We start from the raw sequence: 551,229 nt of genomic DNA, 5'->3' as shown, positions 1-551,229 counted from the left end.
AGAGGCACCTTTTAAAAGTTGTGATTCTCTTTATTTAGCAGGGGGAGAGCAACTGGCCCTTTCCATCCCCAGTACAGCATATCTCCAGTGGCTGTTGCTGGTGTCTATATTATGTTTCTTTTTTTAAGATTGTGAGCCCTTTGGGGACAGGGAGCCATCTCATTTATTTAGTATTTCTTTTTCGATGTGAATTGCTCTGGGAACTTCTGTTGAAAAGAAAAGTGGTATATAAATATTTGTCTTATTTGTATCCGTATATGCTGCTTTATACTTGACTACAGTTAGTGAAATGTGGAGTTTCTTGCCAAAACACAGTAGGTCACGCAAACCTAAAGGCTGCTTATCCTTCAGCACTCCTAACATTGGGGGTGTGCCCAATGTTAGAACAGTACTGCTTGGGAGTGGGGAGCAGGAGCTTTAAGAAAGAAGAGAGCAGGTCCTTACCTTCTCTCCACCACCCCATGCAGCTTCCTGCTGGGGCAGCACTCAGCCCAAGTACCCCTGCACGGGCATGTGCACAGGAGCATGCACAGGTGCCATGTGCATGCTAGTGCCATGTGCATGCTGGGCTAAGTGCCATCCCAGCTGGAAGCTGCATGAGGAAGCTCTTTCTTAAAACTCCCGCTCCACATTCTCGAATGGCGCTTGAACTGGTGCTTGAACCATGATTTGGGCACACCCCACCAGCCACCCTGGGGCACTCTGGGATGGAACACCTGTGGATTAGAACAGTCCCTGCCCAGCTAGGTGACCATGAGCAGCAAAACCAAGCATGGAGATGTGTTGCAGGGAGACCAGACTCTTTTAAGGGGAGCTTATAGTCTCTGTTCCCGGGAAGGATGTTGCCAAGGGACCCTTCCTGGGGTTAGGGTTACGGTTAGGAGCCACACAACTAGAGAGGCTGGAGCCACACAACAAGGATACACTTCAATCATTTTTAAGATTCTGTGAGTATTACTCTAAATTAGTTAGACAATTTGCCTCAAAAGTTACTCCTTTGCATCTTCTTTTTAAAACGAATGTTGCATTTAACTTGGATGCATCCTGCAAGGCTACTTTTCATACTATCAATTCGGCCATTGCTGCAAGCCCTGCTCTCACTTTTGACAGCAACAGGCACACTGTTATAACCACTGATGCTTCTGAATATGGTTTGGGCGATGCCTTGACCTAGCAAAAAGGGGACAGGGAAGATACAGTTGCCTTTGCTAGTGCTTACTGCATTAAATTAGATGTATTCTGCCATTGAAAAAGAAGTTCTAGCCTGTTTCTGGGCAATGAGGCACTTCAGTACTTACTTGTGGGGCAGAAAATTCATTTTACAATCAGACCGTATACCCCTATCTGCTTTAGTTACTACTTGGGGATCAAGTCGAGCAACCCCAAGAGTAGCCAAGTAGATCACCAGAATTATGGACTTTGGTTTCCAGGTGGAATATCTGCCAGGTAAACAACAGAAGATTGTTTATCTTGACTTCCACTTCCAGGCCAAGAGGAGATCCCAGTAAAAAAGGAGTAGCAATTGCACAGATAGCTTCTTCCACTCATGGAGTGATCACGTCTTCTGAATGGAAAGCCCTCAGTGCTGATTAAGTGCTTACTGAACTTAAACCTTACATAGCTAATGGATGACCATGAAAAAAACAAGGTACCTGAACATCTTCAACCATACATGCATGTAGTGAGTGAGCAGTCCCTTCTCAATGAGCTGGTGCTGAGGACTGATCGTTTGGTGGTGCCAACCTCTTTACAAGCAAAAGTGATCAAAATTGCCCACAAAGGTCACCTGGGCATGAGCTTGACTAAAAGATGAATCAGATAAAAAAATTTGGTGGTCAGGTATGGACAAACACATTGAAAATGTAATGAGGCACTCTGTGGCTTGTGCTGTATGTGACAAATACATACAGCTTCTGTATGTGGCAGAAGACTTTTACCACCCCCTTGACTCCAGTAGAGTATCCCGATGGTCCCTGGGAAAAACTTGCTCTGGATATAATGGGACCTTTTGATAACCAAACCACAAAACACAAATTTGTTATAGTGATGGTGGATAACTGTTCCAAGTGGCCAGACGTTTCATTTGCTGACAACATTACTACAAAAAAGGTGATCCAACTCATGGCTGCAGTATTTGCAAGGGAAGGTCTTTCTAAACAAATAGTGACTAACCATGGGACACAACTTACCTCATTTGAAATGGAGCAATATTTGCATAACCATAAAACACATGACTATTGCCTTGTACCATCCTTGAGGGAATGGCTTAGTGGAAAGAATGAACTAGTTAGAGCGGGATATAAATGTAGTGATAATAATAATAATAACAACAACAACCCTGGAAAGAGGCAATCTGAAACTCAAGCTCTTCTCATGATCTGTGAGAAGAGCTTCTGTTGGGTCTGCGGGGAGGGCAGACTTAGCCCACTTTCCCGAGCCTGGGAGGCTGGCTGCAACCTTCCGGTCGGGGGTCTACTCATGTGTCGCTGTGTGCTGTGGCAACACACGAGCAAAGAAATGAGGTTAACAGAGCGCTTGCTCCATTAACCTTATTTAAGGGGAGGGTGTTCTAGGCGGGCTAGCCACCTTGGGAGGACTGGGCTTGCCAGCGAGCACAGTGGTTTCCACGATCAATGGAAAAGCCCGCTTTCCATTGATCATGGGAATAACCTCTCTATTTGCTTATTAAACTACTCATTCTAATACAGAAAAATCACCATTGAACCAAATTGGGTACAATTGCAGTGAGTGACACAGAGGGACACCTCAGTGGCATAGTTTGTGATGATGCCATCCTTACCGATTCAAGATGGCGGACGCGTAAACTTTAGAGGCAAGTGGGCTAAATTGTGAACCGCTTAACCGATTTGAACCAAATTTGCTACAGCTGTAGGGACACATAGGGACACACATGTCATCCAACCCAGTTCAAGGTGGCAGACGTAAACTTTTGAGGTGCAAGTGCACTAACATGTAGACAGTCTAACTGATCTGAACCAATTTGCTACATGGACACACAGGGATGTCCCAATGGTCTAGTTTGTGATGATGTCATCCACATCATCCACTATTGTTTTTAACTTTTGTAAACCGCCTTGGGGTTGTCTTTTTAACGAAAGGCGGTATATAAATGCAAAAATAAATAAAAAATAAATAAATAAATTGTGATGATGTCATCCAAGATAGTGGACGTGAACTTTTGAGGCACAAGTGCACTAACCTGAGGACTGTCTAACCGATTTGAACCAAATTTGGTACAGTTGTAGTGTGTGACACACAGGGATACCTCAATGGTGTCGTTTTTAATGATGTCATCCACCTCGATCCAAGATGGCAGACGCATGAACATTTGAGGTGCAAGAGATCTAACTTGTGGGCCTCAATCTGAATCAAATTTAGTCCAGTTGTAGACACAGTGAAAGCAGGCTGATTATTTCTTACTAGAACAACTTGTTCACTGAAGATTTCAGTTACAGACATCTGCAGAGTAAATGCAATTGATTTCCGAGCTAGCTGAAGTCATCAGTTCTTAGGAACACCATCAGGTCTCCCAAGAAGGACTGTTGGCCATTACGCAAATTGTCTTTATGCTTTTGAACTCCTTTTCCTCATCAGAACCCTTATGCAAATATGGTACAGTTTGTTAACATGTTTGCTGAATGGCTCACCTGTGATCCAGGTTCCACATTCTTAGTGTACCCATAACTGACTATCCCTTTTGCTTCCTGGGTCTATATGGAAATCCTCCTGTCCTGACATACTGGGTTATACTTCCCAAACTGTGATTACCTGACAGCAAGTAAGATCTGTGAGACACCTGTGCCTGGAACTGTCTATGACTAACAGTTACAGTAAGCAGACAAGGGTCCACAGATAGGCATTCTGTTTCTTTATAGCATACATTTTTAGGCCAAGGCAAGCTAGTTTCTTATCACTACTGTCCATACTTTCCCTTACCAATAAATACTACATTATACTTGTACTAGAGTAATAAAAGGGAGAACATAATTTTGCGGGCTATTGATGAAAGCTGTTAAAAAGGTATGAAATGTGGTTATTAAAAGAGATTAAGGATGTTCTCACACGCAGCCTAATCCAAGCTAGGAAAGCCCAGCCTGGTTTAGGGTGCGCGTGAGAACCACAGGGATCGGGCCTGATTCCAGCAGGGCAGCACAGCCTAGCCTGGCTTTTAGCTGAGATTAAGGGAGTAAGTGTTCCCTTTAACCAGGCTTCCTGCTTGTGTGTCTCGAGGAAACACACAACTGAACACTTCCTGTGTTCAGCTCAAGGAGACACAGAGACGAGCATCTAGAGTGCCCATCCCCTGGGGGAGATCCCCTAATGCACCACGCTCAGCACACGGTGCATTGTGGGATACCTGGAGGCGGGGGCGCATTCGTGTGGAAGTGCAGACAGTGCTCCCAGCAATATTTTTCCAATCATCTGGGGGGAAGGTGAGTGAAACAAAGCCTTCCCTCCACCCTACCCCACCCATCCCGTTCGTGTGAACATTATGATGCTGAAATGTAAGTCTATTTATTGACAATGGTGACTATCTGATGCCTCAGGCCACTATTCGAATAGATTTCTTGTTTAATTTCATGAACTCAGAATGTTAACAAAACTTTGCTTTAATATTTGTTGGGAAAATATTATAAAATGCACTTATAAAAGTTAGCATAAGCAGCAAAATACATCTATTCGAATGACTTTAATGCAATAATTCAGTGTAAGAAGTATCACTGCCTTTCAGTTGTGATAATTTTAGAAATTCTTACTTTTGCTAAGGGCTAATATCAACCAATCTTTATTTACAGTTTACACAGTAAGTACATTGTAAATGATAGATGGTAAAATTGAAAACAGTCTATAATGTACAATAATTTTCTTACTTAAGTACATTGTTTAAGTGTCTTAATTTAAAACATCCCTTCCTCTGTTTTATCCTTACGTTTGCATACCTCCAGGCCTCCCAGGAAGTTAAAAGTGTGGGGAGAGTAATGTGAATCGATACACTCTTTGTTCTTTCCTATGAAGCTGGTAAAATCCTTTAGGAAATTATATGGAACGGGAAGCATTAAAGAAACTATGAATAATTGAAACCATGTAATTTAATAAAGTACAAGTATAACGGCATAAAAGACCATTTACTCTTCTGTATGTTCTCAAATAGTTGTGGATTTAACTTCTATCACCAGTTAAAGTGCAGCTAACAGATGTGAAGTGGTCATTGTTGAAAGAAAAGGACTATACAAGACTTTGATGATCCAATGAGAACAGATGCTGAGAGCAGCCTATTTTCTTTCTGTAGCGAGGTTGTTCGCACAACGGCAGTAGGAAAGGTTGAAATAGGTCACAGGCAGCCCTCCTTACATTGCTCAAGAACATTAGAAGGATTAATAATTTATGGATTATCTCCTAGAAAAAAATGATCTGGTGCAGACAGGTAATCCAATCTCCTGCATCCTTCTGACATGGGATGCCATTTCATCGGGGGATTGTGCAAGGGTGGCAACTTTTCTGGAAAGGCAGTATCGGCCTGCCATCTGGAGACACACAAACTGCAGGAATTTGCCTCATGAATATGACATCTTCCATTTGAGGACGGTAAGTGGTTTAATCACACAGGTAAAGCTTTGTCATCCATAAATGTGTGCCTCAAAAATTGTATTCTTTTTTTATTCTCAAGGACTCTTTTTTTCTGAAGGCAGCACAAGGTAAAATAAGGCACCCTATCATTAATACAAATAATCAACCAGAGATGCAATTTGTGCTGATTTTTTGTATAAGCATGTTGAGGAAGCAGCCAATTTCTCTAGTGCAAGTAAAATAATTCCATATAATCCATTAACTAATAGAAGTCTCTGCACTACAATGGGAACTTTTTTGTTCATTTACAGTATTCATCCCTTTTCCTAGATGTTGATATTTACAATGCTTCATCAAAAGTAATATAGCTTAAAATTATAACTCACCTTGGGAGTAGTTCTACTGAAGTCAATATGACTTCTCTGCATCTGTACTAAGGAGCCTCAACTCTGTAGCCATAACATGTGTCGTACATAATAAATATAACCATTTTGTAAAATAAAATATTGCCTTTTGTCTTTAGAAAGTGAGCAAAAACAGTTTAAAGTAGTCGGGTTCAATACTTTCATACTTCCTAGCATAAGAACTTCACTGCAATCCTATGCACACTTATCTAGAAGCAAGTCTAATTGAAACCAATGAGAGTTACTTCTGAGGAAACACAGCTAACTGTCCTGGCTCCCTGTCTTTGTTCAGGTCTCCTCTTTCAGTCCCCTGATGTAAACCAGAAGCTGTTCATATAATTGCATGTACTATTGCAGTACTATTGCCACCATCCTGCCCTCTGCACATAAGGTCTCTAGCACATACCTGTGCATTTCTATCTAATATTTGAGAACCACCGCATAACAGAATTCTGCAATGTTTGTTTTCCCCCTAGAAATAATTATACTTGTTTTTAAAGTGGCCACCATCCATGCACGCTAGATATATGGAGAGCTTTGAATACTTGCATGCTAAAATCCAGTAATCCAAGCTCTACAGGTATGTATTGCCATACCAGCTTTCTTACATGGTTTACAAAGCAGGCAGCTTTTCCAGATGAAGATAAATAGGGTTCTGTTGAGTACAGTGTCTAGGAAATAAGTAATGACTGCTGTACTGATATGAGTTACTTTATGGTGTTTTTTTTTCCTGGTTTGTTTGTTTTTAGTGGTTACCTTTGTGAAATAATTCCAGGGTTCTTATTTGCTATTTGCTAAGATCTTAGTTATGCAGATGTTATGCTGAGCTTGTAAATCAGGGTTGTTGATACTTCCTTACAAAGAAGCGTGGGTATTTTCAAAATAGCCTATTCATTACATTAATACTAATAAGTTTGGGGTGCTTCAGAGTTCTAACTTACCACCTAAGATTACAAATATATTTGTTGTGAACTCACCACTTTACTGCCAAGAGGTGAGAAGTTCCAGAGGCAATGCTTTTCAGATTTCAGTATGTTGTTTTATTTTTGGAGGGGATTAATCTTTTATTTAGAAATATATAAGTAATGCACTGGTGGGGGCAAGCAGCATGTGAATTCCTACATGGCAGAAGATCCATCACATCACAGTATACATGAGATCTCCAGAGAGAGACACCCTTGCAGTCTTAAGAATGGCTCCAGTCCACTTAGTCCTTTTTCTCAGGGCAAAGTGACACATTATAATGAACACATCATTGAAGCTGATGAACTAGGTTTTATATATTAATTAAAAAATCTGCACCCCAGTCCACACTGGGACTATGGTGAAGGCAAAGAGTTAAATTCCCCCATACTACAGTCCCTAATCCTCACACCTCCTAATTAGTACAGAAATGTTAAGCACATAGTCTGTAATGTGCTTTAAAAAAACAAACAAACTAGCTCTGGCTCTCAATCTATTCCCCAAATAGCAAAACTGCCCCCTCCCCTCTCTCTCACACACACATACTTGAACAGAGGCGTATCTAGGGAAAATAGCACCTAGGGCAAGCACTGAAATTGCGCCCCCTGTCCAAACATCTGACACCCATCTTTCAGATAACTTTACAATAATATCAGCTAAAAAATACAAGTCAAGCTCGTTAATCTTTTAATATTTCAAAAACTATTTAGCAGTGGATGTAGCCAGACCAAAAAATGCTGCAAAACGATGAATTTTAATATGCTGGGGCTCATGAAATACCCAGATATTATGTGGAGGTGTACCTGGAAAACTAAACAGAAGTGCCTGCCTAATTCTCTACTATGCATTGTAGCATCACTATTACATACGTTTTAAAAATAAATGGAGAATTTGACTTTTCCTAGATACTCTGAAAATAATTAACGGATATGCAGAGTAAATAGTGTCACTGCTTGGAATATATTCTAGTAACTCACCATTAATAGCCATATTATTACAACATCATATTTAACTTTTTATCACAAGAAACAAAGTAAGAGCAAATGAATACAATCCTAGCTCATAAGCTTCACAAGACCTGATTCTCTGTACATAGTGCCCAACTGAATATGTGTACAGTGACTTATATTATATTGGTTTTTTAAAAAAATTACCTGTAGCCCCTTCGAGGGGCTTCCTAAAGGCCGTGGGGGGCGGTCTGCAAAGGTTACCCCTCCCCCACTGGCCTCCAGGGCCTCGCAGGGACCATTTGAACATGTGCGGTGGCCATTTTTTAAAAATATCTTTTTTTAAAAAAGGCTACTGAAAACAAAATGGCCAACACACATGCTCAAATGACCTCTGTGACACCTCTGTGACGCCTAGGGTCTCACAGAGGCCATTTGAGCATGTGCAGTGGCCATTTTGTTTTCAGTGGCCATTTTTTTTAAAAAAAATAATTTTAAAAAATGGTGCCCCCTTCAAGTGGCGCCCGGGGCACATGCCCTGCCTGCCCCACTCTAGATATGCCCCTGCACTTGCATCAGCCACCTTTATTAGCTAGAAAGGGGTGGATGTGTCACCTTTCCAAACTCTGATGACTTTCTCCATTCCAGAGAGAACATTCCAGAACATATGGAATATTCCAGAGAGAACACAGAGACCATCTTCTAACCATCACCCCCCTAAACATTTCCTGACCATTCAGTAACATTAACTTTCTTTTGCCAAATCACAATCTTTAATCAAGCATAGCTTGATCAGGCAAATCCACAACAATATGTTTGTATGGCGCTTAATTAAAAGAAAAGAAAAGCAGTAACTATAAAGCAGCAAGTATTATCTATCTATATAATTCACTAAGAAGTATGTGTGGCTAATTCTGTGTGTGGCAGCTCTCGCGAGAGTTTACTGTCTAGAGGAAGAGAGAAAATGGCGGCCAGGGGGTGGGGGGTGGAGAGAAAGCGGTGGTGGCTGGGGGGGGAGGAGAGAGAAAGCGGCAGTGGGCGGAGGGGTGAGAACTAGGGGGAGGAAGGAGGAGGGAGAAAAAAAGGGATAACTAGAGGCACAGATGCTCTGTGACTGGGCCAGCTAGTATTTCTTAATACATTTCATAACTTAAGTGGCGCAGTGGGGAAATGTTTGACTAACAAGCAGAAGGTTGCCGGTTCGAATCCCTGCTGCTACTATATTGGGCAGTAGCAATATAGGAAGATGCTGAAAGGCATCATCTCAAACTGTGTGTGAGGAGGCAATGGTAAACCCCTCCTGTATTCTACCAAAGACAACCACAGGGCTCTGTGGGCACCAGTAGTTGAACTCGACTTGACGGCACACTTTAGAGGCGTAGATGTTCTGTGACTGGGCCAGCTAGTATTTCTTAATACATTTCATAATTAAATCTAGTTATGAGAACTGAAATGTGAGGTGTATATTCATCACTGAATGTGTTCTGGTGGATGCTGTTGGCTCTGGGGGATGCTGTTGCGTGCATGCTCAAAGGCCATCTGCATGGCCGAGTCATGACCCAGGCCATGCAGGTGGCCAATGGGCATGTGCGGCGGCCTCCAAAATGTTTGCTGTCACCACAGAGAGGCCTGTAATGACCCCAAACAGGCCAAAAACGGCCCGTAATGGGCCGAAAATGACCACAGGAGGCTGGCATGGGGAGGGGGGACATCAGGAGACACCCCCCATGGCCGTGACAGCTCCTCCTGGAGCCTGGCAATGGCAGTAAGTCCCCCATTTTTTTCTTAAAAAAAATAAAAAAGCCTTTGTCCTCCGCCCCTGAGCCAGGCTCGAATCGGTTCAGACTAGAGCCAGACTGGGCCCGGCTCTGGTGTGCACAGAACCGGACGGGACCCAGGTCAGTTTGAGTCTGGTTCTACTTGAACTGAACTGGCTTTTCTGGTTTTGTGCACACCCCTATATCACTGGCTATAATTACTAAGCCAGGCACCAAGGGGTGTTTATAATCCTGCTTCTGGACTGTCTCAGTCCTTGGAACAAATGTGTGCAGGAGACTCTTCAGTCAGCTGTGAAACTAGGTGCTATAGATTGGTGAGAGGATGTTTCAAGCCTGTCTGTGCCGCTGCCCCCAACCTAAGGGTACAATTGGACATAGTGTGAAACCTCGGGTATACGAACTTGTGGCTAACCTGTGAACCTGGGAATCATCCCTCAGATGATTGTCCAGCCGCAGTTTCGCAACCTCTGGTTTCTGGGCAGAGGGACTCCTCCCTCTCCCTGGTCTGCTGAGGCTGCATCCCAGCAATCTCCATACCATGTACATCACCAGACTGTGGGCAAGGCATCAGAACATCATTAAAGCAGCAACCATTGGCTGTAGTTTTTGTCAGGGAAAAGGCCCTTTCCTCACACTACTTGCACTGGCTCCCCTTGCAAGAGCCCTGCACCCACACAGTCTTGCACAATTACTGGTACCAGGGGATGGATATGGGCACAACTTTCCTGTTACTCCTGGAAGGGATCATGATTACTTCCTAGGAGGGAATATGTATATGAGGACAGGCCATTGTATAAAATGGTCCACCAAACTCTGCACATATCTGTCTATGTATCAAAATGTTTAACCTTGCCCCCCTAACTTGGGGGTGCCACAGACTATGGTCTGTGGTCTTGTGGTCTATGGTCTTGTGGTAAAAACAAACAAACAAACAAACTGGGGAGGAGAGCTGATCTTGTGGTAGCAAGCATGACTTGTCCCCATAGCTAAGCAGGGTCTGCCCTGGTTGCATCTGAATGGGAAACTTGATGTGTGAGCACTTTAAGATATTCCACTCAGGGGATGAAGCCGCTCTGGGAAGAGCAGAAGGTTTCAAGCCCCCCCCCCCCCGGCTTCTCCAAGATAGGGCTGAAAAAGATTCCTGCCTGCAACCTTGGAGCAGCTGCTGCCAGTCTGTGCAGACAATACTGAGCTAGATAGACCAATGGTCTGACTCAGTATATAGCAGCTTCCTATGTTCCTATGGCACCTGTGCTGCACCATGCAAACCAGCACATGAAAGTCTATCAATGATCTATCAATGGCTACTATTCTGATGGCTGTGGGTCACCTCCAGCTTCATAGGCACGATGCCTCTCAATACCAGTTGCCAGGGGAGCAACAGCAGGAGAGAGGGCATGCACATACCTCTTGCCTGTGGGCTCCCCAGTGGCATCTGGTGAAACAGGATGCTGGACTAGATAGGCCTTGGGCCTGATCCAGCAGGGCACTTCTTATGTTCCTAAAGTCTACCATCAAAGGGATAACCCAACGTTTGGGTTAAAAGATAGCCCTTAGAATTCTTGTGGTTCTGTTCTTTTCTTGGTACAAGTTTGTAGGGGAAGGGGCACCCAGTCCTTTCCCCTTGGGTACAAGCATGCAATCTTGGCCATTCTTCATGAGCAGAACCTGGGTTAAACCTAGATGATGTTTGAACAGGGATGGGTTCAAAAGCCCAGTTTGATGATAAAACATGCAATAGATGTACATTCCCTTCTCCCAAGGACCGCTCTCTCATGAGAATGACAGGCATGCAAGCCAGAGGGCTGTTGCTGCCCAGCCTGGTTGCTAGATCCCTGCAAGCCCCAGGAAAGGGTGCCTCAGCAACACTTTTCCCGGTCCTGGTGACTGCTGCGAACCAAGAGTGCAAGTGCTCCTGCTGATAGTCTGGTCTCCCTGCAACACCTATCCATGGTGGTTTGTTTGTTTGTTTTTGGCCCCACACGGCCACCAGCCTTACCAGGGCTTGCTTAAATCCATGGGTGCCCTGTCCCCAGGATGCCCCACAGTGGCCAATTTGCATACCTTGCAATGTGGTGGAGTAGCACCATCCAGGGGACCCTTTATAATACAAGCATTGCCCAGGGATCCAGGGAAATCAATGCCCTGCTGACTGATCAGACTCCACACACAACACCTGGGCAGCCGCACTAGATTGGGTGTGTTATCAATGAAAGGGTTCCTTGAGCATGTGCTCCCTCCCCTTTTTTTCTGGGTGGAAGCTGTCAACATCTCTTGTATGGAAACAGCAGTTAAAGGTCCTGCATGCCGGGCTGTGTCTTAAAGTGTATGTTGTGGGTTGCTCAAGTAATCTGAGCAAATGGAGATTTGCAAGGCTAAGTGTTGCCTCTTTCTTTTTCTTTTTCCTGCACAACAGGAAGGTTTCCACAGCCGGGGTTTCCACGGGTTTATGCACAGGGTTGGCACTTGGGTAGTTCTGCCAAGCAAAATGGTATAACTCTCTTGGCATGTGCGACCTTGGTTGAGAAACACCCGAGTTTCCCAGTTCCTAGTGTCACCGGGATTCCATGGGTCCATGAGCATATTTCGTCAGTCCTTAATTGCTGGAGACCTCTCCTGCTCTCACTGTCCTGTCATCCCACCCTTTCTGTGAAGTAAAGTGGGGAACATAAGATGCAGTAGAGAGTGGGCTTCCTTCATTATGGTTCTCTCCCTTTAAATGCATCAAAGCTTGGGACATGGTAATGCGGCATCCCTGTTGCCAGGCAATGGCAAGAGGAATAGAGAGACTGCGGAGGGTGGGGCAACTGCTCAGAGAGGCGGCCAGCAAGAAGTACAGCCGGCATAGAGTTGTCGTAACTCTGTTAGCTCGGCTCACCCAACAGGATTTACAACCCCCTTCAGCACTCCCTGGTGAGATAACAGAAAGCAGCAGCCAAACTGCACGTGAAAAATAAAAGGCTCACAAGAAAACAGTAAATAAATTAAGTCCCCTTGAACTGAAGTAGGTACCCCCCTCAAACTGAGTACCTTAACCTGGGACACTAAATTACAGTTTGGGGTTGAAAACCTCAGGTCAGTTGGGTGATGAAACTGTGGTTTCACACATTTGATTGACCACAAGCTCGAACCTCTGACACGTTTGCCTCCAATTTGGCATTATGTCTGAAGGTGGCCTAAGAAATGCAGTTGGGGAGGGATGTTTTTATTTACCATGCCTCCCAGTGCCATCTGGGACAGTTTCTTTTCCTTTTCCTTTTCCTTTTTTCTTTTGCTTTTGAAGAAGAGGAAGTTGGCTTTGTTGAATGATAGTGGGAAAATTGGCCTCTCCTGGGCTGCATCCATCCAATTTTGATTTCATTATTGCCTGGTATTTTAATTGTTTGCAACATTCTGTTTATACTTAAGGGTGTTGTGCATGCACAGTCTTCATCAAGAAAATGGGGGGTCTCCTCGCCCCTCCCTTTTTACAAAGTTATATTTTCTGCATACTTGGAAAGTCCCCCATTTATACTGAACCTCCTACTTTGTAACTGGCCCCATTTCACTGCCCCATGGAGCTTACAATTACTATTAGAGGAAATGAATTATACACACACACCCCACAGACTGAAAGTATATTTAAATGGCCTTGACTATAATAATAAATACAGGAATTGTAGTATTTCAGCATTATAATATTTTGAGTTTATGATTGATTTGAAAATTGAACTTGTTATAGAATGTTATATATACTTTCTCTCAAATTTGTATAGATATTTGCATTCTCTTTATCCCTTCTTAACCCCACCCCCCATAAAACCTTTGATTTTCAAAATGAAAAGGTGGCATATCTCTTTAATAATCTAATGTAGCTGAAGTGGTATAAAAAGGAAATAGAACCAGCAACATATTCAATATTAAAATGTCTTCCTACTACACGTACTCTGTGAACTTCTTAAAGTAATATTCTGTACAGAAATGGTTCCCTCTATGAGGCCTTAATGCATTGCTAGAATAAAACCAGGGAACAGGTACAGGGGTGAGATAATGTGTTAATCACTTGTTAGTGAACTAATAAGAATTTGTCCTATAGACTGAGATAATGAAAAATAATTATTTAAAGACTAAGTACTGTTCTATGTGACTGTAATAGGGCTTTCAAAGCCCCCATGATGAGATATTCAATGCTTGCTTTCATTGTCATAAATATACTATAATCTATATTTAATTGCATAACTTATAAGCATAGAGAAATAATGCCACAATACTTACATATCTCTGAGAGCAGCTATGTAAATAATGTGCATATGGGGGGAAAGCCTAAGGAAAAAGTCTTGGCTGTCTCTCTGGCATAGTGCCTTACAAAACTGCAGGCTGTAGCTAGCACTCACTCAACCGCCTCCTTTCTCTGCTGACAGCAGAATGGCAATGCATGGGAACTGCATGGGACCCCTGCTAACTTGGCAAAGAGGGACCTTTTAACGTGGTGATTCTCTTTATTTAGCAGAGGGAGAGTAACTGGCCCTATCCACCCCCAGCACAGTACCTCCAGTGACTGTTGCTGGTGTCTATCTTATGTTTCTTTTTAGATTGTGAGCCCTTTGGGGACAGGGTTCCATCTTATTTGTTTGTTATTTCTCTGTGTGAACCACTCTGAGCCATTTTTGGAAGGGCGGTATAGAAATTGAATAAAATAAATAAATAAACAAACTGAGGATGACCCACATGTGGAAACCATCCCAGTGAATTTGCTGGATGTTGCTAGATGTAGGCTGCAATTCTGTACAGACACACAGACTTTGTAATAAAGCCCATTGAACAAAGTAGGATTTACTTCTGAAGAAAGCTGCATAGGATTGGACTGCATGTCATTAGCAGCAGTATTAATCTCACATGTTTTCATGGTGCAAAAACCCTGGAGTAAATATCAAGCGCCATGGTCAGAACCTCATTGCTGACAATCTGCTTTCCATTCCTTCTCTTTGAGTATTTGGACATGAGGACCAATTTCAAATTTCAGAGAGTTAAGGATTTGCCTAAACAAACTTAGAGAATATTTTGAGATAAATTTAAAGGACGATCTACAAATGAAGACAATATGGGACACAAGTAAGGCGGTGATGAGGAGTTTTTTAATTCAACAAAATGCATATTGGGGGGGGGGGGAAGAAACAAGAGAATAAGGATTTAATCCAGATCCAAATTTAAAGATTTGGAAGGGAAACTGATTGGGAAAAAAGGTGATCAAACTTTGATTCAACACCTAAAGGTATTAAAACAGAAATACTCCATGTTGACGGTGGAGGAAATGGAAAGAAATCTAAAATTTTTAAAACAGAAATCTTTTGAACAGGCAAATAAACCAGGAAAATATTTGGCCTGGAAACTAAGAGTTGAACGGCAAAAGAATTATATAACGAGTTTGAGCACCTCCAGTGGTATTATTAACCAACAGTCAATGATTAAAAGAGAATTCTACAAATACTATAAGGACTTTTATCAAAAAGAAAGGTTGAGTTAAATCAAGTAGAACAATTTTTACAATTAAGAAACTTACCAAAATTAAATTCTGAACAACGGGAAAAATTGAACTTTCCAATTTCTAATGAAGAAGTTAAGGATGCTATTAAGAGAGCAAAAGGGGGGGAATCGCCAGGGCCAGATGGGCTCTCAATTATATATTATAAAACCTTTAGTGAAGTATTGTCCCAACCACTACAATGGACAATGAATGAAATTATGATGAAGGGTTGGTTTCCTGAGTCATGGAGGCAGGCGACTATTACATTAATACCAAAACCTGGTCAAGATACATCTTTGGTTAAAAATTATAGACCAATTTCCCTGCTTAATAACGATTACAAACTATATGCTTCTATACTTGCTAAAAGAATGGAGGGGGTCTTAGCAGAGTTAATTCATGAAGATCAGGTGGGTTTTTTACCTAAAAGGCAAATAAAGGATAATGTACGAACTGTCTTGAATGTACTAGAATATTATGAAAAATATAATGACAAACAATTGGCCATGTTATTTTTGGATGCAGAGAAAGCATTTGATAATATCTCCTGGCAATTCATGTTGGAAACTTTGGAAACTGTAGGGTTTGGAGTTGTACATAAGGGTTTGGAGTTTGTAGGGTTTGGAGTTTGTACATAAGGGCGATTGGGTCTATATATTCTGAACAAAAAGCAAATATTAAGGTTAAGAACTTACAGATTATTTCAGTATTCAAAAAGGTACTAGACAAGGTTGTCCCCTATCTCCATTATTGTTTATATTGGTTTTGGAAATCATGTGTAGGATGATAAGGGAAGAAACTAAAATACAAGGATTGACAATAGGGACACAAAGGTATAAATTAAGAGCTTTTGCAGATGACATAGTGTTATTTTTACAAGACCCTTTAGAATCAATTGATACACTATTGGAAATATTAGAATCATATGGGAACCTGGCAGGGTTCTATATAAATAAAGACAAGACAAAGGTATTAACTAAAAACATGAACAAAGAAGACATTGAAAGATTTGCTCTGAGATCTAGTTTTAAAGTGGAAAAAAAGGTAAAATATCTAGGAGTGACACTTACCACAAACAATGCATTATTGTTTCAAAATAATTATATTAAAACTTGGAAAGAAATAAAGATGGATTTGAGCAGATGGAATAGACTGAATTTATCATTAAGCGGAAGAATTTCTGTTATTAAAATGAATGTTCTTCCAAAATGTTATATCTCCTCCAGACAGTACCAGTAATAAATTCAATGTCAGTTTTCGTCCAATGGCACAAAGATGTAAGGAATTTTGTCTGGCAAGGCAAAAAACCAAGGATAAACTTTAAAAATTTAACAGATGATAGGAAAAGAGGAGGATTTGCACTACCAAATTTTAAGTTGTATTTCGAAGCAATATGCCTAACCTGGATAAAAGAATGGATTACATTAAAAAAATCCAAGATTGCTGGATTTGGAAGGATTTGATTTACGATTCGGGTGGCATGCATATTTATTTTATGACAAGGTAAAAGTAAATAAAGAATTTTTAAATCATTATGTTAGAAAAAGTCTATATATGGTATGGATGAAAAATAAATTTTTGTTAGAAGCAAAAATCCCACTTTGGGTATCCCCATTAGAAGTTATATCTAGAAAACAGAAAAATATGCCACAATCTTGGCCCATGTATTGACAATTGCTCGTCCTTCAAGGTGTAAAATACAAACTTTAAAAGTTAGAACATATGCAGGATTGGAATATTTCTTGGTTCCAATACCATCAAATCAATGCTTTATTTAAGCAAGACTGTAAAAGGGGTTTTAACCAACTAAAGTCAGATTTTGAACTACAGTTGTGCGATAAGGAAGAAAAACTCATATCCAGGATGTATGGCCTATTACTATTGGAAGATACAAGAATGGAGGTAGTAAAAACCTCAATGATTAAATGGGCCCAGGACCTTGGTTATAACATTGATTTGGAAAAATGGGAAAAACTTTGGATAAAAGATATAAAATTCACTGCTTGCTCTAATTTAAAGGAAAATATTTTGAAAATGATGTACAGATGGCATCTTACGCCCAAAAAGTTGGCCGTAATCTATAAGAATATGTCAAATAAATGTTGGAAATGTAAGAAAGAAGAGGGTTCTTATATACATTTATGGTGGACATGCAATAAATCGAGAGGTTATTGGAACAATATATAATGAACTTTAAAAAGTATTCAAAATGACTTTTCCTAAGAGTCCAGAATCAATACTATTAGGTATTGATAACCATGCTTTACCGAGGAAATATTGGACCCTCTTCATGTACTTAACTGCGGCAGCAAGACTGACATTTGCGCGCAAATGGAAAGACAGTCAATGCCCGTCTAAAGAGGACTGGATTCTTAAAGTACTAGAATTGGCAGAAATGGCAAAATTAACATCACTACTAAGAAATAAATTTGAAGAATTTAAAAAAGAATGGGACCCTCTTCTTGTCTATTTAAAAATACATCACAAAATGGATTTTTGTCAGGCCTTTGAGGGCTAATAACAAATGTCTTAAAAACACCCTAAAGTTGTTTTTTATATGAATTACTGGGGAGATAATGTTTAATCTATAGGCAAGATCCAGTTATTGTCAACAACACTTGTTCCAATGATGAGATGGAAGTCTTTATTGTGTGTGTTTGTGAGTGTTTGTATCATTTGTGTTTGTCCTTTTGTGTTGTGAAAATTGAATAAAAAGTATAAGATAAAAAAAAACTTTAAACTTTATAGGCATGAAATTGTGACTGATAGGTCTGCATATGAACATTCAAGAACATGGGCTTAGTTTTGAAACTGCTGCCTTCAGAAGAGCTAATTCCATTGCTGGGTGCCAACATTCTTAACTTGTGATGTCTTGCATTCATGCACTTACTGTAACTGTGTGACTAGCTATTAAATAAGCCCCCCTCCCCCGCTCACTGTTGTGGTTTGTGATTATTTAGCAAAGCACCAAGGAAGCTATCACTCCAGTTACAGAGTGTAGAGTTTAGTTGTTGCATCTATTTAAGTAACACGCATGGAGATCACTGTAGCGTCTAAACTAAATAGGTTTATTAGTGAAATACATTTGGGATAGGAAAGACCTATCCTATCTGTCAGCTACATAAATAAATAGGTAGGGAGAGAGAAATGTTTCCATCTTCTCTCTAAAAGGAAAGGAAGAGGACTGACTCACTACAGGAAGTACCTGAGGAGTCAAAGCAAGGGTCACAGAGTAGAGGCAAGCAGGGACAGGTATGGAGACCCTCACTAACTACCTCTATTCCCAATTCCCCTAGTGGTCATTAGGATAGTTGGTGCAAAAGGTCGAAGCACTGGAACTCCATCTCCAACCCCCCTTCTCATTGCCTGTTGCACTGGCTCACAATTTCCATCTTCTCACGAAGCTTCTTGAATCTGTCTCTGGGCAGTGGCTTAGTCAGTCCATCTGCCACCATCCTTTCTGTTGGGCAGTACTCCAACTGGACTATCCCTTTTTTCTTGCATGTCTTGAACAAAGTGTTTAGTTCGAGACTTCATCTTCTCCATCTGGGAGATCTGGATACAACTTTGGTTATCCTCAAACATTGCTGTGGACTTTGGTTCCTAAATGCCAAAGTCTGATAGTAACTGGTGTAGCCACACCACTTCCTTGCATGCTTCAGCTGTGGGCATCCTTTCCATATCTTGCCATGTGGTGGTTTCTTGAAAATCTCCTACTTTGGTCACAAGTAAGAGTCTTTTGGGTGGAACCCTTTTGTTGGGCCTCTGTGAGTGCCCTAATTCCAGCTCAGGCTGTGCAGCCCCTTCTGAATCTGTAGTCCCTTCTGAACCTGCTTCTGGTTCTGGCACAGATTCTTTGAGTTCACAGTCTGGCTCTAGCTTCATGAGAGTCAACTCACATGGTTTCTCTTTAACCTGGAACTCTGGTACAAGTTCTGTTACATCACCACTACTTGGCCCTTGTCTCTCATCAAAATACACCCCACTGCGGATTCTGACCTCTCCACTTGCAGGATCAAGGATTCTGTATCCCTTTTGGCCAGGCGAATATCCAACCAATACTCTCAGTTTGCATCTGGAATTGAGTTTGGTTCTCTTGGCCTTTCGGACATATGCATAAGCCTTTGATCCAAACACTCTGACATGGTTTAGGGAGGGTTTGCGCCCATGCCATAGTTCAAATGGTGTCTTGTCTATTGCTTTGGTTGGCAATCTGTTTTGCAAGTAATTTGCAGTCATCACTGCTTCTTCCCAGAATTTATCTGCCAAGCCAGCATCATGTAATATGCAACTGTAATGCATGTAATGCATACTGTAATGCGCTCTACATGGGGCTGCCTTTGTACATAGTTCGGAAACTTCAGTTAGTTAAAAATGTGGCAGCCAGACTGGTCTCTGGGACAACTTGGAGAGACCATATTATGCCTGTTTTGAAACAGTTGCACTGGCTGCCGATATGTTTCCGGGCAAAATACAAAGTGCTGGTTATTACCTTTAAAGCCCTGAACGGCTTAGGTCCAGGTTACCTTAGAGAGCTCCTTCTTCGGTCTGATCCCCACCACACGCTAAGATCATCTGAGGAGGTCCAGCTCCAGTTGCCAGCAGCTTGTCTGGTGGTGACCCAGAGGCGGGCCTTCTCTGTAGCCGCTCCTGGACTATGGAATGAGCTTCCTGCAGACATCCATAATTTGAATTCTTTATTGGAATTTAGGAGAACCCTAAAGACCTACCTGTTTGGCCTGGCCTTCCAGTGCTATTAAATTGTTTTACAGGGACTTTGATGTTTGTGAACCGCCCTGAGCTATTTTGTAAGGGCGGTCTAAAAATCGAACAAATAAACAAACAAACAAGCAAACTGGTCATTTCTAGTAGAGTGCTATTTTTCCTCTCTGCCACACTATTGAGTTCAGGTGTGTATTTGGGAATAATTTCATTTGAAATCCCATGCTCCTTTAGGAATCTTTTCATGTCATTTGACATGTATTCGCCTCCATTGTCTGACCTTCATCTCTGAGGCTTTCTTCCAAATTTGTTATTGACCAGTGCAATATATTCCTTAAATTTTTCAAACACTTGACTTTTCTCTCTCAGAGGATATACATAAGTAAATCTTGAAAAATAATCAATAAATGTGAGTATGTAGTGATTGCCACCCATATTATTTTCAATTGTACCAGAGCAGGGGTGTAACTACTATTAGGCAAGGGGAGGTGGTTGTCTGGGGGCCCCACTGCTTTGGAGGCCCCCCAGAGACACCTCACATGACTCCCGATTGCCCCCTGCCCAGCCCGAAGTCCCCTCAGCCACTTGCCCTATTCGCCCTCTCTCCTGCTTGTCCTCCTGGCTGGCAATCTAAGCAGCAGACAAGCTGCCTGCAAAGAGCTCCTTTTCTCCCCGCCAATCAGCTGATCGATGAGTGGGTGGGGCTTCCAGGGAGGCCTCCGTGTAGGCCTCAGTGAAGCCTGAACTGGAGTAGGCTTGCAGGGAGGCCCCAAGGAAGGAGGGAGGCAGGCAGGCAGAGTGGCCCCCACAGCTCTCTGCAGCAGACCCTCTGCCCAGCCCAGCATTTGCCAGGTAGAATGTGAACTCCTTTTTGTGGTCAACCCCCCCCGCCGCCACCCATATATAGGGATCTGCTTGCCATAGGGCTTTGATATGGAGTGGGGAGAGACTGAGAAGTCTCTGAATATTTAATTTAAAACAGCTTGGAAAATTTGCTGGCTTAAAAAAAAAGTCCTATAAGTGGCTTGTTTCATGGCAGAAAATTATAAAAACTTCTGGAACAAACAATATTATATTTATTCATTCATTCATTTATAAATGCACTTATGCTCAAGTTGTTTTGCAACCCAGAAGGTCTGAGTGAGAACTGTGAAGCATGTGTTGTGCTTTTATTTTACTATATTTTTCTTGTGTGTGAACTGCTCCCCAATAACTTGCAGGGACTTCAGGGTAAATCTGGCCTACATGTGAATGCAGCACCTCCATTCCAGAGGAGATGTGTGTTAAAGGGCTTTAAAAGCCTCCTGTGAAAAGCCTCCTGCAATCAAACTTTACTGAATTTGTTCAAATTCTGAGAAAACATACATAGGCTCACACTGCATGGTTGAAAGTCTCCTTTGCTAATCTGCAGTGAGGGTCCCATTTTAATAATTAGTGTTTCTAGTGTGTTCTAGGCATTAAAAGTAGCACAAATATATAGTACTCAATGTATATCACTATATATTGTGAAGTGTGTGTGTGTGTATTCAGTGAAATGTATTTCTAGGCAGCATACTTGTTTTGAAATATCAGACTTAAATCCTTGGAAGCCTGGGGTGTGCGGAGGCCCTGGACTTTTTGGGGGGGGTGCATTTTAAAATCTTGTCTCTGGGCCCATTCCAGCCTTGCTACGCCCCTGGACCAGAGACATCAGAATCTATTAGCTTCAAACGATGCTGTGACTCTGTCTGTGCCTGACCAGAAAAGCTGGGTCTCACCCCTTTATTAATTAAGTAACATTGACATCTAGTAGCAGCTTCTTTGCATGATTCCACTTTATTTATTTATTTATTTATTTATTTATTTATTTATTTATTTATATTTTTATACCACCCTTCCCAAAGGCTCAGGGTGGTTTGCATTAAAACACCATTAAAATCAATTAACAATTAAAACAGAAATTATAAAACTGCATAAAATAATAATTAACAATTAAAACATCATAAAACACCAATTAAATAGCCAAAACAATGTAAAAACAGGTTTTAAAAAGCTGAGAAAGCTTGGTTGAAGAGATGTGTTTTCAGAAGTTTCTTTAAAATTGCCAGAGATGGGGAGGCTTGTATCTTAGTAGGGAATGCATTCCACAATCTTGGGGCAGCAGATGAGAAGGCCCGTCTCTGTGTAGCCACCAAACGAGTTGGCGGCAACTGGAGACAGACCTCCTCAAGTGAACTCAATGGGTGGTGGGGCACATAGCGAAGAAGATGTTCTCTTAGATACCCAGGGCCTAAGCTGTTTAGCGCTGTTTAGGCCTAGCAATAGGAGGACAAGCTTTTAGTCAGTGGGTGGATTTGGGAGGAGTCACCACAATTGCCCATATCTGTGTACACTACCCATGTGTGTGTCTGTGCTCTGGGCCAATCTGGAGGAATTTATTCAAAACCAAACTTGCAAGCATAATAAATAACAACCATATTTTGTTTATGGGGGTGAGGAGAAAGCCCCCCTCCATTGGTGTTCTTTTTTTAAAAAACCCCGCTGCTGCATGGCAGCAGCAGAAGCTGCAGGGTGGGGGGCAAAGAGGGGAGAGTTCCCTTTAACAAATCTTTTACCAGTTTTACCCAGGGACGGGGGTGGGATAGGGTGTGAGCTGGTGATGGTGGCGGAGGCTGCAGGGAGTTGGGGCAAGGAGTGGAGAGTTCCGCTTTTACTGGGATGGGAGGCAGCAAGCTCCTTCCAGCTGCTGGTAAAACTGGTAAAGGGTTTGTTAAGTGGCACTCTCCCCTCCTCACCCCACCACCCTCCCTGCAGCTTCACCCCACCACCCTCCACAGCACAGCAGTGGTTTTTAAAAAAAACACCACCACCATGGGGTGACTTTCTCCTTGCACACGCACACACACACACACACACACCACTTTAGGCTGCTTAGTTCCTGCCAAGCCCAAATTTCCATGTTGTGCCACAGCCCGCCCACCTGCTCAGGCTGCTGGTTGCAATACACACACACACACACACACACCTCAGGCACACCAAATTATTTATTTATTTCCCAGATTTGCTGCTGGGGTAATCGGGACAGGGGTTAGCCCATGACAAGCTCACACAGGGAGGATATTCTCACAATTCATCGGAAGCAGGCTAACAGATCGTGGGAACCACTAGGCTTGCAGGCGAGCCCGGCTTCCCAAAGTGGGTCACCCACTTAACTCCCCCTCCCCTTAGCCCAGGTTAGCGGAGCAAGCGCTCCACTAACATGGGTTTTTTCGTTGTGTATTGCCGTGGCATGGCTCCACGCCATGGCAACACATGAGGAAACCCCCGGCTGGGAGGCTACAAGCAGTCTCCTGGGCTCGGGGTTCTCTCTAGCTGGCATCCTGGAACTTCTGGGGGCCACACAGCCCCCAATCCCCGCAGCCCCCGCTGGCTCCATGACAGAGCCGGCAGTTGTGTGAGCAGCCGATCCGGCCGCCCAGGGCTGCCTTTTGCTTGTCTGCAGGGCTAACCCCGTAACAGCGAGTCTCAATGATCATGAGACTTGCCTCATTGGTTTGGTTCCAAGGAACAAGGATTCCACTCCAAAATCCAAGGGATTTTTTTACCTGGCAGTCAGGTAAAGAGATTAGCCTATGGCAAGCCCATGCAATGACGTCCAGAGATTCTTAGTTCCAAAAGTGTCCAGGGCAGTCCTGTCCAATTTTCCCCACAGGAAGTCCACACAAGGACCACTCAAGGATAGGGATTTCAGCTCAGTGGTTCCAGACCCACAGTCCAGTGTTTAAATGTAGGGACTCAGCAGTCAGGTCTAATCGTGGCCTCATGGATCGTCTCGAGTAAGCTGTTAAGAAGATACTAGCTCCATCAACCACAAGGTGCAAGAACAGACAAGATGTACTTTTGAGAAAGTTATGCGCCACTTTGGCTATGGGTGTGGTGGAAGTAAGCCCCACCCCCACAAAAGCTGGAGGTGCTCATTGTGGGGGGATCGGAATTTGAGGGATGAGTTAGATCTTCCTGTGCTGGATGAGGTTATACTCCCCCAGAAGGAACAAGTACACAGCTTGGGAGTACATCTGGTGGTGACTCAGAACTGGGCCTTTGCTGTAGCTGCTCCTGGCCTATGGAATGCACTCCTAGCAGATATCCGCAGTTTAGGCTCGCTGTCTGCCTTTAAGAGATACCAGGCCTCACCCTGGTGGAGGCTATGGCCAGGAGCACTTTCTATCAACTTCAGCTGATTCGACAGCTGCGCCCATTCCTTGAAGAGAACGATCTCAAAACAGTGGTGCATCAGCTGGTAACCTCCAGGCTCAACTATTGTAATGAGCTCTATGTGGGGCTGCTTTTGTGTGTAGTTTGGAAACTTCAGTTAGTTCAAAATGCAGCAGCCAGACTGGTCTCTGGGGCAACACGGAGAGACCATATTATGCCTGTCTTAAAACAGTTGCACTGGCTGCCGATATGTTTCCAGGTGAAATACAAAGTGCTGGTTATTACCTTGAAAATTTCTGAACGGCTTGGGTCTGGGCTACCTTAGACAGCGCCTTCTTCTGTATAATCCCCATCACACATTGATGTCATCTGGAGAAATCTTCTCAAGTTACCACCAGTACATTTCTGTAGCTGCTCCCGGGACTTCTGGCAGATACCCACAGTTTAGGCTTGCTACCTGACTTTAAGAGAGCCCTAAACACTTACTTGTTTGGCCTGGCCTTCCAAGCTTTGTAAATTGTTTTTAAAAGTATTTTTAAAGAGCTGCCATGGCCTTCAGCAAATAAAACCAGACAAGGAAGTAATCTTAATAATTGTGGAAACTTTCAGTACATTTTATAATGCTAATGCATCAAACACCCTGCTTGCCATTGGCTATAAGGTTAAGGTTGTGCCGTCAAGTTGGTGTCGACTCCTGGCAACCACAGAGCCATGTGGTTTTCTTGGTAGAATGCAGGAGGCGTTTATCATTGCCATCTTCCATGCAGTGTGAGATGATGCCGTTCAGCACCTTCACTACTGCCTGATATAGGAGTTTCCCATATTCTGGGAAACACACTGGCAGAGATTTGAACTAACAGCCTCCTGCTCTCTAGGCAGGTTACTTCCCCGCTGTGCCATTAGGTGGCTCTCCCCATTGGCTATAATACTGGTATATTGACAAGGTAATCAATGGGGAATAGGGAGTGTGGTGAAACTAAAGTGGTATTTTAACAGGAGGAAGCCCTAGCTGCTCACCTCACTGAATTTGCAGCCTTCCTTTCTTTGGTCTCGGAAGGAAGGGCAACACAGCAGCAACAAAGAGCATCATCTCCCTTGCTTAGCTAATCTTCTTGGGATAATCTGTAGCCCTGAACATGTCATAGAATACACATAAGATGCCAGCAAGATGGCAGCATCTGGCAGTGATTTGGGGAGCTTTGATTGGAGGTTGGCCCTTTGCTAGTGTGTGGACCCTAGCAAATGCCTACCTATGCTGACTGCTGATGCCAGTATTGTGGAAAGAGACCACTCTTATTATACAACAACTGATGGGGTGGTGGTGGAGAGAGAGAGATAATCTTCTAGACCAGTGAATTTGACATTTTGTGATCTTACAAGCCCGAGCTATCAAAACCAGGGGAGCATTGCATTGCTATGCCACTTAGATCATCCCTATGGACCAGGAGGCGGGGGTGCTCAGATACTTCACTGTTCAATATTCTGGCACATGTGCTGCTGTAGTAGTCTAAATAAGCACAACTGGAAAAGCGCTACCTGCATTTTTGTGCAGGTGATACTACTTTATGTGGTGGTTCTAAATACAATTAAATTAATTGTATTAATTACCACTAGTTAGCTTTGTAACTGTATATTATCTGTATATTATAAAAACAAAATATTATTTTCCTTGCAAGAATGAATTGCAGTTGTGCTTCAATAGTGTGCATCATTTTTCATTTATACATAACTAACAGTGCAAAAGTGCAGTATGTTAAGTTTAAAACTTGCTACAGTTATGCAAATGTGTATGTGTGCCTGATTCCCCCCCCCCCCCCCGCTCCCCAGATTTAATCACAGTCCTAAAGCAATGGACTGTGAGAGGACTCTTTGGCATCAGAATTTGCTAAGGCCATTTATGGAGTTATGTTGTTCACAATTTTAAAAAAATCACAAAATGCTTTAATAAACATTCTGTTAAAATTTGTATTGTGAACCAAGTAACTCCATAAAGTTCTTTAGCAAATTCTGAGTGAGTATACAGTCGTCACAGTCACCCAAAGTCCATTTCTGTAAGTATATACAATATACATTAAATCCCTAGGGAGAATCTCATATGCCTTCCATAAGCAACATCTTATCTGAGCCCTTCATCTAATATTTTATACAATGCTGTATGCAGAAAATTGAAAGGGGGTACACCTGTCCCCTCTGTTTTTGTTTTTTGTTGAGAGGGCAATTGGTAGGATGTCTCTGATTATTGTGGATGTCTCTGATTATTCAAAAGATGCTTTTTCAGCATCAAAGAGAGGAAGGAAACCTGCACAACTTTAATGTCAAGCTAACACACTGCTAAGTTTTAGCCATTTACTATCAAGCTGAAGCTCTGATTGTCTCTTGTTTACTTTAGCCCTTAGCTGTGTCATTGCTTTCATAAAAGACAGAGACCAGAACACCCAACTTTCAACGAAGAACAAAAATGCCATTTAACTCCCCACAGTCTTGAGCAACAATATGCAGTCCCATTCTGATGTGCTGTAAGAAGTCATTTGACCTTAGGCCTGCCTAGCTTTTCCAGATGGATTTCCTGTTATAAATAGCCTGGATGTTCTTTTATTATGCACTCAGTTAATCAGAAATTCCAGCTGTAATGTAGAGAAGCTTCTACACTGTTGTGAAAGTTTAGCAGCATCAAGGTTCATGAGCCCTAATTTTTATGATCCTGCAGCACCAGAGCTGCTAACGGCAGCTGAGAATGGGTGGAAATCACTTTTATTGGAAATGAGTGATTTAGATTTCTTTCTTAAAATAATTTGAAAAGTTATTTGTTTTGTCTCACTTAAAAACACACACACCTTAATTGTCATACTAGTGGAACATGCTTTTCATAGATCATTGCCAGCATAGAGATGATTGAAAGGCCATGTCATTCCATTATTTAAAGAAATGAACCAAAGGGATATTACTCAAGGCCCAACACCAAAAGAAAGCAATTACACATATCACTGGGTTTGTTGCCTAAGGAACAGGTACTTTAGCACTCAGAAGACGTCTGAGGTTTTATCTGCACAGATTTTGTTTGTTTGTTTGTTAAAGTAGTACTAGCTTCCTATAGAGCTACAAATGTGCTGCTTGGAGTAGATCAAATGGAGCTGAAGCCCTAATTTAATTTTCCACCATTGTCTTCTGAGTGCTTCTCTGGTCCTGGCATACAGAACCATAGTGCAAATGTGCTCAGTGCTCATCTACAGGGCTTTCAGCATCATTGCATCTGTCAGTCTGCCAGATCAGAAGCAGTCCTAGTGTTTACAGAGCAATGGGCTACCCTATGTCTGCCTTTAGGCTGTCAAAACTGGTTCTTGTGCTGTTGGTAGGAAATCTGTAGTCTGCAAGAACATGTCTCCTAGTTGTTCAGGTCAGTGATCATGCCTGACCTGGAAGCTTTTGTAGGGGTCATAAAATATCACCTGACCAGCTCTGAAATATTGATGCACAGGGACTTCCTTGGCTGGTCTTGCAGCAGTCCCTGTTGTGAGCCAAGCCTGATTTGTATACTAGATATACTCCAGAGCTAGCATATGAAATTAGGCTTGTTTCACCAGTGTCACAAAGTGACCGGTTCTTTACACTGTGACCATGTACAGTCTGGGCACAAAAGTAGAAAGAAGACCAAAACACTCCCCAAATAATTCAGTGGGCTTTACTGAGTATAAAAGAGCAACAGCATCAATCTAACTGAGCAGAAAACAGAACAATCAATCAGAACTACTAATAATATTTAAATTATAGCTAGTAACGACATCAACCCAGTGTTCCTAATTGTCACATGTGTCTGTATGCATTTAAGGTCAGTATTAAATCTTCCTAAAACCTAACACAATTCAGATAAAGATAGAAAGAGGGAGGGGAGAGGTAAGGAATGCACAGGAATGGGATGATTGGGAATCAGGAGTTAGTAGAGGGAGGAGGAAAAGGGGGAAATGAAGTGGAAACCAAGGCCATAGGAGCAGGCACATTTACCACAGTTCGATATGAGGCAGCAAGTGTACACTGCTTGGATACACGGCTTGGGAACGATGAGGCTTCAGCTGGAAAAGCTGGCGCTGGATTTCACAGACAGAGTCAACCCTTGATTCTTCACCCCGCAGCAAGAATCACTGAGCAGTCTCTTGTCTACAGGTTTCAGGCCTCTGTTAGCTCCGCAGCTAGAGAGCAGGCACTTGGGATGTGCACATGAGCAAAGATTTGCTGGTTAAGCAAAGCTTGCTACTCTCTGTCTGGTGGGCTCCCCTCTTATAGTTGTTCCATCATCTGATCTCTATAGAGTCTATTCAAAATATCATCATCCTTCCTCAAAAGGTGTCAATTGGTGTTACAAAAGGTGTTACAAAAGGTGTCAATTGCTGTTACCCTCTAGATCCTGTCTTTTAATTCAGGATAAATAGGATCTGGGTTCCATCTCTTATTAACTGTTGTTGGGAAGAATATTGTTCTATTGACATTCCCAAAGCAAATCTGTGACTCTGAGCTTGCAAATGGGCATCTTGTCTTGTCCCCCTACTTTCTGGTGCCTGGTCTAAGAATGTTAAAGTCAAAGGTTTTAGGAAAGAATAATCAAGGCTATATGTGTGAGATAGCAATTAAATCATTTTCTTTTGTGTACATCTACCTAGGGTGTAGTTCTAAAAACAGCAAGAGGATATAGACAATGCTTCTAGTTCTACATTGCAAATATCTCCTCAGAGAAAGACAGGATTATCTCCTGTCTTTTCAAGTCAATTCACCAATGACTATTGTAAACTTTCTGTAAGAGGAAATGCGAGCTCAGCTCTTAGTTTCCCCCAGAGACATTACCTGAGAGCAAGTTAAATCTTCCTAACATGCATCTGTAAAGACATTCCACGGTGATAGCATTTGGATATGTATGAGACAGGAAACCAAGCCTGGCCATTGTGTCACTTGATTACCCATATCACAAATGAGAAACAATGCTGGATTGCCCCTACCTTCACAAAGCAATTACCATCTGTCCCAGAGGCAAGTCATGAGACCTGGGTGTCATGTACTGGTCAGTTCATATGAGTTCAGGCATTAATTGATTTCTTAATAAAGTGGAATCAGACACAGGCCTGGATTTCACATAGTTTTGGATTGGTAACTCTGGGTCTAATGTGGTAGTCAAGGTGGCCATAGCATCCCCTGCTTTGTCCAGAGCTCCATGGTGGTGCACAGGGTAAATTCCTACTTAACCTGCCCCACACCACGCACGGCCAATGTCACATGTGGCACCTTTAGGCAGCTTCTGAGGGTTAGTGCCTGGGGAGGCCCTTCACTGATGATTGCCAGGAGACAATTCAACCCAACCAGTGTCTGGGTATGCCCTCCTCCCCTTACCATAGGAGCATGGTGATTTTTTCTTTTGTTGCTGCAGCAGGAAAAGTAAAACTATGGCCATTCTATCTGGAAACTATCCACTGGTGCCCATTCCCACCCCCCAAATGCCACTAGTCAACACAGTGCATCATTTATGTCATGGGAGCATTTTAGGGGGAAATATCTGGCAGAAGATTTCCAGCTAGTTTGTTTGTTTATTTATTTATTTATTTATTAAATTTATACCCTGCCCAAACCTACGTCTCTGGGCAGCTAACAACAATTAAAACACATACAAAGTTAAAACAGTTAAACATATAACACATATAAAAAGTAAAACAATACAATAATTTAAAAACCATAAAATTAACAAACAATATTTTTAAATTAAAAACCTGAGAAGGCTTGGGTAAAAAAAAGCGTTTTCAAATGTTTTTTAAAAATACCCAGAGATGGGGAGGATCGTAACTCAGTAGGGAGTGCATTCCACAATCTCGGGACAGCAGCAGCCTAGAAGGCCCATCTCTGTGTGACCACCAAACAAGTTGGCGGTAACTGGAGATGGACCTCCTCAGATGACCTCAATGGGCGGTGAGATTCGTAGCAAAGAAGACGCTCTCTTAGATACCCAGGGCTTGGGTCTGGGCTACCTTAGATAGCGCCTTCATCTGTATGATCCCCATCACACATTGAGGTCATCTGGAGAGGTCCGTCTCAACTTCTGTGGATGAGAACGCAACAAGTGACTGCTTATGGCTAGCCCAACTTATGGCTCCATTGCCATACAAGAACAGATGTCCACTTGTGGACTTGTGGTCTGTTCTGGTCTTTCCCCAGTCTGAATCCATGTACCCCACTAGTCTGGGATTGCTGCTTGCTGGAATCCCCAACGCATAATTTGCAGTACCCTTCAAGTATCTTTCCATTATTTTAACTGCAATCCAATCATTATTGATTGGTGCACTTACTTTTCTGCTCAGAATTCCCACTGTTGAAGCAATATCTGGCCTTGTTACTGTAGCTATATACAGAAGCTTTCCAATTTCCTTTCTGTATTGATTATTGGCTGGTAAAGGCTCGCTGTCTCCATCTTGCTTCCAGAAATTTGCATCCATTGGTGTACTGACTTCATTGGCATCCCCAGGCATTCTAGAAGATCTTCTATCTTCTGGTTGAGAAGGAATGTCCCACCCCCCCTTCTCTTTCCATTTGGATGCCAAGGTAATAGGAGATGCTTCCGGGTTCCTTCACCTCTATTTCTTTGTTCAGGTGCTGTACAATCTCATGGCTGTCTTGTTTTTCCTCATATGCAACAATCAAGTGATCCACGTAAGTCAGATTGTCTCTGAATCTTTAATATAGGCAGAGGTCAGCTTTTCCTTGCATGAACCCCTCTTTAAGTAGCAGTTGATTCAGTTTCTCATTCTACGCTCTGGCTGCTTGCTTTAAGCCATAGATACTCTTTTGTAGTTTGCACACAAGCCCCTTCTTTCCATGTACCTCAAAGCCTGGTGGCTGTTGCATGTAGATGCCTTCCTTGATTTCCCCATGAAGGAAGGCAGTGTTTACATCAAAGTGGTCAATTTACATTTTTCTCGCTGCCGCCATGCTTAGCAGTGTCCTAATTGCAGTGTGTTTCACAACTGGTGCAAAGGTCTTATCGTAGTCCTCACCATCACCAATGAGATGAGCAAGCTTTTCTGAGAGACAGAGAAGTAAACAGCATGCTGGATTTGAAGAACAGGACATTCTAAAGGAAGAGGACTGACTCACTACAGGAAGTACCTGAGGAGTCAAAGAAGGGGTCATAGAGTGGAAGCAAGCAGAGACAGGTAAGGAGACTCTCTCTCTCACCATCATCATTGTGCATGTATGTGCTCTTGTGCTGGATGAGTTGGATGAGTGCTCTTGTGCTGGTTGAGTTGGATGTCTCAGAAACCTCAAGGAGTTTGTGGCTGTCTTCATGGACTTGAACCATGTTCTCCATGAGTGTTGGCCAAGACACTCTTTTTCAGTTAAAGTTCTCAGCAACCTAGCTTGCTCATCTTATTTATTTATTATTTCTCTGTGTAAACCGCCCTGAGCCATTTTTGGAAGGGCGTTATAGAAATCGAATTAATAATAATAATAATAATAATAATAATGCTTCTAAATACCACAACATATGGCCTATCTGTCTCCCCAAAGAACATAGGGGGTGCCTGATGGCTTAGAAATTCTCTTACATGAAGTACTGCAAAGGTTCAGGAGAACCAAAAGTTAGAAAAGGCAAGTATAACATGGATTTGCAAAGCAAAAGGCATACAAAACTTAATATTGTCTTGTACTGAATCAGACTGTTGAGCCAGTCTGATCAATATTATCAATATAGATCAATATTGTCCACTCTGACTAGCAGCAGCTCTCAGGATTTCAGACAGGAGTCTTTCCAGGCCCTACTTGGAGACACCAGGGACGTAAACTGGTAGGTCTGTACACTACCAAAAATGTCAAATTCCAACCAACAGTGGCAGTGTTGGCAGGGGCCATGTCTGCCCCTCCCAACAGTTGTGTTGTATTGAACTGGAGATTCAACAGCAGTGTCGGACCTTCCCCCCTCACTGTCATCTCCTCCTCCCTCCTCCTCCTTTCCTTGCAACTGGGTGGGGGCAGGTGACAGGCTGCATTGCTTCATCATTGCTCTGGAGAGATCATGAACATGCAGGGTGCTGTCTTCCACAGCTTGGGATTTAAAAGGGATTTTATTTCATTATTTTCCATCTAGGCCCTGTGAGTGGTGTAGGCGCTTGTGCTTCTGGGATTGGTGGTTGTTTCTGATCCTGCAACTATGGCTGCAGCCTCAAAAACAACAAAAACTTCCATTTCCCAGAAACACCTGCACCATTCACAGGACCTAGAAAGAAAGTTTAAGAAAAGAGAACAAAATGTCTTTTAAATCCCAAGCCATGGATGGCGGCACCCTCTGTATGCATGCTTCCTCTGGAATTAAAGCAACACAGGCTGCCCTGTGCCCCCACCTGGACACAGGAAATGGAAGAGGAAGAGAGGGTAGTGAGGGGGAATTGTCCAACAGAGCTGTCAGATCTCCAACCGAGTTCCACCGCAGCTGCAGGGAGTCTCCTGAGAGTTCTGACTGTTGGAGGCTCCTTTCTGTTGTGGTGGAACTCCATACAACAATTCCCGACACAGGGCAAGTTGGGTCCAACAAATCTGTTAGATTCAACACAACACACAGCCCTAGAAGCTAAGATCTTTTGCATGCAAAGCATGTGCTCTAACACAGAGCTATAGACTCTCTTCCCACGAAATATCTAACCATCCTTCAAGCTTTCAAAACATTTCCCAAGTTGGAAATATAAAACATTTTGCCACTGGGGGAACTGAGCCTAATGCATTCACGTGGGATATGATTTGTCTAAAGAGCACTAAGCGATGGAGCAAATCATTACCATTGTTGACTGGAACATGAGAGGCTTTGGGCATACATTGTGAAAACAATTATCTCTCCTGCACAAATACTCTGTTGCATCTACTGTGCTGCCACAGTCCATTAACGTTTGTTTGCTATAGAGCGTTTCCTCTGACATACCTGGGACATGGAAGTGCCTGGAAAAAAGACTGAGTTGCAAATATATCTATGTAACTAGGCAGCCAGTGAAGCTCCCCCAGACACGTATCTTGCAGTGAACATTGTGAATAAGGAAGGTTTAGTTCCCCACTCAGATATGCTGACGTCACTGGAACTGTGTGGGTGTGAGAAGTTATTATATAATCGATTCCTTCTAAAATATATTCAGTACCTCATACTGACAACAGAGCAGGGGATTACATTAGGATGGTAGTGATGTCTTTCTCCCTGTGCTTTGCCTTTTCAGCTTAGCTACATTAATAAAATTTACAATGTGTTTTGCAGAGACAGGTTGAGGAGTACCAGCAGTACATTAGTCTAGGGCAGAGTGCTGAGACGTGTCTGCCATTTTCTGTAAATGCCTTAGACACTTAAAAAAGAGAGCATCTAGTTCTCATTCTTCCTTTTCCCCATGGTAAAGGCAATTGTTAATTTAAATGTAATTTTTAAAAAACGAGACTCAGATCCAAATGCTTTAATAACTTTTCTGTCTCTTGAGGGTAAAAAGAAACAGCTCTGTGATTTTTCTTTCAGCACATTAATTGCTCGGGCTACATAAGTATGTTTCAGTTCATCATTTTCATTCTAAAACATATTTGTGTGTGTAATGATTAGTTCCAAATCTAAATTTCTTGAGTACATTAATCTCTCACTGATTCCACATAATTAGCAGTGTGCCAATATGCATCATCTAAATAAGTCCTGTGCTGTAATTGCTCTGTGATTTATCTTGCAATGCATTTCTATATACAGTATGAAATACTTCACTGCATTATTGTGTGCTAATCATTGTGTTTGTAATTATTTGCTAGTAGTCATTAGTTTGGTAAGTTAGTACTGAATTGAGAGAATGGAAGGGGCAGACTTGGTGTTTCATAGGAACATAGGAAGCTGCCATATACCGAGTCAGACCATTGGTATACCTAGCACAGTGTTGTCTACACAGACTGACAGTGGCTTTTCCAAGGTTGCAGGCAGGAATCTCTCTCAGCCCTATCTTAGAGAAGTCAGGGAGGGAACTCGAAACCTTCAGCTCTTCTCAGAGCGGCTCCATCCCCTGAGGGGAATATCTTACATCGCTCACACTTCTAGTCTCCCATTCATATGCAACCAGGGTGGACCCTGCTTAGCAAAGGGGACAATTCATGCTTGCTATCATAAGACCAGCTCTCCTCCCTGCTACTGGTCTTGTGGTAGCAAGCATAACTTGTCCCTTTAGTCCTCAGTGGAAATCAACACATGGAGAGCAAAACCAGGAGAGCATTGGGGATATAATGTTTTTAATGAACATCTACATCCTGCTAATGTCAGTCACTTTAGAAGTCCATGTAGGAAACTGGGCAGCTTAAAAATCACATTCTCTTTGGCTGTATCATTGCCAAATATCAGGCTACATAATATCAATATCATACTGTAGCAATATCATACCTTTGTTTACCACGTCTATCAATTCTAATCGGTGATAGTTTTCAGTTAAGAGATTTCTGTACTCATGAGTACCATAGAATAGCCCAAAGGTTTTGTTTTCATTTCTACAGGATTATTTAAAAATATATTGGAAAAAGCTGTACCTGATCATTTGATGATGACTTGGAGGTCTGGAAATGAGAAACAGGGAAAAACCTATTCAGAAGTACATCGTAGTGATTTACGAGAGTACAGATGGAAAACTGAAAAGACTTGTGGACATTTTACTATATTGCTTACTGTTCTGAACTGTGATTTTAAAAAATTGTGGCAGTTCTGTGCAGAGATAGGGATGTAAGAGCCAGTTTCAAGTACATGCTGAAATCTTCTTGTGGCCAAGAGCACATGGCTCTTTGTGTCAACCTCTTTATCCATCTGTCTTCTAAAATCAAGCCGAAAACAATTTATTTTTTGAATAAGAGAAGTGGTTGTTCTTGTTTGCCTGGGATTTCTTTTGTTGCTGTTTTATGTAAAGTAAAGCACTGACATTATTACTGTATATTTCAGAATAAATAAAAAGCCCTACTGGGGTAGGGCTGCTTGTGTGAAGTGTCAGGATCAAGGCCAGTTCTGGTGCTGCCCTGCCAGGGAGCCAAGGAATTTACCCCAGGCTATTATGCAGTAGAAGGGGACATGTGTGCCCCGATTGTGTGTGTGCATAGGCTGCAGGCAGCCCACGCATACAGAGAGGTGGGTAGCAAGAATGTCCGGCTGAGGGAGGATCCCTCAAGCACCATGCACTCTATGTGGTGCAGCTCATGTGCCACGCAAGTGTCAGGAATATATTTGCTTGTGTGGAAATCCTCGCCATCCTTCCACCCCCGTGCCTTCGTTACTGGTTGTGTGAACAACCTTAATAGCTCTGCTAGATGTGATTTCTGGCATGCAGTTCTCTTGGCTTTTGATGTAGCCAGTTAACACTCAGAGCAGCGGCTGGTGCAATCTGTTGAAAGCGAGCTGGTCCTGCACCCTACGAGCTGGTTAGAGTTCTTTTTCATCTAAATTTGTTTTCGTTGATACTTGATACGTGCTTTGATATGTTGCAACAGATTCTATCAAACGTAAGTGCATCGTACTATTCACCACCCTGAGTCTGTTTCCATGGTTTCCATGTGTTGGATTATTATTTGTCTCTTGCTTTTGGGACCCTTTGCTCTAATTTTGATTTCTGATGGTTGAAAGAACACTTATAATTTGTGCATACCTCCAAGATTTCACAGATCAAAACAGGGACACCCTTGTAGACTTGTAACAATCTGCCACCCACCAGCTCTGTTACATATTGCTGAAGACTCTTCTCCATCTGCTGTACCTTCTATTTGTTTATTCTGAAATAGCCTGTCCTGCACTGGCTTCTGAAGCAGTTTTATTAGTAAACTGATCGTAACTGTTTGTTTTTAAAATATCTTAAGACTGTTCAACAGACTGTTTTTCTTCACAATGGACTTACTATAGGTTAGCTGCAACTCAAACATTATGTATCCGGATAGATGGTAATGGCAGCGGGGATAGGATAGGAAGCAGTGCATTGAGGGGTGTGTGTGTGTGTGTGTGTGTGGGTGTGTGTGTTTTAGACAACAAAGAAAGAAGTATCCACTGTCTGGAACTGGTTACATAATTAAAACACACACAAACCCTTGCAGTACAAGAAAGGCATAGCTGTCCTTACCAAGGAACCTCACCAGCTTCAGCCTGTGAAATGGGTTGTGCAATGAATGGTGCTGTAGTATTCATTGTTTTTGAAATGTATATGTCCTTTTCCATAGCACTGACACTAAAAGCAAAATACAATTAAAGCAATAACTTCATATAAAATGAATAAAAAGCAGCAACCAGGAGCCACTGAAACACATTATGAGAATCCATCAATCTGCTCACAGAAGACTGTCGGAGAAATCTGCTCACCACTGCCCCACATGATGACTTGTGGCACTTGCACTGTGTGGTGACTTGGGGTACTTGTAGCAGCTTTTGCGTTCCAGCCCCTATGCTGGCCCAGCCCTTAAGGCCTGTTATTAGCTTCCCTGAAGACTGGAAGAATATAGGAGACTTCCTGTCAGAAGCAGACCTTGCCTCAGAATCAAGATCTACTTGTGTTACCGTGCCCTTTTTCCTGCCTACTCTTTGGCTTGACCTTTAGCATATTCCTGGCTTTGTCTGACCTTCGGGCTTCTGATTTTTATCCAGTTTGACCTCTGGCATGTTACTGGCTTTTGGCTCCTGGCTTGCCCCTCCTGGCTCCCAGCTATCTACCTGGCATGACCCTTAGTGTGTTCCTGGCTCTCCAGGTCCCAGCTTTGGACATGTGCCTCTTGGTGACCTCTGCCAATGGCTCAGCTACCTGACAAAGACCAAGTGCCTATTGACACTGGGAGGTTTTAGCAGAATGACAACTAGATGACATAATAACCTGTAGAGCTGGGTTTCTTAAACTTGGGTCCCCAGATGTTGTTGGACTACAACTCCCATCACCCCCAGCCATGGCTTTTGTGACTGGGGATAGATATTGTGACTGGGGATGCAAGGTGATAGATATTAGTTTCAAAGCCCTATGCAGTTTGAGCCTAGGTTATCTTAAGGGCCACCCTCCTCCCAGATGAACCTGTCCACACGCTAAAATCTTCAGCAGGTATTTTGTTCCAGGTCTTATCTCCTTTAGAGGCTCAGTTGGCAGTGACATGGGGCAGGGCTTGTGGAACTCCTTCCAACTACAGCAGGGTTTCTTAACCTTGGGTCCCCACATGTTGGACTACAACAAAATACCTGCTGAAGATTTTAGCGTGTGGACAGGTTCATATGGGAGGAGGGTGGCCCTTAAGATACCCTAGGCTCAAACTGCATAGGGCTTTAAAACTAATATCTATCACCTTGCATTGAGTCCAGAAATAGAATGTGAATCAATGCAGACAGGGGCGTACCAAGTTTGGAATGGTCCCAGAGACAAGATTTTTAAATGGGCCTTTTGCTGCCTTCCTCTCCTTCTCCTGGCCCCATGTCTCTACTGCAGAAGGACATTTTGGAAATTTGGACACATGTAATATAGTGTAGCAGATTAACAGAGCACAGGAGACTACAGTTACAAGGTGTAAACAATTGCAAACCAAATAATACAACAGTATCAAGGGGGTAATTCATGCTTGCTACCACAAAACCAGCTCTCCTCCCCTTCTGTGGGTTCCAAAGGAAGCTTCTTTTCCAAGCTTAACAATTTTTGTCAGGGCTGTAGCATGGTAGGATTTTTTAAATTTTTAATTTTAAACTAATATGTTTCATTTGGAAAAGGCAGGTGGAGGGATATCCAGGCAAACCACAGTTTAAAATTAGCAGACAATCCAGGATTCACCATTTTTTCCATCAGTGAGCGGAATGAGTTTTGTTCTGGGTGGCAGTATCAAGGCAGTGTGCATGCATGTGCATTATTATGTGCCACTATTGATACAACACACACACCATAAATATGGAAGGAAAGAAGTGTATTTTACCATTTTATTTATCTGTCTTCTGATTTAATAGCAATAGTATTTGCCATTGGTGGTTAAAAGTGGCCTATAAAATAATAATAATAAGAAGAAAAGTAAATAACCCCCTGTTGTCTAACTTTTGTTTATTTAAATTTGAATTAATCCTTGCTTTCTTGCTCATCTTGTAAAATATTGATCACCTGAGTGTTAGTCGCCCTCTAAATGTAAAATAATAATAATAATCCCCCAGCGAGGCACTACCTTGGCGTGGTTGTGGGGCTTGCGTGCTCTGAGGAAGGTGAGAGCTATGCCAGAGGTCCAACCATACTGGACAGGTCTCACCAGAGGAGCCAGACGAAGAGTGCCTCTCCCATCAACAATATGGTGAGACGTAACTTTAATAAATCTATACCGGATCGGTCATCGCCCAGGTCAACAAGGACCACACCAAGTGCTGGAGTCCCTGGACATCTGGTGGCAAGTGGGCAACAGGACTCAGAATCTTCAGTTGAGCAACCAGGGCTGGAGACTGCAAGGTTACTGGAAGCAACATAGCTTAACTGGAAAAAATATACAAAAAATGCCAACAAGGAAATAATGATCTGCTATTACAAGTCTAGTCCAACTAGAAGAGGTTATTTAAAAAGAATGTACCAAATTTGGAAAGAGAAGCATCCAGATACAGAAATAACAGAACAAAGGCTAGCAGACCAGAGAAGATTCATAATCCTCTCTAATAAAAGGCTTGGTGTCCGTCCGTGGACGGACACCAAGCGTGTGTCCGTGCCTCCCACAGCCGTTCTGGGCATGCGCGGAGCGCATGCGCAGGACGGCCGAGGCAGAAACGGACAAAGGGACCAGGCGGCCATGTTGGCTGGGGGGGAGGAGCGGCGGCGGGCCGAGGAGAAGCCGCCGCCGCCGGGCAAGCCGGACGAGGGGGCAGCAGAGCCGCCCCCTCGGCCAGAGGAGACGGCGGGGGAGGCTAAAGAAGGCGGAGGCGGCGGAGGAAGCGGCCATAATGCCCCCAACTCTATGGACGACGACAACGCCTCCATGGCGGTTGCCGTTGCCCTGCTTCGCCCACCGCCAGGAGAGGGAGAGCAGGAGGATGCGCTGCCGGACTGGCTGCGCCTCCCTCGGCCGCGCTGAGCCCCGAAAAGAGCTGCCGCTTCTGACCCGAGCCTGAGCCGGCGGCGGCAGCATCAACAGCAACAACAGCGGCCCGGGAACATTCCGCCACCTCGCTATGCCTGCCAGCCTCGAGCGTGGGGAGGGAAAAGTTCTTCTCCATCGCTATTTTGTCCCCGGCAGTAATTGTCCGTTATTTCGCAGAGCAGCCTTTCTCAGCATTGAATAACTTTCTCATCCTCTGCTCTATTATCCTTCTCATCCCCATGCTAAGTAGGATCCCCCTCTATGCTTAGACTGAGTGGCTAACTTCTCATTAGCTCTCCTGCTTCCTGCTACCATCCGCTGTACCAGTCTTACGTTTTTAAATAATCTCCCCCACCCCCGTGGGGGAGCACTATGTAAGTGGTTATTGCTTAGTACTGAATGTTCGTTTGTGCTGAAAGGCAGTTTTGATTTTATTGTTGTGGATCCAGCTGCTATATCGGTAGTGAGGCTGGATTTTTAAGCTCATATGTTTCAATTTCCCCCCCTTTGATTATTGTATGTAATCCTATACCATAAAATGGTAATCCTAATCCTATACCATCCAACCCCCCCCCCCCACTAGAGCCCGTTATTACAACGGGCTCACACATACTAGTAAGAAATAAAGTATTCACAGCAGTTGAGCTGGAAGAACTGCAAAGAGCAACACAGGCTCAAAATATTGAAGAAGAATTACCACCAACTGAAGAAGTTGCTCAGGTGCAGGTGGAGGAGGTGTTGGAAATAGAGGATGCCACTGTTGCTGAACTGTTTCAAAATCAAAACCAGGCAACCTCCCCTTTGCCTCCACCTCAAAAACCCAAATGCTGTTTAACAGAAAAGCAACAAGAACTAAAGCAAAAAAATAACTGAGCACATGAACCAAACAACCACCAGGGTTCGACTTCCAGCTCTAAAAACAGTTGCCAAAAAACATCTTGCTCAGGCATTAAAAGATGTCAATGCTGCACTTGCAGAAATAACAACCAATAATCTGCAAGAAACAAACCAACTAATGTACAGTGCAGCAACAACAACAACAACACAAGTGCTAGGATATAAGATCAGTGAACCTGTAAAAAAAGAAATCATCACCTAAATGGAAGATTAGATTAGAAAATAAATTCGCCAGGCTTAGATCAGATGCTAGTAAATTGAAAGATATGAAAAACAAGAAGCTGAAGAATGAAAACACCAAACAGTATCTGATCCAAAAATACCACCTAAATTCAAGGAAAATTAGAGAAGTCCTGGAAATAATAAAACAGCAAATAACAGCAGTGTCAAAGAAGATTAGCAGATACGAAGCCAGAATTACACAACACAGGCAGAATCACCAATTCCAGTCGAATCAGAAACGTTTCAACCAAAGCATAGAAAGAGAAACTGCAAGAAATGTAGAAACACCAAATAAAGAAGAAACAGTGCAATTCTGGGGGAAATTATGGGACAATCCAATAGATTATAATAAAAAAGCAAGCTGGGTGAAAGAGGTCGAAAAATGTAACCAACAAATGCAAGATCTACTAATTATACCATAATTAATAAGTGAAAGAGCAAAGAAAACTAAAAATTGGACTCCACCAGGCGACGATGAACTGCATGGCTTTTGGCTTAAACACCTAACAAGCCTTCATAAACAACTATCAATACAGTTCAATCACATTTTGCAAGGAGCTGATACTGAAAAATGGCTAACTGGGAAATCTCATGTCATAATGAAAAACCCAGCAAAAGGTGCAGTTCCAAGTAATTATAGACCGATAACCTGCCTGCCAACCATGTTCAAATTATTAACTGGAATAATAGCAGATGAAGTAATGCAACACTTATTAACTAACAAACAGCTTCCAGTTGAACAGAAAGGAAATTACCCAAACACCAGAGGCACAAAAGACCAGCTGCTGATTGACAAAATGATTTTAGAAATTTGCAAGAGAAGAAAAACCAATCTAAGTGTTGCATGGATTGACTACAAGAAAGCCTTTGACTCATTGCCTCACACATGGATACTAAAATGTTTAGAAACAACTGGTGTCAGCAAAAACATTCAGATATTTATTTTAAAAAGCAATGAGCATGTGGAGTACACAGCTAACAATCAATGGCGAGACACTTGGACAGGTTAGCATTAGAAGAGGCATTTTCCAAGGGGACTCGCTATCACCTCTGTTGTTTGTAATCGCCATGACCCCACTTTCACAAATACTCAACAAAACAGGCCTCAGATACCAAACATCTAAAACATGAAGTCAAATCAACCATCTGCTGCACATGGATGATCTGAAGTTGTATGGAAAGTCCCAGTCAGAAATCGAATCACTGCTAAACACTGTCCGTATATTCAGCAGCGATATAGCAATGGAGTTTGGACTAGACAAGTGTGCTGCATTAATAATGAACAGGGGGGAAATAAGAAAAACAGAAGGAATAGAACTGCCCAATGGAAGCAAGATCAAGAACCTGGAAGAGAAAGAACATTATAAATACTTGGGCATTCTCCAGGCTGATAACATTGCACACATTGAAGTTAAAAGAAAAATGGGAAGTGAATACATCAGGAGAGTTAGAAAAATCCTCAAGTCCAAACTCAATGGCAGGAACACCATACAAGCCATAAACACGTGGGCTATACCTGTTATCAGATACAGTGCAGGAATAATAGACTGGACCCAGGCAGAGCTAGAGACGCTAGATCGTAAGAACAGGAAAATCATGACCATCAATCATGCTCTGCACCCCCGCAGTGATGTCAATAGGCTATACCTCCCTCGCAGCTCAGGTGGAAGAGGAATGCTGCAAGTCTATTAAACAGCAGAGGAGGAGAAAAGAGGCCTTGAAGAATATATCAAGGACAGTGAAGAAGATGCACTTAAAATGGTCAATAACGAAAAACTATTCAACACCAATGAAACAAAGCAGGCCTACAAGAAAGAACAAGTCAAGAACCAAGCAGAAAAATGGAGAAATAAGCCACTGCATGGTCAATATTTGCACAATATAAGTGGAAAACCAGACATCACCAAGACCTGGCAATGGCTTAAGAATGGCAACTTGAAGAAAGAAACAGAGGGTTTAATACTGGCTGCGCAAGAACAGGCACTAAGAACAAATGCAATAAGAGCAAAAGTTGAAAAATCAACAACCAATAGCAAGTGCCGCCTTTGTAAGGAAGCAGATGAAACCGTGGACCACCTAAACAGCTGTTGTAAAAAGATTGCACAGACTGACTACAAACAAAGGCATGACAAGGTAGCAGGGATGATACACTGGAACATCTGCGAAAAATACAAGCTACCTGTAGCCAAAAATGGGTGGGACCATAAAATTGAAAAAGTTGTTGAAAATGAAGATGCAAAAATATTATGGGACTTCCGACTACAAACAAACATCTGCCACACAATACACCAGATATAACTGTAGTCAAGAAGAAAGAAAAACAAGTTAAGATAATCAACATAGCAATACTAGGGGATAGCAGAATAGAAGAAAAAGAAACAGAAAAAATCACAAAATACAAAGATCTACAAATTGAAATTGAAAGGCTGTGGCAGAAGAAGACCAAAATAATCCCAGTGGTAATTGGCACCTTAGGTGCAATTCCAAAAGAACTTGAAGAGCACCTCAACACCATAGGGGCCACAGAAATCACCATCAGCCAATTACAAAAAGCAACATTACTAGGAACAGCCTATATTCTGCGATGATATCTATAATAACAGCAACAACATTGATAATAAAATTCAGCCATCCCAGGTCCTTGGGAAGGACTCGATGTCTGGATAAAACAAACCAGCCAATAACACCTGTCTGACTGTGTAAACATCATCTAATAATAACAACAACAACAACAACAACAATAATAATAATAATATTAGATAGCCAGTCACAGTAGGCTTCCCATTTCCTTCCAAATATCCTGGAGATTGGAGCTAACACATGCCTTAGATACCTTAGAATAGATTTACCAAACTAGCTGCTTGCCAAAGTCAGAGTGTTAAATAATGGCCTTAACTTGTAGACTAATTAATTTGTACATTTTTGTTCTGTCTTTTGGAGCTCATTCAAACCTTCAAGGTAGGTAATAACATCAGAAACTTAAAGATAGATAAACATAGGAAGCTGCTATATGCTGAGTCAGACCATAGGTCCATCTAGCTCAGGATTGTCTACACAGACTGGCAGCAGCTTCTCCAAGGTTGCAGGCAGGAGTCTCTCTCAGCCCTGTCTTGGAGATGCTTCCAGGGAGGGGACTTGGGACCTTCTGCATGCAAGCATGCAGTTGCTCTCCCCATCCCCTTAGGAGGAGTCTTATAGTGATCACAGATGTAGTCTGCCATTCAGATATAAACCAGGGTGGATCCAGCTTAGCAGACAATTCCTGCTTGCTGCCACAAGAGCAGCTCTGCTCCCCAATTAAGGACTCCAGGAGGAGGAATGTAAGTTGGGGTGAACCATACGGAAATGAAATGGGGCGAATCCTCTTCTCTTAAGTCCAAAATACAAAAAATGCTAGAAAAGTCTACAAAGGGGACTTTTTATACCTTTTGAAAAAAGGCTACTTCAGGACAGAGGCTACTTTATAATAGCGACCATCACTCCAGTAAAACACACATTCAAACAAACCACACATGTAAAACTCTTCTCTCTTGCGCGCGAAACACACTGGCTAAACAAGGGTTAGGTTTTTTGGTGGGAGACTACAAACTGAACAGCCAGCCTCTGACACATCCCGACTCACTCAGCAGCAACTCGATGTCCAAATGCCGGTCAGAGGAGGGTGGAGTGGTGGTGGGGGAGCACAAGACCCCAGGAGAACCAATCAGGAAGCTCCTTCTGGGAGAGGGCAGGACTAGCAAAGAGAGTATTAGCCCTTTCTTGACTCTGCTGCTGCCCAGGAAATGCCGATTGGGATCAAAACTCACAGCGTGTGTCACTGTCCACTCCTTGCGCACGCACACACGCACACCCTGATCCACTCCCAGAAAGGTGAGCTGAGCTGCTGCCTCTCTGCCTGCTGCTCCTGCAGCTGCAGTGACTACAGAGAGAGTGAGCTGCGCAGCACGGTAGCAAGCAGGGGCAGGCTGGTCAGTCTTGGAGCCTCTTGGAGCGTCGGCCCCTGGAAGATGTTGTGAACTATATCTGGTTTCGCACTCTGTACATGCTCAGAGGGAAAGAGGCAACGTCACATCATACACAAACTGAATTGGTTCTTGGAGATAGTGACCATGTAGGATCTGGGCGCGCAAACAGAGATAGAGAGAGACACACTCAGGAAGTTCAATGGGCTTTATTATAGAAAGTTGCTCATCAGAATAAAATAATCCACATTAAAAACATGTTTCCAATTCAAGGTCCAGTGTAATATGTGTGTGCAATCAGTAATTACAGATATCTAATAATCTAACAAATTCTGAATAAAACATTTAGAGAGAAGCAGAGAAAGAAGAGGGGGGGGCTTAGGAAGGGGGTGGCAGTAATTAGTAAGGAGGAGGAAAGTAGGGATCCAAGGCTTGTGAAGGCAGCTTATTACCAGGATCAGAGGCTTGAGAACGGTGGAGCTTTCAGCTGAAGGGGAGAAGCTTTTGGCTGGAGACAGGAGCTTTTAGACCAAGCGTCCAGTTTGCTCAGAGTACGGCTGAGAGTCAGAGCACCATGGCTGGGGAAGTCTTGACTTCTCACTTCGCAGCAGAAGTCACAAACAGTCCCTTCTCCCATGGGAAGAGTTCCTGCCTCTAGCCCCGAGGCTTGGGCAGCAAACCCTTGGATTGCTCGTGAGCAGATCTTGCTTGTAGGCACAAGATTGCTAATCTGCCATGTCCAGAGACTCCTTATAGTGGTTTCATCCTTTGATGTTCATTTGAGTCTTCTGGATCACAAAAGGCGTCTATTCCTGCTATCTTCTGAATATTGTCTTTTAATTACCAAAATTAGCTCAGGATATTTGGTCAGTCCAGGGATCTCAGTCTCATCTTCTGTTAGCAGAGTATTGTTCTATTGTCATTCCCCAAAACAAATCTACATCTTCTCCTGCCTTGTCCCAAGAATGTTAAAAGTCAGGAGTTAGTGAAAGAGTTAGTTCTATTTGTGTGAGACAGTAATTAAATTAATTATAACAAAAGAATATTTAAAGTAACATCAAAAGGGGTACATGTGTGAGGCAAGTTAATCAACACATTTGACTAAGGCAGAAGCATCCTGTCAGTGAGGTAAGGGGATTACTGGACAGCAGGTTAATTTCAGCAGTGTGAGACTGGTAATTAAGCCTGACCCATTGTATCTCTTGTGAGTTCCACAAATACTGATAAACAATACTAGATTACCCCTGCCTCTACAATTCATTTACCAGGCATTACCCAGGCAGATCTGGATGTCAATTCACCCTGAGTCCAGGCATTAATTCCTGTAATAAAATGGAACTAGACACAGGCCTGAATTCCATATAGTTCTGGGTTGGTAGCTCTGGGTTGAATGTTGGGATCCCCAACAAAGACCAACCCTTGGGGGCCTCTCTTGGGGGCGCCTCAGAGGCTGTGGGCCAGGAGATATTCATCTTCCTCTGTCTCATTAATGGTACGCCCATGAATGCAGATCAACAAGCATGGGAATAACATGATCTCTATACCAAAATATCCTGAAAACAGACTGGCTACAGCAGTCTTGACCAGCTGTAGTTTCTCAATGATTTCCAAAGGTCACCCCACATAGGTTGCATTAAAGAAGTCAGACCTGAATGTGATTGAGGCATGGGTGATAGTGGCTAGATCTGCTACTGTCTCCAGGAAGCCTCTGAGTACCAGTCGCAGGGGAGTAACAGCAGGAGAGCGGGCATGCCCTCAACTCCTGCTGTAGGCTTCCAGCGGCATCTGGTGGGCCACCATGTGAAACAGGATGCTGGACTAGATGGGCCTGGGGCCTGATCCAGCAGGGCTGTTCTTATGTTCTTATGACTGTAATGTGTATGCCAGTCTGGCTTGCATTCTGGTTTTGGGACTGAAACTGCTTCGGTTACCCTGGTGGACAAGCTATGCTGACAACTGGACAGGAGGAGTGCATCCCTATTGGTTTTGCTGGAACCTGCCAGTGGACCATAGTATTCTTCTGGGCCACCTTGCTAGGGTGGGACTTGGAGTTATGGTGCTATGGTGGTGTCACATCTTGGCCAAACACTGAACAGGCCTTAGAGGAGTGGTCTCCTTCAGGAGTTGGTGAGTGAGGAACAGAGGGCCAGAGGCAAGAATGGGTTGATATCAGGTACTGGTTTGGGGGAACAAGAAATAGAAAGACACAGTCAGAGCTGGGCTGGTAGTTGGCTACTAGAGTAGGTGGGGCAGGGCAAGGTGAGACTGGACAAGAGCATCTGTATTTCTAGTTAGACAAGTTGATCAGAATGCAAAGCTGCCTTGGAAAGAGAGTGGAAACATGAAAAATAGGAATACCTGCACCAGTATATGTTTGCATGTGCCTTGGAGGCTCATGGCACAGCCACCTTGCTGAGGATAAGCAGATCTGGCTTGGTCAGTGCCTGGATGGGATACTGTGTGGGAAACCTATTAATGTTTCTTGAGTTCCATTGTGAAAGAAAAGTGGGCTATACATGTAAAATAGATATGTGTACACACTAGCACGTTTTTGTAAAAAGTATCCTCCAAATCTTCTCCAAAGTGACAAGCAAGGAGAACAATTTATTAGAGACAGATACCAGAAAACAAGGTGTGTCCCTGGAAAATAGAGGTGTAGCAAGGTTAAAGTGGGCCCAGAGACAAGATTTTAAAATGCCCCCCCCGCCTCACTGAAGCTCAGCTCATGAAGTAATGAAATCTTAAATGAGGCTGAATAGTGGTAACAAAAAGCATAGTAAAATTTATATACATATACATATATATGCCTATGTGCCACAATAGAACATCATCCTAAATTATTATTTTTTAAGGTTTTATAATTGTGGATGATGCAAGTCATTTAATAGTACTAGAGAAAGACATGCTGTTCTGGTAGTTCCAGGTCTTAACACATCAGTTTTGGAGGATGAATACAACTGAAGGAAGCCCAGTGGGCCAATCTGAGACAGGACTGGAAGGAGAAATGCCAAACCATTCCTCTATTACTACGCTGGTGCTTACCTGGGAAAGGCCAGTGAGATGATGCCATGGGCCATTGCACCACCAATGAAGCACACTTAATGAACGTGCACTGAAATCACATTGGATAGTAAGGTAAACTGTCAATGTGCCTTACTGTTTTCTTGCTCTGCCACCATAGGCTTCTCTTTTCCTAGATTCAGGTTTCCTATCATCAGTGACTATTGCCTCTTGTAACAGGTACAGACAGCTATTACTGTGCTGATCCTAGAGAATAAAGAATGTAATATCACTTACTGCTGATTCGTCTACCCTCCATTTGCAGAGGGTTTCATTTCTGCTTGATGAAGTGTTTTATGTAACTCAAGATCAGAGCTATGTACACAGTTTCAGCTGAAACCCAAATTAGTCACTGAGCGTGTAGCACAAACCTACATTAGGGTGAAAGTACTTTGAAAGGAGGGACATCAATCTTTCTACAAACAATAGAGCAACACCACTATTTGTAAGAGCCATACCTGAGATGGATGGAGGATCATATATATAGAAAAATTGGTTGCTAACATGGATTAGAGTGGCTGACTGTTCCACGGGGCTTAGGGAACTAAGCATGCCCATTCCATGGAATGGGTATGTTTTTGAAGTAAGACATGTTTCCTAAGAGCTGTGAAATCCATATAAAAGGGATGTTTAGGTTTGAGAGTCAAACTAAACATGATAGCAGCCGACCCAACTCAGATCTTGTTGAAACTATATAAGAGTGTGTACATGTGTGGGCGGGGGGAGGGGGGCTGTGCCATGAACACTTGTTTTTCCCCTGGAAAAAGTAAAGAGACCAGTCACCAGTTGTCCAGCCTGTGGTGCGGGTGGGAGGGAATCCTCTTACACGTCTCTCCATACATCACAACATGCAAGTGTTTTCCACTTGCATAACAGTATAGGAAGCTGTTAATATTTAAAGCAACCCATGTCTCTGCTCCACTTCGTTTTGATTCTCAATTCATCGCCCATCTTCTTGCTCAGTTTTTTCCTATACCAAAGTCTGGTCTCACCTGTCAGGCAGAAATGTGATATTAGGATTGTAAGGGGTAGTAACAATGTTTATCATCTAGTTGTTTATCTTAATGTGTATATGAACAGTCATTGGCTTATGTCTGTTTCTCTTGCATTCCCACCCTTTCCTGCTTAGAAATACTGTTTTGCCCGGAAAAGCACTTATCAAAAAAAATATCGGGCTGGAGAGAGAGAGAGAGAGAGAGAGATTCCAAATTTGTATGCTGCCCCAAACTTCTGTCTCTGGTTGGTTTACAACAACATCAAAATATTGAGCGTGAACTCCTAAAAGCTCATATATTGACACAGCAAAACCAGTGCCCCTTATGGTTCTTTTTAATTCAGTGTACATCCATTTGCCATCTGCTACATTAGCAAGAACGGTGCACTAAATCATTGAATCTCTCAAGCATCAGAATTTTGCATAAAAGAAACAGACTGAGATGTCTGGAAGGTGGTCTGGTATGTTTGATCAGTGTCTTCAGCAAACAGCATGTTATTTTCCAGCAATTGCAATACAAGGACGAATGCTGAGTTCAGCTCATTAGGAGTTGCACTTAACCTTCAATTGACAGAAGAATGAAGTGCAATTTCATCCTGAGATAATTTAGATAGAAAATAACCCAGCAGCCTCAGAATCTACAAGCAATGGAACTCTTTTGTTAGGAAATAATAGTTTCAGATAGCAGGCTGCAGCGTGGGAGGTGTTGACCTAGCATCTCTGCATTAGAGTCCAGAAGCCACATTGGTTATTGTCCCTGCAGATCCTTCATGGGTATCTTGGTTCAGCTCTCTGTCCTTTCATCTGCACTTTTTAAATAGTCTTTGTAAAACAGGGTTCCTCTTTTCTGCCCCATTTTGTCCCTTTACACTGGCTGAAATAGTGAGCATCAGCGCTACTTTGTCTTTGCTTTCTCAAGCCAATGAACAAGATCTCAAGAACCAGCTCTGAGGGCTGGCATTGCTGAGTGGTATGATCAAGGGCCTTTCAAGAAAATATGTGTTCCATGAAGGGGCTGTGAAACTATTACAAAGTTGTTGCTCCTGACAATAAGCCCCCAGCAAACACTTCCACAGTGGGGGGATCACACTGCCCCAAATTCAGATTGTTAAACCCAGTTGCTGGGAAACAGCAGTTCTTACTCTCACTATAACACATCTAGTGTGCTGTGAGAACTGCACGGTATGTAGTTGTCGGAGTGACATGGTCTGAGTTTCATGGTTTTACAACTTCCCAAAGCCAGCACTATTTTCTGAACCCGCCCCCTGCCCCCGCTCGCAAAGCTGTGCTTTATATTTTTAAAGTCAAATGTCTTAACTCAAATGCCTCACATATTTTATAGCTGTAGTGAGAGAAAGCTTTGAGGAAGACTAGACCTCATTAGAGCAACTGTGGGGAGGGTGGGTCTTTCCTAATCAGGGGGAAAGCCTGGGAAAAATCAAAACAGAAGGACCAATCCAGAGGACGGGATAGGAACTACACTCACAGCCACCAGCAGGAGACCAGAAAGCTTTCTCCTTAGTTTGTACTGTCCCACGAGTGCCCTGGGGAAGCAGCTGGCTGAGAAGCTGCTGGGGAAATGGGAGGCCAAGATCCCAGCCTGTGTGTAATGAGATAGGGTCATCAGTTCAGTTAAGACATGTGAGGGAATTTATTTTCCTTTATTGTACTGCTTGAATCTGAGTTGCCAGGTTAATGACAACCCTCTCTCTTACAATCTGCTTGATGAAGAAACAGTTGAATTTATTATATACTTTGTTTTTTCTTTTAATCTAATAATAATTCAACTTGTTGATGAAGTGTGCTACTGTTCATTTTGGGTCTGCCTTAGTCACATGCCTTTGGAGGCCTAGGACTGCTCAGCCCTTCTTGGGAGGGTTTTGCCACTTTAACCTCGCCCAGGAATCTTATGTGGAAAGAGTGGTTTGTCCCACATTAAAATAAAGTGGATGGTGGCATCACTACCACTACCAGTATTTATATTCCTCTTTTCAACAAAAGTTTGCAAAGCAGTTTACATAGAAGCCAGAAGCCTCTGCCTGCCACCCCTGCCTCTTGCCCTCTCTGTATTTAAAAGGGAAATGGAAACAGAGTGGAGTGGAGGAGAAGGGATGGGAAGGCTAGAGCGTCTGCCAGAAGATGTTCTAACCCTCTCTTCACTTCTCCTCCAGACTTCCTCCTATGCTCAGTTCCCGTCTTTCTTTTTAAATACAGGGAGCCCAGGAGGAGAAAGCCCTTTGTGCCTTGGTAGGGCAAGGCACTTTGGCCACCAGGTTGAGGAACTGTAAAGCAATGTGTGCCACCAAGCAAGGAGATGCAGTGGCATTGGATGCCCTGCCTCAGCTAGTCTTCATGAGCTTTGCCTAATTACATGAAACTGAAATTATAGCACGTCCTTCCCATTTCCCCATTTCTATTCTTTGTTTTTCCCTTTTGTCTACTTTTATATTATTATTTTTAAAAAATTATTGTTACATTAATTCATTCCAAGGAGCTCAGGGCAGTGGACAAGATTCTCCAGAACCTCCACAACGTATCCTCACAAGTAACCTGTGAGAAAGGGTAGACTGAGAGGTAGTAACTGGTCTGATCCCATTGGCATCAAGGGAAGCTTTTTTCCATGGCAAATGATCACAATCCCTAGCTGCTATTTATGGAATAAAAAACAAGCATGTTAGCCCCTGCTGTATGATTAGTCTAGTTTGGCCCTGAACTTATAACATAGAAGGAAGTCACAAGTGTCAAGTCAGTTCTGGAGTCGCTCAACACATACATCTTCTTCTGAGGTAGGTACATTCATTAACAATTTCCAAATTATGCTTCCAGTCATTGTAAAAGCACACAGTAACACTCCTACATTGTCAAACTGCCAGGCTAGACATTTCTCCTTTTTCAAGAATGCATTCCTGACTTCCATTAGTGTGATAAGGGAGTGTAGTTATTCACTTTAGTGCAGTTGGGATTGTACCTTTCATTCGGGATTGTGCAGTTCCTCTGGGAAGTGTAGGCCACTGCCTGGACTGCCAACGGTCGGTGGGTAGCAGCCATGTTGCAAGTTCCGAGAGCCTTCTTATCCCCATTACAACATATGTTAATAATGTTCTACACATAAAGGAAAATTGGGCCACTGGCAGCTTATGCTGAAACTTATTCTTTGAGACATATTCTTCTGAGGGAACTCACTCTGGCAGTGTGGTTGGGAACAACAGCAGCCAAAGTGGAAACCTGTTCTTTTAAGTCAGCTTTAATTAATGGAGTTAAAAGAAACTGCAAAGCCTTTGAGAGTGGGAACTACAGAGGTGGCTGTAAGCAGCAGCATTCTGTTTTTCATGGTGTTTGACATTTTTGAGATCAAGCTTTGTTTCAGATCACTTGGAAATGGCAGGAGACTTTTGGATGATGTTTCATTGGGATATAAAATATAGATGCAAAAAAGAACCTTTGGAGTGATCAAAGAGGTACAATTATTCAGGTAGCTTTTATATCACAAGTTGCTATTCAAAGCAGTGGTTAGAGGCTGCCACATTTGTCACACACTTCATCTTGAAATAGGGTAGGTATGGTTTCTTGAATATGCAGTAAAGTCCTCTCTCTCTCTCTCTCTCTTTTTTAATTTTACATCCCATATGAACACATGTAAGAACTAAGAAAAGCCCTGCTGGATCAGACCAAAGGTTCATCTCGTCCAGCAATTTACTTCACACAGTGGTCATCCAGATGCCTCTAGACGCTCACAATCTAGGGCAGCAACTGCTGTTCAGAGGCACACTGCCTTTGAACCTGGAGGTTCCTACTGTGGCTAGAGATTATGGGAGTTGTAGTTCAAAAATAGCTGGGGGGCCTAAGTTGAGCAGGCCTGCTCTAGACATTTGGGCCAAACTTGTGATATATAATATAATCAAGGAAGACATTCAAAATACGCAAATACCAATTGTCCCTCATTGTGTTGGTATGTACAGAGAAAGGTGTTCTTTTGTGCATACAGTTCCAAGAATGCTCCTCAATCTAACGGCTGGCATCCAGACTAATGTTGCAAGTGCTGAAAAAGGTTAATGTGCACAACATGGGAGGACAATTTTCTCTGGTCTCCCCTTCCCTCTGCAGCCTACTATGCCTCCCAAAAATATGCCCCTGAGAGTTTTAGAACCTTCAGGAAGTCCCAGTAGGCTGCAAAGGGAAGGGGAGATATTTGAAAACCACAGTGAGCTCTAAAGGGAAGGGGAGATTGGTTTTTTAAACCCTCCCTTCCCCATTGCACAAACAAACTTTCTTCAACACAAACAATGTTCATCCAGATGTCAGCCACTATATTTATATAATTTTTCTAACACTGCTATTTGTGAGGTTTGTATGACTTAAGATTTGGTCAGCCATACAAAATAACACTTCACTAAGAACATGTTAAAACGAGAGGTATCTGAAATCCTAGAGAGCCATTGTAGGCAATACTGAGCTCAATGGTCTGATTTGGTATAAAAGGCACATATGTTCAGATGAATTCTGTCTTGGCATCCCTAACAACAGTACACTTTCATGTAATTTCATGTGGAATGAGTGGGTAATTAGTATGCCCTGTTAGCAGGGGCAGCCCTTCCATGAGGTGAGGTGCACATGGAGCAGATGATTAGGTAGCCATGTGATCACAAAATGCCTGCCTGTCCCTGCTTTTGAAAAAAAGGGAAAGAAGGGGAGGTGGGTGCATACAAGGGGAGCAGCATTTATTTATTTAATAAATTTTTATACTGCCCACTATCGAAGTCTCTAGGCAGTTTACAGCATAAAACAAACCAAGAATTTAACACTTAAAACAAAACCAGATTAAAATATCCATAAAAACACCAACTAACTAAAAAGCTTGGCTGAGAGATGTGACTTCAGTTGTTTCCTAAAAGTCAACAGAGATGAAGTTGCTCAGCAGGAAATGCATTTCACAGTCCCGGGGCAACCACAGAGATGATGTGCTTTTGAGTTGCCACCAGACGAGCTGGTGGCACACTCAGACGAACCTCCCCTGAATATCTTAATAGGTGGCAGGGTTCATTATGAAGAAGGCATTCTCTTAAATACGGTGGGCCCAAGCCATTAAGGGCTTTATAGGTAATAACCAGCATTTTGTATTTTGCCTCGAAACCTACTGATAGCCAGTGTAGATCTTTTAGAATCGGAGTAATATGATAGCTGAGACTGTGGGACATCCTGGAGACCAATCTGGCAGCATCCTTCTGCACCAATTGCAGCTTTGGGACTATGTACAAAGGCAGCCCCATGTAGAGTGCATTGCATTTGACACCCTACCTTGGGCACACAGTGGTCTTTGGTTGCCACTGCCTGTTAGGGTGGAAGTATATGATGAGGCACATACGGAGTTTTCATTATAAGGCCAATGTGGGTGTGGGAGAGAGTCAGAGGCAGAAGGGATGTTTAGCCCTGGCCCTATCCAACTTGTTGAGAACTGTTGTTGAAAAGCGGTATATAAATATTGTTGTTGGTGGTAGTAGCAGTAATAGTAGTAGTAGTTCTTCTTCTCCCACATGCCAGTTCTTCCCCACAATCTCTCTCTCCTAAGCACGGTTCTCCATTTATTCTGCACCCCCACTCCAGCCAATTCTGAGCCAAAAATTAAGCCCCGCTGAGAAAGAAGTTCCCAGGTTTAGGTGCTATTTGTTTTAAATCCAGATTCTTTTTTTCTTTCTTTGAAGTTATTGCCTGCCCAAACCTGATGGCCCAGAAGGATAATAGAAGATTTAAAAGAAAATGCAAAATATTCCATTAAAACCACCAAAACAAATCCATAGTTAAAACCTCTAGCCATTTTCACCTTATCCCTAGCTTCATGAGCTAGCCAAATGGACTCACCATACATCTAACCTCATATTTTGGACACTGATGAGTTTCCAGAGTCAAGAGTTTCCCAGTCATACAGCTGAATCTAGCAATGTTTCTCTACTAGTCCTTTACTGCTTAAACCTAAATAAGCACTACATTTGAGGAGGTGACCTTTTTTTGCTTGAAAATACATTAATATGATTTGTCCTCAAATGAGAGAGTGGTGACAGAAAAATTCCTCAAACACAAATTCAAGTTTAACTCAAGGACTAAACTTCATTTTTCAAGGTCTCAATATCTTATTAGTTAGAGATGATTCAATTGTATTCCTTCCTTCTCTACCTTATTCTGTTAATCTCTCATCAAAGTTAAATAGGTTTGCTGCTGCATATCTGTAATGCAGCTGGTCAAGACTGACATTTTTAACCATCCATGGGGGTCTTCTTTCTCATAGGGGTGTGCACAAAACTAGCTTGCTTGGTTTGGTTTGAGTCTGAATTGGACTCAAACTGAACTGGGCATGTTCGTTTTTGGCACACTGAATAAACCTTCTGGCGGCTCAAATTTGAGCTGGTTCGGGGTTTTTAAAGGGTTTTTTAAAATTTAACACTCACTGCCAGGTCTGGGGGCCTCGGGGGATGCAGCCATTGGGGGGGGGGGTTCCCACCATTTCCCTTTCTCCCCACTGGCCTCCTCCCAGTCTTCTAAGGGCCATTTTGGCCCTTTCCTCAGTGGCAGCAGCCATTTAGGAGGCACCTTGCATGCGCCCTGGCCATGTGCATGGCCTGGGTCATGACCCAGCCATGGGTCATTTTGTACTCATGATGTGGCCCAAAACCAGCCCAAAATGGCCCTGAGAAGACTGGGGGGAGGCCGGCAGGGTGGGAGGAAGGAAATGGCAAACACACAACCGCAACACCACCCACCCAAGGCCACCAGGTTTTTAAAAACCACAAAAAAACTTTAGAACCCCCAAACTGGCCCCAAGCTGGCGGGGGGTTTGACTTGACCTCGAACCAGGCCTGATCCAGCTCAAGGGCAAGCCCTCGATCTGGACCGGTTCAATGGTTGAGCCAGTTCGCACATCCCTACTTTCTCATTATATTGCTCCAGATTCCAGTTGCATGCAACCAAATCATATGCATCTTTACTCATTAGTAAGTTTCACTCTGTTTAATTAGACTTATGCCAGGAAAGCATGTCTAGGATTGCAGCTTCAACTGGGTGCAAAATAATGTGTGGAAACTGCTAGGAAGATATAATTTGTATGTACCCAATGGGTTTCAGTTGGGCATATCCTGTACATATCATTTTAAAGTGATACATTAAATTAGCTTTAATCACCTTAAATTAAGTGCCATTGTTTTACATTGAGAATGGCTCTCAGAATGTTTGTATGTTGAATGCTCTGTGTTTGAGCAGCAGAGAAAGCACTTGGAAGGGAAGAGGGATGGACGAGGGCTAAACAGCAGTGCGGGGAAAGGGATGAGGAGTGGAGATGGAAAAGTGGGGCACTGGGGTGGAGGGCTAGGCAAAGGGAATGCAAGTAAGAAAGAAGTGCTGGGGAAATGAGGGGGTGGGGGGGGGAAGAAAGAAGAATGGGAGAAGGAATTGAAAGGATACCCTGGAACAAATGGGTTCTAACATGGAAAGAAGGAAGCAGGCAGCAGGAGGGCTGGAGAGAAAGAGGGGAGCAGCAGGGAGGGAACCTGGAGAAGGAAAAGAGAGGATGGGTGAAGGCTAGAAAAGGAGGAGAGAGGACTTCTCTAGGTACAAAGAAAGGAGGGAGAGAGGGAATGGAGATAACCAGAGAGGGAGAAAGGTAACACACAAAGCCCCAAACTGTTTGACATTCCACCTGACATTTTTGACAGGCTTTTGGCTAGTTTTCCTAAGAAATCGCACACATTGTTCTGCACTTTGTTGGAGTTCACCTCCTTTTTTTCTTCTTCTGCTGCTTGAGTGTTGCCCTTCTTTTGTCTTCCCTTAGAATTACAGCCTCATTCATTTACTTGTATTCCAATATGTCTTGTCCCACTTGCTTTGATGCTTGCATATTTGATGCTTGCTTTGATGCTATGCATGCTCTCTGTCGATTATGGCCGTGCTACAGGAAGAACACCAAGGCATGCACTATGCTCCGTGATAGTGATCTGCCATCATGTGGAGGGAGCATCAATGATTAGCTTCAATACAGCTGAATTGCTGTTACCTTTAAGCTGTTGAGGAACTGTGGCTCCTTTGAATAGCAGAACACGGACACCACTGGTGCTACTGGCACAAAGAAAAATGGATTGTGATGCACAATAGTCTCTGGAATTATGCAATGAAGATATTTTAGTATAGTGCACCTCCAGCAACATAAATAGTCTGAGGATAATGCACTGTTAGAATCCCAAAAAGAAAAATGTTGAGGAGGTGGCAGGGAGGAAAATCTCAATATTGTAGCACCATATTGAAGCACATGCTGACAAATCAGCTGCTGTGCTTATGCACAGCCATGGGGACTGATTTTGCATTAGTGTTCTATATGTTGTCAAATGAAATCATGTTCTTGGTCTGGTCTTGTTCTTGGCTTTTTCACAGGCCAGGATTCTTGCCATTGTTTTGAGAGGGAGGAGGGGAACAGGCTGCTGTCCACTTGTGTAGATGCCAAATTTAAAACAGGCACCAGCAGGAACCACCCCCCCACCCCCCCAAACCATTAAAACACAAGCAACGCTAATCAGGACTATTTAAAATCAGCCATGGGTGGCACTGTTAGGGGACAAGACCAACAGAGTATTGTTGTTGGCATTGGCAGGTGGCCAGGACTGGAACTGCAGGAGTGCATAAGCTCTCTGGATTTGTCTGCATTTTCTTCCTTTTTAGTCCTGTCACTGAAACCAGCCAAATTTCAGCCCAATATGCCAATGAGTTAATATTCACCATCAGTATTTTGCTTCAGCCCAATTTGCAAATGTCACTGATGATATTTTACAAGACTGAAGTGGAATGTATTAAAACACATCCAGAGGTTGTCAGCCAATATGGCAATATGTATAGGATTTATATCTAAAGCCAGTACAATCAGCAGCAAAACTAGTTTCAATTACATTTTGGAATAGGGGCTCAAATAAGGGGAGGGGGAGGGAAGAAAGGAAAGTACGGCGTCCTCTCAAGGGAAGAGGAAATGAAGATGGGAATGCAGAAAAGGTTGAACCCTGTAGCTTTCCATCTTTTCCATGGAGCCTTCCTTTTAGGGATAGCCTTCAATAGCTTGTACTAGCCTCCAAGCAACTGTCACTTTCCTCAACCAGCATTTCACCCTTTGATGACTGCCACTCTCAACTTAAAAGGGGCTCTTTTTGCTCTTATTGTTCAGGCTCAGAGGACTTCTCAAGCCGACATCCAGTAAACTATAACTGCAAACCATAATCATGCATTAAACATTTGTGCCACAGATTGTTTTTCTGAATAAGGCTGACATCCTGTGAAGACTTGGGCTATGTAGCAGTTTCAGACTTTTTGAACAGTTAATGTTCTTTAACCATGGGTTTATGGACAAGGGTAAATGCTTCTTGTTGGTTTGCAGCAAGAGAACTCTTGCTTTTCAGGAAGCTTCTGTTCTGCTTTTCACCAGCAGCAAATGCAACAACAGTGAGAGGCCTATTGATGTAGTACTTCACTAATTGCTTATTCTAAATCAGCATGCCTAGTGTAGTTAATGGAAAAATGAGATGGAGCAAGAATGGTAGGAATGGTTGTTTTCCCCTAAAGCTTTCATGAAAGGGTGTTCTACAGGTCAATTTGCTCGCCACCAAATTTTCATTTTTTAAAATACATTTTCCTACTTTTTGTTTGTTTTAATCTTTTACTGTGCACTGCCTTGTGAACATTTCATTTTAGAGGAAGGTATGTAATAAATGAGGATTATATCGATTGCTGCTGTTACCCTTAGTGCATAATTTCATAGTTCATATTTCAATTTTGCTGGACAGTTTGTTAGCAGAATGTCCAACCTTGTTCACCTGCAGAACAGTACAGAAAGTTATTAGCAGTAAATTGCCTGACAGTTGTCAGAATGACTGTTTTGTAGGATTGCCAGCCCTCCTTATTGTGTCACTAATTGATAGTTCAGCAGTTCATCATTATATCCTGACACTGAAAATAAAAGAAAAATCTGTTTCTGGAAATGGCATTATCCTAGATTCCTAAGACATACATAAAAGAAGAGAGAGAAAACGATGACTTGAACGCCTTAGAAACAGACTGTACACTTTCCACTCTTGATTTAGTGGCACTTGTTATACATACTTACATGTACAAATGCACTCACATGTTCAAATGCACATATTCACATGTACAATTACCATTACCTGAAAGGATGGCACACGGAGGAAGCCAATGGTGTCTGTTGACTTTTTGTTGGGGAGACAGGTTGGGTGTGGAGTTCTAACTTGCACGGAGCTTCAGCCTCAGAGCTTCTGTGCATCCACAACATAATATTTAAAATGCTTGTTTTCAACAAGCTTGAGAGAAATATTGGGCCATTGGAAAGGCTTAAATGAAATACTAAGAGAAAGAAAGATGAACTCAGTGCAGAAACCAGGGGTGTAGCTATAACTGAACAAGGGGTGGGAATGTCCTTGAGCTTCTGAGGAAGGGGCACCCATCAACAGGGCGGCAGGTCATTCTTTGCTCTTCACTGTAGTAGGTATATATGTTATATGTTAAAACAATGTTTCTGAGCTAGGAGATTGCACATGCAAGTGTGTGTGAATAGTATCAAACACTCTGGGTGTATGGGGGAATGTCTGGTATTATTTGCATAGGAATGACAGAAAGGGCGTACCAAGAATGTTTTGTTATTCACCATATCCTTACAGTTCTTCAGCAGCAGAGATGGGGAGAGAGGAGAAGAATTTGGGGGGCTCATAGACTCATCTTCACTACTTGACCCAGTGCCCACTCTAACCTTGCTAGACCCTTGGCAGAAACTATGGGATAGAAGTTCACTCCGTGAACCAAATCATGCCCTATTCTATTTTGTCTCTCTTCTCTTTGTTTTGCTTAACATTCAGCCTGTTGAAAAGTTCTGAAGAATTCAAAAGCTGGCTCAAAACTATATGATTTTTAAAGAATTGTTCTCACTAAAGCTATTACCATACTATGGCTTTTGATTCCCCCCCCCCTTAAGGACCAAGGTATTATTCTTGTGTGAAAAGAAAAGAAAGAAAAGGAGAATTTTTTTAAAAAAATTCAGAGGTATCAAAAACGTCCAAAAATTATAGGTATACAATGCAGCTGCATCTTAATTTTGTTCAGAGCAAAATTAACAGAAAGTACAAAAAGTGTATAGTACAATCATAATCAAATCTGAAAATGCCCTTATGAGATCAAAAATATTAACTCCAAACATAAATCTAATATCACATAACAATGATGGGGGGAAACTAAATTTTTAATAGAGCCTTTGGAGTCAGGCAGTATATAAATTAAATAGATAGATAAATAAATAAATAAACAAATAAAATAATATGTTTTTCCAAAAAGATGGAGGAGAGCTGGTCTTGTGGTAGCAAGCATGAATTGTCCCCTTTGCTAAGCAGGGTCTGCCCTGGTTGCATTTGAATGGGATACTACATGTGAGCACTGTAAGAGATTCCCCTTAGGGGATGGGGTCTCTCTGGGAAAAGCATGTCCCAAGTTACCTCCCTGGTATCTCCAAGATAGGGCTGAGAGAGACTCCTGCTTGCAACCTTGGAGAAGCTGCCAATAATATGAGCTAGATGGACCAATGGTCTGATTCGGTATATGGCAGCTGCCTATGTTCCTATGACTATTTTTTCTTTGAATCCACCACTTTTCAGATCTTCATAGTTTCTCAAAAAGGTATGTCAATTTAGATATCAATGTTACGTTCCAAACCTTCACATATCAATTAAAAATGTGACTGTATTATTACTTTGTATTTTTAATTTCCACTTTTTTGATATCAAGGGCACATCAGTTGTATATTCCTACAAAAATTCCAACCAAAAACACTTAAAAGAAACATAAATATGGAAACCCTGTGTTCATAGCCACTGGGTACATGATACAGTTCAAAACAGTCATGACAATGACAAAAACACAATATATTCCCAATCTAGTTTCAACTGGATTCAATAACCTGTTTTGTTTCCTCCTTAGTCATGGAAGAAGTTCTCTGGTCTCCATCCTTATGCAATTCAGTGATCATTCAGCACTGTTTGCTGAGATCCCTCTTTACTAAAAATTCTGTTAAATGTTTTCCTGTAGCAGGTCCTCTTAGACCAGGACTGCTCAACTTTGGCCCCCCAGCTATTTTTGGATACAACTCCCATAATCCCCAGCCACAGTGGCCAATAGCCAGGAATTATGGAAGTTGTAGATCAACATCTGCAGGAGGGCCGAAGTTGATCTTAACCAGTACTATGCCTGGGAAAAGGCAGTACAATTCAATTTGTGGTTGTACACTTTTAGCATCCTGTCCATATCAGAGTGATAGCCCTGATAGTGCATACATCCAGCTGATAATGCTACTTTCAGTGCATTCAGTGGTACATATGCTGGCATGTCGGGCAAGAATCAAGAAGGGCAGGTGGTAGGCCGCACATTCCAAGCAACCTGTCCACATCCTCAGGAGTCACAAACTGAAATTGATCCAGGGTCATCACATAAGAGGAGCTGCTGGACACCTCAGCATCAGACTCTGTAACAATTGTGGCCCATGTAGGCCCAAATACAAGAGATTTTGTCCACAAAGAACTCATTAAAAATGTCACAGTGAGTAATTGTTGGTTCTAAGTATTGATTAAAGAGGGAAGGGGCACGCATTAGCCTCTTCACGACCCTGAACCACTCCGCCGTACGTGAACTTGCGGAGGCGATACAGGAGAAAAAGAATTGCTTCTTTGCCGTACGTATTGCCTAAGCATACAGTTTAAAATGCTCTCTATGTAATAACCTGTCAGATTCGAGTTGAGTATTCCTCCACTTGCACTCCAGTTGTCTACCTCGCTGCTTCAGCTCTCATAGTTCTTCCGTTTTCCAAGGGGCCAGTTTTGAAGTGGGTCAGAGAGGATGCTTAGGAGTGATCGTGTCCACTGCCCTGGTGAGTTGATTATTCCCATTCTCCACCAGATTGTAGACAGGGTCATCAGCACAGCCAACACTAAAACCCTTAAAGGCTTCTTGGAATCCTGTTGGATCCAATAATCTTCTCAGGCGGACCATCCTAATGGCCCCTCTGCCCCTGTGAAGGTGGGACGTGGTCATGAGTCTAACCTTAACCAGGTGGTGGTCTGTCCATGACAATGGGGAAATCACAGGAGTCCTCACCCATGGAACACCACCCTGTTCAGAGTGAAAGACCAGATCAAGTGTGTGACCAGCAATATGTCTCAGTCCCAAGACCACCTGGGATAGGCCCATAGTCGTCATGGCTGCTATGAACTCCTGAGCCTCCCCAGACAAATTGGTCCCAAAATGAACACTGAAGTCCCGCAGCACCACAAGCCTGGGAGACTCCAACGCCAAGCCTGAGACTAAGTCCGTCAGCTCAGTTAGGGACTCCGACGGGCAGCGGAGCAATCGGTATACCAACAGAAGTCCCAGTCTATACCTGGTCTCCAAACTTAGATACACACATTCAATATGCTCAGACACTTCGACAGGGATCCTGGCAAGGGAGATATTCTTGTAGACCACAGCCACTCCACCTACCCGCCCACTTCCCCTCCCTTGCTCCTCAAGGGAGTTCCCTGGAGGGAGAAGCTGGGAACAGACTGGGCCACCAGCCTCCCCCAACTAAGTCTCCGTAATACATACCAGATCATCCCCTTCACCCAGAATCAAATCATGGATAATATCAGGTTTATTCTGGACCAACCTGGCATTACAAAGGAGCAAGATGAGGCTCTGTGGGTGGTTGGCATTGCTTTCCAAGGTCAAAGAGCTGGCAGGACAGCCAGAAGGGGGGACAGCAATTAAGTTTCTGATTTCCCTTCCCCTGCAACAACCTGCTGACTTCTTTTATTCCCCACCACCACTGGAATAGCTGCCCCATAATCAGTGAATACACCTCCTATCTCCCCATCTCCAGACAGACCCAGACACATTAACTCAACTCACCCAGGATTTCAAAAAGAAGCCAAGTTAATACCCACCCACCTCAACACACCCGCGAGGGACCTTGGGCTGAACAGTCTAGCCATCACCCGCATTGTCTCCCAACGGGGTGACCCCCTTTGGTGTCGCCCTCGCCAGTGGCAGGGCCATCGCCACAGGCAGCACTCCTATAAAGGCCCAAAGCTGGGCAGGTGACCCCAGGAACTGCTGAGTCACTCAGGAGCTGGTCCCGGTCCTGCATGCATTCCCCACACACTCCCCACAGATGTTACACAGAGGCAGCAGGCCACAGCCCCACAAGGGAAGCAGGAGCAGGCAGGTAGCAGCAGAAGGAACAAACAGCACCCACCTGGCCTCTCACTCCAGGCAGCACTGAAGGGGGACACAGCTGGATGCTTCCTCACCTCTACTGGACTATATAATGTGCACACCATGGGAATTTAGGTTTTTACAGTTATTGGAGATCCTTTTAATTGTGTGAACCAGCCTTGAGTGTCGCGAGCCTTTCCCTATCCTTAAGTGAAGTGCTATTATTCCAGGATAACTGATTGTGTAAGCAATGCTTTAATATCATTACTTGGAACGTGGCACTCATCTCCTTTCAGGAAAAAGAAGGGAAAATGTGGACAAAGGAGCACTCTAACTAAAACTGCTAAAAATTATGCATTTTAAAGTTGGTCCTACTTTTAAATCACTTTTAAATCAGTATTTATACTGGGCAGCAAACACAATTATATCTTCATCAACATGTATTTCCTTGCTATTAGCCACTTTTTAACTGCTATCACACTGGATTTTCTTATTTGATATGCAGTCCTTTCTCATGCATCAGTATGATCAGTAGTCTATTGAGATCAGTAGATTTTAAGAAAACCTGCTGGGTTTACAAAGAATCATTTCTGAAGATTACTACTAATAATTTTTAAAGAATTGTACCATTAGTTGATGGGGGAAAATTACCCCCAGGACAAAAAGTGCAACATGTAGATTAAATTACTCAAGATATTAATGCCCAGTGCTTTTGATAGCCAGGTCTCCATGGAGAGATGCTTTAGAAGAACCACTCCGCAACAGCAAACTGGAAGAGTCCCAAAACATTGTCCACCTGAGCATGTTGTATTTTGCATGAATAATGAAGAACCTTATTGTATCAAAACTGCAGTGTGTTGACAGACTTGCCAACATTTATTAATTTGGATATAAAATCCTTGTTTAATTACTGGAAACTTTTACTGAGATGTAAATGTCCTTGTGTCTGAAAATAAAATTATACGTTGGTTTCAAACCATAATTCCATTGTAACAATCTGGCACATTGATGAGATCAGTGATGTTAGTATATTAAGATATTGCTGTCCTCAAGGGGTTTCCATTATGTTCAAGGGCAACTTGTAGGAAGCAGACTTCTAGCTACTGATTTGTTCATTATTTCAGAAACATTAATTTGATACAGGGCTGGATATGTTTCAAGCATTTTATATCTCATCTATCATTGCACCAGGATACTAAAGATGTTCTCTGATAGAGAGAGGAGGTCATAGCACATTCCTGTTAGTTTAATAAATGCCTAGAAATCCAGCATAGCTCTTACTTGCATTATTACCAACCTGTGTGCAACCTTCAATACTAAGTCTCAAGCCTTCAGTTTCCTTTAGCATTTGTTGCTTCCTTGTTATAGTATGGTGGAGTTGCAATTGCTTGATCAACAGTTTTACTTTCTTTTACTTGAGCATTGCAATGTTCAGGGCAGACTGTGCAAGTCTCTAGGAAAGAGCACTAGAATCGAGACAGGAGTGAGGCTTAAACTTGTTGGAATTTACTGTGTAACTAAGCATTGTCTCTCATCTTGTCCAAGGCATGCTTACCTCTCTATGTATGTATCTGTGTTAAGTCCTTGGGGTGGACTTAAGTCTTCAGTTCTGTTGATTGGTTGTTTTATCAGTTCAGTTGGTTTTGCTCCCCCTCCACTTATAGAAGTGACTGTTACCTTGTTAGCTAGTGTTAAGAAATAATAAATAATGAAGATGTTTCTGCAACTAAAGTCAAGCTTCTTGTTTAATACCTTAAAAATCAAGGAGGCTGTTCTCATGCATAGGCAAAACTCCTGGATTTGCCTCCACATGAGAACTGCTGGGAGCCGTGTGGCTCCTGGTGGCGGCACGGTAGCAAATCCACAAGGGAGCCCTGGCTGTTAGCCAGGGTTAAGGGTGCAAATGTACCATTAGCCCAGGCTAACTGATCATGTGTTGGTGGTGTGTGGCTCCGCATGACACCACACACCAGCACCCTCTGGTCGGCAACAAGGGACTCCCCATGAGCCAGTGTGGTGCAGTGGTTAGTGTGCTGGACTTGGACCGGGGAGACCCGAGTTCAAATCCCCATTCAGCTATGAGACTTGCTGGGTGACTCTGGGCCAGTCACTTCTCTCTCAGCCTAACCTGCTTCACAGGGTTGTTGTGAGGAGAAACCTAAGTATGTAATACACCACTCTGGGCTCCTTGGAGGAAGAGCGGGATATAAAATGTAGATGATGGTGATGATGATGATAATATAATTGTATAATTAATAATTAATGCACTATGCACTCACACGGTGCTCATGGCCTCCAAACCTCCCTGCTGCTGGCAGAAGCTGGCAATCATCTGGGCAACTGATCTCACCCACCCAGCAACAAGGAGAGGATAATTTGAGGGGGAGGTCAGCTTTTCAAGGCTTCCTCCTCTCCCCTCTTCAAGCCCTTCTCATGGATCATGATAAAAGGCTCAAGGAATCACTCTGCAACACTGGGTTATGGGCCCAGGTGTGTGTGTGTGTGTGTGTGTGTGTGTGTGTGTGTGGTTTGTCAGAGTCAAGATGTTGCTAAGTACACTTGGACTGTCTTGTGTTCTGGAGGAACAGAGACAAACAGAGAATGAAAGTAAACAACAAGAATGGTATTCTGCAAAAACAAAACAAAAAAACACCACACACACACAAGCCATGGAACACATATCTCTGACTGTAAGTGATCAGTTAATTTATGATACAGAAGATAAAACTACAGCAAAAGAAATGTGGGAAAGATTAAAGAAGGTCTTTCAACAAAAAATAATGAATACCCAAGTTTGTCTTATGCTGCAGTTCTTTGCTGGTCGAATGACCGTAGCAATAAAGATTTTGATTTACGCTGCAGTTATGCAATAAAAGATTCAAGAACTTTCACTAAATACCTTGCCTAAAGAATACCTTGCCTAAAGGTATTCTTTTCTAAATTGCTAAATACCTTGCCTAAAGAATTATTAACTTCCTGCAAATTAAAGAGAATTTAACTCTATGTTTTGTGCAGGAGCATTTGCAAGAATTTTACCTGAAAAAGCAAACTGAGAGGGAGGAATCAGTTAAAAATCAAACCTATGAAGTTGCTGGTGGCAGACAATGCTTTGAATGTAGGGTTACTTCACATTTAGAAATGCATGCCCTAATAAAGGGCATCCCCCAAGTCCTGCTATGCTGCCTCATTGTGGCGGGGGGAGGTGTTCCTGGGAGGGATGAGCGAAGTATGCCAGGAGGTATTCTCCGAGTAGGGTCACCCAAAGCACAATGGTCATCCCAGCTGCCCAGCTAAAGCAAGCAGGCACCTATATTGGGCAGCAGCACTATAGGAAGGTGCTGGAGGTGGACAATCACTTCAGTGACAATGAGAAAGGCATCATTTCATACCATGCAGGAGGAGGCAATGGTAAACCACTCCTGTATTTTACCAAGAAAACCACATTGATAGACAAATTAGAATGATTGTTGATGTAGTGCCGGATGGTGGGCCCCTCAGGTTGGATGGCACTCAACATGCTACTGAGGAAGAGCTGAAGATCTCTCAGAGTACTGATCGTGTTTATTATGTAGTTAGATTAAAGCCTTTTGTACTTCTAGTGGCTGATGTTGTCATGTGGGAAAAGGAAATCCGAAGCTGCAAAGACAGAATTACAATGGGAACGAGCGTTCCGCTAACCCCGACTTTTTATTTATTAATTATTTTTTATTATTAAAATGTTTATACCGCCCTTCCAAAAGGCTCAGGGCGGTTTACATTAAAACACCATTAAAATCAGTTAATTAAAACAAAAATAATAAAGCATAAAAACAATAATTAACAATTAAAAACATCATAAAACAACAATTAAATAATCAGAAGAATTTAAATTTTAAAAAGCTGAGAAAGCCTGGTTGAAGAGATGTGTTTTCAGGTGTTTTCTGAAAATTGCCAGAGATGAAGAGGATCGTATCTCAGCAGGGAGCGCATTCCACAATCTCGGGGCAGCAGCTGAGAAGGCCCGTCTCTGTGTAGCCACCAAACGAGTTGGCGGCAACTGGAGATGTACCTCCTCAAGTGACCTCAATGGGCGGTGGCGCTCATAGCGAAGAAGACGCTCTCTTAAATACACAGGACCTAAGCCATTTAGGGCTTTATACGTTATAACTAGCACTTTGTATTTTGCCCGGAAAACTATTGGCAGCCAGTGTAACTCCATCAACAAAGGAGTAATGTGGTCTCTCCGAGATGATCCAGAGACCAACCTGGCTGCTGCATTCTGAACCAACTGAAGTTTCCGGACTACGTACAAAGGCAGCTCCACGTAGAGCACGTTACAGAAGTCAAGTCTGGAGGTTACCAACAAATGTACCACTGTTTTGAGGTCACTGATCTCGAGAAACGGGCGCAGCTGGCGTATCAGCCGGAGCTGATAAAAAGCACCCCTGGCCACCGCCTCAACCTGAGAAACTAAGGAGAGACGTTGATCCAGAAGTACTCCCAGACTGCGAAGCTGTTCATTTTGGGGAAGTGTGACCCCGTCTAGTACAGGCAGATCAAAATCGTCTCTAGAGTTCCGACCCCGCACAATAAGTACCTCCATCTTATCTGCATTTAGGGAGGATATGCCAACTCCTGAAGAAGTTGACATGGAGAAGTAGATCTGGGTGTCATCAGCATACTGGTAACACCCAGCTTCAAATCCCCTGATGATCTCTCCCAGCGGTTTCATGTAGATGTTAAAAAGCATTGGAGAAAGAATGGAGCCTTGAGGGACACCATACTTAAGCTCAGATTTCGAAGAGGAACAATCTCCAATCGACACCATCTGGAATCTTTCTGAGAGGTAGGAGTGGAACCACTGTAAAACAATGCCTCCCACCCCCAACACCATCAGACATTCCAGAAGGATACTATGGTCGATAGTATCGAAAGCCGCCAAGAGATCCAAGAGGACCAACAGAGTCACACTTCCTCTGTCCATTGCCAATTGGAAATCATCTATCAGGCCAACCAAGGCAGTCTCCACCCCATAGCCAGCTTGAAAGCCAGTTTGAAATCGGTCCAGATAATTTTTGATCATATATTGCCATGGTGCAGCTCTGCGCTGCTGCAACACACAAAGAGACCCCTGGCAGGAGGCTGAAACAAGCCTCCTGACCGTGGGGGTCTCTCCAGGATGCCCTGCACGCTTACGCGGGGCATCCTGGAACTTCTGGGGGCCACATAGTCCCCAATCCCCTCAGCTCCTGCCGGTTCTGTGACTGAGCCGGAAGTCTTGTGGGTGGCTGATCCGGCTGTCTGGGGATTATCTGCGGAGAGAGCGGGCTAAGCCTGCTCTCCCCGCAAACCCTCTGAAGGCGAGTCTCACCAATCATGAGACTCGCCTTGATATGTGCTTTATTGACTACAGAAAGGCCTTTGATTGTGTCGACCATGTTAAGTTGTGGAATGTCCTTAGGAAAATAGGTGTCGCAGAAAATCTCATTGTTCTCATGAAGAGGGAACATCTTGGCAAGAGGGAAGAGGGAACATCTTGGCAGGGCAGTGACTGTGTTTGGGCTTCTGCCCCACCTCTTTCTCCAGGTGTGTGCCATCTACCCTCAGCCTCTGTGGCTTTAAAGCTGGGGCTGGGCCAGGGACTGAGGAAGGGAAGAGGGAACATCTTGGCAGGGCAGTGACTGTGTTTGGGCTTCTGCCCCACCTCTTTCTCCAGGTGTGTGCCATCTACCCTCAGCCTCTGTGGCTTTAAAGCTGGGGCTGGGCCAGGGACTGAGGAAGGGAAGAGGGAACATCTTGGCAGGGCAGTGACTGTGTTTGGGCTTCTGCCCCACCTCTTTCTCCAGGTGTGTGCCATCTACCCTCAGCCTCTGTGGCTTTAAAGCTGGGGCTGGGCCAGGGACTGAGGAAGGGAAGAGGGAACATCTTGGCAGGGCAGTGACTGTGTTTGGGCTTCTGCCCCACCTCTTTCTCCAGGTGTGTGCCATCTACCCTCAGCCTCTGTGGCTTTAAAGCTGGGGCTGGGCCAGGGACTGAGGAAGGGAAGAGGGAACATCTTGGCAGGGCAGTGACTGTGTTTGGGCTTCTGCCCCACCTCTTTCTCCAGGTGTGTGCCATCTACCCTCAGCCTCTTGTGGCTTTAAAGCTGGGGCTGGGCCAGGGGCGTGAGCCTCTTGGCGTGAGCCGAAGGGCGTGAGCATAAGGGCTCTTGTCCTTGTGGCTCTCAGCCGTGGGGCGAGCTGCCTGGAGCCCTGAAGATCTTCTCCTCCAGCCTTGACGATCCATCTTCCACCAAGCAAGAAGTCAGCAGGGACTGTATGAGTCTGGTCTTGGTTTTAAATTAAGCCAAGTAGCCGTGGTGGAATAGTCTGGGGGGATGTGTCTGGGAGAGCAAAAAAGTGGGTCTGGAGTGGGGGCGGCAATATCACGGGTAGCGGGCAGAGGGAGGTATGGCGGTGGGAGTTGGGCAGGCCGTTACAGGGGAAAACGGTCCAGGCAATTGAGGCCTGTTCCTTTTTCCAGCCCTTCCCCCAACCCTCTGACCCTAGGGAGCTCTGAGAACACTCCTTCGAGGATTAGGGTGCTGCTGCTAAATGCCAGGTCAGTTAATGCAAAAACATCTCTCATCCACGATTTGATTGTGGATGAGCGTGCTGACCTGGTATGCATGACGGAGACCTGGTTGGATGCGCTGGGCGGGGTTGGTCTCTCTCAGCTTTGTCCTCCAGGTTTCCAGATCGTGCAGCAGCCCCGCCTCGAGGGTCGGGGAGGAGGCGTTGCGGTCATCTTTCGAGAGACCCTCCCCGTTTCCAGGTGCCCGGTCAGGCAATCTCAGAATTTCGAGTGTTTGTCCTTGAGGGTGGGCCTCCGAGATAGGCTGGGGATTCTGCTGGTGTACCGACCACCCCGCTGCACTTCAGTCTCCCTACCTGAGCTGGCGGGGGTCGTCTCGGAGGTGGCCTTGGGTTCCCCCAGGCTTATTGTCTTGGGGGACTTCAATGTCCACGCTGAGGTCCCCTTAGTGGGTGCGGCTCAGGATTTCATGGCCTCCATGGCAACCATGGGCCTGTCTCAGTTGGTATCGGGCCCTACCCACGTGGCGGGACACACTCTGGATCTGGTTTTTGCCGATCGGGAAATAAATGATCTGGAGGTGGGGGAATTTGAGATCACTCCCTTGTCATGGACAGATCATCACCTGGTGGGGTTTAGTTTGACTGCTCCGTCTGCCCTCTGCAGGGGTGGTGGGCCGATTAAGATGGTCCGCCCCCGGAGGCTTATGGATCCGCTTGGATTTCAGACGGCCCTCGGGGAGTTTCCAGTGTCCAGAGCTGGTGACCCTGTCGAGGCCTTGGTTGATCTCTGGAATGGAGAGATGGCCAGGGCTGTTGACATGGTTGCCCCCAAGAGCCCTCTCCGGCTTGGTGGAGCCCGTTCTGCTCCTTGGTTTTCCTCGGAGCTTAGGGCGATGAAGCAACTCGGACGACGGCTGGAGCGACGCTGGAGGAAGAGTCGTCACGAATCCGATCGAACACGGGCTAGAGCCCATTTTAGGGACTATGCCGTGGCGGTGGGGGCGGCGAAGAAATGTTTTTTCTCCGCCTCCATTGCGTCTGCTCAGTGCAGGCAAACAGAGCTGTTTCGTGTGGTGAAAACATTGCTCCACACATCCCCCCGGACAATGGGGGAGGAGTCATCTACGGCTCTTTGCGATCGGTTTGCCTGTCGCTTTGCAGATAAAGTCGCTTGCATCCGTGCTGACCTGGACTCCAGAGTTTTGGCAGTTCCGGCAGACGTGCCTCTGGTACCATCTGGTCCCGTTGTGTTGGATTCTTTTCAGTTGGTGCGGCCTGAGGATGTGGACAAGATCCTGGGCAGTGTGCGGGCGACTTCGTGCGCTCTTGACCCTTGCCCTTCATGGCTAATAAAAGCTGCCAGGGAGGGGACAGGTAGATGGCTGGAGGTGATCGTTAATGCTTCGTTAAGGGAGGGCAGGATGCCATCGTGCCTCAAGGAGGCGGTGGTAAGACCTCTATTAAAAAAGCCCTCCCTTGATCCCTCCAACCTGGACAACTATAGACCTGTGTCTAACCTCCCCTTTTTGGGCAAGGTGATGGAGCGTGTGGTGGCGTCCCAGCTGCAGAGGGTCTTGGATGATACGGATTATCTGGACCCTTTTCAATCTGTCTTCCGCCCCGGGTATGGGACTGAGACTGCCTTGGTCGCTCTAGTGGATGACCTACGCCGGGAACTAGACAGGGGGAGTGCGTCCCTGTTGGTTCTGCTGGACCTCTCGGCGGCGTTCGCTACCATCGACCATGGTATCCTTCTGGGCCGCCTCTCGAGTATGGGAATCGGAGGCACTGCGTTGCAGTGGTTTCGGTCCTTTCTTGAGGGGAGGGTTCAGAAGGTGGTGCTGGGGGACTACTGCTCGGCCCCGTGGCCGTTGGCCTGTGGGGTCCCGCAGGGATCGGTCTTGTCCCCCATGCTGTTTAACATCTACATGAAGCCGCTGGGAGAGGTCATCCGGAGATTTGGACTGAGTTGTCAGCAATATGCGGATGACACTCAGCTCTATCTCTCCTTGTCATCTGATCCTAGGGAGGCGGTGGATGTCCTGAATCGGGGGTTGGAGGCCGTGATGGGTTGGATGTGGGCTAACAAACTGAAACTGAATCCGGATAAGACGGAGGTACTGTTGGTCAGTAGGAGAGCCAATCGGGATGAGGAGATTTTACCGGTTCTGGATGGGGTTGCACTCCCCTTGAAGGAGCAAGTACGCAGCTTGGGGGTACTACTGGACCCGGCTCTGCTTTTGGAGGCTCAGGTGGAGGCGGTGGCCAGGGGTGCCTTTGCACGGCTTCGGCTGGTGCACCAGCTGCGTCCCTTTCTCGAGAAGGCAGATCTGGCCACGGTTACCCACGCCTTAGTCACGTCGCGGCTGGATTACTGTAACGCGCTCTACGTGGGGCTGCCCTTGAAGAATATCCGGAAACTGCAGCTAGTGCAAAACGCGGCAGCGAGGGTTTTATCCAGAGCTGCCCGTTGGGAACATGTCACTCCCATTTTGAAAGAGCTGCACTGGCTGCCGGTTCGTTTCCGGGTCCAATTCAAGGTGCTGGTTTTGACCTTTAAAGCCCTAAACGGTTTGGGCCCAGGGTATTTGAGGGACCGCCTGCTCCCAAGGGTTGCTGCCCGCTGGACGAGGACATCTGAGGGGGCCCTGCTCCGGGTGCCGACAATGAGGGAGGCCCGGTTGTCGTGCACTCGGGACAGGGCCTTCTCTGTTGCTGCCCCCAGACTCTGGAATGCTCTCCCAGTGGCCATTCGTTCCTCAGACTCCATCACGGCTTTTAGAAAGCTTTTAAAGACTTGGCTTTTTACCCAGGCTTTTACATGATTGTTTTCTACTGCGGCTTCTCTGTGTTTCTATTTGTTGTATTTGTTGTGTTGTTTTTATGCCTGTTTTTATATGTTTTTGTACTTTTAATATGATGTTTTTATTGTGTTTTTATTGTATGTTTTTAACTTTTGTAAACCGCCTTGGGGTTATCTTTTTAATGAAAGGCGGTATATAAATGCAAAAATAAATAAATAAATAAATAAAAATAAATGAGAAACCTATACACAGGACAGGAAGCTACAGTCCAGACAGAACATGGTAAAACAGACTGGTTCCACATTGGCAAAGGAGAAAGACAAGACTGTATACTTTGTCTGTATTTATTCAACTTATATGCTGAACATATACGGAGAGAAGCTGGTTTGGAAGAAGATGAATGTGGTTTTAAAGTTGGAGGAAGAAACATCAGTAACTTGTGCGATGCTGATGACACCACTCTCATCACTATGCTGAGAATGTGGATTATCTACAAGCTCTAGTAATGAAAGTCAAGGAGCACAGTGAAAAAATTGGACAACTAAATGTAATGAAGACTAAACTAACAACAACGGGTACAGCAACCAGCCTCAGAATTGATAATTAAGACATTGAAGTGGTGGATAACTTCTGCCTTTTAGGATCAACCATCAACAGTAAAGGATCCAGCAGTCAAGCAATATGCTACAGACTAGCACTTGGTAGGGTTGCAATGGAGGTGTTAGAATGGATATTTTGATGCTGCGACGTGTCTATACCGACAAACATTAGAATTGTTCAGATGATGGTTTTCTCCATAACACTCTATGGATGTGAAAGCTGGACTTTGAAGAAGCAAGATAGAAAAAGTATTGACGCTTTTGAAGCACCTTGTCATGCTTTTGAAATATGCTATTCTCTACACGTCTACACACATCTTCTTAGAACCAAGAAAACGATTGCTACTCAAAAGGATTGGCTATCCCTGATAGAAGCAGCTAGGAAAAATGATTCAACAAATTTTTGGAGGCTGATTTCTTTATCCCAAAACAAGGTATACTCTGAACAGGCCTGTCCAATTGCCCCTGAATTATGGGAATCACACTTTCGGGAACTTTATAGCAACCACACATTCAAACCCCAGATTGACCTACATATAGATACTTTACCTTCCTGGCCTACGGTCTCCACCTATGAGGTGGAACAACTAATTATGCAGCTGAAGGGTGGAAAAGCACCTGGGAACAATTACATCCCTCCAGAACTATTAAAGACGCATATAGATTGGTGGGCCCCAGCATTGGCTCTCTTGTTCACCTATATAGATCAAACTGCACAACTCCCTCAGGAGTGGGGCTCAGCCATGGTGGTCCCGATCTATAAAAGAGGCAATAGGGAGGATCCCTTTAACTATAGGCCAATTAGCCTTTTGAATATAATAGGTAAATTGTACGCCAAACATCTGTGTATAAAACTTTGCTCTTGGATGGAGCAGGAGCATATAATCCACGATGAGCAAGCAGGTTTTAGACCTAATAGATCGGTTATGGACCATTGCTTAATTCTACAACAACTTGTGGATAAACAAGTTAGGGTCTGTAAAAGACCCCTGTTTGCCGCTTTTGTGGACCTTAAAATGGCCTTTGACTCAATTTCAAGGAGTTTACTATGGACCAAATTGGCTAGTACATCTATAGATCAAAGGCTCCTATTATTGCTCATTAAGCTCCATGAGAACTCCTCTTTAAGAGTACATTTAGACACTGCCGGAAATTTCACCAATCCAATTCCAACTGAGAAAGGTGTGCGGCAAGGGTGCGTGTTGGCCCCTTACTTATTTAATCTTTATATCAACAACCTGATTAAACGGCTGCAAAATGTTGATATCCACGCACCTAAATTAGCCAACAAAAAGATCCCGATTCTGATGTACGCGGATGACGTGGTCATTTTATCTCAAACCAGGGTCGGGCTCAAAAGAGCTTTAGATGTTCTATCATCATATTGCCAAGAGGAACACGTGAAGATCAACCATAACAAATCTAAAATTATGTGCTTTAAAAATAAACCAAGGAAATTTACATGGACCTTGGATGGACATAAATTAGAACAGGTCAATCAAATAAAATATCTTGGGCTGGTTTTTCAACAAAACGCTGGGAAAGCGGCACACATGAGAATGGTAGCTGACTCAGCAAAACGCAGTGTGGTGGCAATTAACAGATTTTTCAGAATGCAGGGAGCAAGTTTCATTCCTGCGGCTTTAAAACTGTATTCAGCAAAGATTATCCCTCAGCTCCTATATGGGATCCAACTGGGACCTTATGCGAACTTTGACATGCTAGAAAGAGTTCAATCCGGCTTTTTGAGAGCTATCTTGGGGACTACAAGTTGCACCTCAAATGTAATACTGCGCATGGAGGCCGGCCTCATAAAGATCAAATCTCGTGCCTGGCTTTTAATCATTTATTTTTGGTTAAGAGTCCACCTATGTCTGGTGGGCCTAATTCCTCAGTTTTTATCGCTAATTCCACAACAGCAGTGGTGCACTGTAGTTAGTAAAAAGCTTGCTGCTCTAGGAATAGACCCTGAACAATTGCTGGAGTTAGACTTGGCAAACGCTAAAAGAACAGTAAAACGGCGTTTGACAGATATTGAATTGCAAAATAACCGGGCCTCTTTAACAGAATTCTACAAATGAGTAAGAACTAGATGGGATCTTTCACCAGCAAACTATTTATCCCATATTACACTCAGCAAATTCCAGTGGGCATTTACAAGGGCAAGAACAAATTCTTTACCTCTGCATTATTAGCCGGGAGATACAATGGTGTTCCCCTGGAAGAACGCTACTGTAGATGCGGCAGTGGGGAAATAGAATCCATTGAGCATATTCTATTATCCTGTAAAATACATAGGCAATCGAGGGAGCACTTAATTTTACCTCTGGTCTGTAAACAGCCGGATCAATCTGCTGAACAACTTGTTAAATTTTTACTCTCTGATGAGGATGTTTTAAATTTTGTAGCCAAATTTTGTTACATTGCTCTTAAGATGTATAATGAGAACCTATAGAGTTTTTATAAATTTGTTTTGTCTTTTGCATGTATGGATTGTTTGGTCTAGGACTATAAATAAAACTTGACTTGACTATTGATGGTTTTGAACTTTGGTGCTGGAGAGACTTTTGTGGATAGCATGGACAGCCAGGAAAACAAACAAATGGATCCTAGAACAAATCAAACCAAAATTTTCACTCGAGGCACAAATGACAGGCTCAAACTAGCACATTATGCGAAAGCCCAGCTCCCTTGAGAAGTCCATAATGCTGGGAAAAGTTGAAGGAAAGAGAAGAAGAAGACAACCAGCAGCAAGGTGGATGGACTCTATTACAACAGCAATGAATGCCCCACTGAGAGACCTTAAAGGCCAATTTGAAGACAGATCATCCTGGAGAGAATCTATGTATGTGGTTACTAAGAGATGACACCGACTTGATGACACTCAATCAATCAATCAATCAATCAATCAATCAAAAGCAAGGGAAATATTTCCAACAAAGAAAGGGGAATAAGAGTACATTCTGGATTTTTTTTAACAAACAGTCTCATCTATGCAACAAAGAAATCAGGGAAGGGAAAGCTGTGAGTAATGGAAAATTATGCAGTGCAAGAGAAATTATCTGCAGGATTGATCCAAATCAAAGTAGAAACAAAATATATTTGGATAGTGGAGCTACTTCACATGTCATCAATAATTTACACGATTTTTCTGAAATAAGCATAGAACAAAAAATCCCAATATAGCTTGCCAATGGGGAATATATTTTTGCAGGAGGAAAAGGCACAGTTCACCTGAAGTGTAAGTGGAGCAAATAAAATACATTAAATATATATTCCAGAGCTTTACTGTGTGCCTGGTTTGCAAAAAACTGAGTGTAAAGCTAGCCACAAGGCGTGGATGTAGAGTTCTTTTCAGGAGGGACTGTTGCTTTGTTTTTAAAAGAGAAAAGTGTCTACCCACTGACCCCAATTGGTAGACCAGCGCTGCCCAGAAAAACAGGAGAGCTGGTCTACCAATTGGGGTCGGTGGGTAGACAAGCCCTCCGGTCTGGACTTAGCATGTTGGCCCGCCTTGGAGGAAAGGTCTATTCGCCAACCCCTATTGGTAGACCAGCTTTCTCTGGAAAAAAAGTGCCATTTTGAAGCCCATTTTCCCAGCAAAAGGGGCCTCAAAATGGTACTCGAATCACCTGAATCTATTTGGATGATTCAAGAGCAATTCATTGAGATAGCTGGCCAAGCCAGCTGTTCTCAATGAATCAACTAGATGGTTCTGCTATTCAATCAGGGGTGTAACTATAATAGGGCAAGGAGAGACAGTTGACTCTAAATATTTTACACAACTTTAATGTATAAATCAAAAGTTGTCTTAAGTAGTGAAGAAATATTGTTGCTGACAATAATACATCATTGAGCTCTCAGTCTCTCAGTGGACTCAAATAATAAGGATTCTACTATATACTTTTATAGCTGCTTCTCTCATACACACAAACAAAACTTAACTAAGGTTTATTCAGCAACAACTCCATTTTCTCCTTCTTCTCCCTGCCTCCCACCCCCGCTTTTTCTTTCTGACTCCACCCCCACCCCACTCCACCCCACACACTCAACAGGATCCCCACTGGGACAAACATCCAAACAACAAAACACAAAAGATAACTAGATAAAATACTTTTGAGGCTTATGCTGCTATTTTGGATTCTTTCATTCATGCATCTTAAAAGTCAGAGTTGTCATAGCTAATTGGAACTGTGACTGAGATAACAACTGAAGGAGGTTTGCACATGACAAAAATGGTTTTATCTAAGACTCTTAATTAGCGTGTTATTATCTAGTGTAATTGGTAAAGGAAACACAAGTTATTTATGTTTTCCTTGCTGACTTAACATCATGGGTATTGATTTCTTCCTTCAATGGAGAGGATGATATTTTTGAATTTTTCATCACTGTACAGTGTCCTGTACAGGCCAAAAAAAAAAAGAAAAGACTTTAGTAATGGAGAATGTTGTTTAAATTAACAGTTTCCAAATGAACATTGCTCAGTGGTCTGAAATGTGATCACAAGCCCATTAGCTGACCTACAACACTTACAGAGGTGCACTAACCCCAGGACCTTGGGGACCCAGTCTGGTCTTCCAAGTTCTGGGGGGTGCCTCCAAATGGTCAGGGGGGGGGCTTAGCAGCCACCCTGCGCCCACCCTGCCAAACCTCTGGTTTTTTGGTTATTGTTTTCTAAAACCATTTTTCTCCCTTACCGCGGCCGAGGAGTGCCTGCGGGGGGGGGCGGGGGGGAGCAGTCCTTCTCCCTTCTCCTCCCCTCCCGCAGTGGCGGAGAGACCGGAAGGGACGCTGGCCGCATCCATTCGGGCCAATGTCTTTAATGAAGTGCGAAGTGAGCCTGCGCAGTTTAGAGATTTTTTTTTAAAGCCCTGGAGGTTTGGTGAGGCGGGCCCCCCAAAAGGAGGTTTCAGGGGTCCTCACATGTGGTGGGGGGCTCATGGCTGGGGGATCCGAGTGGTCCAGGCACCCAAATCATCTTGGTGTGCCCCTGAACACTTATTATGCAGCATCCAAACTAGCTAGTCATTACTAAATGCCGCTGAAATAAATGAGACTTGTTAGTCAAGACTATCCAAAGTTCCATTAATTTCTATGGGAGTTGTGACTAATTTTGTCTGGCTGTTGCCTATTGAATATATGATTCAATTATTTTTTAATTAGCAAGCAAGCCTGCATTGGAACATGTGGAGTGCTGGCCTTCCAGGGCGAGCACATATTGCAATTTCTTCAGGCTCAGTGCAGACTGTGAACTGTCTGCAGTGTGAACTGCAAAATAATTTGTTCTGGCGGGGCAGGGGAAATTCAATAGAAGTGACTACAAAGCCCAAACAGGTCAACATGTATGTCATATATATAGGCACTGATTTTTTTAAATTTTTTTTGGAAGCCAACTTAAGAACATAAGACAAGCCCTGCCGGATCAGGCCCAGGGCCTAACTAGTCCGGCATCCTGTTTCACACAGTGGTCCACCAGATGCCTCTGGGAAACCCACAGGGCATGCCCTCTCTCCTGCTGTTGCTCCCTTGCAACTGGTATTTAGAGGCATCTTGCCTCTGAGGCTGGAGGTAGCCTCAGACTAGTGGCCTGTCTTCCATGAATTTATCTAAACTCCTCTTAAAGCCATCCAGGCTATTGGCTGTCACCACATCTTGTGGCAGAGGATTCCATTGGTTGATTATATGTTGTGTAAAAAGGCACTTTCTTTTGTTGATCCAAAATTTTGTGGCAATCAGTTTCATGGGATGACCCATAGTTCTAGTATTTTGAGAGAAGGAGAAAAATCTCTATCAACTTTCTCCACACCATGCATGATTTTATAGACCTCTATCATGTCTTCCCTCAGTCGTCTTTTTTTCTAAACTAAAAAGCCCCAGGTGGTGTAGCCAGAGGCGTAACTAGGGAAAACGGCTCCCGGGGCAAGCACTGAAATGGCGCCCCCCGCCCCCCCAACATACTACATTATACTTAGGTTTTTCCTCACAAGCGCCCGCCGCCACCGCCAAGCCAGGCCACTGACTGGCTGCCAGGCACCAGCAAAGCAATGGGGGGGGGGGGCGTGGGTGGCGTGGAAGGGACCGCTCGTGGGGGAGGGGGCACCGACGCGCTCCCTTTACTGCTGCAGCGCTGCTGCACTGAGCAGGAAACATTTGTATTAACAAAAAAATTAAAAAAATTTTTTTTTGTCATGGCGGCGCCCCCCACGTGACCAGAAAAGATGGCGCCCGGGGCACATGCCCCCCTGCCCCCCCTATAGTTACGCCTCTGGGTGTAGCCTTTCCTCATAAGGAAGGTGCTCTAGGCCCCGATCATCTTGGTTGCCCTCTTCTGCACCTTTTCCAGTTCTACAATGTCCTTTTTCAGATATGGTGATCAGAACTGCACACAATACTGCAAATGTGGCGGCACCATAGTTTTGTATAATAATTGTACTATAGTGCACCATAGTTTTGTATAAGGTCATTATAATATTAGCAGTTTTATTGTGAAACTCCTTGCTAATGATTCCAAGAATGGAAATGGCCTTTTTCACAGCAGACACACATTGAATCAACACTTCCAAAGAGCTGTCCACCATGACCTCGAGATCTCTCTCCTGGTCAGTCACTGACAGCTCAGCCTCATCACCGTATATGTGAAATTGGGTTTTTTTGCCCCAATATGCATTTTGTTTAAATAATAAGATAAAAGCGATGTATGTTATGAAGAGGGTGCAGGGAGAGTAAGAGATATGTCTACACTATCAGGCCTAACTGTTAAACATGACTAGGAAATTGGGACCATCTGACTTAGTAATCATAGCATTACAGTGCCATCATGAAAGCTTCCATCTCAAAGACAGAACTGTTTCTTGTCACTGCAAATACTTCTGCACCTTTCAGATAGGAAAGTAAATATAACGGTTTGGTTGTCATAGAATGAAAATAAGTGGGTATCAGACGGATGTATCAGAAAGCGGTCGTCCTTTGGTGGTGGGACTGAGGGCTGGGGCAGGAGCTTCTGACAGCAGTGTATTCATGCTTTCTTTTTGGTTGTGTCTGGTACAGGTATGTGTCTTGGATTGTCCAGAGATGTGGGGTGGCTCTGGGATGGCAATTCCAGTGGTGGTGGTGAATCAACGAAGATTGGTAGGTCAGCAGGCTGTGACAGGATAGGGATGTGCGAAACGATCTGGGTGCAAAACAATTTGTAGACAAAACAAATCACCCCTGTCCTCAATTGCCCAGATTTGGGTATAAAACAAATCACCCCAGATTTAGACCCAAAAGATTTGGAGATGTGGACTTCTATTTTGTGGCCAAAGTGGGTTGGGTGGTAGTGCCTAATGGGTAGAAGCTATCAGACAAATTTCAAAGAAATTGGGCAAAGGGGTGATTTTTAAACAATTTTTGAAGTTGGCACATCTTTAAGCTTCCCCCCCATAGGGAATAATAGGGAATTCACTCCCATTCCCTATCAGAGAATCTACTCAAATAACACCTCAGAAACAACAAAAACCAGTGCACCATGGGCTTGGGGGGTTGGGGGTGGTTGGCACCCTATGTGCACTACACCACCACTTGCTCTGGGTCACACTGGTGCCCCTCAAGTGGAGTTATGGGGCTGCTGAAATCCCCATTATTCCTTATGGGGGGGAAACACAAAGAAATGCAAAATTCTTTAAAAAATCATCCCTTTCACCAATTTCTTTGAAATCTGGGTGGTAGCAGGCACCCATTGGTGCACTACTACCTGACCCACTCTACTGCCCCTGAAACCCCTTTTCTGCCCTGAATCTGCCCCAAAGACATGCCATCTTCAAAAATTCTTTAAAAATCACCCCTTTGCCCAATTTCTTTGAAATTTGGGTGGTAGCTTCCACCCAGTGGGCACTACCACCCACCTCACTCTTTTGCCCCGGGACCCCTTTTTGCCCCAAATCAATTCGCATTCACAAAACATAGGTACAAATCGAATCTGTAGTGATCCGGGGAGGGGGGATTCAGACCCAAAATACATTGGAGGTGATTTGATTTGGGTACAAATCAAAACAAAAAAATCGATTCATGCACATCCCTATTACAGGAGAAGGGAAACCAGAAACTTAATAGCTCTTATTTCCCCATTGTCATGGACAGACCACCATCTGGTTAAGGTAGGACTTGCAATCACAACCCACCTCTGTAAAGATGAAGGACCCACTAGGTTGGTCTGCTCAACAAGGTTATTGGATCCAATGGGATTTCGAGCAGCTTTGGAAGACTTTTGAGTTGACTGTGCCAATGAGTCTGCTGATGCTCTGATGCAAACTTGGAATAACAAACTCAGGACAGTAGATGCTAGGAATGTGCCGAAATGCAATTGGTTGTCAGAACTGTGGACACCTCCCTTTAAAACTGAGGGCTTAAACAGCCCCTTTGAAGTGGAGGAGAGTAGGTCCATACCAGCTCCTCCTCTGCTCACCGCCATTGCTGCTATCCCGGTGCTCCCACCAGCTATCCCTGTGCGGTGCCGGTACACACATGGCCTCTGTGCATACGCAGCAGCCATTTGTGTGGCCAGCATGTTTGCTGTAATGGGCTGGATGAGGGTGATGGGCTGGATGCGGGATAAAAAAACTGAAGTTGAATCCAAATAAGATGGAGGTACTGACTGGGAGGGGCGGCACTCAAGACCAGAGAGATGGTTTAGATCTGGCTGTTCTAGATGGGGTTACACTTCCCCTGAAAGATCAGGTTACAGGTACATAGCTTGGGAGTGGTCCTGGATCTAAAACTCTCTCTGGTTTTTCAGTTTAAGGCAGTGGCCAGGAGAGCTTTTTATCAGCTTCAACTGATACTTCAGATATGCCCATTTCTGGAGGCAAATGACCTTAAAATGGTAGTACATATGCTGGTGACCTCCAGGCTCAACTAACGTAATGTACTGTATGTGTGCCTGCCTTTGTACATAGTTCAGAAACTACAACTGGTACTGAATGTGGCAGCCAGGGGACAACATGAAGGGACAGAACACAGATTCTGAAAGAATTTTTCTGGCTGCTGATATGTTTCTGTGCTAAATACAAAGTGCTGGTAATTACCTACAAAGCCCTGAACAGCTTAGAACCAGGGTATTTAAGAGATTGCCTTCTTTGTCATGAACTCTGCTGCTTATTAAGGTCATCTGGGTTGGTCCTGTTATGGTTGCCACCAGCTCCTCAGGAGGCAATTCAGGGCTGGTCCTTCTCTGTGGCTGCCTTAGGACTTTGGAATGCACTTCCTGTCCAAAAAAAAAGGAGCTTCTCCATCTCTGATTGCTTTTAAAAAGACACTTTTTAAGTGGCTCCCCTGCCACCCTTTGATGGATTCCTCCACCCCTTTACGTGTAAAGGGGAATTCTCACCGAATCCACCATTTACAAGCATTGCTGCCTGAACCGCCAAACTGGTTTGATTGAACGAACTGGACTGTGTGGTTGGTTTGACTGAACCGGTTCGGTGGAATTCGAATTCGAATTTAATTTGAACTGAACCGTGATTTTTGGTTCATGTACCCCCCTACTATAAAATGTGGATGAATTATTTCAATAGGATATGGTGTGAGGTTACACAAACAGTACCATGAATAAGGACACTATTTTCCCCCTTGGTGGCTATATTAATCCCCTCTCCATCTCATTCCCTGCCTTTGCTAGTAAATATAAACCAGTATCAACTTGAAATTGTGCATGTGAGAAATGTAGTAACAAATAAGCCTGTCAAAACTAGATTCCATTAACATAATACAAATGAATGAATCAGTTTGAACAAAATAATTAGATACTACAGTTTACTAAAGCATATGAAAATTATCTCTTTTTCAAGGTGACTGGCTGTATTCATTAATGTATATTTACCAGGATAATTCATTAGAGTGTTTCAAATGCAGTGCTAACCTAACTAATTAAAACACTACACGATGAAAGAAAATATTTTTACAAATAATTAAAAAATGTAACCACCACACAAAAACACACAATAAATTGCACTCTGTTCCTGGAGGATGTATTTACCAAATTATATGGTTTTTAAGCTGCAAATGTAAAATGTAAGCAATGTTTTAACAATTACATAGAATCCTTAGGGTTATTGAAGGTAATTATGATTAATATTCACTTAGATAAAACTGGCACTTTGCATTATAATGAAGAGAGGGCTAGGAATCTGTATGTATGGTTGGATTATAGGTTCTTAGAATTAATTGGCTGGTTCAGATGATACCGTCCCTGTCCAAGCGATTAGGAAGGGGGACACGCTGAGAGTGCACCTGTTGGATGTCTGCAGAAATAATACTTAAACAAATATTTGAAACATGTATAAAGGGACCATTTGGATGCCCCCATATGATAAAGGGGCATGCTGAGAGGGCATCAGGACATTTGCAGAGGATGTCCCAACAGATGCACTCTCAGCGCTCCCTTTCTGAATTGCATGGTCAGGGGCAGTATCAACTGGCCCAAAGTGGGATCAAAGGAGGGTTACAAGAGTTCTCTGTGTATATGGAAGCTCTTATCCCCTGATACTTCAGATCTATGGTTTGAGAGGCAGGTTACATCATCCAAGCTCCTCCTCCTTTCATGGAACACCTACCTTTGAGTAGACCTTTTGCCCAAGGCTTCAGAGCACTCATCAGTTGAGCTATGACTTCATGGGTCATCCCATGAAACTGAAGGTCGGGAAATTTAGGACTGACAAAAGGAAGTACTTTTTCACAGAGCACATAATTAATCTATGGAATTCTCTGCCACAGGATGTAGTGATGGCCATTAGCTTGGATGGATTTAAAAGTGGCTCAGACAAAGTTATGGAGGACAAGTCTATCAATGGCTACTCTGGTGACTGACTCGGGAGGAGAGCTGGTCTTGTGGTAGCAAGCATGACTTGTCCCCATAGCTAAGCAGGGTCTGCCCTGGTTGCATATGAATGGGATACTTGATGTGTGAGCACTGCAAGATATTCCCCTCAGGGGATGAAGCCGCTCTGGGAAGAGCAGAAGGTTTCAAGTTCCCTCCCTGGCTTCTCCAAGATAGGGCTGAGAGAGATTCCTGCCTGCAACCTTGGAGAAGCCGCTGCCTGTCTGTGAAGACAATACTGAGCTAGATAGACCAATGGTCTGACTCAGTATATGGTAGTTTCCTATGTTCCTATGACTATAGGCAACCTCTAGCCTCAGAGGCAAGATGCCTCGAAATACCTGTTGCAGGGGAGCAACAGTAATAGAGAGAGCATACCCTTCTTCTAACTCTCCTTATAAACCTCTCAGCTCATGGTGCAGTTGTGTCATGGTAGTCAGTGTTTTAATTAGAGGGCTTCCACCTAATAAGAGCCCATCTCTTGCTGTTCTGCCCTGGTGATATGACTGAGCTGAGACACCATCCCAACTCCCAGAGTGACTCCCTGATTCATAAGCCCTACACTAGGATGTAGTTTCCTGTTGCTTGTTCTGCCCTTCTTCTCTGCTAGCAACTGTGTCACCTTGGGTTGCTGTGGATATTGGCACTTGGAGGGATAAGAAAACTCCGAGACCCCCCCTTGCATACAGCAAGGGTTGTCCATTTCATGGAGACATGAAAAATCATTGGCAATGGCATTGCTGTGTAAAATGCTCTGGCAATGTTGCACTGTAAACTGAAGCACTGAGATACCCCATTTCAACACATGCACATTAGGCTCCTTCATATTGTAGAAGGGATGCATGATCCATTACTAGCATAAACAAGTTGTTTCCTAGATAATACTGGAGAGCTAACATAGCCCACTTTACAGCCAGGGCCTCCTATTCCACTGTTTAGTCTGCTCGTTGGAATTTTCTGCTGATGTAAAGGATGAGATTATGTGCTTCCTCATAGAGTTCCTGTGCAACTTGGCCCCTAGTCCTTCAGTGGAGGCATTTGTTGATAAAATAATGTTTGTAAAATAAAAGATAATGGGAAATCTTGGCTTTTCAGAACAGGGGTGGACATTGGGATCTCTTTGATTTTGACAAAGGCTTGATTACTCTCAGACATCGAGCACAACTGAATGAGCCTAGTTTTCTATAATAATGAGCTTAGGCATAAGACAACAGAAGTGAATTCAGGGGAAAAACATTTTCATACCCTTTGAATCCCAATAACTGCCTTACCTGCTTTTTAGAAAGGGGCCAAGGACCTGTGTGAATGGTGGCAACTCTCTCGGGAACCAGCCAGAACCTTCTGTGCCCCATGAGATACCCTAGATAAGTCAGTTCATGGGTACAGAAAGTGCTATTCTTTCCATTTATGTGAAGACCTATGGCTTGCATAGCTGAGAGAACCACATGTCTGTATCACACATGATCTCACAACAGGCAAAAAATAATGGTTTTATGCTAAAGTAAAAGTGTGGCAGGAATGTGGAATTCTTTCAACCAAAAGTTGCTCCTGCCCATGAAGTCTGAATGGCATTGTGATCAATTGGAATAAGCCTTGGGTTATACCAAAAGTCATTTTCTCACAACTCTGAGAGCACAGGAAAAGTTGACAACAACAACAACAACAACAACAATTCGATTTCTATACCGCCCTTCCAAAAACGGCTCAGGGTGGTTTACAAAGAGAAACAACAAATAAGATGGCTCCCTGTCCCCAAAGGGCTCACATTCTAAAAAGAAACATAAGAAACATAAGACACACACCAGCAACAGTCACTGGAAGTACTGTGCTGGGGGTGGATAGGGCCAGTTACTCTCCCCCTGCTAAATAAAGAGAATCACCACGGTAAAAGGTGCCTCTTTGCCCAGTTAGCAGGGGCAATAGCCCTTTTAAGGTCAAGGCTGACAGGAAGTCACCTGCTCAGGATATAGGATATGCATTGAACATTGCAGTCTAAGAATTTTGATCTTTTGTCACTTCATATCAGTTTAGTATTGCTTCTTGTAATCAGTGGCTTCTCAGATCCGCAATGTCCACAGCACACCTTACCTTGGATCAGTTTGGTCCTCTTATTGAGGCTCTCTGTGGCTGGGGCTATTGAGTGGCTTTGGCCAACCTTTAAAAAATTACCTCAGTATTGTCCTTGGTCAAAGGTTTGGTCAGTTTTTAGCAAGGGGGTGACAGTGGCTCCTCCTCCTCCTGCCCTCATCACCAGAAGCACTGGCTATCTGGTGGCAACTTAGTGCCTCAGAAGTTGCAGATGAGGTTGGTGTAATCCTTCCACTGATTCTGCATTATATCTTTCTTTATGCTCCACAAGTCATTGCCTTAGCTCATAAAACTCCATACAGGTTGATATTCTCAGACACTGGAAGCAGGGCTACTTGGGAAGGGTTTGTATAGATTTGTGGTACTACAGAGTCACTAGGGACTACACCATGGATGCTGAAAAAATGTCCATATTTGCTACTACTTTGTGATTTTCATGTGTGACTGTGGTAGTCCCTGCTCCCAGAACTGGGCCCAAGACAGTGTCCTGTTTTGACCAGTTCTCAGTGCCAACAATGCTAGTGGTGAAGTATAGTTGAGGATCTGGTGGTGGTGAAGGCTGCAGCAAAGCAAGAAGAGGGATTCAAGGCTGGAGATGAGGCTACAGCAGAACTATGGCGGGCGGGCGGGCGGGCGGGCGGGCAGGCAGGCAGGCAGGCAGGCAGGCAGGCGTGTGTGTGTGTGTGTGTGTGTGTGTGCGCAAAAGCAAGGCTGGCAAAGCCCCAGGGAACCAGTTGACTCACCAGTGTCTGTAGGCCAACTAAGCTCTTAAATACTGCCTGAGCTCAGCTCACTCCTCCCCAGCTCCGCCTCCATGCCTGGAGTGACCTGATCTTAAAGGGGCCATTCCCTGGAGTCTGGTGCTTCTCCACCATTCCAGCCAATTTCTCCTCGACTGCTGGCAGCACCAGTGTGCTGGATGTTAAGGGTGTTGGTGGTGATGGTGGAGAGGCCCACTCTGCAGCAGGTTAGAGCTCTCCATGTGTGGCCTCAGGGGTCTCTGATCCTAAAGTGGCTTCCACGCTGATTTCCACTTCTGGGGCTTCCTTGGCTTCTAGCTTGGTGGTGTGGTCTAGGTAAGCCTTGTCCCCTTCTGCTCCATTGGTTGGATCCGGGATGGTGTCTGGCAGCACATGCACCCTCTGTCTCTGATTCTGAGTTGTCATTGGAGGGAGAGGAGATAGAGACAGGCTGGGCCATGACAGACTCAGATGTATAGGAGGAGAGATGAGTTATATCACCTTGGTTTCCTCTTCTCTTTTATAACATCTGCCTTTGAGTAGACTTTGTGTCCACGGTTTCAGTCAGCCAAGCTCTATTGTGTCCTCCTCAGTGGACACAACTCCCCTAACTCCCCTAATAAGCCTCCCAGCACTTGGAGCAGTTACATTTCAGTGATCAGACCTCCCCCTTTATGAGGTGCCATCCTCTTGCAGCCAAAGGCATGTTGCCCTGGCAACAGGACTGGGCCATGGCACCATTCCAACTCAGCATGACTCCCTGCTCTATATGCCCTATGTTGTGGCTTAACTGTCTGTTCCCTGCACCACCCTCCTTTCCTTCCAGTGACTCCATCACCACAAGAGCTTGACTCATCATGGATATAGGTAACAATGTGGACAGAGATCTGACGACGACTACTACTATCATTATACTCTGACTTTCTATCTCAGATATTCTCAAATTCGTTTACAGTCTCAGTACCTGATTATACACATCATAGAAGGAAATGAATGAAAGATGCATTAATAAACTAGTTTATGCAGTTTTAGTGGCAAGACTGAGCTGTTAAACTTGTAATTATTACATACATGTTGGATCTGGGATCTGCAACAAAATGTTGCATCTCTTCAATCCTAATGCACTCCCACAGGAATTTAAGAAGCTGTTAAAGATTCAGATGGGCCAATGGTGTTTTGCTGCTGTTTTTCCAATGGACATTTCAAAGCATGCCATTTTTGTTCCTCTACTTTTTCTTTTGTTGTACATACATATGTACTTCTTTGTTCCTAGGGAGTCCCCTGATTATGTAGAAACCACTACCTTGACTGTGATCGACTCCATTTTGCTTTCATCCTGCTAGCACTTGACTACCTGCATTTAATGTTACTATATGTAATAACGGGTCCACAAAGTCTGGGGGTTAGAGCGTCTCTGGGTCTATCAACGGCTACTAGTCTATAGGCCACTTCCAGGCTCAGAGGCAGGATGTCTCTAAATACCAGTTGCAGGGGAGCAACAGCAGGAGAGAGGGCATGCCTTCATCTTTTGCATGTAGGCTTCCCAGAGGCATCTGGTGGGCCACTGTGGGAAGCAGGATGCTGGACTACATAGTAGGGGCATGCAGAAAGTTCAGATGATGAAATGTTTCGACTTGAGCTCAACACGTTTTGAGCGTTTCAAGCTTGAAACAGAGCACCCTTTAAATAAAGGGCCTGTTTCAAGCTCAGAGCAGAGTAACCCAATTTTAATCACAACGTTCCGACGTACCAAGTGCCATTTTGGAGGCCTGTTTTTCCCTTGCTGATTGGTTTTCTGGCACTGGTTTTCGATTGGCTTGCAATGTCCTTGCTTCTTAGTTGGCTTGTTTTCATAGAAATCAAGTGTTGTCATGGGGAACTGTGCCCCCATTGGCTGGGGAGAGGGATGTGGGAGGGGAACACAAAAGGAGGGAATTTCAAAATTTATTAAAAGGAACTGGGAGCCCTTATACTGTGCTTGTCTCTCTTGAAGAAGAGGATACACAGGGAGGAGAGGAGGAATCAAGAAAGGTTTGATTTTGTGATTTTTTCCTCTCAGGACTGAGTATAATATGTTGTGCTATTGCTGCTATAACTCTCTAGTGGTTTTGCTGGATCTCTGATTGCCAAAGGCAGAACTTGGGTGCCTGCCTTCCTTGAGTTGTGATTTGTTTTGTTTTGCTCCATGTCTGACCTTAAGACTAACTTGTGCTTCACTCACTGCTCTGCAATCTGCAATGGAGGATGTTGTCGGCTAACTAGGCAAAGAGGCACCTTTTAAACATGGTGATTCTCTTTATTGAGCAGGAGGAGAGCAACTGGCCCTATCCACCCCCCAGCACAGCATTTCTCCAGTGGCTGTTGCTGGGGTCTATCTTACATTTCTTTTTAGATAGTGAGCCATTTGGGGACAGGGGACAGGGGACCATCTTATTTATTTATTATTTTACTATGTAAACTGCTTTGGACACTTCTTTTAAAAAGCAGTATATAAGTATTTGTTGTTGTTCTCAGTGAAAATGTGGTTGAAGTTACTCTAGTTGCGCTTATGGCTATGCTTGCTGCTAAGGAAGGGTGTTGCTGTGGCAGCTGTAACATAAGGAATCATAATAATTGTGTGTGAGAATGCAACTTGTGCCAATGATGTTATTGCAGCACAAGCACTGTGGCTGGCAGTGGATTCTGGGTCAATTACTCTTTTTTACCCATCTTTGGACTGTGTTTGAAATGTGTGTTCTGTGTTGGGAGTGACAGATTCCCTTTTACTGTGTGCTTCTAATCCCGTGTTTTTCAAGGCAGGTTTGCAGAATGCATTGCAAATTGCAATGCATAACTTATGTGCAGAGCACTCTGTGAGTGCAGCTTGTTCAGGCTGTAGGGAACAATGGGGAAACTTTAAACACCCCATTGTTCCACATGGGTAGTTCCTAGGGACACCAAAATGGGTTGGGTGGTAGGGCATGATGTGTGCTACCATCCATCCAACCCACAAAAGAAATGGGCAAGCGGGCAATTTTTAACAAATTTTGACCTTTCCCCCCCATAGGATTCTATGGGGGTTTGAGGAAAAGGTTAAAATTTTGTTTAAAATTGCCCACTTGCCCATTTCTTTTGTGGGTTGGGTCAGAGGTGGATAATAGGGCAAGGTTGGGTCAGAGGTGGATAATAGGGCAAGGGGAGACAGTTGTCTGGGGGCCCACTGCCTTGGGGGGGGCAGAGGCAAGTCACATGACTGACTCCCCCAGCTGCACACCCGCCCAGGCTTCCTTCAGTTGTATTCATCCTCCAAAACTGATGTGAGTGTTAAGACCTGGAGCTATCAGAACAGCATGTCTTTCTCTAGTACCATTAAATGACTGGCATCATCCACAGTTTACAAAACCTTTAAAAAAATAATTTAGGATGATGTTCTATTGTGGCATATATATCTATATATAAATTTTACTTCATTGAGGTGGGGCCTATTTTAAAATCTTGTCTCTGGGCCCACTCCAACCTTGCTACGCCCCTAGGTTGGGTGGTAGGTAGCACCCATCATGTCCTTCCACCCAACTCATGTTGGTGTCTCTAATGGGGAACAATGGGGTGTTTCGAGTTCCACATTGTTCCTATGGCCAAAACACTCAAAACATTTCAATTTTGTTTCATCAAAACAACCAGTCCAACCAGATGTTTCAACAAAATGTTTTGGCCATTTTTGTTTCGTTTTGAGTTCAGAACAGAATGCAAAATCCATTCTGTGCACATCCCTAGTAGACAGGCCTTGGGCCTGATCCAGCAGGGCTGTTCTTCTGTTCTTACATATGTGCAGACACCTGAACACAAAATAGTCTGTGTAGGGTTCCTGTTAGTGCTGAGCATCTGACAGAAGAAAAAAAGTCATTATGTCCCTCATACAGACACCCACACTTACTCACCCCATATGTCAGTGCAGCAGTGCTGCTAAAAAGGCGATTCTAGGCAATGCAAGACAGTGGTAAAATGCAGCAGTGGCCACTTTGCTGATAGGGACACTCTGGCAGTGCAAAACATGTTGCCTGGAGAATATCTCTGTAAGCAATGACACAGATCTCCTACCTACTTTGTTAGCCAAGAGTATGGATGGAAAGGAAAGGGGAGAAGTTGGGAGGCAGTGGGGAAGAACATGAGATGAGAAGTGACGTGGTGTTCCCCCGTGCTGCCACCATCAAATTTCCTACCTGTCATATTGATGGACTTTGAGCTGTGTAATAACCAAGATATACATATATAGTACCTTTCCTTCACTAATGAGTTAAGCACATCAAGCCTTCCCCACACTGCATGATTTTAAAAATTAGACATGAGGGTTCAAGTCTGCCAAAAAAATTATATTTTCTGAACAGGAAGTTATCCATAATCCCAAGTCTGGAAGACTGGATTGCAGATATTAAATGGTAAGGGGGAAAGTCCACACCAAAAGGACAGCTGAAGCCAGGGGCATAGCGAGGGGAGAGGGGGCGCGTGTTCTTCCTCACTCCCCAGCCGAGTGAGGGAGATAATAAAGAAAATTGGGAGGGGTGGAGCTGGGGGCCCCTCAGGAGTGGGGGAGGGTTTCTTTGAACCCATCTCCTCAATTATAGCTATATCCCTGACTGAAGCATTTTCATACATGAGGCTTTTCCTTACCTTGGACTGTGATACAAACATAAATTCCCTGGAAGTTTTCCATACCCAGCTTTTTGTTCACATCTCCTCCGGAATGGAGATGTGTGTTCACATATCTGCCAAATTTACCCCAAGAGTCCCTGTGAGCTATCAGGAAGCACTTCACACACAATTCAGGTTTTTCACCACACATTAGAGTGTAGCCCAATTTTTATCCAGGTAAAATAATGGCTCAGCAGGAAATGTCTTGACGAGCAAGCCAGAGGTTGCCGGTTCAAATCCCCACTGCTGTGTTTCCCAGACTATGGGAAACACCTACATTGGGCAGCAGCAATATAGGAAGATGCTGAAAGGCATCATCTCAAACTGCGTGGGAGGAGGTAATGGTAAACCCCTCCTGTATTCTACCAAAGACAACCACAGGGCTCTGTGAGCGCCAGGAGTTGACACAGATTCGACAGCACACGTTACCTTTACTTTAAACAAATCCACTTTTTGCGTCCTTGGGGGGGAGAGGGACGACTTCAAACTTGCAGTAAAGCCTTGCAGTTCTGCAAGGGATCACTAAAGCCAAGACGGTACTCTGTGTGCAAATGATGACACTCGGGGGAAAAAACATTTCAGAGGCACAAGTGGATCATTCCAGCTAGTGACTGGGACTTCTCTCTGTAGAAAAGTCTGCTGTCTGGGAAAGCTGCATTGTCAGTGTTCATGTGTAGGTCCCATGGTGCTTTAAGAAAGAAAGAAAGAAAGAAAGAAAGAAAGAAAGAAAGAAAATTGAGGTCTTGCCAAACATCTGGCAGTCAGAGGTATACACCATCATAGATAATATACCTATCTAACCAGAGGTTCAAGGCAGGGCGCTTTTAGCATCAGGGTGACAGAGTGAGGCAACACATGACATCCCGCCTTCTGGGAACAACACATATTGGTTACAAGTCAGAGGAGGGCGTGGCTTCCAGGCACGTGAAAAGGCGAGGAAAACTCCCTCCTTCCTTCCAAGACATTCCAGCCAGGGAGGGAAGGGGTTAAGGCCGCGGCGCGCTCTTTTCTGTTTGCAGTCGCTGCTGGGCTGGAGCTCGCCTCTAGCTAGGCTGCTTATTGCGCGGCTCAGTCTGCCTCCCTCGCGTTGCCTGTGCCGCGCTGGCCGAACCGCCTTCCTGGTAGCAGCAGGTGGCGGCGGCGGCGGCAGCGGCAGCAGGAACGAGAGAGTTAACCCGTGGCGGCTGCAGGAGGCACTCCGGCAGTGGCTGTGGGAGCAGAAAGGCGGCAGCAAGGGGAACGAGGGTGCAGCCGCAGCGGCGGCGGCAGCGGGTGGTGGGTTGCTAGGGATGGAGAGCGCCCGTGTCACCCGGATGTGAGTGTCATGTTGGCCCCAACTCGTCGGGATTTGCAAGCGGCGGCGGCGGCGGCAGAGAAGAAGAACCGGCGGCGGCGGCGGCGGTAGCCAGAGCGACCCCCAAGCCCTTGCCCTTCGCTAGTTAGCACCACCACCGCCACCACCATGGGGACAGCCGGATAGCGGGCAACGCAGGGCAGGGGGCAAGGGGAGGGCGCATCGTCGCACACCTGGCTTGGAGCGGTGGGGAAAGGAGCGCGCGTGCCGCGGGCCCCTCGCGGAAAGTGACCATGATGCCCCAGCAGCAGCAACTCCCTGACGGTAAGAGCCGCACGCCGGACACAGCGCCTTCGCTGCTCGTCCGTCCGTCCCTCCCTGCCGGCGCCTCCCTCAGCAGCAACAAGGGCAGCAGGAGAAGGATGTCTTGGGATTAAGCGGCGAGGGATTTTGGGGATGTTGGGAGTGAGCTTAGAGACGGGGAGAGCAGGGAGGATTAAGGGCAGGCGAAAGGAAGGGCTAAAGCGATGGAGGAAGGGATGGGGTCAGGGGTTAGGGTAGGCTCCCGAGGCGAAGTCGCCGCCGCCGCCGCCACCCTCGGCGTGCAACCTTCTCTCCCTCCTGCCCGCTTCCCGTGGGAGTGCGTTGCATTGATTTCGCACGTCTGCCTTTTGCCTCGAGGCTGAGATGGGAGCGAGGCAGGCAGGGAAGGCGAAGGGGCTGTTTTGATGGATCTTGTGGTGGGGGCTCCGCGCGGGGAGACGGTGGGCTGTTGGGCACTCCGGGTGGCCAAGGGGGCACAGCGAAGTGAGCTCGAGCGCAAGGCTCTTGCGGAAGGAGGAGGAAAACGCTGCGCGCAATCCCGCCGCTGCTAGCCATCGCTTTTCTCCTCCCCCCCCCGCCGCCGCCATCCCCAAGCGTCAGGGGAGGAACGGCACTGGGGGCTCCTGTGTGCTAATCGCCTTTGCAAACAGGCTCAGGCAGGCGCTGCTGCTGTGCCGCCCTCCCCCAGCCCAACCTCCCTCTGCCTGCCTGCCTCTCTCCTCGAGCGGGGTGGAAATGATTCATCTCTCCTGAAACTGACAGGGACTTTGTGTATGTGTGTGTAGGTACCAGAGGTCAAGGGGAGCCCCAGTCCCCCCCCCCTGCAGGCATCGTCCCCTGGAGCCCATGTGCTTTACTTTCAAGAGGCTTGCTGTCTTGTTTCCTGGCTTCTCATAAATAGAAAGAGTGGGGGATGCTGTGCGACTTGGATAGAGGGGGAGGGGAATTAGAGGATTCAGTGAGGAAATACTTGTCAGAGGAATCTGGCAATGCTTGCTGTTGTGTCAAATGGTTACCTGAGGCAGGCACTCTTCTCCTTGGGTAACCTAGCAATGGACTCCGCTGCTGTTGGTGTGACAAGTGCAATCTGATGGCCACCCACACACTGCTTTCATACTCTACCACTGTTACTGCCACCCCTTCTCTGAGATCTCTATCGTCTCTTTCCAAGATCCGTTAGTTCTTTCATCAGTGGGAAAAGTGTCTTCTACATCCAGGAGTTACCTCTTGCCAGCTGTCATTTAAGGGAGCCATCTTAAACATTGCCCCTCTTCTCCCCCCCGCCCCCAGTCCATCTCTGTCTTGCATATCTGTATGTATGTGCACACTTGCACGCAGAGCTAGAGTTGAAGGAGGGAAGCAGAACCAGAGGCTACAGCTCAGTTCTTATCTCGGTATTATGCAAAGGAACATAGGACACGGCACCCTCTCTCCCTTTTTATTGCACCAATAATCACATTTGTAAAGGGAACATTGTACATCTGGGTCCTGTCTGATCAACAGTGATCATAAGATATTAGTTTGATCTGCTGCCTGACAGAGCTTCCTGTCATTTGCTCTCTCTGTAATTTCCTGCGCATCCCTCCATCTTTTCTCTCTCTACATAGCTCCTCAACTTTAGCGTATAATTAGAAGGAGCTGTTTTCCACAGGTCTACTTCATAGTAGCTTGCTTTTTTAAAGGCAAAAGATCCCCCTGTTTCCGAACACTTTTGTAATCATTTAGGTTTTCTTCCAAATAGTATTCTGTAAGATTTAAGAAGCTACTACAATGACAAAGGTTTATATACTGCTTTTCAACAAAAGTTCTCAAAGCAGTTGACATAAAAAATAAAGCACTAATTTAAAAGATCATTCTGTGTAGCTAAAAAAACCACTCTAAGTTTAAATGAAGAGTTAAGGTAGATACAAATTAACTCACACATGGAACTTGTAAGTTAAGGCACCTGCCTTAATATCTGTGCATGTTGCTATGGGGTGGAGACTGCTTTGGTCAGCCTGATGGATGTTCTCCAATTGGGAATTGACAGTGTGCCGTGCTTTCAATACTATCAACCATAGTATCATTTTGGAATGTCTGAGGGGGTTGGGGGTGGGAGGCACTGTTTTACAGTGGTTCCGCTCCTACCTCTCAGACAGATTCCAGATGGTGTCGATTGGAGACTATTGCTCTTCAAAATCAGAGCTTAAGTATGGTGTCCCTCAAGGCTCCATACTCTCTCCAATGCTTTTTAACATCTACATGAAACCGCTGGGAGAGATCATCATGGGATTTGGAGCTGGGTGTTACCAGTACACTGATGACACCCAGATCTACTTCTCCATGTCAACTTCTTCAGGAGCTGGCATATCTTCCCTAAATGCCTGCCTGGAAGCAGTAATGGGCTGGATGAGGGAGAATAACTGAAGCTGAATCCAGATAAGACGGAGGTACTTATTGTGAGGAGTCAGAACTCTAGAGATGATTTTGATCTCCCTGTTCTAGATGGGGTCACACTTCCCCAAAAGGAACAGCTTTGCAGTCTGGGAGTACTTCTGGATTCACACCTCTCCCTGGTTTCTCAGGTTGAGGTGGCCAGGGGTGCTTTCTATCAGCTCTGGCTGATACACCAGCTGTGCTCGTTTCTCGAGATCAATGACCTCAAAAAGAGTGGTACATCTGTTGGTAATCTCCAGACTGGACTTTTGTAATGCACTCTACGTGGGGCTGCCTTTGTACGTAGTCCGGAAACTTCAGTTGGTTCTGAATGCAGCAGCCAGGTTGGTCTCTGGGTCATCTCGGAGAGACCATGTTACTCCTTTACTGATGGAGTTACACTGGTTGCCAGTAGGTTCCTGGACAAAATACAAAGTGCTAGTTATAACTTATAAAGCCCTAAATAGCTTAGGCCCTGGGTATCTAAGAGAGCGTCTTCTTCATTATGAGCCCCACCGCCCATTGAGGTCATCTGAGGAGATCCGTCTCCACTTACCGCCAACTTGTTTGGTGGCTACACAGAGATGGGCCTTCTCCGTCGCTGCCCCAAGATTGTGGAATGTGCTCCCTGCTGAGATACGATCCTCCTCATCTCTGGCAATTTTCAAAAAATTCCATGAAAACCTATCTTTTCACCCAAGCTTTCTCAGCTTCCTAAATTTTGGGTGTTTTAATATCTGGTTTATTTTAAAATTCATAACCTGATTTTGGGGTTTTTAATCACTGTAATTATTTAATTGTTTTAAAATGTTTTTAAATTTGTTTTAGCTCTTAACTATTTTAGTGGTTTGTTTTAATTGTAAACCTCCCTGAGCCATTTTGGAAGGGCGATATATAAATAAAATAATAATAATAATGTAAGCAGTAAACATCTTCTAGAGTGCCACATTGTAGTTGCTTATAACTTAATGTTCTTTTATTTAATATTATAATGTTCTGAACATTATACGTTCAGAATGTTGAACGAACACTTGCATTCTTTCCTTTCTGTTCTGCTGATTGCAGAACAGTGTCTTGAGCAGTGTTCAGTACACTATAAGGACAGTGGCCATCTAACTTCATGTCGACACACTGTATTCCCTATATTTTATGCTTTCATTGGGTTTGCGAGAATGGCATGCGTTAGTAGTGATGGGTTGTAAATGGGGATAAGAAACAAGATTAATTAAGGAACCACAGAGAAAGGTCTCAAGTATGGGGGCAGACAGTTATAGGGACAAGTATCTTGAGGTATCCTTTAAGTCAGCAATAAAAAGAAAGCAGTAAGGGATATATTTATGAGTAAGCATGCATAGAATTGGTCTTTACAACCGATTATCTGTTTAAAATGAATGAACTAAATTATAATTTACAAGCGAAGAACAGACAAGAGAAGTATGTTCTGATAATGCTTGAATAGTTACTTTGCTGGTTTTATTTTCAGTTAACCATGCATATGATGGAGCTCTGCAGCTTATTATAGCTTTGCAGGAACTTGATTGTCAGAGCCAAGTGTTTAGAATGTAAAAGCTTATATATATTATTAAAGACTGATTTGTTACTGATCTCCAGTGTTGCCCACAACCTGAAAAGGAAGTGGTTTGGGTCTGAACGACCAAGGGAAATTGTGGATGTGTAGAGGTTAAATAAGTTGTAAATGAGCACAGAATGTGAAACAGTAGGATGTATTTACTGCTTAGATGACACAGAAGTTAAGGCAGGTGCTTTTAGAAAGCTTTTGATGCATGAGTAAACTTGTAAGCTCCTTACCTTAAACCAGAATTTCTTTGTTTTCGAAAAGGAAATCTATTTAATTACATAAGCCCTGCCCTCTAGAATTTGGAAAAATTATTTATTTTAGTTTTGTATTGGCTAACGTTTATGTTGTGCTTTTAACATTTTTGAATCCTTTCATACATTGTCAGTAATATTTTTATATTAAGCTTGCAAGGTAGAGCAGTTATAAACACATTGTAAACATATATGGAGTTGCATTTCACACACACAAATAGGCGGCAGCAGCAGCAGCAGCAGCACTTCTCTCTCTCCTTTTCATACACATTCACTCTCTTGTACTTTTCTCTCCTTTACATACACATTCACTCTCGTTAAGCAACACACACACACCCATCCCCATCCTTTCCCCATATTTTAACTTCTGTTGATGTAAACTGCTCAGACTGGTACTAGGCATTTTTCTTTTAGAAACAGGCTCCATTGGAGGAAGCCTCAATCTGCCAAATAGATGTGCTCAAAACTTAGCCTTAATTAAAATGGTTTATTAAAACAGGAGCTTTGACACCTTAAAATTTTACAAATATATAATGGATTTCACCCAAACCAGTACATGACACACCTCTGCAATACTCATGAATTTTTAACATTATCTAAGCTTGCAAAAGGAGAAAAATTGAATGTATGTTTTTGACAGGCATAAAAACTATCTCAAGCAGAAGAACCCCCTGAAGTTCAAAACAAAACTTTTACACTCCCAGATTATATCCTTTAACTGATAGTCTTCATGCTAAGTGTCATACTGATAGAATACATGATGAACTTCATTGTATGAGGAATGTAAGAACTTTCAAGTATTCTAAGATAGAATGCCGAAAAACCTAGCTCCTTTAACTATAACACTGCTCTCATGACTGTAATATTGAAAAATCAATTCCCAACATTCCAATTACTATTTCAAAACCCTCTAGCATGTCCAAGAAACAGAATCTATAATAAGATATGCAAAGTAGGAGTAGCCTTGAAACTTAATGGCTTGGGTCTTTAGAGGCTTTGCTGCCGTCCCAGTGGTGTGTTTGAGAGTGTAGGCCTTTACTTCTCATTGTTTGCCTAGCCCTATATAGCATTATTCAAGTGTATACTCTATACAGTATACCCGAGTACAAGCAAACAGGAGCATGCTGCCTATCTACTCTCTTCCTCCTCCACTGCCCCTGCCAATGCATTTCTTGGCCACACACCCTTGCTCTCGCTGTGTCCAGCACTTGTCTGCAGAGGCAAGTACAAAACCTGGAGAGAGCTCTCCTCTGTGATTTAGATGCTGAGCAGTGTTCAAAATCACCTGGATTCATCTACCTACCCAGGTTCAGCACTTGCCTCCGAAAGCAGGGTGTGTGGCTAGCCAACATGTCCCCATTCCCCCTGTACCTGGGAATACTGTATACCAGTTTGAATTACGTCTATATAGGACTCCTGTCATTCATTCCAATGGGGGAATATGTGCTTGGATTATGCTGCAGTGGGGGCAAAATCCAATTTCCATTCAAGCACTGGGGTCCCAAGAATATAATCACCTTTCTTCCCCACACATCATATTTGTCCTAATAGTGAATGTATCACTAGGTATTATCTGGGGGTTTATTTATTATTTAAGTTATTCAGATATTGTGTTAAAAAATCACCAAATGATTTACATCAAGACAAATTCAATATACCATAAAATCAACAGAAAACAGTAAAATAAAATTAAAAACTGTAGCAATAAAATCACTTTAAGCAGAATCATAGAGAGCCAGAAGCTTTCCACAAGATAAATGTTGGCCAAAGAGGAGACTAAACAGGTTCATACATGTATTTATATGCTGCTTTTCAACATAAAAATTCTTAGAGCAATCTACATTGAAAAAATAATAATAGGAAGAAGATAGTTCTGTCTCCAAAGGACTCACATTCTGAAATGAAACACATAGGAAGCTGCCTTATACTGAGTCAGACCATCGGTCCATCTAGCTCCGTATTATCTACACAGACTGGCAGTGCTTCCCCAAGGTTGCAGGCAGGAGGCTCTCTCACCCTGTCTTGGAGATGCCAGGAAGGCAACTTGGAACCTTCTGCTAGGTTAAAAACAGGATGGTGTACTTTGGATACTATGCTATCCAAAGTGAGTCAGGAAGTCCTCCCCCTGGCATGCTGTACACTCCTCCTCCTGATTATGGTGTTGGTCCGGTTACAGCATTGGTCTGAAGAGGTGAACACCATAAGTATGCCCCAGGGTTCATGGAAGTGTCTTCCATCATGCTTACAGCATCCCTCTTCAGAGCAGTGCCATAACTGGGTGATGGGGGAGGGCTAAGTATGCCATCTGTCTTTAAAAGTCTGAAGAGAGGTACATAGACATTCCAAATTGGAGTGCAAAGTAACAGAAAAAAACCTTTTCCTCTACCAAACCTGCAACTTGGTGAAGAGGTATGGTTGACCACCACTAGCTTTGTGCTGTGCCTCCTCAGTGCAATTCAAAAGTGTAGATAAGACTCTGCCCCTCTCCAATGTCCTCTGTAAATATCAGAGGACCTGGGGGAGGGGTAAGGGGCGGGCAGTAGCAAATATGAAGAATTTATTGACTCCTTGTTATGATGGATAACAATTCTGTGTGTAAGATTGTGGCTGACATGCTGCACAGCCTTATGAGGGTGGAGCAAGAGCGTCTCTCCCCTCCTAGTAAAAACCCCTTTTGCATCTAGGAATATGCCTGTGTGGGTTGTGCAGAGCCCAGCTGCGGAGCCAGCTGAACGGTGCCCTGCTTGGCAGCCCCCTCTACATATGCCCGTATGCATGACATCACATGCACGGGGGCGTGGCTCTGGCTCTGGAGGAACCCAGAGCGAACCGCCCCCTCCCACCTGAGCTACCGAGAACCCAAGCAAATTCTCGTCTCCATCTGCTATTTTAGGCAGTGCCGACTGCCCGATAGGACATTTCCCCCTTTCTCTCCCTGGAAATATGCACGGTGGGCAGTTTGGAGCTGAGGGGGCTGTTGCCAGTGCGGGTGGGGGAGAAGTGAGAGAGCTTCAGCCTTCAGGGTTGGGGAGGCTGTCGGAGGTTTCTAGAAACCTGGGTAAGAATTCAGGGGCCCCAGCAGTATGCACAGTGCAGGGCAAAGACCGAGTGTGGGAAAAGTGTTTACACAAAATATCAAAGAAGTGGGGGGTGAGTGGCATGGTATTGACATGCTAACTGAGGCTCTTTCCTGGCTTTTCTTTTTGCAGTCTGGAAACAAAGGGTTGCGCCTCCTTCAAGTGACCCACTTTTCTTTCTGGAATCCAGACTCCTGAGAAAGTCCAGTCATGCAGTTTGTCTCCCTGGATGCTGCGATTCCCAGGAGATCTTGGATTGTGATTCTTATCCAGAGAAAAAAGTCCCAGCAAGAGTTTCCCCCCGAAGTGCCCCACCCCACCCCGTCATTTTTGACCTAACTCCACATGAACTCTGCGAAATCCCCTGAAAACAACTTCAGCCCAACACTATCCTGCAAAATACAAGGGAGAGAAAGGGGGAAACGTGCTATCGGGCAGCCGGCGCTGCCTGAAATGATGAAGTGAGAGCTCACTCAGGCTCTTGGCAGCCCAGGCCATGCGCCTTTGCATGTGATGTCATCACGTGCAAAGGGGGCATGGCCTAGGCTGCCAAGAGCCCGAGCGAGCTCTCAGCTCATCATTTCCGGCAGCGCCAGCTGCCCGATAGGACGTTTTCCCCTTTCTCTTCCTCCAGAGAAGGAGAGAAAGGGGAAAATGTTCTTTCAGGCAGTTGGCGCTGCCTGAAATAACCACCGGAGAGTTTGTCTATGTGTGGGAGGTGGGAGTTAGCTCTGGGCTCCTCTGGAGTCCGAGCCATGGGGTTTCTGTGGCCTTTTTCATTGGCGGCCCGGGTTCTTTGAACCCGTTCCCACAGTGGTGGCTATAAGAGCCTGTGGATATATTCCTCGATACCAAAAGGACTCTTGAGGAGAGGGGGAGGAAAGTGAAAATTGCTTACTCATCCGCCTCTACCCAGCCAGCACTGCAAAGAGATGTACAGCATGTCAGCCATTGTCTTTTTGGAGCATGTATGTCCACTGAACAAAGAATATCAATCCTAGCCAAATTCAGTGCTTATTTAAAGTGGAAAGTATGAATTTTTGTTAGAAGAGTTACAGTCTATTTTCTGCAGTGGCCAAAATTACATCAATTATACATATTTAAAATGCATAATGATCTAAGAGCAGCAGAAGAATATGAATCTCTACACATGATCAATGTTGTGGAGCCTAACCAGACTCAGCGGGGAGAGAGGGCTTAGCCCGCTCTCCCCGCACATGAGCAAAGAGCTGTCGCTGGATGGCTGGATCAGCCACCCACACGATTACTGGCTCTGTCACGGAGCTGGTAGGGGAGTTGTGGGGATTGGGGGCCGCTTTGCCCCCAGAAATCCCAGGATACCCCACACAAGTTTGTGTGGCATTCTGGGGAGACCCCTGAGGTTGGGAGACTTGTTGTAACCTTCCGGTCAGAGGGGTGTACTCAAGTGTTGCCATGGCGCAGAGCTGCACCACACTGGTACACGATCAGTAAAATGGGGTTAACAGAGAGAGCACTGCGCTGACTCAGTTTAGGGGAGGGGTTCTTAGGCGGGCTCGCTGCTGTGGAACCACTGGGCTTGTCTGTGAGCCCGGTGGTTCTCACGATGGAGGGAAACTGGGCTGGGCTCCCTTAGCCTGGTTTTTCTTCATTGTGAGAATAGCCTCAACATATAGTATTCTGTCAAAGTTTTGTTTACAGGAAACTGGACTCCTTTCTTGCATATAAAATTGGTGTTCAAAGTCCCACCCAATTTGGAAGAACATATACAGATATTTATTTCAATGGAGGAGTCAAGATGTAAGGCATTTTGCTTGCTGGCTTCACAAAGCATTAAGAATGCTGATTTGGACTTCTTAATCATGGAGGAAAGAGTCTGTTGGCTTTAAAAATGCATATTGCAAGATATGTAAAGTAGCACTTTACAAGTAGCTTGAAAGGACATGACTGTTTAAAAGTGGAATAATACGTATCTCTCTTTTCTTCCCCAGAAGCAAGCTATGCAAATAGCACCAGAATTCCTCTTCCTGGTGATGGACCAACCGTCCAGTCGAACAGCTCAGCACCATCCAAGCAAACTGTGCTATCTTGGCAGGCTGCAATTGATGCTGCTAGACAAGCCAAGGCTGCCCAAAGCATGAGCACCACCACAGCCCAACCTGTAGGATCTCTGTCCCAAAGAAAACGCCAGCAATATGCCAAGAGCAAAAAACAGGGTAATACGTCCAACAGTCGGCCAGCTCGTGCCCTTTTCTGTTTATCCCTTAATAACCCCATTCGAAGAGCCTGCATTAGTATAGTTGAATGGAAGTATCCTTTGGATCAAATTTTGGGTTTATTATTTTATCTCTGAATACTTGAAATGTATCAAAGAAATAGACTTAGGTTCAAATTGCATGTTACAGAAAATGTTCGATGTACAAAAAACAAACCCAATATCCACCTGAGTAGGCTGCAAGACAAAGAAGAAGAAGAGTGGTCAGAGAGAATCTTCATCCCATTTACCAGTTTCCAGCTTAAATTTAACAACTCCAAGCTGCTTTTATACTTGTGGGTTGAAGAGATACTGAAAAATAATAGAGCTTGAAGTTTAAGTCTTAGATACAAGGTTTATTTATGGAAGCACTCTTTGTACTGAAATTGTAATGTAAGGAATGTCCTTTATTGTAGTGTTTTTGATTTTAGGATATATTTCAGACTTATCGAGCTATTGCTGGCTATAGACATAACTGCTGAACTGCTTTATACACATGTACATATATGGTTATTAAAGCAGATGGTGGTAGATACTTCTCTGCACAAAGATGAGGCTGTAGCCCTCTTCAAGTAATTATCTGTATTCACTGAGCCTTTTCTCATGATCAGGGAGAAGGGGCTCAAGGGAGAGCAGGGAGGAAGGCTGCTAGTATTTACCTCCCCACAGACAATCCCTATTTCTTTGCTGGGTGGGCGGATCGCCTGCCTAGATGATTGTTGGCTGCACCTGGCAGCACGGAGGAGCAGGGGCTGGGAAGTGTCGCTCCGCCCTCTGGAATTCCCATAATGCATTGTGCGAGTGTGCAGTGTATTGTGGGGATTGCCCCGACGCTGGCTGGGAGCTCCACAGTCTCCCAGCTTCAGCTGCTGGCAGATGAGCAGAAAATGGGGGCTAAGGGAGCGCTGGCACTCTCAACCTCATTCTGGAGGCAGGCTTCGGAGGCAGTTTCTCATGATCAAGCAAAACCGAACTGGGCCTCCTGAACCCAGTTTTTGACTGCAAGTGAGAACAGCCTCACTGAATCCCACCCTATGCCCCACCCACCCTACCAACAAATATTGTTGGCTCCTACCAACAAATATGCAGGCATTCCCCTCATTTACAAATGCTGAACACTCAGTTGCCAGGAGCATGATCAGCAGACTTATTGGGTGGGATCAGAAAATGCTATTCTGATCCTTATTCCCACATTTAGTGAATGTGAAAAATCTAAAGTCAGAAGAGGGTTGATGTTCTTTATTCTATCATCGCTTCTTAAAGCTTCATTTTGAGATTTTAAATTTTAATGTTTGAATTTTCAGTATATGGAGAAGAATTTTGGGTAAGAAAGCTAATATGCTGTTTTGCTGCAGAAATGTTGTATTCAAGTCCATTGATAATTGTACACACTAAACATGGAACTAACTTCAGTGGCTGACATTCTTCCAGTAGCATGCCAAGAAGACACGCTGGGGTGTATGTGAGAGAGCTTTCCTAGCAGTGCTGGGCCCACTCAGTCTCAAACACACGGTCGCAGGTGCACTGCTGCAAGGAGCGAATTTGGGCAGTTTGCTCGGGCTCCAGGAGTGCCCTTTGTTGTCTGAAAATGTGTCTCTGAGGGTAACATTTTTGGGCACTGACGCTAGACAGTACCAAAGCCAGAATGAACGGTCCGAATTCGCTTCCACCCTGCTGTGTACCTGAGGCTGCCTGTCCAGAGCAGCAGTGAAGAATTCCTGGTGTGCTACTGGAGGGCTGCTCTGGATATGAGCCGGCAGATAAAGAGGCAGATGGTTACGGCTGCTGGGCAGGATCCCGACTAAGTGAGTCATAACTAAGTCCCCTTGAAAATGAGATTTTAAATCTGTCATGACTAACTTGAGTCATTTATTTCAGATGCTATTAATTATGACCAACCTTTTGGTTCCTGCCTAATATTTTTATTTCTTAAAGTGGGCACAAGGTTTTACAAATACAGTATAGATGTTCTCCTTATGCTAACTAATCATCTTTTGTGGTTATGTAAAATTGAAGATTAGATAACACATTCTAGTTTATTTTTTAGGAACATATATATGAAAGTATGTGGGGTCTTTTAAGACTCTGGGGGCAAAATGTTCCTTTGAGCCGTGCCCAGGGGCACTCCTAGCTGATTTTTGAGCCTGAACCTAAAGGCCTTTGGAGCCCGCCCCCACCCACCCTCAGGCAGCCACACAGCAAGCAGACAGTTGGTTAGTTAGCTGCCATTTTAATGACTGACTCAGCTGGTTGTTGGACTCAGGGGCAGCTACTGCTGCTGTGCTGGAGAGCTGAGAGTGCCTGGCTGGTCACTTCCCCAGCTCTCTAGCTGGCCCGTGCCTCTTCAACATGCTCGCTCTTGCCAGCATTGCTGCTGCTGTTCCCTCCCTTCTCATGCGTGCAGCAGCATTCCTGAGGCAGGCAGGCGGAGCCGAGAGAGGGGTGGGGCATGTGCGCAGCCAGGCAGTTTCCAGTCCCTGCCAGCATCTCCGCTGCTCTGAGGCAGCCCCTGCCCATAGGGCCATCCTCTCACTTGGCCTGGTTTTGGTGTGGCGGAGTGGAGGACACAAAAGCCGCTAGCAGCAGCAGCGCAATCCCATCCAATTCCCCACTGAGGCAGCCTGGCCCCCGTCCACACACAATTGCGGTGACAGCCTGTGCAGATGGCTGCTGGTGGCACGCACAGTTGCTGGGGTGGTGGTGGCGGCTGTGGGCGCCTGCCGCCATCTTGGTGGGAGGGGTGCATTTGGAGGCCCCCCAGGCAGCTGAGCACCGCGCCAGATCCCTGTGGCCTGGTCCTCCTAAGAGCACCTCTGGCCCTGTCCCCCCCTTCCCCAATTATTTCTCGCTGCATCCTATGTCAATATAATTCTTTTTCTCTGCTTGGAAAAAATGTCAGCCATCCCTATGAACCTTTTCACAAACAATCAGGATTAACAACAGTATGTTATGTTATTAGTATGTTAAGTGGTTTCACTTGCCAAGTATAAGACTCCTGCAGTTGGGCTCCTCTTTTTAAAAGTTTCATTTATTAATACAAAGTTCAGACATAATGACCATGCATTTTTACCGGCTTATCAACCTGCCAGATGCAGTCCAAAGTTCTTTTACTTACATTGAGCCTAAATTCTTTGATTGTTCCCCATCTTTTTGTTTACTTAATGTGCTGCCTGAGGAAGAGTTCTGTAGAACTTGAATGCCTATGTATGGTTTAACATTTTAGTAGGTCCCAGTTAAGGTATTGCCCCAATTCTGCTTTATTTGGGTTATATCTTGTTTTCCTCACGTTTCTTGAAGTGAGAGCAAATTGATATGAATATCAGTTCAAATTGATATGAATTCAAAAGACATTTCTCTGAGAAGTTCCATTCTGTAGAGAGAACAGATAATGATGACTGTTTTGGCTGCAGCATTGTTGATGATGATTTATTTTTAGTTAGGGATAGTTTGAAGAAAGCTCTTTCTCCTTCACCATTTGATATGGGCAGAGCTAGATAAAGGCAGAAAGCTATAGTAACATTTGGGAAAGCTTCAACCAGTTCTTTATTGTAAGTAACTATAAATATGTATACTTGTGATTTATTGTAAATATAAATATTACAATACTGTATAAATATATTGTAAATAAATACAGTTATAAATTGTCTCAAAATATTGTGAATGAACTTAGAGCCATCCCATCCACCTGGATTCTTTAAGAAATGTTCTAGTTTAGAGGAGAGAATTTTGGAGATCTTCTGGGTAAGCTCTTGCTTCCCTCTCCAGCATGTCCTGTCTTTGAGAGGCCTGGTCCTAAAATAGTGAAATAACTCCTGATTCTGGTGTTACTGATTTAGTTTTACTGCTTGAATGAAAAAGATCTATCTGATCATGTCAGAAACTGAACCACGCTTTGAATAGGACCCCCTCCCTGTGTGGTGGCCTGGGGCAATTCCCACCCATTCACCTACCCCGACCCTGAGTACCTGCTGATCCAGAGCCAGGATGTGGCCAGGTGCATCCCTGTCACCTTTCAGTTGAGTCTCAACTGAGGCCCATTATTCCAGTAGCACCTGTACTTGGATCTGGTGGTCCTCCCATTCTGAATGCCATTTGGTATTGATGGTTGCTGCTGAAGGGTGCAGCCTTCACCACAGCATAATCTGTGACTAGGGATGCAAATAGCATGTCAGCTATGATAACATTCATTTTAACCTAGTCTCATTCAGACAAATGCGTAGTTAAATAGCCAGCTACTTTAAACCCAGACAGGCAGAAGGTATGCAATCCTTGATATTTCCAATAAAATGAATGTGCAAAGAGTTGTAGGTCTCTTTTGCAGACCCTGGGCTGCTGCTTGAGAGACCCATTGCCGTTCAGGGTTGAAAGTACTGGATTTGACAGTCTGATTCAGTGCTTCAAAGATGACCCATGACTCTGTTTCAGCCACTAAGTAACCTGATGTAGCAATTTTGATAATGGTATAAATTCTTCTTGAACTCAAAATGTCCCAGATCCCTACTTTTTATACAATTAGCCAAGTTCTTGTTTTCCACCTAGAGAGGCAGAGTAGTGTAGTGGTTAGTGTGTTGGACTAGGGAGACCCAGGTTCAAATCACCATTAAGCAATGAAGCTCACAGGATGAATTTTAGGTAATTCAACCTCAGTCACCTTAAGTGGTGCAGCAGGGAAATGCTTGACTAACAAGCAGAAGGTTGCTAGTTGGAATCCCCACTGGTACTATATTGGGCAGCAGCGATGCTGAAGAAGATGCTGAAAGGCAACATCTCACACTGCACGAGAGATGGCAATGGTAAACTCTCCTGTATTCTACCAAATATTTTCTTTGGTATTCTACCAAAGAAAACCACAGGGCTCTGTGGGTGTGAGGAGTTGAAATTGACTTGACGGCACACTTCACCTTGCCTACCTCACAGGGTTCTTGTGAAGATAAAATGGGGTGGGAAGGATTTATAAGTAATATCACATGCTAGCTGCATGCTAGTCACTGGTATACTTGCAAAGAATGCTGGGCTATGTGGATCATAACCTTACTAATCCTGTAAAGCACTTAAGCAAGGGCATGCAATATGATGAGTTAGGCCTTAGCTTTTAAGAGATCCTGAGTATGTATTCTTCCTTTGGAAATTTAAAACTTATACTTGAATCAGGGGGCTTCTAGTGGAAAAGAGAGAGTAAACTATGCAAGATTGAAATCAGCCCATCCATCCAGTTTTCAGTGTGTGTGTCTAGGGATATATAGGAAACGAATACATAAAGACGTCATTCAGGCCAGCTGATAGAATTGCAACCCTGTAGAACTTTAAGCATTTAAATATTTTTCAGTTAGGAGGAAACACTGTTTATCTAGCTACAGCACTGAAAATAATGGTGGTTGACTGTTCACAAATTGGGTCTATGAAATAGATTTCAGATTTAAAATATCTTGAAATAAATGTAGACCTCACATTAGAACTTTGCAGAGTTTTAGATTTCATTTATGTATTCTTCTTCCTCTGTGCCCTAAAATATTTCTGGTATAATAATAGATAACTAGCAGAGCATCAGCAGCGCCCCTAGTTCTCCCTGTCACCCCCCCCCACACACACACAGCATCCAATCCGGTTCTCTGCCCCATCTTCATTTTGTCTCCATCCCTTCAGCTGTTCTCCCCCACCTCCACATCCCTTCAGCTAGTTGTTGTGCTGGCACTTTCTCTTGGCCGGCCAGCCACCACTTCCTCTTCTTCCTCTCCCGGCAGCTGCTTGCGAACTCCTGCGAGAGCTGCCATGCACGGCATTAGCCACGGGTATGCCTTAGAGAATTAGACCGATTCCCAGTTCCATGTGTAGAACTGAGAGATGGGTATTAATGAGATTTGGGAAAATGTGTTTCTCTACAGATATAGGTGGTGTTATCTTTACAAACAAACGAAGGGTTAGGTATTTTCTGTGTTTTGTTCTGCAGAATTTGGTAAGCGCAAACAATATTTCTAATGGTGAAAGTGTTATTGCCAAGTAATATCTTGAGACAGTGGAGTAGCTGTATCTTCTTTTGGGGAAGGCTGTGCTCACTCAGTTGGTGGAACAGTTGTCTAGTTTGATGAAACCACAGATTCAATCCTTTCTATCTCTTATTAATTATACGTTATATCACTAAATGACCTCTGACTCAGATCTTGGAGTACTGCTTGTGAGACCCATTGCCATTCAGAGCTGAAAATTTCCAGACAGAGCTGACCCCTACTAACTTTGCAAAGAGGCACCTTTTAACGTGGTGATTCTCTTTATTTAGCAAGGGGAGAGTAACTGGCCCTATCCACCCCCAGCACAGTACCTCCAGTGACTGTTGCTGGTGTATGTTTCTTTTTAGATTGTGAGCCCTTTGGGGACAGGGATCCATCTTATTTATTTGTTATTTCTCTGTGTAAACCACCCTGAGCTGTTTTTGGAAGGGCGGTATAGAAATTGAATAAATAATAATAATACAGCACCTGCCACACCATCAGTATGGATCCTTTAAAAGGAGAGCGCTGCTGTCGCTATGTAACCTGAGACCAGCTATTCTGCAGAGGTAGAGATTCATATTGTAGTCAAAAGCTCCCTACCTTCAGACAATAGCACTGGTAGATTCTCCTTCTCTACTATGATTGTTGGCAAACATGGTGTGGCTGGTTATTCTACTGCTGGTATGCATCTGTGAGTTCCATTAGCACTAATGATAGTATTGGTAGACACTGAAGTAACTCAATGGTAAGATGAGGTAACTGATCTGTAAACATTTCACAAGAAGTGACTGTATTGATTCAATATTTGTAATTGGGTTGACTTTTAAGGATTTGTGTGAAATAATGTAATGCCCAGTTTTTTGACATAACCCTCCCTCCCAGGACATTGCAAGGTCATGGTTCTGTAGAATAATGTAATGAACGAATATAATAGATGCTTATGCAGGACGGGCTGTCACTTCCATCAGTCGAAAGAATAACAAGGACATGCTGGTTTTATTTCAGGAATAAGCTGATCATTCCTAATGTGGAAGTTATTAATATATAATTAAACTGGGCTTTATATATGTATATTCCAACACTGGATGTTCCTTAACAAGATATTTCAGACCGTTTGACATATTTATATTATTGGCTATTTTTGCCAATTGTGTGGCCTTAGCTGTTTACATCCCATTCCCAGAAGATGATTCTAATTCAACAAATCATAACTTGGTAAGTATTTTTGGATTATTTTCCTGTATTTGTATTGTTAATTTGTGCATGGAGCCTTCAAAAAGAGAGAGAAAAATTGTAAGAATGAATTATACATTTAGTCAAGGGGGGGAAATGTGAAGCAAAATTTTCTGCTTTGGTTCCTAGTCACATTAGGTGTATTCTGGTTTCTGATATGAGATGTTTTATGGTAATGATAAATTCTTGGGGCAATACAAATGCATTATAGGAGAAAGAGTAATTTTATTTATGTCTTGCTGCTGCTTATGTTACATGCTGTTTTGTTGCCTTCATGCTCTTTTTCTCTTGTACAAAGCCCTATGTGAATTTTTTTCTTGAATTCATTATTTTAATTTCTTTTGGGGGGTTTAAACAAAAATAATGGTAGTGTTGCATGCTTTATATTAATTGAGGTGCATTTTGTAACAAATTATTACAGCACAAGAATTTATACAGAGATCATGTATATCATCCAAGATTGAATTTGAGAAGAAGTGACTTGAGAAACTATGACTAAGGGTCAGTTAAAACATGCTTGAGCTAGCAAACTCCTCATGTGGGGCTATAACCTTTCTATGTGCCCATGGGCAAAAAATAATTATTTTTATAATCATTATTATTGAAAAGTGTTCTGATGTGAAAGATCAAGCCCAATATGAAAAACTTGCTATGTCAGACACCAAGCAGTTTTTAAAAACTTAATGTGGGTGGTTTTCACACTGTAGGTAGGTCCTTTATAGCAAATCACACACATCTTCCTTGTCTGAAAACCGAGGTGGTCTACAGATCCTGTGTAAGGGCACTTCCTCCTCCAAGTGTGTGGCCAGGGGAGAGTGGGCTCCTACATGTGATGTCACATGCAAGGTGCTTGATCAGTACCTGGAAGGGCCAGCACAGCCTTCTAGACCTCATTTCTCAGCTGACTTCATGGTCAGTTGAATGTCTTCTTGGTTCTCTACCTTTCTCCGAGTGAGGGACAGACTGAAGAAGACACCCAGCAGACAATGAAGAGGGCTGGAAGATGAGGTCTGGAGGGCTGTGCTGGTCATACCACTGCATGCTACATCACACGCAGAGGGTGTGGCCAGCGCCAGAAGGGCCAGTGTGGCTCTCCAGACCTCCTTTCCCAGCTGGCTTTGTTGTTGGCTGGCGGTGTCCGTATTTTCTTGGAGAGCATGGAGAAAATGAAACCAGTGGACAATGAAACCAGCTGGGAAATGAGGCCGGTCAGAGTTTGAGGTGAGGGGCGAGCCAGGTGGCTCTTAGGAGCTGGGTGGCTTGGGTTCTTTGAACCTGCCTCCTGCCCCTGTTCTCCTCAGATAAGCAGATGCAAATTGAGGTGCAAATTATGGTGGTAATATTTACTGCCTTTGTTTTATTGAGCAAAAATAATATTATTACTGCACATATTCATTATGTTTAGTAGGGTAGATCATTCCTAAATCAGTATATTTACTTTTGTATTGAAATACTTTATTGGTGTGTATATTGTATTAAGCCAAATAAAAATAATTGTAGAATTCTGGTTATACAGATTTTGCCTGCTTAGATCTCAGATTGAGATTTGGTGTAGAAGGAACACCAGATAAAGCCTGCAACAATTAAAAAGTGTCAGTTTATTTTTCCTTTAGAAAATAGCTGTCATTGAAGAGTTCTGAAATACTGAAGACACTTGTTTGAAAATCTAATTTAAATTAATTACCTATTTTCTTAGACAATGGAATTCTTTATTTTTAATCAATGTTATGTGTTCCTCATTTATTGAGTCTATACTATTAAACTGCTTAGACAACAGAGCTCTGGTGAAAGGCAGAATAATGCAGGTCAATGTAAAGAGCAATCTATGCAGCAGTGTATCTGAGCCAATCAACAGTCGGCCTTTGCTCTCAGAAATTTAGGGCACAAATCTCTGCATTGTTGTCAATCCACTAGGAGGTCTGTACTGATATATCAGCCTGTACTGATATGCTTTATGAAATATCATCATAAAGCATTACTTGAATTGGCTAAAGCATCTGTCTGTGTCAGAGATTGATAAGTTTTTAAGAATTTCAATTCTAAAAAACAAGGATAAACATTGATCATTTGGGTCCAATTCTAGGATGTGTGCCTTGCTTATATTTAGTAATTATTTTGAGCACTACAGAAAAGCTAATTTTTGGTAACATTTATTTTAGTGGTATACTTAAGAGAAAGTTACTCAGATGAACAGAGTGCAATTTGTAAAAAAAAAAAAAAAAAAATCAAAATCAAAATATACTTGCCTAGAGGCCAAGACTGGAGTCTACCACTTGAGATTGCTGCATATGACTTCTACTATAATAAAGTCATTGCCCAGGGCTTTGCCAGGTTTGAGTTGCTTAACCATGGCTTCAATTTCCACACACATGACTGGTACCCACTGGGGAAGCTTCCAAACCACCATCCAGCTCCAAATCAATGCTGGACAGCCCTTCCTGTGCGTATAACGATAGAAAATGATTCTCCCATACTCTCGCAGAGATAAGAAATGAACTAAGAGAACTCTTGGGCCAGAGCAGAGCTATAAGTCTCCAAAAGAAAGCTGGGTTCTTTAACTGGGACACTGATATCAATCGATACCAAGAGGCTTTAACAGCCTCTTTAAAAACGTTTTTGCATCAAATGCTTGTAGTGCTTCTATAATGCTTTTTCTATATTAACAAATCCTGTGTAGAGTAGTGGGATGGGTCTTCATACAATTTAAAGTACCTTACCACTTCATGGCAGTCAGAATCAAATCATGGGCAGGAAGCAGTGCCTTTGCCTCTAGGATTGTGAGATTCTGATGTAGTTAACACTGGTTGAAGCAACTGAATAAGGTTAGTATAATTTCCCAGGATGGAGTTTTCTGATCCACCATCAACAATTACTGAATGAATCTGGCTAATTGGCTCTGAAGATAAAGTTTTAACAACTAGAGCTTTATGTTGGGGTGACCACTCTGTGCAAACTAGGCATAACTCGTTATCCAAGATAGGAGTAGGACTAAAATCTAAAAACAGTTTATCAAAGACTCTCAGACAAAGTGTGCCTAGAAAATGATCACTATCAGGACAGATGACAATAGAAAACTTATGCTGAAAGGGGATTAGACACCGGTCACATTCTCATGCAACGTGAAACCAGAGGTCAGTTTCAAACCGTGAATTGCATCACAGATGTTCAGCTAACTGCGGTCCAGCAACCTCCGGTTTCAGGACAGGGGAGCCCCTCCCTCTTCCTGGTCTGCTGAGGCTGCATCCCAGCATTCTCTCTAGTGCTTGCATCGCCAGACTGTGGGCAAGGTGTCAGAATGTCACAAGAGTGGCAGCCATTGGCCACAATCCTGAAGGGGGCGGGCCGAGTGCGATTGTGCCTTTTTGGAATGGTCCACCTGCTCTTGGTAGGGAAAATGCATTTAAATCCCTTTAAATGCTATGCCATGCAAGCCCTTCTTCTGACAGCAATTGCACTGCTGCCCTTGCAAGAGCCCTGCAACAAAACTGTCCTGCACATTTCTGGGTGAGCAGCGAACTTGGGTGGCACTATTTCCCTGTTACTCTGGAAAGGGAAGGGAACATGACTTCCTAGGACGGGATATGTATAGGAGGGAGTGCAAAGGATCCTGGGGTCTGTCCTGCTGCGACCAAGGATGCTCTTGCAGGGGCTCACCCTGGAAAAGCAGTCCATGTAGACCAAACCATACTCCTGTCCCCATGGCAGCTTGCTGTCAGGGGACTAGCACTCTCATGAGAGGGCCAGTCAACTGGGGAGGACTGCTGGGTTAAACACTTTCTGTCTTCCACTGGACTGCATGCTCGTGGGTTGAGCTAACCCAACAAGGGCCCCCCGCTTATGTGGGGCCTCTGCTCTCTAAGGTTAATGATAGAACTCTTGCACAGCTACCCCCTCTCTCCAGGGAAACCTTTCACACACCCAAAGGAGATTTTGATACTCCATGTGTCTGGCCATAGATGGGTGGGCAGACTAGGGAAACTCCAGGTCCGGGGATAGATCTTTACACTCATTCAAAATTCCTGGTTTTCTGAAAGGCATTGCTATGTATGGAGATCTGCCACCGTGAGGAACTGCAGGAGAGGGCAGCACCAATTTCCAATGACTTCAGGAGAGTGGGGTCACCGTTTGGGGCAAAAACAAAGATGCCCATGTTCAAATGGGCAGATGGCCTGGCAGAGGACACACTTTGACAGCTTCTTGGCAGCAGTTGCCAAGGTGGGGAGAGCTGTTGGTGGGGTATCTGAACCCACAGCTTAGTTGGATAGAGCAACCTGGCTGGTCAGCATCTACCATCTGGCCCCCATGGCCTGACCCTCTCAGGAGAGAGCAGTTGCGGGTGGGTCTGCACCACCGTCTCTATGATCAGGGTTCCACAAGCACCTCAAAACTGCACTTATGGTGCCATCTGCGTTTGGACATAATGCTGCTGCTGCAAAACCTCAGGTTATGGCGGTGAAACTCCCTACAAACTGAAGGTTCAAATTGGGGTTGGCAAGGCAAACTGCAGGTTGCTTTTGCCACAGAACTGGTCACTGGATTACATCTGTGATTTGACAACGTCACAACTCTGGCATGGAGACACTGGGTGACATAGCAATAGCAATAGCACTTACATTTATATACCGCTCTATAGGCGGAGCTCTCTAAGCGGTTTACAATGATTTAGCATGTTGCCCCCAACATTCTGGGTACTCATTTTACCAACCTCGGAAGGATGGAAGGCTGAGTCAACCTTGAGCCCCTGGTCAGGATCGAACTTGTAACCTTCTGGTTACAGGGCGGCAGTTTTACCACTGCGCCACCAGGGGCTCTTATCTGGGAACTTGGGACATAGGATCCCGAGTTCCCAGATAAGAACAAGAAGTTGCCAGACCTCTCTCTACATGCTTGGGCTCCACTGAGGAGGCAGGCTGCTCCCGCAGCATCTCTGAAAAGTAGACTGAAGAATCAGAGCAGTAATAGCATAAAAAAGGGGGTTATTAGCAAATAACATTCCAGGCTCCAAGGCAGGGCAGAATCCTTGTGGTCAGAAGGCCTTAAATAATGCAAATCTGCATCACCATTGGCTACATGATATATCCCTGCTCAGGGGTGTGGTGGTGGGGATTTACCATACAGGAAAAGGAGCTTTACCATACAGGAGACTGTTCAAACAGTGAATTCTCCATAGCTTTTGAGTCTCTTTGCGTATCCTTCCATGAGCTCTCCTTTGGATTTTTTTCTTGCCCCCCCTTTTGTTTTGTTTTTGCTGAGTTTTGTTCTTATCGGTTACTTATGTGATATATAATTGATTGCACAATTCACAGTGCATATGCAGTGGCTTGTGTCTCACAGCATAATGCAGGTGCTGTGAAATGCAGGCACTGATGTGGGTCTCTAACACATGCAGTGATGGTGCTGTGTGAGGGAGCAGTACTGGAAATACTGGCCTCTTGTGCAATTGTACCTCACACAGTACTTACATTATTTTCAGTTGTTCCCAGTACTGCACTCTTGCACACAGCACTGTCACCACATGTATTAGAGCCCTACAGTGGTGTGGGTGTTTCTGGAATGCCTGCATTATGCTGCAGGACATGTAATCCAGTATATTTTACTGAATGAAACTTGGGGTGGGCAAACTGCTTCTCATGGGTAGCTTCTCATTGTTGCAGACATGCCAGGCCCAGACTATTTAGGGCTTTGTGAACGGCATTTTGAATTGGTCCTGAAAGCACATAGCAAACAGCTCCAGTTGAACAATTAATATGTTTCCTATAACATGCACCTATAAAGGAGCAGGCAGCAGAATTCTGGACTACCTGAAGATTCCAGATCATCAGCAGATTGTCACATGTGGAGAGCATCACAATAATTAACTGCATTAACTATTGACATACACATATTTAGAATTGCCAGGTTTTGACCCAGAGAATACGCCTTTTAAATCCTCTGAGGCATGAAGAGATAGTGCAGTGACTGTGCCTTTCATCCCATTCCTCCATCTGTCCTTTATACAATCTCCTTGCTGTCTGCAGTAGCAAGCATGACTCTAGTCATGCCTCATACTGTGTAGGAAAGTACTGTAGGTGAAGGGAATGATGAAAGTACCAGGAAGGCACAGTAGCTGCACCTTTACTTTGGAGCCTTTCAAAATATAGGCACATTCTTTGGGTTAAAACCAGGCAATCTCCTAGCATTATGGTTTAAAAAGTAGTTGGCAGAGTTCTGAACTTTAGAAGGGGAGGAAACATTTGAAGGGTCAGTCATTTGTGAACAAAACACTGGAAGAGTAGCTGCTTTTGTGTATGCTTTGTTTTCAAATATGAGTAGCACCTCTTCTACTTAACAGTTGTGTGTTGTTTTGCAATAGAATTGCATGTCTATATTAGGAGATGAAGACATTTTGCTGCATATTGTTTGAAGGGTAAAAATAAATTGTAAGGATCCAGAGCACATTTTTTTTAATTCTCACCCTGTGAAGCATACTGTGAAGTACTAACAGTATAATCGATTATGCTGACAGTGAGTGATTTACTTTAGTGAAAAATATTAGTCTGTCAGCTTCTCCATTAAATGGCATTTATGGCTAATCACAAATCAATCAATATTATTACTGTCACCGGCCAGCCATAAACATTGTAAGCTTAATCTGTGTTCCACTGAAGGCAATCAACAAAGAATAAGGGTTAAAGGAAACTATTCATTGTAAAATCTATTTTTTAAAAATGATTTTTACAGAATGGTTATGATTGACAAGGTTTAGAAATGGAATCTACAGATCAATTTATCTCAGCTAAGACACACATTTTGCAGTGGTTTGCAACTGAGACTGTTGGAAATGAAATGAACCTATAAAGATGTACAGAAAATGCCAGCTTGCTCTGCATAATTAATCGCTCAGTTCTTTTATGTGGCTGTGATTTTTGCTTGTGATTAGTGGTTTGCAAAACATTAAGGTCCAGAGAATTAACTGATCAAAATTCAGGTTATTGAGCTGCATTTGTAGGCAAAACCTGGGTTGTCTACTTGTGAGCTAATAAGAGAGAAGCCCAAGGGGAAAAATAGTAAACAGTATCTAGTATTGTTGGCTTCAAAGTGATGAATCTTGGGAGTGAGACTGGGGAGGGATGAGGAATAATCTTGCCAATAAATCATGGTAATTGTTAGTCCAGAAATGAATACTCAGATAAAAAATAACATTCACTAAAACATAAGCTCAATGCACATTTGGTTCTCAAAATCAAATGGGCTGTTACATGATATTAGGAAATGTATAATAAAACCAGGTAATATAATTACGTTGTTACACAACTCCAAAACTTTAAATGCTGTGTGTGCAGCTCTGTCTCCCTCCCCCCTTTAATCCTATAAACCCGGGTTTCTTAACCTTGGGCCCCCAGATGTGATGGACTAGAACTCCCATCATCCCCAGCCATGTCCATTGTAGCTGGGGATGATGGGAGTTGTAGTCCATCAACATCTGGGGGCCCAAGGTTAAGAAACCTTGCGATAAAGAAAGATACTCCTTCTTAAAAAGCATAACGCTACCATTTAGGAGAGATAAGTGGGGCTGAAGGAAGTGAGAGATGGATAACAAAGATGACATGATTACGGAAGAGTTCATAGTTTATTAACTCATTAACACTAAATAACTCTTTTATAGTTCTGATCTAGCTAGGAGCTCAATATGGTAGCAAGCTTGTGCACATATACCTAGCTAAATGGGGAACTGTGTATGCATCTAGGTGGTTGGTGTGTGTGTGTGTTGTTTCCCTCTCTGGTCCAGCTGGGGCTGCACTTGTGGACTTTTTGTTTTTGTTTTAAATGATATCCTGGTGTAAGCCTGTAGTAAGGGACTCACCCTTCCTTATGAGAGCCAAATTTTGGCACTGTACACTCTGCCCTGCTGGTTTTGTACTTGCTCCATTGGATCAGAACAAGTAGGTTTAAAATGGACAATACAGTAATGTATATGCTTTTTGAAAAACATGCAGCCAACTTTCTTATTAATAGCTGTAAGATGAATGCACAGGTAATCTGTTCACAGGTTTTTCTGCTTCCTGCATTCCATTGTTTTGTCCTTGCTAATTATCTTTAATTGTGATGTGTATGGAAGTACTTGGGGAAGGCAGAATGAAAGTCTGAGGAGTTGACCTTTTTGTGGATAATGAAATGTACACTACAAATGTATATTGGTTTTATGCCCACATAACTGTTGTAGCTTCCCTGCAAAGAATCTTGAGAATGTAGTTTGATGAGAGTGGTGATAATTTTTGTTAGAAATTCCTAGTCCTTCTCACAGAAGCTTTGTTCTAAGATTCTCTGGGGTCCAGTTGAAGTCTATGTTCTAATTATGGCCTTAGAAGCTGCCGCCAACAACATCATGAATGTATTGCGGATTAACAGAAGTTTAAAGGCAGAGCTGTCCATGGTTGATCACTGAAGTGGAAACCTGAAATTTGCAAACAAATGCTATTTTAATTATGGCTTGTTTTTAAAGATAATTTGTCGAATTGGCTATTGAGGTATAGTAGAACAGAAATCTAAACTTTCCTCCTCTTTGAACTATCTTATGAGCAGATCCAATGAGGTAATTTCACCTAATGAATATTGCTAATCTTGAAGATCTGTACTGTTTTAATTTGCCTGTGCTTTTAGAAAAGCTTTTTGCTGATTACTACTCTGATTTTGATTAGATTCTCCTGCTGTTGAATACACAATATTTATATTGAACTTCAGCAAAAGACAATTCTGTTCCTTCAGGACATTTGATTCTGGAACAAATTGGTAGTGTGAGCTCAGTACTATATTCAGAATTTCTCCTTTCCCCCCTTTATCTGTGGGTTCCATGGGTTGGATCTTAACCTTTTGCTCCATGAACAGAATTCTTCATTTCAAGGAAGGACATCTTCCATACTCTCAACTCTTGGCCCATGAGCAGAATAGAAAGAAGGGCCTCCATTTATGGATTTGGCCCTATGATATAATTGAATCTTCTCTGCCAAGTGCCTGCCCACCCTTCCCCCTCTCTGGTGCAGCATCAGTGCAGCACTAGAGAGATGAGGATGAAGAGCTATAAGCACATTTTTTGGGGGGGCCTTTGATCTCTCCTGATTTCCTTTACTCTGTTTTCAGCGATTGCCTCTTATATCTCTTGTGTTTCTTACTCTTTATCTTTTTGGTTGACATGGAGACTAATGCTGCACTATGCTCTGAGGGCATTGTCAGTTGGGTGGTATATAAATTGATTAAAAAATAAATAGTGCAAGGATGCTGGTGCAACAGTGTGCTTGCACAACCTGGTATGTGCCTCATACTGTGCCTCATATATGTTTCAGGGAATGATCGAAAGCTGCCTGGTATCCTTGTTTTGAAAGTGCAATGCTTGCACAAGCAGACCAAGACTTCAAGACATTATGCAACTTTAAGAATCTGCTCACTACACAACCTTCTTGTTAGGGATGTGTAAATACGTTTCAACGTTAAAATGTTTATACTTGAAATGGGTCATTTTGAGCTAGGAACAAAACCCAGTTTCAAGTCGAAATGTTTCGACATTTGGGTGTCATTTTGGAGGCCTGTTCTCCCTTTCCTGATTGGTTTTCTGGCACTAGCTTGTGATCTCCTAGCTTCCTGGTTGGGTTGTTATCATGTAAATCAAGTGTTATCCTGGACAACTGGGCCCCCATTGGCTGGGGGGAGGGAGGAGGGAGCCCAAAGGAAGAAGTTGCTATAGTTGAGCATATGGCTATGCTTGCTGTTAAGAATGCTGCTGTGACAGCTGTTGCAGGAGGAGTCATATTTGTCTCTGTGAGAGTGCAACTTCTGCCAGTGATGTTACTGCTGAGCAGGCACTGTGGCTGGCAGTGGATTTTGGGTCAGTGATTCTTTTTTGGCAATTTTTGGACTGTTTTTGAAATGTGTGTTCTGTGTTGAGAGAGACAGTTTCCCTTTTACTGTGATGCTTGCAGTTTTTTTCAAGGCAAGGTTGCAAAATGCATTGCAAATTGCATGTTCTGGGAACAATGGGGAAACTCACAACACCCCATTGTTGCCCTTAGGTAGCTCCTAGGGACACCAAAGTGGGTTGTGTGGTAGGGTAGGATGGGCATTACCTCCCACCCAACCCACAAAAGAAATGGGCAGGTGAGCAATTTTAAACAAATTTTTAACCTTTCCCCCAAACACCCATATGATCCTATGGGGTTTTGAGAAAAGGTTAAAATTTTGTTAATAATTGCCTGCTTGCCCATTTTTTGTATGTTACATGGAATAGACCTCACAAGGCTTTGGAGTTATTTCTATTGAAACAACCGGTTCAGCCACTGTTTTGATGAAACGTTTTTGGCCATTTGCATTTTGTTTTGAGCTCAAAACAAAACAAAAAGTCTATTTTGTGCACATCCCTACTTTTTGCATGTAGACCTTTGTTGCACTGTTTCCTACAAATACACACTATGAGTACTAGTATGTGCAGGTCTTTGAATTTGAGAACATTTCCCCCCATCTATGCAAAATTGTGAAGCTTCCATTAATTCCTTCCAGTTTCATTTTCTTTGATATTGTGGTGCTGAATTGCCATATACATATACATCCACACAGAGTTTTTAATTTAAACATTGTGGTTTTCAGCTATGTATATACATTCTACAAGGCAAAATCTATAAAGCAAAATCTAAAGCCAACCATGTGACTGGCATGCAGGAGGAACAATGCTTTTGATCATATCATTTATCTAACACGGCAATAACTTTGACAGCGAAACACCTCTCTTTTGTGAATCCTTCTGTACCTTTTTAGATGTAACATCTAAACATGCTTTAAGAGAAGAATAAAGGCCTTGAAATACCATTAGTTTGATTTTGCCGAGTGGGGATGCAAATGAAATCAAGATATTACTTTTTCTTATTCTTTTCAGAATTAGCCTAAAAGAAAACAACAACCCAGAGATTCTGCAGTTTTTTCCCCAGTGGTATTTAAAACCCAACAAAATATTGACCTAGTTTATTTACTATTTATTTATTATATTTTTATAACACCTGGTATGTACATCTCTAGGCAGTGTACAAAATTTAAAATATTGAAAAATCAGATTAAAATATGAAACACAATAAAAACAATAGTATAAAGCAGTTATTAAAATGGATTTAAATTAAATCTAATTAAAAGCTTGCAAGAACAGGAGAGTCTTCCTGAAAACAGAGAAGGAGATGCTCTTATTTCAGCAGGGAACATATTCCAAAGTCCTGGGGCAGCCACAAAGAAAGCCCAGTCCTGGGTCACCACTAGACAAGCTGGTGGCAATGGTAACTTGACCTCTCCAGAAGATCATAACAGGCGGCAGGGTCCATGACAAAGGAGGCGCTCTCTTAAATAGCCTGGACCCAAGCCATTAAGGGTTTTTTAGGTGATAACCAGCACTTTGCATTTCACCTGGAAACATATTGGCAATCAGTGCAGCTATTTCAAAACCGGTGTTATAGGGTCCCTTTGTGTTGTCCCAGAGACCAGTCTGGCTGCCGTATTCTGTACCAATTGTCATTTCCGAACTACATACAAAGGCAGCCCTAATTGGAGCACATTACGGTAGTCTATTACCAGCATATGTACCACTGTTTTAAAGTCATTTACCTCTAGAAATTGACGTAGCTGATGTATTAGCCAAAGCTGGAAAAAAGTGCTCCTGGCCACTGCCTCAACCTGAACTAGGGAGAGATTTAGGTCCAGGAGCACTCCGAAGCTACATACCTGATCTTTCAGAGGGAGTATAACCCCATCCGGAACAGGCAGATCTAAACCATCACTCAGGTCCCGACCCCCCACAGTCAGTACCTCCATTTTACTTGGATTCAACTTCAGTTTGTTATGCTTCATCCAGCCCATTACTGCCTCCAAGCAGGCATTTAGGGAAGATATGCCACTTCCTAATGATAAGTGTGTGACCTGGAGAAGTAGATCTGGGAGTCATCAGCATATTGATAACACTCTGAACCAAACCTCCTGATGATCTCTCCCAGCATGATCTTCATGTAGGTGTTAAAGAGCATTGTGCCAGTATGGAGCCTTGTGGGACTCCACACTTCAGTTTTTGCTTTGCAGAGCAAAAGTCTCCAAGTGACACCATCTGGAATCTACCAGAGAGGTAGGAGTGGAACCACTGTAAAACAGTGCCACCCACAATCCCATCTCCCTCAGGCAGTCCAGGAGGATACCATGGTTGATGGTATTGAAAGCTGCAGAGAGATCCAAAAGGATCAGCAGAGTCATACTCCTTCTGTCAATAACCAGTTAAGAACATAAGAACAGCCCTGCTGGATCAGGCCCAAGGCCCATCTAGTCCAGCATCCTGTTTCGCACAGTGGCCCACCAGATGCTGCTGGAAGCCACAGGCAGGAGTTGAGGGCATGCTGTCTCTCCTGCTGTTACTCCCCTGCAACTGGTACTCAGAGACATCCTGAGCTGAGATCATCCATCAGGCTGACCAAGGCAGTCTCGACCCCATATCCCACACGAAAGCCAGTTTGAAATGTGTCTAGATAATCTGTACGATCCAAAACTGACTGGAGCTGAGAGTCCACCATCCGCTCAGTCACCTTGCCCAACCATAGAAGGATAGAAACAGGTCTGTAATTAGCTAACTCCGAGGGATTCAGTGCAACTTTCTTCAAAAGTGGTCTAATAGCCTCCTTAAGACAAGGAGAGATCCTGCCCTCCCTCAAAGAAGCATTTATAATATTTACCAGATCGTCTCCAGTGTTCCTTCTAAGGTGTGTGCATGTGCTCACATGTTTTTTGATGTCAGCTCAGTTAATTTTAGAATCCGCTCAGGTTGAATCAGTAAGGCTGCACTCTGAATGCATGTGCACACACACTGCCTTGATACTGCCGCCCAGAACAAAACTCATTCCACACACAGTTGAAAAAAATTAGAACACTGATCATCTCTGATAATATGATTATCAGTCCGAAGCAGTTTGTCTACTTTCTCAGGAGTCACAAACTGAAAATAATCCCATAAGAGTAGTTGCTGGACACCTTCACAGTAGACTCTGGAATAACTGTGGAATCAAGCTTGGCCTGAATGTGTGAGATTTTTTAATAAAGTTGTTAAAAATGTCACAGTGAGTGACCAATGGTTCCAAGTTTAAATTCAAGGGGGAGGGGGTACATACTAGCCCCCTCACAACCCTAAACAACTCAGCTGCATGTGAATTTGTGGAAGCAATGTGGGCAGAAAAGAACTGCTTCTTTGCCGCATGGTCAGAGCATAGATCTTCGAATGTTCTCCGAGTTGTGCCCAATCAGACTCACACTGAGTCTTCCTCCATTTACCCTCTAGTTGTCTACCTTGCTGCTTCAGCTCCTGTAGTTCATCCAAATACCACAGGGCTGTCATTAAAGCAAGTCGGAGAGGATGCTTAGGAGCAATTGTGTTTACTGCTCTAGTGAGTTCATTATTCCATGTTCACACCAGAGCATAGACAGAATCACTAGCATAGCCAACCCTAAACTCTTCCAAGGTTTCTTGGAATCCTATTGTATCCAATAACCTCCTCAGGTGGACCAGCCTAATAGACCCTTCACCCCTGCAGAGGTGGACCGAGGCTGTAAGTTCTACCTTAACCAGATGGTGATCCATACATGACAATAGGGACACCACCCTGATCAGAGCAAAGGACCAAATCGAACGTGTGACCAGCATCATGTGTTGGTCCAGAGACCAATTGGGGTAGTCCTACAGTTGTCATGGCCACTATGAACTCTTGATCCGCTCGCAATAACCTGGTCCCAAAATGAACATTGAAGTCTCCTACCAACCACAACCTGGGCCACTCCAAAGCCAACTCGGCAACCAGGTCCGTCAGCTCATTTAGGGACTCCACTGGGCAGTGGGGTGATTAGTACACCTGCAGAAGTCCCAGTTCATCATTGGTCCCTAGACTTAGGTACACACACTCAAATCCCTGACAGGGATACTGGTAAGGGGAATGGTATTCTTATAGAGCACAGTTACCCCACCTCCCCACCCACATCGTCTTACCTGCTCCACCATGGAGTAACGCTCTGTCTGTGAGAAGCTGGGACCAAACTGGACCACTAGCCTCTCCCAACCAGGTCTCTATGATACATACCAAGTCAGCTTCTTCATCCATGATCAAGATAGATAGATAAACTTTATTACGATTGTAGATCAGACTGTGGAACTCCATGATCAAGTCATGCATTACCTCAGATTTATTTTGAACTGACCTGGCATTACAGAGTAATAAGATGAGGTTCTGTGGGTGGTTGGCATTGCTCTCCAAGGTCAAAGAGGTGGTAGGCCTGTTGGAAGGAGGCAATAGCAATTACATTTCTGATTTCCCTTCCCATGTAACGACCAGTTGGCCTACCAATGCCATATCTTCGTCGATTCCCCACCACCCCTCGTATAGCTGCTCCAGGTTCATCCCCCACTTCCCCATCTCTGTTCAACCCAAGACACATACCTGTATCAAGCCTAACTGAGCAACAATGTAGTGAGCAGGAGTCTTCCCTCCAATGGCCCAAAACAATAATTTGGCCCCAGCACTTGGTCCCATCCCCGAAGGCCGCCCCCTTTGGCGGCTGTGCTCACGTGGGCTTCTGGAGCCTGGCTGCTGGAACAGCTCCCACACAGCTGTAGCTTGTCAGGGCAATCTGACCATGGCTGCAGCCAGCATAGGATCAGCAGGCGGTGGTATTCTGCTACTCAAGGCCAGAGGAAGGGAGGGCCAGCTCTGTAGACTTCCCAGCTCAAACAGTAGCTCTTACTGAAGTGAAACTCTTTTGTAGTTTATAGGAGAGTGAGGGGGGAAAATCCTTTCACACAGAAAACTAGCATTTCAGGGGAAAGGATTCTAGCCAAGCCTTCTTTCTGAAATCCAGGATTTCTATCTTTTCTGTGTAAAAGGATTTTTCCGTGTGTAGAAGTACATTTGATCATGCAAGTCCACAAAATGATGTGGTACAGCTCCAACAGAGATTCTGCATCAGTGAGGGTGTAATTTTTAACGTTCTGTCTCTTTTTCAGCAAATCTGGTTTTTGTGCCCCCCACCAAAAAAAACCCCAGTAACTGTCTGATAATGGTAGAGTATGCTGTTAAGTTGGTATCAACTCCGGGTGACCACAGAGCCCTGTGGTTGTCTTTGGTAGAATACAGGAGGGGTTTACTATTGCCACCTCCTCACAGTATGAGATGATGCCTTTCAGCATCTTCCTATATCGCTGCTGCCTGTTATAGGTGTTCCCCATAGTCTGGGAAACATACCAGCGGGGATTTTAACTGGCAACCTCTGGCTTGCTAGTCAAATCATTTCTCCGCTGCGCTGTTAGGTGGCTGATAGAATCTGCTTAATTCTCTTAAAAACAATTTTGAAAATATTTCTAACATCTGACCGTATTTATTTGTTTTATAAATCTCCCTCCTATTCCAAACACCAGAGATTATTTGCAGAGCATAAAAGCAATAAAACCAATTAAAAACTGTGGGTGATATCCCCAGGAAACTATTAAATGTGAATCCTATTGGAATTAAGTAGTCCTTTAGAGTAACTCCTGAGTCTGGATGTTGGCCATAATCTTAAAAACCAAGGAGTCAAAGAGTAAATCTATAAGTAGTCAGTCTTCATGAATCTACAAACCATTCTGGTAGGCTGCAAATCTGGGGATTGTCATAGAACTACAGTTCTGTTTCTACCTTTATATGTCAAGATATTGCAAGTAAAAGAAGAGTGTTAATCTCAGCAATTTTTTTATTTCTGTTTTTTAACAGATGGCCAATAACATGGAGCCCTCAGGACTGTTTAATATATATAGATAAGCAGAAATACTAATTTAAATGTATACTCTTGTTCTGTACTAGGTCAGGAAAACATTGTCCGCCCCCATCCCTGCAACATGGGAAGATATTAGGTTTCTCAGTAGGCATTTATAAAAGCTATCGGAAACGTTTCCTTTAGAGTTTTTCTACAATTTAGCCCTGAAGTTGAAATCTTAATTTTCCACGTCCAGGTCTGTCTATCCCAAAGTTAATGTTTATAAGTCTTCCTTATTCAGCCTTTTCTGGGTATGAAGTGAAAGAGGATAGGAAAGAAGATAAGGAATACATTAAAGCAATCCTAAAGCAGTTGTAGATTACGTTGGTATCAGACCTGTCTAATTGAAAAGCTGAAAGATGTTTTAGCCACATCTCATGTCATTCTGATTGCCAGCTGTGTCTGAGCATCTTGTATTCTTTGGATAGGGGAAAAGAATAGCACAGAAGGCCACCCCCACCCTGTAGAAACGTCTTTCAATGTTTTCTTTGCCAGTGTAATAGAAATTAACAAATCAGTTTGATATTTTATTTTAATAACTGAATGTGTAAAAAATGCTTCTGGCAAAGACCACATTTTAAATGTGGTACTTACATTTTTCAAGGTAGGTACAGTTGTTTCTAATCCCAATGCCAAAATCCTAGCTATGAAAATCCCTTCACAAATTGTAAAAGACTATTTAAAAAAAATGACAATAAGACTCTCCAATTACACCTAAGTATTCTCAACTATATACTTAAGTAGATGGTGCCCTTGAAATTTAATGCTTTTAGTTCTTCACATATCACAGGACCACCTACAAAGATAACTGCACTATTTCCCCCCTTTGCTCAAATAGGAATGAGATTTGTATATTCAAACATGCAATAGAAAGCTTAGGTAATTCAACATATTAAATATCTTCACTGTTATTTCTCTCAAAGGACCTGTGGAAAAAACAGCTCTCTAGGTTGACATTTAAAGTTTTATGATGAAGGTTCTAAAGGAGCACCTAGAATTATGGAGAAAAGATTAGGCTTTTCATAAATCACAGAAAGAGCAGATTCACAGAAACACTGATGCACATTATCTGAGACCCATGCAGTCCAAGGTTATAGGATCATTTTACTCAAATACTCACAAATAATATAACCTGAGCAGCATAGTTGTCAGTGAAAGTAAATGTAGGCTAACTTGATATTAGCATTAGCCTTGCAAGCTTTACTTTCCAAGAAACAAGGAACTGCAGTTGCTGAATTAACAGTAATTAGACGAATGTTTCAGGAAAATCAGGCTTGCCATTGCTTCCACATTGAGCTGCTCTTCAAGGCTCCTTGGAAATGCCAGTCTATGGCGCATGTAGCTTCTTGTTTCAGAGGATACGTGCTAAAAGCATACCATTTCAGACCTGTACGTGGGAATCTGCATTAGCTTTTCAGTTAGTTTCTAAGTGCAGCTAAGATATGACAAAGTTTTAACCTGCTCTGAGAGCTTAGTTCCTGCAGAAATGGCCTTGTGTGATAGTGAAACATCTGAGTGCAAATCCAGCTGGTTTATACAGGATGGTGGCTCTGTGGTTGCCAAGAGTCAATACGGACCCGACAGCACAACTTTACTTTACTTTAAAATGATATGGAAAGAGTCTGTTATAAGTTCTTGATCTACATTTAGGTTAATTGCATTAAAATTAATTGCCTTTTAAGCAATTAATATATTAAACTTAACTATATTTACATATAGTATTGAAAAGCTTAATAAAGCCCCTAGAGGATCTTTTGTACAGTTACAAAAATTTTTTTGTAAGCAAGCTATAACATTAATTATAAGGAGGAAATTCCTTTAATTGTTTTGATTGTGACAATCCCATTCTTTGGCAAGTAGCTGTCTCTAGGCTTGCCAACTGACCAGGAAAAAAATTGAAATTATTCTAGTATGAACTAATTGCCTACTTCCCTTTCATTATCCCTACAACTGTACCAAATTTGGCCCAAATTGGGTCCCACTTGCACCTCAAACATTAACTTGTCTGCCATCTTGTATCAGGATGGATGACATCATTACAAACTATGCCCTTGACCTGTCCCTATGTATCCCTACACCTGTAGCAAATTTGGTTAAAATCTATTAGACAGTCCACAAGTTAGCCAACATGCGCATCAAATGTTCACACATCCACCATCTTGAACTAGGGTGCATGACAGCATCACATACCATGCCATCGAGGTGTCCCTGTATGTCACTCTCTACCACTGTACCAAATTAGGTTCAAATTGGTCAGGCAGTCCACAGGTTAGACCAGTTGTGCCTCAAACGTTCATGTGCCTGCCATATTGAATCGTGGTGGATGACATCACAAACTACGCTGTTGAGGTAGCCCTATAACTGTACCCAATTTGATTCATATTGGTCCAGGCATTGTGAAGTTGATAGAGGGTGGTGCGTGTGTGTGTGTGTGCGCGCACGCGCGCGCACACACACACACACACACAGAGGTGATCTTATAAGCCTACTAGAAAGTAGGCTAAAACATCCTGGCTTATGCCTAGTTTATTTTGCAGAAAGTATAAACTGAAGATATTCACTGCATGAAGATAAACATTATCACTTGTTAATTGCTAAAGGTTTGCTGCTATTAAAGGCACTTCAGTAGAGGCTAGTTTAAAAGTTGACAACCTTAGCTATCTCCCCTTGGCAAAGTGTCCACTCATTCATGTCAACTCTCCCTCCATTATTTTTTATTTTATTTATTTAAAATATTTCTATACTGCCCAAAACTCGCATCTCTGGGTGGTTTACAATTAAAATTGTTTAAAATATTAAATCAAGTAACAATTAAAATCATTTAAAACATTTAAAACCCAATATTAAAATATTAAACTATAAATCTAATTAAAAGCCTGGATGAATAAATGTGTCTTCAGTACCTTTAAAAAAGTTGCCAGAGATGGGGAGGCTCTTATTTCAACAGGGAGCACATTCCAAAGCCCAGGGGCAGCAACAGAGAAGGCCCATTCCCAAGTAGCCACCAAATGAGTTGGCGGTAACCGCAGATGAACCTCTCCAGATGATCTCAACAGTTGGGTTAGGGCGAAGAAGATGTTCTGCAAATACCCAGGGCCTAAGCTGTTTAGGGCTTTATAGATAATTACCAGCACCTTGTATTTTGCCTGGAAATTTATGAGCTGCCAGTGTAGTTCCTTCAGCACAGGAGTAATTTGGTCTCTCCTAGATGACCCAGAGACCAACCTGGCTGCAGCATTCTGAACCAACTGCAGTTTCTGGACTATATACAAAGGCAGCCCCACATAGAGCGCATTGCAGTAATCCAGCCTAGAGTTTACCCAGCATATGTACTAATGTTTTGAGGTTGTTCATTTCAAGAAACAGTTGCAGCATTATGAGGGGATTCTAGCACAAGTGTTTTTCTTTGCACGATTTATATTAGCCATGACCTGGAACAAGTGTAACTCTGAGGGGCTATTCACATGACCACTCAGGCAGGCAGAGGGGAAGGCAGGGTTCAGCCTACCTTCCCCCAGATCACCGCATGCAGCCCCTGTTGCATGCAATCTGTGTTCCCACACGACCCGCGCTGCTCCCTGCAGTGTGGGTAAACAGAGGCCGGGATGCATTATCCCAGCCTCCGACTACTCCGGGCACACTTCACTGGAAGATTCCCCCAGGGGATGGGTGCTCTAGGCACCTATCTCTGTCAGAGCGAGTTGCAAGCCATATTGAATCATGGTCCCAGCAAGCAGGTTAAGGGCACGTTTGCACCCTTAACCTCGGCTAAGAGCCGGGCTTCAGCACTGCCGGGATCTACATGGACCCCAGCAGTTCTCACAGGCAGCCAAACCCAGACCTGGCTACCTAAGCCTGCGCTTGGCTGCTTGTGGGAACAGGCTCTGAGACTGTAACCCATTTGAGTTTACCAACAAGATTGGGATTCCAGTCCTAAATGTAGACACACCATATGTATTGTACTAATACAGCTATACTCTTGTCGTGTATGAGACAAGTGTATGCTACTATTTTATTTATTTATTTATTTTTGCATTTATATACCGCCTTTCATTAAAAAGATAACCCCAAGGCGGTTTACAAAAGTTAAAAACATACAATAAAAACACAATAAAAACATCATGTTAAAAGTACAAAAACATATAAAAACAGGCATAAAAACAACACAACAAATACAACAAATAGAAACACAGAGAAGCCGCAGTAGAAAACAATCGTGTAAAAGCCTGGGTAAAAAGCCAAGTCTTTAAAAGCTTTCTAAAAGCCGTGATGGAGTCCGAGGAACGAATGGCCACTGGGAGAGCATTCTGTTGTCTTATTATTCTTTTTCTGTGTAAACTGTGTTGAGAACTTTTTTGTTTAAAAGGGGTACATCGAAATAATAGTGACTGACATTAAGTGCAGGCTAGTGTGAGTGGTTCAGTACGACTTGTGGTGCTTAGACATCTGAAACAGCATCCCCGGTATTGCAGAACAGGGCTGTCCTGCTCCTCTTTAAATTGCACAATTGCCCTCGTGCAGTACTATGTCCACTACTTTCCATGTGGAACAGCCCTATTCTGCAACATTGTGGGTGGTGTTTCAGTTGCCGGCAGCGCTGCAACTGCCTCAGAACCAGAATTTGGTCCAAATTGCGTCCCACTTGCACTTCAAATGTTAACTTGTCTGCCATCTTGTAGCAGGATGGATGACATCATTACAAACAACACCCTTGGCAACCCTAAGGTTGCCCACACTAGACTGTGCTGAATAAGTGCAAACTGCTATTAGTATTTCAGGTGTGTTTGGAGCTATACTGCTGTGATTAAGTCGGTGGCAGCCAAAAAGGCCTTTAGGATGGCTTATGACCAGGAAACACTTTTTTAAAAACTTCAGTGGGTTGTTTCCCTTAACGCTTTACCACATTGTGGATCATAACATCAACTTCATTTGAATAACTATATTTCATAAGAAAAGAAAATGTCTTGCTCTCAGGCACGGCCCATCCTAACGAGATGGGTCTCTGTGTGTGTGCAGAACAAGACTGCTTGCAGGCTGGCCATTTATCATGGTAGGGCTGTACAGGCTGGTTAATCACTGACCAGCCTGCAGAGCTCTACCATGATGACTAGCTAGCCTGCAAGCAGTACAGCTCCCATTAACTCCAGGATGGGATGGAATGATGGAGAGCGTGGGAACAATGGAGCTGCCAGGAACTGGAGGCAGCTGTCTCTTACTCAACGCCCCTCCAGCTCATTAAGACAGGCCACTCCTGCTTACTCTGTGTCTAACATTTGTATTTATTACTATGGCTTAGTATTTTGATAATTTTACTTCTCTGACTGAAACCTTTACAAATTTGGGATGACACAAGGTTAGACTGCCTCAGGCAAGATGGCATCTTTTGCCACTCTGCTACATAGAAAAATATAGTCTTTTCAATGGAATAGCAAGTCCCCGAAAATGGCATTATACAAATACGATGAATGTTTATATACCACTTTTCAACAAAAGTTCTGAAAGTGGTTGACATAGATATAAATGAATTATTAATATTTTTTAAAAATTAAATAAAATGGCTCCTTGTTGCCAAAGGGCTCACAATCTAGAAAAGAAACATAATATAGACCTCAGCAACAGCCACTGGAAGGATGCTATGAATGAACAGCTTTATTACAATCATTGATTTGTTATATATACAAACAGATTATACTGCATTCAGATAGGAATTAAATCATACAGAATACACCAATGCTCTTGTAACAGCATCTAAAAGGAAGGGCTGGAAATTAGCTGTTGACAGATCTGAACAGCAGCTGCACAAAATTTGGCAACCTTGTAGGTGATAGAAGCTTTCTTATCTGCAAGGAGGAGTGTGGCGTAAAATTCAGCATTCCAGCTGGGAAAGCGTGATAGCAAGGGAGAAATAAGACTGCACCAGCTATCATTATAAAAAGGACAAAACAGCAGCACCTGGTGGACAGATTCGACCTCACCTGAATCACAGGGGCAAAACAGACTGGCCAGAGGGATTTTCAAAAACCTTCCAGATAAAACTGCTGATTGTAAGGCATCATATCTTGCTCTGAGGAATACCCTGTGGTGGCTTGGTAAAGAAAGGGATAATAGCTAGCTAGCAGGTTCCCGGTTAAAGTAACCAAGGCACCCTCTTATGGTCTCCGGGATGGAACGTTGTGATGTTCAGTGTCCAAAACCCTCTATATAAGGATCTCCTTGGCTTGACTGTAATCTAGTAATGACAAATGTTCTGCAGAAAGGCCAAGTGATAACAGTTTACCCACCAGTGCGGGTGTCCAGGTGGACTGAAACTGATTGGCCAGTATAAGAGGAATCATAAGAGGGGAGAAATGGATCCCAAGCAAATAACTGAGGATTAAAATCCATCAGTTTTTGATAGATTTTGTTTCCACTCTCTGGAGGCCTGTTTCCAACCTCAATGCTGCACTGGAGATACATCAAGGGGTCCTGAATACTGCTCTAATAAACTTAGATTGGATGATCTCCAATGGCCTATAAATAGGGTAGGGGCCCAATTGTGTGCCATACAAAAGTTGGGCCAATGATTTAGCAGCAAATAACTTTAATGCTGCAGGGATAACCTCTCTACATTTGGAGTGAAAGAATCCTAATGTTGCTGAAGTGCTTCTTTGTGCCTGTTGGGCAACGTAGTCCATGTGGGCCTTCCATGACCCAGTGGCATGAGAAACCACGCCCAGATATTTAAAACTATTGACCTGCTCTATAGAATGACCTTCTATATGCCAGTTAAATCTCTTAGGCTTCTTGGCAAAGACCATCACTTTGGATTTCTGGAAGTTAATTACCAAGTGATTGTCCTTGCAGTAAGTGTCCAAGAGCCTAAGCACTCTCCTAAGGCCCACTGGAGTTTGTGAGATGATAGCAGCAGCATCTGTATACAGCAGGATTGGGATAGCTGCACCCGCAAGAGTTGGGGAATGTAGCGCTAGATCGAAGAGATTGCTAGAATATTTATGTAATGATTGAACAGGGAGGGTGCTAAAATTCACCCTTGTTTAACTCCTTTACTAATAGTTATTAAATGTGAAAGTGAACCTTGAGGGTTACATCTCACTGTTACACTGGTGTTATCGTAGAGCTTCTGAATAAGAAAGAGTAAGCACTTATCTATATGAGCTTCTCTGAGTTTCCCCCAGAGGCTTATCCTCGAGATTGAATCAAAGGGCTGCTTTGAATTCTACAAAGGCCAGGTACAAGAAGGACTTTGGTTTGTTGCTATATTTGTCAATCAGATGGCATTATACCAGGGAATGATCCATGGTTGACCGCCCTGTTCTAAACCAGCCTGTTCATCACCCCAAATACTTTCATTGTCCATCAAGTCTTGCAACTTCCAATCTAAATGCCTCACGTAAAGCTTAATCCATAGTTGGCAGGATCATGTCTATCCACTTCTTAAAATATGGGCACTATTATGGCTATGCCACAGTCTTCAAGTATGAGCCCAGTTTGATCTATTCATGTAAAGAGGGTTGCTAATAAAGAGCCGACCAATCTGTGTTAAGCTTAATAATTTCAGAAGAGATACAATCACAGCCCGAGGCCTTGCCAATGTTTAAGGAATCAATGAGCTTCTTAACTTTGGCAAATGAAACAGGTGGCCATTCAGGAAGTGGGTCATTTTTTAAATCTACGGGGACTAGTTCCCCTCCTGGTCCACATAGAGAGCTTTAAAGTGTAATTCCCATGTCTCCATGTCTGTCACTGACTAGTCAAATGGGAGGAATAATGGTCTGAGTAGCCAGCTGTAATACACCAGAAGAGAGGGGAATTCCTCTCTTTAACTGAAGCTATCAGCTGCTGCCAGGACAACCTTTGAGCGTCTCTTTTCTTAGCTTTGATAAATAATTTATATTGTTTTTTCAGAATTAGTAGTGTTGAAGGAATTGCACATTGAGGGTCTTGTCGGTACAATTTATAGTTTGCCACTAGCTCCTTCTTGGCAGCTACACACTCTTGGTCATACCAGCCTCTAGACTGACCTGTTAGCTGACAGTTATAGATAGTTCTTTCCTGCATAAGGTGATCTCGTATCATATGGGTGAGTGTCCCATAATGATTGTATGCAAGCCTAATCTCTCCTCTAATTAACTCATCACAAAGTCCCATCATGTCATCTGAATTTAACAAAATGTCCATAATTTGAGCCCCTCTCTCATCCCATTTAATCCGTACTTCCACAGCCATCACTTCCAAAGTGAAATTGAATTTAACCTTAGAATGGGATGTCCCAACTGGCAGATTAGTCCTTAGAATCAAAGGTAATGGTTGCTATCAGGAGGAGAGTCAGTCTCCATTTGAACAACACAACTAACCAGGTTTTGGGATGTAAACCAGTAATCCATGGTTGACATCCTGTTCCCAGACCACTAAGTAAATTCTGCTGGGCGGTCTCCACTTGCTGCTCCATTTAGAATATACAAATCAAACCGATTGGCCAACTGGGCCAAACATAGGCCTGCAAAATTGTATTTCCCATCCTTGACCAGCTGTGGGGGAGAGAAGGGAATCTCCTGTATCTTCTGGTGGGATAGCATGGTAATAAGTATGCGTCATCCTGCCCCACCCTTGCATTGAAATCACCTCCCACTAGAATATAAACTAGTGGGTTGGCCTGAATGCATTCCTCTCGATATTTACCTAGGCTTTGTCATTGCTGCCCTACTTGGGAATGCTTATGCAGAGGGGTTAAGTATATATTAATCAGAACCAATTGAACATGATTAAATTGCAGTAAAACTGCAGTCTCCCACTGGGCATGGGGTAATCTTCACATGAAGTCCTGTTGCAATTAATAGGGCCAGTCCTTCTTTGGGTCTACCCATCTTTTCGCTGGGTAGGGCATTGACATATTGTACATAAAAACCATCCACCTCAATCTTATCCATGGCCCAAATCTCCTGCAGGAAAAGAATAACAAATTTAGACAGGTATTCTATAAAAGAGATATCTCTAGATTTACATGCCCAACCAGCTACATTCCACATGCACAGGGAACGTCCACGCTGATCTGATAATGGTCACTTAGGTAATTCAGCAGTGGCAGAAGCCTGCTCCTCAGGCGGATTTAATTGCTGAACTGGATTAGTAGAGCTCGGGGGCCTTATCAGACTCCATTGGGCAGACATTCAAGGGAGATTGCTCTATTATTTGGAGGCCTGATGAAAGAGATGTCTTGAGGCTGGATTGATCCTTCTTCAAAGATTCTGTACGTTCAGGTATAGATGGAAGGGGCCTCAGAAGGTCTTCCAGCTTTTCCAGTGATGAAATAGACTCAGAGGGGAATTGCTGATTTTCCTCAGGTTCCATATAATCTGCATTGGAATGCCTCTGAGTGCTTTCCAGAGCTATTCCCGTTGGATGGTTTTGATTTGCAAGGAATATCTTAGAAATATCTGTTGAATCAGAAGCCAAGAATCTTACTATGGGCTTCCCATCCTGGGTCTCTGGATGCTCCAATTGCAGTGGTGTAGGATTGCGAACTTCTGCATCAAACCCATCCACATCTCTTATTTCCTGGCTCAATTGTCTCACATGCACCAATTGTAACTTCATCAGGAACTTTGCTTCATGCATAGAGCTCCTCTCCAAGAGCTCAGGTTTCAGAAAGTCCTCCCCCACATTTAACTGTTTGTTAGCAGACACAACCTCTAGGATAACAGAACATTCAGTGGGGGGTGGGGGTGGGTCCATCTGTATGAATTCAGATTTCAAACACTGTATTAAGACCTTGTCTAGCAAGACATTAGTTAAAACAAATTGATCATGTTTCCCCACAACCTCCATTTTCTCAGGAGTTGAAATTTTGGAGGTATCAAATAACTTACAGTCAGCTTGGTGTTGACCAACTTTTGCAAGAGCACTCACAATTGTTTGAACTGAGGACAGAGCCTTTTTGAGATTATGCATTTATTCCTTGCTGCATCTCCTTTGCCAAATCATCTGAAGAGAAGTTTAAGCTATCCTTCCAAAGACTATCTCAGCAGATGGCTGTGGGAGCACGTTTCTACAGTGGGCTTATCAGTGTTATGCAAATTCAGTCTGGCTGTCAGAGATCTTGCAGCCTTAACCCTTGCCAGTAGTAATGGGATGAAGGAAGTGTTTTGAAATACATGGGCAGGAAAGATTTGATAGCCGGCCAGAAAAACTCTCATTTTGAAATGCATCAAAGGAACAGTAGATTGAAAGTTAACAGAATTCTTTTTGCACTTTGGGGAAGAGGGCAACCATTCAATATCTAAGATATCAACACTCTGAGGGTGACAATGAAGTAATTGACCTAAAAAGAATTTAATAGCCTTCTGGGTGGACCAACACCTTCCCACATTGTATTTATTAATAATTATCCAAAATGCAACTTGTTTGGTCTGAAGAATTCTGGTATCAGGCATCTTGCCGGAGTCACTCCCTTTGCCCACCACATTTCTTCATAGAAGTCTTTGTGATAAAGCTAACTGTACTAGCTGAATGCTTTTGCACAAGGCTGTCAACTGAAGTCATAATACAATCAACCTTCTGGCTAATTGAGTTTAAATTTTCAAATATTCTAAGAAAGGTCTGAGCTGTTAATAAACATTGATCTCTTATAAAATCTATTGATAATTTGGGGCACTTGCCTGGATCCAGTCCTTCAACTGGTGCATGAAATAGGTTCATTAAAAGCTCTTTATCATTTACCAAGGTATTATCCCCCCATGAAACTGTCTTTCTTTGATAAGTGTTGCTGATTCAATTAGCTCAAGCTCCTCTTGCTCCAAGAGTGCAAAACTATTCAATGTGGGAACAGGGTAGTTCAAGCTTAGAGGCTCTTTTCGTGTCTTTCTATCCTTTGTTGCCATTTTGGGCTTTATAGGAAGGCTCCTTGTGGTGGTGGGCCCGCCACCGGGGGGTCGCCACTGAAGGGGCAACACCAAAGGGGGTCGCCCCTTTGGGGGAGCCACTTTGGGGGAGAACAAGGGTGAGGGCTAGAGGGCTTATGTTTAATTAGTTTTAAGCTGTTTTAGACTTGGGTTGAAGTTGCTGTAATGTGTTTGGGTTCCTATGGAGATGGGGGGACAGGGGGCACCTTTTTTGACTATGGGGCAGCTATCCCGGTGGTGGTGAGGAATAGAAGAAGTAATGTTGGCAGTCAGCGGGCCGTTCCAGGGGAAGGTTAGTCAGAAATTTAAGAGCTGTCTCGCCTTCCGTCTGTACTGCCAGCTCTTTGACCTCGGGGAGCACTGCCAACAACCCACATAGCTTTTCCCTGCTCCTCTGTAATGCCAGGTTGGTCCAAAATAAATCTGAACTCATCCATGATTTGATCATGGATGAAGGGGCCAACCTGGTATGTATTACCTAGACTTGGTTGGGGGAGGCTAGTGGCCCAGTTTGGTTCCAGCTTCTCCCTCCAGGATATTCTGTAGAGGAGCAGGTGAGGGGATGTGGGCGGGGAGGTGGGGTGGCTGTAGTCTATAAGGATAACATCTCCCTTACCAGGGTCCCTGTCAGGGTATCAGACCATATTGAATGTGTGTACTTGAATTTGGAGACCAGGGATAGATTGGGACTTCATTTGGTGTACCGATTGCCCCGCTGCCCAGCGGAATCCGTTACTGAGCTCACGGACTTGGTCGCGGAACTCGCGTTGGAGTCTCCCAGACTCTTGGTGCTGGGGGACTTCAGTGTTCATTTCGGGACCAATTTGTCCAGGGGAGTTCATAGCAGCCATGACAACTATGGGCGTATCCCAAGTGGTCTCTGGACTGACTCATATTTCAGGTAACACGCTTGATTTGGTATTTTACTTTGATCAGGGTGGTGTTCCGTGGGTGGGGACTCCTGTGATTTCCCCATTGTCATGGACAGACCACCATCTGGTTAAGGTTGGACTTACAACCACTTCCCACCTCCGCAGGGACAAGGGGCCTATTAGGATGGTCCGCCCATAGAGGTTATTGAATCCGGTAGGATTCCAAGAAGCCTTGGAGGGATTTAATGTTGGCTTTGCCGGTGATCCTGTTGATGCCCTGGTTGAGAATTGGAACAACTTGCTTACCAGGGCAGTAGACACAATTGCTCCTAAGGGTTTCCTCTGACCCACTTCAAAACTGGCCCCTTGGTATACGGAAGATCTACGGGGGCTGAAGCAGCAAGGTAGGCGACTGGAGTGCAAGTGGAGAAAGACTTGAATTGAATCTGACAGATAATGACATAAAGCACATGTGAAGATCTATGCTCAGGCTATACGTGTGGCAAAGAAGCGGTTCTTTTCTGCCCGTATTGCCTATGCGAGTTCATGTCCAGCGGAGTTGTTCAGGGTTGTGAGGGGATTAGTATCTGCCCCTCTCCCTTGAACCAGAATTTGTAGTCATCAGTTACCCGCTGTGATATGTTTAAAGAGTTTTTCGCAGATAAAATCTCTCGGATTCAGGATGACCTAGATGGAGACTCCACAATTAATTTGATGTCTGAGCTTGAGGTGCCCAACAACTCCTCTTATGCGGTTCGACTGGATTGGTTTCAGTTTGTGACTCCTGACGATGTGGACAAGCTGCTTGGAGTGGTGAGGCCTGCCACTTGTTCTCTTGACCCTTGCCCAACATGGCTTGTTCGATCTAGCAGGGAGGTTGTTGTAAATAGCCTGGTGGAAATCATAAATGCTTCTCTGAGGGAGGGCAGGATGCCTCCTTGTCTCAAGGAGGCAATCATTAGACCTCTTCTAAAGAAGCCTGTATTAGATCCCTCAGAGTTGAGCAACTATAGGCCTGTTTCCAACCTCCCATGGATAGGCAAGGTAATTGAGGGGGTGGTGGCCTCTCATCTCCAGGTGGTCTTGGAGGAAACTGATTATCTAGATCCATTTCAAACTGGTTTTCGGGTGGGCTATGGGGTGGAGACTGCTTTGGTCAGTCTGAGATGATCTCTAATTGGGAATTGACAGAGGAAGTGTGACTCTGTTTGTCCTTCTGGATCTCTCAGTGGCTTTCGATACTATCAACCATAGTATCCTTCTGGAACGTCTGAGGGTGTTGGGAATGGGAGGCACTGTTTTACAGTGGTTCCACTCCTACCTCTCAGATAGATTCCAGATGGTGTCAATTGGAGACTGTTGCTTTTCAAAATCTGAGCTTAAGTATGGTGTCCCTCAAGGCTCCGTACTCTCTCCAATGCTTTTTAATATCTACATGAAACTGCTGGGAGAGATCATCATGGGATTTGGAGCTGGGTGCCTTCCTAGAAGCAGTAATGGGCTGGATGAGGGAGAATAAACTGAAGCTGAATGCAGATAAGTTGGAGGTACTTATTGTGCGGGGTCAGAACTCCAGAGACTATTTTGATCAGCCTGTTCTAGATGGGGGTCACGCTTCCCCAAAAGGAACAGGTTCGCAGTCAGAGTACTTCTGGATTCACACCTTTCTCTGGTTTCTCAGGTTGAGGCGGTAGCCAGGGGTGCTTTCTATCAGCTCCGGCTGATACGCCAGTTGCGCCCGTTTCTCGAGATCAATGACCTCAAAACTGTGGTACATCTGTTGGTAACTTCCAGACTGGACTTTGGTAATGCGCTGTACATGGGGCTGCCTTTGTACATAGTCCGGAATCTTCAGTTGGTTCAGAACACGGCAGCCTGGTTGGCCTCTGGGTCATCTCGGAGAGACCATGTTACTCCTTTACTGATGGAGTTACACTGGCTGCCAATAGGTTCCTGGACAAAATACAAAGTGCTAGTTATAACTTACAAAGCCCTAAACGGCTTAGGCCCTGGGTATTTGAGAGAATGTCAAATGTTCATTATGAGCCCCACCGCCCATTGAGGTCATCTGAGGAGGTCCATCTCCATTTACCTCGAACTCGTTTGGTGGCTACACAGAAACGGGCCTTCTTGGTCACTGCCCTGAGATTGTGTAATGCGCTCCCTGCTGAGATATGATCCTACCCATCTCTAGCAATTTCAAAAAAACACCTGAAAACCCATCTTTTCACCCAAGCTTTCTCAGCTTCCTAAATTTTGGGAGTTTTAATATCTGGTTTATTTTAAAATTAAAAATCTGATTTTGGCATTTTTAATCACTGTAATTGTTTAATTGTTTTTAAATGTTTTTAAATTCTTAATTGTTATGTTTTTTTTAATTTGTTTTAGCTCTTTACTGTTTTAGTGGTTTGTTTTAATAGTAAACTGCCCTGAGCCATTTTGGAAGGTTGGTATAAAAATTGAATTAATAATAATAATAATAATAATAATAATAATAATAATAATAATAATATACAAAAAATGCCAAGCAGAATAGAAGAAAAAGAAATAGAAAAAAATCACCAAATACAAAGATCTACAAATTGAAATTGAAAGGCTGTGGCAGAAGACGACCAAAATAATCCCAGTGGTAATTGGCGCCCTGGGTGCAGTTCCAAAAGACCTTGAAGAGCACCTCAACACCATAGGGGCCACAGAAATCACCATCAGCCAATTACAAAAAGCAGCTTTACTGGGAACAGCCTATATTCTGCGACGATATCTATAACCATTGACAATAAAATTCTAGCATCCCAGGTCCTTGGGAAGGATTCGATGTCTGGATAAAACAAACCAGTCAATAACACCTGTCTGACTGTGTAAACAAGTAATAATAAATGTATCCAGATGTGTTGGCTACAAAGTTTTCACCCGTCCTTCACTACTGGGCTGATATACTGCTTGGGGGGGGGCATTGTTTAGGTTAGTTCAAAAGTTTATGACAGAAAATAATCTGTTGTCCTTTAGTAAAAACAATTATCCATGAAAAAACAAATGCTAAGCAATCACTCAGCCAGCCAACTGATCAACACTTCTCTGGCTGATTAAGTGCATTACTCCTCCGGGAGACAAACCACAAACAGAAGAGCAGAGTTTAAAAAGGAAAACAAAAAACAAAACTAAATAACCTCTTCTAGGAGAGTCTATTAAAAAAACAACATAAAAAAGGTTTAAAAATCCAAACATATTGGGGGTGGGAATTCCCACTGAACAGAGCTAACAGGACCAGCTACTTTCACATCACCATCATGGCCACAGTTCCCCTATGCTGGGGATGGATAGGGACAGTTACTCTCCCCCTGCTAAATAAATTCACCACTTTTAAAAGGTTCCTCTTTGCTCAGCTAGCAGGGGAGTTGTGTTTATCAGGGACACTGTTGTTTATGGTGGTGCTTTCAAATTACTGACCTGCAGTTAATTTTAATCATGGAAACTGTGTTGCTTAATGTTAGGCATTATTATTCATTTTATTATCTAACTAACTAACATATTTCTATACTGCCCCAAACTTGTGTCTCTGGGCATTAATCATTGTGACCATTTTGACTAAATGACTTGGCGAGCCATGGGCATGTCTTTCCTTTGTATCATTGCAGTACATGGAGTGCACCAACACCCCCCCCCCCAGTGATTCCATTTCCCCTATCCCAACCCCAGGGGCACCTCTCATGAGATAAACTGGGCCTGTCTTTGGGGGACATTTTTGGGAGTCCACAATGTGCTCCTACCTCCCGCCTGGCTAGTTCATATTGGCCCTGGGTGGGCCATAACTTTTGCTATGGGCTGTCCCTGAAATAGTCACTGCTTAAGTAAGAGTCTAGTATTTCCATTGTTAGCTTGTTTTAGTATGGGGAAAATGGCTACAGTATTTGTACTTTATCCTAAATAATCAGTTTCCCCAGTTGGAGCATTGTACAATATTGACTGACTTATGTTTACTCCAGCCTGGTTGCATTACAAAGAACAGCCTACAAACAGTGCTGGCTTTCCTCAAGTTGGGAATGACTATTTGACTTGTCGAAACTGCTTACCTCAAGCTCCAAATAGCTTTTGCCTTCCCCCCCCCACCCAAGCAGCTGGGAACTAAATGTTTGCTTTGTAGAAGTACTCTGTGCATGTACCACAGAAGGCAGTTTCAGCCAAAATCACACATACAATGATTATTTTTAGAAGCGTTTTTAGAGCAATACTATTGTTCTGCATAGTATTATATTACATACGAAGTAGCCTAAAAAATTCCTTGTGCACAAATGCATGTGTATTTGAAATGTGTGTGGTGGGGGAGGAGACATTTTGCTCATTCAGTGTTATACAGCAACCTAATGGGGTCTTGGCAGTTGCATGTTCTGCAGCTCAGCATCTGAGATTTGGCCTGGGGAAACAGAATGATGCTGTAATGGCCTTTGCTGAGACTAATAGATTTTCATAACATGGAAGTGAGAGATTTTTTTTTTAAAGGAACAGCATAAAAGCTTGTTTTCAAGAGTTAGATTTGTTAAACAGCAGCCTTTGCATGCTAACTGTACTGTTGAAATTAGAGTAATGTTCACAAGTGAAAAATGAAGTGTAGAATGGGTGACTTGTTTTTTTTTTTTTTTAAGTACTACTCAGAGATTGTTCACATGAGCAGACCAAACTGGGCTGGGCAGTGTGTGTGTGAAGTGCCGGGATCTGCTCAGATCCCTGTGCTGCCCACCTGCCTGACACAGCTTTGTACCCTGGTCTTTAGCTGAGGTTAAGCGCGTGAGCGGCTTGTGGCATGAACGGCTTGCAGCCCAAGCTCACACAGAGATGGGTGCCTAGAGCACCCATCGCATGGGGGTATCCCCCAATGCATTGTGCTTGTTGTGTGGTGCATTGTGGGATATGTGGGGGCCAGGAGAATGAGTTCCTGAGCAGTGCAGATTGTCTGGGTGTGCAGTGGCACACCAAAGATTCAGCAGGAGATTGTCTGAGGGGAAGGCAGGTGAAACCTGCTTCTCCCCCTCCTGCCATGTTTGTGTGAATAGCCTTTCAGTCTTCAGTGGGTAAAATAATTTTAAACTTAGAAAATGCTCATATCTGTTTTATGCAAGCAAGACTGCCAGCTCCAAGTTGTCCCAAAATCAGTATATGTAATTGTCTCTTCCTAAACTGGCTGCAGACATAGCTACAAAAAAGCTCTTTTTTCAGAGGACAAAATTTTATATAGTGAGCTACTAGGTGGAAGGAACTCTGATAAAAACAATTTACAGTTGAATTGGGAAAACAGAGATATAGGAAGGAGATTGGAAAGGTCAAAGGCTCTTCCCTAAATTCAGGTAGGTTACTTGAACGCAGGGCTGCCAATGCCCTAGAAGAGAAGAAAACTGACTGAAAAATGAATAACAGCTCATTTGGAGCTAAGGAGGCTTTCTTTCTTCCTTTCTACATTTTTTCATTGGGATGCACAGTTACTGGGAGGCAACACAGTAGGCCAGAGTTTTGTATAAATTATGACGATAAATTTTGAATAAATTATGATGGCACAGGCCATCAAGATGGCTAACAATTAAATAATAATTGCTGTTCTGCTGATATTTCCATATAAATATGGAAACTATTGTAAAGCAGAATAAAGCAGAAACAGTACAATGGAACACACAGAATGAGGAGAAAGACATATTTTAGTCAGTTCTACCGCCCCCAAAACCTGGTGGAGCAATTTAGACGATGTTCATTCAATAAAGTTGTGACTGGGAGCTCTTTAGTGCCAAGAGCTGCAACTTGGGGATCCTTCAGGCAAAGAAGGTAAGAGAGAAGGAATTCCAATATCTTTGAACCTGTCCTTTCCTCTTCCCAGCAGTCACTTTGGGGACTAAAGGTAAAGTGTGCCATTGAGTCAGTGTTGACTCCTGGCGACCACAGAGCCCTGTGGTTGTCTTTGGTAGAATATTGGAGCCCTGTGGTTGTCTTTGGTAGAATACAGGAGGGGTTTACCATTGCCATCTCCTGCACAGGGGCTTAAAGAGTGACTGTGGAGGAGGGACTGGCCTCCTGAGACAATGCAATAGAGGGCAGAGTGAAGGCACTTGGACCAGAGACAAAGTTCCAACATAGCTGTTGGGAGAGGAGAACTGGGTTCAGAGGCAATGTACCAATTCCCCTCCTTGGCCCCAACTCCAAGGCTAGTCCTTACATGCCATCACTTTGCTCCTGGAGATATTCCTTGGCAGCATGATGAAAGCAGGTGTGTACATTGGTGTGGAAAAGGAGGCAGCATTTCTTTACCCTCTGCTGCCGTCATCGTTGTCTTCTTCTTTTGCAAGATTTAGGGAGTCTCCTCCATCGATAGAGATCCTGAGCTTCCTTGCTGTCCTCACATTTAAGTTTCTGAAATGTCTGACTCTGGATATCCCATTTAAAAATATAGGGAATGATGTTTTCATTTACCCACATTGTTTGCAAGCAGTAAACTCATACTTGGAAATTATTCTTGGTGACATATGCATGTATGTAGATAATGTCTCCATAAAAAAATTTAGCTGGTATTTTTGATAGCCCACTATGACTGCTACCTCTCTGTAAACTCTAGAGAAAGAAGATATTCCTTTAACACAGCTACTTCTGAATTGCCGCCTTTGTAATTTGATCTTTCTTGTTTATTTCCATTATCTGAAGAAAGCACAAAAGGAAGAGATCCGTTAATGTCTATATGGTGCTTTTTGGAAATTTAGTGAACACATCTTTTAATATTCAGTGTCTCAGTAAACAAATGGTGTCTATTATCCCAAACAAGGCATTTCATTTTTACAAGATAACAAGTTTCCTGAATTGAAATTGTATAGTAATTATCTCAAGTACATAATTAGGAATTCAGCGCAAAAGCTCTCATGCACTATTTTGATTCAGTCAAGATGAACATGCTAGTAGGAGCCCAGACATCCTCCTGAACACGGGAGAGAAAAAAGAGGCCACCAATTCTTCTGCCTGATTTAAACACCAATATATATTACAGTTAATGAGGCTGTTTCAGAAGGCAATGAAACAAAGCAGCAATTTGGAAGAATAACTTAAAGATAACTTATTTGAAATAACAATTGCTGGAGACTCTGGTATTTATGTTAAGTTGTGAGAGATAAGCAGGGGAGGTCAGTCCCAAAGTAAATGCCTTAGAATAAACTGGAGCAACAGCCAAGATGGATATGAGTACCAGTGAATAGCGTGTGTGTGTATGGATTATGGGGAGATTCCAAGGAGTGTTTTCAGCCCTTCTGAAACTCCCAATTGTATGCCAAAAATATTTGCTGGAGAATATTTGATGCAACTCTGCTTAAAATCAATTTTCTAACCTTTATGCAACTGCTAAAGAACACAAAAATGAATGTGTTAGTATATAGCCTGTAGGCAAATTAGTCAGTAGGAACAAGTTAAGGAAATGATAGGTGTTTGATTGGTCTGAGAGGATATGTGGGAGGACATGACTTATAAAGAGAAGGATTAAAGCTGCCTTTTTTGGATTCCTTGGTTGAGCTGCTGCTTGAATATGAAACAAACTACAAACTTGTAGTTTTCCCTTGAAGAATACAGAAACTGATAAAGTGTGTGTGTGTGTGTGTGTGTGTGTGTGTGTATGTGTGTAGATAGATAAAAAAGTATTTATAGCCTGTTTTTTTGTGCTCTCTCTGTGTTGGATTTGGGGTGGGTGGGAAACTGTGGCCAACATCCTGACTGACGGTGCACTTGTGGAAGGACATTGTGCCTGCACAAGGATGTTGCACAGGTGGCTCCTGCTACTTTCCAAACTAGTTTTGTGCTATTATAATCCTTTTCTAGCTTAAGGACATGGTGCAACATCATTGGTCTAAGAAAGGAATGTCTGAAGACATCCTTGCGCTAGCAGAAGGTGTTGACAAGCTGCATAACAGTTGTTACACAAAATCATTGTTCAAGACTGTTCCTTATCACTGTGCAGCAACTGCAGCACAATGCTCATTGCACATCTTTGTAGAGCCACCATTTATCTGTTTAAGAGGAGGTCTTCCATTAGCGGTTGCACACTATTAAGGAGCACTGGAACTCTGCGCAGCTCTCCAATCTGTGACTCATGAGGATATGGACAAGCCACTTGGAGCGATGCGGCCTGCCACCTGTTCTCTTGACCCTTGCCCGACATGGCTAATACTATCTGGCAGGGAGGTTGTTGTAGAAGGCCTAGTAGAAATCATAAATGCTTCTCTGAGGGAGGGCAGGATGCCTCCTTGTCTTAAGGAGGCAATTATTATACCACTTCTGAAGAAGCCTGCCCTGGATTCCTTAGAGCTGAGCAACTATAGGCCTGTCTCCAACCTTCCGTGGCTGGACAAGGTAATTGAGAGGGTGGTGGCCTCCCAAATCCAGGCAGTCTTGGATGAAACCGATTATCTAGACCTGTTTCAGACTGGCTTTCAGGTGGGCTGTGGGGTGGAGACTTCCTTGGTCGACCTGATGGATGATCTCCAATTGGGAATTTACAGTGTGACTCTGTTGGTCCTTTTGGACCTCTTGGCAGCTTTCGATACTATTGACCATAGTATCCTTCTGGAGAATCTGAGGGTGTTGGGGGTAGGAGGCACTGCTTTGCAGTGGTTCCACTCTTAAGTGGAACAGATTCCAGATGATTTCTCTTGGGGACTGTTCTTCAAAAACTGAACTTAGGTATGGCGCCCCTCAGGGCTCCGTATTGTCTCCGATGTTGTTTAACCAGTGTGGTGTCGTGGTTAGAGTGCTGAACTAGGACCAGGGAGACCCGAGTTCAAATCCCCATTCAGCCATGACACTTACTGGGTGACTCTGGGCCAGTCACTTCTCTCTCAGCCTAACCTATTTCACAGGGTTGTTGTGAGGAGAAACTTAAGTATGTAGTACACCACTCTGGACTCCTTGGAGGAAGAGCGGGATATAAAATGTAAATAATAAGCTACATGAAATCGCTGGGAGAGATCATCAGAAGATTTGGTGCAGAGTGCTATCAGTATGCTGATGACACCCAAATCTATTTCTTCATGTCAGCATCATCAGGAGAAGGCATAACCTCCCTAAATCACTGCCTGGAGGCAGTGATGGGCTGGATGAGAGGTTAACAAGCTGAGACTGAATCCAGATAAGATGGAGGTACTTATTGTGCGGGGTCGGAACTCGGGAGATGATTTTGATCTGCCTGTTCTGGATGGGGTCACATTTCCCCAGAAGGAACAGGTACTTAGTCTGGGGGTGCTTCTGGATGCAAATCTCTCCCTGGTGTCCCAGGTTGAGGCAGTGGCCAGAGGTGCCTTCTATCAGCTTCATCTGATATGCCAGCTGTGTCCATTTCTTGAGATAAATGACCTCAGAACAGTAGTACATCTGCTGGTCACCTCCAGACTTGACTGCTGCAATGTGCTCTATGTGGGGCAGCCTTTCTACATAATCCGGAAACTACAGTTGGTCCAGAATGCAGCAGCCAGGTTGGTCTCTGGGTCATCTCAGAGAGACCATATCACTCCTATTTTAAAAGATCTACATTGGTTGCCGATAAGTTTCCGGGCAAAGTACAAGGTTTAATTATAAAGCCCTAAACAGCTTGTGCCCTGGGTATTTAAGAGAAAGTCTTCTCTGCTATGAACCACACCACCCATTGAGATCATCTGGAGAGGTTTCTCTGCAGTAGCCATTGGCTCATCTGGTGGCTACTCAGGGACAGGCCTTCTCCATAGTTGCCCCAAGGCTTTGGAACACACTTCCTGCTGAAATAAGAGCCTCCCCATCTCTTACAACTTTTAAAAGGGCAGTCAAGATGCATTTGTTCACCCAGGCTTTTAATTAGATACTGTTTTAACTGTGTGTTAATTGTATTTTAATAGTTTTAACTTTTAAATTTTAATTGTTGAAATGTTTTAATCTTTTTATTGGTTGTTTTTATTCTCTTGTAAACCTCCCAGAGAACTTGTGTTTTGGACGGTATAAAAATATGTTAAATAAGTAAATAAATAATAAAGTGCACCATTAGTCAGGATGACAGCCTGTGTTAGAAGGTAACTTGGGGCAAGGGAATGCTAAATCATTTATTAGTGCCCATCAGGAGACAGTTGCTCTCTAGCTGGCAAAACATAACAACTCTAATTGGAAACACCTTTGCTCCAACTTCATTTCAATAGGAGATCCAGTATTCCTCCTGTTTCTAAAATAACTGCTGTGCAGGGGCGTTTGTGTATTAGCTAAAAAACATATTTTTCTGTATGGAAGAATAGATTGTGGATATATTACTCTGAACTTAGAAAAGTTTTAATAATTGTCAGTAGAGGTATTTTTAGCGTACTTTCCAGTAGGCTTATGAGATCACCTGGCATTCCATGTGAATGTTCGTGTGTCCATCTGTGTGTGTGTACTCCTCTTTGCAATGCCTGGACCAATATGAACCAAATCAGGTACAGTTGTAGGGACACCTCAGTGGTGTAGTTTATGATGTTACCCACCCAATCCAAGATGGTGGACGCATAATCATTTGAGGCACAAGTGGGCTAACTTGTGGACTGTCTAACCTATTTGAACCAAATCAAGTACAGTTGTAGTGAGGGACACACAGGGACATCTCAAAGGCATAGTTCTCGAGAAGGCAGATCTAGCCACAATTACCCATGACTTAGTCATGTCACGGCTGGATTACAGTAATGCGCTCTACGTGGGGCTGCCCTTGAAAAAAATCTGGAAACCATAGCTAATGCAAAATGCGGCAGCTCGGGTTTTATCTGGAGCTGCCCAATGGGAGCACATCACACCCATTTTGAAAGAGCTGCACTGGCTACCAGTTTGTTTCTGGGTCCAATTCAAGGTGCTGATTTTGACCTTTAAAGCCCTTAATGGTTTGGGCCCTGGATATCTGAGGGACCGCCTGCTCCCAACGGTTGCTGCCCACTTGACGAGGTCATCTGAGGGGGCTCTTCTCCGGGTGCTGACAGTGAGGGAGGCTCGGTTGTCGTGCACACGGGACAGAACCTTCTCTATTGCTGCCCCCAGACACTGGTATGCTCTCCCAGTGGTTGTTCGCTCCTCAGTCTCCATCACAGCTTTTCGAAAGCATGTTAAATCTTTGCTTTTTACCCAGGCTTTTATATGATTGTCTCTGCTGCTGCTTTTTGTACTTTGTATTTTGTATTGTTTTTATGCGTGTTTTAAATTTTTTAATCAGATTTGTTTTATATTTTTAGTTTAATATTTTAATTGTGCCATTTTTTACAATCTTGTTTTTACATCTTGCTGTAAACCGCCTTGGGATTGTTTTAATGAAAGGCGGTATATAAATCTAACAATAAGTAAGTAAGTAGTTTCTGATGATATCATCCACCCCAATTCAAGATGGTGGATGCAGAAACCTTTGAGGCACGTGGGTTAATTTGTGAACTGCCTAACCAATTTGAACCAAATTTGTAGTGACACATAGGGATGCTCCAGTGGTGTTGTTTATGATGATGTCATCCACCCCTATCCAAGATGGTGGACATGAGAACGTTTGAGGCTCAAGAGGCCTAACTTGTGGACCACCTAACCAATTTGAACCAAATTTAGTCCAATTGTAGGGATAGTGAAAGTAAAGTAGGCAGATTAGTTCTGCTAAGTAGGCAGATTAGTTCTGCTACAAAACTTGTAGTTTTGTCAGCACTCTCTCTCCTTCTCTCTCTCTCTCTCACACACACACGAAAGAGAATTTTTAAAAATAGCTATGAGTAGAAAAGAGACATATGGTCAGTGGTAGGTTTAAATACATAAAAATGGCAGTGCTAAGGATAAAATCTGTTACTGGCGATAACGGAATATATTCACAATGAAATAATTTCCTGGGTGGGGGGGAGACTGAAGTCATAAATGTGCTTAAAGTTAAAGATATGGAAAGCTTAAAATTTTCCATATCCAGTTTTTCCTTAAAACAGTTTTAATTGTAAACCACCCTGAGCCATTTTGGAAGGAATTGATACCAATCAATCAAATCAATCAATCCAATAAATAAATAAAACTACTCCAATAGCAAGTAGGTATTTTTTACATTCTGTCTTATTTTAGAATCTGTTTATAGGTCCCCCCTGCCCCCAATAAAGTGGCCAAGAACCATAGAACCTATTGGAGATTTGTGGAATTTAAGGACTATTTATTCTTCCCCCTGTTGCTGCTTCTGTGCCAAGTGGTTTGTCCATTATTCAGTGGGTTTAACAACTATTTGATGTCATTGTCCTCTTTTTTCCTAATGCGGTGCCTTGGCAATATGAAGCAGAACTTGCTGCCAAAATTTTCTCTTGTCTTATTCAGCCCAGCACATGATCCAAACGTCAGATCATGCATCAAGCTTGCTGTAATTGTTTGTTTGGGCTGGGCCTAGATCAGTTATCTTTCACTATTTTTGAGGGCCACTTTGGCAAAACACACACAAACACAAACCCAACAACCCACCCTTTCAGTGTGAGAGCCATTTCCCTTTATGCTGACCTCCACACAGCACAGCACTTTTCATAGTGCTGGGAGGGCCCTTTAAGAGAGATGAAGCTTTCTTTTGAGAGCTCTAGGAGAAAAGAACTGGGAAGCATTCTGTGCATATCTCCCAAAATGGTGTAGGGCTCCAGCGAGCTGGTGAGAATGATGGTCTCCACATGATGTTAAGGAGACTGTGCAGAGTATTCTGCTTTGACTGAAGCATCACACAAGCCCAGTAAACAATTAGGGAGCTGCACTTAAGGTTGATGAAGGCTGCACTGCCCCCTGGATCTTACAATGAAGAACACTGGCCTAGATGCAAGACCAGAAACTTTATAAATGAGCTCCCTGAAGGAAAAATGGGTTATCAACAGGGTTCCCTTAACTTTTTTCATCACTGCACGGAATTGGTTTTTGTTATGGATGGAAGTATCAAGGCAGTGTCTGTGCACATGCATTCAGAATGGAGCCTTATCAATAGCCATGTGTTAAACATCTCTGTGTAAGAATATTAGAGGATGAGCCCTTTCTCATGAGCATTGAGAAAAGGGCAAGAGTGTTAGCAGGGAGGAAGCCCTAAAGACCTTACCTCCCCGCAGACGAGCAACTGTGTCCTCTTCGGTGGGCGGATCACCTACCCAGATGACTACCGGCTGCTGCCAATAGCTCAGAGGGCTGGGGTGCCAGAATGCATCCCACCTCCAGAACTCCAGTAATGCACTGTGCGAGTGCGTCGTGCATTATGGGGATACCCCCTCCCTGAGATCTCCACAGTCTGTAGAGGATCATAGAAACACTGTTAGGAGGGTGCTTGCTCGCCTAACCTCCTTTTAGAGGGTGGCTGCCTAGGTGGGTTTGCCGCCAAGGCGCCGCCGCGATCGAGTCTGATCCTGGCGGTGCACATGCACAGGCAAAACTGGGCCAGGTTTCCTCAGCCTGGTTTTGGTTGCCCGTGTGCATAACTTTGATAGTCTTCTTCTTCATTGAAAAGCAGGATATTTGGCTGGTTTTATAACAGTAAGATGATTAAATAGCCAAGATGAAGTTGAAAAATGTCCTGCTTCTGCTGCTGGAACATTTATTGAGGTGATTTAAATAGAGTAAATAACTGCTTGAGTGTGACCAGATGACCTTTGAGAGTTCTCTCTGGTTTATATGGTATTTAATCTGCTGGTGAGATCTGACTGTCCTTCCTGCTGTAAAAACAAGGCATTGTGCCAGATTTTCCCTCCGTCATCTCCAAGGACCAAAACAGAAGTTGGTTCCCTAGGAATGAAGTAGTATGTTGCGACTTCATATCTGCCTTAGGGAGGAATTTCCTCTTCAGTGAACAAGTAGCACTCAGTGGGCTATATACAAATCCAGATGGGTTCTGCAGTGAAGAGGTTGAACAGGCAGAAGTTGCTATTCTCTCTCTCTCTCTCTCTTTCTCTCTCTCAAAACAATGTGGCAGAAATATAATTTCTGAAGCAACATGTTTTGTTTTTATTGTATATCTTCTAAAAATTTATATCCACCTGATTTCACACATGAAACCAGTTTGGTTTGGGCCCCCTTCAACCCATGCCCCCTGTCCAGTCTGGTCAGGGGGGTTTGAACAATTAAAAATTAATAATTTTATTATTTATTTTTTTAATTAAACTTTCTCCCTCTGGGGGCTTGTCCAAGGTGGTGGTGGGTCCGCGAAGGTTCCCTTTCCCCCACTGGCCTCCTGGGTAGTTAAAACTTGCCCAGTTCAGGCATCTTTGGCCCTTTCCAGGCCTATTCCCTGGTGCAGTGGCCATTTTTTAAAAAATTGTTCATCAACCCCCTGAACTGGTGGGACAATTAAGTTTGGGGTCAAGTCGAACTGGGGGGGCGGGTTTCGTGTAATTTTTGAGGGTCTTCAAGGCAACACCATATAGGGCACATCGCAGAAGTCTTAAGTGAGAGGTGACAAGGGCATGGATCACTGTGGGCAAGCCTGTAACTGAGGAATGGGCAAAAGCACCCCAGCCATGACTGCTACCTGAGCATCTTGGAACAGAGATGAGTCCAGCAGTGCTTCTAGGCTGCAAACCTGCTTTTTCAAGGGAAGTGCCATCCTATCCAGGATGGGGTGACAATGTTTTCCTTGATCAGTAGATCTCCTATCTAGGAGAAGTTCTGCTTTAACTGGATTTAATTTAGGCTTTAATTTAATCTCCCTCCACCATCTTCAGGCATTGATTCAGAACCATCATGGACTTTGATTGGGGATGGTAGTAAGATGTATAGCTGGGTGTTGTTGGCATTATTGGTGACACCCTACACTAGGGCTGTATAACTTGGGCCATCCAGCTGTTGTTGGACTACAACTTCCATTATCCTGAGCCATGGTGGCCAAAAGTCAGAAATGATGGGAGCTTTAGTCCAACACCTGCAGGAGGGCTGAAACTGTCCAGCCCTCCCTACATGAAAGCCTCAGGTGCTTGTTTCCTTCCTAGCTATGGAGAGGTTCAGGTCAATCTTTGGAGTGCTGGGGTAGATTCCATTGGAAAGATTGACTTCATTGGAAATCATTTTGCTGGTATATTGTATCTTAAGAAGATGCAGAATACAGAATATAAAACAATAATTTCCTTAAGTTCAGTTTAAGTTTATGATGGTGATTATTTTTAGTTTAAACGGAACTTGAGAATTGCTTGTATGTGCCTTGACTTAGTCTTAGCTGAATGGTGCAGAATAAGTAAAAAGCTTAAATCATTTTTGAGAGATGTTCTCATTTGAAGGGGTCGAGGCTCTCTATGTGGAAGTGTAGGACAAATGAATCTAGTTCTGCCTAAAGAGGCTTTCAGCAATTTAACAACCTGCCAAGTGAGCAGTGAATCTAAAATAGTGAGTGCTTGACAGGAAATTGGTTTTTACAGCCCAGTCAGCTCAGGCATGAGAGAGAATGCTATAAAGTGTGTGAAGAAGAAATGTGTGTCCTGTAAATAGATGTTTGAGTTGAATATTGTTTGTTCAGTGTAATATAGAGGGTGACTTTTAAACAAAATGATTTTTGTTTCTATGGTGGTTTTTGTGTAAAGTCCACCCAATTCCTAAATAGAGTGTTCATCTTGGTGTCCCAGTGCCTTGCAAACTGCAATGCACTAAATGACGGAGCACATGAAAAAATGGAGCTGAGCTTCTTCAAAGGTTATGTACTTAACATTCAGACTCTAAAGTAAATTAGATGAAATATAAATTTATCAGAATCAGATTAAATATAAACCTCTGCTAACTGGGCAAAGAAGCACTTTTAAAGTGGTGACTTTCTTGTATTTTAGCAGGAGGAGAGCAACTGACCCCATTCAACCCCAGTAAAGCATCCCTCCAGTGGTTATTGCTGGTGTCTTCTTTGTGTTCATTTTAGATTGTAAACCTCTTTCAACAGGGAACAATTTTTCTTAAACCCTCCCCCCCCCGCCTTTGCTATGTAAACTGCTTTGAGAACCTTTTTGGTTGAAAAGGGGTATATAATTTTTTTTTTTGCTTGATCATGCTTCTATCCAGAAATATATATACTGGAACATCCTAACTGGAGCATCAATGTTCAGTCTTCTGATCATTCTAACTTTCTGATTGCTCTATGTGGATTTTGTGTATTGTAATCATATGAAATCAGAACTCTAATGTGTCAGAACACTGATTATATAAGTGTCTCAGGCTGTTCAGATAAAGATATGTGTGCTTCATTTAAATAGTGTGTCTGTATTTGTGACCTCGGGAATGGAATGCTAGTCCTAGTTAGTAGAGCACCATAGTAGACTTGGAAACTCACTAATAATTTCTGGAAGTCCATGAAGGGCATAATCCAGTCCACTGCAGGATGATTTTTCATGGCCTTCATAAAGTTTTGTTTTCCCTGTCCCTCACACACGCATGGATGCAGGCAGTGTTAGGATGAATACATGATCCAGTGTCCCCAGCCAGCCCTCCCATTCTGCTTATGGCAAGTTAATTAGATTCCACAGTTAATAACCAGTGGAGATTGGTGGGTGCCTCCCATATTTATTTATTTTATTTATTGTTTGATTTCTATACTGTTTTCATTAAAATAATCTCAAAGTGGTTTACAATATCAGTAAAACAATGCATAATTAAATATAATAGCTCTATTTAAAAGTTTTTGAAACCTATATAAAAACATAACATACACAAAGCAGCAGTAGTAAAAACTACTCTCATTTAAAAGCCTGGGTGAAGAGCCATGTCTTTACTTGTTTTCATATTCTCAACAAGCTGTCCTCCACTAGATGTAAGTATGCTCTGGAGCACATAACTTGTATCGTGATGAGAGGGAGGGCTTAATGGAGAGATGAGACCTGCTATTAACTAGGGATGTGCGCAAATCGAATTTTTTGATTTGATTTGTACCCAAATCAAATCACCCCTGATTTGTTTGGGGTCCGAATCTGCCCCCCGAATCACCCCAGATTTGATTTGTACCCAAATTTTCTGAATCGATTCAGGGCAAAAAAGGGGTTCCGGGAGCAAAAGAGTGGGTCAGGTGGTAGTGCCCCAATGGGCTCCTGCTACCACCCAGATTTCAAATAAGTTTGTGAAAGGGGTGATTTTAAGTTTTTTCTCTCTCTCTCTGAAGTTTGTGCGTCCTGGTTCTGTCAATGGCTCTGTCAATGGACACACTGAGATCATGAAAAGTACGATAAATTGGCATTACAAGTGAAAGTTTTACACACACACACCCCTAGTAGACACAGTTTTAGTAAACCTTGTGTGAAGCCTTGATCTTTTAATAAAATACCATAGTTCTGGGAAACTCAGTTTAATCTTTATGACATGCTGCTGATAATAAAGATGCATCTATTTCTTACTTTTGCTATAAATTAAAGCTGTGTGCTAAACTTAGTTGCCTAGTTTCTTTGTTGCCAGAATTATTGAACTTTGAAGTTCGATCCTCTTGGATGAAAGGCATTTACTCTTTCATTCTAATTGAACTGGATAATGTCTTTTCTACCTTGAAAACAATAGGCTTGACCCACACCCCTAGAGGTCACTGGAAAGATGTTGATTGATTTCAGTGGAGCTAGGCATCCTGGCTATGTCATTGATACAAGGTGATATTGGAATATCCTAGGGAACAAAAAAGATATGCAATTTATTTTCAGCTAATATTGAAAACCAAGCATATTGTGACATATTATAAACCCTTCCTGATAAATAGGGCAGTACACATAGGGCGCTACAAATAGGGAGGTACACATAATGTACCCCCTGAGGTTTGCATGAGCTTCCACAGCCTCTGGAATGCACTTTCACCCACCCCTACATGTATGCTGAAATTGGCCACAATGGCGAACCCACCAATCTTGGCCTATCCTAGCCGACTTGTAAGGAATCTGAGATCTGAAACTAACATCAGATCTCAGGTTATTTGCAGCAAGTAGGTTAGGATAGTAGGCTGAGATTGGTTGTGATGGCTGAAGCCACCAATCTAGGCATCTTGTAAAGAGACAGACAGACAAACACACGCACATGCCCACTGGAGACACCAGTAATAACCACTGAAAATATGATGTGCTGGGCTGAATTGGGACAAATGGTCTCCCCTGCTAAAGTGGCATGATAGCTCTAATTAAAGCAGGACTGTTCAACCTCGGCCCTCCTGCAGATGTTGGACTACAATTCCCATGAACCCTGGCCATTGGCCACTGTGGCTGGAGATTATGGGAGTTGTTGTCCAAAAACAGCTGGGAAGGAAACTGGACCCCTTGACCTGATCCAGTAGGGATAACTTTATACAAACTGCTTCCTAGAATTACTAAAATGGGAGGAATAATCTAAGTTACATATTTATATTTACTTGTAATTCTGTATTTTTGTCTTTTTCCTTTTGAAATTTGAATTATATTTATTGTTGAAAGAACTGAAATTTTACAAAAAGAAAAAATGATGCAGCAAGTAATAAAATTAAAATATACTTTATTCACTTGAGATTCTTGTTTCTTAACAAGAAGATGGAATGTAGCTCTCAGGGGAAAAACAAGCAGTAAACTGCAGTGGAGCTGCTGGGATTCACTGCCAACACCTCCATCAAGGGCGAAGTTGTTACTAAAATTGCCCTGAGAAAAGAGCCAAAACCTCAGTCCTCCAGATCAGGGATTCTCAACGTTGGGTCTCCAGATGTTTTTGGACTTCAGCTCCCATAATCCCCAACCAAAGGCCCCTGGGGCTGGGAATTATGGGAGCTGAAGTCCACTAACATCTGGGGACCCAACACTGAGAATCCCTGCTCCAGATGGGGAAGAAATCTATGGGGACTACGAAGACCCCATAGCCAAGTACCTGGGTGCCTTAGTGCACTTCCTCTCCAGATGCAGACGAGCAATTGTAGAGGTAAGAAAGTTGAAAATGTTTAAAGACAGCAAAGCATCCATAAAGGGTATAAAGGGTGCAGACTGAGTAGATCCTGAAGAGATGGAATGGGAGTGGGAGTAGCACAACCACAAAAATAAGATTTCTTTTTTGTCAGACAAACCCACTCATATGTCAGTTGAGGTCATTGCGCTGAATTAACAGATTCATAATGATCATCGTGGATATCTTTCAGGGATTCTAAATGCAGCTCTTTAACAAGAGTAGATGCTTTGGATCTGGTAGTTGCAGAGTACAGAATCCCATCATCGTGCACTATTAACTTGAAGGGAAAACCCCAACTATATTAGAATGCCAGAATCCCAGAGTAGATCTATGAAAGTCTTCTGAGCTTCAAAGGGTATAAATCTTACTTGGCTGCCCTCAAAGTCCCAATCTCTGAGAGAGCTTAGAACTTTATATACTTTCTCCTTCAGGGTGAACCATGCAAAGTGAATTATGATATCCTGAGGTTTCCTGTCTTTAGGTGCTACAAGGCCTGGGGCCCTGTGAGCTCAAACAAAGTCTTGATCTGATATTGTTAGATCAGAAGCCACAGTGTTAATCTTTGCATCAAAGATGGACAATTTATTGTTCCTTTCTGCTTTTTCTGCTGCGCTCCTCACCCTTAAATTCAAATGACGGTCGTGATTTTCCTGCTCCTCCAGCCTAAGATAGTGTTCTCTTGCAATTCTAGTAAGGCAGTAAATTTTATCTTGGTGTTGTAACCCTAGGTTCATGGGTGCATTCAAAGTTTCAGAGAGATCAAAAAGTCCCCCCGCCCCGCAAGAAATTGTTTAATTTATTTTCTATAAGAGAGAGCGGACTGCCAGTCTCTAAACAAGTTCTGTCTTAATTGGTTCAATTGAGATGCTAACTCAGTTTTGGTGATTTTAGAAGAACCTGGAGCCATTTGAGAGTCAGTTATAGCCTCTTTGTCAGTGGGATCTTTGGAGCAGTTTAGAGGTTTAAAATGTGACTGGGGACCTTGCAGAAAGCAATTCTATGAAACATGCTTTTCCCGGAACTCAAGAAGAAATTGTAATCTTACCCTGTGTTTATAGCATAGACTTGTTAAATTCACTTGTATGGAAGAAGAGCTGAGAAGTTGGGCAGCTATATCCTCTCTGCCAGCAGACAACCCCTAGTGTTGTCTTTTCTGAAATCAGTGGGGATTGGCCACTTCAGTTTAAATAGTAGCCCTAATAGGTAAAACAAGTTTCATGTTTTCAACTTTCATGTTTCCAACTGTGGCCAGATCAAAGGAGCAATTCACCAAGTACTGCTAGATAACCTCCATGCATTCCGGTGGAGCTTGTTTGTGAGCGGAGAATAAAATAGATGCAGGTTGGAAAGCAGTCTTCTGATCTAAGAATGACCATGTGATAAATAGCTGGCAAGTTAGTTTTTTGAACAAAATCTTGATCTAATTTCTGCTGTAGATCAAGAGATCTGCTGCATACCTACCAAGATACTCGTTGAGCCTGTTCTCACGACCATATGGAGGTAGGCTGGAGGGAATGCACATTCCTACCTCGTGCCTCCTTTGGCTCTGCAGTTCATGGGCCCACATAAATGCTGCAGTGGTGTTTTCCATGGCTTATATTGGGTGTGGGGGACTTCCAGTTATCTCACAATGCATTGTGTGAGTAGAAGAAAGGCAGCCCTCACTACAGCAGCTCTGCTCTATCTGGCTCCACTTTCTACACAACTCTCTAGTAAACATGGCTGCCAGTTCCCTGGGAACCATTTATAACAGCGTGGCTGCAGAGACAACCAAAACAAAAGGCAGGACAGGCACAATTTTCATTCTACGTCACTTTTACCCTGGGTGGTGGATCTGGGCTATTCAGGTTCAGAGCTGCTGGGTTTGGAGGGCTGCCAGTGCCCAGATGACTATAGATTCCTGGGTTAACCCTCTTCTATACAGGAATCTTTTGAGAAGAGGACATAATATTTTTTAATTGAATGTATTTGGCATCTCATTAGCAAAGAGCACCATTCCAGAAAGTTTGTATATTTGTATTTGGCTAATATGGATGCATGCTGATAACTATGTAACTAAAAATAAATGGAGAAAATATTTTTATGATGTGCATTTTTTTGAAATGTGGCTAAACTAGAAAAAAGTCAGCTGATTGCCTGCCCATGTTTTAGTCCAATGCAGATCAAGTGGGAAGAAAAGTTAGGTAAGGGTTCACAGGCTTTTGTTGCCTCCAGCTTTATGCCAGCGCTGTCATGCTGGAGCAAACATTTGCTTTCTTTTGACAGCTTGAAAAGGTCGTAGTGTTCTCTATATTTATACATGAAAAAATGAAAGTTTGGGTATGGTGGTGGGTAATAAAAAAATCTTGTAAAGACTGACCTTAAAATGCTGAATCTTTCATTACCATGGATGTAATAGCCTAATATATTACAGTTATATCATTTCTTGCTGTAGCAAGAGCTAATCTGTGCCACATACAGCCTCTTGTGTGTAAAAGTCAAGTTGCTATTGAAGACTTTTCTTTTTTGCCAGGCTTTTGCCCCATCGTTTATTTTTCTGTTCTTTGGTAGTTACTTTAGTTTTTAATTTAGAATGTGATTTTTAATGTTGCCTGTTTGCTTGTTGTTGTGCACCGCCCAGAGTCTTCGGAGTGGGCGGTATATTAAATGTCACTAATAAATAAATAAATAAAAGTAACTCAGACATATACAGCAGGCTGAGAAAGGTTTAAACAAGACATTCTAGGCTCCTGAGCATTACCTACCCACAGCTGGCTCTGGAACTAAGGGCTCTGCTCTGTGGGTCCATGCCATGGCCAGAGGGGCTTACCTTGGCTTGTGTTGTGTGGGAGGTAGTTTTTCCAGCCTTGAGGATTTTGTTTACATTAAAATAAAAACAACTAAAATCAATTAACAGTTAAAATCAGAAACTATAAAAACAACATAATTATTAACAATTAAAACATGTAAAACAATTCTTAAAAAACCCTGGAAAACCAGGCCAACATTTACAGTTTAAAAACCCTGGAAGCCAGGCCAAACAGAGCGGTTTTAAAGGCTCTCCTGAAGGCCAATAATGAACTCAGATTATGGATTTCTTCTGGGAGTGCATTCCACAGCCCAGGAGCAGCTATAGAGAAGGCCCCCCTCTGAGTCGCCACCAGACATGCTGGTGGTAAAAGGCAGACCTCCTCAGATGACCTTAACGTGTGGTGGGGGTTGTGCAGAAGGCGCTCTCTAAGATAACTCAGACCTAAGCCATTCGGGGCTTTAAAGGTAATAACTATCACTTTGTATTTTGCCCAGAAACATATTGGCAGCCAGTGTAACTGTTTCAAAACAGGCATAATATTGTCTCTCTAGGTTGTCCCAGCAGTTGTCTGGAGCAGTTTGAGTAGCAGCTGTTCCAGCCAGGAAGTCCAAAAGAGGAAGTTACTAGTATGTGTGTTTTTGTTGGAGGGCAAGGGCGCAGCCCCTCCTGCCTTAACTGACCAGCCATCACTGCAAATAGATTCAGTTTATTTTAATGATTAACAATTCTTTTGGGATAGTTCAAAATAGTAAAAAGGAAACCAACTTCTTACTAGATACTTTGTGCTTGATTAATATCAACATTCTATTTAGTTTGTAAATTATGTTGAATACTATTTAGTTCAAAATTACTTTAAATCATAATAGAGGGTTTGTTTTATTAGGATATTATACTAATGAATCTCAGTCTTATGGTTCTGAACAAAGAATTCCAGAAAGTAGCTTTTTGCAAATCACATGTTTGGTGCCTGCAGTGTTTTCCATATCATATCTAAATACATGTCAGCTTTATATAGCCAGATGTCTGTTTTGCAATGCCAGAGTTTATTAACTGCAAAATTATACAAAATCAAGATGGTTATATTTATTCTGTGGCCCTGCTTTTGGGTCATTTCTTTACAGTTCCAGTTGTATTTCATGACACCATATTTAATTAACTCTAGTGTTGCAAAATAAGCCTGACGACTTAATTTTTTAAAAATTTTTTAGACATAATAAAATGTCAAAAGATGGCAGTGAATATAAATGGAAAGAGTATTATATATCATGTGGGTTATGATGCTACAGACATTATACAGCCAGAAGCTGATTCTTTCTTGTCCTGTGTGAGGAAAGACCTCAGACTACAACGTCAGCTGGTGCTACCTGGAGTGGGGCGGGTTCCTTCCTGAGCTTGTTGCTGGCCCCATAGGACAGTACCCAGTGGCTCTAATTATAACCTTTCTTAGCTGTTCCAACAGCATCATTTTATTTTATTATGTAACTTATTGCTAACTGCTTTGGGAACCTTCACTCAAAAAGCAGGATATAGATTTTTTTAAAATTTTAAATATCTGCATGATCAAGACCAAGAATAAAGAGGTCTTTATACACTTAAAGTGTATTAGGAAACATACTTCTTCATTTACACTTCTGATGTGTTCTTTTTTTACAAGGAGTAGTGGGAGTTTGGAACAGATCATGGGAGAATTATTTTGTATAGCGGTTTGTCTTGCTGGCATTAGCTTCTGCCTGCATCAAGGCCTTTGTATAAACCTGTCTTGAGGAATATATACAATGAGACTGAACAAGTGCTGGTAAACTGGTCTTGGTTCACTTTTGTATGTGGTATGGCTATTCTTTGGCATCTTTCTTTCATAGGAGGCTAACAAAATCAGCACTGAACAAATGAATAGTAAATTACTTTTACAAACATAAAAACTAAGTAGTTATTACCGTCATACTCTAGGGATGTGCACAGAACCGGCAGGGGGTAAAAGTACCCTGAGCGTGTGCACATCATACTCGCTCTTGCACCCGCCTGACATACGTGTGCCGGGTACTTCCTTTTACTTCTGGCTGAGGAGGACACCGGGATGGCAGGGAGGTACGCTGCCAGCCTGATGGAGACTTTCTAAATGGAGTGCCAGTGGGAGAAACGCAGCAGGAAAGGTAAGGGTACCCTCTCCCACCCTTAAAGGTATGCCCACTGGCCTTCGAACCACCCCGTGCCTTCGAACTGTAGGAACCGCTGGTTCTTTGAACTGGTTCAGAGGCTCATAAAGGGCCTCCGAACCGGTTGCATGCACATCCCTATAATACTCCAATGGAAAACCCTGGTTGGTGGTTTTGGCCTCACCTCCTGAGCTTGATCATTGATGTTCTTCCATGACAGCAGCAGTGGTGACAAATGAAGGGATGGCTCATGAGGGCAGTTAACTCTCACACACCCTAATTCAGTGATTCTGGTTTACAAGTGTCATGTAGGATCTCCAAAAAGATGGTGCAGGATAGGTAGACCCTCATATAACAGCTGATGGAGTGAGGGAACACTCTTTCACAATGTATATTCAACCTACCATACCTATTGCCATGACCAGCTGATCAGTTCTTGTGGGGGAAGATGTTAATGGAATTATTCTGGAATGCTGATGGAATGTCCCGAGACTACGTTTGGGCTTCTGTAGGGAATTAGTGCGACTGGAGTGAACAGTCCTTTACAGTGTCAATTTGTGAAAAACTTTAGTCTGGAAATAAAGGTACGAGATAGGAATATGTTACAATCGGATTTTATTCAAGAGTTATTGGGGTACAGAAAATGGAAAAAAAGTGGTTAGGCAATTGATAAAAGACAAAACTTTGATTAGCAATGTAAATCAGAGACTCACGAAAAGGCGTTTTTAGCTTAAAGGTCTGAATTGCAATTAAATCAATTTAAGGCTTGCCAGAAAAGAGACCTAGGGTGCAGACTAGGAGGAAGGAGGAAGAGAGAGGGAGAGATTATTAGTAATATCTTCTTCCAGTTCTGTCGGGGTGCCTGTCACCCTAGCAGGATGGGAATCGCTGGGGTCCTCCTTCCCAGGGGCCAAGCAGAAGGACAGGGTAGAGAAGAGGCAAGCATGCCACTTGGAGCCAGGGAACCAGGAAAGCAGCTGGTTCCAGAGGAGGTTGGTTCGCTAAGACAGCCAATTGTGGTGAGTGGTTTGGATCAAGAGAGAGATCTGAATCAGAAGCTGGAAGTGAAGCTGGAGCAATGGCCAGGGTAGATGGAATTGCCAGAACCAGAGCACATGCAGATGGTGGGCCTGAAGGAGCCCCATTTGTTTGGGCTTGGGGTTGAAATAGGCAAAAACATTCCTTCAGGCCAAACGTGGGTCACACGCCTTGGTTTCAGGGGATGACATCCATGGTTAACAAAAAAACCCACAAAAAAACAAAAACATATTGTATGATTCAATTATGGGTGTATACAATCTTGAGAAACAATAGAGTGAAGTGGTTTGAAAAACTTGTATGGGATAGAGTAAATGGGTGAGCTCAAAGCTTATCTCGTGGGTCAGGAAGACCTTCCAGGTGTGGAAACTGGAATGCTTTTCACATTAACAAGCCTCTTCCCTCATCTCTGTCAACCATTAATGCTGTGATAGTGAGGTGGGAGTGATACAGACTTATCTGAGTTCCTTTTGAGGTGATTAGCCACTTAATGGCGCAGCAGGGAAGTAACTTGCCTAGGGAGCAAGAGGTTGCTGGTTCGAATCCACACTGGTATGTTTCTCAGACTATGGGAAACACCTATCTTGGGCAGCAGCAATACAGGAAGATGCTGAAAGCATCTTTTATACTGCACGGGAGATGGCAATGGTAAACCCCTCCTGTATTCTACCAAAGAAAATCACATGACGCTGTGGTCCCAGGAGTTGACACCGACTTGATGGCACAACTTTAGTTAGACTAAGCCATTGTGCGAACAACAAGAGGAGTTTGACTGTTATTTTGAGAAATAGTCTTTCTCTTAAACTAATGTCTTAGCGCCTTTCTCTGGAGAGGGGCATGGGGGCTACCTTTCAGTCGCATGTCATACTTGACCTAGGGTAAAGTTTCCCTGTGCTGCTTGTGTTAAGTGTCTAACTGAGAGTTTGCCAAATATGGGCATGTGGAGGGCTTGCAATCCCATGAGTCCAAGTAGCCAAGTAGATTGCAAGCCTGCAGTTCTAAACCATATAGAGGAGTGCTGTTTGTAGCCCCCGAACAGGCTGTTTTCATTAGAAAGGGAAAGGGAAAATGAACTACTGGGCTATTTCAGAAGGGATGTCTGGACCAAGCCAACAGATTGTCAGAAATCAATATTATTTGTTTGGTGTTTGGGAGAGTGTGACAGAGAGCATGCAGTCTCCTGCTGCACTTGAGCATGTTTGGCCTGAGGCCATAGTCAGTAAAACTAACCCATTATGCTTTGGTCTGTTGTGAGCCAAGTGTCTCATATTGAGACAGAAGGTTGAGATAAAATTAAATAAAATATATGTTAGCATCTAAAATGTTGAAACCCTTTTGGCATCTTAGTTTCGGAGTTTCAAGTAATAACAAAGTCTGTTTTAGTGATTTATCTTTTGTGTCCATACTTTTTAAACATATTATTTTAAAATGCTTTCATCTTGAGAATCCTTGACTGACAGGGGGAATATGGATATTTAAATAAATCATAATTGTGAAAGTTATTGGCTACAGTCTTTGCCCACATCTGTGCACCAGCCCTATTATTATGCTGTTTTGTTTTGTTTTTTAAATTCTGCCAGTGATGCCCTTCTCCAAGAGAGATGCTATTTTTATTGGTCCCATATTTTGCATTTAAAGGGGAATTGATGGAGTTTATGAAAATAAACTGGTTGTATAATGTCACTGTTGAGTGAGGAGGGTTTTGGAGACTTTACTACCTAATAAAAATACCAAACTGTTCTTCCATTTGAATAGTTTATCTGAGATTTACTTCTCATTCCCAGTTTTTAGTGGACTATTAAGTTTGCAAGGCATATTAACTTTCAATGCAACTGCAGTTGTAAGGTGCCCGAGTTCTTTCTACATATGGGTGGAAAGAGCAGGAAACATAAATTCTGAAGCATGCATCCAACAGAATAACTATAGATATTTGTGATTTTGAATGCATAGGGATACTTGTGTATTCTGAAAATCCTGTATTTTGCTAGCATTCAACATACAAAAGTTTGTTTTGACAACATCATATGAATGTGCTACTTTTAATACTCATTGGCATGTAGATTTAAGTTGACAATATTGGGAATTGTAAAATATATATTCTAAACTGATTAAATTTAGTTTTGTTCTCTCTTAATGGAATATGATCAGCACACTTCCATTGCAATTAGAAGCAATGGAAGTTGTGTTCCCAAAGAGTGAGTATAACACTTTTAAGTATTAGTGCACTTGTGTTCTTGTACAAGGTCAGCAGCGTTTCGTTAGATACCTACAACAGTGCAGAGTAGATTCAAAATGCTGTTGTAGAATGGTACATTTTGGCCACTATGTTTCTTCAGTTTATCATGATCCAACCATAGCCTGTGGCTATAATTATCAGTTCACAGTCTTTCGGGCCACTATTCAATGCAAAATCTTACCTTCAGGGTGACTCTTCTGCCTGTTACATGCAAATATGTGCATCAGAACCCTGATGGGAGGGGAGGGGGGACTTCAAAATGAGAGGGGCAGTGGGGAGTCCTTAAACTTTACCCCAACCATCACTTCTCTACTCAAATTATTCTCAAACTCTTTCTCTCCCTGCTCCACACAGCTTCCAGATGCAGGTCAGGAGTACAGTTTTTCCATTTGAGGCAGTGGACTTTGTGCAGCTTAATACCAAGATAATCAGACACTGAACTGGTTCAGACAATACATCCAACCTTCTGTCCTAAACAAATAGGGAAGGAGCATGAGCACGCACCCCCCCCCCCCACCTGGTGTGCTGGTGCATTGCCTCCTAATTTCATTGGGGATGGTTCATTTGCACTGCCACTAGGAGGAGATGTACAAGTGTCAGGGTGGTGGGGGTGACATGCACACACATGCTTTTCCTTCACAAATTTGAAGTGGTTCAAACTATTGGCCAAACCAGCCCACTTACAAATGCACTATATATTGCATCATTGTAAAATCGTAGAATCCTCCAACTATAAGGAGTATGTAAATAATGTTACATCCATCCATTCTCTTAACTAATTTAAACCAGGATCTTCTACACATCTTAAACATACATTTGGATTTGGGAGTGTGTGTGTTGTGAGGAGGAGTTATCTAATTTCGTGGGTGTGCTGGGAGTGATGGTGGCTGTGGGAATAGATAAGTGGGAAGATGGATGGAGGGGGAAATGAATATTATTGCATTACCATGTTTTGCCCATGCCCAGTGAACCAAGTCGTCTTGCAACTTACCAGGCCACAGGGGGATAGAAAAGTCTATTCTAATGCTCTTGTTTTTCAGCAACTCCTGCAATCGACAAGCAGTCTTGAGTACACTTCAAAACAAATGGGATGCTGGCTACCTGCCAAACAACCACTTCAAGCCCACCTTCCTTCCTGAAAGTGGAAATTAGATAGGCACTTCTGAGACATCTACACGCCTGAGTTTGAACTGACTTTTTGTCGATGGAGATAGAGCCATAAGCTATATATACATTTTTACTAAAAGCAGAAGGATAGAGGGTGAGGTCAAAGTGGAACCTCTATGTGGCTCTCCTGTGCTCAGAAGTCTCCCTTGGTCTTTTAGTGAAATACTGCAGGTCTGTCCTTGTTTAGCCTGGGGGGATCAGAGCTGATGTACTTTTTTTGTAGTAGTTTAAAAGCAGAACTAACTCATGATAGTTACATAGTATGGTATACACACCCAGGATTTTTGTAAAGTATGCTTCCCCATGGTCTAAATCCAGAGAAAATTAGCTATACTTATAGTCTCCTTGAATTTAATAAGACTTTGGTTTCACCGAGATGATAAACCTGAGCCATACTCCTTTAGGCTGAAGGTAGAACCCTACATAGTAAAAGCAATCAATCAAAAAACCTCAAGATAGTGTCAGAGAGAGGGTTTCTAGTCTAGCTTTTTCCATATATATATATATATGTATATATGTATATATGTATATATGTGTGTGTATATATATATATATATATATATATATATATATATATATGTATATATATATGTATATATATATATATATATATATATATATATATATATATATATATATATATATATGGAGGAGCATTCCATCATGCGAGTCCCCAGCTGTAGTCTGAAATTTATTTATTTATTGTTTAGATGTTTATGCCACCTTTCATTAAAACAATCTCAAGTGACTTACAAAGCATTTAAAACAAATATAAAACAGTTACACAATAAATGTATTAAATTGGAATATAAAAATACAAGTTAATAAAAAGTTTAAAAAAACATACACAATGAGGCCATAAAAGACAGAGGAGCAGAAGCAACAAAAACAACACTCAAAAGCCTGGGTAAAAAGCCAAGATTTCACTTGCTTTCTAAAAACTGTGAGACTGAGGCATGGATGCCCACTGGGAGATCATTTCAAAATTTGGGGGCAATAATTGACAAGGCCCTGTTCTTCATGTACGACAGCTGAGCTTCGCTTGTTGTTGGCCGCAGAGCAGAGCCACCTCTGATGACCTTGTCAAGTGGGCAGAAACCTTTGGGAGCAGGCAGTCCCTCAGATATCCAGGGCTTTAAAGGCCAAAACCAGCACCTTGGATTGGACCTGGAAACAAATCAGCAGCCAATATAGCTCTCTCAAAATGGGTGTGATGTGATTTCAGCGGGCAGCTCCAGATAAAATCCTAGTTGCTACATTTTGCACTAGCTGCAATTTCCAAATATTTGTCAAGGCAGCCTCTTGTAGAGCATGTTACAGTAATCCAGCTGTGACCTGACTAAGACGTGGGTCACTGTGGCCAGATCTAACTTCTCAAGAAGGGGACACAGCTGGTGCACTAGCCAAAGGGGGTTCTGCTCCGGGTGCCGACAATGAGGGAGGCTTGGCTGTTGTGCACGTGGGACAGGGCTTTTCCTGTCGCTGCCCCTAGACTTTGGAATGCTCTCCCAGTGGCCATTTGCTCCTCGAACTCCATCACAGTTTTTAGAAAGCTTGTTAAATCTTGGCTTTTTATCCAGGCCTTAAATGAAAGCTGAAATCCGGGCAGGCTAAGCAATCCAGGTCAGATGCTTGAAATCCTGGTGAAACCTGGAATTCTGGAGGGCATGGCAACTCTAGCTCACCTACTGACCAACAGCACCTCCTTCTTGCCCAGATGCAATCTCAGTTTATTAGCCCACATCCAACCCACCATTACCTCCAGCCCCCAATTCAGGACATCCACTGCCTCCCTAGGATCAGGTGAGCGGTAAAGTCCACCTCAATGAAAATGAATCTAGGACTTCATCATAATATTTCAAAGAAACTTAGCAGCAACTTTCTATTGACTCCTAAAGCAGCTTACATCAAGTACAAAAACATGTCATTTTAAAAGACATCATGAAAAATAGCAAAATATACTCTGTAAGTAGAGTGGTGTGCCTCTGTGTCTGGTGGCAACGCAGAGGCGGGCCTTCTCTGTAGGTGCTCCTGGGCTGTGAAATGCACTCCCAGCAGAAATTCGTAATTTGAGATCATTGCTGTCCTTCAGGAGAGCCCTTAAAACCTATCTGTTTGGCCTGGCCTTCCAGGGTTTTAAATGATTAACTGTTTTAAATTGTTTTAAATTGTTGCTCTGATTTCCAGGGTTTTTAGCTGTTAAATTGGTTTTTATTGTGTTTTAATAGTTTTATTTTAATTGTTAATTGGTATGGTATACAAATTAATTGGTGGTATACAAATTAAATAAATAAATTAAATAAGTAATAAAGAACAATAGTAGAGTCAGAAGTTATCTGCAGAGCCCTTTGAAATGTTCTTTGAAGAAACTGAAAGTGTTCTTGCAGAAATGCAGCAGAGAAAAAGAGCTAATACGAGGAAACATCCTTTATCTTATAAGGTGTTGCCTTTCTCTATGGTTGCTGCTGCTTCTAACTCCCTTCTATTTATACATCTCAGTTAACCAGATGCCTTTTTACAGTACATAGTGTTGGGGCAACTCATTTCCCATTAGTTTTTGCTGGGCATTTAAAGAGCAGAATGAACTGGGAATACAAAGTGTTCCCATTTGCTTGTGGTGCTTGAGCCTCTGCTCCATTCAGCCCGAGGAACTCAACAGATCATGTTCCAAGTGCTTCCTCCTATCTAGATTTATAAGATCAAATGAAGAAGGCAATGTTTAAAAATGAACTAGTAATCTGCAGCAGAACAGAGGTCTGTTGTTGATCTAACTTCCCTGAAACCACAAAAATAACAGTTTAGGCTGCCCAAGCTCACGTTTATTAAGAATATATAATGTTTGTTAAGAAAATAAATACATTTTGGTCATTGTGTTGTTCAGTAGGCCTATAGATATTATTCACAGCAGGTCCACTAAAGGGGACTCAGGGCCTCTTTGCATGGTGTGTCTGCCAGCCTGTCCTAATCATGCAGGAGAAGAGTGTGGACATGCACATCTCCCCAACAGTTAGCATGATGTCCCACCACCACCACCTAATCACATGGGGCAAGGGTTTCATCCAAATTGGCCCTCAGTGCAATACATTACTTTCAGGTGGAGGAGTGGTTCTGCTCCTATGCGAATAAACAATGGCAGGATGGTGCTCTGCACTAGGGGCGGAATTGGGCACCCGTGTTCCTCCCCCACATGATAAGGCAGGCCAGTAGGAGTATTGTCTGAACCAACCCTAGAAGATTGGAATATATATTAATCAGGTAAGCTGTGGGGGGCGTATTCAGTGTATATTGCTGCACTGTCTATAGCTGGCCCACTTCCCCAAGTGGTGAAAAGTTGCAGGAGCTCTCAATGCACCTTGGGTTTTGGTTTCCTTTGGAAATAGTCATGGCAGACTAATGGTGTATCTTTGTGGTATTTGTTTTATTTACACAAATATACAGGTTAAGCTTTGGATGAAGATAGGTCACAGAACAGTACTTGGAGAGGCTGAACCCTGATATGCAATGGTTCTGCCTTGACTGTTTCACCCCAGGCCTTTTCTTAACCCCCCCCCCACAAAACCCCCTTTATCTCACTAGCTAACACACAAACACACTTACCTTTTGGAGGTGGAAGAAACAGGGTCTGAGGTCATCCTACACCTTACATTGAATCTCTGCCAGAAGGTGGGAAATGTGTTCCTTTGTTACATAGTCAATGGGCCTCCTCTAGTATGATCATCATCTAGGATCATCTAGAGCAGTGGTTCCCAACCTCTTCCTTTATGTGGACCACTAGGTTGTTACCGAAAGCTTTTACCGGCCACCAGTGAGCCTTGACTACCACTTGCTTCCATGTCATCCTCTCACTACAGCTCCCACCTCCTCCTCTTTGCCCCCAGCATGGCCATTATGCTGCCCACTGTTTCCGGGGGGAGCAGGGTTTGTGACATGTCCTCTGTCACTATTGTGAGGGAGGATGCATCCCATCTGCTCATTTGAGTGAGGGGATGGGGTGTGTCCTCCCTTGTGCCAGTATGAGAGGAAGTGGTGGGGATCTGGGAAGAGGAGAAGTGGGGAGGAGGCCGTGGCAAGAGATGAACCCCTGCTCCCCCCAGCAACAGTGAGCAGCATAATGGCTGCAGCGGAGGTGGCAAGGCAAGTGACAAACATCAACTTTACAATACTTCAGGGACCACAAGTTGCGAACCCCAATCTAGAGTTCTTAGCCACACATTGTCCAGCTCTCTTAATCAATTAGCCAGTGATTAAACTTACAGAAGACTAGCAAGTTGGTTAAGTACCACAATCTCACAGTAATGCAAACTAAACAATGACCAGGATCCAAAGAGCTACTTTAAGCTAGCTCAATGGCTTGCATTCACACATTTGAATTTTTGACGTATTTAATCTGAAGAGCAGATTATGACCCATGTCATATCATATAAACTTTTTATAACTTAGTTTCTAAACAATCTGCCATGTGTCACCTGGAGTGTGTGTGGAATTGCTATAGGAGAAAAACAAGTCTCTAGTCTACACTCCTTCCACATTTCCTTAAATTGCGGCAAAACATCTGGTGTTCCAAATTGTCTCTTATTGAAAAGAAAACATTGATTGAATAATGGGTAGATAATTAAATTTAGTTTATAATAAGCTTTTACAAATAACCTTTCTATTGCATTTGAACGTAATAAGCATGATAGAGGCTAAACTTATTTTCATCGACCTAAATATGAACATACACCTAAACTGTGAGCCTCATTCTGAAGCACTGAGGAAAAAGCTATTTCTGTGCAGCAAGAAAGAATCCTAATTGCATAATAAACATGTCACCACAGATTGTGTTCTGTATATATTACAGGTACTGAAGTAACTTCATATAATGTTGAATATAACACTGATACACATATTAAGTTTTGCTAATCCTTCAAATATATCTATAATTATTGGGAACAAAATTATAGTCTCAATTTAGACAATATATATTAAACTCTAAATGAAGCTAATATTTGTTATCCATGATGATGTCAGTTTCTTGATAAAATAATTTCAGAATATGTGAAAATAGAGACCTGAATAAAGTCTATGTTAACTAAAGTTTCTGATGGAGTTTTAAATGGCTAGTATTGCTGTTTTCTGATTCCTTCATTTAAAGAGTCGATCTTGATTGATCAATATTGGTTATTTTCAGATCTTACGTTAGCACAGGTAGATGTATGCCTTGCCAATCAAAGCTCCAGCTATCTACTGTTTATTGAGTTAGTCAAAGATGTAGTAGGCCATGAAGGGTATTCTGCTCACTAGTAAATATAACAGAATGAAACATTGTGGTGGTGAGTGGCTACAGGGCAATCGAGGGGAACTTCCACCCTTGCTTTAAATGTCAGATCATGGTGGCAGGCAGGGGCAATTTAGCATCATGCAAGCATGTGGTTGGTGACTGGTTAGTTGTCAGTGGGGGCAATTAGCCATCCATCAACCATATGCTTCAATAATGTCAACTAGGGGCCAAACTAGACATGACAGTCACCACATTTTGGCTTTTGCATATGGATTTAAGTATGTGATCAGAACCACAGCAAAGGGGGAAGACTTTTAACTCTTTTTCCCTGTGCCAAGGTCCCAAGGAAATAGTTCCCAGGGTTGCTGCTTGTGTCAGTGGGAAAACTGGCAAAAATATTATTAATGCCGTGTCTAATGTGGACCTGAGGTGGTCTGTCTCCACTGCCAATGGTTACTGGTCAAGGATTTTCTGTCTCTTTTGGTTGCCCGGTAGAAACAGTCAAGTTAGTTAAACACATCACTAGCTGCTGCTGTAGAACAGACAATATGTTCAAACACAGTCACAGACTGGGGGGTTGGGGGGTTGGGGACAGAGGAGACTTTTTGGGTGGGGTGTGTGTGAAACTTTCCTTTTAAAAGAATGACCTAAATGGTAATTTATAGCCATGGGTAGAATTTGAGCCCTTGCGTTATTTGTGTTTAATTCTGCTCTTCTCATTCCTTATTTCTGTATTGCATAATAACATTATCATGCAATGTCTTGGGGAAAGGAGTCCCCCTTCCCCTTCCGTTTAAAAAAAGGAAAATAGCATGAGAAGTATTCCTATCAGCAAGCTTGGAGAAGCTGCTGCCAGTCTGTGTAGACAGTACTGAGCTTGATGGACCAATGACCTGACTGTATAAAGCAGCTTCCTATGTTATTATGTTCCTATGTAACATGCAATTTCCACAGCTTTTAAGAGTTCCACCACATTAAGTCCTAAGAGGATTTTCTAAGAATTAAGACATACAAATTCACTCTGTCATGCTTTTCCTGGTCGGGAATGGCAATTTGTCTGCCCAGCAGGACGATTATGTTCCTAAATCTGTTACTTGTTTTGGATTTTTTACACAGGGCTGCAGGACCACACAATCACTCATGCTGGTTTCCTGTTCTGACCTGGTATGCAGTTAATTGCTTTCACTTCTTGATATGGAGACATCGTTCTCAGCTACTTCAGCTGAAATATACCATATTTCTGAAACTATATATTCTTAATATCCATTCAGACTCTGGAATTTAATCTGAAGTATATGCCATCTCCTAGACATAAGAACAAAGATGACCTGGCTTTGTAAACTTTAATATTTGTTAGAGCTGTTAGTTTTTCATCTGTTTTGTAGTCCGTGTTATCATCACATGAATTCTGTCTAGAAGATTACTGAGGTTTTACAAACATGAGAAGAATTGATTATATGGCTGAGAGACAAGAGGCTTGTTCATACTCAAGTGGACGTTCATTCAAATTCACATCTGTCAGTCCAACAACCTCTCTCTTAGTCTATACTTGTGGCCAGCTCCACCAGAAAATATGAACTTATTTTTCTAACATGAGATTTATTCATAGCAAAATAAACAGTCATATGGACTTTACACATTATCACGAAGAGGAAGGAATATCTTTCATATGAACTTGCCAAAACTGTTTTGATCTAGAGTTCTGCTGTGGACAGTGTTCCCTGTAAGAGGGATTCCCAGATGTTGACTACAACCGATTGATTGATTGATTGATTGATTGATTGATTAAGTGCCATCAAGTCAGTGTTGATTCTTAGCGACCACATAGATAGATTCTCTCCAGGGTGATCTGTCTTCAGCTTGGTCTTTAAGGTCTCTCAGTGGTGCATTCATTGCTGTCGTAATTGAGTCCATCCATCTTGCTGCTGGTCATCCTCTCTTCTCTTTCCTTCAACTTTTCCCAGCATTATGGACTTCTCAAGGCAGCTGGGTTTTCGCATAACTTGTCAGAAGTATGATAGTTTGATTCTGGTCGTTTGTGCCTCAAGTGAAAATTCTGGATTGATTTGTTCTATGATCCATTTGTTTGTTTTCCTGGCTGTCCATGGTATCCTCAACAGTCTTCTCCAGCACCAAAGTACAAAAGCATCAATTCTATCCTGCTTCTTCAAAGTCCAGCTTTTGCATCCATAGAGTTTCATGGGAAAAACCATTTTCTGAATGATTCTAATCTTTGTAGATATAGACACATCACGACATCTAAATATCCTTTTCAAGGCCTTCATTGCAACCCTACCAAGTACTAGTTTGTGGCGTATTTCTTGACTGCTGGATCCTTTAACATTGACGGTCGATCCTAAAAGGCAGAAGCAATGGCCTTTGACTGGGGCTTATGGGAGCTGTAGTTAACAACATCTAGGAATCTCTCTTACAAGGAGAATTGGCTAGGGATCCTGTTTCTTTCAGCAGTACTTTTGGCAGAGATTGAGACATGGCCTTCTCTGACGTGGCATCTAGATTATGGGATTCTGACCCCACTATTGGCTCCTTCGGTTGTCAAATAAAAATCTCCCTCTTTCTTGGGCAGCTGCAGTGCAGTACTTTTGGTTCTTGGTTTTGTTATATTCTGGTACTTTTTATCTTTTATGATGTACTAGTATTTTTAAGCCCGTTATGATAACGGGCGCTAGCTTTCTATCCCGTCTTTTCTGTCTCTCTCTCTCTTTCTGTCTCTTCCCCCCACCCTTGTCCCCTCTCTCTTTTTGTTTTTTGTTTTGTTGTTGTTCTCTGTTTTTGTTCTTCCTTATTTTGCTTTTACTTTTTTTTGGGGGGGGGTGGATGAATAACGGCCAAAATGGCCCATGAGAAGGTGGCCGCCCCCGCCTATCGCCCTCCCGCGCACCCAGCTGCCGGAGCCCACCTTACCCGCTCCAGCCCGAAGGAGAAGAGAGGAACTCGGAAACAGAGCTATTCTCTGTGTTAAGCTGCTGCCTATACTGTCGGAATGGACGCAATAGGCGTCCTTTGCGTCCATAGCGGCAGTTTGAGCAGTGACTTAGCACAGAGAGGAGCTCTGCTCATGAGCTCCTCTCTTTTCCCTCGGGCTGGAGCGGGTAAGGTGGTCTTCAACAGCTGGGAGGGCGATAGGCGGGGGCGGCAACCTTCTTATGGGCCATTTTGGCCCTTAATCTTTTTTGGGGGGGAGCGGGGAAGGTGATTTTGGGCAGCTGGGAGGGCGGGTGAGCAGGCGGCGGTGGCGGCTGTGAGCGGGCGGGAGCCTCGTTGGCGGCTTCGCCGCCACCTCGCCCAGCTTCATTTTGGGCAGCTGGGAGGGCGGGTGAGCAGGCGGCGGTGATGGCTGTGAGCGGGCGGGGGCCTCGTTGGCGGCTTCACCGCCACCTCGCCCAGCTTCCCTGTCCCCCGTCTCGGTCTTCCCCCGCCGCCATTGCCCTCGCCTTTTTCAGGGCGGCCACTTCTGGTTGCCTCGGCCTCCTCTCGCTGTGCCGCAGCTCATGGCCGACGCGGCGGCTCTGCCGCCGCCTCGGCCACTTTCCCCCGCCGCCACACACCGGCTAATGGCCGCCCGTGGCTGTGGGACACTGGTGTCTGAGGTCCTGTGTCCCTTGGGCTCTTCTGGGCCTGTGCTTCGCGCAGGCCCAGAACAGCCCAGGGAGGCAGGGACGCAGATCCCCAACGTTCCAAAGCCATGGCCACTCACTTAGCCTTTTATTATATAGGATTTACTTGTGTTAAAAAATTTTGTACATCGCTTTTAGTAGAAATCTGGTTAATACATTTAATAATAATATTTCCATGTAGGAAAAATTTCATGTGTGAAGTGGCTCATTAAGAGTGTTTCACAGTGCTGCAAGATATTAGTCAATCTCATGTATTTTTCAGGAGCTTTTCCTTGATAATGTATGCCTTGTCTTGTAAATGTAGACACCTTGTTTCCAAGAATATATCCCTCAGTTTGCACATAACACTCTTCTTTAGTCTTGTATACCAACAATCTTATCTTCATATATTATTTTGAATAATGATGATGATTTGAAGGCCCACTATGAACATCAGATTTCCTCAGGTTAACTCAAAAGGTTTTATTAGCCAATGGTGTTGGTTGGTGTTAAATTTAGAAAGTTGCCTTTTGACTTCAGCTTTTAAGTGGGAGAAAGATTTGAGAGAAACTATAGGTCAAGATTATTGATTTGGTTATGGGAAAATACAGCCAAATACTTAACAATGCACTTACAGTTATTTGAAATTACAGTATTGGTATATATTTCTCAACTAGATTGTCATGTATTTATACTACTGTCCAAAATAATAGTTGGATATGCCATGCATCTAAGGCAGACTTTTTCATCTGATTGGGTTGTGTCCTTTGATAAAAGGATTTTGGCTTGAGGTTCTGGATTGTATAAAAGAAATTATTGGATATGTATACAAATAGTCTGAATGTGGTTTTGCTTCGATATTTGAAGGAAGAGATCATAGAAGATCTGGAACTGGTGCTTTGTTTGCTATCGGCAGCTAGATTATGCATTGCCTCCCACTGAATGTCTTCATATGCTCCATTACTAGCCTGATATCGATCGACTGTTTGGGATATTGCATTATTGACTAAATTGACATATGTTAGATGTGTAAAAGAGAGAGACTGTTTTATGGCCTTTTTATTGCCTATTAGCATATGAAATTCAGTGATAACTTTTATCCATATTTCTTGTTTTGACTTGTATAATTTTTGTTTGTTTTTTGTTATAATAAAAAGTATGATTTTAAAAAAATCAGATTTTCTTTGTCAATGATATAATCTGAATCCTGGATTACAGTGATTCACAAAAGCTGAGTGGTTTGCCATAGATTTTTCTTTTTGCATTTTAAATTTTTATTGGCTTTTACAATAGCTTTACATTCACATTACATTCATTTCTACACATAAGTAAATATTGACTTCCCGCTTACCTATCTGCGCAGTTCACAATAAATATACATATAAACCATTGCTATAATAATTCAAAACATACATACTCCACACTACTACTTGATTTTACCCAACCCAACCTGCTGTTATTACTATATTTCAAACCCTGCTGAAAAGTCCATATTAGAAGAATAGTTCTTTAAGTAAAGCAAAAATGGTTCCCAATCTTCTTTAAAACATTCCAAATTTTTGTCTCTTATAAGTGCTGTAAGCCACCGTGGTTGCATACATTAAAAATGTTAAATTTCTTCTGGAGAACTCTGTTTCAGTTATTCCCAGCAGGAAGGATTCTGGCCTCTTAAGAAATGTCATTTAAAAAATTTTCTTCAACTCATTGTATATCATATCCCCCAAAGCCTTTGCCTTCCCGCATGACCACCACATATGGAAAAAAGTTCCTTCACATTGTCCACATTTCCAACATTTGTTTGAAACATTTTTATACATTAATGCTAATTTTTTCGGTGTCAGATACCACCTATACATCATATTATAATTTTCTTTTAAAGTGTAAAATTCAGTAAACTTTAAATCAGTTTTCCATAATTTTTCTGAAGCAGCCATATCTATATTATGACCCACATCTTGAGCCCATTTTATCATAGTTGTACCATAGATTTTTCAGGAGACCTTTGATTGTAAGAACCATTCACGGTTCTTGTGTGCATGTTACAGACTTATGTTCAGAGGCGTTTCTAGGGAAAATAGTGCCTAGGGCAAGCACTGAAATTGCGCCTCCTGTCCAAACATCTTGACACCCATCTTTCAGATAACTTTACCATAATAATAGCTCAAAAATACAAGTCAAGCTCATTAATCTTTTAATCTTTCAAAAAATATTTAGCAGTGGACGTAGCCAGACCAAAAAATGCTGGAAAACTACAAATTTCAGTATGCTGGGGCTCATGAAATACCCAAAAACTATGTGGAGGTATTCTTGGAAAACTAAACTGAAGTGTCTGTCTAATTTTCTACTATGCATTGTTGCATCACTATTACATAGGTTTTAAAAATAAATGGAGAATTTGACTTTTCCCATATACTCTGAAAATAATTAAAGGATATGCTGAATAAACTGTGTCAGTGCTTGGAATATATTCTAGTATTTCAGAAAGACAGTTAAAATGAGAGAAAGAGAGCAAGAAACTCCCAGTGGGCCTTAATACTAAGGATTTCACACTGATTCAAAGACAAACTCACCATTAATAGTCATATTATTAAGACATCACATTTAACTCACTTATCACAAGAAGCAAAGTAAGAGCAAATGAATACAATCCTAGCTCATAAGCTTCAGCTCAGTATTCACAAGCCCTGATTCTCTGTACATAGTGCCAAACTAAATATGTGTACATTGACTTATATTATATTAAATTATTTTTTTGTAACCTGTAGCCCCTTTGGGGGGCTTCCTAAAGGCGGTGGGGGGTGTCTGCAAAGGTCCCCCCTCCCTCTTCTGGCCTCTAGGGCCTCACAGGGACCATTTGAGCATGTGTGGTGGCCATTTTTTATTTTTATTTTTTAAAAATGGCCGCTGAAAACAAAATGACCACCGTGCATGCTCAAATAGCCTCTGTAAGTCCTGGAATGGCCTAGGGCCTCACAGATGCCATTTGAGCATGCGTGGTGGCCATTTTGTTTTCAGCAGCCTTAAAATTTTTTTTTAAAGAAAATGGCACCCCCTTCAAGTGGCACCCGGGGCACGTGCCCTGCCTGCCCTACCCTAGATACGCCCCTGCTTCTGTTGGCATTTCCAATGTCATTTCTGGTTTCTGGAGGCAGCGTGAAGTCATATTTGGGCCATTGCTGGGGCAAATTTTGCCCATTCATGGTGGCATTTCTGATGGCATTTCCAGCTTCTGGAGGCATCGTGGAGCCATGTTAGGGCTTTCCCCCTGATTTTTTGGCAGTCTTTTTTGGGTAGAATTCAGAGGCTTTGCGGGCCATTACGGGAGAGCTGGAGGGTCCAAAGTTGGTACTACTATGGATATTTATATACCGCCCTTCAACCAAATTTCTCAAAGCAGTTTACATAGAAAAAACAAATAATACATAAATAAAATGGTCCCCTGTCCCCAAAAGGCTCCCAATATAAAAAGAAACATAAGGCTGACACCATCAGCAGGCTCTGGAGGGATGCTGTGCTGGAGTTGGATAGGTCCAGTTGCTCTCTTCCTGCTAAATACAGAGAATCACCACTTTGAGAGAGAGAGAGAGAGAGAGATTTTTAGCACTTTTCTTTGCACTGAGGAACCTAACCCCAAGATTTCCATAGGTGCAAAGTTCCCATTATTGTGGTTTCAGCTTTCTCAATAGTAGCCAGGAATTTAACCCTGGTGAAAAAGGAGGGCCTCTTGTACACAAGTAGAGCATATTGGAAACAAGTAGGTATTCCTACAACAGGCGGCAGATCTTTCAGATTCAGGGGTGGAGGGGAGGGGAAGAGAGAGACTTTGCCATGCAAAGTGATTCACCTTCAGCAAACTCACAGCAACAAGACCCTCTGTCTCTTGTCTGATTTTCTTTGAATTCAATCCTAAAATTAGCTCCAAACTGTTTCTCTGCCCTGTCCCATTAGTCACACACAAAAAGCAGGTAAAAGAGATTATGCAGTTATCATGACACATTCACATTTTTCCATTACATCCAGGACTACCCATTCAGGAAACAGCAGCAGCTCATTTCTGTTAGCAAGCAAGGCTGGTCAGCTAGCACTACTAACATTTATTGCCTACGATTTTTAGGCACCTGGTAAATAACGATAATTACAATTTTGTTTTTATAGTGACTAAGCTTTCCAGCATGGCAGAAAGGGTAAAGGGAAGCCCAACTCCAATAAGCTAATCAGATCCAAGAAGAAAAAGAAATGCTCTGAGGGGACCTCCTCCCTTCCACTCAGAATCCTCAGTGATGCTGCTAGTTTTTAGTATTTAGTTGGACAGCTTGAATTTTTCTTTTCTTTTTCAGAACAAGCACTTTGGGCAGGTTATTGAGACAGTAGGTGGGAATTAGAGGTGGAATCTGGGAGTGGGTCAGCTCATGTAAGAGGAAAAATGGCTGATATCCAGACTAATGAAGCACTTGCACAACAAACAAAGCTGTCCCAGTGCAAAAAGATCATATAGCTGCATCCATGCAGGCATGAGGATGTTCAAAATTGTGCTGTTGCTCAACATTTCTCTGCAAAACATATGAGGTGTACCACTGGTTGTACACTTTGTTGCATAAACTCAAAAATGTTTGCATTAGTGCGACACTAGTCTGGAATACAAGCTCAAGACATAGCATAACTATCGGGCACAACAGCCTTGTGCTAATAAAACACATTGGTGCAAGTGTGTTGTTAATTTGAATGTCATCTTACTGGCAGCAGGGTTGTTGCCTATCTGTCCCTTGAGCTACATTTATGGATCTGAAAAAGTTAGATTCCAGTAGCTACTTCCTTGTGTACTTGTTCACATAATTCTGTGGATTCCTCTCTCCCACGTTTTACCTCAGTTAAGTGGTCTAAATAAAGGCTTATAAAGGTCTAATTAGGCCTTTATTTAATCTGTAGAACAGCCAGCTTGAATTGGGATAGAGATTAATTTAATGACCGCAACCTTTTAAAACAGAAGTTAGTTTAAAACGAACAACAAACCCTCACTCTCTGTCCCTGAAAGAGGCATTTTGGCTCTTGAAACAGAATTGCTTTATTGGCTTTGGTCCAAAATGACAGCTTCTGAAAAATGTTTTCTGCTTTCCCAACAACTTGTTAAAAAGATAGTGGGGAGGGGGGAGGAATGGTCTTGCTCTCTGAAGCCCACTTGAAAGTCTTGCTGATGGTATGAAATAAAAATAAACTGATGGTTTCATGCTGATGGTATGAAACTAAAAATAACGCCCCCCCCCCGCCATATGAGCTCTCCTATGGCTCTTTCATTTGTAGTCATAGGATTGCTGGCAGTTTCTTTAGAGATATGAAATACCTCAGTGAAGGAAATCCTCAACATTTTAGACACGACTTTATGAAAGTATATACAAGACAACATGGCATTCACACAACTTCAGTCTTGCAGCTTGGAAGTGCTAAGGAGAAGGCAGGAGATTGCCTGCCTTCCCCCCAGATAAGTGGCAGCTGTCTCGGACTCCACCATGCCAAGTGCACACACAAGCGGTGCTGTGGTGGAGTCCCTAGCTGGGATTGATGTTGCTAGAAAAAGTCCTCTGGAACCTTGCCTTCCTGTTTTATTCAACCACTTGCGTTCATCCTTCTATCACATAGATAGAGAATGGGGCATCTTGCCAGAACCAAAGAGGATTAGACAGAGTTCCCGCAATTATACTTGTTGCCTGACTGAATGAAGTCAAATGCAGCAAGGATGTGTGCTCAAAATAAGCGTTTTATTTCGTGATCACGAAATATGAAGTACAAGTCAGAGAGTCTGGCTGATACTGCGCATTGAAGCTGCGCAGTTGACCAGTTCATATAGGTTTCAAGCAGACAAGCATATCAGTAAAGTAATTAATACATGCCATTGGTAGTTAAACATACACATTCCAGAGGTGCCACTTAGAGCCTGGGAAGATGAGTTACTACTTGGCCTTTCTGATAACCTTACTCCCTATCAGTATCTGGTGCCAGGGATGTCAATTTTTGCTTGAGTGAGGGATTTGGCTAATGGACTACTTGCATACAGTACCTATGTTATCTATCTCCCGGCAGGTTCTGGCATTTGTTATTTCTGGCCTCCTATCTCACATTCTTGAGAAGGGACCCAAATGTCTGGTTTGAATACTCCTCCTGACTCAAACAATTTTCTTCGTTTCAAGCCTAGTGACTCTATATTCTGTTAGGGACATGAACCAAGCTAACTTATATACACTTATTTGATACACTTTTATAAGCTTGGATTAAGCAATTCCATATCATTGGAAGTCCTCCCAGTGTGCCCTGCACGAGCAGTGGAGTGGCTGCTCTCAGTAGAGCAGGTGCTCTGCTCTGCATGGCCATTCCTTCTCCTAGCTCACTGCCCAAAATGGTGACAGGAAGCCCAGCTGCCCAGCGGTGATCGCACACATGATTGCTTGCTGAGATGGAATGAACCTACAGATTGTTCTGCCTCAGCAAAACTCCAGGTAGAAAAGGTGGGCTATGCACAATTCCAGCAGCCAGGAGTGGAGGGCTCCTGGCACTCGAGATAATATGAGCTGCCTGGGATAACCCATTGTGAGAATGGCCTCTATGCCTGCGTTGATCAAGATGATGTCTGAGTTCATCAAGTTTGAAATTACTCAGCTCCTTCCATCAGAAATTGAGAGTTAGCAGGAATTATCTATGGCATTATAAATCTAGTGTTTATATAATTGAGAGCAGTCCAGTATTGGTAGATCTTACTATTTCTAAGTCTTGTATATTTAGGCCCTATGTTGGTATCTAAAAGAAAGGAAGAAGGGCAACATACTTATTTCTCACAGGTGTGAGTTCCACAATACAAGGCCAGCAACACAGAAGAACCTTGGTTCATGTATTTCCACCCAGCGAATTTCCACTGATGATGGAACATAAGGCCTCTCTGGTAAAACTTGTAGGGTGGTGTGATGAAATGCAGATCTCCACTTTAGCTCAATAATGCCTTACACTTAATGCCTCACACATTACAATAATGCCTTACACATTGAAGGGAGGGGGCCATCAAGGTAAAGGTCTAAACCCTTTTCCACAATAGGTAACTGGCTCAAACTGGACCCACCTTTAGACATGTACGTTTAGGCCCCTTAAGTAGGAGGAACCTCCAGTTTGGAGGGAAAATTTCAAATATCAACTGGCCCCAAACCAGCATGACATCAGAGATGTGCCATTGGATCCAAAAGCTGTCTATTCTGGGAAGAAGAGGTCAACCTTCCCCCTCCATAATGGCTATAAAAATAGATGGCAAGGGCCTGACAAGGTTCATTATTTCCCATCTGCTAATAGGTTGAAGCTGTAGAGAATAATGTCTGCTCAGCCAAGTACTTGCCTATTGCTAGACTAAGATAAAACTCAGTGCTAAGTTAGTTAATGTTTTTGTATCTTCTTTTGAATTCCTGTGTGCCTTTATTTACTTCCAGTTTCCCCTATTTTCCCTGGTTCCTTATTCTGTGTGCAACCCTTGCTTCCTAATAAATTTCATATAAGAAGTGGCTTCTAAGTCTGGCTTAAAAGGTTCTGAAGGGTTACTTGCAAAACTCTTCCTCATGTGCCTCATACGGTCATGTGTTATTGTTGAGTTGTTTTCAGAATTATACTGGCACAATTGTGCCAGTATAGTTAAGTTGGACCTTTCCCAGAAAGCAGGCTTTACCATGGGATTAAGAGGGGTGAAGTACTGCGAGTTACAGATATTTTGAATTTGCCTTAAAAAAAAAGATGCAAAAAGTGGTGGTTGTTTTTTTACCCCAGACAAAAAATCTGGCTAGGTTCCAATGAGCAATGAAAAACCTGAATTGTGTATGGAATGCTCACAAGGACATTGACTTAAAGCTGGATGATACATGAACTCAGACTTGCCCTCCCGTGGCTAAAGGTAAAGTGTGCTGTCAAGTTAGTCTGTGGTTAATCAAAGTAAATTCGCAGTCTGGGAAAGATCCTGGAGAGTGTTTTCAACATTCTACTATTATAAGCTCTGAACATCCTGTTGCTTGTAAAATCACAACCATTTGTCTGATCTGCCTGGCAATCAGCACACATTCACTAGGCAACAAGAGACACCTCTCCTGGAAATGTGGTGAAGATCCATTGTAAAATGGATTCGATAGAGCAGTTTAATGTTTTTATCTTTTGAACAGGGGCTTAAAGTGTTGGTAACATTTTTTTGAACTGAGAAAGTGCTATCTCTCTATATAATTCTCTAAGATGTACCTGTGGCTAATCCAGTGCATGGCAGCTCTCACAAGAGTTCGCAAGCAGAAGTATCGTGGTGATTGGGCAGCTGAGATTCCATATGCAGACAGGGAGGAGGAGCCTGTGACAGGAGAAGCACCATGGTGATTGGGCAGTGGGGATTCCATATGCAGACAGGGAGGAGGAGCCTGTGGCACAGTGGTGATTGGGCAGTGGGGATTCCATATGCAGATAGGGAGGAGGAGTCTGTGATGGTTAAGGTCAGTTGGAATGCAACTGTTACTTTTTGGAAGATGTTCTTGATTGTAGAGGAGAGGAATCTATCTCTCTGTCTATCTAAAACGATAGTGGGCAGGGGTCTGCAAAGAGAGGGGTCATGAGGGAGGAAATAGTCCCTTCAGGAGAAGAAGGCTGCCGTTGTGTCAATTAGATGAGGAAACAAGATGAACAAGATCTGTTAACTCAGGAAGGGAGGGGGAGAAGATAGAGAGAGATAGAGAGAAAAGAAGGGAGGAAAAGAAAGACAGAGGGGAAGTGCGAGTGGAGGAGAAAGAAAAAGTAGGGAGGGGAAGAGAAAAAGAAGGAAGGGTGAGGAATGGGTCCAAGCCTGACAGTGGCCTGAGGGGAACGAGCGGCCATGGTGGGGCCGTGAGGGGGCCTTGAGCAAGGAAGGGCCCAGCAACCACTGCTGTTGTTTGGGGCTACCAAGGCCATTGGCAGAGGGAGGCAGGGAGGCAAGGGACGGGCCCAGGCCTGTCGGCCTGAGTGGAACGAGCGGCCATGGCGGTAGTGGCAGTGAGGAAGGGCCCGGTCAACTGCTGCTGCTCCTGTGGAAAGGAGCAGGAGCGGTGCTCAGGTGACGGTGGGGAGATCTCTGGTGATAGGGGGCTGCAGCTCGACCAGTAGGTGCCAGCAGTGCTGCAGCTCCAAGAGGGGTGAGCAGGATGGAGTAAAGGGATGGAGGAGTGGCCAAGAGGGGTGAGCAGGAGGAGCAGGATTGTGGCTCAGGTGGAGGCGGAGAGATCTCTGAGGTGAGGGGGCTGTAGCAGGGGGTGAGGGGGAGCAATCAAGTACTAGCGTGCAGATGCTCTGTGCGGGTTAAGCTAGTTTAAATGATTTTGTAGTCCATTTGCATAGTTTCAACCATTAGACTGCATGCCAGAAAAGTGCCTTTTGTATAAGCCCCTGGGACCAGTTGATTGTTGTTTTACAATTGATCCTCAAAGTTGAGTTCTAAGAGGCAGAAAATGCATTTTTAGTGCTAATAGGAGTCTGTGTAGTAGTAAACTTGAGATTAGTGCCCACAGTGCTGCCCACAAAAAAATGTGGCAGCTGCTCCACTGCTCTGCCACTCCAGCTGCTCCAACCCTGCTCCTCTGGCCCTATGGCCACACAATCCCTTCAGGGCCACAGCACCATGCTCAAGCGCTGGACCAGTGTAGCTGTGGTCTCCTGGTCTTGGCCGATCTGCTCCTCCAGCTGCCCCTCTCTTGGTGCTCAGATGGTGCTCCATGTGCAGATACCGGCTGGCGTTCCTACCGGCCACTGTCCACTGCTGCTGCTCCTACCAGTTGCTTCCTTCTGGCGTGTGCCCCTCACCCGTTCTGGTGCACGTTTCCCCCCAGCCCTGGCAAGCCGGCATTCCCTTTGCCTTGACCCACAATTTATCAGACAGAAATTCATTGGGACATATCTAGGAAGTCATTAGGGAAGCTGCACCTATTAAATGTCTGTCTGGATGCATCCCTTCCCAGCTGAACGTTCATGAGCAGCTGCCTGGATAGTGATGGGGACGGGGGAGAAAACAGCGATGGTGGCTGGTGGTGTGCCATAAGAGGCAGCAGGCCAGCCAGTGGGCAGGAGGAGGTGGGCGGGTGGGCAGAGACAGCTGCCACCAGGAGGGTGGGCGGCTGGGTGGGTGGATGGGTGGCTGAGAAAATAAGGGCCAGCAGGGGGCAGCTGGGGGTGGGAGAAAATGGCTGCAGCAAACTAGAGGCACAGATGTTCTGTGCCCAGACCAGCTAGTATATATTATTGTGCTGTTATACAAGATAATAAGAACAATATAAAGTCTTACACATGACCATGAGAGGGACAGAGTAAGGGGAGAAAGGCAGTGATGAACCTACCTTCCCCCCGATGATTGACAATCTCCTCTTCAGCGTGCTGTCATGTGCACACATGATCCACGCTGCTCCATGAAGCGCAGATCAGTGGAGGCCGGGGTGAAAAGTCCTGGCCTCCAGGAATCCCAAAATGCACCACATGAGAAATGTGGTGCATTGGTGATTCTCCCATGAGTAGGGCACTCTAGGTGCCAGGCTTTTGTGACTGCTTGGGCTGCTTGGAGCCCGAGCATTCACCTGACCCTTGACCTGGGGTAAAGGGTGCGATGACACCCTTTAACCCAGGTAAAAGTCCGATGCTGGGGGGAAGCCAGGCTACCGGGGTAGGGAGCACCAGAATCTGCCTCGATCCTGGTGCTTCACACGAGCATCCCTACCCAGACAGGGAAGCCCAAGCCTCAGTAGGGCTGCTTGTGTGAATAGCCTTTATGTTCTGTAAGATTCCTTCTAGCTTTATCTAGCTTTGAATTTGGCTGTATTACTGTTTCTTCAAAACATGTATTTTTTATTATCGATATGTAGATAAAATTAGGTTGTGACCATTTCTATTTTTAGGTCTCTTGATGAGTCCATACAGACAACAGTTTTACTACATGTCTTACTATGCATCTGGGCAGCTGCCTAGACGTGCAGGTTGAGGTAATATAGAAATTAATTTAAATAAATAAATAAGTACCTGATGTGTGGTAAAGAATCATCCACCCTTAGATCTAAGAATATCATTTGGTGCTGATATATCAGTTGGTGCGGAATAATTTGTAAATATATTTTTAATCATCTTTCTATGGGTCTTTTTCATTAATTTTCTTAATTATCTGTAACTTCAGACTGAAGAAACTGAAAGCACTGTAGCGAGAAAATGGTTTACTACACTCCTTACCATACTGCTTAAAAAAAAACCAAAAACAGAATTAGAAACCCAATGAAGGAAGTTTTGTCCTTTTATTACTATGTTTTCAGCATATCTTCAAGATAATTGAGCAGTTTAATAGATAGCAGCTGTTAACAGCATTCTGGTACAGTTCAGCAAAGTAAAACCTGTGTGCCTTTTTTACTGGTATATTTTGTGGATGGTGTTTCAAGTAAATTAACTGAAGCCTAATTATATAATCATGATTTAATCACAGATTCTTATAAACTGAAATAACATGTTATTGAAAATATCCAACTTGGTGGCATTCACAGGCATGGATTTGTGACTGACCCCTGGGCCTCTCTTAATCTCAGCCATAAATGATATGTGGAGTAGCAACCAGGTGACCGTCTAAATCAAGGCTGCTCAACTTCGGCCCTCCTGCAGAAGTTGGCTTACAGCTCCCATGATCCTTGGCTATTGACTATTGTGGCTGGGGATTATGGGAGTTGAAGTCCAAAAACAGCTGGGTGTGTGTGTCTAAGTTTGGCAGGCCTGTTCTAAATACACCTCTGCGAAAGATGTCAGCCTTATTTGCACATAAGGATTTGTTTGAAAATTGATCCATATAGCCATCACTTGTTATTTTAAATAGCCTGTCGGTGGAGGGAAGAGGAAAGATGTCATCTGGCCTTGGCAGACCCCAGAGTATGAGGCTGGGATCCCTACCTGGCTGCCTCCTCTTCTGCTTCCCCCTTCGTTTGCCATCTGCTCCCCCCAGGACTGTCTGTGGTGGTGAGTCCTTGCAGGACTGGGGCCAAAGGTGACTGGGCAGTTTTAGTTCCTGTGTTCCACCTGTTGGAGCTGCTGCTGCCCAGGACTATATAGGCACGCTGCCAGTGGCGGCAGGCCCGCCACCAAAGGGGGTCACCCCTTTGGGGGAGCCACTTCAGGGGGCCATGAGGGCGAGGGCCAGATCCTCTGTTTAATTATTAGATTAGGGAGGAACTACTCAGCAGTAGAGCTTCTCTTTAATTAGTTTAGCTTTTTTTAGAACTGGCCTGAAATTGCTGTAATGTGTTTGGGTTAATGTGTTTGGGAGATGGGGAGACAGGGGGCGCCTTTGAATGTGGGGCAGCTATCCCAGTGGTGGTGGGGAATAGAAGGAGTAATGTTGTCAGGTCAGTAGGCCGTTCCAGGGGAAGGGTGGTCAGAAAATTAATTGCTGCCCCCCCCCTTCTGGCTGTCGTGCCAGGTCTCTGACCTTGGAGAGCACTGCCAACAACCCACATAGCCTTAATCCTGCTTCTCTGCAATGCTTGGTCGGTCCAAAATAAATCTGAACTCATCCGTGATTTGATTATGGATGAAGGGGACGGCCTGGTGTGTATAACTGAGACTTGGTTGGGGGAGGCTAGTGGCCCAGTTTGGTTCCAGCTTCTCCCTCCAGGATATTCTGTAGAGGAGCAGGTGAGGGGATGTGGGCGGGGATGTGGAGTGGCTGTGGTCTATAAGGATAGAATCTCCCTTACCAGGGTCCCTGTTAGGATATCAGGCCATATTGAATGTGAGTACTTGAGTTTGGAGACCAGGGATAGATTGGGACTTCTGTTGGTGTACCGATCACCCCGCTGCCCAACAGAATCCCTTACTGAGCTCACAGACTGGTTTGCGGAACTTGTGTTGGAGCCTCACAGACTTTTGGTGCTGGGGGACTTCAATGTTAGTTTTTCGGACCAATTTGTCCGGGGCAGCTCAGGAGTTCATAGCGGCCATGACAACTATGAGCCTATCCCAAGTAGTCTCTGGATCAATACATATTGCAGGTCACATGCTTGATTTGGTCTTTTACTCTGATCAGGGTGGTGTTCCATGGGTGGGGACTCCTGTGATTTCCCCATTGTCATGGACAGACCACCATCTGGTTAAGGTTGGACATACAACCACTTCCCACCACCGCAAGGGCCAGGGGCCTATTAGGATGGTCCACCCATAGAGGTTATTGAATCCGGTAGGATTCCAAGAAGCCTTGGAGGGATTTAATGCTGGCTTTGCCGGTGATCTTGTTGATACCCTGGTTGAGAATTGGAACAACTTGCTCACCAGGGCAGTAGACACGATTTCTCCTAAGGGTTTCCACTGACCCACTTCAAAACTGGCCCCTTGGTATATGGAAGATCTACAGGGGCTGAAGCAGCAAGTTGGGTGACTGAAGCGCAAGGGGAGAAAGGCTTGACTTGAATCCGACAGATAACAACATAAAGCACATGTAAAGATCTATGCTCAGGCAATACATGTGGCAAAGAAGCGGATCTTTTCTGCCCGTATTGCCTCTGCGAGTTCATGTCCAAGCAGAGTTGTTCATGGTTGTGAGGGGACTCGTATCTGCCCCCCTCCCTTGAACCAGAATTTGGAGTCATCAGTTACCTGATGTGATATGTTTAAAGAATTTTTCGCAGATAAAATCTCTCGGATTCGGGCTGACTTAGATGGAGATTCCACAATTAATTTGATGTCTCAACTGAAGGTGTCAAAAAACTCCTCTTATGCGGTTCGACTGGATCGGTTTCAGTTTGTGACTCCTGAGGATGTGGACAAGCTGCTTGGGGCGGTGAGTCCTACCACTTGTTCTCTTGACCCTTGCCCAACATGGCTTGTTCTACCTAGCAGGGAGACTGTTGTAGGCGGCCTGCTGGAAATCATAAATGCCTCTCTGAGGGAGGGCAGGATGCCTCCTTGTCTCAAGGAGACAATTATTAGACCTCTTCTAAAGAAGCCTGTGTTAGATCCCTCAGAGTTGAGCAATTATAGGCCTGTTTCCAACCTCCCATGGTTGGGCAAGGTAATTGAGAGGGTGGTGGCCTCTCAGCTCCAGGCGGTCTTGGAGGAAACTGATTATCTAGATCCATTTCAAACTGGTTTTCGGGTGGGCTATAAGGTGGAGACTGCCTTGGTTGGCCTGATAGATGATCTCCAATTGGGAATTGACAGAGGAAGTGTGACTCTGCTGGTCCTTTTGGATCTTCAGCAGCTTTTGATACTATCAACCATAGTATCCTTCTGGAATGTCTGAGGGTGTTGGGGGTGGGAGGCACTGTTTAACAGTGGTCCCGCTCCTACCTCTCGGACAGATTCCAGATGGTTTTGATTGGAGATTGTTGATCTACATGAAACTGCTGGGAGAGATCATCAGGGGATTTGGAGCTGGCTGTTACCAGTATGCTGATGACACCCAGCATACTCCATGTCAGCTTCTTCAGGAGCTGGCATATCCTCCCTAAATGCCTCCCTGGAAGCAGTATTGGGCTGGATGAGGGAGAATAAACTGAAGCTGAATCCAGATAAGATGGAGGTACTTATTGTGCATTGTCAGAACTCCAGAGACGATTTTGATCTGCCTGTTCTAGATGGGGTCACACTTCCCCAAAAGGAACAGGTTCGCAGTCTGGGAGTACTTCTGGATCCACACCTCTCCCTGGTTTCTCAGGTTGAGGTGGTGGCCGGGGGTGCTTTATATCAGCTGCTGCTGATACGCCAGCTGCACCCATTTCTCGAGATCGACCTCAAAACAGTGGTACATCTGTTGGTAACCTCCAGACTTGACTTCTGTAATGTGCTGTATGTGGGGCTGCCTTTGTACGTAGTCTGGAAACTTCAGTTGGTTCAGAATGTGGCAGCCAGTTGGTCTCTGGGTCATCTTGGAGAGACTACATTACACCTCTGCTGATGGAGTTACACTGGCTGCCTATAGGTTTCCGGGCAAAATACAAAGTGCTAGTTATAACTTATAAAGCCCTAAACGGTTTAGGCCCTGGGTATTTGAGAGAATGTCTTGTTCATTATGAGCCCCGCTGTCCATTGTGGTCATCTGTGGAGGTCCATCTCCAGTTGCTGCCAGTTCATCTGGTGGCCACACAGAGACGGGCCTTCTTGGTTGCTGGCCCGGGACTATGGAATGCGCTCCCTATTGAGATACGATCCTCCCCATCTCTGACAATTTTTAAAAAATATTTTAAAACCCATCTTTTTACTCATGCTTTTTCAGCTTCTTGATAATGTATAGGTTGCTAATTCTGTGATTGAATAGTGAAATAAATAAATAAATAAATAACTACCATTGCTGAATTTTGTGTCAAAACTGAATTGTGTGCAGTGATTCTTTGTATTCTATTTATCACATTCTCTTGGAGGCAGCCCCCCTTGTTGTGTTGGAGTGTGAGGTGCGTGGGTGGGCTATCAAGACCCTCACTACTTGCATGCAACAATTCTTATACCACCCCATATTCAAGTCTTTAGGTGGTGTACAAACAGTTGAAACAGCCATAAGTTGGACTTGGATGTCAGAAGTGCAGAAAATATATAAAGCAACTCCTTGGGCTTATTACTGTAGCCTTTGGCTACTTAGGCCTTTACTTTCATATACCCAGCCTCTGGGTCCTGTCCTCACCCCTACCTGGCCCCCCAGTTCTCTACCTTCTGGGACTTTCTTCCAGCTGCCTTTTTCATCCTTAATATTCTATGCCATTGGTTCCCAATCAGGGTTCCTCCAGATGTTGCTGAACTACAATTCCCATCATGCCCAGCTATAGTTTATTGTGGCTGAGGATGCTGGGAGTTGTAGTTCAGCAACATCTGGAGTAACCTTGGTTGGGAACCACTGTTCTACAAACAGACTTCTCCTAGAGGGCCTGCCTGAGGTTTAATCCCAGACAAATGTGTACAGTTTACTCTTCACAGGAGCTGAACAATGTTGAAAACTTTGTTTCCTGAGTAGTTTATGTTCATGAACATTCTGTAAGATCACACCAGCTCAAGAAAGCCACATCAGTGTCCCTCATCAGCTTGCTTACTTCAGCTGTCTTTATTAGGTTTTACTAAATAGAGTCCACATTCTGTAAGGACCTTTAGCATGGTAACCTTTGCTAACTGGGGAAAGGAGCACCTTTTAAAGTAGTGGCTCTCTTATATTTAGCAGACAAACAGCAAATGTCCCTGTTGAGCTAAGCATAGCATCCCTCCCACTGGCTGTGCCTGGTGTCTCCTTTGTTTTTCTTTTTAGATTGAGAGTCCCTTTGGAAGAGGGAGCTGTCTTCTCATTCATTTTGCTATGTTAAGTGTTTTGAGAACATTTTTGTTGGAAAGCAATAAATATTCTTAATAATAATGATACAACCTGCTCACTCTTTTTGGCATCCCTTTTGGATCTCTTGGTGGCTTTCGATACCATTGACCATGGTATCCTGCTGGGTCGCTTGAAGGAGATGGGATTGGGTGGCACTTTTTTACAGTGGTTCCATTCCTACCTCTATGGAAGATGGTTTCATTTGGAGACTGTTTCTCTGAAAAGCGAGAGGTAAAGTGTGGGGTTCCACAAGGCTCCATACTGTCTCCAATGCTTTTTAACATCTACATGAAACTGCTGGAAGAGATAATGAGAAAGTATGGTCTTGGATGCTATCAGTATGCTGCTGATGATGCTTTTTAACATCTACATGAAACCACTGGGAGAGATAATCAGGAAGTATGGTCTGGGAAGCTGTCAATATGCTGATGACACCCAGATCTATTTCTCCATAAGAACTTGATCAGGAAATGGCATGACCCCTCTAAGTGCCTGCCTGGAGGCGATATTGGGCTGGATGAAGGATGAGGGAGCCAACATGGTGTAGTGGTTAGAGTCCTGGACTAGGACCGGGGAGACCCAAGTTCAAATCCCCATTCAGCCATGATACTAGCTGGGTGACTCTGGGCCAGTCACTTCTCTCTCAGCCTAACCTACTTCACAGGGTTGTTGTGAGGAGAAACCGAAGTATGTAGTACACTGCTCTGGGCTCCTTGGAGGAAGAGTGGGATATAAAATGTAAATAAATAAATAAATATAAATATAAATAAATAAATAACAGGCTGAAGTTGAATCCAAACGAGAGTGGGGTACTGTATGTCGGGAGTTGGGATCTGAGAGATTATTTAGATCTGCCTGTTCTGGATGGGGTTACACTCCCCCTAAAGGATCAGGTTTGTAGTCTGGGAGTGCTCCTGGATCCCAAACTCTCTGGTTTCTCAGGTTGAGGCTGTGGCCAGGAGTGCTTTATATCAGCTTCGGCTGATGAGACTAGTGACCTTAAAACAGTGGTACATATGCTGGTAACCTCTAGGCTTGACTACTGTAATGCACTCTATGTGGGGCTGCCTTTGTATGTAGTTTGGAAACTACAATTGGTACAGAACGTGGCAACCAGATTGGTCTCTGTGTTTACCCAAAGGGACCATATAACACCAATTCTAAAAGAACTGCATTGGCTGCCTATATGTTACCGAAGGAAATACAAAGTGCTAGTTTTTACCTATAAGGCCCTTAACGGCTTAGGTCCAGGGTACTTAAGAGAGTGAACCTCTGTTGTGAACCTTGTCACCTATTAAGATCATCTGGAGAGGTCCAGCTATGGTTGCTGCCAACTTGGTTGGTGACAACTCAGGACCAGGCCTTCTCTGTGGCTGCCTCAGGGCTTTAGAATGCACTCCCTGCTGAAATAAGAGCATCTCCTTCCTGTTTGTTTTTAGGAGGGCCCTGAAGACATACCTATTTTCCCAGGCCTTCAACTGAGACTAACCTTTTAAATTTTAATGTGTTTTTATCTATTTTATCTTTTTATGAATTTTAATGTTTAATATTATATTATGTTCTAATTCTGTACACTGCCTTGAGATTTTTATACTTGGCAGTATATAAATTCAATAAATATTAAAAAAATAAAAATATAATCTGAATCATATAGGCTGATCAGATGAAGGACCAAAAGCCTATCTAATTCAGCATCCTATTTTCCACAGTGGCCAACCAGATACCCCTGGAAAGTCCACAAGCAGGGATGCATGCAGCTAGGTAATTTTGGACCCTGGACCTAATGGGCTTACTGTATCTCTGCCTGTTGCCCTTCCCCAAGCATCCTCTCTCTTTCTAATTACACACACCCGCACACACACCCCATGGTTTCAGACATTCTTGAGCACACAAAACCCAGTGTGGAACTTCTTAGTGCACCTGTAAATATGTACACACATGCGCAAGCCCCATTCTTTCACACAGCATTCTTGAGAAAGACAAAGCTGGCTGGAGTGGAGAGTAGCAGCAGAAGTCAGGACGATTCTTGGAGCACCAGCACTGAGAAGGTGGCAAGCTCAAGCAGCAGTGGCGGGCACACATCATGCAGTGCTCGCTGGCACTGCTCTGCCTCTGCTTCTTTAGGCTTCCTGTGCCTGCTCTCTGGAAGAGCAAGGGTTTGGTGTGCGTGCAGGCAGGCAGAGAGGCAGCAGCACTCACTGAGAACAAACTGAGGCAGTTAGTTCTGCTTCAGCCAGTCTGCACCCTACCAACAGCTGAATGTCAGGTGGAAGAGGAGCAGAAGCCTGCCTACGCATGCTGGCAGAGCCTCCCCTTGGCAAGCACCAGGCTGCTAGTATGGAGGAATCTCTGTTCATGCCTGCGATGGTCACAGCATAGAGAAGAGATTCCTGGTGAGCTGTGGGATCATTGATGGGACCCCGTGAGAGTGGGGCCCACATGGACAAAGTCTGGGGGAACAGTACCCTGGCCAACAAGAGGGCACAGGCTCTATGAGAGAAAGCTTTTTGGAAGGGAATTGGATTTTTATGGTCTCATTTTTGGACTCTCTATATAGCCCCTGGTACTCCCACAGGAGGTGCCTAGCCTGTTTTGGCCTGTGCTTAGGAAGTCCAGGAAGAAACAATGCTTGTCACATAAACTGAAAAAAGCCTAGGGAATCAGAGAGGGAGGAAGCCTAGCTGTATCCACCTGTCAGGGACATCCATTGGGTGACCCTACTAAGCTTACTCACCCAACCTTTTTGTTTCTCCTGTTCTTAGTCACCAGCCCCAAACAACTTCAGACCCTGATCAACCACCCTCATCTTTGGTGGCTTCCCACAACACAGGAAGCCGTTTATATTCCCTGGTTCCCAGCAACCACCAAACTCTAGTGCTGCCTTGCATTGGAGCGTGGGCAGCTGCTCTCTTCCGCAGTCAAAGAAAACGTTTCTCTTCTGGTCAGTTGCCCTCGCTCATGCTCTTTGCCGTTTCAACCTTTTCCTTCCCTCTGCTTCCGTTTCATGCTTGGCTGGTCCTTCAGGACCAGCGTTCTCTCTAAATTTATTCATCTGTGTGCAGAATGAGTTTTGTTCTGGGCGGCAGTATCAAAGCAGCGTGTGTGCATATGCATTCAGAGTGGGGCCTTCTGATTCAACTTGAGCAGGATCTAAATTAACTGAACGGCCATCAGAAAATGTGTGAGCGTGCACACATGTGCACACCTTAGAGGGAACAGTGTCTGAGACATGGCATCCTGCTTTACCTGAACTCACTTGGATCTTTTCTCTCGCCTCTTCTGTTTCTGTCCCAGTGCCCTGCCCTCTCTCATCACCCAGACTTGTTTGGGTGCCTTTGACTCTAGCTTGTGCTCCCTTACTGTTTTTTTTTAACCAATCTGTGCTTTCTCTCCTTCACCCAAACCCAGTCAGACTTGCTCTCTCCCACTCCTCTGCCAGTTCTTTTGGACCGACTCTTCCCTCCATCTCTACCCAAACTCACTGAGTCTGTCCTGTCTTTATGCTCATTCTCTGGATCGTTTCACTGATCCTTCCCTCTCCCTGTCCCTGATTTTGCTTGGATTTTACCCAGATTAATCTATCACTGTCCTCCCACTCTCCCGACTGACTCCAATCTGTGTTCTTCACCTCAACTCATTCAGATCTCTTGTCTTTCTGTCCCTGGTTTCTCTGTAGATATCTGAACTGACCCTAACTCACTCCCTTTACCCAGACTCATTTGAGTCCAGGTTCTCTCACCCTCTGCTCCATTTACCACAAGTTCCCTCTTTCCAATGCGATTCTGTTTAGGAATTGTCTGTCTCCCCTTCCATCTCTTCCCCTTAATCAAATCTGTAGGATAGTATACTTAGTATAGCATGTCCCTTTAAATAACCATTTAAATAGCCCATGCAACTTAAAACAGAGGTTAAGTATTAGCACCCGGACACGAGTTTCATCTTGCATGTTCTGTGTCACGTGAGAATGCCTGCATGTCCATATCACTCAAGCCTCATTCTGTATTCAATAAAATATGTTTTTATCTGGATTTTTAGACCTGTGATTGTAACTTTTTTGGGAAACTACCTGTTTTATATCTATGCTTACAGGGTCCCAAAGGGGCTCAGTAGCATCCCCTCGAAACAGGATCATATCTATTGATCTAACCCCAACTTTCATGTGTTCAGCAGAAGGTATGAAGGAGCCCTATACACATACAGCTGTGCATGCATAGGCTGTTCTATTAGATTGGTAGTCTCTCATCAAGAATCCCCATTATTGTACATGCAGTTGTATGTGCAATGAACCAATTCAAGTTGAATGTGTGTCAGTTCTGGGGCATGCTAATGAGCACTTCCCCAGCCATACATTCAGTCAACATGACTATTGAACACTATGACCTGGCAATCATAAGATTTCGAAGTCTAATAAGCAGTGGGATGGGAAGAAGTGCTGAATTTCACTGGCTGCCAATAGGTTTCCGGGCAAAATACAAAGTGCTTGTTATAACTTATAAAGCCCTAAATGGCTTAGGCCCTGGGTATCTAAGAGAACATCTTCTTCATTATGATCCCCACTGCCCATTGAGGTTGTCCAGAGAGGTCCGTCTCCAGTTGCCACCAGCTCGGCTGGTGGCCACACGGGGACGGGCTTTCTCGGTTGCTGCCCCGAGACTGTGGAATGCACTCCCTACTGAAATATGATCCTCCTCATCTCTGACAATTTTTAGAAAGCATTTGAAAACCCACCTCTTCACCCAAGCTTTTTCTGTTCTTTAAAATTTTAAGGTTTTCATTCGTGGTTGATTTTAAATTGTTAAATTGTTTCAAGTTTTTGTATATATTTTAACTTGTTTTATACTATTGTTAACCGCCCAGAGACGAAAGTTTGGGGCGGTGTACAAATGTAACTAATAAATAAATGAATAAGTAAATAAATAACCACCCATTGGCTGCAGACTTCTAGATTTAGTGGATGAAATCATGGGTAGCAGAAGGGCCAATGCTAATGGGTTATAGTATGCACTAGAAATCCAGCTTTTTAGTTCCTTCCTCTATGAGCACTATGTTCTCTATGTTCAGGGATTCTTGATCCCAACCATGTTGACTCAAGATTCAAGCAGGAGGAGAGCTGGTCTTGTGGTAGCAAGCATGCCTTGTCCTCCTAGCTAAGCAGGGTTTGCCCTGGTTGCATATGAAAGGGAGACTAGAAGTGTGAGCACTGTGAGATATTCCCCTCAGGAAGGGGAAGAGCAGAAGGTTCCAAGTTCCCTCCCTGGCTTCTCCAAGATAGGGTTGAGAGAGATTCCTACCTGCAACCTTGGAGAAGCCGCTGTCAGTCTGTGAACACAATACTGAGCTAGATAGACCAATGGTTTGACTCAGTTTATGGCAGTTTCCTGTGTTCCTAAACTTACTCAGAATAAGTCTGACTGAGTTCAAAGGATTTACTTCTAATAGATATGCTAGGATTATAGACTAAGTCTACATTGTAAGCATTTGGCAAAGTATATATAAATACTGGGCTATTTTGAAGAGTTCTCTTCATTGTTCTAGTTATTAAAATTCTAACATTTCAGTCATCTGGAGATATTTTAAACTTTTTTGCCACAAGTTCAAGATCAAGAGAAAATTCTACAGCTTTTTATCATGCTGCATGTGCAAGAATATAAACAAGTTCTTGACAGTTTGCAAAGTTTTATTGGTACAAAATGATGAAAAAGCCTTTGTAGTTTAGATACTGTCATAAACAAGTTTTATTTACTGTCTTCACTTTGTTTCAAAATCCTTCATCTCTTTCACACATTATTTACTGATGATTTCATATTCTTTTTTTTTGTAGCTATTAAAGTAGTCAAAATATAAAGGGAAACAGCATTAGCATTTGGTGTTGAACCAGCATATGATATGAACCAACACCATAACTGATGATGGTTGGCATTGCATCCTTGGGTCTAGCTACTGTGCTTGTAAAATAGCATAGGTCAGTGCTTTTGCATCAGCAATTGCCACTGCTGACTTGCAGCATAGCAGTGGCAATCAAAGATATTATGCTGTGCAAAGAAGGTTGACAATATTGTGCATTTGCCAGGGCCCCCAAACAGCAAAGCGCACATTGCTGTAGCAGTGCCCAGAGGTGGATTTAGCCATGGACCTTGGGGACCTGGTTCAGCAAATGATTTTGGAGCCTCTCAGCAGCTCTGCACTCACTCCATGTTTACGCAGGAAGAGACTCCTGCGGGGACTCTGAATGATCGGGGGGCCTCCCAGAGCCCTGCTGCTGCCACACTGCTGCCCTGCACCGATATTTTCCATCTTCACTGCTGGGTGTGTGTGGGTGGGGGGGGGGGTGAGAGGTGAAAGGCCTCTCCCGCTGCAGTGGTGGCGGAGGTCTGTCCAGCAGATGCACTGACACAATGTGAATATGGAATGTCGCATGCTGGGGTGAATATGAAGGGTTGCTGCTGTGGGTGGGTGGGGCTGCTCCTCATGCCACTCACCCCTAGCCCTCAGTGGTGAAGATGGCAAATATTGGCACAGGGCAGTGGTGGGTGCGGGATGGCGGTGGGATAGGCATGGGGCAGCGGCGGGGCTCTGGGGAGCCCCCAGTCATTCGGAGTTCCCCTCCCCGGAGACAGGAGCAGTGGCGGGGCAGCAGCAGGAATTATTATTATTATTTTAAAATGAAATTGGCCTTGGGGTGGGGCCAGCAGGGGCGGGGCCTCCAAAGCCCTTCAGTCCCAGGCTGCTTTTGGATCTAGGTCCACCCCTAGCAGTGCCATCATTATCATGTCACACAGAGTAGTTTAATTCACAGGCATCATGACAGAATTCTCAGTGTGCTTACTCCACCTCTTTCTATGTAAGGGAGTGCACTAAGTGCCTTCCTCAAGAGTCCAAAATTCTGGAGGTGGCATACAGAAAAGATACATACAAAGATACCAAAGTGCAGTATTGGAGACTTTTTGTTGATCTGAGAGATAGCTGTGTTACTGCAAACCTTCATGCCCAGTGTAGCAGTTAATGAGATTACATAGGCAGCATTGCAAGATATACTCTTCTTCTGCATCTTGGTCCCAAATTATAGACTGGATGCAAATGCATGTAACAGTGGAAAAGCCACTTTCCATGCAGGAGGCTGGGAGCACAGAGATTGCAGGATAGGGGGCACTTAATACTTGCCCAAACTGCTGTTTCCTGGCTTCAGATGTCATCACAAGTGCTCTCTCATAGGGTTTTAAACACACACACTTACCTTGTCTTTGGGTAGTCATGATATTTTTGAATGGTCTTCTGTGTATCCATGAGATCTGGAGACTATCCTTTCCCCTCTAGATTTTCCCCAAACTAGATCAAGAACAAAGTTCAAAGAGCCTTTATTTTCATTCATCCATTTCCACAAGATTCTACTGACATGAAATGGCCAAAAAAATTGCAATTAGCACTATAATGTGCTACAATCTCCAAGCAAATAAAAAGGGGGTCATAGCGGGAATTCTAGCACCAAGCTGATTAGCTGCAATTAAAAATAGGCTTTCTCTGCATAAGAGTTGTCTCATAGGTATTTATTATGTCAGGCACAATATGAGGTATGCATGTTGACAAGGAGGTTGGCTGTTTAATGAGTCCCACCTTATGTGCATATGGTTCAGTGAAAGATCTATTATGTCAAAATTTTATAATTAAATTCATTCAGGGAACTTGTAGTGGTTTATGTTTTGGACACTCCAGTGATATCTAGACTTAGGGAGGGAAATCCTCACTCTATGGTTGTAGGATAAACATCAGGGGCAGCTTCCAAATTGCTGATAAGCTTTGTTATCTCTCTCTCACGCACTCACTCAGCAACTAAGCATTTCTTATTTGATGTTGCTTTTGTGCCTAACTTTTCATAGAAGAAAATTTATATCAGACTGGATCAGCAGTTTATTGACTAGGACTGCCTGGCTCAAAGAGGAGGTGGGAGCTGATAAATGAAGACTCATAGTTGAATCACATCTTTGCCACCCAGCACCACAATAATGTATAACTGGCATCTGACTTGCCCTGTGTATGTTCTACAAACAACTTGCAGCTGGATTGTTATTGTTGATGTGCACAAACACATTCCTACGTCTCATTTTTTTTTAAAGTTCAGAACTACATTCCCTCACTCCTCTAAAACAGTCATTTTCAAACATTTTGCCTTCTAGGAAATGAAGTTGTTCCACAGTGACTTGTCAGCTGAGGAAACCTGGGCATCTGCCATGGAAATCCCATCCCCCACCCCCAGTATGTTGCAGAGGGTTCTGGAAAATGTTCTAGGATGCACATTCAGTTCATACAGTATACTGCCAAGGCCTATTTGACCACACCATACACCAGGCCTGCTCAACTTAGCCCGCTCCCTCCAGCTGTTTTTGAACTACAATTCACATAATCCCCAGCCACAGTGGCCCGTAGCCAGGGATCTGCAGGAGGGCCACAGGCCAGTAGGCCAACTTCTGCAGGAGGGCCGAAGTTGAGCAGCCCTGCCATACATCCATGTGAACTGAGAACATGTCCTAGCACACATGCAGCACCCGTGTTTCAGTTGAACTATTTATTGAGAAACTGTCAATGAGCTTGAACTCATCAATATTTATTAGGGCTGGTTTATGTATTCATGTTAATCGCTTGCTGACTGTAGTTGACTGACATACTGTTATATACATGATTACATATTAATCTCTGCATAGTGTTCTTCTCACCTAATGACAACATGAATACAATACTTCTCAAAGGATAGTTCAGGCATGCAGTTGTGTAATTATGAGAGATGTGTAATTAATGTGTAATCAAATGTGTAATTATGAGAGATGGTATGTGAACTACTCTTGTGTGAACCAGCCTATAGTTTATTCTTGGAGGCATAGTTGTTTTATTTAGGAAGTAGCAGCAATCAGCTTCCCTTGATGTTCCTCCAGACATCCACCCTGATGTTGACAGAGTCTGCTAATGTTGGTCCATAACTGCTTAACTAAAAGATCACCCTACTGATACCTGAATCAGGGTCTGTCTGCCACCTACTGTGGACATTCTCAGTAGCAGCTAGCTCTGCCTTGTGAGAATTTAAGACAACATGTCAATAGATCTCCACTGCAAGGTTTCTGTTAGAGATGTTTTTATTTCTGGCAACTAGATTCACTTATACCGTGAACTGAGGTTCTGATTTAAGTGACTGAATTCTGTATGCAGAGTTACATAGACACCTCTTAAGTTTATTGTCAAGGAACGGAATGGACTACTCTAAGATGTAGGTGTGGCATCATGCTTGTTCAAAGTAAGTACTGCTTTCTCCATTAATTAGATGCATAGGAGTTTAAATGACTTTAGTAGAATTACTGTGTTAGGAAGATCTACTATACTAGCAAGCAAGTGACACAGATTTTCATTCTTTCATGTCAGGGGACCATTGGGAAGCATTAATTATAAAAAGGCATTTGACTTAAATGCTCCTTTTATACATAGCTTATTAATTATAATAAAATTGCTGCTAGATATTTTACTACTGTGGTTTTCAACCACTTGTCAGTGGACAGATGCCAGTCCACCAAATGCTTTCTGCCAGTTCTTGGCAAGGAAGTGGCTTCAGCTTCCTGATGCTTGTACAATAATCTTTCCTTTCTAGAAGCATAGAGAGCCTTATCCCCCTGACACCAACAGATTGAGTTTGGCTTTAATTGCTGGGAAGGAAGGATACTGTAAGTGCATCAGACACTTTTTAAAAAATGTCTTCATGGTAGTCTAATCTGCATGGCATATGTTAAGATCTGCCATTTTCATCTTTTGATAATAACCCCACCATTTTCAGGTGCAACAAGAAGCCATATTCCCAGCATAAGACTGTAGTTGCTACAATCCTTTATGAAATGATCAGCAGGAATCAATAATGTTCTCAAGGAACCTTATTCATAGGAGAAGGAACATGTGCATCCATGAGATTATTCATACTGACTATCTACAGTTTCAAGAACTAGTGGTTTGTCTTTCCTGCATTACTTACCATATTCAGAAGTTCAGAAAGTGCTATATTATTCTTAGCTGTACTGGGAAACAAAATGCAGGAATGTTTGTGAAAAATACCCAGAGATACTTCCATATATAAAGTTGAGGTTCTTTCTCATTCTATATGGATGTGTCTTTAAAGAGCAGCAGATAGTCCCTTCTTATCACGGTAAGGTGTTACTTTAATGTTCTAGAACAGGGTTTCCCAACCTGTGGTACTCCAGATGTTGCTGAACCACACACCCCATCATCCCTGACCACAATAAATTGTAGCTGGGGGTGATGGGAGATGTAGTTCATCAACATCTGGAGTACCACAGTTTAGGAGACCCTGTTCTAGAAGTAGAGAGGCCAGTATTACTTTTATTAGCCAGATTTAATATTTACATCTTGTCAATCTGATTGTTACAATCTTCATTGATAACTTATTTCTGAATTGGTCTTTGTTCTATTCCAGAAAAGTATATATCTGGAACATATTTAAATCCACCTAGCATCTGTAAATAGGCTTTTAATATAATATATGAAGCATCAGTTTCTCCAACTTCAGATGGGTGCATATATCAAATTAGGGAGCCTACTGTGTTGAAATTACAGCTTTGTGTGTGAATGAGACGTAATTTGATTTGCAGTCTCCATTATGGCACGGGTTGGAGGAACACTTACAAGAACAAACACAGTCAGCTATATTTTTTAATTGGATGATTTCTGGTAATGCAGATATGCCCAAAGATATGCAGGGTCTTCGGAGCTGTGCAACTTCTTTAATCTTTGCATTACGTGGTTACACATTCATCTGAGGCAGCTGAAGTACTAATAGGTTCTCTGCTGCTCTTTATGCAGAATTGTTCTGTATATAGGATACTTGGCATAATGCTTGTGACAGTGGCGCCATAGTCGAGGTTACATTGGACATTCCTGTCTATTAAAACTCTTCTTGTTTATTTTGTACTTTTGTAATCATCTAGGAAGAATGCAAGCTGCTAAGATTTAAAATGGTTCTTTCAAAAAAGGACCCAGTTAAAACCAACTTCTATAGGCAGTGGTTCATTTTGGATGTCTGATTATATCACACAGAATAAGAAATTTATTTTAGCTAAATATTTTACAGTTCTGTATTTATGTGAAGCAGCAGCTCAGAGCATACATTATGTGGAACTAAGTCTTCCCCACTTGTTTGTTTTTTAAAGTAAAAATGCAGAACGCAATTAACAGAGAACGTTTGTGCAAATATATGCCCTACACGATCACCATTCATTTGAGTGGGACTTGTATATGAATTTTTTTGTGATGTGAGACAACAAGTATAAAATATAACAAAGAATCGGATGGCTTTCCTGGACTAGAACGTGCCTCATAGATACAACAATGAACTTACATCTGACAAAGAGGGCTCTAGTCCACCAAAGTTTATGGCACAATAACTCTGCTTCAAGATGTCACAAAACTTATCTGTGTGTGTGTGATTGCAACAGACTAACACAGCTATCCCTCTGGAATTATACAAAATATAAATATGTATAACAATCACATGGTACTGTACATATATAAGCTCTAGAAATATATTCTAATTAAAAATAAGTTAAAATAAGTTATCCAGTTAGCATTAATTTGGAGATCGGGGCAGATCTCAGTAGCGGAGTATATGCTTGGATACAGAAGGTCTAAATTTCAATCCCCAGCATCTCCAGGTAGGGCTGAGAAAGACCTTAATCTCAAATCCTAGACACCAGTTGTCAATCAGTGTAGACAGTACTAAGCTAAATGGACCAGTGATCTGAGTCAGTATATGTTAGTTTATTTTATATGTCTACCTAATTGAATGTTAATATAAGTTTAACAAATACCTTTAAAAACAGAGCACTACACAACATTGTAACATAGACATATATTACAAAACAGATAAAGAACTCTTATGTTTCCTGACCATAGCTCTCTCAAGGTGAGAAAAGCTTGGCAGATTGGATTCAGGATTTATTTCATCCCAGTGTTTGGTCAGTAATTTCCACTAAGCAAATTCACATGTGCTGGACGTGTGTGTGTGTGTGTGTGTGTGTGTGTGTGTGTGAAGTTCATGGACTCCCCTTGTAATTCTTGTATTATATTTGGGCCCAGTACATTTTGTTGTTCTTAAAATCAGTTCAAATCCTTGTTTTTACCTAGTAAAGGTTTGGTAGAATGAAGTACTGACTTCAGCTCTACTCTTTCACTGTTAATCTTTTCATGAGGCTGTTCTCATGCGCAATAAAAACTAGGCTAGGGAAGTCCAGCCCAGTTTTGACTGTGCGTAAGAACCGCTGGGAGTCATGTGAATTTTTGGAGGCGCCACGGCAGCAAACTCACAAGGGATCCCTGGCTGTTAGCCAGGGTTAAGGGCCCAAACGCACCATTAAACCAGGGGAACTGATCGTGTGTCAGTGCCACACGGCTCCGCGTGGCACCCACACACCAGCAGCCTCCCAGCCAGTGTTGAATGACTCCCTATAATGAACTGTACACTTGTGCAGTGCATTGTGGGAGTTCCAGGGGCCTCCTGGTCCCCAAACCTCCCTGCTGCTGGCAGAAGCCTGCAATTGTCTGGGTGGTCAATCCGCCCACCCAGGAATGAGAAGAAGATTGTTTGTCGGGGAGGTAAGCTTTTTGAAGCCCTTTTCATGGATTGTGAGAAAGGACTCCTAATCTTCTGCTGTTCGTCTCTTGTTTGGCTTGTTCATTATATATTGTCACTGAGGCTTGTGAGGGAGGCAGTGTTATCAAAAGATCTATGTGACTTTTTCAAAAGATGTCTATTTAGTTCATTATACAGGCATATGTGGTTTTCTCTGTAGAAACCCTCAGCTCCAGTTTTCTGTACTCTTGAGATTTTCTATTGATCCTAAATAATGGATTGGAAAAGGGCACTACTTATAAAACTGACATGGAGAGAAAGGTTGTTTGTATGAAAAAGGGATAAATACTTCTCACAAAAGAAGGTAGGGATGTGCACGGTCCGGAGCAGTCCGGACCGGCACCGAAGGGGGGCCTTACTTTAAGGACGGGGAGGGCTTACTTACCCCTCCCGCCTCTTTGTCCCCTCCAGCGCCCGTATTCCACAGAATAACGGGGCGCTGGAAACCAGCCGCCCCCCCCGCCGCCCCCCCCCGCCGCAGGCAGATTTGGCCAGAAACTAAAGGTACAAATGCCGCTGCCGTTGCCCGCCAGCCCTCCCTCCCTCCCAGCCGCCCGCCCGCCCACCCGCCTGAGTCCTCACCCAATCTCTTGGAAAAAAATGAGAGGAGCTAGCGAACAAAGCTCCTCTCGCTAGGAAGTCCTGTAGCATACTGAAGATGCTTTGCGCGCGCCGCAAAGCACGCTGATCGCCGGAGGCCCAGTCTACCCGCCGGGAAAAGGCCGGGTAGACCGGCGATCGGAGGCCCGGTCTACCCGGCCTTTTCCCAGCGGGTAGACCGGGCCTCTGGCGATTGGCGTGCTTTACGGCGCATGTGCGTGCGCGCAAAGCTTCTTGAGTATGCTACAGGACTTCCTAGCGAGAGGAGCTCTGTTCGCTAGCTCCTCTCGTCTTTTTCCAAGAGATCGGGTGAGGACTCGGGCGGGCGGGCAGCTGGGAGGGAGGGAGGGCTGGCGGGCGACGGCGGCGGCATTTGTACCTTTAGTTTCTGGCCAAATCTGCCCGCGGCGGGGGGGGGTGGCGGCGGGGGGGGTGGCTGGTTTCCAGCACCCCGTTATTCTGTTGAATACGGGTGCTGGAGGGGGCAAACAGGCGGGAGGGGTAAGTAAGCCCTCCCCGCCCTTAAAGCAATACCCCCCACCCGGACCCGAGCCAGCCAGGGCCGAACCGGTCCGGCAATTCGGCCATTCTTCAGAATGGCCGCCGGACCGGTTCGGACACACCCCTAAAAGAAGGTTCCATAAGCACATTGACAGGAGATTAACAGCTCCCAGTGAGGACATAAGAACAGCCCTGCTGGATCAGGGCATCAGGCCCAAGGCCCATCCAGTCCAGCATCCTGTTTCATATAGTGGCCAAACAGATGGCTCTGAGAAGCCCACAGGCAAGAGGTGAGGGCATGCCCTCTCTCCTGCTGTTGCTCTGCCGCAACTGGTATTTAGAGGCATCTTGCCTCTGAGGTGGGAGGTGGCCTATAGCCACCAGACTAGTAGCCAGTGATAGATCTGCCCTTCCTGAATTTGTCTAAACCCCTTTTAAAGCCATCCAAGCAAGCGGCTATTGCAGGGGCAGAGCCGCCCTTGGGTGAATGGGTTCAAAGAACCTAGGCCACCCCCCCCAGGGGCCACGGGTACAGCCCCAGACACGCCCCTTGCATCAGACATGGGAGGTATTATTTCGCCGCTTTGCCCCGTTTGGCAGCAAAATTGGCCTGCTCTGTGTTGGCAGCGTGGCCAGACGGACTCTCCCTGCCTTTCTTCTTCTCCACGCCGTATCTTGGAGAAGCCAGGGAGGGAACTTGAAACCTTCTGTTCTTCCCAGAGCAGCTCCATCCCCTGAGGGGAATATCTTGCAGTGCTCACACATTAAGTTTCCCATTCATATGCAACCAGGGCAAACCCTGCTTAGCTAAGGGGACAAGTCATGCTTGCTACCACAAGACCAGCTCTCCTCATATTCACAGATTGTACTATTGAAAAGACACATTTAAGAACACCTTGTTTATAAGTTCCTGTTCCAAATCATTATTTCTTACATTGTGACATCTCTACAACTCAAAGTGAACCTGGTCCTTCAGGGGGAGTGCAACCCCATCTAGGGCAAAGGAACCACTGATCAGCAGTACTTCTGTCTTGTCTGGATTGAGTCTCAACTTGCACCGTCATCCAACCCATTACTGTATCCAGGCACCGATTCAGGATAGTCACCGGTTCACCTGTATCTGATGAAAAGGAGATACAACCAAGTGTCATCCGCATACTGATGACGCCTTAGGCCAAATCACAGACAACCTCTCCCAGCAGTTTCATGTAGATGTCAAACAGCATAGGGGAAAGAATGGACCCCTGTAGAACCTCAAAGCACAACTGCCAAGAGGTTGAGCACGACCTTTTGAGAATGAGCCTCGTGGTAGGAGCGGAACCACCTCCAAGCAATGCCTCCTATACCCAGCTTGGCCAGCCTATTCAAAAGGATACCATGGTCAATGGTATTGAAAGCTGCAGAGAGATCCAAGAGAATTAACAAGGTTGCACTCCCCTTGTCTCTCTCTATCTGCCCAGGTCATCCCACAGGGCGACCAATGCGGTTTCTGTTCCAAAGCCAGGCCTGAAGCCTGATTGAAATTGATCTGAATTGGTTTCTTCCAAGAGTGTCCGGAGCTAGTCAGCCACTACACGCTCAAGCACCTTTTCCAAGAAGGGAATATTGGTCCCAAGCCTACAGTTGTTTACACCCTCTGAGTCCAAACTGGGTTTTTAAAGGAATGGTCAAATAATAGCTTCCTTCAACAAAGCTGGGACCACTCCCTCTCTCAATGAGGCATTTAGAACCTGCTGGACCCAGCTAAAAATCCCCTCCCTACTAGATTTAATAAGTAAAAGATTTAAAAAGAAGGGTCAAGCATCAACATGTTCAGCCGAACTTGACTAAACACCTTGTCCACATTGTTGGGAACCAATAATTTAAACTCCTCCAGCAAAACTAGACCAGGTTTTACTGGGCACCTCTCCCAATGATCCTGCATCATCTGTAATGTCCAACTCATGGCTGTAGTGTCCAACTTTGATTTTACCCTCAATGTGCTGCGCAAATGTGTCACAGCATTCTACCAAGGTTCCTAATACATCTTGTCTGGGGCCAGATTTCAAAAGGCCCTGTACCACCCAGAAAAGCCCTGTTGGATAACATTGAGAAGCTGCAATGGTAGTAGAGGGAAAAAGACAATTCTTCTGTTCCATCACTGCCACAGAGTAGGCTCTATAATGAGCTGTAACCTGTGTTCTCTCAGACTTACCCCAAGTTTTACTTCTCTTATGGTCCAGCCATCTCCCAGCTTGCTTCATTGCTCTCAGCTCAGGTGTATACCAAGGTGTGCACAGGCTATGCTTTGCGGGAGAGGGCACTTGGGAGCAATCGCTCGAGCCACCTCTCCATTCCAGAGAGCAACTAGAGCTTTGACAGGAGTGCCTACCACACTGAGGGGAAATCCCCCAGAGCCCTTAAGAATTGATCTGAGTCCATCAGTCTCCGGGGTAGACTATTTTTTATAGATCCCCCCCCCTTGCAGAGAGGTGTAGCCGGCAACCCTCCAAACCTCAGAAGGAAGTTATTTGACCATGACAAGGGCATAGATGACATATCTCCCACTTTCAAATCACCATCCTCATGTCCAGTTTGGGGGCGGGGGGCAGATCCAGAGTGTGCCACAGTTCATGTGTTGGGCCAACAACATACTGTGACAGCCCATGGTTGTGATTGTGGCCATGAAGTCCTGAGATGCCCCATACAAGGCAGCCTCAGCAGCAACGTGGAAGTCACCCAGCACAATCATTCTGGGAGTCCTCAACACCAAATCCAAGACCACCTCTGTGAGCTCAGGCTGGGAGACACCTGGGAAGCGGGTTATATGGTACACCAACAGAATCCCCCTGCCCTGAGAGCCCAACACCAGGTACAAACACTCTGAACCAGCACTCACTTGGACAGAGAGGAAAATAGAGCTTTCATAAATTACAGTGACCCCAGCCCTCCAGCCTGTGCTGATGTTGCACTAAATATCCAGGTGAACACAGCTGGGTAAGACTAATCTCTCCCAGGTCCCCCCACCCAGGTTTCCATAATAAAAACCAGGTCAGCCCCTTCCTCCACAATTAAATAACGGATGATGGAGATCAACCAGAATAACGGATATGAATAATATATTGAACCACTCTTCCCTTTTTCGGATGTAAATGAGGCCCCACACCATACCAACCCGTGACCACACTAATTGAAGCACCCCGCATTCTCCCCAGGTTCACATCCTCACTCAGGCACATACAACAGCTGAAATTACTCCCAGCCAGCAGAGCGGAGCCTTTGCCCTTGTGGTTCCCCAGGGCAGTGTGCTCATGTACTTTTAGGCCAGGGAATGGAGCAGGCCCAGCAGAAACAGCCGAGTCAGCAGCACTCTGGGCCCTCCTCCTGAGAGCTGCAGCTCTGCCATCACCCTCAGAGAGGTCTGCAGCAAGGTTGCTCCCAAAGAGAGAGAGAGCCTCAGGAAAACGGGGTCAGCTGCTGGTACTCGCCACAAGCTCTACTCGCCACCTTCCAGGGCAGGATGACATTTTAGGACAGATGCCCTTCCTCTTTCTTCTTCCCTCTGCTAAAGCTGGTGCTCATTGTGACTTGTTTACAACAGCTAATGTTCATTGTGAACATTGTGACTTATTTACAACAGATTATTATTTTTTAATCTGGAAGAACTGTTGTGATAAGAGCATTTCTTTGTCACTAACAGTTTGTAACTTTGCAGATAGAGCTGATTACATTTTTGATTGAGAGAAAAAAGTATGAAGATTATGATGACAAGAAGTGTATGTCATGACAAATAAATCTGTGTTCAACATTGATTCAAATATAGTATCAGTTGGACTACAGTATTCAGTAATATTGGACAATAATCCATTTATATAGCACTGCTAATGTGCACAGAGTTTTATAGATGTTAGCTGCTTCTTCCTCAACAAAACATGATGAACCAAGATCTCTGTTCCCATTTTTATTTTTTGATTTGATTTGATTTGATTTGTATACCACCCTTCCAAAATGGCTCAGGGCGGTTTACAATTAAAACAAACCACTAAAACAGTAAAGAGCTAAAACAAATTAAAAAACAATATAACAATTAACAATTTAAAAACATTTTAAAACAACAATTAAACAATTACAGTGATTAAAAACCCCAAAATCGGGTTTTGAATTTTAAAATAGACTAGATATTAAAACCCCCAAAATTTAGGAAGCTGAGAAAGCTTGGATGAAAAGATGGGTTTTCAGGTGTTTTTTGAAAATTGCCAGAGATGGGGAGGATAGTATCTCAGCAGGGAGCACATTCCACAATCTCGGGGCAGCGACCGAGAAGGCCTGTCTCTGTGTAACCACCAAAAGAGTTGGCGGAAACTGAAGATGGACCTTTTCAGACGACCTCAATGGGCAGTGGGGCTCATAATGAAGAAGACACTCTTTCAAATACCCAGGGCCTAAGCCGTTTAGGGCTTTGTAAGTTATAATTTGCACTTTGTATTTTGTCCAGAAACCTATTGGCAGCCAGTGTAACTCCATTAGTAAAGGAGTAACATGGTCTCTCCGTGATGACCCAGAGACCAACCTGGCTGCTGCATTCAGAACCAACTGAAGTTTCTGGACTACGTACAAAGGTAGCCCCACATAGAGCGCATTATAAAAGTCAAAACAAAACAATACAAAAGTATTTTACAGATAAGAAACTGAGGTTGCAAGCAGTCTTGTAAGTAGACCCTCACCCGGTCACCTAAACATTAATTGCCTCCAAGTCATCATTGTAAGAATTTATTCCCCTCCCCTTCTTAGGCCTCTGATGGAGGCCTAACATAGGAATGATGACCAACATCATAATGGATTAATATCTGGACTACAATTTTGTTTTTATTGGGCATGTAACCCCACCTAATTGTTGTGGGGGAAACTTATACCAAACTCTTTCGGGTAGTGAAATCCAAAACGGATTGTGAGGAGCTCCAAAAGGATCTCTCCAAACTGGGGGAGTGGGCAACAAAATGGCAAATTTGGTTCAATGCTGGCAAGTGTAAAGTGATGCACATTGGGATGAAAACCCCCAACTTCAAGTATACGTTGATGGGATCTGAGCTGTCGGTGACTGATCAAGAGAGGGATCTTGGGGTCATGGTGGACAGCTCATTGGAAGTGTCGACTCAATGTGTGGCAGCTGTGAAAAACGCCAATTCCATGCTATGGATCTTTAGGAAGGAGTTTGAAAATAAAACTGCTATTATAATAATGCCCTTATACAAAACTATGGTGTGGCCACACCTGGAGTACTGCATACAACTCTGGTCACCAAATCTGAAGAAGGACATTGTTGAACTGGAAAAGGTGCAGAAGAGGCCAACCAATGAGGCAAGGCTACAACACTTGGGGGTATTTAGTTTAGAAAAAAGATGACTGCAGGGAGACATGATAGAGGTCTATAAAATCATGCATGGTGTGGAGAAATTGGATAGAGAAAAATTCTTCTCCCTCTCACATAACACTAGAACTAGGAGTCATCCCATGAAATTGATTGCCAGGCAATTTAGGACCAGCAAACGGAAGTATTTTTTCACACAGCGTAGAATCAACTTGTGGAATTCTCTGCCACAAGATGTGGTGACAACCAACAACCTGGATTACTTTAAGAGGTGCTTGGATAACTTCATGGAGGAGAGGTCTATCATCAGCTACTAGGGCCAACTCAAGCTTCAAAGGCAGGATGCCTCTGAGTATCAGTTGCAGGGGAGTAACAGCAGGAGAGAGGGCACGCCCTCAACTCCTGCCTGTAGGCTTCCAGTGGCATCTGGTATGCCACTGTGTGAAACAGGATGTTGGTCTAGATGGGCCTTGGGCCTGATCCAGCAGGGCTGTTCTTATGGTGGAAAGAACAGCAATTTGTCCAAGGCCTTTCAGTTTATATATGTTGAAATTGGGAACTCTGAGCCAACGGTCCAAGTCCTAAACATCTTCTTTAAGATAATTCTATTTATTTATTTATTTATTTATTTGTTTGTTTATTTGTTTGTTTGTTTGTTTATTTATTTAAAGAAATTCTCTAAGAGAATTTGGCCCAATAATCGCCCATTGAGCTCATCCAGAAAGGTTCTTCTGCAGTTGTCACCAGCTCCTCTGGTGGCTGCACAGGGATGGGCCTTCTTTGTTGCTGCCCCCAAACTCTGGAATGCACTCCTTGCTGATATAAGAGCCTCCCCATCTTATCTTTTAGATAAGTCTTTTAGACTTATTTAAAACTTTTAGAAAGTCTCTAAAGACACATTTATTCACCCAAGCTTTTTAACTAGACTTCTTGTTTAAAATTGTTTGATGTTGCTGTAAACTGCCCAGAGACAGAAGTTTGGGGCAGTGTATAAAATAAACAAACACTGCCCATCGGATCACATGAGCAGTTGGTGATTAACTTTGTAGCATATTCCACTGTAGAAAATGAATGGGATAGTCTCAAAGACATGATGGTTTTGTGTGATATAAGCAAGATACAAGACTATCCCATAGTGATGGATTCATAATACCTCATTGTTTAGTCTAACTCCTTTCCTACAGAATAAGGAACCAAGGTCTTAAATACATTCTACATTGTCATAGCAATTTTATGACTAACATTTTGATGAAGTAGCTCCTGTTTACAAACATTTCAGCACAGGCATAGGATGTGTAGGTGTGCCACATCAGAGTACACAATTTTTTCTTGTAAAGCATGTTCATCTTTTTAGAAATGCCAGTTGCAAAAAAAAAAAAAAAGTCTGTTTGGTCATATATTTGTTTCAAGAATATGTTCTACATGTAAGAGAGCAAATGTTGTGCAAATTTTGACTTCATGTAGAAGGGGTTATTCCTTAAGTGAAATATTAGGATACATTAGGATAAAGTTTTCAAAACAAAAGATTAAGACTGTTTAAACAAAATACAATGTTCAAATATTAAAAATAAATAAATTGAGAATTCTATTATTCTTCCTAGCGCAAATAGTAATAATAATTCTATTGATATTGCCTTTTGTAACATGAACAGATGAAACTTAGGGAAAGCACTGAGAATATTGTCTCCTTTAGCATGCTTTATGCCACTGAAGATACATCAAACAAACACTTCTAGATGTCACACATAGTATTGGGAAGTAAATTCCACTTTGTTCAGTGGACCTTACTTCTAGGTTAGCGTGCATAAGACTGTAGCCCTTTAAAAGTGCAATACCTTGAATGTCTAAAACTTCTTCATAATGGCTGTTGTCATTTGCACACTAGATGTCTGCCCATGTACAGAACGTATCTTGGAACCTTCCAGAGCTAGAATCCTTTTTGCAGAATCCCTACACCCTTGTTTGTTTGTTCTGTTTCCTGCCTCTTACCTCAATCTAAATAAATAAAATAATGATAATGATGATAATAAATAATTACTTATCTCTTTTCAACCGCCACAGCAGTCATATTGGAGAGACTTCCTTCACGTTGCCCATGACTCAGCTAAGCAAAAAATAAAAACCAAAATAAAACACAGACTTTTGTTGGTTATTTCCTCATCCTCTGTTATTTGGTTGCATTTTCTCTCTCTTCCTCACTGTCGTTTATTCTGTCCATCCTTTTTGCATTTTATTTCTTCAGACCCACCCACCCCTGTCTTTGCCCCTTGTCTTATAGCCATGTGGGCCACCTTTAAACACTGCATGACCCGCTCCTCGAAACTGCCCACTTCTGATAACCATCTTGAATGCTTCTCCTGCCTCAGTGAAACCCACAGAATAGTTGTTTGTGACATTTGTCAGGAATTCATCAGGCTTGCTGGAACCACACCTCCAGACTTCACATGTATGTGGGACATGGTCCTGCACATCACTGATACACTAGACATGCAGCAGCCCCTATTGACTGGGGAGAGTGCAGCTCTGTCTCTGTGATTCTGCCACCTTTGCCTGCCATTGGCTCCAATATGAGCACTTATGTGCCTGAATCAGACCATCAGGAGATGCCTGCCCTTGATGTGTTAACTATCAACTGCAGGAACCCCCGACCATTCCCATCAAAATCGGACATGTCCCACTCGGTACTGACAGCAAACGCTCCTAAATGTACCAGGGAGCCACTCAAGAAGAAAAAGAAGCAGGTGGATTAGCCTCTGGCTCCCAAACCTAAGCAAATGGTTTCTGTGGTGACCTCCCCGCTTTTGCAAGTTCCTTCCCACTCTCCATCAGGGGAGTAGAGTATTCCATACTCAAGGCCGGATCTCGATCCTGACCAGGACAGATCGCATTCTTGGTTACGATGCTGGCTATGAACCCGATGCCCGCTACGAGCCTGTGACCATGTTTGCTATAGGAGGGTGAAACAGGAGTGTCTAGGCAGAACTATTCTCCTGACTATTATGATCGTCTGTATATGGAGTATATGTGGGCCGTGCCCCATATAGACCCCTAATGCCCCAGTCACTCAATACTCAGACACTTGGAAGCAAATAACTGGGAAAGGGTATCCCGCTGTGGATACAGCCTGCATAGTCACTGCTCTCATTCCAGGTCCCGTTTGCCTTGGCAAACGGGCTCATGCAAGATCTCCTCTGACCAGTCTAAGCCCTCAACCATTGCACAGCCCGAAGTTGATAGGAAAGGGGCTTAAAGTGGCTGCACCCGTGGTTCCCAAAAAGCCTGCTACATCTGCATTACAAGCCAAGGACCCTACACCACCTTCTAATCATGAGTCGAATTTGTGGGGGAGGGACACACATTCAACTCAGGGGGGCCCTGACCTGCCACAGGCCTCGCCACATTTGGATGACTGGCTAGATGGAGAGACACCATCTACTTTCATGGAGGATTACCGTCTATATGCAGAACAATTGTAGTGAATGGCCGTTTCATTGGGACTAGAAATGCAAGTAGCCACTGAAGGGACTAAAGACCCGGTGTTCAGCCTTATCCAGACGGATACTACTGCTCTGATCTCATTGCCTCTTTTACCAACTGTCACAGGTGCTTAAAGGTGTGTGTAGGAAGCCTGCATCTATATGCCCCACTTCAAGGAAGCTTGGACATTTGTATAGAGTACTCCAGTGGGAGGCAGAACATCTGTTTAAACATCCTAAACCTAATTCTGTTGTGGTGGAGTCATCTCAGCAAGGTTCACGACAAAAACTTCTCTCTGTGCAGCTGATCAAGACAGCAGGAAACTCGATGCCTTCGTGAAACGAATATATGCTATCTTTAGCCTCCAACTTTGCATTGCAACCTATCAAGGTTGTATGGTGCAGTATACCCATTTCCAACTGGAAAAGTTGGAACCTTTTGTGAACCAGTTGCAGTCGGAACAAAGGGATTCAGTAATGCCATTTCTACTTGAGGGACTTCAGATCATGAAGCAACAACTGCACTCTGCCTGTCACAGAGTGGACTGTGGCTCTAGGACTATGGCAGCAGCTGTTGCCCTGCGTCAACATGCATGGCTAAAATCTACAACACTGATCCCAGAGGCAAAGATGCACATAGAGGATCTTCCCTTTGATAGGGAAAACCTGTTTTGGAAAGGGAACTGATGATACCCTGGCAAGCGATCATAAAATGAAATCTACAACTAGATCCATGGGAATGCAGGCTTACTCTTCTAGACAAATGAAACAATGTCCTTGACCACAAGGTTAATTGAAATCGAATTACAAGCCTTTTCATCAGCAGGACTACAGGAAAAGCCATTACCAGCCTTACAACTCCTTTTGCAGGCAACGATCACAGCCCTCTAAACTTCTTCAGAAGCTCGAGCCAGCCTACCCCAAGAGGTCATGACTCCATGTGAGAACACGGCTCCTGGTTACTTCCTCTTGTGGATGCTTGGCAGGAAATAATGATGGACGCCTGGGTCTTAACTATTGTAAGGATGGGATATGCAATAGAATTTGTCAGTCGGCCACCCTTTGGGGGTATACGGAGAACTGCTCCGATGCCAACTCTACTGCAGGAAATCCAATATCTTCTGCAGAAGTGCGCCATTCAACTGGTTCATCACAAGGTCAGTTTGGGGTTCTACTCCAAATAGTTCACCATTCCCAAGTGGGATGGCAGACTATGGCCCATTCAAGATTTGCAAGACCTGAACAATTCAGTCTGCTATTACAGATTCTGAATAATTACCATGACCAACATATTACAGCTTCTCTTTTGCAATGCTTTGATAGTTCCATCGACCTAAGAGATTCATGCTTCCATATTTCTATACGCCCCCTCACAGGAAGTACCTGTGATTTTGTGTGGGTGACAAAATTTACCAATACACAGTATTATCTTTTGGCCTGTCTTCCGCCCCATGTGTTTACTCAAAGTGCGTGGCTGTCGTGGTGGTCCATCTGAGGAAGCAGTCCATCCGGCCACCTTCCCATAACTTGATGACTGGCTCCTAGTAGCGAGAACAGAACTCATCTGTTATCTGTGGACTACACTAGATCTGTTAGGCTGCCTGGGCTTACACGTCAATTGGAAAAAATCCAAAATTATCCAGACCACCACCATAGAGTTCACAGACACCATACTGGATGCCTCAACTATGAGGGCCTCGTTGACGCTACGCAGGGTCACAGCTATTCAGTCTATGGCACATCAGCTCCTCTCATTGGGACTCACAAAGCACGTGCCATTCAGAAGTTATTAGGCTTCATGGCATCCACTACGGCCATCGTCCCCTTAGCTTGGCTCCATATGAGATCTCTACAAGCCTGGTGCCCATCCATGTTCTGTCCAAGCAAAGATCACCCACAAAATGACTGACACTCCCACTACACGTACAAACCTCTATCCGTTGGTGGACCTAGCGTTCAAACCTATAAGAAGGGTGTCCGTTCCTTCAGCCTCCATCACACATTACCATCACAGCCTCCCGGTCAGGAGGCCGTGACCCGCCTCCCGGTCAGGCTGGGGCACTCACTGCGAAGAATTGGCAGTCTCCAGGGTTTGGCCAGAATGGGAGATCTGTTACCACATAAATGCTCTCAAACTCTTGTCTATTTGGAAGGCTTTGCATGCATTTCAAACCCTTCTGTGTCACAAGTCAGTTCTCATTCTGACAGACAATACCACTGCCATGGCCTATCTAAACCACCAGGGCGGCACCAAGTCACTTACACTGTCATGCCTCTCCACTTGTCTGTGGCCTTCCCCATCACATCTGGCCGATCACCGTTCACATAGCCAGATCATAAAACATCCAGGCCAATTCCCTAAGCCGCAGGTACCAAGCTTCTCACAAGTGGACACTGAAACTTTGTGTGGTCAACCAAATCTTCCAGAAATGGGGCCACCCACTCATAGATGTATTTGCCACAGTAGACAACGTGCAATATGTGGCCTTCTGTAGCAGGGGAGGACATCACCCTCTCTCACTGGGCAATGCCTTCCTGTTCCCATGGACTGGGAACTTCCTTTACGTGTTCCCTCCCTGTTGCCATTGATTATGAGAGTCCTGCAAAAGATTCAGACGGATGGAACAAACAGCATACTGATTGCCCTGTGGTGGCCACACCAACTGTGGTTCACAACCCTCCTGGAACTCTCAAACTTGGAGAAGATTCACTTCCCTCTACTTCTGGATCTACTCACCATAGACCAGGAGGCAGTGCTACGTCTGGACATGGAGACCCTTCATCTCACGGCTTGACACAACTCCTTTAGGAAATAAAGGACCCAAAACTTTTAGATGTGTTAGCTGCTTCCCGTAAACCCTGTACATGTCGCTCCTAATGGGGCCAAATAGAAGAGGTTATTGTCCTTTGCAGCCTCTTGGGGAATACACCCCACCAATGCTTCGGTTGAATTTATACTCTCATACCTGTTACTTTAAAAAAGGTTTATCCATTTATCCATTGCGTTTTTGAAAATTCATTTTACCGCTGTTGTTGCCTACACAAATAAACATTCTATTTTTACCTTTTACGCAGTTAAACAATTTTTAAAGGCCTTCTTCATTTATATCCTCTCTCCCCAGACTCCTCTCTCTGTGAGACCTGAACTTGATGCTCGGTATGCTCATGAGAATGCCCTTTGAGCCTCTAGCTCCTTGCTCTTTCAGTCATTTGTCCCAGGGTCCCCCTGGGTTAGTCCTCCTTGCTATCACGTCCACCGGTTGGGTGACAGAACTGAAAGCCCTATGGGCGGACCTGCCCTGCTTGTCCTTTTAGGTCAAGAAGGTGTTGCTATGCCCAGATGTATCCTTCCTCCCCAAGGTGGTTTCCCAATACCACATCTCTCAAGACATATGCCTACCTGTCTTCTTCCCATCCCCATTCTCGGATGCTGCAGGACTGGCACAGCCATATCTAGAGGATAAATAAATTAATTAATCATATTTTTATACCATCTGATATATACATTTCTAGGTGGTGGTCAAAGTTTACATAATATTTAAAAATCAACACATTAAAATACACAAAACAAAACAGTAGCATAAAACAGAAATAAAAAAGTAGCATAAAACAATTATTAAAACAAATTATTAAAATTAATTCTAATTAAAAGCCTGTGAGAACAGGTGAGTCTTGAGGATCTTCCTGAAAACAAACAGAAAAGGATATGCTCTTATTTCAGCAGGGAGCATATTCCAAAGCCCTGGAGCAGCCACAGAGAAAGCCCGGTCCTGGGTCGCCACCAAATGAGCTGGTGGCAATCGTAACCGGACCTCTCCAGAAGATCGTAACTGGCAGCAGGGTTCATGACAAAGGAGGTGCTCTCTTAAATAGCCTGGACCCAAGCCGTTAAGTGCTTTATAGGTAATAACCAGCACTTTGTATTTCACCCGGAAACATATTGGCAGCCAGTGCAGTTCCCTTAAAAATGGTGTTATGTGGTCCCTTCGAGTTGTCCCAGAGACCAATCTGCTTGCCTCATTCTGTACCAATTGTAGTTTCCAGAGTACGTACAAAGGCAGCTCCACATAGAGTGCATTACAATAGTGAAGCCTGGAGGTTACCAGCATATGTACTACTGTTTTAAGGTCATTTACCTCCATATTTGCACCATACAAGAATTCCGGACTTCATCCACCCTCTTTATCTTTTTGAAATTAGTATCGTCCCAACAGCAATTGTCCTGGATAACTACAGCAGTCAAACTGGGCTATTTCCAGCCGGAGACCACCATTGCCCCTGTGAGCTCACTTGATGAGGGCTATGGCAACATCAACAGCATACCTCCAAGTGGTTCCTCTTGAAGTGATGGGTGGCTACTTGGAAAGGACTACTGTTATTTGCCCATCAATATACCTTGGATACCAGATCTTGGAGTGACTCACCATTTGAGACAAAAAGAGCTGTTTCATGTGGTAAAAACCTTGCTCCACACATCCCCCCAGACAATGGGGGAGGAGTCATCTACAGCTCTTTGTGATCAGTCTGCCTGTCACTTTGCAGATAAAGTCGCTCGCATCCGTGATGACCTGGACTCCAGAGTTTTGGCAGTTCCGGCAGACGTGCCTCTGATACCATCTGGTCCCATTGTGTTGGATTCTTTTCAGTTGGTGCGGCCTGAGGATGTGGACAAGATCCTGGGCAGTGTGCTGGTGACTTCGTGCGCTCTTGACCCTTGCCCTTCATGGCTAATAAAAGCTGCCAGGGAGGGGATAGGCAGATGGTTGGAGATGATCGTTAATGCTTCATTAAGGGAGGGCAGGATGCCATCATGCCTTAAGGAGGCGGTGGTAAGACCACTATTAAAGAAGTCCTCCCTTGATCCCTCCAACCTGGATAACTATAGACCTGTGTCTAACCTTCCCTTTTTGGGCAACGTGATAGAGCGTGTGGACCCAGCTGCAGAGGGTCTTGGATGATACGGATTATCTGGACACTTTTCAATCTGGCTTCCACCCCAGGTATGGGACTGAGACTGCCTTGGTCGCTCTAGTGGATGACCTATGCTGGGAACTAGACAGGGGAAGTGCATCCCTGTTGGTTCTGCTGGACCTCTCGGCGGCGTTCGATACCATCGACCATGGTATCCTTCTGGGCCGCCTCTCGAGTATGGGAATTGGAGGCACTGCGTTGCGGTGGTTTCGGTCCTTTCTTGTGGGGAGGGCCCAGAAAGTGGTGCTGGGGGACTACTGCTCGGCCCTGTGGCCGTTGGCCTGTGGGGTCCCGCAGGGATCGGTCTTGTCCCCCATGCTGTTTAACATCTACATGAAGCCGCTGGGAGAGGTCATCCGGGGACTTGGACTGAGTTGTCAGCAATATGCGGATGACACTCAGCTCTATCTCTCCTTGTCATCTGATCCTAGGGAGGCGGTGGATGTCCTGAATTGGGGGCTGGAGGCTGTGATGGGTTGGATGTGGGCTAATAAACTGAAATTGAATCTGGATAAGTCGGAGGTACTGTTGGTCAGTAGGAGAGCCAATTGGGATGAGGAGATTTTATCGGTTCTGGATGGGGTTGCACTCCCCTTGAAGGAGCAAGTACGTAGCTTGGGGGTACTACGGGACCCGGCTCTGCTTTTGGAAGCTCAGGTGGAGGCGGTGGCCAGGGGTGCCTTTGCATGGCTTCGGCTAGTGCACCAGCTGCGTCCCTTTCTCAAGAAGGCAGATCTGGCCATGGTTACCCATGCCTTAGTCACGTCACGGCTGGATTACTGTAACGCACTCTACGTGGGGCTGCCCTTGAAGAATATCCAGAAACTGCAGCTAGTGCAAAACGCGGCAGCGAGGGTGTTATCCGGAGCTGCCCGTTGGGATCACATAACCCCCATTCTGAAAGAGTTGCACTGACTGCCGGTTTGTTTCCTAGTCCAATTCAAGGTGCTGGTTTTGACCTTTAAAGCCCTTAACGGTTTGGACCCGGGGTATTTGAGGGACCGCCTGCTCCCAAGGGTTGCTGCCCGCTTGACGAGGACATCTGAGGGGGCCCTGTTCCGGGTGCCGACAATGAGAGAGGCCCGGCTGTCGTGCACTCGGGACAGGGCCTTCTCTGTTGCTGCTCCCAGACTTTGGAATGCTCTCCCAGTGGCCATTCGCTCCTCGGACTCCATCATGGCTTTTAGAAAGCTTGTTAAAACTTGGCTTTTTACCCAAGCTTTTACATAATCATTTTATTGCTGCTTCTGTGTGTTTTTACTTGTATTGTTTTTATGCATGTTTTTAATATGTTTTTATATTTATTTAGCTTGATGTTTTTATTGTCTTTTTATTGTATGTTTTTAACTTTTGTAAACCGCCTTGGGGTTGTCTTTTAACGAAAGGCGGTATAGAAATGCAACAATAAATAAATAAATAAATAAATTTGGCTCGGTGGGCCTCCAATCGGTTTTACATTTAAGTTCTCTTCATTGCCAGCCTCTGCTCCACCCATCAGCCAGGTGAGTAGCTTGCTAATTGCCTAGATTGTGAATGACAACAGCCTCTACAGAGAAAGTTGGGTTGCTTACCTGTAACAGTAGTTCTTCTGGGGGCCCATTGTCCATTCACAAGCCTCTCCCTGCCACAGTAGTCATAAGAATATAAGAATAGCCCTTCTGAATCAGGCCCAAGGCCCATCAAGTCCAGCATCCTGTTTCAAACAGTGGCCCACCAGATGCCGCTGGAAGCCTACAGGCAGGAGTTGAGGGCATGCCCGTCCTCCTGCTGTTACTCCCCTGCAACTGGTACTCAGAGGCATCCTGCCTTGAGGCTGGAGATGGCCTTTAGCCCTCCGACTAGTAGCTGATGATAGACCTCTCCTCCATGAAGTTATCCAAATCCCTCTTAAAGCCAACCAGGTTGTTAGCTGTCACCACATCTCATGGCAGAGAATTCCACAAGTGGATTATGCGTTGTGTGAAAAAATACTTCTGTTTGCTGGTCCTAAATTTCCCTGCAATAAATTTCATGGGATGACCCCTGGTTCTAGTGTTATGTGAAAGGGAGAAGAATTTCTCTCTGTCCAATTTTTCCACTCCATGCATGATTTTATAGACCTCTATCATGTCTCCCCGCAGTCATCTTTTTCCTAAACTTAATAGCCCCAGGTGGTGTAGCCTTGCCTCATGGTGCTCTAGGCCCCTGATCATCTTGGTTGCCCTCTTCTGCACCTTTTCCAATTCTACAATGTCCTTTTTTAGATGTGTTGACTATAATTGTATGCAGTACCCCAGGTGTGGTCGCACCATAGTTTTGTATAAGGGCATTATAATATTAGCCATTTTATTTTCAACCCCCTTCCTAAAGATCCCTAGCATGGAATTGGCCTTTTTCACAGCTGCCGCACATTGAGTCGAAACTTTCAATGAGCTGTCCACCACGACCCCAAGATCCCTCTCCTGGTCAGCCGCCGACAGCTCAGATCCCATCAGGGTATACTTGAAGTTGAGGTTTTTCATCGCAATGTGCATCACTTGCCAACATGGAACTGCATTTCCCATTTTGTTGCCCACTCCCCCAGTTTGGAGAGATCCTTTTGGAGCTCCTCACAATCCATTTTGGATTTCATTACCCAAAAGAGTTTGATATCATCTGCAAATTTGGCCACCTCGCTGCTTACCCCACTTCTAGATCATTTATGAATAAATTATAAAGCACCGGTCCCAGTATAGATCCCTGGCGGACCCCACTTCTTATTTCCCTCCATTGTGAAACCTCTCCATTTATTCGTACTCTCTGTTTCCTGACTTTCAGCTAGTTAACAGTCCACACATGTACTTGTCCCCTTATCCCATGACTGCTAAGTTTCCTCAGGAGTCTTTGATGAGGAACTTTGTCAAAAGCTTTTTGGAAGTCCATGTATACTATTTCAACTGGATCACCTTTATCCACACACTTGTTGACACTCTCAAAGAACTCCAAAAGGTTTGTGAGGCAAGATTTGATACCTTGGCAGAAGCCATGCTGGTTCTTTTCCTGCAGGGCCTGTTGTTCTATGTGCTTTACAATTTTATCCTTGAGGATGCTTTCCAGCAATTTGCCTGGAACGGATGTTAAGCTAACCGGCCTGTAATTTCCCAGAACCCCCCTGTACAGCTGCATTGTGACAGTCCGAGACTGAGGTTAGAGGCAGGAAGCAGGGTTAACAAACAAGGGGTTGGGGCTACCACCAAAAAGATTCTAGTTCTGGAAGGTTATGTGATACTTTCTGCACATGCGCAGACACCTAGAGTGTGAACGTACAATGGGTCTCTTGAAGAACTACTGTTACAGGTAAGCAACTTGACTTTCTCTTTTAGAGTGTTAATTAATGGTGACATTCCACGGCTTCTTTTCCTTCTATTCATAATAAATAATAACAAAAATAAAAAACCAACAACCCACATTCTTTCAGAGACTAGATGTTCCAGTGCTTTTGCTATACTTGTAATGATATTTTTAATCTAAGAAGGCTTAAAGAGAGGAGCAAAATGCAGGTAAACAATGACCTTAATTCTGCTTCCCTCTATCTGCTAAAAGAAAGCCAGAATTAGTAAATGCAGAAAGACCATTTGGTCAGTATTGTGTTCCCCATCCTGGTACATGTTGTCATTGCATAGTGTGTTTTATGAGAACTTCAGCTTCACATGTGCACACATGAATTTTTGCCATACAATAAAGTACAGCTATTGTACATATTCTCTTCCTACACTGTGTATAGAATAAAGAGCCTGTGGGAAGCAGCCTGATACTGAAGAAGTGCTTCAGTTTGGTTTTATTGCTTTGTGTTAGCAGGAAGGAGCTGTTCCTTTTGGCAGACCTGGGGCAAAATCTACTATGAATTGTTATTTCCAAGCAAGCGCCATTGAAATAGCTGCAAGGGATCCAGCTTCCTTTTTGTTGGATGCAGCCATCCCTTGTGGGCATGAGTCATGCTTCCAACTGGTCACTAACATTCCTACTAGCATTTCTTCCATGTTGACGAGTGATACTGATGAAAACTGATTCACTTAGATTCTCCCAGCATTCAGTGCAATTAGATAGAAAAGAAATGGAAATACAGAGTTCTGAGGGAACAAATAGAACTAGTTAGTGCAAGAGTTAGTACTCGACTAGGCAGCTCTTCCCAGTCCAGCTTAAAGAGATATATGTGATTTTATGCACGGGTTGCCCTTCTGAGTTCTTCTTACAGTTCTAACAGATGCTTCAAACATATGGCCAAGTTCCAGCCCTTCTGGTGTGCTATATCTCAATGAGGTTGCATTGCAACTATCTTACCTCAGCTAACACTCAGTTCCTCCTGTTCTCCTCTGGACAGCCATTCGTGTTTGCTGACTGGAATTATTTTAGTCAGCTGCCTCTTTCTAAGCTTCCCTTTCTCAACTGCAACCTAGGCTTCTTATACTGAGTGGGTCAGCTGATTCCCTCATAGGCCATGGCGGACCCTAATCGGCTTTGAGTATAGCTGGCTGTTTCCCCCACCCTGTACTGTTTACACTCTCCTAGGAGCAGTGGGAATGCATCACAAATCACATCAATCATTTTGCTTTGCTAGTTTGAATAATTTTGCATATCTCTGTATCTGCTACTTCTTTGCAATGGTATGCACAAGGAGATATGATTAAGCCATAGTGCCACTCCCCTCCCCCTACCATCAAAATAGGATGGTAGGCTACCATCAAAATAGGAAAAGAACTTAAAATCTATAGTAATTTTGAAGAAACTTAAAAAATCAACTGGTCTCTTCTTTGGGCCGGTTAGAAGGCCTTCACAGGTTCTTACTTATATAATCATAGTGAGGGATATTAGATGTTCATTTTTAATACCTGTTATAGCCTGAAGATTGTGGCAAACTTTACTTTCCCCCCCCCTTCTATTTCTTCTAATTTGGAAGACGTTTTCTAAAAGGTAGCATATGCCTTGTATTCACATGATGCTTATGTATGGTCTGTCTTAGTTTCAGAAGCTAAACTAGCATATTAGATCTGTGGCTAAAATCAGTTTGAAGTGTCCCTCTAGAGGAGAAAGAGGCAGGGGTTCTAGAAGCTTTTCGTGGACTTCTGCGGTCCTTGAGAAACTGGTTGCCAAGTTGGCTTTCCTACAGGGGAGATTGCTATAAACATATACTTATAACTTTTACTTTAAAAAATGGAAGGAAGTATGTTCAGCAGGCTTGTAATGTAAAGTTCTGAAATATTAACATTTTTTAAGATGGAGATAAATATACTGGTGTATGACTGTATTTATTTATTTATTACATTGATAAACCGCCCCATCCAGAGGCTCTGGGCGGTGTACAACAACTTTTTAAAAAGACATACTGGAGCTCAATTAGACATATGGAGCTCAATTAACAGCTTGTAAAGGCAATTACAAGCTTGTATTGTATTGTCATGGCATCCTTTAACTTAAAGCTAACTTTGAAAAAGTGATCTTGAAGTTGCTAATGTATGTATATCTGAGTAGTTTCCGTTGTATCACTAGGATTTTTTAAAAATGAATATGGAAGCTGTACACCTATATGTTTTCACATACTGAGTAGGTTGAGAATACGGCACATGTTAAAGCCCCATCCCCTGAAGGAGATATCTTACAGTGCTCACATCTAGTCTTCCATTCAAATGCAAACCATGGCAGACTCTGCTTAGCCAAGGGGACAATTCATGCTTGTTACCACAAGACCAGCTCTCCTCCTTGTTAAGGTGGTTAGCTTAATCCATGCCATGTAAGCAGTATGGATTCTGAAGCTATTCACAAGATTGCTCAGAACCAGGCTATGGGAGCCCAGCCCAGTTTTGAACAATCATGAGAGCTACCGGACTCATGGGCGAGCCTGGTGGTTCTCTGGCAGCTAGCCCACCTAAAAAACCCTACCAATAAACAAGGTTAATGGAGTGAGCGCTCCATTAATCTCGTTCTTTTGATTGTGTGACAGTTGTGGCTGCCTGCAGCCATGGCTGACACACTCAGGGTGGAGGGACCCTAAGAAGTCACCGCACACTCGCACGGTGACGTCCTGGGGTTCGGGGGGCCGAGGGGCCACACAGTGGTGCTCCCCTTCCCCCGGAGCTCCAAACGGAGCCGCTGCCAGGCGCAGGAGCACCCGACCGGAGCAGCTGGTCGACTGGGTGGCTGATGCAGCCGCCAAGCAACGAGTGACTGTTCGCATGCTGGGAGAGCCGATTAAGCCTGCTCTCCCCACACAAACACCATTTGGCACTTCACACTCATTGTGTGAAGCACCTCTATGTCTTGTATATGATTCTGGCTTTACAAATTAGGCTCCATATGTGCATTTTGGTGTATACACAGAGGTATTTTGTCTTCATTAGACTTTGAGCACAAATTACAAAGACCACCCCGCTTATTGGCGTCTGTAGGCAGCACAGAAACAAAGAAGCAAAATACAACATTATAAAAGCTGTCAACAGAGCACAGAGTACATTTCTCTCCTTTAAACCCGCGCCTAATTGATCTTTGGAATTCACTACCTCGAGATGATGGCCACTAGTTTAGATAGCTTTAAAAGGGGATTGGATAAATCATGGAAGGACAAGCCTGTCAAGAGCATGATGCTACCTCCAGGTTCAGAGGCAATATGCATCTCAATGCCATTTATAGGGGAGCAATGGCAGGAGAAGAGTATGCCTTCATTTCCTCTTGTGGGCTTCCCAGAGGCATCTGGCTGGCCACTGAAGGAAACAGTATGATGAACTAGATGGGCCTTGGGTCTGAGCCAGAAGGGCTGTTCTTATGAAATTGTTACATTATTTCCTCCGCCTCATATTTTTAAAGGGTTTTTAAAGGATCTTTCAAATATTCCCCTCTCCACAGTTTAAAAAAAGATGTTTGCATTATTCCAAACCCTTTGTTTTGAATAGAGATTTTTCCACTAGTCCTTCCACATTTTAAAAGGGATTTTTTTTAAAATTTCCATCCACTTGCCATTTATTGGAACAGAGATTGTTCCAATATCACGCCAATTTTTAAAGCTTTTCCATCACCCCCCCCCTTTTTCAGTGTCTTCCAATTACTTCCTCCCCCTTATTAACAGAACTTACTCTGGAGTAAGCATAAAGGACTGCACTGATGAGCAGCTGTTGCAGACACAAAAAAGGACTAAGGAAAGCAGCAATCTCTGCTCTGAACGAAGGTCAGTGTACAGATCAGCTTGCTATGGTGGCTCAGTTTATCCATACAGCTAAGGAAAAAGGCAGGTGGCAGCCATTTATTGAGGGAAAACATTCTCCAACGACAATAGTCAGGCCATTTGATATGTGCTGTGATGTGTTCCCTCAGTTCACATGCTGTTATAACAGAGACTTCAGGCTAAGGACCTGAGAAACACTAAGCATATTCTTTTCAGAACAAAAGAAGAATCACAATCTACCCTGGATCTGGACTTTTAGACACGTTCAAGGGATAAGAATGTGTGTGAAGAGGAGAATTCTGTTACGCTATCCTTTTAGGTAGCTTACATGTAAAAAGCCACTTATTTAAGGGAGCATTTTCAAGCTTCTTTTTCTTGGTTAGATAGATGGAGCAGATGATTTGAATTGAATGGCCAATGGAATATTCAGGGCTTATACTGATGGAATGAAGTTTTTACAGTCACCTTAACTATACTGGCAGTATTGTGCCTGTATAATAATTGGATAGACAGCACTATTATAGTCAAGAGAATATAGGTGATAATGAACAAAGAATAAAGTAGGTGTAGTACAATTCTCTATAAAATCATAGCACACATATAAAGCTGCCTTATACTGCATCAGATCATTGGTACATCTAGCTCAATATTGTCCGCACTGATTGGCAGTGGTTCTCTAGAATGGCAGACCAGGTGTTTGCTTGCCTATCTATCTATCTATCTATCTATCTATCTATCTATCTATCTATCTAAAATGTTTATACCCCGCTCCTCCAGTACAGTACTGCTTGGAGCAGCTCACAACAATAAAATAGATACAATGTAAAATAAAAGTAATAAAATTAACCAAATTAAGTAAACAAGTTAAAAGTCAGTCTAAAACCACAATCAGAATTACGTTTCAAATTAAAGGTTCAATTCCTGGTATTTCCAAATGAGGCTAAGAAGGCCCTGCTCATGGCCCCTCCACTAACAGAGATCCAGTTGGCGGGGACTAGAGAGAGGGCCTTTTCAGTTGTGGCCCCTCGGCTTTGGAACGCCCTCACTGAAGAACTCTACCATGCTCCCTCCCCTCAGTGTTTTTATAACTCTCAATTTTTAGTTTTTAAAATGAGAGTTATAAAAACACTGAGGGGAGGGAGCATGGTAGAGTTCTTCAGGGAGGGCGTTCCAAAGCCGAGGGGCCACAACTGAAAAGGCCCTCTCTCTAGTCCCCGCCAACTGGATCTCTGTTAGTGGAGGGGCCATGAGCAGGGCCTTCTTAGCCTTATTTGGAAATACCAGGAATTGAACCTGAAACCTATAGCATGCACACACCTATGTTCCCTCACTGAGTTATGGCTCAACTTCCAAACATGAGAATCTATCTATATACCAACTTTCATAAAACCTATCCCAAAAATTAATACTATAAAATTCCATAAAACCACATTAAAATATTAAAATAAATTAAGACCATAACAACACCAATCTGATTAACTCATCAGATGGCAATGACAATTACTACTATTTATATACCGCTTTTCAACAAAAGAATCCTTAAAAAGGTTTACATGCAAAAATAAAAAGACAATTGAAACAAAGTGTTGGATTTGGCCTCTCCCTTGGCTGCAATCAGTTAAAGATATTTCAGTGGCGGTGAAAACAGTTATAGAAAATGGAGGGGCTGGGTATGGGAGGTGAAGCTGCTGCTGCTGCTACAACAACTACTACTACTACTATTTAGTCTAGAATACCTGGAGTGTGGTTACCCACCTATATTGGGCAGCAGCGATAGAAGGTACTGAAAGGCATCATCTCATACTGCGCGGGAGGAGGCAATGGTAAACCCCTCCTGTATTCTACCAAAGACAACCACAGGGCTCTGTGGGTGCCAGGAGTCGACACCGACGCAATCGCACAACTTTACCTTTACTCTTTATATACTACCCTTTGTTTTTGTGAACCGTCTGCCCTAGAGCATTTGGAGTCAGGTGGTATTGAAAGTAAGTAAGTGAATAAGTGCCACTTCACCCAAGGAACACATTTGTCATGTCTGCACCAGTGTTCCCAACTGTACACATGTAATGTGTGAAGGACAGACATGCATCCTGAACTACTTGTACTTGGACACTTTGACTGCAGCTTCCCAGCACATTTCCGTTGTGTGCTTAGGGACCAAGCATCTGCTTGCCTCTGCTTTGCATGCAGAAGGTCCCAGGTTCAATTCGTGGCATCTCCAGATAGGGCTGGGAAAGCCTCATGCCTGACACCTGGAGAGTTGCTGCCAGTTGGTGTAGGCAATACTGAGCTAGAGGCAGTGGCGTAGCTATAATTGAGCGAAAAGGTTCAAAGAACACGGGCCCCCAGCTCCTGAAGGCCCTCCAGCTCCATCCCTCCCTATTTTCTTCATTGTCTCCCTCATTCTGGGGGGCTGCCAGAGAGAGAGATGAACACGGGCCCCCTCTCCCTTAGCTATGCCCCTGGTTGGGACCAGTGGACAGACTCGTTATAAGGTAGCTGCCTATGTTTCTATGCCTGCACTTCACAACATGTATGTGTTTAAAGAGGGGAACACTGGTGTAGGTGCAGCAAACATGTTCACTACATAGTGTGAAGTGGTTTTATGACTCAGAAGTCAAATGAGACTTCTACACCAATTGGCTCCCCAGGATTTTCAGAGAGGGCTCTTCCCCAACCTCTCCTGGAGTGGTGATTCATAAGTTCAATGCCGTTTCAATCCCAAGCATTCCAGGTAGGACTGGAAAAGATCCCTTTCTGAAACACTGGAGAGCTCTCATTGTAGGTGGTAGGCCTGTGAAAGATTCAGCCATGGAGCATCAAAGCTGAATCATCTGCACCTCTTCTGTTCCTGCCATTCCCAGTGCTTACCCCCAGGTAGAGTGGTCAAAACTGTTTGGGGAAAGTGCTAGAAAGGACTACATTTCCTAGCATTCCATGCACACCATCCCACATTGCTTCTTGTGGCTGCAGGAACAGCCCTTCTGGCACCGTGCAGAAGACTCTGCGGAGGTAAGCACTGGGAGTAGCTGCCTCTGTGTGGGGCCAGGAGTGAGGTGCAAATGATTAGGCTTTGAGGCCATATCTTTGCACAGGCTTTGTAGGAAGTACTGAGCTAGGTGGGGCCTATTATTATTATTATTATTATTTCTTGTTTACACAGTCAGACAGGTGTTATTGACTGGTTTGTTTTATCCAGACATCAAGTCTTTCCCAAGGACCTGTTATGGCTGAATTTTATCATCAATACTGTTGGTTATTATAGATATCGTCGCAAAATATAGGCTGTTCCCAGTAAAGGTGCTTTTTGTAATTGGCTGATGGTGATTTCTGTGGCCCCTATGGTGTTGAGGTGCTCTTCAAGGTCTTTTGGGACTGCACCCAGGGCGCCAATTACCACTGGGATTATTTGGGTCTTTTTCTGCCACAGCCTTTCAATTTCAATTTGTAGATCTTTGTATTTGGTGATTTTTTCTATTTCTTTTTCTTCTATTCTGCTATCCCCCGGTATTGCTATGTCGATTATTTTGACTTGTTTTTCTTTCTTCTCAACTACAGTTATATCTGGTGTATTGTGTGGCAGATGTTTGTAGTCGGAAGTCCCATTATATTTTTATATCTTCATTTTCTTCAACCTTTTCAATTGTATGGTCCCACCAATTCTTGGCTACAGGTAGCTTGTACTTTTTGCAGATGTTCCAGTGTATCTTCCCTGCTACCTTGTCATGCCTTTGTTTGTAGTCAGTCTGTGTGATCTTCTTACAACAGCTGATTAGGTGGTCTGCTGTTTCATCTGCTTCTTTACAAAGGCGGCACTTGCTGTTTGTTGTGGATTTTTCAACTTTTGCTCTTATTGCATTTGTTCTTAGTGCCTGTTCTTGCGCAGCCAGTATTAAACCCTCTGTTTCTTTCTTCAAGTTGCCATTCTTAAGCCATTGCCAGGTCTTGGTGATGTCTGATTTTCCACTTATATTGTGCAAATATTGACCATGCAGGGGCTTATTTCTCCATTTTTCTGCTCGGTTCTTGACTTGTTCTTTCTTGTAGGCCTGCTTTCTTTCATTGGTGTTGAATAGTTTCTTGTTCTTGACCATTTTAAGTGCATCTTCTTCACTGTCCTTGATATATTCTTCAAGGCCTCTTTTCTCCTCCTCTACTGTTTGATGGACTTGCAGCATTCCTCTTCCACCTGAGCTGCGAGGGAGGTAGAGCCTATTTACATCACTGCGGGGGTGCAGAGCATGATTGATGGTCATGATTTTCCTGGTCTTACGATCTAGCGTCTCTAGCTCTGCCTGGGTCCAGTCTATTATTCCTGCAGTGTATCTGATAACAGGTATAGCCCAGGTGTTTATGGCTTGTATGGTGTTCCCGCCATTGAGTTTGGACTTGAGGATTTTTCTAACTCTCCTGATGTATTCACTTCCCATTTTTCTTTTAACTTCAGTGTGTGCGATGTTATCAGCCTGGAGAATGCCCAAGTATTTGTAATGTTCTTTCTCTTCCAGGTTCTTGATCTTGCTTCCATTGGGCAGTTCTATTCCTTCTGTTTTTGTTATTTTTCCTCTTTTCATTATTAATGCAGCACACTTGTCTAGTCCAAACTCCATTGCTATATCGCTACTGAATATACGGACAGTGTTTATCAGTGATTCGATTTCTGACTGGGACTTTCCATACAACTTCAGATCGTCCATGTACAGCAGATGGTTGATTTTACTTGATGTTTTAGATGTTTGGTATCCGAGGCCTGTTTTGTTTAGTATTTGTGAAAGTGGGGTCATGGCGATTACAAACAATAGAGGGGATAATGAGTCCCCTTGGAAAATGCCTCTTCTAATGCTAACCTGTCCAAGTGCCTCGCCAGTGATTGTTAACTGTGTACTCCACATGCTCATTGCTTTTTTAATAAATATCTGAATGTTTTTGCTGACACCAGTTGTTTCTAAACATTTTAGTATCCATGTGTGAGGCAATGAATCAAAGACTTTCTTGTAGTCAATCCATGCAACACTTAGATTTGTTTTTCTTCTCTTGCAGTTTTCTAAAATCATTTTGTCAATCAGCAGCTGGTCTTTTGTGCCTCTGGTGTTTGGGCAATTTCCTTTCTGTTCAACTGGAAGCTGTTTGTTAGTTACTAAGTGTTGTATCACTTCATCTGCTATTATTCCAGTTAATAATTTGAACATGGTTGGCAGGCAGGTTATCGGTCTATAATTACTTGGAACTGCACCTTTTGTTGGGTCTTTCATGATGAGATGAGTTTTCCCAGTTGTTAGCCATTGTTCAATATCACCGCCTTTCATAATGTGATTGAACTGTTTTGATAGTTGTTTATGAAGGCTTGTTAGTTGTTTAAGCCAAAAGCCATGCAGTTCATTGTCGCCTGGCGCAGTCCAATTTCTAATTTTCTTTTCTTTTTCACTTATTAATTCTGGTGTTATTATTAGATCTTGCATTTGTTGGTTACATTTTTTGACCTCTTTCATCCAGCCTGCTTTTTTATTATAATCTATTGGCTTGTCCCATAATTTCCTCCAGAATTGCACTGTTTCTTCTTTATTTGGAGTTTCTAGGTTTCTTGCAGTTTCTCTTTCTATGCTTTGGTTGAAACGGCTCTGATTCGACTGGAATTGGAGATTCTGCCTGTGTTGTGTAATTCTGGCTTCATATCTGCTAATCTTCTTTGACACTGCTGTTATTTGCTGCTTTATGATTTCCAGGACTTCTCTAATTTTCCTTGAATCTAGGTGGTATTTTTGGATCAGATACTGTTTGGTGTTTTCATTCTTCAGCTTCTTGTCTTTCATATCTTTCAGTTTATTAGCATCTGATCTAAGCCTGGAGATTTTATTTTCTAATCTAATCTTCCATTTAGGTGATGTACTGCTTTCTTTTTTGACAGGTCCACTGATATTATATCCGAGCTCTTGTGTTGTTATTGTTGCTGCACTGTACATTAGTTGGTTTGTTTCTTGCAAATTCTTGGTTGTTATTTCTGCAAGTGCAGCATTGACATCTTTTAATGCCTGAGCAAGTTGTTTTTTGGCAACTGTTTTTAGAGCTGGAAGTCGAACCCTGGTGGTTGTTTGGTTCATGTGCTCAGTTATTTTTTGCTTTAGTTCTTGTTGCTTTTCTGTTAAACGGCATTTGGGTTTTTGAGGTGAAGGCAAATGGGAGGTTGCCTGGTTTTGATTTTGAAACAGTTCAGCAACAGTGGCATCCTCGATTTCCAACACCTCCTCCACCTGCGCCTGAGCAACTTCTTCAATTGGTGATAATTCTTCTTCCATATCTTGAGCCTGTGTTGCTCTTTGCAGTTCTTCCAGCTCAACTCCTGTGAATACTTTATTTCTTATTATGAATCTTCTCTGGTCTGCTAGCCTTTGTTCTGCTGTGTCTGGATGCTTCTCTTTCCAAATTTGGTACATTCTTTTTAAATAACCTCTTCTTGTTGGACTAGACTTGTAATAGCAGATCATTATTTCCTTGTTGGCATTTTTCGTATATTTTTTCCAGTTAAGTGACGTTTCTTCCAGTAACCTTGCAGTCTCCAGCCCTGGTTACTCAACTGAAGATCCTGAGTCCTGTTGCCCACTTGCCACCAGATGTCCAGGTACTATAGCATCTGGCGCGGTCCTTGTTGACCCGGGTGACAACCGATCCGGTATAGATTTATTAAAGTTACGTCTCACCATATTGTTGATGGGAGAGGCACGCTTTGTCTGGCTCCTCTGGTGAGACCTGTCCAGTATGGTTGGACCTCTGGCATAGCTCTCACCTTCATCAGAGCACACAAGCCCCACAACCACGCCAAGGTAGTGCCTCACTGGGGGATGATGATGATGATGATGATGATGATGATGATGATGATGATTAGCTTTTCAACAAGTTCTCAAAGTGGTTTACATAGCAAAAGGAATGAGAAAATTGTTCCATGTCCCAAAAGGGCTCACAATCTAAAAAGAAAGCATAATGGAGACACCAGCACTAGCCACTGAAAAGATGCTGTGCCGGGCTGAAGAAGTACAGTTACTTTCTTCTGTTCTATATAAGACACATACCACTTTTGAGAGGTATCTCTTTGCTCAGCTAATATGGGATGGTCTGACTCTGTATAAGGCACCTTTGTATGGACAAATGTTCATAGTAAAACCTGTGCGGATTTGAACCTAATAGATAAAACATTGGCTGCTACTAAGAAAGAGAATTTGCCTACATGTCATCTACAGACAATGTTTATTTGTTAAATTAATCTTTATTTAGAGCACTTTAATAAATGAAAAGTAATATCAAAGATTTTACAATTGGTTTTATTTTGCCATTGGGGTTTTAATTTATTACTATTACTTTGGATACTATAGTTCAAAGCTAGACAATTTTAATTTGTACACTGCCTAGAGTTGTTTATATCAAGTGGTATAGAAATATGATAAAACCTCTCAAACATCACCATTCTCAAAAAACACCTATATATTGATTAAAAACCATTTGGTATCAACTAAAAACCTTTTCATTGGCACTGTTCTTTTGAGTGAAATGACTCCTTTTCAAAGGAAAGGTGTCTGTGCATATAATTTTCCTTAATTCTTCATTTGACCTACAAAGGTAATATTACTTACTAGAGCCAGTTCGAAAATAACTTTCTCCGGATACATTTATAGCAGCTTCCTTGACATTGTCAATGCATTTGCACCATTCTTTTCAAGATAGATACATGGAAAAGGAAGTTAATCTTTGTTCTCAGAGCACTTTGATAAATGAAAAGTAATATCAAAGATCTTGCAATCTGTTTTATTTTGCCATTGGGGTTTTAACATCTGTTACTTTGGATACTATAATTCGAAGCTAGACAATTATCTTGTCTTGTGTGCCCTGAACGTCAGTCATAGTTGCAGTATTTGAAGAAAAAAAGTTTTATCACAGCATAGGGCCATACTCTTCTTATCTGCCTCCACCCTTACACTTAGGGCATGATAGATTTGCAGTGGCATGTGATCAGTATGGTTTTAGCAATGAATGTCAGGGAGAAGAGCTGACCAGTAAACATAGCTTTGTCTTCAGTATTCAGAATATTCAATATTCAGAAATACAAATTCGAATAAAATGTATCCCAATAAGGTACAGTAGTGATGAAAAAAGCAGGTGATTTTAAGTCAGCTCTTTGAATGGGAAGAGACTTTGGGCCAGGTAATATATTTAGCAGCTTCGCTATGGCTTTCATGAGTTTTGGAGGCCTCCGTAGTCTTCTGACTTAGCCGAGATTGTGTGGAGATGCCAGTTGTATGAACTGGTGCATCCATGGTGGGAGACAACATGCGACCACCACAATTTGTGCAATCTCAGTGGCCCAGACACAATTTCCTATGGGAGGGTGCAGAACCACCAAAAGCCTTGCAACTCAGAGGAGGTCATACTTCCACATACGGGATGGACCAGCTAGCTACCGTGATCTGAAAATTATGGCAGCCCTTGACATGACTGCATGTAGGCTTGCAACCCACAGGAGATCACATGGAGGCACTGATTGTGTCAACCAACACCTCCAGAGGCTGGCCAGTGTGATTTGTGCAATCACAACAATGGCCCCTTTGCAAGCTGCTGCTCATGTGTATATTACAGCAGTTTACTGGTGCATCTACCAGTTCACAAATGCCATAGTAGTGCCATAACTTCCACAGGTGATGGTATAGGGACTGCTGATCTGAGCTCTTGAGCTGCTCTGATCACACAAATGGTGACAACTGTGTGTCTGCCTCCATCCACAGCCTAATATGGAGGCATCTATTCATATAAACAGCATTTTCATGTAAAACATGTTCCTAACTGGGTCATAATCCTGTCAACAATCCTACACCCTCCTAGAGGCCATCACTAGCAGGGATGGGGATAGCAAATGTATGAATCAGTCCTTTGATTAGTTATGTGTCATAACTTGATGTACACAACTGTGTATAAAATACCATGATGAATATTTATTTATTTATTTAAAAAATTTTTATATACCGTTGCCTCCAAAGACTCTAGGCAGTGAACAACAACAATACCAATAACAATTTAATAATGATAATAATAATAATTATTATTATTAAAGGGCAAATGCCTGGTGAAACAGGTGGGTCTTAGGAAGGACTTTAAAAGCAGCCCAGGAGGAGGCTGAATGAATCTGGGCGGGGGTGAAGAGTGTTCCAAAGAAGAGGGGTGGCTACAGAAAAGGCCCCCCTATCTATCTATAATATAAAATATAGCTAGGAATGATATAGATTTTATTGCTCTTCTTATTTTCCTTAGTAGTCATTGTTTACATTTTTCATATGGTTAAAAAGAATATGAGATAAACTGTGTAGTATGGCCACATATTCCTGAAGGAGGAAGTAGGTGTCAGTTACGATTAATGTGAGCAGCCTTTCTAGCCTTAGAGATGTGACCCCTTGTTACAGTATATGTGACAGGATGAATTATTTTCAGTTATGATGAACTGCTTTCAGTTGCATTAGTTATGACACACCTCATTTGGAACTTGCTGCTTTGGTACAGTGACAACTGTAGGAAAAAAACCCCATCAACTTGGAATTCAAAAGCCTAAGTCACAAGCAAAGCCACTGGATTGCCTCTGCTGCATTTACTGTTTACGTTTCACATCATTTAATTGCATCTCTAGTCTGATTTCCCCCCTGGCATATTTAGATTTATGTTTAATGCTCTTGAGATTATGAGCATCTCCTCTTGCACGTGCTGTCTGTTTAGAAAAACAACAAAAATAGTTGCATTTAAATTGAGGTGTTTTATTTGCATTTACTTTTATGTTTATATGCATTTACATTACTGCTTTGCTTAAGAGAGTCATATATAGTATTGCTAATGGGCACAAACAGGCTATTAGAATACCGTAGCAACATATTTTAGGTGTCGAAATACGGGAGGAGAGAAGTAAACTCCCACTTGCATTAAGAATTGGTAGGTAACCCCTTCTCTATCCCCAGCAAGTTATATTTCCAACTTGACATGCCCAACACATCGGAGAGCTTTTACCCTGACCCTTCTCAATGCTTTTTTATCAGGATGGCTGGAGGGCAAATATAAAATGATCCCTTATCATCTGTGCAGGTGCTCCTGCGATTCAGGAGAAGTGGGAGAAGTGGCACGTATTTTACTTCACTGTGTTTCCTGTAGCACTACATGCAGTAAACTGATTTTACCCCTTTTTAACAGGTTTACCAGGAAGATCCTTAGAATTTTATGTAATGTATATTTTTGCTGATAAGAGTGCTTTATTACTTTCTATGTTGCTAAATTCTTCTCTGTTGCATATAAAATCCATCAAGTAATGGTTCAAGCTTCCTCAATTGGTTAGGCAAAGATTTTTACCTTATTAGGTTAACTGTTCTTTATCTAAATGTGGTTAATTTGATAGATTGACTGTTGACTGTCTGCTTGCGATGAACTGCAATTGTTGTGCACTGTTTTTGGTCAAGTACTGTAATAAAGAACTATCTATCTATCTATCTATCTATCTAGTACTGGAAATCGACTAACCAATTTGGCAACAGAAATTTAGAAGGGTAATGGTTACTGGAATGTGCTAACTCCAGATAACTTCAACTTATATTTTCAGTTTATCTGTATTGTAAGACATTTTCCCCTCAGTTATCAGATGGCTTTTTGTCTGAAATTTCTCTGAGATGAACAAGATTCCATTGTGTTCCAAATTCAGAAGTAATATTAACTGAACAATTTGTACACCTGTTTAAAATCATTAGAACTGATGTACTTACTGACTGTACTTCCATTTTGTTCCATTAGACTGTATAGTAAACAAGCACTTATGTAAGGCTGAACTGTTCTTTTGGAACCTGCCTTTATAGTCATGCTGTGATTTCTTTGGCATGCAGTGCAATTCTTTTAACAAGATCTATGTGAAGATCTTATATGTTGTCACTTCTATAGCTATTGCAATGCTGCCTACTGAACCTTTTGGATAAAGGACAAATTAAGGTCTTGTTTCAGTAGTTCAGAATATGTACTTTCATTCAGCTGAGACTGCAAATTTGATTTCTGAAGTAGTTGCTAGATTCAGTGCTGCATAGAATTGTCTGCATTAACATTTTAAGTAATAAGATTATTTTTGTAAACTCATCTGTCTTATTCTTTTTGTATATGACCTGGATTATGCTAGGGGTGTGCATGGAACCAGCTGGCCTGGTTCGGTTCGGCACCAAGACGAACTCCCCCTCCCCCTGATTTGGTTTGGTTCAGGGTAGTTCGTGGACCATCATATTCATTCTCATATATATATATATATATATATATATATATATATATATATATTTTTTACACACCTTATTTCCCCTCAGGGGAGTTCCTGGAGGTGGTGGGGTGCAGGGGTCCACGGAGGTTCCCCCTCCCCCGCCGGCCTCTGTCATGCCCCTCTTTGGCCAGTTCAGCCGCTCTTCGTCCAGTTTTCGGCTTTCACCCGGCGGCCATTATGGAGGCCGTGCGCCTGCACACATGGTCTCCATAATAGCCGCTGGGCCACCAGGTGAAGGCCAAAAACCGGCCAAATAGCAGCCGAACTGGCCGAAGAGGGGCGTGACGGAGGCCGGCAGGGGGAGAGGGAACCTCCATGGACCCTCCTGTCTTCTTCAGGAACTCCCCTGAGGGGGAATAAGGTAAAAGAAATTTGGGGGGATGGTCTGCAAACCCCCAAACATTTGGGGGTGTTCTGTCCAGGGTCAGACCAAACAGGGGGTGGTTCAGTTCAACCCCAAACTGTCGAACCAAAAGGTAGAACTGAACCTGTTTGCACATCCCTAGATTACGCACTTTAAAAATACTTACTGAGGTAGAGAACAGTTCACACTTTCTGCAGTTTCCTTAGCTTCTCTTCCTGAAGCTACTTATCCAGTTCTCCATATGGGGGCATACCAAGGTTGGAGTGGGCCCAGAAACAAGATTTTAAAATGGGCCCCTTGCTGCCTTCCCTTCCTTCTCCTGGCTCCATGTCTCTGCCAACTATCCCAACTGCAGGTGCAAGGTATAAACAGCAGCAGAACCAACTATTACAACGGTATCAATGAAGAACTTTAATAATTGCACATATCCTAACTACAGTTACAAGGAGAAAGGAAGTAGTGAGTAAATTCCATGTTTATGGAGTAAACATGCACACAGTTGGGCTTTGCAAGATGCTTGGTTAAAAGTAACTAATGTTTAGTATTATAACCAAAGCAAGTCAAACCTGATAATGCCTGAATTGTCACTTCGCTGTATTTTGAGTTAAACAGGCACAAGATTGGCTCTGAAGCTGAAGATAAACTTTGCAAGAGATTGTCAGGAACAGAAACTAAGGGTTTGTTTTTATATTTACAAGCACATATCTTGATAAGTGCTGATATAATCCATCTCCAGTATTGCCCCCAACCCACAGAGAAAGAGAAGTGTAAGCAGTCTCCTCCAACTTTCTTAAACACTTCTGTCCGTTTTTTCTTGCTGTCCCTTTATGCCTACAAGTTGCTTTTTAAATACATTTCTTAATGTCAGCCTTCTCAGCCTTCAAACTCAAGCTCAAAAGTCCACATCTTCTATGAAGCTCCTGAGACTCTTGGTCCTCATCTCCCAATGGAAAAACACCATCCCAACTACATATAATTCATGAGCTCACATTCATCTTGTATTAGTCTTGTGTCCAACCACTAAATGTAGATTGTAAGCTCCTTTGGACAGATGTGATTTATTTATATCACATTTTAATACTCCTAATAAAAATGTCTTGAGGTAGTTTGCAAAATAAGTTACATGACTCGATGGCGCAACTTTACTTTACTCAGTAAAGCACCATGCATACTGGTGGCAGTGAAACATAGGCAGCACCAAAGAGAGAAGGAACACTTCCTCCAGACCTGCACTGTAAGCAAACATTTAATATATAGCAGCAGGCAGTTAGCAGAGGCTTGGGCCAGCTCTTAAATATTTGGCTCAGCCTGTAGCCAGGGCCGGTGCTAGGGTTTTTTGCGCCCTAGGCGAGATCACCTTCTGGCGCCCCACCCCCCCCGGCCAATCATATTTCAAACACAGATGTATTATAGGAAGAATGAAAAGCACAGAATTTGAAATCCCCCCCCGCGCCAGTGCTCATCGGGGCAGCAGCGTTGCCCCCTTTACCGGATGTAACTGGAAGTACTCGACACGCCTGTGTGCGTTGCACACGCACCCAACGCGCACAGATATGTCGAGTACCTCCAGTTCCATCTGGTAAAGGGGGCAGCAGGGTGGCACGATGCCAGCCCAACGGACTTTTAGGAAATCGAGCGTGGGGAGGGGAGAGAAGTGCACCCTCCCCTGCCCTTAAAGTTACCCCAGGCCAGTTCCATGCACCTCCCTAATGTGGGGCCCATGGAGCAGACTTGCAGGAGCTAGGCAGCCAGGGGAGCCAGTGGGATGAGAGGCAGTAGGGATGGGGGGGGACCCTTCTGGGCAGTCTCTCCCCGCAGTGAGCCAGCTGGCTGGGTCCAGGGGGGCTGGGGGGAGGTGGTGGTGTCTTGCCATGGAGCTGGTGGCCCTTTGGCTACTGCCGGCCACCAGGCACTGCCAGGCTCTCCCGGGGCTGTGGCTGCTGGTTTCTGCAGCCCTCTTGCCTGATGTCTCTGTGCCACCCACAACCCTAACCCTACCCCCCCCACCAGAGAGGGAGCAGCGGCAGCCCGCTGAGTGTGCGGGGCGGGGGGGGGCAGCCTTCTTGCAGGCGGCGGCAGCAGCGGCCTCAGCCTCCTCCTTGCAGGCCTCTCCTCCGCGGCCAACCAAGCAGGCGCTGCTTTCCGCCCTCCTGCCGCATGCAGGTGGGTCGCTCCTTGTGCCAGCGGCGTCGCCGTGCGCCCCGCGAGCTCCTCAGTGGGCAACTGCCAGGCTGCTGCTGGGCGGGCGCCACCACCGAGGCCCTTGACTCAGCCGCGGCAGGCTTCCCGTGCTGAGAGTCACTCAGCAGAGCCGGCCCGCTGCTGACGGTGGCTCCGGGGCGCCCAGTGGCCGGTTGGGGCTCCGGGGTGAGGATGGTCGCCCTCCTCCTCCTCCTTCTGCAGCCGCAACTGGCAGGCTGGGCAAAGCAGGGCGCGGGGGCGGGCTGGGGAGCCCCGCCACGCCAGAGGCGCGGCTGGCTGGCTGGCCAGGGTTGCGGGGTGCCCAGCAGCAGCAGCAGCAGCAGCAGCAGCAGCAGGCCGCTGCCCAGCAGGTGCCCCCGCTGGCTGGCCTTCGGTGGGAGCCTCCACGCGGGGGGCTCCCTCTGGAGCGGGAGGCGAAGGTGGTCCTCGCAAGGCCTGGACTGCTCTGTCCAGCAGGCGCGGCACGGCCAGAGAGAGCGAGCTGAGTCCCACCCCGCCCCCGGAGGAGGCAGTGCCGCCTGCTTGCTGCTGCTGCCGCCGCCTCGGGGGCTGGTCGGGGCCTGCTGCTGCTGCCTGGCCCCTGCCGCGCGCGGCAGGGGGAGCCCTGGGAGGGGGGCGGCGGCAGCCCCGGGTTGGGTCCCCCGCCTCGCCCCACCGCCAGACAAAGGGCTGCTACCTTGTCCTGCCTTCTTGGCCCCTCGCTCTCCCCCGCCAGGCAGGGGCCTGCAGGCTGACCGCTCGGGGTGGGGGGGCGGCAGGCTGGCCAGCGCGGCGCCCCCTCCATTTTGGCGCCCTAGGCAACTGCCTAGTTCGCCTTAATGGACGCGCCGGCACTGCCTGTAGCAATGCAAGTGAAAATCAAGAAGGACCCATAGAAATGCTGTGACAGTGACACAAGTTCAAACTGTGAATGAAACACATCGGCTTGAATCGCTTCAAGTTAATGGTGAATTCTGAAATGGTGCCCATCAAATTATCTGGGGTTGGGTTTATTATAGTAATGTCTCACTCTCTCCAGGAAGAAAGCCACCTTGATTCAGCCAGTTGCCAATAGCAATAAGCAGAAGGAAACATCAGCGGTGAGAAGTGTCTAGTTTATCCCTCCCTGTCTGTCCCTCCTTTGCTACTGCTCCCTAAGGGAGCAGTGCAAAGGAGGGACACAGAGAGCCCAAGCATAAACACAGGGGAAACCCCAATTTAGAACACATGCATGAAGAGAGAAACGAAGGAGAAAAACAGGGAAAGAAGGGAAGGGGAACACAGCAACAATAGGAGGAGGGGAAGAACTGCTCCCAAGCGATGGTTGCTACCCCAGGTGGGAGAGCAGTTGAGGGCAGGCTGTTGCTACTCTGGACTGAAGCGTCTTTTCAATTATCTCACTACTCCTTGTCTCCTTCGTTCAAGTTCTGGGAGGAGTGTTCTAAATTGGGTTTTTTCCTGCATTTCTGCTTGGGCTCTCTATCCCTCATTTGCAAATGCTCAGTTGCAATTTGAAGGACACGGAGAGCCCAAGCAGAAATGCAGTAAAACCCCTGATTTAGAACACACACACAGTGAAACCATAAAGGAAGGAAAGAAACAGGGAAAGAAGGGAATTGGAAGGGAACGCAACGCAGCAACAATAGGAGGAGAGGAACAGGCAAGTGCGGCTCCAAAGCGGTGTAATGGCTTCAGTCCCTACCCCAGCGGTCGGAGAGCAGCCGATGGCAGGCTGTTGCTACTGTCTCTGAAGTTTTTTCTCAGTGATCCCACTACTCCTTGTCTCCTTCATGCAAGTTGTGTGTGTGTGTGTGTGTGTGTGTGTGTGTGTGTGTGTGTGTGTTTGCCACTGTCTGTCACCACTGCCTAGCTTCCTTCCTGCCTGCCTGCTGTACTCCTGCTGCTCACAGTGTACAAGGCAGGCAGGCTGCTATTGACCTGCCCTGCTCTCCCCTGGACGGAAGAGAGAGGGTATGCAGGTGCAGCTGGTCTTGCCTTTTGAAGGCAAGGGAACCCCACCACACCCCCATCTCTGTCTGTGGTCCACGGGCAGCTGCAATTATCAGAGCAGGCAGGCGCTGGGGGGTGGGGTGGGGAGTGCATGCCCTGCCTGCACCATGGGAGACGAGACTGTCCTTGGGGGGCTCTCTGAGGCAGCCGGGCTGGGAGACAACTGTCTCCTCTTGACTAACATACGGTACACCCATGTTTTCATATGCTTATATGGAAGTAGTTCTATTGTGTAGAATTGCACTTACTCCCAGGTTAATATTCATAGGATTGCAGCTTAAGGCTGTAATGCTGTGCACTAAATTTACTTGAGGAAGTCTGAATTAAATTTCAGTGGGACTTTCTTGAGTAAATTTAGTCAGGATGACAGCCACTAAATTAAATGGGATTTTCTTCTGAAGCATATTTAGGATTGCCTTGTATATAACCCATACTTGTGGATTCAGGTATTCAGAGTAAAAACTGTCTGTTGAAATATACATTTAATTCTAAGGGTATTCACATGTGCCGCCTAACCCAGTCTAGGGCAGCCCAGCCTGGATTAGGCTGCGTGTGTGAAGTGCCAGGATCCATGCAAATCCTGGCCCTGCTTGCCTGCCTGCCTGCCTGCCCCAGGTTTTTACCCAGAGCTTTTACTGAGGTTAAGGGCATGAGCACACCCTTAACCCTGGCGCCAAGATTGTGTGACCTCTTGGGTCACTTGGACACCAAGAGCCTCCATCAGACAGGAGTATCTCCCAATGTACCATGCTTGTTACGCTGTGCATTATGGGATACTTGGAGGCCGGAACACAGTGCAGATCCAGTGGGAGAGCAGTCTACACTTCCCATCAGTGTTGAAGGATGGTCTGGGGGGAAGGTAAGTTTAGGTCACTTGTAATTCTATGAGGTCTGTAACAAGCACAAGATGAAATTCTGGCACTATCCATTGATTGTTAAATGTTTACAATCTCTTTGTTATTAGATAATTTGACATGATTTTATCAAATATTGTAGTTTTTTGAATACTTAAAAAATCAATAAAACCTATGTGCTCGTTCACATATTTTCTAGGAATAATCACCTGAAAAATGTTAATTGCAACTTTGGATTGCTAAACATGTCTAATATTGCATTGGCATAAATCCATTGTTTTGAATGAATTTCATTTTGAACATCCGAACTAGCAATGCACACATGCAAACAGCAATGTGCACATGCACACAGTCCCGGACTACAGCAGTGCTGTCACTTGAGTAGGGGAAGGGATGGTTTTCACCTCTCTTCCTGCCCTCTGAAGCCCACTGTGTGTCACTGAAACATGTCCCTGAGAGTCATTTGATCTTCAAGGACATATTTTGGTGATGCACAGTGGGCTTCAGAGGGAAGGGACTTATAGTGAAAACCACCTCTTCCTCCACTCAAGCAACAATGCAGCTGCTGCAAGTGTGCAGTGCTAGTTTGGATGCCAGCCAAATACATTTTAGAAATGGAAAATTTTCCACAGCAAAATAAAGTACGGGAAATTTTTCCATCCCATTTCTCTGACATTACATCTTATCCTAAAAAGCACATAATGATTTTTTGTTGAAAAATATACAACACAAATATTGTTTTCCATTTTATGTCTTTCAAGTTCAATCATGACAGTTTTGTCTCTTTACAGTATACTTAAGTTCAGCATCTTCCATGCCCTGATTACTGAGATGGAGTCAACCATCAATAACATCCTGTCTTTCAAAGATATCCCTATCAGTAGTGGTGCTACCATTAGCATAGCCCTGAGCATCTCTGAAGATCTTTCCTCCTATAGGTCTGGCCATCTAATTGTGGAAAATCTCCTATGAGTTGACTTCTTGTCTAATTTATCTAATTTGTCTATTAATTACATACCCATTTAATTCTAAATAGCTTTTATCACAACATTTACCATTTGGAGGAAACAGTTGTTAGAATGTCACTACTTTTCACTGCAGGTCCAATTGTTATGCTTCAGTTTCTAGCTTGAAGCTTTCAATGGAGAATAAAAGATGCCCAAGGCAGAAGTCAACCTTTCACTTCTGCTACAAAGGAGATGCCATCTATTTCATGCTGTGCTAAGTATTCCATTGTAATTGCAAGTAAAACACAGCCTTCAGCATATCCTAATTTGGTGGGGGTGGGGGCAGTAAGCAAAAGAAGTAGCTTTAATTAACACATTTTGTTGTTCTTTAAAGAAGCTAGTTCTGCAAAGCACTCAAGAGTTATCTGTTAGCAGTTAATGCTATTGGGAGTACCTCACAGATTGAGCCCTTAAGGGGTCAATCTTATGGGATTTTTCCAAATAAGATTTGTAGTGAGCAAAAACAGAAAAGAAAGCTTTCTTTAAAAATAAAAATAAAAATCCAGAAATGACTAATCTGAGTTCACTCTGGGTGAATTTATTTAATGCTGAGAATGATGACATGTAGTGATTAGTTGTATGGATGAGCTGCAATAAAAATATGAAATTGAGAAAGAGCCATCTATAGGCTTATTTAGATATATTGTATGTGTGTATGGGTGTTTATACATTACACATGTACATGTTATGATGTGAATGATTGAAGATGCTGCATTCATTTTAAAAGTGAATTTCCATACATGGCCCTTCAAATGCAGGGTACAGATAGGAAATATACTGCTGTAAGCATATTTTATGTGTGTAAAGATCTGTCTATGCATACAATGGGTCTGTCTATGCATACAGTGGGTGAATAGGATTAGACTGTATGTGCATTAAATGTCAAACTTGTGTACAACGTATACATAGATGTAAGTATACAATGTATACATATGTCGATGTATACATAGATTATATATGTACAATATATAATGCAGGGCTTACGTACAATATAAATCAGATTGTCTTGGTTTAAATACATCTGCTTATGTATGCGATTATATATGATAAGACTGTAAGTATTAGATATAAAAAGCACAGCCTAGCATTTCGAGAATGCTATTGGAAAAGCATATGTTACTAATTTTCTGATGCCTTGCTTGTGAAAGACTTCCTTTGCCTGTGCAATATGTGTTCTTGACTGACATCCAGACTAACACTGCACTAGTGCAAGGAAGTTGTGCTTGTGAGCTCTGCTACGTCAGGAGCATGCATTCTAAGCTAGCGATCACTGATGGAAACTCTGGCACCAGGGGTGGCTCCTTAGTGAGGCAGGGTGAAGTGACAGCCTCAGGAGGCGCCTCTATGAGGGATGACGAATGTGGACATACTGCCCCCATCGCCTGGGCATCACAATACCTGTTTGCTGCCCTGCTGCCCTTCCCCATCACCACTGGAGTGCAGTTTAAGCTTCAGGCTGGGTGGCAAGCTCTATTTTCGCTGCCCAACCTGAAGTTTAAAATGCATGACAGCAGTGATGGTGAACAGAGGCGTAACTAGGGAAAACGGCGCCCAGGGCAAGCACTGAAATTGTGCCCCCCCCGCCCCGCGCCCCCCCCCAACATACATCTGACTGACACGTAATCTACTCTGTGAGCTAGCGTGGTGTAGTGGTTAGAGTGCTGGACTAGGACCAGGGAGACCTGAGTTCAAATCCCCATTTAGCCATAATACTTGCTGGGTGACTCTGGGCCAGTCACTTCTCTCTCAGCCTAACCTACTTCACAGGGTTGTTGTGAGGAGAAACCTAAGTATGTAGTACACCGCTCTGGGCTCCTTGGAGGAAGAGCGGGATATAAATGTAAATAATAATAATAAATAATAATAATACTCTTCCACCAGTGCCTGCCTATGCTCACATTCTGCCTGGTACAGAAAGTGATCCTCTATAAACACAAACTCAGCTATCTGGCCTCAAGCCACACCCCTGTGATTAGGGCTATTACAAAATATCTGTGTATTCAGGAGGCCATGCAATTTTGAAGGTACACCATAAATTCAAATATTAATTTATCTGAAAGTTATGCTTGTTAATCTGTTAGAGCAACAATTAGAAGCCACTGTTGCTAAAATGCATCTAGCAGCAATCAGTACACATCATATTAAAACCAAGATATACTGAGCAGCACCTTCATAATTTTTAGTGACACATTTTGGGTTATAGTGGATAGATTGCAGGTTTGTATGTGCATTAACTTGTGCCAGTTATGGCTAAAGAAGAATCTTAAAGCCCCACAATAACTAAACCACAAAGAGACATTTGTTAATACAGGTCACATACCACTTTGTTTCCATATGTAGTTGCTTGAATATATCAATGACAAGGACACTGATATAGTAAAATAATATGAAGCCTTACAGTAAAATGATATATTTAGCTCTTATTAACTATAGTTAATGGTGGGCTATGAACTGAAGCCCTCATAAACATTGCCGCCCGCCCCCCTTACTTCACAGTCTTACCACACTCAGCTGAGCCGGTGGAATAAACTTCTATCTTCTGCCCACAGAAAGCAAGACAAGTGTTATTTTTTTAATGCTTTCCAAGCATTTACGTTCCAGAACATGCAAGCCAGTAAAGTATGGAGAGAGCAAACGAGGAGCAGAGCGCGGCTGAGGAGGGGCCCGCGCCGCGAGAGGACGGGGGACTGGTGGGGAACGCCACAGCTGGAGGGCTCTCAGTGTTCCCGCCGCCTTGTCTTGTCTCCCGACGCGCCCAGGCAACCCTCACTTCCGGCTTCCATGCGACTTCCCCCCACATACAGAGTGGCTGCATTCTGCCACTCTGTATGCAGGGGGGAGTCGCATGGAAGCCGGAAGTGAGGGTTGCCTGGGCGCCGCGGCACATTTTTTTAATTAAAAAAATTTTTTTTAAAAAAAAAATTTGGGATCGGCAGGGGTCATGGCAGCGCCCCCCACGTGACCAGCAAACATGGCGCCGGGGGCACGTGCCCCCCTGCCCACTATCGTTATGCCTTTGATGGTGAAGGGTGCGGGGTGTATGAGTGGGAGGCCCTGCCCTCTTGCGTACCCCTGGCCTCCTCCATCCCAGCAGGGCGCATTTTAAGTTTGGGCCAGGAGCTTTCTTTCTGTCACCCAAACTGAAGCTTAAAGCTCAACCTGTGGTGCACCTCCTGCTGTGAAACCTCCCCCTCAGTCCATCTCAGTTGCTGGGTGTGATACAAACCTATCTGCTATCATTGTTGCACAAACCCAACATTTGCACAAGTGGACTGAGAGCACAAGACAGAGAGCAGTTTTGAGCATCTGCTCTGCTGTGGGTACATCTTTGTTTGTTGCACTAGCACAGTGTTAATCTGAATATCAGCCATTGAGTCTCCACTTTTATTATAAAGAATCATGAATTTGGTTTTCTTAGGTCAGCTTTTCATCCTCCTCAGGGGATGGGCCGCTCTGGGAAGAACATTTGCATGGTTGCATGCAGAATGTTCCGGGTTCCCTCCCTGGCATCTCCAAGATAGGGCTGAGAGAGATCCCTGCCTGCAACCTTGGAGAAGCCACAGCCAGTCTGTGTAGACAAAACTGAGCTAGATGGCCCAATGGTCTGACTTGGTATATGGCAGCTTCCTATGTTCCTATATGGGTGATTAAAATTTTAATAAATGCTTTGTTCAGTTCGTAAGCACTGATAATGAAACTGTTCCAGGGTGATTGATGAACACCCCTAAGTTTGCATTTGGGCTTGCATAGGGAAAATAGCTCGGAAAGGAACAGATCCACGTCATATTAAATTTGTGCAAAGTTGTGGACCAGGAAATGACTGGACTGAGGCAAGATTTAAGTTTCAATTTTTTTTTAAAAAAAGCTTTTATTAGAGGGAAGCGGTACAGTGGAAATAAATATGTGGTTAAAGCAATATTACTATTAAAAGAATGTTCAACTGCAAAGAGGCATTTTAGCTTAAAGTCCTAATTGTATAAATTCCCAGGTAGACAAGAGAAAGAGGCTATTTAGAGAGGGAGGTGGCTGGATTTAAGAAAAGGGATTGGGATAGAGTTGGGCCCAGTGAGGGGCAAACATACATATCACCTGATCTGGACGAAGAAATCTCAGGGCTCTTGGGAAAACTGAAGAACCTCGTTCCTCAGGGAAAGCTCAATCAGAGGCAGGGGCAGGAAGCTTGGAGGGGTTAGTTGATAGAGAGGTGAATCCATGAGGGTGCTTCCTCCGTGGAACCAGATTCCTATATTGGCAAGGAAGACTGGGCAGATCAGGCTAGGCAAGAAAGCCAATCTGGAGGGTGACACAAAGAACTGGACACAGCCTGGTGTGATGGTCTGTGACCAGTAAATCGCCCAAGCAGTTGGTGACTCCAAGTTAGATGGTACACAAAGAGCACCCTGGATCATGGAACTGGAGCTTGATATACCCAAAAACGTATCCTGGTGCCACATTGCTGTTGTCCTTCTTTGCTGAATAGGTGTGTTGGGTGGAACCTGCAAGGATTCCATTGTTGCTGATCGCTCTTCCTGTGTGTAATAATGTGGGAATTGCCGAGGCATACAAGGCTGGTTGTCATGACAATAGAGTGCATAGACATGAGACAGGGAAATCTGCATGGACGGAGGGTCCAGTTATCCAATCAGTACTTTTAGTGGATGCATTCTCAAGGTCCTTATTGCTGACTTGACCTTTTTTGTGAGGGGGAGAGTTACCTCCGAGAGCCTTATCTGAGTTCTTCCTGCTGAGTTAATTGGTGCATTAGCTTGCCGCTATCCGTTGTGAAAGGAGGGAAGGGGCTGAGGCAGTTCACTCTGGGTGCAGAGTGGCCTTTGCTGGAAGTTAACCTGCTTTAGTGAACTTCTGGGGTCTACTTAGGATATCTCAGCATGGGGAGGGTGTGCATCTGCTCCCCTTTCCTATTTGCTTGTTAGTAGCCAAATCTAGGGGCAGCTGTGGATTCTGGAGGTTCTACGGGCAGCCCAGGCTTGGCTGCTCATGAGAACAGCCTCTCTGTAAGCCTAGTCTGTCAATGTACTGAAAGAAAAACTGTTTTACTACCTGGTAACCATTACACAGTGTACTCAGTTATTCAGATTCTCAGCTTTCATTATTATTTTTTAAAGTGTATTTTAGCCTTCATACAGTGTGCATAAAAGTGAAGTACATTAAATGAAGTAATTTAGATGTGTGCCCAGATTTTGGTGTGTGTCCAGTCATGTCTTCAACCTTCTTAGGAGCCAAATCACAAGCTGCTTTTTAAATGTGTGGGAGCTTGTGACATTGAGGAGATGGGGAAAAACCAGAGAAGTGACCTTTACTTTTAATAGTACTGATGAAGCATTAAGGATTGCCCCCACTTCTCCTCCCATTTTTCCTCTGGCCCTGCCTTTCACCTTCTTCTGCAGTCTGCTGAAGCAAGCAGGATTTTAAGTGTGCCCCACATCAAATGGGGAATTCCTGCACCTTCCTACCAGTTTTGGGGTAGGGAGAGAGGCAGTTTCAGGTTCAATCTGGCTGTCCTCCTCTGCTTACTTCCCCAGTGCTGCGATTGTGCATTGCCACTTGGGAACAGAGATGGGGAGCTACTGCTGCTTCGCACCAAATCGGCTACTGTTGCAGCTGGGTGAGAAATGATCTCCAACCTGCAGGACTGAAGCTGAAATGTTATCAAGGCAACTTAGTGGAAAATTGTTGTCTGGATGTCAGCTTTTCAGGGGAAATACACCACTTAACAGTACATAGTGTATTCAGGTAATAGCTTTTAACCCACCCTGCCTCCAAAAATGTTCCAAAAGCTATATCTGAAAACATTTTCATATACTATAATTTTCCTGCTAGTGTCAATGTTGCTATTATGGCTTCAGCATTTTCGGAAAACATGAGTAACAAGAGAGGCAGCAGTCTGTTGCAGCCAAAACAGCAGTGTCTTGTGGTACCTTAAAAAACTAATAGATTAAAAAACTAATAGATTTATTGCGGTCCAATAACAGACTGGAGCCCACTTAGATACACACAATGTCATTCTCGGTGGATATAAATATATGCAGGGTATAGAGGCAAATGAACAACTTGTAAATAGTTGGATCGGAAAGTCATGAAATGCAAGAGGTACAGCCCGTAGCGTTCATGTGCAAAGCTAAGATGTATACAAGGAAAGCACAGTGAGTGACCACTGCTTGGGGACAGCACAGTCTTCCTAGTTTTGGAATGCTAATTTTATACCAGTTGAGATGGTGGATGTAAGACAAGAAGTTGGAGGGCTGTTAACTGGGAGGTAAAGCAAATAGCAATTAGACAAATAAGACTGCAAGCGTGTTCACCCTTGCCGAGGGGTAAGGGCCACTAAGCAGTGGGACTTGCTTCTGGTCAAACATGCATAGGATTGTGCTGTGTAGGGTCACAATTATTAAAATTACATCAAATTCAAAGGCTATCTAAAAGATAAATAATAAAAATATATACTTGGAAAATTTAATCTGCCCTTTCCTTAAAGTATGGCTAAACAAACACATGTAAGTAGGGTCAGTGCTGTCTCTTTCCACTGACTGTCTCTGGTAAAGCTTGATATAAACCTATTGTATTCTGAAGCCAAATCCTATTACCGGATGTTATAAATTCCCTGGATCTTTAAAAATAACCTTTACAGAGCTGCCAACTCCTTGCAGAATAGAAATTCACTTTGTTCCAGTCACTTTGCTTTCATATAAGAACATATAGATGACATTATGGAACCACCAAGTTTGATTTTAATAGAGCCTTTTTTTTAAAAGAGCTGCAGACTTTGTTAGTTTCACAGTGGTAATATATTTTTCCATCTTCTATTTTTTAAATCAGATTTTCAGAAAATCATACTTAAATGCATGTTGCAAACAGAAGGCACAGTGTGTGCTAAAACGTCTTAAGTGAGAACTTGTTATTTTTATATCTCCCTTTCATCTTCTAAATACAGATGAAAGGAAGTACAGTATAGCAAAACATGTCACAATAAAACAGGGACTGGCAAAATAAGGCTTTTAGACTGTTTCTGGCCTGGTAACACTTCTCAAGCACAAAAAGCAGAAAACCATGAGTACCAGTATCACAAAGTTTATGTGCAGTGTAATATGAAAGACAGATGATAAGATGATTACAAAGTTCTTTTAACTTTCAATTGCACATTAAAGAAGGCCATCGGAAAAAGATTTGTTTATTTATTTATTGCATTTATATACTTCCCCATCCAGACAGCTCTGGGCGGTGCACAACAACACCAACAAAAACCCACAAATCAATCCTTTTAAAAACAGTCATTACAGAACAATTTAAAAACCACATAAAACCATTAACAAGTAAAACAGTTTAAAAACCCTGGAAGACCAGGCCAAACAGATAGGTTTTAAGAGCTCTCCTGAAAGCCAACAATGAATTCAAGCTACTATCCAGAAGCAGCTACAGAGAAGGCCCGCCTCTGAGTCGCCACCAGATAAACCAGTGGTAACTGGAGACGGACCTCCTCAGATGACCTTAGCATGCGGTGAGGATCATGCAGAAGAAGGTGCTCTTCTGTGGATATGTGGATGAAGTCAAAGGCATAAAACAAAAGGTGCTACTTGAACTATTTTTTTAAAGTTCTACTGGAAAATGGCTTGAACACATTGACAGAGGAAGCAGCAAATATGCAAGGCAGGTACCATGGTTTCTCATTCTGTCTCGACCATGAATCACCATATATTAGATCCTGTGATTGGTGATGTGACATTCGTCTGTTGTTGCAACGTCACTCTTCCCTCTGTTAAACAGGATTGCTGCATTCTTCTGAGCTTCTTGTAAAAGAATGGCTATATGGGAATGGGTCAGTGGAAAAGGTGGCTATTGCTGAAAGCAATTACAAACCATTGTGAAACATGTTGGTGGGCAAAGGACTCAGCACTGACAAAAATATTTGGTTACCTGGAAAACCCAAAGACTTTCATGTAAATTGATGACATCACTGAAGACATGACACATCACTGAAGAATGAGAAAACAGCACTTCTGAGCAAAGCTAGATTTTTGCACATCTTTGTGAAGCTAGATTCCATTAAAATGCACTTATGAAGCATGAGTATCTTTGATATAACAGCACCATTATCTAAATATTTCAGGGTGGATCTGCTGAAAGCATGCCAGCCGGTGAAGGGTATTTTTGAAGTGCAGGTACATAACAGGATATTTGCTATGACAACTGAAAGCTTAAAAGCAAGACTTGAGAAAAAAGGGATCTGGCTTGTTTCTTTTCTGTATGATTTGAGAAGGTAAAAATACCTTTGCCTCAAGATGCACTTAAGAACGTAAGAACAGCCTTGCTGGATCAAGCCCAAGGCCCATCTAGTCCAGCATCCTGTTTCACACAGTGGCCCACCAGATGCTGCTGGAAGCCTACAGGCAGGAGTTGAAGGCATGCCCTCACACCTGCTGTTACTCCCCTGCAACTGGTACTGGGAGGCATTCTGCTGTTGAGGCTGGAGGGGGCCTATACCCCTCTGACTAGTAGCCGATGATAGACCTCTCCTCCATGATGTTATCCAAACCCCTCTTAAAGCCATCCAGGTTGTTGGCTGTCACCACATCTTGTGGTGGAGAATTCCACAAGTTGATTATGTGTTGTGTGAAAAAGTACTTCCGTTTGTTGGTCCTAGATTTCCAAGTAATCAATTTCATGGGATGACCCATGGTTTTAGTGTTACGTGAGAGGGAGTAGAATTTCTCTCTGTCGATTTTCTCCACACCATGCGTGATTTTATAGACCTCTTCCAGGTCTCCCCGCAGTCATCTTTTTTCTAAACTAAAAAGCCCCAGGTGTTGTAGTCTTGCCTCATGAGAAAGCTGCTCTAGGCCCCTGATCATCTTGGTTGCCCTCTTCTGCACCTTTTCCAGTTCTACAATGTCCTTCTTTAGATGTGTTGACCATAATTGTACGCAGTACTCCAGGTGTGGCCACACCATAGTTTTGTATAAGAGTATTATAAGAACATAAAAACAGCCCTGCTGGATCAGGCCCATCTAGTCTGGCATCCTGTTTTGCACAGGGGCCCACCAGATGCCGCTGGAAACCACAGGCAGGAGTCGAGGGCATGCCTTCTCCTGCTGTTACTCCGGACCTGTTCCTTTTGGGGAAGTGTGACCCCATCTAGAACATGATACCAAACTAATTACCTGAAAGCATTTGGTATCATCTGCAAATTGGGCCCCGTCGCTGCTTACCCCTACTTCTAGATCATTTGGGCTGTTGCTGTGCTGGGGCTTTGGCTGCTGTATAGGGCTGGCTGGCCCAAGGGCCCTGCTGGAAGAAGACAGAGGGAACAGCTTGGGTGGAGCACTGACTGCTTTGCTGTTTGTGTTTCTGCCCCTCCTCAGGTGTGTAACATCATCTCCTTGGGCTGTTGCTGTGCTGGGGCTTTGGCTGCTATATAGGGCTGGCTGGCCCAAGGGCTCTTGTCCTTGTGGCTCTCAGCCGTGGGGCAAGCTGCCTGGGGCCCAGAAGATCTCTTTCCTCTGCCTTGAAGATCCGTCTTCCCACAATTAAGAAGCCAGCAGAAGATTACGCGAGTCTGGTTTTGGTTTTTATTAAGCCAAGAAGCCGTGGTGGGTTAGTCTGGGGAGATGTGTCTGGGAGAGCGAAAAACTGGGTACGGAGTGGGGGCAGCAATATCACGGGTAGCGGGCAGAGGGAGGTATGGCGGTGGGAGTTGGGCAGGCCGTTACAGGGGAAATTGGTCCAGGCAATTGAGGCCTGTTCCTTTTTCCGGCCCTTCTCCCAACCCTCTGACCCCAGGGAGCTCTGAGAACACTCCCTCGAGCATTAGGGTGCTGCTGCTGAATGCCAGGTCAGTTAATGCAAAAACTTCTCTCATCCACGATTTGATTGTGGATGAGCGTGCTGACCTGGTATGTGTGACGGAGACCTGGTTGGATGCGCTGGGCGGGGTTGGTCTCTCTCAGCTCTGCCCTCCAGGTTTCCAGATCGTGCAACAGCCCCGCCTCGAGGGTCGGGGAGGAGGCGTTGCAGTCATCTTTCGAGAGACCCTCCCCGTTTCCAGGTGCCCGGTCAGGCAATCTCAGAATTTTGAGTGTTTGTCCTTGAGGGTGGGCCTCCGAGATAGGCTGGGGATTCTGCTGGTGTACCGACCACCCTGCTACACTTCAGTCTCCCTACCTGAGCTGGCGGGGGTGGTCTCGGAGGTGGCTTTGGGTTCCCCCAGGCTTATTGTTTTGGGGAATTTCAATGTTCACGCTGAGACCCCCCTAGTGGGTGCGGCTCAGGACTTCATGGCCTCCATGGCAACCACAGGCCTGTCTCAGTTGGTATCGGGCCCTGCCCACGTGGCGGGACACACTCTGGATCTGGTTTTTGCAGACCGGGAAATAAATGATATGGAGGTGGGGGAATTTAAGATCACTTCTTTGTCATGGACAGATCATCATCTGGTGGGGTTTAGTTTGACTGCTCCGTCTGCCCTCTGCAAGGGTGGTGGGCCAATTAGGATGGTCCGCCCCGGAGGCTTATGGATCCGCTTGGATTCCAGACGGCCCTCGGGGAGTTTCCAGTGTCCAGAGCTGGTGACCCTGTCGAGGCCCTGGTTGACCTCTGGAATGGAGAGATGGCCCGGGCTGTTGACACGGTTGCTCCTAAACACCCTCTCCGGCTCAGTGGAGCCCGATCTGCTCCTTGGTTTTCCTCAGAGCTTAGGGCAATGAAGCAACTCGGACGATGGCTAGAACGACGCTGGAGGAAGAGTCGCCACGAATCCGACCGAAGACGGGCTAGAGCCCATTTTAGGGACTATGCCGTGGCGGTGGGGGCAGCGAAGAAATGCTTTTTCTCCGCCTCCATTGCATCTGCTCAGTGCAGACAAACGGAGCTGTTTTGTGTGGTAAAAACCTTGCTCCACACATCCTCCCAGACAATGGGGGAGGAGTCATCTACAGCTCTTTGTGATCAGTTTGCCTGTCACTTTGCAGGTAAAGTTGCTAGCATCCGTGCTGACCTGGACTGCAGAGTTTTGGCAGTTCCGGCAGACGTGCCTCTGGTACCATCTGGTCCTGTTGTGTTGGATTGTTTTCAGTTGGTGCGGCCTGAGGATGTGGACAAGATCCTGGGCAGTGTGCTGGCGACTTTGTGCGCTCTTGACCCTTGCCCTTCATGGCTAATAAAAGCTGCCAGGGAGGGGACGGGCAGATGGTTGGAGGTGATCGTTAATGCTTCATTAAGGGAGGGCAGGATGCCATCGTGCCTCAAGGAGGCGGTGGTAAGACCACTATTAAAAAAGCCCTCCCTGGATCCCTCCAACCTGGACAACTATAGACCTGTGTCTAACCTTCCCTTTCTGGGCAAGGTGATGGAGCGTGTGGTGGCGTCCCAGCTGCAGAGGGTCTTGGATGATACGGATTATCTGGACCCTTTTCAATCGGGCTTCCGCCCCGGGTATGGGACTGAGACTGCCTTGGTCGCTCTAGTGGATGACCTACTCCGGACAGGGGGAGTGCGTCCCTGTTGGTTCTGCTGGACCTCTCGGCGGTGTTCGATACCATCGACCATGGTATCCTTCTGGGCCGCCTCTCGAGTATGGGAATCGGAGGCACTGCGTTGCAGTGGTTCCGGTCCTTTCTTTGGGGGAGGGTCCAGAAGGTGGTGCTGGGGGACTACTGCTCGGCCCTGTGGCCGTTGGCCTGTGGGGTCCCGCAGGGATCGATCTTGTCCCCCATGCTGTTTAACATTTACATGAAGCCGCTGGGAGAGGTCATCTGGGGACTTGGACTGAGTTGTCAGCAATATGCGGATGACACTCAGCTCTATCTCTCCTTGTCATCTGATCCTAGGGAGGTGGTGGATGTCCTGAATCGGGGGCTGGAGGCTGTGATGGGTTGGATGTGGGCTAACAAACAGAAATTGAATCCGTATAAGACGGAAGTACTGTTGGTCAGCGGGAGAGCCAATCGGAATGAGACGATTCTACCGGTTCTGGATGGGGTTGCACTCCCCTTGAAGGAGCAGCTTGGGGGTACTACTAGACCCGGCTCTGCTTTTGGAAGCTCAGGTGGAGGCGGTGGCCAGGGGTGCCTTTGCACGGCTTCGGCTGGTGCGCCAGCTGCGTCCCTCTCTCGAGAAAGCAGATCTGGCCACGGTTACCCACGCCTTAGTCACGTTGCGGCTGGATTACTGTAACGCACTCTACGTGGGGCTGCCCTTGAAGAATATCCGGAAACTGCAGCTAGTGCAAAACGCGGCAGCGAGGGTTTTATCCGGAGCTGCCCGTTGGGAACATATCACCCCCATTTTGAAAGAGCTGCACTGGCTGCCGGTTCGTTTCCGGGTCCAATTCAAGGTGCTGGTTTTGACCTTTAAAGCCCTAAACGGTTTGGGCCCAGGGTATTTGAGGGACTGCCTGCTCCCAAGGGTTGCTGCCCGCCTGATGAGGACATCTGAGGGGGCCCTGCTCCGGGTGCCGACAATGAGGGAGGCCAGGCTGTCGTGCACTCGGGACAGGGCCTTTTCTGTTGCTGCTCCTAGACTCTGGAATGCTCTCCCAGTGGCAATTCGTTCCTCGGACTCCATCACGGCTTTTAGAAAGCTTGTAAAGACTTGGCTTTTTACCCAGGCTTTTACATAATTTTACTGCTGCTTCTGTGTGTTTTTATCTGTTGTATTGTTTTTATGGCTGTTTTATATGTTTTTATTTTGATTTTTTTAATTGCTTTTTTATTGTATGTTTTAATTTTTGTAAACCGCCTTGGGGTTGTGTTTTTAACGAAAGGCGGTATAGAAATGTAAAAATTAAATAAATAAATAAATAAATAAATAAATAAATTTATGAATAAATTTGCAAGCACTGGTCCCGGTACAGATCCCTGTGGGACTCCACGTCTTACTTGCCTCCATAGTGAAAACTCTCCATTTATACCTACTCTCTGTTTCCTGACTTTCAACTAGTTAGCAATGTACACATATACTTGTCCTCTTATCCCATGACTGCTAAGTTTCCTCAGGAGTCTTTGATAAGGAACTTTGTCAAAAGCTTTTTGAAAGTCCAGGTATACTATGTCAACTGGATCACCTTGATCCACACACTTGTTGACACTCTCCAAGAACTCCAAAAGGTTTGTGAGGCAGGATTGTCAAACATGTTGGTGGGCACTTCAATGGCTGAAGGAAGCACTTCTGAAGTCTGATGAGGACATAACCAAGGAAAAGCTGCAATCAGAACTTGTAAGTTTGGCAAAAGTCTGGGACAGGCTGAAATGTCACTACAGAGTCTTAGTCTTTATGTGATAGTTCTGATGTGATAGTTCTGGAGAACTATGAAATGGTGTACCAAGAGAAACAATCTGTGTGCAAATGATGCTACACTTGTGTGGTGCGGATATATTACGCTCTGAAATGCTTGAACTTGTTCAGTGAGGAATATACGATAATAGGTCTAGCTTACCTCCTGAGACTTTCAGTTACTTAGGTGGCATGTGAGAGAAGGTTTTCAGCTCTCAGATTGATCAGGAACAGGCTGAGGAGGATCACCAGTGCTGATCATTTGGAAGCATTTCTTTTGATGGTTGTTGAAAAATGCATTCTACTCTTACAAGGTCTGCAGGAGACATGTCAGCTACCACCCTCCATGACTATGTTTTGGCTCAAGTGGGGGATAGAGGTCTAAGGGTGAAAGAGAGAGAGGAGGAAAGCTGTGTGTCTACCTGGATCTCGCTGGTAGGAATCCTCTCCGAGGAGCTCAAGCACAAGGCAAGCTCATGGGCATACTTGGGCAGCATGCAATGACAAGCTGCATGCGGGCAACAAGGGTGGCGATGTGATGGGAACAGCAAAAACCCCATGTTTGAAGGGGCTTGTTATGAGAAAAATAATGTCCTGAGGCAAGGGGGAGACCAATAGATGGTTCCCTCAAGGAGTTTTCCTGATGACTTCAGGAACTACTGCTCCTGATAAGTCGTGAATTTTAGTTATGATTAGGTTATGTCTGGGTGGTGCTTTCCTGCATGCTCCATGAGGAATTATGTTTTTTTTTTTAAAAAGGGAGATTGCAGAGCAATCACCTGGACAAAAGAGAAGGAAGAATGAAACATCATACCTTCTGGCATGGACATGCTCAACTCTGATAATGGTAGAGTGACCAGCCAAGGGAACGGGACCCAGAGGAGGAGGAGAAAAAGGGTGCACAACACCCTCTTTTCCCTGAGGCAGAAGAGGGCTAGAGTGAGCTATCAAGCTACGGGGCACAGAGCTACAGCAATCAATATACAGCAACAAATTTACCCAACAAACATGGAGAATATTTTAAAAGTCTAAAACTGTCACATTAAGTACAAATTCAGCTCACATAAGAAACTTGTAAACATAGGGATGTAGGTTCCAGTGTTGCTGTAATTTGTTGAGGTGCTAGAAGCTCACCAATCTGGTTTAAAAACATGTGTTTTTATTAATTCTAAAAATAAAACTTCTCCCAAAGGATATTTTCAATTATAAAATAATAGAATAATTTTCTCTTTTGCACCTATTAGTACAAGAAAGTTTAAAAGGCTGACTTTGTCCTGTACATGAAGGATTTCATCCCATAAGAATTTACCATTTTCATTCATGGATTAAAAAAATTAGCACTTCTGTGAATTGAGTTGATTGAACTTAACAACAACAAAAACCGAGCTCTAAGATGTCCCCGCAGAAAATAAATTAAGAAGAGGACTCATAATATATACTGTAGAAATTTAAAGATTTTGCAAGCGATCCATATTCTATTTTAAAACTATTTTTGTAAAACTTCTTAACACACTTTCAGTGCTTATTTCATGTAGCAACAGCTTTGCATATTTTCTTTGAAGATTGAAAATACAAAGATAAATGATGACTAATGCGCACCATCTGCCTGGGGAAATAAAGATTTCTTACAGAGAACTTAGTTTCTTCTAAGCTGATTTGCTTATAAGAAAGAAGCAAAACCATTCCTCTGCTATTGAAATGAGGTTTTAATGTCTACTGACAAATTTTTAAAAAGCAGTATAGGCACTAGGATAACAGCATTTACTCCATAGATTAAGGTCAGTAGTGTCTCTTTTACTGATAAAAGAACTTTGATGTGACACAAACTATTGGTGTGAGGCCCTCAGTAGGTACACCTTGAAGCTATTCAGAAGAGCAGAAAATAGGGTTACCCCCTGAAAGGAGATAGAACCCTATTTTTACCTCATAGCAAACAGACGGGCACATGCTGCAGACCCAGCATAGAGTGTGAGCGACACATGGAGTGTGAGTGACACGCGGTTAACATTTTGAGGTTTCCTCCAGCCCCAGGTAGCCTTGTTGGTCCTCCAGCCACGCCCATGAAGAGCAGTTCCCTGAGTGGACAAGGCAAGCACGTGACCCAAGGAGACCACTCAGAGGGCTCCAAGCTGCAGTCCCGCTCTGCTGCTCCCTGATTGGTAGCCTCAGTTAACCCTTTCCTCGCAACTGCAGCACTGTCAAAGGCATTGAACTCTGTCCCCATGCCCAAAACACCCAGCTCACAACAAGGCAGGAGAGAGAAGAAAACCGCTGCAGCTGCTGCAGCCACAGCCAGCAGAGCAAAAGCCAACATGAACACACACAAACCCCAACACACACCCCAGATCCAGGAGGGACACAGCAGATGCCCCCTGGAGCAGTTGCCAGATGCTGGTGAGAGCAGCTGCCAGATGCCCCACAACTAGCCCAGGCACTAAGCTGGTGGCAAGGGCGATGAGATGTGTCTCCTACCACCCCTGTCCAGTTGCCCCCCTGATCACAGTGGACGGGTAGACAAGCAGGCAATGGGGAGTGTGCACCTGCCCTCCTTGCCACATGTGCCACCACCCCCTTCTGTGGCAGCCCCCATCACCCCATCTCATCATACAACAGCATGGTTTGAGAAGGGGAACCTGCCCTGCCCCCTCACCCTCCCCGCAGCTGTGGCCTCCATGCCACCCCCCGTCCCACTGTATAGTGTGTGTAGATGGTAAGAACTCCCCTTGCCCCCCCACTGCCGCCATAGCCAAGTGGCGACTCTGCCTCCCCATCAATCTGCCACTCCCACTCCCTGGCAGCCTCCCAAATAACAGGGAAGTCAATCTGCAACCCATTTTGGTCCTCTGCGCGTGCACAGAGGCCACTCACGTTACCAGGCGAGTGGGTGTAGGAGCTGCTCTGCCCACCGCTGAGCTCCCTGCGGCCACCGCAAGTCCCCCACCGCCGCTGCCATTGCCACCTTGAGGCCGAAACACTTTTCAAGTATCCCAGTCACCATGTGTGCACCGTCCCAATCCCCCCCGCCGGGACAGTGGCGGGCAGAGCGGGAGCGGCTGCTTGGCTGACCATCCGCCTCTGTGACTCTTGCGTGGACAGTCTGTCAGTCTAGCGGTCACTCCTGTTCCACCCCACCACCACCACGGGAGCCGGCTACAGCCGCCCTGCCCCCCCCCCGCACACATGGTGGCTAGAATACTTGCAAAGGTCAGCAGTTTGGCTCAGTGGCGGGTGGGTGATGCTGATGCTGAACATCCGTCCACCCACCCCATCCACTGGCCATATGCTATGGCCCCGCATGTTCGAGGGCCCCACACACTCCCCGCATGGTGCGCATTTCAACATCCCCTCGCAGGTTGCGAAGGGCTCCCTCTTGCGCAGCTGCGAAGTGTGAGGGCAGGAGCACGCCCAGGAAGGAGAGCCCCATCCTCCAGCGGGGTGCCGCAGAACGGCCCTGGTTAGCATTGGCCAGTTCTGTTGTCACTGTCATGGCCCAGCCTGGAAGTGAGCGTGACAGCGGGCCGAACCTCTGGGAGTCTCTGGAGGTGAGATGTGAAGCGGGCCCGTTGTGCTTCGAGAAGGGGCTCCCCTGCCTGCAGGAAGGTCGGCTGGCCATCCCACCCACTCCCTGCCTGTTGGAGACGTTGTCGGACCCACCCAGAGCAGCCTCTGTCTGCTTGTGAAGGAGGAGAGCGTTGGCAAGACTGCTGCTGCTTCCTACCCTACCTTTCCCTGGATTCTGAGCAGGGCAGGGACTTGATTCTTGGGCTGCTCCCTCAGCACCTCTGCTGAGCGCATCTCTAGCCCGATTCCCTTTGAACTGGCTCCCAGCAGCAGCAGCTACAGCAGCAACACTCCCTCCCCCCTCCACAGGCACGAGAAAGGGGAGAGCAGCATCCCCATCACCTGTGCAGTTTCTGCCTGGATAGAGCAAGGGTGCTGGGGATCTGTACTCGGATCTCCCCAGTCCTAGTCCAGCACTCTTAAACACTACACCATGCTGCAGGCAAGGGCAGGGACACTCCTGCTCTTGTCCAGTGACTTGCAGGGGACAGTAGGGGGCACAAAAATCCCCATTCAGCCATGATACTTGCTGGGTGACTCTGGGCCAGTCACTTCACTCTCAGCCTGACCTACTCCACAGGGTTGTTGTGAGGAGGAACTTGAGTATGTAGTACACTGCTCTGGGCTCCTTGGAGGAAGAGTGGGATATTCTATATTATTAATTCTTCTAGACGGGCCATTCACCCTGTGGGGCGGCTGGAAAGCAGTTTGACAGTTGGATCGGGGGCACTGTGAAGTGGCAGGGAGCTCAGAGGCTTTCAGGTGAGCAAGCGACAGTCCCTGGCAGGGGGAAGCAAAGACTACGAGACAGAGATAGAAAGACAGAGAGATGGAGGACAGAGAGCACGAGCACAAGACCTGCGGGTGTGTGTGTGTGTGAGACGAGCGGGGGTGGCGAGAGTGAGCGAGAGCGTTGCGGGAGTGGTGAGACACTTGCGGGGGGAGACCGGGGGTGGTGAGAGTGAGCGAGAGCGTTGTGGGGGTGCAATGCCACATGCTCAGTGCAAGACCACACAGATGCTCTGTGCACGGACAGCTAGTAAAATGTAAAATGAATGAATAGTATGACGTGTCTGTGCAACTGTTCCCCTTAGGGGATAGGGCTGCTATAGGAAGAAGGATTTGAGCTCCCTGCCTGGCATCTCCAGGTCGGGCTGTGCGGGAATCCCGCCTGAGAGCCTCGGGAAGCCACTGCCAGTCTGTGTCGACAGGACTAAGACAGTATGAAGCTGGATGGACTAATGGTCTGACTCAGTGGAAGGCAGCTTCCTATGTTCATATTTTCCCTTGGGCTCATTTGCAAGGTGCCTGCCACTTTAAGGAAGCTCAGTGCTGTTTGCTGGACAGGCTTTCCCCACACAAACTTCTGCTGTGCTTTGCAGCCCACTCTGTTATCCAGGCTCTATGGTATCCCGGGGGAGGGAGCCTCAAGCAGCGTTCCACAGCGTTCCATGGACCTCAAACAGGACCTCAAGCCCTGTTTTTGCTGGTCGTGATCATAGCTTCCTTATGTCAGGTACACCTTACACCCCTTGATATGAATGCTAATTGCTGGTGTTTATTGCCTTTCTGGAGCTTTTCTGCCAGCAGGATGCATTTAGTTTATTAATACTAGTTAATTTTCTGCAGTACTGTATCCTGTAGCACTCCCACTGACTCCGTGTTAGTGGTATTGGATTTTAAAAAAAAGTTTTTATTTAACATTTGGAACGCACTTCCTAATGAAATTAGAGTTTCCCCTTCTCTGAATATTTTTAAGAAGGACCTGAAAACATACCTGTTTAGCCAAGCTTTTAGTTTATAGTTTTAAAGCTTCAGGTTTTAGAGTTTTTATTTGTATTTTAAATTGTTTTAATCATATTAATATTTTAATGGTTGCTTTTAGATTATGAAGCGCCCAGGGACTTTTTGTATGGGGTGGTGTGATGAAAGAGGAGTTACTCTATGCTTTCCTGGGATCTACCCTTAGTAGAGAGATTGCTCTGATCCCAAATCTAGGAGCACACTACTCCTTCGAGGTAGGGTGCCACCAGTTGAAGACTGATCTAAAGCCACTGGCCAGACTTAGACTGACCAGGCTTCAACAACCTAGAACTGTCTGGCTTGGGACTTACAGGCACTGTACAGCCGGAGTCCACACAACCCAGCTCTAGACAACAGTATATTATTCTTAAAAGAACTCAGCAGTAGTGAATGACCCTATGAGGTACATAAAATACAAAAGCATTAGCTAACAGACTAGCACTGAGTTTTACCTGAGTCTATCAGTAGGCAGGTCCTTGGCTGAGAAAGCGTTCATCTCTGCAGCTTCTCTGCTGGAACACCTATTTGCAGATGGAGAAGGGTAAACACTGGCCAGGCCTTTGCCCTCTAGATTTAAAGGCATTAATGAGGGGGTGAGTTGGGTCCAGGCGATTGTCGGTCTCACACCTGTCCGTCGTTCAGAGTATTCTGATTTTCTCCCCTCTGGGTGGTGAAATGCAAAGTGTCCCTATCTCCTGTGCCAGATAAGATTAGGGAATTGGTGAAGAGTGGGTCTGTTAGACGTGCTCTCGCGTCAAGATGATGGAGTTCTGAGTTTAGTCACATACGGTATAGAAATGTACTAAATAAATACATAATATTGAAATAAATAAATAAATATTCAAAATATTTCTCACATTGAGAGTGGATTTGTGATCTTTCTGGCTTATTGCCAGCTTCAGATCCTGACTTTCTTGCATACCCAGTTTAGACGAAACCAGAAATCACCTGATGTGGATGTCACGGACATCCAGGATTCAGTAGCAGAATCCTTCCTCTCCTCATACACAAAGGGGAGTGGGGGCAAGTGAGCCTGAAGCTAGGGGATGTTGTACAAAGCCAGGATTAAAACTTGACTTCGTGATGTCTGAACTGGGTTTCTGATACCATATTTAGGGAATAGGCCAGGCCATAAGCAGGAAACTGAGCAGAGAATATTCTATAATGGCAGCTGTTGCATAAATGGAGGGTAGAATAGCCCATGGTGAAGAGCTGAACATTAGTGTCTTGGAAGTACCATCTCCTTTCCATCTCCAAAGTTCTCTTCCATACCCCAGTTTTCCCACCAACAGATGGAAGTGAGTCCATGGGGAGCTGCTCATTATATATATTGATTGATGATAAATAAATAAAACCATTCCAAGTTTGTGAAAAGTATCATGAGAGTGCATGCCCACCCCCCTCACCCCCGCTCTCTGGGCACGTTTCCCTAATCATGTAGGAGTGGTGAGTGATCCGAACTATTCCTATATATGTACTAGAAATACTAGTTTCTTAAGGAAAGGAGCCCTCATGTGCTCATGTCCTTATCTTATGTAGGGATGCACCCGAACCAGTTTGGCGCCTCCTTAGGGAAGCACCAAACCAGTTCGGGTGCTGGCATTCAAATTGATTTGGTGGGGCAGATTTGCATGGAGAGGGGAAACTTGGGGGAGCTAGGTTCTCAGCTTGCAAGGAATAGTGGGGCCCCCAAATAGTGATTTCAAACAGTGATTTTTCAGTTCAGAGATTCTTAGGCTTTGAAAATCTCTAGTACTCAACCATAGAATCTGTTCTCTCTCTCTGGGCTTTTAGTAGGGTGGGTGGTCAGGTGAGTGAAAGGTGGGCGACCTCAATCCTTGGGAACAGAACAATGTGCAGCTGGGTGAATCCTGAATCCATAAACTATACAAAGTACTAATTCTACTGAGCTTTCAGTATCAAGCTTGAGAGGGTTGAGCATCTTCTAACTTCTAAAATTCTAACCTCGGTGTTCTTGCCTTCCAGGGGTTGGCTATTGTTTCTAGGGGAAACTGAATAGTCTGAAGGTGGATATCGCTATCGGTGTGAGGCTCAACCAATGTGATTACTCTAATCATGAGGAATGACTTATTTCCTTTTCTTAAACCAGATGCACTCAGGCAGAGGCTTCCTCTTCAGTAGAAACAGTGATACAGCCAAGATTCAATCTGGGGTGCTGTGGGATGCAATGGGAACAGGTGGGCGATGTAACGCCCCACTATAACTAAGTCTAAGTACATTTAACTTGAAGTAATGACATATTCTGCTCTTTTCTATGCCTGCCTCCATTTCTTTTCCCTCCCTCTGCTGTCTCTCCCTTGTGTTGATATGCTACAGGGCAGGGACCTGTCCTTTTGTTATTGAAACTGTTCTGGAACTCTGGCGGAATGTCCCAAGCCTACTTTAGGGCTTGTGTGGGGAATTAGTGAATCTAGAGTGAACAGTCAATTTCAGTGTCAATTTGTGCAAAAGCTTTGGTCTGGGAAATGGTGATGGAGACAGGAGTAAAATGCAAAAGGCAATTCAAATTTATTTAAGGATTATTGGGTTGCAGGAAATGAAAAATAGGTAGATTGTGGAAGGCAGTAGAAACTTGACTAGCAATAATAATTAGAGACTCACGAAGAGGCGTTTTAGCTTAAAGGTCCGGAGTGCAATTAAATTAGCTTAAGACTTGCCAGAGAAAGGATCTGGAGTGCAGCTAAGACTTAGGAGGGAGAGAGAGGGAGCGGGAATTAGTAATATTGTACCTTCTTTTTCTTACAATTCCACTGGTGTGTCTGTCACACTTGCAAGATAGGGATAGCTGGGGTGCTTCTTCCCAGGGACCAAGCAGAATGATGGGGTGGAGGAAAGGTAAGCGTGCCACTTGCAAGCCAGGGAGCCAGGAAAGTGGCTGGTTCCAGGGAAAATCCAGGGGAATCCATGGGCATACATGAACCACTCCTCTTTGTTGTTGAGGGTGACATCCATGGTTAGCAAAATAATACATGTTGCAGGATAGTGAAATGGCTTGAGCAGCATGTATGGGCCACAGTGAATGGGCAAGCTCAAAGTTTATCTGGCTTACCAGGAATAGCTTCCAGTTGGGGAGATAATGGTTCTTTTGAAACTGATGACCCTTCCCTCAGTCCACGCCAGGTTATTAACATGGTGATAGGAGGGTGGAAGTGCTTCAGCCTTATTTGAGTTCCTGAGGAGGTGATTAGTAAGACTAATCCCTTGTGCCAACAAAAGAGGAGTTTCACGATTCTCATGAGAAATAGCTTCTCCTTTCTCCTTAACTTGTGTCTGCTCAGCCAGCAGTCCTTCCCTGTGTTGTGAGGAGAGAGGGGCATGTGGGAGTCACCTTGCAGTCGCATGTTTGTACTTGTCCTGGGCTTAGCTGCCCCATGCTGCTTGTGCTAAGTGATTAACTTGAGAGTTTGCCAAATATAGGCATGTGGAGGGCTTGCAATTCCAGGAGTCCAGGTAAGCAAGATGGGGACTGCAAGTATGCAGTTCCAAACCCATGGTGGGGTGCTCTCTGTAGCCCCCAAACAGGCTGTTATAGCTACACTTTGTAAGGTTCTAATGGATGGTGCTAGTAATAACTGTGAGCTAAATTTGTTATCATAGCCTGTCATTTTCATGTCATTATTCAAACCAGTAATTTGCCATAGGAAGTCTAAAGTTGGGACATATTTACTGTATCGGTGTAATGGGGTATAATAATTTACAGATATAGATTCCTTCATGCTCAAATTATTTTGTGGTTATTATGTGTAATTCAAAATTATGTGTGGGCTCAGATGAGCTCATGCACTACTCCCCCTACCCCTTATTTTATTAAAGGGATCAGATTTGTGCCCACAAAGATCTGCGTACTTTCTCAACTTTTAAGAATGCAGAAGCAGTTATTGTGACCAAGAGATTTCTGTCTCTGCACCAGCGTGCCGGAGCAGAACGGTAGTTTGCTGAAGTGAAAAATAATCTTACACATGGGTTCTGAATATTTGTGCTGATATAGCTGCTGATGCTGCTACAATGCTGTGTGATGTTGTGTTTTATGATATGCTGGCAATATTGCTCTTATGCACCATCATAATACTTGTGTGCACAACTTGTTTTAAGACTGGGCTGTAAGTCTTTGCAGTGGGTTTATGAGTCAGAAAAAAGGTTAATTCAATGTAAAATATTATAAAGCCATATCTTTTTTGTACCTTTTTCTAGACACACTGTATGCAAGTGATACTGCCTCATATGCCATTAGTTTAAAGCAGGGGTAGGAAGATTTTAACCTTACTCTACTGCAGGGGTAGGCAAAGTGTGGCTCTCCAGATGTTGCTGAACTGCATTTCCCATTAGCGCCACCACAATTTATCACACTTGCGGATAATGAGAGTTATACTTCAGCAACATCTGGGGAGCCACACATTGTCTACCCCTGATCTACTGGATCTACTTTGTTTTTGGTAGACCTTTGGGTCCCAACCAGGGCCAGACTGGGGGCACTGAAAGGGTGGTGGAATGTATGTGGGGAGGGCCCTGGGTTTTGAGCAGAATGGATACTTAAGGGTAGGAGTATTCACTGCTGCCAAATGAGGCGGGGCGCAGGGGCGCCCTGCGGGTGGGGCGCACTGGGAATATGCCCTGTTGCCCTATGGGCCAGTCCGAGCCTGGTCCCAACCACTACCGGTTACAAAATGACAACTTGGGAGACAGAGTCAGACTTCTTCAGCATTTCCTCGCTGCTGCAAAATTGGGTACACTGGATTTATGGCTGAATGAAAAGCTGAAATAAGATTATTGTGCATTACACCAGTCCCATGTCACCCAGTCCCGTGCGTGATTGAAGAGGGCATTCTCAGAGCCAGATACACAACCTGATGCTGACCATATTTTAACTAAAAGTAAATCAGCAATATATTCAGACATTAACAAAGTAAGGCTTGTAAACCTGTGCATTCTATACTTTTAGCCTACTTTCCTTAAGGAAAGTAAGCTTATGAGATCACCCGGCATTGTGTGTGTGTGTGTGTGTGTGTGTGTGTGTGTGTGTGTGTCCCTATCAACTTTGCAATGCCTGGACCAATATGAACCAAACTCGGTAAACCTGTAGGGGCACCTCCATGTCATAGTTTGAGATAATGTCATCCACCCTGATTCAAGATGGCAGTCACATGAACATTTGAGGTGCAGGCAGGCTAACTTGTGGACCATCGAACTGATTTGAGCCAAATTTGGTAAAGTTGGAGTACATAGGGACACTTCAATGGCATAGTTTGTGATAATGTCATAGACTGCATGGATGATGGCAGACGCATGAACGTTTGAGGCATAACTGGCCTAACTTGTGAACTGAAGCCAAAAAAAGACCTGTGATTGGGTTCACATATACCAAGACAAAACACAAAAGAACCAAAATGTATATATCTAATATAAAAAAATATATTATTTAGAATTACAATGCAGAATTACAATAATATATGTTACACTTTATTATAACATAATAAAATGTTATATTATATTATATTATAACATATAATAAAGTCTATAAGAAATTGTTAATTCAAAAATGAAACCAGTATCACCACAAAGTGGAAATATGTATACTCCACAGTTCCACCAATAGCTAGTTCATGCCTAGGACATAATCAGATATCTTGGTATCAGTCCATTCCATAAAGAATTCAATTCTGGAGATGAAGAAGTCCAAATGCTAAAATAACTGCTGTTTTGATTAATTGCCAGATGTATTTCAGCCAAAATGAGGCCTCCTTCAGTGGTGTTACTTGAAAATACAGGCTAGGTTGGCACTATCTTCATTGTACCCATCAGATCAAGTAAGCCACCAATGATCCTTGTATCAAAAGTAAAATTATTATGCTCTGTGAAGTAGCTCTCTAGACACTGAAGCACATCCGGCAATTCATGGACTAGCTATTGGTGGAACTGTGGAGTATACATATTTCCACTTTGTGGTGCTACTGGTTTTATTTTTGAATTAACAATTTAACAAGTGTAGAAGAAATTGACTCAAGCCATCTGTTCCTCTTCCTGCTTGGTGCCCTAGGCAGCTGCCTAGTTTGCCTAGTGGAAGGGCTGACCCTGGGTGCTTGCCTCTTCAGACAAATGCCATAAACATGGAGAGTACAGTGTCAGGAGACTTCTCAGTGTGTCATTGCTGGGTCAGGATTTCTAGGTGCACTCTTGGGATGCTATATGTGAGTATAGTATTCTGTTTGGGGCATTTCTGAAGAGGGCTGTTGCCTTAGTCCAAACAGGAAGCCTTTGTATGTTTATTGTGTATGAAGGATCCAATAGTTAGCCTGACTGGGTGGAGCCAGTCCAAAGCCTGAAAACTGTATGATTAGGTAAAGCTTTGGCAGTTCAGCAGTCTGCCACACAGGGCCCTTGTCTAAAGAGTCTGTTGCCCTCAGCTTCAAATCTGGGCAACTACACACACACATATACTTACTTTGAGGTGGATCCAAATTTGAATTGATGCTTTAGAGCAGTGTTTCTCAACCTTTTTGCAGTCAAGGACTGCTAAATTTTCCATGCAGAGTTTCAAGGACTGCTACATTCTCAATGCGCAGTTTCCCAGACCAGCAGTTAGTAAAGTGGTTTCAAGTTTAAGTTTATCTATTTATTTATTTAACAGACTTCCATACCTGCTCAAAACTTGCATCTCTGGGCAGTTTATAATTAAAATAATATCATAAAATAAAATTTGTTAACAATAAACTGTATTTCATTTACACACTCACTAAAAATACACACAAGATATTAAATTAATGTGAACATTGGTCTTGTCTAGTTTTCACCAGTCGCTCTATTCACAGTGTAATCTTTGTCAGGGCCAAACGTAAAGAATTAGTAACATCAGTGCCTATCCATAAATCACCTTTCTGACCTAGAAAACCCTCCTTCAGTATGTGACTACTCAATAGAGAGGAGAAAGCACTCTGCACATGTTCAACAGCACCCTCTCAGTTCTCACACTATGAGCCTATTGGGTATGCAACTGACATGTGGAGCATAGGAGTAATTTGCTACATCTTTTACATGATTTTTGATAAATATTCAGAATCTTTCAAATCCTAATGATGTAAAAAAATATTGATTGCACATATTCTTGGTTAGCAATCCAGAACCTACTTATGTGCAACAACAGATCCAGACATATCCATCAGGGCTATTTGAGTCTGGATTATTTCTCCTGTCTGCCCTGCACTTTCTTCAGATGTATTTCTTTTTTGCAAGTCCCCAGGATAGATAAACCTGGACCTACAGGCATGTTGATTTAGGAAAAAATTGTATTCTCCTTCCTCCTCCTCAAGTGCCTGTGCAAAAAGGGAGCCGTTTGAGCAGGAGGTGTCGCAGATGCAGTGGGCACCAGGTTGTCTGCGGTTATCTTTTACATTTACTTTTTAACGCTTTTGTATTTGGGTCACTGCAAGAAAGCAGGGATTGTGGTGGTAGAGGAAGCACACGCTGCCTGCGCAGCTCGTTGAGCCGAGCCAAGGCATCCCTCCTCCTGCCACTTATCCCTCCAAGGAGCCGCATGCACACCGCTGGGCGCTGACCTCCCGCAGAACCTGAGGGAGGGAGGAAAGGCTGGCTGTGGGGTGCGCCTCAGGAGCCTCCTCTGCGGCTGCTTGAGGGGAAAGGAAACTGGGCGGGGGGCTGGAGAAGCTGGGGAGGAGGCGCAGCCCGAAGTGGAGCGGAGCCAGGAGTCGCTGCAAGAAAGCAGGGATCATGGTGGTAGGGGAAGCACACACTGCCTGCGCGGCAAGCTGTGTTGGAAATTCTCTGTGGTGAGAGAATCCCTTTCTCATTATAGCAGAGTGCACAGAGGCACAACACAGCGGAATTTACTTAGGCATGCGTGTATGCTGAGAGTAAAGTAACTTGGAGCCAATTCATAGTTTCAAATCAATATATAAGGCATTTATTAAGGAACTCCATTCTAGATAGGAAAGTGAGGAGTTAGGATCTCTAATCTATCTATTTAGCCGGATGCAGATGGATTCTGCATCTTCTCTGCACACATGGTGCAGGGAGAGGAGCTTGCCATGTTGTAAGGTAGAAGGGCAGGTAGGGAAGAGAGAGAGAGGAAGGAAGTTAATCCCTAAGAGTACCAATCTACATTTCAAAGGGATAGTGTCAGAGCAGTGGAGAAGGGATGACCAGTGTCTTGACCCTCTAGCCCTCTGACTCACTAGTCTGTCCTCCACTGTCTGAGACAAGAGACAGCACAAAGTCCTTTAACTTCCAACAAGCTGAACCAAGGCAGACCTTCTCGCTCCTTCTGCCGCTTATCCCTCCAAGGTGCTGCACCGGCCACCAGCAGAACCCAAGGGAGGGAAGTCTGGATGTGGGGTGCATCTCAGGAACCTCTTCTGCGGCTGCTTGAGGGGAAAGGAAACTGGGCGGGGGGTTGGAGAATCTGGGGAGGAGGCGCAGGCCGATGTGCGCAGGAGTAAAGTGGAGTGGAGCTGAGAGTAAGACCTCGAGAGGTGAACAATGGGGGCCGAGGGAACTCACAGGAAATAAAATACATGCAAAGAGCTGGTGCAAGGCGGCTTAGATGTACCCATTCAGTAGATAAGAACCTTGCAAGCTACATTTGACCACAAACCCCGCTGATGCAAGGCACCTTGGCTGCAACAGGCAGCTAGTTTTATCAGTCGGGTGCCATCTCTGAGTGTGCTGGGCATTAAATCCTCTCCCCCGCACTGCGCTGCCTCCCTCCCCGGCTTAACCCTCCTTGGTGCGCTTGCTTGCTCCGCTCACCCCACCCCACACCAGCAGCTCTTCAAGTGGCACCCAGTGCCATACCTTTTCCTTGATGTCACTGCACTGCATACAGTTTGAAGCTGCTTGTTGGAAAATAGTGCGATCTCAGCAGCATGTGGAGGCAAGGTGGAAGGCAGGATCCTGCGCTTCTGTGATACTCCTCTTCCTCTTCCCCCATGTACTTGTCTGCGCTGCGTCCCTTCCAGTTTTATAGTTCCTGCTCCTGCGCCCCCCGGCGGACCCACCCCTCTATTTTAACACATGAAAAAAGCCAGGAGAATGCCAGGAAAAAGCTAGAAAGAAGCCAGATTTCAGGACGTTTGTGCTTGAAAAGACAGTCTGGAGACCCTGCTTCCATTCCATGTGCAAAATTGAAGTGAGTGGCCTTGTTGCACTTGATGTGGGGTGGGGCTTTTGACTCACAGTCACGGTCTGGCACTCAGCCCTCTGTGGACCGGCAGCAGTCCGCGGATCGGCTGTTGAGAAACCATGCTTTAGAGGGTTCATTTGCTTTTATTCAGAGAAGCTTTGGTAAGACAGTTAAAACCTGGCAAAGCACCGGGATATGACCATATATCAGCAGAGGTCATCAGTAATAATTTGGCATCGTGAGCCCCAGTCGTGGCTTTGTTATTTTCATATCTAGTTAGGACAGCTTGTGTTCCAAAGGATTGGGGTGTGGCAGTAATCATTCCAATTTATAAGAAAGGTGGTAGGAAGCTCTCTGAGAACTACAGACCCATTAGTCTGTTCAGTGTGGTGGGTAAGCTGTATGCCAGACACCTGTATGAGACTGCTAGACTGGTTCGAAATGGAGAACATCTTGTCTGAGGAGCAGTTTGGCTTCTGTGCTGGTCGCTCTGTTATGGACCCAGCCCTAATTTTGCAGCATATAGCAGGAAAATACTCTTCCAACTCTGGTTCTGTTTTGTATGTAGGTTTTGTTGATTTCAGGGCTGCCTTTGATTTGATCCCCAGGGAGAAACTCTGGAACAAGCTACTAAACTGATCAATAGATCATCGTCTACTATGTTTGATAATTAAGCTGCATAAAAATTCCTGTACAAGGGTGTGCTGTACTGCACAGGGGCACCTCTCCAAGGAAACTCTAACGTTTAGGGGAGTTAGACAAGGATGCATTTTGGCTCCCCTATTGTTTAATTTTTATATTAACTCCCTTGCTTCCTACTTAAGTAAATTGGACCATCACCCTCCCAAATTAGTGGAAACACATCTTGCTATGCTACTGTACGCTGATGACGCCATAATTCTTTTGCAAACTCCAATAGTTTTGAGAAGAGCATTGTGCTCTATGGCTTCCTACTGCGAGAAGCATTCACTGGAAATTAATTATAATAAAACCAAGATTTTAGTGTTTGCAAAGAGACCAAAAATTTGCAGTTGGACAATAAATGAGTATAAGTTGGAACAAGTAAAACAATTTAAGTACCTTGGTGTAGTATTTCAGGCCTCTGGCTGTAGATCTGCGCATAGAGAATATGTAAGACAGAATGCAAGTAAGAGTGCACAGGCAATTCAATCTTATTACCACTCTAAGGGTGCCCACTTTATCCCTGCTGCTATTAAACTTTTTGAGGCCAAAGTTCAAGCACTTTGCAGCTGGAGTGCAGCTGGGCATATATTCTAATTTATCTAGGCGATTCTCACAATTGCCAAAAAGCGGACTAAAGCAGCCTACCCTGCTTTTTGGCAAGCGTGAGAACCACCTCAAAACGGGTAACCCGCTTACGGAGCCCTCTCCTTAGACGAGGTTAGCGGAATGAGCGCTCTGCTAAGCCCATCTATTTGATTGTGTATTTCCACAGTGCAGCTCCACACTGCTGAAACACATGAGGAGACCCCCACCGGGAGGCTAAAACAAGCCTCCTGGTCCTGGGGGTCTCTCCAGGATGCCCCGCGCACTTGTGCAGGGCATCCTGGAACTTCTGGGGGCCGCACAGCCCCTGATTCCTGCAGTCCCCAGCCGGCAGTCGTGTGGGCGGCCAATCCAGCCCTCCCAGCCCACTCTCTCCGCTAAACCACTTTCAGCGAGTCTCACCGATCTTGAGACTTGCCTCCTAAACTAGAAGTCGTTCAATCCAATTTCCTGAACAATATATCGCAGGTTCCTAGCTGTGTGCCTAGGGCTGTCCTACGAATGGAAGCAGGGTTGCTCAAAGTAGAAGCTAGAGCTTGGATTATTATTTTTGAATTCTGGCTTAAGCTGGTTTAGCTTCACTTGTGTTAAAGGACGTCTGTCACTCAAGGTGGAAAAAAGGGATGGAGGAAAGCCTATATCATTATGGCTTTTCCCTTACCGCATTGCTTAGCTTGGGTTATGAAAGCGCCCAAGTCAAAATAAGGGTTTATGATATGGAGAGGCAGATTGATCAGGGCTCCATTCCGGTTGGTGTCTTTTTGGGCAATCAAGTTTTGAGCTTTACCCCGCCAACTATTTAAACCAGTTAACAGTCTCAGAGTACTGCAGAGCTCTGACACTGGCCCGATGCAATGCCTTGCGCACAGCTGTGATGGAAGGAAGATGTCAAAAAATTCCATACAGAGAGCTTATTTGCCCCTGTGGCTCTGGTGAGATTGAAACGATGGCTCATGTACTCTTGTACTATCGTGACATTCAGCATAAGCTTATCTCCCCATATATTAGTGCATATCCAGGCTGTACTTATTCTTTTTATCTTAATTTCCTCTTGATAGATCAGTAGATCCTATAATGTGGCCAAGTTCTGCCTCATAGCTAGCAAATTTCATTTAGAGTTTAATAAGAACTAAAAACTTTAGTGCCGGTATGTATGTTGCGTCCACTTGTTGGATATGCAATTGCCATACATAATATAGAATACAATATGGGATGAGATATAACACCATTCTGTATTAGGCACATAATTTTGCTGTCTTGCCCCCTTTATACTCAGTATCATTCTGATACCAGTTGATTAATTTTTACATATAGTTTTATGTTCATAGTCTTAACTTTTAGCTTCTTCTTCTCATTATACTATGTTCTTAGGTAATTTTATAGAGATCCCTTATTACTTTTTTGGAGGAGATTGTCGTAACTGTTTTTTGTTTATTTTGCTGTTATGCTGGTCAAAGACCAAAATAAAGGCTATGCTATGCTATCCCAAGCTTTGATGCTCCCTCCCCTATACTTACCTCACTGAGTTGCAAGAGAAGCAAGATGCTCTTGACAGACAGTAAGGGAGCAGCAACTGCAGTGTGGTGGCTTCTCTTTCAAACTGAGTCCAAGTTTTGTGTCTCTGTGTGTGTTTTCAAACCCCTGCAGTCCCAGGAAAAGCTCAGTGGCAGAAGGCTGTAATGACCAAAGTCCCTAAAAAGATTACAGTTCTCAAGAAATCCTGCACCTTTCCCAGAACTGTAGGGTTTTAAATAACCACAACCTCTTTCAATACTCAATTGGAAACAGAGGTCACAAGTTGCAGCCACTATTTCCTCACTTTAGGAACCCCTTGCCTCTGCTGCAGACTGCTAAGGGAGGTACGGGGGAGAAGTGTAGGAGGAACGTCAAAGACTAAGTCAGTTCCAAATAGATCCATTGTGATCTGGTCAAGATTTGACTCAAACTGGATGGTGTTTTAGTTCAGGCTGAATTTGATTTATTCAATTTGATTCAAAACCAGATCAGACTCTGCACAGCCCTGCGGGCCATGTGTTTAACATGTAGTTTGGCCTTCTGACACTTTTAGACTTAAGAGAGTCAAGAGCCTGAAAGTAGCAACCAACAAAAGAGTACTCCGTGGCTTGGGGGAATTCAGGATCAGATCAGTTTCAAAGGACCAACATTCTGCCTGTTTCTGGTATAATGTAACTTGAGTTAGCAGTATAAGCCATGTTGGAATGTGAAAATGCCATTTAAAAAACATTTCATTTAATAAATGAATTATTTAAAACTTACTGCAGTATACAGGAATGTGCTGGGATGAATTCAGTCCTCTGACTAGGAATTAATGATATAAATTTAAGCAAATATAATTAGACTCATGTTTAAAAAATTTGGAGAGTCAATTCATAAATGCTTTAAATAAATAAAACTTTTGATCTGTTTGCTAATTAAGCTTTTTTTCCTATTTCAATGATTGCTAGATGAGTTTTATTCTTTTCTTTTACAGGAAAAAGTAGAATATGCCTTCCTAATCATTTTTACAATTGAAACATTTTTGAAGATTATAGCATATGGATTATTATTACATCCTAATGCATATGTTAGAAATGGATGGAATTTACTGGATTTTGTCATAGTAATAGTAGGGTAAGTCTTGTTTTTAATTTTAGAAACTTTAAAAATGTTCCTACATTTTATGTACTTACATTAGTGAAGCAATTAGTAATCCATCTGGGTGGCTTACATGATGTTCAGCATTATGGAGCTGCTGTTTAGATCAGGTGGTAACGCAAGCAGTGTTCCTGTGGTTTCCTCTTTGTAACCAATGAGGAAACCACTGAAGTGGTGCTTGTGCTACTGCCTGCTCTTACCAGCATTGGTGCTGCCTTTGAAGTCCCCAGGTTGCAGCATTATGGCACTGTAATGCTACACATCAAGGGGGGCATTTTCAGTGTTGTCAAGTAATCAAGTGCTTAATTGCTTTGATCACAGACCCACATAATATGGTATTTGTAGTCTGATTTGGGCAATCCTCTGACTGGCCCAATTCAGCATGTAGGGAAGGAGGGGAAGAGCATGAGTATGTACATCTCCCATCACCTAGCATTCCATCATCTAACTGCACAGAGAGGGATTTGTCTGGACTCCCCCTTAATGCGGAGTTCAGATGCTACTTTAGAGTAGTATTTGAACTGTTTGTTGAGGAGCAGTTTGGTTTAACCACACCCCCATACAATTATGCGATGAGAGACCAAGTGGGGGAAGATATGTGCACCCATGTTACTCCCCTGTGTATTGAACTGGGCTGGTTCGGAGTACTGTATTGTAAAAAATGGCCTTGTAAATATCTTGCATCCAGCCAGTACATTTTTATAAACATGTATTTAGAGCTCCTTCAGATGCTACTTTTTACCTTCCCAGATGGAATCTCTGTTTTTAAAAGAACCATATAGTATAAGTTTTAAAAGTAGCACAAGTGTTTTCTCATAGCAAGTATATGGGCACTATGAATCTGAGCCCGCTATGTGGCTCTTACACATTTATTGTTTTAATCTGGTAGTTGTTGGCCACTTTGGGCATTCTGTTGTTGGAATGGAAAAGCAGGGTATACATTTTTAAAAATAAAAATAAATAAATTTTACCATGGAGAAAATATGGACAAAACATAGCACTGACTAGAAAAAAACCCACAACTCTGAATTTGCTCTGAGCCTATTCACTTACACAGGGACCATGTAAAAATATGGGAGAGACTCAGGATGCATAGTGATTGACTAGCGTTTTGGTAGAAATGAGTGTATACATTAATTGAATAGCCTTAATCTATACGAGTTTTAACTAAGAAGAGCAAAAAGGTGGGGTGGGGGGAACCCAAGCAGAACTAGAATAATTTTTATTTATTGTGCTTTATTTTAATTTTTGCACACTTAAAACTTGAAGCATTGCAATGAACTCTGAACAATATGGTATGAGTTATATTTTGTGTGGGAATGGTTGTATTAAAAAAAAGTATATAATTCAAGCCTGTCCAGCAAACTGTAACAATTCACATTTTCTGACTGAACAAAGTCTGTAGTCATTTGTGCAGGGAATTGGCACCAGGAAAGGTCAAAAGCAGTTAAATAACAAAGGTGTGGATAGAATTACATGGAATCTAGTTTGTAGAACCCTATGCACTAGGAGTGTACACAGAAAATTGGTTTGGTTTGAATTTGAACTTGTCCACTGGTCCTCGAGCCAGTTTGAGTCAAACTGGATCAAACCGGTTTGAGGGGTATGTTCGTAAAGGGGAATCCAGTGAGGATTCCTCTTTACAAGCAAAGGGAAACCCTGTATTTAAAATCCTTCTAATGGCAGTCAGGGTAGTGGTGAGAGGGCACCTTACTGTTGGCGGCGGCGGCTCAACTCCAGACCAGGTCTGGAGTTTAGAGGAGCTGTTGGCGCCAGCAGTAAGATACTCTCTCGCCACCCCTCCCCCCCCCCCGGTTGCCATCAGAAGTATTTTAAATGCAGGGTTCCCCTTTGCTTGTAATGGGTAATCCTCACCGGATTCCCCTTTACAAGCACACCCCTCAAACTGACAAAAGTGTTCCAAACTGGTTCCATTCAAAGCAGGGTTGGTTCAGTTTGATCTCAGACTGGCACCCCTCTTTTGGGGGCCAGTCTGGTTTGAGTTCAAACCAGTCAAACTGGCCCTGTTTGAATCAAACCGGATTCAAATAGAACTGGTTCCATACATCCCTACTATGAACATGTTCCTGACTGGTTATGAAAAAAGATTTTGGCTGAAGGCAGTTACAATGAGTTTGACACCAGTGTGAAATTTAATTAGTCTTGCTCATATTAAAAATGATAAAAGTGGTTTTGGGAGTGATGAATTTGGGTCAGCCTGAACCATCTCTAAAATTATGATTTTGTTCACTGTAGCATTTCTTTTTAAATAATTTAATACATAGATATACAGCTCATGTTGACAGCTAAAGTGTTTTCCTGAATTATACCTAATGTTAGGATTTTTTAAAAAAAGTGTATTTCTTTGGAGGATGATAGAATCTCTTCTTCTCCCAGATTGTTTAGTGTAATTTTGGAACAATTTACCAAAGAAGCAGAAGGGGATAGCCATTCGGGTGGTAAATCAGGTGGCTTTGATGTAAAAGCCCTAAGAGCCTTTCGTGTGTTGCGACCTCTACGGCTTGTATCAGGAGTGCCCAGTAAGTCTAATTATTTTATGGCATGAATGAAAACTGAATATGGAGGTTTCTGAATAGCATGTATGATATAACAGAGGTTCACGAAATGTGCAAAACAATCCTCATTCACTTTGTTTCATAATTGAATTATGTGACTTAGGGCCAAACTAGATATTATGTAAATGGTAGTAATATAACTAGTTCTTCAACGTGGTGTCTGTTGTTCACACATATGGGGGTTTCGTACATGCCTTCGGGAACCTTCCAAAGCTCTCTATCCCTGTAGTATTTTGGTGGGAACCCATCCCCCACAGTGGTACAACTTCCTTCAGTTTGTTGTCCGTCGCTGTGTCAACAGCTCCAGCTCAAGGATCCTTCCTTAGCTCTTTATCTAAGACAAAGTAATCCCTGTTATTTCTTTTAATTTTATTCTCTCTTTCCTTCTTAGATAGTAGCTTTTTCTTTATGGTTGCATTTTTTTCTTTTCTTTCTGACCCCCCACTCCCACCCCTCTGTGGGTCTGACTTTGTTCTTTGACAAAAAAAGGGGGGAACAAAGAGGATTTACTTTGCCCTTTTTCTTTCACCCGTCCCCCTTGTATGGAGAGTAAAGTTGTGTTTAAACGGTGCACAATTTGCTGTGCCGAAATCCCATAGCCAGATGGCTGCTCTCACTGTCTCCTCTGCCTGTGCGAAGCCCACAATGTAGACTCTTGTCCCCATTGCCTAAAATTCTCTAAACAAATCAGGAAGAACAGAGCCCAAAGACTACGATCTATTATTTTGGGAAAGGCTTTATTGGCTTCTTCAGCTACTTCTATTATGGCTATCACTTCCCTGGTATCTATAGCTCCTTAAACACACTCTTCTCTTATGGGAGTGTCTGAGCTCAGTACAAAACCGAAGAATGCCACCATTGCCTCGGTACCATCCTTAGCTTCCAATGCAAAAGGAGTGCATTCATTATTGACCTTGACCTCCAATGGAAATGGAGCACGTTCGACATTGACCTCAGACTTGGTGTCTAGCATGTCTACGACAGGAGCGCCTTTGGCCCCAGTTTTGCTTCCCTAATACACAAAATAGCTGCTGGGGAAAAAGAGACAAAAAAAGCATGGCCCTCTGGAGCTGCTCACCAAGCTGAAGACATTGCATTCCAGTTTCCTTCTTGCATGGGCTGCTGTGCATCCCTAAAAAGAAAACTGCCACCGAGACCACTTCTAACCAAAGCTGAAATTGCCACCCAGCTTCAAGGCAAAGGGTCTCCGCATAAGAATCCCTTGCCTGGACCCTCCATGTTCAGTGAAGTCACAGAGGCGGACCTGATTCCTACCCCAAGACACATTGACTCAGTATTAGAGCCTGTGGCAGCTCTGACTATAGTTCAATCGACTTTTGAGCCACCGCCAACTCTGGCCATGATCCTAAGGGGAAACACGACTTCAGCACTGAGCCTCTCAGTACTGAAACCTAGAAACCCTTTTCCCTGACCAAGGGACCCCCATCTTGATGGTGATTATTACTCTGACTTTGAGGACGATCTCTTGGAGCCCTATATGGAAGAACATTATGACTATCATGGAACCATTACCCTCCACGAGATAGGTCTGACTTCCATTCTTACCATCATGCATACCATGACACCCACACATCTGGTTGTCATGACTGGGAAGAAAGGTGGCCACCTATTCGAGATCCCCTTCCCCTCACTATGGTGAAAGGTGAACAAGGATTCATTCATCTCCTTCTAGGTCTCGATCATGATTATCTGGATATTCCCCTTATACCCAAAGTCCTCATTTGCCTTGTTGGTACAGAAGCAGGAGCCCTCTGTGCTCTCAGGTCCATAAACATGCAAGGTGCTATGCAAGGTCCACATCACGATCTCCTCCTTGATGACCACTTGACCCTGCTCATCGACATATGCAACCAACGACTGGGACTGCTTCTCTTCCACTCCTTTTGAATCTACATTTTCAAACTTCAACAGTACCAGTTGCACCTACTGCCCCAACTAGTCACACTGCAGCATCCCTGTCACGGGACATTGAAGTCCTCCTGGAACCACCATTGCACCCTGCGCAAGCTCAGCCTTCTCCTGAAACAGATTGGCCAGATGAACTCTCCGGTGAGGAAACTGATCCATCTGAGTGTTCTCTCCTTGCCCCTGGCAAGGAGAGAACACTCTCCTTGCCAGGGAGTGTTCAGGATCCTAAACCAGAATCACCCACTGAGGAGGTCAGGGACCATTTAGAATACATGCAACCTATGGCACCTTCTCTGGGTCTTCTGGTCACTCAGACCCAAAGGTCCCTCGAGAACCCCATCGTTAACCTTATTGCCTCTGCTGCTCATGTGTGCCCATATTGACTCTGCTTCCTGTTTCTCTCCCAGTGTTCAAACTACTATTAGATATTACCCACACCTACTGGGCAAGAATCATCTTCGATCCAGCCAACTTCAAAGATAGTGGAGTCTTTCTATAGAATAAGTTGATGTGTTGGCTATGCAACGCAAATAATAACTCCAAACTCTCAACAAAAAGACATTTTAATTGCACAAAGAAAAACTAAACGTTCATTTCTCCAAAAACATCCCACACCCAACTCTGTTGTGGTCGAGATAGCGCAAAAAGGCCCTGTCAATGCCTATTTATCGTGAGGGCAGAAAACTGGATTTGATTGGGAGGCATCAGCATTTGACCTCCACCCTTCAATTAAAAATGGTCAATTACCGGGCCTCTATGGGGAGGTACAATCACTTCCTGTGGGAGAAATTGATCCCTTTCCCAGACCAGCTTCCACCATACCAGAAGGAATTGGCAACAACTATTAGGAAGGAAGCATTCCTGCTAGCTGAACAGTTGCATTATTTAAGACATCAAGCTGACTATGCTGCCATGTTTATGGCCTCCTCTAGCTTTCTGTCACAATGCATGGCTACATTCTTCTGGTATCATTCCAGAGGCAAGGTCAAGGATTGAAGATCTCCCTTTCGATGGTGAAGCTCTGTTCAGTACTGATGGAATTACAGAAACAATACACAGAGAAATACTGCTCACTCTATGAGTTTCACATCCTCGCAATCCAGAACCTACAAACACTTCAAGTGGAACAGACTGTCACCCTCAAAATCCTCTACATCTTCCCAATCTCAAGGTTTCAATCACTCATTTCATCCCCACCATCAGGAATATTTCAGAAAGCCCACTGGATATTCGGGTTTGAAACAACCCCAACCGAAGTTGAAGGCCCTCAACTTCTCAAAATGTACGTGACACCCAGGTCTTGAAGGCCGGCACTTGGTCTTTGAGGACAGGCTCTATCTCCTTCTGACACTATTGGATTCTTTGCTTCTGAAAGATGAGATAGAGCCAAAGATTCCGAGGCAGGCTTCTACTCCCCCTACTTTGCAGTGCCTAAGCCTGGCTTATTCTGGACCTCAGGGATCTCAACTGTTCTGTAAAGTACACCTGTTTTTGCATGGTCACAGTCCCAGACATTGTCCTTCTACTGTCAGAGGATGTGTGGTTTGCCTCTATAGATCTCAGTGATGCCTACTATCACATTACAATTCGGCTGCAACATCGATAGTTCTGATGCTTCCAGATGGGACATTCAGCATAGAAGTTCCTCCCAGCTGGGCTTTCAATGGCCCCACACATTTTTACCAAATGCATGGCGGTGGTGGTCATGCATTTACATTGGCAAAATATTAAAATATTCCCTTTCCTCAACAATTGGCTTTTGACAGCCCCCTCTCCCCACATTCTAAGAGCACATGTCAGGACGACCATCACACTGCTCCTTGGTCTTCAAATAAATTGGGATAAATTGGGAGAAATCTATCCTGATCCCTACAAGGGTCATCCCTTTTGTTGGGGTGGTCTTCAGTTCAGTGAATGGCCAAGTGCTTCTGCCAAATCAAAGCTTCTATGCTATTCCGAGCTGGCGAAGAGGCTACTCTCTAGCTCATACCACTCTGCATGTAGCATGCAGAGGATGTTGGGGCACATGGTTTCTACGACCCCAGCTCTGTCCCATCCCAGACTCAGAATGAGGGTTCTGCAGAGATGGTTTCAGGACCACTTCAACCCTCAAGTAAACAGCTAGTCAGTGCAATGCCAGTGGAATGTCCTGCACCTGCCCAGGCCAGTTCAATAGACTCTTCATTGGTGCACTTCTGCACAACATCTCTGGCAAGGACTTCCTTTCTCTTCCTCAAAACCACTAGTGAAAATCGTGATGGATGCATCTGAGACTGGCTGAGGAGTCCATGCTTCCGACTATCAGATCAGTGGGCACTGGTTCCACTCAGAGTGCAAACAACGCATTAATTTCCTGGAGCTTCTAGCAAACTTCAAAGCCCTGAAAGGATTTCTCTCCTACCTCAGAGGTCACCATGCTCAGGTCCAGATGGACAACACCACAGCAAAGGGATATCTGAACTGACAGGGGGGCCTCACATACCGCACATTACGTATCCTGAACTGGGCAATTGCACACAACATGGAACCAGTGTTATCTCTAATTTTTATCATCCATGTGTGGAATGAGTTTTGTTCTGGGTGACAATATCAAGGAAGTGTGAGCGCACGTGCATTCAGAGTGGGACCTTCCTGATTCATCCTGAGTGGAATCTAGAATTAACTGAGTGGACATCAAAAACCACATGAGCACATGTGCACGCCTTGTAGGGAACAGTGCGTGGAACTGTCAGGAATCCAAATTCAGGGCATGAAAATGTGCTGGCAGATTACCTCAGCAGAACATTTTTGGCTTATCACAAGTTGTGTTTGGACTGAATAGTTCTCCATCATATCTTCTACCTCTGGGGGACCCCAACTTTAGTTGTGTTCGCTTCACAGACAAACTGCCAGTGCCCTGACTATTGTTCCAGGGCGGGAATAGGCAAAAATTTGCTGGGATGCATTTGCGATTGCCTGGGACAAGGACTTCCTCTACCTGCTTCCGCCTGTCCTGCTGCTCCCGAAAGTACTCTGGAAAACAAGAAAGGAGTGCTCAAGAGCTATCCTGATAGCCGCACGTTGGCCCAGATGGTCCTGGTACTCGTTCCTTCTATTTCTATCATCAGGAGGCTTTTACCGCCTGTCCCAACTCCCACACCTCCTCACACAGGAGTGCAGCTCCATCCACTACCCGGATGTGTAGTGACTGTATCTCAAGGTTTGGTTCTTCTGCCTGAGCTAAAACCTCACCTTCAACCTGTATTAGTCAAGGCCAGGAAACCATCCACGAGAAAAAACATATGAACTCGTGGAAACATTTTTCAACCTATGCAGTTTCCAAGGTGATTGAACCATCTTGACACCACTGAATGTTCTCCAGAATTACCTTTTACATCTCAAGACTTGTGGACTATCCCAGTCCTCCCTGCGGGTCCATCTGGCAGCTATCACTGTTCACCTTTGCCCAAAGGCAGAATATCGCCATTTATTGACCCCATAGTCAAATGGTTTTTTAAGGGACTCTCACATCTTTACCCAAACAAACCACTGATGTGACCACCATGGGACCTTCCCCTGGTCCCCGCACAACTAGTTCATAAACACTTTGTTCCACTGGCTACCTGTGATCGTTGGCTGCTTATCTGGAAAACTTCATTCCTGGTGGTCATCACGTTGGCATACAGGGTTAGTAAACTCCGTGCCTTGAGAATGGATCCTCCTTAACTTGTCTTCCACAAAAATAAAAGTCAAGTTATGTCCAGATGTCACTTTCCTCCCTAAGGTGGTCTCCATGTACCATAGATCTCAGCTTCTGTCTCCCGCTGTGTTTTTTCCTTGAACCCTTCCACGCCAGCGGAATGGACTTAGACATGCGAAGGTGTTTTGCTTCCTACAAAGAAAGGTCGGCATTTGTTAGAACTACTAATGCCCTTTTGTTCATACCTTAGCACGGTGGATAGTCAGAGAAATTACTCTGATGTACCAACTTGCAGGTAAACCTATAGATGTTATCTGCAAAGCTGCAATGTCAGCTGAATCACACTCCCTCATTACCCATTATTCAATTCACATTATGCATTGGACCTAAGATTGAGACAGGACTCCGCATTTGTGTGAGCATTGCTGCATTCCAGGTAGGTGAGCTTGCGATATGCCCACATGTGTGAACAACAGAGACCACATCAAAGAACAACAGGTTGCTTACCTGTAATTGGAGTTCTTTTAGTGGTCATCTGTTCATTCACACACCCTCCCCTCCTCCCCATTGCAGTCTCTTTCAGATCGGCGGACACTCAAACTGAGGGAAGCCAGATGCTGTACCGCTGTGGGTGAGGAGTTCCTGCCAAAATGCTATAGGGACCGAAAGCTTTGGAAGGTTCTCGAAGGAGCTTCAGTGCATGTGTGAAGCCCCCATATGTGTGAATGAATAGATGACCACTAGAAGAATTCCATTTACAGGTAAGCAACCTGTTGTTCCTGTCCATTAAGTTTAGTAGTACAGCTTACTCATTTCCTAAAGCATCCTAATATCACAGTGTTCTGCATTTCTCTGCACTTGCTCCATGTAACTGCTGCTGTTCCCAGAGGTGCTCTTACCCCTGAACTTCTTCCTGTCCCCACTTTTTTCCATAACCCCATCAATCTTACTATAGTGTGATTATTAGGGCTACTGTATTTTCAACATGGAAAATGAGGACACCTTTTCCTCATTTTTAGTAGAAGTAGTAGTAGTAATATAGTATTAGTAAGTAATAAAAATAAAAATAATAAATTTTTGGAAATCCAGAGGGTGGGTCTACCAATTGACTAAAATGGGGCAGCAGGCATGACTTGTCCCCTTAGCTAAGCAGGGTCCACCCTGGTTGCATATGAATGGGAGATTAGAAGTGTGAGCACCGTAAGATACTCCCTTCAGGGGATGAAGCCACTCTGGGAAGAGCAGAAGGTTTCAAGTTCCCTCCCTGGCTTCTCCAAGATAGGGCTGAGAGAGATTCCTGCCTGCAACCTTGGAGAAGCCGCTGCCAGTCTGTGAAGACAATACTGAGCTAGATAGACCAATGGTCTCACTCAGTATATGGCAACTTCCTATGTTCCATGGTGATGGCAATGGACCTGGCTATTGGTATGACAGAGGGTTGATTTGATTTGACAGTGGATTGAAATTGATTTGAATGGGCTGGCTGTGTCAGTAGACTTGGCCTCCAGTGTACTGGGTTGCCACAGCCAACCACTATTTCAGGTGGAGAAGTGCCCAAACTATCCTGGCTGCTGGAGGCCTGGTCTATCCAGCACCTCCTGCACATTGGCTTCTAGGGATGTGCAAAAAACCGATTTGCCTGGTTTGGTTCGAATTTGAACCAGGTTCAAACCAGGACGGGGTGGTTCGGTTTTGGTTTTGCTCGAACCTCCCCCTGGTTCGGTTCAAATTCAAACCGTTTTGAACCGGTTAGGACATCCAAAAATTGGCACGATGGTAGCTGGCACCCAGAGGTACCTGCCATCCAAACCCCAAAGCAATTGGACACTCGTACGATATTTTATGAATTTTTGAAAAATATTTTTATTTTTTTCTCATAGGGTATAATGGGACTCGAACCAGCTCATTATTCTTTATTGTGGAGCACCCATGGGTGCCAACAACTATGCAAACCCCGAAGCAATCGGACACCCCTATAACTTTTTATGAATATTTGAAATATTTTTAATTATTTTTCTCATAGGGTATAATGGGACCAGAACCAGCCCATATCCCCTATTGTGGAGCACCTAGGGGCACAAAGGTGGGGTGGGTGGTAGACAACCGGGGTTCCTACTATCCCCAAAGTTCCAAGGCAATTGGACACTCCTCTGATTATTGGTGAATTTTAAAATTATTTTGGAATTCCTCATAGAGAATAATGAGGATTGCAGCAAATGTATAGCTTCACGTCAGGGAGAAAGGGGTGTCCTAGAGCGGAGTGTGGTGGGTGGTAGTTCCCAAGGTGGGCAAGGAAGCTATCAGAATTATTTGAAAGGAATTGGGCAAAGGGCTGGTTTTTAATTGATTAAAGTGCAGTTATGGGGCTGCTGAAACCTCCATTTTTCCCTATGGAGAAAAACCTTAAAGCCACTTGTGGGGTGCTGGGGTGGCCCAGAGTGAGTGGTGGTCTAGTGCAAAGAGGGTGCCAACCACCCCCATGGGGTGCTAACCCATGGGGTACTGGGTTTTGTTGTTTCTGAAGTGTTCTGAGTGTAGATTCTTTGGTAGCATGTAAGATTTTCAATGACAAACCATGAATCCACTCTCATCTGCTAACCTTAAAGACGCATAAACTTCAAAAATCATTTAAAAATCAGCCCTTTGCCCATTTCCTTTCAAATAATTCTGATAGCTTTCTGGCCCCCCTTGGGCACTACCACCCACCACACTCTGCTTTAGGCCACCCCTTTGCCCCCGACGTGAAGCTATACATTTGCTGACACCCGCATGCTTCTTTATGGAGAAAAACCTTAAAGACGCATAAATTTCAAAAATCATTTAAAAATCAGCCCTTTGCCCAATTCCTTTCAAATAATTCTGATAGCTTCCTTGCCCACCCTAGGAACTACCACCCATCACACTCTGCTCTAGGACACCCCTTTCCCCCCATCGTGAAGCTATACATTTGCTGCAATCCTAATTATTCCCTATGAGAAATTCAAAAATAATTTAAAAATTCATCAATAATTAGAGGAGTGTCCAATTGCCTTGGAGTTTTGTGGGTGGTAGGCACCCCTGTCTGTCTACCACCCACCGTGCTTTTGTGCCCCTAGGTGCTCCACAATAGGGTATATGGGCTGGTTCTGTTCCCATTATACTCTATGAAAAAAATAATTAAAAATATTTCAAATATTCATAAAAAATCATAGGAGTGTCCAATTGCTTCAGGGTTTGGGTGGTTGTTGGCACCCATGGGTGCTCCACAATAAGGTATAATGCCCTGGTTCGAGTCCCATTATACCCTATGAGAAAAAAATAAAAATATTTTTCAAAAATTCATAAAAAATCATGCGAGTGTCCAATTGCTTTGGGGTTTGGGTGGCAGGTACCCCTGGGTGCTAGCTACCATCGTACCAATTTTTGGATGTCCAGACTGGTTCAAACCGATTCGAAACTAACCACCCCCTGGTTCGGTTCAAATTCGAACCTGCAGCTCGAACCTGATGGCTGGTTCAGTTCGAATTCGAACCTTCGAACCACCCTGGTTCAAATTTGAACCGGTTCGCACATCCCTATTGGCTTCCCATGCCAGGGCAGCCCCGGCCATTAGCACAAAGGTGACTAAGTCTGTTTACGGGCTTTATTTCTTGTACTGGTAGCCCTGGCCTCTGGGAACTGGTAGAACTGACTGCTAGGGATGGGCAGGGGGACCAAAAACTTTAAGAAAAAAGATAGCAGGTCCTTACCTGCTTTTTGCCGCCCCATGAAGCTTCCTGCTAAGTGTCCTTAGAAGCCCTGCGCGGCATCAGCATGCACATGGCAACTGTGCATGTGTGGATGCCATGTGGATGCCATGTGCATGCTGATGTCCTACGGGGCTTCTATGGATACGCACCGCATGGGTGTGGAGAGCAGGTAAGGACCTACTCTCCTTTTTCTTAAGTTCCTGGTCCCCCTGCCCAAAAGGTGCTTGAACCAAAGTTTGAACAGTGGTTCGTGTACATCTCTACTGACCTCTGTCTTGAAGTGGATGGGCAAATACCAGAGAGATTGCCTCTCCTCAAGGATGTTCCTCACCCTCGCCTCATGGAAATGAGGACATGTATGTTCTCATTATATACCCCATTACACATGGTAGCCGTAAGTGTATTGCTTCTAGTGCAGTCGCTTTCAGACTTCCTACCCTCTGTGTATATAACACAACACCATGTTATTATATAGTATTTTGAAGTGCATTATAGAGCACATATTCAGTGTGTGCAGAGTAATGACTCAGCTATCATCCTGCATGAACTGAGGATGCACTCCAGAATGCAACCTAACATTGCCTTTCATGGCTGCATTGAGGGAAGGATTGGATATTCTCATGCAGAAGTGCCCTGATAATCTTCTAAGGAACCTTAGAGTTTCTAAGCAAAAACATTGTGAAAACTGCTATTCAGAGAATGAAAGTGTAGTTTGCTAAAACTGAGAGGACTGTTAAAACGAGCAGTTCAACAAAATCACAAGTGGATTTGTATATAATCCTTTCTGTTTTATTGCCATACATTGCTGTCTTTTGATGATGTTTCAGATTGAATGAAACCTCTCTCCCTCTCATCTCTTGCTTTTAACATCTGATCCAGAAGCAAGGTCATAATGCTGTGTTTATTAGACCATAATCTGTTGCCATGGAAATGATGGTAATTGGTACAGATTTAGCGAAATTACTTCAATGGAGGATCAAGCAATTGTGGGAATTATGCCATGAGTGAGCAGAAAGCCTTTTGGTCAGATGCAAAACTCTCACAGCAAGGAGACCAATACCTCTAATTTTGTGTGTGGACTTTTATCAGTCTAAGCAAGAGCTGGTCTTTCCCCTAATTCCCTTCCTTTGCCCTGTTGGCAAGATTTATTTATTTTTAAAGCAGCCCACCAGCATATTGTTTTAATTGTGCATCTATTTAAACATTTCTTTCACTTTTTCTAGATCAGGAACAAACCCCACCAAGACCCTCTTCTAGTTAATTAGTGGCAAAATCTCTTCTCTCCCCCACCCCCTCTCCATGTATGTATATTCCATATAAATACTATGTACCACTTTTCCTATTTCTATCTCTCTCTGTTACATAAAGCCAGACAACTTAGGCAAGATATTTGAAGCTGAGGGAACACAAAGCTTCAGATTTCCTGAAGCAGCCTTGGCAATTGACAGTCTTCTCAATGGAGTAGCTCCAAAACCCTGACTTTGATCAGTAAGATTAAGTAGTAAGGCAGCCATATATATTTTTTTAAAATAATGATGGCCTTCTACTCTTCCTTTTATATAAGCCACTTCTAATTATGTGATGCTACAATACAGTATCACTATCTCTGTTTGTGCTTTTTGTGTTTTACAGGTTTACAGGTTGTCCTGAACTCCATTATAAAAGCCATGGTTCCCTTGCTCCATATTGCCCTTTTGGTATTATTTGTAATCATAATCTATGCTATTATAGGATTGGAACTTTTTATTGGAAAAATGCACAAATCATGTTTCTTTGACGATACAGGTAAGTAAAGAAGCTGTTATTTATGACCTTGTACAGAATGTGTCTTATATCAAAGGTTGGGGGAAAAATGAGACCCCAAAGATTAAAAGTATTGTGAATCTTGATTTTCACATTAGCCTTTATTGAGAATTCAGAATTAGAGTAGTCAGTAGGTTTGGGCAGAGTAGTCATGGGCTCTGTCTGACATAGTATACAGTTTTCACTAACTCTGGAGCACATAAACCTGGTCTAAATTAATCTATACTAGCTGGGCCAGGCACAGAACATCTGCACCTCTAGCCACCTTCCTGCCACCACCTCCCCCCACCTGCCTGCCACCCCCGTTTCCCCACCCACCATTGTTTTCTTTTGCCCGCCCGCCAGCTTCTCCCCCTTCACTTCTTCCTTTCCCCGCCTGCCCGCCAGCTTCTTCCTGCCCCGCTTCTTCCTGCCCCGCTTCTTCCTTTCCCCACCCGCCCACTAGTTTCTTCCTCCCCGCTCCCCGTTTCTTTCCTCCATTTCCTTCCTCCCCAGCATTCACCCCGCCTGCCATCTCTGTTAACTGCTGCCGCCATTCCACCCACCCCTGCCTGTCCCCTGGCTATCCAGCAGCTCTCCAAACTCTTGTGAGATCTGCCACGCATGGGATTAGCCACGGGTACGTCTTAGAGAATTAAATATATAGAAGATAATTCACAGTTCACAAAAGACATCATTAATCAATTCTCCTATGTTCAGAGTGGTGTACCAAAGTAATTTTCCAAAATAAAATCTATTGTTATAGGGCAATGATACCCTCATTGATGTTCAGCAGTATGATGTTTTAATGAAAACTGGTCATCTTCGGTAGAAAGTGCAACTGATGTCCACATGGGGCATGTCTACATGATGTCTTCTTAGTTGCAGGGCCAAGATTATGGAACTCCTTACTGGGGTTGCATCAGTGTTTACATCCCGATGTCTTGTAAAGTCTGCAGTGTTTCATAAAGCCTTCAGCATGAATTTACTTTCTTCTGGTTATGTTTGTTTTGCTGCTGATCCTGTGTTTATATCCTGAAATTCTGATTAATTTTAATTTTATAATCATTGTGGATGAAAAAGCAGCCAATTCATTAAAATATAATATAATTTTTAAAAATTATATAAGGAAGTGTGTGATGTTTTATTAAAAAAATGTGAGTTTTTTCTACCAAGAGTCTGGGTATTACAGATTAAAACAGACCTCTGGTTTATTCAGAGCCTCTTGTGTGTGTGATATAATACTTAAAAATAGGCAAAGTGACATGGTCTGCGTCATATTCTGTGATCAGTCACTGCCTGAACTTCTCTTAGTTTTATCAATAAAAAGGTATAAACCTTTCCATTGCCCCCGCCCTCACTGTTTACTTTCAGCAAAAGCTAAGGCTGGTTTGTAATCTTAGAGTACAGCCATTTGATGATTCCATCTCAAAGTATTTCTGCTTTTTTTCGTGGTGGGGTGGGGTATATCACCTTAAGTAGCACAGCAGGGAAATGCTTGACTAACAAGCAGAAGGCTGCTGGTTTGAATCCCCGCTGGTACTATATCGGGCAGCAGGGAAATGCTGAAAGGCATTATCTCATACTGCATGGGAGGAGGCAATGGTAAACCCCTCCTGTATTCTACCAAATAAAACCACAGGGCTCTGTGGGTGCCAGGAGTAAAAATCGACTTGACAGCACACTTACATTTAAACAAATATATCAGGATAGGTCCCATTACAGAGACTGACATCTTGACTAATGGTCTGCCCATTGCTTCTAAGAAAAGCATGCAGGCAGCACTGCCTGTCCACTTCTGAAGTGTGGGCACTATTGTGTAAGAGCATGACAATGTTCCCTTTGCACTTTAAGTGCTCTTTGATCCTGAACAACCCTCAGAGACAAGTTTCCATTGTCAAAGAGCACTTCCGTAGCACCGAGTGGCAAAAATCATCTTGTTCTTGTGCAAGAGCACCCATGCTTTGGAAGTTGGGTGTCTACTGCCATGTGGGTGCTTTTGTTAGAAGCATATGCAGACCATTAGGCAGGATGTTGGCCAGGAAGTTAGCATTTCTACAAGTCCATTTGAGCATGAAGAAGTGCATTTGTGTGGTAAATATAAGATTAAGAGATTATAGTGTGTATACATTGAACACTCTTTCGCATATTGGGTTTGATGCTGAGAAATGTGAGCAGTTTACAGATTTTGCAAGACTGTAAACCTATGAGCAGGGTTATCGTTCTAGTATTCTTTATATTAGGTACAATGCCTAATTGTTGTTTATGCAATATTATTAATTTTTCAGAACAATTTCATACTAGAGTTTCCCCGTATGATTGTGGCACCACATATGTGGGAGAAACCACGTATGTAGGAGAAACTGTGAATTCTCCCTGCAGATCACTGAATATACCTGTCAGGATTCAACCTAATATTTGGGGAAATGTTTAACCTAGTTACAATTAGCAGTAATTTCCACATTTTCTTCAGCTGCCACAGTAATAGAAATCACTGTGGCTGTATCAATGTGCAGTCTGGCTCATGTAAGTGTTTTCCTCGCTGACTGTGGGCACTCAAAAGGCCCATGAAAGACCAAGACAGCTTGCAAGTACCGGAAACTGCCTATCTCAGTGTCTTTCCAGATCAAGTACAGATGTAAAACAGACCTCAGGTTTATCCAGGACCTCTTTTGTGTGTATAATGTAGTACCGAAAAATAAACAAGAAAGATATATCACATTTCTAGATTGTTGTGTTCACTGAATTTTTTTTCCTCCAAGCCTCGTGTTGAGTACTCTTCATTCTGAAATGTGTTTGATCATTTTTCAGATATATTAGCTGAAGAAGATGCTGCACCTTGTGCATTCTCAGGGAGTGGACGTCAGTGTCCCATGAATGGCACTGAATGTAAGGGTGGCTGGGTTGGACCAAATGGAGGCATAACCAACTTTGATAATTTTGGCTATGCAATGTTAACTGTATTCCAGTGTATAACCATGGAAGGATGGACTGATGTGCTATATTGGGTAAGTAGCCAATTACACTTAATCTTTGTTTATTTGGAAACAAGCTTACACATGTAAAGGAAAACATTCAAGTCTTCAAGAACTCTACCAGTGACGAATCTTTGTGAGCCAGCTCAGTGAAGAAACATAGCTCCATTCTTCTTCCAGTCACAGGATTTGATTGGAAGATTTATTGGATTGCTCAGATTAAAATATATTGAACATGTTCACTGTTTTAAACTAAATTCCACATAGGCGAACTGAGTCTTGTGTACATTTTATCAATATTTTTAAAGCTCATATTTAGAGTTTTTGCAATTATTTTATTTATTTACAATTAGATATCCCCATACTCTCAAATGAATGTGTGTCCTTGAAGATTGCAAATCATTTGGCAAACAGGAAGCATGTGAAATATGAATCAAAAGTCGCAATGGACTTGTTTCCTGTCAAATTCCTTATTAAAAAGCAATGAATTATCTCCCAGGTTCCTAGAACTAGCAGTGAAAAGGTCACTGCTATTGATGTAGTGCCCAGTTCTGAGAAGATTTCAAGTGTTTTAAGGAGTGCTAGTTAATCTGTTAAGCCTTCAGGCTTTTTATACTAACTGCTCTATGTTTTTCTATCTTCACATATGTTTTCATACTAAGTATACTAACACGAATCATTATTATTCAAGAAAGCTGTGTTATTCTGTTGTAGTAAAAACAGTAACGGAGAGTTATAGCATTATGTAGGCTAACTGTCAAGGTGTTTTAATAATATATTTGAACAGTCTACTTCATCAGATGCAAAGCGAGAACTGGTTGTATGACAATAGAAAGGTGCTTTCTTCTGTGTTTCACCCAGTTCCTGCTTTGCATCTGATGGAGTGGACTGTTGCTCACGGAAGCTCATGCTCAAATGTACAGGTGAAACTCGGAAAATTAGAATATCGTGCAAAAGTCCATTAATTTCAGTAATGCAAATTAAAAGGTGAAACTGATATATGAGACAGACGCATTACATGCAAAGTGAGATAAGTCAAGCCTTAATTTGTTATAATTGTGATGATCATGGCGTACAGCTCATGAAAACCCCAAATCCACAATCTCAGAAAATTAGAATATTACATGGAACCAAGAAGACAAGGATTGAAGAATAGAACAATATCGGACCTCTGAAAAGTATACAGTGTACTGTGCTTGATTGGCCAGCAAACTCGCCTGACCTGACCCCATAGAGAATCTATGGGGCATTGCCAAGAGAAGGATGAGAGACATGAGACCAAACAATGCAGAATTGCTGAAGGCCGCTAATGAAGCATCCTGGTCTCCCATAATACCTCATCAGTGCCACAGGCTGATAGCATCCATGCCACGCCGCATTGAGGCAGTAATTGCTGCAAAAGGGGCCCAAACCAAGTACTGAATACATATGCATGCTTGTACTTTTCAGAGGTCCGATATTGTTCTATTCTTCAATCCTTGTCTTCTTGGTTCCATGTAATATTCTAATTTTCTGGGATTGTGGATTTGGGGTTTTCATGAGCTGTACGCCATGATCATCACAATTATAACAAATTAAGGCTTGACTTATCTCGCTTTGCATGTAATGCATCTGTCTCATATATCAGTTTCACCTTTTAATTTGCATTACTGAAATTAATGGACTTTTGCACGATATTCTAATTTTCCGAGTTTCACCTGTATATTAAAACATCATGACAGTAGTCTACATGGTGCTACCAGTTGCTCTTATTAATTTACATGCGTTCCATCCTAAGCATACTAACCTGGCGGTCCCATTGAAAATGCTGGGACTTCTTTGTAAGTAGACGTGTAAGATCAGTGCATCAGAACCAAGTGATTCCTTGAAGAGTTTTGAACCTTAATACCCTATCAAAAATATGGAGAAAAATATGGAGGTGCTACCAACTCCATTTGGTTAGTGTGCCTTAGTCTTAGAGTAATTACATTTCTATGAGCAGGTAATAAGACATCTATGGCAGTTATACACAATACTAATTCAAGGAATTATGATGATTTTTTCCATTCCTTTATATACTCAACCCAATATCAAAGGATTGTTTGTGGTAATTTGTGCAATATTTTCTAGTGAGTATGCTTGACTAACGAGCAGAAGGTTGCCGGTTCGAATCCCTGATGGTACTATATCGGGCAGCAGTGATATAGGAGGATGCTGAAAGGCATCATCTCATACTGCGTGGGAGGAGGCAATGGTAAACCCCTCCTGTATTCTACCAAAGACAACCACAGGGCTCTGTGGGTGCCAGGAGTTGAAATTGACTTGACAGCACAATTTACCTTTAAATGGGATTCAGGCTGCTGGCAAATGACATGACAAAAATAGTATTAAGTGATTCATTCTGAAGAAAAATATTGATTGTCCTGTAATGTTGTATTTTAACAACATTAATTGGAATGAGTTTAGGAGAATATCAAATACTTGGATGGGATACTACTGCCTTCATAGGCAGAACTGTATTTTTATTATATCTGTACCCTATAGTGTGTGTGTATCCAAGTATGAGAATGTTAGCAACTGTCATTAAAGGTAGAAACTGGTATGATAAATGGAGAATAGCTTTTGGTATCAGAAATTTTTTTTCTACTGAAGATCATAGAAGAACAGCACTGAAGTTAAGTGTTTATGCAACCAACAGGGATTTAATTAGTAATGACATTATTCCCCATCGGCATTAACTCCTAAAGTAGTTTCTGCCACCCATGGAAACAGAAAATAACTACTCTTTCTGTTTACACATTCAGCAACAAAAACAATTGGCATCAATGCTATTCTTTTACCACTGCCATTTAGTTAACCCATCCACCTAAATGGCACAGCAGGGAAGTAACCTGCTTAGAGAGCAGGAGGCTGTTGGTTTGAATCCCCACTGGTGTGTTTCCCAAGATATGGGAAACTTCAATATCAGGCAGCAGCAATATATAGGAAGGTGCTGAAAGGCATCATCTCATCCTGCACAGGAGGAGGCAGTAGTAAACCCCTCCTGCATTCTACCAAGAAAACCACATGGCCCTGTGGTCACCAGGAGTAGACACTGACTCGATGGCACAACCTTTCCTTTTACCTTTATTTAGTTAACTGCTAGTGAAATACCTGCCATTATTACAGGCAGACTATTTGCATGTGGAAAGAGAGCTTTTATCTGATAGAGAACCTTGAGAACAGGAGGCACAGGATATTACAGTGTGCTCAAAGGCGGCATTGCAACCCTCCCAGCCCCATATGGGAGGGGTGGCCTGGCTTCCATTGTTAGTAGAAGCCAGGCGATCCACTGTTAGGGTTGCTTTGCAGGTTTCCCCACCCCACCGCCACATTGTCCCCAAGTAGTGCACCTTTCTGTTTGTCATAACAGTGAACAGGCAGCCATCTACTCACATGAGCAAAAAAGGTGTAGGGGCTAAACTTGCTTCCTGCTGCTAAGGCCCCAGAGTCTGTGAGGAGTGGTAGGCTTTGCCCCTTCTATATGTCCAGATTGCAGGCTGATTACTTTGTTTCATAGAACTCAAAAGAAACTATAGAAAGTATGACTCTTTTCTCAGATAGAACGTGTAACACAGAAATATGTGGGAGGGGATAGAGCTGATAGTAATCTGGATTTCAAATGGGAGAAACAAAATTAGAATAACGGAAATATTAACAAGAAGAAGAAGAAGAAGAAGAAGAGCCAGTGTGGTGTAGTGGTTAGAGTGCTGGACTAGGACCGGGGAGACCCGAGTTCAAATCCCCATTCAGCCATGAGACTTGCTGGGTGACTCTGGGCCAGTCACTTCTCTCTCAGCCTAACCTACTTCACAGGGTTGTTGTGAGGAGAAATTTAAGTATGTAGTACATCTCTCTGGGCTCCTTGGAGGAAGAGCAGGATATAAAATGTAACAACAACAACAACAATGGATAGTATATACCGCTTTTCAACAAAAGTTCTGAAAGTGGTTTACAAAGAGAAATAACAAATAAAGAAAGATGTATCTCTGTCCCCAAAGGGCTCACAAGAAACGTCAGACAGATACCAGCAACAGCCACTGGAGGGATGCTGTGCTGGCGCTGGATAGGGCCAGTTGCTCTCCCCCTGCTCAATAAAGAGAATCACCACTTTAAAAAGGTGCCTCTGTTCAGTTAGCAGGGGTTAACTCAAAGGGTTAACTTTTGCTCAGTTTTACAGATCTGAAGTAAACTGTTGGCTGACATCTTGACTAATAAAGTGTATGGGTAATGAGGACCTGTGGGGAAGCAACTTGTGATTGCGTGCAGCTCCTCCAGTCCCCCTACACACACACTATTGCATAAGAGGGTGAAATGCCCCTTCTCTACCCGCACTCCAGAAGTGCTGTGGAAGAGCGGAAACACATTGCTGAGGGTCAGTGATGTGTTTCCCCTTCCAGAGTGCTTCTGCAGCATGTGCCGAACAAGGATGTTTTGCCTGGTTGTGGAACAGTATGTGTGTAGCGGGACTGAGGAAGTTGTGTCCAAGCCACAGTAATGCTCTACAGCCCCTCGTTACCTGCAAGCTTCATCAGTCAGGATGTCAACCACTGAATATTTATTAATTGGATATCTATCCCACTTTTTGATCCACAAGTTTCCCCAAGACGGCTTATATAAATTAGAGTAAGAAGCAACATTTTTGTTGCTTCCCCTTCCATGGCACATGGCATTGCTCTTGGGCAGCGTGTACCCCTTTCCTCTCAGGACTGTCCAAAGAGATAATGAGAGAAACCAAGTGAATCAGCATATTTACTGATATGGTGGAGGAAACATAAGAACACTCACAGAAATTTATGCTATGGTTCCTTTCTTCTGCTTTCCCCCCCTACTCAGCCCAAGAAACACAATTACATATAGCCTGGATCCTGTCCACAATGTGACTCACGACTCAATTCCATTGAATTTTACTGGGGCTTGTCTCATTGATTTAAATGGTGCTTAGTCATGATTAACTTAGTCTGGATCCTGCCTGGTATATGTGGGTATATGGATATACTTTATCATCTTCCATTTAGTATAAAAATGAGGTGTGGGTTGAGGGGCAAACACAAAACATGTTGAGCCCAATTTTGGGGGATTTAAAATTAATTTGGGTTAGGGAAATTTAGGAAGTTAAGTTCAAGCCAATGAAATCTATCCGGTTCCATGTTGATAAGAACTTATAAGAGGTGTTGACCTTAGACATAATGCACTGCAAGGTTCTCCTACCCAAGCCCCATTGAAATGAATGGATGCAATGAGAGAGCCTCCTTCCATTGACTTCATGAGCGGCTTTGACCTCTGTTAATTTAAAGAGATATTTTTAGTCGCCCATCTGAAATCTTAAAAAAGAAAGACACATTCAACCATCTAATTAAACATTACAGAAGCAGAAAGAGTGAATGAGAGTGCACTATGAATTTTATAGTAACATTTAGATATGCAGGTGCAGAAGGAAAGAAGGAAGGAAAGTCTAAATACTTTCCAGAAGGAAAGTATAAATATTAAGAAATCTAGGGCTTAGAAGAGAGCACTGAGGTATGATGATTAAATGTCAGAGTTTCAAGTGAACAGTGCAGCATGCTGAGCCCACCTGGGGAGAAAGGATTTTAAACTGCTTTACAAGGAGCTATCTATTCCCACGGAAACGAAAGTAATTTCTTCTGACATGATTCTTTGTATCTTAGGTTTATGAGACTCCTAACAGATAGAGTGTTGGAAAGGCATGGAACTGTTCTCTGTCAGAATCACTGTACAGCTTCACAAATATGCAGTGCCTCAAAAAGCCTCAACTTTGGTTGGTTTCAGATGCTCTGGTTTTCCCACTCCAGGAGGGCTTTGTACAAACAGCATGTGACTGGATGCTGCTTGTGAACTTGAGTTGAAAGGGTTAAGCATTCTGTCCCCAATGCACTTTTGAAAGACCTGAAAAAACTAAGTTTGGTGACTATAAAACCCATGGCAGAAGACCCAGTTGCATTCCAAACTGTCATACACTAAGGCAGTTCACACAATCAGAAATAGAGGACAAGTGTCCCACCCAAGTTTGGGAGCTGTGTGTGCCCCTGTTTTCTGATCGTGCATGAGTAAAAAGCAAGGTAGGAAGTGGCAGCTGTGATTGCTAAGTTGCAGCTGGGTAGGAGCACTCTGTTCTACCTAGCAGCTGTACCCAGATATAGTAGGGAGAAATGCCCTCTTACCCAGCTGCCACTAAGCAGACAATCACTGCTGGCGCTGTGATTTTTTTACACAAAGATGATCAGAAACAGTAGCACACAGCTCTCGAACTTGGGTAGGATTCTTGTCCTACCCCATTTCTGATTGTGTGAACTGCCTTAATGATTACTTGATGGGCAAGAGATGCATGTTCCTCTCAATTACCTCCTTACTAAAATTATCCTCAGTGGCTGACATCCAGACTTAATTACTCCTGAGTAGTCCTCTTGAAACTGAGTAGCCCTTTAGAGTAACTCCTGAGAAGGGCCATAGCTAGGGGCGAGGGAGCCCATGTTCACCCCTCTCCCCGGCAGCCCCTCGGAGTGAGAGAGATAATGAAGAAAATAGGGAGGGATGGAGCTAGGGGACCCTCAGGAGCTCAGGGGCCCGGGTTCTTTTGTAGCTACACCCCTGCTCCTGAGTAGCTTAGTCTGGGTGTCAGCCACTGTGCTTTAGACATTTTAAGCAACCATAAAATGAGCGATTGTGTGGAAACTAAGAGCTTTAGGTTTATTACTGAGCCTAGGATAATGAACATTTCCAGTTATTTCTTTTAAAACCAATCAGGCCTTTAGTAAGCATTCAAGAAAGTGAATATTATCGAAATCTAGAAAGAGAAGGCAGAAATACTGAAAGATGTTACATCTAGGAGCACAGGACAAAAGTGCTGCCATATACTATTATTTGCATGTTGTTGCTTTAATACCAATCAAGACATGCACAAAGGTTAGGACTGAATTGGGGATGAGTTCTTGCTCACTCTTGCAGCTGTTTGCACTCTGAGCAAGGCCTGTGCCTCATGTTGAAAGCACTTGATGTAGTTTAATCAATGGCTTGCTGATTGCAGTAAATAGTAGACTCCCAGAGTTCAATAGGTAACTGGGTAGCTTGATCTGAGTGTGGTCTGTTATAGTCTGTCATGGTGGCTTTATGGCATACTTAAAAACAAATCTATCACAAAGGATGTTTGGAAATTAAAATAACATTTAAGCAGAGGAGATGTCATTACAATACTGGGCTATTATTTTAGGAGTATAAAAATCAATGTGGCTCTTCAGGATAGAAAATTAAGCTGGCTTCAAGATATCTGTTTGAAGCCCATTTGTTAGTTTATGATGAGCTCATCAAGGTTTGTCCATTCAGTAAGGGTGTCTGTTTTCATTCAATAGAACTGTAATTTTCCACAGACTCCTCGTTCTCTAGATGTGAAATACAGCAGCTGACATTCTAAAGATGCATACACTTCAAAGGATTAAGGCATCAAGCCCTCATGCAACTCCCCCAGTACTCTTGCACTGGTGCACAACAGCCCTTCACATTTGGAGTGCTGCCTGAGGGTCCGTTACGTGTTTTCACTCTTATAGAGTGCTTCTGGAGCAAACCACTGGAGCACTTTGAATTCTATGGACTCTTGTACACTGGAGAACAGGGGGAGTTAAACAAAGAGTCCTGGCACATTACTGAAATCCCTCGCAACGCATATGCCAGGATGTCGGCCAGTATATATATTGGGCAGAACTGTCAGTATGTCAGCCAGTATACATTAGGGCAGAACTAGGTGTTCCAAGGAACAAAGAGATGTCAACACTCCATATTTCTTTTCTGCTTCTTTCTGGTAATGTATAATACAACGAGATAGCTCTGCAAAAAGGCAAACCATGATTTGAAAGCCAAACTTTGATTTCTTCTGATGTCAGAATGAACATCATCCATCAAGTCATGGTGGCTTGACTGGCCACCATCTAGGATCTGAAACCACAATTTGAAGCTGGTTTGCAAAGCGCAATTGGGGCAAAAAGTGGTTTGGCATTACATTAAAAAAAACATGGAGAACAAACCATGTCCCTTGCAGACCACTGTTTGAGACAGCATTCAGGGATACTCATGGATAGGGGTGGGGGAGGAGAAGACTGTACAAGTTGTGATTTGTCTGTTTGTCAGAAACATGAATCACGATTTAAAGCCTAAGCTACCTTTAGTGCAAACCATAGTTTGATGTTACAGTATATCTGACTCAGCCCATGTGTGATATAACATCATTGCACCTTGGCTTCCCTGCTCCAACCTTACATTGTTGTCTGATGGAAGTAGGGATAGAAAAATGTACAGTGTGATAATTGTTGCCACTTTCTGTTGTGATGGAGTGTTTTATTTTTTATTGTCTTAAATTGGGTCTTTATTGGGAAGCATCCAGTCATGATAAAGTCTCATTGAAATTTTTTTGAACTTAAGTTAGCTATGACTAATTTGATTCATTGGCTTCATTTGCAACCCCCTGTCTGCGCTTACCTGTCTGCGTTTGGACGAAACAGACAGGAGTTGAACTGCAGTCAGGGAGACTGCTGAGAGGAGGGGGAATTGGCTGTGAGGACTTCCTTCTTATATGAAAGACAGCCCCAACACCCCATTGCAGCCAGAGAGAGGGAGGAGCTTCTTCCCTCAACTCTGGGTTCAGCCAGCGCACCCTGCTGTTCTGCATTCAGATGTATAGCAGGTGGCTGGAAACCTAAGGTAGGAGCAGTAAAACTCACTACAACCCAAGGTTTCAAATTGCAGTTTGGCAAGGAAAACCTTGGGTCACTTTTTGATGGGACCGAGGTTTCACACATTTGCAGGTACAAGTTTGTCAAACCCTGGCTCCTTCAACTCTGGTTTCCCGTTATATGCTAATGCAGCCAGAGATTTCAGTGTGTTTAATAATGACTAACTAGTATGAATGCTACCTATTGTTTTTTCAGATGACTGTATCTTTTATGTTGCACACCACCTTGTGGCCAGTGGTAAAAGGTGGTCTATAATCTAAAAACAAATACTTAAATAATACGACATGTAGTTTTATATTATATGTTACCAGGAAGAGGGGAGAAACAGACACACAACCGTGATTGCTGGCAGGTGGGGAGGGCTGGCGAGGAGGCAGGCTCCTGCCTTTCCCTGCACATAATCACCCTCCCCAGTTCACTTTGCCACTTGTGATTCAGGATGTCCTCTGGCATCCCGCAATGCACCATGCCAGGAGCACCATGCTGGGTGCTCTTGCCACCTGGCTCTGTGTATGTGTGGGCTGCCTGTAGCCCGAGCATGCACATGAACCTGGCACCAGGGTAATGCGTTTTTGTAACATCTAGTTCTTTCCTCAGTGTATTAAGCACCGAGTAGTCGAAAGAGCTTGAGAAAACAACAACAAAGTCTGGTTGTTTTCTAAGCCCAGAGAGCATCAGAAAGGCCAGTTTTTCTGACTGACAAGCTGTTCATAAACTGTTAGATTTGAAAGTCATTTCCTTTTGAAGCAGCTTGATGTCAGAGCATCTGACATTCCAGAGCAGAGCCTTTGAAATCAGCAAGATTTTCAGAAATGGGCTATCATCCTCTAAAGAAAGAGGAGCTAACCAGCACTCTTTGAAGTCTGTGTTCCAGGGTTAGTTGACCTAGTGTGCAGACCTCAAAGCCTGCTGGAACAACTGGATGTTGAGACAATTTCAGAAAACCTTGATTTCCAAGGATATTCTAGATGCTGATAAAAGTACCACCAACTTAATGTTAATTAAAACGTTATGAAACTAAAGTCAGACAGATATAATTCCTACCCATACTCTTTTCACCTCTAAAAGAGGCTAAGGTGGAGAGATACTTAATCAGTGATTTAGTAACATATATATTGATGTAATTCTCCAGGGAACTTTGAGGTTGTCAGAAATGTTCTTTTCCTCTGACTGGAGTAAGGTAATAATTGCCGTTCAATACAAGATCTTCCTTTAAAAAAAAGAACTTTTATTTTTTAATAATTTTGTTGAATTACTTGACATTACAAAATAAAACATAAGAAAGCAGCTTATGATATAAGGTAAAAATCCCATAGGACACCTTTGCCTAATTATATCAATGCACTTAAAGTAAGTGCTACAGCAAATACGAACAAACAGCTAGAAGGTCCTTTTTGCCCGTATTATAAATGAAGCAGCTCATACCTAGGAAAGATAAAATGGATCTATTTTACCAATTGTATATCTAATTGAGATTGCTGGAATAATTCAAACCAGTCTTACAGTTCTTCAGCTAAACTAAGAACTGTCATCTCAGAATGAAAAGGCTGTAATAGTTAGTTGTCAGCTTGTTTTAAGATAACAGGATATTTCATCCATCACCATCACACTCCATAATTTATTAATTGTTATGCAGTCTTTAGAAAGCTGGAAATGAATTGTTGAAACCCTATTCACAGGTTACACAAAAGATCATCCTATAGACATAAGCAGGTAGTGGGGGCAGGGGGAATACAGTATGGCAAATGCTTATGAGCATTATGTTCCTCTAGAGGAGGGGCTGTAAATAGAAAGGAATGGCAATTTCTCCCCTCCGTTTGCAATCCTGTAATGTCAGGATGTGGATTACTGCTTTACATAAGTCTGACAGACATATTAGAAGAGGTAAATATATTTTTAAAGATTACATTGCTTTAAACAAATGCAAAGGCTGTATATAGACAGGATTGTTCAGTTTGAAAGAGTGGTTGCTTTCCAGTACTGGCAGCCTTAAAGACTTCTAATGGGAATGCAGTAGGCTCCTGCACATTCTAAGAAACAGACACAGAATAGCTACCATAAATAGTGGAAGATTAAACTTTTCAAATGTTGACAAAATTGTGCTCGCAAAGAGAGGAGAAGTTTACCAGTTATAATGGTAGGAGCACACTGCAGTAGGTGCCCTTGAACATTGTCAATATACTGCAGATATACAGTATTGCAAATAGCAGTATCTGCTCAGGCTGGCTAAAGGATCAAAATATTGCAGGCTAAATGCTGAGAAAATACAATTTCCTCTCAATAAAAATGATCTAGGGGAAAGAACATCTGGATATGAATCAAACGAGCAACAATTATGCATTTATTGCATGAGAAAATGATAGTCTTGAAAGGTCTGGAAAGGCCTGTGGTGATTTTACTCATCATTTAGTGCATTTGCTCCATCTTTATGTGCGTTTTGCTTGGGTTTTGGTTGCTAAATTCTTGGGTTTAATGCTGAAATTTACGTGTAGAAGATGGAAAAGACGGAACTATTAAGTAGGATGTTTAAACTCAGTTTGGGCTAAAGAATGATGCAATGTTAGTTTTAAATACAATTGCTTAAGAACTCTTCACCATTTTAGAGACTTGAGAAATAACATGTTCACTTTCCTGCCTTGCTAGAGCTTCAGAAGGAGACAACACTTTTGCTATCACTCAGAGCTACTTTCTGCATATTGTAATGTTTTTAATGGGGATTCCTTCTTTCAGAGGAAGGGAATCTTTGGATCCAACCCTATATTAAAGTGGTGTTTTGAATTGACCTTTAGAATTTTATATATATAAGAGCATAGTAATTCATGTTAAATTCTAATGCTTTTGTATATTTTATTACAAATTCAGGTTATGCATTTGGCATGGAGATGAGGCGTGTCTGGTATTTAACTCTTTCCCCTCCAACTGTCAATATGAAAGGGAGTGAATATAATAGCCCTATTCAGACATTATGTTGAACCTGCATTCAGATGTCTGTATGAATGACTGTACCTGCTTTCATTTTAAAAGTGAACCTGGGAACATGTCCCTCAGATGCATGGTAGGGAAGTGTACCGTTGTACCTGCATTCAGCATAACATAACTGTGAATAACTGTAGCTACCTACAGCTCTATATCCATGTATATTGTACACAAAATGTACGAATGTTGAGCATAATGTGTGAATAGGGCTTTTGTCTCACTTGTACATGTAGCTCCCCACACAAACTGTTCACTGTTCCAAATGAAGTAAACTGTTTCTATAAGGTCATCTTATTTTGTTGCAGATGAATGATGCTATGGGATTTGAATTGCCATGGGTGTATTTTGTCAGTCTCGTCATCTTTGGGTCATTTTTCGTACTAAATCTTGTTCTTGGTGTATTGAGCGGGTAAGCATACACCTTTTTCGTCCTAGAAGCAGAGTCCTGCATTGGTTGCCATGAACACATAGGTATATTATAAAGATAAAATCAAAATAATAAGGAATAAGATTTTTAAGATTAAATGTAGTCAGTATCCCAGAGGCAAATGCATCTTACAGTAGCCAAGGCAAATTTTCTGAAAAATAATGGGCAGATGTAAAGAAAAAAATAATTTAAATATGATTTTATTTTTTTAAAAAGCAGTTAATTAATTGGCCTCTTAAATACCAATACAAAAAATAACAATCCCAAAACTTTAAAAATTGTTTTTGTCATTAGCATATTAGACCATAGAAAATGGTCTAAATTGCCAGATACTTTCAAAGGTCTTTAATTTTTAAAAATGAGATATTACATTATTTCTTCTTTCACAAAGTAGCAATTGTCTTTTCCTAGTACTACAATGTTGATAAGCATGGTGTACTGCAGTTTAAATGAGTGCTGGACCTGTGAGATACTAAAGAGCAGGGATGTTACTATATACCGAATACCTATGTGATCTGTCAATTGCAAAAGGGACTCTGCTGTGTAGTGAATAGCTGAATCATAACCTATTTCCTTACATTTTACAGGTAAATGATGCAATAGGATGTGAATGGCCATGGATCTATTTTGTTAGTCTTATCATTCTTGGCTCATTTTTCGTACTTAACCTGGTTCTTGGTGTACTTAGTGGGTAAGCAGTTAGATTAACCTTGTATATTCCACCGCAGTGTGTAAAATGGCCTATGCGTTTGCTCAAGCTTCACAGTGATGGCTTTTCTGCATGTGCCTTGGATTGGTATGTCATTTTACCGGTGTTTGCTCTTTTGAATGTCTGAACCTCATGCTTGTATCTGTCTGTGACACCCTGTGTTTACAGTGCCTACCAACTGCCATCCCTGAAGAGTCACTAAATGAAGTACTAACTTCCTAAAAAAATGACTTCCTGTAGCTAAATAACATCATTTTGCACACAATGAGAGATCAACGACACCTGTGTAAGCATATATGCTTACATGTACAAAGCAAAGGTTGTTGTTCATTTGTAAAAGCCTAGCTTCAGCATTGAAAAGATTATATAAACAAACAACTCTTTTGTGTGACTACTAGTAAGGTCTGTCTGTTAGCAGGTGTTTTATATTTTGTATTAAGTTGATAAACTTGTTTTGGATATTGTTCAGTTTTGTAAAGCACTTGATGCCTCCATATATTGATGGAGATATCTTATCTACAGCTCACATTTTCTAAAGCCACTGGCCCACATGTTGGGCAGCCACTTGTTGTTGTACAGGAGCTGCATCCCTGTGCAATGAGGCTGCTCCGAGCTCAGTCAGTGTTTTATTGAGCAGCAGAACATGCACAAGGCAAGAGCAGAGTGATTTTTGCTGTTTCCCACCTCCCCATTATATTCTCTTTCATCCACAAATATGTGCCTGGGGGCGATGCAGCCCTCAAGGATATATTCTTGGATAGCAAAGAGCACCAATGGAGACAAGGGGAATGAGCAGAAATTGCTCCACCTTCACCCCACATACACCTTCTGTTTGTCAAGATGTTGGCTGAGCTCAGAGCTGTCTCGCTTTACAGGGACACAATTCCCTTACGGTAGTGAGTGACTGCGCTACACGTGTACCACTGAATTCAATCCATGCAAATGCACATCTAGGCAGATGTTATTGTTGGCTATGAAAGGCACAACAGTTGTGAACAGAATCCACCCTATCATTTTCAAAGGGGAAGCCTATCATACTTGCAGTACGAGGTGCTAGTTTATTAAATTATAAGCAGGTCCCATTGATTTCATGGAGTTTACTTCTATTTGAATGTGCTAGGATCCTAGTCCTTAAGAGCAATCTTGGCAAGCTATAATAAAGTGTTTTGAAGCTTTTCCACCCTATATTGTATGAAGAGCATGGCACTGTGATACATTCCCTTTCAGAATGGCATCTGTATAATTGTGGAAGGAGGTGTAGTTTTGTATATGTGAAGCATAGTGCAAGTTCCTTCTCCCTGCCCTTAATGTTACAGCTTCAAGTCCCCAAGCCACTATGGATAAGAATGACCAAATATGCCATCCCATCATTTGGATATGATGCACAAGTATGTGAAGCAAATATGTGATACACAAATCCTGCATCCTGGTGTCTTCAGTCCTGATTGATGCAACTGGTATTAATAGAATGCAAAGAATGTGCGAATTGCTAATGCCATTGCCAGGCAAATAGGGCATGTACATAGAGATGTAGGAGTAGAATAGGGTGACACAGCTATAGTGCGTCATGGCCAATGGCAACTTTGAGCTGAAGACTGGAAATTCTGACTGTGCATCATTCTTTGCACAGAACCACTCACCGCCTTGTGAGTGGTTCCAGCCCAAGCCAAGGTCCATGCATTCTTCTTTGGCTTGGTAGAACTATCTGTGGCAGAAAAGTCAGGAAGTCAGAATTTCATAGTACTCTTCTTCAATTACCAGCAATGTTGTTGTTTCATGCAGTTAAAATTGGATAGTATTTCTCAAGAATCTACTTACCTCATTAGCTGAATTTTATCTGTGCTGTGTAGTTGTGTCATACAATTAGAACACAAATATGTTGCACAGAAGAATGATTAGAGAAATTGAGACAATAACATATTTTGTGATAAGATCTATAGTATAGTCATCTAAAAGGTATGAAGAGTTTTGCAAGTCAGTGGCAAACTAACTTGATTTGAAAAATAGCAATATACACTAAATATATCAAGGCTAGCAAGACTTAATGGTGTCACCTGTACCCCTATTGTGTGTGTAAATGGTTTATATTTGAATGGCAATCTTACAGCAGAATGTTTTTAAGAAGATCTTAACAACTATCCTTTTTTATTTTACACATGCACACATACAGAGATTTATTTGTAAGCACTGTAAGTTTACACGCAAAAGTAATTAAAGCAGAATTGATTTTTTTTTAAAAATTAGCAGTCATATTCAGCATCAGCCCAATGGTCCACTTAGGCCAGCACTGCTAAACTTGACTGTCAGTGCCCCTTGAGAACTTGGGCAGAGACCTTTCCCAGGCTTCTGCCAAGATTGCTGAACTAAAGTTGTGAAGGGCTGATCTTTACCACATCCCAGTATCTGCACTCTTAGCTTTATAGAAAAAATGGGTCCTATCCTATATGCTTAAATAAGCAGTGTCTCTGCATTCAGTGGGAATTATTTAATTTGTATCATTCAGGAAACTAAAAAACAGCATACTTTGGTACTCACATTACCCCTGGGTGGCAGGTTAGGCTGAGAGATTGTCCAGCATTTCATCCAATACACTATGTTCACTTCCTCACTCATTGGTGCAATTCAGATGTAATGGTAACACTAAAAATAATGACCCTAAGATAACCTCAGGTTCATGCACTCCCCCTCTTGTTTTTGCTTTCACAAAAAACTACAGGTCCATGATACATATGAACCCGGTTTGAATCCGGGTTTGATGTTCTGGCTTGTTCTAACTCAAAGAACAAAACCCTGGGTTTTGTAGCACGTATAGAGGGGCAATTCTGACTATTGCCCCTCACATGTGATTACAGGACTTACTGAGAACGTGTCAGCCCTTCCTTTTGGGACATTGAGGTGGGCACATTCACAGCGTGGCCCCAATGTTATTGCATGTAGGGAGCTGCTGGAGGCCATGTTAATCTGAACCAGCCAAAGTGGACTTCAGAAGGAAAGGGATATCATTAAAATAGCCCATCCTTTTTATATGAACAGAACTTCATTTTACTGAGCTACAAGTACACAATACAATGCTTAGTAAAGACAATAAATATTTAAAGTGTAGGATCCCAGTCAAAATGCTGCATTTCATTTGTTTACTAGTATGCAAAAAGATATCATAGAAGGGCCCAGTGAAAAGAAAGCAATTATTTCCTTCCTCTCATCACATCATAATAGCCCTATGATCATTTGAGCACAGTGTGGCAAAAAGCAGAATATGGCCTTACATTTCCAGTACAATTTTGTATGAAGAAGGCACAGGGGCTTCATGAAAACCAGTTTTCTAAATATATAGCGGGCGTCTTAGCCTGATGAGAAAAATAATACTATTACTCTGCTGGCATAGCGACAGTAAGGGTTTTTGTGAGCCCATAGCAATAAGCATGATTGCCCCTGATGTAATCAATCTAACCTCTCCTTCAAAATCTTGAAGAATTCTGAAGCCTCTTCTTCCAACTTTGTATCTCCATATCTAAGGAAAATTATGCAGGCATATTGTAAGATATTCCTTCTGTGCCAGTATTAATTGCAAAAATATCCATATTACAAAAGTTTTTATGTGTGAATAAAACCTGATCTTTTTAATTGGGAAAACTATTTAGAAGGTTGCAAACCAGGAAGTTTGTTATGCGCTTCTTTCTGCAAGTCACCACCCCACCATTGATTTCCCAGTAAAATGCATGTAGGCAGGTGTGCAACCTGATATAGAAAGAGAGAGAGAGATTTGCTGTTGTTATGTTTAATCTTAGTTTCATACACATATGCTTGCATATAAGCACACAACTGTCTTGAAATGCAAGCATTTTTTAAAGCTATCAAAACAACCCCTGTGACTTAAAAACATGGCTGTGTTTTAGTTATCTGGATTTTAGTTCCTAAAATCTGGAATTGTGCTAAAGTTGTTTCCATATGATTATTTCTTGTAGTTTTGATGTAATGTTAGTGTGTTGAAATGTGTTTAATGTTTTGATCTCTGTATTTCTGTGTTGCCTTTCTCTTTGTGAACTGCATGACTGGTGTGTTGTTAAAATGTACATATAGATAAAATGTAATTTGAGAGACCTTTTGTTTTACATCTAGCCTTCTTTAAAGGTGAGTATGTGGGAATAGACTGTTAAATTCTTTTTTTTTAAACTTGCATTGAAGTCATTACTTTTATGATTATTAGCAGGTAAACTTTAAATAAGATAGTGGTCCAAGAGAGAGCATGTCCAGCCTTAGTAAATGTTTTAAATTAAGGAATCTGTTGACAGCAGAGGATATGTTCCAAGCATTTGAAGGTCACAAAGGTTCAATGGCTATCATCCATTTAATTCATTTTGTCAACAGACGTGAATTTCCTTTCTCCTCATACAATGGTTCTAAGCACATCTTTCTCTAAGTGAACATTTAAGGTTGAAAAATAATCTCAATTACATGAAAAGCTCTTACAGTAGACTTCCCTATGTATTCAGTCATGAGAATTAACTAGTTAATTAGCCAGTCCAAAAGTAAAGAAATGAATGACTTTAAACTTTAACTTTTTCTTCAAAACTTTAAAAACTTTTGTTGAACAAATACGTTAAAAATTTTTTAAAAATTAAATCTAGCTTTTCCAGAGTTTTCCCTGGTGGTTGCTCTTTAGGATTCTTCATGGAACAATATTTCTTGATTCCAGTTCTAGGACTTCTTGTTAGAGAGAGAAATATTATTGTGCTTTCCTATGAGACATGGTCTCTTAAGAACTACAAGTCCCAAAGTTCCTTGATTGTGCTAGCATTTTCTGTGCACTTGCAGAAGTAAACAGGGCAGCTGTTGGGATGCAAGGCAAAGAACAGGAACAACCAAGCAGAGATACTGATCCCAGTAAGAATGGGAGCCATTTAGGGTTGCCAGGTCCTGATGATGAAAAAAGTCGATATCATCACCAAAAAAATGGAACTAGAGGATGCTTTTTACTCTAAAAGTTTCCAAAAATTCTCTGCTTTGCATAAAATTTTCATATGTTTATTGGGATTATATATGCGTATTTTGATAAAAATTGGATAATTTGAAAATAAATGCAGATCCCCACTGTGAAGCTGATGACCAGGTGAGCTGTATGTCTGCTCAGTCTGCTGTCTAGGTGCAGAATTCTCAAGGTACCTGCTTCTTAACTGTAACTTCATCTCCTGGTTAGGTGTGCTCACACACACAGACTTCTATCTTCCTCCCCCGCGGGGCACCCAGCCTGCTCTCCCCAGCCAGGCCAGCAGCTTCATCTCCATTGGTAGCTGGCAAAGTATTCAGCCAGCTACCAAGCCAGCCTCTTTTCATGCTGGTGCAGTGGTGCATGCACAGTCTCCCATTAGCTTGCTGTTCTCTACAGCTACAAACATTTATATACGGCTTTTCAACAGAAGGCTTTGCAGTGGTTTACAAAGAAAAATAAATAAGATGCTCCCCTGTCCCCAAGGGGCTCACAGTCTAAAAAGAAACACAAGGTAACACCGGCTTCGGACATGGAGGAAAAACTGTGCTGGGGTTGGATAGGGCCAGTTGCTCTCCCCATGATAATAAATAGAAGAGATTCACCACTTTAAAATGTGTCTTTCTACTCGGCAGTGAGAATTAGAGTGATTTTGGTTAAGGCAGAGTGAGTTCCAAGTAAATTAGTGTGCTTTTCTGAGCTGTGGAAAAGAAATCCACTAACTCCATCTGAAAATGAAAAATGATGCTAGTAGGCAATCACTGTGTTTCACACATTTCTCGTGAACGAACTTTTAAACGAGGTAATAAGATTGTTCACCTTCTGCTGGGCTGGGGAGGGCAGGTTAGGGGAAGGCAGGAGAGCACCTACCTTCCACCCAGACGATCCAGGATCAATCCTAGCTGCGTGGCTCACACAGGGGCATAGCTATAATTGAGCAAAAGGGTTCAAAGAACACGGGCCCCCAGCTCCTGAGGGCCCTCCAGTTTCATCCCTCCCTATTTTCTTCATTATCTCCCTCATTCTGGGGGGCCGCCAGAGAGAGGGATGAACAAGGGTCCGCTCTCCCCTAGCTATGCCCCTGGGCTCACACACCCACACTACCGGTGCCGCCACGAGCCACACAGAGCTCTGGAGACCAGGAAAATGTGTCCCAGCCTCCAGCTATCCCACAATGCTCTGTGTGATGAGCACACTGCATTGAGAAATTGCCCTGTGAGTCGGACACTCTAGGCATGCAGCCCAAGCATTCACATGTCCCCGATACCTGGGTAAAAGGTCAGGCTATATTCCCGGGCTACCTGAGGAGGCAGTGCTGGGTTCTACTTTGATCCCAACACTTCACACGAGCAAACCTACCCAGGTAGGGCTTCCCAAGCCTCGTAGGGCTGCTTGTGTGAACAGCTTCAATTTCTTTTTAACTTAATGTTCAACTAGTTGAAAAGGAATTATGTAAATTTTAATTTAATTCAAGTTAATATTTAAGACTGAACTAACAACTTGTTAATTTTTTCTTGAATGTTCCTAATGACTGCTTGAATCCTAATGCATAGACCTAAGTGGTTTGGGAAGAACAGTTTAATTCTGTTGAAGACATTTCCCCCATCATATTTCAGATGAAAATAATAAAGAGTCAACAGACATTCTTTTTGCAATTCCTTCTGCAGCATGCTTGCTGGTATTACCATTTGAGATTTCAGTTTAAGGCTGCATTAAGGCTAGATTGGATCAATAAAACTTTCTTTTATGGCTGCAAGCTTCCGTTGATTAATCAATGTGATTCATTGATTGAAGTATGAAGAATAACTGTTAACCTGTAGAATGTCAGGCTAAGAAACAAGACAAGTCAGCTCTGTGCTTCATATACATCCAGTGAGAACTTTAAGAAACCTTTCTAGGGGTATGTCCCAGGCACAGTCCCCTCAACAGAGAACATGGCAAAGAATTTGCATCACCATACACTGTTGGCCTTTTAAAGCAGACAGTTAATTACCAGCACACTTTCTCTATATATAACTTATATAAAATTCCAAACAACTGTGCGCAGTAAAGTCATGATCTCTCATTCTCTTTCAAAATATCCATATAAGAGAGTCTTTTAAGTTTACAGCGCCAAAAGAATGATTTTGTTAAGGCCACCCAGTGAGTCTACAGCTATGGTGGGATATAAACCTAAACATTCCAGCTCAAAAATCTAACAGCTGAGCATAACAACTTGATACAGTTGGTAAAGGGCAGTGAAAGCTTCTTCGGGATGCGCTGATAGTCTCAGAAGGGCCCCTTATTGAGCACAAGGAGTGAACGTTAATGTAATTTGTTAATGAAATGAATTGATATCATTGATTAAAAACCAAATAGTTAAGTGGTTAAACAATTAATTATTTGACAGGAGTGTTTGTCTTTCCGAGGAAATAATTTCTATTGGGTGCAACTTCAAAACTATAAAGAAGGCTTAATTAAAAACATCTAAATTGGAAGCTGTTTTCAACCTTTAGGTTTTAATGTTCAAGCTCTCAGGTGCAGAGAGATGGAACAGAGCAAAAGTTTTCTTTTCTTTCTTTCACCATAACTGGACATGAGATAATCCAGTGAGACTGATTGACCATAAGTTCAGGACAAACAAAGGAAATACGTTTTCACCAAACTCATTGTTTTATGGAATTAATTACCACACAGACTTAGTTACAGCCACTTGCTTAGATAGAGGGTGGATTCAGACAACCTGTTGCAAATAAGAGGTTCCCTCCACCTTATGTGCAGCGGGTTGTCTGAACCTGCCCAGAGAACAAGCAAATGTATGAAGGCTAGGCCTTTTCATGGCTATTAGAATTAGACAGATAGCCAAATATTCAGCTTCCATATTAAGAAATAGTATGCCTCTGATTCCCAGATGCTGAGAACAAGCAATAGGGGGTAGCTCTCATTGTGTGCTTCGCAATGAACATCCTAGACACATTTGGTTAATTACTGTTGTAGAGAGAATGTTAGTTACAGCTTTGATGTTATCCAACCTGGCAATTCTGAGGCCTTGTAATTAAATAAATAGTTGGAGGGTGTTTGTCTTAGTGATATGTAACTAGTCCTCTAGATAGTGGAGATGGGTGAAGAAAAAGAATAAGAATTAATGTTTCTTTACCCAGGAATAATATTTAAATAATTTAATATTTGAATAGTAATATTTAAATAACATGTTTGTAATTTAATACTTGCTGAATCACAAAAATATCTGATTAAAATATTTTTTATTATTAAAGAAGAAATTATGATGTTTTAAAAGAATCATTTCTTATTTACAAATGGAACAGCTTTTAATGAGGCATGATAATCTGTTCTTTAAGAACAGTACTAACCAGTAGAGGATGTTTTCTCTTGAAGGCAGATTCTGCTGAGGGCATTACTATTTCTTTGGGTAGTCATGGGAACAAATAAGATATTTTCAAACACACTTTCATAAATCTCTAGAAGTTACATTTACTCTCTTGCTTGAGGACAGCAAGATACATGATCTGTCCCTATATGCATTCTTCTGTAGGCAAGTGGTGCAAGTTAGAGTAAGATTTGTATTCATTTAGTATATATTGTTCTGACACTTCTTGTATTCTTACACAACAATCATGTGCTGTTGCAGGGGGCATCCAAGGCTTAGTATAAATTAATATTGGTTTGGTTATTATAGATGCTTACACACATACACACACACACATATACCTAAGAACACTTGTCTACACAGCACATGGAGAATTCATTGGAAAGGCATTTAAATAATGATGTACAAAATAGAAGATGGCAATGAACTGTCAGCCACCATTTTCTGGCAAAGGAAAATGAACAAGTCTTGACAGTATTCCTTTTCTCAGCAGAGTCAAAGCTTAACAGAAAAAAATGCAGAATGAGAGGGTAAAAGTGTCTCTCTTTTTCACATGAATAGGCTAAGCAAACATGAAAAATAAAAGGAATGTTATTCCTCTTTAAAAGATACAAGCTATTAAATAAGTCTTGACGTGGGTGACCAACTATTTCCCATCCAAATCTTAAGCAGTCTTGTAACTGTGCCCAGTCAACCATTTGTTCAAAGAGGCACATATCCCTTTAATAAACAAAAAGGGATTTCCTAGTCTCACACTGCCTCACACTACTTGTTTCATTTGTTTAGAATTTGTTAGGTCATAAATATAACTCAGATGCTGTAACACAGAAAACAGTGAAGTGGGTTGGGTGCAAAGTAGGGTTAGAATGTAGCTAAAGAGCCTTATGTTTCCTTGCATACTTTACAAAAAAGGTGTAAAACTTAACTTTTCTTATCATGAGCTAAGTTTATTAAACTTTAATAAACTCTACTTCACATAGGGCAGACTGAAACAGTTATTTTCCCCTTGTTATAATATATAAAGGAAATCCAAATCAGGTGCATGGGGACAACTGTGACTGGGGGGGCAGCTGCCCTGCCACTGTCTGGGGGCCTGCCAAAAACTTCCCCTGCACCTGCCTCTGCACCGGGCACAATCCCAGAGCTCCCTTTCAGGGCTTTCCCACTTCCCACCGCCAGAGGGTGCTTGGCATGGTCCTCCAGAAGCAGCACAGTGGTTAGGGGGAGGTGCCACCACCAGTGGGGCTGTGGACGGGTGGACTACACAACCAATCTGCCACTTGTGCCAGTGGGAAGAGGAATGAACAAAAGCTTCCCCTCCCCTAGCTAAACCAGTGAACCCAGAGATTCATATTATGTTCTGAAGATTCCTTAGAAAGCTAGGTTGTCACAAATTCTCTCACCATTTCCCCCCTTGATCCTTTCATCAAACCTTCTCTTCTGCCTCTGGTAGCAAAAATGACACCAGCGCCTGGTTCATATGTAACATGAAACTGGAGTTAAATGTGTCTGAACACATGAAACCGCAGTTTAACGGCATAAGCAACCTCCGGTTCACCTTGACAAACTCCAGTTTGAATCTTCTGTTTGCACAAAGGTTCACCACCAAGACCTGAGGTTTGGCCGCCGAGGTATTACATCTGACTCCAAATGGTGCCATAACCGCGGCTTTGTGCAGATTTCCAAACCCCAGTCATAGAGGTGGTGGCACAGAACTGCCCAGGGACTCGGCTTCTCTGTGCCAGTGAACTTTTCGCTGGCCACCTCTCAAAGAACCAGCTCCGCCCCTCCTATTATCTGTGCTGCTATGGAGTTGCCCGGCAACAGGGATGCCGCAACACCCCATTGCAACCTTGCTATCCTTTCAGTGGGCATGCCCTATTCTAACTCTGTCCATTGCTTCCCGCATCTGACAAGCAGAAGGGAAAGAGGACAGGATGATAGGATGGGCACCAAGTGCTTTGCTCCCTGAGAAGCAAACAACAGTGCCTCCACCCTCCCCTAAGTGCACGATGCCAGGCTATGGCAATGGAGTGTCTAGATCTCCTTTGGGTGCATAAAAGTCTTCACAGAGGGTGGAGTTGGGGAGGTTGCAGAGAATCTGTTCTATTTTTTTTTACCATGGAGAGTTCAGGGCCCATTACAAGCAGGGGCCCCTTGCACTGGTGGGTTGGCTGGCTCAGCTTGTGAGCTTGCAGTCCGTGGGTAGACCTGTGCCCTGACTGCTTCAGTGGTCTCCCCAGTAGACTGGTCCTGTCATGATATTGTGAGCTTGCTCGGCAGCAAGCTGCCAGTAAGCAAGATTGCATTTTTGGTTTGCCAGGGTTACCTTTTTCAAACAAATCCAGGTTACTGTGGGACTTAACCCCCCAGCATCCTTTGCACTCCCCCAGTATCCTTTGCCCTTCCTCATCTGCATATCCTCTCAACGTTTCCAGAAATACTCCCCCAAACCCTTGGGCCCCACCACGATTTTGTGCAGGGCTTTTTGGGAGCCACCGGTGCCACTGGAAGAAGCATTGGCATGGCATGGCATGGCAGGACGGTGCACTCAGAAAATGCACGGTCATGTTCAGCACACCCCCTTCAAGATTGTGGCCAATTGTGTCCACTCTGCTGAAGTGCTAAAGCTTAGCCCACAGTCTGGCAGTGGATTTTGCTGGGATTGGCCTCGGTGGCCTCAGCAGGGAGGGACTACCCTCTCCTGCAACTGGAGTTTGGTTGGCTGCGGTTTGAAGAAGATCTGTGGCACGGTTTGTAGTTCCAAATTGAAACTGCGGGTTTGCAAGCCGCCAGTGTCATCTTATGTATGAACTGTGCCCAGGTGTTTCACATAGCAGGCAACCAAACTAGATGAAAGGACTAGGGAAGGTGTGGGAGAAGTCGCAGGTTTCTGGAGGGCCAAACTACATGTTCACCTATATGCACTTGTAAGAATGCAAAGTTGTTAATAAACTTGGAAGTACATTAGCAACCAAACAGTTTCTTTTTTAAAGTCCAGACCTTTAAGTTGAATATGGCAAAGGCAGCTTGTCTCTCACTCACAGCTTGTACCAAAGCAGTTGGTAATACAAACAAACCCTTGGTCTTTCCTTGTAGCTGTAGCATTTACTCTCCGTCTCTCCTTCGCTCTCTCATATGAAGATCACATCATAAGAGAAGCAGGAAAGTATTTAACTTTGTCCCCTTTTAAAATAGTTGAACTGGGGACTTCTATTTTGCTTGGGATGTCTCTGTTGTCAGTTCCAAATCATTTGAGCTAAATATTTAGCCATGAGGTTAATTATCAAGGATACCTATCTATTTTCAAATTAAGTAGAGTAATAATGAATAGTCATTTGCTACATGAGTGGACATAATTTAAATCTGCAGTCTTTGATACAATTTAACAAAAGTGATAAAGGCAAGGTGAGGCAATTATTTTCTGGTGGAACTTCTTTGGGGGAAACCTAATTGAAATGAATAAGGAGCACCATGTTCTCATGCACGTTCCACTCATTTAAACGTGTCCTGTGCAGAAAAAGGTATCAGTGCACTGTGCAAATCATTGTCCTTTGATTAGGGAGCTTTATTTGAGCATTTGAAGCTGCCTCAAACAGAACTGGAGCTTTGGTCCCATCCTTCCCAATCTTGTCTGCTCTGGCAGGCAATGACACTCCAGGATTTCAAACGGGTATTTCCGTTCTGCTACCTGAGTTCCTTAACTGGTGACACCACAAATTGAATCTGTGTGCAGGACAAGAGTTCTGCCAAAGAGTTGGCCCTCCTGGGAGAGAGAGGGACTTTTTTCCGTTCAGATGGGGTGTTTTGAGTTTGAGGGTCTGTCTGTTAATTTTTTAAAAAAAGAAGAAAATGACTGTTTTGTATTGGGGTTTTTTTTGGGGGGGGGTGTTAATATGGTACAATTTTGGTAATTCATGTGCCCCAAGGGTACTTTTGCAACACTGAAGCACTCAAAGTTTGGATAGCTTTATCTCTGTTATCAGGCATGATCTCCCTCAGTTCATGATTGTGTTAGAATATTTCAGTCGTTTCCTTGGGATAAAGGAAATTTATTCAGATATAATTGGGTCAAATCCTGATTTTAGCTTCAAAATGAGATGCTTTTACTTACTCAAATACTTATGTACTGTAGCACTCCTCAGACCACTCTCCCATTTCACTGGTAAACAGAATTTTCCCTGCCTATGTTCCCTCTAATTTTTTTCATCAGTGAGCAGAATGAGTTTTGTTCTGGGCAGCAGAATCAAGGCAGTACGCACACATGAGCATTATTATATTCCACTATAGATGCAAAACACACACAGAGAGACATCATATATGTGGAAGGAAAAAAGTGTGCTTTACAATTCTATTTCTGCAAAACTGAAAATTTTAAACCTAAAAAGACCATGATACCTAGACCATGAGTCTAAAAACAAAGTAATAATAAAGCATGGGCATTTAAAACTATAAACAATGTATGCTATATGAAACACAGAATTTCAAGGATCTTGAAGATAATCTATTCCAACCTGCAACTTAAGCTGTGTGTGAGAGATTAAATATGCTTTTGTTTTTACTCTTGAAGGACGTGTAGAAGCAAAACACTGAGGCTGTTTCCACAATCAAATCCCTAGTGGTAAGGGAGGGCTGGGGGGAAGGCAGGATCTTTCCAGCCTCCCCCACACAGACTCTTGTTAGAGCTCCGCCACAATGTGAGCCCACATGATTGGCACAGCAGATCTGAATTAATAGGGGATCTGGAGGAGGAAGTCCTCCAGTACCCCACAATGCATTGCATGGGAAGCTGAGAGGCTTCCCATGGCAATGCTTCAACTCCCATTCGCCTTATACTCTTTAAGTGGCTCTCTGTGATCCTCAGGGAGCTGGGCTGCCAGGAGCTGCAGAACACAGCCCTGATCACAGGCATGATCAGGGCTGCCGAGGTGAGCTAGGGCTTTCCTCCTTTAACCTTGGTTTTAGCAATAGCAATAGCAATAGCACTTACATTTATATACCGCTCTATAGCTGGAGCTCTCTAAGCGGTTTACAATGATTTAGCATATTGCCCCCAACATTCTGGGTACTCATTTTACCGACCTCGGAAGGATGGAAGGCTGAGTCAGCCTTGAGCCCCTGGTCAGGATCAAACTTGTAACTTTCTGGTTACAGGGCGGCAGTTTTACCACTGCGCCACCAGGGGCTCTTTAAGCTGTGTTTCCCACCAGGGTAGCCCTGCTCTGGAACGGGCAGGAGTGGGTTCCAAGGCTCCACACACACCTCACAACCCGCTCCTCACAACCCACTCTGTTTTCCCGCTCCCACCCCACTGCACCTGGTCATGAGAACGACTTTACTATGCAACTCATTGAAAATATCTTGGGCTAGCTAGGTTTACCAAATAACCACTGCACTATTTCTTCTTTAATGAGTATAAGACCCTGACAGAGGTGATAGCCTGGATGATGGTGCAGCCATCAGCCATCAGCACTAATAATTCAATATTATTTGTTAACTCTATTTTAAATATTCTATTTTCCAAATATAATTTTTTTCATTTGGTGAAAAAAATCATACTTGGAAAAATAGAAGCTTCTCCCTTGAATTTGATTCTTTCATCCTTCTGTTTCATTTCCTCACAACCCTTGTATATTATGTTACTGAAAATGTCTTCCTAGTTTTCCTCATGAAACTGTTTACAACCACTGACATTTATTTTGAAGGGAGCGGAAATGCTTCCAGTATTGTGAATGAGCTTTTTAATTAAACATAAAAATAAACTGTATGTCAAGTTCCTCATCCTGCAATCTCTGCAGCTAAGATTACACCTCACATAATTTAGTGACCCTCATTTCTTTTACACAGCTCTGTTTGGTCACTGAGCAGAGTGGGGTTAATTGCCTTTTAAAAGTTTGTCTGATAAGAATCTCATACATTTAGAATGTCAAGGGGCGGAGCCACCATCGGGTGAATGGGTTCAAAGAACCCAGGCCGCCAATGGGATAAGGCCGCCAAGCCCCGTGGCTCAGGCTCCATAGGAGCCCAGAGCGAACTCTCCCCGCCACACCCGGGCCGCCGAGAGCCCCGGAGAACTCTTTGCCAATTATTGTGCCTGATAGAATGTTTTTCCCTTCCTCTCCCTCTCTGGAGAGAGAGAAAGGAGGAAACATCCTATCAGGCAGCCGATGCTGCCTGAAATGATGATCTGAGAGCTCGTTCAGGCTCTTGGCAGCCCAGGCCATGCCCCCCTGTCACGTGCAAGGGGACGCTGCCTGAAATGACAATCTGAGAGCTCATTCAGGCTCTGGGCAGCCCAGGCCACGCCCCCTTGTCACATGCAAGGGTGTGTGGCCTGGGCTGCCGAGAGACCGAACGAGCTCTCAGCACGTCATTTCAGGCAGTGTCGGCTGCCTGATATGACGTTTTCCCTTTCTGCTCCCTTCCTCTCCAGAGGGAGAGGAAGGGAAAAATGTTCTGTCAGGCAGTCGGAGTTGCCTGAAATAATTGGCGAAGAGTTCGCCCGGGCTCTTGGCGGCCCGGGTGTGGGGGACAGGAGTTTGCTCTGGGATCCTCTGGAGCCCGAGCCATGCCCCCATGTGTGTGATGTCACGCGCACGGGCTTATTGGAGGGGGCCGCCGAGCGGGGCTGGATGCAGGCCGCTGCTCGGCTGGCTCTGCTCCTGTAGAATGTTATGCATTTAGATAAGAATGTCAAACATTTAGAATATTATACATTTGGATAAGAATGCCATACGTTTAGATGAGAATGAATTTAGATTCTAACCATAACCTATGGGGCAGACCCTGCTTAGCAAAGAGGACAATTCATGCTTGCTACCACAAGACCAGCTCTCCACTTTTCTGCAGAGTAAAGGACAAGATGAACAGTTGTCTACTAAAATATAGGCTAACACTTACCCGCACTCTTTTCCTTCAGGAATGCCTTCCATGATTCCATGTTTGTGCGCACACTCCCCCCCCCCACTCCCCGCTTCTGCTCCCATTGTTCTATTAAAACAGTGATTAGCAGTACCCAATAGAACTTCATGTTTGAAGTGTCAAAAAATGCAAAATGTAAAATAATTAAATCTATGCATATAATAATCAAAACTAGATTAAAACAGAAGAGTATTTTTCCAAATTTAAAGTCGTGACCAGGCAGATAACAATTTCTATCATTCACAATAAACAATGTAAGTCACTTCATAAGGGAAAAACCCCTCAAAGAGTCTTTCAGAGTGTGGATACAAGCAACAATTAATGTGAATGATTTATCCAGTCGTTTCTTCAGAGCAATATTTTTATAATCCCCAACAAAGTATTCAGCAACAGGTCTCTTTAGTAGATAGCAACCACTGCATATCAAAGTAATGTTCCTAGTCTACTGTATCTCAAGCATAATAAAGAAGGTGACCATTAATATCCCCTTTCTTCTCAAGTAGATAAGAAGAACCTTTTCCAATGCCTTACCTACACAGCAGAGACTTCTAGATCTCACAAGCAGCCTCACAGTCTCACCATGAGCTGCAATGGCTGCTTCAAGTGCCACCTTTCCCCTTTATATTTTCCTTCCTCCTACTGCCTGATGCCAACTCTACACTGTAGCCTTCCTTATCGTATACTCCTGCTTTCTCCTAGCCTTTTCCAACTTGTTCTTCTGTTGCTATACCTTTTAACTGCTGGAAAGCTCTTGTACTTTGGTTTCCTTGTTTATGTTTTGGTATCCTTGGGGGATGCCACCTTTCTCCCTGCTGCCACTGTGTTGGCTCTTGCCACGGCCAGAGTGGGGGAAATCAGTTCTCCTGCTTTGACTGCAGCAAGTGCCTATTGGAATTGGCGAAGGGCATGCATGCGCCCTGATGCCATTATCAAGGTGCACATGTGCCAGTCACCATTTTCAGTATGTTCTTGTTGTGGCCAGAGTGGAGGAATCAGTTCTCTTGCTTGCACAAGAGAGTTGATTTTCCCACTCTGGCCGCCATTGAAGCAGTGGCAGTGGGGAAAAGACTGTGAGGGCTGGGAAAGATGGCACAAGGAACATCTATCACAGTCCGGGGTGAGTCTCCTCAGCTGCTGAAAATATCTGAGCGGAGGGCTAGAGGTTTGTGCGTGGGCATGCAGCCACACACCTTAGAGGGAACATCGCTTCCTCCTTAATCCCATGAAGCCATTATGCCTTCAAACCTTGATGCTATTAGGGGAAAGACACTGTCTAGAATCACCATGAAATTTCTGAAGAAAGCGAAGTGCAGTATAAGGGCAGGGGAAGTTAGTATAGAGATGACGACAGTTTCTGGGAAGTGTATTTTTATGAGTACTAAAAAGTGTAATGCAAAAGGAATGCAGCATGGTGTGTTATTTGCATCACTGTTGTGATCTGTAGGAACTGTTCAGGTTTCTGTACAGTTTCTTTATTTGTTTAAGTCTGTCAAAAAGAAATATTGGATAAATTCTTTGCTAGCCATATAGCTTTATAAATCAATATTTCTGTTATGTTTTTCTCAACCCAATAGGGAATTTTCCAAGGAAAGAGAAAAAGCCAAAGCTAGGGGAGATTTTCAGAAGCTGCGTGAAAAGCAGCAGCTTGAAGAAGATCTCAAAGGCTATTTGGATTGGATTACACAAGCAGAAGATATAGATCCTGAGAATGAAGAGGAAGGTGGTGAAGAAGGCAAACGAAACAGTATGTTATATTTTCTCGCTATACTGCTATTGCAACAACTGCTGCTACTGCTAACAAAATACTACATGTGCTTTAAAAATAGTTTACAGTATAGGAGACAGTTGCCCATCTCACTGAAACAATACTTTTGATAAGGACATATAGGTGCCTGTCGAGAACTTATCTTTTATCTCAATTTAGACTTTTCCTCACCCAGAAAAATGAATGCCTGTGGTATTAGACTATGGCAATCTGATTGTTCAGACAAGTAAAAAAGAAGTGGGATTCATTTCTCCTCTAGTGTCTCTTTATTTGTCTATTAACAAAGAAAAAGATAAGCTGGCATGAGGCCAAGGCACATTGCTTAAAGGAAAGTTGCAGAATTCAAGCACTGATGTGGTGTTAAGGTACAAAAGATATTAGACGTTTTCAGTTTCAAAAAGCAGGAGCAATAGCAATAACCAAAACTGAAAGATTCCAAAGAGCAAGTTTCAGAATAAAATCTTTCTCGGAGGGCTTGCTAGATAAAGCTTGCAAAGTTGACTGTTCCATCCCAGATGCCTTAAAACGGCTACTGTCTCCACTCAAGATGTTTGCCTTTTGCTTCCCATCCCACTTTTACAGGCCAAAGGATTTTGCACTCTCTTCCCTCCTCCCAATTCAAAACATAGCTGAAGTGCAGGAGATCTCATTGTTTTGACTAGGAGGGTACAAGTGAGGGTACACTCACACGCAGAGTGCAAAACAAGTGCTGCTTCAGCAAAACCACAGACACTTACAGAAAGAATACCCAAGATGGGTTTGCTGAGGTTTGCTTCTAACTTCTTTTTATCTTTTGAAAGCAAACAGCCACCCAATATATGTCAAAAATGGATGTGCCCCGAGACACCCACATAATACATAATGCTACATATTCAATTTGTATAATATATTTGCTGAATCACTAGCCTTACTAAACGTTGTCGTAACATATTATTTGTTAACAGTCTCTGAAACAAAGAAATGAAAATCACCTTGCAAGTTGTATGGGGTTTTTGTTGTTGTTGTTGTTTTACCCTATGATGTGTCATGGAAGTTACTGCTGATTCTACATTTTGTTATTTGCAGAATCATCCATAATATGGATTCATTTTAGGTCTTTCTAAAATAGTACTATCTATCTATCTATCTATCTATCTATCTATCTATCTATCTATCTATCTGGATTGTTAAAAGAGGTTTTTACTTTTTTGCATTTTTTCTGATGGACTTGCTACTTTAATATATAAAATAGCTAAAACATTAGATAAACACTGATGCAAAATTCCTGAGAAGTCTTATTGTATTAAGACTACAGTGAAATGAGTAGGAGTGCAAGAAGAGCCTTGGTAGTCTCTGATGAAGGTTGGAGGAGATAGGAGGAAAGTTCTGTTTCGGAAGGTTGGATAGTTTTGGAAAGGCAGGCAGAGGAAGAGTGAAGGGCCAAAGCAGTTTCCTTCTGGCTCTAGGCAACCTCGTCCTTCTGGGCTGCAATAAAGTGACTGAGGTAGCAGTGGCAACAGCTCTAAGACTGACCAACACAGTTGGATTTCTTTAAAAAGGATGGAGAAAATGAGCTGCATAATCAGTCTCTCTCCCTCTCTTTCTCCTCCCACCACCTCCTCTAAATTTAGGATTGTCAGCATAGAATCCAGAGAGGGCAGGGTTATAGCACCCAAAGATCAGGCATGGAGTATAATTAACAGCATTAATAAATTTATAAAGAAAGCCTTTAGTACAAAAAGGTAATTCAGACAGCAGTCCTGTTTAGGGATGTGTCGAAATGTGATTCGGTGTCCAAATCACGGGCATATCCCTTTAAAACTGAGGAATCACACAGCCCCTTTAACACGAAGGAGAGCAGGTGCCTGCTCCTCCTCCAATTGCCACCATTGCTGTATTCCCAGCACTCCCCCCAGCTATGTCCGTGTGCTAGTGGGGCCTCTCCCAGCCACCGCTGCACAGTGCTGGCACACACATGCGCGGTGGCCATATGCATGGTCAGCATGTTTACTGATCATACAAATGGCCACCATGCCTGCATGGAGGCCATGTGTGTGCCAGGTTCACGCAAGGGTAGCTGGAAGACTCCCCGCTGGTGTGTGGGTATAGCTGGGGAATCACCAAGATTATGGCAATGGCAGCGATCAGGAGAGGAGCAGGTATGGCCCTCAGTTTTAAAGTGATGTGCCTGTGATTTGGACACCGAATCACATTTTGGGCACATCCCTAGTCCTGTTCTGCTTTTCTATCTGCCCTGCCTCCAGTTTAGGGCTGAATTAAGCTACAACTAAAGTAAAGATGTTCATGGAACAGAATTTACATTCCGCTCTGAACTCGGAACGGAATGCAAATGCCCAGAACATTCCATCAGAACAACCAGTTGAGCCAGTTGTTCCGACAGAATGAGCTTGGAAGTTCCGAGTGTTCCGAGTGCCGTTTTGGAGGCCTGTTTTTCGCTTGCTGACTGGTTTTGGCACTGGCTTCTGATTGGCTTGCGATCCCTTTGCTTCTTCATTGACTTGTTATCATACAAAGCAAGTTGATTTGTATTATAACAAGCCAACCAAGAAGCAATTAGATCGCAAGCCAGTCAGAAGCCAATGCCAAAACTAGTCAGCAATGGAAAAACACGCCTCCAAAATGGTGCTCAGAACACTCTGAACATTCCAACTCAGAATGGGGTAATTTTGTTCCGAGCTTGAAATGAGCCTTTCATTTGAAGGGTGTTCTGTTTCAAGCTCAGAACACTCGAAACTGCCCTTTTCAAGTCGGAACATTCTGAACTCGAAATGTTCTGCACATCCCTACTACAGCATTGTTTAAGAGCTGGCCTGGATTGAGGAATGGATTTATCAAAACACCACAACCAACTCTGATTGAAGCTGTTCCAGGAGATTCTCCACCCACACCCCCAAATATTTTTCACAATACCATTAACATGTATTGCTTTTCAATCTTTCCTGGAGACCAATGTTGATTCCTGGAAACTCCAGGCCAACCTTCACTCTAGTAAATCATCTTATCATGGGCAAACAGTAGCTGTTGTGCAGTGGTTTTCAATGCTCAGATTTTGGGAGGGGACCCTGCCCTCTTACTTTTTCTGTTGCCCTCCTCAACTACTGTGCTTAAAAGTCTATGCGGAGGTAGAATCTGGATGAAGTTAGAGGAAGTTGGGACATGTGGGTTTCATTAATACCAACTTTTTCTCCTATAATTTGAGCAATGATTTAGCTGCTAGAACTGAATGCATTGGTGGTTTCAAATTTCAAACTATGTTTTGTGTTATTTTAATGCTTATTGACTATGGTTACCACTATGCAAGGTCATTAATATTTTATTTGGATAAATGATCATGTTTTAAAAATGTAATTTTAGCAAGTCCTTTAAGTGTTGTACTAACTTTCTAAAAATGTTTTTTTCTATGTATTTCACTAATTTGCAGAGGACTAGGATAATGAACTTTGTCCTGCTACTACTTTGCCAGTTCAAAACTCTTGTTTAATATTTGATTTTTCTGTATCGTCATTGGCTGCTAAGCCACATTGTCATTCTACAGTTATGTGAAAACAAGGCAGAGCTTGGTGAGACATTTCCTTGTTTTTCAAGCTTCCTCCTGGTTCTAAGGACAACTTTAGAACAATTCCCCAAAATAGTCAACATCTTCTTGGTGGAGAAAATTGATTCATCTGAAGATCCAGCCAATGATGTTTTTAAAAGGGAAACAATTTTAGCCTCTTGATCAGCTAATTTTAGAGTCAAGGATGTTGGGCCCAGACAGTGTCCATGCTATTATAATATCCTGTGGAGTTGCCCCTGATCCAGTGTTTAGAGTCTTTTATGGCCTGCCATTAATGACATTTTAAAGCAGCAGTATGTGCTATATCAAGTAACATCCTGGAAAGGAACAGTTAATCTGTTAACAATATCACTATGGAACAGGGTTGTGATAATTTCAGAGTAGCTTAAAATTTAGCCATTGAGAGAAAAATAACTCAAGTTATATAAGACCATATGTGTGTATGTGTGTGTGTGTGTGTGTGAATAAACATACACTCTTCAAAACATAACCCTGAGTGGCCTGTGAAATATTACAGATAGCTCTTCCTTTAATTCTTGTGAAGACTCTACCACTTAAAATGCCAGTGTGATAACTGAAGATAGGTTACCGAAAATTAATTGCTTGCTATCTTATGTGAGAATGACACACACTTTGTCAACTGATTTCTTCACTGAGTGTAATCAGAGTGATGTTAGTTGACTTAAGTGTTGAGACTTCTTGACACTCTTGCTGTAGCAAAGCTTTTATTTTCAGTGGGTTCCTTGGTTTCATTGATGCTGTGCTGTAGTAGCAGCCGATTTCAATATGAAACCCACTGAGGTTAACATTGCATTATTACTAACTTTTAATATAGCACTTCTTGCAATATATTTGTTGTCCCTCTAAAAGATTATCTCAAAATCTATTGTGAACCCAGGAATGCCAAATTACGAGGAGTAAATGAATATAGGCAAGGTTTGATTTCCTGTGTATTTAAAAAAAAATCAAAATTCTGCACCAAAGCTGATTTCTGTAACCTTTAGAAGTGTGTGTGTAGTTCAGCTAGTGGTGATGAGAGAGAAGGCCTTCATGGACTTGGAGAAGAATATTCACCAATGCATTGATTATAACCAAAGAGACTATTTCAGAGAATTATTCTATCCATTCAAATGGTTTGGTGAATATTCTTTTCCAAGTCTAGGCCTCCTGCTCCAGGAGATCTGTATGGCTTCCTCCTTAGCTATACTTAGAAACTTGCTGAAAATGCTTTTGTTTCATTATGCATATACTCTAGTTGATAGATGATCTGTGCACTCTCTTTGACTTTTTGTTTGATCTTTCTACTGCACTGACACCTCAGCCCTGGATTTAAGTAGTAGATACTGATTACACAGAAGATGTATTCATTTTGTGTCCCATCTTGCCTTGCTTGTATTGAATGTGGATCTTTTATTTCTTTTGTGTTACTGCTGCTGCCATCTACTGTAATCATAATGGAATTGCACATGTTTAATGTGAAGGGGTTACACTGGCTGATTTATTAGATGACAAGAAGAAAAAAAGATTTAACTGTTTTGGGTCCAAACATGGTAAAGTGTTCTGTTTTGGAGTGGAATGTTTCAGTCTTGTCAGTGTGTTTTGAGTGCTTTTGAGTGCACAGACATATTTGAGAATAAGCATATTCCCCAAAGTGCATGTGAATATACATTTTGCATGGAAGTAATTTGCTGCTTTGAATGCATGCTTCAAACAGATTGTTTCTGCAGTGCTTTAATAAGCGGAAATTTCATTTATATCGATTTTAATTTCCATGGAATAGCTTTCCATCACGCTAAAGCATATTCTCTAAAAAAGCAAACAAGCCAGAAAGGAGTTCAGCAGTTTTATTTGTTCAAATGTGATGATAAGCGTAAAGCTTCTGGAAAACTCTCATAGTCTAATGGAGCATAGGTTCAGAACAATTTATTGCAGAAAAGCTCAGTTTTATTGATTTGATATTGTTTTTCCTTAATGTCATATTTAGCTCACTAATTCAAACATTGCCAATTGGCAATTATTTTTATTAATTCTTTTAGCATTGAGAAGAACAGAGAATATTTTAAAAATTACCCTCATGTCTATCATTTGCTTTTAAGTAAAGGCAAACATTGCTGATGACAGTTAGGAATCTGGTCAAAGAGTTTGACAGCAACTGATACATCTGACCCATTTATTTTAATTTTATACCATAAAATTCATCAGGCCAAACAGAAATTTGTAAATTGGGAAAATAACATATATCCCATTTCAACAAAATATATAATAGAGAGAGAGAGAAAAGAGTGAGGAGCAGAGCCATTCACTTGCCACCACAACGCTCCCATGTACACTGCTTTGCTTACAGAGTTTGCCTGCTGCCTACCTTCATACTTATTGGCAACCCTCTCAGACATGCAGAATTGTACTCATAAGACAGTCCACACATCTTCTGGCGCATGTGCAGGCCAAACTGATTGGCCTGTGTCCCTCACCTCCAAACCTCATTGTCCAAACCTGAACCTGAATTACATCCTGAATTACATCTCTTCTGCTGCCTCAATCCTAACATTAGGGTGTTCACACACACAGCCGAACTCAGGCTAGGGCAGCCCAGCCTGGATTAAGCTGCATATGTGAAATGCCAGGAGTGAGATCGCTCCCGGTGCTGCCCCCCTGCCAAGCCTCACTTTGAAACCCAGGGCTTAGCGAAGATTAACAACTGTACAATAAATATGTATATACTGCTTTTCAACAAAGGTTTCCAAAGCGGTTTACATCAAGAAATAATAAATTAAAAATGATGGATGCAGCTAAGTGGCCTGTGGTTTGCTTAACCTCGGCTAGTGATTGAGCGATTAGCAATAGCAATAGCAATAACACTTACATTTATATACCGCTCTATAGCCGGAGCTCTCTAAGCGGTTTACAATGATTTTTAGCATATTGCCCCCAACATTCTGGGTACTCATTTTACCGACCTCGGAAGGATGGAAGGCTGAGTCAACCTTGAGCCCCTGGTCAGGATCGAACTTGTAACCTTCTGGTTACAGGGCAGCAGTTTTACCACTGCGCCACCATTTCTGGCAGTGAGCTGTGGGGGAAGGAGCAGCCACACCACGTGTGGAGCAGCCTACTCGCTCATGCACCCTGGGATGTAGGTGAGGGAGGTCTACCCACTCCCAGAATTCCGCTTCACCTTACCACTGCTTGTGTGAATACGAGGCACAGTGGAGTGGAGGACAGCGGCTGCTTGTCTGCCAGAAAAGGCTTGCAAGTGCCTACCTTCCCCACAGCCTGCCCTCCATCCCCAGTGAGGTTGTGGGATTCTTTTCCATGTTTGTACAAATTCCAAGCTGAATGCAACCCGCTTTCCACATATGGCAGCCCGCCAAGGATTTATCAACCTCCTGTGCTTTTCTGTTTGATTAGGGCTGGAAAGAGGAGTGTTATCTTGAACTTATCCTAGGGCAACTGAGGTGATCAGGGGCCCAAAGCCTCTTCCTTACAAGGCAAGGCTACAATGCCTGGGGCTTTTTCATTTGGAAAAAAGACAACTGAGGGGAGACATGACAGAGGTCTATAAAATTATGCATGGTGTGGAGAAAATGAGATAGACAGATAGCTAGATAGACCGAGAGACAAAGCTTTATTATGGTACTTGACCACAGAAACAGTTCACACAATTACAGTTCATAGCAAGAGTGGAGAGAGAGAAAATTTTCTCCCCCCTCTCACAACACTAGAACCAGGGGTCATTCCATGAAACTGATTGCCAAGAAATTTAGGACCTACAAAAGGAAGTACTTTTTCACACAACACATCATTAACCCACTGAATTCTCTGCCACAAGATGTGGTGAAGGCCACTAGCCTGGATGGCTTTAAAAGGGGCTTAGACAAATTCATGAAGGACATGTCTATCAGTGGCTACTAGTCTGGTGGCTAAGGCCATCTCCAGTCTCAGAGACAAGATACCTCTGAATATCAGTGCAGGGGAGCAACCTGGCAAACTACAAAATTGCCCCCTGGGATGCATTTGGCTTGGTGGCTCACAGATTTTACAGGTTGCGTTAAACTGTAAACAGTGGGTTTTACATCTAGCTCAACTTCAGATTTTCTCAGGGACAAATCTTATATAAAACATTGACATCTAAGGACATTGTTTATTTAGAACAAGTACCAGGATAATAAAAGCTGTCAGAATTTCCCTCTGCAAAACTTGCTAGGATATTGAAAACAGAAATGTAACTGGCATTTGGTCCTGGAAATTTCAAACTTGATCCATGGGTGGTTGTTTTTTCTGTTCCAGATAACTGCCAGCCTTTATAGACTGGCAAGAAATTATTTTTATATTCTGTACATGAAGGCAATCCTTTCACCTTAGCTAACATGTGAAGCCACAGTAATAGTGTATTAACTTCTAATAGTTGTTTTCAGTTCTCTGTTTCCTGCTAACAGAAATACCCTTGCTCCTCCAGCCCTGGTCAGACGTTTTTAAAATGGGCACTCTGAACACATGGAGGCAAAAGTGGGATCATGCCCACTGGCCCTGTCCCCAGCCTTCATGTGTTGTTCAGCCCTTGTGCACAGAGCCTCCACTCATACAAGTTGCCCTTCTGTAAGCTCATAGTCCTTACAACAATTCTCTATTTTATTTATTTATTTATTTATTTATTTATTTATTTATTTATTTATTTATTTGATTTCTATACCGCCCTTCCAAAAATGGCTCAGGGCAGTTTACACAGAGAAATAACAAGCAAATAAGATGGCTCCCTGTCCCCAAAGGGCTCACAATCTAAAAAAGAAACATAAGATAGACACCAACAACAGTCACTGGAGGTACTGTGCTGGGGGTGAATAGGGCCAGTTACTCTCCCCCTGCTAAATAAAGAGAATCACCACGGTAAAAGGAGCCTCTTTGCCAAGTTAACAGGGGCTGGAAGGTCTATGGAAGGTCAGTGGGTGTGAAGCCTATAAAAGTTAAGATTCTTAAGCCCTATTAAAATTAATGAGACCTAAGTTAGTCTGTGAGAAATTTTTGTTTTTGAAAAGTAAAATATTTACTTTTATTATTATTATTATTATTATTATTATTAATCATATAAATATTGTTAATAATAATAAATAGTCACATGGAACTTAACTTGTCAAATTGGTTAAAATGTAACTGGCTTAGTTTGACTGTAAATCTTTTTTTTTTTAATTCTCTAACAGCAAGCATGCAAGCGAGTGAGACTGAATCAGTGAACACTGAAAATGTTGGTGGAGAAGGAGATAACCCAGCATGCTGTGGAACTCTGTGGTGAGTCCATATGGGTATGGTAGGAATGCCCAAAGTTTTGTTTTTAGCTATCAATGAGTAAAGCTGTTTTCCTCAAGGGAGCATTTTTTCCTATAAATGTTCAACTGTATTCTTTTGGAGATCCTAGTACTGTTAATCGTGTCAATGATGTCCAAATTTCCACCAAGACTTTCTCTGAACAAAAATGGAGTCTCTGAAATGTGAATGGTTAAAAAGTTAATATTAAGCTACTACTTAAAAGTAAAATTCACTAGTGAACTTTCAACAGCTAGAAACATTACAAAACATGAATAATATTGCGACAAATTGTCTGCTAACAAACTGGGCATAGTTCCCCACAGGGATCTTGTTCTTATGTATATTAGGAGCTTCATTTGAACTAGTGTGGTACGGTGGCTAGATTGCTAGATTTAAACTTTGACAACCCAGTTCAGATCATCATTACTGGATAGTTGTGGGCACTCTCTTCCAGTTTAGGCTACCTCACAGGATTGTTGTGAGGCACAAATACTTCTCTAACCTACTTGGAGGAGGGTTGGGACACACATCACACATATGTCATCATCATTTCCCCCATGTTGTTATATACTTTTATCTGATTATATTCCATTTCTGAATTGCTTTTGCTCCTGTGAAAAGTATAATTCTTGATATCATGGCATTAAATGCTTGATATCATGGAGTTAAATTTAAAATGCTAGAGTTTCCTTTGCAAGTAAAATACTGTATGTACACTTGTTATATTCATCCAGCAAAAGCTACAAAAAGATATTATTCTGCAGTTTCCACTGATGCCACATCTCTGTATCAAACAACACCTAAGTCAAAGATGTAGATAATTTAAAATGTCTTTATTCCTCAATATAGGTTTCAAGGGAGAAGGAGTTATATAAATTACTGTTTCAGTATTTTCTTAAAAATGTGTTTTCCTTTTCTTTTAGTCAAATTATCTCAAAATCCAAGTTCAGGTCAGTATTTTCCTCTCTGTTTTCCAACACTTCCTTCTATATAATATTAATCTCTAATATATCATATTAATCTCTTCATATTGTGGCTGAATAATATGACTGAATTTTAAAATTGTGTTAGTGAATATATTGCTTCCATTCACTCTACCACACCGTGCTATAAACAGGAAGAATAGATGTTGTGAGGGTCCAGCAGGCAGCTAATCAAATGTGCATGTGTAAACATGATCACTCCTAAGCGTCCTCTCTGACCCACTTCAAAACTGGCCCCTTGGTATACAGAAGAACTATGGGGGCTGAAGTGGCGAGGTAGATGACTAGAGCGCAGGTGGAGAAAGACTCGGCTTGAATCTGACAGATTGCAACATAGAGCTCATTTGAAGACCTATGCTCAGGCGATATATGTGGCAAAGAAGTGATTCTTTTCTGCCCGTATTGCATCTGCAAGTTCACGTCCGGCGGAGTTGTTCAGGGTTGTGAGAGGGCTAGTATGTGCCCCTCCTCCCTTGAATCAGAATTTGGAACCATCTATTACCCACTGTGATGTGTTTAATGAATTCTTTGTGGGAAAAATCTCTCGTATTCGGGCCGACTTGGATTTTGTCTCTGCAATTACTTCAGTATCTGATGCGGAGGTATCCAGTGACTCCTCTTATGTGGTTAGGCTGGATCATTTCCAGTTTGTGACTTCTGAGGATGTGGACAAGCTGATTGGAACGGTGTGGCCCACCACCTCTCCTCTTGACCCTTGCCCGACATGGCTTGTTCGATCTAGCAGGGAGGTTGTTGTAGAAGGCCTGGTAGAGATCATAAATGCATCTCTGAGGGAAGGTAGGATGCCTCCTAGTCTTAAGGAGGCAATTATTAGACCGCTTCTAAAGAAGCCTACCTTGGATCCCTCGGAGATGAGTAACTACAGGCCTGTCTCCAACCTTCCGTGGCTGGGCAAGGTAATTGGGAGTGTGGTGGCCTCCCAGCTCCAGACAGTCTTGGAGGAAACGGATTATCTAGACCCATTTCAAACTGGCTTCCGGGCTGGCTATGGGGTGGAGACTGCCTTGGTTGGCCTGATGGATGATCTCCAATTGGCAATTGACAGAGAAAGTGTGACTCTGCTGGTCCTTTTGGACCTCTCAGCGGCTTTCGATACTATCGACCATAGTATCCTTCTGGAGTGTCTTAGGGGGTTGGGGGTGGGAGACACTGCTTTGCGGTGGTCCCGCTTCTACCTCTCGGGCAGGTTCCAGATGGTGTCCCTTGGAGACTACTGTTCTTCAAAATCTGAACTTTTGTATGGTGTCCCTCAGGGCTCCGTATTGTCTCCGATGTTGTTTAACATCTACATGAAACCGCTGGGAGAGATCATCAGGAGATTTGGTGCAGGGTGCTATCAGTATGCTGATGACACCCAAATCTTTTTCTCCATGTCAGCATCATCAAGAGAGGGCATAACCTCCCCAAATGCCTGCCTGGAGTCAGTAATGGGCTGAATAAGGGATAACAAACTGAGACTATATCCAGATAAGACGGAGGTACTCATTGTGTGGGGTCGGAACTCGAGAGATGAGTTTGATCTGCCTGTTCTGGATGGGGTCACACTTCCCCAGAAGGAACAGGTACACAGTCTAGGGGTGCTTCTGGGTCAAGTCTCTCCTTGGTGTCCCAGGTTGAGACAGTGGCCAGAAGTGCCTTCTATCAGCTTTGGCTGATACGCCAGCTGCGTCCGTTTCTTGAGTTAGACAGCCTCAAAACAGTGGTACAACTGCTGGTAACCTCCAGACTGGATTACTGCAATGTGCTCTATGTGGGGCTGCCCTTGTACGTAGTCCGGAAACTACAGTTGGTCCAGAATCCGGCAGCCAGGCTGGTCTATGGGTCATCTAGGAGAGACCATATTACTCCCGTACTGAAGGAGTTACACTGGCTGCCAATATGTTTCTGGGCAAAATACAAGGTGTTGGTCATAACCTATAAAGCCCTAAACAGCTTGGGCCCTGGGTTTTTAAGAGAACAGCTTATTCGTAATAAACCCCACCGCCCATTGAGATCATCAGGAGAGGTCCATCTGCATTTGCCACCGGCTCGTCTGGTGGCCACTCAGGGACGGGCCTTCTCCGTTGCTGCCCCGAGGCTTTGGAATGTGCTCCCTAGTGCAATAAGAGCCTCCCCATCTCTGACATCCTTTAAAAAGTCCTTAAAGATGCATTTCTTCACCCAGGCTTTTAACTGATATTGTTTTGATTGTTTTGAATGTTATTTTTAGAATATTATTTTAAAATTTTTAAATTGTGTTTTACATTTCTTACTTTTAAATTTTTGTTTTGTTTTTGTTTTTAATTAATGTTTTACTTTTTATTCTTGTTGTAAACCGCCCAGAGACGTAAGTTTTGGGCAGTGTAAAAATATAATAAATAAATAAATAAATAAATAAATAAATAAATAGTCTCACCAGTTCTACAACAAATGAGGAAACTGTATTGATTTTCAGTGGTTGTTGCTGCACCACTGCCTCCATACCTTTTTATTGGTGAACTGCATTTTAGCTATAAGCACAGTTACTTAAGATCATTGGCATATTCCCCAGCACCAAAAGGCAGCGGAGCGGGGGTGGGGGGGAGCAATGGAAAGCAGCTAGAAAGATGTTATTTTCTACCAAAACATTTGTTATCATTATTACTGCCCCCCCCCCATTAGAATAACTTCTATCAGTTTTGCATCACTCTACTGTGTCTATGGAATAAATAGTGGTATAGCACAAGAGGATAGCCCTTCTTCCCTCTTGAACTTCAGCTCATTGATTAAAACACAAAACCTGCAGCTAACCTCTCCTTTCATAAGTCACTGTCTACATCTTTATTCTCAAAAACAAACAAACAAAGCTCCAAGAAGAGCACTAGGGATGATTTGCAGCTATTTCTAAATTATATTTGGAGATCTCTGGCTGAAAGACAGTATTCGTGGCAGCAAAAGCTTATGCTTTATTTGCTGTCTTCAAGGAATTCAATAAATAATGCTCCAAGTGTCCCCAATGAAACAATTTGTGAAACTTGTTTTAGATAAATGACTTTAGGATTATACCTCTCAAATTAACCAATTACAAACAGCAGCCACATGCTGGGCCTGTTAAAATCAAAACCAGATGTTGCTAAGGCTGTTTGCTTTCTTTGTTTCTGCATGCCCCAGTTGACACATCTGTAAAATGTTACATCATTGGAACTTGAAAACACAGTTGCTCCTCCTCAAATGTGTACCTATGTACTGTAGTTCATGTCTGTTTCATCAGTCCTTCAGTTAGGTTGCCTTCTGCCTGTGAAAAGAAGAGTCCTTCAAATGCCAAACACTGACTCAGACCTGCTGGCTCAGAATAAAGACACTTCAAGTTCTACATTCTGTTTCCCAACCATATACAAACAGGGCACAAAGGCAGTAGCCATCCCTTGTTTCTGCCCTCCTCCAGCAACTGATATTCAGAGAAAATACTTGCTCTGAACATGGAATAAACCTCTCCAGAATTTGTGTTATCTCCTTTTGATAAGGAGACATTTAATCCCCTTTTAATGTCTTCACTGCATCCCATACAGTGAATTCCATCCATTAATTATGCATTCTATGAAGAAGTACTTTCCCCCATAAAAGTACTTTTCTGAGATTCTGTCCTGAATCTCTTGCCAATCAATTTTATTAGACGTCTCCTAGTTCTAATATTATGAGAGGGAGAGAGGGAGGGGGCGGGGAGATGTGCCCCCCCCCAGTCGCCTTTTTAAAAGGAAAGCCCTCCAAACACTTTGGCCTTTTCTCTTAGGGAAGATACTCCAGCTCCTTGTTCATTTCAGTTGTCCCTTTCTGCACCTAACATTCTTTCCAATTACTCGCCTATCTCATCATCCAGTCCCTTTGTGAAATTGGCTTCTAATGCTTTAGGTGCCTTCCTCTGAATCAGCCACACACCTCTTGGCTGTATTAATAATCAGCCACAAGAGGGAGTTTCATGAATGTTGCGACTGTCGCTTCTTGAGTGAGCAGGATAATGGTGATGATGAACTCCATCATTGTTAGCAGACTGTTGACTTCTGCAACATTGTGTTCATTTTATATTACAAATAAGGCAACAAGCCAAAGTCCCCAGGTAGTTCATCTTCATGTTTATGTGTCAGAAATTTTCAGATAGATTCATAAGCTGTGAAACAGTGCTTGTTGTTTGTCTATCTATCATATTTATATACTGCCCAAAACGTATGTCTCTTGATGGGAAATTGAAGGTAGGCTATTTGGTGAACTGTTGATGGAATTTTTAAATTAGGATTCCTTCATTGGAAAATGAACACACACACACACACACACACACACACACACACACACGACAGCAAATCTGTATATTTGCTGACAAGGATCAGTGTTGCTTGCCATTTTCTTTTCAAGAGGGACATAGAAGTTCGATCAGACATTTCAAAGCCTCAAGTGATTTGTACTTCTTCTTGTGAGGAGGACGGTATTTTTTCAGTAGGCACTGACTGACACAGTTTTAATGTGCTGAGGCTTTTCATCTGGGACTCTTGTGTTTAATGGGAGAGAATATTTTTTAGAGTATTATCCATGAAGGACCAGATGGACATTCTGGAATGTATTTTTAACAGCTAAGAAAACAGTATTTTAAATTAAGCAGTCTTCTAGGCATAAGAAGATCCTTATTGGATCATTCCCAAGGCTAGCAAGATCTTCCCCTCAGGGGATGAAGCCACTCTGGGAAGAGCAGAAGGTTTCAAGTTCCCTCCCTGGCTTCTCCAAGATAGGGCTGAGAGAGACTCCTGCCTGCAACCTTGGAGAAGCCGCTGCCAGTCTGTGAAGACAATACTGAGCTGGATAGACCAATGGTCTGACTCAGTATATGGCAGTTTCCTAGGTTCCTAGTTCAGCATCTTGTTTCCCCACATTGACCTACCAAACGCCTCTAAGAAGCCCACAAGCAGGAGGAGATGCCCCCTTCTCCTGCTGTTGCTCTCCTAAGAGTTGCATTTATGCAAGGGTACTTTCTGCTTTCGGAATGTCCTCTTATGTAAACACAAATCTCCTTCAATTAGTGGATGGAGCTTCTAATGATGGAACATCAACCTCCAAAAAGTTAGGAAGCAGCCCAATAGGTTTAACTGCTGAAATAATATTTTATGAGGTTTTTAAAAAAATATAGATTATTAAACTCTAATTTTGGTTTATAACTTCATTTTAAAAGATTTTTCACAACGTTTCAAGAACTCTGTTTTGTAATAATCTGTTAATTATTGCAGAAATATTTTGATTTCTTTTGAAGTGCACATTCATAGAAATTTATGGTTGATTAATAATGTCTATAATAATGTTTCTCCTTTTTCTTTGGGCAAAGGTTTACAAACACAATAAAAGAATCAGTCATATTCCCAATATGGAACCTTGCTTGTTTCTTAACTTTGTCTTTGCTTATGCTAAAACCTGAAAATGCAAACAGATGTTACTGGTACTCTTTTCTAAATTTTCTCACCTTTTTGCAAAAGCTTCAAAAACTGTCTGGTTTTTTTTAAACTGCTTCTCTTTCTAAAATGTAATCAATCATCTAGTCTATACAACTTTTAAACTTGAACTTAAAAAACACAACACCACCACCACTTTCAGTGCAATCCTATGCATGTCTGCTCAAAAGTAAGCTCCATTAAAAGTAATGAGGCTTACTCCCAGGTAAGTGTGTATAGGATTGCAATCCAAAACTATCAGTTCTGCCTTCTGTGGGCTCTGGATGTGCCCCATAAGAAATCTTTTAAACAATTCCTCTTGAGAAATAAAAGCAGTCACTGACATCCCAATTAACATCACATAGGGGTGGAATAATGTTTGGTCCGTGCAGTGGGCGGGGTGATATTCACCAATTCCCTCTTTCCGTCTGCAGTCTTCTGTGGCTCCCAAAACTCTGACTGAGGGTTGGGGATCCTTCCTCATATCTTAGGGAGTCTTGGGTAACTCCCCCCGCCCCCCAGCCTTCAGTCATAGTATTCCAAAAACAATGTTACCCAAAACTGCCTGTAGGATATTGCTTTTGGAGGATGGTCAGTGACAGCAGCAAATGGGGCAAACTGTGGCCAGAACTATATTTAAAGATGTACAGCTAGGGATTTCAGAAACCACAAGAATTGCTTTTACATAGCCCAAGTAACAACTTTCCACAGAAAATCTGTGGCCACAGAAATTTGGCCAGGTATAGGTTGACTTGCAACTTTCACTGCTTTCTTAATTATTTGCCTCAATTTTGCTTATGGTAAGGAAACTTCATCCATTTTGAGGTCTTAAAGTGGCAAAAACAATTGCTTCTTGGACATGCTTATTTCACTCAGGGTCAGACTGAATCATGGAGGTAGCCTTTCTTGCACAGTTTTAATCATGCATAAAGGATGATTACATGATAAAACAAAACTGCAAGATGTAGTCTAGAACAAAAGTATTAAAATATTTTGTGGATAAGGATGAGCTTGAATATTTAGAATGCTCTTTGCAACAGTACTGAGCCCACTACTTTCCATGACTATCCTAGAGGGGTAGGTTTCACATTAATTGCCCTTATACCTACATTATTCTAACCGTATTCCCTGGTTGCTAAATTCCAATTGACTTGGGTCCCAGCTGGTACCTACTTCAGCCTAGCCTCCAGTATTCCATATGAAGGATACTGTTGTTCCAGTGCTAAGTGCACCAAGAAACCTGATGTGATCTGCTTGCATAAGCAGTGTAACATGTGAAACGACAGAAGATTGCATTGGCTACCTGCGTGATTTTTTTTTTTTAAAGGAAGAATGTGCATATTTTTTTCCTAGTCACGGGACTACCTGTTTCATGTCCTGATGAGAAAATACTTAGGAAACCTTCCCTCTTACTCCTTTGTTGTGTGGCTCAAGCTGGTACTGCCCCATGTTGCAACTCATCCCTGGGGTAGGGGTAGAACTTGGGGTGACAAAGGACAGATGGGGCAGGGAGTTGGTGATTACTTCCAGCTACTTTCTGCCCTCAAGCAGTGGTGCCACTGGGACTGCCACTTGGTTGGTTTGGGGGGCAGGGGCGCACCTTGGCCAGTATCTGTCTATTTTGCAGAGGTTTGATAAGCAGAAATCAGTTAGTACCACTTTGTATTTCCCAGAACTAGACATGATCGCCTGCTAATTGCTGCAGATCAAACTCCTGTTATGGAGACCACAATAGGAGCTACTTCAAAGTTGGGAAACCCTAGCTGCCACTATAACTATAACAGTTGCTTTCTGATGCCAGGCCTACCTGGGCCTATATCTGCTCTCACAAAGTATCTCATCTTTGCTGCTGTATGAACTCCTTGCCTGGTAGTTCACAAACTATCTTAACATTGTTCTTCTATGTGACTTTATTGGTGCAGGGAGGGGGAACCAGAGATGTACCTCACTCCCCAGTAAATTGCACATGAACTATATGGACAGACCCTCTTCAGTACAAGGGTTTGTGCAGTCTTCATACTACTGGCTTCCTGCTGAAAGGAACCCCTTGAGCACTGCCCCTTTTCTTTCTTCTTTCTGAATGCCTGGTGAACAGATGTTCCCACACTCATTCAAGCGTGTGTTTATGTAGGAAATTCCTTTGACTTTTGTTGATATCTATAGTGCATTTTATTGATTATCACTTTACAGTCTCTATACAGTGGTGAGCATGTCTGCTTCCCAACCTTTGAAGGCTTTTCCATGACTAACCATGTCTAAACTTGCCTTCTTGATTCAGAGGCATATGTAGTATATTGCCAAACCTAATCTTTATGCATTGAAAACCTTGTGCAACATCAGTTGTAAAATGATGGCCTGAGGGATAAGAAATGTTGCAGGCACAGATGCTGTTGTAAGGTTTCTATTATTATAGGCATCGTGAGAAAATTAGGGCCTGATACCACTTCATTTCAATATGCCTTCCTTAAAAGCAAATATGAGTATGTCCTTGACACAGGTTCCAATTTTGACCTAAAAGCTAATCTTAAGGTAATCTAGATCTGCATACTATTTATGGTAGTTACAGTTCTTCTCTATTACAGTTTTGGCCCTTAAATATGTAATTGATTCTGTCACAATGGATAGTGTGAACTGTATCTTTAGTAATGCATCCTATGTGCACCTCTAGTGCACGTATCGCAACTAAAAGAGCAATCCAGATGTAGAAATCTGCATATTTGAATTGAGACATCTGAATTTATCATTTCTAAGGCTGCTGAATATCCATTGATGGCATCATATTGTTCCCAATGTCAAGTCTGGTTTGATAAGTGACTTAAGCTGTTTGAAAACACATGTTATAAAATTTCTAAAAGCACTTAATGCTAGTTTGTTTAAAGATGGTGATCTGAATATTTAATAGCTGGTCTATGACTGTAATAAAGATTGATGATGAATATTTAATAAAGTAGCACATGTTTTGCAGAAACTGAGTTTATGTTATTCAGTGATTACAGTTATTTGGAGTTCACATGTTTCAGCATACACATGGGACACACTTAAGCCCCACTGATTTCAGCTGGAAACAATTAAGCCCATATTTAACTCTCTCATTGTAACAAAAGGAACTTTAATGCTGAATTTTGACTGGTTTGTGCCCAGATCTCCTTACTTAGCGGAAATTTTCTTACATTTTCTATACCTTTATTCTGTGTTGTAATGCTGCTGCTGTTTTACATTTTAGTCGGCGTTGGAGACGATGGAACCGATTCAATCGAAGAAGATGTAGAGCTGCTGTGAAATCGGTTTCATTTTATTGGCTAGTTATTGTACTGGTCTTCCTGAACACATTAACCATCTCCTCTGAGCATTATAACCAACCTGACTGGTTGACACAAATACAAGGTACAATGAAAGACTCTTTTCTTGTTTCATGCAATAACCAATAGAAATCTGTTAGACCTTATAGTGAGCTTGTACTCTTTCTTCTTTTCTATTTTGTAAGTCATTCTATTGTTTATGGTACTTAATATGTATGACAATGAACAATGGGAAGAAATCAGCATATTTTCATAGATTCCAACTGTCTGGGGACAGTCTCTGTTTTCTGGAATCTGTCCCTGGTAAGTCCCTACTTTGTCCCATTTTGTGCTTCTTGAGGATGTCTTTTCCATTTTTTCCATACATTGTTAGTCATCATTCTTCAGGATTCAGCTCTCTCCCAGGAGTCTCTAGAAATTAACTCTCCAAGTGCATCATATCCCTCTAGTGCACCTGTATATAAATAGATGCACAGCAGTAAGGCAGGCACTATGCAGTGTACAACATACAGTGGGTGGAGTTTAGTCTTCAGCATTAGCAATGCGCAGTAGTGGTTTGCGGGGCAAGGGAAGGCAGTAGTGCATGTTATGAGACTTGGTTGTTACAGATACATCTCACTTTTCATCTGCAACATGTTGGAGGGTGTCTGGTAGTAATCAGCCTGAGAATGTGGGGAGGAAGGCAAGCAAGTCAGCCTCTTGCTTTCCCTACCTTTGGGACTTTACCACCAAATGGAAGCCTTTATTTCTTGGCTGCTTCCACCAAACAACCCACAGTGCCTCTCAATCTCTAACAACAATTCAGGTAGAGTAGGCTGGCAAGTAAGAGTGGAGAATGAAACTCAGAGACCACAAGAGATCTGAGCAAAGTTATGTCTTGTCTTAGAAAGAAAAATCAAAACTTTCCCATTTGTATTTTTAGAAATTGTTTTTTGGAATATTTTATTTCTTAAAAACCCATATGAGCAATGGATAATAAAACAAAGTAAGATAAAAGCATCCAGCTATCCTGTCTAAAACTGTGAACTTAATGCAGCCAATCTCACCAATTCCTCAGGCTTTCAGAAGCTTTCTTCTTCCTCTGATCCTTCTTCCTCTGGCTTTCTTCTTTCAATCTCTAATGCCCACTGCTCTTCAACTGTGCCCTTTATACCCTAAAACTATTTGCCCTGCCCCAGAAGTAGCCAATCAGGAAAGCAGATTTTTCATTCTTGCTTTCTGTTTCCTGGGCTAACCTTTAGGATGTAACTTATTTCCTGTGCTAAACTTTTAATCTTAGACTGCCATTTTAAAAACATACAACATAAACATAACATAATACAAAATGGAGGACAATCTCAATCCTTCAAAGAGGGTATGTATTTTTGGTACCATGTAGTAAATTATGGCCCAATTGCATAGATTACAATTATAGTGCACTTTCTGTAGGGTAATTTTACTGAAGCTAACTCCATAGTTAAGTATGTGAACTGCTGCCATATTCTGAAATCCAGAACCTGCATTCTAGGCTGCCAACAGATTTTCGTGGGTCTAGTATTCTGTATTCAGCCTCCTCGCATCTGTTTTTCCCTTGCAATTTTGCAGACCTTGCACATTTTTTAAAGTCACACACCCAGAGAAGAAAGTGGTGAGGTAGACCCATCCAGAAGCTTTTCCATGAATGCTCTCCCCTGTTTGTGGGTCTGGCCTGTGAATGAGTAGAGGGCAGCCGTGCCATGCTATGGAGGGTGGAGAGCCACCTATGTATTGACACACGGACCATTCTGCCCTGCCAATGCCACTGCCATTATTCCCTAACCCCATTTGGAAGTTGGCAAATGCATCGGGACCTCATTAAACTTTGAATCATGTCCATATTAAAGACAAATCTTCAATTCCTTTTAGGAAGGAAAAGAAAATTCACTTTGAAATATTATAGTCTGGAATCCTTCTGTTCCTGAGCTCTGCTCTGGTTATTATCGGTTGCATCATTCTAACTGAGGGAGAATGAAATATTTAGGGTTATTTTTGACCAAAGGGGAAAATAGAGAAAAAGTACTTGGTTTTCACTAAATATATGAAACGAAACCCGAGACATATAGATCAATTTAACTTTCTGAATATTTTTCTCCAGATATTGCAAACAAAGTTCTTCTGGCTTTGTTCACCTGTGAAATGTTAGTAAAGATGTACAGTCTGGGCCTGCAGTCTTACTTTGTGTCCCTTTTTAATCGTTTTGATTGCTTCGTGGTATGTGGCGGCATTGTTGAAACCATCTTGGTGGAGTTGGAAATTATGTCACCTCTTGGAATTTCAGTATTCCGCTGTGTCCGTCTTCTCCGTATTTTTAAAGTGACCAGGTAAGATAAATTCAAAGCTGATACCTTTAAAAAAAACTTGCCTCTTAAGTTTTATTGACACTTGTATGATCCTCAGCTCTTTTTGTAATATTTCATCACGCACTGTTCTTTTACGGTTTTTTTTTTGGTTAACACACGCATTTTAATTTATAGGCACTGGACATCCCTGAGCAACTTGGTAGCATCCTTGTTAAACTCAATGAAGTCCATTGCTTCACTGTTGCTTCTGCTTTTCCTCTTCATCATAATCTTCTCATTGCTTGGAATGCAGCTGTTTGGAGGCAAATTTAATTTTGATGAAACTCAAACAAAACGGAGCACCTTCGATAATTTTCCACAAGCTCTTTTAACTGTATTCCAGGTAACTTTCTTTCACCCACTATAAAACATTTTATCTTTGAACAACAAAACTGTCTAAATAATTCTGTCTCCTAAAAAAGAAAAAAAAAATCACTATCATAACTACTATTAATTCTGTTTGTGTTAAATAGCATTCAGCTCATTAAAGTCAAATATTCTGGTAATTTTGCATCATTTTGTACCATTTGTTCATATCATGTATTCAATCTATCTATGCAGCATAGCTTTTATGTTAACGTCATTAATATTAAGTTGTCTTTGTTCATCCAAAATATAGCTATAAAAACATTTTATGTTTTTTTAAAAAAGCTTCCCTTATGTTAATTGTGTTTTTACAACTATTTATACTTCACAAAAGAACATTGTCAAATACCTTGTTGTATATTGTTAATATCTCAAATGGACTATGCTCCAAAAATATGGTGGGCTGCGGAGGCAGATTCACACATGGAGCAGGACTTCTTTCACCCTTTTCAATCACTGCACAACAAGCTGCTTTTGAAACTTGAGTAAGTACCAAAAGCAATATATATATAGTGTCAGGGAAGGGTGAGAAAAAGTCCATTTGCTCCCAGGTTAAAACTGAAGGAAGGCCCACAGCATTCAGCTGAGCCTTGAAACACATGTACTAGGGCTTACTAGAGTTTAGCTGTTGCAATTAGTGGCAGATTATTGTAATTTTTACTAACCTTAAAATGTGGCACTCCCTAGTTTTTGTTATTTGCTGTGATGTATCTTCCTCTAGTGCTAGAACCGTTCTTGCATTGCTGGCATATCTTCAAAGTTTGGGACATTGAACTGCCACAGCAACCGATATATCGCATATATAGAGCCAGCGTGGTGTAGTGGTTAGAGTGCTGGACTAGGACCGGGGAGACCCGAGTTCAAATCCCCATTCAGCCATAAAACTAGCTGGGTGACTCTGGGCCAGTCACTTCTCTCTCAGCCTAACCTACTTCACAGGGTTGTTGTGAAAGAGAAACTCAAGTATGTAGTACACCGCTTTGGGCTCCTTGGAGGAAGAGCGGGATATAAATGTAAAAAATAATAATATATTAGCCGTTGCAGTATGTTTCATTTGCATATATCAGCTGTTGCCACAAATCTTGCTGCCCAGTCTGCGTGTTTCAGAACTAAACCCAATTCAATGGGTTTTATTTCCAAGTGCAAGCATAGGATTGCAGCCTTAGTTGAAGATGTTACTGAGATATAGTTTTGTGATATTAGAAGATAGCATGAGTGTCTGTTGAGTCACAAATACAAACCTTTAGAGAGCTGATGCATATGGTGAATTCCTGATCTTTGTGCCCTGCTCCCTCAAGTGATCCCACTCATACATTATCAATTATATACTATTTCGGAAGTGGAGATTAGTTGGAAAAAATGGCTTTTGGGGTGAGACTGTACATTTATCTATTAATATTTGCTAGTTTGTGTTTTACTCAAATTCTAGTAATTCATGCAAACAGGTTGAAATACATTTGCACAGGACTGAGGTGTCACTGGATACCGTTGTTACACTGCAGTTTAACTGCTGCTTTTCTTCAATCCATATCGTATATCAGAATTCTGCAAACTGTTAGCAATGCATTTAGTTTGAAACATGTGAAAGCGGATTTCCAGTTATATTTAATTTTCTTTTAATATTGTCAGGTCTGAGCTGTGGGCAGCAGCAGCTAGATGGCACGGGGCTCAGAGCCAGGACTGGGGAAATCAGGCAACCAGTTTGGGGCTCAAGGATCAAACCAATAGCCAGAGGTTGAACTGAGCAGACTGTCAGGATTGGGGGTGGGGCGGGTTTGAACCGATAGTCAGAGATCGGATACAAGTCAGAGATTGAGCCAAACAGACAGCTAGGGATCAAGGGCTCAGCTGATAGCCAGAGGCCAAGAACAAGCCATACAAGGACAAGCCAGTTTATGTTGGTGTTCCTGTATTGCTAAATTAAAAGTTTGTAGTGAATCCACCTCCCACCCCCAGAAATTTAGGGTATGTCTGATTTTTTTAAAAACCTTTTTATATCCCGCTCTTCCTCCAAAGAGCCCAGAGCGGTGTACTACATACTTAGGTTTCTCCTCACAACAACCCTGTGAAGTAGGTTAGGCTGAGAGAGAAGTGACTGGCCCAGAGTCACCCAGCTAGTATCATGGCTGAATGGGGATTTTGAACTCAGGTCCTGAAATATTCAAGCCAGATTAGTTCAGTCCAGTTTATTGTGATCTTTGATCAAATAGTTCAAATAGTCAAATTTCCAGTTTAGTGGTAATTGTTCCCTGTCAATGGATCCAGGAAATCCATTCCCTGGAGGAATATAGTTCCTATAGGGCCTAGTGCTCTCTAAGAATGAGTTCACAGCATCTAAATAAAACTACAGTCCGTACGGTTCTTTGGAAGAAGCCATGACAATTAACCCAGATTCAAACTACTTTGTGTCTATAGTATAGATGTATCCTCATTAAATTTGTGAAAAATAACTAACCAATAAATATCCCAGTCTAAATTATCCCTCTAAATCTTCCTATACGACTGCAAAATGCAAAAAACCCAAATTTTTAAGAGGAGTTTTTTGTGACTTCAGGTGACACCTCCAGATGCACAGCAACATTTGACAAAATTATGTTGTCTCATTGTGCTGTGAAGGATGCAGGGCTTCATTTTTTCCAAGGAAGCAATGAGATAGGATTCTTCACTCATTTGTAAATCAAATTTCATTGGCTTACTTGTCAGGCCCATAACCACCCGTAGGGCTAGATTAGACATTACATTTCTTGTCCATTTAAGTCACCCTAGCTAATACATAGCTATTATTGGTCATCTCTGCAATAGTAATGTCTGAACTAAGAAACAGTTATAACTGGCATCAACTTTGATTATGACAGAAATACTTTTCGCAGTGACTGCCAGGTTTAGAGTTGGTGTCATATAATGACTAAGAGAGTAAACTGTGTACTGTGAAGCCCCCATTTAAATTTTATCACAACCACATGCACACTAGATGGTCTTAGGCAATCCAACATTCACTCAGCATCCGTTTCCCTGCTTGCAATATGGGGATAACAATACTAGCTTATCTTATATGGCTGTTATAAAAATTGATGTGATGATGCATATAACGTCTTTGAACATCTATATATATATAATTCTCCTGGGTGTGCCAGGGAAAAATGCGTCCCACCAGGCCAACTGATTGGCTGGGCTGTGGAGGCGCCTGATTGGCTGGCGCACCCAGGAGAGAGGACAGTTGGCCAGAGGCGCAGCGAGGCGAGGAGGAGGACAGGCCGAGGGGCGAGGAGGCAGCAGCGTGGCGGGCCCCGATACTGGGGTGGGGTGGAGTGGAAGAGAGGTGGCCAGCCCCCAAAGAGGCCGGCCGCAAAGACTGGCAAGTGACTCTCGGCGGGCCCGCTGGCAGTGGAGGCGGCTCTCGGCGGGCCCGCTGGCGGTGGCGGTGGCAGCACTCGGCCCCGCTGGAGACTAGGGGGTGGGGAGAGGTAGCCTGCCCCAAAGAGCGCACAGATGCTCTGTGTGGGGTCGGCTTGTTAGAAATGAATTGTGTAAAAGCTGAATATTAATATCAGGTTCATCTGTCATATTTGTACATGTAAGCATATACTGAGAATGGTCATAAACAGTTATTAAAACACGTAATTAGGCAGTAGTTTTTAAAAAAGCTTCTACAGAACTGTGCAACATAATCCTATGCATGTGTAATCAGAAGTTCGATTGAGTTAAATAAGCTTTATTCCAAGTAACTGGGCATAAGATTGCAGCAGCAGTTTGGAAAAACTTGGTAGAACTGAGCCTTCATTTCCAATATATCTTACTTTACAAAGAAATATAAAATGATGCATAATAGATATTGGATGTCAATATTATTTACTGTATAAAAGTAGTTGATTGCAGCAGTTATTTGGCTTTCCCCCCCATGAAATATTTTTTCTGTGCTGTGAACTGTAGAAAAAGTCCCTCTATTTTTAATGTTCTGTGTTCATTCAGTAATAAGGAATCAACTTCTTAGATTCTAACAGGTGAAGACTGGAATGCTGTTATGTATGATGGCATTATGGCATATGGTGGCCCATCATCATCAGGAATGGTAGTTTGTGTATACTTCATTATTCTCTTCATCTGTGGTAACTGTATCCTTTCATTTTAAAAGTGACATTGGCATCCATTATTCAATCTATAAATGTGATTTTTATAATTAAAAAAATTGGCATGTAAAACATTTAGATTAGCGTTTTAGACCCAAATCTATATTTTGACCCCCACCCTAATCCCAACAGTCTCAGGTTATGTATGGAAATACTTTAATCTTACAAGTCATTTCTGATTTATTGATTCTCTTCCATGTTAAAAGCTTAAAATTTATAGCAGTTAGTGGATTTCATTAGAAAACGAATGACTGAAGGAGTGTGTGTAGAAAACTGAGGAGTAGAAAACCGAGGAACCTGGGTGTGCATGTTTCATTGCCCATGTATATAACAATACTGTTTCTACCATCAAACTTAAAGAGCACTTCTATTTCTCTCTCTTTGCTTAATAGGAAAATTAATATATGGAAATACTAGCCATCAGTTTTTACTCTGGGTTTCCTTTCTGTCGCCAAAGACATGTCCCCCCACCCTAAGAATCTGTAAGGGAGGTGGGTGACTCATTCACCTGAGACACAGGAAAATCAGTGCATCATTTGTTTCTTCCTATTGCTGCTTGGCCAGCTAAGTTGGACATAACATAACTATGTGCTTGGCTCCCTCTTTTGAGTAGTACCAAGCCAGAGAACATGGTCGCAGTGCTGCTTGTAGCACTGTGAGCATGTTCTCTATCTACCACAGCAGGTAGCAATGGAACTTCTTTTCTGGGATCTGGGGGGCGGGGTGGATATGGAATCTCGTAGTTGCACAGTGTCTTTCCTGTCTCAGTTAAAATTTCTCTTCAAAATAAATCCCATTAAGCTTTATGGGTTTACCATTTACTCCCCCAGTAGGGCGCACACGGGGTGGGAGTATGTGCGCTACAGTGTGTATGAGGAAATCCCTGCAAACTACCAGTGGAACTCTACTTGTGGAACGTGCTTGCACTCTGTTTCAAGGAATTCTTCCCTCTCACTACAGGTCCTCATGCGACATCCTGCACCATTCCTGAGGATCCCCTTGACTCCCAGGAGTAGCTTTTCACAGGGCTCAAGGAGCTGCCCTAGGGAGGAGTGCTTGGGAAGCATTGCTTGCATGGATGCAGTTGTACTCATGCATCTTAGGATACAACCTGATATATTGAATTTACTCACCATGGGAAACTTTGCAATTCTGTTTCTGAAATTTACTCATAATGATGCAGAAATTAGTTTCCTATTGAATTTGCTATGAATTACAGAATTACAAATCAACCAGTTTATGCTAAATTATGTGAACAATTTAATTTATCCCAGTAGAAAGCACTTTTTATAAGCACTCTATCACCTCGTTAAAGCCTTGCATTTTTAGGAACATGGGTTTCATATGTTTCCCAGCTGACAAAGAAATAAATTGTAATACTTATGTATAATCCTTAAATAGTTTGAATTAGATATCTTGTTAAATGTCTTCTTGGCCATTGCGGTTGATAACCTGGCAGATGCTGAGAGCCTGAATACTGCACAGAAAGAAGAAGCAGAGGAAAAGGAGAGGAAAAAGAATGCCAGGTACAGAAGAAATGGCACAGTACATGTGAATCTCTGCAGCTTTCTTGATTTTCTTCTCTGATTATTTTGAAGACATCCTTAAAGAATCAGGAATGATAGCAATTACTGTTAAAAAAAATTTGGAAAGTTGGTGTGAATTGGGGAGATCCAACTGGTAATAAAACAGCATTACAAATAAGTTGTATAGGTGGGGGGCTATATGCTTTTAGTCCTGAAAACTTTGCCTACCAAAGTCAGTTTAACCTGTGGAAACCTGTTACATATGAATTCACCAGCACAGTTTAAAGAGTTATACAGGAGTCTATATTTTTATTTTAACAACTACATATGATGGTGGCGGATTCTAAACTGGATTTGCTCGTAATTATAAAACAGGAAGCTGGAGTCTGATTTTTAAGAAGAAAAGGGGCACGCAACGCCCCTTAGTCACCTTAAGGACTAACACATTTGTTGTAGCATATGTGTTAGTCTTTAAGATGCCACAAGATGTTTTTGTCTATAAATAGGATTTAGTCTACATTATTGTAGATTTTGACTTTTCAATAGTTGGCCATATGGGCTGCTTATATCCCTCCCCCCATTGCTTTTTGTGTCTTTTTTTTTTTAAATTTCAGAAAAGAGAGTTTGGATATTAAAAAGGGGGACAAACCCGAAGGTGAACAAAAGAAGGCCAAAGATACTAAGGTAACATTTCTGTACAAACTTGCATGTTCTGCTGTCTTTTCCTCAGGAGTGCCTAGATTACTGTATGCCTAATACTCTGCATTTACCAGTCTCCTTCTATACATGGAAGCACAATAAATACGTTCATATGTTTTTATGTATGTGTATATGTATGTATACTGGGACTCTTTTCAACGAACATTCACAAAATAGTTTACATAGCAGACAACCTAAACAAGTTGTTCTGCACTAGTTGGTCTGGTAAGAACTAATCTGACTATTACTCTTTCATTATAATCTTGACTGATAATTATCACCCTCACAAGTTAGCCCATTTCAGCCTTAAACGTTCACACGTCTTGAATTAGGGTAGCTGACATCATCACAAAATTAGCCATTGAGGTGTCCCTTGTAATGACCTGCTGGCCGGTTGCCCAGCAGCTGGGAACTACTCTCTTCAGAGGGGACAGGGGAACCGACAGATGCAGTGCGACAGGAACAGAGATAGAGCGTAGTCCAAAAATGTTGCCAAAAGTCAGCACCCAGAATTCCACAGATGTCAGGATCAGGGTTGAACACAATCATAGTCAGTCCAAACAAACAGGCTCGGTTCCAAGGTCAAGGTTGCTCACGGTCAGGGCTGGTCACCCTGGATGTTGTTTCCAGCACAGATCCAACTCTCAGGCCACTCTAAATAGGCTGTGTGCTGAGAGTCCCACCCATCACTGCAGTTGTGCCTTGTCAGGGAAGGAACACCTGTTCCTTCTGGCCAGCCTTTCAGACCTGCAGTGTCCTTTCCTTTGAGCCTGTACTCTGGCCAAACGTTGCTGCTGGGGATCTGGGACAGGCACCTCAACTTTGGGCACCACAGAGGCTTTATCAGGAGGAGGAAAGGAAGGAGGCAGAGGGGCCTGCAAGCCTGTCCGCTCCGGCTCTGCTAAGTCAACCGGAGTCTCAACCTGCTCCCCCTTCTCTGAGTCTTCATCTGAGGACTCCTCCTCCATGACCCCCATGGGGGTCATCACATCCCTATGTGTCACTCACTACAACTGTACCAAATTTGGCTTAGATTGGTTAGGTGGTTTACAAGTTAGCCCACTTGTGCTTCAGACATTCAGGTGTCTGCCATCTTGAACTGGGTTGGATGACATTACAAACTACACCCTTGAGCCATCCCTATGTGTCCCTATAGGTATAGCAAACTCCTCAATGGTGTAGTTTGTGATGATGTCATCCACCCTAGTTCAAGATGATGGATGCATAAACATTTGAGGCACAAGTGGGCTAACTTGTGGTCCATCTAGCTGATTTGAACCAAATTTGGTACAGTTGGAGTGAGTGACATATAGAGATACCTCAGCTGCATAGTTTGTGATGATGATGTCCATCCCAATTCAAGATGGCAAATGTGTGAACGTTTAAAGCTGAAGTGGGCTAACTTAAGAACATAAGAACAGCCCTGCTGGATCAGGCCGAAGGCCCATCTAGTCCAGCATCCTGTTTCGCACAGTGGTAATTGTCAAGTGTGCACGCTCTCGCAATAAATCAAAGCAACAAATGGAATGCATGGGATTCGAGTTTTTACTAGCAGCAAAGGGAAAGCAAATGTTCGTAGGACAAAGTCAATGGAAATTACCACATTTGAATCGTCAGTCCATAAATCGTAGTCGAGTGCCAAGTCCAGTATGGGTCAATGCCAGGAGAGTGGTCGGTTGCCAGTTCCATAGTCCAGGGGGTACCAAACAGGGTCACAAGTCTATAGCTAGGCACAGGGTCAAGGTCAGAGGATCAAACAGGAACAAGGTGCTCAAGAGCAGGGAACTGGAACCTTCATGCCAAAGTGATCAGTTGAAACCAGCACGGTGCAGAGTGAGCGGTCTGAATTTATACCTCATCAAGGTTAAATGCCAGGTGAAGCCAATTAAGGCCCTGCCTGCCTTTGGAGCTACAGATTCAGACGCCTCCCTGGTCAGACTTTGCAGCCAAACGGCTGCTTCTTCTCTGCACATAATTCTGCTGCTTTCTGCAGTCACGCCAAAGCTCCATGTAGCTCACTGGTTTGCTGCTTGGTCCCAGCTCCTCCCCATCTGAAGAGGACAGTGGCTCCCCAGCAGCCCCCTGCTGGTTCCACAATAGGTAAGCTCTCCTCCTCAGCATCCTGCAGCAGGACTGTATCAGGGGACTGTGGATCAGGCAGCTCCTCCCCAGAATCTTCTGAATCAGACCACTGCCAGGCAGTAATTAAGATTATAATGAAAGGAAAGTAGGTGGATTAGTTCCTACTAGAACTGCTTGTTAGGAGTTAGGAATGGGGTAGTGATGACTTGGGTTAGTATGTTTATCTGCTGCTTCCTTTTCTTCTGAAGTGTCTTCTTTGCTGTTACAATAGGTTACAATTAATGAGTATGGAGAAGGAGAAGATGAAGACAAAGATCCCTATCCACCTTGTGATGTTCCAGGTACTGGTTTGCTTATTTAGAGAGAGAGAAATAGTCAGAAATAGCACAGCTAGGCAGCAGTACATTTGCATGAATATGAATAGAATTACATAAAAGGAAACAAAGGCTCACATTATGCACAGCGTAACACAGGCAGTTTGTACACATGCACCACCCATGCTGCTGTGTGTGTCGAAAATACCACCCATGATGTTTCTCTGTAACTTAAAATTGCACAGCTGCAATTGCACAACAGTATTCTTACAGACTTGCTACTATACATTTTATTTTTGCATTTTGGTAGTCATTTGTTATACACAGTTTGTCCTTCTTTCCTCAGAGAAATGGATTTGTGGAAATAGCACATATTCTGAGCACTTGAACTTCAGAATTTTGTACTTAATGAAATACATTACCTTCCCCTGTTCATCCCTTATTGTGATTGCTGAGGGGAATCTGGTTTCACATGCCATCATTCCTTATTGAATAGTTTCTGACCGTAATTACGAATAGTCTTGCAACATCTTCCTGTGTCTTCAATATTTTGTGAACATTTTAAAAAGCATTTAAAATATTGAGAGTTCTAATTGTATAGCTCTTGCACATAAGCACATATTCAGTCTTATCCTGTTCGTTGTTGTTTTTGACAAACAGCTTAATTACTGATCAAGTACTGAAATCCAGGCCTCTCTGGTGCAAATCTAAGATTTTGTCTGCTATTCCACATTGGCTTTTTAAGATTTCATATGTTTCTGGAGGTTGGACACTCTTCAACTGTACATCTCCTGCATGAGAGCATACCTATATGAGGTTAAAGGGTGCAGGAACAGCAAGGACTAATGCCAAGGTCATTCTTACCATCTATTGCTTGCTTTCTATCAGTGGCAGACATCTTGAGTTATGAAGCTCGCTGATGTTGCTGGTGACTTTCAGACTAGTGCAGACCACCATTTCCTCTAAGGCACGTGGCTGCATGTGCCTACACACTCCCCAAGCCTCCTGTGCAGCGATTCCTAACTGCCGCTCACTTCCTCTGCGGCTGCTGCTACCCCCACCGCCTGTCCCCACTTGTCACTCAATCCCACGTGGAGGTGGCAGTAAACAGACTTGGAGGGAGATGATTCCCTCCTTCACAAGAGCCCAAAGCGGCAGGCGGAGAGCGGGGGAGGCATGGGCTCACCTCACCTCCACCGCCCCCACCCCCCCGTCCACCACTCAAGCTCTAGTTAAGGAGAGAATTGTCTCCTTCCGAGTCTTTTTACTGCTGCCACCACATTGGACTGAACGGTGGGGGGGAGAGGCAGTGGGGGGGGGAGAAGCAACTGGGTGCCAGTCTTAGAGGGAACAGTGCATGTAAGTCCCATTTTTTTTCAGTTATGCAGGTTTCTCACTTTTTATTTTATTTGTTGCTAACCCATTTGAAGTATTTTCCAGGAAGTCTGAAATTTACTTTATGGGTAGGACTCAAAATATTGTTAACGAAGAATATGATGTGCATTCTTAATATAAAGAAAGGGTAACAGGGTATTTCACACACTGAGCACTCTTCATTGGCCAAGAAAGCAATGGAATGAAATAACAGACACAACTAAATTCTGCTGGGTTGTGCCTACTCTCTTTCTTTTTCTCCCCCACTCTCCCTCTGTTACCCTGTTATTTTAAAAGATTAAACAAAAAATGGAAACCCCGACTGGAAGTTGAAAGTGTTCAGACACACAAGTCTTCCTGTACATTAATTTACTGCTGGAAAAAGCTCAAATCAGGATGAAATTTTAAACTGTTGTGTAATTTTTAAAAAGGAAGAAAGAAATGGCACTCATGGGCTTCCCAATGATCTTCTTTCTCTTTCCAGTTAGCAATTCCAATATACTCCCTTCCCAAAGTGCTGCAGACAGTTGTTACGTGTCTGGACTGAACACATTTAAACTTTGCTTAACCTATGCTAAACTAATTTGAGTGAATTTGTCTACATCACCTCAACATTCGTCCTGCGTTTTGAATTGTACCAACACAAGAGTCCTGAAAGTAGGGTTGTGTAACACTATCCTACTTTCAGGCCTCTCCATAGCCCTGTTGCACAGGATGATGCTACCTGCCCCCAATCCAGTTCAGAGCTCTAGCTGAGAAGAGCAATTTTTTTATTTAAAAAAATACCAAGTGTGCTTCACAAAATATGGCATCATTGGTAGAACTACCAAAAAACCCCACAGGAATGCAATGGGCTAGCAGCAAAGTCATCTGCACAAAAAGTAAGTGGACAGATTGGGGGTGGGGGTGGGGGAGATACAAAAAATTAATTATTCCCCTGTGTGTGTGTGAGAGAGAGAGGGGGGGGTGGGGGAGAGGGAGGGAGAGTGTTAATGTACACACACTGCCTTGATAGTGCTACTCAGAACAAAACTCTTTCCACTCACTGATGATAAAGATTTGAGGGAACACTGTTGCAGACCCTCAGGGACAAATTTTCACATAGCACAGAGCACTTCTGGAGGCAGAGGAAATAGTTGAAAATCACACGCACCTCTGTGCAACAGTGCTGTGTTAACCGAAGGCAGGAGCAGCTCCAGTGCTTCATAACTCAGGATATGGGCAGAATATTGTTATTAAGAAGTCACATAAAGGAGTGAGGACTGTAATTGCAGTAGTGTCCTTAAAAATAAGTAAGTAAAATTTACTGGGGTTCCAGAGGACCATAGGGGAAGGTAATTTATTTACAACTTGAAAAGAAACTTCAGTGTTCTGCACAGACCATATCTCTTTGGCTGAATTCATATGGAAGGATCTGGCCTACAAGGAAGTGTGTTCACAGCTGAATAGATGAAAGATTGCACATTGTGTACAGAACAAAATGAGAACATACATCATGAAAGATTATTCATTGTTAACAGAGTGAGGAAAGAACTAATCTGCATTTCTAGGCAGACTAGAAAAACTGTTTTTGACCAGAAACTGTAGAAAAAAATTAGAATGAATGCATTTTCTTTCAGCGCTGTAATGAATAACCTTAGAAATATGGTTAACAAACTCTGGTTGTGAGAACACCAGAAATACCCTTATACTAACTAGAATGTGTTTGAAATATCTAGCAAATGTCTTTTAAGCATCAGTTTTTCATAATGTTGCAAAACCTTTTTTATTTTATGATAAATAAAGTATTTACTCTAAAGTAGGTGAGGAAGAGGAGGAAGAAGAGGAAGAACCCGAAGTGCCAGCTGGCCCTCGACCCCGAAGAATATCTGAACTGAATATGAAGGAAAAGATGACACCAATTCCTGAAGGGAGTTCCTTCTTTATTTTCAGCAATACAAACCCGTAAGTAACCTTTTGATGAATAGTAATACCTAATGGCATAGTGCGGAAATGACTTGATTAGTAAGCCAGAGGTTGCTGGTTTGAATCCCCACTGGTATGTTTCCCAGAGTATGGGAAACACCTATATCGGGCAGCAGCAATATAGGAAGATGCTGAAAGGCGTCATCTCATATTGTGTGGGAGATGGCAACGGAAACCCCTCCTGTATTCTACCAAAGACAACCAGAGGGCTCTGTGGTCGCCAGGAGTTGACACCAGCTTAGAGGCACAATTTACTTTATTACCATATTGAGGCTGACTCATAAATAGCAACGCTGCTGCTAACATGAGCCGGAACAATGTTGAACAAATATTTGTTGGTTTATTTGTTGTTTATTTTAAGCTTTTTATGCGGTCCTTCAGCAATATTTTCAAGGTGGTGTCCAAAGTATAATAAACAATAGAATCAAAATGACAAAAACAGAAACAAAGCCCTGACCCCTAATTACCATTTAAGACAATGATAAAATAGCTGTTAGAACAATTTGGCCTAATTCTATTTGATTCAATGTGATCCAAAACAAATAGCAATTCAATTGAGGATGAATCAGGCCTGAGTTGATCAGAATCTGGATTGCCCTTCAAAGTTTCACAGAGCCTTATTAGCAAACATGTTATAAAGAAATGTGTTTCTTTCAACACAAGTCATCTTTTTGAAGACCAGAGAAAGCCAACAAAGTATATGTACTTGTATTTCTGCAAGATTGTGGTTTATTGCTTGAACAACATTAAGGTTGTTCTGTGCATGACTGTGCAAAGCTGGGTAGGAGTGAGAAACCCAGAGTAGAAAGGCTCATGTGGAAAGGCTCGGGACCTGCTTTTACCTAGCTGCTCTGAAGCAGGGCTATCCCATACTTTTACCTTGGTTTTAGCCAAGGTAAAAGGTGAACAGCCCCTTCCTATCTCAACAGCCCTGATCGTATGCGTGATCATTGTTTGTAGCATCATCCAACAGCCCGGCTGACTCTTGACCATAGAGTGCCACTTACAGAGGGCCAGGAAGCCGGGAGCTGCTGCATTGCCTTGGGCAGCTGCTGCCCATGCAATGCATTGTGGGATACTGGAGTACTTCCTCCTCCAGATCCCTTCAATAGAGATCTCCACCATGCCAATCATGTGGGTGCAGTGGAGCACTGGAGACCCTTTATTCGTGTGGAGTAAAGTAGGTACAGTCCTGCCTTCCCCCCAGGCCTCCCTAGCACCAGGCATTAAAGTCATGTGAATGATCTTATTGTCTGACTAGAGTTCTAAATTCTTTCATCGTATTGTCCAAATGGGAAGATTTGGCCACTTTCTAGATGATATTCCTATACCACTTCTTGTATATATACAAGATGGTATTCCTATACCACTTCTAAGTATATATGCGTATACTTAGATTTTCCTGGAAGATCAGTGGGTTAATGACACAGCCTGACCACTTTCTGGCACCATTTTAAAATGAAAATTAGGTTGGTTCACACTGCTTAGTTCATACTTTAAGAAAAATTGCTTGCTGTTTCTTAATGATAGTGTTCCATTTTCTCTTTCTGTTTTTTAGGATTCGAGTGGGGTGTCATAGGCTAATCAACCACCACATCTTTACCAACCTCATTCTTGTCTTCATCATGCTTAGCAGTGCTTCCCTTGCGGCTGAAGACCCTATTCGCAGCCATTCTTTTCGAAATAACGTAAGGAAAAATAGACTTCATAAAATAATCTGCATGCTGGATTTTTTTTTAAAAAAATTGCCCTTCAAAATGGGAATTAATAGTTACTATGATGAAGTACAATTTATATGTACAGCTTGTTATAATTAAACTGCATGAAGTTACTTGTTTTAAGTTTCAACATTATGTTGGAACTGACTAGAAGAGGTATAGATACAAAGCTAATGTATATATTCATTTTAATTCATTTTCCCTCTTTGCTAGTCTCAGTCTTTTTTCCTTCATGTAAATCTTTGGGCCAAATCACCTAATTCTCAGTTTGGGTAACTTTGCCCTTCAGTTTTTGCACAGTGAAGGGATTTTATTAAGATCACAGTTTTCAGGATGTGGCAAGTTGTTTTGTGGGCACTTCTCCATCTAAAAATTCCACTGAAAATATCATCTCATGGTATCTTTTTGCCCTGAAAAATTGTGCTGTGTATCAAATTAATTATTTCAGCTCAGTTAGCAATGGTGACTGCATACAGTCTCCTTGTTAATAAAAAATGAAGAGATCTTGAGTTTGGTAAGACTGTTGTTTCATGCCAATGCCATCATTTGTTTTTACATCAGTACTTGATGGTAAGAAGACTAAGGAATTTTTTTTTATTTTTAAAAATATTAACAAGAAAAGAAAAGAAGAAGGCTAAGGAAATGAGAAGCAGTTTGATTCAAAGGAGCATCACTCTGAGTAATGATCTTTAACTTTACATTGCATCTTAGAGCCTTAGTTTGCACTCAGACCTATCACTTTAAATGGGCATAATAATAAATTGGCATAAATTCCAACCTGCTCCCACATTAAATTAACTGTACCATCATGATGCTGACTGTTTTTAGCACTGATATAGCATTTCATTGAAATATATGATGCTGTCCTATGTTGAATCAAACTATTGGTCCATCTAGCCTAGTACTGTCTACCCCGTTAGCCTTGGTTGGCCAGAGCTTAGCTATGGGGCTCAGGTTTGTGTTCAGCTGTTTGCCCACTGCTTAGAAAATAAAGCACACACTCAAATAACAAAAGTTAAAGCATTTTATTTAAGCTAAAAGAGCTAATTTAAAGAGTTTAAAAGAATTAAAGAGTTTAGTAGATATCTCACCACACCAAGCAGTCTGTAGATCAGGATTCAGCAACACAGAGGAATAACACAGAATCCAAACTCCCAACTGGAGATTTGAAGAAGGCTGTGGTCGGGTGGTGGTGGTGGTGGAACTACTCCCAACTGCATAGGAAGGTCTTCATCCCCCAGGGGAAGAGTTTAATGTACATGTTTTGTGATAGGCTATTACAGCTTGGAAGTTACCACCCAAGTTTCAAAGATGTCATTTGTATGTATTTTAAGTTTTGATGAATATTGCCAGACATATTTTGGAGTCTTGAGTATTGCTGAAAAAAGGAGTTTTTAGGTGACTATACCCTTCACTTCAAAGCTTTCCTCCATAAAGCTTACTTGAAATTAATGAACAAAACAATTAAATGTCAAGTTCATCATTCTCCTAGCCATTTGCTGTGGTCATCACAACAATGGAAAGCCCCTCATGTGTCCATGTGGTATATCTAGTTTTTTAACTTTGGTACATTACTTGCCTAAATATCTGTCAAAAGCCATGCTTAATTTTACTTTCTTCCAGAGTGCACTTCCATTTTTTCCAGAGTACCTGGAAATGTTCTAACAGTAGTTGGTTTCACTTTTCCTTTCTTCCTTGCTACAGTACACAGGATTAAAATAACTCATGCTGGATACAAACTTGGAAGAGACTTGTGAATAGATTTGCAACAGAGTCTTTGGACATAGATCCTTGATTAAAAGTATAGAAACCTCTTATGTGATTAGAAAAATGCAAGTCCCTTTCTCTTCACCTGACAGGTTAATGTAGGTCCAATTCTTATACTCAGAATAAGCTCTTGGTACAGCTATATCATGCTACCTAATGGCGCAGTGGGGAAATGACTTTACTAGCAAGCCAGAGGCTGCTGGTTTGAATCCCTGCTGGTATGTTTCCCAGAGTATGGGAAACACTTATATCGGGCATCAGCAATATAGGAAGATGCTGAAAGGCATCATCTCATTCTGCGCGGGAGATGGCAAAACCCCTCCTGTATTCTACCAAAGACAACCAGAGGGCTCTGTGGTCTCCAGGAGTCGACACCGACTCGACATCACACTTTACCTTTACAGCTATATCATATTGAAATTGGGAATGTGTACCAACTTGAAATGCAGGCTGAGGATTGCACCTTTCTTCCTTGAGTCAAAAGCTGCTTGCACATGGAAAAGTAGTATATAAATCTATCATACCATATTATAGTGCCTTGACTGACAGATAGCTCAGGTGCATGGAATATTTGCAGACCTAATAGAGCATTAATGGGCATCACCTCTCCTCTCCCACATAAACATACAGGTTTATCTTTAAGTTAGTTTGTGATCTTTTTTTTAAAAAAGGATATTATGTATTGTTTAAAGGATCTCTGAAAGACCTGCCTATGAAGTCAGACTAGCTGATTCATAGCTGATAGGTATTCCTATCTAGAGCATGGAAGGCTGATATTGTATGCAAAACAAGAATTAAAACTAATTCATGTAGTGGTTGTTACATTAATTTTAGTACTGTATATACTCGAGTATAAGCCGATCCGAATATAAGCCGAGGTACCTAATTTTACCTAAGAAACCAAAAAACTGATTGACGAGTATAAGCCTAGGGTGGGAAATCTAGCAGCTACTGGTGAGTTTCAATAATCAAAATAAATGCCAATAAAATTACATTAATTGAGACATCAGTGGGGTATATTGTGGCCAGTATGTACGGTACTTTATTACAGGGGGACATTTTAGCACGGGCAGATAGATGATTTGAGTATAAGCCGAGGCTGATTTTTTCAGCACATTTTGGGTGCTGAAAAATTTGGCTTATACTCGAGTATATACGGTATATTAAATTCAAAGTCTTTAAATTGTTGTGTAAACTGTGTTTACCTTTCCAATAAAAACACTACCATATTATTAAAAAATCATAATGATAACTGTTGTGGAGAAAACAATTTGTTTAAATCTTTGGGTGGCATCTGTAATATGCATTATTTGGTGAAAAGTTAAAGAACAATGATTGCTTTAGAATAAGAGTGATGCAAATTTGTGAACTAGGATAGATATGAAGGAATTGTCAGTAAAACAAAGTTATTGTTGCACAGGCATTGTACATTTAATTTGCTGATTCTTCCGGATTCTTCATTTGTGTTCTGAAAGTACACAATTCTGTGTATGTGAACAAAGTTGTAACTAATGATATAGCATTTGTAGATGAATTGCTTACTGTGGCACATATTATGCCTTGCAGATACTTGGTTACTTTGACTATGCTTTCACAGCCATCTTTACTGTTGAAATCCTGTTAAAGGTAATGAACTGCTATTTGATCCTTGTTAGCTTGAACACAGCTTTAGCAATAATGTTTGTAACTTTTTGTTTACCTTCCAGATCCTAGGGTATGCAGATTATGTCTTCACTAGTATGTTTACATTTGAGATCATTTTGAAGGTAACAGGTTTATAAAGAAGTTTGCTTTAAAAGGATTTTTTTCTGTGTGTCACCTGCCAAGAAAAAGCACTTGAAGCGTTCTTCGCCTTTTCACTCAACAATGAAATCTAAACCTTTTTTTGAAACCAAAGGATATTTTTCATGGTTTTTTTTCATTGTACTTTGCCTTTGGGTGCATGCAGAAGCTACTTTTTTACCAGCACGTCAATTTGACAGCTCATTTTACCCTTTTTTCTACTTCCAGTTTGTCAGAAGATGGAAAAATATTTCACTACGCATGAGCTTTCCTCCGCTTTTCTGGCATTTCTTCTTCCCTGTTCTGGCATTTCAAAAAGAAAGATCTTAAATCTTTTAAAGGAGGAGCATGTAATTTCTCATTACTTTTTCTGAACTATCTATTCATATGACTAAAATAGTAGACTGCTATTTTCTTGCAAAAAGGATTGCAAGATATTCTGCCCTTTTAAAAACATACTAAGATACATTATCTTGGGTATACATTTAAATACTCAAAGAGGCATAAACATGCTTGCTTAAATGTATTGCCCATGCATGAGTTCAGAACTGGTATTTCAATGTACAGTCTGTGTACTGATTGTAAAGAACACCCACCAGGGATATCAGAATCCTCCTACGCAGTAGTCTGGCACACCAGTATTGTTAAGCACTCTTGAGGCACAATTTATGCTGAAGTCAAGAGCCAATGCACCACTGGAAAATAAGCAGGAACATATAAAACATATGGACGCACATTTTGCAGCCTTCAAAATTGGGGACGTCTAATACAGTCACATCTGTCTCAAGTCCTGTATTGAGTCGACTGACGTGTCACGTGGACCCTCTGGTATTAAGAGAATCAGTACATAAACTTTGCATTTCCAACTGAAGATTAAACATAAACAAATCTATTCCTGTTTTATTTATATTGTGTGGTGTTTTTTTTACAATGCAATCCAGTTAACACTGCATTACAACACTAATTTGGGCTGTTTACAAGATATGCTCAGTTCAATACGGGATAGAATTTGGTTTTAAATTTCCACCTGATTATATCCAGCTTTTCAGGCGCTGTGCCCTGAAAATAAAAAAACCTAGATTTAGATTAATACAGAGCAAGGGCTTCAATTAAATCTGAAACACTTGGAATGTAAAGAACTCTTAGGTTTCTCATTACATGTTAAATTTATTTATACCAGTTGGGAGTTTTAGAATATGCTAATACCTTAGGAAAGGTTGTATTTTCTTTTTCTTCTTCTGCTGGTATCTTTCCCTGAGGGAGTGCTGGAAAATTTAGCACAATAAGAGAAAATTCTGGAATATTCTGAGCAAAAAATGTTTAGGATTGCATAGCTCTTCCTTGTTAACAGTGGTCGCTGCATTGTGGAACAGCGCAAATAAATTGTGCTCTAAACTAGAATAATAATACATAGCAAAAATCAGAACCTGGCATTTTAACTTTATGTAACCCAGAAAATACTTGATTCTGATATTGTACTTAAGAAAATACTGTAGCATTTCAGGGTTTTTTGGGGTTTTTGTTTTGTTTTGTTCCAGTGTTTTTAAATAAAGCACTGTATTTTGTAGTGATCTGAATTATATCTGAAGACATTAATGCATATTAGCACTGCATTATGTATGTATGCATTTATAAAGTATTTATGCCTTGCTCTTCCAGTGCACTAGTGCTTGGGGTTGCTCACTCCAGCAGTGATTTCTTTTTTAAATTTTAGTACTGGCTTGGGTTTGCTTGTTTGTTTTTGTATCCTGATTCGTCTAGTAAGCAATAATTTATTATTAATCATTGCAAGTGTCTTGTAAACAGCCTATACATGAATCAGCAGTGAAACAAAGAATAAAATGTGGCTTCTGTTTTTAGCTGACAGTGTTTGGAGCGTTCCTTCATAAAGGATCTTTCTGCCGGAATTACTTTAATTTGCTGGACTTGTTGGTAGTGGGTGTTTCCCTAGTGTCATTCGGCATTCAGTAAGTATTACTATATAATTTTTAAAAACTTTTTGGTGGTGGTGGTGATGTAATTCTTTGTTCTCTATAGTGACCCTATTCAGCTTCAAGACAGCGTCCCTCCAGTGGCTGTCTGTTTTGCTTTTGGTTGATTGTGAGCCTTTTGGGACAGTGAACCATCTTACTATTTTTTAATACTAAATCACTTTCAGAACTTTTTGTTGAAAAGCAGCGTATAAATTTTCTTAATAATGATAATAATAATGGAAGGCATGATGTATGGCTCTCCATCACTGGAAAGAGGTCTGGGTGTGGTTGTGCAGCCGTCCATGCATGGAGGGGAAGAACGGGGCAGGGGGAGTGGTTTTTGTGTTTCTCCTCTCCCTCCCTAAATCCTTTCCAGATGTAGAAATCGGTTCCTGAAGCTGTGCAATCTTCAGGGATGCAGACAGCTGCTTGTGCACCCAGAGCCCTTCACAGCTTTCTTTCCAGCAACAGAATGATTCATGTCATGCCAGTCAAGAATTACTATGACTACTACCATTACTACTATTAATATACCACTTTTCAACGAAAGTTCTCAAAGCAGTTTACACAGAAAAATAATAATAGGTGTTTTGCAGTATATTGTGCCATGTGCTTTGAACACATGAACAACATGTCAACATCCTTTGCTAGCACAATAACTAATCTGGAGCAAACATTCCTTAATTTGTCCAATGTTATTGTTTTATATCTTTATGCTAGTGCAATGGCATTATGCTAGTGTAATTCTAGTCTGGATATAAGCTATTTGAAAGACTTTTTTTTAAAAAAGGAGAATACTCAGCCTAACTGGGATAAACAACTCCAAGTATTGTAGTGTATCATATTTTCCCCCTTTTAATTGATAATACTTGTAGTTGTTTTGTGATTTTCTTTTGTTGGAGTTCCGACCTAGCAGAACCTGAGGGAAAGGCTTGGTTTTGTGAGAGCCATTGGCTTCTTCCTTGGTTTTCTTGGGTGTACAGGAATATTTACCTCATAGCAGGATGGTGCCAAGGAGAAGACAGATAAACCCGGAGTGGCAGCCTTGGCTCCGGGGAGGAGTAATGCTGACATGAAGAGGAGCTTCCTGTCTTATTTTTTGGGTGGATAAGAATCCTCTTCCCTGCACTCTGAGGCACCAATGGGGACGTTAGGTGGGCAGATTGGATGATTTACACCCAGGAACACTACGCCCTGGGGCAGCAGGCACATCTTTGTCTTTATGTTTATGTTTAATTATATTGAATTGTGCCCATTTCAGTTTATTTTGTTCTTTTAAGTCATTAACCATAATGCCTGTATTATATTGTGAGCTGCCTTAAGAGCCCTAAGAGAGAAAAATATAGGAAATAACTGAACATTAATACTTGTAGAAATAAATGAGGATTGTTTTAAAACTGGTGCTCTGTTCCACATGAATACTAGTTAATGTTATCATAGTGGGAGAATTACATTAATGGTAAGCTAATCCTTTGTTTTTATTTTTCATCTAGGTCAAGCGCTATCTCAGTTGTAAAGATTCTGAGAGTTTTAAGGGTCTTAAGGCCCTTAAGGGCTATAAACAGAGCAAAAGGACTTAAGGTCTTTATCTGAATTTTCTTGCAAGTTATATATTGTGTTTATAGATAAATAAATATTAGAAATATTAATTGACCTGAAGAAATCACACTTTGAAGCACCTTAGGTGCCTTTTATCCTGCTGTGTCACATTATTTTTTTAAATTGTATTGCTACCATCTACTGTATTTTAATTGTTGGTTTATTTTTATTGTTTGTTTAACTAATATAAATTTAATTCTTTGTAAGCCATATAGATATCACTATTTATTTATTATTTATTTATTGATCAAATTTGTACACCGCCCCAAACTTTCATCTCTAGGCGGTTAACAATATTAAAGGCGAGATTTAAATAATAATAATATTTATTATTATTTATTTACACAGACAGGTATTATTGACTGGTTTGTATTATCCAGACATTGAGTCCTTCCCAAGGACCTGGGATGGCTGAATTTTATTGTCAATGTTGTTGCTGTTGTTATAGATATCGTCACAGAATATAGGCTGTTCCCAGTAAAGCTGCTTTTTGTAATTGGCTGATGGTGATTTCTGTGGCCCCTATGGTGTTGAGGTGCTCTTCAAGGTCTTTTGGAACTGCACCCAGGGCGCCAGTTACCACTGGGATTATTTTGGTCTTTTTCTGCCACAGCCTTTCAATTTCAATTTGTATATCTTTGTATTTGGTGATTTTTTCTATTTCTTTTTCTTCTATTCTGCTATCCCCTGGTACTGCTATGTTGATTATTTTGACTTGTTTTTCTTTCTTCTCGACTACAGTGATATCTGGTGTATTGTGTGGCAGATGTTTGTCTGTCTGTAGTCGGAAGTCCCAGAATATTTTTACATCTTCATTTTCTTCAACTTTTTCAATTTTATGGTCCCACCAATTCTTGGTTACAGGTAGCTTGTATTTTTTGCAGATGTTCCAGTGTATCATCCCTGCTACCTTGTCATGCCTTTGTTTGTAGTTAATCTGTGCGATCTTTGTACAACAGCTGATTAGGTGGCCCACGGTTTCATCTGCTTCTTTACAAAGGCAGCACTTGCTGTTTGTGGTGGATTTTTCGACTTTTGCTCTTATTGCATTTGCTCTTAGTGACTGTTCTTGTGCAGCCAATATTAAACCCTCAGTTTCTTTCTTCAAGTTGCCATTCTTAAGCCATTGCCAGGTCTTGGTGATGTCTGATTTTCCACTTATATTGTGCAAATATTGACCATGCAGTGGCTAATTTTTCCATTTTTCTGCTCGGTTCTTGACTTGTTCTTTCTTGTAGGCCTGCTTTGTTTCATTGGTGTTAAATAGTTTTGCGTTATTGACCATTTTAAGTGCATCTTCTTCACTGTCCTTGATATATTCTTCAAGACCTCTTTTCTCCTCCTCTACTGTTTGATGGACTTGCAGCATATTATATTATATTGTTGTTGTTATTGTTATTGTTGTTATTATTATTTCAAACCAATATTTATGCTATCTAGAATAAAACTGTTTTTCATTATAATTTTGAGGTTCATATATCCTTTTGCTTTTTCTGCAACTTTCCTTTCCACACACAGAGTCTTCTTCACAGCCATCAGTCTTCATGTATCCTGCTGCATTTATGGGGGTCTCCATTCCTTTTTGTTTTTTTCATGACTCCGGGCTTCCAGTGGTGTGTTGTTTATTCATCCATAACTCCCCTGGACCTGGCCTCACTGAATCTCTGGCCCATTTCCTTCCCTTACTGAACTGTTCTTTCCTTACTGAACTATCAGGCTTTCTGTTTGTCTTTTTCCTTCACTGTTGCAGAGCAATAGAAGCATTCACAATGAGACAGCTCGGTGGGGGTGGGGGGAGTCTTTACCTTCTTTAGTAGCAAGAATTTCCACTTATGTGGGAAACTGTGTAGGGTTGCCCAATAGTAGAACCAATCCTACCAATGGTGGCATTATATTCTTTGATATTATCTTGTTTCCTATTACTTACAAATCCTGGGAATAAAATTAGGAAGGCATCACTTGGAATGCAAAATGAGATCTCTTAGCTGCTACACTTGAAAAAAAATAATGCATGCACTTCAAATAAAATTAATGGTTCATTGAGCATGATGATCAAACACCTGAATAAAATTGTACTGATCCTTCTCTTTCCTTTCCTTCCCCACAGCATGTTGTTCAGTGTGTCTTTGTTGCTATTCGAACTATTGGTAATATCATGATTGTTACAACCCTGCTCCAGTTCATGTTTGCGTGTATTGGTGTCCAGCTCTTTAAGGTAAGAAAAATTTTCCCCTGCAGAATATAGAATACCCCAATCCTGCACTGAGATCTGCTTTGGTAAATCATTCTTTGTGAGCCTTATTCACCCAGACCCAAAGGAGACATGGACACGTATACTTTTGGTGAAACTGGCCACTTTTATTAACATTTAATTGCAGTGGAGTTGTTAAGCATTCAGCTGGGATTGGCACTCAAACCCCCCAACAATGCTTCCCATTATCTTTTGCTACCCGGGCCTGCAAGGCTGTCGAACAGTAAGGTGTGGCACGTTCAGCGTGGAAACATTATCCGCGAAAACTATTTTTGTTGTTGTTGCTGTTATTACTACCATCTACAATAATGAGGTGCATTGCCATGTGTGCTCTATCAGTAACGTTGCAGAGCGGGTAATAATATTCCAACAACTAAACACTGGACAAATGTTATTTAAATGGGTCCCTTGAAGGCTTTTAAAGAAGGGGCCTAGCGATGTCCTCCTTCCCACGAAGGTGCACCATCCCATGCTTAAGGCAGACCCTGCCCACTTCCCTTCATCTGTGAACCCCAATTAATTATTCAATTAAATTTGATTGTTAAACTGCAATATATTTATATATTGACATAATAATATATTATCTTCAGATTTCAGTCCCACAACCAGTTAGTCTGCTAAAAATTTTAGTTCATTGATCCCCATATTTAACTGATTAAAGCTTGTAGCGCTGGTCTTAATGTACTGCAAATGATAAACAATTGTTGTAGCTGTCCATAATTGTGTCTACAGTTCATGAAAAATAACATGTGAGGACTGAATGGTCATGAAATTAATTTAACTAAAATCATCAGCTATGTCAGGTTCTTAGACTGAGAGAATGAAAAGAGGAAAGGAACCATTAGGGATGAAACAAGCTTATCACTAAACAAAAGGAGCAGACACGTTATCCTTCTATTCCTATCTCGATTGCTTCCTATATTCTAAACTTCTAAACCAAGACTAATTGAGATTAATCAAGAGTACAGAAACTATAAGTTAGAATTTGCTTATTGAGTACAATTTGGTTAGCATTAGGCGCTGAAGCACTAGGTACCAAAGCCAGCATGGAAAGGACTTTATTTAGCTCCCAGTTGTTCCTATAGCAACTGCCTCATACAGCAGGAAGCTAATATTCTACCATATGACTAGAGCATCAACTGGCTTTTTAAAAAAAATTGCTATAATTTAGATAAAAAACAAGTCACCTCTGTAGCTCCCATCTCATTGTCTGAAGAGCCACATTTCAAACCCCATAGAAGACCAGGTAAGGTAAAGGTAAAGTGTGCCATCTAGTCAGTAAAGTGTGCCATCCAGGCACCCACGGAGCCCTACGGTCTTCTCTGGTAGAATACAGGAGGGGTTCACCCCCACCTCCTCCAGCGCAGTATGAGATGATGCTCCCCAACACCATCCTACATCGCTACTGCCCAATATATTACCAGCGGGGATTTGAACCAGCTACTACTACAGTTCACTGGTAGCTGCAATCACTTCGGGCCATAAAAACAAAGTTGATTAAAACTAAAATATTATTTGTCCAAAAACCATGGGAAACGGTGATTATTTTATAAAGTCAGAGTTTTCCAATAATTCAAAGTCTTGCTATTCACTACAGGCCCTGTTTTCCAGAATACCTCAGCTCCAATTAGTGTACCAGGATAAGTCACTGGCTCTTCAAAGCTGGCAACAGACTTAACAGAGGCCTAACTCTTTGAAAACCTGATCATAAGCATCACAATAGGATCCCATTGGGTAATGAACGCATTGCAAAAGGGCAGCTCCAGTAAGGCAACTTATCACTAGCTGGTGTGGGGGAAATCTTTTTATTTAATATATCCAGTCACATTCAATTCAGATTACTTGCAGGGCTTTGGACTGGCATCCTTCTGCTTGATAATCAAGCATTTCCCCGCTGCGCCACTTAAGGTGACTTGAAATTTGAACCTTCTGCCCTTCCCAGAGTGGCTTCATCCCCCGATGGGAATATCTTACCCATGGTAAGATATGGTTCACCAAGGCATGGTTCACCAAGGCATGAAGAACTGGGGCACTGAAAACAGTGTGTTCTTAGGAGACTGTGTAATTTAATAATGTGCTCACTGAGATCTGTATGCAAGTGTCTCGGACTTGTGTTACAGCCCAAGCATAAACAATGGAGAATACTATTACTGCTAATTAGATGCTAGCAATATGACTAAGCTCCATTGTATGGACCAGCGGGTGCCTGAAAGAGAACTTTTGTCAAGCAACCCATGTTGAAAATAGCCGGCTTCCTGATGAGCAGAACAGAAGGGGAGGGGAGGGGACACATTTATGAAGCGGAAGCCTGCTGATCGCCGCATCAGCTGGCTTCAATCATGCCTGAAGGCCCGGAACACCCAAACCGCCCCCCAATAAACATACCTTAGGCCAGCTGCTCTGGCATACTCACCCACTCGCAGTTACAGGCAAGCAGGCTTAAAAGTCTGCCATTGCCCCCGCGCACCCCGCAGATGAACCGATCCCCGCCATGAGGTGGGGATAGGCCCAATGGGGCAGGCTGCAGCAGGCCCCAACTGCTTGCCTGCTGGCCGGGAGGCATATGGGCCATCTGCCATGGCCCCCTGCCGCCGGAGATCGGCCCGATACGCGGGCCACGATCGGCCAAATTTCCCGGCCATGATCGGAGGGAGGGCCACAATCAGCCTAAAGCTGCCCGGCAGCCCAGAGGCGCACAGGTGATCCACAGCGGCTGTGGCTGCCCGACGCTGGAGTGGGTGGGCTTAAAAGCCCAGACCCCTTCCTAAGGCCCCCGGCGCAGCCGAATTCTCCTCAGACATGGCCACGTGCTCACGGCTGGCCTGGGAGAGACAGCCGCCCACGTCCGCTCTCTGCAACTCCGAGAGTCGGACTGGGCAGGCCTTTGCGAGCAGGCCAAAGGCCTGCTCTGGCCCCACCCCCAGAGGAACGCCTGCCCTATGAAAGACAGCTCCCAGTGTCGCATGCTCCTCCATATGGGGCTGGGGCAAACGAGCCGCGCTGCCTAGAGCGGCAGCGATCGGCTGGCTTTGTGAGCCTTATTGAAGTCTTACAGAGATGTTTGAGAAATAAAGGCACAGGAATGGTTAATATTTGTGGCATAGATTCTTCCTCTATGTTTTGTTTTATGTGTAGGGGAAATTCTATCGGTGCACAGATGAAGCAAAACAAAACCCTGTGGAATGTCGGTAAGAACTTTTTTTTCTTATTTTCATAAATTAGTGCATTTGAAAAATCAATACTTTTCCAGGTTATTTTAGTCAGTTGCCACAGTATCTATTTGTTGTTGTAGTTGTTGTAATTTTATTTACGGTCATTAGACCAAACAGAGAATAAAAACTAGTAAACATATATATATATATATATATATGTGTGTGTGTGTGTGTGTGTGTGTGTGTGTGTACAATTTACAATTAGGATGATGTCCCATTATACCTCTTAAAAGCAATATAACTAAACTTAGCTAAAGGAATAGAAATTGAAGCATCTTTATCTGAGAGCAGATGTTTAACATGATTTCCATTGGATTGATCTACCAGTTTACATATTAAAGGAGCAATAAGATATTCCCTAGGGTATAAATTTTTCTTTTTTCTTTTATAGGGGCATATTTATTGTATATAAAGATGGTGATGTGGAGAGCCCAATGGTGAGAGAGAGAATATGGCAGAACAGTGATTTCAACTTTGACAACGTGCTTACTGCTATGATGGCTCTTTTTACTGTTTCGACTTTTGAGGGCTGGCCTGCGTAAGTATAACACTTATTAAGGTTTTTTCAGGGAGGTTTTGGATGGTGAGAAGTCGCTTATACTTTTTTGTAGGATTGAGACTATGGGCGTGATCCTTTTGAAACAATTAAGATCCTTGACTCATACTAAAGAGAAGTGACAACAAGCAGCATTTGATGAAATGTCCTGAAAATATTCTTAATAGTGAAGGTGACGCTGAAAATTTTCACATTTGTGACTGCCACCACTACAAATAGGATGAAACCATTTACTAGTTCTTCATATTTCTAGTGGCTAATGCAGACAAAGTGCCACCACACGCTATACTACAATACAAATAATGCTAGTTGTTATCATTTGTTATAGTGCATCTTCCTTGCCTCAGACAGATGCATTCTGCTCTTGACTGTAAATCTACTCCAGTCTAGAAGCATGCTCTTTGTAATATACCATAAAAGGCCCATTCTTTCACTGGCTAAATACCACATATGTTTTTCCTTTTGTACACAAACATTCAACTATTCTCTGAGTCTTTTATCTTATTTGTTCAGCTTTTGCCCATTGGTTTCCCCCCCATTTCCTGCCATCTTGTTTTCTGTCTTTTCATGGAAGCCATGTCCCACCTGTAGCTTACCCGCCCTCCTGGACTTCAGACTCCTTTGCTGTAGTGTTGACTAGGTCTTGGGACAGGTGTGCAGGTTGCCAAATGCACTAGGATCACGTAACACATGGCGTGCTTACATTTGATTAACACTGTTTAAAAGTGATCATGTTCTATATAGCATTTTCTCTACAGTCACAAGTGCTAAAAAATATAGTTTGCAATGATAGCTCTAAAAAATATAGTTTGCAATGATGTTTCACTAAAACATCATCTTCTACAAAATTTCAGTCACATGGAGTGACCAAGAAGGCCAACTACTATTCTTAATATGTTTTATGTCTCTATGTAATATCATTTTGTTGTTTCTTTAGTTAATCCAGTTCCCTTTGTTGTCTGGGGTTGGGAAAAGCAATGAAAAGGGCTCTGGAGCTTTTTTACCTGTATATCCAGGCCATGTTGCAAAAAAATATGTGTACCATTTGCAATTCACATACTTTCTTGTGTTTATCAAATGCAAGTGACTAATATATGTCTTTGGGTTTAAAAAAAAAAAAGTAGTACCCCCAAATCTTCATGAACTATAAATATAAAATTATATCACCAAATAGTTGATATCCTCACTAATATTCTGTAAGCACTGCACCTTCCAACACCTCCACTATGTTTAGTAATCCAGAATGCTACTACACCAGGAAGGGGGCAGGGTTGGGGATTTTCACCAATCTTTTCTTTTCCCAGAAGTGTTTAACACCCATATATGTCCCTGAGGGTTGCACAGCCCTCTGGGATACTTTTTCACATATTAAAGAGCACTTCCAGGTGAAGGAGAGATTGGAAAAATCCTCTCCTCCTCCTCACCCCCAGCCTATGCGGCAGCACTCCTGATTACTAACCATTAATGAGAATGTTGGCTACTGTTTTTACATTTTCCTATCTCATAACCCAATTTATAGAATTATCATAGGTATATTTTAAATTTCTAATATATGTTTAAGATGTCAAATGTTACAGACTTGTCTGCTTTTGAAATATTGTTTTTGTTCATTTTTAAGAACTAAAATTGAAGCCCTATTTCTTGAAAACAGACGAATTCATTTCAGTTATTTCATGTTCTGCTCTAGAATTGTGCATTTCATGACTTTTATTTTTTTCCCTCCAGGAATATCACTGAAAATTCCTAATTTAACATTATTTAAACAAAATGTACTTTCTGGAACATAATCCCCCCTCCCCCAGCTTTAAATTAAAAGAGTGGAATGCAAATATTCTGATGTCTTGCTTCATAGTTCTCATCTGCTTGTTGTAATTGTAATTAGGAATTCATTGCTTCAATTTGTCTTCATTGCTTCACCTCTAAAATGATCTTCTTTCTCATTTTTTTTACAATATGCAGGCTTCTATATAAAGCTATAGATTCAAATGGAGAGAATATAGGGCCAATCTACAATTACAGAGTGGAGATCTCTATTTTCTTCATCATCTACATCATCATTATTGCTTTCTTCATGATGAATATATTTGTTGGTTTCGTCATTGTTACATTTCAAGAACAGGGAGAACAAGAATACAAAAACTGTGAACTGGACAAAAATCAGGTAATAAACAAAGCTTTTAAAAATATTTGTTGTATGAAAACAGATTCTGTTTCAGAAGAGGTCACTCTTTTAACTTTAACTCTATTTTATTCAGCAAGTGTAGAGTGGATTATAGAGTGGGCAGACTCCCATCACCTAGAAATGTGCACAAATTGGTTTTTGCTATTCAATTCAAGCTTGAATCGAATCGCAAATACTAAAATTGATTTGTTGAACCAGCTGGCCACTGTGAACCAGCTAAATGTCTTCAGCCACATTTTGACTGAGTGACTACACCTTGCAATGCAGATTGCAGAGTAGACCAGAGCAGTGAGTGAAGCACAAGTTACTCTCAAGGCCAGACATTGAGCTCATCTCAGCAATCACCAATAAATATTAAACCGAGGGCTGCCACTGTCCATTTCTCACCACAACACCATCTCACAAACAGACCAAATCACAGCTCAAAGAAGATAGGCAGGCACCCAAGTTCTGCCTTTGCCAATCTGAGATCAAGCAAAACCAGAGACTTATAGCAGCAACCAAAAGCACAGCAAGCATATTATACTTTAGGGGTGTGCAGTAACCAAAAATAGCTGTTTGGCTTGAATTCGAGCCAAACTGAATGCTGCTGAACTGGTTTGATTGAAGCGACTGGTGGTCTGCTTGACTGAACTGGTTCAGCAGATGTACAGAGGCCAGAACCATTCCACCGCTGTGTAAGTGGTTTCCTAAAGAAGGCACTTCAGGCCGCACCAGGGAGGGTGAGTGGTGGTGCCAGCATCTGTGCCAGCTGAGTAAGCAACGTACTACCTCTCTCGCTGCCACCTGTTCACTGCCAAACCAGTTCACCTGAAATGGGCCTGGTTCAGTTTGATGGTGGACCAAACCACCCCCAGTTCAGTCCACAATCAAACCACTGATAGTGCCCCTGATCGAGGCGAATCAGTTTGGCAGTTTGTGCACACCCCTATTATACTTAGTTACTCTGCGCTGAAAATCAAAACCAAACCTTCCTTCCTTCTGTCTTGCCTGCCACAGAGAGACAGAAGGACAGAACAATCATGAAAAAAGCCTCTGGACTCTTACCATGAGAAGTCTTCTTTCTTCTGTTTTTCTCCAGCATAAGCATACATCCTTGCCTATCTGCGTCTGGATAACACCATGGCTTCAGATTGGTGCTGGGCATCGACACATGGGTCAGAGCACCAGTCCCTATCTCATCATTAGTCATGGCAGTGTTGTGTGTGCATGTCTCTCTGTGTCAGCAGCACTAACAAGCAGACTGTGACACATCTGGGGTTGGGGTTGGCCAGAGTGCAGCGAGCTGCCAGTGGTGTTGCAATGGGTGGGGGTGACCATGAGTCACTCACCTTCCATGGTCAGCTTGGGGTAGCCCAGCAGGAGGAGGTTGGCCTTCAGGAAGACCAGCTGCTCCACCATGTCAGTGTTCAAGCGTGAGCCAATTCAGGGGCATGTAAATCTAAATTTTGTAAATGATGAATAAGTGGATTGATATAAATATTAAACCAGGTTGAGGCCAATATGCAACCCTGGTGGATGCCTCTGTGGGTGGCTATAGCATTAAAGGGGAGTCTAGCATGATTGAATCTGACCCTCAAAGAGGATCCCTCGTAAAGTTTATACGTCAGGAGCTGTAAATGTTTATCAGTTGTCGAATTGTTAAACTTGGACCAGAGAGAAGTGCATGTTATCGACTCAAAAGCCACCGTAAAATCAAGAAACGTGGCATATAGTGAGTCTTTTGGATGAATCACATGGTGTAGCCGGCTGTCCAGCGATAATATGCCAAAAAGCGGGGGAATTTTTGGTCCTAACTGATTAGACCAACTGCTGCCATGATTTTAGAGAGGCTGGTTTCTTCTTCATTTTTCTTCTTTTTCAGCCTGGTCTTATAATTTCTCACCCCACCCCATTTTTATCAGATTGTGGTTGGTACTAAGTGAGGGATTATTTAAGGAAATAAGTATCTTCCTAGTTACCACACATTATCAGTCAAACCAAGTCTTAAAAGGGTGTTTATAATCAGGGGTTGAGTTATTATTGGCCTGAAGTTTAGTGACAAGGGAATCATATGCCTCCTGTACTTGATTGACAGCGTATGTGAGCTGTGAACAGTGGTCTTGAATAGCAAGTTTTACTTGAGTGCTATCTGTCGACTCAAACCAACTGGCAACAACATGACTCACCTTAACCCTAGTAGGACCAGCATCAGCTATCATGACTGACTGCAGTCATACAGTACATCCCTGAGTAAAGAACTGCTGAACAGATTACATATCAGAAATAAAGGAAGATGGTCACTATAAAGTCTAGGAAGGATCTCAAAATGTGTAATTTTAAGAGCCAGATCCTGTGAGGTTAGAATATAATTGATAGTGGAGAGTTTTTGTCTAGACCAATAAGAAAATTGGCCCAGGTAATCCTTTTCTACCACCCCATTCAGGATGATTAAACCATAACTGCTAGCCATTTGGAGAAGGCAAAAGCCTGCAAAATTGCTTGTCACATCCCTAGAAGCACAGGGGGCGGTGGGGGGAGAAGGACAGAATAATCAGAATGTGGGGAGCTGTGATACTGGGCATATAATGCATAATCGCTTAGACCCATTCTTGCAATAGGAAAGAATATGCAATAGGAAAAGAGAGAATATGCAATAGGAAAATATGCAATAGGAAAAGAGATCAAGCAGTGTTCAATGTATTTTTTAAAGTCCTTCCAGAGTTGAACACCCTATCGCTCTGAACGCTGGTTAGCAGACATATCTGGCAACCACCACCAAGGTTTGGCGATGCGTTGCCCAAAACTGGATCAGCTTCATCTCCTGGCCTGCCATCTCCTGGCCTGCAGGTACTGCAGTACACACTGCTGTAGTACCTGCAGGGCTTGGTGGGTTTCTTCCATACCCCTGGCAAGGCGCCAAGTGCAGGAGTGTGGGGACAGAAGTGGTCTATTTATGCTCTGTGTGCTACACACAGTGCTATCTATAGGGGGTATTTTAGGGGCTGCTTGGAGGCAGAGAGACAGAAGGTAATTTTGTGCCTCAGAGCCATTTTGTGCACTACAGTGCACACAAATAAGTTAGAAAATTAAATCCTCCCAAATAATGAAGCGGGCTTTATTTGGGGGTGGGGCTTTTTTCTTTAGAGGATCGAGCAACAATGGGGCAAGTTAGCCTAAAGGAATGGAAGGCAAAGGGCAGGGGATAACTGTGGCTTCTCTAACCCAAACCCACCCCTACAGTCCTGCCACTACCCACTTAATTCCCCTTTCTCCAAACTAGGCACTATTTAAGAACTCGTAAATTCTAATAACCTGACCAAGGCAGGGGCTCTGACCTTCCGGTGTCTTCAGCTGAAATCTGCCTGGAATTGCTCTTGGAGGCACTCTGGACCGAGCAGACATCGAGACTCAACAGCTGGCGGGGGGAGGAGAGGGGAGTGCCAGCAGGTGGGCACCCACCTACCCAATCAAAACAACACACCCTCCCACAAGGGAAACAGAGGGAGCCCGGCAGGCTGGGCACCACACACCAGCCTACAAAACCCAAAAATTAATCTACCAGGCAGCAGCAGAGCTGCCCCCCCCCCCCAAAAAAAAAAAGCACAGCACCCCAGTAATTAAAATCACTGTGGGCTGGCTACAAGCAATAAGAAGAAGAAATCCAAATCCAATAAAATTCCAAGCAGCATTCAGTTAAACTCTTGGAAAGGATGGCACAAAAAAAATAGGGGGAGGGGGATTACAGCACCCCAGTTATTAAAGGGGACTGACTACAAGCTGTGGTGGGTGTGGGGACACAAGGAAATAAATTCCAAGCCACACCCAGTTCAAGCCTCTGGTGCTGCTCTTTAAAAGAAGAAGAAGAAAATAAAAGTAGAGATGAAAATTAAAATGATTGAAAAAAGAGAGAGAGAGAGAGATAAACCCAGCAGACACTCTCTCTCTTTTTCTCTACTCACTGGGCCGGGCAGGCAGGCCGAATGGCCCAGAACACCAAAACCAGTCTCTGCTCTCCTTTCAGTGCTGCTGCAGTCTCCCTCTGATCCTTCTCAAAGTGATTTGCCTCACACAAAATGTCTCTGTTGCTCTGCTTCCAAGCAGCCCCTTAAATACATTTTCAAAATTCCTTCTTTTGGCCTCTCCCCCTGTTCCCTCCCCCCAGCCAATGGGGGTGCAGTTGTCCATGCCAACACTTCACTTGAATGACAACAAGCCAACCAAGAAGCAAGGAGATCTCAAGCCTGTTGCAAGCCAGTGCCAGAAAACAATCAGCAAGGGGAAAACACTGAGACAAAATGGCACCCGCAGCTCTAATAATTCTAATCAATCATGTTGAATCAAGGCTGATTTGATTCAATCTCAAATCAGGCCCTTCATTTTAGGGGCAATTCAATTTGAGGCTGAATAATTAAAATTACCCCAATTTGGTGCAAATGGATTCACGTACAAATCAAATTGTACATCTCTAGACAGAATACGGAAGGTGAAGCTTCTGTCTGCCGATGGCATAAAAACAGAGCTCCTAAGCAGGGAGAGGGGGAGGTAGGATGGGAAACGGAACAAGGAAGACAGGCCATCGCAAGATCAAGCAGTAGCCTTTCAGGAAATTGGAAGTAGATGTGCGAGGTATGTGAATGTACATTGGAAGCAGCCGCTGAGGTTGAGCTGACTGAGGCTTAGGCTCTCAATGAAGTCCAGGTTAATAAAGACCAAGCCTAGGAGGAAGATGTTCTGTGCACCCCCTGCCCTACACATTGAGGTGGAAGCAGGGTGGGCTAGGAAGCCAAGGTGTCACAGGAAAATCCTGATAAGACTAATTACTGTTTTAAGTGACCCTTTATTTGTTAATCATATTACAGGTGAAACTCGGAAAATTAGAATATCGTGCAAAAGTCCATTAATTTCAGTAATGCAAATTAAAAGGTGAAACTGATATATGAGACAGACGCATTACATGCAAAGCGAGATAAGTCAAGCCTTAATTTGTTATAATTGTGATGATCATGGCGTACAGCTCATGAAAACCCCAAATCCACAATCTCAGAAAATTAGAATATTACATGGAACCAATAAGACAAGGATTGAAGAATAGAACAATATTGGACCTCTGAAAAGTATACAGTGTACTGTGCTTGACTGGCCAGCAAACTTGCCTGACCTGACCCCATAGAGAATCTATGGGGCATTGCCAAGAGAAGGATGAGAGACATGAGACCAAACAATGCAGAATTGCTGAAGGCCGCTAATGAAGCATCCTGGTCTTCCATAATACCTCATCAGTGCCACAGGCTGATAGCATCCATGCCACGCCGCATTGAGGCAGTAATTGCTGCAAAAGGGGCCCAAACCAAGTACTGAATACATATGCATGCTTGTACTTTTCAGAGGTCCGATATTGTTGTATTCTTCAATCCTTGTCTTATTGGTTCCATGTAATATTCTAATTTTCTGAGATTGTGGATTTGGGGTTTTCATGAGCTGTACACCATGATCATCACAATTATAACAAATTAAGGCTTGACTTATCTCGCTTTACATGTAATGCGTCTGTCTCATATATCAGTTTCACCTTTTAATTTGCATTACTGAAATTAATGGACTTTTGCACGATATTCTAATTTTCCGAGTTTCACCTGTAATATGATAAACAAATAAAGTGTCACTTAAAACAGTACTGGTCTCTCAGTACTGGTCTCTCACTGGTCTCCCAGGTTGAGGCGGTGGCCAGAGGTGCTTTTTATCAGCTTTGGCTGATATGCCAGCTGCATCCATTTCTTGAGATGAACAATCTCAAAATGGTGGTACATATGCTGGTAACCTCTAGGCTGGATTACTGCAATTTGCTCTATGTGGGGCTGCCTTTGAATGTAGTCCGGAAACTACAATTGGTCCAGAATGTGGCAGCCAGGTTGGTCTCTGGTCATCTAGGAGAGACCATATTACTCCTGTGTTGAAATAACTACACTGGCTGCCGATACGTTTCTGGGCAAAATACAAGGTGCTGGTTATAACCTATAAAGCCCTTAACAGCTTAGGTCCTGGATATTTAAGAGAAATTCTTCTTCACCATGAGCCCCACGGCCTGTTAAGATCACCTGGGGAGGTTTACCTGCGGTTGCTGCCAACTCGTTTGGTGGCTACTCAGCAATGGGCCTTCTCCGTTGCTGCCCCTGTGCTCCCTGTTGAAATAAGAGCCTCCCCATCTCTGGCAACTTTTTAAAAGGCACTGAAGATACATTTATTCACCCAGGCTTTTAATTAGATTTATGGTTTTTTATTTTTAATGTTGGTTTTTAATGATTTTAATGTTTAAATGATGTTAATTGTTCCAATGTTAGTTTTGGGCAGTATAAAAATATGTCAAATTAATAAGAATAATAAAATAAAGACTGTTTCCCGCTTTGCTTAAGTGGTTGTAGGATGAAGGGAACCTATTTTCATCTTTGTTGGATCTGTCAGAGGTATTCATGGAGATCAGCAAGATCACAAATCAGAAAATAGGATTATATGCCCAGCTGGTTTTAGTGAATATATTTTCTGGGGTCAATACAGATGTGTCATCAAAAAAATTAGTGGTGTTTATGGTAACTGCTGCCAGATTAGCTATAGCCAAGCAATGGAAAAAACAAACCATATTGATGGATATGTTATATGCATCTATGGTATAAGCATCTATGGCATATCATGATGATGATGATGATGATGATGATTAAAACTTTTATACCGCCCTTCCAAAAGGCTCAGGGCGGTTTACATGAAAACACCTTAAAATCAGTTAATAATTAAAATAAAAATTATAAAACATAACAATAATTAACAATTAAAAACATCATAAAACTACAATTAAACAATCAAACAATTTAAAAACAAATTTTTAAAAAGCTGAGAAAGCCTGGCTGAAGAGATGTGTTTTCTGAAAATTGCAAGAGATGGGGAGGATCGTATCTCAGCAGGGAGTGCATTCCACAATCTCGGGGCAGCAGTTGAAAAGGCCCGTCTCTGTGTAGCCACCAAACGAGTTGGTGGCAACTGGAGACGGACCTCCTCAAGTGACCTCAGTGGCCGGTGGGGCTCATAGCGAAGAAGACGCTCTCTTAGATACCCGGGGCCTAAGCCGTTTAGGGCTTTATAAGTAATAACTAGCACTTTGTATTTTGCCCGGAAACCTACTGGCAGCCAGTGTAACTCCATCAACAAAGGAGTAATGTGGTCTCTCCGAGATGACCCAGAGACCAACCTGGCTGCCGCATTCTGGACCAACTGAAGTTTCCGGACTACGTACAAAGGAAGCCCCACGTAGAGCGCATTACAGAAGTCCAGTCTGGAGGTTACCAACAAATGTACCACTGTTTTGAGGTCACTGATCTCGAGAAACGGGCGCAGCTGGCGTATCAGCCGAAGCTGATAGAAGGCACTCCTGGCCACCGCCTCAGCCTGAGAAACCAAGGAGAGACGTTGATCCAGAAGTACTCCCAGACTGCGAACCTGTTCCTTTTGGGGAAGTGTGACCCCGTCTAGAACAGGCAGATCAAAATCGTCTCTAGAGTTCTGACCCCGCACAATAAGTACCTCCGTCTTATCTGGATTCAGCTTCAGTTTATTCTCCCTCATCCAGCCCATTACTGCTTCCAGGCAGGCATTTAGGGAGGATATGCCAACTCCTGAAGAAGTTGACATGGAGAAGTAGATCTGGGTGTCATCAGCATACTGGTAACACCCAGCTCCAAATCCCCTGATGATCTCTCCCAGCGGTTTCATGTAGATGTTAAAAAGCATTGGAGAGAGTATGGAGCCTTGAGGAACACCATACCTAAGCTCAGATTTTGAAGAGCAACAATCTCCAATCGACACCATCTGGAATCTGTCCGAGAGGTAGGAGCAGAACCACTGAAAAACAATGCCTCCCACCCCCAACCCCCTCAGACGTTCCAGAAGGATACTTGGTCGATAGTATCGAAAGCCGCCGAGAGATCCAAGAGAACCAACAGAGTCACACTTCCTCTGTCCATTGCCAATTGGAGATCATCCATCAGGCCGACCAAGGTAGTCTCCACCCCATAGCCCGCCCGAAAACCAGTTTGAAATGGGTCTAGATAATCAGTTTCCTCCAAGACTGCCTGGAGCTGAGAGGCCACCACCCTCTCAATTACCTTGCCCAACCATGGGAGATTGGAAACCGGCCTATAATTGCTCAACTCTGAGGGATCTAACGCAGGCTTCTTTAGAAGAGGTCTAATAATTGCCTCCTTAAGACAAGGAGGCATCCTGCCCTCCCTCAGAGAAGCATTTATGATTTCTACCAGGCCGCCTACAACAGCCTCCCTGCTAGATAGAACAAGCCATGTTGGACAAGGGTCAAGAGGACAAGTGGTAGGCCTCACCGCTCCAAGCAGCTTGTCCACATCCTCAGGAGTCACAAACTGAAATTGATCCAGCCGAATCATATAAGAGGGGTTGTCGGACACCTCCAGTTCAGACATCAGATTAATTGTGGAGTCTCCATCTAGGTCGGCCCGAATCCGAGAGATTTTGTCTGCGAAAAATTCATTAAACACACCACAGCGGGTGACTGATGCTTCCAAATTCTGGTTCAAGGGAGAGGGAGCAGATACTAGTCCCCTGACAACCCTGAACAACTCCGCTGGATGTGAACTCGCAGAGGCAATACGGGCAGAAAAGAACCGCTTCTTTGCCGCACGTATCGCCTGAGCATAGATCTTTAAATGTGCTCTATGTCGTAATCTGTCGGATTCGAGTCGAGTTTTTCTCCACTTGCGCTCCAGTCGCCTACCTTGCCGCTTCAGCCCCCGTAGATCTTCCGTATACCAAGGGGCCAATTTTGAAGCAGGTCGGAGGGGACGCTTAGGAGCAATCGTGTCTACTGCCCTGGTAAGCAAGTTGTTCCAGTTTTCAACGAGGGCATCAACAGGATCACCTGCAGAGCCAACATTAAATCCCTCCAAGGATCCTTGGAATCCTACCGGATCCAGTAACCTCTTCGGGCGGACCATTCTAATAGGCCCCTCGCCCCTGCGGAGGTGGGAAGTGGTTGTAAGTCCAACCTTAACCAGATGGTGGTCCGTCCATGACAACGGGGAGATCGAAGGAGTCCCCACCCACGGAGCACCACCCTGATCAGAATAAAAGACCAAATCAAGCGTGTGACCCGCAATATGCGTCGATCCAGAGACCGCTTGGGATAGGCCCATAGTCGTCATGGCCGCTATGAACTCCTGAGCTGCCCCAGACAAATTGGTCCCAAAATGAACATTGAAGTCCCCCAGCACCAAAAGTCTGGGAGACTCCAACGCAGGTTCCGCGACCAAGTCCGTGAGCTCAGTAAGGGATTCCGTTGGGCAGCGGGGCGATCGGTACACCAACAAAATCCCAATCTATCCCTGGTCCCCAAACTCAAGTACACACATTCAATATGGTCCGATACCCTAACAGGGACCCTGGTAAGGGAGATGTTATCCTTATAGACCACAGCCACTCCACCTCCCCGCCCACGTCCCCTCACCTGCTCCTCTACAGAATATCCTGGCGGGAGAAGCTGGGACCAAACTGGACCACTAGCCTCCCCCAACCAAAGTAATACACATCAGGTCGGCCCCTTCATCCATGATTTCTGATTTATTTTGGACCGACCTGGCATTGCAGAGAAGCAAGGTAAGGTTATGTGGGATGTTGGCAGTGCTCCCCGAGATCAAAGAGCTGGCAGGAGAGCCGGAAAAGGGGACAGCTATTAGATTTCTGACCACCCTTCCCCCAGAACAGCCTGCGGACCTGCCAGCGTTACTTCTTCTATTCCCCACCACCACAGGAATAGCAGCCCCACCTTCAACGAAGGCATTCCCTGGCTCCCCATCTCCAGACAAACCCACACACATTACAACTTCAGTCCAACCTCAGCACAACCTAAAACTGATTGAACAGAAGCCTCCCTCTATACAAATGGTTGGACAAAGTGTCCAGCCCTCGCCCTCGTTTCTCACCTGAAGTGGCTCCCCCAAAGGGGCAACCCCCTTTGGTGTCGCCCCTTCGGTGGCGACCCCGCCGGTGGCGGGCCCGCTGCCACTGGCAGTCTTCCTATATAGGCTGAGCAGTAAGCTCAGCAGGTAGAACCAGGAAAAAACTGCCCACTCACCCTTACAACCCCAGTCCTGCAAAGCCTCTCCACAAGCAGTCCTGGGAGAAGCAGATGGCAACCCAGGAGGGCAGAAGAGGAGAGGCAAACACCCCAGTCTCTCACCCTGGGGGAGATGGAATCCTCTTCTCCTCTTCTCCAGCAGGCTTCTGGGGGGCTTTGGCTACTGGCAGTCTTCCTATATAGGCTGAGCAGTAAGCTCAGCAGGTGGAACCAGGAAAAAAACTGCCCACTCACCCTTACAACCCCAGTCCTGCAAAGCCTCTCCACAAGCAGTCCTGGGAGAAGCAGATGGCAACCCAGGAGGGCAGAAGAGAAGAGGCAAACACCCCAGTCTCTCACCCTGGGGGAGATGGAATCCTCTTCTCCTCTTCTCCAGCAGGCTTCTCAGAAAAGTTAACCCATATTATTTGGTCCCATGCAAACCAGACCGCAAATAACTCTTTTTATGTAATATGGTAAGAGTTCATTCTTTATACCTATTAGCAGAATTATGGTTGTTTCCTTACCCCAGATAATATTAGAATGTGGATGGATTGATAGATCGGGGTTTGTTGTATGATGTTTTGCTGTTTGTGCTTGGATTAATTTTGTTCTGCACTGTAAATTTTATTCTAATAAAGTTGTCGGGGGGACACTAGCCACTGTGGCTGGGGATGATGGAAGTTGTAGTCCAAAAACAGCTGTAGGACAAAAGTTGTGTAGCCCTGACCTACCTACATCCACTGGATAAGGCATTTGCCATAATATTGTCTGAATAAATTGGTGGTGCTTTTTTGAAGCTTTAAATATCTTTGCTTTCCTGCCCATATTCACTAGATTTCTCAGTGGCAGTCCTGCTGTCAGCCAACTGGAGCAGGTGTTGCACTGGCAAGCACTTCCAATAAGTTGGTGGGGACCTGTTCCAAATGTGGCATAAGTTCTTACATGAGCAAAATATGCATGGGCCATATTTGGAAAGAGAGCACCAGGTGTAGTCTAGTCGCCTCACTTGCACACAACCCTATTAGATTTTTGGCCATTGAAGGGATTTGAATTAAATTGGCTTAATTCCAAATACTTCATTTAAAATGGATAGTGAATCACGCTTCTTGGATACAGAATAAACATATTCAAACTCTGAACATGTTCACATGTTTTTGCCTCTTTTGAATTGCCTTATTTCTTGAATTCATTTGTTTCTGCGCAGTCATGTATATTAAAGTACAGATGTAAAACAGGAACAGGAGCATACATATTGTCTCTAATTAGTTTAATTCAGTAGGAAAAGTGGAGAAAATGTGATAGACCCTGCAAAATATTTCTTAAAAGCACTGTGTTTTTAGACCTTTTCCAGTACCACAACCATGAAATAGTGGCTAAATATATACCAGAAGTATAGGTTCATCATCGTGGTCTCTGTTGTTCACACTGATGGGCTTCAAGTGTGCACTGAAGTCCGTTCGGGATCCTTCCAAGCTCTGTTTAGTTCTAGCTCTTTCAGTGGGAGCCCCTCCCCCTTAGTGACCTCACGCCCTGTTTCCCTCAGTTCTTCGCTGTCTGCTGCCACATTTGCAGCTCTGGCTCGAGGTTCCTTCTCTTCTCAGTTCTTGTTACTCTCTGTGAAAATATAAAAAGAAAAACCTTCTGTACTTATTCTTTTCAGTTTTATTCTTGCTTGTCTTTACTAAACACACAGTATCTTCTGCCTGTGCCTTTTGCATCTTGTTTTTTTAATGATCCCCCCTGCTTCCCCCCCCAACCCCCCCCCGGCTCTATTTTCTGCAAATTCCTTCTCAGCAGTATATTTTCTTCTTCTTGAGGCACAGCTTGCCACAACATTGTTTCTTCACCTTTCCCCTCACAAGGTGTATGGAGGGAGGGGATAAAACAAATGTCACTTTCAAACGTTGCTCGGTTTGCCGAGCAAAATCACCATCGACAGATGGCCACTCTTGTTGTCTTTTGTGCTTGTGAGAGGCACATAAGGTGGACTCCTGCAAATTTTGCAGAAAGTTTGGGAAGCAAGCACATAAATGCCTCAGAGCTCTACTGTGGGAAAGGCACTCTCCGCCTTGCAGTGCCACCTGGTAATGGCCTCCTTCATGCCTGAAACGGCAGCGTCCGCTAAAGACCCTTCCTCTACAGGAGTACTGGCACTTGTAGAAACCTACTCAATCTCCCATCCTGCCACTCTTGCCGTTGGCCTGCAACAGGAGGCTCAGAGCAAGTTGGCACTGCACTTGGAGGAACTGGCGCCTTTGACTTCTTCCTACCACCTTGATACCGAGTGCACTGCCTACTTCAGGGTCAAAGCACAAGGCTCCTTTGGACCCGGCAACCAAAAAGAAAAAGAAGGGAACTCTATCAGTGGACTCTTCAGCAGGACCTTCTCCCTCAGCCAAGGCCTTCGGGTAAAGTTCCTCCGCGGACAGGGGACACAGCCTTCCTACACCCTTTGTCTGCAGGCAAGTCCTCCCAGCCACAGGATGCAGCATGATCCAGGGGTGTGCCAGCCTCCAGCCCTCACAGGGAGCGCTCTTTTCACAAGCCTCCCTCCTCAGTACCGAAGCTTGTGCCTGGACCCTCAGTACCACAGCCAGGTACTTTGGCTACTTTCAACTCTTGGCAGAGTGAGGAGGAGGATTTATATGCCCCTGGAGATGACTATGGAGACGCTTATGACAACCCATACTATGAGGAGAATCCTACTTATGAGTGTTCACCATCGCGTGACTATGGCTGAGACTACTGGCAGGACTGTAGGTCCTACCCGCCCAACAGACGTCACAGCTCCCCTTCTCTGTATCAAGGCAAAAGGAGCAGATATTTTCTGAGATCGCCATCCAGACCGCGATACTGAAGTCTGACTAGTTGGCACAGAGTCCTCCCTCCTGCCTGCAGCACCCCACTCGGTGCCATGTCCCAGACAGGGCTGCAATCCATCGCTCAAGGTCTGGCACACCTGACACTGCAAGACCTCCAGAGGAGCACCCACCTCCTCCTACTCCTGCAGACTCATTATTGTCAACTGACCACCAGGCTCCGGATCCAAATGGTGTGCCTCTAACCAAACCTGCACAGCCCTGAGTACAAGAAGCATTTCCAGTGCTAGACTGCTCAGAAGACTCCCCTGGGGGTGAGTCCGATGATTCTGAATGCTCAATACATTCCTTGGGTGCTTGCCTAACTCTCCCTCTGGAGGTTTCCAATCTCATGCTGAACACGTACAACGCATGGCAACCTTATTAGGGCTTCTGGCAACCCAGCCACAGAAGCCCCCTGAAGACCCTATTTTGGGCATTATTGACTCTTCCACCCATGTGCTGGTGGCCCTACCTGTGTTCAAAACTATACTCGATATAGCCCATAGCTACTGGACCAAACCCTCTTCTATTCAGCCAACATCTAAGAGGATTGAAGCTTTATACAGGGTACATTTGGACAATAGCGCTTTTCTCCAGAAACACCCCATGCCAAACTCAGTTGTCGTAGAGATGGCACAGACAAAATCATGGAACAGGGCTCTGACAGCTCCCATCGATCGCGAGGGCAAAAAACTGGATTCCATTGGTAGGTGCCAATATTCTGCCTCTGCCCTCCAATTGAAAGTGGCCAATTATCAAGCCTGCATGGGAAGATATAGTCATTTCCTGTGGGATAAAATGACCCCCTTTCTGGAGCAGTTGCCTGGAGACCAGAGAGATTTAGCCAACACACTGAAGAAGGAGGGCTTGAATCTCACAAAACAACAGCTACATTCTTCGCACCATCAGGCAGACTGTACTGCCCGTGTTACAACCTCCTCTATAGGCTTGCATCGCCATGCTTGGCTTCACTCCTCAGGCCTAACATTTGAAGCACGTATGCATATAGAAGATGTTCCATTCGATGGTGAGGCCCTATTCGGGAACAAGACAGATGACACTGTGGAACGGGTACATAAATTACACACTACTGCCTGCTCAATGAGCTTCTCCTCTACTCACTTTAAACCTTACCAAACAAGCAGGTGGAACCGCCTGCAGCCACCATGCCCCGCGCCTTCAACTCCGTCATATTTCTCTGACCTGCGTGTAGACATTATCACCAGGGCTCCTTTCGAAAGTCTGGTCCCTACTCCACCCAGAAGCCTCAACAACAATAGAGGTCCAAACAATCCTCCTTCACCAAGCGACAGTGTCTCCTCCTGCCTCATTCCCACGACACGCCTCCAGCCCTATTTGGAAATGTGAGACTCCCTAACCACCGACCACTGGGTGCTGACCACCCTCAGGATTGGATATGCCATAGAGTTCATTCAGCAACCTCCCCCTCAACTAGGGAGGAGTACTCTGGTGAGTACTCTGGTGACAACTCCTGCAGGTACTCGAAGTACTATTACAAAAGGATGCTATAGAACCAGTGTCAGGTCATCTTGACGATGGCTTCTATTCACCCTTCTTTGTGGTTCCAAAGCCCAACAGGAGCCTGTGCTCCATCCTAGACTTTCAGGAACTGAACTGCTTTGTCAAATACACCAGGTTTCGCATGGTGACTATCCCAGAAATAGTGCTCCTCTTGTCTCCAGGTGTGTAGTTTGCAGCAGTTGACCTAAAAGACACTTACTACCATATATCCATCCACCTGCAGCACCGCTGTTTTCTGTATTTCCAAGTAGGGCCACACAAATATCAGTTCAAAGCTCGACCCTTCGGACTCTCATCGGCCCTGAGAGTCTTCACGAAGTGTATGGCGGTGGTGATCACTTACCTCCACCGCCAAAACATCTGTGTCTTCCCTTATGTAGACGACTGGTTACTGATGAGTTCGTCCCCACAGCTTCTAGAACAACAAGTAGCTGCAACTATATCCCTACTGGAAGACTTGGGCCTTCAAGTAAACTTAGAGAAATCCCGGTTGACACCAGCCAGAGGTATCGCCTTTGTGGGAATGCTTCCGGACTCAGTTGCTATGAGAATATTCCTCCCGGAACAAAGGATCTCTGTGATACTGCACCTGGCCAGACATTTATTTGTTCAACTGGTACAAACTGCCCACACAGTGCAGAAGATGCTGGACCTCATGGCTTCCACGACTTCGGTCCTACCACACACCAGACTATAGCTGCGAGTGCTGCAACGATGGTTCCTGGACCACTTCAGCCCCCAGCTTGACAGACAGAAGAAGCACCTTCGTCTGCCATTGACGGTCTTGCAGTCCCTCCACTGGTAGAGCGCTTGTCATCATTTAGAGGTGGGCCTTCCCTTCACCTCAGACAAGCCACTGATAGTCCTCACTGCAGATGCATCTGAACTGGGCTAGGGGGCACATGTTTTAGACTATCAGATAAATGGGCATTGGTCGCCCTCAGAAGCATTGGTCGCCCTCAGAAGACCTCAGGATGGTCCTTACCATCCCTTCAGGGCCATCCCGTTCAGGTCCACACAGATAATACAACTGTCAAAGCTTATCTGAACAGGGAAGGGGGTACAGGGTGAAGAACCCTGTTCTCTCTAACCTTACGGATTTGGCACTGGGCAATATCACACAACTTGGAGCTTTCAGCGCTTCACATTCAGGGACAAACAAACGTCCTGGCAGACTCCCTGAGTCGAACTCCTCTGACCTCCCACGAATGGACCCTGCACCTTCCAGCTCTCAAAGACGTTGGGGAACTCCGGCTATAGATGTTTTTGCCAGCTGGGTGAACCGCCAGAGCCCCCAATATTGCTCCAGGATGGGGATGGGTCACCGCTCCCTTGAAGATGCCTTTGCTCTATGTTGGACAGGGATCTTTCTGTACCCCTTTCTGCCAATCCTGCTGATTGTGTGAATCCTACAAAAACTGAGCAGGGAATCCAAGAAGGCAATTCTAGTGGCACCCTATTGGCCGTGGAGAATGTGGTTTCCAGTGCTGATGTCCCTCACCCTGGATGGTCCAGTCCTTCTCCAGAACCTACTGAACCTATTGACCCAGAGCATCGGCTCATTATGGCATCCGTATCTGACCCAGCTGCGCCTGACTGCATGGCTCCTCTCTTCGATGTAAACCCACATTTACAAGAGGTCCTCAAAGCTGCTCAAAAGCCTTCTACTTGATGGGCCTATGAAAGAAAATGGAGTCGCTTCTCAGAATTTGCCAAAGCCAAGTCCGTTGACCCCTATCAGGCACCCACTACCTTCCTCCTGGACTACCTACTCCAGTTAAAGGCAGCTGGTCTTTCTATGTCTTCTATTAGAGTCCACCTGGCAGCAATATTGGCCTATGTCATGCCACGGGGCATAGACTCCCCATTCACAAACGCTATAGTCAAGAGGTTCCTTAAAGGCTTGATTAACCTGGACCCAGATATGCTACTCATGTCTCCCCCTTGGGATCTTCCCCTGGTCCTCACTCAACTAGTACACAAACCCTTCAAACTGCTGGCTATTTGTTATCTCTGCCTACTTACCAGGAAGGCTGCATTCCTTGTGGCGGTTACATCGGCGTGCCGAGTGAGCGAACTCAGGGCCCTTAGAGTGGATCCCCCGTATAGTATCGCACAGGGATAAAGTGCAACTGTCTCCAGATATTAATTTCCTCCCCAAGGTGGTGAGTACTTTCCACAGGTCTCAGATTTTGTCCCTGTCAATCTTTTCCCCAAACCCGACCTCACAGGCAGAGAAAGCCCTCCATTGTCTTGATGTGCGCTGCTGCCTAGCCTTTTACAAGGAAAAGACACAATCAGAAAAACTCAAGCCTTGTTCATTTCCTATGCCCCCAAGTTGCTGGGCACTCAACCTGCAGCACAGTCTATAGCCAGGTGGCTTGTGAGCGCGATCAATCTGGCTTACAAACTTGCAGGGAAAGACCCTCCGAAGTCTGTCAGAGCCCACTCCACAAGAGTGATATCTCCATCCACCACCTTCGATAGGAATGTCCCATTTGTTGTCATCTGTAAAGCAGCCACCTGGGCTACTCGCCACTCGTTCATTATACACTATGCTTTGGATCTGCATTCCAGACGCGATGTGGAATTTGGGAGGGTCATTCTGAATTCCATCTTCCAGTGACTGAGGCCCACCGCCAGGTAGATGAGCTTGTGATGTGCCCATCAGTGTGAACAACAGAGACCACAACGATGAACAACAGGTTGTTTACCTGTAAACAAAGTTCATCTAGTGGTCATCTGTTCACACGCCCTTCCCTTCCTTCCCGCTGCAGTCTCTTTCAGATCGGTGAACACTCGAACTGAGGGAGACAGGGTGTAAGGTCACTAAGGGGGAGGGGCTCCTGCTGAAAGAGCTAGAACTAAAGAGAGCTTGGAAGGATCCTGAATGGACTTCAGTGCACACCTGAAGCCCATCAGTGTGAACTAACAGTCGCTTGCCTGCCGCGGCATCGCCTCACTAGTCTTCCACTTGTTGTGCCCAACAGCAAACTTCGTGACCTTGTCTGTATCATCCAGCAAGGCATGACCAACCCCCGCCCCCGGCAAGAAATAGTGACAGGAGAGTGAGAAGCAGGAGAACAGCATGGCAGGATGCCAGATTCCCTCCTTGGCAAGTGGCACACTCACCCCAGGCAACACAGAGGCGATGCTTGCTCACTCGCCCCCTGCTCAGGTTCTGCAGCACCACCCAAACTGGCCTCTGTCCCTACCACCATCACACACCAAATCAAGAAGACTAAAGTCCCAAAATGCCAGGAGTAAGGTCAGCTGCTCCAAGGCAAGGTGTGTGCAGCAGACTCACACAGGCAGGCAGCCAGCCATGTGCATGCAGGGAGCTCCTCTTGTGCCTCTCCAGACTCCGTAGAGGCTGAGACAAAACATGTCACGTGCCCTGCACCATGGAATATGCAGGCGCAGGCACGGAAGCAGCTGCTCAGCAGAAGGAAGCACTGCAACAGGCTGTTTAGCTCACCCAGCCAGCAAGCAGGAGGGTGAGCAGGAGAGAGGGCGAGCAGGGCAAGGTGGACTGGCTGAGGGGCCTTGGGGGGCAGATCCTGTGGGCCTGGGAACAACTGTTCCCCCTTGTCCAACGGACACTACGCCCCTGGTCTGAACACTTGCTTCCTATAGAAAACAATAAGAAGCCTCTTCACAGATGGTACAATGTACATGAACTGTTAGTTTTTGGGTTGATGAGTTATTTCTGAAATGCAAAGCTGTTTTGACATTATTTTTCAGCTAAACTGTGACTGTCATTTCTCTATTTGACATTTTTACTTTTTACAGCGTCAGTGTGTGGAATATGCTTTGAAAGCACGACCTTTGCGTAGATACATCCCAAAAAATCCTTACCAGTACAAATTCTGGTATATGGTGAACTCTACTGTCTTTGAATACATCATGTTTGTCCTTATCATGCTGAATACACTTTGCTTGGCTATGCAGGTAGGATGTTTCTTTTTACCATGGTTGAGGTATTATGGGGGAATTTGCTCTAGGGAAAGGTTATGAGAAGAACACACATGAGCTTATGGCTTCCTCCTGATTTCTTGACCACTGGTGAGAAAGCACCAGTATTACATCTGCACTGGCCCTGTATACACCCTGGGTGCATAGTTTCAAGTGGCAATTTGTGTTTGTGTTTGCCTAGTTAAAATTTAGGCATACAAACTCAGTTTTCAGCATGTTTAGAGTGAGATTGATGAAGCTGTGGATTAAAAAATAAATAAAAGTAAGAACTCTGTATGATGCTTTACTGTCTTTATAATACTGTGTCCCAGGTCATTCAGAGTGAGAATTTACAGTTAATCTTAAACTGTCAGATTTCAGTTTATTTGGCTTAAATTGTGCCAGACAGGCAGAAAAAGATGTTTACCAGCATCGTTATGAATGAAGCACCAGTGCTGCTTATGGTTTTGACTGATGAAAAAAATAAAATAAAATAAAATAAAATAAAGTAGTCCTGGCAAGCATGTGGATTTTGACAGCTTCCCTAACCTTTAAAGCATTCTGTGCCAAATGAAAATATGTCCCTGGAGGTTGCATTGGGTGGCACAGAGCGCTTACAAGGGAAGCGGACATCATTGAAATCTCTCCCCTGCTTGCATTGTAGCAATGTAGCAAGAACTTGTCTCCCATCACTGTGGGAGAAGCTGCAGTTTTTTATACTTCTCCCTGTCATGCAACCAATGAAGAGATGGGAAAGCTCTTTGCCAGGGGCGTAGCAAGGTTGGAGTGGGCCCAGAGACAAGATTTAAAAATACCCCCCCCCCCCGAAGCTCAGCTCATGAAGTAAAGTAATCTTAAATGAGGCTGAATAGTGGTAACAAAAAGCATAGTAAAATTGTGTGTGTGTGTGTGTGTGTGTATACCCCTGCTAACTTGGCAAAGAGGCACCTTTTAATGTGGTGATTCTCTTTATTTAGCAGGGGGAGAGTAACTGGCCCTGTCCACCCCCAGCACAGTACCTCCAGTGGCTGTTGCTGGTGTCTATCTTGTGTTTCTTTTTAGATTGTGAGCCCTTCGGGGACAGGGTTCAATCTTATTTGTTTGTTATATCTTTGTGTAAACCGCCCTGAGCCATTTTTGGAAGGGCGGTATAGAAATTGAATGAATGAATATATATATATATATATATATATATATATATATATATATATACACACACACATACATATATACACACACATACACTCTCTCTCTCTCTCTCTCTCTCTCTCACACACACACACACCCCTATGTGCCACAATAGAACATCATCCGAAATTATTTTTTAAAAGGTTTGTAAATTGTGGATGATGCAAGTCATTTAATGGTACTAGAGAAAGACATGCTGTTCTGGTAGCTCCAGGTCGTAACCCTCACATCAGTTTCGGAGGATGAATACAACTGAAGGAAGCACGGGCAAGTGCACGGCTGGGGGAGTCAGTCATGTGACTTGCCTCTGGGGGCCCCCCAAGGCAGTGGGCCCCCAAACAACTGTCTCCCCTTGCCCTATTATAGTTATGCCCCTGCTCTTTGCTTCAAAAGTTTGGAAAGTGGCTATATGTTAATTTTTTTTATTATGCACAACTATTCTTAATATTTTTCTTTTATGTTTTATTTGTAGCACTACGGGCAGTCTAAACTTTTTAACGATGCAATGGATTTTTTGAATATGGTGTTTACTGCAGTGTTTACTGTTGAAATGTTTCTGAAGCTCATTGCTTTTAAGCCCAAGGTAAGAGATTATATACTTATTTAGTAAGGTTGCCATTGAGTCAGTTCTTTCAAACCACACACATTTTTATTGCCCAGATAAGTAGCAAATACGAATTTGATGCTTTTCATGGTATAGTATCAGAAGAATCTTCACAGAATGCAAAATCTGATATCACTGTGTATGCAAGTGCAGGAAATGAGATGTAGAATTTTTTTTTAAAGTATTGCTAAGTAATGAATAAGATCATATATATATATATATATATATATATATATATATATATATATATATACCATACTCATGAAATCCCTGCTTCCTAAATATAAGTCGTTACAGCTGACAATGTGTTTTGTCCTGTACTTGGATGTTGTTTAATTGTGCAGAAATGTTCATCTTGAACTTTATGACACAATCCTGAGACTAGTTGTGCCAACAAATAAATGTAAAGATCAGATAGCGCATCTAACCATTGTGCTACCATAATATCACAAACCATAACAGTGTCTTTGTTTTAGAAGTGCTTTGGATTGGGGTGCTGGGTACACGGTTAAATAGTTGAAGTGGTTATAATGTCTAGCACTTACCAATGGATCCACACAAATTTGTCCATTTTATAGCTATTATATCATTAGTAGCAATTTTTAAAGGAACAGGCTATGAACATTCTTATATAAATCTGAATACTGAAACAACTTTTTTTCCTTCCCAATTTTAAATTCAGTCCAGAGTTTAGTATACACTTAATTGTATCTCATTAATAACTGTATCACATTAATATAGATTTCTTAAAATTGGATTTCATTTCAGTCTTTGTCATGTATGTGGTCTTGTAGTGTTATTTAAACCAAATGACAGCCTTCTCATGGAGAAGCAGTGACATGGTACACTGGTACTGCTTCCCCTGTAGGAAGAAACCAAGACATAATGTTTTTTGCCCAAAGAATATGCTATTCCATTCTCAGAGAGGCATGCTCCAGCACCAACTGAAATACCTGCAAGGCTGTTGGTATGAAGTCTGAGCTGATTTTTAGGTGGGAACCGACACAGTTCTGACACTCCATTTTGTTTGTAGATGAGTGGTTAAAAGTTAAAATGAGTGGTTAAAAGTTTGTAGATGAGTGGTTAAAATAATCCAATTCATTCTGACTTGGTGGTGTGAAATTTCAGAATGAATAAAACCCAGGTTTTTAAATTGTGTGCAGAATTAATAAGAAAAGAAGTGTTTTACAATTAATAGCATATTGATGGGATATGCTTTAGGATTTTTTCCCTGTATGTTGCAGCATCTATATGAGTAAACTATGCCAAGAGTAAACTATTTGCTTTACAAATAAAAATATTTTAAATGTCATATAAAATTAATACTAGAAATTCATGAAACCTAACCAACACATGATTATGTATGGAATTATTTCCCCTTGCCATTTTATGTCAGATTTGTGTGCCAAAAAAGAAAAGATGGCTAGTAAGTAGATTGATCTTGGTTTGTTGCAGTGATAACGACTTTGAGATGTATGATGCAAGTTTCCTTGCTGTGACTTGTCCATATATTGCATTCTCCCTTTTCCAGAATCATCTTTATTTCCTTTTAGTTAGTGTTTTTATTTATGTTTGCTTGCTTTGGCTTTACACATTACTGAAAACAATATTTGTACATACTGATAGGAAAAATTTGCTTTATGTGACATGATTTCTTTTTTTAAAAAATCAATTGTTCAATCAATATGTGACATGGTATTTTAATGTTGTTCACAGTAATAATATTGTACAAGACTGCATAAGTGCCATTTTTCACATTAAAAGATAATTATTATTATTAATCAAATTTGTACACTGCCCCAAACTTTCATCTCTGGGCGGTTCACACCACTTCAGCAGCATCCTATCTTTCCATTCTTTTTGGTGGCGTCTGCTGTTCTTGAAGAGCGGTTGTCTTCAGTCTATCAAGACTTCTTTAGGCATGACTACTTTTTGTCCATAGCTAGTTCATTAATTTAACAGGGCTTTGTATTGCTGAGGATCTTTTTTTTAAATGATGGAAAAATAGAAGAAAAATGACAATATTTTGAGACAGCTTTTCTAGAACTTTTTTCATGTGCTAACTTGGAAATAGATTGATACAGGACTGTTTACTTTGGAACTCCTGGTCAATAGGAACACCTTTTGGAAATATTTGATGGTTTTGAAAAACCCAGTTAGTACAACAGTGCCTACACTAATTTTTCAGCCCTGTTGTAATGTCAGAGATGTTAGCAATAGCAATAGCACTTACATTTATATACCGCTCTATAGCTGGAAGCTCTCTAAGTGGTTTACAATGATTTAGTATATTGCCCCCAACATTCTGGGTACTCATTTTACCAACCTCGGAAGGATGGAAGGCTGAGTCAACCTTGAGCCCCTGGTCAGGATCGAACTTGTAACCTTCTGGTTACAGGGCGGCAGTTTTACCACCGCACCACCAGGGGCTCAAAGTGTTCAAAGGCATTTTCTGCAGGGGGAGTCAAAGAGGACAGGTGCCCCACCACTACCATTGGAATGTATGGCCAGATTAATGCAGAGCAGAGGATGCTACACACAGACACAGACTTTGCCCTCCCTCCCCAGAAAGAGTCTTGCAAACATGCATGGTTACAGCATTTTTATTGTATTTTTAATTGGAGGTGAAATTTGGCATAGTGAATGTAATTCACTATGGTCCAGGACACACAGATATCCAATGTGCATTGGCCTCCAAAATGGCCACTGCCAGCACAAAGAGGCCCAGAACAGGCCAAAAACCGACTAATATGGCCCAAACTGGGCCAGTTGGAGGCCAGTGGGGAGGAGGGGGGTTCAGCTCTAGTTCAAACTGAACTGGATCTGGATTCAGCTTGAGGGGGAGCCGTGGGCAAGTCCTTGAGTCGGCCAAATCGGACCAGCTCGAACTCAAACCTCTTTGTACATCCTTACACACAGACTTTGCCCTCTCTTACCAGAAAGATTCTTGCAAACACCATATTTTTACAGCAGCACACCAGCATGTGCTGCTGAGAGAGCCAGCATGGTGTAGTGGTTAGAATGCTGGACTAAGACCGGGGAGACCCAAGTTCAAATCCCCATTCAGCCATGATACTAGCTGGGTGACCCTGGGCCAGTCACTTCTCTCTCAGCCTAACCTACTTCACAGGGTTGTTGTGAAAGAGAAACTCAAGTATGTAGTACACCGCTCTGGGCTCCTTGGAGGAAGAGCGAGATATAAATGTTAAAAAAATAATAATACAGGTGTTCCCAGTGTTTTATTAAGTTTCAACATTAGTTTTTCCTGTGCTTTAATGCTGTTTGGATAGCACCTACAGTGACATTAGGAGCTTACTAATGGCTTCCCCACACCCACTCATTAAATTTGTGTTAACCAGGAAGTGAAAGATAAGTATCTCTTTGAAGAATTCCCAGCTAGGACGAAGATTTGGTACTGCATTTTTTCAGCATCGCTGATGGCCCACACAGGTTGATCTTGCAAATCCGTTTGGACTAGCAACATTCAGAATGGGGGTTGGTACAGGACCCACGTGGATTACGAGAATCAGGCAGACTTATTAACCATGCCTGACAGAAGCGCTGCTGTTTGGGAGGGCCTGTTGTACTTGTTTACTTATATTTTCCTTCCCATTTCTGCAATTCACATGACACATGAATAGCATAGAACAGGCTTTTCTGTTGACAGCTGTTTCAGAGCTATTTTAAAAATAGGCCTGAGTAAACATGCACAAGCTGCATTAAAACTGCTGTAGAACCTGAATGTTGCCCCAAAGCTTTGGGCATTCCTGCCTTTCACCAGTGTCCCTTTTCTGGGTACCATCTTTTTCATTTCCAGTATTGCATCAAATTGGCTGTTAATTTTCAAATACTTCTTGTAGAATGGTAAGCAGACAGCTATCAAAAATGCCTGTTACTAAATGGTGGAGTTTGGGGACAATTGCCCAACTTTATTGCATACATATGCTTCAAATTGCTTTACTGATGTTTGGGTTTTCGACTCTGTTATATATAGCAGAAGTGCACATTTACACCTACAATTTAGGATATGTTCCTGAAACTTCTGAGTGCTATAATTTTAGCTTCTTTACAATTCTATCTTATACACAGCAATAGTTCCTTAATAAATAACAATGTGGGGTGCACCAGGGTATTAAAGGGCATGCCACAGAGAGACCTTTGGAAGGCAGCTTACACTGTTTAATCTTGAGGCTGGCTAAGGACCAGTTTGTGTTGTAACAGTTTAAGGGACTGTAGTAATTACTGTACCTTGTAGTGTAGTCCTTCACTGGAACACTGTTGCAATGTAGAAATTACCTAACCAAACTTTCTGTGCCCCTATCCCCAACACAGACTGTCTGTTTCAGAGGCCTGTTGCTATTTGGTGATAAAATCATGTCACATACAAACATTTCCTTCAGAAGACAATATTGTTTGGTTTTTCCCATTACACTACAGAATTTTGTTTTCAGTGATTTCTGTTTATGAAAAAACTAAACAGAAGTATGCAAATATTTTGACATTTCATATGTAATCACAAACATTTGCACCCTGCCTGCTCTGTTCAGGGGTATTTTAGTGATGCCTGGAACTCGTTTGACTCCCTCGTCGTTCTTGGCAGCATAGTAGACATCGTTCTCAGTGAAGCTGATGTGAGTATACCCCAGCCAAACTCCCTCGGACCCACTTCTCTTTTTTCTGTGTCTCTACTTATTTCTGTTATCTGGACAAGTCACAGAACTTGATATGTTTCTAGATTCTGAATATAGGCCTCTGAATTCAGTTACAGAATTTGGGAACACTCCAAGACACTTTTCGCTTCCCATTTTCTCAGATTTGAGGTAGAAAGATGCAATACTGGTGCATTGCAGAAGCTTAGATTGTGTTTCTGTGTTATAACACTGTCCTTTTTCTTCTCTTCTTTTCTGTTTCTGTTTTCTCGTGCTACTGAATGCTTGTCCTAACAGCACTATTTCACTGATGCATGGAACACTTTTGATGCCTTAATTGTTGTTGGTAGCGTCGTTGATATTGCTATAACAGAAGTTAATGTAAGTAACCACTGTTCACCCCACTACAAAGTAATCACTGTCATTTAGCATTAGTGTAGAATAGAAGAGTAGAATAGAATTAGTGAGCCATAACCCCACATACACACCCTGTTGTTCGTGTGTGTGTGTGTGTGTTGAGAAATGAATTGTTTTTATGCTGTTTTAAAGCTACGGTTATATCATTCACATAGTAATACATGTTGACGGATGCACACAAACTTAGAACAGTAAGAATTAATTCAAGACATTAACTCAGATTCAAGTCACATTCAGATGCTATATGCAGATGTTCATTTAGTTCAGGTCGGCACAAGTTACGACTCCCCAGTCTAGCACAACCAACCAGCTTGCTGCTTGTCTGGGACTAAAAAATGGAGAAGGGATTGAAAAGCATCCTTGCAGGCCATCACTGATGGGTCAACTTGCTTAGGCCTGATTTACCATCAGGCCTGATTACTTACTTACTTAATGTATATGCCGCCTAACTCCAAAGGCTCTAGGTGGTTCACACAAATAAATACAATATTTACTAACTATCCGTGGGAAATCTCTTACCAGTTTTGGAGAGTTAACTTTATTGGCCTCATTTTTGGTACAGTTATGGCTCCAATATTCCTAAACTTACTTTTCTGGAGAAGGACTGCCATTTGCTTTCCTGTGTCCAAATACCTTATAAAGCTTTCCTCCCTGAAGTAGAAGCCTCCAGGTTTCAGTAAGGGAACTTGCTGTTTCCCTTTCCTGAGGTGACATAAAGCTCCAGAGTAGAGTTTATTAAATCTCAACAAGTATCCAACTTAGTTTTGTATTTCTTTAGCTGCTCACATCCACAGGAAAAGAAGTACATCCTTGCTCCTTTCCTGAGTGCAGTGTCCTCAAGATTTGCCAATTTTGTGTGCAAGCAAATTCCACATCAAATTAACATCACAGCTTGCTCTTGGCATCATGTGGGTGTTCCCATCCCAAAATTATTGAATTTAATGCTGCCAGAGATAGTTTCTGGTGTTAATTTCCTTTCCTCTTGATGGTAGTGATGTCAGCAGATGCATCACATCAGTAGATATTGATCAGAAGTTGTTTAAAAAAATACGAACAATATTATCGTGTCCATCCCCACCCCATTACACAGCAGAGTTTTGTTTGAAGTGATTTCTGTTTACTCAAAGTGCCTCTTAGTGGTCAATCTCATATGGTCTTTTATCATCAAATACTGTAATAGCCCTCAGAATGGATTCACATGTCATAATTCCTGGTAGATGTGTGATTTTCCCAACTTGTTTCCTTTGATATGCCATGAAATGCTCAACTTTGGCAAATGCTCTTCTTTCTAAAAGCACCTTCATGTATGACCAACTACTACACCCAATTATTTATTTATACCTCACATGTCCACCTTAAAGAGTTTTAGTAATGCTTACAGTCAGAAGAACCACAACAAAAGGTGATAGCATGGTAAAACTTTGGCTACTTTTGAAAGAAAGAGTAGCTTATACTATATCTGGTAAGGTCTTGTGGGGAAATACACTTATGAAAGACGAGCTAGAAATACCATGGTTTACTTCTTATATTTTCTCCTTTATTTGCATGTCCCGTATTTAGAAGAAAGGTTGCTTTGAGTACAAAATTCAGTCCTAGGTGTAGTAAAATTAGATACTCAGGATTTTTGCATGCACACAGTTTTTGCATTCAGGCAGTAGACAATGATTTTTACAAACTTGCAATAACTAATTCTGGATAGCAAATGGATCATAGTGTTTTAAAGTACATAAGAACAGCCCTGCTGGATCAGGCCCAAGGCCCATCTAGTCAAGCATCCTGTTTCTCACAGTGGCCCACCAGATGCCACTGGAAGCCACAGGCAGGAGTTGAGGGCATGCCCTCTCTCCTGCTGTTACTCCCCTGCAACTGGTACTCAGAGGCATCCTGCCTTTGAGGCTGGAAGTGGCCTTTAGCCCTCCAACTGGTAGCCAATGATAGACCTCTCCTCCATAAAGTTATCCAAACCCCTCTTAAAACTATCCAGGTTGTTGGCTGTCACCACATCTCATGGCAGAGAATTCCACAAGTGTATTATGCGTTCATGGGATGACCCCTAATTCTAGTGTTGTGTGAGAGGGAGAAGAATTTCTCTCTCTGCACTTTCTCCACACCTTACATGATTTTATAGACCTCTATCATGTCTCCCCGCAGTCGTATTTTTTCTAAACTAAATAGCCCCAGGTGTTGTAGCCTTGCCTCATAAGAAAGGTGCTCTAGGCCCTTGGCCATCTTGGTTGCCCTCTTCTGCACCTTTTCCAGTTATACAATGTCCTTCTTCAGATTTGGTGGCCATACTTGTACGCAGTACTCCAGGTGTGGCCGCACCACAGTTTTGTATAAGGGCATTATAATATTAGCAGTTTTATTTTCAACCTCCTTCCTAATGATCCCTAGCATGGAATTGGCCTTTTTCACAGCTGCAGCACACTGAGTTGACACTTTCAACGAGCTGTCCACCACGACCTCAAGATCCCCCTCTTGGTCAGTCACCCACAGCTCAGATCCCATCAAGTATTTTGAGGTCAACACTGTTGAAATTTTTTGTTTGACAAAAGTGCTTGTATGAACTGTTTATTACTAACCAGAGCTCATAGCAACAAGTCTGATAATTTACATATTTGAGTAGCAATGATGGACCTTTCACTTCGTGCACTAATATCTTCTATAACAACTGTTCTTCAATATAATTTTTTTTAAGTTCATGTTATGGTTCTCTATACTGCAAAGCGACCTTTATGGAGTATTTTTAACCTTTTCCTCCCCTCATAACAAGTTTTTTTCCCCCATTTCCTTCCTGAAATGCTCAATTTTAACACTACTTTATTTTTACTCTAAGCTTAAGAGAAAATACCGTGTTTCCCCGAAAATAAGACAGTGTCTTATATTAATTTTAGCCCCCAAAAATGCACTAGGGCAATTAGCGGTACATCAGAAATTACTGCTAGGTCTTACTTTCGGGGTAGGTCTTACTTTCGGGGAAACAGGGTAGTTGCAACATCCAGACTAAATTACTCCTGAGTAGTCCTATTAAAATTAAGGAGTACTTTGGATTAACTCCTGAGAAGTACTGTTGAATAACTTAGTCTGGATGTCAGCCATTGTTACAAAGCTAACTGGTCAGTAAAGGCAGGAGGGTCTACGCCCCCTCTCCCACCAAACAAAGCAGTTAGCAGGGAAGCTCAAACTAATAGGCAGCCAGTAAATCCTTCAAACCAGAGCTTCCCCCAGCGCCTCCTCCAGGCCTGTAACTTCTTTTTTTGATCTTATTGGCTAGAAAAGCTGCTACTCAAACTGTTCCAGCATCTGATTCCTTGGGGTGTGTTTTGGCATCAACTCCACAAGGGAATAAAAATGGGTAGAAAATATAATGAAAATATAACTGATGACCCTGAAGTCATCAGTAAGTGTGTGTGTATAAATCTATTTTTTGTTTCATATTGGGGGCAGTGCCCTTAGAAATCAGAAGCTGGAACAGCTTGAGTAGCAGCTGTTTGAGCCAGTAAGACTAAACAAGGAAGTTACAGGCATGGAAGAGGAGCAGGAGGAAGTTCAATGTTTTGGAGGGTTTGCTGGCTGCCTGTAAGTTGGAGTACAAACCTTTCTTTTCTCCCCCTTGTGTTATCCTCTCTGCCCCTCTTTCTCCTTTCTTCTTGTCCCCTGCTTATGTGCCTCTTTTTATGCTTTCTCCTTCCTCTTTCTGACTTTTGCCCCTCCTTTCTTTCTCCCCTCTTATGCTTTCAGCCTTTTGCCCTCGCCTTCTGCTATCTCTCCACCCCCGTTTTCTGCTAACTCCACTTTCTGCCTTTCCCCCTATTTTTCTGCTTTACTCTCTCCCGATTTCCTCCATGTCAGTGGGCCTGGATAAATGCCAAAGCTCACTGATGTAGACGAAAGTTGGGGGCTCCCACCTCAGTGATTGGCTCTCCCCTAGCTTGACCCCCCACCATCCACTATTGCTGTAGAGATTTGTGGGAATGCCAGGAATGGTCAGGATGTTACGTCTTTGCCTATATTGGGATTTCAGCTGTGTGGCTTTAGTATGAATAATGTTTTAAACAAGCTATGCAGATACTCTTTGCTTCATTGTTAATCCATCTCTTGGCATCTGGAGTCCTCTGTAGTGAAGGCCTAAAACTGTTGCTGTTTTAAATCAGCATGCTATATACAGAAATTGATTTCTTCAGCTGACTTACCTGGGATTGGGGAACAGCCTAAAACCATTAATTGATTTTGAAATCTTAGGATCCTGGTCAGTTATTGGTTTCTAAACCCAATATGACATTGAGTGAGTACTGAACTTATACACACCTATGTACCATCATATCTGTCACCTTTCTCTGAAAAAAGTAGTCTGCTTATTGAACATCTATCTTACCATTCCTCCAAGGAACTCAGACCAATGTACATGGTGTGCCCTTCCCCATTTTTTTGTCCTGTGAGATAGGTTAGGCTGGGAGATGGTGACAAGACCAAGGTTAGTCAGTGAGGTTCAGTAGCAATTTGAACCCTTCTCCCTGACCAAGTCTTATATGCTGTCCATGGCACCATATGGACTGTTGGATGACTTGACCAAACACTGTGCTAATCTATATCCAGGATCTCCTTTAGCTTGCTGTGCCAGGATAGCGATCAATGTGCTTTTCAACTGTGTCTGACATTATTTTCTATTGAGTGGGTTGGGAGTAAGAGACTGAGGCATGCTTGAACTTAAGGAATCCATGCCTGATTTCAAGTACCATTTGACCAAACTGAGCTAATTTGAGTGTCTAGAGTCCCTACAGTGATGTTAAACTGTTTGCCTAAGTGCACATTGCTAATGTGAAATTAGTAACTTTATGGTGGTGCATTCTTGGAAATGGGGGTGTATCTCCAGTGCAAATGGATGATAGTGTCCATTTGCAAAATGGTAACATTTGGTATATCAATAAAGGAACCTTGATTGGTGCAACTCCAGGAGGATTTGTCATTATTCTGCATTTATGTGAATTGTTAGTTTGAACATCATTTCATATAATCAGTGACCTGAGCCTCATGGAAATATTACATTTATGATAGCACTATAGTTAAAAAGTGTCACATAATATTTGTAATGCTTTAGGCAGAGGCAGAGATGTGTTTTGGGTGGTATACAAATTTGTTAAATAAATGTATTAAGTAAAAATAGTAAGGTTGGAGTGAGCCCTGGGACATAAAGTGAAGATAGCCCCTGCCCACTCCCTTCCCTGCCAACTTTCTTCTTTGGAGAGGTGGAAGTAGTGGAACAAAGAATAAGGTATTGCTCAGCTGACAGGCCCCTCTCCCTCAGGGGCCCAAGGACATCTGTGCCCCCCTCTTGTTCAGTTATAGCTACGACCCTGGCTTCTTGGATTAGTTCATCAAAGTCTGTTGCCATTCATACAGGTCTACTAGAGTACCTTATTTTGGCATGCTTGGTCTTGCAAGGAATTAAATGCCCTGAACTGTCCTTAAAATCTGTGGTTGGTATCCAAATTGCTCTCTCATCGAAATAGTTCTACATATGCACTGGGGCTCTCTGAATTCCCATTTCAGTTGCAGATCATCAAGACTTTTCTGGAGGGTCACTGACTTTCCAGAAAAACTTTAGGGAATAAGGCCCAGCTGCATAAGGAGCCTAAAAAGCCTCAGTGAGAACATGGCAAAACTACCATGCAAGTGCCAAAGCTCCACTTGGGTGTAACTTTTTTATTTGTGTCTCTGGGCGTCTTCTTACATCTTGCTTGTTCTTACTATCTACATTTATTTTGCTTCTAGGATTTCATTGAGGTACATAGGGACATAGGAAGCTGCCATATATTGAGTCAGACCACAGGTCCATCTAGCTCAGTGTTGTCTACACAGACTGACAGCGGCTTCTCCAAGGTTGCAGGCAAGAATCTCTCAGCCCTATCTTGGAGAAGCCATGGAGGAAACTTGGAACCTTCTTCTCTTCCCAGAGCGGCTCCATCCCCTGAGGGGCATACCTTACAGTGCTCACACATCAAGTCTCCCATTCATATGCAACCAGGGTGGACCCTGCTTAGCTAAGGGGACAAGTCATGCTTGCTATCACAAGACTAGCTCTCCTCTTCCTCTCAATAACCCTATAAGATAGGTTAGGCTAAGAAATTGAAGCTTGTCCAAGGCTGTGCAGTGTGCTTCACAGACAGACACTTCTTTCTGCAGTCTATACACTGGTCATTGCACTGCACTGGAACAGAGCCATAGCTGTATTAGAGCAGCATGTTTGTAGGTCCCATTTTTGGCAACTGCTTATTATATGTGCTGAATTCCATGTAGTTCTCTTGTTTTATTTTAACTGGTTTTCATGTTCATTTTATTTTTAGAAATGTGTAAAGGCAAGTGAATATATGTGGTATAAGAATTTACTGATCAAAAGGTCTGTTACAGGCCATAATATCTCTTTGTAGCTTGACTCACATTTTGTGTAAAGGAAATGTCACATACAACTCCTGTCTCTAGTCATCTAAACAGTTCCATCTAAATAATACAGATATATATGTTGCTGACATATGGTTGTGAGTTATTTGTGAATGCTAAGAACAAATATATAATCATCAATTAGAGGGCTTCATTCATACTACTTTCCACTTTATTTCAGTTAGCCCAATAGCTTCAGTGGTGCTACACCGCTTTAAGGAGCTACGAAATCCTCACATCACATGGAATAAATTAATCAAAGATTTCTGAAATGCAATTATGGGTCATAAATACACACTTTGGCCTTTCAGAACTGACTGTAAGACATGTCACAGTTAAGAAACAGTTTGGATGACTATTGCAGAGTGCTTCAAGGGCATGTTCACTTTATGTTTACACTGTTTGGTTTTTAAAAACCTTTAAGGTCATGATGAGGTAAAGAAAACAGATTTACATTTTAAAAGAATTTCTTGTTTGAACGACTACTAATGTTTTTTTTAAATATTGGAGGGTATACTTGCTGTGAGACCCCGTTCCTGTCAAGTTGATGAAGGCATGATCACCCTGACTAGAGCCTATACAGCTTTTTTTAAATCTATAATTTTATGGCAGCCAGTAAATGGGAAGTCACCTTAAATTACAAAGGAAAATAGGGAAAATATCTAAATTCAAAAATCACAGATGATGATTTGCAGCAGATTTGGAAATCGTACTCCCTCCAATCACCCTCAATAAATATTTAAGAGCTTGCATATAAGCAATCCATCCAGGATATCCTCAGTTGTGTTGGAAGAAATGTAACAAAGAAGAGTCTTACTTTCACATGTGGCAGTCGTGCCCCAAAGTTAACAAATTTTGGCTAAGAATACATCAGCATATTACTGCTACATTAAATGCAGAAATTCTGTTGGAATGAGAATAACTTACAAAACAACAACATGAATTATTTAGTCTTTTAACAACAGTAGCTAAGTTATTATTGCAGTAAACTGGAAAAATCCAATCATTTGCAAGTTAGGACTTGGTTTGTGAGACTCTAGAATGTCATGGTTGCAGATAAGATCTTTTTACTTAAAGCCTTTTGAATAAATATATAATTATTAATTTTTCTTACATTGGCAACCATTCATAACGTATCTGGAAAAAGAAAAGGGTCATTTAAATGTCACATGTGGAATAAATGCAATATAGTATATACTTAGTGAGCTTATTTCTCTGTGTGTAAACCACTTTGGGAACTTTTGTTGAAAAGTGGTATATAAATCTTCGTAGTAATAATAATTCTAGAAAAAGGTAAATGAGCAGATTCCCCTTTCACTTCTCATTCTTCAATTAACCTACCTACCTAACTTCCTACTTACTTACCTACCTACCTTACTTCCTTTATTTATTTATTCAATTTTTATACTGCCTTTAATAAAGTATTCCAAGGCACTTTACAAGTTAAAATACAATAAAACTCCATAAAAATCATATTTAAAACCTTAAAATCAGTTTAACAGTAAAACCATAAAACAACAAAACCATTAAAAATACAACAGACGCAGAAGAGCTGAGAGACTTGGAAGCCCTTAAGGGCTAAAAGCTTGAAAAATTGAAAAAAGGACTTTAGTTGCTTTTTAAAAGCAGCCACAGATGTCCAAAAGCAGACATTCACTGGGAGAGCATTCCAGAGTCGGGGGGGGGGGGGTGCAACAACAGAGAAGGTTGTGTCCTGCGTGCATGACTGTTTAGCCTCTCTAAACATCGACACGCAGCGCAAAGGCCCCTCTGATGATTTGGTTAGGTGAGCAGAAATCCTTGGGAGCAGGCAGTCCTTCAGGTATCCAGGTCCCAACCCATTAAGATATTAAAAGGTAATAACCAGCACCTTGAATTGCACTGGGAAACAAATTAGCAGCCAGTGCAGCTGTTCGAAAATAGGTGTGAGATGCTCTGGGTGAGCCGTTCCAGAGAGAACTGGTGGTGGCCTCCCAGCTCCAGGCAGTCTTGGAGGAGACTGATTATCGAGACCAGGGCTGCTGAACTTCAGCCCTCCTGAAGATGTTGGCCTACAACTCCCATAGTCCATAGCTATTGGTCACTGTGGCTGGGGATTATGGGAGTTGTAGTCCAAAACAGCTGGTGGGGCCCCTAAGTTGAATAGGCCTGATCTAGAACAATTTCAGTCTGGCTTTCTGTGGGTCTATGGGGTGGAAACTGCCCTGGTCAGCCTGTTGGGTGATCTCCAATTAGGAATTGACAGAGGAAGTGTGACTTTGGTCCTTTTGGATCTATCTGCGGCTGTCAGTACTATCATCCATAGTATCCTTCCAGAGCATCTGAGAGGACTGGGGGTTGGAGGCACTGCTTTGCAGTGGTTCCACTCCTGCCTCTTGGGCAGATTCCAGATGGTATACCCTGGAGACTGTTGCTCTTCAAAATCTGAATTTTTGTTTGGTGTCCCTCAGGGATCTACATTGTCTCCAATCTTAACATTCACATGAAACTGCTGGGAAAGATCAGGAGATTTGGTGCTGGGTGTGATTAGTATGCTGATGACATCCGAATCTCTTTCTCCATGTCAACATCATCAGGAGAAGGCGTAACCTCCCTAAATGACTGCCTGGAACCAGTGATGGGCTGGATGAAGGATAAACTGAGACAGAATCCAGATAAGAGAGAGGTATTTATTGTGTGGGGTTGGAACTTGGAAGAGTTCCAGTTGCAGGAGAGCAACAGCAAGTAAGAGAGCAAGCCCTCATCTCTTCCCTGTGGACTCGCCCCAGGCATCATGTGTGAAACAGCATGCTGGACTATATAGGCCTTGGGCCTGATCCAGTAGGGCTGTTCTTATGTTATTTTGATCTGCCCACTCTGGTTGGGATCACACTTCTCCAGAATGACCAGGTATGCAGCCTCAACCTGAGAAACCAGGGAGAGGTGTGAATCTAGAAGTACTCCCAGACTGCGAACCTGTTCCTTTTGGTGAAGTGTGACCCCATCTAGAACAGGCATATCAAAATTGTCTCTGGAGTTCTGACCCCGCACAATAAGTACCTCCGTCTTATCTGGATTCAGCTTCAGTTTATTCTCCCTCATCCAGCCCATTACTGCTTCCAGGCAGGCATTTACTGTAGGGAGGATATGCCAGCTCCTGAAGAAGTTGACATAGAGAAATAGATCTGAGTGTCATCAGCATACTGGTAACACCCAGCTCCAAATCCCCTGATGATCTCTCCCAGCGGTTTCATGTAGATATTAAAAAGCATTGGAGGAAGTACGGAGCCTTGAGGGACACCATACTTAAGCTCAGATTTCAAAGAGCAACAATCTCCAATCGTCACCATCTGGAATCTGTCCGAGAGGTAGGAGCGGAACCACTGTAAAACAGTGCCTCCCACCCCCAACACCCTCAGACGTTCTAGAAGGATACTATGGTTGATAATATTGAAAGCCACCGCGAGATCCAAGAGGACCAACAGAGTCACACTTCCTCTGTCCATTGACAATTGGAGATCATCCATCAGGCCAAACAAGGCAGTCTCCACCCCATAGCCCGCCTGAAAACCAGTTTGAAATGGGTCTAGATAATCAGTTTCCTCCAAGACCCCCTGGAGCTGAGAGGCCACCACCCTCTCAATTACCTTGCCCAACCATGGGAGGTTGGAGACAGGCCTATAATTGCTCAACTCTGAGGGATCTAACACAGGCTTCTTTAGAAGAGGTCTAATGATTGCCTCCTTAAGACAAGGAGGTATGCTGCCCTCCCTCCTATCCCTTCCTTCCTTTTTTTCTTTTTCTCCACACCTTTCCATAGTAGCCATTGATAAAAGACATTATGCATCATGCAGTTAAGATGGTTGTATATTAATAGCTGTCAAAATGATTATTTGTTGTTGTTCATTGCTGGAAAACCAATAACAAAATTTTTTAAAAGATGAAGGCAGAGGGTAGGCAACTTTGGATCTCCAGCTTTTGATGAACTACAACTCCCATCATCCCCAGCCACTATTTATTGTGGCTGGGGATGAGGGGAGTTGTAGTTCATCAAAAGCTGGAGCCAAGATTGTCTGCCCCTGCAGTAGATCCTCCTAACTGTTTGGACCAGCAAGTAAACCTGACCCAGAAATATTTGTAGGGATAGCCTATAGACTCCCTTGCAGATGTGGGTCATTTCCCTACAACTCCTTCATTGGTCTGAATTTGGTGGTGGAGCACATGCTGAATTGCTGCCAGATGTTCATCAAGTTGACCATTAACAATTGACACCTATCTGCTTTCATGTACAGTGGACTTGAAAGCTATTTGCTTAGTAAAAGCCATGTCTGGGTTAAGACCACTTCTCAGGTCAACTAAATCCATTCTTCATGTTATTGTCTTACTTGAAAATTTCCAGAACCTTCTTTGTGAAAACATGCTTCTTCTGCTTCTGTTTGGTGATTCTGAAACATGCCAGATCACCAGCACACTGAGCCACTCCCCACTTACAGCCCACACATGCCGGTGAGTAATTGGCCCACATGTTGCTTAGCATCACACAGGTGGTTCTGAGCCACCTGTGCTGCTGCAGGCTCCTCTGGACTTTTGCACAAGAGTAGTGCACCCACACTCCAGGAGCATCATTTAGGTAGTTTCTGAGTGCAGGCATGCTACTTGGCGCTCTTGGGCAAAAGCACAGGACTGCGGACAGTTGCTTCGGAGCCTGAAGCAGCGCATCCTGTTTGGAACCACCTGCGTTATTCTGTGGAACATGTGGACCAGTGACTTTCTTCTTTTCCTTAGCCGTTCTAAACCACTGAGGTCAAAAGTGACACCCAAGGCAGTGAACATCAAATAAGAATAACTAGCCACGGAGCATCTGTGCACTCTTTGGGGCCGGCGGTTACCTCTCCCCCCCCCCATTCTTCCCCAGTCTCTGCTTTCGGGCCTAGCCACCTCTCCTCCCCACTGCCACTTCTGCCTCCCCCCCCCCCCGGCCACTTTCTTTACCCCCTCCTGGGCCTTGCCTCCGCGGCTGGGCTGGGCCCGCCACCTTTGGCCTCCACGGCTGGGCCACCGCCACAGCAACCAGTCCTCTAGGTGCGCCTCAGCCAATCAGGTGCATCCACCGCCCAGCCAATCAGCTGGGCTCTGGGACGCACATTGCAAGGCACACCCAGGAGAATTAATATAATAGATATTTGTCTGATTAGTGTGACAGTCCCCTCCTGCCTTGGCTTTGACTGCTGAGGCTTGGCTTTTTAAACTCTGGGGCCAAAGCCAGCGTGGGAGTGGGCTGCCCTGTGTGAGTGACTGGGTGCTCAGCAATCATTCAGATTTCTCTGCTTCTGTTTGGCGATTCTGAAGCAGACAAGCACACTAAGCCACTTCTTCCTCACAGCCCACACATGCCAGTGAATCATTGGCTTTGGCCTCAGAGTGTAGAAAGCCAATTCTCTGGGGCAGAGGGAGAGAGGGCTGCTTGAGTTTCCAAGTACTCGGCATTGCTACTAGTTGGGCAGTGGGGTGGTGCAAGGGCCACCCCAAGCAAAGAGGAGCAGAGTTTTGCTATGCTGTGGTGATCTGAGGCCTGTGGGTAATGTGCTGGTGCTTTGGGAAGCAGCCCAGCCATGCCCACCAAGCTTCTTTCCCAGCGGAGGTCCAGAGGCCTCCGTGGGCAATGGATATGGCAGTTCTGGGCTGCTGCCCAAAGCACTGGTAGGCTTCTGCAGGCTTCAGAGCACCATGGCATAGGAAAAGAAAAGACGTTGGCTGGCAGGATTATCCAGGGACCATCTCACTGGCTCTTTTCCTTTTGCTGTGTGGCTGCACTACAGCTGATGCAAAATCCAGGGGTAGGTTTATGGATAAAATGTCGGGGGAAGGGAAGGAATTTGAAGATTTAGGATTCCATCAGCTTTTCACTGGTTAATCCCCTGATATCGTAATTAAGAGGCACTTTTTAAAAGTAGTGATTCTATTACATTTAGTGGGAGGTGGGCAGGAACAACCATCTCTGTACAATCTCAGCACAGCATCTCTTCAGTGGCTGTTACTGGTGTCTGCCTTATGTATTTTTTTAAGATTGTGAGCCCTTTGGGGAAAGGAAACTGTTTTATTTATTATTCTATAAATATATAAATTTATATATTTTTATATTCTATAAAATTTATAATTTTTATAATAAAAATGATAAAATTTAAATTTAAAACAATTTAAAATTTTATATTTATATTCTATAAAATTTTATAGAATATATATATTTGTGTACTTTTCTTTTAAGAACTTCTATTGAAAAGCATTATATAATTAGTAGTAGTAATAGTAGTAATGGTATGAAATGTATTCTTGTTGTTGAAAGTAAGGATTTATTCTCACCAACAAAATAAGAATGCACCCCTGTGAGAGGATAGCCTACATGTTTGATTGCTGGGCATACAGCCTGATCCTATGAATGTCTACTTAGAAGTAAATCACATTGTAAGTATATAATCTACCTCCAGGCAAGCGTATATATGATTGCTGCCTTCAACTTTCAGAAGTGCATTTTATTTTTAAAATCAAGATCATATTGATCATATTATATGCAATGTTTTGGGTTTCATTCTTTCATTGCTCCCAACAAATATATATTATCTATCTATCTATCTATCTATCTATCTATCTATCTATCTATCTATCTAAGTCTCTAGGGCGTACTTGTGGCTGATCACATGTGTGGGAGCTCTCGCGAGAGTTCATGAGCAGAAGCACCATGGTGATCGGGCAGTGGAGATTCCATATGCAGATAGGGAGGAGGAGCCTGTGAGAGTAGAAGCACCATGGTGATTGAGCAGTGGGGATTCCATATGCAGTTAGGGAGGATGTTTGTTTAAGGACTGTGATGTTTAAGGACAGTTGGAATGCAACTGTTACTGGTTGAAAGATGTTCTTGATTGTAGAGAATTCACTGTTCTTGAGAATATGAAGAGTCTCATTTAGGATTAGCATTGACATTTTAAAAAGTGAAATTTGAAGCCTACTTCAGGGTCTCTTGAAAAAAAGAAACTTATGATAAATTTCAAGGAAAGCCAGATGAGTTTCTGTAAAATGAGTGAAATTTCTTAGGAAATCGCTGCTCATATTTAGGGTTGTTATTGACGTTACTGAAATTTTTAAAAAGTGAAACTTGAACCAAATTTCAGGGTTTCTCCCAAGAACAAACCTCTGAGAATTTTCAAAGGAAGTCAGATAAGTTTCTATAGGATAGTGACACCTCACAAAGTTTCTGCATGTCCCTGGTTCCCTTAAACTTTGAGCATACCATGAACCAAACAACTTCAGTAGAGCACTTCCTGTCTTTTAACGTTATATTAGTGCTTAATTGCTTTATCAGGAGAAACATCTTCATAAACATCAAGAATTACTATCTTGCTTTTGGGGATCAAATGTTAGGAGACAACTTTTCATGTGTCTCAACCAGTATATATTGGTATAATCTCCTGGCTTTTTAGGAAACAGCAAAAATAATATTTTGACAATCTGCACATCTGCTGTTATGAGACAGGTAATAATCTGATGTAACTGGATCAGATTATGATGGAACAGTTCTATGAAGCCTTTAGAAAAGTCAGACATTTATTTTCAAGTGGTTGGCTATGCTGGGAATTTTTCTTTTAATCTTAGCAATCTCTCTTTTAACCTCTCAACTTTGTGAATTCTATATAAGCAATTATGTGATCTATGCATTTCTGTTTCACCTATCTGAGCACAAGATCTAACCCTCACCCTTCAGCCTCCTAATGCTAGCAATGGTACTGCAACAGTGTGTTCCTCTAATTGCTTGCACTGTATAAGACCTAACCACAGTGTTCTGCTGTTGACATTTCACAATGATTTATTTGCCCAATGATCAAGCAGACCATTTCAGCAGTGCATACAAAAATCTTTAGGTAATTAATATAATTCTTTTAACTTTACTATTCCATTGATAGTCCCTTCCTTCTCTGTAAAAACATTACACTACAGCTAAACATATGTAAGGCTTTTCCAGATAGTCCACCTTTAGGACAGTCATATTTCCTCATGTAACCAGTTGGTGGGGGGGGGGCAAGAGGGATTCAGTTGACACATGGCTGTACTAATTTTCACTTTTTTAAAGGGGGGGTTATTAGCACACTACAAAGGGGATTGCCCACTTCCCTTCTGCTCAGGAGAGAAGCCATTGTTTATTCAATTATTGCCTTTTTAATCCTGCTCATTTCCCAAGGTACTTGGGGCACACCATACATACTTCTCTCCCCTATTTTATCTTTAAAACAGCTTGTTTGATATGCTGGACTGAGAAAGAGAGACTGACCTAGAGACACCCAGGCTCACTTCATGGCTGAGTAGGGATTTGAACACAGGTCAGCCCAGCACTCTCACAAGTACACCATATCAGCTCATATGTTTGCTCTTAATCTACAGACATCTATCTTCTATCTATATTATTAATTCTCCAAGACAGGCCACACATGGGGACGTGGTAGAAAGGAGGCGATTAGCTGACAGAGTTTGCAAGCAGAAGCACCTGATTGGGCAGTGGGGATTCCATATGCAGATAGGGAGGAGGAGCCTGTGATGGTTACGTTCAGTTGGAATGCAACTGTTACTGGTCAGAAGATGTTCTTGATTGTAGAAGAGAGGAACCTATATATATAAAAGGAAAGTGGGCAGGGGTCTGCGAAGAGAGGGGTCATGAGGGAGGAAAGAGCCCCTTCGGGAAAAGAAGCCTGCCGTTGTATGAATTAAATGAGGAAACAAGATGAAAAAAATCTGTTAACTCAGGGAGGGAGGGAGGGGGAGAGAGAAAAAACATGAAGGGAGGGAGAAGAAAGAGTAGGGAAGAGCGAGTGGAGGCAAGAGAAAGAGAAAAAGAAGGGAGGGGGAAGGGAGACAGAAGGAAGGGCATGGGACGGGCCTGAGCCTGTCAGCAGCCTGAGGGGAATGAGCGGCCATGGCAGCACTAGCAGCAAGGAAGGGCCCAGTCAACCACTGCTGCTGTTTGGGGCTACCGAGGCCATTGTTAGAGGGAGGCAGGCAGGCAAGGGATGGGCCCAGGCCTGTCAGTGGCCTGAGGGGAATGAGCGGTAGGGATGTGCACGGAACCACGGAGGCGTGGTCCGGCACTGGGGGGCATGTAGCTTTAAGGGGGGTGGTAGTACTTACCCCCCCCACACCGCTCTTCCCCCTCCGGCGCTGGTGCATTTAAAAATCTTCTTGGGGTGGCAGAGTTCCTCCCTGCTGCCCCTGCCCCCGTCGTCGTCCTTCAAAGCCTTCAACGGAGTACAGCTAGTGGCGCACATGCGCCCTGCGCGGCGTGCGCGCTTGTCTCCACCGCTGGCGCGCGCACCACATATATCACACGGCACGCACGCCAGCAGCGGAGACGGGCGCGCGCACCGCTCAGGGCGCATGCACGCCGCTAGCTGTACTCCGTTGAAGGCTTTGAAGGACAACAACGGGGGCAGGGGTGGCAGTGAGGAACTCTGCCGCCCCAAGAAGAGTTTTAAACGCACCAGCGCCGGAGGGGGGAAGAGCGGCGGGGGGGGGAGTACTACCACCACCCCCTTAAAGCTACATGCCCCCGCCCTTCCGGACCTTCAGACTTCCAGACCAGTCCGGAGGTCTTTTATATTGTGCCTGAACCAAACCATGCACACTCCTAATGAGCAGCCATGGTGGTGGCAGCAGTGAGGCATGGCCCGGTCAACCACTGCTGCTGCTCCTGGAGGGAGGAGCAGGAGCGGGATTCAGGTGAGGGTGGGGAGGTCTCCAGGGATAGGGGGCTGCAGCTTGGCCAGTAGGCGGCAGCAATGCTACAGCCATGACCAAGAAGGGTGAAGGGGATGGAAGCAATGGGATGGAGAAGGAGCAGGTCTGCAGCTCAGATGAGAATGGAAGATCTCTGAGGTGAGGGGGGCAATCAAGTACTAAAGCGCAGATGCTCTAGAGCATGCACATGTTCCAGCATTGAAGCGGAGAGAAATAATGGCAGCGGTCAGGATGCAGAGGTGGAGGGCTGGTAGGTGAAGCCCCTCCGGCCAGAAGAGGTAGGTGGACGGTGGGCAAAGCCCCGCCAGCCAGGAAGAGGAGGCGGTGGCTGGGAGAAATAATGGCGGCAGTGAGGAGGTGGGCAGACGGCAGGCAAAGCCCTACCAGCCGGGAGGAGGAGGTGGCAGGATGGCCTGGCCCTGGCCTATCCAATGGGGAGAGCTGCGGAGGGGGAGAACTACTGTGGGGGGAGAGAACTACTGCGAGGGGAGAGAGTGAAGGAGAGAGCTGCGGGAGGGAGAGAGCTGCGGGGGGGAGAGAGTGAGGGAGAGAGCTGCGGGGGGGAGAGAGCTGCGGGGGGGAAGTGAGGGAGAGAACTGTGGGGGGAGAGAGCAAGCGAGCTGTGGGGGGAGAGTGAGCAAGCGAGCTGTGGGGGGAGCGAGTGAGCAAGCGAGCTGTGGGGGGAGCGAGCGAGCGAGCTGCGGGGGGATGCCACAGGCTCAGTGCACAACTGCATAGATGCTCTGTGCGGGATCAGCTAGTATATATATAAAAGGCTAAGGATGTACGTGGCAAGCCCACACAGTGCTTTACCAATCAAAGGTAACAGAGCAGAAGCACCATGGTGATTGGGCAGTGCAGATTCCATATGGAGCCTGTGGTGGTTAAGTGCAGTTGGAATGCAACTGTTACTGGTCAGAAGATGTTCTTGACTGTAGATTACAGGAATCTATCTATCTATAAAAGGATAGTGGCCAGGGGTCTTCAAAGAGAGGGGTCGTGAGGGAGGAAAGAACCCCTTCAAGAGAAGGAGGCTGCTGTTGTGTGAATTAGATGAGGAAACAAGATGAACAAGATCTGTTAACTCTGGGAGGGAGGGGGGAGGGGAAGAAAAGTAGAGGAGAAGAGCGAGTGGAGAAGAGAGAGAAAGAAGGGAGGGTAAGAGAGGAAGGAAGGGCGAGGGATGGGTCCAAGCTTGTCAGAGGCCTGAGGGGAATGAGCGACCGTGGCAGCAGCAAGGAAGGGCCCAGTTAACCGCTGCCACTGCTGCTGCTTGGGGTTACTGAGGCCATTGGTGGAGGGAGGCAGGCAGGTGAGGGACAGGCCTGGGCCTGTCAGCATCTTGAGGGGAACGAACAGCCATGGCAGCATCAAGGAAGGCTCCTGTGTGGAGGAGCAGGAGTAGGGCTTGGGTGAGGAGGTCTCGGGGGTTAGGGGGCTGTGGCTTGGCCAATTGGTGCCGGCAATGCCTCAGACGCAACCAAGAGGGTGAGGGGGATGGAAGCAACGGGATGGAGGAGGAGCAGGAGTGTGGCTCAGGTGAGGGTGGAGAGATCTCTGAGGTGAGAGGGCTATGGCAAGGGTGAGGGAAACTATTAAGTACTAGCATGCAAATGCTCTGCACGGGTTAAGCTAGTTACATGTAATACATAAGAACTGTATACAATCCAAATAAACATTGTTTTCATAGGTACAGTACCTATATATGGGAAGTTCCCCACAGGCTAAGTAGATTCCAGTTTCCTTTTGCTCTATTATGCATATGTTCATGGATAAAGTACAATGGACCAGAGGTGGCTGGTGGTACCTGGGGGCGGGGTGCTAGGCAGGGCTGGTGATGTGTGGAGCCACAGGTAGTGTGAGCAGTGGAGGCAGAACTAGGTGGTGCCTTATTAATAACTGTCAAAGTGTAGATTTGTATCTAACAAATACAAACATACACACAAGCACACAAATTTCAATTGCTCATCAGCAGAGATACAGAGAAATATGGAAAACAGCAGTCACTTTATAGTGCTTAACAGGACTACAGTGGTGTGTAGATTTGTATCTAACATGGCAGGATCAAATCACAGATACACACACACACACACACACACACACACACACACACAGACACAGACACAGAGGGAAAGAACTATACAAGCCACTAGTAAAGCACAGACCAACTACAGAAGGCTGCTTTTGTGGAGAGTAAATGCATTCTGAAAGCACCAGGCTCTGTCTGTCTGGTTATTTAAAAAATGAATACTACTAATAAACAACAACAGGAAAGAACTCTGAGCCAGAGTGGTACAGTAGTTAGTGTGCTGGACTAGACTGAGGAAATCCAAGTTCAAATCCCCATTCAGCCATGAAACTCCCTGGGTGACTCTGGGACAGTCAGTTATCTCTCAGCATAACCATCCCCATAGGGCTGTTAGTAGTATAAATGTAACCATGTGCACACTCTGGGCTTCTTGGAGGAAGCACAGGCTAAGCATGTATGTATAAGCCACAGGTAAAGCAGAGCCTAGGTACAAAAGTGAAGAACAAATGCATTCTGAAGTTCTAAGGATAGCTCTACCTGCCTATTTCAAAAAGCATAAATAATAATAGAAAAATCACAGGTTTTTCAATGATGCTTGCTGCAGCTATGAACTATCTCCTGTAACTTAAGAGGACACCATGGGAAGCAAAGATGCATGGGGACACACTCTCCCTACTCCATGCCTGCTGAACAGCTGGGTGCCACTCTCTGCCCACCTTGGATGACCACCACTTAGTATGGGTGTACATCCTAGCAAGCAACAAATGTTTGTTTTAATAGAGATCACTTCCTTAATCCTTGCCCAATGAATCATAATCCACAGTGGATACTGGCCACAATCCAGAGAAAAACTTGGTTTGCTCTCTGCATAGCAAATTGATTTTTTAAAATTATTTCCCTTCCAACAGAATCTATTCCTTCTCTACATATGGTGACTACACACCCACATGGAAAACCAATTCCGCAAGTATTTGAAAAGAAGTTTGGACTCAGAAATCCATGCATATGTCAATCCATACATATGTCCTAAAATAACTTTCTAGCTTCTCATGTCAGTTTCTAAGCTAATTAGCCCAGGAACAGTTTGCTGTACCTTCCAATGTTTGATGGTATGTCATTTTGGGAATTGTTTTCATACAGATCAGAGAGCAAGAGAGAGAAAGCAGAGGTTGCATTCCTCCTCTCCAAAGAAACTCAAAGAAGCCTGCAAAAAATGTGTTGTGTTTTATATTTTTAATTCTGTACGCTGCCTAGAGATTTTTATACTAGGCCGTATATACATTCAATCAATCAATTCAATCAATCACTCAATCAAAATAAAATAAAATATCAGACTTACCAACAGCCAGCCAGCTTGCCTGCCTGTTCTCTAACCAAAATTGGATTCTTCTGAGTAGCTAAAAGAAAAATACTTCCCCACCCTCTGGGCATTCTGATTACCTGCCTGAGGGGTCAATCAACCTAGTCCCCCTCTGACTGGTTTATAGGGAAGACCTAGGACATCCCACTGCAAAAACAAAAGTGGGCATGCGTATTTGCTCCTGCCTTATTAATATTTATATTTTTAAAAATCTGGGGAGTCTCATTTGTTCTGTGCTACCATTGCCCACCTTCATCCTTAAAGCAGCAGCAGGCTGCAGGCAATAGCAGCAGGGAACAACAGAGGGAGGTAGTAGGCACAGAAAATGGAGGCAGAGACAGCATGGCTGACTGAGAAAATTATCAGCAAAATGTAATATAAACTAACAACCAGTTCAAAAGAACAATCTTGAAGACACACTTTGGCTACTCTTCCACTAAATGTGAATAGTGCTTAAATTACATAATGCAATATCTCACACTAATTTATACAAAATCCATACTGTGGTGTTATACACTCCTTTCTTCTTCCTGACAGCTGTGCTATTCCTTTCTTCTATTCTGACAGCAGTGCTACTGGGCTGAGCTTCTTTTGAACAAGAGGCTTGTGGTATCTTTGTAATATTTGGTTTTTTTACAAACACACAGAGTCAAAGAGGCATTCTTGCAAAGCAATAGATCTGCTATCCCACATCAGATCCCTAGAGATAGACCTGTAGGACGAAAAATCATTTTTCCTTAATTGTGGAAGACTCCTGTGGAGGAATAGCTGTCTATCCCACAACTTGTCACCACGTGTGGAGGATCCCCCCTGCTACTAACACAATACATGAATCTCCCTGACACTGCCACCAAGTAGACTTTTGTGCTTTAGGCGGAATCTACCACAACAGCCTTTCAAACTTCTGTTGCAAAAACAAACTTTGGTAGAGTGGTAAGGCCTATAAGCATGGGGGTGGAGTAAACAGAAACTACTTTTTAAATAAATAAAAATAAGTTAAACAAGTAATATTACTTTGCAATTAGTTCAATCAAAAGTTGCTTCACAAGTTTAGTATATATAGAACAAAACCATCAACCAAAAGAACATAGGGCACAAACAAGATGTGGCCAAAACTACATCCACTAACCTGACTCTCACTGAGCCCTAACAGAATTAGGCTTGTGCATTTCGATTCGGGTACAAAATGTTTTGTACCTGAAAATGGCAATTTCGGAGGTTTTGTAACCAAAAGAAAATCAAGAATTAAAAAACAGAGATTTTTGTTTCCAAATTGAAATGACTATGTTTCAGACAGAATGCTTTGTTCTTAGGAAAAGCATTGCAATTCAAATTGACTTCTCTGACTCTCTCCACTCCAGCTGAGGCACTGAGTGATTAGGAGCCAGCGTGGTGTCGTGGTTAGAGTGCTGGACAAGGACCGGGGAGACCCGAGTTCAAATCCCCATTCAGCCATAAAACTAGCTGGGTGACTCTGGGCCAGTCACTTCTCTCTCAGTCTAACCTACTTCACAAGGTTGTTGTGAAAGAGAAACTCAAGTATATAGTACACTGCTCTGGGCTCCTTGGAGGAAGAGCGGAATATAAATGTAAAATAATGATAATAATAATGCAAAAAATGCTCATGAATGGTTTACTTAAGTATTTGTTGTATTTAGTGTAATTGAAATGCAAACTGACCTTGCAAAGGGATTTGGAAGACAGCATTTTGAGACAGAAATACCCAAATATCTTTGGGAGCTCAATGCAATTCCAAAGCTCTTGATAAAAGCCATGGTATAAATTGCGTAGAGAAGCTTTTTGAGAAGCTGGTTAGGAAAGTTCTGAAATTACACAGGTTTTTCTTTCCAAAGGGTTAGGAAGAATCTCTTGACTTGTTCAGGGGTCTTTTGAAGAGCTATTTGGTTTTTCTTCTGATTTTTATTAGTGGTGTCTAAGTTTTGTTGCCCAAGTTGAGCAGTCTAATGTAATTTAAATTTGGTGGGACATGATGTCTAAGCCAGTGGTTCACAACTTTTGCCATTGCAGGGACAGGTCATCCACATGGGACTACCGTACAGGAGACAAAAGGAGGGGGGTGGGGAATACCCCCTGTCAATCTGTTGACATCCCCAGGAATCTTAGTTGCTTCTCTCTTTCTTGTAACCATGACCCATGGTTTTGCACTTTCTTAAATGCAGTGATGATAAATCTCAACAATTCTGAACCGTAGGCTGATTTGTCTGGGCTATGGCTCACTCCACTTCAGTTAAATGAACATTTGAAGCTGTTCCATAGTACCAAGGCAGTTCATTGGTCTATCTTGCTATCCCAAATGACATGTGGTCACTGTTCCATGGGGAGGGAGTGTTTTTATTGAAAGATTGCTTGAATCCACAAATGGGTTGTGCTGCTGTGCTAGTGCCACAGGGACAGGCTCCCACCCGCTGCAAAACTCTCAAATAACTGTGCCAAAAAATTAAGTATCGTCATTGTTCATCATTTTCTTCACTCTTTCAGCTTGTTTATGTGGGGCTTCAGGGGCAAAACAGTGGGTTGAGTGGCAGTGCCTCAAGGGTGGTGCACCCAGATTCCAAATAGGGTAAAGGGCTGATTTCTTAAGCATTTTTGAGGTTTACGCGTCTTTAAGATTTCCCCCCATAGGGAATAATGGAGGTTTCAGCAGCCCCATAACACCACCTGGGGGGCACTGGCATGGCCTGAAGCGAGTGGTGGCACAGAGGGTGCCAACCACGCCCCTGGATTGCTAACCTATTGGGGTACTGGGCTTTGTTGTTTCTGAGGTGTTGAGTTTAGATTCTCTGGTAGCAAATGAGGTTTTTTTTAATGAAAAACCATGAATCCACTCTCATATGCTACCAGAGAATCTACTCTCAGAACACCTCTTGATCAAAATCCTGTACTTCATGGGTTGGCAACCCATGTGGTTGGTTGGCACCCTATGTGCACTACACTGCCACTTGCTCTGGGCCACCCCAGTGCCCCTCAAGTGGAGTTATGGGGCTGCAGAAACCTCCATTATACCTTATGAGGAAAATCTGAAGGTAACTTCATTAATTCTTTAAAAATCAGCTCTTTGCCAAATTCCTCTGAAAAAATTGTGGTAGCTTCCTTGTACCAACAGGGCACTACCACCAACCACACTCCACTCTGGGCCACCTTCCCCCCACACACACACACCCCGCGTGAAGCTATACTTTTCCTGAAACCTCCATCAAACCCTGTGGGGAAGAACTGAAAGACGCGCAAAGTTCAAAAATTCACCAAAAATCAGCAGTTTGCCCAATTCCTTTGGAATTTTTGTGGTAGCTTCCACTCATTGGGCACTATAACCCCCACCCACTCTTTTGACCATGTGGCCCATTTTTAATCTGAATTAATTCAGATTCAGATTGATTCGGATACAAAAGAAAACGGGGGTGATTTGGAAGGCTTAATTTCGGACAAAATACAAAATGGGGTTGATTCGGATTTGGTACAAATCGAAACAGAAAAAAATACAAAATGCGCAACCCTAAACAGAACCCTTGATGATCACATTTAGCAACTCTGGCTTTTTCTTCTACAGTCTCTTGTCCTGGTCACAGTACAGGCCTGGGGTTCAATCCAACCTGGTTTTCTCAGCCTGTGCTAGCAATTCTTCAGCTTTGCAGCCTCTCTCAGACTGTCTTTCTTGAGGTCTTCTGCTTTGACTGCAAGCTGAAATCTCTTATTCTGCAAGACACTCTTCAACTCTTTCCAACTCAACTTCCACTCTTCAACTGGTGATTTCAGACTCTCACTCTCCAGAACCCTAACTTAGACTCTCTTCTTCAGCTCTGACTTCTTCTGACTCTAACTTCCAAACTCTAAACTCAAATTGTGCTAAAAGCAACCTCATTTTGTACATAAATTGTTCCAACAGTCCCCTCCGCCCCCACAACAATCCAATCTGCACAACACAAAGTTCCTTCCACTTTTCAAAAAATGTCTTCTCTCCAAAACTATACTGTCAAACTGACATTCTAAATGTGAAACTAAAATTCAGGAGACATGAACTTCTGACCCTGCCAGTTTTTTCATGCATCGGGATTTGCAAGCATATTAACACAGAGATCTTATTTATGATAATGAAGAGGTTTGTGCATATATTAATATAATTTTACAAGGACTTATTTACAACGAGAGCTTTTTGAGAATATCAATTCAATTCATTTACAATTCAGGGGTTTATTTTACAAAAAACCAAGAGGTCTAGGTCTCATTCCTCCACAAGTCCCACTAGTTCCCTGTTTTTTAATAGACCCCACAGATTCCCAGCTGGACAGCTAGATTACTTAAGCCGCATTCAGACATCACAGGAACTGGCTTAGAAGGGCATTTTGTGGTTAACATTCTAAACTGTTGATCGTCACAGACAATCCCCTATTTCCAGTTCGGGAAACTCCAGAGGCAGGTTAGAGTTTCCCCTCCTACTTTCTGGTTCTCCAAGCTTGGTTCCGCTCACTTGTATAGCCATGCGAGTGCCAGGCTGTGGGCTTCACAGCTCCAGGAAATCACTCACAAGGGAGGGCTATCTGCAGGTCCAGTGTGTCCAGCACAGATCTACCATCACCATTGCTGCAAGGATCGCAGACTTCAAGCAGTGCTCCCTGGTGTAGCACTGGCCCTTTAATTGTAAGAGGCCCTTATCATTATAAGAGCAGCAAGGCCTGGTGTACCTGTTGGCAAGCAGAGGAAGTAGGAATTGTGCAGGGAGGGACATGGAATTCAGTCAGGGAACACACCATGAAGTGCTGCGTAAGCCCTAGAGCATAACCGCTGTTGGTGCTGCTCCAAGCTGACCTCTCACTGACTGGTCACATAACCTGTAACCACAGTTATAGCAGTGGATACATGCAGACAATACAACAGCTTCTTCTAACAGAGGTTTCGAGCAGTGAAACTGATGAGTAATCCCAACTCCAAATTGCAGTTTGGTAAGTCAGTTGAACCCTGTGGTTTGTTTGTGAGGCCGTGGTTGCATGCATTCAGTCATCACACAACACTGGAGTTACAGGTTTGCCGGTAACCTGTAACTCCAGTTTCTTGCAATGTCTGAATACAGCCTTAGACTCAAATCTGATCCTTGCCAGTCCATATGGATAGTTACTGAATGGGTGGAAAGGACCCAGGACACTCATGTCTTTATAGCCAGGTTATTTCGAAGGTTTTGGGGACTCTTCATCCATTTACTTTCCTTCCTCTTGAAGCAACAGTTTCAAAACTAACCCTCCATCAGCCCTCTTAATTTATCTTCCCCCACCCCACCCCTTCCTGATAGTTTTCTCAATTTCTCAAACTCTCAAGTACTGCCAGATTACCGGTTTCTCCACAAATATTCCCTTGCAAATATTCCCATTTTCAAAATGCTGAAAGCTTGATTGACTGAACTAATGTTAAGACATAGCACTGCAAGCTGGCTTCACAAAATCATTGCTATTCTGTAATATGCTTTTAACCCTCTTCACACCTTCAATGAGCTGCTCAGTCAGTCAGCTCTTAGCTCACTCTCTTCCAAACTGTCAATGGTTGCTTCTCTCAGTCAGTCTGCCAAGTAGTCATCTCAGACCCCCACTCCTGCCGTTAAACTTCCCATTAAAAAATAAGTATCACTATTTTTGTCAAATCCTATATTGTAATCAGAGATCACAGACAAACCCATAGGTCTAGACACATTCACGAAACCCACAACCACAAACTCCTCTCAGAAAGGAGTGGTCCAAAGACCAGCTTTAAAAACGAGCTGCTTCATGCTTGCTGTTGTAATGCTGCTGTATTTGTATAATTCTTTTTTTATTTTATTTGTGCTTTTGGTGGGTTTTTTAAAATGTTGTTAGCCTCTTTGTCTTTTTTTTTTAATAAAAAGGGGAGATATTATTTTTATAATAAAATAACAAATAAATGGTCTACAGCTCTTACAGGGGAGTGGGTAGATAAATGAACATGCTTTCAAGAAATATAAAATATACAAAGACATTTACATTAGCATTTTACTTGTTGGGAATTCTCTCTGTTAAGAGAATCCCTTTTTCGTTATAGCAGAGTGCACAGAGGCACAACACAGCGGAATTTGGTTAGGCATGCATGTATGCTGAGAGTAAAGCAACTTGGAGCCAGTTCATAGTTTCAAATCAATATATATGGCATTTATTAGAGAACTATTCTGGATAGGAAAGTGAGGAGTTAGGATCTCTAATCTAGCTAGCTAGCTGGATGCAGATGGATTCTGCATCTCTGCACACATGGTACAGGGAGAGAGGAGCTTGCACGTTGCAAGGGAGAAGGAACAGGAAGAAAAGGGAGAGAGGAAGGAAGCGGCTGGAAGGAAGGAAGTCCCTAAGATTAGCAATCTACATATCAAAGGGATAGTGTCAGAGCAGTAGAGAAGGGATGAGCAATGTCTTGAACCTCTAGCCCTCTGACTCACTAGTCTGTCCTCCACTGTCATTGAGACAAGAGACAGCGCAAAGTCCTTCACTTCCAAATTACTTAACACTAAGGTGTTTTCCCATTGCAGGGGTTGTTGGATGCTGAGCAGGTTCACTGGGTGGATGAGAAAGGCAATGGTACTTTCATTTTCCACCATGCATATAGACTACATTGGAGAAGAGGTATCTGGCCCGTGGTCCAGTAGCTACTTGTTTTCATGGAGATAATGGTTCTTCCAGACTTCCGGGATCTTTATTACTGCTTACAAATATATTAACATGTCCTTAATTAGACAGCACCTCCCTGTCTCCAGTCTCTACACTTAGAACACTGGCAAAGGTGAATGGGTTTCACTAACATGTTTAGGCAAATATATAATAAATTGTCTCTGGGGCTATCCAGACAACCGTGTGCGTAGGTGGGGGGAAACCTACCTTTCTCCAGACAAGTGGTTTGGTCTTTTTGGTGTGCACGTTGCACATCCACACAACCTGCGCTGCTGGGAGCAACAGAAGCTGGGCCTCTTTTTCCTGGCCTCCGCATATCCCGCAAGGCACCATGCGACGAACGCATGCCTTGGATTTACCTATCAGGCGCCTACACTGCCTGTCTCTGTCTCTCCTTGGCCGGGTTAAGGGAGTGCTTACTTTTTTAACGTCAGCTAAGAGCCGGGCTTAGGAGCAGGGTTAGGCTGGGCGGGAGTGCTGGGATCCATGCGCTGGGATCCAGCTAAGCCTGCTCTTCCCGCAAACCACCTCAAGGTGCTAATCATGTGAAGCGCCTCACTGTGTTGAAGTTTAAACATCTTATCTTGGAACCTGTTTTCCCATAGGAAACAATGAGCCCTTTCTCATGAGCAGTGAGAAAGAGCAAGAGGGTTTGCGGGGAGGAAGCCCTAATGGGCTTACCTCTCCGCAGACAATTGAAGGTGTCCTCTTTGGTTGGCAGGTCGCCTGCCCAGACAACTACCAGCTCCTGCTGGTAGCTTGGAGGGCCCTGCCTCTTGGAGCTCCAATAATGAGTGAGTCCACAGTGCATTATGGGCTTCCCCCCTCCCCTAAACTGCCCGGGATCTCTGCAGACAATCACAGAAACGGGATTAGGAGAGCACTCACTCTCCTCACTTTGGAGGGTGGCTGCCTAGGTGAGTTTGCTGCTGAGGTGCTGCTGGGATCGGGCCTGATCCCAGCAGTGCACATGCAAATCTGGGATCGGCTTCCTTAGCCCAGTTTTGCCTTCTATTGTGAATAGTTTCAGAGTTATAAATGGGAGACTAGGTGGTTACCGTAACCGCCCCCCCCCAACCCTTCAGAGCTGGTACTGTGTCAGTCACAGACATGCAGCGGAGAAGCTGCTGATGGAGAATCAGTTGTTGTTCACTCTTGCCACCTATTGCCTCCTTCCCGGTCCCTTCCAAGCTCTTTCCCATGGAAGGAAGGGAGGCAACTGAGTAGCTCACCTCCATCTCCTCCTGGGTAATGGTTAGATAGAGAAGGAAAGAGGGTGGGCAGGAAGTGGTGAGTGGGCTGGGAACTGGTTGGGCTGTCGCCTCTCACCATTATACTATAGCAGCTGAGCTTGGATTAGGAGTCAAACCATTGGCAGTGGGGAGAACAACTTGGACAGGTGAGTCAGCCAATCCCTCTGCAGTCTTGAATGCAGCAGCTGTCTCCAGGACTGCCAGTCTTGATGACAAGGTGAGCCTTGTTCTCACCTCCATTCTCACCTCCTCTTGTTCTAGCCAACATTCCAGCAGCTGTCTAGCAGAGCCTCCCCTCCCACGTCAAGTGTAAAGTTGAAACACGGTTGTAAGGTTGTAAAAGGTGGCAGTTAACAAATATCTTAAGTACTGTTCATCAACTTGGAGTGACATAAATCAAGGCCTATTTGTACTGAAACTGCATAGAAGTCCATATCTGCAATGACTTCTGCTGCTTGACAGGAGTTTCCAGGCACATTTCCATAACGATCCAATGAAATGAAATTAAGTTACCTTCCTTTGCTGCCTTGCACAGACACTTTGAATCCGCTGCAAATTTTGCAAAGGCTCTCTCTTGCTTCCTCTTCTTGTTACTCCAGTACTGGTTTATGGCCAATAATGCTGATTTGTGTTTGGATGCAAATTGCTGATATAAGACCTTCCACCATCTTTATCAGGAGGTATATTCTGCTGAATCCACAGAGTTGATACGTTTAAGGCAGCTGCTAGTAAGTCCCCTTTCTGTCCATTATCTAAATCATGTATATTGGGCAGGATATCAGGCTGTTTTGTCCTCATAGCTCACAGCTTTCTGGATTACTCCGATTGGAGGGGCTTGCCTCTGTGATATCTCAACTGTAGTGGGGTGGGTTTATCCCAACTCCTAAGGCCTTCATACTGTGCACTTAGGCTAGAAGGTCTGCAAAGAATCCCCACCCCCACCCCCAAATTCATTGCTTCTGGTGTGGCTGGTGCATCTGAAATTTTCAGCCTTGCAAATATTTCCCCCAAATATTTCCCACTCCTGCAGCTTTTCCCCTTCCTCACTGTTGCCAGCTTCATGGATAAACAAAGCCTATTCATTCTTAGCCACTGATAGCTACATTCCACGGTCCAGGACTGTCAGCTGCCTATCCACTTTGGACCTCTTTAGACCACCAACAGCTGGACTTCTGGGTCAGCTGCCTTTGGCCTCTTGTAACTGCTGATCAAACAAGGTTCTCATCTCCTCTAGACTGTTCTTCTGGCATCCTGCAAAGTATTTGTAAAATTGCTGCTGCAAAATCTCCATTTTCTTATGTAATTACTGTAGTAAAGTCTTCATTTTCTGCCGGGCTTACTGTTACTTCTTTCAGGAGTGTCATTAATTGCTGTATGCACTCACCAGCTCTCAGTTCTTCTTCTACAAATAGTAACCTGTTTCTCACACCGGTGTTACATGCCAACCACTTACCTAAGCAGCAAGAAGTACTGGGGCTGCACATCTGGATTTAGGGTCAAACTAGAAATTCACCTATTTACATTGGTAAGAGGTGCACCAACAAGTAGAATTGCTTCTTATTTAACGAAAAACAGCCGTGGGAGGTCGATTCTGATCAGGACCCTGGTCCATGGGGATGTTACCCATTGTCCTGTCATGCCATTTTCTTGCTGAAAATTGCTTCCCCCGCAAACTACTATATGCCTCAGAGTGGCTATTTGCAGCAGGTAGTTAAAGATGGGATAAATATACGGACACAAATGGATATGGGTATAATATAAATGGAAAGGGATGTGATAAAGCTGTTATATGACCCCTCAATTTTTAAGAGGTGGGTTTTGGTGGGAAAATGGCATGACAGGAAATGACTAATCTCCCTTTCCCAAACACAATGAGCCCAGTCAGTATTCCCCAACCCCCGCTGTTGCTTTAAATCACATTAGAGCACTTCCACGTTTAAGCACAGTTTTGCTAATTTAAGTCACACATCTAGCTTCACTCTTATTTTTCCTTGGATAAGGAATTTATGGTAGCTTTGGCTATTTGCTTTATATACAGTATACATTACTGTAAAATATTAAATATATGAGCAAAACATGTGAAGGCAAAATAGACATTTCAACAAGACAGAAGAGCTACTATGATCAGGTTCCCAGAAAGGGTCCCTGCACCGTCCACCAACTCAAAGCTCTCTCGCTGATTCTTTTTCTGTGTTTTAAAAACTGCCAACTGCTGTTTCTCACACACAGGGAGGGTTCAGATGAATGTGGCCCCCACGGCCCCTTACACACATAAACGTCAGGTCTGATCCAAGAACACGCCCGTCCTAATGTCACTTAAAGATAATCCAATGCATTCTTGGCACTTCCTTTACCCATATGTAAGGGGTGATCATCCAAATTGGTCCTCTAGGGTGCTTTCTAGATTAGACCCTGCAACGGGGTCACAACGTATCTCTGAAGTGTGCTCCCACACTTCCTGTGTTGTGACACCGCAGTTCCTAATCTGACAGGAGGGTGCCGTTCATATTTCCAGTGCCTTGTTTCAGATTTAATCACTGCAATACAGTGCTACAATGCATATCTGGTGTTTAAAAGTTGCTGTTTTGAGGGGGTTGTTAGTTTTCACAAGACCGCTTACCCTGTTGGGCGCTTTGCTATTTATATTTTGAATGCGATTTGCATGAACAGAAGCATTTTGGCGCTGTTGAGCTGCTAATTTGGAAAGCACCTAGATGGGCTGCAAAACTGGCTTTGTGCGTGTAGAGGGGTGATTCGGATGATCACCTCTTACATGTGAGTAAAGGATATGCCAGGAATGCATTGGCACATTCTTCAGTAATGTTGGGGCGGGTAAGTTCTTGGAGCAGACCTGATGTTAACACATAAAGAGGGCCCGTCAGGGCCTCGTTAATCTCAACAGGCCTATAGTCTGCTTAGCAATCACCTGACACCCCACCCCTATAGGTGTTTTGATTCCCAAACCACAATGTGGGACCCACTAATAGTGTTTATTAGAAATTATTTTATTTTCTCCTTTACCTGTATCCATGTATTCGTCCTGTTCTTCCTGTCTTTCTCTTTCTTCTCTCCCCCTTCCCTTTTTTCAAAAAGATGGTTATAGAGTTCCTGATGCTACTCTCCTGCCAGATCAGAGCCAAATTATGAACTCACCAGTTGAAGTTCAGTGTTTGAGGGAAGACTTATATGATTTTGTATTTTTGTACAGTCACCTCATTCAACCATCATAGATACTGCTTGAGATATAGCAGGTGTACAATATTTGGCACAATTCAATCAGAAATGTAAGCTGATCTGGTGTTAAACAGAATTTTTCATGTGTTTCCTACTCCCCTCACCATCTGCAATCAGCATCAAATTATCAAACTTTAATTTAACCTGTCCTTGTTCCCTCTTTATGGTCAAGTTGAATGATTTTACAGGTCTTTTATTTGATTTTAATATATCATGTTCTTAATTTTTTAAAGCCAAAGCCAACTGAAACTGTCACAACTGATGAGTCTGGGGTAAGATTAGTAAACTGACCCCAGTGATTGTACCTCTACTTGAGTTTATTCTTTTTACCATGTCTCTTTTTTCCACTGGTTTTTCCGTATTTTTCATAATTGTCCTACTAGAAAGATGTATGCAGTGATTTGGTTTTGTTGTCAATGTACCTTTCAAACTCTACTACAAACAAACCCAACATGACCCTATTAACAAACTGGGAAACTTGGAAATGCATGTGGTGTGTGAAGCATTTCTACAGGTCCTGTGTGCTAGCATGTAATTTTTCCTGTCATACCATGATTATAAAGTTGAAAAGGCCCTAGAGATACATTTTCAAATCTTACCTCTTTCACCTTTGCATTTGTTGTTGTTTTCTTTTCCTGAAGATGTTGCACGTTCTGCATTTTATTTGGTTTGATTTCTCTATAATATTTTTTAGAACAATGAAGACAGTGCTAGAATCTCCATCACCTTTTTCCGTCTTTTCCGAGTGATGCGACTAGTGAAGCTGCTTAGCAGGGGTGAAGGAATAAGAACATTGTTGTGGACATTTATTAAGTCATTTCAGGTAAGTGTATGATGTAAAATCCAAGTTCTTTGGGAGTCAGAATACACCCCATACCCAACTGATCTGTCATCATGGCCGCTAGTCATTAGGGATGTGCAAACAGGTTTGACATCGAAACGGTTCAGTACGACTGTTTGAGGTTGAACAGAACCACCCCCTGTTCAGTCTGACCCCAAACCGAACCCCTCTCCCTCCAGCCTGTTCAGGGAGTTCGTAATATTTTTTCCAATTTTTAATTCCTACCCCCCCGCCAACATATCCCCTCTGGGTGAATTATCCGAGGTGGCAGGGGCTGGGGTCTGCAGAGGTCCCCCCTCCCGCCACTGACCTCCCTTAGTTGCAAAATCAGCCATTCTTCAGTCCATTTTGGGGCCTTCCCCCCTGGTGCGGTGGTCATTGTGGAGGCCGCCAAGGCCTCTGTGTTGCCTGGGTCACGCTCTGTGTGGCCTGGGCCAAGTTTCATGAGGTGTTTTTTAAAAAAAATTTAAAAAAAGGTTTTAAGCTTGCGAACCCACCCCTCTGGCTGAACCCACTCCCTCTGGTGGAGGTGGGACCTCGATGGGGTGCTGAACCAAACTGACCCGGTCCAGTCTGGGTCCAGTTCGGACTCAAACTGAACTGGACCAGCTGGTTCTATGGACACCCCTACTAGTCATGTGTAACAGCTGGGGTCTCAGATGCATATGCACATCCCTGTTTGCATCAAAAGATCCAGCCATTGGTTGGGAACATACATTTTTGTTGGCAACACATGTGGAAACCTGCTATGTGCCTAGATCTCTTTTGCTGGACAGGAGCAAATGGATATGATCATCACCTATGTGGTACTTTAAATTCCTTATTGTTGTTCATTTTCACAACAATCTAGTGAGCTAGGTCATCATTGTTCCCATTATTAAGTGGAAAGAACTCTACTTAGGAAACAATAAACTAGTATTGCAAGGTTCATACCTGTGGCTAATAGGGGTGTGCAGGAACCAGTATGCAATCGAACTAGGCCGCCAGGAATGGGGCAAGTTTGAGCAGTTTGATCGCAAACTGCTTCGAGCCAGTTTGTCGGTCTGACCGGTCTCGCCGTTTGGTTCAACTAAACCACTTTGGCAAGCGCCATTCACTTCGACTGAATCAGTTTGGACTTAACTGCTGCCACCGGTCCATGTAGACCCCTAGCTGCTAATAATTGCAGCTCCCATTTGTAGTAGTATGTAAAATTGTCAGTCTGCATGTTGTTGTTTTCTTTATTATTATTAAACAGGACAGAAATGACAACTTGCTGCAGCAATTTTAAAACAATTTTTAAAAGACCATTGAAACATTTCCGTTTGTAGCATAATAGCGTCAAAACTATCTAATGGCTATAAAGCCCATTTCTGTGCATGTTTGCTGCAAAGTAAATTGCACTGTGCTCTGTGGGACATGTTCTCAAGTAAGTGTGCATAGGATTGGAGCCTATATGTCATTTTCAGTATTAGCTAATTCACTAGAATGTGTGCATTAAATTATGTGTCTGTCTATATTTTTATTTTTATTTTTTAAATTTGAGTCTGTGTCCAAATCTGACTCTTACTAGCAGACTGAGAATGCTCGAGGTGCAGGGAAACTTTAATCTGATGTACCCTTTTGCTATTTTAGCTATCTCACCTCAGTTGATGCTAGGTGGTAGGAAATGGGGGACATGAAATGTGATTGCAATCTGCCAGTTACAATATAAATATGATCCAAAAGGTGCCCACAAGCTGCTGATGTAATCTTTAGCTGTTCTTATACAATAGTGCAACAGCGATAAGCTTTTAACTTCTTTAGAAACAGGAAGTGGTTGAATCGTTCCCATAGCTCTTCTCTTCAAAGTAAAGTAAAGTGTGCCGTCAAGTCGGTGTCGACTCCTGGCAACCACAGGGCCCTGTGATTGTCTTTGGTAGAGCACAGGAGGGGTTTACCATTGCCATCTCCCACTTAGTATGAGATTATGCCTTTCAGCATCTTTCTATATCACTGCTGCCCGATATAGGTGTTTCCCATAGTCTGGGAAACATAGTCTGGGAAACATACCAGCGGGGATTCGAACCGTCAACCTCTGGCTTTGTAGTCAAGCCATTTCCCCGCTGTGCCTTCGAAGTATAGGTCGTATAAAACTAGGTCATATATTCTCATTCTTGGATAGCAAAACACTGATGTCTGTGTTTGGAACAGCTGGTCAAAAAGTTAAAAATCTGGAAATCTATAAAAGGGTGTAGTGGTAGACTGACTGCAGATCAAGTGGTCCCTAGTTCAGTTCTGTCTGCCTCTATAAAGATATGCCTTCTGTGGTGCAATAGGCTGGTGCATTTAACTGAAAGATGCATAGTTCAAGCCCAGTCAGGGAACAGCTCTGGAGATGTGACTACACCTTGTCCTTGAAAAGTTTTCTGAGAGAGGAAAGCAATGTTTTATGAACATGTGCTCTGTGTGCATGAATTTGCATCCCCACCTGTGTCAGCCCTTATAAGTGGAAGAGCTCATAGTTCACTTGTAGAGTTTATGCCTTCCATGTAGAAGATCCCATGCTCAATTCGCGGGATCTACAACTAATTTCTTAGTGATGTGATTATATGGGAATCATTTGAAAATTGCAACCAAAGGTATTGGTAAACATACATGCATAATCACTTCAAAAAGAGATACAAACAGTTGCCATTATCTGGAAAAATAATAATCTATTTTTTCTTGTGATTTTAGGCTCTACCGTATGTTGCTCTTTTGATAGCAATGTTGTTTTTCATCTATGCAGTTATTGGAATGCAGGTAATTAACATCTATCTTTCTTTTAAAAGAAAGTGAACATCATTTAGTCATCATGCTTACTGATTTTCAGAACAGTCCATTCATAGCCTAATTATGTAGTATTCAGTCATCAGTTATACTGGGGTGGGTGGGTGGGGGAAGTAGAGAAAACAAATTAGTTGATTTATTACCCATATGTCTGTTTGAGTTTCATTTGTCTCGATAACCAAACATGTTAATACCTTGTTGAAAAATTAACAAGCTATTAGTGGTATGAATTGACTTCTCACTTTGGCGGTGGGAACTGCTACGGTGAAACAGCAACATTCTGGTTGCCCACACAGTTCTGACTGTACCGCATAGCCCTTCTTTGGATCTGAGCCTAATAAGTAGTGGCTTGTTGAAAGCTGCGCAGTAAGTTCACGGCAAAGTTGGGATGTGAATCTAGATCTCTGAGGCCCAGTCCCTACTCTTTCAGCTAAATTACACTTAACTGTAGCTACCATAGATATAATCCATGAAGTCAGTCCTACTGAATTTAATGGGAGCTGCACAAGAGCCCGGTAGTCTGCATTAAAGTATCCATGATGACATCAAAGGTCCTCAGCCAATACGGCTACTCCTTCAATACAATAAACAAAACATTTCAATAATAATGTTTTGCTTAATATTGAAAAATGTTCTGCTCATTGTTTGAGTATGAGTTCATTCCTAGGATGTATGCTTCAGCGATGCATTTTAAATTATGATGATAAGGGATACACCCTACAGTGACTTTTTGGCCTACTTTTCTCTCCCTCTCTCTCCCCTCACCTCTCATATTTTTATACCACCCCAAACTTCTGTCTCTGGGCAGTTCACAGCAACATAAAACAAATTAAAACCTTAAAACAATTAATTTAAAACCACAAGTCTAGTTAAAAAGCTTGGGTGAATAAATGTGTATTTAAAAAAATTTTCAGAGATGGAGAGGCTCTTATTTCAGCAGGGAGCGCATTCCAGAGTCTTGGGGTGGCAAGAGAGAAGGTCCGTCCCAGTGTAGCCACTAGACAATCTGGTGGCAACTGCAGATGAACCTCTCCAGATGATCTCAGTGGATGGTGGGGTTCATAGTGAAGAAGACGTTCTCTTAAATACCCTGGGCCTAAGATGTTGAGGGCTTTATAGGTTATCACCTTCACGATGTATTTTGCCTGAAAACATATTGGTAGCCAGTGCAGTTCTTTTATGATAGGAGTAATATGGACTCTCTGAGATGACTCGGAGACCAACCTGGCTGCCGCATTCTGTACCAACTGCAATTTCTGGACTACACACAAAGGCAGCCCCACATAGAGTGCATTGCAGTAGTCAAGTCTGGAGGTTACCCCATATGTGCTACTGTTCTTAGGTCATTTATCTCACTGTACGGACACAGCTGCTGTATCAGCCGAAGCTGATAGAAAGCACCTCTGGCCACTGCCTCTGCCTGAGAAACCAGGGAGAAATTTGGATCCAGAAGCACTGCCAGACTGCATACCCATTCCTTCTAGGGAAGTGTGACCCCATCCAGAACCAGCAGATCAGAATTGTCTCCTGAGGTCTGAACCTGTACAATACCTCCATCTTATTTGGATTTAATCTCCGTTTGTTATTTATTTTATTTATTTACTCCCCGCTCCCCGCCCCACTCATTATTTCTCCGCCGGTCATGGAACTGTGTGTTATCATGCCTAAGGAATTTAACAGCTGGGGAACCAAGGTTTTCATCTGTGCTCATTTGTTTTACTTAACTGAGGGTGGTATGTCACACCGAAATGTCTTATGTTTACCACCTTGTAGTTTTTCTTTGTTTGTGCAATAAAAAGGTATTTTTAGGGATATGCCCAAATTGATTTTTTAAAATTCGATTTGTGCCTGGATTGAATCACCCCTGATTTGATTTGGGTTTGAGTCAATTTGGATTTAGATCTATTCGAACCACTTATAAAGGTCCTAGGGGCACAAGATTTGGGTGATGGGTAGGCCCCCAGGGGTGCCACCTACCACCCAAATTTCAAGGCAGTGGGGCACTTGGTTGATTGTTAATGATTTATTTCAGTTTCTACTGATTTTGTATATTTCCACCATAGGAAATAATGGGGATTCAAAGTCACTCTATCCTAACCCTAACATGGATCCCCAGCTTTAATTTTTTAAAAAATCTGAGCTCTAGCCCATGTAGAAGTGGAGTTAGGGAGCAAAATGTGTAGTCATGATTTTTTAAGTGTTTGGATTCTTTGGTGTCTAATAACCTTTCCTCATAATCAATCTCTATGAGGATTCATTATACACCTTCATTTTGACTGTCATTGGAGAGTGCCAACTGTCAAATGCCATCTGTCAACTGCAACCCTCCTCCTGCCACACACACACTGGGGTACTCAGTGTATTTTTTGGAATTCTTGTTTAGATTCTTTGGTGTCTTCATTACACACCTTCATTTCTTCTGTTCAATTTGACCCCACTGATTTGCGGGTGGGGGTGGGGAATTAGTGGCATCCCATGTACCAACTACCCCCCCAACCTGCAAGCCACTGGGTACTTAGTTTATATTTTAGGAATTTTTCAAGTGTTTAGACTCTTTGGTGTGTAATGAATCCTCATAAGGATTCATTATAAGGAAAGGTTATTAGACACCAAAAGTGTCTAAACGTTTGAAAAAATTCCCAGAACATAAACTGAGTATTACCCCACTGCCTTGTGGGTGGGAGGGAGTTGTTGTTGGCACATGGCAGTTGACAGTTGGCACTGTCCAAAGACAGTCAAAAAGAAAAGAAATGAAAGTGTGTAATGAATCCTCGTAGGAAAAGGCATTATTGCCCCAATCCTCATTGAGGAAAAGTTACTATACACCAAAGAATCTAAACACTTGAAAAATAGTGACTGCACATTTTGCTCCATAACTCCACTTCTACAAGGGATAGAACTTAGCTCTTTTTAAAAACAAAAGCTGGGTATCTGGGGGAAATGATAGGAGAAATCCAAATTTTGAATAGACTTGAATTGAATCTAGCAATGGACCTGAATCTAGCAATGGACCACAGGGGTGATTTGTTCTGTATCCCAAATCGCCCGAATCACCTAGATTTGGATACAAATCGATTTGTACCCAAATCGATTCGCACATCCTAGTCTTTTTGTTGAGAGTTTATATATTCAGTTTATATACTGCTCTTCCAGAAGTGGCTCAGGGCAGTTAACATTAAAATAAAAAACCCAGAATTTTTTTTAAAAAAGTTTAAATCAGATTAAATCTATATCTGAAACTAGATATTATTAAAAGGCAGGCTGAAGAGATGGATCTTTAAGGCCCTCCTGAAGGTCTCCAAGGAAGAGATTACTCTTATATTCACAAAAAGCATGTTTCACAACCTAGGGGAGGCAACTGAGAAGGCCTGATCCCAGGTTACCACCGGATGAACTGGTGGCACCCAAAGGCTGATTCCTCCTGATGATCTTAATGAGCAGTGGGGATCTTGCAGAGAATCCCTCATCCAGCCCATCACTGCCTCCAGGCAGACATTTAGGGAGATTATGCCTTCTCTTGATGATGTTGACATGGAGCAATAGATGTGGGTGTCATCAGAATATTGATAACACCTTGCACCCATTCTCCCAATGGTCTCTCCCAGTGGTTTCTTGTAGATATTGAAAAGCATTGGAGACAGTATGGAGCCCTGGGATATGCCATATAAAAGTCTACATTTTGAAGAACAACATCCTCCCAGTTGCACCATCTGGAATCTGCCCAAGAGGTAGGAGCAGAACCACTGCAACGCAGTGCCTTCCACTCCCAACCCCATCAAACTGTCCAGAAAGATACTATGATCAATAGTATTGAAAGCCAGTGAGAGATCCAAAAGGACCAACCCCTCCCTCTGACTCCCTCTGTCAGTTCCCAATTGGAGATCATCCATCTTCCCAACCAAGGTAGTCTCCATCCCATAGCCCATTCGAAAACCATTTTGAAATGGTTTGAGATAATCACTTTCCCCCAAGGCTGTCTGGAGCTGGAAGGCCTCCACCCTCTCAGTTATGGTTAGTTGAAGGTTGGAGACAGGCCTATAGTTTCTTAACTCTGAGGGATCCAAGGCAGGCTTCTTTAGAAGAGGTCTATTGATTGCCTCCTGAAGACAGGAAGGCATCCTGCCCTCCCTTAGAGAAGCATTTATATCATCTACCAGGCCTTCTTCATCAGCCCCGCTGCCAGATAGTATAAGCCATGTCAGACAAGAATCAAGGGAACAGGTGGTCAGCCTCACGGCTGAGTGTTGGAGACTTTGGGGTCAAGTCGGATCATTTCTTCATATGTGATGGTCTTAAATAATTTTGGCATATTGTCGTAAATCTGTTAGCTCGGCTCACCCAACAGGATTTACAACCCCCTTCAGCACTCCCCCTGTGACAGGGGCGTAACTACTATTAGGCAAGGGGAGGTGGCTGCCTGGGGGCCCCCATGCCTCGAGGGGCCCCCCAGAGGCAAGTCACATGACTATATATTGTGACGTGTGTGGGGGGGGTGTATCAGCGAGGGGCCCATTTTAAAATTTTGTCTCTGGGCCCACTCCAGCCTTGTTACACCCCTGCCCTGTGAGTTAATAGAAAGCAGCAGCGAAGCTACGCGAAGGAAAATAAAAGGCTCACAAAGGAAATAGTAAATGAATTAAGTCCCCCTGAACTGAACTAGGTACCCACCTCTAACAATAACTGAGTAATAACTGAAAAGAAAACACAGAGCAAAGAACGAAAGAGCGAAGGACACCAGAAACAAGGAATTAACGGAACAAAGCAGGAAAGCATAAACAAGGGCACACTGGAATTCGGAAAAGCTATGAATTCAGAATAGCACACGGACTGCGGTCAGCAATGTTGCTAACAGCATCTGAGCAATTGACAGTCTGCTAAATCTATATGGTTCAAGAGAACCAGCAGCCAATCGGGCTTCCCTGAGTCAGCACTTCTGCTTCCTCTCTTGTTATCTCCTGCGCCTGCATGACTCCCACTGAGCTTGCCTCTTGAGACGTCTTCTCAAGACAGGTGAAATCCCAGGCTCCTCTCCATCAGAAATCATGTCTGGCAGCTGCTGCGAATCCTCAGCTCCAGAGTCTGGTCTCCCTGCCAAATCCTGTTGTTGCACCTCTGAGCCCTCACTAGCAGGCAAATCCTCCTGCTCTGACTCTTCTGAGTCAGAAGTCTGAGCCATGACACATATGTTAATTCAATATGTTAAAGAAATTACATCTGTATCGTTGTCGTGGAAACCTGAAATAATTTTGACAAATGCTTTTGAGGAGCCAACAGTGTCTGCTTTATGCAGGCAACTGATTATGCTTTTATTACTGGCAGCAAAACTTTGCATTACCAAGGAACTGAAAGATAGGAACCCTCCAAAAATTAAATTTTGCTGGTACAAGATAAGCTCTCTCCCCAACTATAAGGCTCTACTTATTCCAGTTATAAAAATTTCTTTCTGGAGTGTTGGTTCCTCATTTAAAATTTTATTGATGCCCTAAACCTGCATATACAATACCTGAAAGGTTGAAAATGATATTGAATTTATACTTGTATTTAAAATTTCTATTATGCTTAATCAATTGAGAAGAACTATGAAGTATATTAATAATAAAAAATGGAAGTGTTATATTTATTCCTGAACTGAGTACTATCTTTTGGGGGGTTTTGTATATTTTTCTTTTGTATTTTTCTGCAAAAATTGAAAATAAAAAGTGGAGCGGGGGGTCAGCCAAGCTTCCACAGTGTCTGCTGCCGGGACTCTACAATTAGTAAGAGCAATAGCAGGATTTATCTCTGTTGTCTGACTATTTGGGGATATTTTGACTTATATGCATTTTATCTGAACACATCTGAGATTTATAAGGACAATCTTATTTCATAATTAAACTAGAGGCAGAAGTCACCTGAATTAGCCAGATGTTTGCAAAAAAGGTGTGTGTGACTTAGGGATGTGCACAAAACCGGCTTGCCTGGTTCGGTTCAAATTCGAACTGGGTTAGATCTGGGAGGGGGAGGTTCGGTTTTGGTTTTACTTGAAACCCGCCCCCCCCCCCGGTTTGGTTCGAATTCGAACTGTTTCAAACCGTTTCGAACCAGTTCGAACTGGTTCAAACCTCCAAAAGTGGGTGGGGTGGTAGCTGGCACCCATAGGTGCCTAACGCCCAGCCCCAAAAGCAATCAACACTTGTATGATATTTTATGAATTTTTGAAATTTCTTTTGCTCTGGGCCACCCCAGCACCCCCCAAGTGCAGTTATGGGGCTGCTGAAACCTCAATGAGAGGAAACCTACAGGAGAGGAGAGCTGGTCTTGTGGTAGCAGGCATGACTTGTCCCCATAGCTAAGCAGGGTCTGCCCTGGTTGCATCTGAATGGGAGTCTTCATGTGTGAGCACGGCAAGATATTCCCCTCAGGGGATGGAGCCGCTCTGGGAAGAGCAGAAAGTTTCAAGTTCCCTCCCTGGCTTCTCCAAGATAGGGCTGAGAGAGATTCCTGCCTGCAACCTTGGAGAAGCCGCTGCTAGTCTGTGAAGATAATACTGAACTAGATAGACCAATGGTCTGACTCAGTATATGGCAGTTTCCTATGTTCCTACGTTCCATTCTTCCCTATGGAGAAAAACCTTAAAGACGCGTAAACGTCAAAAATCACTTTAAAATGTGTCCTTTGCCCAATTCCTCTGAAATAATTCTGGTAGCTTTTTTGCCCCCCCTTGGGCACTACCACCCACCATACTCTGCTCTAGGCCACCCCTTTCCCCCCACCCCGACGTGAAGCTATACATTTGCTGAAACCTCCATTCTTCACTATGGAGAAAAATCTTAAAGTTGCTCTAGGCCACCCCTTTCCTTCAGACGTGAAGCTATACATTTGCTGGAATCCTTATTATTCCCTATGAGGAATTCAAAAATATTTTTAAAATTCACCAATAATTGGAGGAGTATCCAATTGTCTTGGGGTTTTGTAGGTGGTAGGCTCCCCTGGGTGCCTACCACCTACCCCACTTTTGTGCCCCTAGGTGCTCCACAACAGGGGATAATGGGCTGGTTTGAGTCCCATTATAACCTATGAGAAAAATAATTTAAAATATTTCAAATATTCATAAAAAATTGTAGGAGTGTCCAATTGCTTCAGGGTTTGGGTGGTAGTTGGTACCCGTGGGTGCTCCACAATAGGGAATAATAGGCTGGTTTGAGTCCCATTATATCATATGAGAAAAAAATAAAAATTTTCAAAAATTCATTTAAAAATGTACGAGTGTCCGATTGCTTTGGGGTTTGGATAGTAGGCACCCATGGGTGCCAGCTACCACCACACCCACTTTTGGAGGTTCAAACCAGTTCAAATCAAACCGCCCCAGTTTGGTTCGAATTCGAACCATCGAATCGAACCGCTTCACACATCCCTAGTGTATCTATATCTAGATATACACATAAACATACATACATACATGTGGGAAATGTGTGTGTGTGATGGGAAAATTTTCCCCAGTTTACAGAATAATGTCTAGATCCCATTATATACATGTTTATATACAGTATTCCATGTTCCAAGTTCTGCATTCTTGAAGGAAAGGTAGGAAAAAATTAGAAGTAATGAAAGCACATTTCATTCCCAGCTTCAGGTATCCTGATTATAGTACATCGATTATAAGATGCTTTTGTGAAATTTCTTCAATAGTTAGAGGTGATTCAATATCATGATTATAGAGCTCAAGTAGAATATTTATAACTGATTGGGAACAATATCAATAAGTCCAAGAGGACACTGGTGTGCTTAATGAGCAGGATCAAGGTAGCTGTAAAAGGCAAGGCCTCCTCTGAAAAGTGCAAATCTTGCCCAACTGGGAATAAAAATAGATCGTACACTCTCCATGCATGCAGACTCTTTCATGCACTCACTTGCCCGCACATTTCCCTGTCTCAGAAACATATATATAATACACACACACACATATATATAAACACACACACACACACACACACACACACACACACACACACACACCTTGGCTTGAAGCCAAGATGAATCCTTCAGTCAGGAGCCAGCAATGTAGCAGGGAGGCAGGAGGAGGAAGGTGAAGAGTGAGCTGTTTCCCAGTCAGTGCCCACCCCCCCCCCGGACATTTGTGTCCCCTCCACGCCTTATTCCATGATAGCTACTGTATATCCCTGAGGACAAATCTTGAAGAAGGATCAGCATGACTTCTGTGAAGGAGAGTCCTCCCCCACCACTAACATCAACAAGCATCTGGTAGATATTACATACCTGGACTTCCAAAAATGTTTAAAAACTAATTCCCTCACCAAAGGTTCCTGAGAAAACTTAGCAGTCATGGGATAAGATGAGGCATATTTATGAATTGATAGTTGGTTAAAAGAAACAGGAAGCAGAGGATAGGCCTAAACAGGCAATATCTACAATAGAGCCCTTAAGCAGAGAAAGCATCCCCCAAGGATCTGTACTAGAACCAATGCTGTTTAATTTATGGATAAATGTCATAGAGCTGGGGTGAGCCTTGAAATAGGTGGGTTTAAAAAAAAAGTTGGATAAATGTTTATGCTTTTTTTAAGGTGTTTGGCAAAGTTGCTCTGAAGGATGGTAGTCAAATTAACCGGAACAACAACTTCCAGACCTTTCCTCAGGCGGTGCTGCTTCTCTTCCGGTAGATTTTACTTGTTCTCTTGTTTTGTTTTGTTTATTGTTATATGTATATACCATCTTACATAAAATATCTTGAGGCAATTTCCAGGAAACGTATTTATATACTTAATTCTTGTAGACGTGTATGCGTGGGGATGTGTGGTGGACCTCTTGCGAGAGTGGCGGAACTCTTGTGAGAGTTTTCAAGCAGGACAGAAAATAGCAATGGTGGGTGGTGGAGCAACGCCAGCGGGAGAAAACGGGCTGGCGGCTGACAGGCGGCTGGGCCAAACAAGGGGCGCAGATGCTCTGCACTCAGGCCAACTAGTTAAAACTTAATCCAGCAGAAATCAGTAGCAATTGAAAACACATAGTTAAACCATCAAAGGCAGCTCATACAACAGCACTAGTAGAAACAGCACCCCAGAGGACAAAGACCTGTCTAAAAAGCCAGGTATTCAATGGCCTTTTAAAGTTAGTGAGGGAGGAGTAAATGCCCATTGGGAGTGCATTCCATAGCCTGGGAGCAATTACCCATTCTGTGTGCATGACAGTTGAGCCTCTCTCAGTGTCAGCACATGGTCCCGAGCACACTCTGATGATCTTGTCAAATGGGCAGAGACCTTTGGAAGGAAGTGGTCTTTCAAGTATCCAGGGCACTATCTGTTAAGGGCTTTTAAGGTAATCACCAGCAACCCAAAACAAATTGGCTCCAAAAAAAATTGGCAGCCACTGCAATGGACTCTTTCAGAATGGGCATAATGTTCTCAGTGGGCAGCCCTGGACAAAATCATAGTTTTTCTCTGTAGTTTAATGCAGCTTACTCTCAAGTCATTGCTTACAATGTAAGCCTGTAAATCCCATTGTGTTCAGTGGATTTTATTAGAACTTACTCCCTGTTAAGTATGCAAAGGATTGCAGCCTAAGAGACTGCAGCATAGTCTTAGGAAGCAAATGGTCAGAGGTGCACCTAGGTAGTTTTGGAACTTTTGGAGCCCCCTCCCCCGCAAAACAGTATTTCTTTTAATACATTTTTTACGTGACCACACCACCTGGGACAGACTAAAATGGATTTGGAGGCCCCCAGGGTGTGTGGAGGCCATGGATTTTGGCCCCGAAGTCCAGGGGTAAGAGCACCTCTGCAAATGGTTAACAGAAAACTAAAGCCCTGTGGAATTTGTGGTAAACTTCATATAGTCAGGGATGATGGGAGTTGTCGTCCGGGAACAGCTAGAGGGCCAAAGTTGTGCAGCCTGTTATGAAGAATGAGAATACTAATCTTAGATCTGCCTGCTTATTGAACAACTCCTCTGATGTAAGAGTGAGTTATGATTTCCTGGAGTGGCCTGGGCACGCAACATGCAAACCTTATTTCTTTTCCTTGCAAAGTAGCTTGCATTGAGATGGAAGGGCTGGCTCACTAGATGTTTCATGGGCAGGAGCTAAAGGGATTATTTATGTAGTGTGCCATGGTCTGATATATGGGATCACTTTTGACACAGCAGCAACTTTTGCATTGTTCCCAGGAGTTCCATATTTGCTGGAGCAGAGCGATGGTCACTGTGCACATTCATCCACTGATGTATTAGTATGTCCACAGAGCCTCTGTACCAGGCCCTCCCATAACACTGTGTAGGAACATCTTTAGAAAATATATCCTTGTGAATTAAACAATGCTGTTTGGCTCATTTGATCTTTTGTTGTCCTGTATTAAAGGTGTGCAACAGGAGAGGCTTGGCAAGAAATCATGTTGGCCTGTATGCCAGGAAAACGGTGTGATCCTGAGTCTGATTTTAACCCAGGAGAAGAATTCACATGTGGGAGCAACTTTGCCATTATTTATTTCATCAGTTTCTATATGTTGTGTGCTTTTTTGGTGAGTCTGGAGACTGGAACGCACTTTAACATTGTGAGGGGACAATATTTTAGCTGGAAAGATACTAAAGAATAGTTCTGTGGGTTCATAAAATAAAATAACTTCATACTCTGCACTCAAAAACAAATGACCATTCCTGTCAGCAACGTACTCAGAACTTCTAGCATGGGTTTCTGCTGAGCAAACTGAAAGGATCTAGTCTGTCACATTATGATTTCATATACAACATGTTGGGATCATATATGGCTCGATCCAGCAGAAATGTCTTTCCACGGGCTTGCACCTATAGTTATGTTTTTAAAAAAATCTGTTTCTGCTTAGAGCCAGTTGAAAGGCAATATATTGTCTACTGCTAACAGAGCAAGGAGGCACCTTTTTAAAGCAGTGATTCTCTTTTTTTTAGCAGGGGGAGAGCAACTGGCCCTATCTAGCCCCCCGTACAGCATCCCTCCAGTGGCTCTTGCTGGTGTCTATCTTATATTTCTTTTTTAGATTGTGAGCCCTTTGGGAACAAGTAGCTACTTTATTAATTTATTTATATCCATGTAAAACTCTTTGGGAACTTTGGTTGAAAAGAAGTATATAAATATTTGTTGTATTCATGTTTCCTTTAAAGGCTCATATTCCATGCTATTGTTTTTGCTTAATGTAGCATATCATTTCCTTTTACGGGCGTGTGTGTGTGGTTTAGCAATTTTCATTATCAAACCTAAGGGCACAATCTAGCCAAAGTTAAACTGAAGTCAAGTATGGCGAGGAGCCTTGTGTTTGCCCCCTCAATCATTTGTGCTGCTTGAGCATTTAGGCTGAATGCCCAGAAGCCCCCAAAGGGACTCTCAAGTGTTTGAGCTGAATGCTGAGATGGCATCAGAGCTCTTATCTTCTGCTACCCTGTGTTGCTTTACCCATCAGCAAAAACAAAAAGCTCTCAACCTGGAGGAGGGAAATGGGGTAGTAGGCAATGAAGAGCTTCAGCGATGATGGGAGAGACCTGTCAGGCCTCACCTTCTGTAGAAAAATAATACTCTAAGTGTCTTTGCTCACGGGGGCTCATTGAGGCTGGAGTATAAAAGTCGTCAGAGTGCCACTTCCAGCCACAGGAAAGGCCCACATGGTCCAGTGTTGGAGGTCTCCATTACAAGCTACCTCATTCCCATTCCCCAAGGTGAGAGCTTTTTGTTCTGGTGGAGAGGGGATGTGGCAACAGAGGGTAGGGCTGCAAGCAGAACTGAGGGGGGAGTTGTTCAAGATATGCTATGCTCGCCTTGATGGAACTTGTAGCAATTCAGTCAGGGATGCTTGTATGGTTGAACACCCCGACATCACCTCTGTATTTTACTATATCACGATTTTATACAGGTTTTCACCATTAAGGTTTTAAGTGGCCGAAACCAGAGTGTCTTAAGAATGGCCTCTTAAGAATTGTTGAATCTGCCTGGCCCCTGCTGCATGACTTCCTTCCATCGGACGTACGGAGGGTGGGCATGAGGCGGGGCCTTTTCTGTAGGAGGACCAAGACAGTGGAACAAACTTTCAAAAGAAATTTGCCCAGCCAAGCACAGCTTGTCTTTTGATGAGTGGCTACAACTTTCCTATTTTTAAGCAGACTTTTAGGTAGCCATTTTTTAAAAAGTTAGATCTTTGAGTACTGCCGTTTTTGGGTTGTACCCTAAGTGGTGCAAGTGCAATAGCACTTGTTTAAGCTTGTTTTCCCTTCTCCTTACTTCAAGGGTGGCTCAGGGGGCAACTAGCTAGTACAACAGCCTTGCGTTAACACAACATCCTTGTGCAAGGAGAGTATTACTACTACTACTACTACTACTACTACTATTATTATTATTATTATTATTATTTATTTCAATTTCTATACCACCCTTCCCAAAATGGCTCAGGGCAGTTTATACAGAGAAATAACAAACAAATAAGATGGATCCCTGTCCCCAAAGGGCTCACAATCTAAAAAGAAACTTAAGATAGACACCAGCAACAGTCACTGGAGGTACTGTGCTGGGGGTGGATAGGGCCAGTTACTCTCCCCCTGCTAAATAGAATCGCCACATTAAAAGGTGCCTCTTTGCCCAGTTAGCAGGGCCAGTTGACCAGTGATTAGTCAGGATGTTGCCCAGAGGGTCATATCCTAACAAGTGTGAGTCTAACAGCACTCATGCAAGTTACCTTTCCTGCCCCTTCCTCCCTAGGAGCCCCCTGAAAAGCTGCTTTTGGGGGTCAAGGACCCTCAGGAGCGGCATAGTATATGGTTTGGGGGTCTGCAATGGGAGGGAAGAATTCTCAGAAACAGGGTGGCGGCACCTTCCACAAGTGAAGCTTCTGCACAGTTCCTGGGGACCCCCCTCCACTCTATTTACTATTTGGAATATTTATATACCACTTTTCAAAGTGGCTTTACATAGCAAAAGAATAGAGAAGATGATTCTGTATCCCCAAATGATTCACAATCTAGAAAGAAGCATAAAGACTCCATCAGTAACCGCTGGCAGGGAAGCTATGCTGGAATGAATATGGGCAACTGCTGTCCTTATATCTAGTGTTGTGCTAGCACAAACATGGTTGCATTTACACAACAAGGCACACAACCTGTGATACTCATTTGTTTTGCAGGAAACCTTTTTGCAGGAGCACAATTCAAAAAGTCCCTGTGTTTTAGTACAACTACATCGTATTCTTGCACTAACACAAATTTGTTCATTGCACAAATGCAGTAAGGATGTCAGCCTCTGAAAATACATAAATAGGTTAGACTAGTTTTGTCTGTGTTGACTACCAATGGCTCTCCAAGGCCCGAAACAGAGGTCTTTCCAATCACCCACTATTTGATTCTTTTAACTAGAAATGGCAGGGACTGGAGCTGGGACCTGTAGTTGTTTGTTAAATCTGTGTGTCACATTTCAGCATCAGGCCTCAAGACAACTCACAATAACATATAAACACACAATCTACACAATAGCATAATTCAGTTAAACAATATAAAAGAGCAGTGTCATAAAATAGACAACAGAAGAGTCAAGCAAAACTATCTATGTCAAGGAGCAAAGATCAAGACAAGTTGAAGGCCCATCTAAAAGTAACAGTCTTCTCCAGCCTGTAGAAGGTTATAATGGAGGAGCCAGACAGGTCCCTTGAAGAAAGAAATTCCAAAGTCTGAGAGCCATGACTGGGAAGCCTTGTCAAACCAACAAGTGTATTTCAGATGGAGAAGGAACATGGAGCAGAGCCACCTTAGCAGATCTCAATGGGAGAGCAGAATTGTAGGGCATCAGACAGTCCTTTAGGTATCTGGGACCCAAGGCATCTAGTGCTTTAAAGGTATAACAAGCAACTTGATTTGAGCCCAGAAATATCGGGTGCCAGTGCAGGTGACAGCAGCAGAGTCATATGCTTCAAATATGTTGCTCCTGCCAGCAGCCTAGCAGCACCATTTTGCATAGTGCATTTCCAAACACTTTTCAGCGGAAGCTTCGCATGCAGCCCACTGAAGTAGTCTAAATGGTGTGTGACAAAGGCACATATGTTCATGGCCAGATTAGCCTTTTCATGAACAAGTCAGAACTGTCACATTAGGCAATGCTGTGCAAAAACAGTGGTGGACAGATGCCTAAAAATAGGGCAAGATCCACAAATACCCCAGACTCTGAACATCAACGTGATTAACAATATTCCCTCAGCTGGAACCAGAATCACGACGACATTGTGCACCCCCTTCCCCCACCCCGCATCTAGATAGAAAATTCAGAAGAAAACCATGGTAAATGGTATCGGAAGCCACTGAACGGTCCAGCTGTACCCACAGGGGTGCATTCACTCTGTAGAATTTCTGGTGTAGGTCACCCCACCACCACAGGGCAAACAAGGTAGTCCCCAAACCAGACTGAAATGGATAATGATAATGAGCACCATTTAAGAAACATTTAACATGCATAGTCATAGCATGTATTCTCTCACTGTTTTGGTTCCTCCTGTGGTGATATTTGAAGGATGCTGTGGGCATGTGCAAACGTTGTACCATCTCATGGCCAAGTTCCACCCTCTCTTCCCTTTCTGGCATTAATATGATGCCATGTTATGTCTACATCAATACTGATGCTGCCTATGGTTAGCTTGCACTGACTAGGATTTGAAGACTGTTTGTAATCTCTGGTTAAAAACTAACCATGTGTTTCGACTTCATTATGGTTAGTTCCGAAAAGGAAAGGGAGAGTGAAATTTGCACATGATGGGAAGAAAGGAGTGGGGGGAAGTGTGTGATCCTGTAGGACTATAGTTAGAAGATTAGGTACATGACTGCACTGACCCCATTTAGAAAAAAATGTAATGTATGAAGGAATACTATGAAAACTAGCAACCTTTTTTTTTTAAAAAAGACCGCAAACAAAACAATATGTTTGTTCATGACAATGAGGTTTAGTTACATCAGAACTTACAATTTTATATCAATATCACTTACTTTGTTAATCTTTCACAGATTATATTCAAAATCTCACACATATATATGGAACAACATTAATCATTTGCATTTTTCCATATTAGTAGAAATGTAATTAATTCCTTTAATTGTTTTTAAGATTATTAACCTCTTTGTGGCTGTCATCATGGACAACTTTGATTATCTGACACGCGATTGGTCTATTCTTGGTCCACATCACCTAGATGAATTTAAAAGAATATGGTCAGAATATGATCCTGAAGCAAAGTAAGTTAGATTTGTCATTGTGCTCCCATGTGTGCCTACCAGTTAAATGGGGGGAATGCAAATTCAAAACAAAACAAAACAAAATTTGATTAATTTAATAGCATGTGGAAAGATTTCATTAATACTGTACACCTTTTTTTTAGGGGGAGAATAAAACACCTTGATGTTGTTACATTGTTGCGACGTATACAACCCCCTCTTGGTTTTGGTAAATTATGTCCTCACAGAGTTGCATGCAAGGTAGGCTTTTGTGACTTTCAGAGTATTTACTCAGTTATTGCATCAGTATTTCTTATTAATGTTTTTAGTTAGTGTAAGGATTCCTCTAAATTCAAGGTGTCTAATTTACCATTTCTTCTTTTAAAATTATTTTGTATTGTTCTAACAACAATATTTCCATCTCCTGTCCTTGTCCTGGCTCATTGATTCAGAACACTATATGGGTGAAAGTGGTGGTAAAGGAGTGTAAAGAAGTTTTGGAGAGTCCAGATGCAGTCAAGACTGCAGACCCCATTGCAGATCCCATTGACCATGTAATTTCACCTAAAATTCAGGTGCAGTCTTTTGGTGCGGGGAGGGGGGATGCACACTGAAGACTAAACTATATGTAATTCGAGCGTTTTGTAATGGGAGCTCCCAATGTCCCTTTATCTTTCAAAAAGCAGCTCTGAAGGGATGGATTTGGACTGGGGTCATGGCACGTGGGAGATATTCTTAGCCTCTTTCTACACTGCTGACACTTCCCCTGCACCTCCTTCTGCACTGCAGGGCATGTGCACTCATTCCCCAACTTAACTTGTCTCCACAATGCTACTACTAATTGTAAAATGAACAATTGATGGGTGTGATTTGTGTCCCTGTTTTTCCCTTAATCGTTTCAAGGATGTGTGTGAAAGCTGGAGTGTGTGGGGAAGAGGTTAGACTCCTCCCTCCCCCTGCATTATTGCCCCAACCCAAATTGGTCTTTAACATGGGTGCTTTTTGGAAAAGGGGGGGGGGAGTCTCATTTTATTTATTTATTGAAAACATTTATATCTCATCCTTCCAGTGCAATTCTGCCCCAACCTAATATCTAGTTTGGTCCTAAGACTGTAACCATTTTCACACATAAGGTTTAAAATCACATTTGCTGTGTATATGAACACTGTTAATGCAAGCAGAAGCAGAAAAGAGCATTTCTAATGCAAAATAAGCCAGTGTAGGTTTTACATTCATTTATATTTTTACATATGAATTTTATCTCAGATTCTTCATAAGTATGTATGTATTTTCCAATATATGGCCAACTTAAACCGAGATTTCTTTGTTGTTGTTGTTTTAATATCTGCAGAGGTTGGTAGCCATGAACATGCCCTTAAACAGTGATGGAACAGTTATGTTTAATGCTACTTTATTTGCTTTAGTAAGGACAGCCTTGAAGATCAAAACAGAAGGTAAGAGAATAAATGCATTTTTCCAAGACACACTAAGAAATTGTGCAGTACTCTGTACTGAGAATTTGATGTAGCTAGTGGTCATCCCTGTAGACCTTCCTACATATCTTTCTAGGTACTCCCAAGTGAACTTTTGGGCTGAAGTCCTAGGTTTATGAAAACCTTTTCCTTTACTGTCAAAAACAGTATAAGGAAAACCCTTGAATTGTCGAATAGAATTGTCTTCTTGACTCTCCTCAGATGGAGATGAGAGAATATTGGCCTTGAAGCACCCAGGGATGCTGACTACGGTCTTGTACAAGCCATCGTATCTAAGCTCTATCCTGTGTGTTTTGTAATTTTTGCAAATAAAAGCTTTCTTTGCAGTAGGCAGCCCTCTGTCTTTCAGGAGCTTTAATCACTGTTCTCACAATAATTCAGAAGCAGTTGCTTTTAAAACCATATCTGAACCCCATGATTTGCAATTGCAGTATTGGCACAATCATTTCATGTATATGAAATTTCCATGAAGTTATGGCTGTTCTTCAAGGAGCCACAATGGATATGCCTCCTCCATCCTATCCTATTTAATTTAATTTTTAATATGTTGTACAACTGCCAGTTGCTGTTTCTCTGTTGCCTCAGAAAAATCTAAACCAAGCATTATCTCTGCTCCTTGGGAGGCAAAGAACCACAAGAAGGATGACCTGATATAGATCTAAAGGCTAAAGTGAGGGCACAACCCTGCCTCCCAAATATTAAATTTATATCATTGGAAGAACTGTTTGTTTTGTACTGTATTGCAGCAATATTTCTTCATATTTCGGTTATTTAAAAAGAGGGCCTCTTGGCCATCTGACAATATTTGGATGTCGAAACGTAGCGCTATTTATGTGATTTGCTTAAGATAGAGAACAGAAATACATAGACTGGTGTTTCAATATAATCTAATATTCAGAATAGCTAGTATCCAAAGAACCATGAGTGTAGTTTCAGCTCAGCTCCATGAGGCTTCCCCTCACAACCCTCATCCTGCAGCCCTCTGAACTCAGTATCCTGCCAAAAGCAGATCCAGAGGGTCAGAGACCTTAAAGAAAAGTGTGCAGTGTGGTGCAGAGGCCTGCAACTAGAATGGTGGTGGCAGAAAGTGTACTGAAAGATTATACAAGTGGAGGTGCCTTCTGCTCATGCCCTTTGAATTCAAGCCAGTAGATGATCTTTGAGCACGTCAAATGTTGATCTAAGGCACTCATTCAGAGAACAGTTTTTCATTAACATAAGTATTAATCCCATTTCAAGATCCTCTATGCTCTTTCAGCCATATGAAATGAGAAGGACCCATTTTTTCTCAAAATAAGGAGGACCAATCACATTGGCTTTCCTTTCAATAGCCACTTCAATACATGCACAAACAAAAATATCAGCGAGAGCAAAACTTGCACATGGTGAAATATCTCCACTGGGCACCAGGTGGTCTGCACCCACTCCTTTGTGTACCCACTCCTTTGTGTATTCTTTGTGTACCCACTCCTTTGTGTACCTACTCCTTTGTGTAAATCATCTGTCATTATTATTCTGCCAAATCTTTGCCCATGGAACTTTTCAGGGTGAAAGGACAGTTTCAAAGGATGCATCATGAAAACACACTTTTACTTAAAATGGCTTCTGCTAAGTGGGCAAAGAAGCACTTGCAATTTAAATGTGGTGTCTCTTTTATATTTCAGAGGAGAAGAGCAGCTGTTCATCCTAGTATAGTGTCTCTACTAGTAGCTATTGCTGGTATATCCATGGTGTTTCTTTTTAAGTTGTGAGCCCCTTTGGCATAGGGAACCATCTTCTTTTTGCTAGATAAACCACTGAGAAAAGTGGTATATAAACATTCTAAATAATAGCATATTATTCTGATGCAACAGTGGTGACTTCCAGACTGAGGCTGTGTTGTTGTGTGACCGAGGGAAGGAGTGATTTGCAATGATATTACCTTCCTTCTAAATGAGTTGCATGATCCTCAAGGATTATTTTTTTGTACACTGTGGATTTCAGAGGGAAGGGGAAAGCATTGCAAATTGCTCCTTCCCCCATTCATGTAATGGCACTGCTTTAGTCTGTAAATCAGCACTGCTAATCTGGTTGTCAGCCAATGTGATTATATCATGTGATTTCATCGACAACCAGATCTGGCTATATGATAACATCATGAAGGCGTATTAGAATGAGCAGGAAGTATTGCTGTTATTCTGAATAGACTTATTGACAAACTATGTGGCTACTCAAATTTTGGTTATGTGATGATGCCAAAAAGTCTTATCAGAGTGAGAGCAATGCTTCTTGCCCTCACTTAAATGGCAGCGATTCAACCCATTTTACACTGTACCCGCAATCTCCAAAATAGGGGCTGAGTTTCATGGGGAGTGAAATTTATTGCACAGTCCTAATCATAACAAAAATAAAAAAGAATTGCCATCTTAACATTTTTGTTTCTCAAATAAAATTTAAGTTTATGAATATGCATCACCACCTCCCTCCCTCCCTCTCTCCAGGTAACTTAGAGCAAGCAAATGAAGAACTCAGGGCAGTTATAAAGAAAATCTGGAAGAAAACTAGCATGAAGCTCCTTGATCAAGTTGTACCCCCAGCTGGCGGTTAGTGAGATAATCTTTTGCTGTTTAATATGTTTCAAATATTAACATATAATTAAGGGTCTGAATAAATAATTTGACACTAAAATCACTGGTTAATGTGTTAATCAAGTAACAAAACACTGATGCTGAAGCAGTTATTCAAGACATTTATTCCTATTTAACAATTTTTTAAAAAAACTAATCTCTCTCTACTAATATTTATTCAAATGTGTTTAAGGAGATGACATTCCGGGAAAATGATAAACATTGCTATAAATTACTCATGTCTGTCTAAACATTTCAGTTTACAGGTTTTTAAAGAATGATCTGGGGTGTGATCCTTTGAATCCATTAGAATGGGTTCTGTGCCTGCGCTGAAGCCTTTCGGTGTGGAGTACTACACTTCTTCTCAGCGCTTGCGCCCCACCCCATGTGACCACATGGCTATTTAAGGCAGGAGGAAATGCCAGTACTTCAGTTCCTTTGCAACCGCCATAGCAAACTGTTTCCTCGGTCACTACGGCTCCTCGTGCTGGTTCCTTTATCTGAGTGAGTTCTAAAAGAGAAACAAGTTGTGTTATCAGTTTATCTAACTTTTGCTGTGTTCTGTGGACTACGTGTTTTGTGTAACAGACTATTTACGGAGAAAGATCAGACAGATATTTTGGCTTTGAAATCGGAATGACAATGGATGCCCCAAAATGCTTAGAAAAAAGAACGGAGAAAAAAACTTTTATACGCTGCTCAAATTGCAAAGCGAAATTACCCTCACAAGATGGCCATGTTTATTATGTCTGGGGGAAGCCCACAACACCTCCTTTTGTAAGGTTTGCCAGTTGTTTTCAAAACAAACGTGATGCAACCGGGAGCTTTGATTGAGGGCTGTGCTTTACGATGATGCATTAAGTTCCCCTAGCCTATCTAAACAGGGAACCCATCCATCTCCTAAGAAGGATGGCTCGAGGGCTGTGGCTATAATGCAGTCTTAAACCCTTGTCACCTACTTTTAAGTCTCCAAAAGCTCTGAAACAGCAAGGGGACAAAATGGCGGACACATAAGAGCATGCCAAAAAAGTAAAAGTAAACTTCAACGTCAAAAGCAACTCCTTCTCCAACTTCAGCACAGGAGATAGTCTTTGTGTTGATATCTAGACCATCGACACCGACTGCTTCGATATCAAGACAAGCAGCACCAAAACAAATGACATAGATGCCTGCTTCTACATCAAAAGACCCATCACAGACATTGACAAGTTCTGAACAAGCCCTTGCAACGACACTGAAAGATCAAGCCTTGACATTGACAAATGCTATCCAAATCCAGGCATCAGCATCGAGGGAACAGACTATAGCATGTCGACGTTGACATCCACAGCATCAAAACCATCAACACCGAGGCTTTTATCTCCACCGGTGCCTAAGTCAGCTCCAACATCGAGAGCACTTTCTTAGTCCCTGGCAGTAACGCCATTGAGGTCCCCATGAACACCAAAGGCAAAGCAATTGACCTCAACATTGAATACTTCGGTAATAGTAGACACTGTTACAGCTCGATACTGAGTGCCGGTTACATTCGAGGTTGAAGAAGAGGACTCTCCAGGTGTTAAAGAGGTGAGCGTGTTGGATCCAAATACTGCACGGTCACTACTGTCAATATTGGTCTCCAACACTTCTACTCCATCAACTTTTAGGGAATTCCCACAATCAGAGGAAAGACAGACACATTCACTACCTCCAGAAATGACCTATTCAAAAGCACCCTTTACTTTAACAGTGGTACAATGGGCCACTTTGTCTTCCTAGCACACATGTGGATTCTCTCATGGTGTGTCTCCGATTAGACAAGCGAGTAGCCTAGGCCAAACTTCCCCAGGAATGGCTTATAATTATGAGGAGGATAGGTCATGGAGGTCTGCAGGGTTCAGTGGAAGCAATCCTCTGGCCAAAGCTTATTCACAACCTATTCCACTATGCACATTGGCAGGAGGGGATGCTCATTCTCTGGTACCAAGCAAGGTGGTGATGTCAATGGCTGCAGCCACACAAACACTCAGAAGCTCCATCTCCTTCAAAACCGGTGCTGGTTGCAAAGCAAACACAAACCAAGGAGAAGAAAGTTTCATCTGCTGCTGTCCAAATAGAATCTTGGGAACTTATGATGCCCCCAACACCTCTGGTTAGGGAACATCATCCACATCCCTCCCCTGCACCATCAGGTGACAATCCCCATGGTTCATCAGACTTCAAATCAGATACTGAATCTGCTGACTCTGACCCTTCACCTGATGCCCTGGTGGCGCAGTGGTAAAACTGCCGCCCTGTAACCAGAAGGTTACAAGTTCGATCCTGACCAGGGGCTCAAGGTTGACTCAGCCTTCCATCCTTCCGAGGTCGATAAAATGAGTACCCAGAATGTTGGGGGCAATATGCTAAATCATTGTAAACCGCTTAGAGAGCTTCGGCTATAGAGCGGTATATAAATGTAAGTGCTATTGCTATTGCTATTGATGTGGCAACACCTTCACAGATCAGATCAAAATTTATTTTGGTCATAGACTAGCATGTAATCAACAATTTACAGTAGCATTCAATTGAGTGATAAAAACTCTATGAAACTTACAAACAATAAAACAGAACTTGGCCACAAGTTCTCAGAACTTCCGCCCTTCACGGAAACCCGCCTGCTCAGCTGCCAGAATTCCATTAGATTCAAACTAATTCAATAATTTTTCAAGGAGATGTCTGGCATACAGTTTACTGATAATATTAAGTAGACTAATTGGCCGGTAATTACTTGGGTTGTCTCTTGACACTTTTTTATGTATTGGAACAATTATCGCAATACCCCAGTCTTCAGGTATTTTAATGGTGGAGTCAATAAAGGTGAATAACAAGGCTAATAGGGGAGCCCACCATTCCATATTATTATGTATGATCTTGATTGTAATGAAATCAGTCCCTGGTTCTTAAAATCCTTTTCTTGAGACAAAAAGTTAGTTCATGCATTTAAATCCTATGCTGAAGGCTCTACTGCTTTCTCTACTCAGACCTTAATAGTTTTGAAAAACCAGTACAAGTAATTATTAAAGAATAAGAAAATTCAAGCCACCAAAGCGGCATGAGCTAACCTGATAGCTGCCTCTAAGCTTATTTTGCCCAGAAACATGTCGACAACCTGTGCAACTGTTTCAAAACAGGCATAATATGGTATCTCCAAGTTGCCCCGGAGACCAGTCTGGCTTCCGCATTTTGAACTAACTGAAGTTTCCGAACTACATACAAAGGCAGCCCCACGTAGAGCACATTACAGTAGTCAAGCCTGGAGGTTACCAGCTGGTGCGCCACTGTTTTGAGGTCGCCCTCAAGGAATGGACACAGCTGTTGAATCAGCCAAAGCTGATAGAAAGCCATGGGCTCCACCTGAGATACCAGGGTGAGGCCTGGATCTAGGAGTACTCCCAAGATGCGTACCTGCTCCTTCTGGGTGAGTGTAACCCCATCCAGCACAGGAAGATCTAACTCATCTCTCAGATTCTGATCCCCTACAATGAGCACCTCCATCTTGCTTAGATTTAGCTTCAATTTGTTATCCCTCATCCAGCTCATTACTGCCTGTAGGCAGGCATTTAGGGAATGAACACCATTTCCTGATGATGCAGATGAAAAACAGAAGTAGATTTGGGTATCATCAGCATACTGATAACACCCAGCACCAAATCTCCTGATGACCTCACCCAGCGATTTCATGTAGATGTTAAAAAGCATTGATGACAAATGGAGCCCTAGAGGGACTCCATATAACAGCTCCTGTTTTGAAGAGCAACTGTCACCAAGCTCCACCATCTGGAATCTACCCAAGAGATAGGAGCGGAACCACTACAAAGCAGTGCCTTCTAACCCCAACTCCCACACACGACCCAGAAGGATACTATGGTCAATGGTATCAACTGCCACCGAGAGATCCAAAAGAACCAACAGAGTCACACTCCCTCTGTCGATTCCTGGGTAAAGTTCATCCATCAGGCCAACCAAGACTGTCTCAACCCCATAGCTCGTTCTAAAGCCAGTTTGAAATGGGTCTATATAATCAGTTTCCTCCAAAACCGCCTGGTTGGCCACCACCCTCTCAATCACCTTGCCCAACCAAGGGAGATTGGAGATTGGCCTATAACTATCCATTGCTGAGGGATCCAGGGAAGGCTTCTTAAGAAGAGGTCTAACTATTGTCTCCTTCAAACATGGAGGCACCCTCCCCTCCCGCAGCGATGCATTTATGATATTAAGTAGGCCATCTCCAATCTCCCTGCTAGATCGAAGCAGCCAACTCAGGCAAGGATCCAGAGAACAAGTGGTAGGCTGCACTGCCCCCAGCAGCTTATCCACATCCTCAGGAGTCACAAATTGAAGCTGATCCAACCTAACACTGCAAGAGGGAACGCTGGACACCTCTTTCATAGACCCTGCAGAAATAGTGGAGTCAGCCCGAATACAGGAGATTTTGTCCACAAATAACCCACTAAAAGCGTCACAGCAGAGCGCTTCCAGGAACTGATTTGAAGCAGAAGGAGCAGAAATTATACTCCTCATGACCCAGGATAGCTCTGCTGAACGTGAACCCGCAGATGCAATGCACGCTGACCAAAATCCCTTTTTTGCCACACGCACTGCTACCGTGTAAGCCTTCAAATGGGTCCCATGCTGCATCCTGTCAGATTCAAGCCGAGTTCTCCTCCACTTGCGTTCCAGTTGCCTACCCACCCACTGCAGCCCTCTCAGCTCCTCAGTATACCAGGGGGCCATTTTTGAAGCAGGTCTGGAGGGACTTTAGGAGCAATCATGTCTACTGCCCTGTTAAGTTCCTTATTCCAGGCTCCCACTAGGGCATCGACAGAATCACTGGCCACACAAATTTCAAAGCCCTCCAAGGCCTTTTGGAAACCTGCTGGGTCCAGCGGCCTTTTTGGGCGGATCATCCTAATAGGCCCATCACCCCTGCCGGGGTGGGTTGTGGCCGTGATAACAACCTAAACCAGGTAGTGGTCCATCCATGACAGTGGGGAAACCACTGGATCCCCCACCCATGGAACACCCCCCTGATCCGAACAAAAGACCAAATTGAGTGTGTGGCCGGCAACATGGGTTGGTTCAGAAACTAATTGGGATAGGCCCATAGTTGTCATGGCTATGAACTCCTGAGCCGCACCAGACAAGCCAGCCCCAGAGTGGATATTGAAGTCCCCCAGCTCAGTTAGGCAGCGGGGTGAACGGTACACCAACAGAATCCCCAATCTATCCCTAGTTCCCAGCCTCAGAAATACACAATATATTAAATCAACTGTCTCATAGGGGCCCTGGTAAGGGAGATGGTATTCTTGTGGACCACAGCCACTCCACCATCACCCTGCCCACTTCCCCTAACCTGCTCAACAACAGAATAACCTGGAGGGAGAAGCTCAGCCCACACTGGACCGCTCACCTCCCCCAACCAGTTCTCAGTTATACATGCCTGGTCAGCTCCCTCATCCATGATCAAGTCATGGACAATTTCGGTCTTATTCTGAACTGACCTGGCATTACAGAAGAGCAAGGCCAGGCTCTGTGGGTAGTTGGAGCTGCTCCCCAAGGCCTGACAGTTGACAAAGCAGTTGGAAGTCGAAACAGTTACTAAATTACTAGTTTCACTTCTCCTGTAACAGCCAGCTGCTCTGCCAGCGCCATTTCTTCTATTCCCCACCACTACAGCAATAGCCACCCTAGAACTGCTGGATGCACCCCCCGCACCATCCTACTCAAGAGAACCCAAACACATATCTGCAATGAGGCCTGGCACAACTCAGTACAATAAAAACAACCCTCTAGCTCAAACCTCCACCCATCCATGACATAGCCTCCTCCCAGCCCTCCGTCCCACCTCAAAGGTCCAGCCCCCTTCGGCAGCCAACTACGCCGTCAGCTACGCCTAGGCATGCCTTCAGAGATTTATAAGCCTCTAGCAGCCCAGCAGCCCCTCCTACTATGAGAGACTGATGGGTTTGCAACAGGTGTTAAGTGTCAGGCACTCTTGAAGGCAGCAACTGGAACTCCACGGCTGGAATGGCACAGCAAGCTGGCAGGCAGCTCCTCGTCTGGGCTGAAAGATGGAAATACAGCCTAGAGGGGACCAGGTGTTAAAGTCCAGACAAGGTGGTGGGGGAGGGGGTCAAGCCCTCTAACCTGCTCCTGCAACAGTAGAGTTGCAGGAGCAACTCTAGAGTTGCAAAGACACATAAATTTCCTGGAACTCTTGGCAGTTTTCCAGGCTATGAAAACATTTCTACAAATGCTCAGAGGGAGAACTGTGCAGTTACAGTTGGACAACACAACAGTGATTGCCTACCTAAACAGGCAAGGGTGGTGGTGGTGCCCAGGTCACTCTGCGCATTGATTGTATAAATTTGGCACTGATGCATCAGAAACAGCATCACCTCATTCACATAAAGGGGACGGAAAATGTCCTTGCAGACTATCTGAGTTGCTCATTCACCAGGGAAGAGTGGCACGAGTGGGAATTGGACAAGTACTTGCTTCCAATATTCAGAGCTTGGAGGTTCTCCCAAATAGACGTGTTCACGATGGCACTCAACGCCAAATGCACAAAATACTGCTCAAGAGCAGGTCACAACATACAGTCATTAGGGGACATGTTCCACATGGACTGGTCACAACACCTATTGTACATATATCCTCCTCTGCCTCTGATAGGGAGAGTAGTGGCTCATATTCTGACCTACCAAGTCAAATGCATCCTGATCACTCCATAGTAGCCTTGACAACCATGGTTTCCGCATCTACTCAAACTGTCAAGACACACATATAGGAGGCTTCTTCAGCGCCAAGATCTTCTGTCATGAGAAAACGGTCAAGTACTGCACCCAAAGGTGCACACTCCTCAGCTAACAGCATGGAAGATAGCTAGGCTTCTAAATAAAACCTTATTTAACCAGAGGAAGCCTTCCACTAGGAGAAACTATGCTAGTAAATGGAAGAGGTTCACTTGCTATGCTACCACGAACGGTTGTCACCCTCTGAATGTGTCTTTCTGTGAGGTCCTGCTGTACCTTACCATGCTAAAGAACTCTTTGCTTTCCAATGGAGCATAAAAAAAGTTTCACTTAGCAGCAATCTCAGCAAGGCACCCGGGATGGGATGGGAAAACAGTATTTTACCAGCCCAGCTGCAAGAGTTTTCTAAAGGGTCTCACCAATCTGTATTCTCCAGTAATACAGCCACTGCAACAGTGGAGTATATCCTTGGTTTTTTCCACACTAACAGATACCCCCTTTGAGCCCCTGGCTACAACTAGCTTGAAGCTGGTTTCTCTAAAGACTGCCTTCTTGGTGGCTATTACAACTGCCCACAGAGTGAGTGAACTTACAGCCCTAAGGATGGATGTGCCTTATGCACATTTCTACCCAGATAAGGTGCTGCTACATCCTGACATTATTTTGCTACCTAAGGTTGGGACAGACTTCCATATAAACCAAGGCATTGTGCTTCCTACCTTCTTCAGCATTCCAAGAACAGCTCTTGAAAAGACCCTGCACTCCCTTCTGTTATTCCTGTCAAGAACAAAAGCGATTAGAAAGACAAGAAAAGTATTCATATCCTGCAAAGGAAAGTCTATGGGTCAGTTCTTGTCAAGACAAAGGCTTTCCCACTGGCTAGTAGAGTTAATCCTAATGATTTAAAAGTTACAAAAAGTATAGCTGCCTAAGTCTATCAAGGCACATTCAGCAAGTGCTTACGGGTGCCTTAGCAGTTCATTTATCTGGCATATCATTTTGGGACATTTGTAGGGCTACAACTTGGTCCTCAGAACAGCCCTTCATAAAACACAATACCCTTGACTTGCATTCTACAGAGGAAGCAAATTTTGGGAGTGGTTTTCTCAAAAGTGTGTTACAGTGACACTACTGCTCCCTCCTCCTAAAGGAGCTAACTAAACACCCATTCTAATGGATTCAATGGATCATGCCCCAGATAAACAGGTTGCTCACCTGTAACAGATCTGGTAATAATCCCTTGACATCCATTAGGCCCTCCTGATCCATTAGACCCTCTGCAGTAGTGCTTAAGTCTTCTATGTAGAACTCACCTAATTCTCCAAAGTTGTTCAACTGCTCCAGCAGTCTTCAAGGAACTGAAGTACTGGTGCTTCCTCCCTTCTTAAATAGCTATGTGGTCACATGGGGGATGGCGCAAGCGTCAAGAGTTGCTGTGGAACTCCACACCGACAGGTTTCAGCGCAGGCACAGAACCCATTCTAGTGGATGTCAATGGATCACTACCAGATCATCAATTACAGGTGAGCAACCTGGGTTTTTTGCTACATTAGCAGAGTTGTTTTGCTCTTGATTTCAGTGTTATATATACTTATTGACTCCACTATTTGCTGGTAATGAAGTTAGTCCATATTTGCACTAGTTCAGCAGAGTTTGGAGTATAATTTAAAGGTTTTAAAAAATCATTATTACTCCACTGATTTTAATACATTGGTTGGAACTATTCAGGTAGCTGAGTGTGTTACGCTATGTAGGATGATCTGTTAAACCTTTACTATTAGATCACGAACTGTCCATATTATACATATACATACGTATAAATTTATATATTTCTTTCTTCCATATAAAATGATTATAAACTGTTGATTGTAAATCATGACTAGCTTGTCATGTTTTAAAAGTGCAGAATCTGTTGCATAGTACAATCCATCTCAGTCCCATCCTAGACATCTAAGAGCAATCCATTTCAGTACATTATCTGATGTCTTTTATAGCTTACTGTACTTTTATAGTGTTATCGCAGCTTTCAAGACGACTCTGGCTCAGGTTTGGAAGTAAGACTCCAAGATCTCATTTCCGATAGCGGTGGAGGCTGAGCTCTCTCCAAAGGTGACATTCTCAGTCTCTAGGGGAGAGAGAGCATGCTGGCTGCCCTACTCTTCAGCATGGCCCAAGAAACAGCATTGGCTTTGTTGCTGGAAGAGCCACTGGCAACTGGCAACCAGACTGGGAATGTCAAGATGCCAAACAATATCTAGGAAAGTCCAGCTGTCAAGAAGGGAATTGATACTGCACATTTAAAACAATTTGTCTGTGTTCTACTCTGCTCTTTTCTAGCCTTACACCTGAGTGCTTGCATGGCCTAGATGAATTGCTGTGTTACTTGTAACTATGTGCTTGAGCTTTTTCTGCAGCCTCTATTCCTTTCAACTATCAGTCTTTTCAGAATATTCTGAAGCAATTCTGTTTTAGGGTGGTGGCATGGAATTAGTGTTGCCTCTGGCCAACTTGATTCCCCTTCTTATTATTGAAATACAGATGCATGCTTCAGAATAGCAAGCCGTGCCTGCCTAAATTAAGCACATGGAGACCCTTTACTGATTATACGTTTAGAATTAACCGTAATAGAGTTCCTCTTCAGAGTGCTATTTAAAGTTTTTTAAAGCTTCATTTCATTGCTGCTTACAAAGTGGATATTGGTTTTTAGCTGTGCTAATATTCATTTCTATAGACATATTTTGAAAACACAGTGCAGCTGGCATATCTAGAGCAAAATAATAGAAAATGACATTAAAAATACAAAAGCAGAGCATCACCAAATTGTATAGCACAATATAGAAAGTCTTTATTGGATGCAGTCAAATCCTTGCAGAGTATAGACTAGAATGAAAAAGGAATTGACATTTCCTTAACTGTTCATATTTGAATTAAAATAATTGGCATACAGAAAAAATGTTGATGATGCCTGCTGATTCCTACTGAAAAGTAATAAATATCCTATCAAAATGCAAGATATGAAAACTGCAATTAAAGTAATGCTGTGAGCTAAGAAGACTAAGTATTGATGATTTTATCTTTAATCTCAGACAAAGAGTTCGGATGTCATGAAAAGTATTATTATATATAATACTGAAGGTAGGACTAGAACCAATAGGTTAAAATTACAAGGAAGCAGATTTATGTTAGACATTAAGAAGAATTCCCTAACTTCATATGACCAGGGAGTTGAGGTAAGAGGGTGCACTTGTGCCTTTCTACCTCTCTATAAGCCCAGGTACAAAACCTGGCTATCCCTGTGAAGAGCATTGGGATAGGAACTGATCCCAGGGCTCCACACGAGCAGCCTTATGCAGGCTTTCACAGGCTTTCCCTGGTAGGGCTGCTTGTGTGAATGGCTTTATTGTGATAGAATAGCTTAGATTTTTTTCCATTAATTTAACATCTTCCAAATAGGAGCTGAACAATTTGAATGTGTTGGCTAAGAAAAAGCCAAATATTTGTTTCTGACTGATAAATAGATGTAATTAAGAAATGATACTAACACAATGAATTATTAATGTAGACTGATTAAAAATCTCAAACTACTTTGCAAAATCCTAAGTGCAATTTAGCATGAATTAATATTGTTAATATAAGATGGAAAGAGGACGGAAAGGCCACTAAAGTCCATGTTCTTTGTTTTTACTCAAGATTTTCTCCAAATTCCTCATCCTTTACCCTTCAGAGCACACTAAAGTTCATCTGATGCCCTTTGTCCTTTTCCAAAATTTGTTTTGCTGAAATACTTGAATCTCCCTTCAATTTTGATTTCAACCTAGTTAGTGTATTATCACTTCTGCTTAGCTGCTTTCTTTCACAAATCTATCTAGCTATGTCTGTCTTGCTTAAAGTAAGAATTAAAACTGGCTTAGACAGATTTTCTTTTCATTTTGATTTCATGAAACAATCTGTGGGCATGTCTCTTTGGAGCACACAGCTATTTAACTACAAATCATGAAACTGCATGTAAAGGTAGCTGATCTGCAGGTGTGAATTGTGTGTATAACAATATTAACAGGTACACTGCAAATGCAGGGGGGAAATATGAGAGGCCGACTTTAGGCATGCTATAAGTTTGCGTTATTATGGTAGAAAAGTGTTTCATTCCATTCTGTTTATTTGTTTTCCAGAAACCATTTTATATATTATTTCCTTTTTAGTGTTGTTCATATATTTCAAAAGAAATAATAAGGATGGGGAAAACCTTTTGAGGGGAGAACTTGATCATGGGCATAGTACTACAAACAGTTTTCTTAACAAGACATGTACACTGTACACATTAACAAGACATGTACATGTACACATTAGCCGCCAAGGTCTCCAGGTTCATGGATATCATACAAAGAAAAGTCCTTTCCCTAGTTTTTGCTACAGCAAGGCAGCAGCAACAACCACCAAATATCTCTCTCCATTCAAGAAAGTCCTAAGTGGATGCACTGTATTACAAAGTTTCCTTCTAGAGCCTCTCACACATCTCTGCTGCATGGACTATCCAATATTGACCGTCTGAAGAACTTGTACAGGAACTTTATGTGCACAATAGAGCATCTACGGAGCTTTTAGCTGAACTATTGTGTTCATGCAACAGAAATGTGTGAGACGCATCAGTTGTACAAAAGACAAAATATTTCAGATATATTCTCAACAAAATGAGGAATTTGCTAATATAACAATTTCCAAGAAATATTATACATTCAATACAGAAAAAGAAGAAGCTCTAAAAATACAGTAAAATAACTATGGTGAATTTTTTAAAAAGTATTTTTGCTCTTAGGACCGGATGCTGAGGTGCTGGATCCCCTAAACCTGCATTGTAATCAATGGAGTTTTATGGTCCTAGGTACCTTTTTGATAAGGCATTCGTCAGATGCTGAAAGCAGGCTCAATAATGCTATTTAAGAGATGGCATGGAACAGACTGGGCTCCCAACCAAGCTACTTTAAATCTTTTTTTCTTTCTTTTTTTTTTTTGTAAACTATCCTTTGACCCTGCTAATGGTGCTTTAAAAACAAAACAAAAAACAAGCTCAATGCAATCTTCTTCTATCTGCACTGTTATTCCAGTCAGGAGGACTATGGCCAATTTCAGAGTTTATTGTTCCTGACATATATTGTTTAATTCAGTTATCATGGAATTCTTTAGAGATAACATAAGAGTTTATTTTCACAATAACCTCTCAAGTATAAATAGTATAAATTATGGTAATTGAAACTGGAATTTTAGAAAGATGTTCCAGTGAATTAATTATTTCTTTATGACTTCATAAAACCAGAACAGGACCAAAAAATCCCCACACCATTCAAAGAAGTGCGCTAGTAAAAACTGCTCTGCTAAAGTACCAGCACTGGCAAATATAGTGCAAGAATTAACCATTCCCATAACCATGTTTTGTCATCTTTTTAAGAACCCCAAACAACCAAATACCTTAAGATAAAAATCTTGTCATGTTAAAAAACATGTTCTGCATAATAAACCTCACAGAGATGTGCGTTTTGGGTGGTATACAAATATGTTAAATAAATAAATAAATCTGTAATATCACTTTCCCCCCTTTTAATGAACCATTTCCAAACATCTACATTATTAATAGCCAAAACTAGAGTTAGTTTTTAAAAACAAATTGCTTGCAAAAAGAGGTATTTTAAACTCTGTTCCGTCCAACTGCTGACATTTCTGAAAGATACCAAGAAGCAGGACTCCAACTGAAAGGAAATTTTTTAATGCTGTATAATTTAACATAAAACCCTGCTTTCTGATGTATGTCATTTTCCTATGAATATAACCTGCTGGGTGTTCAGGGAGACTGAGATTTTATATGCCATTTTAACATGACAAGATAGAAATAATAAGATGTTGCTGAAAGGCACCAAATGCTACAAGTCTCAAGGCCCTCTTAATGTGGTTGAAACTGATCTGTTATCTATTTGAACTTAAGTTTAAAAACAATTTCCCTTTCTTTAGAAGTAGCTCACTTTCCTGCTGCTACTGTTTAGTCTAGTTTGCTTGCTAAACATTGCTTTAGGCTGCTTTGTTATAACCAAAGACCCAACTATCAAAAGCACCCATCACATTTTTTTTTCTGATTTGGATTAAGAGTGTATATCACCTGTTAAATGAAATGTGCTGACTTGGGAGAGATCTGTCTGGTCTGTTCATTTAGATGATGAGGTAACCGTGGGGAAGTTCTATGCCACCTTCCTGATACAGGACTACTTTAGGAAATTCAAGAAACGGAAAGAACAAGGACTGGTGGGGAAATATCCTGCAAAGAACACTACTATTGCACTACAGGTGATTTGGTTTTCTACATTTTTACTAACCATGTTGCAAGTTTATTGATAACAACAGGTAAATGACTATGGGTGAAATAAGCTGTGCCTCAAGGACTGTGTTTTATTGAAACACTTTGGGGTCTTCTAAGCGAGCAACCATATTGTTCTGTATCAATTGTAAGGTAAGTGCAAAATGCCTTTCTTGTCAATGCAAGCAGCAAGCAAAACCTCCCAAGTTTTCACGTGGAAACTGCAGATCTCTTAAAGAAGCTGATATTAAAACCAGCCCACGAAGCATTACATCAGGACAGCATTTTGAGGTTTGGGCTCCATGTGAGTTAACAATGACTTGTCACTTTTAGCTGACTGTTTTACTTTACAGTAGTGACTCTTCTGTACAAGCTTTCCCTTTCTCCACATACCTAAAGATTTGAGAAGCATATTATAACACCCACATCCATTGTGGGTGTGGGCAGAGGCCACCCTCCCGTGAGGCAGTTGCCTCCGGTATGGGCACCAGCCCCTTGCTATTATGGGCACCACCTCATGTGCCTCCCACTGTCCACTTACAACGGGTTGGGAACCTTGGCCCTCCAGCTGTTTTTGAACTACAACTCCCATCATCCCCAGCCACAATTAGCCTAAAAACAGCTGGAGGGCCAAGGTTCCCCACCCCTGACTTAAAACAACAACAATAACAACAAAAAGCTTTATTTGTTAGCTGCCCCATAACAAATTGTTATCAGGGTGGCTCGCAACAAAGGATTAATACATACAATAAAAGCACATCACACATTAAATGTTATGTTCCACTGCCCTTCCTTACCCCACTGGGGCATGCTGTTTATTTTCTTCTCCTTGACCCAGTAGGACATGCCTCTTCTCCCCCGCCCCCACTTCCTTCTTCCCTGATGCAAGCTAGGAATGCCCCTGCCCAGGGGCATAGCTATAATTGGGCAAACGGGTTCAAAGAACCCGAGCCGTGCCCAATCAGGAGCTGCCATTAGCGGTCCTGACACGCCCCCCGTGTCTGACGTCAGACCCGGGGGCGGGAGTTTAGATCTCGAGCGGGGGCCGCACGGCCCCTTTGAGAGTTAAACAAAGGCTGGCACTGCATTCGCAGCACCAGCCAGGAGCGGCTTTTCCCTGCAAAGGCAGGGAAGAGTTGCTCCTGGCTGGTGCTGCGAACGCAGCACCAGCCTAACTAGCTCCTGAAGTGGCCGCGCAGCCCCTTCAAGAGCGAAGACTGGTACTGTGTTTGCAACACAGCCCAGAAGCGGCTCTTCCCTGCAGGCAAGAGCCGCTCCTGGGCTGCGCTGTGAACGCAGCACCAGCCTTTAACTGCCATAGGGGCCGCATGGCCCCTTCAGCAGTTAATCTGCTTCTCCCGAACGGGAGCCAGACCATGCCCCCCGCGTCTGACATCAGATGTGGGGGTGTGGCTATCCCCTGCGTCTGATGTCAGATGCAGGGGGCGGGGCTATCAGGGTGCCCGCCGCGGCTGCACACAGGCCGCCGGCAGGCTAGCTACGCCCCTGCCCCTGCCATCATTGCCTGGTTTGGTGGCATAGTCTGAGTGCACACATATGCTTCTGACTCAGCAGTATGGCCTGAGAGTGCTGAGCACCTACCGGCAAATTGGAGGGGGAGGGATGAACCATTGTCCTTTGCCTCAGACAGCAAAATAGCTTGGACCGCCCCCTGAGTGTGGTGGAAGTGGTTTGAAAATATATTCTCAGGCCCTGAAAGCAAAGGCCTCGGAATACAGTGAATGTGTGTTCAACCTACTTCTACCACACTTCTGCATGTCTGTCTTCATCTTCAGGCTCACAAGGACCTCAGTAAGAGGCATACTGTCATCATAAGAGTTGGGATTCAATTAGGTGTCCCCCCCACTTTTTTTTAGGGTAGCAGTATGACCATGCAATATGATTTAGGATCTGTTTGGCTGTATAGGAGCATGGATGTGATTGTGCAGAACTGTTCCATTTCCCTTGTAGGTTTTGTATGTATATGTAAGATGCATATCTCTATCACTAGAAAGAGGTAGTTGGCTGGTAAATGTGAAGTGCTTATTGTGCTTTCCTTGGAGCCACCTTTGCAGAGAAAGGATGTGGAGATACCTCGGTTTAGAGTTCTGTTTTTGCGTGGCGCTTGTTTGTGGGATAAAGGAGAAGCAATTCCCATTGCTCCAGCAATCCAGAAATCCACCAGGTCACACCTCTGACAGCCCAAGTCTCTTCAGCATCTGAGGCGATGTGTTGGGCTGTCACTGCCCCCAGTACAGTTTTTCCTATTCCCCCCGCCATTCTGTTTCTCAAGCTGTGCCTGCTCTCCAGTCCAGATAGTTACTCACTGCACCCTTCCCATCTCCATCCAAAAGAATTACTATCTTGCCTTCTCCAGTAGTGGAACCAGCCAGCATTCTCTTCTTTCTTTGCTCCCATTCTAGCTTTGAAAAGAAGCAGAAGAAAATATACTTTGGCCAGCACTCCATTGGCTTCAATACACTTTATTGAGGCTAGTGGGGTTCTGGCCTAGAATGTTTCCATGGAGATGCTCTAGGCCAACATTTGTTGACCTCAATACAATTCCTTCCATTCTCTTTCCTGGCCAACCAGAATAGCAATGGAGGAGTAGGACATGGATTGTGGTAGTGGTAGCTGGCACATAGCCACTAGGATATGTTTTGTGGAGTACAGGCCTGGTGCTGGGTTAATGGAGGTGGCCAGTCTGCTGCTTTTTAAAAATCCATTGCCTGAGGTGATTGCTTATGTTTGCCTCACAGGCAGGCCACTCCCTGGCTTTATTATTCATAAAATGTATAATGCTAACTATTTTTACTCAAATGCTTTTTATACCTCAAGTATATATTATCAAAATGTAATATTTTTTACAGAGTTCTTCTCTTTCTGGGCAAACATCTCTTGTATTTCCCATTGTGAGGTTTTCCCCTGTGGTAGCCACAGCCATTTTTGTGTTTGCTTTTTAAAAAGGAGGGAGGAAGCAAAGTGTGACTTTGCTTTTTAGGTGGCACAGATATGATCAGGCGAATCAGCCAAGTTTCTAAGACACGTGCCCTCTAGATTAATTTACTTAAAATAACTGAAATACATTTGTCCTTCGCTCCCATGATGGTTTTCCTGATTAATATCATTTTTAAAACATATAAATACATTTATCTCACTCAGTCATAAACTTCCTAGGTAGCCTTTGAAGTCTTCACAAATGATATCGCAGTAGCTTTGCCAGCTACTATCTCTCCACCTCAGCCCCCGCTCTACAGTAACGGGGTAATAATACTGACCTAACTTTCAGGGTGGTTGTAAGGACGACGGAAATACCATATGTGAAGAATTATAGCTGCCTTAACTATATAAGTGCTAAGAATTGTTGTATATTCTTTTCTTTTTCTCTTTCTCCTTCTCTTTCTTAAATATCTTTACACTACCTTCAATAGTTCTTCCTGTCTCGATATATTATAATACCCATAAAACAATATACTATACTGTCGAACAATTCAATTAATGATTGCTATATTTACCCTTTAATACAGGCCTGCACAACATAAGGCCCGGGGGCCGGATTCGGCCCGCAGGGACTATTTTACTGGCCCCCAGGTATCCTGCAGCAACATAGGAGCTGGAAACTACCTTATAGTTACAGTCATTTGACCAGCAAAGAAACTACCTTATAGCGCCATCCTGTGCATGCTTTCTCAGAAATATGCTCCACGGTGTGCCCAGTGAGGCTTACTCCCATGTAAGAATGCCAAGCATTGCAGCAAGAAAGCAACAACAATTTAGGGAGAGGAGAGGACTTGGCATTTGTTTGGGGCTGGCATGCACTCCAGGGGCCCCAATGATTGAGCAGGGACAGGACCTATTCTCTGGCCACTGTCCTTGGTTGAAACCATGGGTCCATTGACAAGGGGAAGAGATCCACAAGTAACTAATAATATTAAATTTAATGTCATAATGTGCTAAAAATTTGACCTCGGCCCCTGCACATCAAGTTGTGGATGGTTCCGGTCCACTAGGGCATTTGAGTTGTGCAGCCCTGCTTTAATAGTATCATGACAGATGGCCAAAGAGACTGATCACCTGCATATGTCCTCAGGGCACAGTATTAAGGCACAGGATGCAGCAACCTTGCTGAAGTGAAAAAGGTCTAAGGCTGGTCAGTTCCTGAGTAGGCAACTAATTGGGCACCCTAAGTTCACTGCCTTGAGTTACATAGTGAAGGCAGGATATAAATTAAAAATACCTGGTAATACAGCACTGTTGCTGAAGTAAAATGGAGGGAGTAACATATAAGCAAATAGGACCATGTGGCTTGCCACTGATAATTCATATAAGCATGTGAGGTCAAAAATGTCCCCCCATACTCATGTGAATCACCTCAAGAAGCTGCATTGTTCATACATTATATAATGTAAGAGTATGTCAGCTCATACATTTCTTTCCAGACCATAGTTTTTCTAATTTGAAAGTGGTAGGGGGGAAATTGGCACAGTTGTTATTGCCATTGTTATTAATACAAATATTTGTATACTGCTTTTCAAACAAAAAAGTTCACAAAGTGGTTTACACAAAAAAGGAAATAAGATGGTTCCCTGTCTAAGAAAATCTAAGAAACACAAAGTAGACCAGTAACAGCCATCGAAAATACGAGGCCTGTGCATGGACAGAAAAGTTGGTATAGGGTCTGACCAGATCTAATCCAACCCCAAAAATGTTGGTTCAGCATCCTTTGGACTCTTCTCAATTTTGGAATCAGGTTCAGAGTGGGGACTGGGGTCAGGATCAGAGTTGGCCGAGGTCAAACAGACCTTAAACATATTTTGAAAGTAACCATGGATATACCTACTGTGAACCCAGAATAAAAGTTATCTCACACCAGAGGGTCGTAGTGGAAGTGAGGCAGCATCAGAGACTCTAAGGGGAAGTGATGTAACTCTAGATAAGGAGAACCTGGAAATAGGCTGTTTGCAAGTGAATGGGCTAAAAAAACTTGAAAAAAAACTTTTTCTAAAAAAAAAATACGTGCAAGCAGGCCGATAGAGGGCAGAAGATGGGTTCCCCACCACTACCATGATCACTTTTTTAAAAAATAAACCAGACTCTTGCTGACATTTGGAGCTCTGGAAGAGTCAGATTTTGGGGGAAATGGATCAGAGAAGTACGATGTGAACTGGGCTGGCCAAGACTGGGTTTGGACTCTCTTTGAACCGCTCTGTATTCTGTAAAATCTGATTTTGCACATGCCTAGAAAATACACTCTGCTGGGATTGGATAGGGACTGTTGTTCACCACCACTTTAAAAAAGTCGCTCTTTGCTCAGTTAGCAGGGGTTAATGAACAAAGATGTGGAGGACCATTGCACAGCTCTGAGGGGGAATGGTTTTCTGATGGTGACCTATTGGGGGTTAGCTCCTAAAGATATACCCCACTCCTCTGCATCGGAGTGTGGTTTTCCCAACTTTCCTTCGGTAATTTCTCTCTGCAGCAGCAACTGAAGCACTTTACCTCAAAGAGTTGCAGAGTAAATCTTGGGAAGAACAGCCACAATCCATATGTATTGAAATTCCATGGTAGGAACAGCTGAGCCTTTATTCCTTGCAATCATGATTATTTTCATTGTGCCAAGTAAAGAATTTGCAAAGGAAAGGGAAGAGTACTGCATCAAGGAGCACTCGACCCACCCTCCTCTCTCCTTCCATTTGTAGCTACAATAATAGCTCAGCTATAGCTCAGCCAAAGGTAATTCCATGGCTGTAATAAAGATTCCCTTGGGGCAAAGGAGGAGGAAAAATCCAGAGGGTGTTTTTTTTCCCCCTTTGTTTGAGTACACTTCAAATTTGCTGAAATCACAATTTATTGAAATTGTTTCAGCACAAAAGTACAAATGAAAAATAAAATTAAGTAGTAAGGGTACAAAAACCCTTGCCCATTTCCCAAGATCAATCGACAACTCCAATCCCCAGGCACCACAGATATGGAGGGAAAGGTGTTAGATGCCACCTGTAGCTTCCTCTGGAACTCAGCTCCCTCTGTCTTTCTCCTCTCCAGGGAGCTTTCCAGATTAGACCCTGCAACGGTGTCAAGTCGTATCCCAGAAGTGTGCTTTCACACTTCCTGTGTTATGACACCGCAGTCCCTACATGGACAGCAGGGTGCTATTCACATCTCCAGTGACTTGTTTTGAATTTAATCGCTGTGATATAGAACTAGGACGTTGTATATCTGGCGTAAGAAAGTTGCTGCTTTTCGGGTTGTTAGTTTGTGCAAGACTGCTTCCCCTGCTGTTTAAATTTTGAATGCGACTTGCCTGAATGGAGGAATTTTGCTGCTGTTGAGCAGCTAGTCTGGCAAGCACCCAAGAGCGTCAGGCATTGTCAACATCCTGCTGCCCTCTTCCATGGCACTGTCCCATTTAAATCATCCCTTGCTCTTTTGCACAAATGAGGAGGTGAGAGGAGGCTTTGGAGGCTCCTGATCCTAGGCCTTGCAGCCTGACAGCAAGAGGGCAGGTTACCAGCAGCCCCCTTCCCACCACTGTTCATGCTCTCCCAAACTTCCAAAGCTAGAATTGAGGGCTTCCCACACTAGCCTTGGAGGCTTGGAAGAATGCATTGGAAGGAGGATGGTAATCATGAGGCTGCAAGGCTAGGATCAGGAGCATCCTCTTCCCCCAGCCCACAATCTTCTCATGAGGGCAAGGGGCTATTTATTTATATATCTTTACATTTATAGAGCAGCACTGAGGAGGATGGCAGGTTGCTGGTAATGGGTGAAGCTCTCAGAGGAGCAAGACAGAGGGAACGGAAATCCAAAGGGGAAAGGCTGCCAGCAGCATCCAATACTTTTTCTTCCCCTCCGTATCTGTGGTGCCTGGGGAATGGAGTAACTGATTAACTTCAAGCCTCCAATCCTAGCAAGCAGATTATTGTGCAAGCCCACAGAAGCTCCTGCCGAAAAAACTCCCTCCATATAGAAATGCTGTACGTGTGAATGAACTGGGCTTCTCTTGATGAATTGGAAGAACACTATGTTGATAGACTGGAATTAAGTACCTCTCTGAAGGCCAGCACTTCTGCTTTTCCAAACTGACTTCACTGACTTGAATCTTTATGCACATTCAAAGTACAACAGAGAATTACAGTCATTAATGGCTTCAATAAGAAACTTGGATTCTTGCTGCAACAACTGTCACAAGATTTGGATAAAAAAGATGCTGGGAAATCCATGATTTGGCTTCTAGTTCAAAGCAACCAGAGCAAGTGTTTAACACTTTTCCTGTGCCATTTTCTTGTTCTGAATTATACCCCCTGCAAAACTGCTGTTTGCACTGTGGAGAGAAACATATAGGTATCTGTATTGTGCCTGTATGCTGCCCTATATGGAGCAAATATCTTCATGAGATGACTGGTGAAATGGCGTGTTGTGAGGGGGATGGTGGTGGTTAAAGATTTCTCCACAGTACTGCTTCCCTGATCTGATTTGGGGGCTATGTATCAGGGGCGTAACTATAATAGGGCAAGGGGAGACAGTTGTCTGGGGGCCCACTGCCTTGTGGGCCCCCCCCAGAGGTGTCACATGACTGACCCCCACCACCACACACCCGCCCAGGCTTCCTTCAGTTGTATTCATCCTCCGAAATTGATGTGAGTGTTAAGACCTGGAGCTACCAGGACAGCATGTCTTTCTCGAGTACCATTAAATGACTTGCATCGTCCACCATTTACAAAACCTTTTAAAAAATAATTAGGATGATGTTCTGTTGTAAAATCTTGTCTCTGGGCCCACTCCAACCTTGCTACACCCCTGCTATGTATGTATGTATGTATGTATATATATACATATGCACATCTCACCATTTAAGAATACTATTTCTGCAAGGTGGCTAAATATTAAACTAACAAACTGAAAGAACAATAACAATAATGCTAAAACATGAATAAAGGTAAGGGAACTTACGCTGCTCTGTCAAAGGGCAGCTTTACGGGTGCTTTAACTTTTGTTTTTAAACCCACAAGAACTTGTGGATATCCCAGTGTTTTGTCTAAATAACTTTAGAAACTAATTAGACGTACTTTCTATAATTTAGTCATATGTCATTTTTTAACACATTGTTTACTTATTTATTTAAAATCTTTTGAAACCCCATCTTCCAGGCCACATGCTTCACAAGGCAGCTTGCAAGTTTAATTAAAAGGGGCAACATTTTAAAAATAAAAATAATCCAAGGGGCAAAGGGAAAAAAACCGAATAGCAATAAAATAAAGGCCAAATATAGCTCACTATTAGCTATAGCAATAAAAATCAATTAAAGCTTTAGTAAAAAGAACTTCACAAAAGAGAAGACTCTTTTAATGCACCTTTGGACTACTTCTAGCTGCACTGAACTTCACAAGTGGTTATGTAGCAACACAGTCTTCATGTTATAGTATAGGCAGAAACTAACAAGATGCCGGGGGGGAGGGGCGGTGGGCAGTTTCTTCACAACAATGAGACAGAAAGTTGTAGACAGTGATGGTTCAGATCAATAGACCCATCTCTGACAGATCCGGGAGCTTCTGATCCATTTGGATAGCACAGGGCCTCTTTGTAATCTTTTTTCCTTTAAGTCTTTATATTTTAGAATTTAGAAAAAACTTCTGAGGTGTGAATTCTCATTCTATCATAGCAAATGAGATTTTTTCCAATTAAACAACTCTCATGACCCGACTTTCACTTTTTCACACTTTACTATGAATAATATGAGGAAGTAATCAATTTAGCACACTTCACCTTATGAAGACAAACCTCATAAAAATAAATTCACCAAAATTCACCCCCTGCCCAATCACTCTTAAATTGGGGATGGGTGGTAGCCTCCGCCCATTAGACACTATCTACCAGCCCACCCCACTCCTTTGGGGCAGATCCACTTTCTGCCCCCAATCTGCCCCAAAGACACCCAAACTTCAAAAATTCTCAAAAAATCAGCCCTCTGCCCAATCCCCCTGAAATTGGGGTGGTAGCCTCCACCCATTAGACACTACCACCCCACCCCACTATTTTGGGGCAGATCCACTTTCTGCCCCCAAACTGCCCCAAAGTCACTAAAACTTCAAAAATTCTCAAAAAATAACCCCTTTGTCCAAACCCCCTGAAATTGGGGTTGTAGCCTCCACCCATTAGGCACTACCACCCCACCCCACTATTCTGCCCCAAAGACATGAAAATTTCAGAAATTTACCAAAAATCAGCCCTTTGCCCAATCCCCCTGAAATTGGGGTGGTAGCCTGCACCCATTAGGCACTACAACCCCACCCCACTCCTTTTGCCCAGATCCCATGCTATGCCCCCGAACTGCCCCAAAGTCACTAAAACTTTAAAAATTCACCAAAAATCAGGATTTTCCCCAATCCCCCTGAAATTGGGGTGGTAGACTCTACCCATTGGGCACTACCACCCCACCCCAAAATTTTGCCCCTGGGCCCCTTTTTACCCTCCTGAATCGATTCGGATTTGGATTAAATCCGAATCCGAACCGAATCAAGGGTGATTCGGGTGACCCAGATTCGGGCACAAAACAGAACAGGGGTGATTCGGTTCGGGTCCGAGCCGAATCACCCGAAAACCCAAATTGCACACCCCTAGTGAGAGCAACTGGCCCTATTCAACCCCAGCACAACATCCCTTCAGTGGCTGTTGCTGGTGTCTACATTGTGTTTATTTTTAGATTGTGAGCCCTTTGGGGACAGGAACCACCTTCTCATTCTTTTTCTATGTAAACTACTTTGTGAATGTCTTGTTGAAAAATGGTATATAAAATAATAGTAGCAACAGTAGCAGTACATGATCAAATACCACTGGTGCAAAGACAATATAGTGTTGTTCTTCCTTCATACTCAGAAGGTGGTGCTGGAAGATGCCCACTGCAGTCCCTGGCCTTTTGCCTAAGGGGTGCTACAGAGGTATAGAAATTGAATAAATAGATAGATAGCCCGCTAGTCTAGGATTACTAGTTGCTGGTGGGGAGGGGGGTGGGTGAGCGAGTGATGGGGAGGGGGTGGGCAGGCAAGTGAGCGGTGTGGCGGGGCAGGCAAGTGAACAGCAGGGAGGGAGTAGGGGAGGGTGGGGAAGCGAGAGTGGGTAAATGACACTGAGCAATAAAGCAGGGGCTGTGGTGGGGGGGCAGGCAAGGAGAGCAACAAAGTCCTAGCGCACAGATGATCTGTGTGGGTTCAGCTTGTTGTTTCTAAACCTTGAATACAGGCAAAAGTCAGCTTTTCCTTGAATAAACCCCTTGTTTAACTAGCAACAGATTTAACTTTGTATTCCAGGCTCTTGCTGCTTGCTTTGAACCATATGTGCTCTTTTGGAGGTTACACACAAGACCCTCCTTACCAGGTCCCTCGAACCCTGGTCGTTTCTTCATGTAAATGTCCTCTTTAATTTCACCATGTAAAATGCAGTTTTGACATCTAAATGATCGACGTACATTTTCCTCGCTGCTGCATTTCAGAGCATTTTTGTAGAAGAGTGTTTTACTATTGGGGCAAAAGTTTCATCATAATCCTCACCATATTCTTGAGAATATCCTTTAGCTACAAGCCTTGCTTTATAGAGTTGAACATCTCCTTCTGCATCATTCTTCACTTTGAAAAACCACTTGCACCCTACAGTTTTAGTTCCCATGGGCAGCTCCGTAAGTATCCACATGTTATTTTCACGTAGAGATTAGATCTCTTCTTCTGCAGCTTTTCTCCAATAGCAAGCTTGATCAGCTGGCATTTTGTCAATATCCTCCCATGTGCTAAGCTCTTGCACATTTTCTTCGTGTGTGTGTGTGTGTGTGTAAAAATTTATATACTGACTTTCATTTAAAACAATCCCAAGGTGGTTTACAAAAATTAAAAAACATAATAAAAATGGCTGTTAAAAGTATTAAGCTAAAAATATGACAACAAATCTGATTTAAAATATATAATATACAAACACAAAAATTGTACATGGATAAAAACACACAGAAGCAGCAATAAAACAATCATGTAAAGGCCTGGATAAAAGGCCAAGATTTAACAATATTTCTAAAACTGTGATGGAGTCCGAGGAGCAATTGACCACTGGGAGAGCATTCCAAAGTCTGGGGGCAGCAACAGAGAAGGCCCTGTCCCACGTGCATGACAACTGAGCCTCCCTCATTGTTGGCACCCAGAGCAGAGCCCCCTCAGATAATCTCATCATGCGGGCAGCAACCTTTGGGAGCAGGCAGTCCCTCAGGTATCCCAGGCCCAAACCGTTAAGGTCTTTAAAGGTCAAAACCAGCACATTCGATTGGACCTGAAAACACACTGGTAACCAGTGCAGCTCTTTCAAAATAGGTGTGATATGATCACACCGGGCAGCTCCAGATAGAACCCTACCTGCCGCATTTTGTACAAGCTGCAGTTTCCGGATATTCTTCAAGGGCAGCCCCACGTAGAGCACGTTACAGTAATCCAGCCATGACGTGACTAAGGCATGGGTAACTGCGGCCAGATCTACCTTCTCAAGAAAGGGACGCAGCTGGCACACTAGCCGAAGCCGTGCAAAGGCACCCCTGGCCACCGCCTCCACCTGAGCCTCTAAAAGCAGAGCCGGGTCCAGTAATACCTCCAAGCTGCGTACTTGCTCCTTCAAGGAGAGTGCAACCCTATCTAAAACAGGTAGAATCACCTCATCCCAATTGGCTCTCCTACTGACCAACATTACCTTCATCTTGTCTAGATTCAGTCCTAGTTTATTAGCCAACATCCAACCCTTCAAGGCCTCCAGTCCCTGACTCAGGACATCCACCGCCTCCCTAGGATCAGGTGACAAGGAGAGATAGAGCTGAGTGTCATCTGCATATTGCTGACAACTCAGTCCAGGTCTCCAGATGACCTCTCCCTTTCCTTTCCTGCATTGGGGATAGGTGGGCTTCGTTTCTTTCACCCTTACACAGCATGTACACTTGGACTCTGTATTACAGTGTCTTATATTTAGGCCTCTGGCTAGATCCTCCTTCTCCAGTTAAAGTATTGCATTGGGATCTCTGTGTCCCATTCTTCTGTGCCATAAATGTGCCTTTACATTTTTAATGTGAAAATTGCCTTGTAATTTTGGCCTCTTCATTTGTACAATCCATTTTAAATAGGCCACTCTCTTGCAAAGTTCCTTTCATAAGTAGTTCACTCTCAGCATGTCCTTTACTCACATGTGATTTACCCTCTACATATTGCTGCAAAACCCTGTTTAAACAAAACCTTCCCAATCTGCATAAGAAATTGGTAGTCCCAGGTAAGTAGTCCTGGGACAGGGAGGTGAAAGAAGTGTTTTGATAATTGAGGCTGTTCTCACGATCAGCCGAAATCGGGCTAAGGGAGCCTAGCCCAATTTCGGCTGATTGTGCGCTGGAACGGGAGCCACGCGGCTCCCGGCAGCAAACCTCCCAAAGTACCCCTCCCCTTAGCCAAAGTTAACAGAGCGAGCACCCTGTTAACCTCATCTTTTTGATTATGTACTGCCATGACATGGCTCCATGCCGCAGCAACACATGAGGAGACCCATAGCCAGGAGGCTGCAAACAGCCTCCTGGGCTCTGAGGTCTCTCCAGCACTCGCTCGGAGGTCTCTCCAGCACTCGCGCGGGGCATCCTGGGGGCTGTGCAGCCCCCGATTCCCGCAGTCCCCGCCAGCTCCATGATGGAGCCGGCAGTCATGTGGGTGGCCAATCCGGCCGCCCAGGGCTGCAATTGTGATAGTCTGCGGGGAGGGTCTCACTGATTGTGAGACTCACCTCATTGTGTTAACCAGCCTTTGTGGGCTTGGTAAATGAAAATGAATGGAAGATTATTATTTTGTGGGTTTTTTTAAAAAAATCTGCTTATTTACTAGTATAATCAAAATTTGCCATGCCTGTTGTTCAACTAACTTCAGAAGCCATCACTCACCAAAAACTGCACACACCAAAATTCTCTAGATGGGACAAGACGTGAATTTCTGAATCTGGACAATTTTCTTTATACAGTTTGACAAGTAACAGCAATGTGGGGACAAATAACCCTGGGTGTCTGGGGCCCCAAGGGCTGCCATGGTTTCCCATCATCTCTTCCCCTTCACCCAGCTGCCAAAGGAAGCACTTGCTGGCTGGAAGCATGACCCATGGCCCTTCTCCCATGCCTTGCAGTGAGTACTTCATTCACCGGCTCTGTATTCTTTCTCTCCCTTGAGTGAGGGAAAGGAAGTATCCAGCTGGCAAATGAAGCACTTGCAGCTGAGAAAGTTAGACACAGCCCATTAGTTCCTTACAACTGGTGAGCAATTAATTCACCAATTGGTGTTTTGGGGTGAATGAGAAAAAGAAAGCGCCCAGCCAATGAACAAAGTGCTCACCAGCTGGAAGGAGACCGACGGGTTGTGTGTCCCCTGCACCTAGTGCTGGCCAGCCATGCCCCCTGTGATGGCATGCATTTGAAACGGAAGCAAGAGGCATGGCTGGCATGGGCAAGCAGTAGTGGCTTGTCCCTGGGCTGCCACAGAGCTTTTCTATGCAGTTGCTGCAGTGTCTTCAGGTTGATTAATGAGATATAAATGCTACTTTTTCACTGCAATAGTAAGGAGTGTTATTTATTTTGTCCACGTAAGCCCCTTAAAGAACTTCTGTTGAAAAGTCATATATAAATATTCATAGTAATTAGCAATATGCACGAAATGTAATTTGTGTTTTATTCCAAGCTTGGAATGGAACACAGATGCTCAAGATCATTCTGTCAGAACAACAGGTTGAGCTGGTTGTTCCAACGGAACGACCCTGCTCTGAATCTGAATGTTCCAACCACCATTTTGGACTCCAAAATGCCACTCTTCTGGCTTGTGCATGCACAGCAGCCATTTGTGTGGTGATGCTGACCATGCAAATGGCTGCGATATGTGCACAGAGGCCAGGAGAGTGCCATTTTGGTGCCCAAAATGGCACTCAGAATGTTTCAAGTGTTCTGATTCGTAACAAGGTCATTCCGTTCCAAGCTCGTAACAGGCCCTTCATTTGAAGGAAGTTCATTTGAAGGGAACACTGAATAGCCCGTTTTGCGGTCAGAACGCTCTGACCATGAACCGTTCTGCACATCCCTTGTAGTTATAGTAGTAAAGTGATAAATGGAATTCACATGAAAACAGCAAACACCAACATAATGTGAAATGGAAAGTGAGAGTTATTAACTTTGGGGAGTTCAGTAATATGAGTGGGGAACTCCTCAAGTGCTTGGGTGGGATCGGCACTCCTGCTAAGTAGGCTTCAATTGGATGCTTTTTTCCAAAGGCACAACCGAGGTGTTTCCCAGATTCTAGCTCCTTAAGGATTTGTCAGGATTTGAATGAGCTATTATGTTTTTGTTGGTCGCTTGTCAGGGAGAGGTTTAGCAGGCACAACTTCTCAGGCAACCCACCCTCTGCAGAAATCTAACTTTTTCCTCAAAACTGGAGGGAAGTGCATCATTATACACAATGTGATTGTGGCTTATGGCTATGCTTTTGGTTGCTGTGTCAGATAGTGGAGATAAGTTGTCAGTCTGTGCAACTTTTAACGGAATTATGTATACTTAACAACATGGTGATGTGAGTTTATTTTGGCATCAAGGAGGCTTGAATCTTTTGGTTGAGAAATATTGTGCCAGAGGATGATCCATTTTGTCAAAAGTACTGCAGTGATTTAAACTTACAGGAGCTGTTAGCCACTGATGCCATTTATCACAAACATTGATGCAGTTTGTTGCATCCTATGTGGTGTTCCATTAACAGAAGATGCTCCATTTGTGCAAAGGAAGGGTCAGTTTTGCCAATCCCCTTTTCCTTTGCATCCTCCCTACCTGCCCAAATCTGCTCCTAAAGTTTGGGGAACCATCTGGAATAGGATGGCATGCAACATGGGGCTGTAACAGGAGGGAAGGATTTAACAAAAACAAATCAAATGCTTATTTTATATTGTAGTTGTTTTTTAAAAGTCCCTTTCCTAGTATAGTTACAACAACAGTTGGACTAATCAGTATTATTATTATTAATTATTATTAATTCAATTTCTATACCGCCCTTCCAAAAATGGCTCAGGGCGGTTTACATAGAGAAATAATAAATAAATAAGATGGATCCCTGTCCCCAAAGGGCTCACAAGATAGACACCAGCAACAGTCACTGGAGGTACTGTGCTGGGGGTGGATAGGGCCAGTTAGTCTCCCCCTGCTAAATAAAGAGAATCACCATAGTAGAACTCTTTGCCCAGTTAGCAGGGATGACAGAGTATCAACGTATCAAGGACATAAGCTTTAGAAATATTTTTCTAAGTGTATGCACATGAGATATTAAGGTTATAGAGTTACATTGTAGCACGTATTATTGTCACACCAGTTGTGGCCCTCTAAATTCCATTAATGAAAATATGTCTTGATGGTGATTTTTGTCTGTCTGTTTATCTGTCTGTCTGTCTCAAATTTATTGCATTTTATACTGCCCAATCCAGTAGCTCTAAACAGTTTACAACCAATAAAAATAATGTGAGTGTTCATAACTTCAGGAACTAAAACTACATAATTTCTTGTGTGTGTGTGTATAAATCATATAATTCGGCAGCTAAATTGATGAAGGAAATCATGTCAACATATCCAAGTCAAAGAAACCTCCATATTTAATAAATCTGGGTGGCCATTGTCCTTCATGGTCTCTGCGGATTCACGTTGATGAGCTCTTCACCTGTGCAGAGTATCTATCAGAACCTTCTAGAGCTTAGCCCCAAGAGTGTTGCCACGAGCCATGCCCCAATGGAGGGATAGCACCTTTCCGATTGTGTCCCTCATCTCCTTGAGTTCTTTGTTGTAGTGGTAAAATAGAAGAATATCTCTTTTGTTTGACCTGCCAGCCAAGCAACTTTAGCTTCGATCACTTAACGCCCCCTTAATACTTTTATTCCTCCACTATATCTTATCTACATATTCCTCCTTTCATTTTGCGATTTTATTTTCCTTTGTGCCCCCCTGCCTTCCCATTGCTATATCCCAGCAGCAGCCACAGGTTTATGGTTCTTTGCATGATTTTCAAAACTGCAAGACTTAAGGAGGAAAACTTAAAACTACTAACCTAACTACTACTAAAACTTAAAACTACTAACCTAAAAACTACTAACTACTAACCATGATCATTGCCTCCTCTGCTTTGGGTAGATCACAAAGTTGAATCTTGCAGCCACTGCCAATATATCAACAAGCAAGCAAAATGCAATTGCTTATCAAAACTTTGTGCCATCCTCTGAGAGAAAGCCCTTTAGGCCTCTGACTCTCTGGCCCAAACTCCAAGCACTAGCACCGACCTTATTTGCAAGGTTTCATTGCCTTCTGCCACCCTACTCTGATTTTCAGCCTCTCTGTGACTTCTCCAGGGGTGTATCTAGGGTAGGGCAGGCAGGGCACGTGCCCTGGGCGCCACTTGAAGGGGGGGTGCCATTCTCTAAAATTAAAAAACAATTTAAAATGATCGCCAAAAACAAAATGGCCACTGCACATGCTCAAATGGCCTCTATTTTTAGCGGCCATTTAAAAAAAAATATTTTAAACCACAGCCACAACACATGCTCAAATGGTCCCTGCGAGGCCCTAGAGGCCAGCGCACCCCCTCCACAGCCTTTAGGAAGCACCCCGAAGGGGCTACAGGTAAAAAATAATAATATAATGTAAGGCACTGTACACATATTTAGTTTGGAACTATGTAAAGAGAATCAGGGCTTGTGAATACTGAGCTGAAGCTTATGAGCTAGGATTGTATTCATTTGTTCTTACTTTGCTTCTTGTGATAAGTGAGTTAAATGTGATGTCTTAATAATATGGCTATTAATGGTGAGTTTGTCTTTGAATCAGTGTGAAATCCATAGTATTAAGGCCCACTGGGAGTTTCTTGCTCTCTTTCTCTCATTTTAACTGTCTTTCTGAAATACTAGATTATATTCCAAGCAGTGACACAATTTACTCTGCGTATCCTTTAATTATTTTCAGAGTATCTGGGAAACGCCAAATTCTCCATTTATTTTTAAAACTTACGGAATAGTGATGCTACAATGCATAGCAGAGAATGAGACAGGCACTTCAGTTTAGTTTTCCAAGTACACCTCCACATAGTATTTGGGTCTTTCATGAGCCCCAGCATACTGGCATTTGTAGTTTTCCAGCATTTTTTGGTCTGGCTACGTCCGTTGCTAAATAGTTTTTGAAATATGAAAACATTAATGAGCTTGACTTGTATTTTTGAGCTGATATTATGGTAAAGTTATCTGAAAGATGGGTGTCAGATGTTTGGACAGGGGGCGCAATTTCAGTGCTTGCCCTAGGCACTATTTTCCCTAGATACGCCTCTGGACTTCTCCCATGGAGTCACAAGGAATTGCAGACATAAGAATGCTCAGTTCTCTAACCCCATACCTCTGTTAGCCAACTCTGTGCAGAGTAGGCTTCAGCTATCAATATTAGTACCCCCATCAGGCTTGATGAGGTCAATACATATGCCAGGGTTCTCAATCCTCTTCACTGACCCCAGCATGATCCCCACCACCCGTCATGACCAGTTGCATGGAGTCTGCTGGTCACGACAGCAATCACACACACCCCAACCTGCTGTCTGGAGTTTCGCCCTGAAGAGGGGCGAGCAGTAAATGTAGTGGAACCAGGCCCAAGTCCTGACACCAGGCTGTGGCATGAGCCTGCTAGGTGAGTGGGCCCCAATTTTGGGACAGGACACCACTAGAGGGATTGCTCTCATCTTCACTTTCTACCTCCATAGTCCTGGGACCATGGCTGGAACTGGTCTTGCCACTAACATCACCAAGTGCACTATCCAAACTACCACAGTCATCATCTGTATCTTTTCCACACCATGATTCCACACCTTCTTTGCGGTTATGACCCACAACTGGCTATTGTCAGCTGTCATACTAGTCCCACCAAGCTCTACCTTAGAACCAACCACAATGAATCTTTTGTCGGCCCTAATGAGCAGCTCCTGTGCTTCCCCTGTCTTCCACTGACACCTACAGCTTCATCTGCAACCATACCCACATAGACACTGCCTGATCCACATCCTCTTCCTCCACATTCCAATTCAATTCAGAGGTCCTTTTCTCATCCAACTCCAACTTTTCTCCTCCCCCCCCCTTTTTGGGCTTTTGCTTTGGGTTCATTCCCTACTCAGTTAGTTAGCAACACTAAACTTATTTCATCCACAGAGGACCTCTACCTATACACCAAACAGCTCACCTGAATGACCTTGGACTCACCAATTTTTCCAACAAATTGAAACAGACTCATGCTCAGGTCATACTTCCCATGCTCCCTGAACTCCTCAAAGTTGCAAAAAAGCTCCTAGGATAAGCTGTCATCTGCCCTTCTATGTCTTGTTGCTTCAAAACCATGTTCCATGCCCAACACCAGGATTCTTTTTTTCTCTTGCATCATCTAGTACCCAACTCTGTAGTTGTTAAGGTGGCATAATTCTGCAACAGGCAAAAATCTCTGCATTCTCCCTAATCACAAAGCATGAAAACTTGACACCATGGGACAAAAATTTCACTCCATAGCTGTCCTTCAATTTTGCATTACTAACTACTAGGTCCTTCCTTTGGGAAACTGAATCGATGTTTTTACACCATCAGGACAAACAGGACCTTGACACAGTTTTTCAAAATAAAGTCTTCTTTGTTGTTAAAAGAGCCTACACTTCATGCCACCATTGCAGCTCCAAAGCCATGACTAGCACTATATTGCTCAATTGCTATGCTCAACTTTGTACCTCTAGTTGACCCTTTGGGTGCATTCCCACTGTGTGATAGTGATGCCATCATCAGATCCGGCACTGATTATACTACAGAACATGTCCAAAAATCAAGATCACGGCCTGTTCCATGGGCCTCAACAAACAGTGTGATCTTGACCATCTCAACGACATCACTCTTTCTATACACCCACTGGTAAAGCCTTTTGCACTTCCCTTTCACCTATCTCCAGGAGGCATTTCTCCTTCACAAAACAAATGTCTATCTCTTCCAGACCCAAGCCCTCTATCTGTGTCAAACAGTCATGACTTCACACACCATCTCTTTGACTCCAGTTGAATTGTGAGTTTTGGTGGTAGATGCTATCCACCTGGAAAGATACTGGGAGAAGGCTTGCAAACCTTCACATGGTCCATAATAACAGAGACAAAGTTGTGGGTCTGAAGGGTTTCGTCCTGTGGTTGTAGAATGAGAGGGCATAGCACAGATCAAGGGAGTGGAGTGCCCATTCACCATCAGAGCAGGGTGAAGGAAAGAACACAGGGAGGGCAATATTATGTGTCATGTGGAAGGATGCAAGAAGAAAACAGTGGAGAACGCCCCTATCCTGATGAAAAATAAGGAAGGAAAAGTTGGTCTGGAGGACCTGTAGTTCACTTACATTGCAAGAAGAAGGTGTAAATCGAACTGAGAGAGAGTAAGTCGCAGGAAGCCAGGGGGCTGAGGCCCTTAGAGAGAAGTGTGTGTTCCAAACTGTTCCTCTTCTTCTTGAACTGGCACCACATCACTTCCTACAACTGGGTGTTCACTATCATCCAACTTAAATATGCAATTTTAAAAAAAAATTATATAATTTATGAGGAAAGAGATCTTGGGGTTGTGGTGGACAGCTTGTTGAAAGTGTCAACTCAGTGCACGGCAGCTGTGAAAAGGGCAAATTCCATGCTAGGGATCATTAGGAAGATGATTGAAAATAAAAACACTACTATTATAATGCCCTTGTACAAATCTATGGTGCGGTCACATTTGGAGTACTGCATGCAGTTCTGGTCACTGTATCTTAAGGAGGGCATTGTAGAACTGGAAAAGTGCAGAAGGGGGAAACCAAGATGATTATGGCCTAGAGCAGCTTCCTTATGAGGCAAGGCTACAGCATCTGGGACTTCTTCGTTTAGAAAAGAGGCAAATATGAGGGGACATAATAGAGGTGTATAAAATTGTGCATGACGTAGAGAGAGTGAACTGAGAGGAATTTTTCTCCCTCTCTCACAACACTAGAATCACAGGTCATTCCATGAAACTGAAGGCTGGGAAATATATGACTGACCATATGACTATAGTACTGAAATATCTGACTACTAGCTGGGCTGGGCTGACCCACTTCTCCCCCTCCCCCGCAGTTTCTGGCTGGCGGGCTGGCTGGAAAGCTGGCCCGCCACCTCTTCCCACCCTCCCACCTACCAATTCCCGGTGTTCGGGCCAGCCCGTTGCCGCCTGCTCTCTCTGGCCACCCACCCACTGGCAGGAGCAGTGGGTGGTTCTCCCCCACCTGCCTGCGGTTTCTGGCTGGCAGGCTGGCTGGAAAGGCAGCCCACCACCTCCTCCTGCCCGTCTGCTGGTGGCCGATATCCCTATTTTCTCCCCATCCTCATCGCTAATTGGCAGCTGCTCGAGAACTCTTGTGAGAGCTGCCACACATGGGATTAGCGATGGGTACGCATAGGAGAAATAAATATATAGATAGTACTTACGTACTTTTTTCACACAGCACATAATTAATCTGTGGAATTCTCTGCCACATAATGTGATGATGGCCACTAGGTTGGATGGCTTTAAAGGGAGCTTAAACAAATTCATGGAGGACAGGTCTATCAATGGCTACTAGTCTGGTGGCTATAGGCCACCTCCAGCCTCAGAGGCAAGATGTCTCTAAATACCAGTTGCAGGGGAGCAACAGCAGGAGAGAGGGCAGGTCTTCATCTCTTGCCTATTTACTTCTCAGAGGTATCTGGTAGGCCACTGTGTAAAACAGGATGCTGGACTAGATGGGAATGATCAAGCAGGGCTGTGTGATGTCTTTCTACTAGATTGGAACTTGATGTGCAGGCCAGCATGCCATTACAGGGGATGTCCAGTAATTTAATCACTGTTTTCCCTTCCGGCTGACCTGTCAGCAACCAGGCCTCAGGGAGTAGTTTCAGCTCGCCACTGAACCTAACCACGCTCCTTTGTAATGCCAGGTCAGTTCAAAATAACATCGAAATGATCTATGATCTGGATGTGGATGAAGGAGCTGACCTGCCTTGTATAATTGAGACCTGATTGGGAAAGGCTATTTGGTCCTATGTGGGCCCAACCTCTTCAGATGTTGGCGCTTGGTGACAGTTGATCTTCAAAATGGGATCTACTATGTGGAGCCACCCAGGGCTCCATTATGTCACCAATGCTTTCTAATATCTCCATGAAACTGCTGGGGGAGGTCATCAGGGGATTTTGTGCTGGATGTTATCGATTTGCTGATGACAGAGAAATATATTTCTGCTTTTCATCAATATCAGGAAATGGCATAAGCCTGTTAAATGTTTGCCTACAAGCAGTAATGAACTGGTTGAGGGATAATAAACTGAAGCTGAATCCAAGAAAGATGGAGATGCTCATTGTTGGGGGATCATAATCTTTAAGATGGGATAGAACTTCCTGTTCTGGATGAGGTTATGCTCTCCCAGAAATAACAGGTTTGTAGCTTGGGAGTGCTCTTGGACTGGGGTCTCACCCTAGTGCCTCAGTTTGAGGTCTCAGGAGCACTTTTTACCAGCTATGATTGATTTGACAACTCCACCTGATCCTTGAGGAGAATGACCTGAAAACAGTGATACACAAGCTGGTAACCTCCAGGTTGGACTTCTGCAGTGCAGTCTATGTAGGGCTGCCTTTGTACATAGTTCAGAAATTTTAGTTCTTTCAAAATGCGGCCGCCAGATTGGTCTTGGGTATCCTGGAGAGACCACATTAAGCCTGTTCTTACAGTTGGTATTGCTGCCGATATGTTTCTGGGCAAGGTACAAATTGCTGGTTATTATCTTTAAAGCCCTGAATGGCTTAGACCCCGCTTACCTGAGAGAGCACCTTTCCCTACAAGATCCCCATCGCTCATTAATATCATCAAGAGGGGTCCATTTTTTAGTGCCACCAATTCATCTGGTGGTGACTAGGGATGTGCACAAATCAACTAATTTGATTCGATTTATTTATTTATTTATTTATTTATTTATCTATTTATCATATTTTTGTATTGCCCAAAACTTACATCTCTGGATGGTTTACAAGATAAAAACAACATTAAAACATTAATTAAAAACAAAAACAAGAAATTTAAAACACAACAATTTAGAATTTTAAAAACAATATTCTAAAACAACATTAAAAACAATCAACAATGCCCAAATCAAATCACCCCGATTTGTGTCTGGGTGGCACTGCTGCTGGGAAAACTGCAGCAGCAAGATAGTTTGTGTGTGTGTTGGGGGGCGGTGAGCTGCAATTATGGGCAATTTGTTTGCTAACTCTGCTGCTGGTGTTCCACCAACACGATGGACATGCTGAAAACTGCAATTTGGGCATCCAGCATCATGCGCCTGTTTGCCAAACCCTATCCTCAACTTGTTCCTGTTTTGCTGCTGCCACTGCATCACCTCCTTGTCAGCCTACACCGTGGCTTATGAAGGCAGGCGCACAGAGCTAGCAAGTGAATCTCTACCTGCATGCTGGGGATGAGCATGCTTGTTGACTCATCCTTTCTGTCAGCTACTGGGTATCAATGCAACTGCTGTCAGGAGGAGCCTCGAGCCTCTCCTCCTCATCTTCACCTTTACTCTCAGTTGCCAGGTGACACTGCTGTCACCATCCAGTGCTCAGGGAAGAGGTTGAGCTGTTGGGCAAGCTGGTGGTGCAGCAGCGGCAGCTACTATTACAAGGAAGGACATGGGGCCACTTCCGCTCTCGGGGACTCAGAGATGAAGGAGGTGGTTCTTCTAATGGGGCAGGAGCCTAGCTGAGCGACACTGGGTCACTAGTGCTCCAGGGCTTAGCAGCCAGCTCTGGTTGCCCTGAATCTGAGGGATCAGGGAAGCTGTCATAGGAATCAGGGATCCAGAACAGGGTGGGCTCCCCCTTCCTCTGTCAGTGTCTCCTCCTCCAGATCGCAGTCCAGGTGAACTCCAGTACTACTTTATCAGACATAAAGATATTGACAAATTAAGTAAGTTATTTGTACTCTGAGGAATACTGAACTCCAGATACTGTCAAATCAACACAATGGCCCATGGACTGGGTATATCCTGAGCACCAAACATCTGCTTTCTATTTGGCAAAAACTATTACAAAAGTAGTTCTGAGTAGAACTAATGGAGCCTATTTTCCACTTCTTTTAACCTGGTGACTTTTATCTAGAACACCCTCCCACATGCTGTTAATTAGAACATAAATTACAAAGGAAAATTGTCTATACTCTGAGTAGCCACCATCTTGAAAGAACATGGCAGATCAGTAAAAACAAAAACCTTGTGTCAAAGTCCCCTAAAACTCCCTCCAATTTGATACAAATTTGGTCTGTATCCAACTGTAATTATGAATGTTTTTAGAGGGGGACACATTGACACACATGTGGACACATGGTGGTCTCATAAGCCTTCTACTTTTCAGCAAGTAAGCCAAAAAACTTTAGGTGTGAAACAGTGGCAGTATGGTTACTTTTGTTTTGTTTTGGTGAAAAGGTAAATTATATTTTGGCAGATATAACATTTAAATTGAGTCAGAATGGGCTAGTGTCACTTTAGGATCTGGACTCCTTGTACTTTAACCGGTATATCTCCATTCTGTTGAATGCCAGAGAAACTCTAGCCAAAGACTGAGTGTGTGTAAATATCACAAACCTATATATAGAAGGATCTCTGTCTCCTGTGTTTCATATATAATATATCTATTATGTATTTTGAAGAATTTCTGGGTGGGTGTGTTTGTGAAAAATAAAGTTAAAAAAAAAAATTCCCGATTACCTGCAAAATTTTGTATACACAATCCTGCCACTGAAAATAGCTGAATCCACTACTTTTTACACAGAGGAAAGATATTATCCTGATTGCCCTGCCAAGCTGCAGGGGCCAGTTTCATCAGCCAGGCTCCAGAGACCACGTGAGAGGTCTGGTCTGGGGCAAACCAGAGGTGCAGCCACTGGCATAGCTGCTGGTATGTGTGCCGGCAGGTAGGTTGCCTGAAGGCAGCCGTCAAAGCCAACCACTAAAGGGGGGCGGCCTTTGGTACCAGGCATTCGGTGGGGGACAGAGGTCTGAGGGGAAGTTATGCTCAAGGTTCTCCAGTTTTAATTTTTGTTTTATTTTGTTTTAGTGGTTTGTGCCAGGCTTCTTACAGGGATATGTCTGTTAATGATGGAGCAGGGGGCATGTTCAATGAGATTGGGGTGACTATTTTGGTAGTGGTGGGGAATAGAGGATCAGGCACTGGCAGGCCAGCATGCCGTTACAGGGGAAGGGAGTCCACTGATTTAATTACTGTTTTCCCTTCCGGCTGCCCTGTCAGCAATCAGGCCTCAGGGAGTAGTTCCAACTCCCCACTGAACCTAACCATCCTCCTTTGTAATGCCAGGTCAGTTCAAAATAAGATCAAAATCATCCATGATCTGACTGTGGATGAAGGAGCCGACCTGGCTTGTATAAGTGCAAATGGAGGAGGACTCATTTAAAATTTGATAAGACTCAGCATAGAGCCCATTCAAAGGCCTTTGCTGTGGCAAAACATGCAACAAGGAAACTATTTTATTCTGCACGTATTGCATCTGCAAGTTCTCATCCACCAGAGCTCTTCCGGATTGTTTGGGGTTTAACTCAAACGTCTTCTGTTTCAAATCATTCAATGCATTATTTGCAGGAAAAAACTTTTGCATTCGGCCAATATTTCTGCAGGCCCAGTTAGAGGGGTGTCCAGCAATCCCTTTTATGGGATTAGATGGGATCAGTTTTCGCTTGTAACTCCTGATGATGTGGACAAGCTCCTTGGAGTAATATGGCCTACCAGCTTTTGGATTGTCTGAGAGATTTGGGGAAAGAGGTACTGTTTTACAGTGGTTCCCCTCCTATGTCTCTGATAGATTTCAGATGGTGGCATTTGGTGACAGTTGCTCTTCACAACGGGAGCTACTATATAGTCACTCAGGGCTCCGTTCTGTCACCAATGTGTTTTAACATCTACATGAAACCACTGGGTGAGGTCATCACACAGATCTCTTTCTCCTTGTCATCAATATCAGGAAATGATTACTGATTACTTGTCATCAATATCAGGAAATGATTACTGGCCTAAAGACAGTAATGAGCTGGTTGAGGGATAATAAACTGATGCTGAATCCAAGAAAGATGAAGATGCTCATTGTTGGGGGGGGGGGGCTCATAATTTGCAAGACGGGATAGGACTTCCTGTTTTGGATGAGGTTACATTCCCCCAGAAATAACAGATTAGTAGTGTGGGATTGCTCTTGGACCTGGGTCTCACCCTAGTATTTCAGGTTGAGGCTGTGGCCAGGAGCACGTTTTACCAGCTGAGATTTATTCGACAACTCCGCCTGTTTCTTGAGGAGAATGACCTGAAAACAGTGATACACCAGCTGGTAACCTCCAGGTTGGACTACTGCAATGCTCTCTATGTAGGGCTGCCTTTGTATATAGTTCTGAAACTTCAGTTAGTTCAAAATGCAGCAGCCATATTGATCTCTGGGGTATCCTGGAGAGACCATATTATGCCTGTTCTTAAAGAGTTGCACTGGCTGCCGATATGTTTCTGGTCAGAGTACAAAGTGCTGGTTATTACCTTTAAAGGTAATTAATAAAGTTGATTAGTGATGGGCAAAACTTGTCGACCTTCATTTGGAATGGGCATTTAGATGTGCAATTCTGAGCTTTTTGGAGGATTATTGGAAAAATGCCAAGGCATTCCCCAAGAGTTTTGCAAAATTCAGAAAGTTTCAGCCTGGGGAAATTTCTCCACCAACACCAGTCCTCTTGACTGTCATTTACCGTAACTCCCCCACCCCTGCAACTTTCCAAGTTATAATGGGACAGTGGAAGGAAGGAGCCTAGAATTGTCTCTTAAGTTGTTTCTGACTCTATCATGAAGCTTCTGAACATGTTCAGAGTCTGTAATGCCAAGTAAGTTTGAAGTATCACTCAACGTTTCCCCAAACACTTTTATATCTGAAGATGCAGGAAGTCAAATTGATTTGATATGCTGCATTGCATGTTGATATTCTGCAACATATTTTGTTCTGAAAACGTGTACTGATCTTTTAAAAATATGATGTACAGTGTTTCCTGTGAGTTTCTTTTTTAGGGATGAGGTTATTGGCTGTGAGAAAGGAGAGAATCTGACATAGTGCATTATTAGCGATTCTTTCCTGCCCAGTGCTTTTCTTGTACCTGTTTCTTCTGTTTGTTGAAAGCAACGGATCTATGTATATTGTCATTGTGATTATATTTCATTCAGAAGTACAAGATTGTTATTTGATACTTCGATGCCTAAAACATAATGATATTTAACGGAATATATCTTTATGTACTTCATGTAATATTTGGCATCCTGAATGTATGTAGAGTTATACAATGGAGAAAATGGTTTGAGAACTGCTCCTCTGCACAGAAGCACAGCTTTCTTCTGGGGGTATTTCCCCTACCCTCACAGTGGTTGTCTGCAAAACTCCACCTCATTCTAGACTGAGCTTCTAATGCACCTGAAAATTTATTGTGAGTTCCCCAGATTATATTTCTCTATAACTCTTAGGATGTCCCCTGGTTCACAGCAGTGGGACCTTGTTACTCTGGGGATTTCCCCTGAGTGCCCCACAATGGATCTTCCCACAGTACTAAGAGCATCAGATATTAAACCCACTGACAAATCCCTAATCTACAAAACAGATCTCAGAGTCTGATCTCAACATTTGTTGTCTGGCCTCAAAGGCAAAAGCAGATCCAAAGTGCTGATAAATATGGCACTAGCAGCGGCAAACTGAAGCATCTGTTACAGTCAATGTAACAACACTGAAACTAACTAAATAAATAAATTAGAAGATAGTGCTAGGTCTTACTTTCGGGGAAACAGGGTACTAATTAGAAGTAAATAAAACTACTAAATTACTCAGCAGTCCCACGAAATATTTAGTCAGAACATCATAGGTGTTCCTGAACATGTCATGGGAAATAACAGTCCTGAATAAGAAAAAGTTTTTTAAAAAAAGAACAAACTCACACAGAAACTACACAGAATTATGCATTACTAGCTTAACCCGCACAGAGCATATGTGCGCTAGTAACTGATTGCTCCCCTCACCACCTGCCACAGCCCCCCTCACCTCTGAGATCTCTCCACCCTCACCTAAGCCGCACTCCTGCTCCTGCTCCTCCTCCTCCTCCATCCAGTTGCTTCCATCCCCCTCACTCCTCTTGGTCGCGGTTGCAGCATTGCTGGTGCCTATTGGCCAAGCTGCAGCCCCCTATCCCTAGAGACCTCCTCACCCGAGCCCCACTCCTGCTCCTCCCCTCAGGAGCAGCAGTTGACTGGGCACTTTCTCGCTGCTGCCACCGCCATGGCTGCTCATTCATATATATTAAAAAGATATTTGTTTTATTCTGATATAAAGTTCATGGGAGATAAGACGTTTTTCATCTCTCCCTCTCAAAAACGGATGCAATGTTTTGATTAGTTTTCTAACAAGAAAAGAATAATTTTTTATTCGTTCATTCATTCATCTTATAGCCCTTTCTAAAGTGGCTCAGAGACGTTTACATTAAAACACACACACACACACACACACACACAATAAAACAAAATCAGAAAACATTTAAAACAGATTAAAATTAAAACTAGACGTATTGAAAAGCTAGACTAAAACGATGGGTCTTTAATGCTCTCCTGAATGCCTCCAAGGAAGATAATCCTCTTATATCCATGGGGAGTAAGTTCCACAACTCAGGGGCAACAACAGAAAAGGCTGATCCCAGGTTACCACTAGGGATTGGTGAATCGATTAAATTGATTTGTACACAAATCTAGCTGATTCAGGTGATTTGGAGACAGAACAAATCACCCCTGTGGTCCATTGGCTAGATTTGGGTACAAATCTAATCACACCGGATTCGATTCAAATCGATTCGAGATTCAAATTCCTCCTAGTAATTTCCCCAGATCGCCAGCTTTCATTTAAAAATTTAAAAAACGAAGCTAAGCTCTAGCCCTTGTAGAAGTGGAGTTATGGAGCAAAATGTGTGGTCACTATTTTTCAAGTGTTTGGATTCTTTGGTGTGTAACTTTTTCTCAATGAAGCCCTATGAGGATTCATTACAAACCTGCATTTCTTCTATTCATTTTGAGTGTCTTTGGAAAGTGCCAACTGCCATATGCCAACTACACCCCCCTCCCACCCGCAAGGCAGTGGGGTACTACTCAGTTTATGTTCTAGGAATCTTTTCAAGAGTTTAGATTATTTAGTGTCTAATAACTTTTCCTCATAATGAATCCCTATGAGGATTGATTACACACCAAAGAGTCTAAGCACCTCAAAAATTCCTAAAATATAAACTGAGTACCCAGTCCCCTTAGCTAAGCAGGGTCTACCCTGGTTGCATATGAATGGGAGAATTGATGTGTGCGCACTGTAAGATATTCCTCTCATGGGATGGAGCCACTCTGGGAAGAGCAGAAGGTTCCAAGTTCCCTCTCTGGCATCTCCAAGATAGGGCTGAGAGAGATTCCTGCCTGCAACCTTGGAGAAGCCGCTGCCAGTCTGTGTAGACAACACTGAGCTAGATGGACCTATGGTCTGACTCAGTATATGGCAGCTTCCTATGTTCCTATGATGAGGAAATGTTATTAGACACCAAAGAATCAAAACACTTGAAAAATAGTGACCACACAGTTTGCTCCATAATTCCACTTCTATATGGGCTAGAGCTTAGCATTTTTTTAAAAAATGAAAGCTGGGGGTCCATGTTAGGGTTAGGATAGGGCGATTTTGAATCCCCATTATTTCCTATGGCAGAAATATACAAACTCAGTAAAAACTAAAAAAAAAAATCATTAAAAATCAACGAAGTGCCCCACTGCCTTGAAATGTGGGTGGTAGGTGGCACCCATGGGGACCTACCCACCACCAATATTTTGTGCCCCTAGAGCCTTCATAAATGGTCCCAATCTATCAAAATCAAATCTAGGGTGATTTTGGGGGCTGTGCGGCCACCACTCAGAAGCTAAACTAGCCTCCACGCGTCTGACATCATACGCAAGGGGTGTGTCAGGGCCACGAGACGCGGCCCCTGATTGGTCGGCGGCCCGGCTTCTATGAACCAGTTTGGCCCAATGGTGGCTCCACCCCGATCCAAATCGACTTGATGGCACACTTTACCTTTACCTTTAGCTCAATATTTACACAGACTGGCAGCGGCTTATCCAAGGTTGCAGGCAGGAGTCTTTCTCAGCCCTATCTTAGAAATGTCTACTAACACTAAGGAAAAAATAAAGTGGATTTGCTTGGATCAGTTAACTTAATCCTGGTTTGGACACTTGCAAATTCAGGCCCTCCATAGGTGCAGAGGGAAGTGGTGATGCTCATTTATTTGCTCCCATCTCCTCTTTTGCTGCAAACTCTTCATATGTGGGGCAAGTGGGGCAAAATGTTCATATGATCCATACTACTAAAAAAAAAAGAAAATACTTTAGATAATATATGAATGGGACCTTAGTTATTATTTTTCCTAACTAAATCTATGTCTTTGACCCTTTCCTCATGTCACTGTGGAGAAAGGTGTTTGCAAAGCAACAATAGCTGCGCAATTACCTAGTACTCTGGGAGCAGAACTGCAGTTAACGATCTGTCAATAGCAGTGGAAACTTAAATTGATGTCCAACACTCATAACATTGTTTCTAGAATCAGTGTTTAGTGGAGCATGAATAACTTTAATTATTAATGAGTAATACTTAGTATAGAGGTTGTCTACTCATCACATTTGTCCTGGAGAAAATATGTATAGATTATCTATATTTCTGTGGTTAATCACTTTTGCTTATATAAAACAAATAGCAATTAGAGAGTGTGTGAAAGATGTCTCTGTGCATTTGGAACCTCAAAAACATAGTCTTGTTTAGCAGCACTATACTATTATTTGTGAAGTGTATAGAACCCACAATTAGCTACCATAATAGTATAAGCATGCCGTGATGGAAATGTAGAAGAGATGTTCAATGGGCATCAGATGCAAATAGGATTGGTACGTCACTGCTTCAGCTTCATTGGCCTGCTGTGTTCATACTGGGCTCACACTAAAACTCAGCTAGACGGAGCTTGCATTTGACAAGAGAACACAAAGCCCTTTGTATAGGGAGAGTGCAGGGAACTCAGCTTCATGGGTTGAAATAGAATGGGCTCTAGGAAGATAAATGGTTCTGCAGATTCAAGACTTGCCTACTATGTTTCTTACATTCACTGCTACAGTGTAGGTGTCCTGAGCTTTTTGTTGCATGATTCAGATTTGTGTGTGTTCTTGTATACAGTTTAGTTATGCTTTTCATTTTATGGGGTAGTAACTTGACTACTTGTAAACTAAACATATTGGAATAAATATACGCTTAATTTCCTTTGCTATACAGTACCTCTAATACAGGTAAGTGACATCAGAAGGCTAGAAATAACATGTCAGGCATTCTATTAAAATCTTCATATTTGTTTCCCTGATATTTGCAAGCTTTTAACATTTAGGTTTGATGTTTAGGGTTCTGTTTCTGGTCTATTTTGCTTCTAGACAATTTCATATATTTTTTTAATTAGCAAACCAGCCATACAACTTGTTTATCTGAATATTCATTAATATAAGTATTAAGTGGTGTGTACTTTGCCTGCTCAAAGTGAATACTAAAACATTAGATGGAATTTATAAAACTAGAATTCTACAGACTTTTTAAAAGGTATACATTTATAGCAAATATTGTACAAGGATTATAAACTCAGATATAAATTCCCTCAGCGCCCAAGGAATATTGTATATTTTTCCAGTTTTATTTATAGACTAGAATGTCTCTAGTAAAGGCGTGGGGGGAACCGAATTCTACATAAGGCTGAGCTAAGTACTGTTCAACCAGAATATAAGTTATTAACACAGATGAACTATAGGACAAAGTTCTACCATTTATATATAAAGGATATGCAAGTTTGCATAATAACTCTTATTGCAAATGCATTAAAAATATTCCATTCTTAAACCTAAGCTGTACAAACTGGGGAGAGCAAGTAGAAAGGGGTTGATATTAAATGTATCCCAGTTCCAAAGTCAGTACATATGTTCCAACTGTATGCTGAATTTAGGATTTCCTATGATGTGATGATTGTTTTTATTTTTTAGAATATTTTAAAAGGCATATTTACTTACTAATGATTTGGGCAAATCAAATATAGCATTTGGTAATCCCGTAACTTATCTATTGAAATATTCTTGGATATTAGATGATGACAGAATTTCATAAGAAAGGATATGTGTGTATCTATTTCACTGTTTTCTTTTTCAAAGGGAATGATGACATTATTATTTGTGTTTTCAATGTTGTGTAGCCTGCAGTGTGGGTGTATTAATGATTAATGCGGTCTTGAAAAATTGTAGGTGTCATTATGCCTCCTAAAGCACAGCTGCATTGAATTATCATGTCCGTTTGAAGTGATAATTCTTGCGTGTTACGGAACAACCTACTGAAGACAGAGCTCTGATCTTATTAAATAATCATGGCCAACCTGATCCACAACCCAGTAAGATGAAGTCCTTGAAAGTTAAAATGCCTCAATTTAGCATTATTTAGTCCCAGTAAACTCAAGGAGATTGAATTTTTTTTCTCAACCAGGAGGCCTTTAATTTGTCAATCACGGAGGCAACGAAATATCCCATACAATGGGGCTATTCTGACGATCAGCAAAAATCGGGCTAGCCTCCACTAGCCCAATTTTTGCCAATCGTCAGAACCACCGGGCTCGGCTGCAAGCCCGGTGGTTCTGGAATGGGTAACCTGCTCAAGAACCCCTGCCCCAAAACCGAGCGCTCCGCAAAGCTGGTTTTTAGAATCATGAGTAGCTGCAGCGCAGCTTCGCGCAGTGCCTACTCACAAGTAGACCCCCGGAGGGGAGGCGAAAATCCGCCTCCCAGCTCCAGGGGTCTCCCCAGTATGCCCTGCGTGCTCACGCAGGGCATACTGGGGCTTCCGGGGGCTGTGTGGCCGCCGAGCTCCCCAGCCCCCACTGGCTCCGTCTCGGAGCCGGCAATCATGTGGGCAGCCGATCCAGTCACCCAGGGCTCCCTCCCTGCTCGTGAGTGGGGAGAGCGAGCTTAGCCCACTCTTCCTGCTCACCGCCCCAAACCGGGTCTCACGGATCATGAGACCCTGTCCTTTATCTTGAAGTTTGGATTTAGCAACCCTTCTTGTGCTTTATTCTTGACTGTTTTGATCTCCACCTAAGTTGTATCAAAGGCTGCTGTTGAGCTTGTTCTAGGGGTGGAGACTGGTCTAATGTGTGACTTTTAAACTTAAATACGAATATTTGAGAAGATCTGTAGTCAACATAATCGCATACAGTCATGCACCAAAGCGTAGGCCAGGATGTTCTAATGTTTCTTCTTATACCACAACCTTCTGTCCTATCCTACTACTCTGTTCCAAGCTTTAGGGATTATGTTTTATGTGGCATGTGAAAATTAAATTTGTGGAAGACGTAGAGAGGTACTTGGGAAATAGAAAGAAAACAATATTCAAGAAGATAAAAGAGGTAGGGAAATGTACATACCTTAGAATTACTTATCACTATTATTTGTTCATATTGAATACTTCAGATATAATGATGTAATATATGGAATTCAATTCTACACCTGTTTTAATGAGGTTGTTGTTGTTATTATTATTTCTTGTTTACACATTCAGACAGATGTTTACACATTCAGACAGGTGTTATTGACTCGTTTGTTTTATCCAGACATCGAGTCCTTCCCAAGGACCTGGGATGGCTGAATTTTATTATCAATATTGTTGTTATTATTATAGATATCATCGCAAAATATAGGCTGTTCCCTGTAAAGTTGCTTTTTGTAATTGGCTGATGGTGATTTCTGTGGCCCCTATGGTGTTGAGGTGCTCCTCAAGGTGTTTTGGAACTGCACCCAGGGCGCCAATTACCACAGGGATGATTTGGGTCTTCTTCTGCCACAGCCTTTCAATTTCAATTTGTAGATCTTTGTATTTTGTTATTTTTTCTATTTCTTTATCTTCTATTCTGCTATCACCTGGTGGTATTGTTGTTGTTGTTATTTAAACCCCACCCCTTCAGCACACTACTGCTCAGGGGCGGCTCACAACATTAATAAAATAGATACAATGTAAAATAAGACTAATAAAGTTAAACAAGTTAAAAGACCAGGCTAAAGCCACATTTAAAATTACAATTTTTTAAAGAAGTTTCAAATGAAAAGTTATTAATAAAAAGTGAACTAATCAATTAACTAGATTAATTGGCCTACCAAGTTCAATTAGGATAACTGTAAAGCAAGTGTGCATGGCACTGCGATCTTAGATTCCACTGCAACTGCAACCTTTCATTCTGAATTCCTCAATCATCTTGCTGTATATTGCCAAAAAGGTGGTGTTGTCTTACAGTGGTGTACACTAGGGCAGTGCAAATATTTGTTGCAGCTGAGTCATCTGCACATCACCCTAATATGAAGAAACTCTATGCCTGTACACAAAGCTTTTGCTCACACAGAAAGGAACACTCTGGATCTTGGGCCTGTATCGCAAAAAGCAAATAACCAATCCACATGAAATTTGGCACTAGGTTACCTCTTAGTCTTAAGATGATGATGATGATGATGATTAAAGTAATTCCTTCAACAAAACCAGATTTCCAATGTGCTAATGTTCCCAGCAAACATTCAGGCATGTCATCCCAGAATTTCACAGGGAAGTCATATGTACAGTAAAGCTCTTTGCAGGTGGTAACATCTCTACAGAAAATTTTGTTTTATTCTTTTGTCTATAATTAATGGGATTAGTTAATGGGACTACAGTAGGGTTGGAGGGGGAAGTTATCAGAGAATGCTATGTATCCAGTTAGTGTTTTTTAGACAGTAGTGTTGTTCTCATGACCCTGTAACTAGGATGGGGAGGGCTGGGGGAAGAAGGCAGGATCGCACCTACCTCCCCAGATGATTCTGTCCTTTCCTATGGCTGCGACATCCATACGAGCTGTGCTGCCAGATGTGGAGCGGCCATCTGGAAGCTGGGGAAATGAAGCCGGGTCTCCAAAAATCCCACAATGCACCGCGTGAGGAGTGCGGTGCATTGGATGATTTCCTGACTGCTGGGTGCTCTAGCCACCTGGCTCTGTGTCTGCTCAGGCTGCAGGCAGCCCGAGCACTCACACAACTAGGGACACCCTCCTACCTCAGTAAAAGCCCAAGTAAAAAACTCAGGTTACCCGACAGGACAGCTCCGGGATCAGAACTGATCCCGGCACTCCACACGAACCACCCTGCCTGGGAAGGACTGTGCAAGCCCGGGTAGGGCTGCTTGTGTGAACAGCCTCAGTGGGTATTAATTTTGCTACCATGACTGAGATCTAAATAGCAACATGGCTTACCTGATGCAAGCCAAAAGGTATTTAGTGTTTTTTTTCTTAACCACAGGCCAGTCCCCTTTCTCACTCATCTGGACAAGCTAAACCATGAAGCAATGTCAGAAGCTCCAATTGGGGAAGGGAAGTGTCAAAAATCTTGGGGTTTACACATGCCTCAAAGGTTTTTCATAACTGTAGGCTACATGTGCAGTCTTGTGTGGTTTGGCTTGATATCAGAACTGGCAGCAAACAGAATATGTATGAAATATTTATATCTATGAGGAATCTATGAAATATATATTAACACAAAGTATTTTCTTAATACACACCCCTTTTTTTAAAGGAACAAAACACTCTTTTGTATAGCTAGGCTTCATGAATATATTTCCTTTCCTCTTTCAGCTTAGCATCTGAAAATTGGGAAGTATCTCTCAGCTGTCTAAATGTCAAGTCAAACTACTTGTTACATTAAATGCATAGATTGGCCCTTGCATGCTTCTTTTTCTAATAGAAATATCTATCTATCTATCTATCTATCTATCTATCTATCTATCTATCTATCTATCTATCTATCTAATCATATTTGTACACCGCCCGAAACTTCCTTTTCTGGGTGGTATACAGCAACATAAAGCAGGTTAAACGATAAAGTAAAACCTTAAAACAATTTAAACCACAAGTCTAGTTAAAAAGCTTGGGTGAATAAACGTGTCTTTAAAAACTTTTTAGAAGTTGTCACAGATGGAGAGGTTCTTATTTCAGCAGGTAATGCATTCCAGAGACTCGGGGTGGCAAGAGGGAAGGCCCGTCCCAGTACAGCTACCAGACAAGCTGGTGGCAACTGCAGATGAACCTCTCCAGATGATCTCAATGGGCGATGGGGCTCATAGTGAAGAAGACATTCTCTTAAATACCCTGAGCCTAAGCTGTTTAGGGCTTTATAGTTTATAACCAGCACTTTGTATTTTGCCTGGAAACTTCTTGAACTACAGCCAGTATAGTTCTTTGAATATAGGAGTAATATGGTCTCTTTGAGATGACCCAGAGACCAACCTGGCTGCCGCATTCTGTACCAACTGCAGTTTCCAGACCTGCGTACAAAGGCAGCTCCACGTACAGTAGTGCACATTGCAGTAGTCACCTTTGTAGATCACCAGCATATGCAGTGGTGCACCTAGCTAATTTTGGAGCCTGGACCTGAAGGGCTTCGGAGCCCCCCACCCCGCATGCCCACCCTAATTTTAAGAAAGAAAATTCTCTTTCCCCACCCCCCACCCCAGCTCTGGCTGGCCTGTTTTTAGCACTTCTCCTTTGGTGAACACTTTCGAAGAAAGCAAGTAATGCCTTCTGCCACTTTGCTGAGGGTGGGAGCGAGGAGGGGAGAGTTCCCCTTCACCAAAAATTTTACTTTTACCTTTACCCAGGGAGGGAGGGTGGGACAGGGTGTTCCGGCAGCTGGAGGGAGGGTGGGGGTGTGAGAAGGGGAGAGTTTACCCCTTTTACTGGGATGGCTGGGCAGCTAGCTCCATCCAGCTCACCTCCCTCCTCCCAAGTGACTGCACAGGCCTCTCGCTTCTATGCTTCCTCCACACTGAGGAAAGGCTGCTTGGCAGAGAGGCGAGAGGCCCATTCAGTCACTTGGGAGGAGGAAGGCGAGCAGGGAGAAGGGAGGTGAGCTGGAAGGAGCTCACTGCCCTCCATCCCAGTAAAAGGGGGAACTCTCCCCTCCTCGCCCCCCCTGAAGCCACTGCCATGGCCCATCCCACCTTCCCTTGGTAAAGGTAAAAGTATTTTGGTGAAGGGTAACTCTCCCCTCTTCGCTCCTCCCACCCTCCCCGCAGCTACTGCCGGCGCTGCATAGCAGCATTTTTAACACAAAAGGGGGGCTTTCTCCTCGCCTCCCACCCTCGCTGCGGCCGCTGCTGCTGTGCCCCGGGTGAAGGGAGAAAGTTTCCCTCAACCACCTCCCCTTCCCACAGCCTACTGCCACTGCCACACAGTGGCTTTTTGCCTATGGGCAGTAAAAAGGCTAATCTGCCCCTCCCTGTCTGGCCGCTGATAGGACGCTGGGAGAGGAGATGAGGGCAGGCTGTGGCTGGGTGAGTGATTTGGAGCCCCCCCCCCCGACAGGATTTGGAGGTCCACTCAAGACAGAGGCCACAGACCAACATCCCCAAATCTGAGAGTAAGAGCACCGCTGAGAATACGTAATACAAGAAGAAATGGATGCAGTTGGCATATCAACTGAAGCTGATAGAAAACACCTTTAACCAGTACCTCAACATGGGAGACCAGGGAGAGTTGTAGGTCCTGAAGCACCCCACAGACTGCGTACCTGTTCCATCTGGGGGAAGTGTGACCCCATCCAGAACATGCAGATCAAAATCATCTCTTGGGTTCTGACCACAATAAGTACCTCCATCTTATTTGGATTGAGTCTCAGTTAGTTATCTCTCATCCAGCCCATCACTGCCTCCAGGCAAGCATTTATGGAGTGTATGCCTTCTCCTGATGATGTTGACATGGAGAAATTGATTTGGGTGTCATCAGCATACCGATAACACCCCGCACCAAATCTCCTGATGATCTCTCTCAATAGGTTCATGTAGATGCTAAAGAGCATTGGAGACAGTATGGAGCCCTGTGGGGCGGGTGTGTGTGTGCGTGCCATATAACAGTTCATGTTTTGAAGAACAACAGTCTCCAAGTGACACCATCTGGAATCTGCCCAAGAGATAGGAGCGGAACTACTGCAGAGCAGTGCCTTCCACTCCCAACCCCGTCAGACACTCCAGAAGGATACCATGGGCGATAGTATCAAAAGCCACCAAGAGATCTAAAAGGACCAACAAAGTCACACTCTCTCTGTCAGTTCCCCATTGGAGATCATCCATCAGGCCAACCAAGGCAGTCTCCACCCCATGGCCCACCCCAAAACCAATTGGAAGTGGACCTAGATAATCACTTTCCTCCTAGACTGCCTGGAGCTGGAAGGCCTCCACCCTCTCAGTTATCTTGCCCAGTCATGGAAGGTTGGAGACAGGCCTATTGTTGCTTAACTCTGAGGGATCCAAGGCAGGCTTCTTCAGAAGAGGTCTAATAATTGTCTCCTTAAGACAGGAAGGCATCCTGCCCTCCCTCCAAGAAGCATTTATAATATCTACCAGGCCTTCTAAAACAAATCCCCTGCCAGATAGTATAAACTATGTCGGACAAGGGTCAAGGGAACAGGTGGTAGGCCACACTGCTCCAAGCAGATTATCTACATCCTCAGGAGTCACAAACTGGAACGGATCCAGCCGAACCACATAAGAGGAATTGCTAGGCACCTCTGCATTCGACTATGCAATAATTGTTCCAAATTCTGATTCAAGGGAGAAGGGGCATTTACTGGCCCTCTCACAACCCTAAACTCTGCTGGGCATAAACATGTGGGTGCAATACGGGCAGAAAGGGATTGCTTTTTTGCCACACATATTGCCTAAGCATAGGTCTTCAAATATTCTCTATGTTGCAATCTGTCGGATTTGAGTTTAGTCTTCCTCCACTTGGGCTCCAGTCATCTACCTTGCTGTTTCAGCCCCCATAGTTCTTCTTTATATCCAGGGACCAACTTTGAAGTCAGCCGGAGAGGACATTTAGGAGCTATCATGTCTACTGCCCTGCTGAGTGTGCTGTTCTAGTTCTCCACTAGGGCATCCGCAGAATCGCTGGCAGACAACACTAAATCCTTCCAAGGCTTCTTGGAATCCTATAGGATCCAATAACCTTCTTGAGTGGACCATCCTAATAGTCCCCTCACCCTTGTGGAAGTGCGACGTGATTGTGAGTCCAAACTTAACCAGATAGTATCCCTCCATGACAATGGGGGAATCACAGGAGTCCCCACCCACAGAATACCACCCTGGTCAGAGTAAAAGACCAGATTAGTAACTGGGGAGGCCCCAATCTAGTTTGGGACTGCAGTGAGAGAAGAGGTTTTAACTTTTTCCACCACATTCCCAGTCTGGATCAGGACTCCCTGTTTGTGTCCATTTCCCTGTGTATGAAGATTCTGTTAGAGCCATTCTGGATCCAGGTCATGGGGAAAGAATTAAAGCCCCTCCCCACCACAGACCTAATCCGAATTTCCTCATGGCTACTATTTCTTTTTGAAGTACAAGCACACAAGAACATAACTTATAATTTGACCCTTAATCTGTCATCTGGCACTTTCCAGTCGTATACCAATGATCTATTCATTTGGGTTTGTGGAAACTTGTCCACAGTAGCAAAAATTCGGTTGTGAGAATCTGTCAGTTAAAACAAATGGATATTTGGGCTGGACTGGGCCAAACTGCCTGAATGGTGGGGGTGGGGGCCTCACTCATTGGGCTTCTGATCTCTTGGCCCTTATTAAGATGGGCTGCAGCCAGGGGTGGGGTGGGGTAGCTCAGAAGGTAGCTGGAAGACATGCTGTGGGGTCAGGAATTTTTTCATCTGGCTTCTACTCTCCACTTCCCTTCTGCATGAAGGAAGGGGACTGGTTGAAGTTTTTATGCTCTCTTCCACTTTTTCTCAGCTTGCTTGTTATCTGGGGCTGAGCTCACTCTAATTGTGTTCTCATATCTTTCACCTGATTGGTGGAGGTGGGAGCATCACCCATTGGACTTCTGATCTCTTGGCCCTTATTATGGTGGGCTGGGGCAGGACACCTCCAGGTGGCCACTGAAGCCAGCTCCCAAAGGGGGCTGGCCATTGGTGGTGGCCTTCAGGGGTGGAACCAGTGTTCCAATAGAGGTTCCCAGATGTTTTTTTACTACAACGCCCAGAATCACCAGCTGCAATAGCTTTTTGGGGATTATGGGAGTTGTCGTCAACAACATCTGGGAATTCTTGTTAGAGGGAACACTGGGTGGGGCTGAGGGCTAAGGCCAATTTACTGTCTGGGACTCCTTCCCTATAGTGCCAGGCTTCCTCTTATTGCCCGGATACTTACAGCTATTTGTCAGGGCTCTGCTATAGGTGTAGGAATTGGGGGCACTTTGGGGGGTTCTGGAGTGGCTATTATAGTAGTGCTGGGGAATAGAAAATTTGGCGTTGGCAGGTCCACAGGCCGTGACAGGGGAAGGGAGACCAGAAATTTAATAGCTGTTTCCTCTCTCGGTGTGTAGTTCCATCTACCCTCAGAACCTGACCTTGCTCCTTTGCAATGCCAGGTCGGTTCAAAACAAGACCAAGACCATTCATGATCAGGGAGCCGACGTGGCTTGTATAACTGAGACCTTGTTGGAGGAGGCAAATGGCAAGTGGGCTCGGCTGCTCCCTGCTGGGTACTCTGTGATGGAGCAGGTTGGGAAAGGAGGTGGTGTGTGTGTGGCTGTGATCCATCAGAATAACATCCCCCTCATCAGAATCCCTGTGAGACTATGATCCAATTGAGTGTATGTATCTTGGCCTGGGGACTCGGGATAGACTGGGAATTCTTTTGGTGTGCCGAGCACCTTGTTGCCCAGAGGAGTCCCTAACAGAGCTGATGGAGCTGGTTACGGAGTTGGTGTTGGAGTCTCCTTGGAAGTGCCTTGGAAGTGTTCGGCCTACCACTTGTCCTTTGGACTCTTTCCCACTATGGCTTATAACATCTAGCAGGGAGGCTGTTAGAGATGGCCTAGTTGACATCATAAATGCCTTGCTGTGGGAGGGCAGGATGCCTCCATGTGTGAAGGAAGCAATTGTGAGCCTTTGCTTAAGAAGCCTGCCCTAGAGCCCCCAGTGATGGATAATTATAGGCCAGTCTCCAACCTCCCTTGAGTGGGCAAGATAATTGAGAGGGGGAGTGGCTGATCAACTCCAGGAAGTTTTGGGAAATACTGATTATCTAGAGCCTTTTTAAATTAGCTTTAGAACAGGCTATGGGGTGGAGACAGCCTTGGTCGGCTGGATGGATTATCTCTACCAGGGAATGGACAAAGGGAGTGTGACTCTATTGGTTCTTTTGGATCTTTCTGCAGCTTTCAATACTATTGTCCATGGTATCCTTCTGGGGGATTTGGGGGATTTGGGAATAGGTGGCACTCTAGTATCTATCTACCAGAGAGATGGGAACCAATTGCAGTGGTTCCTATCTCTCTGGTAGATTCCAGATGGTGTCGCTTGAGAAATAGTTGCTCTCTGAAATGAGAGCTATTTTATGGTGTCCCTCAGGGCTCCATTCTATGTCTGATGCTTTTTAACATCTCCATGAAACCGCTGGGTGATATCATCAGGAAATTTGGACCAGGGTGTTAACAATATGCCGAAGACACCCAAATCTATTTCTCCATGACATCATCTTTAGGAAATGACATAACCCCCCTAAATGCCTGCCTATAGGCAGTGATGGACAGGATGAGGGATAATAAATTGAAGCTGAATCCAAGCAAGACAGAGGTACATATGGTAAGGGGTCATACTTGGAGGGATGCAACAGATATTCCTGTTCTGGATGGGGCTGGATCCAGAACAGGAGTGCTCTTGGGAGTGCTCCTGGACCCAGGCCTTGCTCTGGATTCTCAGGCTGAGGCTATGGCCAGGAGCATTTTCTATCAACTTCAATTGATATGACAGCTGCATCCATTCCTTGAAGACAGTGATCTCAGAACTGTGGCGCACTCTCTCGTAACCTGTAGGCTTGACTACAGCAACGCACTCTACGTGGGGCTGCCTTTGTATGTAGTTCGGAAACTTCAGTTGGTTCAAAATGCAGTGGCTAGATTGGTCTCCGGAGTGTCTCAGAGAGACGATATTATGCCTGTTTTAAAGCAATTGCATTGGCTACCAATAGGTTTCTGGGCAAAATACAAAGTGCTGGTGATACCTTTAAAGCCTAAACAGCTTAGGACTGGGTTATCTAGAAGAGCACCTTCTTCTGCATGATCCCTACCACACATTGAGGTCATTGAGAGACCACCAGCAAGTCTGGCAATGACTCAGAAGTGGACCTTCTCTATAGTTTCTCCTGGGCTGCGGAATACGCTCCCTATAGACAATTGTGGTTTAACATCTTTGCCAGCCTTAAGCCACACTTTTTCAGCCAGGCTTTTAGTACTCTCTGAATGTTTTAAATTTTTTTAAAAAAATAAATAAATTCTAACAGTATGTTTTGTTTTTATTGTGTTCATTTTTGGGAACCACCTAGAGCCTTTGGAGTCAGGTGGTATATAAATTTAATAATAAATAAATAAATATTACAGATCTCTGCAATCATGTTTCCTTTTCTGTACACTCTTCCTAGGCAACAGAGCCCACCTGGATATTCTAGACACTGATTTGAAGGGCAGCAATTGTGTAGCTCATGCCTGCAGCTTCTGCTTGCAAGGATCCCTATTCGGACCTCAGAAATAGAGGGAGATGACCACCAGCTGGTGCTTCTGCCAGCAGCAATGGCAGTATTTTGCCAATATTTTACTAAGGGGTGTTTTGCCAGTATCTTACACATTGTTTTGCCAGTGTCTTACTCAGGGGAACCCAGCCTAGGGGTTGCCACATGACTTTCATGAATGGCAGGGTTATCTGGAGCCAAGTATGCTGTGCTGCCAAGGGACTAGAAAGCTCAATCAAACTATCTCATCCTAACCTAGCTCATAGCATTTCTATTTATTTATTTATTTATTTATTTATTTATTTATTTCTCAAATGTGTACACCGATCAAAACTTTCATCTCTGGGCGGTTAACAATAGCATAAAGCCAGTTAAAAACATATACAAAAAACTTAAAACCATTTAACAATTTATCTATCTTGTTGAGGCCAAATTGGGAGGAGTTCAGGGAGAAGCCACCCTGAACTGCTGCGAGCAACAGTGAAATATATACATTGATTGACTGATTACATGCCGTCAAGTCGGTGTGGTCTCTTAGCGATCACATAGATAAATTCTCTCCAGGATTATCAACTTGACCTTTAAAGTCCCTCAGTGGTGCATTCATTGCTGTCGTAATTGAGTCCATCCACCTTGCTGCTGGTTGTCCTCTTCTTCTCTTTCCTTCAACCTTTCTCAGCATTATGGACTTCTCAAGGGAAGTGGGTTTTTGCATAATGTGTCTGAATATATATATAATAAATGAAATAAAATATAGTGGTGTTTGCTGACCTCTGAAGCTTTTTTTCCTTTCAGGACAGGGCTCTGCAGCACTCCCTTTTCTTCTCTTCTCTTCTCCAATCTTTCCTAAACCCCTGCTAACTTGGCACTTTCCTTATCCCCTGCTTACTTGGCAAAGAGGCACCTTTTAACGTGGTGATTCTCTTTATTTAGCAAGGGGAGAGTAACTGGCCCTATCCACTCACAGCACACAGTACCTCCAGTGACTGTTGCTGGTGTCTATCTTGTGTTTCTCTTTAGATTATGAGCCCCTTGGGGGACAGGGATCCTTCTTATTTATTTCTTATTTCTCTGTGTAAACCGCCCTGAGCCATTTTTGGAAGGACGGTATAGAAACTGAATAAACAAACAAACAGGAGCAAGAAGGCAGGGCCAGTCTGGGTAGTAATGCTTAGAGAGGACATAAACGTACTGGAGATCATCTGCAAGTTCCCATTACACCTTTCCTGCAGTCCAGGGCAACAAGGAAAGATTTGCCACAGTGCAGAGCCCCAGAACAGGCATCCCTTTGCCATGCCAGGAGAACCGCATGCAAATCAATTTAGCCCTCACTCAGTCCTCACTCCCTCCTCTGATCACAAGACGGGGAAGTCAAAGAATTCAAACTTGGAGCTAGAGTGGGAACACATGCAAGCTATAAGGAAAACTCTCTTCGTATCGGTCCCTCAATTGAGATAAATCTGGAAGAGAAATTTTGTTATTTCTCATACGTTGATAATTCTGTTTTACCCATTTAGGCTGGACTAAGGACTCTTCATGATATTGGCCCTGAAATTCGGCGAGCTATATCCTGTGATTTGCAAGAAGATGAGCCAGAGCAAAATCACCATGAGGAAGAGGAAGTATACAAAGTAAATGGCAAAATAACAGATTCATTGGCTCCACCTTTTGAATTTAAACATTTACTTAGCAGACTTGCTCAGAATGCGTTCAGTTTTTTCAAGAGGTTCAGTGCATTTGATTTTATGCCTCAGTTAGCTTACTGTAGACTGTTTCTCGTAACAAATAGAAAATTAAACAATTTACCATGCTGTCACCTTAGAATCATATAATTTTTGAGCGGTCTTCTGCTCCAGCCGTCTGCTCAGTGCAGGGAACTGCTACAGCATTCCTGATTGATGGCCATCCAGCCTGCCTTTGCAAACCTCCCCAGTAGGAAAGTAGGGCCTACTGAGGTCAGTGAGATTTACCTCCATAATAAGATTTTGGACAAGAGGTACTTATGCCATCTACCTCTTGCAGTACAGAAAACACACCCAAGGAGGTATTAGAGCTGTGCGTCTGAATACAAAACCTGTTTGGGGAAAACGCTTTAGCAATCATTGTAGACTTAACTGTTAAGATATTTCCAATTGCCATACCACGGGAAGAATCTTGATAAAGTGATGATGTGTTGAAATTCAAGCAAAACCGTTTGTATTAAAATAAAGTGGCTTAAGTTCCAAACACGTAAGTTATCCAGGGCTGGTAAAGTGATGATAAGTCAATAAAGGGATGTAAGTGAAAGATACTAAGCTATTTCAACACAAAATGGAAAAGGCAGAGACTTGGGATACAACTGAAGTTTGTTAATGTTGGAACATAGGACGGCTTTGGCTTGCATTGCTCCCTCACTTGTGGGGACTATTGTAAAATGAACATCAGATATGCAATGTGAATGCCAGCGGTGTCCTACAAACACTAGTGCTTTACAAACTTATAGCTAAATTGAGTTTATGTGTTCAGTGTGCCATTAAATATCCAAATATTAGATGCTGGGAGATGGCGGTCACCTTGATGCCCAGCTTGTAATCTTCTAGGGGCACATGGCTGACCACTGTTTGAAATATTATGCTGAACTAATCCAACTGAGCAAAGAGAGTCCTGTTATCAAGCCCACATAACAACTACCATTGATAGTAACAATGGAGGATGTAAGACTTGGGAGGCAGATTCTTCATTAGATGCTTCCTTCTGCCAATTGTTATTGCTTCTGTCTTCTCTAGATTGAGCTTCGAGAGATACTGCTATCTCCACCTTAGTCCTGACTAGACTACACCATCTGGGTTAGGTGTAAAAGAATCATAGAGTTGCATGTCATCCACACGTTTAATAAGAAAACTCAAAGCACTTCACTGTATGATTCACTATCCATGCCAAAAGGTTGAGCTGCATGGATGGTCAACTAGAGCCAGACAGTTGGCACATGCAGTGGAGCATGATTCTTATGCCTGTATGAGAACAAGAATCACAGAACTGTAATATTGTCTGCAACACCCTTATCGTTGTGGCATGGCTTTCACTCATAGTTGTAAGAACAAATATTACAAGTTTAAGTTCTCTATAGTATTTGTAAATGCTATAGATACATTATTATTGGATGGATTTATTTTGCTCGGCTATCAACTACAAGCACTGTAGCCTGGATATCGATGGTCTAGTGCTTGCTAGCAGATGAACAACCAGTTCTTGACATTGCTAGCAGATTAAAATTTGGCATTTTAATATATACCTGTCATGATCACAGGCACCCTATATTGCTACAGAAGAGGCTTTTAAAAGCAGAGTATTATGAGGTGCAACAGCCTGACTGCAGGCACCCTGGATGCTCCACATAATGTATGCACAAGTACTGAAGCAAGCTTGATTTCAGCAACGTATTATATTGATTGACTGTTAACTTCTGTTTCAGAGAAATGGTGCCCTGTTTGGAAATCATGTAAACCATGTTAGCAGTGAGACAAGAGATTCATTTCAGCAGATCAATACCACACATCGGCCCCTGCATGTTCAAAGGCCTTCAATTCCATCTGCGTATGAGACAACTGAGAAAAATGTCCATCCTTCAACAGGGAACTCTTTATACCATAACCATCATAGCCACCATAACCATCATAACCACAACTCAATAGGGAAGCACGTTCCAAACTCAACAAATGCTAACCTCAATAATGCCAACATGTCCAAAGTGGCGAATGGGAAACACACAGGTGCTGGAAGTCATGAGCGTATGTCTGAAACAGGGCACCGTTCACACTCCAGAAGTGATCGTCATGAAAAACATAGAAGATCCACTAACAGGAGGTAAATACTTGCATTTGTGTGGAAACAGCAAATGCTACATAGATTTTTTATTGTTTTACATAAATGCTAATGACTGCGTTTTTTAACTCAGTTGAATACTGGAGGTTTTGTTGCGCATACCACGGCTAACACTTTCCATCAATCTTCTGCTTAATTTTAGATCCTTTGACTATTTTTACATGATTATTTCACTTGCCTTGGTTCATTTCCCAGGTTAATTGTAGTATAGAATTTCTCCACTTGTATTTTAGTAAATTGCATTTTGCTTTTCATCCAACCATTTCTTCTGATTCATGTGGCCATTTTTGGATCCGAGAAATCTAACAGTTTAGAAGGATGACTATCATGTTGTCCTCTGCAGTAAATAAGCTAAGAAATAAACTCAAAGTAGTATTTATTTTTCAATATGACAAATGGACCTATGGTTTGAAAAATATATTTCTCAAAGTTTAAGTTCATTGAACAAATACAGTATAGAGCAGGGCTACTCAACTTCAACCCTCCTGCAGATGTTGGCCTTCAACTCCCATCATTCCTGACAATTGGCCACTGTGGCGATTGTTGCTGGGAGTTATAGTCCAAAAACAGCTGGAGGGCCAAAGTTGAGTAGTCATGATACAAAGCTTTCTTTATGATCACTTCATGAAAACTAATTACACTTTCTCCCCCTCCACATTATTTTCTTTCCTTAATAGATCTCGCTATTATGAAACTTACATTAGGTAAGTACATACATTTTTCTACATAAAACTTTGAGAACTTCTTTGTTGAAATGTGATATATATGTATTTTTAATAATAAATCATAATAAATAATAATAATAATAAATTGAACCTCTGAGACAGCATACAAGATCTTGCAGTAATAAACGGTATTAACATGCAACAAAAATGGCATAATGTAAGTACTAAATGAGTATCACATAGAAGCAATTATTTACTATAATGCCTCCAGACATTATTCAGAATACCATGAGCATTCTCTTATGAGATTAAAAACAAGAATTATGGTGTCTCTGATGGAACCAACTTTGTGGGTGAGAATGCAAAAGACTTTAGGCTTCACAGCAGGGGTGTAGCTATAATTAAGCGAACGGGTTCAAAAAGCCCGGGCCCTTCAGCTCTTGAGGGGCCCCCAGCTCCACCCCTCCCTATTTTCTTCATTATCTCCCTCACTCCGAGAGGCTGCCAGGGAGAGGGGTGAACATGCCCCCCCCTCCTAGCTATGGCCATGCTTCACAGAGCTCTTCTTCAGGCAGAAATACAAAGGCTGGAGACAGGGATGTAGCTATAATTGAGCGGATGGGTTCGAAGAACCCGGGGCCCCAAGCTCTTGAGGGCCCCCCAGCTCCACCCCTCCCTATCTTCTTCATTATATCCCTCACTCCAAGGGGCCGCCAGAGAGAGGGGTGAACACAGCCCCCTCTCCCCTAACTATGTCCCTGGCTGGAAACGATTATATATAAGCAATCAAGTGTCGAATAGCAGTCTTGAATACAAAACGTTCCAATGGCTAATTCACAGAATTCAAAGAGCAACTGGATGAAATGTTATCCCTTCAAGGTCACACAATCATTTCTTTCCCTAATGATATCTGTATGAAATATATTCTTCATTAGGGTTCTTCACAAGCTCAGTTGTCTCACTGTCTGCTTCTAGGAAAAGCTCAAATATTGACCTGTCCTCCCTCTTTCCATTTGAGCTGGGAAAGCTCAACATTTTAACATCTCCTGGAACTAGGCAATGGGACAGTGGAGTTTCTGATGAACCCTCATCAAGAAAGGTTTCATACTGATAATGCTATAGAAAAATGATTGTGTGACCTTGAGGGGATAAAAGGCATGATTTTGTGCATACATTTACTTGAATTATTCTGCTAAGTACTACCCTATTTCTGGGTAACAAATAAAAGCAGTGTTGGGTTGCATTCCAAAACCCACTCATTCTGAGATCCTGTTAGACAATTACAGATAGCACTTGGCTGCCACTGACCCATATTTCCCCCATCTATCGCCTTGATATTATCTAGGGAATGCAACATCTGGTGTCATATTGTTGTATTCAGTCTCTCACCACTCCCTTCATATGGTGACAAGTTGTTTGAACGGTGGGAGGGAAGCACTAGCAATGATATGCCTAACTTGTCATTTTAATTTTAGTGGGACTTCCTTGTCTAAATTTAGTTAGGATGTCTGCCACTGAACACAATGAAATCATGGCATGAGTTTCTATTGGTAGACGTTACTGTAGAAGCATATGGGAGAGACTGCATCATCTAGTCAGGTCCTAAAGTGTTGTCCTTCTGCTGATGGGTTGCATCCTCATCTAATCCACAACTGCTAATTTGGCAAAGAGGCACCTTTTAACGTGGCGATTCTCTATTTTTTAGCAGGGGGAGAGTAACTGGCCCTATCCACTCCCAGCACAGTACCTCTAGTGACTGTTGCTGGTGTGTATCTTATATTTCTTTTTAGATTGTGAGCCCTTTGGGGATAGGGATCCATCTTGTTTATCTATTTATTATTTCTCTGTGTAATGAGAAATGAGCCATTTTTGAGCCATTTTTGGAAGGGCAGTATAGAAATAGAATAAATAACAACAACAACAACAACAACAACTGTATTTTAGAAGGAGAAAGGAGAGAGACATAAATTAGTGATGGTTCATGATTGGGGGATTTGTAATGAACTTTTGAGTTCTCTTCAAGCCAATTATGATCCAAACCCACAACTCCACCAGAGTGTGTGCCTGGCCTGTAACATTGTCCAAATTCCCTGCTGCCAGCCAGCCTTCACACCTACTGATCTTCCCTTTCTCCAAAACTTGTCCTTGCAAAGGAGGTTGTCTGGTGCTAAGGAGGGCTTGCTGCAGTTGGAGGAGGTCTTATTTTTAAGTCTTGACATGCAAAGCATCCATTACCACCAGGGAGTCTGGGGAATCCAGTTTCAATTGACTGCTGGCTTAAGCTCTTTGATTTGATGGGAGCTGGCAGGCAGCTTCTTCTGAGGATGACTTTTTGTAAGAGTGTTTGGAGAAAGCTGGGGGGAAATGAGTTAATTACAAGGCAAGTTGGGGAGACTGCCTATAATATATATATTATTAATCAAAAATTAAAAGTGGATACCATGTTGTAAGTTGGGGTTAAAGTCGATCAGAGTCTGGAAGGTTGAAAGCCATTGCCAGTGTAAAGAACTTCCATGAGAGTTCCACTGATGCCATAGAACTGCTTCAGCACTCTGTTCTATAGTGGCTTGGTTGTAGAACGATGTTCTAGCATACATTTGTGGCAGTATCTCTTGTTACCTTCTTTATTATTCTGGATTTATCTCTCTTTCTTCTGAAATTACTCTCTGTACATTTCTTGTACCTACAAGACTGGCTGTGGTTTATTATGGAACATAACAAATGAAAACAGTTGCTGCAGACCTTGTTTATTACTTTATAATATATAAGGTGTATATGTAGTGCTTTATACTACAAAAGTGAGATCATTGATATTTTCTGTTTGTATAGTCATTGTCACAGTGTTACTTGGTTCATTCTAAGAATAGTTTTCTTCCAATGAATGTGCAATGTGAATTAAAGTTTGAAAAGTCATTTAAATCAACCTAGAATTAATCTAGAAACTAATGAAGCAAAGAAAACCTAGAGGTGTTTGCTAGACCTTGCATCTACAGAGGCTGTAAAGTTTTGTGGTTTAAAAAAACACCAAAAGTCAGTAGAAACAAAATGGAAGAGAAGGTTCATGATGGTAGATATTACACCCTATTGCTGTTACAATATTATTTGCATGAATGTACAGATCACAGATAACAATGCAGAAGGCTTATGAAAACTGTTGTAATACAGGAGTGCAACTACTAAGATTTTTGCCAATACATTCTGTCAAGAAATTAAGTTAAATATAAATGGCATATGATGGCATCCTCAAATTTCTGTGTCGTTACTGTAGGTCAGAATCAGGTGATAGGCATCTACCTACAATTTGCCGAGAAGATCATGAAATTCGGGATTATTATAATGATGATTACTACTTGGATGACCAGGAATATTTTAGTGGTGAAGAGTATTATGAAGAAGACAGTATGTTGTCAGGAAGCAGGTAAGATTATTAGACAGCCCTGAGAAAATAAATGTCACATACCTAAAGTACTTAAGGCTGCAATCCTAAACATACTTACAAGGGTTTAACTCCATTGGACACAGTGGATTTACTTCTGACTGAGCATGCAAGGATTTGCATTGTAAAAATGTTATGTATGGAATCACATACACTAAAAATAAAATATTTTTACAGATATCCAGGTCTATTCAGGTGTATAATAGGAAACATGGTTAAACAGAGAATAGTACTAGGCAAGCAATACATTCAACTGTGTGCTTTATCACAGATTTTCCTGAAGAAGTTATTGAAGGTCCCATGTACAAGGGAGAAACTTGGTTGTTGATATGTTACCATTGATCACTATTCAGTTTCTTGTGTGCATTTACATGGCTGTTCTACATATCTATAATCTATAAATATTTCTATTATAGTTATATAGTTATATTATAGTATAATTACTGCAGTTCAGTGAGGGGAGAAAAGCAGATTAGCGAAGAGACTGGGAGAGACTGTGTTGGAATTTGACTCTTTGCATAACATCTAGTTAAAAAGTGCTGACAGATTAGCCCTATTCAGACATTATGTTCTACTTGTCAGGATCAGGTCAAGTACATGTTTGAGTGTGAATGGCAGTACCAACATTTAATCTGGAAGTGATTCGTTGTCATAATGAGAAATGATGTACTGTGCCTGCACAGGGACCTCACGGATGGATTAACTAGCTTCTCATTGGCTCCCCTCCCTGCTATGCACGTGCTCCCTGCCTTGCTTTTCCCGGCAGTTGGGTGCCATTTTGTTTCAGTTTCTTTTCAACCGCTGATGCATTCGGACCCCTGGTGTAAGGCTCCTCAGTTTTAGAAAAGACAGTGTTACTTTGGACAGATTTTCTAGTACTAGCTTGGACTGTGACCTCAACTATTCTTCATCTTTCCCTTGGACTTTGTTCTCAGATATTTGAACTTTCGGTGCTTTGACTTCGGACTGTAAGTGGACTATTCTTGGGACTTTGATTCGGACTTGATGACTCCCTTTGATGGCTTTGCCGTCAGAAAAGTCATGGCTGAGAGAAAGAAGATGACCTTTAAGCGTTGCTCTCAGTGTCGAGCAAAACCTCCCTCAACTGATGAACATGAACTCTGTTTACTCTGTATGGGGGAGCAGCACGTCCCTGCTTCTTGTAGGATTTGCAGATCCTTTTCAATGCAAACACTGAAAAATCGCTCTTTACGCCTCAGAGTTGCTCTCTACAGAGACGTGCTGCATCCGCCGACGCCGAGGCAGGAATCGACATCGATCTCAGTGTCAACATCAATGTCGACAGGTGTCATGGCTCAGACTTCTGACTCAGAAGAGTCAGAGCAAGAACAGGCGGATTCGCCTGCTAGTGAGGGCTCAGAGGCACAGCAACAGGATTTGGCAGGGAGACCAGACTCTGGAGCTGAGGATTCAGAACAGCTGCCCAACATGATTCCTGATGAGGAGGAGGCTGGGATTTCACCTGTCTTGAGAAGACGTCTCAAGAGGAAAGCTCAGTGGGAGTCATGCAGGCACAGGAGATAACAAGAGAGGAAGTGCTGACTCAGGGAAGTCCGATTGGCTGCTGGTTCTCTTGAACCATATATATTTAGCAGTCTGTCAATTGCTCAGATGCTGTTAGCAACTTTCACTGACCGCAGACCGTGTGCTATTTTGAATTCCCAACTTTTCCGAGTTCCAGTTTGCCCTTGTTTGTGCCTTCCTACTTTGTTCTGTTAATTCCTTGTTCTGGTGTCCTTCATTCTTTTTTCATTCCTTGCTCTGTGTTTTCTTTTCAGTTATTACTCAGTTATTGTTAGAGGTGGGTACCTAGTTCAGTTCAGGGGACTTAATTCATTTACTGTTTTCTTTGTGAGCCTTTTATTTTCCTTCGTGTAGCTTCACTGCTACTTTCTGTTTACTCACAGGGAGAGTACTGAAGGGGGTTGTAAATCCTGTTGGGTTAGCCAAGCTAACAGATTTACGACAACAGGCCCTTTTTCTATGCCTGCTTTGTGGTCTGTGTACACACAGTCTCAAACCCTGTGGGATAATCTTGAGGAGATTGTCTTCAAGAAGCCCAAGTCTTCTGTCCACAGCAATAAGAAGTGCAAACGACATTGTGTGGCCTCCGATAGCGACTCACCGCCTCCAAAAAAGCATAAGTCAAAGTTGGCTCACTCTTCAACGTCGAGAACCCCCTCGCCATTGACCGTCCAATATCGGCCACCGATACTGTTGTTGAGTCTGTCGAAGCCACTTACTGATGCAGGGGCTGGTCTTTCCATGCCTCTCTTGACGCCGTCGTGATCAGTGCTTCCGACCATCCCATCGATCTCAACAACAACTGCTGTCTCGGCATCGATGTTGACATTGGTCTTCCCGATTCCAAATACTTTAGACTTCCCCTCGACTTCCTCAATGTCGACGGTCAATACCGACGTGGGCATCCAGCGCCATGCTAATCTGTCCTCTCCGACAGCTGATTTTGTTCTGCAGCAGCATAAACCATCCCAGACTGCGAACCTGTTCCTTTTGGAGAAGTGTGACTCCATCTAGAACAGGTAGATCAACATCGTCTCTAGAGTTCTGACCCTGCACAATAAGTACCTGGATTCATCTTATCTGGATTCAGCTTCAGTTTATTCTCCCTCATCAAACCCATTACTGCTTCCAGGCAGGCATTTAGGGAGGATATGCCAGCTCCTGAAGAAGTTGACATGGAGAAGTAGATCTGAGTGTCATCAGCCAGACTTTCTACTCCAAGTCTCTCCATTCGCATAGCAAACTACTCGGCCTGCATGACCCACTATAATTACGTTCTTTGGGACTTGTTCCATAATGAACTGACAACTTCTTATGCGGAAGACCTCATCAAAAAATTTGATGACATGCTCACGGAAGTGCGCTGATCTCACTCGTCGGCAGTTAAGCACATTTAAGCACTTGGCTGAAACCGAGTCCAGGACTATGACGATTGTAGTTTCTCTTCGACACCATGCTTGGCTAAGATCCACCACTCTTAACTCGAACATGAAGGACCGTATTGAACACCTTCCCTTCAATGGAAAGGGTCCTTTCAGCGAGTCTACTGACACAACTTTGGAGATTCTTAAAAAATCTAAATTTACCACTAAAAGCTTCTCAGCTGCAGCCACGTCTTCACAGGGCTTTTCCCACTACAGATCATATAACTGCCAATGTGGGTTTATATATCTGGACCAAAAGGACTATCGCAAGCCCTTTAAGCCCTACCATAAGAAAAGTTATGGCCAACATTTCAAGACTCAAGTTCCTCGTACTACCAAGGAAAACTTGAAGCAGTCTCTTCAATCTGAGAGACTGGCCACCGCTTGCACCATCATTGCCGGCCAATGCCTTCCAACACCACTCCACTGGCCCCTTCTGGCATGCCCTCGATATCAACTCGTTTGCCACCCAACATCATCAGACTAGCCAGTCATGCCTCAGCATGGCACCAGATAACATTGGACCAGTGGGTCCTACGAATTATAAACTCTGGCTGTGCAATCGAATTTATAACTTTACTGAGTTTCGAGGGCATCAAGTCCATCCCTCCAACTCCGGCCCTCTGGTAAGAGATACATGCCCTGCTGGAGAAAGGTGCAGTAGTCCCAGTGCAGTGGACAGATCACCTATGGGGGTTTTGTTCCCGCTATTTCCTCATCCCCAAGAAGAACGGGGGAATCAGAGCCATAATGGATCTCTGCGACCTAAATCGCTATGTGGATATGCATAAGTTGATCCATGACAAGGTCCGAGCCATTCTAGTAGCACCATGGTGGCCTCGCCAAACTTGGTTTGCATTGCTTCTCAGACCGACAGCTGGAGGCTTCTATTAGGGGTGTGCACCGGACCGCGGACCTGCGGCTCGGCACTGGGGTGGGGGGTTCCATTAAGGGCGGGGGGGGGGCTTTACTCACCCCTCCCGCGCTTTGCTGCTCTGGCGCCATAATTATTTTTAAAAATGCGCCGCAGAATTGCTCGCCGCTCCGGGGCTCCTTCTTGACTTCAAAATCGGGCGGCAGGATACTTCCCTGCCGCCCCCGAAGCCCCCTCAAGCCATTTGAGCTCTTGAAATCTCGCCCGGACCGAGTGCTAAAGCGCTCGGGCGGGCGGCGGGGAGATGTCCGTCCGCCCGCCCGCCCCCTTCCCTGCCTTCTGCGAAGTGCAGGGAGCCTTCTGCGCGCGCGGTGCGCAGAAGCAGGGAGCCTTCTGCGCACGCACGCGCAGAAGGCTCCCTGCACTTCGCAGAAGGCAGGGAAGGGGGCGGGCGGACGGACGGACATCTCCCCGCCGCCCGCCCGAGCGCTTTAGCACTCGGTCCGGGCGAGATTTCAAGAGCTCAAATGGCTTGAGGGGGCTTCGGGGGCGGCAGGGAAGTATCCTGCCGCCCGATTTTGAAGTCAAGAAGGAGCCCCGGAGCGGCGAGCAATTCTGCGGCGCATTTTTAAAAATAATTATGGCGCCAGAGCAGCAAAGCGCGGGAGGGGTGAGTAAAGCCCCCCCCCGCCCTTAATGGAACCCCCCCCCAACCCTCCCGAACCAAAACCACCCCTTGTCCGGATCGGTTCGGAGGCCAGTGGAATGGCCTCCGAACCGATCCGTGCACACTACTAGCTTCTATCACCTGCCTCTGGATCCAGATTGCTGTCAAGAGATGCAGGGAAAATCTTGCACCCATCAATAAGGACCCTGTGACTCACAGCCTGGAAGGTCGGTTACTAAAGAATATCCTTCTCAATTCCAGGAGAGCTTCCACTCGTAAGAGTTACGCGAGTAAATGGAAGCATTTTACAATATATGCTAAGGACCATGGTTTTTGCCTGATGAAGGCTTCTCCTACACAGATCCTCTTGTATCTCACCAGCTTGAAAGAAGCTGGCTTAGCTAATGTGTCCCTCCGGGTCCACCATGCCGCTATTTCTTCTAAACATGCTGACTGGCAAGGCCATTCTGTCTTCTCACACCCAATGTGCAAAACATTTTTGAGGCGTGTTAATAATCTTTACCCCCAATCCGTGCTACAATGAAGCCTTTCCCTAGTTCTGGCCTCCCTCATGGAAGCACCTTTTGAGCCTCTTCATGAAGCCAGCCTACATTACCTAACACTTAAGACTGCCTTTCTAATAGTGATTACTAACTCCAGGCACATAAGCGAACTGACTGCCTTGTGCGCAGATGTGCCATTCACACAATTCTATTCTAACAGAGTTGTAATGCACACTGACCCAGCATTCCTGCCTAAAGTCGTCACGGACTTCCAAATGAATCAAAACAAATCCCCTCCTCCTTTCAAAATCCTGAGTCTCGATTAGATAGAGCATTGCATTCCCTCAATGTTAGAAGATGTCTGCTCTGTTACTTGAAACGTACAGCAGATATTAGATGGACCAAGATGCTCTTTATCTTGATCAAAGGCAAGAATAAAGGTCTCTAGGCAGTGGCTTTCCCACTGGTTGGTGGAGCTCATTTTCTTAACATACAAGTTACAGAATCAACAATCTCCCAGACTTGTCAAAGCACATTCCACGAGGACGTATGCTGCCTCCACTGCACATTTATCCGGCCTTCGCTTCAAAGATATCTGTGCTGCGGCCACCTGGTCCTCGCACCTGCCTTTCATCAAACATTATGCTGTGGAAAGATTGGCTGCAGAGGCCAACTTTGGGAGAGAAGTATTCAAACTCTGTAGTGGCTGAAATGGCTGCACGCTCCACTGGGGGGTGGGGAGTAGCTAGTCACCCATTTCTCATGATGACAATGGATCACTTCCAGATAGACAGGTTGCTTACCTGTAACTTATGATCTGGAGGTGATCTGCTGTCAGTTATAAAACCCACCCGTACCTCCCCGCTGCAGCATTTTTGAAATAAGACTGACTTACCTTTGATCAGTGAATCCCACACTGTGTGGAACATCTATCATCAGATGGATCTCCAAGAAACTGAGATCCACTGTGTACAAAGAAACTGTGTACAAAGTTGCATGATGTCCCTATGAAAAATCTCTGGTTAATCTGATGCCTACTTATTCTATTGAGATAGAATAGAGTCATGTTCTACAATAGGTGGTTTCATCAGTATTGCTCAGCCTCTCCCTCTTGCCATTATTATTGCTTCTGCAACTTTATTTGCTTCTTTAGTGCCCAATGACTTCCCAGTCTTAGTTGTCTTAATTGCTTAGTGATATTGGCCACCATTCAGACTAACCTCCCACCCCCCCAATGCACCAGGATTTTCCATTGTGCAAGGATGTGTGCATGCATGCATGTGTGCACAATTGTTGGCAATCTCCCTTTCCCTCTGCAGCCTCCTGTGCCTCCTGAAACTGTGTCCCTGAGGATTGAGGGAGCTCCAGGAAGATAGTTTTGGGAGGCACAGGCATCTTCAGAAGGAAGGGAGGCACCAATGAGCACCCCTCCTTTTTCACATAACAGAAGATCCTGGTGCATCAGCAGAAGGTTAGTCTGATGTACACATATTGCATGTATATACAATACACATGCAGTGTTAAAAAGAATTGTGAACAAAACAAATTTGACAGCCATTCTTTTTATAATGCACATATGAATTAGCTGGTATAGTAGTGATGAGATACACATGATGACACTCAAAACAAATCTCCTTTGTATATTTTCTTTTTAATGCATACAAAAGAAAATAAATCCAACAAAATTATATTAAAAGCAGATGTTTTGATGTTAAAACGCCATCATCAATGCTTGATGTTTAACAGTGTTTGAACCGACATTCTTATATAGCTTTTGCTATATAAGAATGCCGGTTCAAACACTGTTAAACATCAAGCATTGATAATGACATTTTTACGTCGAAATGTCTGTAGAATTTTGTTGCATTTATTTTCTTGTGTACGCATTAAAAAGAAGCTCTACAAAAGAGAATGCATAAATGAGTATATCTTTAGGGCTTTAAGGCAATAGTGACTGGGACAGGAAAGGCTAATAGAAGCAATCCATGCTTGGGAGTAGTGATGGCCACAGAACTGCAGCTCAGAAAGTGGATCAGGCCCACTTGAAAGCTAACTGAGTAATACTGGAATAGAGAGATGGTTTCAGTGCTATTATATTCTGTTTTGTTTTATGTGATATACTTCAGTGAGACCCTAAAGGGTCCCATCAATTGGTTTAAGAGCTAAACGTATTTCGTTATCTTAAAAAACAAAAAACAAAAATAGGCTAATGATGATCTTTTATAGAGCAGCATAAATCAGCAAGGCACACATATGATTAGAGTTTTGGAAGCCAGTAAAAACTAGTGACAAGTTAGCCAGTGTGGTCTTAATTAACCATGTGTTCTTTAACACAGGCATACCCATGACTATCACAGCAGATATCACTGTAATGATATAGATTTTGAACGGCCAAAGGGTTACCATCACCCACATGGCTTTTTTGAGGAAGATGATTCACAGATGTATTATGATTCAAAAAGATCTCCTAGGAGACGGTTGCTACCTCCAACACCTCCACGTGAGTACACTGGAAATCTCTGTTTCATTATATGGGCATACATGTTTTGTTTGCTCTAGGACTCATAGTACCAACTGTAATCGGAAAATGCCACAGTGCTAGACACAACTATTGTTACCTGGGGTAAGAGGTAAGAATCAAGAATAATAGTGGGTCAGCCAGCTTCACCCTCAGATGCCTCAGGGTAACTGCCAGTATCTAATCCGTTTTTAAAAAAACAGATGAGAAAGGATACCTTGGCCGCATTCGCACATAAAGTGAAACCAGAGGTTGACAATCCCATGGTTTCAGTTTTAAACTGTAAAACTGTTTCAATTTTAAACTGAAAACGGTGCATTTTCGGAACAGTCTGCCCTCCCTAGTCATGATGGAAAAGACATTTAAATCCCTTTAATTGCCATGCCATGCCGTGCCAGCACTTCTTCTGACAGTGATTGTACTGCCCTCCTCCAAAGAACTCTACAACAAGACTGTCCTGCACAAACACGATAGGGGGGTGATGTAACTTGGGGAGCACTGTTTTCCTGTTACTTAGGAAAAGGAAGGGAGCATGATGACTTCCTAGGAGGGGATATGTATATGAGGGAGACCAAAGGATCCTTGAGTCTGGCCCGCTGTGACCTAGGATGCTCTTACAAGGGGTTACCCCAGCAAAGCAGTCCATGCAGACCAAACTACACTCCTGCTCCCCTGGCGGCTTCCTGCCAGCAGACTTGCACTTTCATGAGAGGGCCAGTCTACTGGGGAGGACCTTAGGGTGAAACACCCTTGGCCTTCTATCAGACTGCATGCTCATGAGTTGAGCTAATCTAACAAAGAACCCCCTGCTTGTGTGTCCCCCACCCCCACCCATGCTCTCTCTGGTTAAAGAGAGAACTTTTGCACTGCAACCCCCTTCTCTCCTGGGAAGCTTCACACAGACCCAAAGGAGATTTTGACGCCCCATGTGCCAGAGCCTGGCTGCATGGGCGGACAGGGGGAACACCGGATGCAGATATGGATCTTTAACCCCATTCAAAATTCCTGGGTTTGGGATGGCATTGCACCGTATGCAGATCTGCCATGATGGAGAATTGTATTAGAGGGGAGCCCTGATTTCCAGCAACCACAGGGAAGCTTGGTCACCCTTTCGTGGCACAAGCAAGGGTGCACATGTCCACATAGGTTAACAGGTTGGCAGGGAGCATGCTTTTACAGCTACTTGGTGGTGGCCACCAAGACAGGGAAAGCAATTGCCCAGGTATCCATCCCCGCAGCTTTCCTATAGAGCAATCTGGCTCAATGTAAAGCCTCCATGGCTTGACACGCTCGTGAGAGAGCTGTCCATGGGAGAAGGGGTTGTTCTGTTGTCACACATTATTAGAGCTTCTTCCCAACACCCCTGTCTCCACAGATGGTTCTTCTCATGAGTTGTGCAGGAGTGTCTCCATTGTCTTCACATATGTCGAATGGCTCCTTTCACTGTGGCACTGCTGATCCTACTGTCCGGCCCTTCTCTTGAGTAAGCTTAGGGACCACAAAGGTTCTCCCAAGGGGAAGGGGCTGGGCCCCACTTCCCCAAACTTTTTGTGGAAAAAGTAGAATTTGGCTGTTCAAGCATTCCTGGTTGGGGCTGCCTTATAAACACACTCCCAGGGGGGGCCCCACCATTTGTTTCAATACTGGCACTCTAATGGGGTGCTCAGCTGATTTTGCCACATGGAGTGTTTGTGCTTGTGAACATGCATTATTGTCATTTTATTCTCGGGGAGCAATCACTTTGTGCCCGTCCTGTCATCCCATACCCTTTCCGTCCTGCAGACACGAGTGGGAAACTCGTGTTTAGGAGTGTTTGACTGGAGAGCGTTTAGGAGTGTTTGACAAACACTCAAAATTCTGAGATTGCCTGACCAGGCATCTGGAAACAGGGAGGATCTCACGATAGATGACTGCAATGCCCCCTCCCCGACCCTTGAGGCAGGGCTGTTGCACGATCTGGAATCCTGGAGGACAGAGCTGAGATAGACCAACCCCACCCAGCTCATCCAACCAGGTCTCCGTCACACATACCAGGTCAGCATGCTCATCCACAATCAAATTGGAGTTTGGCGAGGCAAACCACAGGTTGCGTTCATGCATTAGGATGTAATTGAGTTCCACCTCTGCCCTGTGTAATTCTGGTTCTGCATTATGTCCAAATTTGGCTCTTGTGTTCTATATACGGTAGTCAGAACTAGATGTGATACAGTTCTGAGCATCCCTTCAAAAGGAAGTGGAGCTGCTGCAGCCTACATCCTTTGGCTGCATTCCAACAGTGTTAGGATGTTGGCCAGGATGGATGATAATTTTCCACAGGCTTTTTTTTGTGTGTGTGTGTGTGTGGGGGGGTGTTCTCTTAAGCTTTAGGCCCTCTTTTCCGGTCTCCAGTATATAAGTTTGGGCAGCGTACTAATCAGGGTGCTGTTCTATGTTTATTTTATTTTTCCATAAGCCTAAATTATGCTTCGTTTCCCCAGAATGAATCTTTCTTCTGCACAACTGTGTGTGTGGTTTGTTTAGGCCTGGGCTGTTCAGAAACTCTAACGTTTGTAAACGTCTTCTGCCACTGGGACACGTGCTGCTTTTGTGACAGGGAATAAATTTTGAATGGTAGTGTACCCTATACATCATGGAAATCTCTTTTAGCAGAGAGTATGCAGATCATGGGGATGAATTTGATGCTGGAAATTAGTGTTGCTTTGTAAAACGTCTTCCAGGCAGTTGTGCAGTGCCACTTCCATCGCAAACAATGGAAACAGTTCCAGAGAACTGCCCAGAAGCTGTTTTAGATTGTTCTGCATCTACCCTGTCATGATACACAGTTGGGGCTGAGATCCAGCTGGTTGCTAATGCTCATGTTCTGAAAATTTTATAATGGTTAGGAATCTAAGCCTTAAAGGAAGCAAGTCCCATAAATTATTCAGTACTATAACATGTTTGCAAGGCTGTACAGACATGAACATTATTCATAAGTTATATCCCCTCTGAAAAAGATTGTGAAAACATGCTGCTAGCATTTACAAAACATGTAGACAATAGTGTGCCTCTCTTTGTGCCCTTAACATGTAGCTTATAAACAGAGGTCAGCCACAGAATAGTCTGACACTATTGTTTCCAGCCTTAAAGGTGAATACCTTGACTGTTGAATAAGTAGATAGTGATATGCACACACTCTCCTGTACCGCTTCAAATACCTGTATGCACAGATACTCATTCTCAGGTAAAAGGTCTAAAAACCTCTGAAAATGAAAAGCTCTCGCTTCTCTCCCCCACCCCCACCCCAAAGTGACTCAAGCTGAAATAGCATGTCTTCTGACTATTCTGGCTTTTTCATGCACAAGCCCTGAATCTCTCTTTCTATTGTGCCTCATCACTTTTGCTAACATGATATTGTTTGCTGAAAGAATTAAGATTGCTATGTGATGCAAATAAACATTAAGTTGGTTGTTATCTGTTCATGAGGTAGAGAAGAATTGAATTTCAAGCTGGAACAAACTGGATTTGTGTTTTCTTTACACCAGAAGACACAAAGCTCCTGTCATGTTCAGAGGCTTAAAAATATGAATCAAATTAATCTATTACTGTTTCAGTGACTCACTTACTGGCACCTTTCCTGTTCCTTTTCATCACAGACACACCATCTGCTAACACAGCATTTAGGCTGTGTGCGTTTGCCAAATGGAAACCACATATATTCTTCCCAATACTAAGAAAGGTTTCTCAAGAAATGAAAACAGAGTGTCAGTATTTCATGAAATATTTTTGCTAGTATCACTAAAGCTCAGACTGGTTTTATAAACTCGAGATGAGCAACAGTTATTTATTTATTTACATACTTACTTATCTATCGTATTTCTATACCACCTGATATAGCAATTTCCAGGTGGTATACAGTTAAAACGTAATATACAAACAATATAAAACAGTTAAAATTCATAAAACAGATAAAAAATCTCAATGAGTAAAAACATATTAAAATTTCCATTTAAATTAAAAGCCTGGGGAAATCTCAGGGTCTTCCTAAAAGCAAACAGTGAAGGAGATGCTCTTATTTCAGCAGGGAGTGAATTCCAAAGCCCTGGGGCAGCCACAGAGGAGGCCTGGTCCCGAGTCACCACCAAACAAGTTGGTGGCAACCATAACCAGACCTCTCCATATGATCTTAATAGGCAACAGGATTCACCACAGAGAAGGTGCTCTCTTAAGTACCGTGGACTCAATCCGTTGAGGGCTTTATAGGTAATAACCAGCACTTTGTATTTTGTTCAGAAACATATCATCAGCCAGTGCAGACCTTTTAGAATAAGTGTTATATGGTCCCTTTGGGTAAACACAGAGACCAATCTGGCTGCCGCATTCTATACCAATTGTAGTTTCCAAATTACGTACAAAGGCAGCCCCACATAGAGTACATTACAGTAGTCAAGACTACAGGTTACCAGCATATGTACCATGGTTTTAAGGTCATTTGGCTCCAGAAATTGGCGTATCTGGCATATCAGCCAAAGCTGATAAAAAGTGCTCCTGGCCACTGCTTCAGCCTGAGAAACCAAGGAGAGTTTGGGATCCAGGAGCACTCCCAGACTATGTACCTGCTCTTTTAGGGGGAATATAATCCCATCCAGAACAGGCAGATCTAAACCACCTCTCGGGTCCCAACCTACAAACAGTACCTCCGTCTTACTTGGATTCAACTTTTGCTTGTTATCACTCGTCCAGCCCATTATTGCCTCCAGGCAGGCATTTAGAGGGGTCATGCTATTTCCTGATGAAGTAGGGATAGAGAAATAGATCTGGGTGTCATCAGCATATTGATAACATCCCAGACCAAACTTCCTGATGATCTCTGCCAGCGGTTTTATGTAGATCTTAAGAAGAATTGGAGACAGTATGGAGCCTTGAGGAACTCCACACCTTAGCTCTCACTTTGCAGAATAACAGTCTCCAAGCAACACCATCTGGACTCTGCCAGAGAGGTAGGAATGGAACAACTGTAGAACAGTGCTACCCATTCCCACCTCCTTTAGGCAGCCCAGCAAGATACCATGATCGATGGTATCGAAAGCCACCGAGAGATCCAGAAGCATCTGCAGAGTCACACTCCCTCTGTTGATAGCTGATATCTATCATCTATCATCATCTATCATCCATAACTGTGGAGTCTAATTCGGCACGAATACGAGATATTTTATCTGAAAAAAAGTCTTCTGTTGGATTCACGCCAAATCTTCCTCCACTTGCATTCTAGTCATCTACTTTTCCGCTTCAGCTCCTATAGTTATTCCAATTACCACAGGGCTGACCTTAAAGCAGGTCGGAGAGGATACTTAGGAGCAATTGCATCTACTGCTCTAGTGAATTCATTATTCCATATTTGTACCAGAGCATCCACAGAATGCTCTGGTACAGCCAACTTGAAACCTTTCTAAGGCTTCTTGGAATCCTATTGGATCCAATAACCTCCTAGAGAGGATCAACTTAATGGGTCCCTCATCCCTGCAGAGGTGGGTTGTTGTTGCAGTTCCTACCTTAACCAGATGGTGTTCTGTCCATGACAGTGGGGAGATGACAAGGGTCCCCACCCACAGAACACCACCCTGATCTGAGCAAAAGACCAAATCGAGCATGTGATCAGCATCATGCGTTGTTCCAGAAACTACTTAGGATGGGCCCATAGTCATCATGAAGCCATGAACTCCTGAGCCTTTCCCAGCATCTCAGTCCCAAAATGGACCTCCTGATGGCATATGCGGATTCAGGTCTATTAGGTTGAGCTTTTAGTGTAGATATCGGAAAATGGAAAGGATTAAACTAGCATGGGGAAAATCTGTTATAAAAGAGTAACAAGAAGTTCCTTAAAGGGTACTTAACCACATCAAGCAATACATTTGGTTCTCATATGTGCACACCAGGAAAGTGTATTGGGTGCTTTCCCGGCACTTTTGAAACACAATTGCATTTACAAGATGCTAGGGCAGTTGAGTTCACAAAATCAAAACCTGGGCAGGATAAGCAAACAACTAGGTAGGAGGAGGGAGGGGAGTGAGAGAGGAGTTCGGTAGGACAGATTTTTGTCCTACCTTGTTAAAATGCTGGGTACGAGAGTTCTGTAGAATGGCACCATCCTACCCAGCTCCTCTCTCTCACATGAGTGTGAGCGCTGTAAGATATTCCCCTTAGGGGATGGAGCCGCTCTGGGAAGAGCATCTAGGCTCCAAGTTCCTTCGCTGGCATCTCCAAGATAGGACTGAGAGAGATTCCTGCCTGCAACCTTGGAGAAGCCTCTGCCAGTCTGTGCAGACAATACTGAGCGAGATGGACCTATGGTCTGACTCAGTATATGGCAGCTTCCTATGTTCCTATGATCACTCCCCCTCCTACTAATAGTTGTTCACTCAGACACGACTGGAAATTGAGAGCATGCACAGCTCCCAAAACTGGTTAGGATGCTTGTCTTACCGAGTTTTTGATCATGTGAACTGCCTTATGTGCTTCAGAATGTTCGGGAAAATCTTCGGTGTTTTATTATTATTAATAATAATTTATATAATTAATTAAATGGTTAAATATTTCTATACTGCCCAAAACTTGCATCTCTGGGCGGTTTATAATTAAAATCATTTTAAAAATTAAATCTATTAACAATTAAAATCATTTAAAAGAGTAAAAACATTAAAAACCCATTATTAAAATTATTTAAAACTATAAATCTAATTACAAGCCTGGGTGAATAAGTTTGTCTTCAGTGCCTTTTAAAAAGTTGCCAGAGATGGGGAGGCTCTTATTTCAACAGGGAGTCCATTCCAAAGTCCAGGGGCTGCAACGGAGAAGTAGCTGTCAGACAAGTTGGTGGCGGCCGAAGGCGAACCTCTCCAGATGATATTAGCAGGCGGTGGGGCATGGCGAAGAAGACGTTCTCTTAAATACCCAGGGCCTAAGCTGTTTAGGGCTTTATAGGTAATAGCCAGCACCTTGTATTTTGCCCAGAAATGTATTGGTAGCCAGTGCAATTCCGTCAACACAGGAGTAATATAGTATTTTCTAGATGACCAAGACCAACCTGGCTGCGGCGTTCTGAACCAACTGCAGTTTCTGGACTATGTACAAAGGCAGCCCCACATAGAATGCATTGCAGTAATCCAGCCTAGAGGTTACCAGCAGATGTACCACTGTTTTGAGGTCATTCATCTGAAAAAACAGACGCAGCTAACATATCCGCCACAGCTGATAAAAAGTACCTCTGGCCACCACCTCAACCTGGGACACCAGAGAGAGGTTTGGATCCAGAAGCACCCCCAGACTGTGTACCTAATACTTCTGGAGGACCGTGACCCCATGCAGAACCGGCAGATCAAAATCATTTCCCGAATTTCGACTCCACACAATAAGTACCTTCATCTTATCTGTATTCAGCCTCAGTTTGTTATCCCTCATCCAGCCCATTACTGCCTCCAGGCAGGCGTTTAGGGAGGTTATGCCCTCTCCTGATGATATTGACATGGAGAAATAGATTTGGGTGTCATCAGCATATTGATAACACCCTACACCAAATCCCCTGATGATCTCTCAGAGCATTTTCATGTAGATGTTCAACAACATCGGAGACAATACGGAGCCCTGAGGAACACCATAGGAAAGTTGATATTTTGAAGAACAACAGTCTCCAAGAGACACCATCTGGAATCTGCCCTTGAGGTAGGAGCAGAACCACTGCAAAACAGTGCCTCCCACCTCCAACCCCCTCAGACGTTCCAGAAGGATACTATGGTCCATAGTATCAAAAGCCGCTGAGAGATCCAAAAGGACTAACCAAGGCACACTCCCTCTGTCAATTCCCAATTGGAGATCATCCATCAAACCAACCAAGGCAGTCTCCACCCCATAGCCTCCCCGAAAGCCAATTTGAAATTGGTCTAGATAATCAGTTTCCTCCAAGACTGCCTGGAGCTGGGAGGCCACCACCTTTTCAATCACCTTGCCCAACCATGGAAGGTTGGAGACAGGCCTGTAATTATTTAACTCTGAGGGGTCCAAGGCAGGCTTCTTCAGAAGTGGTCTAATGATTGCCTCCTTAAGACAAGGATGTGTCCTGCCCTCCCTCAGAGAAGCATTTATAATCTCTACCAGGCCCTCTACAACAGTTTCCCTGCCAGATAGTATAAGCCTTGTCAGGCAAGGATCAGGAGGGCAGGTGGTAGGCCGCACCATTCCAAGCAACTTGTCCACATCCTCAGGAGTCACAAACTGAAACTGATCCATGGTCGTCACATAAGAGGAGCTGCTGGACACCTCGGCATCAGACTCTTACAATTGTGGAGTTTGAATCCAAGTCTGCCCGAATATGAGTGATTTTTTCCACAAAGAACTCATTAAAAACATAACAGCAAGTAATTGTTGGTTGTAAGAACTGATTCAAGGGGGAAGGGGGCCTTTCATTACGGGGTGCACATTAGGCCTTTCATGACCCTGAACAACTCCGCCAGGCTTGAACGTGCTGAGGCGATATGGGAGGAAAAGAATCGCTTCTTTACCACACGTATTGCCTGAGCATAGATCTTCAAATGCTCTCTATATAATCTGTCAGATTCGAGTCACGTCTTCCTCCACTTGCGCTCTAGTCATCTACCTCGCCGCTTCAGCCCCCGTAGTTCGTCCGTATACCAAGGGGCCAGTTTCAAAGCGGGCCGGAGAGGACACTTAGGAGCGATCGTGTCCACTGCCCTGGTGAGTTGATTATTCCAGTTCTCCACCAGAGTGTCAACAGGATCACCAGCAGAGCTAACATTAAATCCCTCCAAGGCTTCTTGGAATCCTGTTGGATCCAGTAACCTTCTAGGGCAGACCATCCATATATAAATATATATATATATATATATATATATAGAGAGAGAGAGAGAGAGAGAGAGAGAGAGAGAGAGAGAGAGAGAGAGCATTTTACTAAATACATATAAAGAGAAGAAAAAGAGAAAGGATGGGTACATCTCAAAACTTTCGCCTTACAGCATAAAAAACAACCAGATTATTAACCAAAGATTGACTTGTCCAGTCAAACCTCATTCCATAGGTAAGACTGAAAAATAGTAAATGCAAAAAATTTGAAGACAAGCATTAAGATCAAATTACAAATCAGATTAAACCTAGGTACTATTAGTTTATATTCTGTTTGTATATATTCAGAGCTACCAGATGTTACCAGTTTATTTTCTAGGTTGCCAGATTATGAAAAGACTGCTAATTTATATTCTAAGCTATCAGTTAATAATTAATTAATCCCAAGCAAATTAAAAATAACTGTGATATTGGGGTAATACATATTAAGATACTATTTATTGTTAACAGGGATTGAAAGGAAAAGAAAGGGGGGGGCTCCAAAGGGTGTATCTTATAATCGTTGTCAAGGAACAGATCCAATTAATCTTAATCCAGAGTAAAGATCTTTAAAGACCAAAAAAAAAAAAAAGCAATTAGAGCTTATTTTGAGTCCAAAAACGTATGTATCCACACTCTTCTATAACCCCGAAAGGGTTCTTGCCAAAAAGCCACTGCCCATCTGTACTTGATTCCTTTTAACAAGATGTAACTGTGAAAAGAGGGAATTAAAAACAGATTGTCTTCACTGTCTGTAGCTCTGTTGTATGGCCAGTTCCAAGTTCTGAAAAGAAAATACTTTGCACATCTGAAGTTACTGCTACAGAGACAGAGCTGGCACATACATCTATCTTCACTTTCCATTCTGTTAGAAGAGTCATCTTGCAATGAACAGTATCTTTGCACAGATAATATTTTCCCACAATAAATTTTCTGACATTGACCCCAAGAGTTGCTCTCAATCATCTCCTGTCCAGGAGAAAGTATTGTGATCGTAGAACTAGGCCTCTTGTCTACCTACGAGAAGATCTTATTAATCTCCATAACAACAACCTGTAAAAAGTGGTAAAGAGAAGTAATCTCTTGTCTTGAACCATATTCTCCCTCATTGAGTCCCTCATTGAAATGCCTGTGTTTCGGACAGAATGCTTTGTTCTTCAGGAAAGCATTGCAATTGAAATTTACTTCTCTGACTCTCTCCACCAGCTGAGGCACTGAGTGATTAGCAGAAGATAAGATATGCAAAAAGCTGTTGAGCATGAATAGTTTAGTTAAATATGTGTTGTATTCAGTGTGATTGAAATGCAAACCGACCTCTCAAAGGGATTTGGAAGACAACATTTTGAGACAGAAATACCCAAATATCTTTGGGCGCTCAATGCAATTCCAAAGCTCTTGCTAAAAGCCATGGTATAAATTGTGTGGAGAGTTACCGCCAGCTCGTCTGGTGGCCACACGGAGACGGGCCTTCTCGATTGCTGCCCCAAGATTGTGGAATGCTCTCCCTGCTGAGGTGTGATCCTCCCCATCCCTGACTATTTTTAAAAAACATCTGAAGACCCATCTCTTCACCCAAGCTTTTTCAGCTTTTTAAATTTGTAGTTTTAATTTTATACTGTATTAATTTTATACTGTTTTTAAGTTGTTAAATGGTTTTAACCTTTTATATTTGTTTTAATTGTTTTTATGTTATTGTTAACCGCCCAGAGATGAAGGTTTGGGCGGTATAAAAGTTGAATGGATGACTGACTGAATGAATAAATAAATAAATAATGCCAGCTAGGACAGACCATCCTAATGGGCCCCCCACCCCTGCGGAGGTGGGACGTGGTCGTGAGTCCAACCTTAACCAGATGGTGGTCCGTCCATGACAAAGGAGAAATCACAGGAGTCCCCACCCATGGACCACCACCCTGTTCAGAGTGAAAGACCAGATCAAGCATGTGACCAGCAATAATTGGTTGGTCCCGAAACCACCTGGGATAGGCCCGTAGTCGTCATGGCCTCTATGAACTCCTGAGCTGCCCCAGACAAATTGGTCTCAAAATGAACTTTGAAGTCCCCCAGCACCACAAGCCTGGGAGACTCCAACGCCAAGCCCGAGACCAAGTCCATCAGCTCAGTTAGGGACTCGGTTGGGCAGCGGGGCGATCAGTACACCAACAGAAGTCCCAGTCTATACCTGCTCCCCAGTCTTAGGTACACAGATTAGATATGGTCAGACACTTTGACAGGGTTCCTGGCAAGGGAGATATTGTTCTTGTAGACCACAATCACTCTACCTCCCCGCCCACTTCCCCTCCCCTGCTCCTCAACAGAGTAACCTGGAGGGAGAAGCTGGTACCAGACTGGGCCACCAGCCTCCCCCAACCAAGTCTCTGTAATACATACCAGATCAGCCCCTTCATCCAGAATCAAATCATGGATAATTTGAGGTTTATTCTGGACCGACCTGGTATTACAAAGGAGCACGACAAGGTTCTGTGAGTGGTTAGCATTGCTTTCCAAGGTCAAAGAGCTGGCAGGACAGCCAGAAAGGGAGACAGCAATTATGTTTCTGATTTCCCTTGCCCTGCAATGGCCTGCTGACCTGTCAACGTTACTTCTTCTATTCCCCACCACCACTGGAATAGTTGCCCCATAATCAGTGGATACACCCCATCTCCCCATCTCCAGACAGACCCAGACACATTAAAACTCAACTCACCCAAGATTGCAAAAATAAGCCCAATTATAATACCTACCCTCCTTTACACACCCACAAGGGATCTTGAGTCAAACAGCCTGGCCCTCACCCTTGTTATCCCCCAAAGGGGTGACCCCACACACTTCCCACAGATGTTACACAGAGGCAGCAGCCCCACAGGAGAAGCAGGAGCAGGCAGGCAACAGCAGAAGGAGCCCACAGCACCCCCCTGGTCTCTAACCCCAGGCAGCACTGGATGCGGATGGAAGCGGATGGACTCTCCTTCTCCTCTCCTGGGCTTCTAGCAGCCTGAAGTCACAGGCAGCATTCCTATAAAGCCCAAAGCTAGGCAGATGACCCGAGGAACTGCTGAGTCACCGAAGATATAGATGACGACAACAACAACTAGCTGGGCCGGTCGCAGAGCATCTGTGCCTCTAGTTTCCCCCGCCTGCCTGCCTGCCTGCCACCGCTGCCAATTTCTTTCCCAGCCCACCTGCCGCCACTGCTTTCTTCCCCCACCTGTCTGCCTCTTCTGCCCGCCACCACCGTTTTATTGCCCCACCCACCATCGTTGTTGCCGTTTTCTCCCCCCGCCTCCCCCTGCCACCGTTTTCTCCTGCCTGCCCCCTGCCATCGGCATTTTGTCCCCCACCCCGCCACCGTTTTGTTTCCCACCTCGCCTCTGGCGCCACTGCTTTCCTCTTCCCCTGCCAGCAGCTTGCTCACAAACACTCGAGAGCTGCCATGCATGAGATTAGCAACGGGTACGCCTAAGAGAAATAGATGGATTTATAGAGAAGAGATAGAGGGATAATTAACAATTAATTATAGAAATAAATTCTATACATTTATAAATAATGTAAATAATACCAAAATTATTGTTATTAGTTAAAGTAATTTTGCATTATCTTAGGGTCCTTGCTTGGGCTAAGGTGCCTTGGATAGTAATTTAAATGTAAATAGTAAAAATAAATGTAATTTTTGTGCATTAATAGCTTATACACTGTGATGTTTCATGGACTGATCAGTGCATTACTGACTTCCAACACTACGCCCTCATTGTAATGCCCTATAATGCTTTAATTTTAGCTGTAGATGAAGAAAAGTTGACAGAAGACAAGGGGCAATGCTGGCCATTCAACATCTATGCACCTGCATGGTGCTGTTCCTGATGCAGCCTGTCTGCTTTTACCACAAGGTGCCCACTGGTAAAGGGGTGAGGCCTCTCTCTGTCCCTACTGCACCTGCCTTACTGCACCAGTTGCCACCCTGGGATATCTTTTATTTCTTCAACTAGTTATTGAAAAATTTTGTTAAGTTTTTATCTACCACCAAATTCATTGAAATAAGGATTCCTTGGGCAAGAAATGGCAAATAAAAGCCATTTTCTCAGACAAAAATCAAAGCAGTTAAAGGTATGAGTTAACGATTTGCCTTTCTCCAGAAGGATAAAATACCTTGCTTTTTCAAAGGAGAGCTCTGTTTAAGGATTGGGAACAGTCTCCACCAAAGAATTTACCTTCCATCTTCATTTGTGAGGAAATAATATTCCTTTTTAGAAGATCAGTAGAGAACTGTTAGATTTGGCAAGGTCTGAAGTTGATGATGAACGCTCACATACAGCATAAGAGGATGCCGGCACCTTGAGCACCGCCCATGCCCCTGTGTACTCATAAGCACCACTGATGGGGCTGCACTGCAGGGCAGTCCCACTCCATCATAATGGCTCTGTGCACACATTTGTGTGTTCTGGATGTCATGTCACACAACTGCATGCATGGAGTCCTTATAATGGAGTAGGACTGCCCTGCAGCACAACACACTCAGTGGGGGCCCCCACTTTCTCTGGTTAACAATACAACTTTTTATGGCAACCCCCTCCTCCCCTGGGAAGCCTTACACAGACCCAAAGGAGGTGTTGATGCCCAGCATGTCAGAGCGGGGACAGACCTTTACTCTCATTTAAAATTCCCGGGTTCAGACCAGCATTGTATTGTATGCAGATCTGCCACCACGGGGAATAACAGGAAAGGGGAGCCCCCGTTTCCAGCTACCCCAGGAGAGAGTGATTCAGGGCAGAAGCAAGAGTGGACATGTCCAAATGGGTGAACGGGCTGCCAGAGGGCACACTTTGATAGCTTCTTGGCAACAGTCGCCAAGACAGGGACAGCACTTGCCCAGGTACCCATCCCTGCGGCTTTCCTATATAGAGCAACCTGGCTGGGTGGCATCTGCCATCCGGCCCCCATGGCTTGACACTCTCATGAACAAGCGGTCCATGGGAGAAGAGGGTGTCATAGCACATTCTTAGCAATTCACCTCAACACCCCAGTCCCCACAGACGGTTCTTCTCATGAGTTCTGAGAGAATGTTTTCCCTAACATCATTGTGAAAAAAATAGACCTTGGCCATTCAGGAATCCCTAGTTGGGACTGCCCATTAGACCTGACCCTGGGTATCCCTGCCCAGCCATCTGTTTCCTTCTCAGAGCTCTAATGGTGTTCCATGCTTATGTTACCACCTGGAGTGCTTGTGCTTGTGAACATACATCTTTGTTTCGGGGAGTCAGGCACTTACTACCCATCCTGTCCCCTTTCCCTCCTGCTTGCCAGGAGTGGGGAGCAAGGGACACAGTGGGAAGAGGGAATGCCCCTGTGTGACTGTCATTTGACAGGCTAACAAGCTTGGGCAGGGACGCAGCAGCGTCCCTGTTGCCAGGCAACTGCTTTGTTGGATTGCTGGAGGGGCAGGGCAAGTGCTTGGAGAGGCGGCCAAAAAGAAGTGTTGCAAGCATGGAGTGGGCATGATCCTGAGCATCCGTGTGCCGCTGTCTCCAAGATTGTGGTTCCAAAAACTTCATGGAACCGCAATTTTGGCACTGTCCACATTCGGATGTAATTCTGTGGTGGTTAAACCTCAGGTTTCAGCAGTGAACCTTTGTGCAAACCTAAGGTTCACATTGGAGTTTGGTGAGGCAAATGGCAGGTTGCTTTTGGCTCGAAGCTGTGGTTGCACACATTTGGACATAACGGTGTTCCAACCAGAATATTACTGGCCAAGGCTTGGTAATAGGATTATCTACCATCAAAAGGCTTATGGAAACATTTAGTTTGTAATACTATAATAATGAACAATGATCGTGGATTCTTAGTTCATTCCGCATTTTGTGCCAAAGATGATGACCTGAGAACATAGTGGATTTTAACAACAAAACCCAATAACCCATGGGCTTATGGTTTGCGGGGGTGGTTGGCACCCCATGTGCACTACACCACAACCCGCTCTGGGCCACCCTGGTGCCCCCCCCATGAAGTTATGGGGCTGCTGAAATCTCCATTATTCCGTAAGAGAAAAAGCTTAGAGATGCCTAAACTTAAAAAAAAAAAAAAATTAAAATCACCCCCTTGCCTAATTTCTTTGAAATTTGGGTGGCAGCTTCCTTCCACCAATTGGGCACTACCACCCACCACAACCCACTCTGGGCCACTCTGGTGCCCCCCACAGAGAGTTATGGGGCTTTTGAAATCGCCATTATTCCCCATGGGGAAAAGCTTAAAGGCACACAAACTTTAAAAAATAAAATAAAATCACCCCTTTGTCCAATTTCTTTGAAATTTGGCTGGTGGCTTCCACCCATTGAGCACTACCACACACCACACTCTTTCGCCCCGGAACCCCTTTTTGCCCCAAATAGATTTGGATTCGAATTTATTTGGATCGAAATCGAATCTGGGGTGATTGGGGGGGGAGATTTGGACCCAAAACAAATTGGGGGTGATTCAATTTGGGTACAAATCGAATCAAAAAAATCAATTTGTGCATATCCCTACTAAAAACTGCTCTTCTCCTTGCCACACTTAGCCTCCCAGAATATTTGAGGACATCTATTGGATGTTCAGCAAAGAATAAAGAAGGCCTTGGACAACAATAAATGTATTCCACTCTGAGCTTTCATAATCCAGAGCTTACATCATTAGATGCATTAAATAGACAGTGTGGATGTGAGATACACACACATACTCTTGTATAACAATGAATATGAAATTCTTTTTAAATGGTGAGAGAAAAATATACAGGAAGTCTGATAACAGAGAGACATGAGCCAAAGTGATATCCAGGACAGACAGTGCAGCAGAAAACAAGAAAACACCTCTTGCAAATGCCTTCAATACATGCTTCAGTGTGCAGACTCTTTATGGCACCACAAAATATTGTTATCTTTCCTCAAACACTGCTACTCTCAAATTTATCTCTAAAAAAGAGTAATTACCCATGCAATCTTTTCATCTTTCAGCAAATCGCCGCTCTTCCTTTAATTTTGAATGCCTCCGCAGACAGAGCAGTCAAGATGAAATACCCCTTTCCCCTACTTTTCATCACCGCACTGCTTTACCTCTGCATTTAATGCAACAACAGGTGAGTTAAAGCAAAATGTTTATCTTGCTTCAGATGGAGGTTTGGGGAGGTCTACAAATTTGAGAAATAAAAATAAGTAACTATCTAGCATTAGATGTTAAATGGCCTTTGTCAACAGATACCTCTGCTTCAGACCTGCAAATATCCAGATGCCTGGTTGCCTTGAGTGGCTAAGAATGATTTCAGCCCATGCAAGGGCCATATTAGATATGACTTGAATCATGTCATTGGTCCAGGCATGCTTGCTTTTTCTTATATAACTAGTGCACTTGGAAAGGGGCCTGTAGACTTGAGAATGGCAGCTTTCTGGATCTTTGCCTGCTGCTTGAAAAGAAAAATGTGTCTACAGTCTAAACCTTAAGTTTTCAAAATGCTGCTATTACTGCTTCAAAACCCACCGAAGAGGTCCCCTGCTGAGCAAAGAGGCACCTTTTAAAAGTGGTGTTTCTCTTTATTTAGTAGGGGGAGAGTCTGAATATGGCCCTATCCACCCCCAGCACAGCATCCCTCCAGTGGCTGTTGCTGGTGTCTATCTTATGTTTCTTTTTTAGACAGTGTGAGCCCTTTGGGGACTTTTATTTATGTATTTATAGCTATGTAAACCATTTTGGGAACTTTTGTTGAAAAGTGGTATATAAATATTTGTTCTATTTGTATACATATTTGTCAAACTATCTGTCAGCAAGCATTTCTGTTCCACGCCCAGTCTGAGAATGGACCTGATGAGTAATAGACAGGGAGATACATTTCTAGCTGCACAGAATGTGGGAACAGAGGTGACAAGACAGAGTCCTTGTTACTAATAAGAGTCCTTACTAATAAGAGGATCAAAGGGGGTAAGATGTATAAAGAGCAACACTGAAATGTCTAGGAGGCTGATGTCATTCAGATATTTCCAAGAACTGTTTAATGTATATTGTATTTTAAATAAACAAGCCAACTTTTCAGTCTTAACAAATGGAGAGGGGAGATTGAGTTTAATTAAAACTGTAAATTTGGATGCATCAAAACATTTAGTTTAGAGAAGGAAAGAATTTTGTGAGTTCTTGGGGGATTCTGTAAGCAATGTAAAAAAACGGAGTTAGCTATTGATTGTAAACTTGGAGTTACAGTTACCCTCTCCATACATTCCCAATAAATGATGTTTATTATTTGCCATTATTATTGTTATTTATTGCTGTTATTGTTACTCAGTGCTGAGAAGCAGGACTGAGTAATATTGTTACTCAGTTACTGTTGCTACTCAGAAACAAGTCACATTAAGTTCAGTTGTAGCTGAATTTGCATAGGATGTAGCTCCATCGGCTAATGCCAATGCACCAGGCTAAACAGTTCTGCATCAGGGCAAAAACAGTTGCAATGTGGATGTACTGTGATCAGAATTCTCGGTGGTTTTGTTTTTGTTTTAAAGTTAATTGCAGCTGCAAGGGGATCGGATTGGGATGGTAGTCCTGGGTAGGGATGTGTGAGCCTGTTCAAGGTCGAGCCGGCTTGAGGTCGAACTGGGCAAGTTCGAAGGTTTGCCATCAAACTGAACCGGCCCCCTGAAAAATGGGGCCAGTTTGACTTAGAACTGAGCCACCCCTAGTTCAGAGCTGGCTCGAGGGGCTCACTTGTAAAGGGGAATCTGGCAAGAATTTCCTTTAACAAGTAGGGATTGGGCAGCAGTAATTCCAGCAGGGTGGTGGATGAATTTCAGTGGGGTGATGGACTGCTGCCAAGTCCCTACCTGCCAGATTCCCTTTTACAAGTATGCCCCTTGAGCCAATTCACGAACAGGCTTGGGGGGCTTGATGATTGGACTGAACCAGGGGGCACCTCAATCAAGCCCAAGCCTCCCAGTTGTTAGAATTCAGTTCAAATTTAAACCGATCTGGGATTTTCGTTTTTGTGCACATCCCTAGACCTGGAGCAAAATGTTTAACCCTTTCCCCTGCACCATTTTCTAATTTAGCCTTTCCCCTCACCCACTGAAGCAGCTATTTGCTCCATAGGATAACATGTCAATACCTGTATGTTTTCTTCTGTTGGACAAATAGCACTTTCAGGCAGGCATCTTCTTATACCTCTGGCCCAGTGTTGTGCTGGATTCAGTCCCTTCCTCCCAACACATCTGCTATTAACATTTTTAAAAAGTGGGAGATATTAATTACAGATTACTCATGTCGTAGTCTCTTGTACCCTTGACCTCCACAGAGGACAAGCAATAGGTGTCACGAATATGTAAGGACACTGCAGGCTGTTGTAGAAACAAAATCTGCTTTGTCAATAATAATACAGTCTCTTCCATAATACTGGATCACATTATTTTATTTATTTATTTATAATAATAATCTTAATCTTAATCTTAATCTTGAATGCTGGGTTTAGTTCAGTTCTGAGCCTGATCTGTGCCATTCCATCTGCAGAAATATATTTCTCAAATTTGGTGCAATTTTGCCAGGACCTGTTTCAGAGTCTTTTCTACCTACAGTGGTTGCACAGGTTACATATCTGCAGTGCAACCAAAGGGCTACTGTGAGCACAATGACTGCCATTCCTTGTAGTGCTCCAACAATTGAAGGAGTCCTGCAGGGATGCAAAGAGGTTGGAAGCTAGCAGTGCGCCTTTTACTCAGCATGGTTGGGGCAGGCATGAACATTTTGCTGCTCTCTCCTCTCTCCTTAAGAACTGTTCACTTGCAGGAATTTGTCCCCGAGGACTGCACAACCCTCAGGGACACATTCCTTCAGGTGAATAATCCTTTAGGAGGGAAGTGTGAACCTTTGGACATGCTGCTCTGTTGTCAGAACACTGGGGGGCATGTTAGCCACTAGCTACTTCTGTAACTGAAAGAATGGATTGTAATTCACAGTCTTGTGCACATCTAGGTACAGTGGCTGACATCATAGGCATAACTATAGGGGGGGCATGGGGGGCACATGCCCCGGGCGCCACTTGGCAGGGGGCGCCAAAAAGTGCCCCCGCCGATTTGACGGGGGAAAAATTATTTATTTATTTTTTAATTTTTTTTTGCAGAGCAGTCCCTCTCCCCCGGCCCCGGCGCCCCCCCCCCTTGGCATTGCTCATCCAGCACTGGGCGCCGCGGCGTCTTCGTAGTCCAAGTCTCTGACTCTCACTCCCCGGCACGCCCCGCCACCCTGCCACCAGTCGCGCATGTGTCGAGAGGAGGACACGCACCAGAGCAAACTTCCTGAACAACTCCCTCTTCTGAACAACTTCCTGAACGCCCGAACCAGTTCCCCTTTTTGCTCATTCAAGTCCTTCCTCCCCTATAATCTAACCACGTTTTAACTGAAAAGGTTCAGGGAGGTGGAGATGGGGGGATGTGGAACCTTGGGTTCCACATCCCCCCATCTCTCCTTTCCTGGACTTTTTCACTATGTAATGCAAGCTAATTTAATTATATGTCTTCATCAAAATGGATTAGCTGTTTCAGCCCATCAGGAAAGTCTAAACCTCCACCGATTTAATTAACCAGACTGAAAATCAGATGAACAGAGAATGTTTTAATGAAAGGTGGTATATAAATTTAACAATAAGTAAAACCATCATTAGGAGCAATTAGCGATTACTTAAACATTGGTGCTGCCAAGCAATTTGTAAATAAAACTTGAAGCCCTTTGAAAATAAGCTGGAATTAATTGTAGGTTGGGCAGGGGCTGAAAGTATATACTTCTAAACATTTATTGTTAAATTTATATACCACCTTTCATTAAAAACAACCCCAAAGTGGTTTGGTTTTAGTCATGGATTTTAATTTTAATTGCTCTTTTTGTCAATGTGATGAAGATTAGTTAAATCTGAGTGGTCTTAGGCAACCAATGTTGCATCTGAAATGCCATTTCATTTTTTATTGTCATAAATACTCTCCAACCAATTTAAATAGCAAAGGTATATATTATCGCTTTATTCAATTGCAGGGAATCTCAAAAAAAGCAGGATTTGCAACTAAGGCAGTGCATATCTTCTCTAAAATGGCCCTTTTATATTTTTCTAACTTTGAAATCGTAACATAAAACAAAGCATAAATGCATAAATGCTTCCCCCTCCATTTGAAACCTTTTCTGGTGTAAATAGCTCGTGGTTTTGGAAAAGGGGAGTCTTTCTTTAACAGCGGGAGAATAAGGAGTCTTTAGCACTATCACCCTAGTCCCTCGAATTACTTTGGAGTCCTTGGTTTTCGTTTTGTTAAAATACAGTCACTCACAAGGGAAAGTCAGGAACAGAACCAGGGCGTGAGGGAGGGGCATCATAATCATAATAATCATCATTGCATCATAATTCTGATGTTTGAGATACAAGCCAACTTCACAGGGTTGTTGTGAGGAAAAACCTAAGTATGTAGTGCATTTTGAAATTTTTGTAATTTTTTAAATTTTTAAAATAAAAGTTTTCTGAAACATGTGTGTCAGTCAGATGTATGTTGGGGGGGTGGCGGGGGGGCGCAATTTCAGTGCTTGCCCTGGGCGCCGTTTTCCCTAGTTACGCCTCTGGCTGACATACTATGCAACATTACACATGGAATGGAATGTTCGTGCAGTTGTGCAAAAGTGCACAAAAGTGCTGTTGTGGAAGTGCAAAAATAGCACAGAATTGCACATTTTTTGCACTTGTGCAACAGCATAAACATACCATTCCATTCTGTACATAACATTTCACTGTTTCTCCTTTGTAGACCTTTTTATTGCATATAAAAAAATTAATCCAACAAAATTATATAAAAAGCAAACATTTTGACATAAAAATGTCATGATCATTGATGTTTAATAGTGTTGGAACTGGCATTCTTAAATAGCAAAAGCTGAAACTCTCCCAGCCACCTGAAGCTGATGAAAAGCACGGGGGAGAAGAGATAAGTATGCTTTCCCGAGCTCAGCACTAACAAGGAGGAGAGTGGGGAAAGGAACAGTACACCATTTGGAGGCCAATATATCTCAAAATTTCTTTAAGTTGCTCTTTGCCATTAATCCCTGGTTTCAGTATATCAATGTACAATGCTTCTCTGGTTTTTCTTTTAAGGGTGCAGTGTTCTGTCTCCAAGATACACACTTTAAGTGGCATTGTTTTTCCTTTATGCTTTATCTGGTGTGTATTGACCAAGGCCTTTCTCTATTAATATACTTTGAGTCTGCCAGATGTTCTTTAAACCTAGCTAATGGTGGCCTTCCAGTTGCAGTTTTTCAGCCGCTGGTACTCAGGAACAGCTAATTTTGTGCTGGATTGTGTCCACTGTCTTCATTCAGAACAACTCCAAGAAAAATATAGGAAGCTTTCATCTTCTTTCTCATAAAGCATAGAGAAGAGGAACAGAGGATTAAGACAATCTTTTTCTTGTGCTTGTTTTACACATTTTATTGCCAATATGTCCCTAGATAATGCAAAAATTCAAACCGTGGAAAGTTTCAGTAGAAGGCAAAAAAAATAAAAATAAAAGATAAGTAGCTGCTTCACCTATTTCCTTCCTTCTTCTCTGTTAGATATTTAAAATAAATTAAAATGTTCTCTGTCATATCTGTCTCAAGATCTTGCTTGCATTGAGACACAAGTCTGTGGGTGTGTTCACTGTTTTATCTTCCTTAGGTCATGGCTGTTGCAGGTCTGGATGCCACTAAAGCTCATAGACATTCTCCCAGCCGTTCAACACGTTCCTGGGCTACTCCACCAGCTACCCCGCCCAACCGGGACCGTACTCCCTATTATACACCTCTCATTCAAGTGGATCAAGCAGAGTCTACAGAACACATGAATGGCAGCCTGCCTTCTTTACATAGGAGTTCCTGGTATACAGATGACCCTGATATTGCCTATAGGACATTTACGCCAGCTAATTTGACTGTACCAAGTGACTTTAGGCATAAGCATAGTGACAAACAGAGAAGTGCAGACAGTTTGGTAGAAGCGGTAAGTGCTTTGAGGTTTTGTTTTGATCTCTGTGATATTAGTGCAATCTTTGAAGATGGAAGCTTCTCTAGCATTGCAGATCCTTTATTTTAGCTTAATCACTGGAGATGCAACATGTCAAAAATCAAATTTGCCGTTGCAACATGTTATTGGGCAACATTATTTTCAATTCTTTGCTTGTTTATCCCCCTAATTGTGTGGGATAGATTGTTTTCTGTTTGACAGGATGGTGGCTTACATGATGCACAGTATTATGGATAACACTGTCTCCCGCCACTGTTCTGAAACAGCAGTTCTGAAACAGCCTGAGCAGCCCTACCACAGTTTTCCCCATTCACAGCAATGGAAATAAATGTGGTAACACTGCCTCCACAGCTGCTGGATATTAAAAGTGTGGGGGCTTATCTTGAAGCTTTGCCACAGCCCCACACCGAGCCTTTCAGCTCCGTTAGAATGTGCATCATGGTAGCCAGTGTATTCTGGTGTCAGCTTCTCTCATTCCCTGGTTTCAGCCCTCTTGTTTCTATGAAAATGAGAGGTAATTTCCCTCTGCACTCATGAAGCCCCCTTCCTGCTTCCACCAAACAGTCAACACTGCCACTTCTGATAGAAACATTTGGCACCTTAAAGACTAGCAGATTAGTTGTAATAAAAGTTTTTGTGGAAAACAGTCCACTTCATCTGATGCACGAAATTGTAATCCTCTGTAATACGTGGGTTTAGAGGAAACTTTTGAAAACAATAGTAACATCAGAATCAAACATTGTTTGTTTATTTATTTATTTTTACATTTTATATCCCGCTCTTTCCTCCAAGGAGCCCAGAGCGGTGTACTACATACTTAAGTTTCTTTGTTAAGTAAATTGTTATAAATTTACTTAAGTTGTAAATTTATAACAGTGGGCCAGTACGGACAATACATGGACAGCATGTGAGAAGTAAAATATTGTGCCGAGAGTGTGACTGCCGTGACATCAGCAGAAGGCATGCCAATGTGCCCTTGGTGTGTCCATTTATTGCGTGTAAGGCTATATCTGAATTACCCCTCTATGTGCGCTTCAAATACCTGTTTAAACAAGTATGATGTCACAGCAGGCATGCTTTTGGCGCAGTATGTGTGCCAGCTGCATATTGTCTTATTATAAACGTATAACTATGTTCGATTCGATTCTGTTTTCTTTGGTCTTACTAATAATTTCTGTCACATTACAGAGTTAATTAACTTAGCATTGCTAGGAAGATTCTGTTACTGCCAAAAATTGCTATTGTGAATTATCATATTTACCCCTTCTGTACTTTTGAGCTCATCACTAGACTAGACTGCTTGCATTTCCTGTCATTTGACTATTCTGTTTTCAGTTTCTTTAGTCCATGAAAACATATACAAGAGGCCCTCTTTATTTGTGGGGGTTCCATTCTTGTCTCTTTCCAAGGATAACGAAACTGCGAATCAAGAGACCTCAACCCTCTGGGCACTGGGAGGTTCAGTTCCTAAAGTGCTGAAAATCATGAGAAAAAAGGGGAAGAGTGCAATCGGCTCTCCGATACCTTGCTCTCCAGCCATGCCCATCAAATGCCCAACTTTTCTTTTTTGTTTGTGGTTGGTGTTTTATTTTTTTGTTGGGGGGAAGTTTGTAGAAAAGACCCAGTTAAATGGTTTAACGCTAAAAAATGGTGACAGAAAATGACATTGGAAGTCATTTCTGGACACACAGCAACCACAGATAGGAGAAAATAGCCCTATTTTTGGCCTGCGGATAAAGAAACTGAGTCCCTATGACCCGGCCGCGGATATGCAAACCTTCAAATGGAGAACCCACGAATAATAAGGTTCACCTTACTTACAACAATAAATTTGCTAGTCTTTAAGGTGCCACAAGACTTTCTTGTTTTTGCTGCTCAGACTCACATGGCCACCTTGTGGATGTGACTAGCATAGAAATGTGCTTCCGTGTGCAGATAACATCTTGCTGGACTGGACCACGCATCTATGTAAAGGAACAGGTTACAAAGCAATGTAACAATAATAAGGATGTGTGCTGCAAGGCTAATTTTGGTTTCAAATCCAGTCAGAAGGTTAAATGAAGAAGCAGTTTCTTATGAGCAGCCTGATTTAGAAATCTAGAGGTTTCTATATCAGACGGTATAGAAATTCAATAAAATTAAATTAAAATTAATAAATTTTTTAGTGTTGCCTGATAAGGAAGCAATACTGTTATGTAGTAGTGTTACTTAGGATCAGGACAGCAGAACTGACAAATACAAGAGCAATTGTACATTTTAATATTACTGCCTTCATACCTTGAAATGGCAAGATTCATTAAGTGCATTATTAATTTGCAAAGTATGCCCTTATATTATCTTATATGTGTATATGTATGTGTGTGTGAAACTATCAATTTCACACTTAGAAATTTCCCAAGGAACCTAACCCCCAGATGTCCATAGACTCAAGGTCCTCCAACAAGATCCTCCTCAAACACTCCCCCCCACCGCCCGCGCGCCAGTTTTGCCATTTGCAGTCGTAGCCAGGAACCTAACTCCCGTGGAAAATGAGGTTCTTCTGTACTACTTTCTGGCTTGGCCAGATGCACTCTCAGTGAACCAGGAGAGGAAATCACCAGGGCTTGTGTTACAAACAACTTATTTGAAGCAGGGAACTTTACACTTTTGAGAATCATAGTTGTGGAACCATTGGTTTTGCACCCTGTAAGATGAAAAAAAGTTTTGAAACTTTGCCTCTATTTTGATTTTTTATTCAAAATGTCAAATTAATTTTCATGCTATTCCTTTTGCAGGTACTTATATCTGAAGGATTAGGACGATATGCAAAGGACCCAAAGTTTGTTTCTGCTACAAAACATGAGATTGCCGATGCTTGTGACATGACCATTGACGAGATGGAAAGTGCTGCAAGTAACCTTCTCAATGGGAACATTAGCAATGGAACTAGTGGTGACATATTTCCCATTTTAAACAGGCAAGATTATGAACTTCAAGATTTTGGTCCTGGCTATAGTGATGAAGAGCCTGATACTGGTAAATATGAAGAAGACTTAGCTGATGAAATGATATGCATTACAACCTTATAGTATTTAGTAAGAAAAATTGTGTGATTTTAAACAAACAAAAGTGCCTCATAGTTCCAAGATGCTAGGCACAAGTTGGAATTAATAAGGAATCAAGCTTTGCACGTGTGATGGTGTCACATCATGAGGAAGCCATACTTTAATTTATTAGTAAGTGTCTCCAGCATGGTGAAGGATGATCAAAGTAGCAGGACATCAAGGCCTTCGCTGCAGAATCTTGAGTTCATCAGTGAGTGAAGGTTGATCTTTTGACTCAAGGAGATTCTAACCAGCCTCTTTTCAAAAAGATGAAGAAAAAGTCGATAGATTGCAGTCTTTCAGCTTGATGCTGCTACTTCTGTTGCCCTTCAAAGTGTAAAAGTCCCTCAGTGGAAAAAGGTTTGGTACAAAAAAGAGAAGGATATGGTGATGACAATCAAAGTGTCATTACCACTCTGATTACACAGCATATCAAATGTTCATTGCATTCAGCATATCCATTCAAATGTTTTCATATTTGCCTCCTTTTTTATATTTTAAAAAAAAGTATTTGTCAAATTCTACCTACAAGGGATTGTTATACTGGACTGATGCTGAAACGCGTGTCTCTCATATGTAATACCAGTTTACATAGCAAAATATCATAAAAGATAGTCTGTTTTATGACTATAACATTAAGGGCAAAATATACTGGAATAATTGCATTTTTAACAATGCACTTGCAACCAGGTTAAAGTATAGAGTTAGATAAAGATAGTTTGTTAAAATATATATATATATATAGCAGAGATTATTGTAAATAAATTGTAATCTACAATCATTTGTATTTGTAAAGAGATGTTCTATATTTTGTAATTATTGTACCGTAATTGAACTGCAGCAATATTTATGGAGCCTCATTATTGTAATTCTCCACTGAATTCTAGATAGAAGTATTTTTACTTGGACTGTATAGAGCTAGAGGATTAAATATTTACATAGAGCCACCTCATATTTCTTCATTGTAAAATGCTTTTGAGGTAAAGATTTAAGAAACCTGATGCTACAGAGATTTTATATAATATTTTGAGTCAACAGGAATCTCACTTTACATAAAACATGGAAGATGACTATTCGAAGTCTTATATTTGGGAAGTTGAGAGATTTGGAATTATCTATAACCTTTTTGATTGAAAACAAGCTGTGCTTTTATTTACACCACAATTCCTGCAATAACAGGTAAATAAAAATAATTTAAATTGGGCAACTTCTATCAAGGTTTTCTTTAACCTTGATGTACATATAAGCTATTCACAAATTAGCCAACCAGCTCTTCTGCTTGGTAGAGACTTCTTATAAAGAAATAATTTAGTAGGTGGATGCAAAATGTTACTCTGCTTGAAGTGGGACAGGTGATGAATGATCCTTTACAGAACCAAAAGATTCCTAGAATGGCTTGGTTGCCTCATCTTTTGCTGTTCTATGTGTACTGTTTCAATGGTTTATTTTTATGCAAACAAAGGAGGGCTTAGATATTGTTTGTGATGCAGTAAAATCCTGATACTATGGCTAGTACAATTTTGGAGAATGGTACATGTCAAAAGTCTATTTTATTAACACTGGATAAATTGACTTGCTCTGCCAAGTAACCTTATCAGGGTTTATCTGTATTAACAAAATAGGTAGCAATTAAAGTCACATTTTTTTTAAAATTGTGACATATATAAACTATGTTAATACAACATTTTGTACACAGTGGCAATTTGCTATGGATACCTTACAAACCTCTTCTTGAATCATTCTTCTTTCAAATGCCAGGAGAGAATTTAAAGGTTTGTAAATTATTTCTTGACCAACATCATTTTGTATGAAAAGAAATGCAAAATGTTCTGAATAAAAATGTGTAATAATTTTACTATACCAAAGACCTTTTTTACTAGCAGCTTCCACAAATGGAATCCAATCAGTGGTTGTGTTTGGTACAGTCCAAATGACGAGGGTATCATGAACAGGAAAATGTACATTTGCGCATTCACACCTGTGGGATCCGTGCCTGTGCCAGATCCTCATTTAGAACCTTCTACAGCTTAGTTGCAATTGCTTTGGTGCAAACACCGATGGAACGATAGAACATATCTATGTAGGTGGGGCCTGCACCTCCTCCTCCTTTGACAGCATCAAGAAGATCATTTTCTTAGGATTATTGCTACCAAGTGAGATTGGCCTCAACGTCCCTTCTATTTTTTAATCTTGTCATTTATTTATTCTTTCCTCTTTCAGTACTCTCCACGCCCCATGATTTCATTGCAAATGACTTCAGTCCTCAGTCTTTACATGAGCATCGGATGCCATTCCCATCCCTCTAATCCCATCCTACTTCTTCTCTCTGAAGGCCTCAGACCCGCTTCTCTCCGCCAGGATCTCTGCTTTTTATAACTTGTTGCCATCCGACTCCCTGTTCATACCCTATGGTCAAACTACTTTAAAGACTTGTCTCACCACTATCCACTAATGTGTGACAAACACTGTTCTTTTAGCACAAGAGGATGGCTTAGCTGCTCTAAAAAGAGTGATTAGAGCTCTTGTGCAAAAGTTCCCCTGGAAACAAATGAGCTGTGCCACAGTTGTGCAGCCAAAAGCAGGCCTGTGGTTATACAACACTAGTCTGGAACAGCAGCTCGACTTAGCTCAATTGCTTTGCGTTCACGCAACTGCTTCCTGCATGTGGTACACTGCCCTGGATGGTGACCAGTGTCTCTGTACTATACCAGCTTACAGTTGGATTCATTTAAATTAGCCATATAATCGGACAAGTCACAGATTCAACAAGCCTCAGCCGAGTGCTTGGGTATCAGATACCTGGTGAAAGTAACATCCATGTGTAAACAACACAGACGATTAAAAAGAATTTTGCCATTTAAAAGGTTCTATCAAAATGATTAGCATTACTATTTTGAAATAGTAACCCATGCTAAGTTACATAATATAAGTACGCAGCCACAGAGCTTTGCAGAAAAGTTATCCAGCAAAGATGAGGGAACAACTATGAGTGACAGAGCTTTGGTTCCCTCTACTCAGAGCACTGGAAACGGCATTAGAGGGGGAAGGGGGGGAGAGTGAGTCACCTTCTACTTGCCTCAAACAGCCACTTTGGAGGCAAAGTGTAGCTTTGGTAAGGGACAAGATTTGGCAAGAAAACTGTATGGGGAAAGGGTTAACCTCCCACCCTGCACACTATGGTCCCAATCTGATTTATTCCCCCTACGTTGTTTTTTGTTAAAGTGGAGACATTTCTTGTGTTAAGCACACCTCTTAGTAAGGCATTTATCTCATCAAGATACAGTACAAATTGTCACTATCAACTAACTGTAAACCACTTCGATGGCTGAAAACTGGGTGGGAAAGCAACCTATAACTGCTAACAATTAATACGCATACGAACTATCCTTCTGGGTTCTGTTTTAGATGCCTTCTCCCTTCAGTATTATCGTATTCCCATAGCAACTGCAGCCACGTCCAGAATTCACTGGCTGATGTTGCGCAGTGTTAAAGGTAAAGTGTGCCGTCAAGTCAATTTTGACTCCTGGCGCCCACAGAGCCCCATGGTTTCCTTTGGTAGAATACAGGAGGGGTTTACCATCGCCATCTCCTGCGCAGTATGAAATGATGCCTTTCAGCATCTGCCTATATCACTGCTGCCCAATATTGTACCAGCGGGGATTCAAACCGGCAACCTTCTGCTTGTTAGTCAAGCATTTCCCTGCTGCACCACTTAAGGTGGTACATCATGTTACTAGCAAAGAGGATATATGGACAGCTGACATCATCTGAAGCAACCAGTACAGTACTCGCTCCCATGTATTTAACTAGAATTTTTTTATCTGTGAGAAATTCCACCATACCAGTGTAACACAGTGACTAAGTACAGTATATGTAATGACAATAACATCACTGTTAACTAAAACATGGGGGAAATGAATGAGAGACAAAACAGAAAAGCAATGTCATGCAGGATTTTTTTAAACCCTCTTCTGGTTGCATGAGGAACAAAAACCTGATGCCATGCAGTTGTTTATACTGTAAGGTTTCTCATAACCTGCAAGTTCATATATATATATATCTATATCCATTTTAGAAAGGAAATAGCCAGGGACCCTCTACAGTTATGTAATCAGCCATTCCTGCTCTCCATGATGAAACCTGGCATGGGAGTGGTATTTAATCTTCACACACAGCAGGACTTTTGCTCATATGCAGTCTTTTAAAATGGCTCTCTACATAAATCACATCCTAGTGGAACAATAACTCTTATATGATGTTTAACATCTCTAGAAACTAAAAGCTACAAAGGTAAAGTGACTTATTTCAATGCCTGATATGCTGTACTGCACAATGGAGCTGCCACACAGTAAAAGACATACAGTCTATATATTCACCACACAGCACAATGTTTGATACATGAGTTTCTTGATTATATTGCAATGAGTAAATCATTTTGTTCTCCATTTAACATACATCTGATGGAACATATATCACAGAAATGACTTACCTGATTCCTTATGGGACAGTGTTCATTCTGTCACATTTTCCTCTTCAGTGGCATTCTAGTTCCAATACACCATCCCTTTCCCCCAGTTAATTACAACACTCCACATTTTTACTGCTTTGCAGCAACACCAGGTAACAGGACCTGCTTAGAGCATCTGCAGTTGTCCCTCCAGCCAGCTTTTGAGTCAGCAGGTTTTTTTAAAACCAGTTTTCACTTTTCTGAAATAAATGGTGCTTCTTTGGGAGTCTGAAGGAATTTGTTATGAAATTGTGCATTTGCTGATGAGTGCACTGAAGTCTCAGCCCTTTCTAATAGTAGGCAAGCTGGAGTCATAATTATCTGCAATCTGCATTTGATGAGAACATTTGCTGTCCAAAGGCTGAAAAAGAAACCCTTGGTTCAGATAACCCTCCCCTAAGGGGTTTATTTCATTGATTAATGTGGCTGACATCCTGACTAAGTTTACTCAAGGAAGTCCTCTTGAAATTAGAAGAGACAAATTAAGTACACCTTCAGAATGATAAGAGTAATTATCATTATTATAAACTGCTTTTCAACAAAGAACGTTCTCCAAGCAGTTTACACAGAAAAAGGAATCAGATGGTCCCCTGTCCCAAAGGAGCTCACAGACCAAAACATACAGCAGACAGCAGACCAAAACATACAGCAAACATACAGCAGACATCAGCAACAGCCACTTAAGAGATGCTATGCTGGGGTTCAGTAACAAAAGTTGTTCTCTCCCTGCTAAATATAAGAATGCCGTCACTTTAAAAGGTGCCTCTTTGCTCA

General features: G+C 43.2%; 1 protein-coding gene and 1 long non-coding RNA gene across 20 annotated transcripts; one reads left to right on the top strand and one right to left on the bottom strand.

Annotated features, from left to right (window-relative positions):
* The first annotated feature begins 91,855 nt into the window (after nt 1–91,855).
* CACNA1D (calcium voltage-gated channel subunit alpha1 D) lies at nt 91,856–547,813 on the top strand. Of its 19 annotated transcripts, XM_053289185.1 has the most exons (49): nt 91,856–92,489; nt 101,782–102,100; nt 109,141–109,246; nt 274,353–274,492; nt 276,914–277,056; nt 288,061–288,213; nt 291,022–291,218; nt 303,935–304,038; nt 320,906–321,075; nt 329,848–329,935; nt 330,877–330,903; nt 339,607–339,767; nt 341,796–342,021; nt 342,175–342,382; nt 346,397–346,517; nt 347,944–348,058; nt 348,673–348,742; nt 351,111–351,180; nt 354,327–354,471; nt 356,051–356,180; nt 359,544–359,603; nt 359,684–359,743; nt 361,620–361,726; nt 363,226–363,313; nt 365,439–365,546; nt 368,718–368,770; nt 369,186–369,332; nt 371,310–371,511; nt 389,842–390,000; nt 391,664–391,774; nt 396,343–396,426; nt 396,742–396,825; nt 428,303–428,431; nt 431,147–431,212; nt 439,801–439,892; nt 441,587–441,746; nt 446,327–446,454; nt 446,598–446,694; nt 447,785–447,887; nt 450,407–450,508; nt 463,508–463,638; nt 506,989–507,102; nt 508,923–509,314; nt 510,010–510,036; nt 513,266–513,415; nt 520,783–520,946; nt 536,816–536,937; nt 542,521–542,841; nt 545,640–547,813. In XM_053289185.1, exons 1-49 carry the CDS (start codon nt 92,459–92,461, stop codon nt 545,931–545,933), a joined length of 6,579 nt encoding a protein of 2,192 aa, XP_053145160.1. In that variant the 5' UTR covers nt 91,856–92,458; the 3' UTR covers nt 545,934–547,813. The 19 variants fall into 19 exon arrangements, with proteins under 19 accessions (XP_053145160.1, XP_053145145.1, XP_053145158.1 ...); XM_053289170.1 differs by lacking the exon at nt 359,684–359,743 and having other exon boundaries at nt 354,330–354,471; XM_053289183.1 differs by lacking the exons at nt 359,544–359,603; nt 396,742–396,825 and adding an exon at nt 427,842–427,880.
* Nucleotides 446,315–458,655, bottom strand: LOC128342178 (uncharacterized). Its single transcript, XR_008314820.1, has 4 exons — nt 458,622–458,655; nt 458,028–458,085; nt 450,961–451,043; nt 446,315–446,407 (listed from the first exon to the last, which is right to left on the bottom strand). It is a non-coding gene; the product is annotated as an uncharacterized LOC128342178 (long non-coding RNA).
* Nucleotides 547,814–551,229: the final 3,416 nt, after the last annotated feature.

The sequence above is a fragment of the Hemicordylus capensis genome, chromosome 2, assembly GCF_027244095.1.
Source record: "Hemicordylus capensis ecotype Gifberg chromosome 2, rHemCap1.1.pri, whole genome shotgun sequence".
Classification (NCBI taxonomy): domain Eukaryota; kingdom Metazoa; phylum Chordata; class Lepidosauria; order Squamata; family Cordylidae; genus Hemicordylus; species Hemicordylus capensis.
Note: the sequence above shows the minus strand (reverse complement) of the source record. Positions and strands in the feature narration are given on the sequence as shown.

Coding starts and splice junctions, on each gene's coding strand:
- CACNA1D (XM_053289185.1), top strand. CDS start 92,459: ATGATGCCCCAGCAGCAGCAACTCCCTGACG. Junction 330,904..339,606: donor ATCTCAAAATCCAAGTTCAG/GTCAGTATTTTC, acceptor TTTACATTTTAG/TCGGCGTTGGAGACGATGGA. Junction 365,547..368,717: donor TTGGTGTCCAGCTCTTTAAG/GTAAGAAAAATT, acceptor TTTTATGTGTAG/GGGAAATTCTATCGGTGCAC.